Source organism: Leopardus geoffroyi, chromosome B3, assembly GCF_018350155.1.
Source record: "Leopardus geoffroyi isolate Oge1 chromosome B3, O.geoffroyi_Oge1_pat1.0, whole genome shotgun sequence".
In the NCBI taxonomy this organism is placed as follows: domain Eukaryota; kingdom Metazoa; phylum Chordata; class Mammalia; order Carnivora; family Felidae; genus Leopardus; species Leopardus geoffroyi.
The window spans coordinates 71,968,249-72,525,257 of record NC_059337.1 but is presented as its reverse complement, the minus strand read 5'-3'; the positions used below and the strand labels follow the sequence as shown (position 1 = coordinate 72,525,257).

The 557,009-nt window shown below is 42.2% G+C and overlaps 19 protein-coding genes, 4 long non-coding RNA genes, 2 other non-coding genes and 2 pseudogenes across 121 annotated transcripts; 16 read left to right on the top strand and 11 right to left on the bottom strand.

The window, feature by feature from the left end:
* The first annotated feature begins 17,949 nt into the window (after positions 1–17,949).
* LOC123582245 (olfactory receptor 10G3) lies at positions 17,950–18,891 on the top strand. Its single transcript, XM_045448492.1, has one exon. It carries the CDS (start codon positions 17,950–17,952, stop codon positions 18,889–18,891), a length of 942 nt encoding a protein of 313 aa, XP_045304448.1.
* Positions 18,892–53,712: 34,821 nt separating this feature from the next.
* Positions 53,713–69,362, top strand: SALL2 (spalt like transcription factor 2). Of its 3 annotated transcripts, XM_045450327.1 has the most exons (4): positions 53,714–54,484; positions 64,730–65,047; positions 65,171–67,566; positions 68,027–69,362. In XM_045450327.1, the coding sequence occupies exons 1-4, from the start codon at positions 54,412–54,414 to the stop codon at positions 68,432–68,434; spliced, it is 3,195 nt and encodes a 1,064-aa protein (XP_045306283.1). In that variant the 5' UTR covers positions 53,714–54,411; the 3' UTR covers positions 68,435–69,362. The 3 variants fall into 3 exon arrangements, with proteins under 3 accessions (XP_045306281.1, XP_045306283.1, XP_045306282.1); XM_045450325.1 differs by having other exon boundaries at positions 53,713–54,484; positions 64,730–67,566; XM_045450326.1 differs by lacking the exon at positions 53,714–54,484 and adding an exon at positions 64,097–64,341 and having other exon boundaries at positions 64,730–67,566.
* Positions 69,363–77,772: 8,410 nt separating this feature from the next.
* Positions 77,773–92,221, top strand: METTL3 (methyltransferase 3, N6-adenosine-methyltransferase complex catalytic subunit). Its single transcript, XM_045450321.1, has 11 exons — positions 77,773–78,073; positions 86,501–86,718; positions 86,813–87,217; positions 88,349–88,524; positions 89,513–89,729; positions 89,955–90,142; positions 90,515–90,553; positions 90,740–90,848; positions 90,972–91,037; positions 91,179–91,291; positions 91,991–92,221. The coding sequence occupies exons 1-11, from the start codon at positions 77,974–77,976 to the stop codon at positions 92,100–92,102; spliced, it is 1,743 nt and encodes a 580-aa protein (XP_045306277.1). The 5' UTR covers positions 77,773–77,973; the 3' UTR covers positions 92,103–92,221.
* Positions 92,222–92,743: 522 nt separating this feature from the next.
* On the bottom strand, positions 92,744–106,555 carry TOX4 (TOX high mobility group box family member 4). 2 transcript variants are annotated; one of them, XM_045450318.1, is made up of 9 exons: positions 106,286–106,555; positions 106,006–106,074; positions 99,784–100,026; positions 98,682–98,942; positions 98,098–98,328; positions 96,488–96,568; positions 95,358–96,101; positions 94,221–94,384; positions 92,744–93,459 (listed from the first exon to the last, which is right to left on the bottom strand). In XM_045450318.1, exons 1-9 carry the CDS (start codon positions 106,289–106,291, stop codon positions 93,399–93,401), a joined length of 1,860 nt encoding a protein of 619 aa, XP_045306274.1. In that variant the 5' UTR covers positions 106,292–106,555; the 3' UTR covers positions 92,744–93,398. The 2 variants fall into 2 exon arrangements, with proteins under 2 accessions (XP_045306274.1, XP_045306276.1); XM_045450320.1 differs by lacking the exon at positions 98,682–98,942 and having other exon boundaries at positions 106,286–106,418.
* A 27-nt stretch (positions 106,556–106,582) lies between these two features.
* Positions 106,583–123,003, top strand: RAB2B (RAB2B, member RAS oncogene family). Of its 3 annotated transcripts, XM_045450324.1 has the most exons (10): positions 106,708–106,741; positions 106,968–107,039; positions 107,394–107,473; positions 107,756–107,847; positions 109,829–109,896; positions 115,487–115,569; positions 115,782–115,874; positions 119,765–119,876; positions 120,438–120,506; positions 121,351–123,003. In XM_045450324.1, exons 5-10 carry the CDS (start codon positions 109,849–109,851, stop codon positions 121,456–121,458), a joined length of 513 nt encoding a protein of 170 aa, XP_045306280.1. In that variant the 5' UTR covers positions 106,708–106,741; positions 106,968–107,039; positions 107,394–107,473; positions 107,756–107,847; positions 109,829–109,848; the 3' UTR covers positions 121,459–123,003. The 3 variants fall into 3 exon arrangements, with proteins under 3 accessions (XP_045306278.1, XP_045306280.1, XP_045306279.1); XM_045450323.1 differs by lacking the exon at positions 107,756–107,847; XM_045450322.1 differs by lacking the exons at positions 107,394–107,473; positions 107,756–107,847 and having other exon boundaries at positions 106,583–106,741.
* A 3,435-nt stretch (positions 123,004–126,438) lies between these two features.
* On the top strand, positions 126,439–188,075 carry CHD8 (chromodomain helicase DNA binding protein 8). 11 transcript variants are annotated; one of them, XM_045450300.1, is made up of 38 exons: positions 126,439–126,559; positions 145,673–146,732; positions 147,591–147,962; positions 148,705–149,090; positions 150,486–150,600; positions 158,387–158,569; positions 158,650–158,718; positions 159,079–159,134; positions 159,647–159,764; positions 163,350–163,433; positions 166,834–166,971; positions 168,785–168,906; positions 169,062–169,305; positions 170,142–170,318; positions 171,332–171,475; positions 171,707–171,962; positions 172,545–172,755; positions 173,005–173,200; positions 173,675–173,842; positions 174,035–174,214; positions 174,347–174,457; positions 174,793–174,989; positions 175,190–175,389; positions 175,494–175,650; positions 175,741–175,830; positions 176,100–176,203; positions 177,814–177,943; positions 179,040–179,115; positions 179,582–179,636; positions 179,805–180,012; positions 180,925–181,133; positions 181,225–181,944; positions 182,180–182,331; positions 182,614–182,916; positions 183,723–183,836; positions 184,026–184,205; positions 184,604–184,720; positions 187,095–188,075. In XM_045450300.1, the coding sequence occupies exons 2-38, from the start codon at positions 145,890–145,892 to the stop codon at positions 187,659–187,661; spliced, it is 7,752 nt and encodes a 2,583-aa protein (XP_045306256.1). In that variant the 5' UTR covers positions 126,439–126,559; positions 145,673–145,889; the 3' UTR covers positions 187,662–188,075. The 11 variants fall into 11 exon arrangements, with proteins under 11 accessions (XP_045306256.1, XP_045306254.1, XP_045306259.1 ...); XM_045450298.1 differs by having other exon boundaries at positions 175,470–175,650; XM_045450305.1 differs by having other exon boundaries at positions 126,452–126,559; positions 145,673–145,720; positions 175,470–175,650.
* LOC123584697 lies at positions 178,394–178,503 on the top strand. Its single transcript, XR_006705643.1, has one exon. It is a non-coding gene; the product is annotated as a small nucleolar RNA U6-53/MBII-28 (small nucleolar RNA).
* On the top strand, positions 183,441–183,522 carry LOC123584698. Its single transcript, XR_006705644.1, has one exon. It is a non-coding gene; the product is annotated as a small nucleolar RNA U6-53/MBII-28 (small nucleolar RNA).
* LOC123583307 lies at positions 184,112–188,491 on the bottom strand. Of its 2 annotated transcripts, XR_006704825.1 has the most exons (3): positions 188,376–188,491; positions 188,192–188,257; positions 184,112–184,258 (listed from the first exon to the last, which is right to left on the bottom strand). It is a non-coding gene; the product is annotated as an uncharacterized LOC123583307 (long non-coding RNA). The 2 variants fall into 2 exon arrangements; XR_006704826.1 differs by having other exon boundaries at positions 188,192–188,491.
* A 412-nt stretch (positions 188,492–188,903) lies between these two features.
* SUPT16H (SPT16 homolog, facilitates chromatin remodeling subunit) lies at positions 188,904–228,876 on the top strand. The gene is made up of 26 exons (XM_045450317.1): positions 188,904–189,397; positions 202,722–202,814; positions 203,922–204,092; positions 204,880–205,032; positions 205,843–205,989; positions 206,417–206,568; positions 207,760–207,932; positions 209,759–209,849; positions 211,025–211,098; positions 211,236–211,348; positions 213,417–213,482; positions 213,595–213,690; positions 213,798–213,913; positions 214,003–214,156; positions 214,858–214,985; positions 215,448–215,583; positions 215,689–215,815; positions 216,074–216,192; positions 216,888–217,013; positions 217,343–217,455; positions 217,767–217,842; positions 218,184–218,353; positions 225,896–226,025; positions 226,689–226,818; positions 226,946–227,023; positions 227,684–228,876. Exons 1-26 carry the CDS (start codon positions 189,332–189,334, stop codon positions 227,827–227,829), a joined length of 3,144 nt encoding a protein of 1,047 aa, XP_045306273.1. The 5' UTR covers positions 188,904–189,331; the 3' UTR covers positions 227,830–228,876.
* A 350-nt stretch (positions 228,877–229,226) lies between these two features.
* On the bottom strand, positions 229,227–320,124 carry RPGRIP1 (RPGR interacting protein 1). 8 transcript variants are annotated; one of them, XM_045450309.1, is made up of 25 exons: positions 320,006–320,124; positions 313,768–313,887; positions 294,220–294,352; positions 291,045–291,310; positions 289,704–289,803; positions 289,072–289,203; positions 286,575–286,680; positions 283,572–283,595; positions 281,264–281,410; positions 280,716–280,789; positions 278,716–278,861; positions 276,687–276,847; positions 276,091–276,234; positions 275,513–275,630; positions 273,006–273,458; positions 272,693–272,844; positions 271,873–272,215; positions 270,168–270,352; positions 269,658–269,861; positions 268,467–268,605; positions 255,114–255,211; positions 245,427–245,619; positions 236,070–236,154; positions 232,804–232,934; positions 229,227–229,406 (listed from the first exon to the last, which is right to left on the bottom strand). In XM_045450309.1, the coding sequence occupies exons 2-25, from the start codon at positions 313,784–313,786 to the stop codon at positions 229,294–229,296; spliced, it is 3,666 nt and encodes a 1,221-aa protein (XP_045306265.1). In that variant the 5' UTR covers positions 313,787–313,887; positions 320,006–320,124; the 3' UTR covers positions 229,227–229,293. The 8 variants fall into 8 exon arrangements, with proteins under 8 accessions (XP_045306265.1, XP_045306266.1, XP_045306269.1 ...); XM_045450310.1 differs by having other exon boundaries at positions 268,467–268,602; XM_045450313.1 differs by having other exon boundaries at positions 273,006–273,125.
* On the top strand, positions 247,826–255,033 carry LOC123583308. 2 transcript variants are annotated; one of them, XR_006704827.1, is made up of 2 exons: positions 247,826–248,464; positions 254,760–255,033. It is a non-coding gene; the product is annotated as an uncharacterized LOC123583308 (long non-coding RNA). The 2 variants fall into 2 exon arrangements; XR_006704828.1 differs by lacking the exon at positions 247,826–248,464 and adding an exon at positions 248,947–248,992.
* Positions 320,125–339,258: 19,134 nt separating the features above from the next.
* Positions 339,259–395,437, top strand: HNRNPC (heterogeneous nuclear ribonucleoprotein C). Of its 50 annotated transcripts, none has more exons than XM_045450258.1 (12): positions 339,525–339,666; positions 340,293–340,338; positions 343,700–343,863; positions 344,194–344,219; positions 344,753–344,927; positions 367,129–367,406; positions 372,910–373,024; positions 373,621–373,668; positions 393,751–393,911; positions 394,452–394,565; positions 394,808–394,968; positions 395,068–395,437. In XM_045450258.1, the coding sequence occupies exons 6-12, from the start codon at positions 367,166–367,168 to the stop codon at positions 395,149–395,151; spliced, it is 924 nt and encodes a 307-aa protein (XP_045306214.1). In that variant the 5' UTR covers positions 339,525–339,666; positions 340,293–340,338; positions 343,700–343,863; positions 344,194–344,219; positions 344,753–344,927; positions 367,129–367,165; the 3' UTR covers positions 395,152–395,437. The 50 variants fall into 50 exon arrangements, with proteins under 50 accessions (XP_045306223.1, XP_045306235.1, XP_045306225.1 ...); XM_045450261.1 differs by having other exon boundaries at positions 344,753–344,934; XM_045450290.1 differs by lacking the exon at positions 343,700–343,863 and having other exon boundaries at positions 344,753–344,934; positions 372,910–372,985.
* Positions 395,438–409,503: 14,066 nt separating this feature from the next.
* Positions 409,504–409,809, bottom strand: LOC123583690 (annotated as a pseudogene).
* A 7,244-nt stretch (positions 409,810–417,053) lies between these two features.
* LOC123583296 (olfactory receptor 5AU1) lies at positions 417,054–423,153 on the top strand. Its single transcript, XM_045450246.1, has one exon. It carries the CDS (start codon positions 421,877–421,879, stop codon positions 422,810–422,812), a length of 936 nt encoding a protein of 311 aa, XP_045306202.1. The 5' UTR covers positions 417,054–421,876; the 3' UTR covers positions 422,813–423,153.
* Positions 423,154–442,970: 19,817 nt separating this feature from the next.
* LOC123583688 lies at positions 442,971–443,348 on the bottom strand (annotated as a pseudogene).
* A 7,140-nt stretch (positions 443,349–450,488) lies between these two features.
* On the top strand, positions 450,489–465,068 carry ZNF219 (zinc finger protein 219). 7 transcript variants are annotated; one of them, XM_045450237.1, is made up of 5 exons: positions 450,489–450,647; positions 461,527–461,618; positions 461,913–463,320; positions 463,631–463,762; positions 463,989–465,068. In XM_045450237.1, the coding sequence occupies exons 2-5, from the start codon at positions 461,613–461,615 to the stop codon at positions 464,588–464,590; spliced, it is 2,148 nt and encodes a 715-aa protein (XP_045306193.1). In that variant the 5' UTR covers positions 450,489–450,647; positions 461,527–461,612; the 3' UTR covers positions 464,591–465,068. The 7 variants fall into 7 exon arrangements, with proteins under 7 accessions (XP_045306193.1, XP_045306197.1, XP_045306192.1 ...); XM_045450241.1 differs by lacking the exon at positions 450,489–450,647 and adding an exon at positions 456,231–456,339; XM_045450236.1 differs by lacking the exon at positions 450,489–450,647 and adding an exon at positions 456,448–456,837.
* TMEM253 (transmembrane protein 253) lies at positions 451,394–454,071 on the bottom strand. 3 transcript variants are annotated; one of them, XM_045450243.1, is made up of 8 exons: positions 453,962–454,071; positions 453,699–453,842; positions 453,243–453,353; positions 453,094–453,150; positions 452,671–452,781; positions 452,406–452,552; positions 451,967–452,043; positions 451,394–451,882 (listed from the first exon to the last, which is right to left on the bottom strand). In XM_045450243.1, the coding sequence occupies exons 2-8, from the start codon at positions 453,804–453,806 to the stop codon at positions 451,840–451,842; spliced, it is 654 nt and encodes a 217-aa protein (XP_045306199.1). In that variant the 5' UTR covers positions 453,807–453,842; positions 453,962–454,071; the 3' UTR covers positions 451,394–451,839. The 3 variants fall into 3 exon arrangements, with proteins under 3 accessions (XP_045306199.1, XP_045306200.1, XP_045306201.1); XM_045450244.1 differs by having other exon boundaries at positions 452,671–452,775; XM_045450245.1 differs by lacking the exon at positions 452,671–452,781.
* Positions 465,069–465,557: 489 nt separating the features above from the next.
* ARHGEF40 (Rho guanine nucleotide exchange factor 40) lies at positions 465,558–484,445 on the bottom strand. 8 transcript variants are annotated; one of them, XM_045450231.1, is made up of 24 exons: positions 484,131–484,445; positions 481,388–481,585; positions 479,555–480,800; positions 479,250–479,417; positions 479,001–479,121; positions 478,317–478,413; positions 478,125–478,205; positions 477,891–478,007; positions 476,463–476,558; positions 476,266–476,381; positions 475,760–475,886; positions 474,005–474,127; positions 473,759–473,902; positions 472,651–473,261; positions 472,284–472,515; positions 471,857–471,943; positions 471,050–471,265; positions 470,164–470,334; positions 468,780–468,957; positions 467,910–468,014; positions 467,539–467,682; positions 466,904–467,046; positions 466,211–466,257; positions 465,558–465,962 (listed from the first exon to the last, which is right to left on the bottom strand). In XM_045450231.1, the coding sequence occupies exons 1-23, from the start codon at positions 484,131–484,133 to the stop codon at positions 466,216–466,218; spliced, it is 4,566 nt and encodes a 1,521-aa protein (XP_045306187.1). In that variant the 5' UTR covers positions 484,134–484,445; the 3' UTR covers positions 465,558–465,962; positions 466,211–466,215. The 8 variants fall into 8 exon arrangements, 7 of the variants coding, with proteins under 7 accessions (XP_045306187.1, XP_045306189.1, XP_045306188.1 ...); XM_045450233.1 differs by having other exon boundaries at positions 465,558–466,082; positions 466,904–467,034; positions 484,131–484,439; XM_045450232.1 differs by having other exon boundaries at positions 466,904–467,034; positions 484,131–484,437.
* A 14,577-nt stretch (positions 484,446–499,022) lies between these two features.
* On the top strand, positions 499,023–502,472 carry LOC123582244. Its single transcript, XR_006704279.1, has 3 exons — positions 499,023–499,086; positions 499,506–499,551; positions 502,240–502,472. It is a non-coding gene; the product is annotated as an uncharacterized LOC123582244 (long non-coding RNA).
* Positions 502,473–512,628: 10,156 nt separating this feature from the next.
* On the bottom strand, positions 512,629–513,830 carry LOC123583289 (ribonuclease 7-like). The gene is made up of 2 exons (XM_045450228.1): positions 513,731–513,830; positions 512,629–513,274 (listed from the first exon to the last, which is right to left on the bottom strand). The coding sequence occupies exon 2, from the start codon at positions 513,233–513,235 to the stop codon at positions 512,774–512,776; it is 462 nt and encodes a 153-aa protein (XP_045306184.1). The 5' UTR covers positions 513,236–513,274; positions 513,731–513,830; the 3' UTR covers positions 512,629–512,773.
* Positions 513,831–517,853: 4,023 nt separating this feature from the next.
* Positions 517,854–520,321, top strand: LOC123582243. Its single transcript, XR_006704278.1, has 2 exons — positions 517,854–518,066; positions 520,046–520,321. It is a non-coding gene; the product is annotated as an uncharacterized LOC123582243 (long non-coding RNA).
* Positions 520,322–522,829: 2,508 nt separating this feature from the next.
* On the top strand, positions 522,830–524,595 carry RNASE13 (ribonuclease A family member 13 (inactive)). Its single transcript, XM_045450227.1, has one exon. The coding sequence runs from the start codon at positions 523,293–523,295 to the stop codon at positions 523,755–523,757; it is 465 nt and encodes a 154-aa protein (XP_045306183.1). The 5' UTR covers positions 522,830–523,292; the 3' UTR covers positions 523,758–524,595.
* Positions 524,596–525,295: 700 nt separating this feature from the next.
* Positions 525,296–528,523, bottom strand: TPPP2 (tubulin polymerization promoting protein family member 2). Of its 4 annotated transcripts, none has more exons than XM_045450226.1 (4): positions 527,385–527,516; positions 526,943–527,184; positions 526,556–526,709; positions 525,296–525,581 (listed from the first exon to the last, which is right to left on the bottom strand). In XM_045450226.1, the coding sequence occupies exons 2-4, from the start codon at positions 527,113–527,115 to the stop codon at positions 525,393–525,395; spliced, it is 516 nt and encodes a 171-aa protein (XP_045306182.1). In that variant the 5' UTR covers positions 527,116–527,184; positions 527,385–527,516; the 3' UTR covers positions 525,296–525,392. The 4 variants fall into 4 exon arrangements, with proteins under 4 accessions (XP_045306182.1, XP_045306181.1, XP_045306180.1 ...); XM_045450225.1 differs by lacking the exons at positions 525,296–525,581; positions 527,385–527,516 and adding exons at positions 525,626–525,918; positions 528,417–528,523; XM_045450224.1 differs by lacking the exon at positions 525,296–525,581 and adding an exon at positions 525,626–525,918 and having other exon boundaries at positions 527,340–527,565.
* Positions 528,524–529,623: 1,100 nt separating this feature from the next.
* Positions 529,624–539,987, top strand: NDRG2 (NDRG family member 2). Of its 5 annotated transcripts, none has more exons than XM_045450220.1 (17): positions 529,624–529,654; positions 532,490–532,556; positions 533,253–533,333; positions 533,668–533,709; positions 534,114–534,219; positions 534,434–534,554; positions 534,731–534,793; positions 535,745–535,805; positions 536,020–536,106; positions 536,305–536,361; positions 536,536–536,639; positions 537,317–537,361; positions 537,645–537,696; positions 537,952–537,999; positions 538,239–538,274; positions 538,673–538,724; positions 539,001–539,987. In XM_045450220.1, exons 3-17 carry the CDS (start codon positions 533,259–533,261, stop codon positions 539,165–539,167), a joined length of 1,116 nt encoding a protein of 371 aa, XP_045306176.1. In that variant the 5' UTR covers positions 529,624–529,654; positions 532,490–532,556; positions 533,253–533,258; the 3' UTR covers positions 539,168–539,987. The 5 variants fall into 5 exon arrangements, with proteins under 5 accessions (XP_045306176.1, XP_045306175.1, XP_045306174.1 ...); XM_045450219.1 differs by lacking the exon at positions 529,624–529,654 and adding an exon at positions 530,775–530,875; XM_045450218.1 differs by lacking the exon at positions 529,624–529,654 and adding an exon at positions 531,435–531,532.
* Positions 539,988–546,091: 6,104 nt separating this feature from the next.
* On the bottom strand, positions 546,092–549,850 carry SLC39A2 (solute carrier family 39 member 2). Of its 2 annotated transcripts, XM_045450216.1 has the most exons (4): positions 548,127–549,850; positions 547,815–547,945; positions 547,529–547,579; positions 546,092–546,969 (listed from the first exon to the last, which is right to left on the bottom strand). In XM_045450216.1, the coding sequence occupies exons 1-4, from the start codon at positions 548,239–548,241 to the stop codon at positions 546,340–546,342; spliced, it is 927 nt and encodes a 308-aa protein (XP_045306172.1). In that variant the 5' UTR covers positions 548,242–549,850; the 3' UTR covers positions 546,092–546,339. The 2 variants fall into 2 exon arrangements, with proteins under 2 accessions (XP_045306172.1, XP_045306173.1); XM_045450217.1 differs by lacking the exon at positions 546,092–546,969 and having other exon boundaries at positions 547,528–547,574.
* A 115-nt stretch (positions 549,851–549,965) lies between these two features.
* METTL17 (methyltransferase like 17) lies at positions 549,966–556,270 on the bottom strand. Its single transcript, XM_045450215.1, has 14 exons — positions 556,162–556,270; positions 555,858–556,011; positions 555,635–555,769; positions 554,531–554,612; positions 554,183–554,264; positions 553,781–553,854; positions 553,221–553,315; positions 552,809–552,879; positions 552,501–552,608; positions 551,910–551,978; positions 551,056–551,106; positions 550,698–550,790; positions 550,282–550,469; positions 549,966–550,207 (listed from the first exon to the last, which is right to left on the bottom strand). The coding sequence occupies exons 1-14, from the start codon at positions 556,240–556,242 to the stop codon at positions 550,096–550,098; spliced, it is 1,395 nt and encodes a 464-aa protein (XP_045306171.1). The 5' UTR covers positions 556,243–556,270; the 3' UTR covers positions 549,966–550,095.
* Between the last annotated feature and the right edge of the window lie 739 nt (positions 556,271–557,009).

Genomic DNA, 557,009 nt, shown 5'->3' with positions numbered 1-557,009 from the left:
GCCAAAGATCTGGAAGTCACCTGGTTAGTGATTCAGTGGACCAATCAGTTAATCACACAATATCCCTCTGACCAGGCCAGGTGATAGAAATGACCTTGACTTACCCACTGTGACCTGTCATGGTCTTATCTAGAAGAACAAGAAAATATGGAGACAGAGGACTCAGTTGCAACATAAGAGCAAGTGTCAATAGCTCTTTTAGAAAATGAGGGACCAGGTAAATGTGTTCTTTCATTTACTGACAGTTTTTTCACTCATTTAGATGTGCGAGGTCATGCTAGTCCAATTTTCTTTTGCAGATATTTTTTATTGTGGTAAAATACACATAACAGTTACCATCTTAATCATTTTAAGTGTATCCTTGTGTGGTATTAAATACATTCATATTGTTAGCAACCATCACCACGATCCATCTCCAGAACTCCTTTCATCTTTTAAAACTTAAAAGATATGCCCATTAAACAATAACCATCCATTGTCCCCTTCCCCCAGCCCTGACAGCAACCATTCTACTTTCTGTCTCTATGATTTTGACTCTTCTAAGTATTTTATATAAGTGGAATAATACAGTAGCCATCTTATGTTATTAGCTTGTTTCACTTAGCTTAATGTCCCCAAGATTCATTCATGTCATAGCATACTGCAGAATCTCCTTCCTTCTTAAGGCTGACTAACAGTCCACTGTATATATATGCATGTATACACACACACGCGCGCACACACACACACACACACATATACATATATATACATATATATGTGTATATATCCCGTTTTGTTTATCCATTTATCCATCAATGGACTCTGGGATTGCTTCCATATTTCGCTATTATGAATAATGCTACTGTGACTATGGGTGTTTAAACATCTCTTCAGGGGCGCCTGGGTGGCGCAGTCGGTTAAGCGTCCGACTTCAGCCAGGTCACGATCTCGCGGTCCGTGAGTTCGAGCCCCGCGTTGGTCTCTGGGCTGATGGCTCAGAGCCTGGAGCCTGTTTCCGATTCTGTGTCTCCCTCTCTCTCTGCCCCTCCCCCGTTCATGCTCTGTCTCTCTCTGTCCCAAAAATAAATAAACGTTGAAAAAAAAATTTTTTAAACATCTCTTCAGCATTCTGCTTTCAGTTCTTTGGGTATATACCCAGAAGGGAAATTACTGGACCATGTGGTAATTCCATTTTTAATTTTTTGAGGAACTGTCATATTGTTTTCCACAGTGGCTATACCATTTTACATTCCCACCAAGAGTGGATGGGAGTTCCCTTTTTTTCACAGCATCAACAACACTGGTTGTTTTCTGGGTTTTTGATAGTAGCCATCCTAATGGGTGTGAGGTGGTACCTCATTGTAGTTTAGGTTTGCATTTCCTGAAAAATGAGTGATGTGGAGCATTCTTTCATGTGATTGCTAGCCATTTGTATGTCTTCTTTAGAGAAATGTCCATTCAAGTCCTTTGCCCATTTTTAAATAAGGTTGTCCATTTTTGTTGTTGTTGAGTTTTAGGAGTTCTGGATATTAACTGTTTATCAGATATATAATTTGCAGATATATTCTCTCATTCTATGGATTGCCTTTTTATTCTGTTAATAGCATTTTTAATGCACATTTTTAATTTTCATTAAGTCAAATTTGTCTTTTTTTTTTTTTTTTTGTTACCTGTGACTTTGGTGTCATATCCAAGAAATCATTGCCAAATCCAATGTTGTGAATATTTTGTCCTAAGTTTCCTCCTGAGAGTTTTATTGGCTTAGGTCTTATGTTTAAGTCTTTGATCCATTTTGAGTTAATTTATGTATATGGTGTTAGGTTAGGGTCCAACTTCATTTTTTGTATGTGAATATCCATTTGTTCCAGCACCACTTGCTGAAAAGACTGTCCTTTTCCCCAGGGAATGGTCTTGACACCCTTGTCAAAAATGACATGACTATATCTGCAAGGATTTATTTCTGGAATCTTTAAAAAAAATGTTAGTGTTTTATTTATTTTTGAGAGAGAGAGAAAGAGAGAGAGAGACAGACAGCAAGCTGGGAGGGGAAGAGAGAGAGACACACACAGAATCTGAAGCAGGCTCTAGGCTCTGAGCTGTCAGCACAGAACCTGACACAGGGCTTGAACTTGCAAACCGTGAGATCATGACCTGAGCCCAAGTCAGAGGCTTAACCCACTGAACCACCCAGGTGCGCCTGGAATCCTCATTCTGTTTCATTGGTCCACATGTCTGTCTTAACGCCAGTACCACACTTTTGAATACTGTAGCTTTGTAGTAAGTTTTAAAATCAGAAAGTGTGAGTCTTCCAGTTTTATTCCTTTTTGTAGGAGTGCTGATAACAGTAATTCCATCTTTTTCATGCTCAATGACCTCTTGGGGCTACATGTTCCAGGCCCCATAGAAGTTAATGTATGCCCTGACCAAAACTCAGGAAGGTTTGTTCTGATCTTTCCTAAAGTGGAAGACAGAAGACTCCACTTCAGGTAACTAGTAGAGATCCTCTTGCACACAGATGATGCCACTTTAGATAACTACGCTGTGATCTCACCACCATGCCGTTCTCCATAAAAGCTGGGAATTAAGGTCTGGACTGGGCAGGGAATCACAGCAGAATGAGGATGGAGAATGGCCATGTACCATTGTTGAACTTACAGATCCCTCCCTGTCGGTAAGTTACCCTGAATAAAACTGTAACGGTATGAAGTGACTTACTTCATTTTTCAGGTGTTTTTTTTTTTAACATTTATTTATTTTTGAGAGAGAGGGAAAGAGAGAGAGAGCACGGGGGAGAGGCAAAAAGAGAAGGAGACAGAGACTCTGAAGCAGGCTCCACCCTGTCAGCACAGAGCCAAACGTGGGGCTCCAACTCACGATCCGTGACCTGACCCAAAATCAAGAGTTAGGCACTTAACTGGCTGAGCCCCAGTTTTTCTATTTGTGCCAAAAACAAAAACAAAAAAAAAAGTCATTGGGATTTTGATAGGGACTGCACTGAGTCAGTAGATCAGTTTGAATAGGACTGACTTTTTTTTGAGTATTGACATTTTAACAATATTATATCTTCCAATCCATGAACGTCAGATGTGTTTCCATTTATTTGTGAAATTAAATTAAGTTTCTGTAAAATTCACCAATTTCTTTAGACAATGTTTTGTAGTTTTCATTGTAAAAAACCTCTCACCTCCTTGGTTAAGTTCTAATTCCTAAACATTTATTCTTTTTGATGCTGTTATAAATGAAATTGTTTTTGTCATTTCCTTTTCATATTGTTCATTGTTCGTGTATAGAAATGTAACTGACTTTTATGTGCTGAGTATATTCTGCTAATTTGCTGAATTCATTTTGAGTATTTCTAACCATTTGTTTATGTGGAATCTTCAGGGTTTTCTATATATAAAATCATATCTGCAAACAGATAATTTTACTTCTTCCTTTCCAGTTTTGATGCCATTTATTTCTTTTTCTAGACTAATTATCCTGGTTAGAACTTCAAGTACTTTGTTGAATAAAAGTAGTGAAAACAGAGCCACCTAGGAGGCTCAGTCAGTTAAGTGCCTGACTTCAGCTCAGGTCAGGTTAAGCGCCTGAATTTGGTCTCACAATTTGGGAGTTCTAGCCCTGCATCAGGTTCTGTGCTGACAGCTCAGAACCTGGACCCTGCTTTGGATTCTGTGTGTGTGTGTCTCTCTCTCTCAAAAGTAAATAAACATTAAAAAAAATTTTTTTTTTAGTAGTGAAAACAGGAACCCTGGCCTTGTTTCTGACCTTAGAGGAAATGTTTTCAGCTTTTTACCATTGAGTATGTTTGCTGTGGATTTTTGATATATGGCTTTTATTGGTTTTTTTCTATTCCCAGTTTGCTAAGTGTTTTTCATCAAGAAAAAGTGTTGAATTTTGTCAAGTGCTTTTTCTGCATCTATTGAGATGATCGTGTCCTTTTTTTTTCTTTCATTTTCTTGATGTGGCATAATACATTGATCAATTTTCATATGTTGAATCATTCTTGCATTCCAGGAATAAATTCTATTTGGTCATGGTGTATAATTGGTTTTTTTTTTTTTTTTAATTTACATTAAATTTACATGTGGGTCCATTTCTGGGTTCTCTATTCTGTTCCATTGATCTGAGTGTCTGTTTTTGTGCCAGTACCATACTGTCTTAATGATTATAGCTTTGTAAGACAGCTTGAAGTCCGGGATTGTGATGCCTCCTGCTTTAGTTTTCCTTTTCAAGATTGCTTTGGCTACTCGGGGTCTTTTCTGTTTCCATAGAAGTTTTAGGATTGTTTGCTCTAGCTCTGAAGAATTCTGGTGTTATTTTGATAGGGATTGCATTGAATATATAAATTGCTTTGGGTAGTATTGACATTTTAACACTATTTGTTCTTCCTATCCAGAAGCATGGAGTATTTTTCCATTTTTTTGTGTCTTCAATTTCTTTCATAAGCTTTCTATAGTTTTGAGTGTATAGATTTTTCCCCTCTTTGGTTACATTTATTCCTAGGTAGTTTATGGGTTTTGGTGCAATTGTAAATGGGATAGATTCCTTGATTTCTCTTTCTGTTGCTTCATTGTTGGTGTATAGGAATGCAACTGATTTCTGTGCATTGATTTTATATCCTGCAACTTTGCTGAATCCATGGATCAGTTCTAGTAGTTTTTTGGTGGAATCTTTAGGGTTTCCCATATAGGGTATCATGTCATCTGCGAAGAGTGAAAGTTTGACCTCCTCCTGGCCGATTTAGATGCCTTTTATTTCTTTGTGTTGTCTGATTGCTGAGGCTAAGACTTCCAATACTATGTTGAATAACAGTGGCAAGAGTGGACATTCCTGTCTTGTTCCTGACCTTAGGGGGAAAGCTCTCAGTTTTTCCCCATTGAGGATGATATTAGCATTGGGTCTTTCATATATGGCTTCTATGATCTCAAGCTATGATCCTTCTACCCCTACTTTCTTGAGGGTTTTTATCAAGAAAGGATGCTGTATTTTGTCAAATGCTTTCTCTGTATCTATTGAGAGGATCATGTGGTTCTTGTCCTTTCTTTTATTGATATGATGAATCACATTGATTGTTTTGTGGATATGGAACTGGCCCTGCATCCCAGGTATAAATCCCACTTGGTCATGGTGAATTACTTTTTTAATGTGTTCTTGGAGCCGGTTGGCTAATATCTTATTCAGGATTTTTGCATCCATGTTCTTCAGGGAAATTGGTCTATAGTTCTCCTTTTTAGTGGGGTCTTTGTCTGGTTTTGGAATCAAGGTAATGCTGGCTTCATAGAAAGAGTTTGGAAGTTTTCCTTCCATTTCTATTTTTTGGAATAGCTTCAACAGAATAGGTGTTAACTCTTCCTTAAATGTTTGGTAGAATTCCCCTGGAAAGCCATCTGGCCCTGGACTCTTGTTTTTTTGGCAGATTTTTGATTACTAAGTCGATTTCTTTACTGGTTATGGATCTGTTCAAATTTTCTATTTCTTCCTGTTTCTGTTTTGGTAGTTTATATGTTTCTAGGAATTTTTCCATTTCTTTCAGGTTGCCCATTTTATTGGCATATAATTGCTCATAATATACTCTTGCTATTGTTTTTATTTATGTTGTGTTGGTCATGATCTCTCCTCTTTCATTCTTGATTTTATTACTTTGGGTCCTTTCCTTTTTCTTCTTGATCAAACTGGCTAGTGGTTTATCAATTTTGTTCATTCTTTCAAAGAACCAGTTTCTGGTTAATTGATCTGTTCTGCTTATTTGGTTTAGATAGCATTGATTTCTGCTCAAATCTTTATTTCCTGTCTTCTGGTAGTTTTGGGTTTTATTTACTGTTCTTTTTCCAGCTCTTTAAGGTGTAGGGTTATGTTGTGTATCTGAGACCTTTCTTCCTTCTTTAGGAAGGTCTGGATTGACCTTATGACTGCTTTGGTGTGTCCCAAAGGTTTTGGGCTGTGGTGTTATCATTTTCATTGGCTTCCATGTACTTTTTAATTTCCTCTTTAACTTCTTGGTTAGCCCATTCTTTCTTTAGTAGGATGTTCCTTAGTCTCCAAGTATTTGTTACCTTTCCAAATTTTTTCTTGTGGTTGATTTTGAGTTTGATAGCATTGTGGTCTGAAAATATGCACAGTATGATCTCGATCTTTTTGTACTTTTTGAGGGCTGATTTTTGTCCTAGAGTGTGGTCTATTCTGGAGAACATTCCATGTGCAGTGGAGAAGAATGTATATTCCACTGCTTTAGGATGAAATGTTCTGAATATATCTGTTAAGTCCATCTGGTCCAGTGCGACATTCAAAGTCATTGTTTCCTTGTTGATTTTCTGTTTAGATGATCTGCCCATTGCTGTAAGTGGGATGTTGAAGTTCCCTACTATTATGGTATTATCAATGAGTTTCTTTATGTTGGTGATTAATTGATTTATATATTTGGGTGTTTCACATTTGGAGCATAAATGTTAACAATTGTTAGGTCTTCTTGGTGGATAGACCCCTTGATTATGATAAAATGTCCTTCTTCATCTCTTGTTACAACCTTTATTTTAAAGTCTAGATTCACTGATATATGTATGGCTACTCTGGCTTTCTTTTGTCAACCATTAGCATGATAGATGCTTCTCCACCCCCTTACTTTCAATCTGAAGGTGTCTTTAGGTCTAAAGTTGGTCTGTTGCAAACAGCATATAGATGGGTCTTGTTTTCTTCTCCATTCTGTTACCCTATGTCTTTTGATTGGAGCATTTAGTCCATTGACATTTAGAGTGAGTATTGAAAGATATGAATTTATTTCCATTATGTTGCTTGTAGAGTTGGAGTTTCTGGTGGTGTTCTCTGGTCCTTTCTAATCTTTGTTGCTTTTGGTATGTATGTATGTATGTGTATTTTCATCTTTTCTCCCCTGAGAGAGTCCCCCTTAAAATTTCTCACTGGGCTGGTTTAGTGGTCACAAACTCCTTTAATTTTTGTTTGTCTGGGAAACTTTATCTCTCCTTCTATTTTGAATGACAGCCTTGCTGGATAAAGAATTTGTGGCTGCATATTTTTCCGATTCAGCACATTGACTATATCCTGCCACTCTTGTCTGGCCTGCCAACTTTCTGTGGATAGGTCTGCTGCAAACCTGATCTGTCTTCCCTTGCTGGCTAAGGACTTTTTTTTCGCTTGCTGCTTTCATTATTCTTTTCTTGCCTGAGTATTTTTGAACTTGACTATGATATGCCTTGTTGATGGTCGGTTTTTGTTGAATCTAATGGGAGTCCTCTGTGCTTCCTGGATTTTGATGTCTGTGTTTCCCCAGGTTAGGAAAGTTTTCTGCTATGATTTGCTCACATTACCCTTCTACCCCTTTTTCTCTCTCTTCATCTTCTGGGACACCTGTTGTTCCTTTTTAATGAGTCACTGATTTCTCTGATTCTTAAATCATGTTCTTTTGCCTTAGTCTCTTTTTCTGCTTCATTATTCTCCATAAGTTTGTCCCCTATATCATTGATTTTCTTCTCTGCCTCATCCATCCTTGCTGCTGTGGCATCCACTCAAGATTGCAGCTCAGTTACAGCATTTTATATTTCATCCTGACTAGCTTTTACTACTTTTATCTCCACAGAAAGGGATTCTGATCTATTTTTGACCCCAGCTAGTATTCTTATTATCATGATTCTAAAATCTGGTTCAGACATCTTGCTTGTATCTGTGTTGATTAAGTCCCTGGCTGTCATTTCTATCTGCTCTTTCTTTTGGGGTGAATCCCTTCATTTCATCATTTTGACAGAAGAAAAGGAATTAATAAAGTAAAAAATTAAAATTAAAAAATTAAAAACAACACACACAAAAAATCAAATACATGATGGTAGATCCTAGGTAGTTTTGGTCTGGTTGTTGAAAGAAGCTTGATAGATTAGAGAAAAAAGGGGGTGGGGGAGAAAAAGGAAAAAAAAGGAAAACGTTTTGAAAAATTGAAAAAATGAATACAATGAAATAGAATAAAATGAAATGATGGAAGCAAAATAGAATTTGAAAATTTTACAAAAAAGTAAAAAATATAGTAGAAAAAACATTAAAGAAAAATATATATATTTTTTTTAATTTTTTTTTTTCAACGTTTATTTATTTTTGGGACAGAGAGAGACAGAGCATGAACGGGGGAGGGGCAGAGAGAGAGGGAGACACAGAATCGGAAACAGGCTCCAGGCTCTGAGCCATCAGCCCAGAGCCCGACGCGGGGCTCGAACTCACGGACCGCGAGATCGTGACCTGGCTGAAGTCGGACGCTTAACCGACTGCGCCACCCAGGCGCCCCTAAAGAAAAATATTTTTAATAAAAATTGAAAATAAAAACTTTTTTCTTTATTCAACAAAAAAAAGAAATGAAAAAAAAAGAAAATTGAATAGATGGACTACTGAACAGACTGAAATATGATTGAAATTACATCGTTTTCCCCTAGAAGTCAAACTATGAAACACTTTATAGTCTGTAAACTAAGCAGGTGGAAAGACTTGTGGTGTTCCTGAAGCGTGAGGTTGGCCCAGATGGGCGGGGCTTAGTGTAACAGCTCCATTCTCCACTAGATGGCGCTGCTTAGCTTACTGGGATGGATTGTTGTGGCACCTGTAGGTGTGTATGGCATGCGCAGGAGAGGTGAAAATGGCATCACCCAACTACCCAGTCTCTAGTATCAGAACTCTGTTCTCCCTGACCAGCAATCACGCACCTGTCCTTTGTATCCAGCTTCCATCCACTGCCCACTTTTACACTGTCCATAACCAAGCCGTCAGGTTGCCAGGCAGCACCTCCCTCCTGAGTTTTTTCTCAGATGCAGCTGTGTTTCCCAACCCCTCATTTCTGAGGAACTGCAGCTTTGACCCTCTCAGACCTTCTGGGGGAGGGTCTCACTGAGCAATGGCCAGGGACCGGCCCACCCCCAGGAACGTTTGCAGGACTGTGTTGCTGCTGATGCCCAGAGACTGCAGCTGGGTGCTAGCCTGCCCCAGAAAAAGTTCACACGATTGTGTAGCAGCAAGATTTCAGGGGTTATGGAAAATCACAACACACACCTGGCATCATGGTGTATAATCTTTTAAAATGCTGCTGAATTCTGCTGCTAGTATTTCATTGAGGATTTTGAATCAATGTATATATAAAGGACATTGGTTTGTAATTATCTTGTAGTCTTTTTCTGGCTTTGATATCAGGGTAGTGCTAGCCTCATACAGTGAGTTAGTGTTTCCTCCTCTTCAATTTTTTGGAAAAGTTTGAGAAGGATTGGTATTAGTTCTTTAAAATGTTTGGTGAAGCCAGTGAAGCCATCTGGTCCAGAGCTTTTCTTTGTTGGGAGATTTTTTTCATTACTTATTTAATTTTTTTATTAGTTATGGGTCTTTTCAGATTCTCTATTTCTTCACAAGTTAGTCTTAGCAAGTTTTGTATTTCTAGGAATTCGTTCATTTCATCTAGGTTATCCAATTTTTTGGTATACAATTATTCATAGTACTCCCTTATAATCTGTTTTATTTCTGTAGAAGTAATAGTAATGTCCCCACTTTCTTTACTGACTTTATAATTTGAGTCTTTTCTCTTTGTTTTAGTCCATCTAGACAAAGTTTGTCCATTTCTTTTATCTTTTCTTTGGTTTCATTGACATTCTCTATTGTTTTTCTATTCTCCTTTTCATTCATCTGTGTTCTAATCTTTTATTATTCCTTTCCTTCTGCTAGCTCTGGGTTTAGTATGTTCTTCTTTTTCTAGATCCTTTAGTTTTAAAAGTATGTTGTTGATTGAGATCTTTCTGGTTTTGTTTTGGTTCTGCTTGTTTGTTTAAGTAAACTCTATACCCAATGTGGGGCTCCAGCTTGCAACCCTGGGATCAAGAGTTGCATGCTTCTGGTGCCTGGTGACTCAATCAGTAAGCCCCCAACTCTTGATTTCAGCTCAGGTCATGATCTCATGGTTCATGAGATTGAGCCCTGCATCAAGCTCTGTGCTAGCCTAAGATTCTCTCTCTCTCTGTCTCTGTCTCTCTCTCTCTCTCTCTCTCTCTCTCTGCCCCTTCCCTGCTCACTTGGTCTCTCTCTCTCTCTCTCTCTCTCAAAATAAATAAATAAACATTAAAAAAAAAAAAAAAAGAGTTCCATGCTCTACCAACTGAGCTAGCTATCAGTGCCCAGGGATTCTTTTTGTTTTTTAAAGTAAGCACTTATAGCTCTAAGTTTCCCTTTAGCACTACTTTCACTGTGTCCAAAAAGCTTTGTTATGTCATATTGTTTTCATCTTTAAATATATTCTAAGTTCCTTTGCAATTTCTTCTTTTGTCCATTCGTTGTTTAAAAGTATATTATTTGGGAATGCCTGGCTGGCTCAGTCAGTAGAGCATGTGACTCCTGGTCAGGGTCATTAATTCAAGCCACATATGGGGTGTAAAGCTTACTTTAAAAAAAAATTGTGTTGGGGCTCAGCCAGTTAGGTGTCTGACTTTGCCTCAGGTCATGATCTCACAGTTTGTGATTTTGAGCTCTGCATCGGGCTCCCTGCTGTCAATGCAGATCCCACTTCAGATCCTCTGTCCCCCCTCTCACTCTGTGCCTCCCCTGCTCATGTTCACTCTCTCTCTCAAAAATAAACATTTTTTTAAAAGTGTGTTTAATTTCAACAATATTGTGGATTTTCCAGTTTTCCTTTTATTAACTTCTAACAATCTCATAGTCAGAGAACATATTTTGTAGCATGTCTATTTTTTTAAATACATTGAGACTTAATCTGTGGCCTAATATGTGGTCTATCCTGAAAAATGTCCCATGTGCACTTAAGAATGTGTATTCTGTTTTTGGGTAGAATATTCTGTATATCTCTGTTAGGTCTAGTTGGCTTATTGTTGTTTAAGTCCTTTATTTCCTTATCTTTTGTTGTTCTATCCATTGTGGGTGGTATATTGAAGTCTCCAACTATTATTGTAGATCTATCTATCTCTCCTTTCAATACATCAGGTTTTGCTTCATATATTTCGATCTGTCATTAGCTGTGTAAACACTAATCATTGTTATATCTTCTTGTATTGAATCTTTTACCATGTAATGCCCTTCTTTGTCTCTTGTAACTTTTTTGTATTTAATCTGTTTGGTCTGGTGTTAGTATAGTTACTCCTATTCTCTTTTGGCTACTATTTGCATGGAATATCTTTTTCTGTCCTTTCACTTTCAGCCTGTTTGTGTCTTTCCATCTCGAGTGAGTCTCTTACAGGCACATATAATTGGATCATGTGTTTTTTATCTGTTCTGCCAGTCTGTCTTTGATTGGGAAGTTTAACCATTTGCGTTTAAAGTAATTACTGATAAGGAAGGACTTCTGTCATTGAAATTTATGTGAAATTCAAATGTCAGTGTCCACAAATGAAGTTTTATGTAATACAGCCATGCCCATTTTATGTGTATCGTTTATGGCCACTTCTATGTACAATGGCAGACTTGAATAGTTATAACAGAGACTGTATGGTCCTCATGGCCAAAAATATGATCTGGCTTTTCCAGAAAAAGTTCACCAACTTCTACTCTAGACATTTCAATTCCAAGGCAACTTAGGAGCTATAGAGATCACCACAAAAGCCTGCGGGCAGTGAAACAGATCATATTTAAGGTATTCTCTGAAGACCTAGACCATCTCTAGACATTTGAGGGGAAAAAAAATGGAAAGGGGGGTTCAGAGAATTCCAAAGATCAGACTAGCAGAAAATAAGTAAAGACCAATCTCAAAGTATTCAAAAACACAGAACCAAGAAATATTAATAAAAATCATTGCTCAGTGAACATCACTTATGGTATTATATATGAAAGCTAGATGACAGATTGGATGACTTTCCATGTTCCTCTACCCTGAGAGTCTGTTTCTCCTACACTATCAGATCTATGTTAGCACCTTAGTAATTCTAACATATGACTTTCATAAAGTGTGAATGTGCCAATAAGAAGATATCATTGACCAGTAACAACCACACTAGCTTTTTTTTTTTTCTCTCCAAATTTTTTTTTTTTTTTTTGGAAGAGTAAAGAAATCACAGACATAAAATCAACAACAAGCCTTATTAAGCCCCACAGATTTTGTCCCTGCTGATGTTACAAAATTGGGAAAAGCTGGAAACTAAGGGGGTATCCCAGGAAACAAACCAAGATACTGGTCTTGGCTTATCACAGGGATCCCATTACAATAGTCCCCAAGCTGCAAGTCTCACACACTGTAATTGACTCTAGAGAAAATAAAAGAAGTAACAGAACACAAGAGAGACCAACCTTAGCAATTACTTTCAGTGGGGGCCAAAACTCTTCCCCCAGTTAATAAGGCAACTGGAAGAGGACGTCTACAAATAAACAAGCAAATAAATCAGGTTTCAGTAATTTGGTCCTTCACTTTGTTCCAACCAGAACTGACTATTCAGGTCTTCTGTCATGAGCCCTTCACAACAAAATCTGCTGACCCTGTGGGATCCAAAGCCACTGAAATCTCTCTAGGAACAAATTTATATACCTTATCTCAGATTGAAAAAGGAGTTTCTGTGGATACTGGCACCACCAGGTGAAGCACCTGCCCCCAAGTAGCACCTGCCATTGTTCTATCCCATTTTCCAGAATTAAACATCACTTACAAGATCACTGGTGCAAAGAAGTTCTTAAAAGACAGGAAGATATTCACAAATATAGATGAACACAGAGTAAGTTTCAGATATATATAAATGTTCAGTCCAAACACCGTGCAAAGGATTTCTCCACACTCAGTCACTTCATCTCTCAATGTCTTCCCTTGTCTAATCATTCAATATATGTTTCTTTATGCTCTCACAGAAAGACTATGCAGCTACCATTTAGCTACTTTATATCAAGATAACACTATTTCCACAAGACTTGTATTGGCTACAATTCATCCAAAGCTACCTTTCTTAAGAGGTTCATTCACTGCCTGGATTGCATACCAACCAGAGAAGGTAAGAGTATCTTAGAGTTCTGTGGTGGTTCCATCTCTGCACCTTGCTGTTTGTTCCTTATCAGATCCCTCCCCCCACCCTTAAGGCAGTTTCTTTGCCCAAAATGTGAACGATGGATATGAAGAAAATCGTAATCTGATTTCTATGTTAGTGAGTATGTTACATGCTTCAAACTCATTACTCTAATAAGGGTTTTATGTTAATGGAAATGTTTTTGGGTTTTGGGTTTTTTAATATTTATTTTGAGAGAGAGAGAGAGAGAAAGAGATGAGCAGGGGAGGGGAAGAGAGAAGGAGAGAGAGAATCCTAGGCAGGCTCCACATCTCAATGCAGAGCCAGACATGGGGCTTGATCTCATGAACCATGAGATCATGACCTTAGCTGAAATCAAAAGTTGGATGCTTAACCGACTGAGCCAGGTACTCAGCATTAATAGAAATGCTTTATCTCCTTTCTCAGACTTAGTAATTCAAAATTTTCTCATGTCATTATATGTGTTCATTCCAATGTTATTCCTCTAAATAATTTTACAATTTATATGTCTTATTGTAAAATTCAGAAAATGGCAGCAGATCATTTAAATTTTCTAAATATTTGAGATGCTTTTTACAAATTAAAAGAAAGTCTAATCTGATTTAGTTGTATTAAAAAACTGTTTTTTAAATATGTATTTATTTCATGGCCATTTGAGAGAGATAGGTGACTAGAGTTAGGTATGTATTTGGGAACAGACTTAAGCAAAAGTCATCTGCTGAAATGGGGTCAAGACTGTGCCCTTTATCTCCTTAGAAAAGATACCTGATCCCCTGGGCAAATCAGTAACTAGCAAATTTTTAATGATCAAATTTATAGATGTATAATCATTTTGTGATCCACTAATGATTCCCATATCTTTCTTATAACATGCATGTACTAAATAACTTTTCATATTTGATATCATATCACAATTCAAAAACATACTGCATCGGGGCTCCTGGGTAGCTCAGTCAGTTAAGCATCCCACTCAGACTCAGGTCATGATCTCACAGTTCATGAGTTTGAGGTCTGCATCAGGCTATGTGCTGACAGATTGTCTGTCTCCCTCTCTGTCTGCCCCTCCCCTGCTTCCTCTCTCTCTTTCTCTCTCTCTCAAAAATAAATAAATAAACATAAAAGAAAAGCATCCTGCATCAATACCTTCACAGTTGAAATCTCTGTAAAATGAAAATACTGCTAAGCCCCCAGGCAATGATCTACTTCCCAAAGACATACTCAGTACACTAGAATCCCAGACAGAAAGGAGATGGTCCACTTCACAGATTCATAGTAAGAAATATTAACTCTTGTTTAACTTTAAAACTTGCACTTAATTCTACATCTAGGTTTAGAAATGGAGCAGCCCCTCCCATTTAGAGTCTTTGACAGAATAAACCATCAAACTCTTAAAATTGTTACTCAGATCACAGACAAAGCTATGGCCTCAGGACACCAGGATTAACATGGCCAGTGAATTTTGAAAACTTCTAATGATTTAAAATCCTGAAATCAGCCAAAATAATTTAGTAAATCATATTATTTGTAGGAAAAAAATGTTAAGTAAAATGTAGAAAGAATACTGAACTGGAGGGGCGCCTGGGTGGCTCAGTCACTTGAGCATTCAACTTCAGCTCAGGTCATGATCTGGCAGTTTATGAGTTTGAGCCCCACGTCGGGCTCTGTGCTGATAGCTCAGAGCCTGGAGCCTGCTTCAGATTCTGTGTCTCCCTCTCTCTCTGCCCCTCCCTGCTCATGCTTGCTCTCTCTCTCTCTCTCTCTCTCTCTCTCTCTCTCAAAAATAAACATTAAATTTTTTAAAGGAATACTGAACTTAAAACCATAAAATCTAGTTGGGGTCCTTACTCTTGCACCATACAGCTATAGGACTCCTCTGTCATTTATCTCCTCTGAGGATCATGACAGCACTACACAGATGTAAAATACCATTGTTCTGTGAGTTCATATCACCCTAGTCCATGGAGGTTTCATCCGTGTCATGTTCCTTTCTCCTTGTGCCATGTTCTTCTCTCTCTCCTTCCCTACAGTTTTATTATTGAAATGATTAAATGTGTCTCAGAGCCACATCTGGGATATTAATGAATCAGAGCAAACAGAAGTGTGTTCATCCAGTAAACACCAAGCTTCATTCTTGGAGACCTATGATAATGGCAGTACCACAAGGAAGACGGTCGTAACAGATCTGAGGCAAAAAGGAAGTTGTCCCATTTATTATCTTTATAGCTAAATGAGGGAAAACTTGTTAAAGAAATGGAGGAAATTTTCATTGCAACTGGAATGAGAGCACACCTAATAAGGACAGTATTACAAATAAGACTACATCCCATCCCCTCATCGTTCCCATTAAGATGGGTCTAGGCACCTGGCTGGCTCAGTCAGTAGAGCATGCAACTCTTCATCTTGGCATCATGAGTTCAAGTCCCACATTGGGCATAGATCTTGCTTTAAAAAAAATTAGGGAAAGAAAAAAAGATGGACCTAAAATCTAAGGGCAAGATAATGAAATACTATTCTCTCTGAATGAAAACAAGAATCAGCATACCCTGTGTGGACTGGAATTCCCTATTTACAGCAAATTTCCCCAAAGAAATAACAGTTCCTAGAGAGTAACTCAAAGAACAGAGAACATTCCCTAATGCAAACAGGAAAACAGTATGGAAAACAAAAGAGAAAAAATGACTAGGGAAATTAAATTTAGGAAGAAAATTAATAAAGTAAAACTTTATCAATGTACCCCCACTACTTCCTAAAAAAAAATATTGTATCTGAAGGCAAGATTAAAGAATACTTCTAGATAAATGTACTGTGTAATTCGCCAGGTATAACTCATTGAGTTATACCTATCACAGCCTCAATTAAGTGTGTCCCATCATAGTCTCTTTGCTCTGATTCAAAACTTAGAAATATGCATCCGATTCCTAATTTGATTTCCCGAGATCTTAATATTAGTCAGTGGTTGCCCTGGGTAGTAAACACACTATTTCAGTCATGGGAATGAGATCTCCCACTGTAAATTAACAAATTGGCTGTTTGGTTTACAAGTCATTCTCTCAGGTATTGAATAGCGTGAATTGGTTTCCCAGTGTTGATTCCTCTAAGGAGACCTGACCAAATCAGGCTTCTAAATCTGCAGAGTTTAACATCAGATTTCTGTGACCCCGGGGAACTATAGCATCCTACAACAAGCACCAAAGAAACTACCTGAACTCATTCAGGCCAGGGCTGCTGGGGGGCTGTTATGAATTTCTCAAGGAAACTTGTAACCCTCTGCAGTTCCTGAAACTGGGAAATGGAAGGAATGGGCCTGTTTTTGTAACTCTGACTTCCAGAAGAGCTCTGTAGTCAACTTTTGAAGTTCAGCCATCACTGTTTTAAAATATTTTTTTTTGAAAAATCACAACTGCTGTTCCATTCACTTGCAAAAAAAAAAACAAAAAACAATATAACGGGTAGAATGATTTACTGGTGCCTTTTTAAAATTCTATAAGAGATGGTAAAATAATGAGGGCTAAGCTTTGACAGGGCATGGATATAGCAGTTTTAAAATTAAGTGTTTTTTTTTTTTTTTTTTAAGTTAAGTGTTTAATGTAAGGGTTGAGTATAACTACCCACTCTTGGTCACTATGTGTCAGAATTGGGTCCAGAGTTTCGTTTCCCATCCTCATAACCTCAATAAGGAAATGAAAACCCAACAGAGCTGTGAAACTTTTCTCGGAGTCAAGAAGCAAGCTGATGACCCAGATTCATTACAATATTAACATTTAGGGTTTCCAGCCAGCAGCAGGACCATCTGTCCATAATGTCTTTCTCAAAGGTTGTCACTTCCTTGCTCTTCACATTCATTTGAGCCAAAGCACAAGAGTGAAGCTGGAGGGAATTATTAATCAGAGAGTTCCTGACTTCTCTTTTAATCTCACTCTCTTCCTTCTGAGTGGATGTGAATCATTCCAGAGCAAAATCAATGAATCAATCCATTTCAATTTCTTGGGCATCCCACCTCAACCCATAAGCTTAGATATTAGCGAATTGTACAACTGGTGAGTTTTAAAAGTTCATTAATCAACCTTTTTCTTTAGGTGGGAAATGCCAATCAAGAGGTTGGACCAAAAACTTAAAATAACTCTTCCACACTGAAAGCCATTTGCCCTGCTCTTCTCTCATCCTCTCCAGTCATCCTTGCTTTTTCTCTCATCTCTGATGTCTCACTACAGACATCCCTCTTTGCTTCCTTTTCTCCTCTCTTTCTGTACTGTGTCCCAAGGCCACACTATTATATACAAAGAAACAAAATACATAGCAGCAAGTACCAACTGTAACTTTATTTACATGCTTACAGCCTCATGGACTTCCTTTCATTGTAAAGAACTCGGAGAGTAGACTCACACAGCATCAAGATATGTCACATACAACTAGCCATTTAATCACAATTGTGTTCCGTTCTCTCTACTACAAATGGGTACAAAGAATTTTCTCATTCCCTTTCTGCATACTCCCCACTCTCCATATAAGTTTATGTACTGGCACGATAAGAATGAGTCAGTGGAATCTGGAGGTTAAAGTGGCAGAGCATCTAACAAAACAAGTGTCTTTTCCCACACATGTTGCTTCCAGTAAATCCTTAATCTTTGGCAAAAGTGTTCCAGGTACAAACTCCTAGGAGCAAGCTTTTTCTGTAAAAGCCCAGAGAATAAATATTTTAGCCTTTTCAGGACAAATGCAACTACTTAACTCTGCCATCATAGCACCAAAGCAGCTACAGACAACACATAAGTAAATGAGCATGGCTGTGTTCCAATAAAACTGTATTTACTAAATAGGCCATCTCCTGCCATAAAGCATACTTCTCCCTATCTGTCATCTCCCCCACATAAAGAAACTTCTCCATCATTGTCCTTCATTTTTTACAAGCTCTTTCTCTAGTTTTTCCTCACTTCCATGCTAACTCTTCTCTTGTCCATTCTCTAGGTAAGATCTCCAGAGGATGGAAAGAGTCAACAGCACATCGTTGACTGAGTTCATTCTCACAGGAATTCCCTACCCACTCAGACTAAGGACGTTTCTGTTTGTGTTCTTTTTGCTAATCTACATCCTGACTCAGCTGGGAAACCTGCTCATTCTAGTCACTGTCTGGGTAGACCCGCAGCTCCATGCCCGTCCCATGTACATCTTTCTTGGTGTTCTCTCCGTCATTGACATGGGCATCTCTACCATCATTGTCCCCCGCCTCATGATGAACTTCACTCTAGGCATCAAACCCATCCCCTTTGGCGGCTGTGTTGCTCAACTCTATTTCTATCACTTTTTGGGTAGCACCCAGTGCTTCCTCTATACCTTGATGGCCTACGATAGGTACCTGGCAATATGCCAACCCCTGCGCTACCATATTCTCATGAATGCTAAGTTGAGTACCTTGCTTGTGACTGGAGCTTGGGTGGCAGGATCCATCCACGGGGCCCTCCAGGCTATCCTAACCTTCCGTCTGCCCTACTGTGGGCCAAACCAGGTAGATTACTTCTTCTGTGACATCCCTGCAATTTTGAGGCTAGCCTGTACTGATACAACAGTCAACAAGCAGGTGACCTTTGTGGACATTGGGGTGGTGGTTGCCATTTGTTTCTCCCTGATCCTCCTCTCCTATGTACAGATCACTCAGGCCATCCTGAGAATCTGCACAACTGATGGGCGGCGCCGAGCCTTTTCAACCTGTGGGGCCCACGTAACCGTGGTAACCGTGTACTATGTGCCCTGTGCCTTCATCTACCTGAGGCCTGAAACCAACAGCCCCCTGGATGGGGCAGCTGCCTTATTTCCCACAGCTATCACTCCTTTCCTCAACCCCCTCATCTACACTCTGCGGAACCAAGAGGTAAAGCTGGCCCTGAAGAGAATGATAGGAGGCCCTGGGACTAAGAGTGAGGTTTGAAAGTGTCTGTCCCCCACTGGTGAAACCTTCACAGCTTATCCTAATGCTTACATTTCAGTGAAGTTTTCTTTATTATTATTTTTCTCTTTTATGTAGCCATATAATATCAATACAATAAGATCAAACACAGTTTTAAGTAAAATACCACTTTCTAGCAGTTCCTTGGTATCCCCTTCAGACAAACAACCTCAGCTACTCCAACAGTAGAAAGTGAGACTAAAGTCACTCAAAAGCTGGCACGCTTCCACATCCAGAGAACTGACAGAACAAAAGCACCTAATGGGCTTTTCAGCCTCTAGGCTTACATTGGCCAAGCTTAAGGACTATAGTTCTTTTGATGGAAGAATGTTCCTCTGTTCTGTTCCAATTGGATATTAACTTCAACAGCTAATGCTAGAAGAGAAACTATAGATGCCATGCTACATGCATGTTAACAGGCCTGGCTCTGGGGACTTCCTGAGGTCATGATAGGATGTGGGGAGGAACTAAAGTGTTTCCTCTCCCTTGCCTGCTGAAGAAATAACACTCCTCTTAAACTGGTGTTTTCACAAACCAAACCAAATTAAACAATATCTCCCCAGCAAAAAGGCAATGAAGTCTTTTCAAATGTCTCAATAATAAATTCCCCCACGCCAAAAAGTAAAGCTCAGTATGAAATTTCCCATTGAAAGAAAATAGGGCAGGCACCTGGCTGGCTCAGTTGGTAGAGCTCATGGCTCTTGATCTCAGGGGTTGTGAGTTTGAGCCCCCATTGGGTGTAGCTATGGCTTAAATAAATAAAATAATAGGACAAGTAACCAGGGAACCAAAGTACTTTTCCCAAATGAGTATTTCATATCCATTTAGATTTGTGAGCTTGACAAGCTTTCATTAAGTTGGCTGGGGCCTCATCAATGTGGGCAAACTTGGTGTGGTATCTGTTGTTTCAATCCCTTCACACCTCCAATCTTATTCTGTTGTGATTCTGCCTCATTCTCCAGCTTGTCATAGTGGATGGTTGCTTATCCATGTGATGAATGATATCATGTTATCTATAAAACAAAGTCTCTTGGGCATAGCCGAGAGTCAGCAGTTTGGGCATGTAAATGTTCATTCCCAAAGGAAATTAGGTTCACCTAATTGATATAGGAGACAAAAAAACTAACCATTCTCCTTTGGATGAAGCTGACTGACACAATTTTTCAGCATTTTGTTCACAAAACAAACAATATACTGGATATCAACTCCCTTACACTAAAACATTACTTCTGAAATCTTAGTCTTTCAAAATATTTAATAAATAAAATGACTAAACTGTGAATACAAAAATAAACTTAGAGCTACAGCTGATAAGCCAAAAATATTTCCAAAGGCTATTATACATCTTGCTCCTATTTTCCCAGGTGCCTAGCACAATGGTTATCATACCTGTTGTTTTAACAATTAATCAAATAACATTAATAAATGAGAATAATAAAAAATTATTTTTTAAAAATCAAATAACATTAAAATGATCTGTAAGCATATAATAAAAATACAGATCAAAATGTAGTAATTCTGAGGCAAATATTTGTGGGGTTTTTTAATTTCTTTTAATATTTATTTATTTTTGAGAGAGAGACAGAGCACAAGTGGAGGAGGAGCAGAGAGAGAGAGGGAGACACAGAATTGGAAGCAGGCTCCAGGCTCTGAGCTCTCCGCACAGAGCCCACCACGGGGCTCAAACTCATGAACTGTGAGATCATGACCTGAGCCAAAGTCGGACGCTCAACCAAATGAGCCACCCAGGTGTCCCACATTTGTTTAAAAAGTAGACTGGACTCTACTATGAATTTGTTAAATTAACGTGTATTAAGTGGAGCGTAGGATGGTGGATGGTAATTTGTAGTACAACAGACTACAAGACGATTGAAATAGAGAACTTTATCACTCACAGGTCCTGGAAGAATTACCCAGCATGCCTCAAGGAGTCACATGGGAGGTCAAGGCAGAAAACAAACAGAGGCAGGACCTGGGGCACATGTCTTTTTTCAGGTCAGTAGGTGGAATGTTTTGGGGTTCCTAGACTAAAGCCAGATTATTCAAACCAAAAGAGCAGGATTTTAGTAAGCCACAGAGGAGTCTTATTTAAAGGATACACAAGGGGGAATTCCTGGGTGACTTAAGTAGTTGACCATTGGACTTTGGCTCAGGTCATGATCTCATGGTTCATGGATTCGAGCCCCATATCAGGCTCTTCACTGGTAGCATAGAGCCTCTGTCTCTCTGCCCCTCCCCAGCTCAAGTGCTCTCTCTCTCTCATTCTCTCTCTCTCTCTCTCTCTTAAAAATAAACATTTTTTAAAACTTTAAAAATAAATGACACATAAGAGGAAGGTGCTAGGAGGTAGGGGAGACTGTCGATCACAAGGGCTGTTGGGAAAGTCATATCAGGAACTTACATTTCCTTGTGGCTCTGAGGCTGCTATCCAAGGCATGAGCTTGCAGGAAGGACTAATGTCAGTTTAAGATTCCTGTGGGCCTCTTGGCTGTTGTACAGTAGGATGAACAATGGTGCAGGCACTATGGAAAACAGTATGGGGGTTCCTAAAAAAATTAAAAGTAGAATTACCAAATGACTCAGCAATTCCATTTCTGGGTACATACCCAAAAGAATTGAAAGCTGGGTCTCCAAGAGATATTTGTACACCCATGTTCATCGCTGCATTGTTCTCAATAGCCAAAAGTGTCCGTTGATGGATGACTGGATAAACAAAATGTGATATACACATACATTGGAATATTATACAGCCTTTTAAAAGGAGGAAATTCTGACACATGCTACAACATGGATAAATCTTTAAGATATTATGCTAGGTGAAATAAGCCAGTCACAAAAAGACAAATACTGTATGATTTCATTTAAATGAATTCCTAGAATAGTCAAATTCATAGAGACAGAAAGTAGAATGGTGGTTGCCAGGGGCTGAGGAGAGGGGAGAGTGGGGAGTTGTTGTTTAGTAGGTATAGAGGTTCAGTTCTACAGGATGAAAGGAGTTCCAGAGATGGTTGCACAAGAGTGTGAATATACTTAACACTACTGAACTGTATGTTTAAAAAATGGTTAAGCTGGTAGGGGCACCTGGGTAGCTCAGTCAGTTAAGCATCTGACCTCAGTTTATGTCATGATTTCATGGCTAGTGGTTTTAAGCCCTGCACTGGGCTTTGGGCTCTGTGCTGACCACTCAGAGACTGGATCCTGCTTTGGGTTCTGTGTCTCCATCTCTCTCTGCCCCTCTCCAGCTCGTTCTCTCTCATGCTCTCTCTCTCTCAAAAATAAATAAATATTTTTTAAAAAATGGTTAGGCCGGTAAATGTTATATGTATTTAACCACAGTTAAAAAATAAAAATACAATAAGGAACGGGGCTGGGGAAAGATTAAGGAGAAATATAGATGAAAAATTAGGCCATATGTTCATTGAAGCTGACTTAACATGAGGTGTCATTTCGCTGCTCTCATTACTCAAGTATGTTTGTAAATGTCCATAATAAAAGACTTTTTGAAAGCCATAGCTATGAAAATCTCAGGAAAAAGTTTTCTGAATAGAGGGAAAGGCTAGTACAAGGCCCTGGGGTGGATAAGAGTTTGGCATGTTTGAAAGGAAAGGGATGTCATTGAAGTGTAGTGCATGGGGGAGAGAGTATACAGTTATAACACAGGTGCAGGCAAGGGCTGGAGCACAGAAAACCTTGGAAACTACGTAAGAAGTTTGGATTTAATCTACTATGATGGCCATTGTTAGTTTTCAATCGCCGTATAACAAGTGATCACAAACTTAGCAGCTGAAAACAAAGCCCATTTATTAGCTCACAGTTTTGTAGGTCAACAATCCAAACACCACATGACTTGGTTCTCTGCTCAGTATCTCACTAGGCTAAAATCAAGGTGTCCCTGAGCTGCATTCTCATCTGGAGGTCAAGGTTCTCTTCCAGGCTCACAAGGTTGTGGCAGAATTCAGTTCCTTGCAATTATTGGACTTAGGTCCCTGTTCCCTTGTGGGCTGTCAGGTAGAGGGCACTCTCAGCTTCAAGAAGCTACCCAAATTCCTTGCCACATGGCCTCTTCCATATTTTTTTCTAAGTTGTTTAAGTTTATTTGTTTTAAGTTTATTTTGACAGAGAGGGAGAGAGAGAATCCCAAGCAGGCTCCACACTGTCAGTACAGAACTCCATGTGGGGCTTAAACCCATGAACCATGAGATCATGACCTGAGTAGAAATCAGGAGTCAGATGCTTAATTGACTGAGCCACTGGAAGAGGCATGCCTGGCCTCTTCCATCTTTAAAGCCAAAAACAGAACTCTATCTCACCTAGAATCCTTCTCGTGTCTCAAATCTCTCTCCCAATGAAGAATTCAGTCCTTTTTAAGGACTCCCCCGATTAATCTAGGCCCACAAAGGATAATCTTCCTATTTTAAGATCAATTTATTTGGGACCTTTAATTACATTTGCAAAATTCCTTCACATTAGTACCTAGAAGAAATTTTGATTGTGTTTGAATAACTGGAAGTAGGTATATACACCAGAGGGCAAAAATCTAACCCTGGAAGTCATCTTAAGCAGATGCTTAAAAGCTTCTCAACTTTCAGGGCACCTGAGTGGTGCAGTCGGTTGAGTGTCTGACTTCAACTCAGGTCATGATCTCACTGTTCCTGGGTTTGAGCCCCACATCTGGCTCGCTGCTGTCAGCCTGTCAGCGCAGAGCCCACTTCCAATCCTCTGTCTCCCTCTCTCTGCCCCTCACCTGCTTGCACTCTCCCAAAAATAAATACTAAAAAAAAAAAAAAAAAAAAAAAAGCTTCTCAACTTTGATACGTGACCAAATGGATACATTTCTAGAAATCAGGGCAAGAGATGCCATTACCAGTCTTTGGGACACTTCAGCTTTGAAACCAGGCTGTCCCCCGCCAGTGACTGAGGCAGCGGGGACAGTAAGATCAGGCTATAGCTGCCGGACTCCAAATTAGGCAGTCTCTGCCCCAGGGCTCCCACTGGGCTACCTGAGACCTCAGAACTGCACACTACAGTCTAAACCTCTTCCTACCCACTCTTCTCCTTCATCTCTCTGAGCCTGCTGTTCTGATTCTTAGAGTCTACTTCCTGAAGAATCTGAATTAAAATAGCCGTATAGAAACCTCAATGTCATCTTCCCTTTCCTGAGAGGTGAAAGTTTACTTTCTCACTGGCAGGTCTATACTAGCCTGTTTCCTTCTTTCTTTTTTATAAAGTTCATTGATTTTGAGAGAGAGAAAGAGAACACAAGCAAGGGAAGGACAGAGAGGAAGAGAGAAGGATTCCAAGCAGGCTCTTCACTGTCAGCGCAGAGCCCAACACAGGGTTTGAACTCGAACTGTGAGATCATGACCTGAGCTGAAACCAAGAGTCAGGTGCTTAATTGACTGAGCCACCCAGGCACCCCTAGCCTATTTCTTTCCTTTTTTTTTTTAATTTTTTTTTTTTAATTTTTGAAAGAGCGCACAAGTGAGAGGTAGAGAGAGAGAGGAAGAGAGAATACAGAGCCTAAAGCAGGGCTTGAGCTCACACAGTGAAATCATGACCTGAGCCTAAGTTGGATGCTTAACAAACTGAGCCACCCAGGCACCTTTGGCCTACTTCTTGAAGAGAGATCCCAGTGGTACCCCTAGGACTGTCATACCAGGCATGTACTCCATTTTGCAATCTTGGGATGCCCTGCTTACCAATTTACCATCCATTATCCACATAAGACTAGAATTGTCAGTGTAACTCTCCTGTCATTGCCTCTGTAAGTAGGCAGAGATTTGTCTGGTTTGTTCACCACTGAATCTCCAGCACTAAGAAGAGTACCTACCTGGAGGGGCGCCTGGCTGGCTCAGTCAGTATACCATATGACTCTTGATCTCAGAGTCTTGAGTTCAAGCCCCATGTTGGGCATTGGGCTTATTTAAGTAAGTACTTGTTGAATTAGTGAATGAATATAAGTAATTCTCTTGCCCCTTCACTTTATAAAAGGAGACAGTTAGCACCCCTGCCCTTCTTACACCTCCCAACTTCTGTCATCTGTACTTTCTAAGTGTCAAAATCAATAATATTTCTATTTTATTCCATAACCATTAGTAGACTTGCCTTACTCTGTTTATGGTGATTCCAAATATAGAAAACCATTACAAATCATTTACCTAAGGGATGTTACATTATGACTGTGTAAATATTGTTCATACAGCCAGTTAAGAATACTATGACTCTACACATTTTAATTGGCTACCTTTCATGTTTTCTTGCTCTCCATTTCTTTATCCTCAAGTTTTGACAAACTCCTAATCATCATTTCTATTCTAAGGAATTCTGTTTTTCCTCTAGAGAACTCCCTTTGAGACCTCTGCCCTCCATCTCAGGCTGTACTGGTTGTTCTCATTGGCTGCCACAACTGTCATCCTGGGTATTTCTTATAGATTGGATCCTTTGTTATCTGACATCTGTGTCTTAATCTTTTTTGTTTGTTTGTTTTTCATGTTCATTTTTATAGACTGGATTTTTTTGAGGGGGAGAAAGAGCACAAGCGGGGGGAGGGGGTGGCAGAGAGAGAGGGAGAGAGGATCCCAAACAGGCTCCACACTGACGTCAGTGAGCCCAATGTGGGCCTTGAACTCATGAACCATGAGATTATGACCTGAGCCAAAGTCAGTTGCTTAACCAACTAAGCCACCCAGGAGCCCCTATAGAATGAATCTTAAAATAACTTTCTAAGACACAGTACATGGGCTGTAAACCTTCTGGATCCTAACATCTAAAAGTGTCCTTGAGGCACCTGGCTAGCTCAGTTGGTGAAGCCAGTGACTCTTGATCTCAGGGTGGTGAGTTCAAAACCCACGTTGGGTGAGACCTTACTTCAAAAAAAAAAAACAAAAAATATCCTTCTTCTGCCCTTTTACTTAATTAATTATTTGGATAAGTATGGAATTCTTAGCTGAAAATCACTGCTGTCTTTGATGACCTTGTTTTAGCTGTCATCCAGCATCCACTCTTGCTAACCAAAACTCCGATGCTAGTCTAATTCTCGTTTCTTTGTTGGCAAACTCTCTGGAGGCTTTTACAATCTCTTTTATATCTTCAGTATTCTGAAATTTCACAGTGTGTCTAAACCTTATTTCATTCCTCCTGCTCTGACTTTCGTGAACACTGATTTTGAAATTTTGTCTCCCTTCAGCTCTGAGAAACTGTACATTATTGTATCCTTGATAATTTCCTCCCCTCTAATTTTCTTATTCTCTCTAGAATGCCTATTAATCAAATGTTGGACTTCCAGGATTCATTCTCTCTTTCTTTTACACTCTTATTTCTCATCTGTGACTTTTTATTCTTTCTCCTGGGTGATTCGCTTGAGTTTATCTTCCCCTTCCAATAAAATTTTCATTTCACCAAGCATATTTTCATTTTCAAGAACTACCTCTTTTTAAAAAATATTTTATTTTATTTTATTTTATTAAGTTTATTTATTTATTTTTGAGAGAGAGTGCCTGCATACTCGTGACTGGTGGAGAGGCAGAGAGAAGGAGAGAGAGAATTCCAAGCAGGTGCCTCACCATCAGCGCAGAGCCCAACTCAGTGCTTGAACTCACAAACCATGAGACCGTGACCTGAGCCAAAACCAAGAGTCCAATGGTTAACAGACTGAGCCACTCAGGTGCCACTAAATTGCCAATTATTTTTTAATACTTTTCTGTTTTATAGAATCTCTATTTCCTTCAGGGTCATGTTTTTCTATTTCATTAATCTTTTTCTGCATAACTTACTCTTTTTTTTTTTTTTTAATGTTTGATTTGTTTTTGGCAGAGCGCAAGCAGGGGAGGGACAGAGAGAGAGAGAGAAACAGAAGATCTGAGAGCAGCAGGCCTAATGTGGGGCTCTAACTCATGAACTGCAAGATCATAACTTGAGCCGAAGTTGGAGGCTTATCCAACTGAGCCCCCCAGGCGCCCCATAACTTGCCCTTCTTTACCCCTGCCAACCTTACTTTGTCCCACAATCATGAACATATCCATCCTTTAGTTCTTCCCTCTTTTATTTTGCTTTTAGCAATGTCTCTCACATTTGTGCATATTAAATTACAAGAGTAGTACATGTTCATTGTAACATGTTTAAAAGCACAAAAGAGGGGTTTTTTTTTTTAAATAAATTTAGCCCCTTTGGGGTGCCTGGATGGCTCAGTAGGTTAAGTGTCCGAATCTAGATCTCAGGCTTAGGTCATGATCTCACAGTTTGTGAGTTCAAGCCCTGCAACAGGCTCTGTGCCGGTAGCTCAGGGTCTGCTTGGGGTTCTGTCTCCTTCTCTCTGTCCGCCCCCCCCCCCGCCTCCCCCACACAACTTGTGCATGCATTCTCTGTGTCTCTCTCTTTCTCTTTCTCAAAATAAAAAATAAACTTTAAAAAAATAAAAATAAGGAGTGCCTGGGTGGCTCAGTCAGTTAGGCATTCGACTCTTGATTTCCACTCAGGCCATGATCTCATGGTTTGTGAGACAGAGTCCCGAGTCTGGCGCTGCACTGACAGCAGGGTGCTTGCTTGGGATTCTCTTTCTCCCTTTCTCTGTACCCTTCAGCAGCTCGCTCTCTCTCTCTCTCTCTCTCTCTCTCAAATAAACAAGGATAAATAAATAAACATTTAAAAACAGTATTTACATTTTTTTCATAAATTAATTTAAAAATTAAAAATAGGGGCTCCTGGGTGGCTTATCCATTAAGTGTCCATCTTTAGCTCAGGTCACGATTTCACGGTTTGTGAATTTGAACCCCGCGTCGAGTTCTGCACTGACAATGCAGACCCTGCTTCAGATTCTCTGTCTCCCTCTCTCTCTCTGCCCCTCCCCCCTCAAAAATAAACATCTTTTAAATAAGTAAGTAAGTAAATAAATAAATAAATAAATAAATAAATAAATAAAACTTAACCAATTAATCCTCCTCTCATCTTATTCCCTGAGATAACTATGTTAAAGGCTTGTGGGGGCGCCTGGGTGGCGCAGTCGGTTAAGCGTCCGACTTCAGCCAGGTCACGATCTCGCGGTCCGTGAGTTCGAGCCCCGCGTCAGGCTCTGGGCTGATGGCTCAGAGCCTGGAGCCTGTTTCCGATTCTGTGTCTCCCTCTCTCTCTGCCCCTCCCCCGTTCATGCTCTGTCTCTCTCTGTCCCCCAAAAAATAAATAAAAAACTTTGGAAAAAATTTAAAAAAAAAAAGGCTTGTGGTAGCCTTCCTTAACTTTATGTTTCTAGAAATGTATAGAAATACCAATAAGCATGTATAGATTTTTGTTTTCCTTTTCAAATTTGCTATCAGACTATATACATTCTTCTACAGTTTGTTTTCCCCCTCTCCACATTACAATGTGTAATGCACCTTCCTTCAGGTCAATACATATGGATCCAACTCACTTTTTCTGAATAGCTGCACAAAATCCCTCTGAATGGGTTTCCATAATTTATGTAATCATTCATCTTTGGTGGGTATTTAGATTGCTTTGAGTTTTTGTCACTAAGAACAAAGCTAAAATCAATATCCAAATGCATTTATCTTTAGATATTAGTACTTTTTAAAAGAAAATAGATTTTAGGGGTCCCTGGCAGGCTCAGTTGGTAGAACATGCAACTCTTGATCTTGGGGATGTGAGTCTGAGCCCCACGTTGGGTGTAGAGATTACTTAAAAATAAAACCATAGGGGCGCCTGGGTGGCTCAAGCAGCTGAGCATCTGACTCTTGATTTCGCTCAGCTCAGGTTCATGGGATGGAGCTGTACGTCAGGCTCTGCACTGACAGCTCAGAGCCTGCTTGGCATTCTCTCACTCCCTTTCTCTCAGCCCCTCCCCTGCATTCTCATTCTCATTCTCTCTCTCTCTCTCTCTCTCTCTCTCAAAATAAATAAATAAACTTAAAAAAATGATAAATAAAATCTTTAAGAAATAGATTTTAGAAGTTTGAATTTTTAACATCAAAGAGGACACAAAGTTTTGATTTTCTTTTAAACGCCTTTATTACATTTGTTTTTAGCTAGTCTTCTAATTACATCAGAGGAGAGATGTTACAATCATTCTCTAAAGTAACACTCTTGTCAAAGTAGCTTGCATAAAACACTCATATAAGCATCGTTATATTGGTTTGGGTGAGGTTGGGGGAGGGTAATTGAAAGACATTTGGCATATATAACATTGTGTCAATTTTAGGTGTACAACAAATTGATTTGAGGGGCACCTGGGTGGCTCAGTAGGAAGAGCGCGTGACTCTTGATCGCGGGGCTGTGAGTTCTAGCCCCACATTGGGTAGAGAGATTACTAAAAAATAACTTTTTAAAATATATTGATTTGACACATTTATATACTATATGACTGCCATTGCAGTGATAATTAGCACCTCTATCCTGTCACATAATTACCATTTCTTTTTAGTGGTTAGAATAATTAAGATCTAGTCTCTTAGCAACTTTGATTATTATAATACAATATTGTTTGCATACTGTTAATATTAGAAGATAGTAATGTGTTATTTCTCCAAAAGCTATACCAATTAATGCTCCTGATTCATTGTGTTGAATAAAGTTAATATAATATATATTCCACATTATATATCAACTATATATATAATATAATGTGTGTTTGTATATGTATGTATGAATGCCCATTCTCACCTATACTAGATCATATCAACTAAGTTTTGCCAATCTGTTAGCTCATCTTTGTTTTAATTTCTCTGATTAGTAAAGAAATTGGGTATCCTTTATTAGGTTTATTTACCGTTCAGAATTGTTCTTCTATCATTTGTCTGTTTATATCACTTACCTATTTTCTATTGAATTGTTGACTTTTTCCTCTCAATTCATAAGAGATCTTTATATGTTAAAAAGTCATCTGCTGATATGAGTAACATATTTTCTTCCAACTGTACCATTTTTTTGTGTTTATTCTGTCTTTTCATTCCAAAATTTTTATTTAAGTGCAGTAATGTTTCTCCTTATGGATTCTGGGCTTCTGTTTTGCTTGAGAAGTTCACCGCAACCCCAAGATTTTCTAATATCCTAAATTTTCTTCTAACATTTTATAGTTTTGTTTTGTTTGTTTATATTTTTATTCCATCTGAAATTTATTTTCATATATAGTACAAGAATCTAGATTTATCTTTCCTCTAACAGAAAATCATTTGCTACTCAAAGGACAATAGAAAGTGAGCCAAACCAACAGCAAAGACTCTGCCCTACTTAGCCTGAAATTTTCAAATGAACTCATGGGTCCTAAATTTTTCCTTACCAATTTCCTTGTGGGAACTCTAGTAACCAAAAGACCATACAATGTAGGGATGATAGAATGAACATTTTAAATATTACACTGAGGTACAAAGGAATTGATTCTAAAAGCCGAAAGCTCTTTGGAGGAGATAAAATACAGGGTGGCCATCTTCCTACCTCTCTTACCTTTTCCTGCCCCTTCCAGAGTATGGTCACCACCAGATGTTTCTGGAATGCTGGGGATGCTCGGTAGATGTATTGGGTATCTTTCCTCATCCTTCTGGGCCAGAGTTTTAGTACCTTGCGGTGACAGGTAGAATGGAACAAGTTAGGGAATCTGCACTTTGTAAGATTTATGCTAATTACGTCCTTTCTGGGTTAATTTTCCTGTTCTCTCAGTACTCCGTGTGGTCTTTTCAACATGTCTTCACATCTTCTGCGAAGCCACAAAGACAGGTGTTCAAAGCAGCACAGCTAAAGGGGATGAGGCAGCTGGAGGGATATCAGAGAAGGGACTGTGCCGCTTGGGGTAGGTCCACCCCAGGCCCCATCATTCCTGTCTCCTGACAGGGAGACTCCTACTCGCTGCTGGTATTGACGCCTCTGGGATTTGTTTCTGTAAAGGAAAGTTTCCCCTGCAAACCCCTCTCTGTTAGCTGCCCTCCCTCAGATGAGAAGATGCTGGAAACCCAGACACTCAGAGTCATTCACGGCCATGCCCTTGAGAATTTTATTAAAGCAGCAGGTGGGAAAATGGGCTCAGCACATCCCTGGGGGTGTAACTGCACGCACCAGGCTCACAAGCCTCCCTCTGACCTTCTCTTCCAACTTAGTAGCCTGAGCCAAAAAAGGGCCAAATCCCAAGAAAGTATTTAGCATTAGCTTGCTCTCCCAACAGGACAGGGCAATCAGGACAAGCACTAATGGTCCCAAAGGGAGCTCATGATAAGGCCATCTCCCCTCTCCCTCTAACAAATATCCAGGACAAATGGATCAGGGGCTAGGACCAAGGAACAATGAGGCACTCCAGGTTCTGAGAGAGAGGGGAGAGTCCAAACCAGCTAGATTGAGCAAGACCTCACAGTGGGAATCAGGGGAGGGGCGTGGGGCAGAACAAGCAGACACCCTCGAGGAGAGGGTGCAGAGACTATTCTTCCAACCAAATTGGATGTTTCCCCACACAGACCATGAGCACATCCCTCCAGAAGGTAATACCAAGAATAGTATCGGTGCGGGGGCAAACCTCTGGGTCGAAATGGTATTAAGAGAATTAGAAGAAAGGGGGCTCCTGGGTGGCTCAATCGGTTGAGTGCCAGACTCCTGGTTTCGGCTCAGATCATGAGATCATTGTTCGTGGGTTCGAGCCCCACGTCAGGCTCTATGCTGGCAGTGTGGGAGCCTGCTTGGGATTCTCCCTCTTTCCCTCTCCAACTGCCCCTCCCCCGCTTGCTCTCTGTCTCTCTCAAAATAAATAAACTTTAAAAAAAAAAGAGAAAGAGAGAGACTTACAAGATGCTGAAGTGGCACTTGTAAAACTCACGCTTCCTTACCCATCTCACAGTTGGGCCCTCACAGAGGCCCCCTGTGCTGGGGCACATGCTGTGGGTAGAGGTCTTGTTCTTCTTACAGCTCTTCTCAGTGGGCAGCCCTGGAACCTTCTCCATCACATCACAGCAATATTTGTATTCACCAGAGACCTTTGCTTTGAGCCTGTCAGCATGATGACAGAGGAGGCTGTGGGCCCCAGAGAAGCCAGGATGGCCCAGCAAGAGGAATGTCCATGTCAGAAGCACGTTTTCTGTTAAAAAAGGGGAAAGGTAGCGAAAGAGAAACCCGTCTCCTAAACCAGAAATCGAAATCTTCATGTGCTCAAAGCCCACCCCCCTCCCTGCAGGATTACAGACACTCTCTACTTGTCTCCAAGAACACTCGGTCCCCTGCACTTATCCCAGAAAATCATTTTAAGTAATCTTTCTCCCAACATGCAACTTTCTCCTCTTCTCTCCAGTTCCTCCCATCCCACTGCTAGGGCCCAGTACATGCTTTTTTTTTTTTTTTTAAGTTTGTTTATTTTGAGAGAGAAAGAGAGCAGGGGAGGGGCAGAAAGAGAGAGAGAGAGAGAGAGAGAGAGAGAGAGAGAATCCCAAGCAGGCTCCATGCTGTCAGCACAGAGCTCAATTCCACAAACCTTGAGATCATGACCTGAGCTGAAATCAAGAGTCAGATGCGTAACCAACTGAGCTAACCACACACCCCTCTTAATTACCCTTCTTAAAACTACACTTATTAAAGAAATTGGGGTAGAGGGTTCGGTCACTCAAAGAGGTGGGCACCCCCCTGTTTCTTTACGGTCTTTTATAGGAGAGCAAAACTGAACCCCAAGTGATATTTGGTTCTCCCTCAAGCAGTAAACTAATTTATAGAGTGTTCTATAGTGATGCCTTTAAAAGTTTAATATGCATATAAATCTCTGGAGATCTTGTTAAAATGCAGGTTGCGGTTCAGTAACTTGGAATGGGACCTGAAATTTTCATTTCTAACAAGCTACTGGGTAACTTTGATGCTGTTGGTCCAAAGGCCACACTTCAAATAACAGGGCTTTGGAGTTTACAAAGACCTCTTACTTATACAAGATCATTATCCTATCTGTGAGGTAAGACAGTTATTCTGGTAACCCAGTTTTTATTGACTGTTCAAAAAAGTTAAATTAATTGCCCAAATCATACAACATCATGGAGCCAAACTCAAACCTTAGAACTTTTTGGGCCAAGGAAAAGTGTCTGCTCTGCTCCAATTTAGTTTAAACTGCTGGCCCACTGTATTATCTACAAATATAAAGCCCTTCCATTGGAAACCTGCTTCATATCTGTACAAAAAGAAGAAGGAGGAGGAGGAGGAGGAGGAGGAGGAGGAGGAGGAGGAGAAGGAGAAGGAGAAGGAGAAAGAAAGAAGAAAGAAGAAACAGCAGCAGCTTCACCAGCCTCTCCTTTCTCTTGTGTTTATTCTGCCTTACTCATAAGAACCTCACTGGGGCTCCTGGGGGTCTCAGTTGGCTAAGCATCAACTTCAGTTCAGCTCAGCTCATGATCTCCCACTCTGTGAGTTTGAGCCCCGCATCAGGCTCCATGCTGACAGCTCAGAGCCTGGAGCCTGCTTCGGATTCTGTGTCTCCCTCTGTCTCTGCCCCTCCCCTGCTCGTGCTCACGTGCTCTCTCTCTCTCTCTCTCTCCCTCAAAAATGAATAAAAGTTTTTTAAAAATTAAAAAACAAACAACAAAAAAAAGGACCTCACTTGGTTACTCATGCACTCCTATTTTCCCACTCTTCTCTCTGGAGCCAACAAAGGGTCACCACAGCTACCTCCACCCCTCCAGTGAAATATGTCACATACCAGGTCTCCATCCTACACATGCTCCTTTACCCAGCCCCAGGCTGATGCTCCTGAAGAGTTAGGTCCTGAAGACTCTGTGGCTGGAGAGGTTCTGGAGCCTCTCTCTTCTTAGCCTGTGTTGTTACAGCACCTAACTCTAGGGGGTTGGGGTTGGATGGGATGGGATGAGTAACTTGGGTACTGACCAATCCCTTCTGGATGCTACAAGATGCTGAGACTTTCTGGCCTGACACCCAAAGCAGACCTTTTTCTATGTTCCATTTAATGAATCCAAACATCAAGAGCAGAATTTTCCTGCTGAATCGCTATCCTGTACACCTGAAACTAGCTATACTGGAAAATAAATAAATAAATAAATAAATAAATAAATAAATAAATAAATAAAGATAAAGGACAGATTTTTTCTGTGGAAAGAAGACTTCACACAGTATGAAGTGTGAAGAGAAGCAAAGGGAAAGAGCCTGGATGGCTGGGCCCCCAAAGCCACTTTGTCTCCACTCTCTGGACCTCTCTTTGCCAAAAGGTATATCGAGAAGGGGTCCCTGTTCCCTCTATGGAAAAGCGAGGCAGCTCTGAAGGACACAATACAGCTACGGCAGCAAAAAATCCCTCCTTCAACTTTGACCCAGCACAAGCAAAAAGACAGCCTCTGCCACCTTGACTCTCCCCCAGCCTCCAAGCCCCCTAGTAGCCTTGAGGTCCTCTGACTGGAGGATCTGGAAATCAGAGGGTCTGGGGAAAATATTGTTTATAGTTTTCCAGAAAAGGGAGGACAGCAAGAAAGAAGTGAGTGGAGGCTGAGAGACTCTTGGAGCAAAAGGGCAGGGCCTGAGGTCTGAGGGAAGAAAGAGGAGGCTGGTGATGTTAGCAGCCTATCTTTACTAGCCTCCCAGCTACTATGACTTAAGATGCTGACCCTCAAAGACCTCTCTTCCCTCCATCCACAGCCATGGCTTTGTTTTCCGCATGTTTGCCCTGGAACCACACTCTAGAACTCTTTGCCTGACCTCTGCAGCCTTTGTCAACCTCCTGGGGTGGCCCACTGTCTTTGTTTCTCTGCTTGTTGGCTATTACAGCCTGACCTCTCAGCCCTTGTGGGCCTCCTTCTTCCATGTTCCAGAACTTCTCATGTGATACAGAGCCCACCTGATCTACCACAAGCCAATGGGCAGGGACCATTATTCCCAGACTAACTAAAGAGCTATTTACCTAGAAATGAAAAGGTATATGGAGTGGTGGAGGAAAACCAAGGCTTGAAATATGTACAATTGTGTCATATAATTAAATAATTTGCCCATTCTAGGTACCTCATGTAAGTAGAGTCCTAAAATATTTGTCCTAAGTATTTTTCACTTAGCATGATGTCTTTAGGATTCATCCAAGTTGTAGCATGTATCAGAATTTCATTCCTTTTTAAGGTTGTATAATATTCCGTTGTATGGCTATGCCACATTTTGTTTACCCCTTCATCAGTTGATGACGATTTGTGTTGTCCCCACTCTCTGGCTGTTGTTAATAACACTGCTATCTCCTTAAAGGCCCTATGTCCCGGGGCGCCTGGGTGGCTCAGTCGGTTGAGCGACCGACTTCGGCTCAGGTCATGATCTCGCGGTCTGTGAGTTCAAGCCCCGCGTCGGGCTCTGTGCTGACAGCTCAGAGCCTGGAGCCTGTTTCAGATTCTGTGTCTCCCTCTCTCTGACCCTCCCCTGTTCATGCTCTGTCTCTCCCTGTCTCAAAAATAAATAAAACATTAAAAAAAAATTAAAAAAAAAAAAGAAAAAAAAAGGCCCTATGTCCAAATACAGTCATATTGGGGGTTAGAGCTTCCACATACGAATTTGGGTGGGATCCAGCTTAGCCCACAACAGGCCTGTTTACCCAGACCCAAGTGGAGCTTGGTGAGTAGTCACAGCTCCTCTCCGCAGAGAGTACTGGTTCAGCCTAGGAGTCTTCATCTCTGACCCCAGTTCCCTAGGCTCTAAGACCACGCCCCCCTTATGTTTATAAGTCTTTCTTAAGGCAGATAAGTGTGCAATCACATAATGTACATGTCTGTTTCCTTAGTCACAAGCACATTCCAGCCTGCCTCCCCTTGCTATGCCTGGTTCTGTGATGCATTTATCTTTCCCAAGTCTCTTCAGACACATACTTCCAGTCTATATGGATCTACAGCTTATCCTACATCTAACTGTGTCCATAATGTGAACATTTTACTAGGTTAAAATTAACCTAGAACTTCATTTTTTTTTAAGTTTATTTATTTGTTTTGAGAGAGGGAAAGCATAAGCAAGGGAGGAACAGAGAGAGAGTGAGAGAATCCCAAGCAGGCTCCACTGTTGGTGCAGAGCCCAACTCAGGACACAAACTCACGAACCCTGAGATCATGACCTGAGCTGAAATCAAGAGTGATGCTTAACTGACTGAGCCACCCAGGTGCCCCAACCTAGTACAGTGTAGGGGGGCGCCTGGGTGGCTCAGTTGGCTCAACCTCCGACTTTGGTCTAGGTCATGACCTCACTGTTCCCTAGTTTCAGCTCAGAGCCTGGAGCCTGTTTCAGCATCTGTGACTCCCTCTTTCTCTCTCTCTGCCCCTCCCCTACTTATGCTCTGTCTCTATCTCTCAAAAATAAAGAAACATTAAGAAAAAAATGTTTTTAATTGTTTAAACAAATAATAAAATAAGATTAAATAAATAAATAAATAAATAAATAAATAAATAAATAAAAGATAGTGTAGGGGACTAGTTAAGAGCAGATTCAGAGGATTCTAGGACAGCTGGGATTTGAATCCCAGTTCTGCCACTGACTACCTATGTGACCTTAGGCAAGTTAATCTCTCAGTGCCTCAGTTTACTCACTGGGAAAATGGATGTAAGTAATAACTTCATGAGCAGGGCCAGGAGTAAGGTGGAGCAAGAAAGGCACCCAGGGCGCAGAAGTATACCTGTGTGGCCCTGAGTCAGTGCCTCTTGAATGCTGCACCCCAGATGCCTCTCTCGCCTCATTCCTAGTCCCAGCCCTTTGTAAATGTTAAATGAGCATAACACTTAGTGCTTGGCATGGAGTAAGAGATACATAAATGTAATATAGACATTAGCTGCCGGTAGTGGTGGTGGCTGTAGTAAGTAAAAGTATCGTTATTTTTAGGAGAGTATTCTAGAGGAAGAGCAACATCGGATCATGAAAAAATTGATTTCATTAAAAATTGTTGACCTTTTGCTTCATCGCACCTCTAAACGCAAGATGCATCACCAGCAGCTCTACTGGAACCACCCTTGGAAATTTAGCCCGGGTTCTCACTCTTGCTACATCTGCTCGAACCAGATGGTCTGCTCCTGAAATACAGCCTCAGTATGTGCAGCCAGGGTTTACGATGGTAGCCAGGGTTTAGGACAGTAGCAGAAGTCCTAAAGGATTTGCCAAGGTGGACTGAGTGAATTTCCCTGAATGGATTATCCCCAACATCTACCCGATGGAAGAAACAATGCTACCTTTTTACACAAAATTTTTGAAAAGAAAAGACTTCAGGGGCATCTGGCTTGCTTAGTCAGTAGAGCATGTGCCCTTGATCTCGGGACTGTGAGTTCAAGCCCCACCTTGGGCGTGGAGACTACTTAAAAAATATGTGGTTTGTTTTCCTTCAGTTATATAAAAGTATTCATGCTGGGGCCGGGGAGGGTGGGGGGAGTTGGGGGGAGGCATTGGGCGTCTTGCTATAGCACTCTGCTAAATGCTGTGAACAGGGCGAAACAAGTACAACGAGTTCTCTATGCCTGAGGAGCTCCCAGTGCAGCCCAAGAAACAGGTATGGGCTCTACTCTTGATAAAAGGAAAACTATAGTGGGGGTGCCTGGGTGGTTCTGTCAGGTGAGCACCTGTCTCTTGATTTCAACTTGGGTCATGATCTCACAGTTTGTAAAATTGAGCCCCGAGTCAAGCTCTGCAATGACAGCACGGAGCCTTCTTGGGATTCTCTCTCTGCCTTTCCCCAGCTTGCTTGCGTGTGTTCTCTCTCTCTCTCTCTCTCTCTCTCTCTCTCTCTCTCTCTCTCTCAAAATAAATAAACAAACTTAAAAAAAAAAAAGTCCAGGGAAGCCCTGACCTCCCCTCTGACTGGAATGACTATTTAGAGTGACAAAGCTAATACACATTGTAAAGAGCAGCAAAAAATGTTACATGTTAGATTATGGCCAGAACGCTAAAGGTACCGCAGCCTTCCACAGAGGCTGGAGTAGTCAGGAAGGGACATTAGGAGGTACAGAGGTGGCAGGGAATGTGGGACCAGGAGAAGCCTGGCCAAAGAGGGAGGCAAGAGGCAGTGGGTGGTAAGGCGGAGGCCTCAGGGATGAGAGTGAATACTACTGATTGTAATAGCAATTTGAGACCACTAAGAGATGTGGGACAGATGAGGGATGTGATGCAAGTGACATTTAAGAAACAGTTTGCAGGATGGACTAGGGAGTGAAGGTGGTGGTGAAGGGTAGTCTGAAAGTGAGTAAATGGGGGTCGGAGGGTTAGAGGCGATTCTCCAGAGTGCAGTGCTAACGAGCTAGACTAGGGAGTACCTGTGGTAAGCAGAATATTTCCACAGGATTTGATGAAATATAAATAAGAGAAGTATTTTAATAGAAGGATTGATCTTTTTTGTTGTTTTGGTGTTTTTCGTGGGTTTTCTGCTTTTAAGAAGAAGGACAGTGGAAGTAAAGCCTAATTAATAGAACAGTAGGGGTGCCCGGGTGCCTCAGTTGGTTAAGTGTTTGACTTCACCTCAGGTCATGATCTCACGGTTCAAGCCCCATATGGGGGTGGGGGCCTCTGCTGTCAGCACAGAGCCCCCTTCAGATCCTCTGTCTCCCTCTCTCTGCCCCTCCCACCCCCCTCTCTCAAAAATTAAATAAACATATAATAGAACAGGCGTATCTTCTACTGAACAGGAGTATCTTCTACTTCTACCCTCTACTGGGAGGTAAAGTTGAGGGACAGAGCTACTTTAAGAAAGAAGATAATTAAGTGTGGCTTAGATATGCTGATATGTGGGCGGGAATCATTGTTTGAGATCAGTCCCCATCAGAGAGACTCTGAATCAAGACTTTTGTCCAGCTTGGCACCCATTATGACTAACACTGTTTCTATAATGCCACCAGGCTCTTCCAGAAGAGTAAGAAAGCATCATATATTCCTTGACTCAAGATAATGCCCAGAGGGGCGCCTGGGTGGCTCAGTTAAGTATCCGACTTCTGCTCAGGTCAAGATCTCATGGTTCCTGGGTTTGAGCCCCACTTCAGGCTCTGTACTGACAGGTCACAGCCTGGAGCCTGCTTCCAATTCTGTGTCTCCCTCTCTGTCCCTCCTCTGCTCACACTCTCTCTCTCTGTCTCTGTCTCTGTCTCTCTCTCTCTCAAAAATAAATAAACATTAAAAAATTAAAAAAAAAAAAAAAACAGAAAACATAGTACCCAGAACTTTGCTAAAAGGGAAGTAGGTCACCAACTAGACCCCAAGATCTGACCTTTGTTGCCCACCCGTTTTTACTCACCCACCGTTGTCCCACATTTTTCCTTAAGCTCTTCTTTTCAGCTTCTCTTAACTCAGGCAAATGGAAACAGAAGCCACCTCTCAAATGATAGCAACTGCCCTGGCAAGACCTCCAGCCAGCCCAAACCACCTAGACCAGTTTGACTGTAACCCCCAAAATTCCTGCTTATGCAGATGGACAGTGGAGTGACTGGACCCCTAGAATGACCAACATTCTACTACCGTTACTTTATGATAATACTAAAATCTCCACCCATGGAGAAGCACAAATCTCATTTACATACCATACAATGTATATATAGACATGTTTCTGTAAGGCATATGCACAGTCTTATACCTTCCTCTACATAGGATGACAGGTTGATAAGTTTCCTTATCCGAATATTCATAAGGGCACCTGGGTGGCCTAGTTGGTTGATTTACCAACTCTTGGTTTTGACTCAGGTCATGTTCTCACAGTTCATGGGATCAAGGTCCACTCTGGGCTCTGGGCTGAGCCTGGAGCCTACTTAAGATTCTCTTTTCCTCCCTCTCTCTCTGCCATCCCTCCACACATGTGTGTGCTTGTGTGTGCACATGTGCTCTCTCTAAATAAACATTTTAAAAACTCTCTCTCCCTCCCTCTGCCCCTCTCCCCTGCTCACCCCCTCCCTCTCTCTCAAAAATAAAAATAAATATTAAATAAATAAATATTCATCCTAACCCTAAATAAAAGGAACCCCTTCACCCTTGCTCATGGAGTCATGGCTTTCGAATTTATTCCCCATGATCTCCTTATTTGCTGCAAATAAGGTTTTCTTTGTACAACAACTCCACCCGGTGTATCTGTGACTCACCAGGGAGTGAACTCATGTTGATTCAGTTATAATCCTGTGTCTTCAGTATTGATTCAGATTACATTGACTTAACTAATTAATAATGATAATAATAAATTACCCTGAGGGGCGCCTGGGTGGCGCAGTCGGTTAAGCGTCCGACTTCAGCCAGGTCACGATCTCGCAGTCTGTGAGTTCGAGCCCCACGTCGGGCTCTGGGCTGATGGCTCAGAGCCTGGAGCCTGTTTCTGATTCTGTGTCTCCCTCTCTCTCTGCCCCTCCCCGTTCATGGTCTGTCTCTCTCTGTCCCAAAAATAAATAAACGTTGAAAAAAAAATTTTAAAAATAATAAATTACCCTGAGAGATGTGCTTACTTAATGGGTCAATGTGCATAGGAACCAGTAAGCCCACAGCTCTTACTGGTGAAAAATTGGACTTAAAGGGCTCAGAAGATGTTAACTAACTGGGATTTAAGTAAAATTAAAAGGAATAAGTAAATAAATGAATAAATAACAAACACAGAAAAAATAAATTAAGAGGAGCTGTGGAATTACACCAAGTGAAATTTGAATCCAAGAAACCCACTCACTAATCACTATGTGACCTTGGGAAAATTACATGAATTCTCACAGTCTCTGCTATAAAGTGTAAATAAAATTTCTCAGGAAGGAAGGAAGGAAGGAAGGAAGGAAAAAGAAAGAAAGAAAAGAAAGAAAGAAAGAAAGAAAGAAAGAAAGAAAGAAAGAAAGAAAGAAAAAAGAAAAGAAAAGAAAAAAGAAAAGAAAGAGAACGAAAGAAAAAGAAAAAAAGAAAAGAACTCAGAAGGTTGGGCCACTCGGCCAGTAGAGCATGCCACTCTATCTCAGAGTTGTAAGTTCGAGCCCCACGTTGGGTGTACAAATTACTTAAAAATAAAATCTTAAAAAAAAAACTCAAGATGGAATTTTATTTTTTTTAATTTTTTAATGATTATTTTTTGAGAGAGAGAGAGACGGAGCACGAGCAGGGGAGTGGCAGAGAGAGGGAAACATGGAATCCAAAGCAGGCTAACAGCACAGAGCCCAACGTGGGGCTTGAATTTATGAACCATAAGATCATCACCTGAGCCAAAGTCAGATGCTTAATTGACTGAGCCACCCAGGTGCCATTTAAGATTGAATTTTAAAAATTCCAGGGGCACCAGGCTAGCTCAGTCAGTAGAGCAGGCGACTCTTGGTCTCAGGGTTGTGAATTCAGGCTCCACGTTTGAGTATAGAGATTACTTAAAAATAAAATATGTAAAAATAAAAAAATAATTTAACAAAATAAAAAATAAAAATAATCCAGAAACTGGAGCCTCGTTCAGTCCCCTGGCAGGTCAGGAACGGAGGGGAGGATCCATGAAGACCCAAGTCTTGAGGTACTTTCCCTTGCACAGTGAAAGGAAATATACAGACTAACTAGAACTTCAATTTTTCTCTCTCTTACATCATAATTTCCTTCTGAAATTGCCCTGATTTTCCAGTTAAGAACATCACAGTTCCTCTGGTGTATTCGTCTTGGGAAGGCTGAGGGAAGCAAGAAGCAGGAGGAAAGAGGGATCTGCCCTTCTCTATTTCCTTCCAGCTCCTGAAGAGAAAGGGTAACAGCCTATTGGGGAAACAGGGTGGAGGATATCACTAGAGGCAGCAGAAAGAATCACTGCCTTGGAAGAAGGAGAGAAAATATATCAAAAAGACAGTAGAACAAACATTCTGGTTTCCCTGTGTAAGCTGGAAAAAGTCTACCCTCTAGAAGGCTAAGGAAAAGAAAGAGAAGAGCACCGTCCAAATCCAGGATTATGCTGAATTTGTGTGTACAAGACACTTCCGGAAAGAAGTATCTGCTATGGAGTTGGGAGACATGAGACTAGACCTGAGACTAGACCTGCAAAAAAAAAAACAAAAAAAAAAACCTGAGTCATCACTGTAAAGATGAAATTTAATTATTTTTAAAATATACGTGAGAAGGAGCAAGAACTAAATGCATCACAGCTAAAACCTTCTTAGGAGTGGCGCCTGCATGTTAGATCTTTGCATCGTCTTCCTTTTGCAGCTACTTAATAACCTGCATTGCGGGCTCTCACTCATTGCGCTCTTCTTGGCGGTAATTTGGCGCTTCTACCACCAGGTGGAGATGTCCCACCGCTTTTCACTTATCCACGAGAAGAGAGGCTCTCAAGAAACTGGGGGTTGGGGGGAGGGGTCAGGTTCTTTCGTTCCACTAGTTACACAAATAAGCACTTGCCTTCATGCCCAAGAGCGAAAAGAATTTGGAGGGTGAGCATAAAAGGTCAGGCAGTGGCTGCCTCTTCCTCTCTTTTTGTTTTCTTAGTTCTTTGGTTTCCATGGGGATCTGTGTTTGAGCAGCAACTCAGAAGCCATTGACTGCCCCTCAAGGCTTGGGGCTGAGCCCAGAGACAGGCTGGGACGAACAGCGGGAGCTGGAACGGGTGCAAAGGAAGAGAAAATTTATTTGGTAAATTTGGACAGCGACGGCAAAAGATGAGGACAGGTACAGGAGGAGCGATGAGGTGGAATGAGACGCTCAGAGGAATGTAAAAGGCAGTGTTTTCGTTGAAGTAAAATTTGCAAACATTACTATCTTTTCAAAACCTCGTCTAAGTGTGCATTGTCTTCTCACCATAGATTGTTTCAGGACACACTCTCCGAGCCCTGGATATTACCAGGTCCTCTCCCGTCTCTATCCAAAAACATGACTGCAGACAAGTGCCAGAACCTGCCTCATGCCCTTCTCTTGTGTCCTATTCCCAAAACCCTCCGGAGCAAGAGACGAGACCTCCGGGGAAAGACCACTGCACAGTATTCCCCAGGCAGGGTATAGCATCAGGCACATAGTAGGTTCTCAAGAATATATTTGTTGAATGGATGATTAAATAAATGAGCAATGAAAACAGGATGACTAATCTTTCTTAGTTCTAGCTGGAGAGAAGACAAAGTAAGGACAAAGAAAAAAAATATTGTCTTTTTTTCTCATCAAATTCGTGAGGATGTAAATGTCCTCACTCACAGATCAGTTCATTCAAAGATTGATGCGGGTGTTTTGTTGTTGTTCTGCTTAAATCAGAGGTTTTCCACATTTGCATTACTAACAGTCATTTCTAAGAGTATTTGCATTTCCGTCAGCTTGGGCTAATATCCAGTATCCATTCACAGATAGCAGTCAATCTACATATGAACAGCCTCTACGGAGAGATTGGATCTACTCTCCCCTTACCCCCCAGCCCCACCCTTCCTCCTCACTTTCTCTCCCATTACCCAGTCTAATTACCACTTTTTGTAATTTTATTTATTTGCTTGCCTTTCTGTTGCTTGTCACCTCCCACCGGTAACACGAAGCTCCTTGCTGCGTGCCTCACAGAGACTTCTACTTTAAATTTTAGACTCTAAATGTTCCAGTCTTACCTTTTTTTTGAAAACTCCAATTTAAATGAATTCTTCCTGCTCCTGCTTTTAATCTTCCACTCTCCCTTCCCTTCCGCTCTCCAAATGGAAGTGACCTTTCCTTCTTCTGACTGTGGACAGGTGTGATCTGCAGCTCTCATAGAACTCGTCACTCACTCCTATCCAGGCCAGCATAATAATATTAGCCATCAAATGTAGTGAGCTTGCAAGATTGGCCAGGCACCAGCACAAATGCTTTAACTGAGTTTTGTTAAATCACTTTTATATGAGGAGACTGAGGCTCAGAGAAGTTAAGTAAAATGCCCAAAGTCATGCATTGGATAAGGTGGTGAAGACACTTTAAACCCAAAGAGTCACACAGAATACACAGATTCTTTGGAGCACAGACTTTGTTATAAGACAAATGTGTTAGAGCCTCAGTTCCATAATTCACAACCGCATGCCTCTCACCAAATTACTAATCTATCCAAACCTCAATTTCCTAACTGGTAAAAGGAGGATAATAATATCCACCTCACAAGATTACTGTAAGAAAGCATCCAAGGAAAGAACCTCATGTAGCCTCTTCACAAAGAAGTGGCCCATAAAGAGTCTGTTAACGTTACGTGATTACCTGTTTCATCCCTTATGCCATATTAACACTCCCTCAAGAAGGGCCTGCTTTTATTTTCTTTGCATTTATAACCTCTAGCACAGTGCTTTATATGTAGTAACTAACCACAGACATTTGTTTAACTGATGGATGGATGGATGGATGGATGGATGGATTGCAGGATTTTTTACCTCAATACCAAGGGTTCATTGTCTTGGCCATTTTGAAGAATGAAGAGGTGGACACGAAATGAGCAGTAGGCAAAAGTTTATTAGAGTATAAGTTTAGAAAGTAAGAACAGTAGGAAAGCTCTCTTTGCAAAGAGGGGATATTCGAAAATGAATGCCCAAGACTATAGGCAAGTGTCTTTGTTTTATAAGGTTCTGGCCAGCCCCGCCTTCCCTTCCCCCTCCTTCCTTCTCAGGCTCTACCTTACTGGCTGGATAACTCTAGGTGCTGGGTTGTCTATTCTGATTGGCTCAACTCTGTCGTGTGAGGAGTCAGACTGGTCATACTGTCCCTCATATAACATAAGGTTTATGGTCTACTTTTGTTTAGTTAGGTATTTTGACTGTCAAATCAGGGGAACCTGAGGGGGAGTAGGTGGTATCTATTACATTCTTAAGAGGAACCTTACACCAGAGGGGGTTTGCTGTAGTCAAAAGCTCCCAGCATTGTTCCAAAATATGTGTTCTTCCCCACCCAGGGACCTCAGGTCCTAACCTTTCTCTCTCTGCCTATTTTATCCTATCTTTCCCTATCATCAGTGGATGGATGGATGGTGGATGGATGGAAAGACAGAGGAGGAAAGAATGGAGGAATGGATAATTTATTGCCTGTGGACAATCAGTCCAAATCTCCCTTCTTCTTCCCATGGAACTTCACGCAGGCTTCTACAAAATTTTCTCACATTGTATTCTATTTCTCTGTTTATCATTGTCCCTCTTCTCAAGGAGAGACAGGGTCCATGTCTTATTTACCTTTGTAACCCCAGCATCTCAATTCTCTTGTGCCTCTCTTGATGTGGTCATGAGTGTGATTTCGTGTTGAGAGAAGTATATATTTTTTATTCTACTTGCACAATTCAGGCCCAGTGTCTGAAATATGAAATGCAGTTGATAAATGTTTGTTGAGAGTATAATTAATTGAAAGACTTAGCTTGGTCCTATGTCCCAAAAGGATTTCTCTGGTCTGGGCTTAAATTTAAATCCTGAGGTGATTCTGCCATCTGGAGATAACAGAATCATAAACCTATAAGCTGCTTTGGTTTTTTACTGGACTTACTCCTGGAGGTCACAGAGATCAGCAGGTCTGAGGGTTGTTGATGGATTTTAATATTTTAAATTAATTTAATCCAATTAAATTTCAACACATAAATTCAATTATAATTACATTAAGGTCTACAAAAGAAAGAGACAAACAACAATGTAAAGAATGCAGTCATTCAAACTCTGGCATTCCACTCAATGAACCCAGAGTGAGTCTCAGGTGTCTTGTCCCTTTCTAATATGAGTGTGATTTTATATTAAAAGTGCATATTAGGGGCGCCTGGATGGCTCAATCAGTTGAGTGTTAGGCTTCAGCTCAAGTCATGATCTCAGAGTTCGTAAGTTAGCCCCGCATCGGGCTCTGTGCTAACAGCTCAGAACCTGGAGGCTGCTTCAGATTCTGTGTCTCCCTCTCTCTCTGCCCCTCCCCTGCTTGTTCTCTCTCTCTCCCTCAAAAATAAATAAACACTAAAAATTTTTAAATAATTAAATAAAAGTGCATATTAGGGACCCCTGGGTGGCTCAGTCGGTTGAGCGTCCAACTCTTGATTTCAGCTCAGGTCATGATCCCAGGGTCTTAGTATTGAGCCCCAAGTCAGGCTCCATGCTGAGTGTGAAGTCTGCTTAAGATTCCCTCTCTCTCTCACTCTCTCTCTCTCTCAAAAAAAAAATCTAAAAAAAAAAAAAATAGAAGTGTAGGGACACCTGGCTGGCTTAGTCAGTAGAACATGCAACTCTTAATTTTGAGGTGATGAGTTCAAGCTCCACATTGGGCACAGAGATAGATAGATAGATAGATAGATAGATAGATAAAAAAAAATTTTAGGTGCATGTTTTTTATTCTACCTACCCCCTAAATGCAGGCCACCTACATCATTCTATAGTCAGCCACAGAAACCATCTTCTGTCAAACTAGTCTCTGGTATATTCTTCCTCAGGGTTTTTTCAGCTTTGACTCTAAGTGATTTTTGTCCTAAGCAATGGCTTTAGGGGTGCTTGGTGGCTAAGTCGGGGTTAAGTGTCCGACTTTTGGTTTCGGCTCAGGCCATGATCTCACGGTTCGTGGGTTCGAGCCCCGTGTCAGGTTCTTCACTGACAGCACGGAGCCTGCTCGTGATTCTCTCTCCCTCTCTCTATGTGCCCCACCCCATCTCTCTCTCTCAAAATAAATAAATAAATAAACTTTTTTTTAAATGATGCTCTAGCAACTGATTCCCATTGATTATTTTATTGTAAAACTGTATGTAGAAATTGTTGCAATAGACACATTTTGTTGATTGATGTGGATCCATATAAAACAAAGAGGTTAAAGCTAGGTGAGAAAATCATCAGATTCCTCCAATAAAAATGGAAATGTCTGTCATATAAGCTCTAGAAGTGAAGTAGGCTTTCAAAAGGAGTTTCTGTAGGGCAGAAAGGACATGAGGGTATGTTCACATACATCATGCTCACCTAGCATAGAGTGGATAACCAGTGGGCATCAGAGAACAGCCAAACTATAATTTCATATAGGGGCACCTGGCTGACTCAGTCAGTAGAGCATGTGCCTCTTGATCTTAGGGTTGTGGGTTTGAGCCCCACACTGGCTGTAGAGATTACTTAAAAATAAAGTATTTGAAAAAAAATAAAAATAAATAATAAAAATAAATAAAAAATATTTTTAAAAATACATATAAATGTTTTTTATAAAAATTGTATTATCTTTATGTGTATATATATATACACACATATTTATATATAAATATTTAAAATATGTATTATAAATATATAAATATGTTTAGGCTCCACACCCAGCACAGAGCCCAACACAGAGCTTGAACTCATGACCCTGAGATTAAGACCTGAGCTGGGATCAAGAATTGGACACTTTAACCAACTAAGCCACCTAGGCACCCCTGTATTCTATATATTTTTAATGCTTTTATTTTAAATAGATATTAAATTTAAAAGGGGTTTCATAGTACCATAATGGTAATGACACATTTTTGTTTGTTTTCCAAGATATTTAATTATGTCATGTGACTTTATTGAGTTTATTCCTAAGGCCATTTTCAGATATCTTGGTGAGGAGGGAGGGATGTGTTCCTTCTTTCATTTCAAGAAAAAAGTCAATACTAGGATTTCAAGCTGACTGAATAAAGATGGACAACTTGGAAATGGTTTGTGCATGAGAAGGATGGCAAGGTTTGTAGTATAAAGATAGGGATAGGTGATGGAAAAAATAACCCCTTGAGTAACAGGCCTATTGCTCCCAATCTCCCTCTTTACCCTCTCTTTCCTTTCAGACTTCTATCCAATTTTTTGGAAACACACACACACACACACACACACACACACACACACACACACAGGTAACATTTACCTCTTGACCAAAAGATGGGAACAGAGGTCATTGAACCACATGGGGTAAAGCAATCTCATGGTGAAGAATTTGGTAATGAAATTCCTCCTCCATCATCCTCAATTTCTCCTCCAAATCCACTGACCCCTCTCCTCCTGGTCTTTGTGTATACATTTAAATATATATATATATATATATATATATATATATATATATATATATTATATCCATATATTTTTACATCTCTCTCTCTCTATACACACACACACACACACACACACACACACACACACACACATACATATATATACAAATAGATTCCATTGAATTAAGTGGAATGTAGAATGAAGAAATGTACCAACTGGGTGGCTGAGTTGGTAAGGTGTCCATCCAACTCTTGATTTTGGCTCCGGTCATGACCTCAGGGTTTGTGGATTCGAGCCCCACATTGGACTCTGTGCTGATAGTGCAGAGCCTGCTTGGGATTCTCTCTCTCTCTCTCTCTCTCTCTCTCTCTTTCTCTCCCCACCACGAGCCCCATGGTGCAGTGGAAAGGGAACTTCTCTGAGCTATGATCTGGTCTGGAGAAACTCTTGAAAAGTCACTTAACCTCCCTTGGTCTTAGTTTCCCTATCTGAAAAGTTAGACATTTAGAGATGATCCCTCTGGCCCCTTCCATTCCCAAAGTCCTTGAGAGTCTACTAGCTCCTTTTCTTCAAGGTTCTTCCTGAAGGCTCTGAGCATGTTTCTATCATAGGTTGTCAATTCTCTCTATTTTCTGAGGTACTTCACTCCCTATGTGCTATTCTTCCAAAGACTGGCCTCTACAACTTAACTATTTCTTTCCCATCCATCTGATTTGTTTTCCTTTTTCATGGCCTGGGATTATCTATTTTTTTTCTTTCTTTCTCATTATGTTCCCCCTTCATCCTACTGTTTTTACCTGATCTCCATCCTTTGTTGCTTTTCTTTCAAATATTCAACCTCAACTTTAAAAAATTGTTCCTATAATTTCTCCCCTGCAAACACACATGCTCACACAATCTTCCCCACCCCCACCCTAGCCTTCTCCCACTGCCGGTCAGGCTCATGGCCCTTCCCCCACAACCTCCCTTTCCTGTTCCACTACCTCCTTCTCTTCACAAACTCCCATTTCCCCTTTATTTAACATGAGTAACATGGAGAAATGAAGGAAAGAATAAATCCTGTCCTTCCTCTTATGAATGTTTAAATTCCTGCCGTCCACTGCAGAATGAACTCTGAAAAGAAACACCAGACAAGCCTCAGTCTGAATGACCCTCCTTGATCTTCACTCCCTCCCTTTGCCCCTAAAACACCATGGCAACTGCCACCTGAAAGAGGCCAGGCGGAAATCATCTAATAAGACCAGGGATTGTTTGCCCATGCTTTCTTATTTAGTCAATTTTTGCAAAGGGCACTTTCCCCGTACTCTTTATTGCCTGACTCCCTGAATGCTAGCAAGACCAAAAAAAAAAAAAAAAAAAAAAAAAAAAAAAAAAATCTGGTAGTGTAGGTAGTTATGGGAACTGAAATTTGTTGTAGATATTTCCTTGTCGGTCTGGAAATCTTGTTTAGGAGTTAGACATTTGAGTCATGCCCCAGGTCTGCAGCCGGAAAGTGAGGTCTATAACAGAGGCAGAAATCAGTGGGATGGCAATAAAGTGTCACTGGGACCAAAAAACAGGCAATGCCAATCAGGCATTGCTGGGGGCAGTTTCAACCTGCCATTTATCAGCTCTTTATGAACTAAGCCTCAGTTTCCTCATGTGTAAATTGAGGTGTTCTGCATGTCTAAGATGATAATTACATAATGCTTTCTTTACAAAGTTATTTTAAGGGTTAAATGAGGTTATATAGTCAAAGGGTATGGCACACAGAATGCGCCCAAACTGTGATTACCCTTATCAATAGAAACATCCATGCCTTTGTAGATTCCGAACTTAGTTCTGCAATTAACATCAGATTCCTTCCTCCTCGTAGGACCCTAAGTCTTCTGGAGGGAGAGGAACTGCCTCCACGATGCCTCCTCTTCTACAAATTAGGAAAAAGGAGGGGTGCTCAGAGCAGCGTGTTGTCCTGACAGAAGAGGCCTTGAATAAAATGCCAAAAAAAAAAAATGTGCTGGGCCCTGATATGACTATAGTTGTATTTTTAGGACAAAAGCCACTCTGAGTTTAGAAACACTTTTAAATGACTTAAAAGCACATTAATCCCGGGGTGCCTGGGTGGCTCAGTTGGTTAAATGGCAGACTTTGGCTCAGGTCATAATCTCAAGGCTCGTGAGTTCCAGCCCCACATGGGGCTCTCTGCTGTCAGCACAGAGCCCACTTCAGATCTTCTGTCTCCCTCTTTCTCTGCCCCTCCCCTTTTTATTAAAAATTAAAAAAAAATCAGCAAACATTTGGCCACCAGGAGTTACTACATGTGAAAGGTATGTTATCTATTCTGGCCACAGGCTGGACTCCCTTCCCATGTACATGGATTTCCTGCAACACTGCAGTTGCCTAGGAATCTAGAGCTCAAGGTTTAGAAACCACCAAACACAAATGCCTCTGCAAAAGAATCATTTAAGAGTTTCTTGAAAACTCTTAGGCCCCACCCCTAGAGATTCAGTAGATCTAGGAGAGAGAGGAGGAATGTGAATTCGGTAACTCCCCGTGTGACGGGTAAGCAAAAGGGACGGTGAATCCCGCGGGGTGTATAAAGCTCTGGAAATTAGCATTCCTCACTAGCTCCTCGTCTTTCTCTTCCAAGGATCTCATTCCGATCACCTTTCCTTTGTTCCTCACAGTTCAGGGCTTCTTTAACGGGGGTGTCGTGCGGACATCACAAACCAAAACGTGTTGGAAAATCTCTGAGAGTCCAACATAATGACTGGTTTTCTTTAAAAAGCAACAACTCATCTTTGCTTTTTGAGGACTGAATTTTGATGCTAACAATACCTTCACATCTGTTTGTACTAAGTCAGAGGCAACCTGTGCTCACAAATGAAAGATGCAGGGATTAGGCTCAAGTGGTCTGGCTTGATAATTGGCTCTGGGATGTAAACACCACAACAGTACTTTAAGCTATTCCTGAGGAGAGAAAAAAAATATTAGGCTAACAGCCAATAGAAAAGCCAATACAGAAAATGTTGATAAAATTAGAAAATAGCATAAGAAGGAGCCACAGAGCCAAAAGAAAGAGCCCGTCTTCACCACCAGCTCGCCCCATCCAGAATACTCCCCCAGAGCCTCCCAGGCTCCTACACATGGGAAGGAACTGGGGGTAGAGTGCCAGAAGAAGTCCCTTTTTCCTATCCTTCCTTATCTTCAATGCCCTTGAGTGCCTCTTCAATTTCTTGGGAATGCAAGCGCTCAGTTTACAAGGTCAAAAGACCATGAAATGTTTTCCAAAAATCAAATCGTCATTTGAACAATGAAAAGTGTTTTAATATTCTCTTCTGCTATTAAGTCAGTCTCTCTGTCTCTGTGTGTGTCTCTCTCTCACTCTTTTTCTCTCTCTCATTTCTCTCTCCTCCTTTCATTTTCTCGCTCTTTCTCTCCCTCCCTGTCCCCCCTTCCCCTCCCCTCTCCACTTCACCACACACAGAAACCCCTTTTCAAAGGGGCTTTTTTCCAACTCAGTGAAGTAAAGTCTTTGCCCCTTTGTGGGGAAGGCTCATTAACATTCCCACAGCAGCATCTCTTCAAGGATTTTACTTTTGTAACTCTGTGGGGAGGTCAAGAGGCCACAGAGGAGAGGTAAAAGGAAAAAAATGGTAAATGGGGGAGGGCGGAAGAAAGGAGAGGAGGGGAAAGAGTCCTTCCTTTCACAATAAGGCCAGCAAAAAGGAGGGAGGGAAAAAACTAGGAAAAGACAAGACAGGCAAGACCCAGGAAGGACACAAATGTTGGACCCCCAATTCTGCCCTCAGACATCATAGACTCTTGCAAAGACCAGGAAGCTATATTATTTCTCTTGTTTCTTCCCCACCCCACCCCACCCCCCAAAATGGAAGTAAACGATGGAAACAGTAGGCTGAGAGAGACAGGATCCAATCTATTCCACTGAGGAATTAGAAGCTTCCCTGGTCTCAGGGTCCCCATTTCCCCTACAATAGCCTGGTGATAACTGCACCTGCCACACAGAGAAGTTAACAGGATGAATTAGACAATGTCAGCAAGACTTCCAAGAGCGGAACATGAGGGAGCCACCCAGGGTCCTGACCCCGAAGAACCGGGAATATAATGGAGGTTCGGTGAACGCCAAAGCAGAGATCAGAGGGCTTCCCAAACCCCTTCAGATGTGGGTACCTGCCTCCTCATTTCTCACCAGCAACCTTCCAGCCATCTGTTGTCTCTCTCTCCCTTTCTTAGCATTGTCACCCAGCCTGGACCTGGGTAAGGGAGGCAATCGGGGGAATTTTGCACCAGACACTGTGAGTGAGCTTGGTTTTATTTTTCTCTGAAGACGCAGCCATCAGAGATTTATATCACTAAACTCCAAAAGGGAAAAGAATTCTCACTTTCCTAATGGATGCTGTTTCAGACGCTCTCTCATCTCAGCCAGGAGAGTAAAAGGTAAATGAGATTAGGAGAGGACTTACTGCATCATAGGGAAGAGCTGGGACACAGCTGGATAGTCTATGCCCAGTAGCACAGTTTTACTCAGACACCATGGGACACCATGGCCAGAAATTAAAGAATAACTGAATCACCCTTAATGTGCAGGCTGAGAGCAGATACCTCGCTGGTTCCCAAATGATGTATTTTAGAGATGGAGAATTTTTCTTGATGTTTATTTTTGAGAGAGAGAGAGAGAGAGAGAGACAGCACAAGTGGGGGGGTCAGAGAGAGGGAGACACAGAATCTGAATCAGGCTTCAGGCTCTGAGCTGTCAGCACAGAGCCCGACGTGGGGCTGGAACCCACAAACCGTGAGATCATGACTTGAGCCAAAGTTGAACACTTAACCAACTGAGCCACCAGGCGCTCCTGTAGAATTTTTTTTTTTAATTTAAATTCTAGTTAGTTAACATACAGTGCAATATTTGTTTCAGCAGAAGAATTCAGGGATTCATCACCTCCACACAACAGCCAGTGTTCATCACAAGTACCCAACATCCATCTAACCCATCACCCTTCCTCCATCAACCCTCAGTTTGTTCTCTGTCTTTAAGAGTGTCTTGTGGTAAGTTTCCCTCTCAAGACAGAGACATTTTTCAAGGTCAAATATGATATCCACAAGGAAATTCTTTCCGCAGAATCCTTGTCAGTTTTCAGCCTCTGTGAGAGATTACTACAGAGAGCTTACCCATTTACTGGAAAATCCATTACACTATTAGAAAGTTCCTTCATACTGAGCTGGAAGTGCCTCCTTGTAGATTCTACTCTGGAGTAGATAGAACTCATCTGTGTCATCCTTTCAGATGTAGTATCCCTTCAGCACCAAGAGCTGTGATGTGGGAGAAACAAAAAAAGTCACTAGCTCTGTTATTTTATTTTTTAATGTTTTTATTTTATTTTTGAGAGAGACAGAGAGAGAGAGAGAGAGAGAGAGGCAGGCATAGAGAGGGAGACACAGAATCTGAAGCAGGTTCCAGGCTCTGAATTGTCAGCACAGAGCCCGCCACAGGGCTCAAACTCACGGACTGTGAGATCATGACCCGAGCCGAAGTAGGACACTCAACTGACTGAGCCACCCGGGAGCCCCATTATTTTAAATGAGATTCCTTAAGACCAATCACTTTTTTTTTTTCATGCTAGGAGCCTGGTACCTTTATTGTACCTTTAACAATATAGAGAAAAAAAATGCTAGCCTGCCATCAGATGTACCTGGCTTCCAGGCCTGCCTCTGTTACATGATGGCTGTGCAACCTTGGATAGATTACTTAACCTCGCTGAGCCTCTTGCTTATCTGCGAAGAAAGTCATCTCTGGAATGCCTGGTTGGCTCAGTTGATTGAGTGGCTGACTCTTGATTTTGGCTCAGGTCATGATCTCACAGTTTTGTGGGATCGAGCTCCACATAGGGCTCTGCACTGGCAGCTTGGGAGTGTCTCTCTCTCTCTCAAAATAAATAAATAAACATTAAAAAATGAAAATAAAGAGAATCATCTATAAATAGGAGTGGTCAGAGCTGTAATATTCAAAATATGTCACGTATATGAAAATATCCTTTAAATTATAAAGAGCCCTCTTTATATTTAGTTTTATTATAACGACTGTCCATCGACACTCAGTCTTTTCGCCTTTCATCTCCCCAGTTTCAACTGGTGGTAGCTGACTTCTTGGCCTCATAATCAGGATATACCAGAAAGTTCTTATTTCAGCTTTACACCCCAGAAGCAGCCGCATCATCAAACAAGGTGGCATCGAATCATGAGAGAACCAAAAAGCACTGTGGAGACCTGGGATGAAGAGTTAGAAAAACAAGCAGGGACATTTTCTGAACAGACAGCACGGGCAGAGGCCTGAGCCCTGGCAGTGAGGAGAGGGTTAAATCCTTCCCTCTGCAGTACAAAAGAAAAGAGTGTGCGGAAAGATTAGGATTTTTGCTTTTACAATGGGAGCTGCAGAAGCGTAGGGAAGAAGCTGAAGAAAAAAAAGGGGGCGTCTCCCCTTTAAAGACTTGCAGAGATTGAGAGAGAAAGAGAGAGAGAGAGAGAGAGAGAGAGTCAGGGACAGAGAATCAGAGGGAGCGCGGGCCAGTCTGTCTGTCTGTCTCTGGGAAGGGAGACCATCTCTGCTTCCCAGTGATTAGCACTGGGGGAGAGGCATCAGTTGGCTTCAGACCCAAGGGGAGACCAGACCAGGTCACCCCGGTTAGGACTAAGTGAGCTTTGCCCCTCCCTACCCCACCTCCACCCGGGAATGTCTCGGCGAAAGCAGCGGAAACCCCAACAGTTAATCTCGGACTGCGAAGGTCCCAGCGCGTCTGAGAACGGTGGGTGCCTGGGGAGGGGTGCGGGAGCCCTGAGTCCCAGCCCGTGTGGGTCAGGCCAGGGCAAGGGAGGGCACCCGGGCCACGGGTGAAGCCAGGGGAGGACTTGGTCATTGGGGGTTTGAAGAAGTTGGATGCAGAGAGTAGCCAGGCATTGACCTGTGCTGGGGGAGAAGCCCCGCTGCTTGGCTTTTCTCAGATTGGATTCTGTTTGTGTTTTCCTTGTTTTTCTCCGGATGAAATGGAGTTTTCAAACTGGCTCTGTCTCCCCACCCAAGAGTTTTCTCCTCAGGTCCCCCTTTGCTCACTGGTCTTTGTGTCGTTGCTAAGTAACCTCCTCAGACCTGGAGGCCAGTCTCTTAGGGGTGGGATTTTCCCCCCTTTTCTTTCTGGAGAGTTGGGTTGCAAGAGAATGAATTGGATAAACGTGAAGGTTCCCCTGAGGGAGAAGAGAAAAAAGTTTCTCATTGTTGGGCTGAGCTGAGAACAGATCAGAGCTCCCAGAGGGAGACAGCTAATGTCGGTCAGATGCAGCCTGGCTTGGGGTGCGGATCCGTGTCACCTGGGGTAGAGGCTGGAGGAGAGGTCTGGATGAGGGACTCAGGTTTGTGCTTCAAGGGAGGTCACGCTGAAACAAAACAAAACAAAAGTATGAATTAACGTACTTGCATCTGTTTTTAAAGTAACAGATTTTCTGGGGCGTCTGGCTGGCTCAGTAGGCAGAGCATGCAACTCTTGATCTTGGGGTCGTCAGTTCCAGTCCCACATGGAGTGTAAAGATTACTAAAGGAATTAAATAAATTTAAAATAATAAAGTAATAGATTTTCTTTGTTGGGGGGGGGGAGAATTTTATGTATTCTTATAATAATCCAGTCAGAGGCAGATAGTAGAGTAACTTGGGGTATTGAGAAGTGACATTGCCCAAAGTCTCAGAAACACTTAGAGCCCTTTGTCAGGACCAAAACAGGTTTCCTGATGCTCTGGGCTAGTGGGCTCACTCTACTAAATTAGAATTTTTCAAATTTGCTTGAACGTGGATCCAGGGTAGAGTCTGAGAATCCATATCTTTGCAAGTGTCCAGGTAATTCTTAGGCTCAGGCAAGTTTTGGATATACTGTATCAGTATATGGCTATGTATGTTCACACTGTGAAAGTCTGGAAGTTCTGCCCCTCAGGGATAAACTACTTAGCAAACAGTTGACTCATTGGGCAGTGAAGTGTGGTACTAAGAACAAGGGTTCTAGCAAAAAAAAAAAAACAAAAAACAAAAAACAAGGGTTCTGAAGCCACACTTTCAGGATTCAAATCCTGGTTAGCTGTGCAACTTGGGTTCGTTTACTTTGCCTCTCTGTGCCTGTTTCCTCATCTGTAAAATACTAGCTACCTCATTAGGCTATCATGAGGATTGGAATGAGTTAATAGGTGTAAAGCACTTGGAAAGATAAATAGCATAAATAAGTGCTCAATTTATGTGGTATCGTAGTCCCTAGCATAACTAAGTACTTAATGCATGTAAGTATTGTTATCATATGTGAGGACAGTGGCACTTCCTGAAAGGGCTGAAACCTGACCAAACCTCAGGCATCTCTTGGTGAACTTCAGTCCTTCTCTATGAGATGTGTGAGCTCTAGGATAATGTATTTGTAGTGACTAAAACTGAGTCATGGGTTAAATTTACCTTTCCACCTGTTGTTGTAAAAAAATGACCTGAGATGAAATCAGTGCTCCCCTGTGCTATGGAACAACTTTAACAGACATACTGTGTTTTGGGTAGAACACATTCTCCTCAAGTCACTGCTTTGCTGGGATCCCACTGTGCCCATATTTAGAGGTTCATGATGGTGGCATCCTTCCCTCCTGGGACACATTAGCCTTCCTTAATGCTGCTGCAGGCCGGATGTTTCCTCCTCCGGCTCTACAGGAGACTTCCCGTAGAGCCTCAGAGTTGCCTCTCAGTCCTGCCCCCCTGCTGGCTGGATTGTGGAACAATGCCGAACCCCTGCCCCCTCCAAGAGACAACTTCTCCTCTCCCCACACTTCCCAAGTCTGCTCACCCACTCCCCGTAGTACCACTGTTGACGAAGAGCTTGTGCAGGCGTCAAAAGAAATCTTTCACCACTGCCCTGAGTGGATTCTTAAGCCCCTTGTGCTATGGCTCCCACTTGGGGCTGTGAACACTCTGGGGCATGGGGTTGCTGCTACAGAGTCATCCCCGCAGAAACAGTGCAGGCTCACATCCGATGGCAGCAGCAAATTCCGGCTGAATTTTGCCTTTGAGCCAGAAACGTCAGAAACACAAAGGTAAGGAGTAAGAAAGCAGTAGTAACCTCTGAAGGTCTGCCTAAAGAAAGCAAAGGGCTTTCTGATCAGAATTCTCCGGGGCTACTTCCACGCCCTGGAGTGTCACCGAGTCACATCTGGAAGATGAGGTGGCTGTACCAGAGCAAACCTAAAATTCCTTCCTGCTCGTGTAAGACAGATAACTTTCCCATTCCCTCCTTTTCCATCGATACGGTTTCTATTTGCTTGTGTGATCTTCAGGCGGCTGACTTTTCCTTCTACCCCAGAAACATTTTTTTGTTCTGCATGCCCCCAAATTAGGATAGGGAGGACTCTCTGTCCTCTGGTGTACCTGTGAAACTACGGGCTTCCTCATGAGCATCAGCAGACATTTATTTAGCAGGCTAGGGTGCAACCGAAGTTTTCAGGAGGCTTTGCCTTCTTTTGGCCAACGTTTACCATACGTGACAAGCAAATGCTCAGCCTTTGTCGCACATGTCCAAAGCCTCATCTCTGCAGTGACCTGAGACGTCACCAAGAAATGGTCTGAAAAACCTGTTTTCTAGCCCTGTTTTTGTTCAGCTTCCCAGACCAGAACACCAAAACCTAACAGAATAGTTACTGCACATAAGTGATGAGAAGGAAATAGTCTTTTTACTTAAAAACTCTGGAGAGAGAAAAAAAAATCTCTCTCCCCTACAGAGTCTAGAAATCTGGATTAGGAACATATGAGATGTGAATAGGGAAAACGTAAACTAGTACATCTGGGAAATGAAGGAAACGATCAGAAACCCAGATATTTAGTGAGAAGGAGAAACCAGGACAACAGCCAAACAGATCTAGAGGGAGAAATGGAAGCTGGCAGACAACAACAGCAGCAAAAGGAGAAGGAAGGCAAAAAGAGAGTTCTGAGGGCTCTGATCTCTTTATATATGGATGTAGAGAGCATAATCCCCCAGGGTATTGAGCCTAAGCCTTTCAGCCCTAGGTACCCCTGGGTCAAAAAGAAAATATTTCTGAGTAGATAGAAAGTAACTCAGGCCAGGTGCAATATGGAGCACTGGATCAGGAAGCAGGAAACCTGGGTTGTTGTTTTTTTAATTAAAACAAATTTTAAGTTTATTTATTTTTGACAGAGACAGAGTGCGAGCATCAGCTGGGGAGGGGCAGAGGGAGAGGGAGACACAGAATCCGAAGCAGGCTCCAGGCTCTTAGCTGTCAGCACGGAGCCTGACACGGGGCTCAAACTCATGAACTGTGAGATCATGACCTGGCCCGAAGTCAGACACCCAACCGACGGAGCCACCCAGGCACCCCGGAAACCTGGGTTTTAATCCAGCTTTGACCTTGAAGCTACATGACCTTGGATGAATCCATTCTTCCCCCGGGGCTTCAGTTATTGGTCTTTAAATAATAGCACTTCTAGGGGTGCACCTGGTGACTCAGTCAGTTGAGCGTCTGACTTTGGCTCAGATCATGATCTCACAGTTCATGGGTTTGAGCCTGTGTCAGGTTCAGTACTGACAGTTCAGAGCCAGGAACCTGCTTCAGATTCTGTGTCTCCCTCTTTCTCTGCCCCTCCCCTGCTTGTGCACTGTCTCTCTTGCTCTCAAAAATAAATAAACGTTAAAAAAATTTAAATAATAGAACTTCTTGCCAATATTTCAGGAACATTTACTATTTGGCAGGTACTATGCTAGCCCTGCACATATTTCCCCTTGATTCCTCCCAACTCTATTATTATCTCCATTCAATTTGTTTTAAGTTCATTTATCTATTTATTTGAAAGACATCGAGTGCAGGGGAGGGGCAGAGAGAGAATGAGAGAGAATCCCAAGCGGGTTCCATACCGCCAACACAGAGCCCAACCCAGGGCTCAAACCCATGAACCATAAGATCATGACCTGAGGTAAAACCAAGAGTTGGACCCCCAACTGACAGAGCCAACCAGGTGCATCTCCATTCATTTTTTTTTTGAATGTGTGGTAAAATATACATAACAAAATTTACCATTTTAACCACTTTTAAGCATATGACTCAGTGATTAAGTATATTCACAATGTTGTGCAACCATTACCACCATCCATCTCCAAAACTCTTTCATCTTTTAAAATTGAAATCCTTGGGGCGCCTGGGTGGCTCAGTCAGTTGAGTGTCCGACTTCGGCTCAGATCATGATTTCACAGTCTGTGAGTTCGAGCCCCGTATCGGGCTCTGTGCTGACGGCTCAGAGCCTGGAGCCTGCTTCGGTTCTGTGTCTCCCTCTCTCTCTGCCCCTTCCCTGCTCATGCTCTGTCTCTCTCTGTCTCAAAAATAAATAAAAACATTACAAAAAAAATAAAAAATAAATAAAATAAAATAAAATAAATAAAACTGAAATCCTATACCCATTAAACAATAATTCCCCATTCCCTTCGCTCTGCAGCCCCTAGCAATCACCATCCTATTTTCTGTCTCTATAAGTTTACCAATTCTAAGTACCTCATATAAAGGAATTACACAATATTTGTCCTTTTGTGTCTTGCTTGTCTCACCATGTTTTCAAGGCTCATCCTTGTTGTAGCATCTATAAGAATTTCAGTCCCTTTTGAAGTTATACCCCCATTTTATTTTATTATTTTTTAATGTTTATTTATTTTTAGAGAGTGAGTGAGTGAGTAGGGGAGGAGGTGCAGAGAGAGCAGGCTCCTCAGTGTCGGTGCAGAGCCAAACGTGGGGCTCGAACCCACAAACTGTGAGATCATGACCTGAGCCAAAATCAAGAGTCAGATGCTTAACCGACTGAGCCACCCAAGCACACTATCCCCATTTTATTTTTATCTTTTATTTTATTTATTTTTTAAGTAGGCTTCCTGCCCAGCACAGAGCCCAACATGGGGCCTGAACTCACGATCATCTTGAGATCAAGACCTGAGCTGAGATCCAGAGTCTGACACTTAACAGACTGAGCCACCCAGGTGCCCCCATGTCCCTCATTTTAAAGAGAAATCCAAACCTTAGAGAAATAGAGAAACTTTCCCAAGATCACAAAGATCTTGAAAGTGCTGGGACGATAACTCAGTCCTGTTTGATTCAGAGCTGGCACTGTTGTTGTTTTTTTTTTTTAAGTTCATTTATTTCTTTTGAGAGAGAGATTGAGAGAGTCCCAAGCGGGGTCCGTGCTGTCAGCACAGAGCCCAATGCAGGGCTCACAAACTGTGAGATTGAGACCTGGCGCTGAGATCCAGAGTCGGACGCTTAACCAACTAAACCACCCAGGCACCCCAAAGCTGGCACTCTCAATCACTGTGCTCAGGGGTGGGGGGGGGGGGGAGATCAGACCTCTGAAGTCCTTACCAGGAGCAAAAGAGTATGAATTCTTTGCTAAATGCTGAGTCCTTTGATGTCAGAAAAATGTCTCTTAAAAAACCTTTCCGGTGTTTGATCTAAGATATTCCTGTTTAGGAAACAAACATATTTTTCTCACTTAACATCCCATGTACAAATTATCATGCCTGTTTGCCTACGACATTGCACAGGTCACAGATGCATTACTAGGTGTGGGTGGCCTGGCAGAAGAGTGTGTGTGTGTATTTAGGAGAGAGAAGTGACAAAGAGAAGATAGGACATTCTCCCTTAGAAGTAGTCTATAGCAACAGTGCAGCAGTTACAGAATCCATTCATGTTAGCATTGGCCCAATGCTAACAGTAAGTTTAGGCAGGTGCTTACATAGTATACTTTGTTTCTTCAGTGGCTGGACGATGCTTGAACTGTGTGTAGAACAAAGCCTTTATCTTAAAATTAGAAATATAGCTCAAGGGGCGCCTGGGTGGCTCAGTCGGTTGAGCGTCCGACTTCAGCTCAGGTCACGATCTCACGGTTTGTGAGTTCAAGCCCAAGTCAGGCTCTGGGCTGATGGCTCAGAGCCTGGAGCCTGCTTCCGATTCTGTGTCTCCCTCTCTCTCTACCCCTCCCCCATTCATGCTCTGTCTCTCTCTGTCTCAAAAATAAATAAACATTAAAAAAATTAAAAAAAAAAAAAAGAAATATAGCTCAAGATGCACATACCCTGGGAAAGGCAATGCAGTCACTTAAATTCACAGTCAGGTGTAAATCGTTATCAAAATCTGTTCATGGAAGCTGGATACGAGAGAGCTGACCTCTCTCTGCCGGCAGAGCAGAGAGGGAGCCAGACAGGAAGATTTGGCCCTGGGCAGCTGGTTTTGCCTCTGTCCTAATTTGGGCCAGGTAAGATTTGTGAGCCGCAGGGTAGAAGGTTCCCTGGGAAGAGCAGTCCTCTGAACGGTACCGTGGCTCTCATCCTTCCTGTACACTGGAATCACCTGAGGAATTTTATAAACACACTGATACCTGGATGCCACCCTCAGGGGTTCTGAACTAATTGATCTGGGGTGTGGCCTGGATATTGGATGTTTCCAAGCTCTCCCAGTATTTTTAATGGGCAGCAAAGTTTGAGAACCGCTTTTTCAACTCTACCATCCTGCTGTATACTCCGCGCCTAATTTTCTTTGTTCTCCCTAGCCATTCTCTCCCAAGCCTAGAGCCGCAGTTTAGAGAGCTACCTGGTTTCCCTTTTCATTGTTGTTCTGGCTCTTTACAAATTTAAACAAGCGTGTCCAGGTCTTAGTCCCTACATCCATCCCAGACTTTGCCTGTGACCCAGGATAGCTTACCTACCCTTATCTGCTATCTAGGGACACCATTACCAGCTTAGTTTATTCCTGTGTTTATGACTTCATTCGTGTCTGCCTAAGAATCCTGCCCCCCTTTTCAGGATAGGCAGTGAGTGCAAAGTGCTGAGAAATAGAGGGTTCCTCTTACAGGTGGCTGTTGATCCGTCACCTTTCAGCAGGGACTAAATTTACCTTAAAGAAGAGTGCAGGTCAAATTACCCATCAGAAAGCAAGTTTCATTAAAGAGCAAGAAAGGGGACAGTGTTTCCCAGGAGAAGATGAAAAGAAAAGGATTTCTTTTCTTGTCGGAAGACTTGACAAAACAGCAACTTGATATCAAATGTTCAATGCTAATTAACAAATGCTGGGTAGAAAGCTTCCACCTGATTCCCTCTCCCTTACTGAGGCCAGAGAGCAAATGGCAGGTAGGAGCTACACAGGGCCCTTTCTCTGGCGTTAGAGAAGCCACACAATGTTGGTGTGCTTGAGAAAGCACTGGACAGGAGTCAAAATTCTGAATGCTTGCTTCACTGAATTACTGTGTGAACTTGGGAAAGTCACTTATCCTCTCCAAGCTTCAATTTCCTGCTCTGTAAAAATAAACAACACTGCATGAACCTGTGACTTTCCATAACTGAAATCGATCCCTCCTCTCCCTCGTTGTAAGGGTCAGTCCTGAAAGCACAGAGCCCATCTTTCTCAGAGCTGTCGTCCGTAATATTTAGATACTCATGATTATGTAAAGTTTCAAAACATAATTCGGTAAAGTGTTTTTGATTTAAAAAGACAGCAAAATTCGTGTTGAACAGTGAAGTGGATGGTGCCAACATGAGGTCCAAAAAAGACTCCTCCAGAAAAGATTCCTTGCCATTGGCATATGCCAATATTAACCAACGTCTTACCTCAGAAATTAATAAGATGATGGGACATCTGGGTGGCTCACTCGGTTAAGCGTCAGACTTCGGCCCAGGTCACGATCTCATGGTTCTTGAGTTCAAGCCCCGCGTCGGGCTCAGAGCCTGGAGCCTGCTTTGGATCCTGTGTCTCCCTCTCTCTCTGCCCCTCACCCCACTCACACACACTCTCTCTCTCTCTCTCAAAAACAAATATTTTTAAAAATTAAAAAAAAATTAATAAGATAGTAAGTAACATGAAAAACTGATCTAATTTTAGCAAATGTGCATTTTAGGTTACTTTCATTGTTTTGCCACTGACAATGTAAATTCTCTAACCCATAATATTTGGGACTCCCCCCCCCCAAATTTAAAGTCCCATGTGTTCATATTAACATGATTTGTTAAGAGTTTTCCAAGTTTTTGTCACCACAATATTTCTCTGAGAAAGACAGCACAGCTACAATCTTACCACTTTACAAAATGAAAATGGTGGCATGATTAACCACTGTGCCTCAATTTACCAGCCAGGCAACGATAGAGCTGGGATTAGAACGTCGTGGGTTTACTGATGCCCAGGCAAACCACAAAACTAAGGACTTGGGGGGTCACTTCCTGTAAGTAAGATTAAACTCTTTCCCGAGGTGGAAACCCTATTAAGACGCATTTCAAGGTAGAAAGAGAACGCAGAGTATCTGGTCTAAGAGACATCATACTCCTACTTATCCCGTCTGACTACGAGGTGGCCTCTGTGGCGGTGAGCTAGTGTTATGTCCTTTCTAGGCATTCAAACCAGCTTGGGGCTGAAAGGGCTTTCCGCCCAGAGAGGCTGCCTCGTAGCTCCCACTGCATTTTCTCCATTGTTTCAGGAATTCCCCTCCCCCCAGGTTAGAGCTAGGTGGGCCTCTGTAGGCCCCTGCAGGCCAGCGTCTCCCCGGACGCAACTGTCCTTAACAGTGGCAGTGTGCCCTGTGCTGCACGAGAAGGGCAATGGAGGAAGAAGACGGGCAGGGAAGAGCTATTAAAGAGGAGGTGCTCCGGGAATAAGCACGAAGTCTATAAATCAGGTGTGAGCCCGGTGATCTGTGGAGTAACTTGCATTGGGCTATTCTGGGGGGGGGGGGGGGGAGTGAAGGGGCTCAATGTTCCGCAGAGAGGAGGGTCCTGAAATGACTTCCTTGGAAATTATGCCTTGCAGCCTCCCACCCTGAGAAACTTCTTTTGTGGAGGGGGATGGGAGTAGGGTGGGAATAAAGATGAGGAAGACTGGACAAAACTTGGGGTATTTAGGGGTGCGGGTTTTGATAAGGCGTGGATGTCCTGGGCTCCCCCTCCCACTCTGGCCCTCAGAACCTCTGAGATCAGACCACCCTCTCTGGAGTCCACGTTTTCCAGGCTCAGCGGATCCTTTATCCAAAGAAAAATAAGAGAAGCCTATCGCTTTGCTCTATTGAGCAGAGCTGTGTTTCCCACTGTGCCCCCTTGAGCCCGAGGGGAGTGGGGGCAGGTCTAGGCAAAGCCATCTGGAGAAGGGGGGGAGCTGGCAGAGGGCTAGGGAAGGTGGACCCCATCACGCCCCACAAGCACCTGTCACTGAGCCTCCGGAAACCTGCTAGGCTCTGGGCTCCCGCCCCACACACCCACCTCCCACTCCCCGCTCCTGCCCGGCTCCCCAGCAGCTCCTCCCCCATCTCCCCTCTCCTAGCTTTCTCGCTCCAGCTCCTCCCCTCCTCCGCGCCTCCTCGCTCCCCTCCCCCTCCTCCGCGGCTCTCTGCCCCCGCCGCCGCCGCCGCCGCCGCCGCCGCGGATCTCCATCTCCGCAGTCTGGGCCGCTGGGTGCAGAGGCTGCCGCACCCCGGCGGCCACCGCCGCCTCCCCCCATCCCGATACCCATTGTCTCCCATTCTACCCTGCCCTCCACCCCCCCCCCCCCGTCCCTACAACCATGGCGCACGAAACCGGGAGGAGCTCTCGTCTCGGGGGGCCCTGCGGGGAGCCGGCGGAGCTTGGAGGTGCGGTAGGGCCCTGCCTGGGCAGGGGTGGGGGCGGAGGGCACGCGCGCGGGGTGAGGGACTTCTCAACGGACGGGATAAAATGCACGATTCTCTGCGTAGGGCCCCCTGCTCACACCCATTCCTTGCGCCCGCGGGTGGCCCGGGGTTGGGGGGTGGGGGACCGGCAGGCGGAGGCAGGAGCTTGAGCGTGCCTGCTCCCCTGCCCCCATGCTGGGGTGTTTCGTGTCCGGACGGGTCACCACTGAGCTCTAGCCTTCGGCTTGGCCTGATGGTGAGCTCATCTCCCCACCCCCCACCAAGCGGTTACTGGGCTCGTTGTTAATTAGAGCCTTCGCCTGCCCATCCCAGCCGCACCACCCACGCTCTCTCCTTGTCTTCTCCCTAGGTGATGCTAGCGAGGAGGACCACCCCCAAGTCTGTGCCAAGTGCTGCGCACAATTCACTGACCCAACTGAATTCCTCGCCCACCAGAATGCGTGTTCTACTGACCCCCCTGTAATGGTGATAATTGGGGGCCAGGAGAACCCCAACAACTCTTCGACCTCTTCTGAACCCCGGGCCGAGGGCCAAACTAGCCCCCAAGTCATGGAGGCAGAGCACAACAACCCTCCGGATTCTGGGTCCTCTGTGCCCACAGATCCCACCTGGGGCCCTGAGCGGAGAGTAGAGGAGCCTGCCGGGCACTTCCTGGTCGCTGCCACAGGTACGGCAGCGGGGGGAGGCGGGGGCCTGATCTTGGCTAGTCCCAAGCTGGGAGCGACCCCATTACCTCCAGAGTCCACCCCCGCACCCCCCCCTCCTCCTCCTCCTCCACCTCCGCCCCCAGGTGCAGGCAGCGGCCACTTGAACATCCCTCTGATCTTGGAAGAGCTGCGGGTGCTGCAGCAGCGGCAGATCCATCAGATGCAGATGACTGAGCAAATCTGCCGCCAGGTGCTGCTGCTTGGCTCCTTAGGCCAGACAGTGGGCACCCCTGCCAGTCCCTCCGAGCTACCTGGGGCAGGGACTGCCTCCTCCACCAAGCCCCTGCTTCCCCTCTTCAGCCCCATCAAGCCTGTCCAGACCACCAAGACCCTGGCACCTTCCTCCTCCTCTTCCTCCTCCTCCTCCTCCTCCTCCTCCGGGGCAGAAACGCCCAAGCAGGCTTTCTTCCATCTTTACCATCCACTGGGGTCACAGCACCCTTTTTCTGCCGGAGGGGTTGGGCGCAGCCACAAACCCGCCCCTGCCCCCTCCCCAGCCCTGCCAGGCAGCACAGAGCAGCTGATTGCCTCGCCTCACCTGGCGTTCCCAGGCACCACGGGACTCTTGGCAGCACAGTGTCTTGGGGCAGCTCGAGGCCTCGAGGCTGCTGCCTCCCCAGGGCTCCTGAAGCCAAAGAATGGAAGTGGTGAGCTGGGCTACGGGGAAGTGATGGGTCCCTTGGAGAAGCCTGGCGGACGGCACAAGTGCCGCTTCTGTGCCAAAGTATTTGGCAGTGACAGCGCCCTGCAGATCCACCTGCGCTCCCACACGGGTGAGAGGCCCTATAAGTGTAATGTCTGTGGCAACCGCTTCACCACCCGCGGCAACCTCAAAGTGCATTTTCACCGGCATCGCGAGAAGTACCCGCACGTGCAGATGAACCCTCACCCGGTGCCCGAGCACCTAGACTATGTCATCACCAGCAGCGGCCTGCCCTATGGTATGTCCGTGCCGCCGGAGAAGGCCGAGGAAGAGGTGGCCGTGCCAGGCGGGGGCGTGGAACGCAAGCCGCTGGTGGCCTCCACTACAGCACTTAGCGCCACCGAGAGCCTGACGCTGCTCTCCACCGGTGCGGGCACAGCCACGGCTCCCGCGCTCCCTGCTTTCAATAAGTTTGTGCTCATGAAGGCAGTAGAGCCAAAGAGTAAAGCCGATGAAAATACCCCTCCGGGGAGCGAGGGCTCAGCCATCGCCGGCGTGGCAGAAAGCGGCACGGCGACCCGAATGCAGCTGAGTAAGCTGGTGACTTCGCTACCCAGCTGGGCGCTGCTCACCAACCACTTTAAGTCCACAGGTAGCTTCCCCTTCCCCTATGTGCTAGAGCCCTTGGGGGCCTCCCCCTCTGAGACCTCAAAGCTGCAGCAACTGGTAGAAAAGATTGATCGGCAGGGAGCCGTGGCAGGGGCGTCTACTGCCTCGGGTGCCGCCACCACCTCCGCGCCCGCGACCTCAACCGCTGCGTCATCTGGGCCTAACCAGTGTGTCATCTGTCTCCGGGTGCTGAGCTGTCCTCGGGCCCTGCGCCTGCATTACGGCCAACACGGAGGTGAGCGGCCCTTCAAATGCAAAGTGTGTGGCAGAGCTTTCTCCACGCGGGGCAATCTGCGTGCACATTTCGTGGGCCACAAGGCCAGTCCGGCAGCCCGGGCCCAGAACTCCTGCCCCATCTGCCAGAAGAAGTTCACTAACGCCGTGACTCTGCAGCAGCATGTTCGGATGCACCTGGGGGGCCAGATCCCCAATGGTGGCACCACGCTCTCGGAAGGCGGGGGAGCTGCCCAGGAGAATGGCTCCGAGCAGTCCACAGTCTCCGGGGTGGGGACCTTCCCCCAGCAGCCGTCCCAGCAGCCATCCCCAGAAGAGGAGCTGTCTGAAGAGGAGGAAGAGGACGAGGAAGAGGAAGAAGACGTGACTGATGAAGATTCCCTGGCAGGGAGGGGCTCAGAGAGCGGAGGTGAGAAGGCGATATCAGTGCGAGGCGATTCGGAAGAGGCGTCTGGGGCAGAGGAGGAAGTGGGGACAGCGGCGGCGGCGGCCACGTCTGGGAAGGAGATGGATAGCAGTGAGAAGGTGATTCAGCAGCCTTCCCTGCCGCCCCCGCCACCACCACCCGACAGCCTGGATCAAACACGGCCCATGGAGCAGGGAGGCAGCGATGCCGCAGGAGGCATGGAAGAGGGGGGCAAACCAGAGAGGAGCTCGAGCCCACCGTCAGCACACACCCGGGAAGGGGAAGGCGGCGGCGGCACCTCGGCGGAGGAGCTGAGCACGCCGGAGGCGATGAGAAAGGAGCCGGGAGAGAGCAGCAGCAGAAAGGCCTGTGAGGTGTGTGGGCAGACCTTTCCCACCCAGGCAGCCCTGGAGGAGCATCAGAAGACCCACCCCAAGGAGGGGCCGCTCTTCACTTGTGTGTTCTGCAGGCAGAGCTTTCTCGAGCGGGCTGTCCTCAAGAAGCATATGCTGCTGGCTCACCACCAGGTACAACCCTTTGCTCCCCACGGCCCTCAGAATATTGCTGCTCTTTCCTTGGTCCCAGGCTGTTCACCGTCCATCACATCCCCGGGGCTCTCCCCCTTTCCCCGAAAAGATGACCCCACCATCCCATGAGCCTGTTTTCCTGCTCATGACCCAGGGAGCAGAAACCGAGAGCTCTGTAGAAGCACCTCCACAGGATTTACGAGCCCTTATTTGTCTTTTTTCTCTGAGTCCTTCTGTGGTACACCCCCCCGTGGCTTCTCTCTAGTCCCTGAGCTTGGAAATGGCTGTGCTTGCCAGGGGGATGGCCCCCTGATGAATTTTTTCTTCCCTCTTCACTCACTGTACCTGAGGAAAATAGTTTCTCTGCAGCTTTCACATTCCCAAGGGGATCCCCCTCCAGCTTCCCTGGGGTGACCCCTCTCCCCCCTCTCCTTTCTTCCTCTCCCTTTCCCTTTGGCAGGTGCACCTGAGCACCCACATTTGGAGCTGCAGCCCAGCCCGAAGGGGCCGGCAGCTGTCCCTGGAGGGCCCAGTGCCACTCCTCTCTGGTGACCAGGTCAACCTGCAGGACTTCCTGTCCCAGGATGTTCCTGCCCAACTGGTGAGGGTAGGTCCCCTGTCTTTCTGGAACCAGTACACAGCTTTCCTGTCAAGGGACCTGCCCACCAAGCCCCGGAGTTCCGGCTCCACCTCCACTACCAGTTTAGGTCTGGCACCACCAGTGCTGTTTGGCCCAGGAACTATGGCTGGGAACGTGCCTCCAGCAATGGGATCCAGAGAGGCCAAGGAGAAGAGAGCCCCCCTCTTCCTATTTCGGTCTCCTGCGTCCAAGGCAGTGCCTGAGAAGCCCATCAGAGAAGAAAAGTAGCAAACTGTACATTTCTTCTTTTCCCTGCTCTGGAAGGTGCCAGCAATGAAGATACAACAATATCTGTATCTGGCGGCTCAGCCCTAAGGGGTAGGGAGAAACGAAGAGCATATAGGACATTCTTCCCAGTAAACTCCCATTCAGGCAAAGGTGTTGGCTGGTCAGTTTGCCAAGACACCTCCAGCTTCTCCTGTTCCTTCATCATGGCCTGTCAAAGTTAGGAAACGAGCAGATGTCTTAGCAGCAGGTCTCTCGTGGGATCTTTTGGGAAATGTGAAGTTCATGTCTTTAACAAGCATTATTGGTGAGGGTCATTGAAGGAGGAATGATGGAGAGTTGAAGAGCGTTGCTAAAGCATAGGGCTTGCTGGGAACATGTGAGGTTAAGAAAGGGGCATGATGTGAGGGAGGGGACCTCGAATTCTTGATTGGATGGGTCTCACGAATGTTCTTTTGGACTGTTAGTGACTTAGTGTGCAGCAATGCACCTCAGGTCATAGGGGATTTCCTAGCACTAGTGTGCTTCTAGTTTTAGATGACTCCCTACTTTGTACCCTGGCCCCTTGTATTTTCCTTGTCTTCCTTTCTCAAGGCCTGTTTCCTCTCCATTTTGCCTGTCTATGGACCAGGGCTTATGTCTTTGCCACTGTCTGGTTCTTAGAGTCCCAGACCTTGGGAGATGAGCTCTAGGTGGTTTTCTCCCTGCCTTTCCGTCTTGTAATGAGATGTAGTATTTACTCTTAACATAGGATCATTTGGAACAGGAGTCCTGAGGGGGAGAGAGTGAGGGTTCTGCTATTGATTGACTTGAATGATGGTTTCTCCTCCAAAGGTTAAGGCTCCAGAGCTTCCTAACATAGTAAAATGTGAAGAGCAGACAAGGGAGATATTAGTGTCTTTCCCTTTTCATTAAAAGTGTTTTAACCAAATATTTGTGTGTTTTTCCTTATTTCATGACTAAATAGCCAGCTGGGGTGTGATACGGGCATTCCCTAACATTGAGATTCCCTTCCCACCTACATCTCCTGCCAAAGCTGAACATATGGTGTTGAAATATTTAATTTATTCAGTCTTGTCCTAAAACAACCTCCAGTGAATGTAATTTCCCTGTGGAAATGGAGTTTATGTTCTCAAAAAGTAAAGGATTTGTCCATTGTGTGCAGTGATTGTCTAGATTCTTTTCTTTGCCTAGAACTTTCCACCATCAGGCTTTGTGGGGTTTTTGTTTTGTTTTGTTTTGTTTTGTTTGGAGGTTGGAAGCTGTTTCTTTATTGGTCCTTCCTGAGCCCCAGGGTAGCCTAGCTGACATCATTTAATCTGCAGAACCAAGATGAATTAATCTTTATGATCCTTGAGATCTGATGTTATAAACAGAAAGAAAAAATGATTCAACACTAATAATTTTTACCGACGGGATAATTTAAAGCAGGATTCTCAGCAGAGGAAGTGCATGGGGGGTGGGAGTGTGAAATGAAACATATATACATTCTTTACCTTATCTCTCCACAATGTGGTAGGGTTTATATTTGACCCTAAGACCTTGGGTTTTGAAAAAGAACAGTCTCCAGACTTTTTTTTTGCGTTTGTAAGATTATAATATCACTGTATCTTAGTGCTAAGGGGATGGGGCTGGTAAAATGATTTGTCCAAAGTCACTCAGCCAATTAATGGCAGTGTTAGTGCTACCACCAGTGATCAGGGATGGTGCTTGTTTCTTGCTACATCATTTTAGACTCCCGATGTGAGGCTGGCTGGAAGACAGAAAGGAGGAGGTGAGTAAACCTTTTCTTGGCTCGATTCAAGGTAAAGAACCAACATTTGATTCCTCTTGCCCCCACCAGGGCAGTAATGGTCCTCTTTAAAAGGTCCTGGAATCTTGTGAAGTCAACTGGGGAAGAAACAGCTTCTGCCTCTTTAATTCCTAGCAAAGCTTTGTTAAGTCTTTTTCTCCTTTCAGCCTATGGAAGGAGGTAGGTCACCAATCGTATTCTATGTACCTCCCCTACCCCCATCAGACATAGATAATGCCATTTAACTAATTAAACTAGACTTGCCCTCTCTTCACATGCCAGTTCCCATTATGGTAGCACCTGTTAGTAAGGCTTCTACTCATGGATACTTCCTCAGGCAGGTCAGCCCTGCACCTGACTGCCCACACCCCTCCTTCATCACTCTCCTTTATTTTCCCTTCTGTCTCCTTTTTATTCTTCTTTTTACTCTCCTCTCCTGCTTTTTCTTCATTGACCTCTCTTACCTGCCAGCTTTTCTTTTTCCTTTTCTTTTTTCACCTTTAATTTATTCTGTCTCTTCTTAGAGCCTTCCTTTAATTTATTCTGTCTCTTCTTAGAGCTTTTAGTTTCTTCATTCTTGTAGCCGCCTCCAACCCCCACCCTCAGAGGCCTCACCATTTCTCTCAATTGCTTTTCATTTGATCATCTTTTTGGAAGGTGAATTAACTCTAACCTGCTGGATTGAGAATGTAAATAAATGCAGCTTGAGAAAACACTTTATATGAAATAAACAATAGTAAGTCCAGTTCCAACTGGATGGATGAAAGCATTGCTATGAGAAGACCTAAGAGGCAGCTTTGCTCCTCCATTCAGTTAATTTCTGAGGATTTATTTTGTTTCAGAGATCAAGTGTCCAAAAGTAAATAAGACACTTCTGCCCCTGTGGGAGCTCAGTCTAGGATAAAGAAAAATATGAACATATTTTTATATGGCGGTGGTAAATAGATGCAAACAATGGCCTACAGGTTCCCAGACAGGGAAATAACTCATGATGCAAAGATGGAGAAGGGGGAGGGGGTGTATAATTCTTTTGAATTCAGCTTTCATAATAGCCACTCTCAAATATATAAACAACCCACACAACAACCTAAGGACAAATGCAGTTACGTTTAAGAACCTATATAAAATACCCCAAGTCCCCTTTGGCTGATCCAGAGATGTGCTGCTTCAGAGGGTCCCCTCCAGGAAAGAACTGGCTAGCTACCTAGCTGCAGGAAGCCTGACTCATTGACACTCTTCAACCTCCCGCCAAAGACTGAGCAAGATGGTGAATGATACAGGAGCTTAGCCATTTCCATGGAACATGGGACTCTAATGAACATTTTCAGTCTGATATTCCCCATTGGGCTGGCAGAGACTGTCAGATCTGCCCCATAGTCTGACAGTTCTTCCTCCCCAATCCTGCTCTCCTCCCAACCCTCCCCGGCTTTTCCTTTTACAGGTATTACTCATTAAAGCTTTTGGAATCCTAATTCTGCCTCCGCATCTGCTTCTCAGAGATTCAACCTGTATTATCCATGAAAAAGGCCTAGATGCTATTGGCATATTTTCATCTTCCACAAACTGCTACTCCTGAGACTATGGTTACCATTCCTGGAACTTAGTAAACCATGGAACATCTGTCTCCTGACCCTCAAGACAGACTTCACTAATATTACTCTCAAGTTGGCCCAACTCTGACTTTCCTTTTACTTGTTTTTTTATAACTGTTTAATTATTTTTTAATATCTTATTTAAAAAAAATTTAATGCTTATTTTTTAGAGAGAGAGAGAGAGAGAGAGAGAGAGAGCAGGGGAGGGGCAGAGAGAGAGGGAGACACAGAATACTAAGTGGGGCTCCAGGCTCTGAGGTGTCAGCACAGAGCCTGATGCAGGGCTCAAACCTACCAACCATGAGATCATGACCTGAGCCGAAGTCGGATGCTCAACCAACTGAGCCACCCAAGAGCCCCTCAAAACTTAGTGTCTTAAACAATAATTATATATTTGCCTGTAATTCCATGGATTGTCTGGGAAGACCTCAGATAGGTTGACTTGTCTATGTTCCATGTAGTGAGCGCTGAGCTCACTCAGGCAGCTTTGATTTGGGCTGGAGGGTCCAAGATGGCTTTATTCACTTCTGGCCCTTCAGCTGAGTGGCATGAGTGTTGGAACCTCTTTCCTTATTGTATTTTCATCCTCCAGGGTCCCTTTCCCTTTAGTCTTCCAATCTCTAGGATCTCTCTCTCTCTCTCTCTCTCTCAATAAATGGACTTTCATGATATGCCCAGGTCTCCAAGAGGGTAAAAGCAGAAACTGTGAGCTTCAAGGCCTTTTTAGGCTTAGACTCCTAAACTCAAAGCATATCACTTCTGCCACATTCTGTGGCCAAAACTAGTCAGAAGTCTTTCTCGGATTCAAGAGCAGGGGCAATAGGCTTTACCTCTTAAAAGGAAAAGTGGCCAAGTCACTCTGCATAAGGGCAAGGGATGCGAGGCATTATGACTACCTCTGGAAGCAGGCTACCACAGTGGATATGAAGAAAAGTTAAGAAAGGTAGTGCATGCGGCACTCACCTGCTCACAACGAGGCTTACACTCTGTCTTGACAAGAAGAGTTCTGGATGAGGTTCCTTCCACTGTGCACTGCTCAGGATGGTAGGCAGACTGGCTACGAGTGGACAGAAAATTGGTCATGAGGAGTCTAGAAAGAATCCCTCTATAAGCACATCATGCTGAGAGGCCCTCATATGTTCCTAAAATTTGCCTGATTTACTACTGTAATAATTTATCCAAAATGAATGTGAAAGCAAAGACTTCTGGAAGCTTCCCCTGATTTGGTTGAATGTCAGGAATACCTGTGCTACTTCTTTGGCTTCCTCTGTAAGAAGAGACAATCCAGGCCTTAGATATTGCAAATTCTACCAGGGATGGAATCTCTTCCACTAGAAAATCCTCCCTTCCTTAGACAAAAATGCTCATACTGTTTAGGGGTGAACCTGTGAAATCCCATCTTTGAGATGAATCAACTCTTTTTATCTTCTACAAGGCCATGTCCAGTACTCTCCCCCCACCAAGACTATTTAACTTCACAGCTATATAATTTCTGTATATTTTATTTCTGTGTGGTAAGGACCTTGAAAGAAAGTGATCTCATACCAAGTGAGGAATTCAGATTTGTGAACATGAACTCTTTTTTTTTTTTAGTTTAATTTTTTTTTTATTTACATCCAAATTAGTTAGCATATTGCAACAACGATTTCAGGAGTAGATTCCTTAATGCCCCTTGCCCATTTAGCCCATCCCCCCTCCCACTCCCCCTCCAGTAACCCTCTGTTTGTTCTCAATATTCATGAGTCTCTTATGTTTTGTCCCCCTCCCTGTTTTTTTTTTTAATTATTTTTTTAATGTTTATTTATTTTCGAGATAGAGAGAGACAGAGCATGAATGGGGGAGGGTCAGAGAGAGAGGGAGACACAAAATCCAAAGCAGTCTCCAGGCTCTGAGCTGTCAGCACAGAGCCTCCCTGTTTTTACATTATTATTGCTTCCCTTCCCTCATGTTCATCCATTTTGTCTCTTAAAGTCCTCATATGAGTGAAGTCATATGATATTTGTCTTTCTCTGACTGACAAATTTCACTTAGCATAATACCCTCCAGTTCCATTCACGTAGTTGCAAATGGCAAGATTTCATTCTTTTTGATTGCCTAGTAATACTTCATTACGTATGTATACCACATCTTTATCCATTCATCCATCGATGGACATTTGGGCTCTTTCCATACTTTGGCTATTGTTGATAGTGCTGCTATAAACATGGGGATGCACGTGTCCCTTCGAAACAGCACACCTGTATCCCATGGATAAATGCCTAGTAGTGCAATTGCTGGGTCGTAGGGTAGTTCTATTTTTAGCTTTTTGAGGAATCTCCATACTGTTTTCCAGAGTGGCTGCACCAGCTTGCAATCCCAGTGAGCAATGAACTCTTAACCAATTCTGTAATGTAGCAATAATGGTATTATCTTACTTTAGTAATGATACATGCGTCTAAACATAGGGCCACACAGGATACATCCCAAATGAAAGTACAGAAGCATCCCTTGTCAAATTTTAAAAAATATTTTTAATGTTTATTTATTTATTATTATTTTAAAAAATATTTATTTTTGAGAGAGAGACAGATCATGAATGAGGGAGGAGCAGACAGAGAGAGAGGGAGACACAATCTGAAGCAGGCTCCAGGCTCTGAGCTGTCAGCACAGACCCAGACGTGAGACTCGAACCCACCAGCCATGAGATCATGACCTGAGCTGAAAGTCGACGCTTAACCCACTAAGTCACCCAGGCACCCCTAATGTTTATTTATTTATTTATTTATTTATTTATGAGAGAGAGAGAGAGATCGTGGGGAGGGGCAGAGAGAGAGGGTCACAAAGGATCCAAAGTGGGCTCTGTGCTGACAGCAGACAGCCTGATGTGGGGCTGGAACTCATGAACTGTGAGATCATGACCTGAACCAACGTCAGACACTCAACCCTCTGAGCTACTTAGGCGCCCCCCCCCCCCCCCCGCCCCTGTCAACATTCTGGAGGGCAGTTGCTAGACCCAGGTCACTAAAGGAAGCAAAAACCTTTAGGTAGAGCAGTCAGTCCCCTTGAACAGTCTTTCATGATCTCACATTAGACAACTTTCTAAGAGTATTTCACCTAAGGAAGATTGCATTTTTGCTTTTAATTAACTGTAATCATGTGAATTAAATGTCCAGGCATGCTCATGTGAGCCCATATTCATTTCTGTGTCCTCTACTTCAAGGTTCACATACAAAGTTACTCAGCTCAAAAGATGGTGTACATTGCCTACCAAGTAAGTTAAATTGAGAAAATGAGATGGAAATGAATACTTTGATCACTACTAAATCACCACAGTACCTAGCACATAGTACTCAGTCAATAAATATTTGTTGAGTAAATGGATGAAAATGCCACATACCAATACACATACATCTTTCTTCTCAATAGCCCCCCTTCATATCCACCCCTTCCTTTCCATTACTATCCATAACCACCTTCTGAGTTAATTAAAGTCCCTACCATCAAACACTAGTTAAAACAGGCTACTAACTGTGGTGCCTGGCTGGCTCCATTGATTGAGCATGTGACTTTTTATCTAGGGTTTGTGAGTTCAAGCCCCATGTTGGGCACAGAGCCTACTTTAAAAAAAAAAAAAAAAAGACTACTATTTTCCCTGTCTCTAAACTTTTCCTCCTTCCCATCTCAATCCACCTAGAACACTAGATGAATCTTTAAAGAGCTGCCTATTCACAAACCGTAAAACGTTCCCTGCTGTATTCTGAATAAATTGCATCTTCTTTACTAAGGTAACGTGTACATTTAACCATCTGGCCTCAAATTTGGAAACATAAATATCCTCCCAAGTTCTCTAACGTAATTATGTTCTAGCAAATTAATCTGGAATATCAAGACATACATCATGCTTTCCTAAGTCTAGACCTTTGCTTTTTATCATGCTCTCAGGCTGGAATTCTCTCCTATAACTTCACCTGTTGAAGCACTAGCTAGCAGTTATTCAAGCCTGAGCCTTTTTTATTTTTAAAATTTTTTAAAATTTTAAGTTGGCTCCACACCCAACATGGGACTTCAACTCATGACTCCAAGATCAAGAGTCACATGCTTTACTGACTGAGCCAGCCAGGTGCCCCTCAAGCCTAAGCCCTGACACCACCTTCTTTCCAATGTCATACTGCCTTGTGCTGTAAAGATGGTTCAATATTAATAAGCTGGATCTTAGCTCCTTCACCAGACTAGGAACTTTTTGAAAACAGGAGCCATGCCTTTTCAAGCTATTCTTTCTGACACAGTGTTTGGCATCATGTATAGTTGATCCTTGAACAATGCAGGTGTTAGGGGAGACAACCTCTTCCCTGCCCTGTGCAATTGATTGAAAATTTGTGTATAACTTTTGACTCCTCCAAAACCGAACTACTAATAGCATGCTGTTGACCAGAAGCCTTACTGATGACAAATAGTTGGTTAACACGTATTTTGTATGTTACATGTATTATATACCATATTCTTACAATAAAGTAAGCTAGAGAAAAGAAAATGTTATTAAAATCATGAGGAAGAGAAAACACAATTACAGTACTGTGGTATATTTATATATATAAAAAAAATTCCACATATAAGTGGGCCCATGCAGTTCACGGGTCAACTGTAGACACTTGACAAATCAGTGGTTCCCAAATGCTTCCATTCACAAGACCCCCATTAAAAACAAACAAACAACAGGGTGCCTGGGTGGCTCAGTAGGTTAAGGGTCAGACTTAGGCTTAGGTCATGATCTCACTTGATCCTGAGTTAGATCCCCACTTTGAGCTTTGTACTGACAGTGTGGAGCCTGCTTCGGATCCTCTGTCCCTCTCTCTCTCTGCCCCTCCCCTGCTCCTGCTCTTTCTCTCTCTCAAAAATAAACAAACAAACAAACAACAAGGGCACCGGGATGGCTCAGTAGGTGGAGGGTGAGACTCTTGATCTTGGGGTTGTAAGTTCAAGCTCCATTTTTGGTGTAGAGATTGCTTAAAAGTAAAACCTTAAAAAAAAAAAAATTGTATTTAAGTTTATTACGCTTACAGTAAAGTGCACATACCAAAATGTTTGGCTCATTCAATTTTCATAGACATACTCATGCAACTAGCCCCCAAAAGCCCCTCTAGTGCACTCTTTTTGAGAACTATATTTTAACGTATTGCACACAATATTGTAGACTAGGTATAACAATAGTGAGAACACGTATTTGTGGACCCCTTATAATATCTCTGCACCATCAGTCCTCCATTTCTTTCAAAGACACCTCCAGACACACACTCGTGGACTGGAAATCAATGTAATTAATAGCTGTATCTTTGTAAATGAATGCATGAAAACAGAAATCTGCAACACCTCCAGTATGTTAGCATCTAACCATCAAGAGGCTTTAGTTATTTTTCATTAAAAAAAATTTTTTAATGTTTATTTATGAGAGAGAGAGAGAGAGAGAGAGAGAGAGAGAGAGAGAGAGAGAGGCAGAGACAGGGAGACACAGAATCCAGAGCAGGCTCCAGGCTCTGGGGTGTCAGCAGAAATTCACTAACTGGGAGATCATGATCTGAGCTTAAGTCTTAGCTTAACCGTCTGAGCCACCCAGGTGCCCCTAATTATTTCTCATTAACCTGGGGGCACCAGGCTGGCACAGTCAGTAGAGCATGTGACCCTTGATCTCCAGTCAGGAGTTCAAGCCCCACACTGGGTGCAGAAATTACTTAAAAGTAAAATCTTCAAAAAGATAAAAATAAAAATCTGTACTACGCTTGCTGTTCTATTTGCGCTTTTTTACACTATCGCCGTCTTAACTGGAAGGGTCAACGCACAGGATTCATCCCTTTATATTCAACATGGCCGCATGCGCATCTATAAGCAACATGGCCGTTCTGCCAGACACTAACATGGCAGCCACAGCCTCACGGCACCCGGAAGAACGAGAGAGCTCCGATAGAAGATATTTCCGCCATCCTGCCAACACCTAAGGTGGCTCTTATTTCAGCTTCAAAACGAGCGGGAAACGGGCAATAACTTCCCGTCCAGCGTATTCCCCAGATCTCTTTCCGGTTAGCCTGGGGGTGTCCGCGTGAGAACAGGAGATTTCCTGCTGCCGGGGCTGGGAGGTGCTAGTCCGCCGCGCCTGATTCGAGACGTGTCTGGGCTGAGAAACTAGAATGTCGGACACGTGGAGCTCTATCCAAGCCCACAAAAAGCAGCTGGACTCGCTGCGAGAGAGGCTGCAGCGGAGGCGGAAGCAGGACTCGGGGCATTTGGGTGAGGCGCGGGGCTGTCCGGGCGGATACTTAGCCAGGGAGGGTGGGAGGGAACCCTGGCGAAAAAGAGCTCCCGAGTCGGTGCCCTTCCCCAGGAGGCCATTTATTTAATGCCTGGTACATCAGTACTCTCCTCGTCCTGAGCAGCACAGACGCTTCGTCCTCCTGGACATGGTCGCGGTTCCGTTCGCGGGCCTTGTTTCTTCCAGTTCACTTTCTTGGGACGGAAGCCTGGTCCCCACCCCCGTCCGCTTGGCCGACTCCTCTGAAGTCTGCGAGAACATTGGCTTTGCTAGGCCTCTCAGCCCCCTATCCCATGAAGCAGTAAGTCCCCCTTTTTTGTTGCTCCTATGGCGCTTTGTTCTTCCCTGCGTTACAGCGACTGCTTTGTCGTGGTCATTTCTTTGCCACTGTGGGCTCCGTGAGAGCAGGGTCCGAACCTTTGTACCCAGAGTGCTTACCTCAGTGACCCTCAGAGCGTTGCTAAATGAGTAGAGGAACTGGTATGGTCTTAGCCATTTACATCCCAAGCAGATATCTGGAAACATTTATTTTCGGGTTTTACACTTTTTCTCTCTTCCTGTTGCCCGCTGTGTCACAGTCCTAAAACTTGAAGGAACCTTCGGTGATTGTCCGGTTTTATCTACCCCCGCCCCAGCACAAGCCCTGGCTTATTTAAGGCAAATCAGTTATCGAGATCTACAAGGATAGTCCATGTCACCCTTGTGGTACTTTGTTCCAGTGTTTATTTGTATACTGGAGTCGATCTCTAAGTCTTGTCTTGGTACATATTAGGTCCCTGTACTCATGTTCTGGCCCTTGGAACTAGAAGATGTCCTGTCAGGACACTCACACCATAATAAACAAACATCTATGGAGTATTTACAGTGTGCATAAGTCTAGTTAGACAAATATAAGTAACACATTGTTCCTGCCCTCAAGGGGTTTAAAATGTAGCTGGGGTTAAAGGATCGATACGTCTAAAAAGTCAGAACTTAAATGTGATATATGTAAAATGCTGAATGAATGAGTCCACAATAAGTACAGGGAAGGGAAGAGTAAGGAGTGGGGTTTAGTCAGTAAAGACATGAAAGGAATTAGCACTTGAGATTTGATCTTGATGGTTATATAAGACTTAGATAATTAAAGAGAAATTAAGAGGGCCGGGCAAGTAGAGGAAGAATTACAAGTCATATGATCAGGGATTAATTAGTAGTCAATTTTATTATTTATTTATTTATAAATGTTTATTTCTTTTTATTTATTTATTTATTTTTTTTAACGTTTATTTATTTATTTATTTATTTATTTATTTTTTTTTTTTTTTAACGTTTATTTATTTTTGAGACAGAGAGAGACAGAGCATGAACGGGGGAGGGGCAGAGAGAGAGGGAGACACAGAATCGGAAACAGGCTCCAGGCTCTGAGCCATCAGCCCAGAGCCCGACGCGGGGCTCGAACTCACGGGCCGCGAGATCGTGACCTGGCTGAAGTCGGACGCTTAACCGACTGCGCCACCCAGGCGCCCCTAACGTTTATTTATTTTTGAGACAGAGAGAGACACAGCATGAACGGGGGAGGGGCAGAGAGAGAGGGAGACACAGAATCTGAAACAGGCTCCAGGCTCTGAGCTGTCAGCACAGAGCCTGACGCGGGGCTCGAACTCGTGGACCGCGAGATCGTGACCTGAGCTGAAGTCAGACGCTTAACTGACTGAGCCACCCAGGCGCCCCTAAATGTTTATTTCTTTATTTATGAGAGAGACAGTGGGAATGAGCAGGGGAGGGGCAGAGGCAGAAAGGGAGAGAGAGATTCTGCACTGACATCATGGAGCCCCATGCAAGGCTCAAACTCACTAACTGAGATCATGACCTGAACTGAAACCCAAGAGTCAGTAGCTTAACTGACTGAGCCACCCAGGCGCCCCTAATCGTCAATTTTAAATTCAACTTCACTTTTCCATGGTAATAACCATACTTTGGTATTAACCAAACTTTGTGCCATATGCAAACCTAACTACTAGAATGTCGATATTTCATACAGGTTCTTGCTAAACATGTTTAATAATTTTGACAAGAGTGTATTCTCTCTTGAATGTAAGTATTCTTTTTTTGGATGTAAATATCTCATACACCCACTTAATAATATATGATTAAGATTCCTAGTACATCTGCCTGATAATATGGTTAAGATAAAATATTTTAAAGTTTGTGCTTTCACTGTTCCTTCTTTGAATTATTTTGGTTATTCCAAAGAATTGATTTGAGCATTAAGATTCTTAGGAAAACATCATGAGACACACTCTATTTGTTTACTAATCAATTTTTCATGTAAGATATAACCAAAGTCTTGCTAAAAATTCAGATCATTCTGTTCTTTTCTCACAGGAAATAAAAATTTTCTTAACTACCTCTTGATTTTTATAGCATTACTGAAATCTGGTACCTAATTGTTGACTACTAAGCTCAATGAGAAAAGGCAAGGATAACCATGACCTGAAATGTATCCATATCATTAACAAATACAAAATACCATGGACAAAGAATTACTGGGAGACCTTCCTGAGTTTGGCAGTTTTTTATGTTTATTTATTTTTTTGAGAGAGAGCAGGAGATAGAGATGGGCAGAGAAAGAGGGAGAGAGAATCCACAGCAGACTCTGTGCTTTCCCCACCGAGCCTGATTCTGGGCTCAGTCCCATGACTATGAGATCATGACTTCAGCTGAAATCAAGTCAGATGCTTAACCGACTGAGCTACTCAGGTGTCCTAGTTTGGCATTTTTATTTTTATTTTAAATTTTTAAAAATGCTTATTTATTTTTGAGAGAGAGAGAGAGAGAGAGACAGGGTGCAAGCGGGGCGGGGGTAGAATGAAAGGGAGACACAGGATCTGAAGCAGGCTCCAGGCTCTGAGCTGTCAGCACAGAGCCCAATGTGGGGCTCCAACTCAGGAACCATGAGATCATGACATCATTGGAAGTCGATGCTTAACTAACTGAGCCACCCAGATGCCTCTAGTTTGGCATTTTTTAAGTACTTTTTTTTTTTTCCAATTGTGGCATAAAACTTAAAATTTACCGTCTTAACTGTGAACAGCTCAGTGGCTTGACATATATTCACATTATGGTGCAACCAATCTCCAGAACTTTTTCATCTTGCAAAACTGAAATTCTGTACCCATTAAACAATAACTTTCTATTTCTCCTTCTGCCCAGTCCCTGGCAACCATCATTCTACTTTTGTTTCTGTGAGTTTGACTGCTCTAGACACCTCATGTAAACAGAATCATGAAATATGTGTCTTTCTGTGACTGGCTTATTTCACTTAGCATAATATCCATAAGGTTCATCCTATTGTAGCATGTGTCATAATTTCTTTTTAAAGCCAAAGAAAAGTCCATTGTATGTCTGTACAGTGTTTATTCATTTAACTGGTGGTGGATACTTGGGTTGCTTCTAACTTTTGGCTATTGTGAATAATGCTGTTGTGAGTATTGGTGTACAAATATCCCTTCAAGATCCAGCTTCAGATTTTTTGGGTATGTATCCAGAAGTGGAGTTGCTGGATCATATGGTAATTCTATTTTCAGTTTTTTGAGGAACCACCACATTGTTTTCCGTAGAAATAATGTACAGCTTTTGGAAATGAAGATTATTACCGTGAATACGTTTTTGTGATATTTTAATTGAAACAAAATGGACTTGGCCAGGCTTAGAACATGGTAAATATATGAACTGCTCAATATATTTCATCAGTGGGATTGAAGATGTGCATATAGATGTTAACATAGTTTAGCAAATTAGTAGACTGGCTATGTATGATTAATGACAGTATAATTTACATACAATGTTATATTACTAGACTGGCCATATTTTTAGGTCTTTGAGCTAATAGTATCTTGTTTATCGTCAGTGGAGCTTTTAACCCAAGAGTAAGCTCAAGTATTATGTATTACTTTGTTGAACACAGCATGTAGAAATTTTCATTGGATTGGAGGCAGAGTGTTAACATACTTGTCAGCATAGTGGAAGCACTCAGTAAATGTACTGAAATAATAACTGAACAAATACTTTCTGAAGGAGTTGTAATCCAGGGGTTCTTAGTCATTTTCTGCCAGTAAACCATTTTAAGAATGACAAAACATTGGAGTCTTTTCCCCAAATGAGTATATACATGCAAGAATTTGCATGTGACTTCAGGAAATTCAATATTAAACCTGAGCCTCTCCTCCCAATAACCTTAAAAGGTATTTTCAGCTCTAATGTCTTGAATGCCATGAAAAGAATACTGCCAGGAGGTGTTACTAACACAAGGATTCATAATCAGAATCATGTCACCAGCTTACTTTTTAGAGGAGCAAGTATTAGGGGCGCCTGGGTGGCTCAGTTGGTTAAGGGTCTGACTTCGGCTCAGGTCATGATCTTACAGTTGGTGGGTTTGAGCCCTACTCACATGCTGTGAGTGCGCAGAGCGTGATTCAGGGCTCCATCTCACAAGCTGTGAGATCGTCACCTGAGCTGAAATCAAGAGTTGGATGCTTAACCAACTGAGCCACCCAGGCTCCTCTTTAAACATTTTTTTTTAAATGTTTATTTATTTTGAGAGAGAGAGAGAGAGAGAGAAAGAGAGACCATGAGCAGGGGAGGGGCCGAGTGAGGGAAAGAGAGAATCTCAAGCAGGCTCCACGCCCAGCACAGACCCTGACTAGGGGCTTGATGTGAGATCAAGACCTGAGTTGAAATCAACAAGAGTTGGACCCTTAACAACGGAGCCACCCAGGAGCCCCTATTTTTTAATATCTTTCTTAAGGTGGTTTAAAAAAAAGGTGTAATAGGGATTATCTATAAGGAGCTTAGGCTTTTTAAATATTTCATTTATTTATTATTATTTTGTTACATCTTTTTTATTTTTTATGTTTATTTATTTGTTTTAATATTTATTTTTGAGGGGCACCTGGTGGCTCAGTTGGTTGAGCATCCGACTTTGGCTCAGGTCATGATCTTGCAATCTGTGAGTTCGAGCCCCGCGTCTGGCTCTGTGCTGACAGCTCGGAGCCTGGAGCCTGCTTCAGATTCTGTGTCTCCCTCTCTCCCCCTTCCCCCACTCATGCTCTGTCTCTGAATCTGTCTGTCTCTCTCTGTTAAAAATAAATAAACATTAAAAAAAAATTTAATATTTATTTTTGAGAGAGAGAGAGACAAAGTGTGAGCAGGGGAGGGGCAGAGAGAGACGGAGACACAGAATCTGAAGCAGGCTTCAGGCTCTGAGCTGTCAGCACATAGCCCGATGCAGGGCTTGAACCCATGGACCACGAGATTATGACCTGAGCTGAAGTTGGACACTTAACCAACTGAGCCACCCAGATGCCCTGTTAGGGCTTTTTTTTTTTTAAAACAAATCTCTTACTAATGAAGCAGCATATGTAAGGTACCTGGCACAAAGTTTGAATATGAATTAAGGGGGAGAGGTAAGGGATAATTTATGGCTTACCTAAAATATTCAACATTTCAGAGTTACATAACAAAGGACCTATATACTGAGTATTGTTTGAAAACTTAACTACATCTGGAGACTCACTGTCCTCTCCTTTCCTTTCTGAATCTCCTGGACACTCTATCTGCTCTCTCTGTGTGTCTTCAATAAACTCTGTTCTCACTTTCAGAAAAACCAAAAAAAAAAAAAAAAACCCAAAAAACTTACCTATATCTTCCTTTAGCCCCATGTTCTATAATCAGAGTTTTTGGTTTAGTAACTTGTATGATTTGCTCCCTTTGGCATACTCTGTGAGTTAATGTATAATGGGTTATATTTGTATACAGTGTATAAAACAAAAATATGAGTTATATCAGTATATAATATATAAAACAATTTGTGGATGTAATGCCTGAAATCCTAATATTAAAATACCTTGTGTGTCCTCTGCCTTAATATTTATCATTGATTGTGCTTAGTTAGGTTGCTTAATGAAAGAAATTTTTGGTTACTTCAAAAACTTTTAAAGCTTAACTAATTTTTTTGAAAAAAGTCTCAGTCTGTTAAGCATCTGACTTCAGTTCAGGCCATGATCTCACAGTTTGGGTCCTGTGTTTTGTTCATGAATTAGAGCCCCATGTCGGGATCTCTGCTGTCCGTTGAGGAGCCTGCTTCAGGTTCTCTGCCCCCCTCTCTCTGCCCCTTCCCTGCTCATGCTCTTTCTTTGTCAAAAATAAACATTAAAAAAGAAAAAGCTCAGCGTATTATCTTAGTGTAAATTGTAATTGGGGTATTTTATTTCAAATTTACTGGATTCCTTGAATCGCTGAATCCCAAGGACTTCACTAGTTTAATCCTGTTCAGTGCAGAAATTTTGCCCTTAGGCTTCCAAGTAAGCTAATAATAATTGTCGCTTTTATTTCTTCTTTCTTTCATTTGTTTTTTTTGAATGTTTGTTTTTGTTTTTGAGAGAGGGGCTCGAATTCACAAACTATGAGATCATGACCTGAGCTGAAGTCAGACACTCAATTGACAGCCACCGAGGCGCCCCTTTCTTTCTGAAGTATTTTTAGCTTAAGTTCCTTGCTCTTGAATTCTTTCTCATCTAGACCTTCAAAGTGCTTCAATGGTCCTTCCATGTATACATATCTCTTTGCCAAACAAAACAAAGGACTTGTATCAGTTTATCTGGCAAAAGTTATACTCTCCAAGATTCAGCAGAACATAAAGGAATCATAAGCAAAGTAAGGAAAGTTCTGTGAGTTATTTAATATTTCCGGGTAGTATGGAATTGTGAAGTCTGTTTTCTAAATAGAGTATAACTTATTTTTACATAAAATGTATCCTAGCAAGGTGTTTGGTATAGTTCAGCTCCATTTACCTTGGAATTAAAAAAAAAAAATTTTTTTTTTTTAATGTTTATTTATTTTTGAGAGAGAGAGACAGAGCACATGTGGGGGAGGGGCAGAGAGAGACGGAAACAAAATCTGAAGCAGGCTCCAGGCTCTGTGCTATCAACACAGAGCCTAAAGTGGGGTTTGAACCCACAAACTGTGAGATCATGACCTGAGCCAAAGTCACTTAACCGACTGTGCCACCCAGGCATCCCCCACCCTTGGAATTTCTGAGTCAGATTTTACTAAAAATTCCATTAGAGTAAAAATGTTTAAGTAACTTAAATATTTCTAAATGTAAAATAATGACCCACTTATATCTTATATTTAATTTAACAGTTCTGATACAGGTCCTGAGTTTGGTATTTCATCTGTATTTTTTTTTTTTCCTAAAGATTTTATTTTTAAATAATCTCTTCAGGGCGCCTGGGTGATCCAGTGGGTTGAGGTTCTGACCTGGGCTTGATTTCAGCCCAGATCATGATCTCATGGTTCATGGGTTGAAACCCTGCGTTGCGCTTTGTGCTGACAGTGTGGAGCCTGCTTGGGATCCTCCCTCTTCCTCTGGCTGTGCCCCTCTCCCACTTGCATGTGCACGTGCGTGCACTCTCTCTCAAAAATAAATTAATAAACTTAAAAAGAAAGTAATTTCTGCACCCAGCGTGGGGCTTGAACTCACAACTCCCAGATCAAGAATTGCATGCTCTACTGGCTGAGCCAACCAGATGCTCCCATCTGTATTTTAACTAAATAATCATAGATTTTAAGCTTTCCTAAAGGTAATATTTTGTCCTGATTTGAGTTCTTAAGTCCTACTAAGGTTATGATGGCTACCCCGCTTGTGAAGTAGTAAGGTAAGTGATAGAAATACAGTCAGGAAGTATCATTTGGTGACCAGGGTGTCATAAAATTTTATAAGATTTTTGTATTTGAGTGTTATAGGTCGCATTGTAGGGGCGCCCGGCTGCCTTAATCAGTAGAGCATGCAATTCTTGATCTCAAGGCTGTAGGTTTGAGCCCCATATTGCGTGTAGAAGTTAATTAATAAAATCTTTAAAAAAAAAGTCACTTTCTTATCCTCAACACTGTCATTTTATATACCCTCTGATGTCCAGTGGCCTTGATTCATTAAAATTCAAACTCCATTCCTCAAAAGATTGGATCACAGTTTTTAGGTTGTTGAAAATATTTCTGGCTTTTAAATTTGGGTTGATTATATCAGTTGTCATTTAGAGTGACTAAAGGGAGGTGGTATGGACATAGAAATCTACCATGCTGCTAATTTTTTTTGAAACACAGCAGGGACAGGAATTAGGAAAACACCTCTCACTCAGTAGAGGAAAGGTAAGAGGTTCCCAGAAAATTCAGGATTATCTTGACAAAGCAGTGAACACTTGAGTATGATTGAGGAAAGGTTATCTAGTGCTAAATTTGGTCAGAGGATTTTCTACATGAAATGAAAGAACTGTGTGCTGTGACTATTGGAGCATTGGACTCCTGAGGAATGTATAGGCCTACCGTGGTTGCCCTTTTTCATGTTCTTCACTTTTCTTCATTCCCAGATCTACGAAATCCAGAGGCAGCACTGTCTCCCACCTTCCGCAGTGACAGTCCAGTGCCTGCTGCACCCACTTCTGGTGGCCCTAAGCCCAGCACAGCTTCAGCAGTTCCTGAACTAGCTACAGACCCTGAATTAGAGAAGAAATTGCTGCACCACCTCTCTGATCTGGCCTTAACATTGCCCACTGATGCTGTGTCCATCCGTCTTGCCATCTCCACGGTAATGACCTGATAAGACAGGGTTGGGATGTACCACTTCTTTTCTTCAGTTCATGGTCAGTGTTTTATTGCCTTCCTTTCCTCTCCTTCCCTAGCCAGATGCCCCTGCCACTCAAGATGGGGTGGAAAGCCTGCTACAGAAGTTTGCAGCTCAGGAGTTGATTGAGGTAAAACGAGGTCTCTTACAAGATGATGCACATCCCACTCTTGTGACCTATGCTGATCATTCCAAGCTCTCTGCCATGATGGGCGCTGTGGCAGAAAAGAAGGGCCCTGGGGAAATAGCAGGAACTATCACAGGGCAGAAGCGGCGTGCAGAGCAGGACTCAACCACGGTAGCTGCTTTTGCCAGCTCTTTGGCCTCTGGTCTGGCCTCTTCAGCATCAGAAGCAACCAAGGAGCCAGCCAAGAAATCAAGGAAACATGCTGCCTCAGATGTTGATCTGGAGATAGAGAGCCTTCTGAACCAACAGTCTACTAAGGAACAACAGAGCAAGAAGGTAGGGGTAGATGGAAATGCTTTCACACATACATGTTTTTGTTTTTTAAGATTTTATTTTTAAGTAATCTTTACACCCATTATGGGGCTTGAACTTAAAACTGCAAGATCAAGAGTTGTATGCTCTACCGACTGAGCCAGCCAGACATCCCTCACACATACACTTTGAATTATAGTTTTCATTGGGAGGGTTTTACCCCTAGGGCAAGCAAGCTGCAGTTCTTAGAGTTGAGGGTTTAGAATAGTGGTTCTCAACTGGGGATAATTTTGCCCCCCACCTTGCTCCCCCCAGAGAACATTTGACAATGTCTGGAGACATTTTGGTTGTCACAACACAGAGGAGTGCTACAGGCATTCTAGTGGGTAGAGACAAACAATGTTGCTAAGCATCCTACAATCATAGTAGGATAATCCCCACACAACAAAGAATTACTTAGCCCCGAATGTCAGTAATGCCAGTGTTGAGAAACTGATTTAGAGGATGTTTGTCATTGGATCTGTTTGGAAGAATCATCAGATCAGGAGAAGAGGAATCCAAATTTAGAAATAGAGGGAGATGAATGGAGATGAATACTGGAAGGTAGTTACATGGACTATTAATAAATATGGAAACAGATGATTAAAGAGTGTGACCACAGTTACTGTGGTTCTGATATAAATATCAGACCCAAATGAGTTCTTATCCATTTACTACTTCTAGCTGTGTGAATCTGAACAAGTTAACTTCTCTTGAGCCTTAGTCTTCATCTATAACGTAAGGATAACCAGAGTACCTCCCTTCTAGAATTGTTGCAAAGACTGAGCTAAACAGTAAAGTGCTTAGCATTGTGTGTTGATTATATAAATATAAGTGGTTTTGGTGGGAAGGATTGCTTTCCTGGAGAAGGGAAGTTAGCTTAATGCTTAGCAGTAGGAACCAGGCTTCTTATATTTTAATTTCATCCCAAATGTGGATTTGTGAGAAAGAACTGAACCCATGACAAATCTCTTCTCCTAGGATTCTAGTTTTCCCATTTTAGGGTAGCTCATTCACCCCTTCCAACAGGACATTTGTCAGGTAGAATTTGGAGAGGTGGTTTAGGGATCATTTTATCTGCAAACCCTTTTAAGTCCAAGGCTTCTTCTGTCACAGGTCAGTCAGGAGATCCTCGAGTTATTAAATACAACAACAGCGAAGGAACAATCCATTGTTGAAAAGTTTCGCTCACGAGGTCGGGCCCAAGTACAAGAGTTTTGTGACTATGGAACAAAGGAGGAGTGCATGAAAGCCAGTGATGCTGATCGGCCCTGTCGCAAGCTGCACTTCAGGTCTCTTGGGAGGGGGAGAGGTGGGGTGGGTCTCCTGGAAGCAGTCATCCATTTTCAGGACGTTCCTTCCTGTTACTGGGATTCTGTCTTTAATCCTATTATTCAATGTTTTTTTTTTTTTTTTTAATGTTTGTTTATATTGAGAGACAGTGGGGGAGGGGGACAGAGAGAGAGGGGGGTGGGGAGAGAATCCCAAGCAGGCTCCACACTGTCAGCACAGAGCCACAATATCACCACCTGAGCTGAAATCAAGAGTCCGACACTTCACCAACTGAGCCATCCAGGTGCTCCTGTTATTAAATGGTTTTAATGATTTGTCTTAGACCCCCCAGATTCTGAAGGTATGCTTTCAGAAGTAGTGTTCTGTGGAGGGAACACAGACTGCACTCCCAAATAGATGTGAGATTTTTTAAAAATGCCCCTTTCTTGCAATAGGAAGGCAACTATTGAGCCCCATTGAAAGTTCTCTGGGAGGAGGATGATCTTAGGAGAAATAGGAACCTGGGCTCTTAGGTTGGCATTTTATTCAGCTCTAATCAGCAAGCCCTTCCTTCCTATTGTAAGATAAGAAAGTTGTCTTTGCCCAGAGAGGAATTAAAACTCTTTAGTGTGAATTATGGATTTCCATATCACCTGCCTTTTTTCTCTGAAAACTTAGAGGAAGCTCTAAAAATAAAATTAGGAGAGGGTAATAAAAGACAAGAGTTTGAAACAATTTGGAACTTGACCTATGGGATCTAATTCTGGAACACCATCTTTTTTTTAATGTTTATTTTTGAGAGAGAGAGTATGAGCAGGAGAGGGGCAGAGAGAGGGAGACAGAGGATCTGAAGCGGGCTCTACGCTGACAGCACAGAGCGTGATGCGGGGGCTTGAGCTCATGAACTGTGACAGCGTGACCTGAGCTGAAGTCGGACATTTAATCAACACCGTCCAAGTGCCCCTGGAACACGGTCTTGATTCTCATTCTCCCTTTCTGTTTTCCCAGACGAATCATCAATAAACACACTGATGAATCATTAGGTGACTGCTCTTTCCTTAACACGTGTTTCCACATGGATACCTGCAAATACGTTCACTATGAAATTGATGCTTGCATGGATTCTGAGGCTCCTGGGAGCAAAGACCATACACCTAGCCAGGAGCTTGCTCTTACACAGAGTGTCGGAGGTGACTCGAATGCAGATCGACTCTTCCCTCCTCAGGTACCTGTCTGCTCAGAAAACTATTTTCAACTTAGGAACTTGTATGAGTAGGGCAGCCATCCATGTAGGAAAAGCAGGTATAATCAGCAGTCTATCTTGCTGATTGGGAATGGTGTGGGATATGCATATTTATAAGGGAATAGGAAAATCAAATGGAAAAGAGGGACTGGGGCCATGAATCTCAGAGTGAAGGAAGGAAAGATGACCAAATACCACCTCATGCAGTGGATCTGTTGTGATATCCGCTACCTGGACGTCAGTATCTTGGGCAAGTTTGCAGTTGTGATGGCTGACCCACCCTGGGATATTCACATGGAGCTGCCCTATGGGACCCTGACAGATGATGAGATGCGCAGGCTCAACATACCAGTACTTCAGGATGATGGCTTTCTCTTCCTCTGGGTCACAGGCAGGTAATGCAGTTCAAAGATATGTAGGTATGGGCAGATGTAGTACAGAGTGAGTTCTGGGTGGGGATAAAATCCTGGGTTTTCCTAGCCTGGCTATTAAATGTATGACTAAGTTGGCCTTTTTTTCCTGAGACCCTAATTCCTGTTTAACACAAATGATACCTCGAATTCTGTTTAATTTTACATTTGTTCCTTGTGAAAGGTAAGGCCTTTGAGAGTAGATACTGTTTCATCTTTTCACTCTTCGATCCATCCTGTTGCCCTAATGGTGTCTTGCATGTAAATGTTCACTGAATATCTACTGAAAACACTTAGATACCTTGAAGGGATAAATATATATGGGCATGGAAGTAGCTGTTTAACCTTTCTTTTTAGGGCCATGGAGTTGGGCAGAGAATGTCTGAACCTCTGGGGGTAAGTAGTGATCATTGTTGTGTTGCTTTTTCTTTTGAAGGAAATAAAAATGTAATTGCTGTAGTTGAGATGTGTTCCGTTCTCCAAGTATTCCCTGGGAGTCTTTGCCTTTGTAGAGTAGATGGTACTACCCCTAAACTGTGAAAGCCTGATTAAAGCCCTGGTTCTCTTTCGTATATTCCACAGTTATGAACGGGTAGATGAAATTATCTGGGTGAAGACAAATCAACTGCAACGCATCATCCGGACAGGCCGTACGGGTCACTGGTTGAACCATGGGAAAGAACACTGCTTGGTGAGCGACAAGGGGGCCCAAGTACAAGAGGTGGAACAAAAAGGGAAATTGGTTGGACTTCTTATTGAGGAAAAGTTCAAATGCTGTGGTATCATAAGGTAATATGTTTTTTGTGGTGAGCAGGTTGGTGTCAAAGGAAATCCCCAAGGCTTCAACCAGGGTCTGGATTGTGATGTGATCGTAGCTGAGGTATGTGCTTCTCCAGGCATCCAGACCTTCCATGTTATTAATAAGTCAGGGGTGTTCCAGGTTTTCTCATTTGATCATAAACGAAAAGGGCTAGAATTGGAATCTCTGGTAACCTAAAAGTAACTTGGGCCTTGTTCCTAGGTTCGTTCTACCAGTCATAAACCAGATGAAATCTATGGCATGATTGAGAGACTATCCCCTGGCACTCGCAAGATTGAGTTGTTTGGACGACCACACAACGTGCAGCCCAATTGGTAAGGCGACCAGAGACCTGCTAGCCTTCAAGGGCCAAAGTGTTTATGGTCAAGGACACATATTAGTAGAACATCACCTCATATGCCACTTGTCTAAATATAGACTTCAGAGGATTCATAAGCCACCTGAGCTTGTGTTTAAACTGTTTGGTGTTTTTATTAAAAAAAATTTTTTTTAATGTTTATTTTTGAGAGAGAGAGAGAGACAGAGCATGAGTGGGTGAGGGGCAGAGAAAGAGATACAGAATCTGAAGTAGGCTCCAGGTTCTGAGCTGTCAGCACAGAACCCAACGTGGGGCTCAAACTCATGAAACAGGAGATCATGACCTGAGCGCAGTTGGGCGCTTAACTAAGCGAGCCACCCAGGTGCTCCTGTATTTAAACTGTTTTATGGGGCTTCTGCAACATTCACTGGAAACCCATCAGGAAGAATACTCACTGGCAGCAACTCTGTGAATTAGCTGTTCTTACTATTAACTCTTAAGTAATACAGATCCAGCCTGTTTTGACACCAGAATCTGTGCCCAATTCCTAACCAGTCATACTACCATATACTATTCTAGTATTAAAGTCTTAAAAGAATTGGCATGAATATTTGATGAAATTATAGGCAGCCTTAATAAAAGGTATGCATCTTTTAACAATATTAAGCCTTTTAATTCCAGGATGTTTTGGTTTTCCCCTTTATCCTTGCTTCAGGATCACCCTTGGAAACCAACTGGATGGGATCCACCTACTAGATCCAGATGTGGTTGCCAGGTTCAAGCAAAGGTATCCAGATGGTATCATCTCTAAACCTAAAAATCTATAGACGCACTTCTTACAGAGCTGAGCATCTACAGCCATGGCTCTGCAGGCTGTACCTGAAGAGTAATATTTGTACAATAGCTTTTTTCCTTATTTAAATAAAAGTTTGTATTGTAGTTGGGATTTCAAGGTCAAAATCTGGCTCTTCAACTTAACAGTGTGTGATCTTGTGTAACTTACCTCAGTATTTCTTATAAGTAAGCTGGGAATACTACGTACCTCACTGGGTTGTTGTAAGGGTTCAAACTAAATCAATGTATAGATAGAAAGCATTAAAATGTTGATTATACTGCATAGGATCAAAGTGATTAGCAGTTAGTACTACGTGAACATCGTAATCAAGAAGGGGGTTCCCTGGGACAGCATTTCTCAAGGTAAGATTTGATTTTACTTAAGGTTATCATTACCAGGGCCTTCATGCTCTAAACATTTGTTTATTCTGTTATGACTATGGCTTTGCTCGTCCTTTTTTTTTTTTTTTTTTAGCTTATTTCCAAGGAAAATGAGACAAGCACATCTTAGATTAGATTTAACTGAAAACCTAGGGTGTACAGATAATTAGCTTATGTATTATGTAAGTGAAAACATCTCTAACTTATCTTTTAAAAGATATTTTATCAAACACAAGTGAACACAACTTTAGACTTTAGTAAAACCTCTTATATTAAGGATATAGAGTTCTGCCTTTTACACTCAAACTGTGAGGAGGATCATGGACTACAGAAATAATATTTGTAAAGAGAAATAAATAAGAAACTCCTACACGATGGTATTTCCCCACAGCCCAATGTGCCTGTTCTGTTGAGAACTTTTCTCAAAGTAATATATATAATAGGTGTGACAGCAATATTCCTGTTTAAGAGGTAAATTCTAATGCAATTTTTTATCCCTTTTAAAATGGATTCTCCTAGGCTCAAAGCTGAGTGTGCTCCCATCATTTTAATAAGTGTTTAGGCAAGTCCTATGACAATTACACCAACAAGTTTCCTCAAACAATCCTCCCCCCACCCCCCCACCAGCCCTCCCTATGTTCTGCTTGTTCATATACCCTTCACCCTTTGCTGTTATCACTGCTATGTGTGCTTGTACTTGAAAGTAAAAAGCAATTCCAGATTACAGCAAACTCAATGGCCTTGCTCCATAGTATGGCCCCGGCTGAAGAGACAGGAAAGGGGAGAAGCACGAATGACATCATGGGTTGAGATCAGGCACTACCAGAAGCCCAGCTTGTGTTTTAAAAAGAGGCTCTTAGACATGTTCCCAGCAGGTAAGTCTTCACTGGCTTGGAGAACAGGGAGGACTATTTGACAAATACCACTGTGTTTGAATTTCTAGAGGCTACCCAGGCCAAGAAGACATCCCTAAGAGAGAAAAAGAGACACATAAACTCAGAATTACAGCCTATATATATATATATATATATATATATATATATATATATATGTATATTTAAAGATACAGTCATTTTGAACTCTGTCATAAATAACTTCCTGGATAATTTCCTATAGCATTAAGAAGAGATGGGTATCACCCAATAGGAATATAAGGGCAGTGGGCCTAAAAGATAGGTTCAGGCAATCCTAATTTACTGAACAAGATTTGACTCAGGAAATACCAATGCTTTGTTTCATGGGTATAGGTAAATCCCAGGAAAACTAGGGAGACGGGCAAAATCTCCAGAACCTCTCCCCTGCTCCCACTCCTGCCACACTTAGCGCTTTATTGTGGTACTTACCACTTACCATTCCTCCTCAAATTCTAATTCCCTGAGAGGTCAGATTTGATCTAAGGAGATACTAAGCTAATATTCACAGTCACTAACAGCTTATTGTGGTGTCATTTTCAAAAGGGCGTATGTAACTAAATGTTAAAGAACATCTGTAACAATGTGATATAAGCAAAAAGCGAAAACTGTTAATTATATCATCTTTGTCTACATGGCAAATGTAAGTAAGCTCCTTAAGGCAGGGGAACTTTTTCAGTAGCCTCTACAATCAGACATCTGTATAGCAGTCTAGTCTACTTAAGATCAGGTGATCCTGATCCCATGCTCGGGGTTACCATGTCTAACACAGTTAACTTAGTCATATCCGAATTCTACAAAGGGGAACTATAAGCTCACCTGCAATGCTTCACCACACATTCATTGCTGCAGTACTCATTGTCCCAGTCCTTACTCACAACAGGAGGATTCTCACAACCGGACCTCACACAGCGAGGCTGGGGTGAGAGTGTCACAGGAGACCCACTCACCAATTCAACATCCATTTGAGAAGGAGACTCCACCTGTGAGAGGAAGAGAGCACCAAAAATGAATTAGATTACTACTTACCTAACCAGCTAGTCAAATGCATTCTGGAACCCAGTGGAGCAGCAGGTATTAACAGTCCTTCACATATGGAGGCAGAATTCTAAGAGAGGAGTTCCTGGTCTCCCTTTCTTTATGCAGCTTTAGAACTTTGTCAAGCAGACTGACATGAAGATTCTTGATGGAATGCTGGCCACATGCTAGTACTCTTTAATTTCATCTGTCACTGACTTTGTTCCACACTTGAATAATATTCCTTTGAAAATGTCAAAAGTACAATATGCATAGTGTCTGGGTTACCTCAACTAAGATTGGGAGGACTAAGAGAAGACAAAATGTGGTGCCATTAGAAAAAGGGAGATTCACAGTTTCTGCTGATGGGGGGGGGCGGATTTTTCTTTAAAATGATTGCTTCATTAATTGTGGAGCTAGAGTCTCAAAACAGACACATTTTATTTAAAATGACTACTGGTGATGTACAAGTTAAAACTAGGGTAAGTGGCACTTGTCTGTGTCTCTTTGGAAAGACTCCATGATATGAACCAATTTTTTTCTAGCTATATCCCCTGTCCATCCTCCCACTTAAAACATCAAGCTAAGCAGCGAGAGGCAAGAGATATGGAAGAACTTTTATCTCCAAAGTTTAGGATCCTTGGATAGACACCCGCTAACTCTATGCTTAGGCTGTGTTCTCTCTAGTAGAATGGCAGTATGACTTCAACTTAGTTAAGGAGTGGTCTGGGACAGCAGACCCTCCTAAATATTTCTCACAAGAACACTACAGATTGTCGTGGGTAGGACAAGTCACAGTCGCAGGGAACTGCTACAGGATGTCTGTACTCCTGGTTGCCAGGCATTAAATGCTAGTAGCAACCTCCACCTTTATTGGATCAACCGAAATAATTAAACTTTTACACTGGTCTAGAGAAAGACTTAAAAACAGAGGCTCACCTCGGGAACTACATCCGTGATCATCTCACAGATTGTCTCAGGGGAGGTTTCCTCCACTGTATGGGCCTCAGGGCTGTTGTTCATAGGCCGCTCAGGACTACTTTCCACAGCTGGTGGGACTAAGGTAGTCTGCATTTTCAAAGTGGGTGGAGGCACAATCTTGATCTGCAGAGGAGGTGGCTGCTGCTGTAAATTGATTCGAACTTTCTGAGGTGGAGGCTGTTGCATGGCCTGAAGTGGGGGAGGCTGTTGCAGAATGGTCACTTGCTGCTGAGTGGGGGGCTGAGGCATCTGTTGCAACGGAGGGGGTTGTAGTCGGGGTGGAGGCAGTTGCATAGAAGCTGCAGCTGCTGCCGCTGCCTGCAACACTGACCGAGTGACAATCTGGGCTTGTTGACTGGGCTGGATAGTGGCTGTACTGGTCTGGCCTAGTTGGATCCCCCGGGAGGTCACCACTGTGGCTGGGATAACAGTAACCATCCCTCCTTGAGACATAGTAATAGAAGAGGGCAACATCTGTTTGGTAATAATCAACTTGGTGATATTGGGCTGACCCCCAGCCCCAGAAGATGCCTGATTTGCTACATAGGAGGAAAGAGTGGAGTTAACAACAATGGAAGGGGATAGGGCAGGGGGCTCTGTTGAGGCTGGTGCTGGAGATGCTGGGTCAACAGTAGCCATAGGAGGTGGAGAAGGAGTCTGTGATGGTGGTACTGGATCCAATTCTACTGTTTCCACAGTGGCCTAAAAAACCCCCCCCAGAAAAAAAAAAAAAAGTCATTTGGAGATTTACTTTGTTCCCTAGAACATATTCACTCTAATCATCTCCCACGAAAAGACACATCACAGATTGGTAAGAAAGAAAGAAAGAGAAAGAGAAAAACAAAGAAGAGAAAAAAAAAGAAAGAAAAAAGAGCAACTGTGGGGAGTAATAATAAATAAGGGGGAGAAACTCAGAAAGATTTTGGCAAGGTTTATAATGGAAACAACAGGAAACCTGTTATATACTTTTGAGCTTTTAATACTGCATAGTAGTAACAAGTCACACAGGTTTTTGGTGGTATTTACTTCTTATAACTGCTAATAAATAGCTCCAAAAATCGTTTTATTGGTTTAAATAACCCTCTTACCTGACACTCTTGATTGTCTTTATATGCAGCCAGAGCCTTCAGATACTCTTTCTTGGCAGCTTCAGTTTTCCTTTTATATACCTACAGGAAAGAGAGGCTGTTTAAAAACTCCCCATACTCCTAGAAAAGACCTATAATTCTATATTATTTATCAATGAGTGACAACTCATTTAAATATTTACAACTCTTTTTAGTGAATACACTTCTGGAAGCTAGTAATCAAAACAACCTCCATGGCAAACTTTCTAGTGACCATGCACCTGAAGGTCAGCCAATCAGCAAATCTTTCCAGAGCAACTATACTTCTAAAGCAACACCAAACCATGCCCAGTTTTATAATAAAAAAAATCCTGATCCAAAAATTATGTAAGATCAGGAGTATACTTAGCCTAACAAGTACATTCTCCCTTAAGGAAAGTGGCAAATTTTTTGCAATCATGGCCACAAGAATTCCTCCCATCTTGCATACTTCTTCCATCAAGGGCTGAAACCTACTTTCCCCTCCTTTGAATCTGGGATACCCCTATGAATTGCTTTGACCATGAGAATGTGGCCTAAGTGAGAGAGACAGACTTTGCTCCTAAGTCAGCCATACTATAAACAAGCCAGCCTAGCCTTTTGAAGGATGAGAGGCTATGTGAATCAGGTTGTCTAAGCTAACAGGTAGCACCAAATTGTCAGATACAGGAGCAAGGTCACCTTGGCCAGCCACACTAGCTGTCATTTGGCTACAATCACAAGAATGAGCCCAGGCAAGAACATCAGGAAAACCATCTAACCAATTTACAGAATCACAACAAATAATAAACTGCCACTATTTAAAGCTATTACATTTGTGGTTTGTTGAGCAGCAATAGATAACTGTTATAATACATTTTAGCTTTTTGTTTCAATTAGGTAGCAGACTCACTTTGACATAAGACCTGGGGAATGTAGGGTAATGATAATTATAGCCATCTTCAATTTTAATTGTATCTTATGTAGTGTAATTTTCATTTATTTTTAAAATCCGTATCAAATTTAGAGAGATTAACTATAGTTTTCAAGTTTATACTAAACCAATGTGAAAAATGTAAACTAAACCCTAAATTCAAACTTAGGGTAGTGGATTTTAGAGCTGCAGGTTACTGAGGAATGGCCTAATTTGACAGATAGAAAAAAAAAAAAATGGGCTTTAGTAAAATTAGATTTGGTGTTTTTACAAAAATTATTAATTTTTAGATGGGTATTTTGGATTCAGTGGATGGCTGCAACTTCTAAGACAAAGTATGATCTATGAATGCTATAAACAAAGAGCTGATATGAAATAAGAGCATTTAAAAAAGTTTAGAAAGGGGAGCCTGGGCGGCTCAGTTGGTTAAGTGTCTGACTTCAGCTCTCAGCTCGAGTCATGATCTCACAGTTTGTGAGTTCGAGCCCCATGTCGGGCTTTGTGCTGACAGCTCAGAGCCTGGACCCTGCTTCAGATTCTGTATCTTCCTCTCTCCTCCTCCTCTGCTCATGCTGTCCCTCTCTCAAAAATAAACACACATTAAAAAATTTTAAAGAAAAAAAGTTTAGAAAAAACTTCTAAAGCATTCACTATCCACTATCCTCCATGTTTTGCTCACCTGTTTTTGTTCCTCTCCAAGACTGTCCCACATGGAGGCCACAATTTTTGAAACCTCCCCAAAAGTGGCATTGGGATTCTGTCCCTTGATGGCAGCCTGTGTGTCACGAAAGAATAAAGCATATGCTGAAACTGGTTTCTGGGGTTCATTAGGATCTTTCTTTTTTCTCTTCTTTGGGGCCTTCTGCTTTTTCCCTGCTTCTACCACAACTGTCTTCTGGCTGGGAATTTGCTGTAGGGAAAAAAAAAAGAGAATTACAAGGGGGAAGAAGGAAGGATCATGTCTGGAGAACTGTAAGAAAAGGACTTTTATACGGGGGAAACTAACTAGGCACATGGATGTAATTTTCAGAAATGCTAAAAAGAGGCAATAGGTTTAAGACATTAGTAAAGTATGTGAGGACCAATTAGAATGGGGATTGGGAAAAGCATTATGAACTGTAGATTGAGAGGCAGGACCCCATACCCAGAAAAGAGCAGAGGAAATGGCAGGGCAGGAGCAAATAATACTGAGTAGGCTCTGTATGCCAAGAGTTTTATCCCAGAATATCATGGCAGATTTGATTTTGGCAGGGAATGCCTCACCCTCCGGAAATCCTCAACACCATCCTCATGAAGTGAACTAGTAGGTGAAGGGGTGGTTGAAAGACGATCCTCAGGTGACTGGGCAGGTGGCAGGATGGTGCCACCCCCTAAGCTCAAACCAAGTTGAGAACTCAGTTCTGACTGATCAATGGTGGTCAACTGGCTATGCCCCATCAAGCCAGATGTCATGTCTGTCATTGGTACATCAATTGTAACAGGTGGGTTGGCACTATACTGAGTTCCTATAGAATGGTCCAAGTCCTGAGAGAAGCAGAAGGACTAATTAAACACTAAATATAAAAAAACACCACTCTTTCCCCCCACTGAATTCAGGACAGTTTATACTCTTGCTTACCCAAACTGTATCATCGTTTAAACACTAAACAAATAATTTGTCTACATATAATAAAGTACAGAAATTATTAAAGTCACTTCTTTGTATTCAAAAGCCTGTTTCAAAATAAAAACTAACCAGAGAAGTCTTAATTTTGGATAATTTAAAGAACAAATAAGTTATTCAGTAATCTGGAGGTGGTGATGACACATAGGGTAAAGAAAAACTTCCTCCCTGTACTCTCCTACAATAGTGGCTTTTAAAGTTGCAATACACAGGCAATCAAGAGTAAATAAGGCCAATGTTAGAGATGTATGGCATCAAATATAGTGTGAAGATGTGCTACTGATGAAATGTGCTGGAAGCCCAATACACTGATTTTTAACACATACTAATCCACAATTAATACATTTGGTTCAGACTGTTTTGGAATAAATCTCTCAACATGCTAGCTACCACACTCACATTTTAATCCTGGGCTATGAAGGCAACAATAGAAGGAAAAAAACCTTTCCCCCCCCAAAGCCACAATCCTTTTCATATTAGGGTGAACACAGGACGTTTTATAATTTAAAACTAGTTTTCAAGTAAAATTGATTCAAATGATAAATTCCGTTCAAGGGAAATTAAGTCTTTGTTGGTGAGCCTTTAACCACAGAATGAGAACCAAGTAATACCCAAGTGTAGTAGGGAAGAGAGAGTCACTTTTAACTCCCTTAACATCATGCCCATGAGCCTGGGTAAGCTTGATAATGTCTTGCCCCTTACCATGGTCAAGCCCCCACTCAGGAGCCCCCCGCCCTGCTCCATCAAGCCATGGGTCATGCCCACAGGCATGTCCAATGTCTGGACCCCATATTGGGCTGAAAAGCTGCCATCCTGAGAGGAGGAAGGGTCTGCCAGGTCATCAAAGTGGCCAACCACATCTGAGACAGCCAGTGAGGGATCAGAATCCAAGGAGATAGGTGGGATTTCAAATTCCTCATCTCCCAAGCTTGGTGTATGGAATGTCTGTAGGGGGAAAAAGGGAAAAAAAATTAGTGGGAAGAGGAGGAACTGCATACTGCTAAGTGAAGAACATGGCTGGGTACTGAAGTTTCTCAGTGTACCTCTTTTCAGCCTGGATCCTATTTTTTATCAGTTTCTTTGGACCTATTTAATTTTGCAAATAAACCTCTCTTCCTCATACCTTTGGTCATATGACATACAAGGCTGCCAGTATAAATCACAGTTTTCAGTTTTTTAATCTGTTTTTATCAATTGTCCTATCATGCTTACGGTTCTAATGAGTGACTCTCTTGGCACCACTAGTCCAAGGACCCAGTCTTTATAAATTGTTTTGCCTATGACGCCTAAAAACTCTCAAAAGATTCTAATAGACAGCAGTTGTTTTGCAATTATACACCTGAACTATTAGACCACAGAAATTCATTGTCAACCAGTTATACTTTTGACTGTTGTTTTAGGTTCCTTTGAAGCAAAGAATGATACCCTCTTCTAAAATATCTACATTTAAGAGTTCCATCTTAGAGATCATGATGTTAACAACCAGTTAAGATTCCCATTTGTACAGCATTTTTAGAAAACCCAACAATGCCAAGATAAAGCTAATACTCAGGAGAAAACCCTTCACAAGAGCTACAGGCAAAAGGCAAATTGGTTCTCTAATAGATTCTTAATCTGGCTCTGACAGCCTTTCTGTAAGAGAGGAAGAAAAAGAGTACTCCAGCTGGCTATAAAACCCAATCCCTTCCTCTGAATTCAACTATAGTAATATACTCTTTTTATACTGAATGGATCCACCATTCAGGGAGCCGAAAGGCTAATGTCTGAATGAAAATATATTAAATGCCATGGTTCCTTTTAGACGTTAAAAAACTAAATTAGAGCACATTTGCAGCAAGAGCATTATAATTGCAAGAGACTTTGGTGTCAGAGAAGGTCTAGGTTCAAGTTCCAGCTTTGCCACTTACTATATGATTTTGAAGGGGTTTTCCTCATCTATAAAATCAGAGTTGTAATGGCAATCTCCTTATATTGTTTTTTTTTTATTTTTTATTTTTTTATTTAAAAAAAAAATTTTTTTTTCAGCGTTTATTTATTTTTGGGACAGAGAGAGACAGAGCATGAACGGGGGAGGGGCAGAGAGAGAGGGAGACACAGAATCGGAAACAGGCTCCAGGCTCTGAGCCATCAGCCCAGAGCCTGACGCGGGGCTCGAACTCACGGACCGCGAGATCGTGACCTGGCTGAAGTCGGACGCTTAACCGACTGCGCCACCCAGGCGCCCCTCTCCTTATATTGTTATTATGAGAATTAATGGGATTTAGTAACAAAACTTTTATCACATTGCCTTATAATTGCTTAATAACTATTAACCATTGCTATTAACAATATTAATATCCTAATTATTAACTTGAGACCTACTAATCAGTTATCATAGATACATGGAATTTTTGAAACTTTAAATTCTATCAGCCCACACATGGCATAGTAAATATCAACTGATTCTGATCAAATTCAATAGGTACCCACATTTTTTTCATGATTAAACAATGCATTCTTTAAGAGTTCCTCAAGGTTTTTATAGACCCACAAAGGGTCTCAGTAATATCACTATTTATTTTTTTAAGGTTTATTTAAGTAATCTCTACACCCATGTGGGGCTTGAACTCCCAACCCTGAGATCAAGAGTTGCTTGCTCCTCTGACTGAGCCAGCCAGGTGCTACACCATTTTGATTTCAATGAAGACATTGTTAGAAAAAGTATTTCCAGCTAGTAGAAACTAGGGGGAAAAAAAGTATGTCTGTGAAATGCCTAATCTTTCTGAATCTTACTGGTAAACTGAAAACAGTTTCCTAAAAGACAAAAATATGTATATTTCTACATTTTCATTCTCTAAGATCCTTACTATTTTACTTAACATGGTAAAAATTTGGTAGTTGTCTAGGATATAACATGAGAGTGGCACAAGGAACATAGGAGCCGGCAGTTCTTAAGGAAAAACTTAAAATCTACCCCCAAAAACTAAACATTTTTCAGTATACAGCTTACAATTCTTCTTACTGCGTGAAAGTTCTTAACTTACTCTTTCTGAGATTTTAGTTTACGTAGGTTCATGTGACATTTTTCAGGAAGAGAGTACAAAGATTTCTACCAAATTTTCATGTGAACAAAGTTATGGGGATCGGAAAAAGGATCCACAGAAACATATACTAGATTAATAGTTGTATAATGGTAGTTTTCAGTTTTTTATAAGATACAGATTGCTTTAGCAAAGCAAAAGATGCCTATCTTTTTCTGCTTACCAGAACAAATAAAAAGGCAACTCTGCCAAGATGTGAAAATGATACTATTTGTTAAAAAGAACTAAAAAGAATAAAAATTCATATCCCAAACAAGAGACCAGTGTTCTGCAAAGGACTACCCTTCATAAACCATCTGGACTGCTCTCATGGATAACACTAAAAAACCAGACATGCAGAGATTCCACTGTATTAAATTAACAAGGCATTCTTTCTATGCACCACCCCCTGGAATGTGGAAACAGCTTTTCTATTCAGTATCCATAGCTTTAATGGTTTTTTTTTTGGGGGGGGGGGAGGGGGCTTTGTTTTGCTTATGTGTTGGTTTCTTCCCTAAATAAGAAAAGTAAAATAATAGCAATGATCAAGAATACAGAGGGGTAAACCACATGCTAGAATAAACACAAGAGATTCACTTTAAATCTCTTTTACTACCACAAATGACCTTTAACATTATGGGGAAAAAACCCCAATAATGGATATCTAGTTATTTTATTTTAGTGGGTCTACTACATAACTCACATATAAAACAAAGATACAACTGTAGCAAATATTAAAATAAAAACAAATAATTTCGACACAAAAGGAGAAAACAGGAGCATGATGTAGCTACCCTCTCATTCAGCTTTCTCCCTCTGTGTTAAATTTGTGGGTCTTTTTGAGGTAAGAATCAGTTTGGGAATTATAGTTTATAAACAAGGATCCTCAGCTATTTAGAGGACCAAAAAAAAAAAAACATGATCTCTCTCTCTTTTCATATTTCCCCATGCCAAGACACACAACCCACTATTTCTTTAAGTAGTTTGTGTAGATTATTCATTTTAAAGAAACTTATTTTAATCCAACACCTATTTAATGATACATTGGCACTATGTATCATTAAAATAATTAATTGTTCTAAAAAGTGCTATAGTAGCGAAAATCTTAACTATTCAGCCTGAAATAATTAAGTGATTCTAATATTATAAGTACTTTTCCTAATTAAAAATAGGTATCTTTATATTATTTTTCTCTAAGTGCTCAAAGCCTAGTATCATTATGTAAGAGCCAACCTGAATGAGGGAAACAGACAGATTAAACTCTCTTCAGATAGTGTAACTTTCCTGTCTCAAGCAATACTGTAAGAAATGCTAAGCCTTCCTCTCTGGATACTTACTCTTTAGAAATTTTTACTATTATTTCTTATTTTATTGAGGTATAATTTGCATTAAATACACAAATTTAAAGTATATAGCTCAAAGAATTTTTACACATGTAGACATCCAATTAACTACCACCCAGATAAAAATACAGAACATTTCTACCTATAAGATTTTTTTATGCTCCTTCTGAGTCAATATTCTCTCCTTTCCACAACAGGTACTGTTATTCTGATTTCTATAAACATAGCGTGACACTGTCTATTCTTTATTCATTAAAAAACAAACTTATATAGTGTCTACTCTTTTATGTCAGGCTTTTTACTCAACAATATATTTTTCATATCACCCAAGGTTCATTTATTCGTAGTTGATGACCTTTTCTATTGCTGTGTAGTATTCCTTTTTACAAATGTATCCATTTATAGACATTTGGGTTGTTTCCGGTGCTTAGCTATTATGACTAAAGTTGCTGTAAACATACATGTTTTTGGTTAATATATGCACTCATTTCTCTCATGTATACCTCAAGGAGTAGAACTAAACTGGGTCACAGGGTAGGTATATGTTTATCTTTAGTAGATACTGCTAGTTTTCCAAAGTGATTGAACCAATTTATACTTACATCAGTAATGATTAAGAGTTATCTACATACTTGCAAAGTCTTGTAATTGTCAGTCTTCTTAATTTTAACCATTCTAGTGGGTGTACAGTCATACTCATAATTTTAACTGGCATTTCCCTGGTGAGTAATGATGATGACACTCCTTCATATGCCTAATGGCAATTTGGATACCCTCTTTTGTGAAGTGTGTGTTCAGTCTTTTACCCATTTTTAGGTTGGATTCTTCCTTTTACTCTACATAAGCACTTGATATATTCTGAAAATGATGTGTATTAAAATATGTGTATTAAAATATCTTCTCCCATTCTGTGGTGTGTCTAGTTCATGTCTGAATGATGTCTTGATGAAAAGAAGTTCCTAGTTTCAATGAGGTCCAATTTTCCAGGTTTTTTTATGGTTAGTATTTTTGTGGGCATCTATCTTTTTCTGGCAAGCAAACCATAAATATCACTTTTTCCAAAAAACAATTTAAGTATCACCTAAGTTATATTTGGGGTAGTTCAAAAAAAAATTTAAAAGGGGAAGGGAAGGTGAATAAGTAATGAGAACAACTGTTAGCAATGACAGAGACCTAAGCTAAAGGAAGATACTGAAATTTAATTATGAGCTTCTTGGCAAAATAGTTTTGTTTTCTTAGTTCTTAAAGTCATAGAAACAAAGGATACACTCAAACCTGGGAAGTTTCTGGAGGCCAGTGTGAAATTTACCACACTCTAAATTTAAATCTGATTCAGAAGAAATTGGCAATGATGCACTTTCATGAGGATGAGGCCAATGTGAGGTTTACAACACTCCAAGTAATGAAATTAAACCACGGAGGTATCATTCAGAAGAAACTTGCAATGAGACTGGAAAGCACCAAGGAGATTTCAGTTTTTTAATTTTTTCTAAATTTGTCGCTCATTTGATTCACTTTACCCTCCTTAAGAGAATAATAAGCAATAATAGCAATAAAGAAATTAAACTAGCAACTATGCCTTGTCAATCTAGTTCTCATCCATGAAAATATTAAAGTTTACTACAGGATAAGCATATTCAACAGCAACTGAAAAAACTGATGGAAGTGATTCACTTCACTTTTGGGAAAAAAATAACTAAAATCCTCAAAAAACATTCTGGAAAGCTCAAGACTGCAGTTTTTCAAAGACTGGAAAATTTATTTTTGTCTGTTCCAAATCTTTCTCTTTCACCCTGCCTAAACAAGTGATAGGAACTTATGACAGTACTTTAAGCAAAACTTTTTCACAAATACTAAAAAGCACTTCACCATAACCATTATTTCTACATCACAACATCATAAACTATTATTACAGCCATTCGGCAGCTAGGAAATTTGTGACAAAGGAGTAGTAACCTGCCCGAACTCTGAGTCACTGGCAAACAAACACATGTTGTACTCAACCCCTTTCATGTTTTCTGGCAATTATTTCCTTTCATCTTGTCACTAGCAAAACAAACTTGTAGGTAAACATAACTACTTAAAAAAAAAAAAATCCCTGAGCAGGAAATTTAAGCGAAATAAACACCCTACAACAGATAGTTTCAAGAATGAACACATGTGCACCAGTTAAGTAAACTCCCTCACCCCGATTTATCTTACATATTTTCCTCCCGCTGCGATCGCCCAAGATTCTTATTTCTCTCCAATGAAAGGAAACAATTCTACCCTGTCTTCCAATCCAAAATCACTCTGAGATGGGTTAACTCTTTCCAAAGTCCTGCTTTTCTGATGACAGCAGCTTCCCGGGCCTTCCCCTTAGTCTTCATAGGCTCTAGAAGCAGCTGCAACTGTTCTCTGAACACCAATCGCAGTCCCTGGTTCCCAGCCCCCGGGCACCCGCGTCCACGCACTCCTCCCCGCCGCCCTACCCCACCGCTGCCTCAGGCCCTCCCCCCACAGCGTCGGCAGCTCGTGCTCACCTCGGCCCCTGACAGGAAGGGGTGCGAGGGCCCTGTGATCGTCAGGTAATTGTCATTTCCTCCGGGAAACTGGAAACCAAAAGAAAGCCGCGGGGATAAGTTAGGGGGAGTAAGGAGTTAGCTTGGAGCGACGGATTCTGTCCCCGACATTCTGACAACGCTCCCGAAACCCCGCTCTCTTCTCCCCTCCCGCCAGCCGCCTCTCCACCCGGTTTCCCGCCTCTGCTTCAACCCCGTCGGCCGCGCTCTCTCGCCAGCCTTCTTAATGCTAGGTTCCTACCTCCATCTTCACACAACGGCTACCACCGTCTCAGTCCCCTCATCGCTCCCACCGCCCCCACCGGACTCGGACTTCCGTCACTTCCGCAAGGACGTGCGTCGCTCTGCGTTGATTGGAAGGAGCGCCGTGGGGCTATTGCGAGTCGCGCCGGGAAGGCGGAGCGGACGGAAAGGATAGCTACCGCCCCCTGGAGCTTGGTGGGATAATGGCAAGTAGAAGTTTTAGAGGCGTCCCTGGAGGTGCTGTATGGTTATTACAGTCGCACAGACCGAGAGAGGATTTCAGGGGAGGGCAATAGAGACGTGATCTGGGCTAGAGGGGCCAGAAATCGATAGATTGAGCGGCTAGAGAGGCCGGAGGTAAGTGGCTGTAGAAGTCGGGCGGACCCGGAATCCAGAGGAAACGGGACCATGACTTATGCTTATCTTTTCAAGTACATCATCATCGGGGACACAGGTGAGCTGCGGGCGACTGCCCTCACGGCTGGGGCGGGGATCCGAAGTTCACAAACCGGGGCGTGGGGCGGGGCTCATTTAGTGGGCTGGGCGATAAAGTGAAGTGCGGGCGGGGGCGGGGCGGCCGGGGGCGGGGCTCGGAGCTCCCCTTCCCCAGCCCCGGACGGCCTGACTCGAGATTGTTCTTGGGACGCGTGAGTCTTAGAACGTGCGTCTTCCTCTTTTAGGTGTGGGGAAGTCATGTCTCCTCCTGCAGTTTACGGACAAGCGGTTCCAGCCTGTCCACGACCTCACAATAGGTAAGTCCACCTACTTGTCCCAGAAGAGAGAACTGAAACCTGACTAGCTGAAGTGGAAAGTTAGCAGCCTTCAGTGTTCGAAGTAAAAAGTTACGTCTTCCTATTTTTAAGCTAGTCCAGAGTTACGTTAAATTAAGAATGACTTAACCAAATGCTGATAAATGGGGAGTAGTGTAATGGGGAGTAAATAATTGAAAGGTAACTTAAGAGATGGGCATGAGGTATGGATTCATTGCTGTAGGATTCCCCCCACAAATATGTGTATGAAGAATTCCACGGAAACTTAACTACTTATTAAAAAACCGACCTTGTTTTGTGATAAACTAGTGCTAACCTCACGTATGTTTTTCAAAGTAATCACCAACATACAGATTTTTGTGTGTTGGAGAGGAAGAAGTAAATTTGAAGAACCATCCCAGACTTAGAGTTAAAAGGTAGGTGAAACTAAAAACTTTTAAACAAAGAGTGTGGTAGAGTTCCAGAATCACAGTGGTGATCATGGGAAGCATAAATGTCCGCTGCACATTTGTGTTAAGATAGGGCCCACTGGAGCCTTCACAGCCCCTTTGGCATCATCTACATTAACCCTACCTCAGATGAGGAATATATATGAAACTAACCTTCTTGCCATGCAAATACAGTTTCTGAGTAAAATCCCTAACTCCCGTTTTTATCATATTGCTACTTTTCAAATCCCACCTTATTGACATCTGAAGCTACTTCTGCTCCCAAACGCCCTGTTCAGAGCCAAATAACTCATGGAGTCAGAAAAGGATTTAGAGGATAACATCAACAGGAAAATATCTTTGTAAGTTAATATGAAGTGAACAGCCACACTGTAATAGGTCTAATGATATAGTGCTTAACCAGGCAAACATTGTACCTGCCCGTAAGTAGTTTATAGTCTTCTGGTGTAGGAGGTGGGGCTGGGGACAGATACTGATAAGTAAATTCCTATGGCAAATGGGGAGAAGAATCTGCACTTTGATCTGGAAAGGCTGAAAATGGAATGAACAGAGTTAGCCAGGCAAAGGGCTTGTCAAGATGGAAAAGTGGTCAGAGCAAGAGGGAATAAATATCATTTGCAAATGCTCAGGAATGACAGAGATCAGGCTATCTTTGGAAAACTGAAAGGAATTTAATATGGCTGCAGCATGAAGTTTAAAGTGGACACTGGCAAAAAATAAAGCTAGAGAATATATTAAAGACCATGTTTTGAAACAGCTGAAGGTAATGACATTTTAAAATGGAGGAATGACGTGATCAAGTTTTTGCTAGAGTCATACATAGGCTCCGTTTCTTTCCGAATTCAGTCTTGTATACCAAGGTAAGGCAGTTGGATAGAAAATATGTGCAAAATACAAGGATCTCTGAGTGCATAACTGGGGGAAGTTGCATAAAAGTCAAGTTTTATTTTTTAATTCTTCGCCATTGAAATTCCGTTCTATTGTACAGAAAGAAAAAAAATCTAGTGACTTTTTTCAGTAACTATCACTGTGCGTGATGAGACAGTCTAGAGTAGTAGGAAACATTTTTTACATCTTTTTTTTTTTTTATGTTTATTTTTGGGAGATAGAGTGGGGGAGGGGCAGAGAGAGAGGGAAACACAGAATCTGAAGCAGGCTCCAGGCTCTGAGCTGACAGCACAGAGCCGGACACATGGCTTGAACCCATGAAACGTGGGATCATGACCTGGGCTGAAGTTGGACGCTCAACCGACTGAGTCATGCAGGCGACCCTATATTTTTCTTTTGATTGCAGCATCTTAGAGTTGAGAGAGATACTCCAGATAGTACTGTGCATGGGGCCAGTGAATAGACACCTATCAGCCTTTTAGCATCCTAAATTAGTGCTCTTTCTTACTTGGAAATCAGAATTCTCTAGTAAAGTACTATATAAAAATAGAAAATAGGACAAATTGTCTGACTTACAATCAAGTATTTTCAGTGTGAACAACCTTCAATTTTAAGTTTTGTTCTGACATTACTTGAAAGAAGATGAATGCTGGGACAACTGGCTCAGTCAGTTAAGTGTCTGACTTCAGCTCAAGTCATGGTTTCACGGTTCGTGAGTTTGAGCCCTGTGTTGGGCTCTGTGCTGACAGCTCAGAGCCTAGAGCCTGCTTCGGATTCTGTGTGTTCCTCTCTCTGCCCCTCCCCCACTTACACTCTCTCAAAAATAAACATGGGGGGAGAAAAAAAAGGTGAATACCAGGTAAGCCAAAACCTTTATCCAGACTGTCAGTTTCCGTACTATGAGCAAAGCTATTTTCTGGTGAACTTTGGGAATTATTGGAGATCTGAAATGTATCACTCTTGAGAACCTATTTCTTAGGTGGGCTCTTTTCTCAAACAAAAAATTACAGAATTGCAAAAATACTGGAAATACTGGACTAGAGAGTGAGAAAATGTTAGGAAATATGTATTTTTTTAATTTTAACATATTTGTTTTAAAAAGTCGGAAAATTAAACACTACTAATCAAATTTAAGTGTTCATATTACTAAAAATCTATTCACTGTTTCTACTTGACTTCTTAATTAGTGGTATCTCCACATCTGCTTTTTGGTTACATTCCTGAGGTCATTATCATCTGGAACACGGTTTTTAATTCTGAAAGGAAAATGGAAACTCAAGGAACACAAAATTAACTGTAGCAAATAGCGGTAATGGGTTTAGTGGTACTGAGGGCAGACAGAGGATGAGTCACCACACTGGGGAAGAACACGAACCTCTCAATGTGGGTGATGTTCATGAAAATCACATTCTTTCTTTTGCTCTTCACTGACAGGTGTGGAGTTTGGGGCCCGTATGGTCAACATTGATGGAAAACAAATCAAGCTGCAAATCTGGGATACGGTGAGAGAGAACAGGATAACTCAGTCCCTGACTAAGATCCAAACAACAGTACAGGCTGATGCCCCGGGGCAGAGGACTAGAGAGGGGCTGATGGTGGAGTTGAGAGTAGGGAAAGAGTTTTCACTTTCATTTGTTACAGTTATGAATTCTGAATGCCTGTCTTTGTGTTTTTGTTTTAAATTGCCCAAGTAATGTATTTGTCCTAGTAAAATTAAAAGCTGTAGAGTAAAATGTGAATGTCCCCTTTACACACACAAACCTCTTCTTCCTTCCAATCCTGGTTTCTGCCTAACCAGAATAAACCAGTATGAATGCTTCAGTGCTTGTACTTTCAGACTTGTTCTGTGTGTTCAGATACATAAACATACACAAATCTGTGGTGGTGGTTTTGTTTTTGCTGTACATGCATAGAATCATGGCAAAGTAGACCTAGCTGTGGGAATTAGGTTTTTTGTTTTTTTATTTTTTGGAGAGTGGGGGGAGGGGCAGAGGGAGGGTGGCTCAGAGGGGCAGAGGCGCCTGGGTGGCTTAGTTGGTTAAGTGTCCGACTTCAGCTCAGGTCATGATCTCACAGTTGGTGGATTCGAGCCCCGCATTGGGCTCTGACAGCTCAGAGCCTGGAGCCTGCTTCAGATTCTGTGTCTCCCTCTCTCTCTGCCCCTCACCTACTCTATACTCTGTCTCCATCTCAAAAATAAGTAAACATTGGAGCGCCTGGGTAGCTTAGTCGGTTGAGCATCTGACTTCTGCTCAGGTCGTGATCTCACAGCTCGTGAGTTTGAGCTCCATGTTGCGCTCTGTACTGACAGCTTGGAGCCTGGAGTCTGCTTCAGATTCTGTGTCTCCCTCTCTCTCTGCCTCTAACCCACTCATATTCTGTCTCTGTCTCTCAAAAATAAATAAACATCAAAAAAAATTTTTAAAAACCCAAACATTAAGAAAAAAATTAATATAACATACAAAGTATATGTTGATCAACAAGTTGTATATCGGGTGAGACTTCTGATCAACAGTAGGTTATTAGCAGTTAAGGTTTGGAGGAGTCAAAGTTGGAGGAATTTTAATTGCATGGGGGTTAGGCTTCCTAACTCCTGCATTGTTCCAGGGTCAACTGTCAGTTAACTTGCTGCTCTAGGCTCTTTATGCAGAGTCCTTTTCTGGTAGTCTCCAAGGTTGTTACCACTTTTGGATGCACTGATTTATTAGGTGCCTTCAGCTAGGATGATGTTCTCTCATACATTATTTGGTTGTATTTGCAAGTATTTTAATAACCTTTTGCCTTTCTGAACAGACTTACATCTCCCCTTAGTGGCTTGCCCTAATTATAGGAACATGAATAACTTTACATCTCTGTTAGTGGAAGAACTATCCACATAACTCTAAATCTTCCAAACTTGTTTTTTGGCTAGTTTGTCTCTAGTCTTTTCCTCCCAATTAAGCCTAAGAGATATTATTCTATGTTTTTTATTAAGGTTAAGTTCATATATTTCTTAAGCAGCTGTCACTTGTTCTCTGCTTTCTTTCATTGTTGTGACCCAGGGGTTTGTTGTCACTATTAACTGAAATGGGTATGTTGCAACTCTCCTTTTATTATCTCCTGGTTTTTATATTTCCCACAAAGATTTGACCTCCTAAAGAGGCCACAGGACAAATTCTGAGGAGGTCACAAAGAATGAAACCTATAGATGTCAAGACTGGTAGTCCTTTTAACTTAAACCTTTACCATTTCAAGAAATGGATGTTTTCATGCCAGGAGACCCAATAGCTGACAGCGGTATGGTCACGGTTAAGAGAATGTCAAAGTGTTGGCTTGCTGGCTTTTGTTTTTTTTTGCTTTTTTTCCCCCCTTACCTGGTATAACGTGAGACGTATTGGATCATAAAATAAGAAAGTTGGGAGCCACTGCTCTGTTGACAGGCTCCTCAAGGACCATATGGCCTGATGATGCAACTGGCCTTATTTCTGTTCCCTTTTAATAATTGTTTTGAGATTGAACTAATCTTTGTTGAATCATAAAAAGATACCAGGTTTCAGCATACTGGGGTTTACTGTTTGAAATTTCTAAGAGATTCTTGCCTATGATGTGATGTGTTTCTTGTCTGCTACTCTGGGTAAGTCTGGTCATTTCTCCCTTGTCAGCCCTGATCTTCTCATTGCTTACCCACCTTGGTTTCCCACTTTGTTGACCTCATTCTCTCACTCCCAAAGCCATCCTACATGAAAATATTCAGGGATTACCATGAAGGGTATTTTTTAAAGAGATCAGGTTATCCAGAGTTTTTTTGTTGTCACTGTTCTGGTAATTGGTAAGGATTTAGAGAGCCATAGGACTTTTTTTTTTTTTTTTGGTAGGCTCTATGCTCAACTTGGAGCTTGAACTCGTGACCCTGAGATCAAGAGTTATATGTTACACCAAATAAACCAGCCAGATGCACCTAGAAAACCATATTACTTTTTTTTTTTTTAACATTTATTTATTTTTGAGACAGAGAGAGACAGAGCATGAATGGGGGGGGGGGGGGAGGTCAGAGAGAGGGAGACACAGAATCTGAAACAGGCTCCAGGCTCTGAGCTGTCAGCACAGAGCCCGACGCGGGGCTCGAACTCACGGACCGCGAGATCATGACCTGAGCCGAAGTCGGCCGGCCGCTTAACCGACTGAGCCATCCAGGCGCCCCCCATATTACTTTTTATCTTCTTTCATTCTGTACATAGAGTTGCCCAAATAACTCATGCTAACTGAAGAGAGACATTGTACTGTAGTTAGTATAAAATACTCGTCAATCCTGAATTCACTTGTATTTTACTTTAGAATGTATTTTGATATTTAGGAAATGGGCCTATCTGACTTTGTAGGAATTGATACTTCAAACTACAGTTGACCCTTAAACAACATGGGGGTTAGGGGTATTAACCCCCATATAGTCGAAAATCTGTGTATAACTTTTGACCCCCCCCCCCAAAAAAAAGCACTATGTACTAAAAACATTTGACCAGAGGCTTACCCATAACGTAGTCAATTAAAACATGCTTTGTGTGTTAGATGTATTATATACTGTTCCTTTTAATAAAGTAGAGAAAAGAAAATGTTATTAAGAAAATTATAAGGGAGAAAAATGCATTTGCAGTGCTGTGCTGGTAAAAAAAACTTAATTCTTTGCTGTTCTTTGCCCCATCTTAATTCTTTGCTCCTTTAGATGTTTTTAATGGGGTTGGACAAAGAGAACCTCAAACCAATGCAGACCAGCCCAAATTGAGCCACTCACTCTTTCTAGCTTATTGTCTCAACAAAGGTTCATAAACTGGACTGAGATGAAAAAGTAAAGGGATATGGTTTTAAACAGCATTTTCTGATGAGCCCCTGGAAGTATTTTTAGCTGCTAAAGTTAAATGCTGCCACGTGCTTCAATTATCACATAGGCCTGCCTCAAGCTTTCCCATTTAGTTCCTAGAAGGCCACAGGGACGAAGGGGCCTTTCAACAATAGCGGAAGAGGAGAAAAAGTAAGGTAAAATCAAAATGGGAATCAGACAGTTTAAGACCTAAAACTATTAGGGACTAAATAAAACGTTAAGTGAGCTCTTGCAGAGAAAAAGTATGTTTTACGTCTTAAAAGTATTGTTAATATTACCAACAAAACTCTTTAGAATTATTTTTGATTTGGGTGTTCTAACAGGCATACAACTCACTAAAACATTTGTATGATTCTTGTGAAAAGAGAGTCTCTTATTGTGGGAAATGTAACCTTAGAATTAACATACTGGAACTCTCTTCTCATGTTCAAACCCATGTGTTTAGATTGTATGATATAATGGCTAGGAGAGCAAAGTTTTATGCTAGGATGCACTAACATCCTAAGTTTAAATATGGATTCAGGATTTATAGATTTTATAACTTTTGACCAGTTACTGTTCTGAGCCTGAATTTCCCTGTTTGTATTATTATTAGCATTCCTTGTTACTGTTAGTATACTATGAGAAAGCCATTTTTTCCTCATCTCACATTTTAGTTTTCCCATCTTTAAAATATGAATAGTAGTCTTTCTTCCTAACCTTTATGTAGGGATATGAGGATAAATGATTTCAAGAATGTGAAAATTTTCTTTTTTAAGGATTTATTTATTTCAGTAATCTTTACACCCAGCATGGGGATTGAACTCACCACCCCAAGATCAAGAGTTGGATGCTCTACTGACTGAGCCAGCCCAAGAATGTGAAGACTTTTCTAATAGGACAGGTTAAATACCAGGATATTATTAATAATAGTTATTTAAGAGATGCTTTTGCTTTCTCTGAGGGGAAAAAAATACAACTATTCCATCAAGAAAGCAAAAGTACCCAGTATATGGGGGCATTAATAAATAGGTCAGTTATAAATATCTTGGCCCCTATTGGAAATGAGATTAGAGTGTGAATGTTGGGTTTTTTAAGGAAAACTGTCCTGGGCCCTAGGTTTCTTTCCCTGTTTCTGGTTCTTATTTGCCCTGACAAGATCCCAGCAGGGGATGTCTTGGTAGTCCTGCCTTTAGTAGTGGAACACAAAATGTCAATTAGGATATGCCAAATTTAAGTGCTTTGTATCTGACCACTTTTCTACACTGACCCATTGGAATGAAACTTCCATTAGACAGGGTGTTGGCATTCTAAGATAAGTTTCTTTTTTATAGATAAAACTTTCTGCAAACAGAAAAGTTAATGTGGTGTTTTCAATGTCATGTTGCGATTGAAAATGCTCTTTGAGTTTCTAGTCCTGTTTCCAGTTGTTCTGTCCTATGGGACATTGGAAAATGTATGAGAATGTCTTTTGACGGTCATACTGATCATGGGGTGTTACTGGCATTGAGTGACTGGGAGCCAGGGAAGCTAAACATTCTTTTTTTTTAATTTTTTTTTTTTAATTTTTTTTTTTTTCAACGTTTATTTATTTTTGGGACAGAGAGAGACAGAGCATGAACGGGGGAGAGGCAGAGAGAGAGGGAGACACAGAATCAGAAACAGGCTCCAGGCTCTGAGCCATCAGCCCAGAGCCTGACGTGGGGCTCGAACTCACGGACTGCGAGATCGTGACCTGGCTGAAGTCGGACGCTTAACCGACTGCGCCACCCAGGCACCCCTAAACATTCTTTTTTGAGGGACAGTGTCACAGGAACAATTGACCCACCCCTAATGTCAACTGCGTTTTCATTGAAAAATGTTAATTTCCCACCTGGACATACCCCTGGGAAGTCAGGTTTCCTTTCTCTACCTCTCTTAAGGGAAGTTGTTTTAAAAAAAAATTTTTTTTAATGTTTATTTATTTTTGAGAGAGAGAGCACAAGTGGGGGAGGGGCAGAGAGAGAGGGAGACACAGAATCCAAAGCAGGCTCCAGGCTCTGAGCTGTCAGCACAGAGCCCGGTGCAGGGCTCGAACTCACAAACCATTAGATCATGACCTGCGATCATGACACTTAACTGATTGAGCCACCCAGGCACCCTAAGAGTTCTTTCTTAAAATTTAGTCCTTTGTGGTTGACTGGCATGGGATCAAGTAATTTCTCTGGAAATAACCTGATTTTGTTGGGATTTTTTTTGTTGCCGTGTTGGTGGGAAAGGCCGGGCAAGAATCCTTTCGTTCCATCACCCGTTCCTACTACAGGGGCGCAGCTGGAGCCCTGCTAGTGTATGATATCACACGGTGAGTCAGGTCAAGTGGGCGGGAGGGAGACTTTCCCTGATGGCCTCGAAATCTTTTTCTTTTCTATAGACTGATTCTGTTAAGAATGCTAAAGAGGAATGGCTTTTCTAGTATTTTTCTTTACACATGTATTTCCCTCTTTTGCCAAGCGTTTCGGAATTACTCTGGCATTTTGAAATGGGCCTGTGACTTTCTAAACTTTTCTGCTGTAGACGTGAAACCTTCAACCACCTGACCTCCTGGTTAGAGGATGCCCGACAACACTCCAGCTCCAACATGGTTATCATGCTGATTGGGAATAAAAGGTGAAATTTTATTTGTAGAAATAATGAGCAGAAGTCATATAAGTGCTCTGTGGATATTAAATCACTTGGTCCCTAAACTTTTTTGGTTTGTAGCACTCTTAGTAAAAAAAAAAAAAAAATTATTGTAAGATGTACATAATGTAGAATTTACTGTTTTAACCATTTTTAAGTATACAGTTTTGTGGCATTAAGCATATTCACATTGTTTTGTAGCCATCACCACCATTTGAGTCCAGAACCTTTCATCTTCCCATCTGAAACCCTGTACGCGTTAAATGCTAACTGCATTCTCCATCTCACCAGGCCCTGGCAATCACCATTCTGCTTTCTGTCTCCATGAATTTGACTACTCTAGGCATCTCATTTCTGTGGAATCATAATACTTGTCCTTTTGTGACTGGCATATTTCATTTACCATGATGACCTCAAGGTTCATTCATAATGTAGCATGTGTCAGAATTTCCTTCCTTTTTTTTTCTCTCTTTTAATTTTATTTATCTTGAGAGAGGGAGAGAGTGGGGGAGAGGCAGAGAGAGAGGGAGAGAGAGAGAATCCCAGGCAGCTGTCTGCAACTGTCAGTGCAGGGCCCAACGTGGGGGTAACTCGTGAACTGTGAGATCATGACCTGAGCCGAAATTGGACGCTTAACCAACTGAGCCACCCAGGTGCCCCCCTCCTTCTTAAGGATGAATGGTACTCTTTTGTGTGTTACTCGCCCCATTTTGTTATTTAGGTGTTGATAGACACTGGGGTTGCTTCTGTCTTGGCTCTTGTGAATAATGCTGCCATCACCATCAGTATACACATACCTGTTTGGGTCCCTGCTTTCATTTCTTTGAATTACAGAAGTGGAATTGCTGGATCTTATCAAAATTATAGGTTTACTTTTTTGAGGCACTGCCATACTGTTTTTCCTACTTGCTGTACAATTTTATATTCCTACCAGCCACACCCTAGGGTTCCAATTTCTCCACAGCCTCAGCAACACTTTTTATTCTGAGTAAGTTTTCTGTGGCACCCATAGGCCAAAAGAAATGCCCAACGGTTTTGTTATTAAACACATCTAAGCAACATAAGTCTTTTTGTCATTATGACGTGGTGAGTTTGAAGATGGAAAACATGAAAGAAAAAATTTTAATTTCATCCTTAAATGTCCATAATTACTTACCAATGACTTGGGTGTGCCTGTCAGGACTGTACAACTTCTCAAAGTTGGAATCAAGATTGGTCATTGCCATTCTCATTTTCTGTTTCAAATTGATTTTGTACTTTTTATCAAGCAGCTGCCAAAAACTGAGGTTATACAAACACAGGCAAATGTTCAACGGGATCTATTGTGATGTGACAGCGACATTGCAAACTGTCTTAGGCTTGTAATTCATGTGGTGTTCTGACGGCAAGTGTTAACTGTTTCCCAAGAAAATTTATTTGCTTCTTTAAGTTGTTTATTTTTGAGAAAGAGAGAGAGCATGAGCAGAGGAGGGGCGGCGGGGGGAGAAGATCCAAAGCAGGCTCTGCGCTGACAGCAGAGAGCCTGATGTGGGGCTCCAACTCACAAAACTTGAGATCAGGACCTGAGCCGAAGTCGGATGCTTACCAACCCAGGTGCCCCACCCTTGAAAATTCAAAGTATCCTGTGGCACCCTTATGAGTTCATAGTAATGCCTAGAGTGCAGCATTTGAGAACTGTGGCCACAGACTAATTGTGCTAATTTATTGGAACTATGTTTTAGATGTCTATTCGCCAGACCCTGAGTGTATAAGGTGAGAAAAAAGAGAGTCATGCCAGTGGTCTTTTGGAGCTTATAGTCTAGTGGAGACATAAATATTAAATATAGAAGGATATGTATCTAATTACAAATTGTGAGAAATGCAGTGAAGGAAGAAAAGGTGCTATAGAAGAGAATGACAGGGTACCTATTTTTAATTAAGGGTGACAGTTAAGCCAGAATCTGAAGAACAGATAAGAGTTCAGTGGGCAAAGTTTAAAAAAAGAAAAAGGTATCAGGGAGAACAAACTTAAAGCCTTGAACTGGGAAGAACCTTAGCAAGGTTATGGTATTGAAAGAAGTTAGGTATTGAAAGAAGTTAAGCGTCCAACTTCGGCTCAGGTCATGATCTCCTAGTTCGTGGTTTTGGGCCCCACATCGGGCTCTGTGCTGACCGCTCGGAGCCTGGAGCCTGTTTCAGACTCTATGTCTCCCTCTTTCTCTGCCCCTCCCCACTCCCTTCTGTCTGTCTCTCTCTCAAAAATAAACATTAAAAATAAAAGTATGGTTGGGGTGAATCAGGGGGAATGTTGCAAGGTGGGATTGGGAAGGTAGGCAGGAGCCAGGTCTCATAGCTCTTTCAGGCCTTAGGAAGAAGTGTGGATTTTATTCTAAACACAGTAGGAAGCTTTTAAGAGTTGTCAGCAGAGACGTGGCTTGATTAGATTTTAAAAGCTCCCTCGAGGGGTTGTAGTGGGAGGTCAGTTTCAGTAGTCCAAATGAGAATGGTGGCGGGAACTCAGGTGGTGACACCAGGATGGCATTAAGGTGCAGTTTGGAAGTTCCTCACTTTGGGAAGGATTGGGTATTTGGAGTGAAGAAGGAAAAGCTGTTAAAATAATGTCTTGTGGGGTGCCCAGGTAGCTCGGTCAGCTAAGTCTCTGACTCTTGATTTCGGCTCAGGTCATGATCTCACGGTTGGTGGGATCGAGCCCTTCATTCAGGCTCCTCGCTGACGGCAGGGAGCCTGCTTGGGATTCTCTCTCTCTCCCTCTCTGTCTCTCCATTTTTCTCTACCCCTCCCCTGCTCTTGTGGGCGCGTGCTCTATCTCAAAATAAATAAGCATTACAAAATAATAACATCTTGGTTTTAGCTTGTGCCCTGTATGGAGATGTGGAAGCCTGGGGCGGAAGCAGTTTGGGAAAAAAGAGGGAAAAGATGAAGTTCTATTTTGATTTATGTTTGAGGTGCCTTTTACACATCAGACTGGAAACGAAGAACTGACAAGTGGATAACAGGTCTGGAGCTTAGAGGGGTGTCTCGGCTAGAGGTGGACGTTTAGATGGATAGTTCTTCCCTGGTCTTCACACAGCTGGTGAATGATAAATATGCAGTTGGTAGATATGTTGTTCTTCACTGGACTTACTCCTTGATTTCTTTTCATGGTTGGAAAACTGGAAACCTCCGAAATGCAAATTTCCAGTTAGAAAAATGACAGTCACACAATCCATCCTTACCTTTGTCTGCAGCCTTTTGTCCTGTCTTGTCAGAAGGTCTTTCCATGCCACTTAATTGCTTTTCTCAGTCCATGGCTTCACCTTCTTCCCCCTCATATCACCTAATTTTATACATCTCATTTTTCTCTGAATTTTTTTATTTTTGTGGTGGTAAACTGCTATTACATATGTTAACAGTGAGACTAGTGAGAATTAAGGCAACTGTGTTCTTACTCCTGACACACTTTATTCTTGTGGGTTGATTCTAGTAAAAGAAAAAGACACTGCTATGGGATGGACATCTGTAACTTTACTTTCTAACAACTGCAAGTCCCTTTTCATCTTCTTCCCTTGGCTCTCACTGGATCTCATTCCAAAAAGAAGCATAGGGCACAAGAAGCCTTGAGGAACTATAGGGCTTGCCCTATCCATTTATAAACCTTTTTCTCTATAATAGAGTAAGGTATTAGTCTCAACCTTACAGTAGCTGTCATGAATTTGAAGAACCATTTTCCAGGAGGTTACAGAAATCATTAACCCTGTACAAGAGAATGTCCTATAGGATATGCGTTCGTGACGTATTAACTGGTGGTTGAAGGATTCTAACTAGGATTCTCTTAAAATAAGAGTTTCTTCTTTCACTTGGATCTTTTTTGAGTTTTCTCCTCAACTACTCTCTTGCAGTGACTTAGAGTCCCGTAGGGATGTGAAGAGAGAAGAAGGAGAGGCCTTTGCCCGGGAGCATGGACTTATCTTCATGGAAACTTCAGCCAAAACAGCCTGCAATGTTGAAGAGGTACTACTTGGGGAAAAGTAGGGAAAACTTTTCAGAGATACACCGTATCTTTATCCTTTTATTCAGAATTCTCTTTTAGAAGACATAAGTAAAGGAAGGGTGTCTTGTGGTCACAGTGATCATTTATCTCCCTTTAAGGGAATTGTTGCATTTTTTGGGCCTTGATTCCTACGGTTTAACTTTTGCCTTGGGTAACATTAATAAGTGGATTAGATTTCACATTACTTCTAAATATTTTAGTTGGAGGGTCTAATGGGTTCTATTGTAGTTATTCTGAAGCCTGCTACTGACTATCTTTAGTAACTAATTGAGAACAGAGCATGTTTTATTTGGAGAAGGTGCCAATCTAGGAACATCTTGGGTTAGTATCAAAATACCATATATTCAGTCCCTTTTTTCATTTTGAAATAGAGACTTTGGGGGACCTTCTGTATTTTTACTCTGGTCTCTTAATGGTTCCTAATTCACCTTAGAAATCCAAATAGGAATAATACTTGCATTTGTTTTTCTTAATTTTCTACCTAAACTTGACCCTAATAATACGATTTATGTTTCCTTTAGGCCTTCATTAACACAGCCAAAGAAATATATAGGAAGATCCAGCAGGGTTTATTTGATGTTCACAATGAGGTGAGAATGGGTGGGGAACCGACAGTTAACTTTGCTTTCTGTTGAAGAGGACAAGAAACCCCCCTAGAATGTAAGCATTTCCTTTCTAACATGATGCTATTTGAAGCTATGCCAGTTCATACTTTATCTTTTTTATATATGGACACAAAAACCTGTCATCATTTTCTCTTTTTTAAAGAGGTTATTAGTTGGCAATCTAAAAGGTTATACTATAGTACAGGAGGTTTTCTTTGCAACCTCAGTTTGTAGCATCCTAGAGTTTAGGGGTGGTGTAATTCCTAACTGCTCAACAGAGCCATTTCTATAAAGCAAATTCTGGGGCAAAACAAAAAGAATTCTATGCTAACATCACTCTTTGCCTCCTCCTACTCTTACCTGATCTCATCCTGATTCTGCACATGGCTGTGAAACCCAAGTAGAACAGTCTCCTTAATAATGGGCACAAGGGTCACTTGTTATCTGAGCTGGTCATCACATCTTTATTGTTGACAGTTATTGTTCCGTAACAGTCTGCCTAGGGCATATGGTAAACAGCTAAAGCCATATCTGCTTCTAGAAAATGTCATTAATGATTTTTCTTTTTGTGCCTCTTCTTTCTCCCATTTACTTTATTACTATTTTTTTTGTTTCAAGTTTTTATTTAAAGTCAAATTAACATACAGTGTAATATTGGTTTCAAGAGTAGAATTTAGTGATTCATCACTTACATACAACACCCAGTGCTCATCAAAACAAGGTGCCCTCCTTAATGCCCATCACCCATTTAGCTCAGCCCCCCCACCCACCTTTCTCTCCAATGTACTTTAGCACTGAGGTGGGAACTCTTGCCTCTTTTCTTTTCCAGGCAAATGGCATCAAGATTGGTCCTCAGCAGTGTATTTCAACGTCAGTGGGACCCAGCGCCTCCCAGCGGAGCTCTAGTGAAATAGGGTCCAACTCTGGCTGCTGCTGAATATCTGGCCCGGACTCTTTTTTTTCCTTCCTGGAACAGCTTCAGATCAATAGGCTTAAAGAAAGAGGTCTTAACTTGCTTTGGCTGAGAAAAGCCTCTTTTCAAGGTGTGATGTTTTGCCTTTCCACTTTAAGACCAGGGAAGAATTTGGGCCCTTACTGACCTGTCCTTCTTCAGGGACGTGAGCATTCCCTATAGATTAGGGCTCTTCTCATCCTCCTATTTTAATTTCTAAAATCTTAGGATCAGAGTCAATTGTCATGGTAGCTGAAAAATAAATTCTTTTGTAAGCATATACAATTTGCTCCCCACCAAGAATTAGTAACAAGGGTTGAAGACATTCTGCTTGAGCACTTGATTTTCCTGGGATCTGACTGGCTGACCTTTGGATGGTGGATCCTCTATCCACCTCAATAGGAATTTTATTGATTGTTTGTACTTGCCACTTTGTCTAAGAGTTCTTGTAGAGGGCACTTCCTTCTGCTTGAACTGCTCAAGGATGCTGAATACTTCACCATCCCATTGCTAGTTTCTCTGTCTCGGAGTTAACTACAAAACTGGGGAGAGCAGTGGAGTTGCTCCTGGACCTGTGGTTACTTATTATTATTACCTAAAGAAAACCTCTTTCCCCATTTGTTTTGTTTTAGGGACCGGACCTAACACTACAGTGTCTTTCACCAAATTAAACCCTTACTGTTTCATCACACTTCTTAATGAGACCTATTTAGACTTTCTACTCTAATCAAGCTAATCTGCTTACTGGACATGACATATATACTTCCACTTATATGCCTTTGCACATGCCCTACTCTCTGCTAACATACTCAGTCCAAAAATTTTTCCTTCAGAAAGCCTTCTTTGACCTAGGGACTTCTAAATAATTATTGACGCAGTACCCTATGAGCTTTCGTATGTTGTTTACTCATTTGTATATTTATTTATATTTATGTTACTTTGTAAATTTGTTTTGTAGTTGTTTTTTGTGTGGAATCTGTCTCCTATGTAGGTTGTAAGCTCCCTGAGAGCAGGAACCATGTTATCCCTTTACTTTTGTAAACCCACACCCTCCACTATTCCTTCACAGTGCCTAGTGCTATTCATTATGTGATCATTGGATTTGACTGACATACTTAAAGAGTTGGAACAGGTTTATTGTAGACTGCAGAGGAAACAAAAGGTCTTACAGTATCTTTTTGTAACGATCTCAGTCTCTTCTGGTCTGCCCACCCTGGATTCCATATTGCTCTTCCCGCTTGTCTCTTTCTCCCTTTGCCTCCATTCTATGCAGCATATAGTAAGGCTGTCTGCTTCCACGCAAATAAGTGGGTACTTCTCTAGCCATTTTTCTTTTCAAGGGCATATAATACTAAGCTAATCTGCCTTTGCTTCACTCATCAAGCAGCCTTCTGGGTCAGTTTTTGTATCTTTTGCCTTGATGTCCCATTCTCTTCCACAGCACTAGGGTCTCATGAATTTTTCTAATTTTTTTTTGTTGTTGACGAATTGTTTCATTATTAAATATATGCATGTATCCAACTGCTCATATTTCATGTGTTCTTTCTGATTTTATCCCAGACATACATAGATACTCTCCTTCTAGGAAATTGTGTCAAAAGTATTGGAAGAAGCCTCCGTGAGATATACTTTTTATTTCTTTTTTTTTTTAGTTTAAGTTCCAGTTAATCAGTGTAAATTAGTTTCAGTGTGCAGTATAATGATTGAGCACTTCCATATATGACCTGGTGCTCCTTACAACTTGCAGATACATTCATTTTATACTGTATTTTGCCCCCAGTGGTAGTAATAATAGTTAACACTACACCTCAGGAAGTTTGAAGACTTTTGACATTTGGGGTAATCTTTTTTTTTTTTTTTTTAAGTTTACTTATTTATTTTGAGAGAAAGTGCCAGTGTGGGAGGGGTGGAGAGGGAGAGGGAGAATCCCAAGCAAGCTCCCGTGCTGTCAGCGTGAAGCCTGAAAGAGGGGCTCAATCCCACCAACCGTGGGATCATGACCTGACCTGACACCAAGAGTCTGAGGCTTACCAACTGAGACACCCAAGTGCCCCTAGGGTAGTGCTTTGCTTATGCTTTTGTTTTTAATCCTACCTTTTTCCAAAGGGATTTGAGGCTGTTGAGTTTGAGGCTAGCCAGTCCCCTCACAGTTCAGACAAAACTAAAACTGTGTAGTTTCTGTACAGGAGTTTTTCTTTAGCAGCCAAAAAAAAATCTTCAGTGACTGGGAGGCATCAGAGCATTGGTCAAAGAGCATTCTGTCTAGATCTGTTGCTTTCAGAGTCATCAAAGCATACCATTTTGATACTTTGGAGGTTTTTTTTTTTTTTTTTTTGAGAGCATGAGCTGGGGAGAGGGACAGAAGAAGAGAGAATTTTTTTTTAATGTATGTTTATTGTATGTTTATATTTTAATGTTTATTCATTTTTGAGAGACAGTGTGAATGGGGCAGGGGCAGAGAGAGAGGGAGACACAGAATCCAAAGCAGGCTCCAGGATCTGAGGTGTCAGCACAGAGTCTGACGCGGGGCTCGAACCCACGAACCGTGAGATCAGGACCTGAGCCAAAGTCGGATGCTCAATAGACTGAGCCACCCAGGTGTCCCAGAGAGAGAGAGAGAGAGAGAGAGAGAGAGAGAGAGAGAGAATCTTAAGCAGGCTCAATACTCCGCACAGAGCCTGACACAGGGCTTGATCCCATGACTCTGGGATCTTGACCTGAGTCTCCCATGACTCTGGGATCCTGACCCGAGTCTATATCAAGAGTCACGTGCTCAACTGACTGAGCTGCCCAGGCTCCCTTGGAGCATATCTTTTTAGTTTGAAATCCCACATCCTATTCTGTTATTAAAACCACATGGTTGGGCGGGGTGGAGGGGCGGTGTGCCTGGCTGGTTCAGTGGGAAGAGCATGGGACTCTTGATCTTGGGGTTGTGAGTTCAAGTCCCATGTTGGGTAAAGACATTACTAAAAAAAAAATGAACTTAAGGGGCACCTGGGTGGCTCAGTCGGTTAAGCGTCCGACTTCAGCTCAGGTCATGATCTCATGGTTCGTGGGTTTGAGCCCCGCATCGGGCTCTGTGCTGACAACTCAGAGCCTGGAGCCTGCCTCTGATTCTGTGTCTCCCTCTCTCTCTGCCCTTCCCCTGCTCACGCTGTCTCTCTCTATCTCTCAAAAATAAATAAATGTAAAAAAAAAAAATTTTTTTTTAAATGAATTTAACCCACTCATAATCTTCTATACTTAGATATTTCACCAATGTAAGGAAAGCATGAGAAAACTACTTGGGCAATGTATTGATCATTGCTGATGTTCAGAGTGAAATGGTCTTGAAGAATTAAAGGAAGTAGATTCCCCAGCCCACACCACCCCCAATGCAAAGAATAGTAGTTAAGAGATAATAAGGGTGTTTGGTTCCTAAAGGCCAGCACCAGAGACACCTTTCTGACTCAGACAGTAGAGGAAGGGACTCGATCTAGGGGTTCTGATTTCAAGCCCCCACCTTGAGGATAGAGCCTACTTAAAAAGTAAAAAGGGCAGGACCATGGTTAATGTTATTGCAAGCAGTATATCAAACTACTAGATCATTGCAGATAGTAGAAATTAGTAAAGCAGGCACACCCGTTCCTTTCCATGCCTGTAACTAGTTTAATAGGTTTATTTTGTACCAAATAAGCAGAAGGAACCTATTGGTTTTCATTCCAGAAACATAAAAATTAAGATCATTGCTGTATATGCATTTACAGACGCACACCAATGGCACGGCTGGTATATTGTTTTGGTAAATTCTAATACCTCAAATTGATAATGATAATGGCAGTAAGTAGCCAAGGGGAAATTTGGCCAACGGATTTTGTTCAATATACAGGGAAATGTTTTTGGCCAAGTCTTACCACTCCTGTGGCAAAAAGTATTGCTTTGATTCCTTACTGACCCTGAGTGCCTACTGTGTTTGACTATGCAAATATATTATTCCCTGAGAAATTCCTTTTTATGATCTGGAAGGATTCACTTCACTCAATTTCAAAAAGCAAAACCTTCCTGTAGCAAGTTGTAATAGAGATTTAGACTAGGAAACACGGAAGTGTAAGGCCGTCCTCACTAATGGCCTTCCTCACACATAATCTCTTCTGGAAGACCTCTATCATGTGTTCTACTCATATTCACACATTGTTTGAGTCTAGTGATGAATTTGGGTCCCTTAAAAAAAAAATTCCTAAATCCTGTTCATTTATAAGAAACTCCCAGTCCCGGATACTGTCAAACTCAAACTGGAAAACTTGTAAGTGAAGCATTAGGATTGGAAGCACCTAGAATAGATACATAGCTTATGTTGGTCTTACGCTGATATTAGGAGGAATGAGGTGTCTATAAAGGATTTTCCTAGGACTGGGAAAATCCACTCTCATTCCAAAAAATTGACTTTTGTTGCTGCTGTGATTTTGGTAAGGTCTCTTCACTCCTATGAGAGGGGGGTGGTGGTTGCCTCCAACTACACTAAGTCCTCTTCCAGCCCATGGTGACTGGGGACATTCTGGTTATATGAAGTATGTGAGGGCTGGACCTAAGTAGTTCGACGGAACTCCGGAAAGGGCTTCAAATTCCTTAAGCACTCCTTCCTCTTCCCCGTCCCCAAGGCACCGGCCCGATTCAAGATGGCTTCCCTGAGACAGGTAACTAAATGTTTTAGTTTAGAGCGCCCCCACCGGCGGGGGGTCAAAAAAAAAAAAAAAAAGATACCGAGAGGCCTGAACGCCTGTGAACTGAGCAGTCACAGGCAAGCTGCCGCCAGATTTTATTTTCAATCAGGCATATCTGTGGTTGCCCACGTACCCTTCTCAGCCTTTTAGGACCTCCCACCCTCCAGAGACTTCCTGGATGGCGCTCACACTACCTTGCTGGAAGAGGCCGGGCGTCAGCCCTACCATTGGTGGGTGGGAGCGGAGGTGGGAGGAGCCGAGGGAGAATGGACTACCAGCAAGCTAGATTGAGGCGAGGGCTGGCCATGCTCCGCCGGAAGGCGCCTTGTTCTCCGAAAGGGTGAGTTGAAACGCTGGCTGGAAAGGAAGCACCAGGACTTGTTCAGGTAGGCTTCCCGCTCATGCCTGCTCACCAGTGCTGGTCCAAGAGTTTTTGCAAAACTAAAGCTCTTAGAATTGGTTTCCATAACTCATCCTCCTCCTCGCTCCCCCGCTCCTTGCCCGTCCCCCAGTTGTGAGGGATCAGGTGCTGGGTGATGCTCTGGACTGAACCATTCTCCTTTGTGAAAGGCCGGGGGAGAGGGCGGCTGCTGGGCCGCGGGGCCCCAGCCGGGCCAAGCCGCGAAGGGGGCTGCCCCGCCGCTGTGGGGTTTTTAGGGCTTGTCATTGCATTACAGGGCGTGGTGTCGATTTGGGGCAGCTCCTTGTTCTGCTTGCCCCTTTAGCGGAGAGAAAACTCCCCGGCTCCGTTTGGTTATTCCATACTTTGGACTCAGAAGTGGGAGGTTAGGGGTTTTTTTGTGTGTGTGTTTTTTTCTTTTTTGTCTGCTTTTTTGTATTTTAGTAACAAAAGTGGGTAGGAAAGCTTAGGGCGAGAGTGTGCATATTGTTATACATTATTAGGTGTAATTTCGTGGGTCTCTGGGAGGGCAGATCGGGTTTTTGGAGAGTATTTAGAGATGGTGGGAAGAGAGGAGCTCAAGCCTTGGCGTCTCCATTGACAGGTCTGCAGAGCTTACTGGTCTTCTGTTGCATTATGTAAACTCTTCACTAGCAGAAGACCCCTCCCCCTGCCTCGGAGCGAATGCAATTTCTTTATTTACCTGTCTCTAGTGTCGCAGGAAATTTTCCAGCCATTGCAGCAACTGTGCAAGTGCAGCGGCTCTTGCCCTTAAGGGACAGTCGTGAAGTGATTAAGGTCTTCAGAGAGGTGTATAGTGGGGGTGTCTAGATGGACCAATCTCTTTTCAGTGACTGAGCATAGTGAGCTAGGGGTCGAAGACTTAGAACTCGATGTCTTGTCCTAGTGGAACGCCCCACGTTGAAGCCACAGGAGCTGCATTATTGGTAACTACTGCATCCTACTCTCACACTAGCATCCACAGATTACTTACTCTTCACGTTGTTCCGAGCCTTTGAGTTCAGTCAGGGATTCTCTAACAGGGTTATCCTTAGAATCGGCTGAGGCCCTATCTGGTGTGGGACACGGTGGATGGTAGAGGGGGAGTTTCGGATTTGAGTAAGTTCCTGTTAGTTAATTAGATCATGCCTCTGCTTAGGAATTTCTTTTGTAGTGGTCACCAAATAGCTTTCAGAACAAATTGTGGTGTTTTGGACTTATCCCACCTCTTAAAAGAGAGTTATGATAAAACATTTTCTACTTAAGAAGACCTGGGTTACAAGAGTGGCACACAAGTGGGTCTGCAAGGCATGATGAAGGACATTGGCCCAAAGAGAGGGTGGGCGAGTGTGACGGGACAGGCCTGGGGGAAGGGTTAAAACTGAAGTGGTGAAGGAGTAATGGATGGAATCAGGGATTTGATGGAGCAGTGTAGGGGTACTTGCACAGTTCACACACCTTCCCCATGTTTGATCTATCCTGTGCGTCTGGCCTTTTGATTTTGTCAGTTTGGAAACTGACATGGATAGAAAATGATGGAAAGGGAGAGAAATCTACCGAGCTGATTGTGAATCACCAGGAAACAGACCTTGTATTTTCTGGGACAGTCTTCTCTACAGCACCACCAGGTGATGAGGTGGAAGAATCTTGGCATTGTGGTCACCACCACTGCAGAGTTTAGTTATAACAGGAAAAAACTTGACATTTTATTTGAAGAATCTGATAGTGATAGGTAAGATAGAGTTCTGATAGGTTAGGTAGGATGGTGAGGGGGAATCAGTCTTTCAGAGAAACTAATGTACCCATCTCCTTTGAAAAGGGTGAGATGTTTTTAACCTAAACTACCACTTAAGATTAATTTGTGGTGCCAAGAACTAACTGTATTTGCTTACTGAAAGAATGAGATTTGATATTCTCATCTGTGGAAGGACTGTAACATTTTAACATAGCATGGAGATAAATGTTTATGCTTTGAAGATACTGTTTGTCCACTGCCTTGCAAGAGTTCAATTGTCTTCTAAGCCTACATTGAGCCTGATACCTGGGGAATAAACAAGACAAATATTTTCTGGCTCCTCCGCCCTTACCCCTAGGAGTCACTCTACTTCTGGACTTGTATTTGGGCAAGTCCCTGATCTGTGGTCTAATGTGACCTACCTTGCCCTACTGTGACTCACCTGTATTTACTGTTTTACCTTAGCAGTCGATTCATTGGTATAGTATCAATTCATATTTTACTTGGTTGAACTTTTCATTATCTCTTCAGTTGATTTTTTTAGTCTTTTCCTCACAAAGTTGGTGATCTTCCTTTCATCCTTCTATTATGATTTTGTTCACTTTGCTTTTTGTTTTAATTCACTGATATTGTGCCTTCTTTGCTTATGTCTTGTTGAGAACTTTATTAAAAAAATATTTATTTTTGAGAGGGAGCGAGCGAACAGGGGGGCGTGGGGAGGTACAGAAATAGAGGGGGACAGAAGATCCGAAGCAGGCTCTGCTCTGACAGCAGCGAGCCTGATGCAGGGCTCAAACTCATTGAACCATGAGGTCGTGATCTGAGCTGAAGTCAGACATTCAACTGACTGAGTCACCCAGGTGCCCCATTGTTGAAGCCTTTTAAGATATGTAAAGAGACCCTAGTTTTTAAGATGTGTTCTTTTGGTACCTTGTACTCAGTTGTGTATTTATAAAACAAAGCTGTTGTTATCAACCGTTTATTTTGGCCTAAAGGTTTATTTAATCCTTTATTACATTCTGAATTTTATCCTGGATAACCTTTCCTCACCTTGACCTCTTGTTTTGTTTTGTTTGTGCAAGTGTATCAAGTTGTAATGTAGCTTTTTTTGTGTGTTCTTTCACTCTATTTCATATTGCCTTTAAGATTTTCATTGTATTTATGTTGCAAAGTAAGTCTATGTCTTTGTAGTTACTGGATGTTTTAAATTTAAACTACAAAGTGTGTTAGTCTCCAGATTTCTCATTAAGCTCTTCTGTAGGTAACGTTTCTTTTGCCCTTTTATGATCCATTACTTTCTATCCTTCACATAGGCTCTTGGTTGTTTAATGTCACATGTAGCATAAGTGGTCAACTTTAAAGTATCTTTTTTTTTAGACTGATATTCTATGCCTTTTATTCAGTTGTTTTTTTAGACTAACTTTAAAATATCTTAATTGTTGCCTTAAGAGTGCAGCAGGAGACTTAAAAAAAAAAAGCAAGTCATTTTTACCCACCCATGTATGATATAATATAATAAAAAAAAAAAAAATCCAGCAGCACAAACAGAAAGTAGACTGGCATAGATAATTGTTTTACATTTGTGTTCAGCAGCAATGGATATATTGGAATATATTCCAAGCAGTAGAGCAGCACAGGGAATCTAGACAATGTTCTAGCGCCTTCAAATTCTGACTATCCAAGTATATTCTCACTTGTTTGTTTGATAAGAATTTCCAGAGCATCACACTCACTCATAATCAAGTAAATGTACAAAAAGATTTCAAAGACAATTTTAAAAATTAGGGAGCCTGGGTGGCTCAGTCGGTTGAGTATTTGACTTCGGCCGAGGTCATGATCCCGTACTTCATGGGTTTGAGCCCTGTGTTGGGCTCTGTGCTGACAGCTCGGAGCTTGGAGCCTGCTTCAGATTCTGTGTCTCCCTCTCTTTCTCTGCTCCTCCCCTGCTTGCACTCTCTCTGTCTCCCCAAAATAAATCAACATTAAAAAAAAAAGTTTTAAAAATTACTTATTCTTATGCATAGTTTTTAGGAAAAGATTGGCTTTATCATTGAAAGAATGGAAACATCCCTGAATTATCTCCTCTGTACATTTCCATAGAAATTTATTGTGTATGGCTTCATTTCATTTGGTCTTTTCAAAGTTTATTTCATTTTAAAAAGGTAATTAAATGACATACTACTGAAATTACTACAAAATAATAAGACTGCTTTTTTTTCTCCTCTGTATGTCAACTACTTAATCCTTTTGTCAGTAGTTCTAATCCTTTTGATAATGTCCCAATATTCTAGTAATTTGTAATTCCATAAAAACACCTTTTTGTTTTGAGAGTCTACATTTCTTCTAAAACTCTGTATCTTTCTGAGAAAGGATATATTAACTGAATTCTTAATTTCATCATTCAGGAGCTGTAAAGTCTTTCAAGTTTCTCAAGTTGTCTCTCATGGTCGTTATAGAAACCTTTGGAATATCCTGCTTTTCATTTTTTTTTTTTTTCTTCCCACGACATACTTTAGGGATACACTACATCTTGGGGATTTATTCCTTTGGGACATGGGTATTCAGAGGTACATTGTCTGTTAGTGACACGGGAATTTCATTTTGGTTGTTCTAGAAGAAATCAGTGGTTTCAGTGGTTTAGCTGTCTATTTAGAGCCCAAATCATAACAGAATTTCCTAATAGAACGTAATTTTCACTTTCTGATACAGATATCAGATACACATCAGTAAAACATCTACCTGCGTAAACTGATAGGAAGATTTTTCTGGATTTTTATTTTTATTTATTTTTAAATGTCTTTATTTAAAAAAAATTTTTTTTAAATGTTTTTATTTATTTTTGAGACAGAGAGAGAGCCTGAGCAGGGGAGGGGCAGAGAGAGAGGGAGACACAGAATCTGAAGCAGGCTCCAGGCTCTGAGCTGTCATCACAGAGCCCGACACGGGGCTCGAACTCACGGACTGTGAGATCATGACCTGAGCCGAAGTCAGACACTTAACCGACTGAGCCCCCCAGGCGCCCCTATTTATTTATTTTTGAAAGAGACAGAGTGTGAGCGGGGAAGGGGCAGACAGAGAGAAAAAGAGAATTCCAAGCAGGCTCCGGGCTCCTAGCTGTCAGCACAGAGCCTGACGTGGGGCTTGAACTCTCAAACTGTGAGATCATGACCTGAGCTAAAGTTGGAATCTTAACTGACTGAGCCACCCGGATGCCCTGATTTTTCTGGATTTTTAAATAGGGGCTACCAAGTTGCATGAGCATGGACCTTTCATCCGTGTTACATTCTTCATTGCTTCTACTCAGTAAAGTTCTTTTTTCCTCTTGTCTGGGGAGTGGAGCATATGAGTCAGCTCTTTATTTATACATCAGTTCTCCTATAAAATGTAGTGCCTGTTTTTCAGGTGTGCCTCCTACTGGGGGGCACCTTCTTCATGAGGCCTTAAGAGTGTGTGTGTGTGTGTGTGTGTGTGTGTGTGTGCGCGTGCGCACATATATATAATGGTTGTTTCCATTCACTGCTCTTCTGAAAGTCATGGGAGTCAAAAGTTGAGGCAGTTAGATGGAAGCATGTGAACTACCAAGGGGCAGCCTAGTCAATTGGAGGCTTCTATGTTCCCACCACAGGCATTGTGAAGTAAATGGAGTACTGTGAGAAAGACACTGGCATCATTCCTACAAACACAAAAAATGATTAATTGAATTACCTGAATGTTGCCCTAGACACCAGTGCTGGTTGAAGTCTGTTCCGTGGTTTTAAGGTTAAAGGGCTATACTGCTTTCTCAGAGTCTTTTCATCTCGCCCAGCAGTCCTGCTATTCTAATTGTGAAACTTTTACATCTATTTCAGTATCCTACCATTCTGCTTAGTAGACCAGCACAGCCAAGTCTCTAAGGAGTGATTTTGCTTTGAGAGAAACCTTTAATGATACTCTTTCAAATTATTGCATAGGGAATAATAAACTCCTTTTCATTTGCCTACTGTGTGCCAAACAGTGGACCTTATCTTTTAGTCTTCAGAGGAACCCTGAAATGTATGTGACGTTAGTAGCTTCATTTTACAGAAGAGGAAAAATAAGACTTAGCGAGGTTAGGTAACTTAGCCAGGAGTGGGACTCTGGTCTGTCCGACTTCAAAACCCCATTCATTAGCCAGCCTCCCCCCCCATTGAAAAGTTCAGTGCTGACCCCTGTGAGAGAACTGTCTTTGACCACGACATTAGACAGGTAAGCATTCTGTAGCCTGTTAAAGCTGTACCTTAAGCAGTTGAAGAACCTTTCTTCAAAAATTAATTTTTGTCTTTGTATCTCTGTTAAAAGGGGAAAAAAAAAGAATAATAGTTTGTTTCTTTTATTTAACCTAAGTTATTTTAAAGATAAGATATATGAAATACTAAGCTCTACAGAGGAAATTCATTTGATCAGTCTTCCAAATAACTCCATTTTTTAGCCAATGCAAGTCAAACTAGCTCACTAAATTTTCATCAGTCCCATGTCCCATGAGGTCATTTTTGTGCCTGGAAGCCCAAGTGTGATAATAACAGTGGTTTATAATGTTTCTCCTCCCTTCGCCACATACACTTTTTTTAAACATAAATGTTGCAGTGAAAATAATATCTCATAAATAATTAAGTAAAAGTTTATATTTTTCTGTTAGGCTGAGCAAATGTATGTACACTTGGCTCAGTTAAAAAAGCGCCTGAAAGAGTGCTATGTGTGTGGGGATGGGGGAGCATACGGAGGCCCAGGACTTTATTACCTAAATTGTATATATCGTTACTTATACCGGATGCCCAAAAGTGGCATCATAGAAGGTGGATATGTTGATCCAGTTAGATATTCTTCAGCTGGAACCCAGAATGTTATTTTCACCTTGGTGACCATGTGCCAGCAAAGAAGTACTTTTCCAGATCAGTCTAACTCGACCTATGGGCCATGATCCTTAAAGATTAGGCTCTTATTTTCTGTCTTCAGACATAGGGAAAACTCTAGAGTTTTACTGGAAAAAAAAAAAAATCTACATTGAGGCTGACTTGAAAATGAATCCATGCCCTAGTTGGGTCATATGGGTATAGTGTCATCTATTTGCTTCTTGCCGCAGTTTTAAATTGGCTGCCACTGAGGCTTTATGGTCCCAAGCCTAAAGGAGGTAACTAAAATTTCATTATTTTCAATACTGATTATCACACTATAGAAAATAGTCTTTTATGTATATTGTATGTAACCCCTTTGACTATATGTAAAAGCTGTGTCAACTCCACGTTCTCAAAAGTGAAGATTCTATAATGCGTCTTCTGAATGAATGTTTCTGGTAGGAAACATGCCTCTGCCCATTTATTATCTGCAGTCTGAGGGAAGCCCTTGCTCTTGCTCAGAAACCTCCCCATTACCTCTCCACAGCCCCACTCCCACACACCTTTGGCTAGAAGTTGAAAATGCACTCCCGGGGCGCTCCCTGGCTCAGTTGGTGGAGCATGTGACTCTTGATATCTTGATGTCTGGGTTGTAAGTTCAGGCCCCACATTGGGTGTAGAGATTACTTGAAAATAAAATCTTACAAAAAAAAAAAAAAAAAGGAAAGAAAATGTAGTCCCTCAAGAAAAGTGCATTAAATGCCTATTACCACCTGAGAAGCAAAGGGAATAGTGTAATAAGTCATACACAGTTTTTGCCTTTGTGGAACTTACATTCTAATGCAGAGGCAGTAACAATAAACAACTGATTCTATAATCAGTTATTTAATCTCACTACAAAAATAAAGTTATGGATATTACAGGAGAATTTATCATGGGGGCATCTAACCTAAAGCATACTACAGTAAGGTGATTAAGAATGTGACTTCTGAAGCCACACGGCCTAAATTTGAATGTGGTACTATTTTTCACTAGCTGTGGGATGTTGGCAAATCTCTTGGTGCCTGTTTCCTTGTCTGTTAAAATAAAGAGAGAGATTCCAGACTTAATAAAATTGAATATGTTAATGAATTTTAATTGTTTAGAAGAATGCTTGGCACATAATATACACTCAGTAAATTTGGCTGTTTTTGTTTGTGACATCAGGAAAAGCTTTTCTTTGAAATGATGATGTCGAAATGAGCTTTGAAGGGTAAGTTAGAGTTAAATAGGCAGAATGGAGGAAAAGCGGTTAGAAGGCACTTGCAATAATAGTTCAGGGAAGTAGGGATGGTAAGTTGATCTAGAATGGCAGTGGAGACAAGTGGATGCATTTGAGGGATATTTAGGAGGTAAAGGTAGGATTTTAAAATAATGTATATGATGGTAAGGAAGAGATTTTCTGGTCTCTGCAGCCGTGACTGTTGGAAGATGATTACCCTCTTTGTGTGTGTGCATGTGTGGTGGTAGGGATGAAGGAGACTAGGCAGACTACCAAGGAATCAGCCTCCTTGAGGTAATAAGCCTTTATAGGGAGAATTGAACAAGTGAGTAAGTAAGCCAAGGAGATTGGAGACACTACCAAGAAAAGCCATTGAGTAAGCAAGTAGATGTATGGGGTCCAGAGTCCAGGGTTGACCTCTTGCCCAGAGATATAAATGAGACATATAAGCATATAGATCATTTGTTGAAGGAAATAATAATAGTTGAGGCCATGTGTGTAAATTAGACATTCTTGAAAAGAAAGTACAGAAAGAATTAAAGAGGGCTTAGGACCAAACCTTGGTGAGCTTCAACAATGAAAGGCTGATAGAGAAGAGTAGCAAAGCAGAAGTGGCCAGAGAGGTAGAAAGAAAACCAGAAAAGTCATCCTGATGTCCTGGAAGCTGTCTGAAAAAAGTGTGTGAGAGTGGGAATGGTTTTTCTAAAATTTATGTGATCCTTCTTGGATCCCTGAGATTCTTAATTTAGGTCTCTCACCACTTAAAGTTGGATACTAGTGACTTAGAACATCTATCTAGAGCAGGTTTAGGCTGACTAAAGCCAGTTAGTTGAACATAATCTTCAGACTCTAGAATCTAAACTGTAGTTGTTCCTTTTTGCCTTAAATTAGATATAATATAGAGGAAGAGAGCCTGAGTGTACATTCAAGTAATATAGATATTACCTGGCTGAAATTAACAAATTATTTTGGAGGCCATTAATCTGGGAGGTGATCCCCTCTAAGACTGACTAGCATCTCCTAGGTAGGTAAATTTTTTTCCTGACGATATATCCAGCAACATTAATTGAGTACCTCCTAGGACATAGTGTTTATGTGCCAAATACTGTGTTAGGTGTTTCATTAATCCTCATTAATGGCACTGTAACTTGATTCCCTTTTGTACAGAAGAATGAACTAGATTCAGAAAGGTTAATGTACTTGGTGGGACAGAAATTTGGATCCATGTCCCTCTGAATTCAATGTTCATTATACCTCCATGTACAAATATAACTAAAATAATAAAGTAGAAGATACTTATCCTAAAAGAATACTTAACAAAAAAGCCGTGAAAGCTCAAAAGGGACTGATTACTTGGGTTTGACAGTGAAAAGTAGGAATTAAGAAGGCTTTCAATTATTATATCCAGTGGACATTTAAAAATTATTATATTGTCAGACATTTTTGCTTTATTTGATATAATTGGTCACCCTTTCCCCCTGCAGTTCTCTACTCTGTTTGCTTCTGTGACTTGCACTGTTTGCTTCTCTAGCTTTTCCTTCTCTACCTACTTAGGTGTAGCTTATTTGACTCTTCAAAAAAATTTTTTTTGAATTTTTGTTTAAATTCTAGTTAAAATAGTATAATATTAGTTTCTCGTGTATAATATAGTGATTCAACACTTCCATACAACACCTGGTACTTATCACACTAAATATACTCCTTAATCCCCATCACCTATTTTACCCATCCCTCCACCCACTGGTTGAGTAGGCTCTGTGCCCAACATGGGGCTTGAACTCACAACCTTAAGATCAAGAGTTGTATGCTGCCTGCTTATTCCAATTCTTAAATCCTGATGTTCTCCTGGGTTCCTCCTAACTTTTCTCACTCTGAATCAAAAATCTCAACACTTGGGTTTCCAACTACGTGTTTTGGTTAGCCTGCAGTGTTTAAAGTGTGTTTTTTAAAAATTAGTTGTCTACATTTAAAACCTAGATTTACATAAAACTCTATTTCTGGCATTTGAAAAATCTGAAGTTCTCTCTCAACCTTGGGTGTGCATTTCCATATGCCAACAATTAACTAGAGCTGACTAGCAGCTACGCTGTCTTGGATTCTTCAGTCCTTCACAGACTCCAGCATTCTCTGTTGTCTCTCAATGGTATTGATGCAGTTTTTTGTATACTTGCTCTGCTTTACATACCCCCTGGGCAATCTCCACTCAGCACTTTTAGTTAGATACTGAGTACTTTAAGTCTATCACCAAGCCAACTTTCCGATTTATACATCCAATCTCCTATCAAATTTTACTAACTTGAACTGCTCTAGGCAACTCAGATTCAACATGGCTGGACTAAACATAGCTAAACTCCTCTTTCTCTAAACTTTAGGATCTATGGATTTTTATTCCCTAAATATTACTCAGCTCTGTCCCTTCTTTCTTATCATTACCTTTTGACCCACATTGCCATGATTCAGGCACTAATCTCCTTGTTAGGGTTCTTGGTTACAAACAACAGAAATCATCTTTTGGCTAATTTAAGCAGAAAGGGGATTTATTGGAATGATACTGTGCAGCTCACAAAATCAATGGGAATGCTAGACAGTCTGGTTTAGAAAATGATCTGAAAACTAAGGGAGGTTAGAGACATAGAGAACATGTCCAGGGTTAACACCGCTGAATAGTCTGTTCAGGATGCTATAGTAGAACTCAAGTGTCTTCCATTGCTGAGTATTGTTGAGTTGGTTCTGGGTCTTTGCATTACCTGTGCAAAGTCAAAATTCCCTATAGGACTGTCCACTTAAAGTAGTTTGGGTCACATGTGTACTTTGTCTTTGCCAGGAAAAGGAGGTGACCCCCCCCCCCACCATCCAATTTCCCATCTTCTCCAACAGGCCACCCCCCTATAGTGGGAGGTAAGATCCAGCCTCCCATTGAGACTCCTGCCTTGAGCTAGTCTGCCAATATAGAAAAGGGGCTTTTGGTTGCTGAGCAGAAAAAAAAAAATCAAATTTATACTATACAGCTTTTTTTCCCCCATATATATATATATACATATATATATGGAGAGGGTAGAAGAAAAAGGTTATCAAGGAAGTAATTTCTTAAAAGATGAGGAGGAGTTAACTAAGGAAGTAAAGTGGGTCACAAAAAAGGAGTATTCAGGCAGTAGGGATAAGAGGAAAGTCAAAACAAAGCACAGAAATGGCAAACAGCATGAGACATTAGAGGAAACTAAGGAACTTTGTAGTTCAGTATTGCCAAAGTGTAAATCACAACAAAATTAGAGGAGATTGAAAAAATAGATTAAGGCCAAACCCTTTAAGGAAGGCCTTGAATGCCATGTTAAAGCATTTTCTGATGGGCGGATGAGGAGCCACTGAAACAGAATGACATGAGCAGAACTGCGTTTCAGTTAGCTAACTGACTACTGAATAGAGAATACATCTGGGAAATGAGGGTTTAGGGACACAGAAACACTTTAGAAGGCTGCTGTGGTAGTCCAGAAAAAAGCTGTATAGTGGAAATTTGATTTTTTTTCTGCTCAGCAACCAAAAGCCCCTTTCTTATATTGGCAGAATAGCCCAAGGTAGGAGCCTTAATGGGAGTCTGTTTGTATATATTTGTGTATATATATTGTGTATATATACACATATACACAAATATACTCCTACCTGTTGTGAGTTCTCTGAGGGTAGAAATTATGTCTTATTCACCTTTGATTCTCTAATATTTCCACATTAGTGTATTATACACTCAATAAATGTAGACATAATGAAGAGGTATTTATTTGATGTCCATCTTAAGGGATAAATAAGATTTTGATAAGGCAAATAAATGAAAGAAGGATGGAATATAATTTGAAGGCAGTAGGATTAGCTAGGATATGAGAAAAATATATGACAACAATAAATTGGGGTTTTTATTTTGTTTTTTGGCTAGTATATGTGTAGAATAATGGGAAATAAATTGGAAAAGCAAGATGTAGTCTTAAGATTTATATCTTAAGTAACGGGGAACCTTCAAACACTTATAAGCAGGAGACTGATTTGACTTTACTGTGTTTTAGGAAATTAATCTGGTAGCAGAATGGATTCATAGGAAAAGGGATCAGTTATGAAGTTTCTTTTTTTTACACAAGCAACTGCATAAATAAAGAGGTGACAGCAGAGATAAGAGAGTCAGATAATGAATCCTAACTTTCTTCTTAGTTTAATAGTTGAATCACTCATCTCTGTAAGCCTCAGTTTTCTCATCTGTACAAGAGGGTTGACGTGATATGATTGCCAAAGGCCCTGCCAGCTCCAGAATCCGTGTGTGATATATTGCAAGAGTCAGTGGGACCTGGCAAATGATTGGATGGTGGATACAGGAGGTTTCAGAGATATCTTTGAGGTTTTAAGTCTGAGCGAATGGGAAAACAGAATTGCTATTTACAGGAGTGTTATTGGGTGTTCCTAACAATACCAGTAATGCTAGGATCTTTAAAAGTAGGAAATCTAAGGCCAAGTTGATCTCTTTCCTCAGTTGTGTCTTAGAGTACTGAAAATAGGATTTCATTGTTGAGGCTGGTTACATTTCAGGGGAAACTAGTGGTCAGGAGGTAAGCAGCTGTTTTTAGCAATCGTTTACTTTTGAGGGATTTAAGCTTGGGCACCATCATTCTGGGGTTGACTAGGTTCATTGGGAATTAGAGTGGCCTCGAAGTGACATTGCAAAGTGGATACTGGCCAATATGTCAAACAGGCTGAATTTCAAAAGAAGTGATGTGGGGGTCAGAGATCAGGTTTAGGGGTGAGGAGTGGATGTGTGTTTTGGAAGGGGGTTTGGGAATTGTTAGAGGGCACCTGGGATTACTTTCCAGAAAGTGATACTGCTGCCCAGAGGTTGGGGTATCAAGAATACAAACCAGCATTATGTTTTTGGCAGAAAGAGTACTTATCTTTTAAAGGTAAAAGGCCCCATATTCCAGCAACTAGGCTGACTCATTCCCATTATGGTGTTAAGATTTGGCCCCTTTTAATGGGGAGTGGGATCTGGTATAGTCACTATAAGAGAGGGATAGACAGGGCTGCTAGAAGGTAGGGGATTCATTGGGAGGCGGAGTTGGCATAGTGTGGAACCCTCCCTCCCAAGTTTACGCTCTTTGGTGTGCAGAATACAGTGTAGTTGGTAGGGAATTTAATCCCCAGGACTAGTTTCCCGCAGCAGGAGATTGTGCTTCTGGCCAGGCCCCTTTTTTTTCAAGCAAGCTGCAGGCTTCGCCTCGGCCCTAGAAACCGGATAGGCCTCTCCGTGCGTTCTCAACCTAACCCGCGGTGGCGGGGGAGGGGGAAGCTCTCTCTAGTCCCGCCCTTTGCGCTGTTTTGCGTCCTTGCGCCTTTGGTAAATGGCAGTAGGGTTTGGCCAATGAGGACGTGGGGCGGGCGGGAGCATCAAGTTAGGTTGCGCAGGAGAAGGGGGGGAACTGGTGCTGGAGAGACAGCGAGAGGGGCGAACCGGCCCCCCATGGCCACTGCAGGTAAAGGCACCTCTCTTACCCCGCTGGGGTGAGGCACAGCTTCTTTTCTCCTTCAGGTTTTGCCGGGCCTCCCAGCCTGTAGCTTCCGCCCTAACATTGCTCCCACCCGGGCATCCACACCCCCCCTTCCCCCCCCCCCCCCCCCGCATCTTCCCGTCTTGGCCATCCCCACCCTGGAGGGCACCCCGCTAGCTCCCTCCGTCAAGTGCATGTACCTCATTTCCATTTTGGAGGCGCCAGTTGCCTGAAATCTCCCCTCTTTGCTGTATGGGCCTTCCTGGCACCAACCCCGGCAGTATGAGCAGGTAATGTACCCGGGTCCCCGCCACCCCCACCTCCAGTAGCGTTTCCCTCTCAATCAACCCCTCACTTCCTTACCTTTTTTCTTCTCTTCTTTCATATGAGTACATAATTTTTATAGTTTCTCTTTTAACCCCTGAATATACGTACATGCTTTTAGCTTACATAGTTGCCTATTTTACTTTCTTTCCCTGTTTATTCAGAAAGGCTCACTTTACCAGCCATGTTTGCCCCCAAATGTCTATACCTCTGATTGAGGTGCGAGTGCTTTTTCCTTCAGTAATTGGGAAAACAGAAACAGAGTAGCCACACATTTGGCATTGGGAATGGTGAAGATATAGAAGATGGCCTAGGATCCTGATCTTCTTGAGGAAATCTTTTGAGTGGCTCCAAGTTGAGAGCTCCATTTCTTAGGGTCTGTGTCCTTCCATTCTGATCCCTTGCTGACCCTGAATTGTGATTACATTCACCTTGGATGCTTATTTCCCATTTCTTTATAAGATTTGAGACTCCTTGAGTCTTATAAATGTCTCCATGGTACAATTTTTAAATTCTTCTTTTCAAAAATTACGTTGGTGATTTTCATTTTAGGCCTTCCGGTTATTTCAAGGGATTTCTCATTTAGATTGAGCTGCTTCTACCTATCTTGTGTTTCAATAACATGTGTATATGTCTGTCTTCAGCTGATCCTCTTGAAAGGATACAGTTTCCAATAACAACATTTGTACTTTGAAGTAAAATAGTTCTTTTCCAAATCTTTGAGCAGTCAAAAGGTTAACTGGGCATGGGTGGTACTTTCTGGAAGTGCATATTACCCAAAAAAGGTCAGTATTTGTCACTGTGGCATTAGTTCATTATGTTCTAAGAGGGTGGGCAGTACAGATAAGTCTGGAGAATGGATGCTTGTAGTTCATTTTATGTAATTTTATCTATTACACAGCTAGACTAATCTGTTTTGCAGTGTTTCTCATCCATCGTAAACAATAAATTATGATAAACTCCCTTTTGAGAGACCATAAGAAATCTTATCCTACCAGAGAGATGTTTGGTAACCCTTCTAAACCAGGCGTGCTTCTCCCATCACCCTCCCCCATCTCCCCATCCCCCGGTTGCCTTTTACAGATCTTCAGTGGCCAAGATTTTGTTTGGTTTTACTTAGTATACCTAAACAATGAGATGTGTTTTCCTCTTCCATTTGATAAATATAAAATTATGACATTGAGTACACATTTCCAAACTGCACATACTTTTCAGCCCCTAGTTGAGAATCACTGCTTTGTTGAAAGGTATGGGGAGATTGCAATGAAAAGTAGATAATAGTATGAAACAAAGTCCTTTATGATCAGACAAGGTGTTTTTGAAATGGGGCAGGAGAAGGAGACCTGTAAAATAAAAACAGGAGAGTTGAGACTCTGTAGATTCCTTAAAAAACAAAAACAAACCAAGAAGAGCTATAGTAAAGGTGATAAATCTTTTATCGGTTTATCCTTACTTCATGGAGGAGGAATAGTTGGAGGTGAAATGAAAGGCTATTGTATAAAGTATTTGTCTAGCATTAACTGACTTGTTATATGGAGATTATAGATAGGTAGCCTTGGATTCTAACTTACTAGCATGTTCCATTTCTCCCCAACTCCTACCCACCCCACCAAGGTTTCTGTCATTAGTTTAAAATTATAGTAAGTGATTGGACGCCTGGGTGGCTCAGTCGGTTAAGCGGCCGACTTTGGCTCAGGTCACGATCTCGCGGCCTGTGAGTTCAAGCCCCGCGTCAGGCTCTGTGCTGACCGCTCAGAGCCTGGAGCCTGTTTCAGATTCTGTGTCTCCCTCTCTCTCTGACCCTCCCCCATTCATGCTCTCTCTCTGTCTCAAAAATAAATAAACGTTAAAAAAAAAATTAAAATTATAGTAAGTGATTAAGTGCAATCATCAAACTCTTGTCTTTCCTTTTGAGCATATACATATGTTTCTGTTTGGGGCAGTGATAGGCCAGGACCAGCTTTTCATTCTCGCTATGAAAAAAGGCTGATATGATTTCTTTATCTAGGCGGTTGTTTTACTGAGGGATATCTAAGTGCTTCGTGTATTTGAATGCTTAACATCTACTTATTGTTACTACCAGGATTTCAACCATAGAAAGAGAATTCATGTGATACATGAGCTTGGTAGAATAGACCAGATGTGGATATAGCCAGGATGACCCATGAAGTAGGAATAGATGGAGGGGTGAAGAAAATTAGAGGTATGTTGGGAGAAGGTTTCATCTTTTGAGAGTCAAGGACAACTTAAACATGGGAGTTAGAAAAGAAGCAGGAGACTAGGATTAAAAACATACATACAAGATGAATTAGGTCAGTAGAGGTGAGTTGATGTGACAGGACTGAGAAGTGGTGAAACTTGGTGGTGTGGCATTAAGTCACTGGTGATGTTTTTATTTTTGATTTTTTTAATGTTTATTTTTATTTTATTTACTTATTTTTAGTGTTCTATTTATTTTTGAGAGAGAGAGCTCACAAGCTAAGGGAGGGGCAGAGGGAGAGGGGGACAGAGAATCCAAAGTGGGCTTTGCACTGATAGCAGTGAGCCCAGTGTAGAGCTGGAACTCACAAACCATGAGTTCACTTTGGCTCATGACCTGAGCCAAAGTTGGTCGCTTAACTGACTAAGCCACCCAGGTGCCCCCTTTTTAAATTTTTTTAAAGTTTATTTATTTTGAGAGAGAGAGCATGAGCAGGGGGAGGGGCAGAGAGAGAGGAAGAGAGAGAGACCCAGGCAGGCTCCATGCTGTCAGTGCAGAGCCCGACACAGGATTCGATGTCACAAACTATGAGATGTTGACCCGAGCTAAAATCAAGAGTCAGACGCTTAACCATATGAGCCATCCAGGCGCCCCACTGGTGATGTTTTTAAACTATTGGGCCCAGACTGAACGAGGGGAAGAAGAAATTTGGCTCAAAAATTGGGGATGGGGATAAATGACAAATGCACTGATTGACCTTTGAAAACTTATACTTGAGTTGTATGAGGGTAAGGAAATATTTCAGAAACTGTTAGCCTGCGTTTTTCCCATGAAAAAGGTGAGATTTCTGTCTGTGATTGAACTGCTGTGGAGGAAAGGAAGAGCATTTGGAGGAATAAATAGTAAGGAGTACTCCCTCTGCCCCAGTAAGGAGTACTGGAAAGGACAAAATTGCCCATGGAAGAACAGGCAGTTTATAAACTTCTAAGTAGTGGAAACTTGTGTTATAGTTTTTATATGACACCTAACTGTTAGATTTTTTTTTTAGTGCAACATCTGTGACAGTGAATAGGAGATGAAAGCTAGCAGCAAAGTAGGGCATAACTAGAAAAAAGCTGATGTAATTAAAACTATTGAGTAGATTTTTATTAAATCAAGAAATATGTGTAACTTTTCTGATTGTAATTTTGAGCAACTTTGGGACAGGCATTAAATAGGAGAGGCTGGAGTGAGTTGGTGGAATAGTTTAGCCAAAAGTAGGAAGTGATATGTATCCTGGGGGAGATGTGAAGGGTATACAATTACTGAAGCAAGGGAGATCTTGTTTAACATTGGTGGAGATGCCCTGTGTACACTATGATCAGTCTATTCTCTTTGTATCTGGGTTTTGGGGATATTTACCCACATTATATTGTTTTATAACAATAACTGGAATAAGTTGAGGGGAAAAATAGTTTGTGGGTTGTGTGGAAGATTCTTTAGTAAAGTCTACGTACTCTGCCACTGACAAGTTTCTTCTCTGGTGTCTTTTAAAAGTTAAGACCGAAGGTCTTATCAAGCAAGGCTTTCCTGAATTGTCAAGTGTTGACATCATATACAAAGAACACAGGCCAGTTTTTCATGCATTTTAGCTATATGGTTGATGTACTTACAATACCTTGCTTTAGTTGTAACCTATTCTAACATTTTTATGAACTTAAATTCTCAGACTTGGATTTAGTAAACATGCTTTCAGTTATTTGTAGGACAGTTTTTCAAGACGGGAAACTACTGTCTCCTCTTAGAATAGGGAGTACTCTCTTAGAATAGGGAGTACTATAGAATTTTTGTAAGGACTGAATGGTTCATTCCATATACTGCAAGCAAATATATTAATTCGTTAACTATTTTTTTGAGTAGCTACCATGTATGTGATATCCTCCTGGTTCTTTCGGGATCTGCAGATAAATAAGATGTGGTTCCTACCATCCGGGAACTTTTTGTCTCTTGGGGAAAGAGCAGCTGGGCTCCCATGCAGGATTGTGCAGGGTGTGCATTGCACATATTCATTATCATCATTGATAACATGTTTAGTATGACAATTTCCAGCAGATGGCAGACAAGCATCTTAAGGAGCAGGCAGCTTTTTATAATTTGCACAAAGGAACATTTGGGCCTTCGGAGGATATGGGCAAGAGACTGGTCATTTTAGTTAACTATTAAATATAAGTGCTTTAAATCAGGTGCGAATAACACTGGTGGGTATTTAAGGAAGGTGGGAGGACCAAGTCATCACAGATTGCTTTGTGGTTAAAGGGGCGGAGGTTCAGGGTTCTTTTAGGGTAGAAGGAAGATCTTTGAAGGTGGGAAAGATTTCAGATGGGAGAGATGCTTGGGAGTGGGGGTGGGGTGTTCTAGGCAGAAGCTACAGCATAATAGGCAAAGTCATGCAGATAGGAATCACATTAGGGGAACTGTGTAGTCTAGTTGGCCTGGAATGTAGGGTGTATATAGGAAACGATGAGAGAGAAAGTTGGGAATATAAGTGGAACTAAAATGTACAATTCTTTGAGTTTTTTGCCAAAGAAGTTTTTGATCTTAAATATGAGAAAGGGGGGAAGGGACTTGAGAACAGAAATAGTATGCATAGATTGATATGTTAATTAGCACAAAGTTTGGGAAACTTCCTGGGTAAAATTACACTATAAGTGTAGCAAGATTATACTGTGAGCTTTAGTTAAAAGCGGTTATTTTTGCCAGTAGTAAGTAAAAGCATATAAAATACAAGGGAAATTTATGAAATACAATATATTCAGAAACCTTTATCTACATTCAGAAGCCTTTATCTACATTCATTGAAATGTTGCTGGTATCTTGTAAAGCTCTGTCAACTTAACCTCAAATAGAAGGTGAATGAATGTTAAATTTCCTGATCTCTACCCAAGAATGATAATTATAAAGAAATGGACACAGACAGCAAAGCTCTTGACAGACAGAAACTTCAGAGTGTGTAGGTGTAAGCCCAAAAAGGGGGTTTTATTTCTTTTATAGATTTAGTTTGAAGCAAAAATGTGGGTGTTCTCTCTACCGTGTCTTTGTCCTCAGATTACCTCACGTTTCCCTCTTTTCTTGTTCTGATGCCAGTTGATATAAAGGGTAGTACCTAAGAAGGAGAGATTTTCTTTGAGGGCACCAACTTTGCTTATTTTTCATTTGTCTTCCTCACAACAGGAGTTTCACCATCTTCCTCTGAAGACCTAGCCACCTTGCTCCATGAAGGTCAGGACAATCTGACATGCACTTGTTTCTTGCCTCTTTTTACCTGAAGAGTAGTCCTCTTCCATTGTGTACATTTTTTTCTTAATAGGGGAGGGGAGGGGAGAGCCAGTACCCCCCCTCCCCTTCCCTCCCTAGACCTTGGGGAAGTACCCTCCATTGCTTTCCCAAGATGGCAGACCCCATCATGGATCTGTTTGATGACCCAAATTTATTTGGCCTGGACTCTCTGACTGATGACAGCTTCAACCAGGTCACACAAGACCCCATTGAGGAAGCCCTTGGACTGCCAAGCTCTCTGGACTCCTTGGATCAGATGAACCAGGAAGGTGGAGGTGGTGATGTGGGGAATTCATCAGCAAGTGACCTGGTCCCCCCACCAGATGAGACAGCCCCCACAGAACTTCCCAAAGAATCAACAGCTCCAGCTCCAGAATCTTTAACTTTGCATGATTATACCACTCAGCCCGTCAGCCAGGAGCAGCCAGCCCAACCTGTATTACAGACACCGACGCCAACATCAGGACTTTTGCAGGTCTCCAAGAGCCAGGAGATCCTGAGCCAAGGGAATCCTTTCATGGGTGTCTCTGCCACAGCTGTCTCTTCCAGTAGTGCTGGAGGGCAACCACCTCAGTCAGCCCCTAAGATTGTTATCCTTAAGGCCCCACCAAGCTCCTCAGTCACTGGTGCCCATGTGGCACAAATTCAGGCCCAAGGTATCACCAGCACAGCTCAGCCCCTGGTGGCTGGCACAGCCAATGGTGGAAAAGTTACTTTTACCAAAGTGCTAACCGGCACTCCCCTTCGACCAGGTGTTTCCATTGTCTCTGGTAATACAGTGTTGGCCGCCAAGGTCCCTGGGAACCAGGCTACTGTTCAGCGCATTGTCCAGCCCAGCCGACCAGTAAAGCAGCTGGTCCTACAGCCAGTTAAGGGTTCAGCTCCTGCTGGAAACCCTGGGGCCACAGGGCCCCCACTGAAGCCTGCAGTTACACTGACCTCTACACCTACCCAGGTGACTTGAGTGAAAGGGGGAGGTGAATTTTGGTTTAGTAGAGGGCCCAGCAACTGTGTGAGAAGAGAGCACATGAGACCAATCTCTAGAAAATCCTGTTTAAATTCTACCTTTGCTTTCTTTTTTTTTAAAGTAAATGTTGACAACCCCGTATTTACTACTTACTAGATGAAAGCAGTTAACGTTAACATTTTTTGAGCTCTTATTACACGTTTACACTGTGCCTAGCTGGTGCTGAACAAGACAGACACAGTCCCTGTCCTTACAGAGCTCACGGTCTGCCAGGAAGGCAGACATTAAACAAGAATTCATAGTACTGTATAATATAAAGTTTTATGAGAAATATTGGATGCTGTGGGAACAGTCATTATTTATTTATATTTACAAGACTTACAGAAGCTATGTATATGTTTTCCCTGTTCTTACTGAGATTGTCCTTTATCCAGTGAAAAGGCTTGTTTCTATTGTGAGAAAGTAGAGGTTCTAGCTTCTGAATAAAGGGCCAGATGAGTTTGTGGGGGAGGGGGTAGTATTAAGATAAGTAGGATCAGAGGAAAGAAGGTATGAGGAGGCTGGTTATAAAGACTTCGGTTCTAACAGACTGCCAAAAAATGGAATGACTACCTTAGAAGATAGCCTTCTGTGAGGAGTTTGTCAAAAATAGGGCCTGACACCCACTGGGCAGAGGTGATAGAAGACTCAGTCAGGACAGCTAGGAGGATGGACAAAATAAAATGTACTCTGTCTTCTGACTCTCAGTTTTTATGGTTCTAGGATGAGGAAAATTGGTGTAAATATTTAAGAGTATACCATTCTTTAATGTCGTGCCTCTCTTGCAATTTCCTTTCTTCACTCTAGGGTGAATCGAAACGCATCACCCTGGTCCTCCAGCAGCCACAGTCTGGAGGTCCCCAAGGACACCGGCATGTCGTTCTAGGGAGTCTACCAGGCAAGATAGTGTTACAGGGCAACCAGCTGGCAGCCCTGACTCAAGCCAAGAATGCTCAGGGGCAGCCCGCCAAAGTAGTAACTATCCAGCTGCAGGTGCAACAGCCACAGCAGAAAATCCAGATCGTACCACAGCCTCCATCATCGCAGCCTCAGCCACCGCCACCACCCTCCACCCAGCCAGTGACACTCTCCTCTGTGCAGCAGGCTCAGATAATGGGGCCGGGACAGAGCCCAGGGCAAAGACTTTCAGTACCGCTCAAGGTGGTGCTGCAGCCACAGGTGAGACTTCCACAGGGAGCAGGGAGGACCAACCTCCTGGCCCCTTGCTGTCCCCCTCCACAACCACTCATTGTTGAATGTGGGGTCACTCTAGAGTCACGCCTCTGAACTGAAATGCAGTCTTTTATTCCTTTTACCAGTGGAAATTTTCTTTTAATTATGTCATGAAAAGATTTGAGGGTTATTGTTGGTTTCGGGTTAAGAGATTATTTGTCTAATATAAGTCTTTGAACTGTTTTATTTACAGTTTTATTTACAATCTTTTCCTACTATTGTGGAGTAAAAATGAATGGCAATATTCTTTCATTTAAAAGTTGTTTTAAAGAGGCCAGGTGATTGTCACTCCTCCCTCCCTCACCTCTCCCACCTCCCCCACCTCCAGAAAGGTAAAGGTAGGCCAAGAGTAGAATTTGAATTTTTTTACTTTTGGTCTAGCGATGAGTATTGGTTATATTGTTGGAAAATTTTCTAGAATAATGGAGATGGGTATTGACATTAGAAGCATGTCTAAAGGATATTGAAGTTTGGCATAATTCTTGCCTTTTCTCATCTCTTTCCCACTAAAAAACACCTTTGTTTGTTTGTTTGTTTAAATGTGTCTAGGTTCAGTCAGACTTGGTCTGAATCTGGTTCTTGAGGAATTAGAGATCAAAAGTTTCTAGCCTATCTGCTTTAGAGCTGGATTTTATTTAGGCCATGTAGCTACAAGCATGTTGAAATTTTAGTGTCTTTATTTCTGTAGGCTGGTTCTTCCCAAGGGGCCTCTTCTGGGCTGTCCGTAGTTAAAGTTCTAAGTGCCAGTGAAGTGGCAGCTCTGTCTTCACCAGCAAGCTCTGCTCCTCATACGGGGGGCAAGATAGGAATGGAGGAAAACCGCAGGCTGGAGCACCAGAAGAAGCAAGAGAAGGCAAATCGGATTGTAGCAGAGGCTATTGCTAGGGCCCGTGCCCGGGGTGAGCAGAACATACCTCGAGTCCTAAATGAGGATGAGTTGCCCAGTGTTCGGCCTGAGGAAGAAGGTGAAAAGAAACGCAGGAAGAAGAGCAGTGGGGAGAGGCTCAAGGAAGAAAAGCCAAAGAAGAGCAAAACATCGGGTACCTCCAAAACTAAGGGCAAGAGTAAGCTGAAGTGAGTACAACCCTCTGCTTTTTTTTTGGGGCCTTTGAGGGCAGTGTACTTGTTTTTAAATGAAAATTAAGGTTTATGTTTGTTATTGTTTATTTATTTTTGAAAGAGAGAGTGCAAGCTGGAGAGGGACAGAGAGAGAGGGAGACACAGAATCCGAAGTAGGCTCCAGGCTCTGAGCTGTCAGCACAGAGCCTGATGTGGGGCTTGAACCCATGAACCGCGAGATCTTGACCTGAGCCGAAGTGGGACGCTTAACCTACTGAGCCACCCAGGCACCCCCAGCTCACTTGTTTTTAAATTAGTTGCTAGAGCATGTGACTCTTGATCTCGGGGTTATAAGTTTGAACCCCCGCATTGGGTGTAGAGATTACATGAAAGAAATCTTTAAAATAAACAAATAAGTAACTAAGTAAGTAAGTAAGTTACTGTTGAGAGGAACTACTTGTATTTAGCAGCTACATAGTTCAAGGTAATCTGTTTGTCATAGAGGATAATAAGGCCTTTCTTTTCTCTGTCCCAATGCTTTTATGATTTGTTAAACAGAAATTTGCAAATTAGCGTATTTTGAAAGAGAAACACCAAGGCACAGGAAAGATAGCCAACTATTGTGTTGGGAGTTATGTTAAAAGTTGACTATGTTTGTATATGTCTTCTGATTTTATATCGCTGTGGTGTGAGATTTCTCACTATCCCCCCTACCACCCACATCAGTAAAAGAGCTGCTGGAGATGTAGCTGCCCTGTTCTTGCATCTCATCTGTGAACTAGAGAAGATTTCAGCAACGAGTGTCAGCCTGAAGCAGTGTTGTCAGAACCAGGGCTTGTCACGTTTGAGCGTCCCCTCTTTCTCATCCATGTCTTGTAGCCTCATTCCTTTCTCCCTAACTTCTACCCCAGGGAGTCTTCAGGCTTTGTGGTGGAATTATAATAATGCTTTATATTTGCAGAAGATTTTTCAGCTTTTAAGAAAAAATTCATGTGTCCTATCTTAGTTCATCCTCAACAACTGTCAACCAGGTATTCTCATCAGTGTTTATTGTATAAATAAGGAAGCTAATGCCCAGCTAGTGACAGAACTGAAACTAAAAGTGAGGCCTTGCAGTTCTTCGCCCAGTATTTATTCCACTGTCTTAGCCACCTTTCTTCAGGTATTTGTGAGTACAGTAGTAGCAAGAATTTGTCACATCTGATGTAAAGGTCAGCCCGTGGCTTAGACACCCCAATATCTTCTTTTTTCAGACACCTTGCTCAATAGCTGTGTGTCCCCTCAACTGAAGAGCTAGACACTTCTATCAGGAAGTTTCATTCGTATACGATGGGTTAGGTTAATTACATTTTTTATCTCCTAAATGAATTTGGCCCTTACTGAAAATGAATTTGGTTTTTCCTTTTTTAGCACCATCACCCCTGTGGTGGGTAAAAAGAGAAAGCGTAATACTTCATCTGATAATTCAGATGTAGAAGTCATGCCTGCCCAGTCACCCCGGGAGGATGAAGAAAGCAGCATTCAGGTAAAAGGATCCCAAATGAACTTAGTAGATAAATCATGTTTAATTCTGGCAGACAAACCAGGAATAGATACGAGAGACTATGAGCCTATGTACATTTTAAGAATTTTTCTATAAGAGAGGTAGGCCTAAAAGGTAAAAGAGGTGGGGCCTGATCATGGTCATCTCTTTTAAATGTTGAGTTTTTTTTAGCTAAAAAGCAATTACTATACAAATAACAATACTCATTTCCAAAATTCTAGTGTTGCAAAAACTAAGCAAGTATGAAATAATGTGCATGGTTGTTGTTATGGCTCTGTCAGTACTTTGGTTTCTCTTAGAACTGTCCATCTATCTATTTGCCTTACCTTTTCTACACTTCAGGGTTCTGACTCTCTGAACTGGGTGCTTAGGCACAGTGTTTTTTCCTACCTTTTGAAGATGAGAAACATTGAAAGAAAATAAAAGAAGCTGGACCAGAAGCTGGACTAAATTTAGTCCTCTGTCTCTCATTGTTGCTTTACGGTACCACCTTTGGCTCTAGTTTCCAACCATACAAAGAACCTGGTATTAAGATTTGGGAGACCCATGGTTCTTCTAAGTAGCACTGTGGGCCTGGCAGATTTACTTAGCTTCTATGTCTGTGTCTGAATTTTTCCTTAGTAAATGAAGGTTTGGACTAAACGAACCTTAAGTGCTTCTCTAGCTGTTAATATTTATAAATGCGTACCTTCTTTCCTGATACACGTTCAGTACATTGGCTAACTGATACCTGGGTTTTTCTGGGGAAATTAACATGTGAGAATAGCCAAGAAATTATTGAAAAGAAAATTGAGGCAAAAATTAGCTTTAACAGACATTAGAGCATATTATGATATAATAATTACTAAGAGTTTGGAATCAGAGAAGAAATAACATTAATAAAGATAATAGAGGGGCACCTGGGTGGCTCAGTTGGTTAAGCTTTCCTGCTTCGGCTCAGGTGATGATCTCAGTGGTTGTTGAATTCGAGCCCTGCATCAGGCTCTGCACTCTCAGCACTGAGCGTGCTTCTGATTCTCTCTCTGCTCCTTGCTCGTGCACTCTCTCTGTCTCTCTCTCTCTCTCTCTCTCTCTCTCTCCAAAATAAATAAATAAACATTTAAAATAAAGAGAATAGAGTCTAGAAATAGATTCAAATGGTTATGAGAATTTAGTATATGAATTTAAATGCCATTTTAAATCAGTGGAAAGAAAAAAATATTAAATTATGTTAGAACAACTGGAAAAAATTTAGGGAAAAAAAAAACTGGATTTCTTGTGTCATTCCTCAAACAAATACTAGTTTAATCAAAGGTCCAAAAGCAAAACTTGAAATCATGAACTTTCTATAAAACATGGATGGATTTTTAAAATAATTATCAAGTAAAGTAGATCTTTGTAAGGGGGCATTAAAATTCATAATTCATAAATGGAACGTTTCTTTGACTATATAAAAATTATACGTGTATAACAAATAATTCTACAAATAATGTAGTGGCTAAGAGCATAAACTCTGGAGCAAGAATTCCTCGATTCTCATCTTAACTCTACTAATATTGTCACTTCAGGCAAGTTTATTTAACCTCTTGGTGCCCCAATTTCCTTATTTCTAAAATGCAAGTAATAATGCCTACCAAGTAGAGTTATTAGGAGTATTAAATGTAAGCATTTATGAAGGACAGACAACAGTGCTTAGCTCATGGTAAGAGAGCATAGAAAGAGTTATGTATGTGTATGTTAAATAAAGGGCTAAATTAAAAAAGTAAAGGCAAATCGTTGTGATACAAGAAATACAAAACTTTAAAGGTGGTGGATTAGTTTGCTAGGGTTGCCATGATAACATACCACAGACTGTGTGGCTTAAACAGTAGAAATTTATCCTCTCACGATTCTGAAGGCTTAGAAGTCCAAGATCAAGGGGTCGGCAAGTTTGGTTACCTTTTAAGACCTCTTTCCTTGGCTTGTAGATGGCTACTTTCTCACTGTGTTCTTACCTTGTCTTTTCTTAGTGCATAAATCCCTGGTGTCTTTCCATGTGTCCAAATTTCCTCTTCTACGGATGTCAGTTGAGTTGAATTAGGGCCCACCCTGTCAGTCTCATTTTAACTTACTTCTCTAAAACTCTTGTCTCCAAATACAGTCACATTCTGAGGTGTACTAGGGATTAGGTTTTCAACATAAGAATTTTGGGGGATATAATTCAGCCCATTATAAATGGTAATGCCAGTGTTGGCAGTGGACTTAAGGAACAGCAAGCAGCTGATGGGAGTGTTGAAACAATCTTTTTGGTGAGTCAGTGTTTCAGTATGTAACAATTTGAAATGTCAATGCCTTTTGACTCCGTGATTCTGCATCTAGGAAACTCAAAAGTATGTAATGATGTATGTGTATCATAGCAATATTTGCAATAGCAGAAATGTCCAAAAATTCACTGTTTGTGGTGGAGAAATAGTTAATAAAATTCTGAAAATCCATGCACTAGAACACTACATGGCAGGGAGCCTGGGTGGCTCAGTCAGTTGAGCATCCGACTCTTGGTTTTGGCTCAGGTCATCATCTCGCAATTTCATGATATTGAGCCCCCTGTTGAGCCCACGCTGTGCACTGCCCACATGGAACCTGCTTGGGATTCTCTGCCCCTCCCTCACTCAGGCTGTCCTGTCTCTCTCTCTCAAAAAAAAAAAAAAAAAAAAAGGAATACTACCTGGCAATTAAAAACAATGAAATAGAGGGGCGACTGGCTGGCTCAGTCACTAGAGCATGTGACTCTTTATCTTGGGGTCTTGAGTTCAAGACCCACTTTGGATGTAGAGATTGCTAAAAAGAAAGAAAGATAAAATAAAGCATTAAAAAAATAAAGGGGCACATGGGTGGTTCAGTCAGTTAAGCATCTGACTCTTCATTTCAGCTCAGGTCATGATCCCAGGATTGTTAGATTGAGCCCTGTGTCGGGCTCCGTGCTGAGCATAGAGCCTGTTTGGGATTCTCTCTCTCCTTCTCTTTCTGCCCCTCCACTGCTTGTGCGTGCACTTGGCTTCTCTCTCTTAAGATGAAATAAATATTTAAAAATAAAATAAAAACAATGAAGTAGAGTAGGTGTGCTTATTGTGGAAAACTCTCCATATTAAATGAAAAAAAAATCTAGGTGTAGAATAATATATATACTCTCTCTTTAATAACATTTAAAGAGTATGTGTGTGTGTGTATGTGTGTGTATACAAATAATACATGTTTATACATCCATTTTTTTTTCCTGGAAGGTTGCACAAATATTTTTAGGAGAATGTTGAAGAGTAGGTGGGTCATGATTACCGTGCTCTCATTTTTGTACTTTGGAACTTATAAACCTCATGACCATTTGCCATTTTGTTTTTTAGGTTAAAAAAATATATATGTGAGAAAAATTACAGTAGGGCACAGAAGTAGACACTATGAATATCTCCCAGTCTAGTCCCCAGCCTCACAGTCCCCCACTTCTCTTCCCCAGAGGTAACCTCTGTTACCAATATTTTGTGTATCCTTCCAGAAATATTCTTTACTTTCATGAACATTACTTCCACTAATAGGGAATATTGTATTTATATGTACTTTTCTATACAGTCCTTATTTTCTCCAACAATATATCTTGGAGATTATTCTTCATCAGGAAAGATCAATCTAGCCCACCTTCTTTGTATTATGAAAATTTGAAATGTACACCAGAGTAGAGAGGTAATTTAATGAAGTCCTGTGTTCCACCACCCCAAAAATTCTCTTGTACTCACTTCAGTTAGGCTACCCTCTTCCCATAGGCAACCGTTGTTCTGATTTCTCTTTACCATAGATTAAACTTAACCTATTCTTGAACTTCATGTAAACAGAATGACATAGTATGATTCCATTCTTTCAGCATAATGTTTATCCATTCTTCTATTGATGGGCATTTGGGTTGTTTCCTGTTTGGACCTGTTGTGAATAAGGCTGCAGTGAACAGTCTTAGTCGTACTTTGTGGACACAGGTTTTCATTTTTCATAGCTAAATCTAAGGAATAGCATTGATAGACCAGAGGGTAGTTATACATATAAACGTATAACTTTGTAAGAATCTGTCAACTTTTTTTAGTATTATTTTATTTTACATTTATTTTTGAGAGGCAGAGAGAGTGTGAGTGGGGGAGGGGCAGAGAGAGAAGGAGACAGAATCCAAAGCAGGCTCCAGGCTCAGAGCAAGCTGTCAGCACAGAGCCCGACACAGGAGAGAGAAAATCCCAAGCAGGCTCAGCACTATAGAGCTCGAACCTATGAACCATGAGATCATGACCTGAGCTGAAGTCAGACCCTTAACTGACAGAGCCACCCAGGCGCCCCAGACGTCTACCAACTTCTAAAGTGATTGTGTCATTTTACATTTTCACCACTAATGGGAGTTCCAGTTCCACATCTTCAGTATTTGGTATTGTCAACTACCCCATTTTTTTTTCTTTTTTTCTCTAAAACAGAGAGTGGGTGCAGTGTGAGAGTGGGGAGGGGCAGAGGGAGAGAGAGAATCTTAAGCAGGCTCCATGCTCAGTGCAAAGCCCAACATGGGACTTGATCCCACAACCCTGGGATCATGACCTGACCTGAAATCAAGAGTAGGACACTCAACTGACTGAGCCACCCAGGCGCCCCTACCCCATTCTTTTCCTTTTTCTTTTCCTTTTTCTTTTTCTTTTTCTTTTCTTTTTTTCTTTTTTTTTATTTTAAAACGTATTTATTTATTTTGAGAGAGAGAGAAAATGTGCACATATGCATGCACGATTGTGTGAGCAGGGGAGATTTTTAAACATTTTATCTGGAGAGAAAGAGAGTGTGTGTGTGCTTGTGCATGGGGGAGGGGCAGAGAGAGAGAGAGAGGAAGAGAGAATCCCAAGCAGGCTGTACGCTGTTGGCGCAGAGCCCAGTGCGGGGCTTGATCCCAGGAACTTCAAGATCATGACCTAAGCTGAAATCAAGAGTCAGACACTTAACCAACTGAGCCCACTCTTTTTAAATAGTTCTATAACAGTGGCGTCTAGGTGGCTCCGTCGATTTTGGATTTTGGCTCAGATCATGATCTCACGGTTTGTGAGTTCGAGCCCTATAGTGAGTGCTGAGCCTGCTTGGGATTTTCTCTCTCCTCCTCTCTCTGCCCCTCCCCTCCCACCCTCAAAAAAAAAAAAAAAAAAAAGAAGAAAGAAAAAACCTTAAAAACAGTAAATAGTTGTGTAGCATTCCAGTTTGACTGTACTGTAATTTGTTTAACCAGTCCCCTATTGATGAGCATTTAGGTTTTCTCTGCTCTTCTACTACCACAAATAATGCTACAAAGATTTGTATACATGTTCAGATTTATTTGTAGGCTAATACCTTTGGAGTGGAATTGCTGGACCAAAAGGTAGTTTCAGATTTTCTTTTATAGAGGTTATGTCCATGTGCATTCTCACCGAGTTCCTCTTTCAATATTTGATCAGACTTTCTGATTTTTGCCAGTCTGTTAGGTGAAAAAAAAAAAAAAGTATCTCCGTTTATTTTTCAGTTGTAATTGTTTTATTATTATGAGTGTGAGCATCTTTTTACATTTAAGACCTTTTTTTTCCACTGTATCCATGTTATTTGCCTATCTTTCTGTTGTGTTATGGATCTTTTCTTAGTTATTCAAAAGAACTCTGCTTAGGATATGTATCATGTGATGTTTTCCTCCTCAATTCATTATTTGTCTCAGCTTTGTTACGATATTATATAAATATCTTAAATTTTGCAAGGTCAAATTGATCAATTTATTAGAAATACCTTCCCTACTACAGGATTATTAAAAAATTCTTCTTCATTTTCTTTCAGAAATGTTACGTCTTTTCTGGGGTGCCTGGGTGGTTCTGTCATTTCATCATCCAACTCTTGATCTCAGCTCAGGTCTTGATCTCAGGGTCATGAGTTCAAGTCCCATGTGGCGGGGGTGGGGGAGGAAGCTTGAACTTAAAGAGAAAAAGAAATGTTATATTTTTTCTTTATAAGATTTTTAAGATCTTTTAAATCTTTTATTTTTTTTTTTATTAAAAAAAAAATTTTTTTTTAACGTTTATTTATTTTTGAGACAGAGAGAGACAGAGCATGAGCAGGGGAGGGGCAGAGAGAGAGGAAGACACAGAATCTGAAACAGGCTCCAGGCTCTGAGCTGTCAGCACAGAGCCTGACGCGGGGCTTGAACTCACGAACCGTGAGATCATGACCTGAGCTGAAGTCAGACGCTTAACCGACCAAGCCACCCAGGCGCCCCTAAATCTTTTATTTTTATGTAATTTAGTTTCACCCTCTAGATGGATGGCCATTTGTTTCCATTCCCATTTATAGAATAATCTACTTTTTCCTCACCCATTAGAGGTGCTATTTTTATTATGTTCTAAATCCACAAAAGTATTTTAGTCTATATTTGGACATTATTTCATTGACCTGTTTGTCTTGGAGAGGTACCAACCTTTGTTAATTAGTATAGCTCTATATTGTCCTTAAAATCTGGTAAGGCCAAGCACACTTTTTTAATTTTTTCTGGTTATTCTTAGATGTCTTTTTCTTTCTTTGAATTTTGGGATCAGCTTATCTAATTAAGAAGTTTTATTTTGTCCAATTTATGTAATTAGAATTGATTCTTCTTATTCCAGAACAATGTATTTTACTATTTATTCAAGTCTTTTTTTAAGTCCTCTGGGAGTGTTTTAAAGTTTTTTTACATATAGATTTTATATATTTCTTACTAAATTTAATTGTTTAGATAAATAATCTTTTTGTTTTCATATATAGCATCTTTTCTTTTATATATTTTATGGCTCAGTCTATATAAGAATGATACTGATTTTTTAAAATTGGTGTTATCCCAGGGAAGTTTGCTCAATATCAGTAGTTCGACATCTGATAATTCATTTAATTCTTCTGGGTTTTTCAGGGATATAGTCATGATTGAAAAATAATAATTTTATCTCTCCATCCTTCCCAGTTTTTTATCATGAGCTATAAAGTATTACTTAAAAAATGTTTTGCTCAGCCACTTGAAAGAGTAAGGTAAATCTAAATGTATCGATACAGAAAACATCTTTAAGAAATATTATTAACAGAAAAGTGGCAGAACAATACTATAATCATCACATGGTATGATTCTATTTATTAAAACAAAAAAACCTAGAATGAAAAGAAACAAAAACTAGAAACAAAACATTCTTGCACCTTTGCACTTCAGGTTTGCTCCTTGTGGAAAGTACATTGAACCTTGCAGGTTGAGTCCTGTTGCAGTTTATTAGAGCTTCTTGCCAGTAGTACCCAGGTTACTTTCAGGTGGATTCTTGTTCTTTGATTTAAAAAAAAAAATTCAGGGGCGCCTGGTGGCTTGGTCAGTTAAGCGCCTGACTTCGGCCTAGGTCATGATCTCGTGATTCGTGAGTTTGAGCCCCACAACTCGCTCGGTGGTGACAGCTCGGAGCCTGAAGCCTGCTTCCAGATTCTGTGTCTCCCTCTGTCTCTGCCCTTCCCCTGCTCATGCTCTGTCTCTCTCTGTCTCTCAAAAATAAATAAATGTTAAAAAAAAAAAAAAAATTCAGCAAATGAATAGGAATTTGGTACATAAAATAAATTACGTGATTTGACATCACATAAGTTGGTAAATAAGCTCTTTATCTTTTGGTTTGATTTTTCATAGGGATTTTAGAGTAAAGTCTAAGTATATGACTAAAGGCAAATAGTTTTTCAAGGTTTTCTCTTTGAGAGATCTATACAGTTATTTTAACCATTCTTGCCTCTACAGAAGAGACGCTCAAACCGCCAAGTTAAGCGAAAAAAATACACAGAGGATCTGGATATAAAGATCACAGATGATGAAGAAGAAGAAGAAGTGGATGTAACTGGTCCAATAAAAACTGAGCCTATCCTCCCTGAACCAGTGCAGGAACCAGATGGCGAGACTTTGCCTTCCATGCAGTTCTTTGTGGTAAGCTGAGAACTTAAGCAATATGAGAGGTTGTCCTGCTCCTCAGAGTCTCTCTTGACTGACTGCATCTTTTGCTACAGGAGAATCCCAGTGAAGAAGATGCAGCCATAGTAGACAAAGTGCTTTCCATGCGGGTTGTGAAGAAGGAGGTGAGGCCTTAACCTTTAATGTCAGCTCATAATGCTACATTCACAGACTTTATTTAATGAGCACCTTTGGATGTCAGGATAAATTACTGCAGTGTAATTATGAAATATGGTGGAGGTAAATTAGCTAGAAAATAAGAACTGTTTTCTTGCCTCCTCTTTTGCTTACCTGTTTAAAATGGATGAAGGCTTATTTTTTCCAACTATGGGACCTCTTATATTGAAGTACCAGATTAGTTCTTTAATCCCTCAGTCAGTAATATACTTAGGGCATTGGTATGAAGCTCTACTAGAAGTAGTGGAATTTAAGGGTTATTTCTTTGACAAATAAAGTATTAATAACTATAATGTTTTTCTTCTCAGCTTCCTTCTGGACAATATACTGAAGCAGAAGAATTCTTTGTCAAGTACAAGAACTAGTATGTGATCCGTGCAAAAAGCTTTTCACCCTAATCTCCACAGGGTTGTAAAAAGTTCTCCTGTATAGTCTTTCCTGGGTGGGAATATGTCCCCTTTTTGTAGTCTCCTAGCCTAAATTGTTTTCATTGAGGAAAATGTCTATTCAGAGAGAAATTCAGGAATTGTCATGAATCTTACTATTCCTGGCAGGAAGGTAGGATAAAGGTGATTCCTGATAAAATCTTTTGTGATCCTCTATACCTTAGTCTGACACTAAGACCCTGCTGCTCAGACTATGGTCCATGGACCAAAAGAATTAGCCTCATTTGGGTGCTTGTTAGAAATGTGTACTTTCAAGCCTGCCCCAGACCAGGTATTTGTGTGCAAAATCAAGTTTAAGAAGCACTAACCTAAGAGACTATCTCCCACTTAAACATGTTGTACTCATTGTGCCTGCTTCTGGCTAATCCCCAAACCTAGCCAACCACCTCTCCTTTCTCACACCATGACTGGCTGTTTCCATCCCCTTCAGCTCCTATCTGCACTGTGAATGGGCTACCATCTCCCAACTAGAGAAGGATAAGAGAATCCATCAAAAACTAAAGCGCTTCAAAACCAAAATGGCTCAGATGAGACACTTCTTCCATGAGGTAATTAGGAATAGGTATTACCTATCATTTATTTCATAGAAGCATAAATTACTGGAGTCAGCAGTCTTGACTGATTCTTCAAGGTTTATAGTTGCTTTGTGTACGTGGGTATGAAGTCTTAATTTTGATCATTGAACCTTCCTTACTTTATAGCCCCATGCTTTGTTTACCAGGTCTAAATACAGTCTTTGTAAGTTACTAGAATATTTTAATTTTGACTTGTTCAGTATCCATGGAGTATTTTCAAGATGGGTGATAAACTGACCTACAGTCTATTTGAGGCACTCCTAATGTCAGTCTGTGGCAGCCGATGGTATCTGTAGGCATAAGCAAACATGTCGTTAAGAGAGAACACTTATTTTCTATAATTTCTAATCCAGTATATCAAGAAATCGTGATAAAGGAGCTCTAATTTCCCATAGCCATTCTTACTACTGGTTAAACACTGGAGCATTCATAAGGGTCTCTTGAGCCATATTTTAACTCTCCACTTTCCTTTGAAAGCTTTGTGTACACATCCCATTGCCAAACTGCAATTTTTCATCTTTATTATACATACGGTACTAAGTGCCTTGAGAAGACCAATTCCTTTTCACAGCTTCTTAGAGCTAAAGGGGAAAGGGTCCAGTAGGAAAGGTTGAGGGAAGGAATAATGCAGAGTTTCAGCAGAAAAAGTTCTGCCTGAATACATCTGATAAAGCTAATTTTATACTACCAGGTTTGCCAGTAAAAGAGTTATTTCTCACATCACCTAGAGACGGCAAGTAGGACCATTTAGGTTTTATAATTTCTTTTTATATGAAAATAATTGGGTTGTGTTTTTTGTCTTTTTCTTTTTTTATGTTTATTTTTTTATTTTGAGAGTGAGAGGGAGCAGGGGAGGGGCAGAGAGAGTGACAGAGAATCCTATGCAAGCTCCGCACTGTCAGTGCAAAGCCCGAGGCAGGGCTCAAACTCACAAACCTTGAGATCATGACCTGACCCAAAATCAAGAGTCAGACACTTAACTAACTGAGCCACCCAGGTGTTCTTCATCTTTGTTCTTTTAATGCCTAATTTGTGAAATGTACAATGAAATTGTAATCCCATTCCAGCTGGTATTAATGTACAATTTGTGATTGTTGAACCAACTCTATGAACTCATATGCCAATTAAATCTCCATATGTAGGTAGGCTATTTAACCAAATCAGTCATTCATTTATTCGTCATTTATTATGTGCCAGTCTCTATGGAGAACAAACCAGACATGGTTTGTGTTCTCATCCACCTCACTGTCTAATTGGGAGAGGGAGAGAGTAAAAAATAATTCAAATCATGATAAGTGCCAAAAAAGAGCACAAGTAGACGTAACGGGTGGGAAAACGCCTACTTTGGATAATTAGGGAAGACTTCTCTGAGAATTCAGTTGTGAATAGGAGCAAGGACATGAACCCATGTAAATAGTATTGCTGGCATGGGAAACAGCATATGTGAAAGCCCTGAGACAAGCTGAGGAACTAAAAGGACAGTGGAGTTGATGAACAAAAGAGAATGGCCCAAAATGAAATCAGAAATTTAGGCAAGCAGGTGCTTACAGATCTTCTAAGCAGTTTGGTTTTAGTTTTGTTTACAAATGAAAATGATTAAATCATTTAAAGCAGGTCAAAGACATAATGCAATGTTCACTTTTATTTGTTTTTGAGAGAGAACACAAGCAGGGAAGGGACAGAGAGAGAGAGGGAAACACAGAATCCAAAGCAGGCTCCAAGCTCTGAGTTGTCAGCATAGAGCCTGATGTGGGGCTTGAACTCACGAACCAGGAGATCGTGACCTGAGCCAAAGTCGGACGCTTAACCGACTGAGCCACCCAGCTGCCCCCCAGTGTTCACTTTTACACAATCACTTACAACTTTGGAGAATGGATTGAAGAGAGTACAGTAAACAGTATGGAAACAGTTGAAGTTTTCTAGATAGGAAGTATCACAGCTTGGAATAGTGTGGTTTCACGTGGAGAAAATGGATAGATTAGAATTGACAGGGCCTGGTGTGATGGCAGGTTTGTGGTCTGAGCAAATGGGTTGAGGTGGGATCATTTATTGAATTATGGAAGATTTTAGAAGCAGCCAATTTGGGAGAAATCAATTAGTTTAGATTATGTTAACCTTAAAATTCCTTAACACATCTGTAGTTAAGCAGAAAGATATTCAGATCTGAATTTTTTTAGGCTGCAATTAAAATTTTGAGTTTATCAGCATATAAATAGTTATTAAAACCTTAATGATGATTAAAGTTCCCTCAGGGGCAGGGAGGATTTCTGTACATAGTTCTGTATTTTCTTATAGAAAGTTCCTTCTCTAATAGAATGGGTGTGAGCTCAGAACCAATGCTTAAAGAATTCCCCAAAATTTACTTATTTGTTTTAAAAAAATTTTTTTTAATGTTTATTATTTTTGAGAGAGAGAGACAGAGAGCAAGCAGGGAAGGGGCAGAGAGAGAGGGAGACACAGAATTGGAAGCAGACTCCAAGCTGTGAGCTGTCAACACAGAGGCTGATGTGGGGTTCGAACTCAGACCACGAGATCATGACCTGAGCTGTAGTCAGTCACCCAACTGACTGAGCCACCCAGGCGCCCCTTATTTGTTTGTTTTTAGAGAATTCTCCCAAATTTCAAGGTCTAGGTGAAGGAGAAGGAATTGTATGCCAGAGTTACAGGAGAAAGATTAGGAAAAGATATGTCACAAGAAGCACTGGCAACAAGTGTCTGAAGAAAGAAGAGTTTTTTTCCTTAAAGTTTCTTTGAGATCTTTGGAGCCGTGGGTTATATATTTTCATATACCATCCAGAGTCGGATGCCAGTGACTTAGAAGAAAAAGAACCAAAGTGATTGAAAATTGGCCAAAACAAAAACCAGAACCAAAATAAAGGGCAGATGGGGGGTGCTACTGATGATGATGAGACTATGGTGTCTCAGCAAATCCCAGGGAAGGGAGTGCTTAATGGAGAGAATTAGGAATTGTGGAATGCTTTTCAGAGGTAAAGCGAACTGGGGACAAAACTATTTCATTATATTTGGCAATTTGGAGATCATTAATGACCTTGACAAAAGTAAGTAGTTTAGTTGTGTGAGGAAAGTGGATGGAAGAGTGGAATGGATGGGCAGGGAAGGTGATGACATGGAGATACCTTGTGTTTAAACCAGTTGGGAAAATTTGGCTATGAAGCAGAACAGAAAAATCATTATAGGCAGATGAAGAGTAAGGAGGTCTTTTTAAGATGTGGCTTAATAGAGAATATCCATGTGTTTGTGGGAATGATCCAGTAGAGAGGGATTAAGAAGGTGAGAAGGGATGGAATCCAGACCACATATGGAGAGAATGGCTGCTCTTAGGAGACTTGCTCTGGTAATAGGTGAGAGGATAGGTGCAGGCTCAGGTAAGTTTTTAGAATTTGATACTGTGAAATTTGGGATCTCCCTTCTGAAGACTTCTTTAAAAAAAAAAAAGATTTTTTTGAAATAGGATCATCAAAGTAAAGGTGGGGTGGAAGGTTGGGTCTATTGGACAATGATATTTTGGTCTTACTGTTTGTTTGATAACTCCTTTAGGATGAAGAGCCCTTCAATCCTGACTATGTAGAGGTGGATAGGATATTGGATGAGTCTCACAGCATTGACAAAGACAACGGGGAGGTAAGTTGGGGCATGGAAGAACATGAAAGGTCTTAGATTTCTGCTGGTCTGCTTGCCCATCTTTTATTTTTCAGATATGGCTAAAAAAATCCCTGGGACAAAGAGGTATTTTTGAGTTTTTCTGAGGGCTCTTTAGAATGAAATTGGGAAAATTAAGGGAGTAGGAGAGAGGCTAAAAGGAAAGCTTTCCATAAAATCAAACATTTGAGAGCTATATTTATAAGTACCAAGAGCTGTATGAACAAGTACTCATTCACCTTGATCTCATTTTCTCTCAGATTTTATATGGGAGACCCCTGACATTCAGTTGAGGGTGAGAGAAGGGGAGAGCAGTAGAGATACTTCACAAATCTTCGTAGTTATAAATGTAAAAATACCTGTACAGACTCTTAGCTTTCTTCATGTTGTTGAGAATTACTAAGTTTTTAAAAATTTTTAATGTTTTTATTTATTTTTGAAGGAGAGAGAGAGCATGAGCGGGGGAAGAGCAGAGAGAGAGAGAGGGAGACACAGAATTCGAAGCAGGCTCCAGGCTCTGAGCTGTCAGCACAGAGCCCAATGCAGGACTCAAACTCACAAAATGTGAGATCATGACCTGAGCAGAAGTCAGACGCTTAACCAGCTGAGCCACCCAGTTGCCCCAGAGAATTACTGATTTTTTAAAATGTTTATTTATTTATTTTGAGAGAGTGGGTGTGTGTGAGCAGGGGAAGAGCAGAAAGAAAGGGAGAGGGAGAGAATCCCAAGCAGGCTCCATTCTGGGAGCACAGAGCCCCACACAGGGATCTTTGTCCCATGAGCCAGCTGCGAGGGCTTAACATGGGGCTCAATATTACAAAACCGCGAGATCATGACCTGAGCCCAAATCAAGAGTCAGACACTTAACGGAGTCACCCAGACGCCCCAGAGAATTACTTATTTGGTGAACTTACCATCAATTAATGTGTTTTGATTTATCATTAAAACTGATTTGAATCTGTACTTTTTTTTTAATGTTTACTTTTGAGAGAGAGAGAGCCGCAGGAGAGGGGCAGAGAGAGAGGGGAACAGAGGATCTGAAGCAGGCTCCACACTGACAGAGAACCCAGTGTGGGGCTCCAGCCTATGAACCATGAGATCATGACCTGAGCCAAAGTTGGACACTCAACCAGGTGCCCCTGAATCTATACTTTTAAACAGAATGTGGGATTCCCTTCCCACAGATTCAGATTCAGTAGGTCTAGGGTGGGACCCAGAGATCTGTATTTTTAAGTTGGTTCTCCAAGGGATTCTCAAGCATAGCTTCATTGGGAATCAGAGCACTAAAGCTCTGTTAGCAGATTTTACACATGCTAAAACACTTGCTAATACAGATTCATAAATTGCTTTTTTCATTTTCCAAGGAAGAATTGTAAAGATCTAAGCCACCAGTGAATTGAACATCCTCTCTTAATTTTTTTGAAACTTACTTAGACTGTGAACAACCATTCCCTTAGAACTTAGTGCTTTCTTTTCACTTTAAGTAGCAGTTGTTGGTTTGCTTTGTACGGCCATATTTCATAAAGTTTTTATCACGTCTGACAGTTACTGCTTACCTAGTGACAAGTACAGAACCACAGAACCTTGTTAAAATGCCAGTGCCAGGTGGTGAGCTGGGCCCACTCACAAGTTAAGTGACATGTTTCCATACACCACCTTTACAGGACCTAAAAATTAAAGTCTTCCCTCTGTAAAATTCCAAGTTTATTGTATAAGCCTTTAGAGTCACTCAGAACCTTAGACGTCCAAGACCTATTACAGTTCACTATGTCTTCATATCCTAATAGGCATCCTCAGATAACATAGTCTGCTTTTGGGGGTAGGGGTGGGAGTTACTGTTTGTTGTTCATTTGTGGGAGGTGAGTGGGAAACCAACCCAACTATTAGGACAGGTTAGCTGCTATTAAATTCTTCTCATCATTTTCAGGATCTCAGTCTTCTTAGCCTTGAAAATCTTGTGCTCTCTATCAACATACTTAACTCTTCCAGAAGTAATTGGTCTTTGGTCCCTTTGGACTGTGTTGGAAATGGCAAGACAGAAGAAAATGTTTTAGTTCCCTGGTAAAACTTTTGCTGCCAGTATTGGATATCATCCTATATACCCATTTCCCTCCATCCCCAAAATAAGTTTACTTTGTCATCCTGTGTATATTACCTAATAGTGGAAATAAGTATTATAAATAATAAAGTATTTGGAACAGTAAATTATGATTCTGGAAATGTGTGACCTGGACAAATGGCTTTATGTAGAAGGTGACCTGAGTCACTATAATAAAGAAAAGGAGCAACTAAATTAATTCTGGGGATCCCATGATCTGTGACTCTGTTGAGGTACTTAGATATAATCTTCAAACTTCTTGCTGTTTTGAGGGGTATTCTGTGAATTGATCATAGAGATTACTGTTGATTATACTAGGCCCAATATAAAACTTTTTGTTTGTTTTGGTTTTTGTTGAGAGAGAGGGAGGGAGGGAATCCCATGCAAGCTCTCCGCCAACAGTGCAGAACCCGATGTAGGGCTCAAACTCATGTACCAGATCATGACCTGAGCTGAACTTGGATGCTTAACCGACTGAGCCACCCAGGCGTCCCAGCACTAGGCCCAATCTAATTCTTGTTTCATATAAGCCAGAAATGGAAATGCAGTCAGTGCAAAGATTATCTTGAGTAGTGAGAAGAGGAGCCATTTTACCATAGGTCACTGCCCATCCCTTGCAGTAGAACACCTACATAGAGCACAGTACTGTAGGTGGAACTTCAGCATTTGCCCTTCCTCTTCTCTCTTCTTATCTGTCCTCAGTGATAGCTCTTCTAGTTCTCTCCTAGCTCACAAGGGAATCTCTTTACCACCATATGACTACTCTTTGACGTAGCGTCTGCACTCAGAGCTACAGAAGCTCCGAAGCCCAGTGATTTCAGCCCTGCTTTTCTCTTACAGGTTTAATATGTTCCTCGCTTAGAAAAGTAGCTTGGCTTCCACTCTTCCACTGTATTAAATTTGGTCCCAGGACACTAGTATGGAGCCAGAGGTCTATCTTTTAATTTCAACCTAAGTCAACATAATACAGGGGAGGAAAAAATATATATATATGTATACATATATATATATATGTATATATTTGACATTTGCTTGGTTGATGAGCATAATATTTCAGTGCTTAGTGTTCTAGAAACTACTGGTAGAACTTTGCCTTTTAGAATAGATTCTGATAAATTGCTGCAAAAATCATCAAAGCCATGAATAGTACATGCATCTTTTTTTTTTCTAGTACTTTTTAGTATTAACACCTTGTGATCTGACTCGATAGTCAAATTCTTATCCTTTGATCACAGCACGGAACACAGAATCAGTTCATTAAGCCTTTAGCTTCTTCTCTCCTAGCCTGTAATTTACTACCTGGTGAAATGGTGCTCTCTGCCCTACGAGGATAGTACGTGGGAGCTGAAAGAGGATGTTGATGAGGGAAAGATTCGAGAATTTAAACGGATCCAATCAAGGCACCCAGAACTCAAAAGAGTGGTAAGTATATTTGCATTTAGAGTGTAAAGCCCACATAGGTAATGATGTAATTTTTTATTTATAGAAGTTTATGTTGTTGTTTAGCTTTTTATCATGGACACTTTCAAACATACAAAAGTTAAAGAAATGTTACAATGTACATTGTGAAGAAATGTTACAATGTACCCATCACCCAACTTTTAACAATTAATGATAACTGATTTTTCATGTATTTCTCTATCTACTCATTTTCCTGTTTCCCAATTTATTTTATTTAAAAAAAAATTTTTTTTTTCAACGTTTATTTATTTTTGGGACAGAGAGAGACAGAGCATGAACGGGGGAGGGGCAGAGAGAGAGGGAGACACAGAATTGGAAACAGGCTCCAGGCTCTGAGCCATCAGCCCAGAGCCCGACGCGGGGCTCGAACTCACGGACCGCGAGATCGTGACCTGGCTGAAGTCGGACGCTTAACCGACTGCACCACCCAGGCGCCCCCCCCCCCCCCAATTTATTTTAAAGAAAATCCCAGATTCTTTTATTTCATCCATAAATATTTTGGTGTTTATGTCTAAAGGATAAATAATACCATTTTTACACCTAAGAAAATTTAACCATTTCTCAATATCATCAAATAACCAATCATTATATGAATTTCCCTGATTGTCTTCTAATGTTAAATTGTTTGAATTGGACTCAGAATAAAGGTCTATATATTACTGTCAGTTAATGTGTCTCAGATCTCTCTTAATTATAGTTCCTCCTGTCTCTCCTTTCCCATCTTTGCAGTTTCTCTTGAAGAAATCAGGTGGTTTGTTCTCTAGGGTTTCCATGGTCTGAAGTTTGCCAGTTGCATTTCCCTCGGTACCTTCTAATATGTTCTCTGGCCCTTATATTTTACATAAATGGTTAGATACAGACCAGTGCTGTCCACTGGAACTTTTTAGCGCTGTGCTAACATAGTAACCACTAGCTACATTGCAAACTTTCAGTAGTCACAGGTGGCTAGTGGCAGATATAAAATATTATCATTGTAGACAGTTTCATTACAAACTACTATTCTAGAGGCTTGATCAGGTGGGGAAGGGAGATGACCAGATCTACTTAATAGATGGTTCTATCAGGTTGTCTTTTGTGATATTATTAGCCATTTATGATCATTGCCTTGGTCTGTTTTTTTTTTTTTTTGTTTTTTTGTTTTTTTGTTTTTTTTAATGTTTATTTTTTTTGAGAGATGGAGTGTGAGTGGGGGAGGGGCAGAGAGAGGGAGACACAAAATCTGAAGCAGGCTCCAGAGTCTGAGCTGTCAGCACAGAGCCTGAAGTGGGGCTCAAACTCACAAGCCACGTGATCATGACCTGAGCTGAATTCGGACACTTAAACTGACTGAGCCACCCAAGCGCCCCTGCCTCAGACTGTTCTTTAAGGATTTCAGAATGATGATACTTTAATTGTATCACATCTTCATTTATTAGCCAGAATTTTCTATAAAATACGACTCACCTACTATTTGGTCACTCTGAGGTACAGATTGTATAAGAAAGGAGGATAAATGCTTTATTTTTTTTATTTTCCAGTTTTCAGAATAACAGGGTAGTTCTCTAGCATCCTTCAGAAGTGATCAATGGATTTTTTTCTCTTTTCGTTTTCCTTTTTTTTTTTTTTTTTTTTTTTTAGTTTTTTAAACTTACGTTATGAACTCATGAACTTGAATATATTTAAGATGCTTTTAATTCACGTTTTTGAATTGATTTTAGGTACTAGAACTGCCTGGGACATTTGCCTAGTTTTGTTAATATCTTCACCCCACTAATTGAAATTTTCTCTTTTGTAGAATCGTCCACAGGCAAGTGCCTGGAAGAAGTTAGAGCTGTCACATGAGTATAAAAACAGAAACCAGTTACGGGAATATCAATTGGAAGGGGTCAACTGGCTGCTCTTTAATTGGTATAACAGGTATAGAAAAGAGTGGGCCCATGAAATGTAGGCTTGGTCTGGGATGATTTTTACTTATTTTCTGTTGAAACAGTTTCTTTTTACTCTTTTGTTATATACTTTTAAAAAGATGGTATCTTTTAACATGCTTTTCTTTTTCCATGGTGAATCTTCAGGCAAAACTGCATCCTGGCTGATGAGATGGGATTGGGCAAAACTATCCAGTCCATTGCCTTTTTGCAGGAGGTATATAATGTGGGCATTCACGGACCCTTCCTGGTCATTGCCCCACTGTCCACAATTACTAACTGGGAGCGAGAATTCAATACATGGACAGAAATGAACACTATTGTATACCATGGCAGTCTGGCTAGCCGTCAGATGATTCAGCAATATGAAATGTACTGCAAAGATTCACGGGTGAGTTGCATATCATGGGAATGTAATGGTTTGGAGAGAGTAGGCCAAGGTAGCTGGTATTTTAGAGGCTTTTCTATGAATAAGAGACTTTTAATGAGGTTTTCTTACGTGATTTATGGCATTTTGTCTAGATTACATGAGGAATTTTTTTCACTTTTGCTCTTTTTAACCAGTGAACATTTTGATCCAGTGGGAGTTCTGGCTTCATTTATGAATACTTAGATTTTAAATAGAATTTTACCAGTATTGATAACTTTTATTTAGGAGAGAATGGAGGTGGTGAACTTAGGCCATTTCCTTTCTTTTTCTTAAGTCTACTAAAATTTTCATCAAGATCAATTCCTGTTTCTATATAAATTTTAAAATAAAAATTTGAGCTATTCATCCTTTCTTAGTCGTATTTTGCTGCTATTTTCTTAAACTGATTCTCCTGTCCATTTTTAGATAGTAACAGATATTACCTATTTCACTTTCAGTTTTGTCTTGTATGTTTCAACGGTGCCTGACCTTTGTGGATTTCACTGTTAACTATCAAAAGATCTAGGTTTTGAGATACATGAGCTAGGCATACAGCAGAGTCAAAAATGTCCAGCTTCATTCAATGAGGTCTGTCATTTTCTCAAGAAACTGAATGTGTTGAAGAGACATTGTATCTTACATTCAGTGATTTGGCATTATTTATCATGAAGATAAACAGCAGCAGAGGTGGGTGGTGGTGCAGTTTGTATTTCCTGTTGAGCCTGCCTGAATATAGAAAAGAGAATGTGTAATTCAAAAGAGGTCCCTGTTTAGGTTCATGGTAGGCCTTTTCTTAACTTTATTGCCTTCGTGCTTAGGGGCGCCTCATCCCAGGTGCATACAAGTTTGATGCCCTGATCACCACTTTCGAGATGATTTTGTCAGACTGTCCTGAGCTTCGTGAGATTGAATGGCGTTGTGTCATCATTGATGAGGCCCATCGGCTAAAGAACCGTAACTGCAAGCTGCTTGATAGCCTCAAGCACATGGACTTGGTGAGTTCTTCACATTGACTCATGGGCAAAAACACCTGAAATTAAAATAACCCTAATTCTCTGTGGAATTAATATAACTTTAATTACCAGAGAAGAAAAAAGAATCCCAATCCTGGTATTGGGTGGTGGGTATGACCTATGGGAGTGGACACCTGAAAGTCTTGTAAGAGTCCTGTATATTTTAGAATTGGAAGGTAATTGTATGTTAGTGGTTTTTAACCAGGTGGAGAGGTGGGATACTGTATTAGTTACCTCGTACTGCGTAACAAATACCCTAAACGTTAGTGGCTAACAACTATTATTTTTTATGATTTTCTAGCCCAGCAACTTGGGCTGTGTTCGGCTAGACCATTACTTTGGTGATCTTGCCTGTAGTCAGTAATGTGGCTGCAGCTGGCAATTGGTGGGCTCTTGGGTCATCTTCCATATGACCTGTTATCCTTCAGTAGGCCAGACGTTGCTTCTTTACATGGTAGAGTCAGGGCAGTGTCCAGAGAGGGCAAAGGCAGAAGTTGCAAGGCCTTTGAGTTATAGGCTCTGAAACTCACACAATATCACTTCTGCTACATTCTCTTTGTCAGAGCAAGCCACAAGGCAAGCCCAGATTCAAGGGGTGAACCTTGATAGGAGGAACTACAAAGAATTAATGGCCATATTTAATCCAGCACAGGTACATTCCCTAGAGGGGGACATATTAGGTTATCTGTGGGGATTTGAGCGTGGAAAGGCATATGTAATTGAAAAAATAAATATTTTGAATATATCTTTGTTTGCTCATAATCATGTTTAAGTTAATTCTTGTTAAATATCAAGGTGTTTTTTTTTTTTTTTTAATGTTTTATGTTTATCAAAAGAGGGAGCAAGAGTGAAAGAAAAGTTAAGATAGTAATCTGGTCCATTCCCATAATTATACAGATAAAGAAATTAACGCTTAAGTTATATACTTGATAGAAAACCCCAGATGTCCTTTATGTTTTTGAGTTTTATCATTTTTTTGTTTCCTCCATTTCTAGGAACACAAAGTGTTACTCACAGGAACACCATTGCAAAATACCGTGGAGGAACTGTTTAGCTTGCTTCATTTCTTGGAACCTTCACAGTTTCCTTCAGAATCAGAGTTCCTCAAGGACTTTGGGGATCTCAAGACAGAGGAACAGGTAGGAAATGTATCTGGACAAAAAAGGTAAAGTGTGTAGTAGGCACGCATGTACTGTCATAGGCTGTGAGGGCCTTTTTGAACTTACAACCTCGTGCCTGCATCATTTGTGGCATTGTGCAAAATCTGCATTTCTCATAGTGGAAAACTCATGTTTTTTTCATGTTTCCAAGTAACGTAAGCATATTTGTCCTCATAGTTTTTATTTCTTTTCTCTCTGTATTGGGCACAGGTTCAAAAGCTACAGGCCATTCTCAAGCCAATGATGCTGAGAAGACTCAAAGAGGATGTTGAAAAAAACCTGGCACCCAAACAGGAAACTATTATTGAAGTAGAGCTGACCAACATCCAGAAGAAATACTACCGGGCTATTTTGGAGAAGAATTTCTCCTTCCTTTCCAAAGGGGCAGGTCACACTAACATGCCTAATCTGCTCAATACAATGATGGAGTTGCGCAAATGCTGCAACCACCCATATCTCATCAATGGTGAGAGAGCTCCTGGAGAATACTGCATTCCTCTGTCGCCTGTGTTTCCTTTCTAACGATACTCCTCAGGAACTGTGGATACGTTGACTGACTCAGCCTAAGTTGGGGAGGGAGAGGGGTTCTTTTAAAGCAACTCTTATGTGAAATGTCTTTCGCTAGTTCTTCCCCCTTCATCCTGCATAATCTTAAATTATATGCAATTTGCTGTTTAGAATTTCATGAACAAGAACTCAAGTCTTTCTGTCCTTTGGAGAAATGTCCTCACTGGTACTCCATTTTGCAGTTTCTGATTTGGGTGCCAGTGGGATGGTAATAGTTGTTATCATGTACTGTCCTAGTTCTAGTCCACATATTTATGTATATTTTACCCAATTACAATCTTAAGTCCTGATTGATTTGTAGTATTTTGTATGACACAGTCGAAGATTATTTAGGATGTTTTGGGTGCTGAAATTCTCTGTGAGAAAAATGTTTATCTCAAGTCAGATGACTTTTCTTGGCTTCCTTATCTCAATTAAGTAAACTACAGCCTTAGCATGTTTCTCTGGATCTCACCATCAAGTTTGATTTTTCTTTTGGCAGGTGCAGAAGAAAAAATCCTGACAGAATTTCGAGAAGCTTGCCATATTATACCTCATGACTTCCACTTGCAGGCCATGGTTCGTTCAGCTGGCAAATTGGTTCTTATTGACAAGTTGCTTCCAAAACTTAAAGCTGGTGGCCATAAGGTTCTGATCTTCTCCCAGATGGTACGCTGTCTAGATATCCTAGAGGATTATCTAATTCAGAGGAGGTGAGAAAAGAGTCATACCTTGCCTTGTGTTTAGTGTAGCTTCGTAAAGCTGCAAAGAGTAGGAGGGTCTGGGTTTAATAAAGTCGGCTAGGACTGGGATAAAAGAAGTATTTAAGATTCCTACTCTCAACTCTCTGATAAGGTTTGGATCAACTAGAGATACAGAGATACTGATATTGATCCTAATCTGCTTTTTTGGTCTCTTTTTTCTGCTTACCAATTAAATTTTTTTCTGTGATTGTCGCACAGGTACCTATATGAGCGTATTGATGGGAGAGTCAGAGGTAACCTTCGACAGGCAGCTATTGACCGCTTCAGCAAGCCTGACTCAGACCGTTTTGTCTTTTTGCTATGCACCCGGGCTGGTGGACTTGGTATTAATCTCACAGCTGCTGATACCTGCATCATCTTTGATTCAGACTGGAATCCACAAAATGACCTGCAGGTAGAGGAAATCATTGTCTTAGGGACGAACCACCTAATATAAGAGGTTTTTCAACAGGATCAAGATCTCGTAGAAAGACTTTCTTTCAAAGAGTATGGCATTGTTTATTTGGTTTAAAGGTGGCAGTCTCCATCAGCAAACTGTCAGTAAATGTTTTGGGCTTTGCAGACCATATGGTCTCTGTTGTAACTAGTTAGCTCTGCTCTTGTAGCACAAAAGCAGCCATAGACAACATGGAAATGAATGGGTGGGTTTGCGTTTCAGTAAAACTTTATTAACAGAAACAGGTGGCTGGGTAAACTATAGCTTGCTGACTCCTGTTGTGTTTGGTGGGGCAGTCATTTCATCTTGAAATTGACTTTTGGTTTTGAGTTGACCTCATGGCTGCATTATAGATGTGAATTGGTATTTTGAATTCTTCCCACCCCAATTTTATGTTATCTTTGCCCTTTCTTTCCATTTCTTTTTAACCAGGCGCAGGCACGATGTCATCGAATTGGGCAGAGCAAAGCTGTGAAGGTGTACCGTCTCATCACTCGTAATTCTTATGAGAGAGAGATGTTTGATAAGGCCAGCCTTAAGTTGGGATTGGATAAAGCTGTGCTTCAGTCCATGAGTGGTCGGGATGGCAACATTACTGGAGTGAGTCCTCTTAGTCTGTGGATACATTTGTAGCAGGTCATAGCAATAGAGGGAGGCAAAGCTATTTTTGCACAGGAATCTGACCACCATGTTTGATTTCTCAATTCTTATTTCTTAAAATGTAATAAATTATTATGATATGGTTAGGTAATGCTCTTAGTAGTTTTTTCATCTTACTGTTGGGTTTTGCAGATCCAGCAGTTCTCCAAGAAAGAGATTGAAGATCTCTTAAGAAAAGGAGCATATGCAGCCATAATGGAAGAAGATGATGAGGGCTCCAAGTTTTGTGAAGAAGACATTGACCAGATCTTGTTAAGACGAACCACAACCATCACCATTGAGTCTGAAGGAAAGGGTTCTACCTTTGCCAAGGTATGTTCTGTCTGTGCCAAATGCTAGAGAAGCAGAGGTAGAGACAGGAATTTCAATATATTTTTTAAATATAGTTACTGGTTTCACTTGCTCAAAAAAGTGTTGTGGTCAACTTTGTTCCTTCCTCACTAGGCAAGCTTTGTTGCTTCTGAAAATAGAACTGATATTTCTTTGGATGACCCCAACTTTTGGCAAAAGTGGGCCAAAAAGGCTGACCTGGACATGGATCTACTGAACAGCAAGGTAAGCTTCCTTTTCTTTACGGAAGCAGTGTTTCAGGAGCCTTTGTAGCTGCTCCGATTCTTTGATGCTGGCCTTCGTTTATGATGGTGTATTGTATATAAGAGCCATTGTAAAAACTTTCTGCATATGACACCCCAGAAAACTACTTAGATATCTACCACTTACTTTTGCTTCCTGAGTCCCTATAGATTATTTTGCATGTCCTAAAAAAAAATCTCTTTTTGAGTATCTACAGATGTTATATCCTAGGCTATTTCAATCCATAATTGTCTTAATTCCTTTCCCACAATCCTATCTTGAACAGAGTTACTCTTCTGCTTCTGTTCTCTGTATAGAATAACTTGGTGATTGACACACCTAGAGTACGAAAACAGACCCGGCACTTCAGCACCCTGAAAGATGATGACCTAGTGGAATTCTCTGATTTGGAAAGTGAAGATGATGAGCGGCCACGCTCTCGCCGACACGACCGTCATCATACCTATGGGCGCACTGACTGTTTTCGGGTGGAAAAGCACCTCTTGGTATATGGGTAAGAACCCGTCTTGCCATTAGAGGTAGTGGATTTTAATCCTGCTAGACACTCGGTTTGCCTTTCAGATTGGAAGCTCTGACCAAAGAGGGGATAATGGGAAAAACTTTATTCTGTTAAGATGTTTTCCCCAGATCTTTTTCTCTCCCATCTTTTGGAAGTCCCCAGGAAAATATTGACACAATTTTCTGTTTTTCTAGTTGGGGACGGTGGCGAGATATCTTGTCTCATGGACGCTTCAAGCGACGTATGACTGAACGAGATGTGGAGACAATTTGCCGGGCCATCCTTGTTTACTGTCTTCTACATTATCGTGGGGATGAAAATATCAAAGGCTTCATTTGGGACTTGATTAGCCCTGCTGAAAATGGCAAGACAAAAGAATTGCAGAATCATTCAGGTAATTATCAACTCTTTACTGTTTATCTTTCTATAGATCACCTAATCCTTTTCAGGTCCAAGGGTTTTTCTCAATCCAAGTCTTTAATGTCTCCCCTTTCCCAGGTCTGTCTATCCCTGTGCCACGTGGACGCAAGGGGAAAAAAGTAAAATCACAAAGCACTTTTGATATCCATAAGGCAGATTGGATCCGGAAATATAATCCTGATACCCTGTTCCAGGATGAGAGTTATAAGAAGCATTTGAAACATCAGTGTAACAAGTAAGGATGGAAATTAACAAAGACTAAAGCATTTTCCACCCCAAAGTTTCTGTGTTATTACTGACCCGGCTCTTCTTCCCTCACTTGTAGGGTGCTATTGCGGGTACGGATGCTCTATTATCTAAGGCAGGAGGTTATTGGAGACCAGGCAGAGAAGGTGTTAGGGGGTGCCATTGCCAGGTAAAGTTATGGTACATTTTTCTTTATGCCTTGCCTTATACCAGAAAAGATTGGTTTATTTATTTCATTCTGTGCTGTCTTTGGGATAACTGATAATTAAGAAAGTATGTCACTTCTTTAATCTTATGCTTGATACCAGTGGAAGGAAATAGGCAGATCCGTGAGCATTTAAGTTAATGGATAAAAGAAGATACCTATAATAATCTCCCCAAGGATTGTTATTTAATTCTCTGCATTGCTGTGTTGACTCTGCTGTCTTCTACCTTTAGTGAGATTGACATATGGTTCCCAGTAGTGGATCAGCTGGAGGTTCCAACAACATGGTGGGACAGTGAGGCTGACAAGTCCTTGCTCATTGGAGTCTTTAAGCATGGTAGGTACCTTTTTCTAGTCTGTTTATTTCCTTTTGTAGACTTACGTCCACAGATGGAACATGTAGCGTAAAATGCTTATGGCCAGTACCTGAGTTATCTGATTGGTTTTCAATAAAATTACGTTTGAATAAGAAACTAGTTCTTAAATATCCAGAGCAAAGCATTTCGTTCCTATAAATAGATGTTCAGAAAGACCAGATGGATAGTTAAATCCCAAGGTAGGGAGTCTCCCATCTGTTCCCTAATCAGCGTTATCAATTTGTATGTTGTGGTATCTTAGTTAAGCTTCCACAGTTCAGGGGAGGTAATATATGCCCACTCCTACTAATAATAAACACGTTTAATTTGTATGAAAGTGTTCTACTTATGTAACATCCTATTTGTCTAAATGTTCAACAGTCACTCTGATGAAGGTATGCGCTACAGTGAAACAAAATGGAGTACAAAAAGGAAGAGTACTCCCTTTTCAGTCTTGCCTAATAACAAATCCTAGGTATTAAAAGCAGTGAGTGCTAACTTCCAGCCCAGTGACTTAGTGAATTAGAATATCACTTTTTTGGGGCGCCTGGGTGGCGCAGTCGGTTAAGCGTCCGATTTCAGCCAGGTCACGATCTCGCGGCCCGTGAGTTCGAGCCCCGCGTCAGGCTCTGGGCTGATGGCTCAGAGCCTGGAGCCTGTTTCCAATTCTGTGTCTCCCTCTCTCTCTGCCCCTTCCCCGTTCATGCTCTGTCTCTCTCTGTCCCAGAAATAAATAAACGTTGAAAAAAAAAAAAAAGAATATCACTTTTTTTTTTTTTTTTTAACTATTCTGGGGTCACCTGGGTGGCTCCAGAGGTTAAGCATCAGACCCTTGGTTTCGGCTCAGATCATGATCTCATGGTTCATGAGTTCAAGTCCTGCGTCGGGTTCTGTGATGACAGTGCAAAGCCTGCTTGGGATTCTCTCCTCTCTCCCTCCCTCCCTCCCTCCGCCCCTTACCCGCTCCTGTGCTCTTACTCTCTCTCTCAAAATAAGTAAACCTAAAAGAAATTGAAAATGTTTTTCTGTTTATTTCTTTAACATAAAAGTAATGGCACTTAATCAACATGTTTTTAAGATGTTTTAAGGGATCAGAAAAACTGAACACTTTCTAATCGTAGATTTACTTGTGAGACAAAGAGGTTTAGGTGAGTCCAAACATCCTGAAATATATTCATGGACTCATTCATTCATTCTCTGTTCATCAGACATTCAGTGCCTGTTGGTTTACAGGTGTTTCTTGTCCTTCATTCAAAAATGTGTGACCTAGCCCTAAATTATTTTACTTTTTCAGTTTCCCCATGTATGTAGTAAGAATAATAATAGAAAAACTACCAGTTAAATGGCTATGTAAACTTTTCACCATTCTTTATAAATTCTGATTAAGTTCTTATCTTTTATAACTAGTGATAAAATTCTTTGTGACTCTAAGTTGCTATAGAAATATTAAATATAGTAATATAACCCAGTAGCTGTCCAAGTTAGTATTTTCTATTATGAGCAAAGTAGCTCAGATAGTTCAATTATTTCAGCACCCTTTAGGCAAAATTAATCTCTTATTTTCTTCAGCTTAAGACCCTTTTTCTTCTAGGCTATGAGAAATACAATACTATGAGGGCAGATCCAGCCTTATGCTTCCTGGAAAAGGCTGGTCGACCAGATGACAAAGCCATTGCAGCAGAACATCGAGTATTGGATAATTTCTCTGACATAGTAGAAGGGTAAGCACTGGTGTTTAATTGTCTTGAAGTTCTGAATCTACCCCATGAAGCCTATTAGTTGCTTATGCTAAGTGACAACATAACTGTAGCCTTGACTGAACCCATTAGTATTCTTAATGATGGTTATACTCATTAATGATAAATTCTTAACAAAGAGTGGGATTAGCAGAAAGGACTCCATAAACTAGGCTAAAACCACACATTGCCATAAGATGCCACTAAGGGTGAAAATTAACATTACTCCTAAATGGCTTATTTGACGTTCTGTTCAGTTTTCTTGCAACACTTTTCTGTGTAGCCACAGCTGACAGGACAACTGATTCTCTTGAAAGGTATAGCCATGCAACTCTCCTACGCCACTTATGTGGTTAGCGCCTCAGGAGATTTTACCTCTGGTTTGTCATGTCTCAGTGGTAGCTGACACATATAGGCATAGATTCTGGATACGTGCCTCGATGATGAATTGCCATGCTAATACTGAGTCACCAGGTGGGGCAGTGTTGCCCTGGTTTGGGTGCCAGTGAGTTTAACAAAACTTCTCACATGGAGACCTGAGGGGCATGTTCAGTAGTTGGCTTAGTTCATGAATACCCATTCCATGTACTCTTCTGCAATTGAGAGATTTCTCTGATGATCACAACCTTAGTTTGTTTAGTGCAGAACACTCAAAGGAAATTGGGTCAGTTATTCATTGCAAATCATGTATTATGTCACCCTTCCGCTCAGTAGAGCAAAATAAAACAAGCAAACATGGACTATTCAAATGTAATAATTAAAGTAAATAGGAAGGATGGGAAGAATGGGTAAAGAATGAAAAAGGCTATCAAGAGAAAGGAAATACACTGGTTAAAGTGTTTTGTTTCAGATGTGAGCAATTTAGAATGACACTTTGTCAGTTTCTGTCCTTTGTCTTGTTCGGTGTTGTACCTAACTTTCTCAGATCTTAGCACCTGGCTGCCATTCCTTTAAGCATGAAAGAAAAGACTGCTTCATGCTAGATTATACATTTGGCTAGGTCTTCATCCTAAATTGCTCGTAGTGAAGGAAGATGCATTCTTGTGTTGTTGTTTTTTTTCATGCTTTTGAATAATTTTAGGGTTGACTTTGATAAGGATTGTGAAGATCCTGAATACAAACCACTCCAGGGCCCCCCAAAGGACCAAGATGATGAGGTGAGGAATTCTCCTTTGAGTCTAGCTTTTCTCTATTACTAAATAGTTAAGTATTCTCCCATTCCCTGGATCCTGAAGTGTATTGATTAATTTATAATACAAAATGGAAAGTAACTACCATTTGAGAATATAAAGTAGTAATGGAAAGGATTGTGATACCAACTGGGGGAGACCAGGGATGGCTTGTGTAGGAGGTGGGACCAAACTGGATATTGAAGTATATTATGTGACTGCAAAATTCCTGAGTCCCTAATTTTTAAGCCATTAACAACAACTGTTTTTTCAGGTTTTACTTTCTTATCCCTTTAGTTGGTTGCTTCCATTTCTTTGTGAGGGGTCATTAGAAATTTTTCTTGATCCCTTTGGTGCCATAGAAGGACTCACATAAGAAAGTGATTTCAGAGTGCCAACTTCCCCCCCTTTCCCTCCCCCCCCTCCATCCTGTGGGGTGGATCTCCTTCTCTAGGGTGATCCCTTGATGATGATGGATGAGGAGATCTCAGTGATTGATGGAGACGAAGGTAAACTTCTAGGTCAACTAGTACAATTTTGTGTGGGGTGGTGGGTTGGGGAATTATTAACTGAATTCTGTCCTGTCCTGGGATTTCTAAGAGCTTTGCTTTTGGGTGGCTTGATTATCTCTACTGTCCTTCCTGTACTTCCTGTTCATTCTTCTTTGCTTCCCACAGCCCAGGTGACCCAGCAGCCAGGCCATCTATTCTGGCCTCCAGGCTCTGCTCTGACAGCTAGGCTTCGGCGCCTAGTAACAGCTTATCAGCGCAGCTACAAGAGAGAACAGATGAAGATAGAGGCTGCAGAACGAGGGGACCGGAGACGACGGCGTTGTGAGGCAGCCTTCAAGCTAAAAGAAATCGCGCGGCGGGAAAAACAGCAACGGTAGTGTGGCTGGGAATTTGGGCTGAGTTGTAGGCTTGCCTTCAGCTATGGGTCTTATTGAATTTTTTTTTTTTAATGTTTATTTATTTTTGAGACAGGGAGAGACAGAGCATGAATGGGGGAGGGGAAGAGAGAGAGGGAGACACAGAATCCAAGGCAGGCTCCAGGCTCCGAGCTGTCAGCACAGAGCCTGACGCGGGGCTCAAACTCACAAACTGTGAGATCGTGACCTGAACTGAAGTCAGACGCTCAACTGACTGAGCCACCCAGGCGCCCCAGCTATGGGTCTTATTGAAAAGCATCTTAGGAAGGATTTATTTGGAATTCCCTAGAGGGACCACTTATTTTTGCCTTTAACTTTTATTCCTCTATGCCAGAAACTTTGGTTGTGTGCCTAACCACAACTCCTAAGGAGGTCTTTTATGTGACCGTTCTCATTTATTTGCCCACGTCATTTTTTTCCTTAGTTTGCTATTCTTAAATTCTTATATGTTATAGAGTACCTCTTAACTCCCTCTTCTGCTGTCTTCTGGCCCCCCTTTTTTTTTTTGTCCCTACTTTCAATTTTTGTTTATTCAGATATTCTAAGCCACATTAAGAAATAACCAGTTTCCCTGTGTTTTTTTTCTTTTTTTTTTAAGTTTTGTTTATTTTGAGAGAGAATGAGAGCGGTGTTGGTGGGCTGGGGGGGGGTGGGGTTGGGGGGGGAGAGAGAGAGAGAGAGAGAGAGAGAAAATCCCAAGCAGGCTCCCACACTGTCAGTGCAGAACGCATTGTGGGGCTCGAACTCACAAAGCGCGAGATCATGACCTGAGCCGAAATCAAGAGTTGGATGCTTAACCTACTGAGCCACCCAGGCACCCCTTCTCTGTGTTTTTCTGATCACTGTTGCCTGATTCCTCTTCCCTTTAGATGGACAAGGCGTGAACAAACTGATTTCTATCGGGTGGTGTCTACCTTTGGTGTGGAATATGACCCTGATACCATGCAGTTCCATTGGGATCGCTTCCGTACTTTTGCCCGTCTGGACAAAAAAACAGACGAAAGCCTTACCAAGTATTTCCATGGCTTTGTGGCCATGTGTCGCCAAGTGTGTCGCCTTCCCCCAGCAGCTGGAGATGGTAAGCAAGACTGGAGAGTCTTGGGTGAGTGGGGATGGAGGGCAACAGAGCCAAGTCACTTCATTTCTCCATCTGCCCCTATCTCTTGCAGAGCCCCCGGACCCTAATCTGTTCATTGAGCCCATCACGGAGGAGAGGGCCTCACGGACTCTTTACCGTATCGAGTTGCTTCGGCGCTTACGGGAACAAGTTTTATGCCATCCCCTTCTGGAAGATAGGCTGGCATTATGTCAGCCCCCAGGTCCTGAATTGCCCAAATGGTGGGAGCCTGTTCGGCATGATGGGGAGCTTCTGCGAGGGGCAGCCCGCCATGGGGTGAGCCAAACAGACTGCAACATCATGCAGGACCCAGACTTTTCTTTTCTGGCTGCCCGTATGAATTATATGCAGAACCATCAGGCAGGAGCACCAGCTCCACCCCTGTCACGCTGCTCTACTCCACTGCTCCACCAGCAGTATACCTCGCGCACTGCCTCACCACTGCCCCTGCGCCCAGATGCTCCTGTTGAAAAACCACCCGAGGAGACAGCCGCCCAGGTCCCCAGTCTGGAGAGTCTGACTTTAAAGCTAGAGCATGAGGTGGTGGCCAGGAGCCGACCAACCCCACAAGACTATGAGATGCGAGTAGCCCCCTCTGATACTACCCCTCTGGTTTCCCGGAATGTTCCACCAGTCAAACTGGAGGATGAGGATGATTCAGACTCTGAGCTGGACTTGAGCAAGCTGTCACCATCATCCTCTTCTTCCTCATCCTCATCCAGCTCCAGCTCCAGCACTGATGAGAGTGAGGACGAGAAGGAAGAAAAGCTAAGTGAGTGCATGTGACAGGCTGTTGGCCCTTTTCCCCATTTCCCACCTCTCCACCCCACTCACCTCACTCTTCCCCTTCTTTTCTACATGCATCCTCTGGGAGAGATTTGGATTTTGATTTGATAGAATACCAAAAGAGATCTGTTACTCTCTGGGCTTTTATTTAAAGCCCATATAATTCCATTTCTACATAACTTCATTCTTCCATCTCTGCTCACATTCTGTATGGTCTCTAGCTGCTGACCAGTCCCGCTCAAAGCTCTATGATGAAGAGAGTCTCCTGTCCCTCACTATGTCCCAAGATGGATTCCCAAATGAAGATGGAGAACAAATGACCCCTGAGCTTCTGCTGCTACAAGAAAGACAAAGAGCCTCTGAGTGGCCCAAGGTAATAGCGTCATTCCTGAACACATAGTGTGGAAATATAATGTAACAGAAGCAGGGAATAAGGAACAGATGGTTCTGGTTTTCTTTAATTGTATTTTGCGCTACCCATTTTTTTTCATGAAACTCTTCCCAGTTGACTTAGGGATCTGATACTGTTACCTCCCTCCTCCTACCTTGTGATTTTTACCCATTCTGACAATGGTGGCAGTATTGTTTGTCACAGAATCACATAGCTGGTTCTCCGGCCCTAAAACCAGTATTGATTTCTTTTCCCCCCATTCAGGATCGTGTCCTTATAAACCGTATTGACCTCGTCTGCCAGGCTGTACTCTCAGGGAAGTGGCCTTCTAGCCGCCGGAGCCAGGAAATGGTAACAGGAGGAATTTTGGGGCCAGGCAACCACTTGCTAGATAGTCCCTCCTTGACTCCAGGAGAATATGGTGACTCTCCAGTCCCCACACCACGAAGCAGCAGCGCGGCTTCCATGGCAGAGGAGGAAGTGTCTGCAGTCACCACAGCAGCAGCTCAGTTCACAAAACTTCGCAGAGGCATGGATGAAAAGGAGTTTACGGTTCAGATCAAAGATGTAAGCTTAGCATTTAGGCACTGGGAAGTGGGGAACGAGGCTGTAGTTTTACTAACTACTTCACTAACATGATATTAAACTCATTTGGTTAGCTAACTTTAAAAATGAGAGGGTATAAAAATTAGAGCTCACACAGCTCCATTGAGGAGAAGTCATTGCAGTAAAGGAAGGGATCTTGACTTCTATCTCCTGGGGACTAGATTAAAAGAAACAATATTTTTGAAAGAAATTTAATTGATACAAGGTTCTCTTGGGAGGCTTGTTTCTAGATCCAAGAAACCTAGTTTTTAAAAATTGAATTCAAGTTGTAGGAAAGCTGTTAAAATGACACCAAAGTATTTATGGGCCTTATTAAGTCAAAAATAAGAAGTCATTCCTACTGAAATTAAATCAGTGTTACTTATTTTACAAATGGGAAGTTTAATTTCCTGATCCTCTTCCCTATTGAAACCCTATTAGTTGCTCATTAAGTACTCAACAAGAAAAATTTCTTAAAGTATGTGTTAGGAATTACCAGGATTTTGCTCCTGTGATGATGTGCCATGCTAATATTGAGACACCAGGTAGGGGGTGTTGTTGAAATTCTTCTCTTCTTTTCTGAGGGGCACTAGGTCAAGAAACAAAATCTGTCTAAGGGAAAAGTATATAGGTTTTATCGTATTTCTGATTTCTACCTTTTAGTCAGATGGCCTTCTTTCTCATCCTTGAGCCAGAGGATGACCCTTACCCCAAGATCCCCAAAGCTTAATGTTTACTTTAAAAACATGTGCCATATGACATTTTGGGTGGGTGGGTTGTCTTCTTAGGAGGAAGGATTGAAGTTAACATTCCAGAAGCACAAGTTGATGGCTAATGGAGTAATGGGAGATGGACATCCTCTGTTTCATAAGAAGAAGGGAAACAGAAAGAAGCTAGTCGAGGTGAGTGATAGAAAAAGTCTTTAATGTGATGATTAGATTTTTTTTATTCCTACTAATTGATGAAGGCAGTTGGGATTAAGGGACTAGAAGATACTAGAATTATTTTATGGCTACCATTGGCTCTACTCCCCCTCCCTCCCTGCCCCAAAGAAGAGTATGTGCTCATGGGGGTGGATTCTGGGTTTGCAGCTGGAGGTGGAGTGCATGGAAGAGCCTAATCACCTTGATGTGGACCTGGAGACCCGGATCCCTGTCATCAATAAGGTGGATGGTACTTTGCTGGTGGGTGAGGATGCCCCTCGCCGGGCTGAACTGGAGATGTGGTTACAGGGTCATCCAGAGTTCGCTGTTGATCCCCGATTTCTAGCGGTGAGTGGCAGTTCCATCCAGCAAGATTTAAAGTCATTCCCTTGGTATTTAAGCTGTGTGAGAGGGAGGAAGCATGCCGTATTATGTCATCATTTCTGTATTTGCCAAATCAGAATAATAATACCCAGTCTTCCCAACTCACAGAGTTGTAAGGATCCAAATAAAATAAGTTAAAGCACTTACTAAACTAAATACTAGGCAGTTATTTACTGTTGAACTATTATCTGATCACCTGATTTTGGGGGGAGAGATCAGCTTAATGGCAGTTTCCCACCAGGACTAATCCTTTACTTAGCCATGCAATAAGCATGTATTGTCAAACTAGACACTAGGACCTTAATAATTACTCCAGAGAAGATTTTTATTCCTCTAGGATGACTGATCCTTTTCTATTTCAGTATATGGAGGATCGCAGAAAACAGAAGTGGCAGAGATGTAAAAAAAATAATAAGGCGGAATTGAACTGTTTGGGAGTAGAACCTGTCCAGACAGCTAACTCCAGGAATGGGAAAAAGGTGAGTGAGACTGAGGCGTTACCACTCTGTTCCCACACTAGATGTGACTGGAGAAATTATTTGATGTTATGTTACTTACCTTTTTAACAGTGTATGAAAAAAATTTATCTTCAGTCCACCAATCAGAAAACCAGAGTAATTTTATTGGTATTAATACGGTCCTTTAGCATTGTCATCTCTACAAGAGCATTAAGTTCTAAAAAGTAACTAGCACGTCAAGCATATTAAAACACAAGAATTAGTAAGATGTGTTGGAACATTCAAGGCCTTCTGCTCTTCTACTGATTGACTAGGGAGTTTTGGCAAATCTTTAACCTTTAAGTTTGCACATCCTGAAAAGTTGAGGGTATTGGAGCAGATAATCTCTTAAAAGTTTTAGGATCCTGTTTATTTATTTAAAAAAAAAAAAATTTTTTTTTTTTTTAACGTTTATTTATTTTTGAGACAGAGCATGAACGGGGGAGGGTCAGAGAGAGGGAGACACAGAATCTGAAACAGGCTCCAGGCTCTGAGCTGTCAGCACAGAGCCTGACGTGGGGCTCGAACTCACAGATTGTGAGATCATGACCTGAGCCGAAGTTGGCCGCTTAACCGACTGAGCCACCCAGGCGCCCCAGGATCCTGTTTATTTTAGAAGGGACTTGGGGGCTACTAAGGAAAATAGTCGTAGCGTTTCCCAACATGGAGGAGTTTGAGAATCACTGATAATAACGCCAGTAATGGAAAAAGGAAAGGAAAACATGTTTTATAGTTTAAAACAACATTGGTTATTCCATTATTTTCAAATGTACTTATGCTTTTACCCCAGTTATAGGCCTTTTGGTAGATTAAGTGCTGATAATCCTTTCTACCAAAATATAACTGTAAAAGTTTCTCTTTGCTATGTTAGCCTTACTTTGGGCAGTAATTATATTTTTTAAACATATTAAATCATGGTTTGTTTGGGAAGCACTTAAAGTGATAAGTACTTGTATATACTCCCTTTATCTAATCATCCCCTCTTTCATGTACCTCTTTACATATATATGTAATATGTATATAAAAATACAATGTATCTTTTAGCAAAGTCAATTTCCAAATAAACATTATCTTTTGCATTTAACAAATTGAGATCATTATTTTGCACATAATAGTAATTTGTGAGGGGCATTTATGAAGCTTATTTTTTTTATTGGTAAAAGTGGTTTCATATAAGGATTGTTGGCCATAGAAGAATAGTTTAATTTTTCCTCTTATCCTCCATGGGACCAGAAGTGTGATATTAAGCACAGTGGTTGATATGTGAGACCAATGGCTGAAGGCTGGATCCTTCTCTGTCTTGAATTTCACATTACAGAGCAGCTTCATAAAAAAGGCTTTTCCCCAGTATTACCTATTTTTACCTCAAGTATTTTGTTATTTCTTTATAGTCAGTTGAAACAAAAGATCCTAGGGAGTCACAGAAAATCATAATATGACTAGTACAGAATTTTTGATGTAGACAGAATTGATTGTATATCTAGCACTGCATTATTACTTGTAACTGTGGGAGTTTAGGTGCTATTATAGTTATATTTTAAAAGTCTATACAAATACGGAGCATTGAGAGGTTTATCTCTCCAAATCAGAAAGGTATATTCCCGTGTCACGTGTTAGATTGGTAAATAGAGTGCAGAGATACAGGCACCAACTGTCTGAGTTTAATTCTAGGTTACCCAGTATTGTACTTAGGTCTAGCAAAGCAGAGGCACTAGTTCCAGCTTCGGTATACTTAATTAAAATTTACAGTCAGAACATCTAGAAGAAGTGACTTAAAATTCAGCACATAGGTTCTTTTTATCAGTGTGAACAAAACTTAAATTTCACGAGGAGCTACCCACAGTCTTTTTGTTGTTCTAAACATCCAGGAGTCTTAACCTGACCTGTCTTTAGTTTACCACACTCTGATATTCTAATGAGTGATAATTTTGTGAATACCAATATAGTCGTTCTGCACTTCACATGATAAATTTCATGTGAACAACCTGCCATTAGTAAAGTATACTGTGCAAATACTGATTCACTCATTGGCTTACTCAGGCCCCTTTAATTTCTTAAAGGTAAGAAATGGGCGGATGGACTAAAGATACAATGTAGTCACGGAAAAAAGAAAATCTGGTTCACATGAGTATCAGTATCAATTCCTTGATCTTAGCTTGGGCGTTGCATTGCTTCCAGCAGCTACATCCAGCATTTCCTCCTCCTTATTACCATCAAGCCTTATCTGAATGTGCTTGTTTTGCTGCTCCTAAAGATAGAGTCAGTGAAAAAGAATTTGCAAGCTAGGGCTCTGTTGGCTTCTATTTTGCTTTTTGACTTTCTTACTTGTTTACCATCTTCTTTTCCTTTCTCCTAGGGTCACCATGCTGAAACTGTGTTCAACCGGGTTTTGCCAGGGCCTATTGCACCAGACAGCAGCAAGAAGCGGGCCCGTAGGATGCGACCAGACCTTTCTAAGATGATGGCCCTGATGCAGGGTGGAGGCACTGGGTCCCTGTCTCTGCATAATACCTTCCAACACAGCAGTAGTGGCCTGCAGTCTGTGTCATCTCTGGGTCACAGCAGTGCCGCTTCTGCATCTTTGCCTTTTATGCCGTTTGTGATGGGTGGTGCAGCATCATCCCCTCATGTAGACTCCAGCACCATGCTTCATCACCACCACCACCACCCCCACCCCCACCATCACCACCATCACCATCCAGGCCTGAGAGCCACTGGCTTCCCTTCTTCACCAGCCACTACCACCTCTGGTACTGCCTTGAGGTTGCCACCACTGCAGCCTGAGGAAGACGAGGACGATGAGGATGAAGATGATGATGATGATTTATCTCAGGGCTATGATAGCTCAGAAAGGGACTTCTCACTCATTGATGATCCTATGATGCCAGCCAACTCAGACTCGAGTGAAGATGCTGATGACTGAAGCCCCAGCATGGTCCCCATTGCTTGGGTGGCTGCTGTTATTTTCAATTACTCTGGCCCTTGGACTATGGAAAAGTGGGAGGGGCAGGGGAGATGTGGGGAAACCCAGGACTCCAGGAGGTGAAAAGGAAAAAGAAAACTTGTACCTGATTGCTTCCAAAATTGAGAGGATTGGGTGGGCAGGGGGAACTCCTAAAAAAAATACATGACCACTTCCTCATTTCTGGGGAAGGAAAGGAGACTAGAGCAGCTGATGTGCTCACCCCTCCCTAAACCCCTCCATTAACCACAGACTATGTAGCGCTGGCCCTAGCCTCTGGCAGAGCCTGTTCCTGGCCGAACTGTGGATACAGCTGGAGGGTCAGGAACTGTTACCTTCCTTCCCCTTGGCATTAATAAATTTAAGTTAATCCTTTTCCACTCTTCCTTTGTTCTATATTTGCTCAAACCCAATATAAAGATTAATTTTGAATTCATGATGGGTAATTTCAGTACCATTTCCAAAGTTCATTATCTCTCATACAAAGTTACCTTGGACAGGACAGACAAGTCGTCTCCACTCCACCAAAGGGCATATGTTAAGTGTAGTCCAGCTTGCTAAAGGCAAGGCAATTATTTAATGTAAATAGTAGGCAAATGTTCAGATTCAAACTCGCAAGTTCTTAAAAAAAAAATGAGGAGGAAGAATGTTGCCAAGGAACCATGTACATTTTACCTGGAATTAACTGAAATAACGGTGCTTTTGAGAAGCCATAAGAATGGTGTCACTTCATGGACTGTGGCAAGGGGACAGGCTGACCGGAAGGAACGTTGTCAAGACTTGAGCCGCGTTGGGGGGGGCGGAGACTGGATTGTGTTAAGCCCCTCAAGCCATTTGTTTCCTACAACTCTTGCCCCACCATCCCAGGGCTCAGATGAAGCCTGGGCATTTCATTTCCTTTTCTAAGGCAAGGTCCTTTCACCATAATTTATTGGTAGGGTGCGTTTTTTTCTCCTCGGTTCTCTGTGTGTGCCCGGAGCCTCAGACCCAGCGTCCCACCACGAAGGATCCTTCTAGACCAGGAGCTGCAAAGGGTTTTGCTTCCCCACCCTTTCTAGGAGGGGAACGCACCCAGCCTTCCCTCTCCCGTCCCACGCCAGCTCCCGCTCTTTCCGCTTCCCCGGCATTTGTCGGTGGGTGGGGCCATTGCAGCGGCGCGCGGCAGCTCGTGTGGGGCGGGGCACGTGTGGGGCGGGGCAGGGTCGGCAGGCCTCCCGCTTCCTTCGCGGTGCCCCGCCGCTGCCGCCTCCGCCAGAAGTTGGAGCTCCTGCAAACCGCAGCCGGGCTGAGAGTGAGGGCGGGGCGGAGCGTCACGTGATGACGTCGCTTCGCGTGCGGCTGTTGCTAAGTTGACAAGAAAACCCCGCGAAAATCTAGACTCTTTTTGTGTTGCACATTTTGTTGATTTTCCACTGTCTTTCTTCCTCTCCTTCCGCTAACCTCCGGAGAGAGGATTAAAAGAAAAAAAAAAAAATTCCAAGCGCTATCGGGACCCGGAAGCGGAAAGGGCATCTTTGAGGTCGATACTTCCGGGTCACTGGAAGAGTGCGGGATTCCGGGGCCGAGAGCGGGTGGCGGATCCGGGACCTCGCGTGATTCTCGGAACCCGAGCAGGAGCGGCGTCTGTGGCTATGGCTGTGACTCTGGACAAAGACGCTTATTACCGACGAGTGAAGAGACTGTACAGCAATTGGCGGGTGAGATAGATCCCGTAATTTTCCCTGGGGAGCCCCCCTCTGCCATCCCATAATAACCCCATTTCTCGGCGCCCTTTTTTCCCTTTCCGTCGGGAATTCCCGGGTTCAGTGTCGCGCCCCTTTAGTTGCTGCAGGACCATTCACCGCAGGCCGCCCCCAGCGCCGCCCCGGAACAGGGAATCCCCCGCAATCACCCTGCCCTGCATCCACCACCATCTTCCCCGCGTGCTGGCCCCCGTCATGCATAACAGCCTCCTCTCACAATTCCTTCCCGCCCTGGAAGAGGCATCATCCTTCCCTCCCACTCTGTGATCACGTCTTGCCGCCCCCCTCCTGCAGTGTTCATACACACCCACGCACTCGCTCTGTCCTTCCAGAATCCGAGTATTCCCTCCCAGGTCCCGCCAGAATTGGCAACCTTATTCGTAAAGGGTGGATGGAGGGGCTAGCAAGATGTGAATCCGGCTTTTCGTGTTTATCGTTTGCGGGCCTTTTGCTGGAGTTCAAAAAAAAAAAAAAAACAAAAACGCTCACGCGCCGCCGTCTCATGTTCTAGGCCCTGCTGTGGGTAACACAGAAACCCTAATGCCGAAAACCTGCAGGCATTAGTAATGCAAAAACGATGTGATGCTTAAAACCTCACTAGTTTTCCTCTTTGGTACAGTATCCGGGGCACGTGTTGAGAAAAAGCGCTGTTGCAGTCTCCAGTGTTTTAAAGGTTGGGTAATTTTGCCGCTTGAGAAACGTCCACGATTGAAATTTATTTTTATGAAAGTAATTTATCAATTCATACATTTGATTGCGTCCTGTGGTGCAGGCTGAGCTGTCGAACTTAAGTCTGGCCTCTGAACTCTGTCATCCAGGGAAGCTAAAACTAATAAAGACTTTTTAAAACCTGAAAAATGGTCTGACGAAAGTGATCAGTTCTGATTTTCAGCATGTAAATTGCCGTTCAAAGAGACCCTCCACTAAAAACCAAGCTATTAAACTTGGTCAGTTTCCTGCCACTCATATTAAAGGTTCATGTGTCTTTAATTCTTTGAAGATAAATGCGTTAGATAATTGAAAGTAAAACGGATTCTTTGTTGCATTTTTATGAAAATAAGGACTTAATCTTAGAAAAATGCTGAACACAGCTTAATTTTTAAGATTTTGTATTGGTTAATTTCTATCAAATGTTTTCACAGTTTCTTTCACTGTTACATTTTTAAATAATCCATGTTACAAAAACTTTCTGGGGCACCTGGGTGGCTCAGTCCGTTGAGCATTGAACTCTTGATTTCACCTCAAGTCAAGATCCCAGGGTTGTGACAGGCTCCTCCTCCCTGAGCTTGGAGCCTGCTTAAGAGTCTCTCACTCCCTTTGTCTGTCTCCCCTCCTGCTTGCTCACACACATGCGCTTAAGCTCACTCCCTCTCTGGTGCTCGTGGGCTCTCTCTCTCTCCCTCTCCCTCCCCCTCCCTCCCCCTCTCCCTCTCCAATAAAAAAAAGTTGAGCATTCAACTTTGGCTCAGGTGGTAATCTCATAGTTCTTGAGTTGGAGCCCCACACCAGGCTCTCTGCTGTCAGCACAGATCCTGCTTTGGATCTCTGCGCCCCTACCCCGCTGCTGTCAAAAATAAACATTAAAAAAGCATGCTGTGAAAAAAAATAAAAATGTGTTTTTAAAAAGGAAAAAAAAACCTTCTGAAAGTTGCAGTATTTTCCAAAGATTGATGTACAAGGGTGCAGTATATAATAAATATAAATAAATCAGAAACTCTCTCTTCCACTCATATACCCTGAAATTATACAGCTTAGATGTGTAGGTTGTTCCTAGTCCCAGTAATTAAGAGTTTATCAGGTTATTCTTCATCTTCTCTAGACCATTCACAAAAGCTAAGGTTCATTTAGTCAGTGTTCCATTACGTGATTGATAAATGCAAAGCATGAGACTGGGAAAAACTGGAGGCCTAAAGACAGATTGGCAAACTTAATAATATTAAGTAGCAGTGTTTAAATCAAGGAAAGTTAAATTATAGGCCCTTGTTTTTTGTTCCTCAAAAATCAATATTTTTGAGAGAGAGACAGAGGGAGAGGGCACAAGTGAGCAAGGGGCAGAGAGAGAAAAGTGGGGCACAAGTCCACCCAAAGCAGGGCTCGAGCTCATGATGTGGGACTTGAACTCACGAACCATGAGATCATGACCTGAGCCGAAGTCAGATGCTTAAGGACTGAGCCACCCAGGTGCCCAGAAACCATTAAGGTTTATCCTGGCCCTTCTACTTACATCATTTGAAGAGGTATGTTAAATGTTAATAAGAACTGGTATTGTATAAAGTTATGTGTCAAGTCCATATGAAAATGTACTCATTAGCAAAATTTGTGGCTAATTATTTTGAAAATCTTATTTGAATAAACTTTCTATTTTCTTATAACTGTGAATTTTAATAATTATGTCCAGAACCCACCTGTAGAATTCCTGCACCATAGTCTTTCCAGGTTACAGTACTTCATTCTGACCTGCTTAAACAAAGATCATGGTTGTCGGGTAAATTCTGGTTGCTTATTCTCTTAGCTGTAGCAGAAAGATAGTGAAGTATATAGGTGCATGCTATATGTATTTTTTACACTTTTTCCTTTTTTAATAAGAAAACTAGCTTTGAGATGCAGGAATAGCTTGAACTATACAGATCCCAAGTCTTATATTGCCCATACCCATCTTCAAAGAAATATCCATTATGAAAAAAATTCACAAACTAGAAAATTTGTTAGTTGCCACATCCACTTTTTTGTTTTAAATACCTGCAAGCATAAGCTTTTCAGAACTGTTGTGATTGTGTGTGGTAGCTCCAGCTCTCTTCAGCCATAGAGATTAGTGGAGAACCAAAAAGCTACTAACCTTGTTTTGTTTTTTAGAGAGAGAGCATGAGCGGGGGAGAGGGTCAGAGGGAGAGAGAATCCCAGGCAGGCTCTGCACTGAGCTAACGTGGGGCTCAGTCTCACGACCTGGGATCATGACTTAAGCTGAAACCAAGAGTCCAACACTCCACTGACTGAACCACCCAGGCTCCCCATGTTTTGTTTTGTTATTTTTAATAAGAACAGGAGCTAATGTGACTCCTAATCTCATCTGCAAATTGAGTTTGGGTTAAATACATATTGTGAGGCTACTGCAAATAACATATTATTTCTTATTACAGTTTTCGTTAATTTATGTCTAAAAACAGCAACATCACACACTTCTGTTTGAGTAGAAATTTCCAAAACATTAGTAAGTATATAGTGTCATTTTAAAGATGAGAAAATCGGCTCAGTCAAAAATCAAACAGGAGATCTTCGTGACAACTAGAACTTATTACTGTTTGGTGACTGTAGATGTTGGAGTCTAGTCCAGTCCTGCCTCTTCTGTTTTAGATCAGAACTTCCGTGAGCAGCAAGCGTTTGCAGCCCTTGTCTATTTCTGTGTTAGAAAACTCCGGGTAGTGGCAGTGGATCGTGAGAGTGGGCTCTGGGCTTCTCCTCTCCTCTTATACTTAACTGGGTCCTTATTTAGGGCTCCCAGCCTTTTCAGGATTGTGATCATTTTTAACCAGGTACTATGATTAGTACTGCATGGGGTAAGAGGTGAAGGAGGTTAGTCTCCATTGTGCAGTTCAGCTGCTTTGAGAACCGAGGGAAACAATATCCAGGCACACCTAGAACCCTACCTCTTAGGGCATCCTGCTATGAGTGAACCTTGACTTTAGTCATCTGCCTTTTATCCCAAAAGAATTATGTAAAATGTCAGAATTTGCCACCATTTTCAAAAGGAAAGCCAGTCCAGTGCGTTCAGTCACGTGTCTGTATGCCACGGGTCAGGATGGAAATGGTGGGTGGCTCTAACCCTAAAAAAGAAAGTTTGTGTCCATGGAGAAAACTATATGCTATAGTGTCCGTGCCTCGCTCAATTGGTGCTTTCTGACTGCTGATTTTTGTGTTGCGGACGAGTGTCTTGTTCTGGATTGCTCTCCAAAAGTAGACAGTTACCTTTAATGGCTTAGGAAGGTTCTTTAAAATATAGGCAATTCCCATGCTTCTTTCATCAAGATATTGGGTTATTTCTACCCATTCCCATTCTTAATGGCTCTTTTATCTTGAGTGAGGTAGATAAAGGTTTAAGTAATGTATGGGTCCCTTGACTTCAAGAAGAGGAGGCTAGATGGAAGTAAATGCCTGAGCAGGTTGGGGTACATTTATTCTTGCATGCTCAACTTTTATAGTCTACTTCCATTACTAACTTTCTTACATTTTTATCCCTGGTTACCAATTCTCGTGCCTGGCATGTAGTAGCCACTCAGTGAACGATGGTGACAGTTTCTGAGCTTTCATGCATCCTTGCTTGGTTCGAAGAGACTTCTGTCCAGGCTACATATAGGTGACCATAAGTTCTTCCTTTCCTGGTACTATTCACCTGTTGTCTCTATGTAATTATTAATGGCACACCTTTTTATTCTCCAGATTGTCTTGGTATGAATGACAAACTATATCCTGGCTATAACCCAGTACTTCAAAAATGTTTCCTCTTTTTAGTACAATACCCTTTTGGTTCAAAGGGAGATAGTTGTTCCTCTGTCATGGTATTTCCCCAACTTTTATTATTCTGATACCACCTTCACAGTTTCTGCTTATTCATTGTTATCTGTATGTACTTTGTACTTTAAGTGTTATTTTTAATTAAGTAATAACATAGGTTTTTAAAAAACAGGTAGTTCTGAAAACCTTAAAAACCAGTCAACTGCCTCAGAAGCAGTTACTTTTAGTTCTTCTGCTTCATATTTTGAAATGTTGTCTATACATTGTTACTTCTTGAATTGTCAGTCTTAGATATTAACTGTTGTTTTGGTAGTTTCGGATTTAAATTTAACTTTTGTATTCTGTCACACTTCATTCCAGCTTCCTTACCTCCTGATACTTTTTAAATCTTTCCCTGACAGGGTTGCCTGGGTAGCTCAGTCGGTTAATGGGCTCAGGTCACGATCTCGTGACCTCTCATGAGCTCCAGCCATGCGCGTCGGGCTCTGTGGCGATAGCTCAGAACCTGGAGCCTGCTTTGGATTGATTCTGTGTCTCCTTCTCTCTCTGCCCCTCCCCCAGTCACACTTTGTTTCTCTCCCTCTCTCTCTCTCTCAACAATAAATAAACATTAAAAAATTAAAAAAAAAAAATAAATTTCTCTGGGGCGCCTGGGTGGCTCAGTTGGTTAAGCGGCCAATTTCGGCTCAGGTCGTGATCTCGTGGTCCGTGAGTTCGAGCCCCGCGTTGGGCTCTGTGCTGACAGCTCAGAGCCTGGAACCTGTTTCAGATTCTGTGTCTCCCTCTCTCTGACCCTCCCCCGTTCATGCTCTGTCTCTCTCTGTCTCAAAAATAAATAAACATTAAAATAAATAAATAAATAAATAAATTTCTCCCTGACACATTGTTATGGAAAACTTCAAACAGAGAGAAAAGTGAAAGATTTTTACAGTGAACACCTGTGTACCCACCACCTACATTAATAATTGACATTTTATTATACTTGATTTATCACATATCCACCCCTCTTGATAAGTTTTTTTTTTTTCCACAATTTTTATTAAAATCAGTAGCAAGTTTACATTTTTATGCTCATGTAGATACTTTCACTGCTGGGTGAAGTAATAAAGTACAATTACCTCTCCTATTCTCTACAATTCATTTTTCCTGACACTAGTGATTGCCTAAATTTCTCTTTTTTTAAATGCTCCTAGCCCTAATTATTTCCTTCAGGTCTGTCATAATCTTCTCAATCTTTTATTTTAAAATTGTCACACTTGGGGCATCTGGGTGTCTCATTTGGTTGAGCATCTGACTCTTAATTTCAGCTCAGATCATGATCTCACTGTTTGTGGGATCGAGCCCTGCATCAGGCTCTGCACTGACAGCATGGAGTCTGCTTAGAATTCTCTGTCTCCTTCTCTGTCTCTGCCCCTCCCCCACTCGTGTTCTCTCTCCAAATAAATACACTTAAATTTTTCACTCTTGTCAGATATTTTATTAATTCTGTGTTGGTTTTTTTTTTTTTTTTTTTTAAGTTTATTTATTTTGAGAGAGATAGACAGAGAATCCCAAGCAGGCACCACGCTGTCAGTGCCCAGTGTGGGGCTCCATCCCATGAACCGTGGGATCATGACCTGAGCTAAAATCAAGAGTCCAGATGCTTGACAGAGCCACCCAGGTGCCCCAATTCTGTGTTGTTTTTTTAGCTTCACCACCATTCCCCTCCCCCAACCTTACATTATATTGTTCTATCTGTACAGGTTGTTCTCCAGGCCTGCTGAACTTGGGACTTTCCAATATTGGGTCCCCTATATCCTACAACCTTTGTGTTGATTTTTTTTTCTTGTAAGAGCATTTTCTCTAAGATCTTTTTAAAGGATATAGAGAATATATGTTTCTTAAGCGGTTATGTGTCTTAAGTTTTATTCTGTCTTCACTTTTGGTTAATAATATAGTTAAGTGTGATTAAAATTCAAGGTTGAAAATCTGTCAGAATTCAGCTCAGAATCTAAGCAGTCATTCGGTAGTATTCAAACTTGCAGTATTTTCAGAAGGCAAATGTGTCTCTTTCCTGATTCAGTATATATGGCCTGTTCTCTCTGAAACATTTCAAATCCTCTCTTTATCCCTTGTGTTTTGAAATCTCACTGCCTTCATATGAGCATTTTTTTTTTTCTTCCCTGCATTGAATTGGGAAGTCGGGCGGGGGGGTGGGGGGGGTCTGTTCAGTCTCCAGGCTCAGTGCCCTTCAATGTTAGAATCATTCACTGATTACTTTTTTCCCTCCATTTCCTCAGTGATCTTTTTTGTTGCCCCTGATATTCCCCTTCCAGAGCTTTAGACCGCTTGACTTAAGTTTGTTGGTTATCTTTTAGTTTTGTTTCCTGTCTTTGTCCTCTATTTCCAATACTGCTTCTTAACTTTATTTTCCCACTTACAGATTTTTAAAATTTTCAGCTATTTTTAATTTCTTCTTAACCTCTACACTCTTGTTGTTTCATGGATATACTATATTTTATAGGAGGTGTTTTTATTTAATTTTTATCTTCTGTTCTCTGTGTTGTCTGTTTCCTCTGAGTTTCCTTAATTCCTCTTACATATTGGAGACCTCACAGACACCAAAGTAAGACTTGGCTACCCATCCGTATTAAGAATAAAATAATAAGACACTGGTTGGCAGCTCTGCATGGATGGGGCCTCTCAAAGAATAGGGGTAACTGTAGAGTGAATAGGCTCACTTATTCCATGGAGGACCCCCAAATGTCAGTATGTGAAGAGTTTTCTCTGAATTCAGTAAGGACATGCAAAGAAAAATCCTCTTCATTCGTTCCTGATGGTCACTCAAAATACAGACTTTAACTTTCTAAAAATTAGTACTTCTGCTGTGCCTAACATCTGAAGCTAGAGCCTTTTTGAGCTCATTTTTCCAGAGATTAAATAAAAAGTCTTTTTGCTAAAGGATTAGGTGTTGTCTCAGGACTTTCAAGAACTGGGGGGGGGCAAGAGGCAGGGGAGTCCCTCTCTTAAGCTTACTGACCAGTGACCAGACCTTCCGTTTTTAGCCCTGAACTCACCCAAGTGCAATATACTCCGTTTCCTTTCCCTGATACTTGGTGCCTCCAGAGTTTAGCCCCCTGGGGCTCTTTGAGATCTGCATACCTTACCATTGAGAAAGCTTGTCAGGCACTTGGGGTGCAGCTACCATAGCTCTGCTTAGTTGTTTCCCACTCATGTCCTCTTTTATCTTCCAGAATCCTGTCGAATCCTTTAAATCTAACTATATTCAGAAAGGATCCTTTACATCACTATAAATGGAAAATTGTGTCACTTTCCAAAATTAAAAAGTAAAGATCATATAAGCACAACAGCATTATTAAATTCTACCAGGTGTTAAGGATTAGCATTGAACAGATATGTTCTTTTTTAAAAATTTTTTTAGTAAGCTTTTAATTTCAATATAGTTAACATACAGTGTTATATTAGTTTCGGGTGTACAATATAGTGCTTTTATACGTTACTCAGTGCTCATCATGATAAGTGGACTCTTCATCCCCATCACTTATTTAACACACTTCCCCACCCACCTCCCCTCTGGTAACCATTATTCTCTATAGTTACGAGTCTGTTTCTTGGTTTGTTTCTCTTTTTTTTTCTTTGTTCATTTATTTTGTTTCTTACAATTCACATACTAGTGAAATTATGTGGTGTTCGTCTTTCTCTGACTTACAATGCTTAGCATCATATTCTAGTTCCATCCATGTCATTGCAAATGGCAAGATTTTATTCTTTTTTATGGTTTAATAATATTCCATTATATGTGTGTGTGTGTGTGTGTGTGTATATGTGTGTGTATGTATATATATGTATATATGTGTGTATATGTGTGTGTGTGTGTGTGTGTGTGTATGCCATTTCTTTATCCATTCACGTATCAGTGGACACTTGGGCTGCTTCCATGATTGGGTTATTGTAAACAATGCTGCAATAAAACATAAGGGTACATATATCCTTTCAGATTAGTGTTTTTGTATTTTGGGTGTGTAAATACCCAGTAGCATGATTACTGGATCAGAGGGTAGTTCTATTTTTAACTTTTCTTAAAACTAAAAAAAAAATTTTTTTAATCTTTATTTATTTTTGAGAGAGAGAGAGACACAGCATGAGCAGGGGAGGAACAGAGAGAGAAGGAGACACAGAATCTGAAGCAGGCTCTAGGCTTTGAGCTGTCAGCACAGAGCCGATGCAGGACTCGAACCCACGAACTGCGAGATCATGACCTGAGCTGAAGTCAGACGCTTAACCGACTGAGGCACCCAGGTGCCCCTATTTTTAACTTTTTGAGGAACCTTCTTACTCTTTTCCACAGTAGCTGTACCAGCTTGCATTCCCATCAACAGTGCACAAGGGTTCCTTTTCTCCACATCCTTGCCAACGCTTGCTGTTTCTTGTGTTTTGGTTTGTTTTGTTTTGGTTTGGTTTGGTTTTAGAGACAGAGGGAGAGAGAGAATCCCAAGCAGCCTTGACACTCAGGGCAGAGCCCGACACAGGGCTTGATTCATGACCCTGGGATGATGACTTGAGCGAAAACCTAGAGTCAGATGCTCAACTAACTGAGCCACCCAGGCGCCCCTTGTGTTTTGGGAGTTTTGTTTGTTTTTAATGCTTATTTATTTTGAGAGAGGGAGAGAGAGAATCCCAAGCAGGCTCCACAGTGACAGCACAGAGCCCATCTTTGGGCTTGAACCCATGAATTGTGAGGTCATGACCTGAGCCAAAATCAAGAATCAGACACTTAACTACTGAGCCACCCAGGCACCCTTGTGTTTAAAAAAAATTTTTTTTTTTTAATCTTTATTTCTTTTTGAGAGAGAGAGAGAGCAGGGGAGGAACGGAGAGAGAGGGAGACACAGAATCCAAAGCAGGCTCCAGGCTCTGAGCTGTCAGCACAGAGCCCAACAGGCTCTGATCTTTGCTTGAAAACTCAAATATTAAAAATAGATCTAACCTGTGACCCAGCAATAGCACTGTTAGGAATTTACCCAAAGGATACAGGAGTGCTCGGGCATAGGGGCACATGTACCTCAATGTTTATAGCAGCACTTTTCAACAATAGCCAAATTATGGAAAGAGCCTAAATGTCCATCAACTGACGAATGGATAAAGAAGATGTGGTTTATATATACAATGGAATACTACTTGCCAATGAGAAAGAATGAAATCTGGCCATTTGCAGCAATGTGGATGGAACTGGAGAGTGTTATGCTAAGTGAAATAAGTCAGGCAGAGAATGACAGATACCGTATGTTTTCACTCATATGTGGGTCCTGAGAAACTTAACACAAGACCATGGGGGAGGGGAAGGGGAACTGGAACCTTGATACAACCAATGCCAAGAAAGGCTCTTTAGGGTCTTGAATGATTTAAGAATGTAAAAGGGCCTGCTATCAGTCTGAGAACAACTGAGCTATATGATTCCGATGACATCACACATTAACACTAATTTTGGTATTAAACATTCTCTCCTCTCCCAATTTTTGCTACATATGCTCTAGTTCTTCATTAAACATGGATTTTGTGGCAATAATATTACCGCTACCTTGATAACCTCCCAAAATTAGGAACAGGAAACTGCCTATGTTTAATGCTTATGTGTTCTAGCTACAGATAAGTGTAATTTCCATGCCCATACATCTGTCTGTAAAAACCACTGAAATTAATCAAAAAGCCTCTTTTAGTATTTTTTGATATTTGAAATCTTGCTCCAGTCAAAACCTTTCAACAAAGAAAAAGATATCAACATGTATAAAAATTCAGAATACATAGTAATACATTTTTAAAAAGTATACACAGTGTAATCATGTAACTTAGTCATTAATGATATGGGAAATTTATCCAAAGGGATCTCAATAAAACTGAAAATAGGGAGACAGAAAAAAAAGGCCCACATATTCAGCTTTTTTATGCAGATGGGGAAGCAAACTCAACTATTCCAAGGATTTTAATTCCTATAAAATGCCTAGTTTTCCACTGCCCATCACAAAGGTGATAAACTCAAATTTTATCATTGACTACATAATACATTTTCATTTTCCTTGAAGTGACAGGCTCACTTCACTCATTTTCAAGAAAATGTATGCCTGTTACCCAAGTCTGCTTAAATGGCTACTTCAGCTTGTTATTCAAATAATCGTAAAGTTTTCCTTAAGATAACCATCATATTTCAGTTTGCACACAGAAGTGGTTTGTGTGTACTTCGCGTTTCTTTATACAAAATATTAAAAAGACATGCTAGAGTGTTGGGATTACTTACTGTTGATCATTTTTATTGCATCAAGGACATTCTTAGAGAAATAGCCCCCCCTTCCATGAGTATGTGGTAATGAATTACTTTGGTGCCAATTACCTTGATTTGTGCTAAGGCACTAGCTGTTTTTGTTGTTGTTTAATTTCTTTTTAATATTTTTAATGTTTTTATTTATTTTTGAGAGATAGTGCAGACAGAGAGGGAGACACAGAATCGGAAGGGGCGCCTGGGTGGCTCAGTTGGTTCAGCGCTGGACTTCAGCTTAGGTCATGATCTCACAGTTTGTGGGTTCAAGCCCTGTGTCGGGCTCTGTGCTGGAAGCTCATAGCCTGGGGCCTCCTTTAAATTCTGTCTCCCTCTCTCTTTGCCCCTCCCCCTGCTTGTCCTTTCTCTCTCTCTCTCTCTCTCTCTCTCTCTCTCTCTGTCTTTCTCTCTCTCTCAAAAACAAATATTAAAAAAATATATATTAGAATCCTTAGCAGGCTCCAGGCTCTGAGCTGTCAGGACAGAGCCCAGCGCAGGGCTCAAACCCATGAACCATGAGATCATGATCTGAGCCAAAGTCAGACACTTAACTGACTGAGCCACCCAGGGACCTGAAGGCACTAGCTGTTTTAACTACCATTGCTTTTGCATTATCAGTGAGAACTAATGATAAACCTTCCCAACCTGAAGGAAAACATTTTCTTCCTGAAAGTCAGTGGGGAAATGCATACAGTTTCTATGTGGTAATTTCTTTGGGTTATGTATTTTTTTGTGGTAGAGAAATTCAACAGAACCCTTAATTGTTGTACTATATTTGGATTCTTACTGGCAACCAGAAGCTTTGTTGTGTGGAAGAGTCTGATGTAGATGTTTTTCTTGACTTTATAGGGGAAGTTAGAGATTTGACCTTCTAGCCCACAATTTCCAGTCTTTTGGTCTTACGGAACCGTTGAAGAGTAGCTGATGGAGTGGTTGCAGGACTCACACTTCTCAATTTCAAAACTTAAGACAAAGCTGGAGTAATCAAAATGACATGATATTGGTATAAGGATGGATGCTTAGATAATGGAACAGAATTGAGAATCCAAAAATAAACCCTCACATTTGTGTCATTTGATTTTTTTTCTAATACATAATTTGATTTTTTTCCCCTAATACATAATTTGATTTTTTGACTGGGACAGTTCAGTGGGGGAAAGAATAGTCTTTTCAACAATGAGGTAACCATATGCAAAAAAATGAAGTTAGGCCTCTTTCCCACACCATACACAAAAATTAACTCAAAATGAATCCTAAATCTAAATATCAGAGCTAAAACTATAAAACTGCTATAGAAATACAGGTAAATCTTTTATGCCCTTGAATTAGACAAAGCCTTCTTAGATATGACCTCAAAAGCACAAGAAAATAATTTGGACTCCTTCAGAATTAAGAACTATCATGTGTGAAAGGACAACATCATTAGGAAAGTGAAAAGAAGCCACTGAATGGAGAAAATTTGTAAGTCATATCTGATAAGAGACATATCTGGAATGTAAAAGGAGCTCTTATAACTGAATAATAAAACAGTAATTCAGTTACACAATGGGCAAAGGATGTGAATAGGTGCTTCTCCAAAGAAGGTAGACAAATGGTCTGTAATCACATGAAAAGGTGCTCAGCATCATTAGCTGTCAGAGAAATGCAGATCAAAATTACAGTGAGATACTACTTCACATGCAGTGGACAATGGCTCTAATAAAAAAAAAGCTAATCAATATGTGTTAGTCAAGATATGGAGAATTTGGCATCCTGATAAATTGCTGTTTGAGAATATGAAATGGTGTGGTCACTCTGGAAAAGTCTGGCTCCTCAAAAAGTTAAACACAGGGTTACCATATATATGACCTAGTAATTCTTCACCTAGGTATGTACTCAAGAGAAGTATGTCCACACAGAAACTGACATGAATCTTCATAGCACCATTATTCACAATAGCCAAAATATGGCAATAACCCAGATGTCCAGCAGTTGATGAATAGATGTAGTAGTAGATCCATACAGTGGGTTGTTAGTCACAGAAAGGACAAAGTACTGACACATGCTACAACATAGGTGAACCTTGAAAGCGTGTTAAGTGAGAGAAGCCAGATGCAGAGGCCACATATGTTATTCCATTTATATGAAATGTCCAGAATAGACAAATCCATAGAGACCAGTTAGGTTAACAGTTGCCTAGACCTAGGTGGAGATGTAGGCCATCTTTTGGGAAAGAGGAAAATGTTCTAAAGTTAGATTGTGATGGTTGCAGAACTCTGAACACACTAAAAGCCATTGAATTGTATGTAAGTTCTCTCTCAATAAAGCTGTTTAACAAAGAGAGTAATGACTGTGAGGCTGCCAAGCAAACTTGGCATTACTATTAGGAAAAAATTGTATACCCTGAGTAAATACTGAACTTTGTATTCCAGTTTTACTAGGATAAAAAGATGACCAAATTACCTACTGTTTACTTTTCAGAAAGGAGAAGATGAATATGCCAACGTTGATGCCATTGTTGTATCAGTGGGTGTTGATGAAGAAATTGTTTATGCCAAATCAACTGCCTTACAGGTGAGAGGTTTATGGCAGTTTTAGGCCTGAGAATCCTTGAATCATCGATTGCACTGTTCAGTGTGGTATTCACTAGCCACATTAAAAATTAAATTCTTCAGTCCCAAGTCTCAAGTACTGAGTACCATATTGGAGCTGGTAGAGAATATTTCCATCATCATTAAAAGCTCAGTGGACCCCCCCACACACACACACAAAACAAGAAAGAAAAAATTTTAAAACCTAAACACATCCTTATTTAAAAAGAAAGAAAGAAACAACCATACTTCAACTAAAGAAACATAAAAAAAGGTTTGGTGGACAGCCCCAAAAAAGAAGTATATAAATTGGGATAGATTTAATCGTATATAACAATAAAATCTAACAGTGGATTAAGTAGAATGGTTTTTTCTCTTTTAGTTAGTCTTCAGGGACACAGGGTTTTTCTGGTCTGTCTTCTGCCATACGTAGGGGCCAGCCCTTGGGCTCATGGTGCAAAAATTGCTAGAGCTCCAGCCATTACATCTGCATTCCAAGTAGAAAGAATGGAGAAAGGGAAGAAAATGAAGACATCTTTCCCTTTATGAAGATACTTGAAGTCCCACAGAATACTTCTATTTATAACTTATTGGCCAGAATTTAATGGCCATAAGCTGCAAGAAAGGATAGGAAGTAGTCTTCATGCTGAGTGTGCCCAGCTAACAATCCCAAGTCTTTCTGAGAGGGAAGAAATGAATAATTGGTAGGCAGCTAGCAGTCTTTGGGGGAGGTAGAATGTGCATTTCCCTGATGTGCTACTTTGTCCCTTGTTTTATGCGTTTCTGTTCTAAATAACCATATAGTTCATAGAAACACAAATTATCTGTATGATTTGGTGGTCTTTATTATAGAATATTTCAAACATCAAAGTAGATAAATAATAATGGGATACTCTAATGTACCCATTATCCAATATGTACCCATTATCCAATAAATTGTAAGCTCTTGGCCAGTTTCATTTCATTTGTATCCACATCTAGCTTATTTTGAAGTTAATTCCAGATACCTTATTTTATAAATATTTCTGAGTAAGTACATTAATTTTTTTTAATTTGGAAATACTGTTGTTACTTTTGTCTTTTCCTATAGACATGGCTCTTTGGTTATGAACTGACTGATACTATCATGGTCTTCTGTGATGACAAAATTATCTTTATGGCCAGCAAGAAGAAAGTGGAGTTTTTAAAACAGATTGCTAACACTAAGGGCAATGAGAATGCAAATGGAGCCCCTGCCATCACACTGCTGATACGGGAAAAGGTCAGAACTAGTAAAGAATGTGTCATAAATGTGAAAGAATGTTTAAAAGTAATAAATGGAAATTCCTCTAGGAATTTAAAAATATACAGGAGAAGATTTTTGCTAGCTAACATTGTAATTACAAAGTTTTAGCACATCGTTGTTGTGTTTGTTAGGAAGAAAAAAGTTCAGTAACCCTGTCAGTTCCATAGCAAAACACACAGGCTGTGAGATTCTATCAAACATGGACTTTATCTGTCCATTCTCGAGGGTAATGTCAACTTGTTTGTTTTCATCTTAGTACTTCAATTGGCATAAATAACTGGGGGTTTTTTGGTTTAAGTCCTCTCCTAACATGGGGCTGGAGCTCACAAGCCTGAGATCAAGAGTTTCAGTCTCTCCCAGCTGGGCGCCCCTAGAACAAAAATAATTTTAAACATCCTTAAGAAAACAGATATACCTCATACTCAGTGTTTATCATATGTGGTCTTTTTTGTCGTACTTTTCACCTGACACTTTTTCTCACAATGTTGTTCCCCTATGTGCATGAGTGTTTTAGCTGTTCCTGAAGAAAAAGAATAGTCTTGTCAACTCATGTGGCACTTTAGTTTGTAAAAATATCCAAAGAAATTTTGTGTTAACTTTTAGAGTGTCACATTCTGCCATAAGGGAGTAAGTAGGTGAGGCATGGGGAGAAAATTTATTCTTTCTATGGTTCCAAATATTTGTCTGTGCCTGTTACTAGTAGAACATAGATGTCTAATTCTAAAACTAATTAACAAGAGTCTTTTCTTTGTGGCACTGATAGAATGAAAGCAATAAGAGCAGCTTTGACAAAATGATTGAAGCCATTAAAGAAAGCAAGAACGGCAAGAAGATTGGAGTGTTCAGCAAAGACAAGTTCCCTGGAGAGTTCATGAAGAACTGGAACGACTGCCTCAACAAAGAGGGCTTTGACAAAGTGAGAACACTCCCAGAAACATGCAGATTAGGAGTTGCGAAGATAGAAGTGTGACAGCTTTCCATAACAGATAGTGCAAAGAATATGTTTTGGGAAAAGTATATATTCCTTCAGATTTCCATTTTCCATTCTGTTTGGCTGAGCAATAAGCCATTTTGACTTTCCAGTCAGGAATGGCCCATTTGGAAGATAGTTTAGCTCTTGCAGGGGGAAACAGAAACATCTCTCTCTCTCTCTCTCTCTCTCTCTCTCTCTCTCTTTTTTTTTTTTTTTTTTTTTGTTAAATATTTATTTTGGGAGAGCATTGAGGCACAAGCAGGGGAGAGGGAGAGAGAATCCCAGGCAGGCTCCTCACTTTCCTTACAGAGCCTCATGCAGGGCTTAAACTCACAAACCACAAGATCATGACCTGTGCCGCAATCAAGAGTCAGACTCTTAACTGACTGAGCCACGCAGGTGCCCCCAGAAAAATCTGTTATCCAGAAAAAAATACATTTTTTTCCCCTCCCTGCTCTCCTGCCTGTCTTCCTCTTCTGCCTTTATAAGATCCTCTAGAGAGGAGTGTTTACATTTACATTTAAATGGTATATTAGTTCAATGCCTTTTAGAATACACACAGTGACCTGGTAATGAGCTATTTTAAATGTTTATTCAATCCAAGAAAAGAGTATTTTTATATTCCGTAAACTACTGATCAATGGTGTGCTAAATAACCAGGTAACTTCACTGATGATACTCACATTGGGAGAGATGCATTTATTTAGCAGTTCTGTATTTACCTGTTAGAAATTCTTATCACTTTGACTGCAGATAGATATCAGTGCGGTTGTGGCTTATACCATTGCTGTAAAGGAGGATGGGGAGCTCAACCTAATGAAGAAAGCAGCTAGCATCACCTCTGAGGTCTTCAACAAATTCTTCAAGGAAAGAGTCATGGAAATAGTTGATGCAGATGAGGTAAATGGAGAGGGGAAAGTCTGTACTGTTTTAATGAAGCAGAAGTAAGTCCCTACCGTGCAGTGTTTTTTGCTGCATGTTTGGCTTCCTTTGCAGTTAGGCCTTTGATACAGAAGTTGCTGGTGTGTAATTTTGCCAGTTCTCTTTGAAAATAACTATAAACCTGCGCTAGTTTCCTGATGTTACCTAGTATTTTACTTGAGAATTCCTTGCATAGCTGTGAATTTCACAATATTCTCAAAATCTGCTTTGCAGGTATACCAGTATATTACCTGACACATAAGCCATTTCACAAGGCTTATATAACATCCTCAGTGATGTCAGGATATGTGTTGTCCTCAAATAATGTCCAAAAATTCAACACTTTTAGACTCTTTGCCACCCTCTGGTGAATATTGTTAACTATTTTATTTCTTTATGCTTACAGAAAGTTCGACACAGCAAACTGGCTGAGTCTGTGGAAAAGGCCATTGAAGAGAAAAAATACCTTGCTGGGGCAGACCCTTCTACTGTGGAAATGTGTTACCCTCCTATCATTCAGAGTGGTGGCAACTATAATCTCAAGTTCAGTGTGGTGAGGTAAGTATGAGAACTCCAGATTATAACAATCAGAGCATTTCAGCTTTCGGCCTGTTTTTTTCTTGGACTCATTTTGGAATTCAGAAAAGTTTAGTCTCCATACCCTACGTGGAGCTCAAACTCACAGCTGAGAGATCAAGACTCAGACACTCCACCAACTGAGCCAGCCAGGCATCCCTGCATATTTTTATCTTATTTCATGTTGGTACTCCCTTTTACTTGAGCATTTATTTCATTTTGCTTTTCCAGATGATTAAAAATACCAAGAGGGCCACCTGGGTGGCTCAGTCGGTTAAGCGTCCGACTTCAGCTCAGGTCATGAACTCACAGTTCATGTGTTCGAGCCCCACGTTGGGCTCCGTCCTGACAGCTCAGAGCCTGGAGCCTGCTTCAGATTCTGTATCTCCCTCTCACTCTGCTCCCCCACCCCCATTCATGCTCTTTCAAAAATAAATAAATGTTTAAAAAAATTGTTTTAAATATCAAGAAAAATGTAAAACATGTTGAGAAAAACCAGTAAGGTATTATGAGATATGCCATAATGTAATTCCCCTTCTGAGTTTTTTCTTTGAATGAAAGGAAAACGTGTTAGTTAGTTAGTTAGTTAGTTAGTTATGAGAGAGCAAGCGAGCACATGCATGTGTGAGAGCAGGGAAGGGTCAGAGAGAGAGACGGAGTCAGAGAATCCCAAGCAGGCTCCAGGCTCTTAGCTGTCAGCACAGAGCTCAGCGCGAGGCTTGATTCCATGAACTATGAGATCATGACCTGAGCCAAAGTCGACCCTGATCCAGCTGAGCCACCCAGGTGCCTGTAATTTTTAAAAATATATAAAGAATGCTGTTTTTCCTGCTCAGGCTGAAGGAACTAATTCATAATGCATAGTACAGTTCATAGTGGCTGGTGGAAAAGTGATGGCTTACCCTTGAGCTTTAAAACTATAATGAATAGAATTTGGTATATTTTTTTGTCTATTTAGGAAACCACAAGTAAGCTTCTCACTGAATTTTTATCCTGTGAGCTTCAGTCAGTAATTTTACCTCTTTATAAGCTAATCAGTTTTTTAAAAAGAGTGTAGGTCCTTCTTCAGCTATGGGATATAACAGGGAAAGGTGATTATAGATGTTTTATGCCAGTGCTACTAAGGACTTTGCTAGTTTGCATAATGAAATGCTTTCTTCTTTTGGTCTCTAGTGACAAGAATCACATGCATTTTGGGGCCATCACTTGTGCCATGGGTATTCGCTTCAAATCTTACTGCTCCAACCTTGTTCGCACTTTGATGGTTGACCCTTCTCAGGAAGTTCAAGAAAATTACAACTTTTTGCTCCAGCTTCAAGAGGAACTGCTAAAGGAATTAAGACATGGTGAGGTGCCTTAGAAAAGATTCGGAAATGAAGTAAACTAAAGTGTCTCTAGTGTTTATGTGCATTTATATCCCTGAGGCATTTATACTAAAAATAGAATTCGATTTTACTAGCTTTGAATCACCCTAGCATTTCACTCTTCAGTCTTTTAGCATGAGTGGTTGCTGTGGTTTTACATTGGTGTTTGCAGAAAACTTCTGTGGCCAGTTAGGCCTCTGCATCCAAATCTTCATAAAATATCTGGCCTTGTTACTTTTCTTTGGTTCTGAGAACTAGTATCTCTAGCAACAGAATGTGTATTGTTAATTCTACATTGAATGGATACAAGGAATCTTAGTCTAAGGGCAAAACTAATAGCAACTCTGCTAAGCAAGCAATTGCATACCTTGGAAGGAAACAAAGTGCTTGACACCACACCTCTTTTGTCTTGAGACTCTACACTCCTAGTTGGCGAAATGGGACTTCAAGTTTTCTACTCTATAAGCCCACCATGTTACCTCAAGTTACCTCATGTTAAGAAAACTTCAAGTTTTCTACTCTATAAGCCCACCATGTTACCTCAAGTTACCTCCATGTTACCTCGTCGATCTTGAGAAATCCTATTGGAAGTAATAGTCCCAGGTAGTTTGATGAGGATAAGGACCCCTTTGAGTCCACCATATCTAGACTCTTCTGGCTTGAAGACTGTGTTCATACTATAGATCATGAAACATTAAGGCCAGAGTCCTCCTTTTTTTTTTTTTTTTTTTTAATTTTTTTTCAAAAAATTTTTTTAATGTTTATTTTTGAGAGAGAGACAGAGCGTGGGTAGGGGAGGGGCAGAGAGAGATGGAAACACAGAATCAGAAGCAGGCTCCAGGCTCTGAGCTGTCAGCACAGAGCCTGACATGGGGCTCGAACTCACGAACCATGAGATCATGACGTGAGCTGCAGTCAGACATTTAATCAACTCAGCCACCCAGGTGCCCCTTTTTTTTTAATTTTTAAAAAGTTTATTTTTTTAATTTAAATTCAAGTTAACGTACAGCGTAATAACAATTTCAGGAATAGAATTTAGAGATTTATCACTTACGTGTAACACCCAGTGCTCATCCCAACAGGTGCCCTCCTTAATGCCTATTTAGCCCATTCCCCACCCAGCTCTCCTTCAGCAAACCTCAGTTTATTCTCTGTATTTAAGAGTCTCTTATGGTTTGTCTCCCTCAAGGCCAGAGTCTTTGTAATAGTAATTCACCCATTCAGTAGTCCTATTTTTCAAAATGCATGATAACTTGAATTATTACGCCATTTATCAACTCAAATTACTTCACTGAGACCTGGCATCCCATAGTCCTCCTGCGTCATTGATTCTCAAACAGTGTAACTAAGAGTGACTAGGTGAGTTGTTTATTTTAAAATGCAGAATTCTAAGCCCTACCACTCCTGCAGCTTCATTTCTTAGCTCACACTTTGAGAAACTCTGCTTTAGGGAACTTAACAGGTGAAAAAAATGTTGATGGAAGCGTAGTGGTCATAGGGGCGCCTGGGTGACTCAGTCGGTTAAGCGTCTGACTTTGGCTCGGGTCACGATCTCACAGATTGCGAGTTCAAGCCCTGCGTCGGGCTCTGTGCTGACAGCTCAGAGCCTGGAGTCTGCTTCGGATTCCGTGTCTCCCTCTCTCACTGCCCCTCCCCTGGTTGCTCTTGTGCACTCTCTTTCTCTCTCTCTCTCTCAAAGATAAAGACATTAAAGAAAATTTTTTTTTTAACTTGTGGTCATTTTTGTTTTTTGGGGTTTTTCTCCACCTAAAAGATACTATAATGTTTCCTTTCTGTCTTGTCATTAGGTGTGAAGATATGTGACGTGTATAATGCTGTCATGGATGTGGTTAAAAAGCAGAAGCCAGAGTTGCTGAACAAAATTACCAAAAATCTAGGGTGAGATGTGATGAAGTTCATTGTCACTCTGAGATAGTTTTCATGACTGGCCGTGGTCAGGCAAAATATTCTTAGATCAATTCACCCAACATTTATGGACGCTTAAACTTACGGTCCAAACACATAGTGTTATCAGAGAATGTGGGAAAGATTTCATTTCTACTTCCTGGGAAGAGGTGGAGATTTTTGCAGACCAATGTAGTAGATGCCAATAGACCTTCTAAGCTTAAATTACTAGTGTTAGGAGTCGTTACTTACTGTATGTCCTCTTTTAGAACACTTCAGCTCACATTTGCAAATGAAATACTCTTGAGATATCCTACAATTAATTTTTTTTTTCAATTTTTATTTAATCCAGTATTTCTCCAATGTATTTGACCATTCATCACCTAGAAATACTCAACATCTTATAGAACCAAAGACATTTTGGAAGACAAAGGCTCTGGGCAGTTTCCTTAGATGGAAACTAGTCTGGGATATATAGTTTCTTACTGGAATTTTCTGATGGACAAGAGGAAATACATTGGCCTGTACCAAGTCTTGGCCCAGGTGACTTAATCCTAGTTACCAACAGTCCACAAAAAATCACCTTGCTTGGGGCACCTGAGTGGCTTAGTCAAGCCGATTCTCGATTTCGGCTTAGGTCGTGATCCCAGGGTCGTGGGATCAAGTTCCACATCTGGCTCTGTGCTGAGTGTAGAACCATGTTTTAAGATTCTCTTCTCTTTCTCTTTCTCCCACCTTCCCCCCTCTTTGCCCCTCCACTTGTGCTCGCTTTCTAACTCCTAAATATAAAGAAAAGTTTTTAATTTTTATTAATTGCTGTGCTTAATCCACTTACTATGGTCTTGGTAATATTCCCCTTAACAGTCTACTAAGTCGTTTATAGGAAAACTGGTAGAATATTGAAATTTAAATATGGTGTATAAGCTAAAATAAAGAAGGCTTGATATAATAAATGTTACATGAGGTACTTAATTGGGAAATCTGTTTCAACATATTATTAGCCCAAAGACTGTCCTCGAATCCTCTTCCTTAACTGACTGATCAGCAGGGCCAATCACTCAACATACTTACCTGCCTTATCCTGAAAATTGAAATAGAATATATTGTACTTGACCCATGTTAGAGATCTTTTAGCCTATTGCTGAAATTTCTCTTCATTTCCTTTTTAGGTTTGGAATGGGAATTGAATTCCGTGAAGGCTCTTTAGTAATTAATAGTAAAAATCAGTACAAACTAAAGAAAGGTGAGTTTTACAGTCGTGCAGTAGGAAAATACTTTTTTGAATAATTTCCTTTAGCTTCATCTTCCCCATTTTCTGTGTAAAATCTACACTTCTCCATTCTCTCACGGTTATAGACTGATTCCTGTTTGCTGTTTTAGGGATGGTTTTCAGCATCAATTTGGGATTCTCAGACCTTACTAACAAGGAAGGGAAGAAACCAGAAGAGAAAACCTATGCTCTGTTCATTGGTGACACAGTGCTTGTGGATGAGGTGTGTATTCTTCTTTGACCTTTGATTGTTCATGAACTAACATTGAAAATACATTTTATATTCTTTATATTTTTTATATTTATATTTATATTTTATATTTATATTTATATTTTATATTTTTTTCTTAAAGGTGTTTGTTAGGGGCACCTGGGTCAGTTAAGCGTCCGATGCTTGATTTCGGCTCAGGTCCTGATCTCACAGTTCGTGGGATTGTGCCCCTCAGTGGTCTCTGTGCTGATAGCACAGAGTCTGGTTGGGGTTGTCTCTGTCTCTGCCCCTCCCCCACATGCTTGGGCGTGCACTCTCTCAAACTTTTTTTTTTTTATTTTAAGTGTTAAATGCTAGCTGAAGGGAGAGGTCCATGTGACAGTGACCCAATACAGCTAGGAATAGAGATTGTCATCCAAATGCAGAGAATAATTTATTAAAATTTTTTTTTAATGTTTATTTTTGACAGAGACAGAGCATGAGTGGGGGAGGGGCAGAGAGAGAGGAAGACACAGAATGCAAAGCAGGCTCCAGGCTCTGAGCTGTCAGCACAGAGCCTGACGCAGGGCACAAACTCATAGACCGCAAGATCATGACCTGAGCCCAAAGTCAGACACTTAATCAACCGAGCCACCCAGGCACCCTCCTTTTTTGTTGTTGTTGTTTTTTACATTTATTTACTTTTGAGAGACAGAGTGTGAGCAGGGGAGGGGCAGAGAGAGAGGGAGACACAGAATCTGAAACAGGCTCCAGGCTCCGAGCTGTCAGCAGAGAGCCTGACGTGGGGCTCAAACCCACAAACTGTGAGATCATGACCTGAGCTGAAGTCGGACGCTTAACCGACTGAGCCACCCAGGTGCCCCACAAATACAGAGAATAATTTAAACCACACAGTTCAACTTGTAACTTGAACCTGGATAATGATAATATTGGGAACTGATTCTTTTTTTAAATTTTTTTAACAGCTTTATTGAGTTACAGTTTACATACCATGCAGTTCACCTGCTGAAAGTGTTTAATTTAGTGATTTTTAGTATATTCTCAGCAATCAGCACCACAGTCTAATTTTAGAACATTTTTATCACCTCAGAAAGAAACCGTGTACCCTAGCAGTCACTCCTCATTTTCCCCCCAAGCTCCCCAAACCTAGTCAACGACTAAACCACTGGTTCTGGGCAGTTGTGGTCTTTTATAATTCTTTTTTTCATTTAGCAGAACTGATCCTTAATGTTCATAATAGCAAATACTTCTGAGTTCTTATTATGTTAGCACTTTTATGCATTAATTCGCTGAATTATGATACCCTGTGAAGTAGATACTTTATCCTCAGATAAACTGGGGCACAGAAGTAGAAGTTGCCACATATCACCACTAGAAAGTGATTGAGGCAAAGGGTGCCTGGGTGGCTCAGTGAGCATCTCTTATTTCGGCTCAAGTCATGATCTCCCAGTTTGTGGAATCGAGCCCCATGTCGGGCTCTGCACTGACAGTACGGAGTCTGCTTGGGATTCTCTCTCCCCCTTTCTCTCTGCCCTTTCCCTACTCGGGTGCACTTGCACTTTCTTTCTCAAGTAAAACTTTTTTTTTTAAAAAACAAAACAAGGGAAGGAAAAATAAAAAAGAGGTTAGAGTGGGAGAGAGCCAAAGCATAAGAGACTCTTAAAAACTGAGAACAAACGGAGGGTTGATGGGGATGGGAGGGAGGGGAGGGTGGGTGATGGGTATTGAGGAGGGTACCTTTTGGGATGAGCACCGGGTGTTGTATGGAAACCAATTTGACAATAAACTTCATATATTGAACATAAAAAAAAAGAAAATAAACATTAAAAAAAAACAAAACAAAACAAGAAAGTGATTGAGGGAGGTTTCACATCAAGCCTGTATTCGTAATCATTATCCCAGTGTTGCCTCCTAAATTATAGTTCCTTTGAGGTTGGGAGGATAAAATCTGTATGCGTTGTCAGAGATTTTAGTATCCACAAGTTTCGAAGCATTGGCCAACTGTATACGAGGTTAGAAAGTGAAAGTGCTTTATTTAAATGCTCTTGTAAATGTCTCTGACTTCTTCCTTTTATTCCAGGATGGCCCAGCTACTGTCCTCACTTCCGTGAAGAAAAAAGTGAAGAATGTGGGGATTTTTCTAAAGGTAGGAAGAAGAAAAGCAAGTGGTGTAGGAAGTTTGGTACCGTGAAAAGGCTAAAGTAATCTGGCTAAAAAGGTTAAAACTGGAATTGCTGATTCTTATTTCTCCCCCATAGAATGAGGATGAAGAGGAGGAGGAGGAGGAGAAAGATGAGGCCGAGGACCTGTTGGGAAGAGGTTCTCGGGCAGCACTGCTTACTGAAAGAACACGAGTGAGTTTGTTGTTTTAATCCACATTGACTCTCTCTCTGTCCTCTGGCTCCTGTCTGGGGCACGTCTGTAAGACTGGCAGTTCTGCTGACTTGGGTGTGTCCTCTAGAACGAGATGACCGCAGAAGAGAAGCGGAGAGCGCATCAAAAGGAACTGGCAGCTCAACTCAACGAGGAAGCGAAGAGGCGACTGACTGAACAGAAAGGAGAGCAACAGATTCAAAAGTAAGGGTTTGTGTTGGGCAACGAGGTTGTCTTAGGTTTGTATTTGATTTGTAGAAATTCCTCAAAAAATGTTTTTATCCCCACTCCAGAGCTCGCAAATCTAACGTGTCCTATAAAAACCCATCTTTGATGCCTAAGGAACCACATATTCGGGAAATGAAGATCTATATCGACAAGAAGTACGAGACCGTGATAATGCCTGTGTTCGGTATCGCGACACCTTTTCACATTGCCACAATCAAGGTATGCGCATTGAGTCAGGATCCATCCAGACTGGTTCTGAAACTATGAGTTGTGCTTTCCATAGATTGTTTTTCCGATTCCTCTACCCTCTGCTCATTCTCCACCCTTCTCACTTTGCTGACTCCCCCTCTCCTTGCCTCCTGCTATTGTTCTCCTTCTTTTCCATTTTGCACTTGGTTAGAATGTTCAGTGATCTCCTAGTCTAGAAATATAATTTGCATTAAGCATTTGCCTTATTTTGTTTTACTTTTTCTTATAGCGAGAGAGCATGAGTTGGGGGAGGGTTGGAGAGAAAATGAATCCATAGCAGGCTCCATGCTGAGCATGGAGCCTGACTTGGGGCTCAATCCCACCACCCTGGAATCATGACCTGAGGCAAAATCAAGAGTCGGACCTCAACTGACTGAGCCACCCAAGCACCCCCACCCCGCCCCCCGTATTAAACATTTTTTAGCATGTTTTTGGACATGTGGTTCAGGGTACTCTGAGAAGCCAGTGATTCATTTGGAAGCACACATCTTGTCATACAAAAAAAATAAGCTAGGTGAAGGTAAAAAAAATTAGACCTAGGTGAAGGTTTATAGGCTAGGTTTAGCAGTCAGCTCGTAACTCCTAACTTAATTTTAATGTCTCTAAGTACTAACCTTTACTTTGGAAAGAAACTTGTTTATTTTGTTAATGCTTTCCTTTTCTTTGAGCAGAATATAAGCATGTCCGTGGAAGGAGATTATACTTACTTGCGAATCAACTTCTATTGCCCAGGCAGTGCTCTTGGCAGGAATGAGGGCAACATCTTTCCCAACCCAGAAGCCACTTTTGTCAAGGAAATGTGAGTCCCCGGGAAAACAACCATCCCCCATCCCTGCTGGTTGGAGTGGTACTCTCAGGAACATCTCATTGTGCTTTGTACGGTTTTGACGTTGGAACCCAGTTTAGAATCCTCATGAATATATGTTAAACTGATTACACATGTTTTGCAGTAGAATCATAAATAAGGAAATGTGTGCCTCATTGGAGTCTGTTCCTTCATGGTGTGGACTGGGATAATTGGCTATGCCAGATTTGAAAAATAAGTGTGATTTCCCACCCAGTGGATTAGCCATTTATAACATGCTCTATTTAAGAGAGAAGAAAGAGGGATGTTTTTCAGCTTTCCAGACACTGTCTTACCATTTACTGGTATCTTCATCTTCTGAAAGACATTTAAGTCTGTTAAAAATACAGTGAAGAGTGCAGGTTACCTGACCTGATAAAGATACTTCTCTAAGTTCTGGCTTCTCCTTTTTCACAGCACATACCGAGCTTCAAATATGAAGGCACCTGGAGAACAGACTGTACCAGCCTTGAACCTCCAGAATGCTTTCCGAATTATAAAAGAAGTACAGAAGCGTTATAAGACCCGGGAAGCAGAAGAGAAGGAGAAGGAGGTGAGCCTGGACACCAACAGAGCACCATTGTGCAAAAGGATACGTGTGGGTTTGGAGGGGACACACAGTTACATGAGGATTCACAGTAATTCTCGTTCTACTTAGGGCATTGTGAAACAAGACTCCCTAGTGATCAATCTAAACCGGAGCAATCCCAAACTGAAAGATCTATACATTCGCCCAAATATTGCCCAGAAGAGGATGCAGGGTTCCCTGGAGGCCCACGTCAATGGTATGAATGATCTCTCGTGTGTCTGGGCTTTGTCTCTGGGGCACATTTGTAGGAATGACAGATGGATAATCCGTATGTGAGGGAGCTGCTGGAAAGAATCTATATATATTGCTGTACGGGCACAAGGAACGGAAAGAAGCTCTGTGTGGTTTGCGGCATTTTCTGTGACTCTGTTCCAATCAGCCAGAAAAGATGCAATGTCTTCTGGCCTCACCTCATGCTGCTTGATGCTTAGCTGCTTCCTTTGTTTTCCCCCAGGTTTCCGCTTCACATCTGTTCGAGGAGACAAAGTGGATATTCTGTATAATAACATCAAGCATGCTTTGTTTCAGCCATGTGATGGAGAAATGATTATTGTCTTGCACTTTCACCTCAAGGTACGCTTTTTGATTTACAAGCTGTCAGATCTCGGGCAAGATCTTTCTGTTACTCTTTTTCTTTTAAAATAGTGATGAATAGGGACACCTGGGTGGCTCAGTTGATTAAGCGTCCAACTCTTGATTTCGGATCAGATCATGATCTCACGGTTAGCCTGCTTGGGATGCGCTCTCTCCCTGTCTGTCCCTCTCCCTGTCGTGCACGCGCGCACACTCTCTCTTAAAATATATAAACTTTAAATTAATAAATAAATGATGAATGATATCACCTATCACAAAAGGTAAAGGGGGTTGAATAAGATAATGTTTATAAAGTCCACAGTGTCTAAAATCTAGAAGGTGCTAATAAGCATGTATGTTCCTTTGGTGTGCTGTATAATAACCACCAAAACCTAAGGTTTTCTCTAGATTCCTGTCTCTGAAATAGAAAAATGTTTCTTTAGACAGTTTATTTTCGGCAAAATCTCCCAAGTTCGTTCTAATAAATAGGAATATACTTTAAAAAATGTGTACGCTCTCACATTCCCAAATGTCATGACGACACCAGGGACAGTTTGACTATTTTTACATAGATGCTGTGGTTTCCAGGGTAGATACTATTTATACTTCACGTTGTTTTGTTGTGATCTTGCCTCTTTGTTGTGTAGCCTGAGTTTTCTGACTGCTTTCTCGTTTTTTCCACTCCGTGCCCTCAGAATGCCATCATGTTCGGGAAGAAGCGGCACACGGATGTGCAATTCTACACAGAAGTGGGAGAGATCACCACGGACTTGGGGAAACATCAGCATATGCACGACCGAGATGACCTCTATGCTGAGCAGGTCTGTGAGATTGAGGATTTTATTTGCAGGGTATTGAGGTAGCTTGTGGTTCAGATCTGAGTTCAGTAGTTATATTTTGTAAATAACCCCCGCATCTTTCTGCAGAACAACTCAAGTATGCGCGGGGATGGTATAGTGCAGTGGCTTATGGGGCAGCCTTGAGTTGCAGACTCAGCTCTGCAGTTAATGGTGTAGTGGGCTGGGTTAAACTCTTCGTACTGGCGTCACAGGAATGAGAATTAAGGACCACAAAAGTACTTCAGGCTTTTTGAATGGATGTACGAGTGAAGTGATAACTGTAGCTAATTAGGTTTTTTTTCCTTCTACAGATGGAACGAGAGATGAGGCATAAACTGAAAACAGCGTTTAAAAATTTCATTGAGAAAGTAGAGGCTCTGACTAAGGAGGAACTGGAATTCGAAGTGCCTTTTAGGGACTTGGGGTAACATATCTCTTCTTTTTGACCTGAAGTGTCATCTGCCTATTAGAAAAATTGGTCATTCTTCCTTTGTGATAATTTAACATCACAGATCGCGTCCTTTTTCCTTTGATTGAAAAACCTTTGAGACATCCATTCCCTCTTGAACATTTTTAGGCTGGGGTGAGTGGCTCAGACTGAGAGGCTTCCCCTGTAAATGACTCCAGTGAGTATGCTGGAGCTGGGTTTGGAATGGGGAAAGGCAAGAAGTGTATTGTGGCAGCACGTTTCTCTTGAGTGGGCCCAGTCCCTGTGAGCCTCTTACTCTCTTTCAGATTTAATGGAGCTCCTTACAGGAGTACCTGCCTCCTTCAGCCCACTAGTAGTGCGCTTGTAAACGCTACAGAGTGGGTGAGTATTTCTTCCCTTTTAGTAAGAAAATTGTTAGAGAAAAGAAAGGGTAGGTGTTTTGAAAACTAGGTCTTTACTATTTCTGAAGATTTTCTTAGACACGACTTACTGAACAAATGATTCTTTGAGTAGTTTTTTAAATAGTTTCTTCAGTTTCTTTAAATTTATTCTCCTTGAGGAAAGATTTTGATCTTGCAAATCCTTATACTGAGACTTGTCAGTACATTGCATTGCTTTTAGTCTTCCCGAAAAGCAGTAGTGATTTTTAGGCCCTGAAAGTATTTGAAAATGCTCGTGCTTTAGGGGACTTATGTGATAGTGATCTCATTTCTCCCTGACAGCCACCTTTTGTGGTGACCTTGGATGAAGTGGAGCTGATTCACTTCGAGCGGGTTCAGTTTCACCTGAAGAACTTTGATATGGTGATAGTCTACAAGGACTACAGCAAGAAAGTGACGATGATCAACGCCATTCCGGTAGCCTCCCTAGACCCCATCAAGGAATGGCTGAAGTAAGTCAGTCTGCCAGCACTCTCCCATTTACCCCTTGATCCCTCGATTACAGAATACAAGCATGGTATGTGGTATATAAAATCTGCTGGTGGACTTAAGGGAGAAACTGCCGTTGGGGAGTTATAGCCCAGGACTTAGAAATTTGGCATCTGTTAGATAGAGTTATTAACTTCTTCCTGAAATTCCAACAGTAGTTGATGAATATTTACACATACAAAATCAAAAAAAAGTCATCTTTGACTCTCCTTGATAGGTGTATAAAAATCTGAATACATGTATAATCAGTTAGTTATAAAAAGGGGATATCTCTTACTAGTTCTTTTACTTTTACTGAAAGATAATTTTTTCAATTTATTTTTTAAGTTTGTTTGTTTGTTTGTTTATTTATTTATTTATTTATTTATTTATTTATTTGAGAGAGACAGAGACAGTGCGAATAGGGGAAGGGTAGAGAGAGAGAATCCCCAGCAAGCTCCACACTGCCAGCATAGAGCCTGACACAGGGCTCGAACTCATGAAACTGAGACCTGAGCCGGATGCTTAACCAGCTGAGCCACTCAGATGCCCCATAAGATAAAACTTCTTGAATTTTAGCCTTTTACGTCAGCTATAAAAGAATTTCTCACAGGAGTACCAAAACTCCAGTAAACAGGGAGATGTTATACTCTAGGTAAAGGGTGAAGCTTGGGTAGTGGTGAGTATAATTTGCTCTGCGCTCCACACACCCCTGCCTATTACCAGTGAAGGAGAAGTGCTGAGATGTGACTCTCCTCTTAAGAGGTGGGTTGAGAGAACTTAGAAATAAATTGTGAGAAAGATACAAATTTATGGTTTTCCTGAGCATTTTCTTAAGACATAGGCAGGTAGGCGATAACAATATCCCAAATATGTGTTGTGAAGGTGACTTTTTTTTATTCTTTTCAAATTTTTATTTAATTTCTAGTTAATTAACATACAGTGCAGTATTGGTGTCAGAATTCCGTGATTCATCACTTATATTCAACACCCAGTGCTCATCCCATCAAGTGCCCTCCTTAGAGCCCATCACCCATCTAGCCCATCCCTTACTCACCTCCCTCCATCAACCCTCCATTTGTTCTCTAAGAGTCTTTTATGGATTGTTTCCCTCCTCCATTCGTTCATCTGTTTGGTTTCTTAAACTCTACATGAGTGAAATTACATGGTATTTGTCTTTGTCTGACTTACTTTGCTTAACATAGTACACTCTAGCTCTATCCATGTCGTTGCAAAATGGCAAGATTTCATCCTTTTTGATGGCTGAGTGATACTCCAGTGTGTGTGTGTGTGTGTGTGTGTGTACACATATGCATCTTGATTCATTCATCAGTCAGTGGACATTTGGGCTCTCTCCATAGTTTGGCTGTTGTTGATAATGCTGTTGTAAACGTCTGGGTGCATGTACGCATTTGAATCTTATTCTTGTAGCCTTTGAGTAAATACCTAATAGTGTAATTGTTGGATTGTAGGGTACTTCTATTTTTAACTTTCTGAGGAACCTCCATTGTGTTCTCCAGACTGGCTGCACCAGTTTGCATTCCCACCAACAGTGTAAGAGGGTTCTCCTTTCTCTGCATCCTCACTAACATCTGTTTCCTGTGTTAAGTTTCGCCATTCAGACAGATGTGAGGTGGTATCTCATCATGATTTTGATTTGTATTTCCTTGATGAGTGATGTTGAGCATCATTTCATGTGTCTTTCGGCCATCTGGATGTCATCTTTGGAAAAGTGTCTATTTATGTCTTCTGCCCATCTCTTAATGTATTTTTTTAAAAGTCAGTTTTATTAAGGCAAAACTTACGTGTAATAAAATTCACCAATTTAAGTATATGGTCTGATGAGTTCTAATAAATGTGTACAGTCGCGAATCTACCATCATAATCAGGATGTAGAACACTTCTTCACTCCTAAAAGTTCTTCACACACTTTTATGTAAGTCGGTCCCCTCCCTGTAATCCTGTCCCTGGTTTCTATCACTATGTGGTTTGTGTCTTCTAGAATTTCATGTAAATGGAATCATAAGTATCTTGGTACCTTGCATCTTTCACTTAGCATAATGCTTTTGAAATTTATCCAAGTTGTTGAGTGCATCAGTAGTGTATTCTTTTCTGTTACTGAGGAGTGTTCCAATGCATGGATTTTCCGTACTTCATTCACTTTAATAGAAATGTTAATTGTTTCCACTTGGGGGTTCTTAGGAATAGCTGCTATAAACCTTACATACAGGTCTTTGTGTAAACGTTAAGTTTTCATTTCTTCAGTAGACGACCTAAGTGTGGCACTGCTGGGTCGCATGGTTTGTGGTAAAGTCTCTACGTTTAACCTTGTAAGAAACTATCAAATCATTTTCTGGAAAACCTGCAGTACCTGAGAATTGTAATTGCTGTGCATCTTAACACTTGGCTTTGTCGGTCTTTTTATTTTTTTTACTTTTTTCAGAGTGCATACATGAGGAAGGGGCAGAGGGCTTAAGAGAGAGAGAATCGTAAGCAGGCTCCACACCCAGCTCAGTGCCCGATGCGGGGCTTAATCTCACAATTGTGGGATCTTGACCTGAGCCGAAATCAAGAGTTGGTTTCTCAACTGACTGAACCATCCAGGCTCCCCTTGTCTCTTTTTAATGTTGGCCATTATAGTAGCTGTGGAGTGCTGTCTCATTGTGACTTCAGTTTGCATTTCCATGATGACTGATGATGTTGAGCTTATGTGTCATTCTGTATCCTAGAGGAAGTCTCTTCATATTTTTGTCCATGTTAAAAAGCAGATTGTTTGTCTGAGTTGTCAGAATTCTTTAGACTGGTTATAAATCCTTCATCAAATATTGGTTTTGCATATGTTTTCTTGCAGTAGATTCTATGCCTTTTCATTTCTCAAGTATCTTAAAGACTAGAAGTGTAAAATTCTCATGAAGTCTGTTTGATCTATTTTTTTCTTTTGTAATTTGCGCTTTTTAGATCTTGTTTAATAAATTGACTAACCCGAAATCATAAAAATTTTCTGATTTCTTCCAGAGTTTTATAGATTTAGTTCTTACATTTAGGTCTGTGATCCATTTTGAGTTAATTTTTTACTGTAGCATAAGGGTCAAGATTCGTATTTTGCCCAAATATAGCCAATTACTCTAGTATCATTTGTGAAGAGATTACCCCATAGTTACTGAATTATCCTGGCATCTTGTTTAAAAAAAAAAAAAAGCCATCAGCCATTTGGAGAGGGTGTAGTTTTGGATGCTATTCTGTTGCATTGGCCTATGTGTGTCCTTATATCGCTGAAACAATTATTGTAGCTTTATAGAAAGTAAGTCTTAAAATCATGTAGCGTAAGTCTTCTGATTTTGTTCCTTTTCAGAATTGGCTATTCTACATAAAGGTTAGAATCTTCTTGTGTCTGTCAGCAAACTGGTCTTTTTAATCTAAGTTATCAACTTTCATATTTATACAATTTATAATGGTGTCCCCTTTTATTCCTGATAGTGATAATTTGTTTCCTCTTTTTGTTGGTCATTCTGCCTAGTGGTTTAATTCTATTGATTTTTTTTTTCATCATTATGAAATGTCCTTCCTTATACCTGATAATAGTCCTTGTTTCAAAAATCAGCTTGGTACGATATTCTTACGGACTTCGAGCTTGATTTTGGTTAGTGCTTACATAACATGTCTTTTTTTCTGTTCTTAACTTACTTTATGTTTAAAGGGCCTTACCTGAAGACAATATATATTTGGGTCTCACTTTTTTAAATCTGTTTTGAGAGGGGCGCCTGGGTGGCGCAGTCGGTTTAGCGTCCGACTTCAGCCAGGTCACGATCTCGCACTCTGTGAGTTCGAGCCCCGCGTCAGGCTCTGGGCTGATGGCTCAGAGCCTGGAGCCTGTTTCCCATTCTGTGTCTCCCTCTCTCTCTGCCCCTCCCCCGTTCATGCTCTGTCTCTCTCTGTCCCAAAAATAAATAAACGTTGAAAAAAAAAAAATTATAAAAAAAAATAAATAAATCTGTTTTGAGAATTTTTACTTTTAATTGGATTGGTGAAAACAGACCATTTGCATTTAATGCTAACTATCAATATGGTTGGGTTTAAATCTACCATCTTGCTATTTGTTTTCCTCTATGTTCTCTGTTGCTTTTCTCCTTTTTATGCCTTATTTTGGATTTATTTTTATTTTTGAGAGAGAGAGCTCAAGGAGGGGGGAAGGGGCAGAGAAAGAGGGAGACACAGAATCCGAAACAGGCTTCAGGCTCCACGCTTGTCAGCACAGAGCCCCACATGGGGCTCAAACTCAGGAACCGTGAAATCATGACCTGAGCCAAAGTCAGATGCTAAACCGACTGAGCCACCCAGGCACCCTTGGATTAATTGTATGACTGTGTATTAAGTTTATGATGGGTTGGTTGGTTTGTTTGGTAATCTCTACACCCAGTATGGGGCTCCACCTCAGGACCCTGAGATCATCAAGAGTCACATGCCCTTCCAACTCAGCCAGACGCCCCCAGGCAGTTACCTCTTAATTTACAAAGTGAGAACAGAAGTCTTGGATATTTGCTCACATATGTACATTCCTGGTGCTCTTCATTCCATGGTGTGGTTCCAACCTTCTAACTCCTTTAATTTTCCTTTGCCTCATAAACCTCCTCCTTTAGCATTTGAGATGCAGGCTTTCTGGTGACAAATTCTCCCAGCTTTTTTCTTAAGTCTTTATTTCCCTTTCACTTCAGAAAGATGTTTTTCCTGACTGTAGATAGAATTGTCTTTTTTTAATACTTACATGATGTTGCTCCATTGTTTTCTGACTTACTGGGTGTCTGCTGTCTTCTTTGTACCTCTGAACAGACTGACGTTTTTGTTTTGTATTTCTGTCATCGGTTTCTAGCATTTTATTATCTGCTTTATTGTGGGTTGTTTTGTTTTTTTAATGATTATTCTGTTTGGTGTGCATATTGGGCTTCTTAGATCATCACATCCCCAAATGTTCTGGCCGTTATTCTTCAAATATTTTTGCTCTTTCCTCAATCCCCATCCCCCCCACCCACCCCGTTTTCTGAGACTAATTACACAAATTTCATATCTTCACTTTTCAAAAGCATCTTCAAGTTTCTGTCTTCCTTCTTAAACATTTGGAGCATGTTTATAATAGCTTTTTTTTAACATCATTATCTGATACTTCCATCTACCATCTTTGTATTTTCTGGGTCTATTTCTATTGTTTGATTTTTTTCTTCTGCCCTTTTGCATGTCTGGTAATTTGTGATCGGCTGCCAAACATTGTGACTACACATTTTGGGGTGCTAGGTTTTATTTTTACTTTCAAATGTATTTATTTATTTATTTATTTTGAGAGAGCGTGCACGAGCAGGGGAGGGGCAGAAGAGAGTCCCAAGCAGGTTTTGTGCTGTCAGTGCAAAGTCTGGTGCAGGGCTCAAACCCACAAACCATGAGATCGTGACCTGAGCCAAAACCAAGAGTCAGATACTCAGCCGACTGAGCCATCCAGGTACCCTGATTTTTTTTTCTTATTTTAATTATTCATTTTGAGAGAGAGTGAGTGAATCCCAAACAGGCTCCACACACAGTGCAGAGCCCAGCATGAGACTCCACCTCACGACCAGGAGATCATGACCTGAGCAAAATCAAGAGTCAGACACTTAACCAACTGAGCCACCCAGGCACGCTGGGTGCTAGGCTTTACGATTTTTTTCTAGACTTCATTCGATGATATAGTTAAGTGAGTTGGATACCACTTCATCTTTCAGGACTTGTTCTCAAATGTCATTAGTGCTGGGTCAGAACAGCTTTTAGTCTAGGACTAATCTGCCCACCGCTGAGGCAGTACTCTTCTAAGCACTCTGATTCCCTGTGTGTTTTAAGGTCTTTCTGTTAAAGCTGGTAGGACCAGGAACTATTTCCAGTTTGGTATGAGATCTGGGAATTGTATGGCCAACTGCTTTCCAGTGCTTCTTTGCGGAGCTCCGGTTAATTTCCTCTCATGTATGTGCAGATCAGTTCTTGGCCACAGACTGAAAGGGATCCCTCTGCAAATCTCCAGAGCTTTTTCTGTCATTCTCTTCTCCAGTACTCTCAGCTTCAAAAATTCTAGCTGTATCAGCATCCCCAAATACTTCTCTTTCTCTCAGGTTCTGATTGGGTTCCCCTCCCTACATAGCAGCCTGGGAACTGCCTCCAGGCAGAAAACTAGGGCAGTTATAAAACAAAACCCTGTGTGTTTCCTCCTTTTGGGGACTATAGTCCTATGCTTTTTTTTTTTTTTTTTTGAAAGGTTTATTTATTTTTAAGAGACAGAAACAGATCACAAATGGGGGAGGTACAGAGAGAGGAGGAGACACAGAATCTCAAGCAGGCCCCAGGCTCTGAGCCATCAGCACAGAGCCCAATTCGGGGCTTGAACTCACAAAGCGCAAGATCATGATCTGAGCCAAAGTCGGATGCTTAACCAACTGAGCCACCCACGTGCCCCAGTCCTATGTTTCTTTTTATCCAGTGTTTGAAAGCTGTTTTATATTTTGTTTGGTTTTCTAGTAATTTAAATTGGAAAGGTAAATCTAGTTCTTGTTACTCCCTCCATCATGGCCAGATGTGCAAGTTACAGTGTATATGATGAGGCCTATAATGGATTTGTGGCAGTGTGGTTCTCAGGTTTTGTGAAGCTTTCTTCTAGTGATGCTCACTATTGTCATTTCTTTTTGGGGTTTTTGGTTTTGGTTTTTTGTTTTTTTCATTTCTCTCTTCCTTCCCACCCACTTGAATTGATTGAGCTTTCCTCAACAGAAGTGGACAAAAAGAAAGTCATTTGAGGGGTGCCTCGGTGGCTCAGTCAGTTAAGCATCTAACTTTGGCTCAGGTCACGATCTCACCCTTCATTAGTTCAGTGTCTGTGTTGGGCTCTGCACTGACAGCTCAAAGCCTGGAGCCTGCTTCAGATTCTGTGTCTCTCTCACTGCCTCTACCCTGCTCTTTGTCAAACATTTAAGAAAAGAAAGAAAGTTCCTTGCACATTTTCGTAGCACTTTAGGTACTAAACAAGAAACTTACTCCTACCTTCGAATATACCTTGCATCAAATGAACAATACATAAGAAAGCAGTGGAAGATTGAGGAGGGAAAGCTAGGGCCAGCTGCCTTTTCTTAACTGCAGTCATATGTGCGATCAGAGCTGAAAAGTAAGAAGCGCAGAAGTGGTTATAAGTTGAGACTACTTGCAAATAAGGGTGGAATCAGGGGAAAGCATAGGTGAGGAGGAAAGGCCAAAAGGAGGAACAGGGAAATTGGTGCTTAAGAAAGAAAATGGAAAACTGGGAGAGGCTGACCTTTGTGGAGGGACAAAGCTTGCTTCGGTCGGAATGCTGCTCTGTCGTGAGGGCTGGTCTCTGGGAGTCCACATATCAGCCATTTGGGTCTATTCTGGTGGCCCAATACAGAGAATGTCTGCTCTTCAGAGATACTAATGAGCAAGAGGACACAGTGCATTCTCGGAAAATATGGAGGATTGACTTTGACTCATGTCCTGTCTCTTAGTTCCTGTGACCTAAAGTACACAGAAGGAGTACAGTCCCTCAACTGGACTAAAATCATGAAGACCATTGTTGATGACCCTGAGGGCTTCTTCGAACAAGGTGGCTGGTCTTTCCTAGAACCTGAGGGTGAGGTGCGTGAGTGTGGGGTTTCTTTTCCGGTACATAGTGTTGCCCATTACCATCAGTCTGCTAGGAAATGCTACAGAAGTAGTACGTACGGGACCAGATCAAATGGGAGCTTAGTATTACTGTGCTGTTCTCCTAGTTAGTTTTACAGGTAGCTGATAAATTACTTGGAGACTGGTAGCCACTGAGATTTCTTTGAAATTGCAAAATTGTTCTTTTAAGGAGACTCTTAGTATTGGGAAAAAATTCTTTAGGGCATTTTGAGTTCTTGGTTTTTTTGACTGAAGTATAATTAACATACAGTGTAATAATAGTTTCAGGTGTAAGTTTAGGGCATTTTGCAAAAATTGTTTGCTAAAAAATGATTCTCCCACCTCTGCATAATGCATTATTTCCGTGAGTATCTCTGGTTAATTTTCCTGGGTGAGGAAGGATGAAGTGAATTTTCAAGAAATACAAACTAGATATTTAGTAATCGCACCTTACTAGTAATTATAAATTAGTCCTATTTATCTTTTGGTCACTCAGGTTTTTTGGTTTTTTTTTTTTCATGTAATACGGAAATAATGCTGGGGTGCTAGGTGGGTTGAATTAATTAGGTTAATAAAGTGAAGGTCAAAAAAAGAACCGAGTAAATAGTATTATGCTCTCCAACTGTAACTCACCAGGGGAGTGATGCTGAGGAAGGGGATTCAGAGTCTGAAATCGAAGATGAGACTTTCAATCCTTCAGAAGACGACTATGAAGAGGAGGAGGAGGATAGTGATGAAGATTATTCATCAGAAGCTGAAGAATCAGGTTAGTCTCTATAGGGAAAATGTTTCATGGCTTTCTAATCTATCCTTTCTGGACCCCATAAAGGAGGGAAGAATTCTGTCGTTCCATTCCTGTCTAATGACTAATTAATGACTTAATTTTATTCCAGACTATTCCAAGGAATCATTGGGCAGTGAAGAAGAGAGTGGGAAGGATTGGGATGAACTGGAGGAAGAAGCCCGAAAAGGTAAACTTTGTTATTTTTGAAGCACAAATTTCTAATGGATTTTAGTATTTTGAGATATTTTTGGCCTAAGAAGAGTACCAAAAGAACACTGTGAAACTGATGGGGGAACTATAGCTCCAAGTTCATCAGCCAGACAAGCAAATGAGTTCTGGAATGTGTCCATACCCTCCAAGTGACGTGACTCTGTCATTCTTCATCTGCTCACAGCCGCAGTGGGTCTGTAGCTATGATAGCCACATAGTCTTGGAAGAATTAGGCTATTCAGTTTCCAAGTCTAAGTCCTATAATAGTCAAACTTTCTGGGCCTCTTCCAGGTTAGGAAGGTTTTTGTAATAGTGGTTTAGTTACTCTGAAACCAAATGCTAGATAGCAGTTAAAGGTGAAAGGGGAACACTATCTACTGGACCCCAAGCATTGGGATCCATACTTTGCATAGGCTACCTTATTTAATCCTAGAACAATTTTCTGTTGTGTAAATAACATAAACCAAGGCTCAGGAAAGTTAAGTACTTGCCTGAGATCACACAACTAATACGTGACTGGGATTAAAACATACTTGACTCCAGAGGACATTCCCTGTGTTACTTCATGCTATTAAGTACTGTTAGGTACCAAAGTTACCCTGTAGCTAACTAGTAATGCCTCTTTTCTCCTGTTCAGCGGACCGTGAAAGTCGTTACGAGGAAGAAGAAGAACAGAGTCGAAGTATGAGCCGGAAGAGGAAGGCATCTGTGCACAGCTCAGGCCGTGGCTCTAACCGTGGTTCCAGACACAGCTCTGCACCCCCCAAGAAAAAGAGGAAGTAACTTCTGAACTCTGGTCCTCAGCTCCATTCTTTATCCAGCCAACCCCTACAAATTTTACATGAGATAGAAACTGTATTTTTCCTTTTTTTTTTTTTTTTTCCTTTTGAAGTTTTGCCATTTGTGTTTATGGGTTTAGGGGGCCATTTGTGTGGACCAATCTACTCGGGGAATTCCAGGCCCACCAGGACACGTGCCAGTGGCCCCATCCAGATGGCAAGGGAGGAGGTGTTCTTGAAGAAGGGCAGAGGCTTCCGCTGTTGATAAATACCGTTTCATTCCTCTCTCTTCCTGTCACCTTCCGCCAGGACATCGATGGCTTCTGACATCTTACTCTTTGATGTCTCAAAGCTATGTTTCCAAGACATTGGTACGAGGTGACCCCTAACTACCTGTACCATGGTTCTTGACCAGCAGACTCAGTCCTCCATCCTGCCCCACTGCCATGACCTTCCTCACATCTCTTTTAAGTTCCATCTTTGCAGTGCTCAAGAAAAGGTTCTTGGAATTTGCTGATAGTTGTGATAAACCATACAACTTGAGCTAGTGAGGGCAGATCGGGCCGGTACCTCTGCCTGAGTTTTCCTGCCTGTTTGCCTCGTGCCGATAGAGGTGTTTCTGCTGCCTTTGAAGACAAGAAGCAGGGACACCCCCTGGCTCGGTTTCATCCTCCTTACAAATTCACACAGGGTACAATGGTAGAAGCAAAGTCACCACTGGTCCTTTTCTGATGTGTCTGAGGAAGAATGGTCGTGCCTCACAACACTGCTTCTAGTGAAATCTAGGAGGAGGCTCAGAGGAATCAACATTTAGATCTGGAAGGGGCAGGTCATGCCTTGGGCCTAGAATACCCTGATGAGAAAAGAGAAGAGGAAGGGAGGCCACGTCTACAACACAGCCTCTCGTCACTGCTGCTCCTTATTTTTACTTGTCTTGCATTGTCCTGTATTTATCACAGTTTCTGTCGAACAGCTTTTTAAGTATTTGGGGAGTTTATCTTGCCACCCTCCCCCTCCCGGTTCTCTGTACCCACCTGTCCCGCTGCAGTTCCTCCTGTGTTCTGTGACCTTAAGAGAAGAGGGGGGGAGGGGTCTCGGATTTTGTTTGTTTGTTTTTTTTCTCCTTAGCAGTAGGACTTGATATTTTCAATTTTGGAAGAACTAAAAGATAAATAAACTGTGGTTTTTTTTGTTGTTGTTTTGTTTTTGTAAAGTCACCTTTTGTGACCGTCCTTTCGCAGTTCCTGAGGGCAGGTCCTCTTCTCACCCGTGAGAGCGCTAAGACCTTGGAGAATAATGCCTTTATCCAGTGAGGGTCACAAAAAGTAACTTGGTTCTAAGCTTTCGTCATTAGGTAGAAAGACCAGACATCACAGTAAACCAAATTCACGGCATGGCAAGTTACTTTATAAGAGACTTTTTACTGCGGTTCCCTCAGAGAGTTTAGAACGGAATAGTACTTGCTCCATCACGAAAGTGTAACTTCTGTCATCTCCTTGTAAATGGCGTCGAGGGCGGCGGCAGCTTGAAGGGACACCTTCAGCCTTCCTATCCGGGTGGCCTGATCTTCAGGGCTGACAACTGTCGGGAAAAGAAAAGGAAGCCTGTCAGGCAGCAGCATCATTCAGTTAAAAAGCACTTACATACCTGCAGTGTGCCGTGGCAGGCGGCGGCACTAAAGTTCCTCCTTGGGGCTCGACCTAGTGGAAGGAAAGGAGGGTGAGGCCCTCCCAGCACGGCACAGGGTGGGGGTGAGAGGGGCTGCGATGAAAACTCAAGGTGCTTTGGGGACGCACGGAAGCGGCACCCACCCTGGCCGGCGTGGAGGAAGTGGAAGAGGTGGTCCGGAGACGATCCCTGAACTGAATCTAGAAAGTAATCTCTTACGAGCGCGGGCCAAGACACGAGAACACAAGGAGTTCGGAAAGGTGCGAGAAGTGGCAGGAGCGAAGCCGTGTAGATAAGCAGGGTCCCAACCATAAAGGCCTGTCTTGTGAGGAACGTGATTTTAACTGAAGTGTCCTAGACGTAGTGATTTTTGAGTTCTAGTTCTCGCCGTTATTTGGAGACTATAACTGGGAGCATGAGTGTATCAGGGAGGCTAGTTATGAGGCTGTTGTAGCAATACAGGAGAGAAATGAAGGGGTCTGAAGTATAACAGGGTGGAGAGAGAAGGGCAGATTCAGAACGTGTAAGAGCTAAAAATAGGGGCTCCTGGGTGGCTCAGTGAAGTGTCCAACTCTTGATTTCAGCTCAGGTCATGATCTCATGGTTTGTGGATTCAAGCCCTGTGTCGGGCTCTGTGCTGATGGTGTGGAGCCTGCTTGGGATTCTCTCTCTCTGCCTCTCCCCCACTCATGCTCTCTTGTGTGTGCTCACTCTCAAAACAATTTAATTGTTTTTAATGTTTGTTTATTCTTCGAGAGAGCACAAGCCAGGGAGGGCCAGAGAGACGGAGACAACAGAATCCCAAGCAGGCTCCAGGCTCTGAGCTGTCAGTGCAGAACCCAGGGTGGGGCTCGAACTCACGAGCCACGAGATCATGACCTGAGCTGAAGTCGGACACTTAACTGACTGAGCCACCTGGGCACCCCTATCTCAAACTAAATTTAAAAATAATAATAAAATTTTGTGATGAAATCCTGGGAGAGAGGAGTAGGTCCAAATCCAGGATGACCATTCTAACTTGGATAACTGGGTGGTAGGTAAGAAAGAACGCAAGGTACAAAGTTGTAGTCGAGGCAAATTTTGGGTACTATGAGAACAGAGAAGTAGTGACTTGGTCTACTAGATTTTAAATAAAATCTAGACTGGTAACCTAGATTTGAGATCATTTTTAGATTATTGAAACCCCAGGAGTGAATGCAAACCCCCAGGGGGAGGGTGTGTGGGGAAACGGCCACAAATTGAACCAGGAGAATCCCAACATTCAAACCCAGGAAGAAGCTGTGAAGAAACAGAAGGATCCCCCACAGAATGATACAGAAAGTTGAAACGGCCTAAAACAAGGGAGAATGGAGTTTAAAAAGGAGAATGAGCAATAATAATAGAAATTTACAAAGGTCAAGCAGGATGAATAAGGAAACCAACTGGATTTGACAATTGGAAAATTGGTAAGAACAGAGTCAATTAAGTGGATGAAAACTTGACCTTAATTGAACAGTGCAGGAGGTGCCAAAACAGCACTGCACTGACTTACCACTCAGGAAAATCTGCACGGAGCCGAGTTTTAACGTGCTCAGAGGGAAGGGAGCTGCAGGGCTGGAGAGCAATGTTTTGTTTTTAAAATCAGACCAACAGGATTAAAGCCTGAGTGGAAGGGAAGCCATAACAAGGAAATTAATGTAAATTTTTCTGTCAAAATAATCGAGACACATTCATTGGCTTTAGAAATTCTGAGGTCACGACCAGGGGGATTTTCCTTACATGCAAAGGGCAGAGAAGACAGGAAGAGCGGGAATAGAACTCAGAGGTCCAAGTTGGAAAACAGCTGGAAGACCCCACTCGCCATGTGCCCAGCGAGCTTCTGCTGTCCCGAACATTCTTCTCCCTCGACCCTTCCTTCTCCCTCGACCCTCAGAGAATTCCCTCCATCCTCGTGACATCCCTATAAGGACGCGACTGCTATTCTCATCTTATAGTTGAGGACACAGGCATAGACAGGTCACACCACTTGCCCGGTACCTCAGTTGGAAAGGTACTAGAGGAATATAATGAAGAATCTTGTCTACCAGCTAGTTTGAACTTCGTAACCCCTGGTCTGAAGAGTATTCCTCAGTTTTTTTATTATAATTAATAAAAATTTTAGATCATGATTCAATACATAATGTATGTAAGAAAGTGTCACAAAATACTTAATCTATATGCCATGCACTCTGATATTTTCTACAGTCTCCCCGCTCCCAATTCTGGTCATGACTTACTCATTTAATATCACCACCCATTAGTTGATTATGACTGGAAATTTGAAAGCCACTGGTCTAGTGCGTGATCTTAATTGCCCACTACAGCCTAGCAGATATGGTAAATGCGTGAAATCCCCAGGTATGTACAGTAAGAGAGCAGTGGGGACTGGATGGAGTAGGGCCCACGTAAAGGCATTCAAATGAAAATATTTTTAAAACCGTGCCAGTCTTAACAGCAAACAATGTTGAAAATGGATTTAAGAAGAATGTGGTGTACAGAGAAGTTCTGTACAAACTTTTTGTACAGAAACGCTGTAGCAGATGGAGATGGGGTGGAAGAAACCAGTGGCAGAGAGACCAGTTTAGTAAACTATTACGGGGACGCCTGGATGGTTCAGTTAGTTAAGTGTCCGGCTTTGGCTCAGGTCATGATCTCACGGTTTGAGTTCGAGCCCTACATCAGACATTCTGCTATCAGCAAGGAGCCCACTTCTCCTCTGTCTGGGCTCCCCGCCCCCCCCCCCCCCCACCGGCTTGTGTTCATGCTCTCTCTCTCAAAACTACATAAACTTTAAAAAAAGAAAACTATCACAGTAGTGGGGATGCAGTCAAGACATTTCCAAAGCCGTATGGTCAAGACTTGGTAAGAAATACCATGAGGCATGAGGTAGCAGGAGAGTTGGTGTCTGCTTAAGAGACAGTGTGCAAGGTCACACATTAAAAGCGGAGGGTATCAGCTGTCTTTACAAACCTCACATGCTTAAGAGAAATCAGAAATTCTGATCTTTAAATTTGATGGAAATTGTACTTGTCTTTTCAAAATTCCCTCATTTCAAACACTGGGGATTCCTAATAGATTGTATTCTAATTGTCATGAGGTACATGGGCTAAAATACACAAGTGACTACTTTCATTTCTAGAAAAAGTAGAGCCATAGGGATTTGGATCCAGTTTGTATCATCCACTTCATAACGGTAATTACATACCAAAGGTAAATCAGGAAAAGTATTCATGATTAGTCTGATTTCCTTAGCAATAATTGAAGCTGAGAAGCATGACAAGGTATTACTCACTGTCTAGCTCTTGCTCTACAAGGTCTCTTCCTGACTCCATAATCTGCCACAGTTCCAGAAACGCATATCCCACTTCTTGACATTCTTTCTTCTCCTCGTCCATAGGATCGCTTACCACTGTAAACTTTAAACTAAAGGAGAAAAAAATTCCATTTAACTCAGTACTACCGATACCCTAAGGCTTAAAATACATATATAAGGATAACCGTAATCATAAATTATACAATGTTTTCCCTCAATCATTTTTCCCTTGCCTCCATTTTACAAGACTGTAATGGCAGAGAGTAAGGAGTTGGTGTATTTTAAAGCAACAACAGGCCTGGAGAAGACAGAACTAAGACTCAAGATAATCTGTATCAAGTTGACTCAAAACTGTTGAGATAGAATGCCTTTCAAGATAGTTTACAACTCTGATGAAAGATCTGATACGGGCAGTGGAGGTGTTTGCGCAAAAACCAACATTTTAGGAGAAGAAGAGTTTTTAGATTTTTAAATAAAAGTTGGGTATCAAGCCCAAACAAAGGAAAACAGAAAGAATACAGAATTACAAAACAATACATTTTGTGAAAGTGAAAGCATATTCCTTAAGAATTGCAAATCTGGGAACGGGACTCCGGAGGGCACACAGCACTGCCTCGCAAGCAGTGAGTGGTCAACAGCAATCATTATTACCTTGACTTGGCCTAGTGAGGAAGGATACTGAATTCTAGAAACTAGTACCTATTCAATTATTTGAGATAAAATTCATGCATAAATTCGCTGTTTTAACCACCTTGAAGTGTACAATTCAGTATGTTCTCGTAAATTCATGTTGTTGCCCAACTGTCACCACTGTCTAATTCCAAGCCGTGCTCATCCCCACAAGAAGAAATCCAAGAGGCACCAAGCAGCCGCATCCCGTTCTCCCCTCAGCTCCAGGAAACCACAAATCCACTTTCCATCTCTCTGGGTTTGCCTATTCTGGACATTCTGTATCCCTATTAATTTTTTAAAAGCAAATACTGATGGCTAATAGTGCTAAGGGGCAAGACTAAGGCTAAAAATTCAAGCTCTTAAAATCACAGCTAAACATGATTCAGTTAACAAAAAGAAATTCCAAAAATGACACATTCTTTTTATTTTTTCTTAAGCTCTACTCCCAATGTGGGGCATGAACTCATGATGCCGAGATCAAGAGTTGTGAGATGCATGCCAGGCACCACCAAAATGATACATTCTTAGCCCTTTAAGCAATATTCATATGTGAGGATGTTTCTGGATCCTTACTGATATTCTGTACCCTTACTGATATACAGAAGAGATAATGCTGACTCCGGACCCCAATTTTCCCAGGAAAGGGATGTTAACCAGCATTACTACATACAGGGCACAATACTAAGTGCTTTAGATAAACTATGTTATTTCAATTGTATCCTCAAAGGAGCCTTCAAGTTAAATAAAATTCGACCATCAGAGAGCTAGTAAGCGGAAGAGTCAGGATTCAAAACCAGGTCTGTCTGGTTACAAAGCCAATGTTCTGTCCACTGCACGACACTGGCAAAAAAGAAAGGTAAAATCAACTGACATCTAAAATTGAGTAGAAAAGTTGAGTACAAAGAGAAAAGAAAGAGACTACCACTGTAAGGCAATGAAGGGAGGGAGTATTCTAAGAATGCTGAGAGAGAACAAAGAAATGAAATAGCTAAATTTAACACTGATGCTGAAGGGGAACAACCACAATGCTTCCCATTCCCAAAAGTTACTAATAAGCTGCTGTTTAAGTCCACAATGACATTGAAGTCAGACTCACTGTTTATTTCAGTGGCTCCTTTGTCAATCCTTTCTATGACTAACTGGAGACAAAGTAAATGCAAATTAAACAAATTTATTGGGCTAAAACACCAGCCCTGTATTATTTCTTACCCACATACTTGAAAAGGAGGCAGCATTGCTGGGTCTTGCCAAAAAACAAACAAACAAACAAACAAACAAACAAACAAACGAAAACAGATGCCCACTTAAATTTGAATTTCAAATTTCAGCTAAACAATGCATAATTTTCTTAGAAGTATGTCCTGTGCATTTCATCTGGAACCTCTAAATGGAGGCCTCTTCATCTCATATGAATAAAAAGGACACCTTCCTAAAATTGGTAGTAGGCCTAAGATTTACTCCAGTTACATCAAAGTAATCCTGTAATGATTTTTAAAATATAAATATGAAATTAATATTATAAAAACATAATATTTGGTAAGCTAGCAATGGTACCGTGTTTGTGAGAAATGCATCAAATTTTCTGAGAATGTCAAAGTGTTTTTTGTCCAGGGGCGCCTGGGTGGTTCAGCCGGTTGAGCGTCTGACTCTTGATCTCAGCTCAGGTCGTGATACCAGGGTAGTGGGATCAAGCCCCTCATCAGGTTCTGTGCTGAGCATGGAGCCTGCTTGAGATTCTGTCTTTCTCTCCCTCTGCCCTTCTCCCTGCTCATGCTCGCTCGCTCTCTTTAAAAGAAAAAACAGGAGCACCTGGGTGGCTCAGTTGGTTAAGCATCCGACTTCGGCTCAGGTCATGATCTCACGGTTCCTGAGTTAAAGCCCCCCGTCGGCCTCTGTGCTGACAGCTCAGAGCCTAGAGCCTGCTTCGGATTCTGTGTCTCCCCCTCTCTCTCTACCTTTCCTCTGCCTGTTCTCTCTCTCTCTCTTAAAAATAAATAAGCATTTTGGGGCGCCTGGGTGGCGCAGTCGGTTAAGCGTCCGACTTCAGCCAGATCACGATCTCGCCGTCCGTGAGTTCGAGCCCCGCGTCAGGCTCTGGGCTGATGGCTCAGAGTCTGGAGCCTGTTTCCGATTCTGTGTCTCCCTCTCTCTCTGCCCCTCCCCGTTCATGCTCTGTCTCTCTCTGTCCCAAAAATAAAAATAAACGTTGAAAAAAAAAAATAAATAAATAAATAAATAAGCATTTAAAAAAAGAAAAAACATAAAACCAAAAAGGACAGTTCAAAAAAAAAGTGTTTTGGCCACTCCACATAGGGCACTGCTAGTATTCAAGTAGTTGCTGCCACAGAAATAGTGCTTCTCAGGGGCTGACATGGGTGAGAAATGAATTAAACCTATGAGATTATACAATTTATCAGGTAGTCACAAACCTAAATTAGACCCAAGTAGATAAAAAATACACTGAGAAAATTAATATGAAGGAAGTTATTAAAATATGCAATATCAGCACAAAACTCCTGACTTCCTGAATGGATAATATCTCCCTTCTTTCAAAGTGGAAAGCAGATACTTACTGTCTTTGTTCAGGATCTTGTCCATTCAGCATGGCGAACAGAAATTGCCTTCGGCCTTTTTGCTCCAGTGGGTCCAGGTCTATCACTGTATTAAGGATAAGAGGGGAAAAAAGTCAAGAATCATGTACTGTTGCTATTTGGGCACTAAGACTTTCATTAAGTGGTATATGGAAAACTAAGATATAAAACAGAGGTTGGCTGGGGTTCCTGGGTGGCTCAGTTGGTTAAGCGTTCAACTTTGGCTCAGGTCATGATCTTGTGATTCGTGAGTTCAAGCCCTGTGTTGGGCTCTGTGCTGACAGCTCAGCGCCTGGAGCCTGCTTCAGATTCTGTGTCTCCCTCTCTTTCTGCCCCTCCCCTGCTCTCTTTCTCTCTCTCAAAACAAACAAACAAACAAAAAAAAAAAAAACATTAAAAAAAAATTTTTTTTTTTTTTTTAGTTAAAAAATAAGAGAGTTGGCAAGGTGAGGCTCTTGGGCCAGCTACCCGTTTTGGTAAATAAAGTTTTACTGAATACAGCCAATGCCTATTTGTTTACATATTATCTGTGGAGGCTTTCCCACCACAATGATAGAGTTGAAAAGGCGTGACAGAGACCATTTGGCTCACAAAGCCTAAAATATTTACTATCTGGGCCTTCAAGAAAAAGTTTGTCAACCCTGGTATAAAGGACGCCTTATGATTTGCACTGAAAGCTGTTCTGCCATATGCCAAGGTAAATGTGCTCCCACCACTCTACAGCTGGGAGAATCCTAGAGATTGATTTTTTTTTTTAATGTTTGTTCATTTATTTTGAGAGAGACAGTGTGTATGTGTGTGGGTGTGTGGGTGTGTGCACGCGCGCGCGTACACACACACACACACACACACACACACACACGTGAGCGGAGGAGGGGCAGAGGGAGGAAGAGAGAATTCCAAGCAGATTCCATGCTGCCAGGACAGAGCCTGACACTGGGCTCAATCCCATGAAGTGTGAGATCATGACCTGAGCTGAAATCAAGATTCAGACATTTAACTGACTGAGGCATGCAGGTGCCCCAAGGAGATTGATTTTTTAGGGCCACCTAGAGATTTGAGTTTTGTAGCAGGTTCAACTCAAGATGCCTGTCTCAACACCCATTCTCCCCTTCCTCCTCATTTTTATATGGGAATGCTACGGCATCAAATAAATTAGCTTATGTTTTCCAGCCTCTATTTTAGTGAGGTTTGGCTACACGATTCAGTGCTGGCTATTGTGTTGTGGGAAACATGCTTAACAGGCTCAAGTGTGAGGCATTCCTCCTTGCCCTGGTGGCCATTAAGAGGGTCAGGGTCACCAAAAGGATGGAAGACAGGCACAAGGATGATCAAAAGCAGGGTAGGAGTTTGGACCCTAAGAGTATCACATATCCTCAGCCCTGGACTGTGCCCTCAGAATCCACTTTATACAAAAAATAAACTTCTACCTCATATAATATAAGGGCAGCATATACTTAGAGGAAGAATAAGAAGAAGAAGAAGAAGAAGAAGAAGCAGCAGCAGCAGGAGGAGGAGAAGGAATAGAGAACAACAGACAGCTGGCAGAAATTTAAAATAAATATTCAATGACTGGAAGATAAAATTAAGGAAATTTGAGGGGGCACCTAGCTGGCTCAGTTGGTAGAGACTCTTGATCTTAGGGTTGTGAGCTCGAGCCCCACGTTGGGTGTAGAAATTACTAAAAATAAAATTTTTTAAAAAAATTAAAGAAATTTCCCAAGAATAGAAAGAAAAAGCAGAGGTAGAATTATAGGAAGAAAATGAGAAATTTAGAGGATCAAGTTGGAAGATCCAAAACTCTACTAGAAAAATGAGAAAATGCTGGGGTCAAAATTATCACAGAAATGCATTAAAATTTCCCAGAATTGGGGCGCCTGGGTGGCGCAGTCGGTTGGGCGTCCGACTTCAGCCAGGTCACGATCTCGCGGTCCGTGAGTTCGAGCCCCGCGTCAGGCTCTGGGCTGATGGCTCGGAGCCTGGAGCCTGTTTCCGATTCTGTGTCTCCCTCCCTCTCTCTCTGCCCCTCCCCCGTTCATGCTCTGTCTCCCTCTGTCCCAAAAATAAATAAACCTTGAAAAAAAAAAAAAATTTCCCAGAACTAAAAGCCACAAGCTTCCAGATTGAAAGAGCCCCTTGAATGGCCGGAATAATTACAAGAAAAATATACACATTATTCTGAAGTTTAAGAACACTAATGATAAAGATAAAATGTTAAAGTCTTATAGGCAGGTAGTGGTAGTTTTCATACAAAGGTTAGGCTCTTGGCCTGGATCTAGAAGACTATGGACCAATTGCTTTGAAATTCTGAATAAAAATGTTTTCGAAATAGATTTCTATACTTGGTCTAATTATCAATTGAATATACATGCAGAATAAAGAGATTTCACACATGATGTTCTCAAAATATTTCCTTCCAATGTACTCTTTCTTTAAAAGATACTGGAAAATATGATCCATTAAAATATAAAAGTGTGGGGTCCCTGGGTGACTCAGTCGGTTAAGCGTCTAACTGCGGCTCAGGTTATGATCTTGCAGTTCTTGAGTTTGAGCCCTGCATCAGGCTCTGTGCTGACAGCTTAGAGCCTGGAACCTGCTTCAATTCTGTGTCTCCATCTCTCTCTGCCCCTCTCCCACTCGCACTCGGTCTCTCTCTCTCTCAAAAATAAACAAACATTTACAGAAATTATAAAAGTGAATCAGAGGACAAAACAGGACCCAGGAGATTGCTCCAAATGGCAGCAGTAGCATAATAGCTGAATGAACAGTGGGCTGAAGAGAGGTCTTCAAGGAAAAGAAAACTGATACATTGTTTGACAGGTTTGATTATTTGAAAACTTGGAAAGGCTGTTGGAGGATGTGAAAAGAATAATAGGCACAATGAAAATAAAGCAAATGAAAAATTGGGACAAACAAAATAACAAACAAGAAAGGAAATATAACCATGGCAAACTACTTGGCTCTTCAAGAATTAATATCCATAATATTAAGACTGGATTAAATGAAAGTTATGATCCAAGTATATGGGAGGAAGGGGACATGGGTATAAGAGAGAAATTTGATGTGCCAAGATAGGAAGTCAGGAGATAATACCTAAAATTGGTGAGTCAGGAAATTGCAATAGAAACATTCCTAAGAAACATGGAATTAAGTAACAAGAAATAGCAGAAGAAGTGAAAAGAGGTGTGGTGGACCAAAGAGGATGGGGGATGATAGGGAGTGGTTTGTGGAGAAGGGATAGAAAAAGGAACTGTTCCCTGTCTTCTCCTCTGAAAAAAAAAAAGAAAAGAAAAGAAAAAGGAACTGTTTAATTTTAATTAAAAATCTCTCTAGTCCTATTTGTGGGGTGCCTGGATGGCTCAGTCAATTAAGCGTCTGACTCTTGATTTCAGCTCAAGCCATGATCTCACATCTGTGAGAGGGAGCCTGGCTTGGTGCTGGGCATGGAGCCTGCCTAAGAGTCTTGCTCCCTTTGCCCCTCCCCAACTCATGTTGTCTCTCTTTCTCTCTTAGATAGATAGATAGATAGATAGATTTTTAAGAAGGCTCCATGCCCTACACAGAGCCCAAAGTGGGCCTTGAACTCACAATCCTGAGATCAAGACCTGAGCTGAGATCAAGAGGTGGCCACTTAACCTACTGGGTCACGCAGGCACCCCATTTGATATTTTAAAATCATATGCATAACCCCACTTATTTCAATGGATGGATCATCCAACAGAAAGTCAACAAAGAAACAGTGGCTTTGAATGACACATTGGACCAGATGGATTTAACAGATACATTCAGAACATTCTATCCTAAAACAACAGAATACACATTCTTTCCTAGTGCACATGGATCAGTCTCCACTGTAGGCCACAAAACAAGTCTAAACAAATTCAGACAGACTAAGTCATACCGTGCATCTTTTCTAATTTTTTTTAACGTTTATTCACCTTTGAGAGATGGAGAGAGACAGAGCACAAGTGGGGGAGGGGCAGAGAGAGAGGGAGACACAAAATCCAAAGCAGACTCCAGGCTCTGAGCTGTCAGCACAGAGCCCAATGCGGGGCTTGAATTCATGAACAGTGAGATCATGACCTGAGCCAAAGTTGGACACTTAACCAACTGAGCCACCCAGGTTCCCCCCCCATGCATCTTTTCTGACCACAATACTATGAAACTAGAAATCAACCACGTGAAAAAAAATCTGCAAAGAGCACAGATACATGGAAGTTAAATAACATGCTAGTAAACAATGAATGGGTTAACCAAGAAATCAGAGAGGAAATAAAAAAATACATGTAGACAAATGAAAATACAATGGTCCAAAATCTTTGGGATACAGCAAAAGCTGTTCTAAGAGCAAAGTTTATAACACTACAGGCCTAACTGAAGAAACAAGAAAAATCTCAAAAAAAAAAAAAAAAACAAAACAAAAACAAAAACAAAAAACAAAAAACAAACCATCCTGGGGCACCTGGGTGGCTCAGTCGGTTGAGCGTCTGACTTTAGCGTAGGTCATGATCTCATGGTTCATGAGTTCGAGCCCCACATCAGGCTCAGTGCTGACAGCTCGGAACCTGAAGCCTGCTTCAGATTCTGTCTCTCTCTCTCTCTCTCTCTCTCTCTCTCTCTCTCTCTCTCTCTGTGGTTACCCTGCTCACACTCTCTCTTTCTCTCTCAAAAATGAATAAACATTAAAAAAATCCCTAACATTATACCTAAAGGAGCTAGAAAGAGAAGAACAAACAAAATTCAAAACCAGTAGAAGCAAGAAAATAATAAAGATTAAAGCAGAAATTAAAGAAATAGAAACTAAAAAAGCCAATAGAATGGATCAATAAACCAAGAGCTGGTTCTTTGAAAAGATGAACAAAATTGATAAATGTTAGCCAGACTCATAAAAAAAAGACTCAAATAAACAAAATCAGAAATGAAAGAGGAGAAAAAATAACCAACACCACAGAAATACAAAGGATTGTAAGAGAATATTATGAAAGATTATATGCCAACCAATTGGACAACCTAGAAGAAATGGACAAATTCCTAGAAATGTAAGTTCCCAAAACTGATTCAAGAAGAACTTGAAAATTTGAAACAACTGATTACCAGCAATGAAATTGAATCAATAATAATAATAAAAAAACTCCCAACAAATAAAATTTCAGGACAAGATGGCTTCACAGGTGAATTCTACCAAACTTTTTTTTTTTTATATGAAATTTATTGTCAAATTGGTTTCCATACAACACCCAGTGCTCATCCCAAAAGGTGCCCTCCTCAATACCCATCACCCACCCTCTCCTCCCTCCCACCCCCATCAACCCTCAGTCCGTGCTCAGGTTTTAACAGTCTCTTATGCTTTGGCTCTCTCCCACTCTAACCTCTTTTTTTTTTTTTTTCTTTTTTCTTTTTTCCTCCCCCTCCCCCATGGGTTCCTGTTAAGTTTCTCAGGATCCACATAAGAGTGAAACCATATGGTATCTGTCTTTCTCTGTACGGCTTATTTCACTTAGCATCACACTCTCCAGTTCCATCCACGTTGCTACAAAAGGCCATATTTCATTTTTTCTCATTGCCACATAGTATTCCATTGTGTATATAAACCACAATTTCTTTATCCATTCATCAGTTGATGGACATTTAGGCTCTTTCCATAATTTGGCTATTGTTGAGAGTGCTGCTATGAACATTGGGGTACAAGTGCCCCTATGCATCAGTACTCCTGTATCCCTTGGATAAATTCCTAGCAGTGCTATTGCTGGGTCATAGGGTAGGTCTATTTTTAATTTTCTGAGGAACCTCCACACTGCTTTCCAGAGCGGCTGCACCAATTTGCATTCCCACCAACAGTGCAAGAGGGTTCCCGTTTCTCCACATCCTCTCCAGCATCTATAGTCTCCTGATTTGTTCATTTTGGCCACTCTGACTGGCGTGAACTACCAAACATTTAAAGAAGAGTTAATACCTATTCTTCTCAAACTATTCCAAAAAATAGAAGAGGAAGGAAAACTTCAAAACTTATTCCACAAGGCCAGCATTACCCCGATACCAAAACCAGATAAAAACATTACAAAAAAGAGAACTATAGGCCAATATCTCTGATAAGCATAATTGCAAAAATCCCCAACAAAATATTGACAAACCAAATCCAACAATACATATAAAAAATCACTCACCACCATCAGGTGGGATTTACTTCCAGGATACCAGCATGGTTCAATATTTGCAAATCAATCAATGTGATACATCACATCAATAAAAAAAGGATAAAGATCATATGATCATTTTAATAGATGCAGAAAAAGCATCTGACAAAGTACAATATCCATTCATGATAAAACCCCTCAACAAAATAGGTTTAGAGGGAACATTCCTCAACATAATAAAGGCTGTATGTGGAAAGCCCACAGCTAACATCATATTCAATGGTGAAAAACTGAGAGCTTTCCCTTTAAGGCCAGAAACAAGACAAGGATGTCCACTCCCACCACATTTATTCAACACAGTACTGGAAGTCCTAGCCACAGCAATCAGACAAGAAAAAGGAGTAAAAAGCATCCAAATTGATAAGGAAGAAGTAAACCTTTCACTATTTGCAGATGAGATGATATATAACTAGAAAACACTAAAGACTCCACCAAAAAACTTACTAGAATTGATAAATGAATTTAGTAAGGTCACAGGAAACAAAATAAATGTGCAGAAATCTGTTGCATGTCTATCCATTAATAATGAAGCAAGAGAAAGAGAAATTAAGAAAGCAATCCCATTTACAATTGCACCAAAAATAATAAAATACTTAGGAATAAGTTTAACCAAGGAGATGAAAGACCTATACTCTGAAAACTATAAAACATTGATGAAAATAATTGAAGACCACACAAACAAATGGAAAGAATTGGAAAATATTCCATGGTCATGGACTGGAAGAACAAATATTGTTAAAATGTCCGCACTACCCAAAGCAATCCACAGATTTAATGCAATACATATCAAAATACCAACAGCATTATTCACAGAAGTAGAACAAACAACCCTAAAATTTGTATGGAACCACAAAGACCCCAAATAGGCATAACGATCTTGAAAAAGAAAAACAAAGCTGGAGGCATCACAATCTCCTAGATTTCAAGATATACTACAAAGCTATAGTAATCAGATGAGTATGGTACTGGCATAAAAACAGACATATAGATCAATGGAACATAATAGAAAACCCAGAAACAAACATAAGATTATACAGTTGATTAATATTTGACAAAGGAGGCAAGAATATGCAATTGGAAAAAAGACGGTCTCTTCAACAAATGGTGTTGGGAAAACTGGACGGCTACATGCAAAAGAATGAAACTGGACTTTCTTACATAATACTCAAAAACAAATTCAAAATGGATTAAGGACCTAAATGTGAGACCTGAAACTAAATATCCTAGAAGAGAGCACAGGCAGTAATTTCTCTGACATCGGCCATAGTGACATTTTTCTAGATCGAGTCTCTTAAGGTGAGTGAAATAAAATTAAAAATTAGCTATTGGAAATACATCAAAATAAAAAGTCTCTGCACAGCAAAGGAAATAATCCACAAAACTAAAAGGCAACCTACCGAATGGGAGAAAACATTTGCAAATGACATATCCGGTAGAGGGTTAGTATCTGAAATTTATAAAGAACTGATACAACTCAACACCCAAAAAACAAATAATTAAAAAATGCGAAGACACGGACAAACATTTCTCCAGAGCAGAGATACAGATTGTCAACAGACGCATGAAAAGATGCTCAAAATCACTCATTATCAATGCGAATGAAAGCCACAGCGAGAGGGCACCTGGGTGGCTCAGTGAGTAGTGTCTGGCTTTGGCTCAGGTCATGATCTCACAGTTTGTGAGTTTGAGCCCCACGTCGGGCTGTCTGCTTTCACCGTGGAGCCTGCTTCAGATCCTCTGTCTTTCTCTCTCTGCCCCTCTTCCACTCGAGCACACATGCTCTCTCTCCCTCTCTCTCAAAGATAAACAAACATTAAAAAAAGAACCACAGTGAGCTATCACCTCATACCTTTCGGAGTGGCTAAAATCAAAAACACAAGAAACAACAAGTGGTGGCAAGGATGTGGAGAAAAAGGAATCCTTGTGCACTGTTGGTGGGAATGCAAACTGGTGCAGCCACTGTGAATGGATCTAGAGAGTACTATGCTAAGCCAAATATGTCAGTCAGAGAAATACAAATACCATGTGATTTCACTTATGTGTGGAATTTAAGAATCAAAACAAAGGAAAAAACAGAGACAAACCAAAAAATCAGACTCTTAAGTATAAAGAACAAACTAATGGTTACCTGAGGGGAGGTGCAGGGAGGGGGGCATGAGTGAAACAAGTGAAGGGGATTAAGAGTACACCCATCCTGATGAGCGCTGAGAGTAATGTATAGAATTGTTGAATCACTGTGCTGTACACCTAAAACTAATATAACACTGTATGTTAACTATACTGGAATTAAAATAGAAAACTTAAGGGGCACCTGGGTGGCTCAGTCAGTTAAGCGTCCGACTTCAGCTTGGGTCATGATCTCAAGGTTCATGGGTTCGAGCCCTGCGTCGGGCTCTGTGCTGACAGCTCAGAGCTTGGAGCCTGCTTCAGATTCTGTGTCTCCCTCTCCCTCTCTCTGCCCCTCCCGCTCTTGTGCTCTGTCTCTCTCAAAAATAAACATTAAAAAATTTTTAATAGAAAACTTGATTAAAAATAGTAATAAAAGGGGTGCTTGGGTGGCTCAGTTGATTAAGCATCTGACTTTGGCTCATGATCTCATGAGGTCATGATCTCATGGTTCATGAGCTTGAGCCCTGCTTCAGATGAGCACAAGCCCCCGCTTCTGGTGAGCCTGAACCCTGCTTCTCTCTCTCTCTCTCTGTGCCTCATGGGATTCTCTCTGTCCTCTCTCTGCCCCTCACTCACTTGTGCCCTCTCTCTCTCAAAATAAATATTTAAAAACATAATAAAAAGGGGTACCTGGGTGGCTCAGTTAGTTGAGCATCCAACTCTTGATTTTGGCTCAAGTTATGGTCTCATGGTTCATGAGTTCAACCCCCGTGTCAGGCTCTGCACTGACAGCATGGAGCCTGCTTGGGATTCTCTCTCTCCTCTATCTGCCCCCCACCCCACCCAACTTCAAAATAAATAAATATTTTTAAAAATTTTTTAAATAATAAAACCCAAAAAAATTAGTAAGCCTATATGCATGTATCCCTTTGATAAATGAGAGAAAAGAGAACGGTTGCATACACCCCATTGGAAGGGCAGAGTAGTTCTGGCCCCTTAGACTCCCCTTCCTGGCCAACCACGGGGGCTGCCTCACCTTTGCTGAAGTGGAAGTGGATCTCTTCTCCTGCCCTTGGTTTCCTCAGGGATACTGGAGTCTCCGTCTCCGACAAGGGGAGGTCGTAGAACTTGTACTCTACATACACCTGTTTTACATTCTCATCACTCATCACTTCGGCCTCTGGGTAGAAGGCCAGGGAGACAATTTCAATGCGCATCTTCTCTGACCTCTGACAAGGAAGATATGTATTTCCTGTAGGTTAGTGATGCTCCAAGTGTTCACACTCCAATTAACACGTTACTCTCTCAGACTCCATCCTAGACATATTCCATCTAACATAGCCTTGAGAATTGCGGTAAAGCTGCCGCCCAGAACTGCCTGCGCCCACCAAATACATGCCCCGGAACAGGCAGTCAGACCAGCCTGACCTCTCACGGTAACGCCAGTACTTTCAGCCCTACTTCAAAGTTGCTGCCACAGCCACCGTCCTCTCCTTTGATTGTCCGTGTGTCCATTTTTGCATTAGGGACACCAGGTACAGGGCTGACATCTCTCTAGTTTCAAGAAATAAGCCGAGGGCAATGTTAAGTCCTCCTTTCCACGGTGTGGCCGCAAGTCATGTCATGACACTAGTGAGACGTTGACCCGGGATGGCCCGGACCAGCCAGTTCTCCCTTGTCATCTGTGAGAACTCTCCTGTCTCTAGGTTGCCAGGCCAGTGCCCTCGTGTCCAAAGATCTACCCCCGCTCTCATCTTTTCTCTTAGGAAGGAAGTGCAGCTTCTGGGCCTTCCCCAAGGAAGCTCAGAAGGCAATATTTCTTTCCTTGTTTTTTTTTTTTTTAACGTTTATTCATATTTGAGAGACAGAGAGAGACAGAGTGTAAGCAGGAGAGGGGCAGAGAGAGAGAGGGAAAGAGGGGTACTCTCAAGCAGGCTCTGCACTGTCAGCATGGAGCCCCATTCAGGGCTTGAACTCACAAACCATGAGATCATGACCATGAGATCATGATCATGAGCTGAAATCAAGAGTCAGACGTGACTGAGCCATCCAAGCGCCCCTAGCATTTTTTTTTAAAGGAAAGAATAAGATAAGATAGAATGGAATGGAATAGAACAGAAAATATGAGAGTGGTATAGGTAAGCCTTGTTTCTTAAAACTTTTGTGTATATGTGATTGGACTGGGCACAAAGTAGAAATGTGTTTCTTACAGTGTCTGTGATTAAAACAGCATAAAAGCCTTTAAGATACAGAACAGATGAACACAAGGGAAGGGAAGCAACAATAATATAAAAACAGGGAGGGGGACAAAACAGAAGAGACTCATAAATATGGAGAACAAACTGAGGGTTATGGGAGGGGTTGTCGGGGGGGGATGGGCTAAATGGGTAAGGGGCATTAAGGAATCTACTCCTGAAATCATTGTTGCACTATATGCTAACTAACTTGGATGTAAATTTAAAAAATAAATCAAATATGAAAAAAAAGCATAAAAGCCACTCTTATATGCCACCGTCTAGGGTGGCTCCTGGCAATGTTTCACTTTTATACATTTACATATAATTTTAATTTACAAATTAAATACAAAACCTAAGTGTAGATACAAATACAAAACCTAAAGTGTACTGTTTAAAAAAAATTTTTTTAAGTTTATTTATTTTGAGAGAGAGAGAAAGAGAGAGAGGGAGAGAGAGAGAGAACACAAGTAGGGAAGGGTTAGAGAGAAAGAGACAGAATCCCAAGCAGGCTCTACAACATCAGTGCAGAGCCCAATGTAGGGCCTGAACTCACAAACTTTGAGATCATGACCTAAGCCGAGATCTAGAATCAGATGCTTAACTGACTGTGTCACCCAGATGCCCCAAGTGTACAGTTTTGATACGTATATACAAGTGTGTAATCAACATATTCAAGATACGGAACCATTACCCTAGAAAGTTCTCCCATGCCACTGTTGACATTATTGTTAAGCTGAGAACCCTATGTCCTACAGTTTCAATAAAAATGAAGCAGAACTTGGGTCATCTGGTTGGCTCAGCTAGTTAAATGCCCAACTCTTGATTTCGGCTCAGGTAGTGATCTCACAGTTCATGGGATCGAACCCAAAATCAAGCTCCATGCTGACAGCATAGAGACTGCTTGGGATTCTCTCTCTCCTTCTCTCTCTGCCCCTCCCCTCTGCCCCTCCCCTCCTCGTGCTCACACTAATGGGCACCCACACTCTCTCCCTCTCTTTCAAAATAAACACTTGAAAAATAAAATTGTATCAATGTTAAACTTCTTTAAAAATAATGAAGCAGAACTTCTCAAAGTTGTGTCTTAGGAATAGGTATTTTATAAATGAATGGTTCTGTGAGAAAATAAATTTTGGAAAATCAAGATTAACAAACTTATCAGCATTCTTTAACTTGACCTATGGCCTTTAATATGCTAAGATGTTTCTGGACACTTTTAGAGGATGATACAAAGATAGTTTTTTCCAAACGTATTTGACTACACAATTGATTTTTGTTTTTCCCTGGATACGGTTGGGTTTAATTTTCCAAAGAACACACTTTAGGAAACACTGAGATCTGGGGGAAAAAAAAAAAAAAAGAAATAGGTGTTCATAGTCATAAGTACCCGAATCCCCAGCAACATCTTACCAAAAAAAAAGCCTCCCACGCCTAACAGGATGAACATTTTTCCTCATAGTTAAACATGAACAACCACCAGACCAGTGGCTTTCAAACTGTAAAACTCAGCCTATCCATATTCATATGTGTGTGTGTAAAAAAAAAAAATCATTGAAATAAAAGTCTCCTGAAACAATTTTTAACCTTAATAGGTGCAATGCAAACTATTATTTTGTATTTTATTCTTTCTCAGTTTTTTGTTTGTTTTTGCTGGGACCATCTATTTTTATTTCATTGCCTGGGGACGTCAACTTACATTTGGAAAATATTGTGTCACAATTCTACTCTATGACACAATGGCCATTAGCCACAGGTGGCTACTGAGCATTCGAAACATAGCTACTCTGAATTGGGATGCGTGGTCAGTGTAAAATTCACAGGATTTCGAAGACTTTGTAAGGTGTCTCAATAATGTTTTGCATTAATTTCATATTGAAATGATAGTGCTTTAATTTTTTTTAAGGTATGTTTATTTTTGAGAGAGAGCGAGACAGAGCAGGGGAGGGGCAGAGAGAGCAGGGAGACACAGAATTCGAAGCAGGCTCCAGGCTCTGAGCTTTCAGCACAGAGCCCAACATGGGGCTCGAACTCACAACCTGAGATTGTGACCTGAGCCAAAGTCGGACGCTGAACTGACTGAGCCACCTAGGTGCCCTGAAATGATAATGCATTAGATATATTAGGTTAAAGAAAATGTATTCTTTTTTTATTAAATTATTTTAAGTGTTTTATTTATTTATTTATTTATTTATTTATTTATTTATTTATTTATTTATTTTTGAGAGAGAGTGCACAAGCAGGGAAAGGGCAGAGAGCAAGAAGGACAGAGGATAAAGAGGCTCTGCCCTGAGAGCAGTGAACCCGATGTGGGGCTTGACCTCATGAACCGTGAGAGCATGACCGGAGCCAAAGTCGGACGATCAACCAAGTGAGCCACCCAGGCGTCCCTAAAATATATTATTAATTTTACTTGTTTCTTTTCACACTTTTCATATGGACACTGGAAATTTTTAAGTTACATTTGTATCACATTATAATTCTGGGGATAGCACCTCACAGACTTTAAGCTACCTAAGTTCTAGGACCACACACGTCTGCCTCACCAACCCCTGTAGTCCCAGCATCTAGCATACTCTTAATTTGTTTTGTTACTTCATCACACTACCTGGATCTTAATTTTTCAAAATTATTTTTGGGGCGCCTGTGTGGCGCAGTCGGTTGAGCGTCCGACTTCAGCCAGGTCACGATCTCGCGGTCAGTGAGTTCGAGCCCCGCATCGGGCTCTGGGCTGACGGCTCAGAGCCTGGAGCCTGTTTCCGATTCTGTGTCTCCCTCTCTCTCTCTGCCCCTCCCCCGTTCATGCTCTGTCTCTCTCTGTCCCAAAAATAAATAAACGTTAAAAAAATTTAAAAAAAAAACCTTTAAAATTACTTTTGATTCCTTCCCTTACAAACACTCTCATTCCATTAAAGTCAGGAACTGAGAAAGCTGAGGAGAAGTGTTGGTAACACTGTGAGAAAAGGTGACCATAGGGTGACAGTGGTATAATTTGGGAGCTGATAATTTAGTGATATCCATCAAAAGTTCAAGTGCACATTCCTTTTAAAACCAGCAGTTTCGCTTCCAGGAATCTATCCCACAAAAACATCTGCCAAATACACAAAGATACATGTGAACAGAGACGTTCGCTGTGACATTAGTTTTTTTCCTCTCTTTTCCCTCTTTTAATTACCTGGTTGTACAAAAATTCAAGTGACAAGGTATGGTCATCAAACATTTGTTCCTTTCAAGGCTCATTTAAAAGTTTGGCTAGAGGGGGGTACCTGGGTGGCTCAGTCAGTTAAACGTCTGACTTTGGCTTGGGTCACGATCTCACAGCTTGTGGGTTCGAGCCCCGCATTGGGCTCTGTGCTGACAGCTTGGAGCCTGGAGCCTGCTTCGGATTCTGTGTCTCCCTCTCTCTCTCTGCCCCTCCCCCACTCACACACACACACACTCTCTCTCTCTCTCAAAAAATAAATAAACATTAAAAAAAATTTCAAGTATGGCTAGAGGAATTTTCTTTCATACCTTCCTTTTCTTTCTCCTCCTCCTCCTCTTCCTTTTCTTTTTTGCCCCCAGTTTTACTGACATATAACCTCTTGATTTCCAGCACTTCAGATAAACCAAACTGTTCTACATCAGGGTCTTTACATTTGCCAGTTCCTCTGCCTGAGATGATTTCCCTCCATCTCTTCCCTTCTCTATCTTCAAATTTCAGTTTAAATGTCCCCTCTTCAGAGGCACATGGCTGGCTCCATTGGTTAAGAGTCCAACTCTTGATTTCGGATCCCGTCATGATCTCACAGATGGTGAGATTGAGCCGGGCATCAAGCTCTGCACTAACAGCAAGTAGGCTACTTAGGATTCTCTCTTTCTCTCTGTCTGCCCCTACCCCTCCCTCCCTCCCTGTCTCAAAATAAATAAATAAACATAAAAAAATTTAAATGTCCCCTTCTCAGAGAAGTCTTTCCTTACACATGCCTAACTCAACCTCTCCCATTACTATTACTCAACTTATTTTCTTCATAGTATTTAGAATCAACAAGTATCTTACTTAGTTGCTCACTGATTTATATATGTTTTCCCTCAATAGAATGTAAGATTCAAGAGGGAAGAGACCAAGTCTGTCTTATTCACCTTTTTGTGTCCATACAGCCTGCCAAGTACTACGACAGGTACTCCATAATGATTTGTTGAAGGAGGAAACAACCCAAAGGGCTGTTGTGTGGCTTTAGTGAATTAATGAATATCAAGTTTATCAGTATTGCCCACTGAGGTCTGTCTAAATAAAAGGTCATGTATCATCTTAACTAAAATTGATCAGCAGTTAAAAGAAAAGAACTAGAAAAAGCTGAACATATCAACATAGATGGACTCCCAAAATGTTACTGATGGCACATTTCTGAATACTGTGTAACAAAAAAGAAAAAAATGCAAAAACCTGTGTGAATGATTCATGGCACCTCCCTGTACCTTTTTTGGCAACTGTTTACAAATCTTTAGTTATCTCAAAATAAGTTTAAAGAAAGAAAAATACATAATGTTTAATGTCATTCATAAGAAAGCAAAAAAAGGGGTGCCTCAGTGACTCACTCAGTTAAGCATCCAACTCTTGGTTTCAGCTCAGGTCATGATCTCACAGTTTGTGGGTTTGAGTCCCATGTCGGGCTCTGCGCTGACAGCACAGAGCTTGCTTGGGACTCTCTGCCTCCCTCTCTCTCTGTCCCTCCCCTGCTCATGTGAGTGTGCTCTCTCTCTCTCAAAAGTAAATAAATAAACATTTTTTAAAAAAAGAGTATAACAAAAGAGAATAAACTTTGAGATTCTTGATACGCACTATGGCAAATAAAAGACCATAACCTAAGGCCATAGAGCAAATGGAAATAATTGTTCTCCTCTAGTTAGTAGCTACTAAGAAGGAGATGGAAACGTTTTCTATGGTCTACTCATAGTGGAAGATTGATTCCTGGGACCAGGAATGTGGTTTGGGCTGTGATAATTTCCTGGGAATTCTTAGAGAGAAGGTAAGTATAGAGGGCCTTTAGGAACCCTGTGTTGATTAACAGACAGGGCCTCGTGGGAAACAGCCCTACATACCTCCTATGAACACAGGAACTGTCCTAATCCTGGACTCAAGGAGAGGCAAAGATCCTTTAGTATTGTAATCATTTCACTTTTTAGCAGTATAAGGGAAAGACATCTTGGAAGGGTCTTCTTTGAGTTGTACTGTTCAACCTACTCAATTGACCTGGGAGCCAGAAAGGAAATGACACCCCTCTGCTTCAATCCCCTCCCTTTACGGTCTAGTTCTTTTTGGGGGGGGGCACTACCAGATCACAGAAGCATGACCTTGAGAACTAGAATATTTCAAAGAGGATAGACTATTATCATCATCATATCACCATCATTGTCATTTAGTACTTAATTTGTCTTGGGCACTGTATTAAGCCCTTATCACACATTACCTTATTTAAATCTTGCCACATCACTAGAAGGTAAGCATACTTAATATTACCAGATAAGGAAAGCCCAATAGAAGCTAAATAACCCCTCCAAAGTTAGCAGAGCCAGGATCTAGACCACTTTTGCCTGAATCAAATCTTCATGCTCTTAACACTCTCTTGCTTCTTCCATTATCCTGGCTGAGTCCAAACAGAAGTGACAGAGCTCAAATATTATTTCTGGTCATTCAACCTCTTTGATCTTTTATGCCCAGCTATTCTGAAATACAATAATGATTTTGTACAGTCAACCCTTAAACAATAGAGGTTTGAATGACGTGGGTCCTCTTATATGTGGATGTTTTTCAATAAATACAGTGCAGTACTATAACCTTACTTTCTCATGATTTTTTCTTTTTTTTTTTTTAAATGTTGATTTGTTTTTGAGAGAAAGAGAGCACACAAGAGCACTTGCACAGGCAGGGGGAGGGGCAGAGAGAGAGGGGCACAGAGGATCTGAAGCAGGCTCTGCACTGACAGCACAGTGCCCCATGCATGGCTTGAACTCATGAGCCATGAGATCATGACATGAGCTGAATGCTTAACAGACTGAGCCACCCAAGTACCCCTTCCTTATGATTTTTTTTAAGTTTATTTATTTATTTAGAGAGAGAGAGTGCAAGTGGGCGAGAGGCAAAGAGAAGTGGCGGGGGGGGGGAGCGGTGGTAGAGAGAATCCCAAGCAGGCTACATACTGTAGCCTCGGGGGTTTATCCCACCAACAGTAAGATCATGGCCTGAGCCAAAACCTAGAGTCAGATGCTTAACCAACTGAGCCACACAGGTGCCCCCCTTAATGACATTTTCTTTTCTCTAGCTTACTTTATTATAAGAATACATATGACATACAAAATATGTGTTGATCAACTATTTGTTATGGGTAAGCCTTCTGGCCAACAGTAGGCTGTTAGTAGTTAAGTTTTGGGGAAGTCAAAAGTTGTACGTGGATTCTCAACTGCACAGAGGGTTGAGTCCTTAACCCCCACATCATTCAAAGGTCAACTATATGTGCCTGTATTATAAATTTAACTTGATGATAACACTAAGTTTTTGCTAAGTAAGCTCAGTTTTCATATTTAGCTTGTCAAATCATTTTTGGATGCACAAAGATTTTCTAATAAGATCTTATTTAGGAGCCTTTAATTTTGAATAATATTTCATTTTTTATTTTTTAAGTCTATTTATTTATTTTGAGAGAGAGAGAGAGAAGTGGGGAGGGGAAGAGAGAGGGGGTGGAGAGAATCCTGAGCAGGCTCTGCACTGTCAACACAGAGCCTGACACGGGGCTAGAAATCACGACCCATGAGACAATGATCTGAGTTGAAACCAAGAGTCAGATGCTTAACTGACTGAGCCACCCATGCGCCCCTTGAATAATACTTTAAATGTAGTATGTCTGACATGTAGTTCAAAAAACTTGCTGACCAGTTTTTAAGGTTGATCTGAGAGGTGGCTTAATTTAGAAACTTTGACTGGAGATCACCTCTTCTGCTAACCAGCTCTCTGTACTGGACACATTGATCTTCTTCACCTTTATGATCTCTAAGGAGTCACTGTCCAGTTGCAACATTCCCTGGTCTGATCTGTCTTACAAGTATTTCTCAAGATATGATTGTGTGATGGTTCAAGATATGGCAGATATAGCTCCAGAAGAAAATACTTAAAATTTTCTTTCTCAGCTGTTTAAGTCTACTGATTTTGAGTTGTTTCTCTCCACACCAATATCTTTTAGTTGCCTGCAAACCATCGGTACAAGTTCTGACTCTCAAGGAAGAGTTTTCCGACCTCTACAAAAGAGCAGTGATTTCCCTTTTCTGAATTCTTACAAACCTTAGAGGTTTTTTTTAAGTTTATTTATTTAGAGAGAGAGCATGTGCACACAAGTCAGGGTGGGGCAGAGAGAGAGGGAGAGAGAGAATCCCAAGCAAACCATGAGATCATGACCTGAGCCGAAACCAAGATTCAGACACTTAGCCCAATGGGCCACCCAAGTGTCCCACAAACCTTGGAGTTTCTATCACATAATCTAACCACTTGATTTTAGGTCACACTATACTTATATTGTTCCTAATGAAGTTCATAATCCTCAATCAGATTTCAATCTTTCATTTAGTCACTCATTCAACACATATTTATTAAGTGACCACACGTGTCAGGGAGCATTCCAATGGCTCAAGAGAGTGATTGTTTCCTACCTCATTTATAACCACACAAGATTCTAATACAATAATGGTTGAATATACCCATGAATATTTACTCATATATTTGTGTGTGTATATCCCCAATTAGTCCCACAAGTGATCTGAGGCTGAAATATTCAATAAAGAATTGGAGTTACAGGGGTGCCTGGGTGGCTCATTTGGTTAAGCGTCCAACTTCAGCTCAGGTCATGACCTCATGGTTTGTGAGTTCAAGCCCCATGCCGGGCTCTGTGCTGACAGCTCAGAGCCTGGAGACTGCTTCAGATTCTGTGTCTCCTTCTCGCTCTGCCCTTCCCCCGTTCATGCTCTGTTTCTCTCTCAAAAATAAATAAACGTTGAAAAAATAAAAAAAAAAAAAGAATTGCATCTACAAGTTTTAAAACTTGGGTCAAAAACTTCAGAAACGGAATCTCTCTGGGCTTTCCCACAAAGAACACTTTCTTATTTTCTAGCTTCCACCTCCCAAAGTACATCTGCTCTCCTTACGTGGACTTCGGAAATGGGCATTACTCAGGCTGGAGATGAATCAGCACACAATGAAGGAGTCAGGCAGGGGATCCAGACAAAGGAGAGAAGTATTGAAAAAAAATCCCCATTTATACCAAATCAAGAAAGTGATCCTTTCAGCAGAGGCTGTCTCAAGAAACTTCCACTCCTTCGCAATGCAAATTTAACTAAACAACTTGATTTTCCCATCAAGTTCATTAAAAATGGGATAATTTCACATATGTGGCCATTAAGCACAATGTCGTTGTTTATAAGCTTAGCTCACACTCACACGAGGATGATTACCCCAGAGTACTTACCGCCTTAGGACATTTCTGAGATACTGGTGTCACTATGTCATCACTATCTGTAGTCTGTGCTTCACTGACTTCAGAAGCTTGTTCACAGGATTCTTTATCTGTTACAGAAAAGGCTAGAATTACAGAACTATTTCCAAGCACCCTATCTAAACCCAGTGCCTTCATCCTCAATCCATTATCTGGCCACTAGTTCTGAGTACCTAGATTTTGGCTTCATTTACTGAGAATCAAACCCTCCTTTTCTTTTTTTATTATATGAAATTTATTGTCAAATTGGTTTCCATACAACACCCAGTGCTCATCCCAAAAGATGCCCTTTTCAATGCCCATCACCTCCCCTCCCCTCCCTCCCACCCCCCCATCAACCCTCAGTTTGTTCTCAGTTTTTAAGAGTCTCTTACGTTTTGCCTCCCTCCCTAACTTTTTTTTTCCCTTCCCCTCCCCCATGGGTTTCTGTTAAGTTTCTCAGGATCCACAAAAGAGTGAAACCATATGGTATCTGTCTTTCTCTGTATGGCTTATTTCACTTAGTATCACACTCTCCAGTTCCATCCACGTTGCTACAGAAGGCCATATTTCATTCTTTCTCATTGCCACGTAGTACTCCATTGTGTCTATAAACCACAATTTCTTTATCTATTCATCAGTTGATGGACATTTAGGCTTTTTCCACAATTTGGCTATTGTTGAGAGTGCTGCTATAAACATTGGGGTACAAGTGCCCCTATGCATCAGTACTCCTGTATCCCTTGGGTAAATTCCTAGCAGTGCTACTGCTGGGTCATAGGGTAGGTCTATTTTTAATTTTCTGAGGAACTTCCACACTGTTTTCCAGAGTGGCTACACCAGTTTGCATTCCCACCAACAGTGCAAAAGCAAACCTTCCTTTTCAAAGATTCACTTATTCAGAAGTTTGCCAAATAAGGAGTTCACTTCTAGAAAAAAAGAAAAGAAAAAAGAAAAAAAGGGAAAGAAGGGAGAATGGAAGGAAGGAAACTAGAAAGAAAGCTGGTCCTTTTGTAGGGGCTGGAGAAAATGACCAAGCCAAGAAAAAGCAAATGCAATTGGGGTGGCAGATTGTATTTCCCAAAAATAGCCTCAGACAATATCTCTCATCCCACATGCTCTCTTGTAATGTGACCTTGTCATACATAATATTTTTTACTGAACATTTGAAATTCCCTTTTGTAAGATGCCTTTCATATCTTTGCTAATTTTTCTATTGGGCTGTCTTTTTTTTTAATGTTTATTTATTTTTGAGAAGAAGAGAGAGAGTGCAAGGGGGAGGGGGAGGGGCAGAGGGAGAGGAGGACTGAAGTAGGCTCTGTACTGATAGCAGAGAGCCTGATGTGGGGCTCAAACCCACAAACTGTGAGATCATGACATCAGCTGAAGTCGGATGTTTAATTGACTGAGCCACCCAGGTTCCCCTGTTTATTTGAAAGAGAGAGAGAGAGAGAGAGAGCACAAGTTGGGGGGAGGGCCAGAGGGAGAGGGTCAGAGGAGGGGGAGGGGAAGGGGGGAGAGAGAGAGAAAGAGAGAGAGAGAGAGAGAGAGAGAGAGAGAGAGAGAGAAATATATCTTAAGCAGGCTCCACACTCAGAGCAGAGCTCAATGCAGGATTGGATCTCAAGAACTGTGAGATCACAACCTGAGCCAAAATCAAAGAGTCTGACACTTAACTTATTGAGCCACTCAGGCACCCCAAGAAAATTCTAATGTTGATGAGGTTTTGAAATGACGGGGTTCAGAGCTGACGGCCAAGAAAGAATTCTTGAAGACGTCTTTGGTGCAGAAAGGTGATTTTTATTAAAGCACAGGGACAGGACCAGTGGGCAGAAAAAGCTGCGAGCTGTCTTTTTCTAATTGATTTGTAGGGGTTCTGCATATTTTTTGAATTTGAGCCTTTTGATGGTCACATGTTTTACAAATATCATTTCCACTCTTGCCCATTTAATCTTTTGCTACACAGAAATTCTTACTTTTAAAGTAGTCAACTTTATCAATATTTTCTTCATGACTACTACATTTTTTTTATTTAAGACATCTTTCCTTATTCCGAATGATGAATAATGCTGCTCTGAGTATCTGTGTACAAGTCTTTGGATGGTCAAATGTTTCCAATTCTCTTGGACAGACCCTTAAGAAGAGAATTGCTGGATTGTAAACTGTATGTTTTATTTTTTAGGAAATAACCAAATATTTTTCATAGTAGTTGTACTGTTTTCTATTCCCAACAGTAATGCATAAAGTTCCAATTTTTCCACATCTTCACTAACACTTGGTACAGTCAACCTCTAGAATGTACCAATTCTAGCTGGAGTGTACTGGTATCTCATTGTGATATTATTTTGCTTTTTCCTAATGACTAATGCTGTTGAGCATCTTTTGTATGCTTAACTGCCATTCATATATGTTCTTTAGTGAATGTCTAGTCAAATTTATTGACCATTTTAAATTGAGTTGTCTTACTGAGTTGTAAGGATTCCTTGCAGATTATGGATGCAAGTCCTTTATCAGAAATGTGATTTGCAACTAAAATTTAAATTTAAAAAAGGAAAAAAAAATGTGATTTGCAAATATTTTCTCCTAATCTATAGCTGACCTTTTCATTTTCTTAATGGTGTCCTTTGAAGACCATGCATTTTTTATTTTGCCTAAGTCCAATTTACCATTTTTTTAATTTTATGGACCATGCTTCTGATGTCATAGCTAAAGAATCTTTGTCTAATAAGGTCAAATAGTTTATCCTATGTTTTCTTTTAGAAATTCTATAGTTTTGGTTCTAATATTTAGATTTATAACGTATTTTGGTTAATTTTTATGGGTGGTGTGAGGTAGTTGTCTAAGGTTTTTTCCCCCTTCTCTATGTGGATATCTAATTGTCCTAGCACCATTTGATGGAAAGATTAGATATCCCCATTGAATTGTCTTGGGACCTTTGTGGAAAAATCAATTCACCATAAAATGAAAGTTTATTTCTGGATTCACAATTCTGTCCCACTGATCTGTAAGTCTATCTTTATGCTAATACCACACTGTCTGAAATACTCTACCTTTATCTTAAGGAAGTTTTGAAATCAGGTAGTACAAAAATTTCAACTTTGTTCTTTCAAAATTGTTTTGGTTTTTCTAAATTCTTTGCATTCATGTATAAATTTTGGGGAGAACTGCCATCTTAACAATTATGAGTGGTCCAATCCATAAACATGATACATTTCTTCATTTATTTTAAACTTCTTTAATTCCTCTCAGGAACTTTTGTAGTTTTCAGTATACAGGTCTTGCATTTCTTTTTTAAAATCTATTCCTAAATATTTTATTCTTTTGGACGATACTGTGAATGGAATTGTTTGCTTTATTTTATTTTAGAGTGTTCATGGATACTATATGGCAATACAATTGATTTTGGTATACTGATTTATAACCTATAATGTTGTTCACTTGCTTTTAGTTTTTAAAAATTTTTTTGTAGATTTCTTATGATTTTCTAAAAAGGAGGTCAAAGATGTCAATTGCCAATAAAGGTAGCACAACTTCTCTATTTCCAATTGTTATGACTTCAATTTCTTTTTCTTGCCTTATTGCAATGATTAAAATCTCCACTATAATGTTCAAACAGAGTGATAAAAGCAGAAATCCTTTCTTTTTTCTCAATCTTCAGGGAAAAGCATTCAGTCTTTTACCACAAAGTAAGATGTTAGTTACAGGTTTTATTATCCCTTGTTACTTTGAAATAATTTCCTTCTACCTAGTTTGGTGAGAGTTCTTATTGAGAATAGGAGTTGGATTTTGTAAAATGCTTTTTTTCCCCTATCTATTGAGATGATCATAAAGCTTTTATTCCACTAATACAGTGTATTAAATAAATCAATTTTCTGCTATTAAACTAAACTTGCATTCTAGGAATAAATCTCAGTTGAACATGGTGAGCACAACCCTTTTAATATTTTTATATTTTGCTGGATTGGTTTGCTAATATTGCATTTAGAATATTGCATCTGTGTTCATGTTGAATATTGGTCTATAGTTGCCTTTCTTTTAATGTCTTTGGCTTCCTTTGGTATCTGGATAATGCTACTTTATAATCAAATCAGTTAGAAAGTTTCTCTGGATCTACTATTTTCAGAAAGAGATTCTGAAGGATCAGCATTTTTTCTTCCTTAAATATTAATAGAATTCATCAGTGAGGCTATCTAGAACTGGACTTCTTCTTTTAAAAAGTACTTTTTAATGTTTATTTATTTACTTTGAGAGAAAGAGAGTACATGCAAGCAGGGGAAGGGCAGAGAGAGCGGGAGAGAGAGAATTCCAAGTAGGGTCTGTACTGACAGCAGGGCTTGATCCCACGAATTGTGAGGTCATGACCTGAGTCAAAATCAAGAGTCAGACACTTAACCGACTGAGCCACCGAGGTGCCCCAGAACTGGACTTTTTATTTGGTAAGATTTTGGATTACTAATTTCCGTCTGTACTTTTTATAGGTCAATTCTGATCTTCTATTTCTTCTTGAGTCAGTTCTGCTAATTTGTATCTTTCTAAGAATTTGTCTTTTCCATCTAAGTTGTATAAAGTTGTTCATAATATTCTTTTATGGTCCTTTTAATTATAGAGTTTGTAGTGATCTTACATTCATTCCTGATTTTGCTAACTCGTGTCTTTGCTTTTTTCCCCCCTTAATCAGCAGGCCAGTTATCAATTAATTGTCTTTCAACTCAATATAACTGCCTGCTCTGCAATGATGGAGTTGCACCCTGTAAATATTTCTTCTTTGTCAGATGGCACCATGTTAAGTTTAAGTGAGCACAGAGGATCACTGAAGGAGGAAAAGGTTTCTCTCCCTGGTTTTAGGCAGACTCCTGCAGAAGATAAGGACTCTGCAGACAAGGCTCATGCAACTTAATGCCTGGCTCCAGCAGCTCACATCGTTTCCTGTAGAACACATTTCTAGTAGCACATGGCTTCTGCAACACCCAATTCTAGTAGTTTCCAGTGACCTGTAGTATATGGCACCTCCCTGTGGGCAGTTTTCTTGGTACCCCACCCCACCCCCAAGTAGGTGAAATGCCACTGGCTTGGCATCGCTCTGTGAATGGTTTACCTGCAATGTTCCAGAAGTCAACTTCACAGATTCTCTGAGGTTTGATGTGCAGCCACAGCCAAATTCTGTTCTATTCAATAAAACATGACTTCACTCCCTCCAGTGAGGTCTGGATTTCAGCCTGAAAGTGTTGTCTACCAGACCTATTTCTTCTTTGGGGACTTAATTTCAGTTCTAGGGATTAGTGGATACTCTTTAAGAAATACCTGTATTTTTTAGAGTTCTGTTTACTTCTTACTAGTCAATCCTCACCACCATCCCTAGTTCAATCTCCTGTTATAGTTAATAACTCTTTATATTAAACTTCTGTTCAAATTACTAAGTAGTTTCTGTTGGATCTTTGCTATAGTCAGTCTAGATAAAGGCTTATCAAGTTTGCTGATCTATTCAAAGTTGGCTTCATTGATTTTCTCTATTCTTTTTCTGTTTCTATTTCACTGATTTCTACTCTGATCTTCATTATTATTTTCTTTGGGTTTAATATTATTTTCTTTTTCTAGCTTCCTTTTTCTTTTCTTTTCTAGCTTCTTAAAGTAAAAGCTTAGGGTATTGACTTCAGATCTTTTTTTCCCTAATCATAAGCATTTAAAGCTAAAATTTCCTTGTAAGAACTGCTCTAGCTGCATCCCATCAATTGTGATATGTTGTATTTTCATTTTCATTCAGTTCAATAAATTTCCTAATTTTCCTTAGCAGCTCTTCTTTGATGCAAGGGTTACTTAGAAGTATGTTGGTTAATTACCAAATATTTGCTATTGCTTGCATTAATTTTCTATGGCTGCTGTCACAAAACACCAAAAACTTAGTGGCTTAAAAGCAACTTTTGGCCTGGAGCTGGTGAAAACATCCATATTGTCACAGAGATATGAGACACTGATCCATTTTCTATAATCCTAAAATGCTTGCAGGACCATTTCTACACATGGCACAGTCCTGTGGACAATGGGAAATCCATACTGGCAAAGGAGTTGATGCTGGAATGGACACAGGTCAACCTCACAAAGATTCAATTCTGCCTTCTATCTCAACTACAAAGAACTCAATCACAATAGGTTGTACACTTTTTTATAACTGGTCTCCAAGGACTAGCCTGGATTGCAGGAGGTCATTCCAGGACTGTAGCCCAAGAGCAGAAAATCCTGTTAATCATCAATGACTTCAGTGACTGAGAGTCTCCTCAGGGGCACTTATACATGACATAGGGCAACTGGAAGAAGTGGAAGCCAGTGCCCATCTTCTTGGGTAGTTTGCTGAAGAGAACAATGTTACCCAAGGCCACTTTACTCATCACCACATGACCTGGCACCTTGAGAGAGTGCAGACTCTTGGCTGATCAATCCCTCTTCATAGAAATGGAGGGATTCTTATACCTGGACAAGAAGGCATATTTGCTGAAATACTTTGAGAATAAAAATCAAGTGCTGTGAGCTTGTGACTTGATGAGGAGCCATGCCACCTTGTTCCATATGAGCTTGTCTCCTGCCATGTGCTGGATCATCTGCACTTGTCTGAAACTGTAGATGGAGAAGGGGGAGGATCCTGTTCTGACTTGTCAAACCACCACATTTCTGTTTCTGTGTTTCCTTTGCAGCCAGTTCATACAGGTACCTGACAGTTGTCCCAGTCAGTACCTCCAAGCTCCAATAAAAGGTCTGTGTCTTCTAGCTGCTGAGGGCATGTGGACACAAACATCTTTGATGGGGAAGACCTTTGGAGACTTGCATCAAAAAAAATCTAACCTCGGGGCGCCTGGGTGGCTCAGTCGGTTGGGCGTCCGACTTCGGCTCAGGTCATGATCTCGCGGTCCGTGAGTTCGAGCCCCGCGTTGGGCTCTGTGCTGACAGCTCAGAGCCTGGAGCCTGCTTCAGATTCTGTGTCTCCCTCTCTCTCTGACCCTCCCCTGTTCATGCTCTGTCTCTCTCTGTCTCAAAAATAAATAAACATTAAAAAATAAAAAAAAAAAATCTAACCTCTATCCTTTCCTGGAAAAGTATCTTCCAGGAGGGCAAAGACTGTAAGGGCTGCTACTCCTTCATTCAACTCAGTGTCCAAAAGTTTCTTGTCACCATGTTCTATGTACAGGAGAGCAAGGAGGAAGAAGACAGGGAAAGCCTCAGGTGGGACATTAGGAATGTGCAGAAGTTGGGGTGTGTGGGTGGCTCGGTCAGTTCAGCGTCTGACTCTTGATTATGGCTCAGGTCATGACCTCACAGTTTGTGAGTTCAAGCCCCACATCAGGCTCCACGCTGACAGTGTGGAGCCTGCTTGGGATTCTCCCCCACCCCCTCTTTCTGCCCTCCCCCACTTACTCTCTCAAAATAAATAAACTTTAAAAATTAAAAAAAAATGTAATGTGCAGAAGCTGTTCTTCAATAAAGACTAAAGAATGCCAACCTGACCCAAGTTGGGTAACTTTTTAGTCAGCCATTCAAACAAAAGAGAGGCATGGGACTGAAGACAGCTTTTGACTCCCGAATGTCAATGAAAGTCAAATGGAACTTACTGAAATGCAAAGCACAGTCAGATGAGAATAAACCCTTCTGCTCAATGAAGGAGATGGTTTTGTACTGTCTTTTTGAATCTCAGGAAGAACAGCTTGTAAAGGATGCAATTGCCCACATCAAGGAAATGTCACTGCATTTGAAAAATAAAATGGACATCATGCTCACATTCCACCTTAAGCATTGCCAAAACTTGTAGAAAATTTTGCTATAGAAGGTATTCCTGGAGAATGACACTGCATCAGAATCAGATGCTCAGGTTCAGAGGTCCCAGAATCATCAACAATTGCCTCCTTTTTGGATGGACTTTTGTTTCATGTATGGCTCAAGTGAGAATCTGATATTTCTGGACATCAGTCAGATCTTCCTTAGTACCTCATCAACAAGGATTCTCTGTGAAAAACGTATGCTACCTGTAATCTCCAGAAAGTGATCCTCAAAAATATTTCTCTAGCTGCTGCTTATTGGAACTTCTGTCTTGCCTTAGCTGGCCATGAGATCCAATGCATCTGGTCACTCACAGAAATGACCAAAATGATATGCTTTCCTATTGTGTGTGGTCTTGAGACACCTAAAATGTAATCCATACTATATCAGGTTGGTTTCTTACTATTCCACCATTCATCAATGAGCTGGTTTCTCCTTCTTGAAATCAACCAGTCTACGGCATGCTTGAACCTCACAACAAATGAGCTCTTGGATAAGCGTGTCAATTTGCTGTACACAATTTAGAGATACCTAAAGTGTTTCCTGCAGAGGTTGTCACAGGAGAACGTCACCTCACAGTAACCTCTGGCAAGAAGCTCTTTTGTGCTCTGAGCACCAACCAGAGGCTGACACACCTATGCTGGGACACCTATGGGATGAAACTTCTATGTGAGGGCTTGAGTTACCCCAACATAAACTACATACTCTGGTGCTATGGTGCTCCAACATATCCAGTGATGGCTGCAATCACCTATCAAAGTTTCTCCAACAAAAATCAAGCTAACATACTTGCATCTGGGGCTGACTCACATAGTAACTACTACAGTTCTTTGTAAGGCTTTGAAGAAACCACCATGTAACCTGAGATTTCTGTTGTTGTGGGGATGTGCCATCACTTCTTTCAGTTGTGAGACCTCTTGTCTACCCTCAAAAGCAACAGAACCTGATCATGCTGGACCTGGGCCAGAGTTCCCTGGGAGTATAGTGGAGTATAGATGCTGTGCGAAGCCTTGAAACTTCAAAATTGCCCCCTCTGGACACTCAGGTTGAAGACTGATGAATCCGATGCTCAAATCCAGAAGCTCCTGAAGGTCATTAAAGAAAGCAATCCACAACTCACTATTGAAGGTAACAACTGAGAGGCCAGAAGAAATAGTCCTTCTTCTCATGATTTCATTTTCTGAATGCAGATGTGAATTTCACATATCACTTTAAACATTGCCTCTGTCTCCCTTCTTTATCTTCTCCTACATTTGATTAAACATAGCTTAGATCCTCTCATTTTATCCTTTAGATCTCTTTTCTCTTTTCTGTAGAGTCATTCATTCTGTAATAAAGTGATTGATCTTTAAGGTGATGGTGAACTTTCTATGAGCTTTTTCAAGTAATATTAGTTGTTGTGCCAAATGTTATTTTAGCTTTGATTTTGCCTCTGGCTTACATAAAACATGTACAAGTCATTTAAACTTGGTCTGGATGAAATGTCCATCTCTCCAGTATCATGAAAAAAAGTAAAAAGAAAAAAAAAGAAAGAAAGAAATAAAACTGGAAATCTATTCTCTCTTAGTGCTGGAGGTCAGAAGTTCAAAATCAAGGTATTGGGAAGTCTATGCTCACTCCAAAGGTTCTAGAGGACATTTTTCCTTTTCTTCCCTTGCCTTTTCTAGCTTCTGGTGGCTCCAGGCATTCTTTGGCTTGTGGCCACATCATTTCAATCTCTGCCTCTGTGGTCACACTGCCTTCTTTTCTGCATGTGTCTCTGTGTGTGCACTCACATAATCCAAGCTGATCTCTACATCTCAAGATCTTTAATTTAAGTACACCTGCAAAAAATCTTTTTTCAAATCAGGTAACAGTTACAAATTCTGGGGTTCAGGACATGGACATACCTTTTGTGGGGCTACCGTTGAACCTAGTACATTATATATTTAAATTTAAATGTATTTTAACCCCCACAAGCTGATATTTTTTGCTTTATATAGTAATGTAAACTAACTCATATTCTTTGCTTTTCCTGGTTTGTTACACCTTTGTGCTTCCTCCTGAGATAATTTTCCTTCAGCCTAAAGGACAACCTTAAAATGTATCTTGAAAGCAAGCCATCCATTTTGGTTTGTCTTTAAATGTCTATTCTGTTTTCATTCTGGAAGAGCATTCTTGTTTTGTGGAGAATTCTTTGTTGGCAGTTATTTCCCTTTGGCATATTAAAGCCACTGGTTTCTGGCTATAGTTGTAGCTATTGACAAGTCAGTTGTCCATATTATCAATGGACCATGGCAATCTTTTTCTTTTAAATGGATGCACTTTTTTTTTAAGTTTATTTATTTATTTTGAGAGAGAGAGTGAGTGAGTGAGAGTGTGGGGGTGGGGCAGAGAGAGAGAGAGAAGGCGAGAGAGAGAATCCTGAGTAGGCTCCACACTGTCAGCACAGAGCCCGACATGGGGTTCAAACTTATGAACCCATGAGATTATGACAAGAGCTGAAATCAAGAGTCAGATGTTAAACTGACTGAGCTACCCAGGTGCCCCAAATGGATACTTTTAACATTTTCTATTTGATTTTATTTTTGCATTTTTACTATGTAGGATATGTTTAGATGTATATTTTTTTAATTTTAATTTTTAAGTAATCTCTACACCCAATGTGGGGCTCCAACCCACAACCCCAAGATCAAGAGTCACATTTTCTACCAACTGAGCAGCCAGGTGCCCCAGATCTGGATTTTTAAAAAAACTTATCCTACTTGAGTTTCATTTCATTCAATGCTAATATCTTTTACTAGTTCTAGAAAACTCTAAATCATTATCACTTTAAATATTACTTCTGCCTCCTTCCTCTTCCATATCTAATTGAACATTGTTTAGACCTCCTCATTTTATCCTTTACGTCTGTCTTTTCTTTTGTATTTTCCATCTTGTTGTCTCTCCTTGTTTTATTCTAGTTATCTTTACCAATTCTCACTTGAGTTGTATCTAATCTGTTTTCTTTTTTAAAAATCTCATCTATTTTCAACCCATCTATTCCTCCATAAATTTCTATATTGAGCAGTTCTATAATTTCTATTGATTCATTTCCAAATATGCAATGTATTTTGTAAACATTTTGTGATTCAGACAACCCCCCCCCACAAATCAATACCAAAATTATTAAGTTAAATTTGATGAGGAATAACGTATTTATGTAGTCTCAAAATAATGTCTCACAGATTACTTAATAATTACAAAGGCAAAAATTATTAACTTTATGATTAAAAACTTGGCAGATGTTTTCTTAACCAAGTGATAAAAATTAACACAACATCACAATAATGGGACAGACATCATGTATCCCCTGATGTGATGGAGTGAGAAGGACATAATATCACTTTTGTGGTACTCTTGTAAAAAGTTCATAACCTGAATCTAATTACAAAGAAACATCAGACAAATCCAAATTGAGGAACACTCTACACAACTGCGCATTTATACTCTTCAAAAATGTCAGTATCAGGAAAGGTGAAGACGAGGAACCGTTCCAGATTAAAGGAAACCAAAGAGTAATGACTAAATGCAATGTATGATCCTGGGTTAGATAAAGGTTAAAAGAACTGTGATAATGAAAGGGCGGGCCTACGCCGGCAGCTCCATCTTGTTCTGTGTCCTTCACCTAGACCATGCCTCCTCCCTTTGAGTGACCTCCCGCTCACCCATTCAAGCTTCCTGATCAAAACACGCCCAGCGACCTGCGTGGCGGGACTCTGACCCTTCCCCAGCCAATCAGCCGAGGCCACGCCCCTTCCCCAGCCAATCGGCTGCCCCTAGACCCCTATAAAACCTTTCACCCTTCCCCAGCCAATCGGCTGAGGCCACGCCCCTTCCCCAGCCAATCGGCTGCCCCTAGACCCCTATAAAACATTTGTGCTCTTGAAACTCTCTCTCTCCCTGGTATCTCACCGCTGCGTCGGTGCAGGTAGGGTACTGAGCTCGAGCTAGCTCGAATAAAGGCTCTTTTGCTTTTGCATCGGACTCGGCTCCCTGGTGGTCTTTGGGGATCACGAATTCTGGGCATAACAATAATGGACCTTATTGGGACAACTGGAAAATTCTGAAAATGGACTGGACATGAGGTAATATGTGTCCATGTTAAGACTGCATGCTTGATAACTCTACTGTTCATATAATTTCCTTACTGAAATACACAGAAGTAAGGGGGCATGAGATGTACAACTTGTTCTCAAATGCTTCAGAAAAAAATGACAAAGCAGTAAGTGGGAAAATGCTAAAAGTTGATGAATTTGTCATGCAGCTCTTATGTAAGTTTGAAATTTTATTTTTTAAAAATTTAATGTTTATTTATTTTTGAGAGAGAGAGAGAGAGAGAGAGCACAAGCGAGGGAGGGGCAGAGAGAGGGAGACACAGAATCCGAAGCAGGCTCCAGGCTCTGAGCTGTCAGCACAGAGCCCAATACGGGGCTTGAACTCACAAGCTGAGAGATTATGACCTAAGCCAAAGTCGGTTGCCCAACCAACTGAGACACCCAGGAGCCCCGAAATTATTTTAAAACAAAATGTTTTTAAAAACTTACAACCTTAATGTTTTCATAGCTCCAGTTCTTTGTTGCAATTTTAAAGTTCAGCTTTTATCTCCACGAAGCCGATAACCACAGCTCTTGCCCAGGCCATGTCTGATAATTCCAGTATCTGGAGTCCTGGTGGTCAGTGATCAGCCCTGTGTCTCTAGGTCTGCAAGTGCCCAAACCACAGTTCTTCCTCTCAGCCTCACCATTCAGAGGCTCAGAACGGTGCTGCCTTCTGGGTCCTAGACCAAAGTAGGAATTTCTGCCCTGAGTAGACATCTGCCTATGCTGGCAGACAGCAGACTGAGACTGCATCCCATTTCCCTGTCCCAAAAGTCCACCAAAAGCATGGTTCTGTCTGTCCACTGCTTTCTCCAGACTGACAACATCCCAGGGCTACAGGAGTTTCAGCTCACTTTCCTGAGCTTCAATCATCTCCCTCGTCAAGGCTAGGTAATTCTTCCCTCTCTTCTTATTGACTATATAATGCTTTTAAGAAACATTAAGATCTTGAGAAAATACATTCACTTCAGCATTTTAGCTGTCATCAATGAGAGTTGGTCTGAATTATCTAGTTTGCCAATACTATAACCTGAAATCATGTCTACTTTGCATTGTAACACAAAAAAGCCTTGCCTTAATTTAAAACATTTTGGATCAACATCACAAATGAGCCAACCACACTCCTTCTATTTCTTTGTAACCATAATTCACAAGATATACTTGTTAGGTAACTAAACTGGCAAGCAAACTAGCTTTAAAAATTCCAGCCTTCATTGGCCTAACCAGCACACTTGTAACATAAAACTAAGATTAGAGTGTTCAATACTAATTTTCCATGAAAAGTTTAGCAATGCAAGATGGGGGGGGGGGGCGGTAGTAAATAACAGGCTTGATAAAATAACCCAATGATTAAATAGGAAATTAGATTTTAAAAAGACAATGCCATTAAAACAAACAAACAAACAAACAAACAAATGGACAATACCATTTACAGGATTCAGGGCTTCTTTCTGCATTGGTACTGAATGGGATGATGTAATTTTCTCTTCCTTTTGCTGATTTTTCAAACCATCATCTATGGAGCTCTTGAGCCCTGAGAACTTCCATTCAGTGTACTTCACCTGCTTCAGAATAAAGACAATTATAATTACAGTTGGCCCTTGAACAACATGAGGGTTTGGGGCACCAAAAATCTGTGTATAACTTTTGACTGCCCCCCCAAAATTAACTATTAATAATCCACTGTTGACCAGAAAACTTACCAATAACATAAATAGTCGACTAATACATCCTATATATATTATATACTATACTCTCACAATAAAGGAAGCTAGAGAAAAGAAAATGCTATTAAGAAAATCGTAAGACGGGGCGCCTGGGTGGCGCAGTCGGTTAAGCGTCCGACTTCAGCCAGGTCACGATCTCACGGTCCGTGAGTTCGAGCCCCGCGTCGGGCTCTGGGCTGATGGCTCAGCCTGGAGCCTGTTTCCGATTCTGTGTCTCCCTCTCTCTCTGCCCCTCCCCCGTTCATGCTCTGTCTCTCTCTGTCCCAAAAATAAATAAACGTTGAAAAAAAAATTTTTTAAGAAAATCGTAAGAAAGAGAAAATACATTTGCAATACTGTGTTTACTGAAAAAAACAGGGATGTGTTACAGCTCAAGTCCATGTTGTTCAACGGTCAGTTGTGTATATAATAATAATTTCACAAAATTAGTAATTATATGTTAATACAATTACACAACTCATACAACATGATTGTAATATAACAATATATAATATTTAACCATATAATTATATATATTTACAATCTCCTATATAGATTTTTAGGTGCTACATAGTAACTTTAATTCAGCTTCCTATGAAGAAAAGACAGTATCAAGCATATAGTAGTTGTTCAATAAATACTTGTTCTTTAGCTTACTTTCACTACAGTTGAGGTGGACTGCTAAAATTCTAAGCATAAATTGCAGAGTCCATAAGCTGCTGAACTAAATTACAATGAAATGAAGTGAACACTTCAGAGTTTTATTAAACTACTTGTGTTTGAGGAAACACATGTTAGCCACAAAAAGCCATGATAATTGCTTATCTTGGGTGTCTGCTTCTACTTGAGAATAGTATCTCTGGGGACACTACAACTCATATTTTAATTCTGCAGGGTTTCTAAGGCCTTACTTGTAGTGTATTTCCAGTTAAGATGTTACGACTAAGATACTCCATTCTGTTCTTTCCTTGGATGCTTGTTCTTTTGCCATGTTTTCTTCTTGAGTAGCTTGCAACCTGGTGTTCCCTTTCCTTTCTTTCTCCCACCTGTGGAGGTTTTCTCTTAACTTGATAGTGGCCAGCTTCAATGGGAATCTCACCAAATGCCATCAGGTCCTAAACAGAAGGATCAGAGACAGCCTTACTAGATGAGAGTTTAACAGCCTTGATACTCAAGAAAGGGATTTGTGAGCTAGCATTAGACTTCATGCTAGCCTGCCACAGAGCTGAGAGAGGCCATCTTTCTTTCCTCCCCGTAACAAAACCCAGGATCCTTCTCCATCAGTAGGCAGCTCACGACATTGCGAGGGATGCAGAATAAGTTTGCTGAACACCTGACATTCATGGAAGGCATTTCTTTTACTACAATTTTAATACCATCTTCTTCAAATATGTTTCACGGGATTGGTGGAGATCTGCTACCTGGGGGAGAAAGGAAGCCTTTTCCTCTTCAGATGAGATCTCTAAACTGTCCTTCGTGGTATTCTCCTCAGGCTGAGTTTCTGGTTTCAGGAAGCTCTCTGGGGGTAGGTAGAAAGATTTCCAGTCCAATTGCATCTCAACAAATCCACTGGGGTTCCCCGCAGGGTCTGTGAGGTTAAAATCACCTGGGACACACACAGACATTAATAAGATCTGATCGTATGAAGTAGACAAGTGAGTATTTATCAGCACCTTATCCATTCCCCATTTTGAATTTTACCATAATTTGCTTGTCATGAATTAACATCCATTACCTAAGCATGGTGCTAATACACTCAGAAGTAACATAAAATAGCAGTGAATATTAATATTCACTTAGAATGTTTACTTCTAATATTCACTTAGAATATTTGTAGGGGAAGATGGGAGTCTCCAGGTTTCAGGAAGGGATAGTCAAAAGACGCATGGAAAGGTATAGCTTGCTTGTCCTCAGTCACCTAGCCAATAAACATGACTACATTATTACTATTACCAAATGCTTGCCAGGCCTTAAGCATACCAAAGAAACCATTATCTACACTCAAGTGGTCCCTATTTCTAAAGTAACAAAAGCCAAGAAAACTTCAGCAAAATCGCTATTTCCAAATGCCAGGCTTCTGATTTGTAACACTGATTAATTTAACAGATGGCTCATATTGCCTCTTCCTCTGGCAAAAGATAAATTATAAGCAAAAGTATCAGCTTTTCGTTTCTTCCTTCCTTCCTTCCTTTCTTTCTTTCTTTCTTTCTTTCTTTCTTTCTTTCTTTCTTTCCTTTTTCAGCTCTTGTAGTACTGGAAGGAGGGAGGACTCACACATTTTTTAGAATATCCAGAAGCTTGTTAAACATCGCTGGTACTAGCTGTACCCATCCCTACTTCACAATGGGAGCACAGACATCCCTGCCTCATCCTCCCCCCAGTACTGCAACCAGAGAGGTGACCTTTCCTAAGTTCACCTCAGCTCTGTATTGGGGGAAAGAGATCCAAGAAATTTACCTTTTCTATGGCATGGCATGAAAGTCTAACTTGTGTTTAAAAGAAGCAAGGGAATTACGAGACAGTATTAAGGACACAGTTTATAATCTGATATCCACTCTCATGTGCTGAGAGACAACAGACCTTAAGTAAACATAAATCCTGAGAAGCACGATCGAGTCAGAAAAGATTTGTTAGAGACGGACGCATGGACTTCAGGTTGGTGGGTCTACCCACTTAAGAATCTTGTTTTTGTTGCTAAAAAGAAGCAGAAGAAGCAATGTTTCTATAGGATTAGTGGGGCTCTGAGTCTTCTGCTCTGTTGCTCTTGACAATACCCTAAAATCCTCTCAGCAGGTTTTTTTAAAAGTTTTTTAATGTTTATTTATTTCTGAGACAGAGAAGGACGGAGCATGAGTAGGGGAGGGTCAGAGAGAGAGGGAGACACAGAATCTGAAGCAGGCTCCAGGCTCTGAGCTGTCAGCACAGAGCTCGACGCGGGGCTCGAACTCACAAACCATGAGATCATGACCTGAGCCGAAGTGTAGTCTCTCAATGGACTGAGCCACCCAGGCGCACCTCAGCAGGTTTTTAAAGAGAGACTGTTCCAAGCAAGTAATCAAAGAAAAGTAGGACAGGAAGACAACACTGGGCAGAGAGCATAAAGATGCGATAGACTTGAACTCCCACCTTTAATGGATTTGTTTTGTGCGAGAGGAAGCAAGGGCACTTGGACTTGGCCAAGGTACAAGCCAGGCTCTGCATCTTCATCATCAAAAACGTAGACAGACAGGGCCTCCCGCCTCAGATATTTATCCAGGTCAGAGGTCACAAGCACTGGGAACCGAGCCTGGTCTCTAAAGTGCGGATTGTTACTGGCTGGAATGATGGCAGTGTCGTGGTCAGAGAAGGTGAAGAAGCGGTACATGACGTATGGACTGGGCTGGGTTCCCAGCCGCCGACTCCGGAGGCCATAGCATCTGATGATTTCCACCCGCAGCTCATTCTGATGCTTCCAGGTCTCCAATCTGGACTGGAAAGATGTTGGTCTTGGATGAAGGAAAAGGGTGGCCTGAGAGAGTTGTTGTGGGTGAAGCCCAGCACCCTTGATGAGGAAGAGCTATGACCTAAACTGCTGTAGAATCCTGACTGGGTCCCAGAGAAACCTAATGACATTCACCTGCCTGTAAAGTGGCTCTGGAAGATAGTTATTTGAAAGAGGTGCTGGCACTCAAGCCTTATCTTAGAGAAAGGAACAGAGAAGCTATTTTGTTCACAGCAGGGAGAGGCAGCTAGCTCTGAGGGTATGATTTTATTTCAAACCCAAGCTTGGCCAAGGGAAGAGTTGTGGCATCACAGCCACAAGAGTTGTGGATTAGTTGTGGCATCATAGTTTTTCTCCTTCATTCACATTCAACAAATACTTATTGAGAGCGGAAGACTGAGCTGTTCTCCTGAACTGCTTGGCTGAGGCTCCTCTGAGATACATGGGCACATCCTTTTTTCTCACCTTATCTTCCTGGGCCTCCAAGGCACCAAGCACATTGGCTGACAGGTAGGCCTGAGCTTTCTTTCGCTTATTGCATGCCTGTAGGCTGGATCCTATGGGGAAGCGCAGCCTCATCCAGTATTCTAGCACCCCGAAGTCTTCTCCACCAGCTCCTGGGTAGCAGAAAGTATGAAACGCATGGAAGACACAGATGGTGTGGTGAGGATTAAGAACAAGGCAGAGGAAGAAAATGGGAAATGACCAAAAGAGCAACTATAGGCTTTGGGAAACTCTGCATTAGTCCTGGGAGCTGTGGGAAGCCGACAGCACTTACCAGTAAGTATGGTACAGCCATGGACCCTCTCCACAGTCTCCAGCACCCTCTCAAAGTAAATCCATCCAGCTGCAAGCGTGTGGTGCTCACTGGCTACAGCCTGGTGTAGATCAAGCCGGACTGAAGCCCCATGAAGGTAGTTCAAAAAAAGGGAATCTGTTTCTACCACATACTGGGAGGTGAAGTCATAGAGGGGCTGTGGCCCCACAGCTAGTGGGGTACAGTGGGTTTCAAAATCATAGAAGGAATAAGTACAGAAAGTGGTAGGTTGAGTGTCTCCAGCCTGATCCAGGGCAGCAGACTTCAGAAAGGCTTGGTGGATGTGCAGTTCAAAAAGATTCTCACTCTGATGCAGCAGAGAAATGTCTGCTTCATCATCATCTCCATGGGCTGGCAGTGTTTGCAGACATAACGACAACTGTCGGGTGCCGTAAGCCACATCTTTGAGCTGTTCTAGAGGGAAAAGAAAACTGCCTATCCATTAAAGCATAGAGAGCTCCTCCTCAGGGTAAAATAAGTTGGATGGAAGGAGAATAAACACCATGATGAAATTCCAAGTTGTGATTATTTCAAGACACCATGTGATTCAAAAGGAAAAGAAATAGAATGATAAGTAGGAGCTTTGAATTCTGACGGCTAAATAACCCAAGGCCTGCTTTGGAGATAAGGTACAGAACGAATGACTGGAGAGTAAATGCTAAGCTCAGGAAAACACTGGAGGCACAATTTCATCTGCAGATATCATTGTTTTATCTTACAGAAAGGTCCTCTGAGTTAATTGGTAATTCCAACAGAGAAGTACTTGAAACACAAAATATGAGTATTTCCAAAAATTTGGGATACGGGCCATCAAGAGAATACCGAATTATAGTCATAGTGCCTATTACATTACATTGGGTTCCACCAAGAAAGTATTCCCATTCTCCAGCCAGATCAGTCACAGGAATTTTCATTCTGTTAAAAGTTTGTTTTCATAATAAGAAGGCAAAAAAAAATCCACTTAAAGTCAAAGAGTAATACAGTAAAAAGTTGCAGAGGAAACTTACTGGAAAGAGGTTGAACTACTGTCAACAGGATCAAAAGATATGTAAGACAGTCTACCAATTCTGTGCATTACCTCCTATGTCCAACCAATCAGAAAATTTGATACACAATCTGCTTCAAACTGGGGAGTATTTGAATCGTCACAGGGTATCAATGGTGAAAGTCCTATATTAAGAGTTAAAGTAGTAGAATAAAAATATTTTGAACACATCAGAATGTCTTCCTGCCCAAAATAAATGGAATACAAAAATTAGACTAATAGTTTCTTAATTGATAAGATTAACACAACTAAAATAAAATATATTTAAAGTTTTGTATTACATGACCCAGGGTTAATAACTTTAGCATATAAAGAAATTCTACAAATGAATAAAATACTATTAAGAAACAGGTAAAGGACAGAAACAGGCAATTCTCAGAAGAAACAATACGAATAACTGCTAAACATATGAAAAACTCTTTGATCTTATCAGTAATGAAAAAACTGTAAGTTAAAGCAAATGAATCTTTAGAAGTAGATAAGAGTATTTATCCTGAACTGTCCCAGGAGAAAGATCCTGAATCTGAAAGACATGAGGATTTCAACCCAAGGGGAGGATTTCCTTTGTTATATGGCAGTGACTTTTTAACAGACTCACCTGGCCTGGATAAATCATGCCCCAGCGTGACCTACCTCCCTTTACTCTAGTTCCATGCTCATTAAGTAACGTGCTTACTGATTTCCAGAGAGAGGGCTTCCCTGAACAGTAGTTCCAAATATTCTCATGGCAGCAATGAAATAGACTCTGTCATAAAATAATAAATGAACGATCTGGTTTAAATATCAATCGTTGGTGAATTTGGTTAGTGTGAATCAGGTCTCTCAAAATGGAGTATAATAACAAAGCCAATATTCTTGATATGTGAGGCTGAAGCCAGCTCCTGGTGAGCAGTGACTGTACTAAATATAGGAAGTATCACACTACGAAATTTGCCCAAGTGTCCAGCCAGCTGCCCTGTCATGTCGACATCCTCAAACTGCAACAAAGAATTTACAGACTTTTGGAGAGAAATCACAGAAAAGGATGATGCAAGATGAGTGATAAAGCTCTGGATAGGCCTGGGTTGTGGAAACACTCTTGAGAGAGGAAGTGTGTTATGCCACCGTGAGGGCCAACAGTGATGTGCTCTTAATTCTCAAAACAGATTCAGCAATTGCTGGGCCCCACTGAAACTCTTCAGAGAAATCAGAGGAAGGCACTGACATGATGGAGGAAAAGAAGCTGCTAACCATGTATTAAAACACCAAAGATGATGGGATAAAGAACAGGAGAGGTGGCATGCACTACATTCCAAGACACAAGAGGCAGCCTTCCAGGCAGGTGCACAGAGGGAGCACAGGCATTAGCTATGTGACAGGTCCAAGACAAGAACAAAGGACTAAGACTTGCCGGATATTGGAAGGCCATGGCTTCTCAAAATACCTTCCAGCTGATTGATACGATCGTTCTTGAGGTCTAGCAGTTGATTCAACCTCTCCAGCTTTTCCTCATGATCTTTATTTTCATTATCGGCTTTTGTCATCATTGCCTCCAGTTCCTCCTGAAACAAAGAAACAAAATGTCTGAACTTTTCTATCTCAGTGACCCAGCACCAAAGAGCCCAGATAAAAAGGTGGCACTTGCTGGGTAAAGGAGACTCCACTATCTCCTATACGGGGCAGACTGAACCACAAGAAAAAGTTGGGTTCATCACAGACCCCTTTAGGACCAGTTGTGCTAACAGTGCCATAGGATAATAGCTTCATGATGCTGGGAAAATTTCACCCCAGAAGCTTCATACCTACCATTTTCATTAGCTGGCCCCTTCACCGGTTTCTATTGCCAAGGTGCCATGGCGCTGGTGTGAGCCCTCAAGTACATCAAAGGACAGCACACTCTGTGTTGCACAGAGCAGCATATTCCCTTGCAACAGTTCTGGAAACTTGGGCCCCGCTTCATGCCCAGTGTGGTCCTCACGTGCCCATTTATCTAGCCCCTTCCTGTACCACCTTTTCTTGCACCTGATAACACACGTTGATTTTGCGCTGGAGAATAAGCATGTCTCTGGTCTTTTCTAGTTCCAGTGTGGTCTCTGCGTGCGACACTTGCAACTCACTCAACAGCTGGGACAGTTTCTTTTCTTCTTGGTTTTCTGGTTCACATGGCTATCATGAGAAAAGCATTGGTAAAAGGGAGTATAAATATGATGGGCACAGAAATGATTCTCATTAAAGCAGTTGTTGGTAATAGCAAAATACCAGCAGCGGAATCTACTCCCAAAAGTAAAAGAGGACTTATGTCACTTCAAATGGGCTTTCTCCTCTACTTCCGCATGCTTGGTAGCAGCAATAAGTTACACAACCTCTGATGGCTGTTTGCTCTTCAGCAGATCATTTCAAGTCCTCATCGGAAAAAGCATTCTAGATGTTATAAGCTGTAAAGGGTGGAGAAAATGTGCAGAGCTCATGAAGCTCTCTGTGCTCTCAGCCTTCTCACATCCTTCTCAATACTATCCTCAATCAGGACACAATTTTTCAGCTACTTTTCTGATCTCTTCTAGGGATATATGCCAGCCATCCATCTGTCCAGGGAACTTGCTTGATTGAACATCTCTTACCTCTACCTGAGTGGTCTCTTGCAATAGAGCTGGGTGAGTGGCTGGTTCAGACTGCCTGTCAGGAGACTGGGAAATTAGGTCTTGACTTTGGAGGATCTCTTCATCCTGCTTATGCTTCTGAAGCAGATGGGTGACTTTAAGACACAGATTCTTGTTTTGATCTGGGGGAGAAAAAAATCATCCAGAAAGGTGAAACCTGGTGGTTATCGGTAATCATGGTTAAAGTTGGACCAAGCTCTAATTAAATTTTCCCACTAATGTTTAATTCATTTTATAAATTTACCCTTAGAGGAGCAACTCTCTCTTATTTCTACAAAAGGGTTCTGGCTTATTGGCCCAGTAAACTGAGCTGACACCCGGGACTCTAAAAACAAAACTAAAAACACCTGCAGAACTGTAGCAACCACCAGCAGCAGCAACAGCAGCAGCAAACAGAGCCACTTGACTGTCTTAAAAGAGAGCAAACTTCCCTTTTTTTTTTTTTTTTTTTTTTAAGTAAGCTCCACACCCAATGTGGGTCTTGAACTCACAACTATAAGATTAAGAGTTGCATGCTGGGGCGCCTGGGTGGCTCAGTCAGTTAAGTGTCTGACTCTTGATTTTGGCTCAGCTCATGATCTCACACCTCCTGAGTTGGAGCCCTGCATTAGGCTCCATGCTGATGGTGCAGTGCCTGCTTGGGATTCTCTCTCTCCCTCTCTCTCTCTCTGCTCCTCTCTCTAAAAATAAATAAAGAAACTTAAAAGGAAGAAAAAAAAGAGTCACATGCTCTACCCACTGAGCCTGCCAGGCACCCCTCCAGTGCAAACTTTTTGATAGCACCAGCCAAACCAGTATCTCTCCAACTCCTCCTCAACTCCATTCTGACTTCTCTGCTATGGGCTCCCTGGGGCACCCACCTCCACTTCTACCCCCACCCTGATGTGGAGGGAGGGAGAATGGGCATTTGGGCATTTCTGTGTGTGTTTGTTTGGGTGGGTGGACGTGGGTGTTTTAGGGAAGGGAAGTGATCTGTGTTTACTGTGATCATTTCATTATCATGCATTAGAGGGGAAAGATTATTAGATTACCACAAAGTCTTTACAAGATTTTATTTGTACTTTGTACAAACTACAAGGTCCTTAGCATGACCTGAGCTTTATCTTTTTATGATTCCTGTCTCTATCTTTCTTGATGTCGTATTTTTTTTCCTTCACTCTCTTAAGGGAATGTACTAGAATCTGATGAAATACAATTTAATACAACTAAACGTCAAGGTCCAGCCTAGCAAAAAGAAGTGAGACAAAGGTCTCCTTGACAGTATTTAAAAATCTTCCCAGTAACTATCTACCATGACTTCAGAGTTAAGACAGGGGGAAATGGCAGTGGTAACCAAGAGCAGTAATTTGCTTCTCAATTTGAGCTATTAGGTACTAAACAAAATAAAAACAAAGCTCCAATCACCTCTAAAATGACTGATAAGAATAAAAGGCAGAGAAATTCATTTTCAATACTTTCAATAAAGTGAATGTTTAAAAACGTGATAAATTTAAGAGTTTTTGCGGCACCTGGGTGGCTCAGTCGGCTGAGCATCTGACTTCAGCTCAGGTCATACTCTTGCGGTTTGTGAGTTCGAGCCCTGTGTCAAGCTCTGTGCTGACAGCTCGGAGCCTGGAGCCTGCTTTGGATTCTGCATCTCCCTCTCTTTCTGTTCTTCCCCCACTTGCACTCTGTCTCTCTCTCTCTCTCTCTCTCTCTCTCTCTCTCTCTCTCTCTCTCAAAAATAAAGATTTAAAAAAAAAATTTAAGAGTTTTCATCCTCCCAAATAAAAACACATTACAACCAAAAATATATGCATGTGAGGCAGATGTCATGCTTTCTTGGTTGTGAATCTGATCTGAGTGCCCGTGTTCGTATTCTAGTTATTCCTGACCCACACAAAAATACGATCGGGTGACGGGATACTAGAAATGCTGGCCCAAGCTCCCTTCTCCCACACCAGACATAGAGGATGCCTCATTTGAGAAAGGTCTTCACAGCCTGACCTACCTTTCTCTCTGGACAGCTGAAGTAAGACTCTTCTCTTCTCCTCCAGCTCAGCATCCAGCTGATCCTGCAACTGAGAGACTTTCTGCTGTAGCTGTTCTCCCACAAGCTCGTTGCTCCAGTGAGGCTGATTACTGCTGTCCAGCATGCTGAAAATGGGAAGAAGCGAGGGGAGAGTTGTCAGATAAATACTCAAAGGTGTGTGATGTGACGTCTTTAATACACAGTTTCAGCATCTCCTGGACCTAGCACATCATTCATTCCCCTACATGTTTTTTTCTGTCCCTGGTTTCTCTGTAACTGTCATTTACCAACTGCCTTGGAACTTTTGGGCCCTACTGAGGAGTTCCTTAGTATCACTTCTGTTTAGGTCTTGGATACCCCACTGAGCAAAGAACCCAAGTCACATCTATTTCCCAAGGAACTTCTCCAGCATGATGGCTTTCTTTAGGTGCAAAACTGTGTACTAAGACATTCTCAGGCCTGCTCAATTAAAAATGAGGAACAGGAGCGCGTGGCTGGCTCAGCTGGAAGAGCATGGGACTCTTGGTTGCAGGGTTATGAGTCTGAACCCCACATTGAGTGCAGAGATTACTTAAACTTTTTTTAAAAATGAGGACCAGAGTCTCCTCTTTTCCTTACTCCATTCCTCTATCTTCACCAATGGCTGGTCTAGAAAATACTGGTCTTTGAACTAGATTATAAATTACTATACTGAAGGGCAGGAATTAAACTTCCCGATGACTGTACCCTGCACACCCCTGTATCTAGCTGCCAGGGCAGACCCATTCTGAGTGTAAAACACACATGGTCAGTCTTTGATTGAAGAGATATTGATAATCAAGTTATTACTTCTTTATTTTTTTAAGTTTATCTATTTTGAAAGAGAGTTGTGTACATGTGTGGAGGAGCGGCAGAGACAGAGAAGGAAAGAGAATCTTAAGCAGACTCTGCACTGTCAGCATGGAGCCCAATGTGGTGTTTCAACACACAGACTGAGAGATCATGACCTGAGCTGAAACCAAGAGTCAGTCAGATGCATAACTGAGGCTCCCCCAAGCTATTATTTTTGCATATGTGTTTTTTCTATTTATCATTGCAATAAATGTGGTCTAAAAACAACTTGCTTAGGCTAGTATTAAGAGTTCTTGGCCCTTCCTATCCATAGGTTACATGATGATCCAAGAAGATAATGTTCTGAGTGATGAAGGGAAGAGGTCAGTAGTAATGTTTGCCATTTGTTTCACTACTTTGGCTCACTGAGTTGAAGAGCATCAGATGTTCCCAGGATGCTCCCATACTACCTCCCCAATCTACCTTCGGCTACCTTACACTGAGTCAGAAGGCACATTTAACTTTTTTTTTTTAACTTCCAGGTATTTTAAATTTCAAAATTAATAAATGAATATATGCTTGTTGTGGAAAATCAAGATGATACTGAAGTATATAGATTAAAAGTGAAGGTTCCTCTTTGCCCTACTCTAATCCTTTCATCTCATTAGAGGACTACAGATTCACACACACACATACACACACACACACACACACACACACTCACACACTAAATTAAGTCAGAGTTAACATAGTCTTTTGCAACTTGACTTTTAACAATATGTTTTAGGCATATAGGTCTACTTCATTTTTAACAGCTTCGTAGTATTTTATTGTGGGGATACAACATGATTTATTTAACCAATCCCTATCAAAGGAAATTTGGATGTTTCCACTTTTTTTTTTTTACTATTACCAACAATGCAGTAATTAAAATTCTTATTATACATTATCTTTGTAAATACATATATATGCATGTTTAACAGTTTGATAGATAGCATCAAATTTCCTTCCAAAAAGACTGTGCTGATTTATATTCTCACTAAGAGTATTGAGTGTAAGCTTCCCCATATCCTTATCAATACTGGGTAGTGTTTTTAGAATGTGAGGACCCTTTTCTATAACTGTGTTTTATAGCAAACAGTGCTCTGGGATCCAAACTTGGTACTTACTTTTCTAAGAGTTTGTCATAATTGTCATTCAGCAATTTTCGTTCTTTTTCCAAATCTTCAACTCTCTCCTGAAACTAAGAATGACAGAAAAGTGCCTGAGATAAAATCCAAACATCGATTTCCTTACACAGGTCTTTCCTCTTCTGTGGCAGAGTGGGGCTTGGATAGGAGGCTTTCTATGATCATCTCACATGTCTATGAGGAGCCATTCAACTAGAAAGACTCAAACCAATTTAAAGTGTGATAAAAACTTTTATTGGAAATAATGAGGATTCTCTGAAGCAGATTTTCACAGTGTCTGGATTTCTACTGTTAAGGAAATAGCGGAACATTATAATACAGCAAAAACTTCAGAGGACACAAGTATAAATCCAAGTTTCCCCCCTAATGGTGTAATCTTGAGCAAATTATTTAATCACTTGGAGCCTCATCTTACTCATTTGAAAAAAATAAACAGCCATATTGTTGCTAAGAAGTACTTTTAACATCTCTGAAATTGAAATGTAACTTACAATTGATGCTATCTTTCAATTACTATTGTTATTTACCTCCTTCAGTGTTATCTGCAGGATGGACACATCTTCCAGTTGGCTCTTCAGACTCACAGCCTTCTTGCTCTCCTCCTTCAGTTCTGCCCTGAGCTCATTCACTTGCTTGAGAAGGGCATCATGGGCTGCACTCAGGATTCCCTGATTCTGGGGCAACAGGAAAGTTGCTTTGGGAATGGTCATATCACTCAGCAGAAATGGTCTCGAGATACCAGCAACCCTAGCATTCCCCAGTGGATGTCAAGAAGAATGATTTTGGTTAATAGCATGGTCCCTTTGCACTGTAAATTGACCTTTTTTTTCACCCTAGTATTTCTCAGGAAGTATCATTTCCCTGTTAGTGAAGATTTTCCACTCCAGGAACCTATAATTCTTAATTGGAGCATTAATTTTCCCAAGGTTCAAATTATACCCTGGTTCTAAGTGAAGTGCCACCTTTCACAGCTGCATTTACTTTCTAAGCTATTTGAATGCTTCTTTTTTTTTTTAATGTTTATTTATTTATTTTGAAAGAGAGAGTGTGTGAGCAGGGGAGGGGCACAGAGATGGGGAGAGAGAGAATCCCAAGTAGGCTCTGTGCTGTCAGCACAGAGTCTGATGTGGGGCTCAATCTCACCAACTGTGAAATCATGACCTGAGTCAAAATCAAGAGCCAGACGCCCAACCAACTAAACAACCCACATGCCCCCAAAATAAATGTTTTAAAGACTGAATTTATACAATGTACATTCTCCAATAATAATACATTTAAGCTAGATCTCAACAACAGAAGGAAAACTGGAAAATTCACCAAAATGTAGAAATTAAATAAAGTACTGACATTAGAAAATGCATTGAGATAAGCGGGGGAAAAGTACAACATGCCTAACTTATGAGATTCATGAAGCAGTGCTCAGAGGGAAATTTACAACTGTAAATAGCACAAATCAATAACCTAACTTTACACCTTAAGGGATAAGAAAATGAAGAGAATGTGTTCTTTTCCTCTGGGTACATGATTCCATTTTAGCTTAGGAGAGATGTTTCTTTAAAAGTTCCTATCAGGCTTTAAATATCAATTTCCAATTTATTTGAATGCTTCTTATGGTGATATACTCTTCCCTTTGCACCTAGCAAGCAATGTTAACTCTAGAAGTTAAGCGTGCATTTTTCTGGTGGACATTTCTGGTAACGAACAGCTGTGGGCGTTCATGCTGGGAACTCTGCCTTAGTAACTCTCTCTCTCTCTTTTTTTTTTAATACTAGAGAACCTGTATCTTTTTAAGTTTATTTTCATTTATTTTGAGGGAGAGATAGCAAGCGGGAAAGGAGCAGAGGAAGAGGGAGACAGAGTCCCAAGGAGGCTTTGGGATTTTGGATTTGGATCTGAGCCTAAATCAAGAGTTGGACACTTTTGGGGCGCCTAGGTGGCTCAGTCGGTTGAGCGCCCAACTTCAGCTCAGGTCATGATCTCACGGTCCGTGAGTTCAAGCCCTGCGTCGGGCTCTGTGCTGACAGCTCAGAGCCTAGAGCCTGCTTCAGATTCTGTGTCTCCCTCTCTCTGCCCCTCCCCCACTCATGTTCTGTCTCTCTCTCTCTCTCTCTCTCTCTCTCTCTCTCTCTCTGTGTCAAAAATTAATAAACGTTAAAAAAATTAAAAAAAAAAAGAGTTGGATGCTTAACTGACTGAGCCACCAGGCACCCCTGTCTTAGTTACGCTTAATCATGGACATTCACCCAGCTTGATCTCTACTCCTTTCACAGGAATGAATGGGGTTGAACATTTAAGAACTCAGAGAAGATATGCAACAAGTTTGCTATATTTCATCACCTTATACATGCTAGAGGAATACTCTTAGGAATTTCTGAACAGATGCTATATAATTCTCTTTAGCAATAGGCTGAAAAATACTATTCTAAATATTTCAGATCTTGTATTTCAGTTTTATGAAAATGGCACAATAAATATCTTCTGACAATAGTAATAGTACATTTGTCTTAATATAAATGATATGTCATAGGGGTGCTTGGGTGGCTCAGTCAATTAAGCGTCTGACTCTTGACTTCGGCTCAGGTCATGATCTCACAGTTTGTGAGTTCAAGTCCCACATAGGGCTCTGTGCTGACAGTTCAGAGTCTGGGTGAGATTCTCTCTCTGCCCCCCTACCCAAATAAATAAACATTAAAAAAAAAGAAATTATATGTCATAATAACTTTAATTTACTTGGCTAAATTCTGGTGTCATATTACTTGAAGATTAATACAAATTTCTTTGGGTTTTATTACTTTTACTACTAAGAAACAGAGATTCAAAGAATCTATTTAGTACCTTCTGGAGCAGAGCTTCATATGCCTGAAAGAAAGAAATACATATTATTCTACTCACATATCAGCTTGATGTTTGTTTTCATATTTATCTCTGTACTACAAACGTTTAAGTGGTTAGTTTAAGAGATATGAGAATATTTTTATTGTTTTATTTTTTTTGAGAGAGAGGAGACAGAGAGTGAGTGGGGGAGAGACAGAGAGAGAGAGGGAGACGCAGAATCTGAAGCAGGCTCCAGGCTTTGAGATGTCAGCACAGAGCCTGATGCAGGGCCTGAATCCACAAACCATGAGATCATGACCTGAGCCGAAGTCAGATGCTCAACTGACTGAGCCACCCAGGTGCCCCTAAGAGATATTTAAAAATTCTCACAAATCAAGTCAGTTTGTGTACTTTTTTTTAAAACTAATTGCTGCTACTTTTCCCCTGCCTTAGCTTGCCAGGAAGTCTGTGAATATAACAGATGATACAATTTCTTTAAGGAAGGGTCATTTATTCACAATTGTATTGCATTTGGTACATTATCTGAGAAAAACATTTATTTTCAAAGTAGGTGCTCTTACTCAGCATATTTCAGAAAACTCTCTTCCCAGTTTCAGAAACAGAAAAAACAATAACCAAACTAACTACAACAGCTATTGTTGGTTGAGCAGTTACTATGTGTTTCATGATCTATTATCTTATGATCATTACAATTGTTTCACATATATTGTATCTCATTTAATTCTCACAGCGTATCTGAGAAGTAGACATTATTACCTAAACCTTAAAAATGAGAAACCCAAAGCTCCGAAGCTAAGTCACTTGCTCAGCGTCATATAGCTATCAAGAGGCCGAAGCAGAACTTTACATCATCTCGTCTAACTCCAGAGTCTGAGCTACTGACCACCATATTTTGCTGCTAAGGGATTAAGAGAATGCAATTTTTTTTTTACTACATGTATAAGAAAGGATGACTAGAAAGGTAAACTGCTAGAGAAAAACAAATTGTAAAACCTACATTTTAAAAAAGTGTGGGAGATTACTCACCATTTTAGGCCATCTCCACCCCTCCCACTAACATGGGTAAGTATTTAGAATGGCTTTCTTCCTTTTTTCCTTCAATGTGATGGAGGAATAGATGGAGTTATAGAAAAAAAATGTAATCCTACAAATACTGCTATTTACCCATACGATTTTAAATTATCGTCCATCTCATATTTCCATATTCTGTAGGTGCTACCAAAATTAACCAAATCAAAAGACTACAAGCAGATGTATAGGTCTCTCCAAAATACAGGTTGGGGGGTTGACCTTGTAAAGATCCCTTTGTCCCCATCAGAACAGAAGTACCCAGGGCAGTGCTAACTGAACCCAACCTAGATGAATGATACCACCACCATCTTCTTGCCCACACTAGATACCCAGGGGTCATCTTTATTTCCCCTTTTCCCCCAACCACTCCCTTTTGGTGATGACGTCATTCTTCTATTTCCTGCAAGTTGCCAATTCTCCGTGGGCCTCTCTCCGTGGGCCTCTCTCACTGTCTTGGTGGGAACCCTCATCCTATCTCCTTTGTACCACTGAACTCATTTCATACCTGATCACTTTACTTATACCAGCCAACCTATATCATTCACTCCACTGCTAGATGATCCTTCCTTGTAGTTTTGAAATTTTTGATAAGTTGAAAATTTCAGAAAAATACTAGAACATATCAGTCACCTATAATTCTACTACCCAGAATTAAGAATTATTGCTTTATAATAGTTTTTAAGGTATTATTTCTTTATTAAAATGTATTTCAAAAAAAGTTCAAACATTAAAAACAAAAGCAAGGTGATCTCTTTGGGGAAAATTGATCATGTTATCAACTTATTTAAAGCCTTTCTGCAGCTCCACTGTCAATGGGATTAAGTCTAAAATCCTGATAAGGCCTCCATGATTTGGACCCTGATGTTTCTCACCTCCATGCCTTGGCCTACACCTCTCCTCCTCTAGAAAACCCTTCCCTCTCTTGCATACTCACTAGCACCTGCTAATCTTTCAGTATCCCATTATTTGGCTCAATAATATACTCTGTTATGAATCTTTTTTGGATCCCATACCCCATTCTCTGGTAGATCTGACTACTTTCTGTTGTGTCCCCAATACCCTGTATGCAGATAGCTGTACTTGTTTACATCTTGTTCTCTCTCTCTCTGGTAAGTTCCCTGAAGGCATGAACTGTCTTACATTGTAATCTTTGTGTCAAATGCTTTGCACAGTTCCTGACACTCAATAAATATTTATCCAGTAAAAGAATGGTGCTAATCTATCACTTGCACCCTTGATGCCCTATTTCCACCATTCAGATATGAGTTTCTATTGTGTGGTAATGAGAAAAGACCATGAGCCTTGGTGTCAGATAAACCCAGACTCAAAGTCTGCTCTGCCCCTTACTATTTTTATGACTTGAGCAAGTTACTTAACTTTTTTGAGGCTCAGTTCCCCCATCCATTAAATGTTCTTACATTGAGGGTTGTTCTCAGGCTTAAACTCCGGGACTGAGTCTAGCACATACAGAGTGCTTAGTAAAGACTAGTCTCCTTCCCTTCCCCTGTGACTGCTCTTGGCTTCCCAACTTAATTACATTATCATTGTGGCTGCTGGCTGGGAACTTAACCCTGAGCACAAGTTAACCCCACTTAATTCTACCTTAGAAGGCAGGGCTTGAGCTTTCTTCCTAATAGAGAGATAATGTGAATATTGGAAAGAGAATAGACTCCGAATTGCAAGGTGTGGATTTGAATATCCCCTATAAGTTTTGAGATGAGTAATTTACTTTCTCTCAGTTGTGGTCTTCCATGTGTATAATGGAGAAAATAATTCTAACTGGCTCTTTTCCCCCCAACCTGGCGACAGACAGTTTCAGTTGGACCTGGATGCCCGATTGGACACAGGGCTTCTCAAACAGCCAAGGATCCCAGGGTTCTATGATTTAAGGTACCACAGACCATCCCACGCTAACTTGCCCTGGAAGCTCACCTCTTGAACTTCTGTTAATTGTGCTTTTGTTGCTACCAACGAAGTATTCCTTTCATGTAGAAGCTTCTTAAGACGAATCAGCTCTATATTCTCCTTAATGGAAGCTCTGGACAAAGAAGACAGTGCTGAAACATTCTCTCTGTGAATGGACAGAGTTAAACACCTTTCCCCCAACACTGCACCAAGAACATCTTCCTCTTCCTCTTGCCTTTTTATCTTGTCCACAACATCGCAGAAGTAGGAAGCAAATGTATACCCCAATAAATAACCTCTTTTCTCCCATTTCCCTTTCACACCGGCTGAGATTTGAGAGAGAGACTACCAACCTTAAAACTCTGTGTTCTGAGAAAACATAATAGCTATTTTGAAAATTATGGTGCTTACAGCTTCCCATAAACTTTGCAAAGTCCAACTGAATCTGAGTCTTGTTTCCTTTGAGAAACTGGAAAGGTATGGATATGGAGAACACAAGGGAAGATTATTATTTCTGAACCTAGGAGATCATATTTTCTTTATTATTTGAAAGGTATTGAGGAGGATTGGGGCTCATTAGACTCTATCTCAGGGATTCCCAGTCCCAACTGCTTATTAGAATCATCTGGAGAAATCTTTATAATTATACTGCATGAACTCCACTCCCACATAATTGAAAGGGAATCTCTGGTATAGGGCCCAGACTTCTGTAGGGTTTTATCTATTTTTTAATTTTCAGAATCTGTTTACATGAAATAAATTATAAGATACACACTTTTTTTCTTTTATATAACTTATTTACCTATTTATTTTTATGTGGTATGTTCCATATTGTATTATCTCATATATTATTTTTTGTTTTCTTAATCAATATTGTCTTTTTTTGATTAGAACATTTCTTTTTTTTTTTCTCCAAATTTTTATTCAAATTCCAGTTAGTTAACATGCAGTGTAATATTGGTTTCTGGTGTAGAATTCAGTGATTCATCACTTACATACAACATCCAGTGCTCATCACAACAAGTACCATCCTTAACACCCATCGCCTATTTAGCCCATCCCTCACTCACCTCCTCTTCAGGCTTCCATGGTTTTATTTATTTGTTTTTTAGATTTTTATTTTTGAGAGAGTGAGTGGGGGAGAGAGAGAGGGAAACAAAGGATCCCAAGTGTGCTCTGCACTGACAGCACAGAGCCTGATGTAGGGCTCGAGCTTACAAGCCGTGAGATCATGACCTGAGCTAAAGTGGGATGCTTAACCAACTCAGACCCCCCCAGACACCACCCTCCGACTTCTGTGGTTTTAAAACATCTCCAATTGAAAACTATGTTTGAACATGGATGTTTATAGCAATTTCATTCATAATTGCCCAAATTTGGAAGCAACCAAGATGTCCTTCAGTAGGTGAATGGATAAATAAACTGTGGTACATCCAGACAATGGAACATTATTCAGTGCTAAAAGAAATGAGCTATCAAGCCATGAAAAGACATGCAGGAGACCTAAATGCATACTGCTAAGTGAAAGAAGCCAATCTGAAAAGACTACATAGTGTATGATTCCAACTATATGACATTCTGGCCAAAGACAAAGTCAGAAAAACAGTGGAAAGATCAACGGTGCCGGGGGGGAGGGGGGAGGGAGGGATGCACAGGCAGAGAGCACAGAGGATGTTTAGGGCAGTGAATCTATTCTATATAATACTGTACTGGTAGATACATGTCATTATACATTTGTCCAAACCCATAGAATGTGCAACACCCAGAGTGAACCCTAAGGTAAACTATGGACTCTGGGTGATAATGATATATCAGTGTGGGTTCATCCATGGTCACAAAAATACCACTCTGGTATGGGAGACCGATAGTGTGGAAGGCTGTGGGGGCGGGAAATGAGGGATATATGGGAAATCTCTGTACTTTCTGCTCAATTTTGCTATAAATCTAAAACTCATAAATCTAAAAAAATAAAGTCTACTTTAAAAAAAAAAGTTCTCCAGGGGCACCTGGGTTGTTCAGTCAGTTAGGCAACCGACTCTTGATTGCAGCTCAAGTCATGATCTCACAGTTCGTGAATTCGAGCCCCACATCAGGCTCTAGACTGACAGTGCCAAGCCTGCTTGGGATTCTCTCTCTCTCCTTCTCTCTCTGCCCCTCCCCGAATCATTCTCTCTCCCTGCCTCCCTCTCTCACTCTCTCTCCCCCTCTCACTCTCAAAAATAAATAAATCAAATCAAATAAAGTTCTCCAAAGACTGATGCACAGTGAGAGCTGAGAACTCCTATCTGTGACAAGGATGAAACAGTTTTCCTTCTGTGAAGTGAAGCAGCAAATCTTCTAATTTACATAAACATTCTCTTTAGGTTAATCCATTTCTTAACCCACACAGGAATCCAGGTCTATTTCTCAGACTGAATTTAACCCCAGGCATTCTCCTTTCCTCTGAGACAGAGGAAAGATACCAGTAAGAATCTCTTACTTTTCCAGTTCATATGGCTTGAGGCATGGAATGCTGCACTCTTACCGAAGCTCTGTGGCCTTCTGAGCACACCCCAAAGACCTTCTCTGTTCAAAATCTTCATCTTTGGACCACATTTTCTCAGGAGACTTGGGTGGTTCTTCCAACAGCATCGTATTGCTGGTCACAATATGAGCACTGTTAAGGCATGCACAGACCAATGAGTTTAGTCATAATTATGACTTTGCTGAAAGAAATTATACTGCTAGAATTAGGAACATTAAACACAAAAAGAAGACATAGAAATTTCTGTTCTAGGCATTTAGAACTGAGTTCTCACATGTATGAAAAGAAGTTAGAGGATATGTGTGATGGTTAATCTTACAAAATATAGCTTTCAAGTGTCAAACAGAAGTATAAATTAATTATGACCTAAGGGAGAAAAATATAAAGGGAAGGAGACAGAATACCTTCAATTAAGGAAAAGGCCTTTATTTGCCTTTTTTTTCAAAGACAGACAGATGCTGATTTCCCATCTTTTAAGCAATGAAGTTGGAATTTGACCTAGAGTTGACTTTCAGCTTCTCTGATTATGCTGCAAAGATTTCAAAATGCCAACATTCACTTGTTCCCTAAATAATGTATTTCCAATTAAAGCTGAAGGAGTAACAGTGCAGGATAAAGGAGTAAGAACTTACAGTTCACTGGATTCACTGGATATTTCACTTCTGATATTTTCATTTGTCACGTGTTCTTTGAATGTAGGAGGGGCTGTGTAGCTCAGCCTGTCACTGGGCTCTGGAAGTTTAGACAGAAGATGCAGACTCTGCAATAGATTTCTCCAGAACACTAAGGGCTAAAAGTAGGGAGCTGTGAGACCTGGGGGGAAATCCTTATAATAACTGCTGATCTCAGGGGAGGGGGTCTCAGTCTTTACTCTTTTTTCTTTTTCCTCAATTCTTTTTTTTTTAATTTATTCATTTTTGAGAGAGAAAGAGAGAGAGAGCTGGGAGGGAGGGAGACAGACAGACACACACACCCAGAGAGAGAGAGAGAGAGAGAGAATACTAAGCAGGTTCCACACTTGTCAGCACAGAGTCCAACTTGGGGGTTGAACTCATCAAACCAGGAGATTGTGACCTGAGCCGAAATCAAGAATTGCTTAACTGCCTGAGCTACCACAGGCATCCCTCTCAGTCTTTACTCTTGCATAGATATGCAAATACAGACTTAATAAATGAGCGGGACTACAGACTGTCAAGTAAGTGAGTATAAATGGGAAGAAGAAAGGGACTATGTGTCTAAAACTCTAATGCATCTTTACCTCTGATGCTGGGTATATAACTCATACTCAATAATGCTGAAGTCAAACTGAACTTAGACTTAACTAAAGACAACAAATTCCTATGGACCTAAATCAGGGCTGAGGAGGCTAGGTGAAGGAAATTTACACAAAAAAATTTTATTTAATTCAATGTTGGGTTTCCTAGCAGCCATAGACTCTTAGCCATTTGGAATACAGGAAGAAAAGAAATCGCAACTTCTCACTTACAGCCTGATTTCTAAGTTTGGACTTCAGAATTTCCAGGTGCCCCTGCAAAGTTTTGATTATGTATATGTGTATTTTTCTTGGGAGGAGGCCTCGGTTTGATCATGAGCTCAAAGGCGTCCACTTTCCAAAAAAAGCTAATAATCCCAGTTTTAGATGCACAGCATTAGTCCAGGGTCCCATAGTTCCCGTAGAGGGACCTGTCCTAAAATCACTCATCATCAAGGATAATTCGAATCTATTTTCTAGGCCCCCTGCATAACTTGGTCAGCAGAATTCCTGTTTCCCTTGTCTGCTTCTCTCCTCTCCGCTACTTCATGGTGAACTGAGAATTGTGAACCTGACATACCAGGAGAAAAAAGATTTTAGGAAGGTAGAAACTACTGGGGAAAAGGGCAGGTGGAATAAAGCAGTAAGGAGGAAAATGTGGCTGCCAAATCAGTCCTTCCCAGTATTTCAGCCCTGTTGGAAACTTGGTCCTGAACCTTACCCCTCTTGGGTTTCTCGGGAACCGGCGCACCGGCCGTGCGGAGCTGTCTGTGTCCCGCGTGGACCCGAGGCTGGCTGCGGCGGGGAGCTGGGGGGCCGACGCGCTGGAACTGCAGCTGCAGCCCATGCAGCAGGGGGCGCTGGTGCTTAGTGGGGGGCTGTCGCCACCCCGCCTTCCGCCGCAGAGGTGCAGGCTGTTGGGCTTCCACCACCTCTGCCCTCAGGTCCCGGCCAGAAGCCATCAGCCGACGCAACGCTGTCCTCATCCTAAGGGCAAAAGTAGAGCCGGTGGAAGGGGCCTTTCCAATTCTGTGAGTTATTATTTCTACAGTTCATTTGGTGGCAAATCATCATGAACTGATCTCTGATATAAATTTATCTACTGTGGTCCATTACCAATACTTTAAAAAATTAATTTTCTATCCCCAATACACTGTAAGTTTTTGAGGACAGGGAGGTTGTGGTATCCATCTTTGTCCATTCTATTGCAATAAAAAAGTGGGGGGGGGGGTTCGTCAATGTATTTATTTATATATTTACTTTTAAATAATATACATTGTCTTCTGTCCTAATAAATTGTGATTATGTTACAACATAAACAAAAATACTAATTTTTTTTTCAACGTTTATTCATTTTTGGGACAGAGAGAGACAGAGCATGAACGGGGGAGGGGCAGCGAGAGAGGGAGACAGAATCGGAAACAGGCTCCAGGCTCTGAGCCATGAGCCCAGAGCCTGACGCGGGGCTCGAACTCACGGACCGCGAGATCGTGACCTGGCTGAAGTCGGGCGCTTAACCGACTGCGCCACCCAGGCACCCCTACAAAAATACTAATTTTTAAAGAATTGGTAATTAAATATAAGCATAAATTTTAATATTTACTTCTCCCATCCCACTTGTCTGCACACCCCCGTATATGTACCCAACTTTAAGGATTACTCTCCTACAGCCTCTACTATACACCCCTATAGCCCCTAGTATATATTGAGACTTACCTATGGTGGACAGTCAATCACTGTTTGTCATCTTTTTTTTTAATTAATCTCTACACCCAACGTGGGGCTCGAACTCACAATCCCGAGATCAAGAGTCTCATGCTCCACAGACTGAGTCAGTCAGGTGCCCCCCACTATCTGTCATCTTGACCTAAAATCATGCTTTCAACCCTTATCATCCAATTCTGTGGTCCCCCTGCCTGCCAGTTCTGACATACTGTGTGGCTTTGGGTACGTCATTAACCTTTTGTGATCAGTTTCCTCATCTATGAATAAAGATAAAAATAGCACCTGCCTCATTAGATTGTTAGGAGAAGTGAATTAAATAAATACATGTAAAGTGTTTAGAACAGTGCTGTGCAGGGGTGCCTGGGTGGCTCAGTCAGTTAACTGTCTGACTCTTGGTTTCAATTCAGGTCATGATCTCACCCTTTGTGAGTTTGAGCCCAGCCTGTTTCAGATTCGGTCTCCCTCTCTCTCTGCCCCTACCCCACTCACACTGTCTCTATCTCAAAAATAAATAAAACATTAAAAAATTTTTTTTAAAGAAAATGAACAGTGCTGTGCATTGTGAGCACTGTAGAAGTTAGCTATTATTATTATTATTACATATCATATCCAGATAAAGAAATCAAGTCATGAAACAGCCGGGTAAATTGCCCAAAGCCAAGGGTGATGGAATCTAATTTTTAGCCACTTAATATCTATAATCTCAAGTACTTTTTGGTTATCAACCAAGAAGCAGTATTTTTTGGCCTATGCAACCTTCTGCTTTCACCAGATTCTCAAGTTCTCTGCAATATAAAAGAATCTCTCACTCTGAAGAGTGTTGGCATACAATGGAAGCCTGTATCCTGTAGATTCTACATGAAGCTATGAACCACTCCTGGGGATTACCAGTAAGAAAGCAAAAAGATGCTCTTGACATTGGGGAGTAGGTCTAACCTAACTAGTTCCCGGTGTTGTGTGAAGCTGGCCTGTTGTTCACAGCTAGGTCATGTTATTATCCTGTTGGACACAATCGCACACAACACCAACATCAGACAAGGCCACTGAGACCATGATAGAGTGATACTGAACAAGGCCACTGTATAATTTCATCTAAACACAAACACAAGGTCACTGTGCTGCACACAAAATACCAAACATTCTCCTTTCCTGGCTAATAAGTGAGTGCTATTCTAACCAATTACAGCTTTAGCTTCACTCTAGTCTACTTCCCTGCAGATAATATCCAAATGCGGAGTTGTCCCTGCTTTCTAACGGTATCACATCTGGAGCAAACTCCTGTTACCCTTGGACCCTCCCACAAATCACCCAACTGAAGCTCAAATCCTGTAATAGATTTTTTTTCTAACACATTCTTACTGAAATGACTGTATCATCTATGGTGTGCATTTCTCTAGCTGCAGTGAATAATAAACCCAACTTGCTCAACTATAGGTGTGTTCCTGCTAGTCTTTGGCTGGAAGGCATTGACACCAATATGTTTAAAATATGTCCTAGAGATAAACTCTGAACTTTCAGAACTACTATTCTTCCCATCTGTTAATCTATCCACACTCCATCTCAGATTCCTCTCCAGGTCTCATCCCAAGAGATGCCCTTTTGAAAGCCAATAACTTAAGGTTACTGTACATGGTATATTTCGGAGTTAAGGGCTTTTTAGCACAGTTACTCACTAGTTGTGACTTTAGGCAAGTTACTTAACCTTTTTTTTTTTTTTTTAATTTTTTTTTCAACATTTATTTATTTTTGGGACAGAGAGAGACAGAGCATGAACGGGGGAGGGGCAGAGAGAGAGGGAGACACAGAATCGGAAACAGGCTCCAGGCTCTGAGCCATCAGCCCAGAGCCCGACGCGGGGCTCGAACTCACGGACCGCAAGATCGTGACCTGGCTGAAGTCGGACGCTTAACCGACTGTGCCACCCAGGCGCCCCACAAGTTACTTAACCTTTTTATGTTTTCTTTTCCTCTTAATAATACCTCCTCCCTCATAGTATTAAATAAGTTAATTGCATTTATAATAAGTTAGTTAATATACATAAAGCACTTCTAACATGCCTGATACAGGAAATGATCAATATGATTTTTGGTTTTGTTTTGCAAATAAAAACCTCCTTCTCTGACTTGCCCCTGTTCCCCTTTGTTCCCCAGCTTAAGGAGAACACAAGGTACCTTTTGATCTCATCCTGTTGCTTCCAATAAAGCTCCTTCACCAACATGTGCTCTTCACGAAGACGAAACAAGCTGTCCTCCAGTTCTTCCCGGCTCATTCTGCTCAGGGGTGGTTGAGTTTTTATATTCTTACCTAAAGTCCCAGAAAAGGGTAAAGAGAGATTATTTTTACATGTAATTTTTTTTAATCCATCAGGTCTCTCATCACATTTTGTCTAGAGGGCTTCATTCTATCTGAGTCGTGTGTTTGAAAGGAAATTCAGGAAGTATATGAAATGTGTGCTAATGGACCTCTTTATTCCATATCCAGGAATGCTATGGAATGATATCATTCTGTATTGTTTCAGCACAAGGTATGACTTAATTTCCTGTCTAGAAAGTACATTCTCTTTATAAAAACATCAAATTGGGCTGTTAGTCTACTTAAAATTTTTTTAATTTGCTCTTCTATTTTTTCTACTTACTAGATAATTTGGACATAGACAAAGACTGTGCCCACAACCATCTTCAAACCCTTACTAAGGAAATGGATAGAAACCTTTCTTGATTACCAAAAAGTCATCTAATTTGTTTTTGTGGTCTGGAGAAACCATTCCCAAAGTTGCCTCCTTGAAATACAGCATCTGCTTGTTCTAAGCAGAGGAAACTAGAGCACACTTTTCAGTGTGTTAATGTTCACTGGCCCAGACTCAGCTCTTGATTGCATGGGAAAGAACCTAAAACTCCAGCACTCAAAATATAGCTCTTTCCCTAAAAGACAGCGCTCAGAACTTCAGTCTCAGAACCACCTCAGCCACCACTACCCCCTCTCTGGTCTATCCTTTGGAAAAGATAAGTTTTTTAAAAAACAGGTTTATTAAAGTATAGTTAGCATGTAATATGCTGAATATATTTAAAGTGTAAAATTTGGTCAATTTTGACATGTGTTAGAACTGTGAAGCCTTCACAGTTAAGATAACAAACATATCCATGATAGCCAAGTTTCCTTGGCCCCTTTGTGACCCATTCCTCTCTACTCCATCCTAACCCCAATTCTACTTTAGTTCCCAGGAAACCACTGATATGTTTTATGTCACTACAGATTCGATTCTTTAGAATTTGATATAGATCAAATCATCCATTATGTACCCATTTTATTTTTTAGTTTTTGGGGGGCTGTTTTGACCTTTTTCACTCAGTATAATTATTTTGAGATTCATCCATGGTGTTTCTTATATCAATAGTTCCTTTTGGTTGCTGGTAGTATTTCACTGTACAGATAGATACACCATAATTTATCCATTTGGTGGACATTTGAATTATTTCCAGGTTTTGGCTATTACAAATAGAGCAGCTATGAAAATATATCTGTAAGTCTTTATATAGACATTTCTTAATTTCTCTTGGGCAAATATGTAGGAATGAAATAGCTGGGTCATAAGATAGGTATATATTTAACTTTTCAAAAATCTGCCAAATTGTTCTCCAAATATGCATATCTCACAATATATGATATTACATATATCTTTATTATTTCTTGGAACCACTTGAAAGTAAGTTGTACACATCATGTCCATTACTTTTTTTTAAGTTTATTTATTTTTGACAGAGAGACAGTGTGAGCAGGGGAGGGGCAGAGAGAGGGGGAAGACAGAATCCCAAGCAGGCTCCATGCTGTTAGTACAGAGCCCAATGCAAGCCTTTAACTACTAAATTGTAAGATCATGACCTGAGCCAAAACCAAGAGTGGGACGCTTAATCAACTGAGCCACCCAGACACCTCTGTCCCTTTACTTTTAAACATGTTATTGTATATTTCCTAAAAACAAGGACATAGCCATAGAATAATTCTCATTCCATTACTCCTACATTTATTAGTTGGAATTGTACTATAAGAGAAAGATCTCCCTTCAATAAATTTATTACTTAACATATTTATATACATATTTATATAACCTCATGGATTATACATGTTATACAATCTCATGTTATACAATTATAACATATTTATACACTTTCATGGATTCCTATTTTAGTCAATGGGTTATAATCCATTGATACCATACATTTTTCCCCCAAAATTTATTATTTTTTTATTAAAAATTATTTTTAATGTTTATTTATTTTTGAGAGAGACAGAGCATGAGCAGGAGAGGGGCAGAGAAAGAGGGAGACACAGAATCTGAAGCAGGCTCCAGGGTCTGAGCTGTCAGCACAGAGCCCGACACGGGGTTTGAATTCACAAACCATGAGACCATGACCTGAACTGAAGTAGGATGGTCAACCAACTGAGCCACCCAGGTGCCTCTAATTTTTATTTCTTTTTAGAGAGAGAGCATACAAGCAGGGGAGGGACAGAGAAAGAGAGAGAGAGAATCCCAAGGAGGCTTTATGCCCAGCGTGTGGAGCTCAGTGCGGAGCTTGATCTCATGATTATGAGATCATGACCTGAGCCAAAATCAAGAGTTGGAGGCTTAACTGATTGAGCCACCCAGGCATCCCTATCATTATTCATCTTCACGCTCAAACTGTCCCAGATTCAGCCAGTGTGAGCCCTTCAAGCTGGTTCTGGTGTCCTTTTAAAATATCTTCATGGGGGGCACCTGGGTGGTTCAGTCGGTTAAGTGTCTGACTTCTGCTCAGGTCATGTTATCACAGTCTGTGAGTTTGAGCCCCGCATCAGGCTCTGTGCTGACAGCTCGGAGCCTGGAGCCTGCTTTGGATTCTGTGTCTCCCTCTCGCTCTGCTCCTCCCCTGCTCATGCTCTGTCTCTGTCTCAAAAATAAATAAAAACATTTTTTGGGGCACCTGGATGGCTCAGTCGGTTAAGCGTCCGACTTCAGCTCAGGTCATGATCTCGTGGTCCGTGAGTTCGAGCCCCGCATCGGGCTCTGGGCTGATGGCTCAGAGCCTGGAGCCTGCTCTCGATTCTGTGTCTCCCTCTCTCTCTGCCCCTCCCCCATTCATGCTCTGTCTCTCTCTGTCTCAAAAATAAATAAAACATAATTTATTAAATAAATAAATAAAAATAAAAAAATAAATAAACGTTAAAATTTTTTAAAATAAAAATAAATAAATAAATAAATAAATAAATAAATAAATACATTTTTTAAAAATTAAAAAAAATATCTTCATGGGAGCACTTCTTGATCTCAGGGTGTGAGTTCAAGCCCAATGTTCGGCATGGAGCCAACTTAAAAAAAAAAAAAAGACAAAAAAACCCACAAAAAAACCTATCAGGGGGACCTGGCTGTCTCAATTGGTAGAACATGTGACTCTTGATCCTGGGTCTTGAGTTCAAGCCCCACATTGGGTGTAGAGATTACTTAAAAACAAACAAACAAACAAACCAAAAACTAAGATCTGGGTGACATGAAAAGATATTCAACATCACTAATAATCAGGGAAATGCAAATTAAAGCCACAAAGAGATATATCACCTTATATCTGTCAGAATGGCTAGTATCAAAAAGACAAGAAATATCAAGTGTTGGTGTGGATGTGGGGAAAAAGGAACCCTCATGCAACATTGGTGGGAACACAAATTGATGTAGACACTGTGGAAAACAGTATGGAGTTATCTCAAAAAATTAAAAATAGAATTACCATATGATCCAGTAATTTAGCTACTGGGTATTTACCATAAAAAAACAAAAACACTAGTTTTAAAAGATATATGCACTTCTTATGTTTACTTCAGCATTATTTAGAATAGCCAAGATATGGGAACAATGTAGGGAGCCTGGGTAGCTCAGTTGGTTAAGTGTCCAACTCTTGATTTTGGCTCAGGTCATGATCCCAGGGTCATGGAATTGAGCCCCACATTGGGCTCTGTGCTGAGCATGGAGCACACCGAGGATTCTTTCTCTCTCTCCCTCTGCCCCTTTTCCTAGCTCTAAAATTAAAAATAATAATAATAAGGAAACAATCCAAGATAGATGAATGGATAAAGGAGATGTGGTATGTATATAGGGGTGCCTGGGTGGCTCAGTCGGTTGACTGTCCAACTTCAGCTCAGGTCATGATCTTGTGGTTCATGAGTTCAGGCCCCATGATGGGGCTCTGTGCTAATAGCTCAGAGCCTGGAGCCTGCTTTGGATTCTGTGTCTCTTTCTCTCTCTGCCCCTCCCTGTCTTGTGCTCTGTCTTTGTCTCTGTCTCTCTCTCAAAAAGAAATAAACATTTAAAAAAAAAAGATATGATATATACGTTGGAATATTACTCAGCCATAAAAATAAGATCTTGCCATTTGTAACAACTTGGATGGGCCTAGAAGGTATTATTAATGACATAAGTCAGGTAAAGACAAATACAATATGATTTTACTTATATGTGCAATCCAAAAAAAAAAAAAAGCAGTAACAAACCCATAAATACAGAGAACCAACTGGTGAGCAGAAGGGGTAGAAGGATGGGAAAAATGGAAGAAGGAGAGTGGGAGTTATGGAATGAATAAGTCACAGGGATGAAAGGTACAACATAGGGAATACAGTCAATGGTGTTGAATAGTGACAGATGGTAGCTACACTTGTAATGAGCATAGATAGTGTAAGTAAAGAGATCATGAATCACTATGCTGTACACCTAAAACTAATGTAACATTGTGTGTCAACTATACTTCAATTAAAAAAAAAGTTTCTCAGGGCACCTGGGTGGCTCAGTCAGTTGAGTGTCCGACTTTGGCTCAGGTTATGATCTCACGGTTTGTGAGTTCAAGACCCATGTTGGGCTCTGTTCTGACAGCTCAGAGCCTTGGGCCTGCTTTGGATTCTGTGTCTCCTTTCTCTCTCTATCCCTCTCCTGCTTGTGCATGCTCTCTCTCTCTCAGAAATAAACATTAAAAAAATTTTTAAAAAGTTTCTTTTCTCCCAAAGTATCTAAAATAAATTCAATATTGCTTAGAATGGGGGGAATAAAATAGATATAACTTCCAAACCAATGAACTTACAAAATAATGCAGCTGATTGCTAGGCCACTTAGCTTAATAGGAAAGAAAGTATGGTCACTAGGAAGAAAAAAAATTTATTAATGTTTATTTATTTTGAGAGAGAGAGTGTGTGAGCAAGAGAGGGGAAGAGAGGGAGAGAGAGAATCCCAAGCAGGCTCTACATAGTCAGCACAGAGCCCAATGTGGAGCTCAATCCCATGACACTGGGATCATGACCTGAGCCGAAAACAAGAGTAGGACACTTAATTCACTGAGCCACCCAGGAGCCCCCAAGGAAGACAATTTTTAACATGACCATAAGCCTTTATGAAAATCTGCATTTATAACAAGCACTTTACTTCATTTACTTTTAACTATTACATAAATAACAGGAATAAAATTGGACACAGTTTGTAATAAAACCTATAAAAGTTTCTTTTTCCACAAAATCAATATGTAAATCCTTCATTCTGGCACCTTCTTCTGAATAAACATTAAGTTATTTTGGCTCTTTGGTCATGTGGATGGCCTCAAAATTGACTAGACTCTCTAGGTGGTTAATTCCTGCACAGGGTTTTCAGTCACTAATACTATGACTTTTCTGACTGAAAATTATCTCAGTTCGCATTTCAGTTCATGGAAGAGTTAAAGGTTTGAGAAGCACAAAATCCCCAGTTGTGCACTGCTAAAGAGCATTATGAACAAAAAGATTTTTCCCTTATTAAAATATTATGATCCATTTAGCATCAGTAACTGAACAAGCTCTAGACATTATGTGGCTTTGTTACCTCCTGGCTTGACTAGGTCCTCCGTTTTTTTTTTTTTTTTAATTGAACATGTTTTATTGCTAATGTCTTACACAAATGAAAACACAACCCAAAATTTATTGGATGTAGTTAAACACAGAGCTAATGGTGAAATTTATAGCTGTAAATGTCTGCATTCAAAAAGAAGATCTCAAATCAAACCTTGAGAAATTAGAAAAAGAAGAGGAAGCTAAACCCAAAGCAAGCAGAAGGAAGGAAAAAACAAAGAGTAGAGCAAGAATAAATCAAACAAGAAGCAGAAAAATAGGGAAAATTAATAAAACAAATATTGGCTCTTGGAGAGATAAACAAAGTTAACAAAACTTTAGCTAGACTGACCAAGATTAAAGAGAGAAGACTCAAATTGCTAAAATCAGGAATGAACAAAGTGACATCATACCAACTTAAAGAATGAAAAGAACTATATGGGAATACTACAAACAATTGTATGTCAACAAACTAGATAACACAGGTGCAGAGGACAGTTTCCTAGAAAGACACAAATTACTAAAATTGACTCAAGAGGAAACAGAAAACCTGAACAGACATATGAGACTGAATTTTTAATAAAAAACATTCCACCAAGAAAATCTCAAGCCCAGATGACTTCACTGATGAATTCTACCAAATATTTAAAGAAGAGTTAACATCAATCCTTCACAAAGCCTTCCAAAAAATAGAACAAGCAACACTTCCCAACTTATTACATGAGTTTGAAACCAAAGACATCACAAGAAATAAAACATAGATCAGTATCTCTTATAACCACAGACATAAAATCCTCAACAAAAAAATATCAAACTGAATCAACCAACACATAAAAAGGCTTTTAACCAGGGGCACCTGGGTTGCTCAGTCAGTTGAACATGTGGCTCAGGTCATGATCTCATGGTATCTGAGTTTGAGTTCCACATCAGGCTCATTGCTGTCAGCATGGAGCCCAATTCAGATGCTCTGTTCACCCCTCTCCCAGCACCTCCCTGACTTGTGCTCTCTCTTTCAAAAATAAATAAAACATTAAAAAACAAAAAATGGCTGTTAATCATACCAAAAGGAATTTATCCCAGGAATACAGCTTGGTTTAAAATATGAAAAATCAATGTAATATGCCATATTAATATACTAAAAGACAAAACGACATCATATCAATGGTCACAGAAAAAAAAATTGACAAATCCAACATCCTTTCATGATAAAAACATTCAATCAACTACTAATAGAAAGAAACTTCCTCAACCTGATAAGGGCCATCTACAAAAGACTCAGGGCTAAAATCATGCTTAGCAGATCTAAAGCTCTCCCACTGAGATCAGGAAAATGACAAGGATGTCCATTCTTGTCACTTTTATTTAACATTTTACTGGAGGTTCTATCCATGGAAATTAGGCATGAAAAAGAAAATACACCCAAATTAGAAAAGACAAAGTAAAACTATCTGTATTAACAGATAACATGATGATGTATATAGAAAATCCTAAGGAATCCACTAAAAAAAAAAAAAAGTTATTAGATGGGCACCTGGGTGGCTCAGTTGAATAAGCCTCCAATTCCGGATTTTGGCTCAGGTCATGATCTCACAGTTTGTGAGATTGAGCCCTGCCTTGGGCTCTGAACTCACAGTGTGGAGCCTGCTTGGGATTCTCTCTCTCTCTCCCTTCCTCTCTCTCTGCCCCTCCTCTGCTCATATGTGCACTCTCTCTGTCTCTCTGTCTCTCAAAATAAATAAACTTAAAAAAAAACTACTAGAAGTAATATACGAGGTGAGTAAAGTTTTCGGGTGTCGGATCAATGCACAAGATTAATGATATTCCTATCTACTAAACAATCTGAAGACTAAATTAAGATAACAAATCAATTTACAATAGCATAAAAAATAAATGGGAATAAATGTAACAAAGAGGTATAAAATTTGTACAATGAAATATATAAAACATAATTTAAAGGAATTAAAAATGTTTAAATAATTAGGAAGACATCCCATGTTCATGGATTTAAAGACCTAATATTGATAAGATGGCAATATTTCCACAATTCATGTACAAATTAATGCAGTCCCTATCAAAATCCCAGTTGGCTTTTTTTTTCCCGCCAGACATTGACGAGCTGATCCTAAAGTTCATAGGGAAATTCAAGGAATACAGAATAGCTAAAATAACCTTGAAAAAGAACAAAGTTGTAGGATTCACACATCCTGATTTCAAAACTTACTACAAAGCTATAAGAATCAGGACAGCACAGGGGCACCTGGGTGGCTCAGTCGGTTAAGCATCTGACTTAGGCTCAGGTCATGATCTCATGGTTCGTGAATTCAAGCCCTGCATTGGACTCTGTGCTGACAGCTCAGAGCCTGGAGCCTGCTTTTAATTCTCTGTCTCCCTCTCTCTCTGCCCCTTCCCCATTCGCACTCTGTTACTCTCTCAAAATAAACAAACATTAAAAAAAAAAAAAAAAGAAGACAGCACAATACTGACATAGGATACATATGTAGATTAATGGAAAAAAACTGAGAGTCCAGAAGTAAACTCTTATATTTACAGTTAATTGCTTTCCAACAAGTGTGCCAAGAAAATTCAATGGGGAAAGAATTGTTTTTTTCCCCACAAATGGTGCTGGACGACTAGAGAGACACATGCAAAAGAATGAATTTGGATCCTTATCTCACACCATATAAGAAGTTAACTCAAAATGAAATACAGACCTAAAGGTAAGAGCTAAAACTATAAAATCCTTGCAAGAAAACATAGAAGTCAATCTTTGTGACCTTGGATTAGGCAGTGTTAAATATCACTATGAAGTTAGACCTGAAACCAAAAGCACAAGTGACAAGTGAAAAAGTAGATAAACTGGACTTCATCAAAATTAACTTTCATGATTCGGAGGACACTGTCAAGAAACCTACAGAATGGGAAAAAGAGTTGCAGATCACATATCTGGTAAGAGATTAGTATCCAAAATACATAAAGAACTCTTATGACCAACAATATAAAGACATATAACTCAACTTTAAAATGGACAAAGGATCGGGATTCCCGGGGGCTCAGTCAGTTGAACATCTAACTTCAGCTCATGTCATGATCTCAAGGTTCACAAATTCAAGCCCTGCATCAGGCACTGTGCTGATAGCTCAGAGCCTGGAGCCTGCTTTGGATTCTGTGTGTTCCTCTCTCTCTCTGCCCCCCACCACCCCTGCCAGCTTGTTTGTTCTTTCTCTTTCTCTCTCTCTCTCTCAAAAATAAACAAACATTAAAAAATTGGATAAAGGATCTAAGGAGACATTCTTCCAAAGAAGCTAAACAAGTGAATGATAAATACATGAAAGATGTTCAGTGTGATTATTCATTAGGGAAGTACAAATCAAAACCACAAAAGAATAAATTTTTAAAAACAACCTAAGAGGGGTGCCTGGATGGCTCAGTTGGCTAAGTGTCCGATTCTTGGTTTGGGCTCAGGTCATGATATTGCAGTCCCTGAGATCAAGCCCTGCATCAGGCTCTGTGCTGACAGTGTGGAGCCTGCTTGGGATTCTCTCCCTCCCCTACTTGCACTGTCTCTATCTCTCTCAAAATCAATAAATAAGGATTAAAACACACACACACACACACACACACACACACACACACACACACACACGAGATCACTTCAATAACAAGTGAGGATACGAAAAAATTGGAACTTTAATACATTGTTGGTAGGAACAAAAGGGTACAACTGCTTTAAAAATAGTTTGGCAATTCTTCAAAACGTTAAACATAGAGCTACCATATGACCTAGCAATTCCACTTCTGGGTATATAAGAAAAATGAAAACATGTCCACCCAAAAATTTGCACACAAATGTTCACAGCAGCATTATTCATAACAGCCCCCAAGTGAAAATAATCCAAATGTCCATCAACCTATGAATATATAAACAAATGTGGTATGCCCATAAAATGAAATATTATTATGCAATAAAAAGGAATGGAGGTATTGATAAATGCTATAACATGGATGAACTTTGGAAACATTATGCTAAGTGAAAGAAGTCAGACACAAAAAATATATGATTCCTTCTACACAAAATGTCCAGACCAGGCAAATGGATAGAGACTGAAAGCAGATGAGTGATTATGAGAGGCAGGCTGTGGGGACATGGGGACAGGGCTTCTTTTTTTTTAAGTTTATTTTGAGAAAGAGAGTACACAAGCACACAGGGGAGGAGCAGGGAGAGAGGGAGAGAGAGAATTCCAAGCAGGCTCTGTGCTGTTAGTGCAAAGCCTGAAGTGGGGCTTGAATTCATGAACTGTGAGACCATGATCTGAGCTGAAATCAAGAGTCTGACATAACCGCCTGAGCCACCCAGGTGCCCCAATAAAGGGTTTCTTTTTGGGGTAATTAAATGTTCTAAAATTAGTGGGTATGAATTCAAAACTATCAATATAGTAAAAATTACTGAATTGTACAATTTGAAAGAGTGAATTTTATGGCATGTAAATTATATCCCAATAAAACTGTTATGTGTAATATATACAACATACATTATATATGTATGATTATAAAAATGTTAATATATACATCTCACATATATAAATGAGGAAATAAATAGTTTGAAGAATAATGAAGTGTACACATACATACTAGCTGAAGAAACAGAATATTACTAATACACTAAGAACCCTCTGTAAGTTCCCACACATCCTATTCCCTTCTTCCCCCAGAGGTGACTATTATCATGAAGGCTATATCACTAGTAACTGCTGTATATTTCTTTTTTTTAATTAATTAATTTTTTAATGTTTATTTATGTTTATAATGTTTATTTATGTTTATAATAAATGTTTATTTATTTAATGTTTTTAAATATTTATTTTGAGAGAGAGAGACAGAAAGAGCAAGCACATGGGCAAGGGAGGGACAGAGACAAAGAATCCCAAGCAGGCTCTAAACTGGCAGTTGCAGGGCTCAATCTCATGACTGTAAGATCATGACCTGAGCTGAAATCAAGAGTTGGATGCTTAACTGACTAAGCCACCCAGGCACGCCTGCCTTGCATATCTTTATAATTTTATAAAGGAAATTAGAGCCACGGGGCCAGCCAGGTGGGCCATAGATACATGATTGTGAATTGGGAGAGATAAAATGGGCAACTTAGGCTTGGGTGGGAGGAATCCCCTTCTGTGAAGAGACAAAGGGAAGAGAAAGACAGGCTGGGGAAGTGTAGGACAGTATCTGGACAAGTGAAGAACCACAGACCAGGATGGACAAAGATCCAATCTCTAACTGCCGGGCTTTCTCCAGACTGGGGCCGGCTGCCCTGTTTGCACACCTGGGGAGGAAGGGAGCCAGCCCTGGGCTCAGTAACTAGTCCAGAGGCGTGGTCCGCAGTGGGGGAAAGCAATCCCCTCCTTGGAGTGCTGTAGGAAGAAGCTATATAACTGTTTAAAGTACAAAGACTGCCGGCGCCACCAGTCAGAGGCCATATATCCGCAGCGCAGAGCAGCACTTCCCCAGAACTAGGGCGCACAGAGCAGGACTCTTTAAGACATTGAGGTTTGAATCCCAGCCGAGCGCCAGGGAGGTGCGGGAGTGGGCGGAGCAAGACAAACTGCCTCATTCGCACCCCTGGCACTAGGAGGACGGCTTTAACACAGTGGCTTGGGACACCCGGTCCGGTCCGTGGAGGAGAGGCTGGGGTGTCGCTATTTTCCTCCCCATCACCAACAAGGTGGGGCCTCAAGGAATGGACAGTGGGCCCACAGTGGAGGCGGACCTGCTTACACCAAACCACGCCCCTCCACGCTTGGTAATTGCGAATCTGCTGGAGCAGGATTGATGATGACCAACCAGACAGCCCCTCCTCCAGGCCAGTGGTTTTACCAGTTCCAAGGCACCCAGCGGTTTTACATTTCCTGATTTAATTCTTGGACAATTCTTATTATATATACACATTTTTCTTTACCTTTCTTTCCTCCTTCTTATTTCTTCCCTCCTCTAGTCTGGTTATTCTGGTTGTTGGTTTGTTTAAGCAGACATATTTAATCTATTCTCTTTATACCTGTTCTATATCTTCTTTAATTCCCCGCTGCCCCCTCTCTCTGGATTAACCTGTATAGTTTCTCTGCTGGATCAATTTTCTTTTCTTTTCTTTTTCCCTGCCCCTATCATTTCTCTCTTTGTATGGGAAAAGGCCTCTTCCATTAACAATGCTCCCACCCAGTGTTTTGCTGTAACTGGTGTTTTGGGTTTTTTTTTTTTTTCTGTTTTTGTTTGTTTGTTTTCTTTTCCAGAGCTACTTCAACAGCAAGTCAAAGCGAACTGGTGGAGGGTCCAAAACAACACTACAAGTAAGGAGATAAAGGAACCAGAGTCACAACGACACAGAGCAAGTAACAGACTCCAATAAACACCTAGTGAAAGGCCAGGCCTTAGACAATGTATGACCCCTCTTTAATATAGTAGTGCTTGCAGGTACTGGACACATAACAAGCTTTTAAAACACATAAGGGACAGAAAACTAGCCAAAATGACAAAATGGAAGAATTCTCATCAAAAGGAATTCCAGGAAGAAATGATAGCTAAATAATTGTTCAAAACAGATATAAACAATATAACTGAACAAGAATTTAGAATAATAGTCATAAGATTAATTGCTGGGCTTGAAAAAATCATAGAAGACAGCAGAGAATCTATTGCTACAGAGATCAAGGAACTACAAATTAGTCATGATGAATTTTTTTTTTAATGTTTATTTATTTTTGACAGAGAGAGCATGAGCAGGGGAGGGGCAGAGAGAGAGGGAGACACAGAATCGAAAGCAGGCTCCAGGCTCTGAGCTGCCAGCACAGAGCCCGACGCGGGGCTCAAACTCACAGACCGCGAGATCACGACCTGAGCCGAAGTCGGACACTCAACCGACTGAGCCACCCAGGTGCCCCAGTCATGATGAATCTAAAAATGTTGTCAATGAGGTGCAAAGTAAACTAGAGGTGGTGACAGTGAGGATTAAAGAGGAAAAAGAGAAAATAAGTGAAACAGAAGATAAAAATATGGAAAAAGAGGAAGCTGAGAACAAGAGAGAGAAAAAAATTCTAGAACATGAGGGGAGAATCAGAGAACTAAGTGATTCAATGAAATGTAATAATATCCATATCTTAGGAGTTTCAGAAGAAGAAGAGAGAGAGAAAGGGGCAGAAGGTGTACTTGAACAAATCATAGCTGAGAACTTCCCCAATCTGGGGAAGGAAACAGACATCGATATCTGCGAGGCACAGAGAACTCCCTTCAGACATAATAGGAATCATGCTTCTGCATGACATATCATAGTGAAACTGGTAAAATACAAATATAAAGGGAGAATTCTGAAAGCAGCTAGGAACAAATGGGCCTTAATCTACAAGGACAGACACATAAGGGTGGTAAGCAGACCTATCTACTGAAACTTGGCAGGCCAGAAGGGAGTGGCAGGAAAAATTCAATGTGCTGAATAGGAAAAATATGTAGCCAAGAATCTTTTATCCAACAAGCCTGTCATTCAGAACAGAAGGAGAGATAAAGATTTTCCCAGACAAAAACTGAAGGAGTTCATCACCACTACCAGCCCTACAAGAGATCCTAATGGGGGCTCTGTGGGTGGAATGTTGCAAAGACCACAAATGACCAGAGACATCACTACAAGCATGAAGCCTACAGATAACACAATGACTCTAAATCCACATCTTTCAATAATAACATCAAATGTAAATGAACTAAATGCTCTAATAAAAAGACACAGGGTATCAGAATGGACAAAAAACAAGACCCATCTATTTGCTCTCTACAAGAGGCCTATTTTAGACCTGAGGACACCTTCAGATTGAAAGTGAGGGGATGAAGAACCATCTATCATGCTACTGGAAGTCAAAAGAAAGCTGGAGTAGCCATACTTATATCAGATAAACTAGATTTTAAACTAAAGTCTGTAACAAGAGATGAAGAAAGGCATTATAGCATAATTATGGAGTCTATCTTTCAAGAAGAGCTAATAATTATAAATGTTTATGCACCCAATTCGGTGGCACCCAAATATATAAAACAATTAATCACACACATAAGCAGTCTTATTAGTAAGAATGTGGTAATTGCCGGAGACTTTAATACTCCATTTACAACAATAGATAATCTACACAGAAAATCAATAAGGAAACAATGGCCCTGAATGATACACTGGACCAGATGGACTTGATAGATATATTAAGAGCTTTTCATCCTAAAGCAGAATACACATTCTTCTTGAGTGCACATGGAACATTCTCCAAGATATATCACATACTGGGTCACAAAACAGCCCTCAATAAATATAAAAGAATTGAGATTATGCCATGCACATTTTTAGATCACAGAACAATGAAACTTGAAATCAACCACAGGAAAAAATTTGGAAAACCTCCAAATGCATGGAGGTTAAAGAACATCCTACTAAAGAATGAATGGGTCAACCAGGCAATTAAAGAAGAAATTAAAAAATACATGGAAACAAATGAAAATGAAAACACAACAGTCCAAACCCTTTGGGATGCAGCAAAGGCAGTCCTAAGAGGAAAATACACTGCAACCCAGGCCTATTTCAAGAAACAAGAAAAATCCCAAATCCAAAGTCTAATAGCACACCTAAAGGAACTAGAAGCAGAACAACAAAGAAACCCCAAGACCAGCAGAAGAAGAGAAATAATAAAGATCAGAGCAGGAATAAACAATGTAGAAAAAAAAAAAACAACAACAACAGTGGATCAGATCAATGAAACTAAGAGCTGTTTTTTGAAAAAATAAACAAAATTGATAAACCTCTAGCCAGGCTTCTCACAAAGAAAAGAGAGAGGACCCAAATAGATAAAATCACGAAAATTGAATTATTACAACAAATCCCTCAGAAATACAAGCAATTATCAGGGAATACTATGAAAAATTATATGCCAACAAAACGGACAACCTGGAAGTAATGGAAAAATTCCTAAACACGCACACACTTCCAAAACTCAAATGGTAAAAAATAGAAAAGTTGAACAGACCCATAACTAGTGAAGAAGAAATTGAATCAGTTATCAAAAATCTCCCAACAAATAAGAGTCCTGGACCAGATGGCTTCCCTGGGGAATTCTACCTGACATTTAAAGAGATAAATGTCTGGTAGATAATACCTTTCCTTCTCAAGCTGTTCCAAAGAATAGAAAGGGAAGGAAAACGTCCAGACTCGTTCTATGAAGCCAGCATTACTTTGATTTCCAAACCAGACAGAGACCCAGCAAAAAAAAAGAGAACTACAGACCAATATCCCTGATGAGTATGGGTGCAAAAATTCTCAACAAGATACTAGCCAATCGAATTCAACAGCATATAAAAAGAATTATTCACCATGATCAAGTGGGATTCATTCCTGGGCTGCAGGGCTGGTTCAGTATTCACAAATCAATCAGTGTGATACATCACATTAATAAAAGAAAGGATAAGAACCATATGATCCTGTCAGTAGACAATGAAAAAGCATTTAGCAAAATACAGCATCCTTTCTTAATAAAAACCCTCAAGAAAGTTGGGATAGAAGGCTAAACATCATAAAAGTCATATATGAAAAGCCCACAGCTAATATCATCCTCAATGGGGAAAACTGAGAGCTTCCCCCGCAAGATCAGGAACATGACAGGGATGTCTGCTGTCACCACTGTTGTTTAACATAGTTTTGGAAGTCCTAGCATCAGCAATCAGACAACAAAATGAAATAAAAGGCATCAAAATTGGCAAAAAAGAAGTCAAACTTTCACTTTTCATGGACGACATGATATTCTAGATGGAAAACCCAAAAGACTCCACCAACAGGCTGCTAGAACTGATCCATGAATTCAGCAAAGTCGCAGGGTTCAAAATCAATGTACAGAAATTGGTTGCATATCTATACACCAATAATGAAGCAACAGAAAAAGAAATCAAGAAATTGATCCCATTTACAATTGCACCAAGAACCATAAAATACCTAGGAATAAACCTAACCAAAGATGTAAAAGACCTGTATGCTGAAAACTATAGAAAACTTATGAAAGAAACTGAAGAAGATACAAAGAAATGGAAAAACACTCCATGCTCATGGATTTGAAGAATAAGTATTGTTAAAATGTCAATACTACCCAAATTGATCTACACATTCAATGCAATCCCAATCAAAATTGGACCAGCATTCTTCTCAAAGCTAGAACAAGCAATCCTAAAATTTGTATGGAACCACAAAAGATCCCAAATAGCCAAAGTAATGTTGAAAAAGAAAACCAAAGTGGGAGGCATCACAATCCCAGACTTTTGTCGCTACTACAAAGCTGTAATCATCAAGACAGCATGGTATTGGCACAAAAACAGACACATAGACCAATGGAATAGAATAGAAAACATAGAATTAGACCCACAAATTTATGGCCAAGTAATCTTTGACAAAGCAGAAAAGAGTATCCAATGGAAAAAAGACAGTCTCTTTAGCAAATTGTGCTGGGAGAACTGGACAGCAACATGCAGAACAATGAAACTAGACCACTTTCTTACATCATACACAAAAATAAACCCAAAATGGATGAAAGACCTAAATGTGAGACAGGATACCATCAAAACCCTAGAGGAGAAAGCAGGTGACAACTTCTTTGACCTCAGCTGCAGCAATTTCTTGCCTGACACATCTCCAAAGGCAAAAGAATTAAAAGCAAAAATGAACGGGACCTCATCAAGATACAAAGCTTCTGAACTGCAAAGGAAACAATCAACAAAACTAAAAGGCAATTGACGGAATGGGAAAAGGTATTTGCAAATGACATATCAGACAAAGGGCTAGAATCCAAAATCTATAAAGAACTCACCAACCTCCACGCCTGAAAAACAAATAATCCAGTGAAGAAATGGGCAAAAGACATGAATAGACACTTTTCCAAAGAAGACATCCAGTTGGCCAACAGATACATGAAAAGATGCTCAACATCACTCATGATCAGGAAAATACAAATCAAAATCACACTGAGATACCACCTCACGCCAGTCAGAGTGGCTAAAATGAACACATCAGGAGACTATAGATGCTGGTGAGGATGTGGAGAAACGGGAACCCTCTTGCGTTGCTGATGGGAATGTAAACTGGTGCAGCTGCTCTGGAAAGCAGTGTGGAGGTTCCCCCAAAAATTAAAAATAGAGATATCCTATAACCCAGCAATAGCACTACTAGGAATTTATCCAAAGGATACAGGAGTGCTGATGCATAGGGGCACATGTACCCCAATGTTTACAGCAACACTTTCAACAATAGACAAATTATGGAAAGAGCCTAAATGTCCATCAACTGATGAATGTGGTTTATATATACAAGGGAAAACTACTTGGCAATGAGAAAGAATGAAATCATGCCATTTGTAGCAACATGGATAGAACAGGAAGGTATTATACTAAGTGAAATAAGTCAGTCAGATAAAGAGAGAGATCATATGTTTTCACTCATATGTGGATCTTGAGAAACAACAAAACCATGGGAGAAGGGAAAGGGGAAAAATAGTTACAAACAGAGAGGAAAGGAGGCAAACCATAAGAGACTCTTAAATACTGAGAACAAACTGAGGGTGGATGGGAGTGGGGGAGAGGGGAAGATGGGTGACGGGCATTGAGGAGGGCACTTGTTGGGATGAGCACTGTGTGTTTTATATAAGCGATGAACACGAGAATCTACCCCCAAAAACCAAGAGCACACTTTGCACAATGTATATTAGCCAATTTGACAATAAATTATATTAAAAAATAAATAAAATAAATATGGAGAACAAACTGAGGGTTACTGGAGGGGTTGTGGGAGGGGGGATGAGATAAATGGGTAAGGGGCACTAAGGAATGTACTCTTGAAATCGTTGCACTATATGCTAATTTGGATGTAAATTAAAAAAAAAAACAAAATGAGGGTTGATGGGGGGTAGGAGGGAGGGGAGGGTGGGTGATGGGTATTGAGGAGGGCACCTTTTGGGATGAGCACTGGGTGTTGTATGGAAACCAATTTGACAATAAATTTCATATATTGAAAAAAAATAAAATAAAACCATTTCCAAGGCAAAAAAAAAAAAAATTAAAAGAAAAGAAAAAAAAAGTTAAAATAAATAAATAAATAAAAATTTGGAAAAAAAATAAAAGTGGCACAAACAGGAAAAAAAAGAAAGTGAGACTTATTTTATTATACATATATGTATATTATACATATATATTATACATACATTATACATATGTATGTTATACGTATGTATACACATTATACATATATCCATATTTTATTATACATATACATATTATACATATTTTATTATACATATACATATATATACATACACAAGGCGCACGGGCATGTGTGCATGCATACATACATACGTACAATGTATACATATATATACACACACACGCACACGTGTGTGTGTGTGTGTGTGTATACATACATACATACGATGCACATATATATATCTTTATTTATTCTTTAGAGAGAGACAGGGCGTGAGCAGGGGAGGGGCAGAGAGAGAGGGAGACACAGAATCCGAAGCAGGCTCCAGGCTCTGAGCTATCAGCCCAGAGCCTGACGTGCGGCTCAAACCCACAAAGAGCAAGATCATGACCTGAGCTGAAGTTGGACGCTCAACCAACTGAGCCACCCAGGCACCCAAAGACTTATTTTATTATAAAAAATACATTTGTTATTTCATTTTATGAATGCATATCAATGTATATTCATTTTCTGAACTATGGACATTCATGTTGTTTCCATCTTTTTGTCTTATGAATAACACTGCTATGAACATTCTGGTATAGGTCTCCTGGTACACATATGCAAAATTTTCTGCAAATTTTTTATCCAGAAGTAAAGTCCTATGTTCAACTTTACTAGATAATGCCAAGCTTTCATCCAAAGTGACTGCATCATTCATACACCCATGGCAGTGGGTAAAGCGCCCTACCTTTGAAAAAAAAATTTTTTTTTTAAGCTGTCTTTCTTTCTTTTGAGAGAGACAGAGCACGAGTGGGGAAGGAGTAGAGAGAGATGGGGAGAGAGTGAATCCCAAGCAGGTGCCATGTTGTCAATGCAGAGACTGATGTGGGGCTTGAACTCACGAATTGTGAGATCATGACCTGAGCTGAAACCAAGAGTCAGACACTTAACCAACTGAGCCACCCAGGCACCCTTTTTTTTTTTAAATGTTTATTTATTTATCTTGAGAAAGACAGTGAGAGCATGAGTAGGGGAGGGGTAGAGAGAGGGAGAGACAAAAAAATCCCAAGCAGGCTCCACGCTGTCAGCATAGAGCCCAATGAGGGGCTTGATCCCACAAACCACACCAACCATAAGATCATGACCTAAGCTGAAATCAAGAGTCAGACACTTAACTGACTGAGGTGCCCCTGAAAATTTTTTATAGAAGTAAAATCAAGTGAAAATAAAATCAATAGTAGCTATGATTAAGATTGAGGGGTGGGAGAGTAGGAACAAAGTTAACAAAAATATCTTAAGGTGTGTGTGGAAGCTCTTGTGGGCTGTGCTATTTCATCTCAAGTCGCCCACCTCTGCTCAGTGAGACTGAAGGACTAATTACATGGATAGAGGAATGAAACCATTCATTTGTTCTCAGCTTTTGTTGTGGTGGCATTTAGCTTTACCTCCTAAATCCACACAGTAAAACTTTTATTTAAAGAATTAAGGAATAAAATTTTAAGAAGATTGAGGAAAAGAGTTAAGAGCAAAGCAGTCACTATGAAGGCTAGCAAGGTGCCCCACAATGACAGACTGAACATTGTTTTAACTCTAAAAGGTTTCCATCTTCAGGCACTGAATTTACCTTTTGATGCTGGTACCATCAGAGGTGTCCGTCTATGTCTGTACTAGGTCCTTTGATGTATTGTCCTCAGGAGATATGATGTCGTATCAGTTCCCAAGATACAGGAGATCCCACAGGACACTGAAATAAATGAAAAGTCCAGTCAATTATATGCAACTTTAGGATGTCTTCTGTAGGCTGTACTTAGGTTGTAGGAGGAATTTATCAACATTTTCATGATGGTACAAGACACACTAGCATTTTGCGGGGATGGTGTTGACCACTCTTTACTAAAGAGTAAGACTAAGTGGTGCCTGGCTGTCTCGGTCAGTAGAGCATGTGGCTCTTGATCTCAGGGTTGTGAGTTCAAGCCCCACATTGGGAATAGAGATTACTTAAAATAAAATAAAATGAAAAAAATACTTTGGGGTGCCTGGCTTGCTCAGTTGGTAGAGCATGCAACTATTGACCTCAGGGTTGTGAATTCAAGCCCCATGTTGGGTATGGAGTATATTTAAAAAAAAAAAAAAAGAGTAAGATTAAGCATTCAGTAATAATGATGTTACTTACTTAAAATGAAATCAATTTTTCTGATTATAGAATTGATGCATATCATTTAGCGTCATTTTTTTAAGTGTCTGCTCATCCTGCAAGCCAATGATCATTGCTTTCTCTAAGAAATAAGCCTCTGACCCCGGCCTCCTGACTCCATTTATAGGGATTGACCCTCCAGTAACCAGTTTATACTCTATGATCCAGTACCCATTGTCAGTGTTCATTGGACTAGGGGTAGACAACTGACCAAACTGGGCCAATCAGATTCTCTTTCTCAGGTGGTTGGAAATGGGACCAAGAGAGTTAAATTAGCCTCTTTGGATGGCTAGAACTATTATGTCAACTTGCAAGTTCTGATATGGCCATATTCTGCTCTGTAGCCTGAGACATAGCATGAGTGGGGGAGGGGCAGAGAGAGAGGGAGACCCAGAATTCCAAGCAGGCTCCAGGCTCTGAGCTGTCAGCACAGAGCCTGACGCAGGGCCAGAACTCACGGACTGCAAGATCATGACTTGAGCCAAAGTCGGATGCTCAACCAACTGAGCCACCCAGGCGCCCCCACAGTGACCTTTATAAAACAATCCAGGTCATAGAATTTCCTGATTAAAATTCCCTAATGGATTTACCTTACAATTAAAATAAAATCTAAACTCCTTACCATGGCTGACACAGCCCTCCACTATCTGACCTTCTTCCTATTTCTCAGATCCATACCTTGAACATGACCTCCTCTGGCAAACAACACTTCTGGACACTGGCCTCCCCTCTGCTCCCACAACTGTCCAGCTCCTTGCCTTAAGGCCTCTGTACTTTAGAGTAATGCTCTTTCCCTTGCTCTTTACATGGCTGTTTCCATCTCATCCTTTAGTTTCTCAGCATCTTTTCCTCTGCCAAGAGGACTTTCTATGACCTTCATAACTAAAGTGAGCACTTCCTCAGTTATAGTCTGTTGTGTGTCCCTGTTTATTTCCCTTGTAACACTTACCATACTCAAAACTACCTCCGTCTTTTATATTTATTGTCTGTCTCCTCTCACTAAAATAGGAGGACGTTGAAGGCAGAAAATTGGTTTATTTTGTTTACCTCTATTTTCCAGTGCTCAAATAGCTCCTGGAACATAGAAAGTTTCTAATAAATATATGTTGAATAAATGAATAGATGAATGAGTAAACAGTTCAAGAAAGAGAATGACACTGAGCGGCTGAGATAAGTCAAAAAGTCCTGGAAGCTTTCTGTTCTTGATTCTAGTCTTTTACAAGGCCAGTCTCTGTTCTTGCTCTTAGGTTCTGGAGGAGAGTCCAATGTCCTGTACAAAAAATACCCACTTTTTGCTGAAGCTAGCTTGACTTGTCAACTAAAGAGGCTTGTTACAAGCTTACTTTGAACAGAGAATTGTAATAGAGAAATTCTATCACTGGGAGGGAATATTGATATTTGTTGATCTACTTTCCAAACAATTTAACTTGAACTGGATCATTCATATTCCGTTCTGTAATGTTTTATTTTTTTAAAACCATAATAAGTGGAGAACATTTTTCTAATGACATAATTTTAAATGAATCTATACAGATTTTATAGCATGCCTATTTTATTTTATTTATTTATTTTTTAACGTTTATTTATTTTTGGGACAGAGAGAGACAGAGCATGAACGGGGGAGGGGCAGAGAGAGAGGGAGACACAGAATCGGAAACAGGCTCCAGGCTCTGAGCCATCAGCCCAGAGCCCGACGCGGGGCTCGAACTCACGGACCGCGAGATCGTGACTTGGCTGAAGTCGGACGCTTAACCGACTGCGCCACCCAGGCGCCCCATAGCATGCCTATTTTAAAGAAACTAAACAATCACCCAAAAGTTGATGTGTTTTCACAAGTTAGACAATAATCCTAAGATCAGGACAGAATGGAAGCAATCAAGGAAACCATTTTGTTTTAAAGTAAATCTCACATTTAAGTAGCTTTTCAAGTTTGCTAAGTTATCTCGTCTTCCCAGCCTCCTATTGTAGAGAAGTAACATGAAGGAAAAGGTGAGGTGACTGCATTAGAGGCCTTGTTCTCTAGACCTAAAGCCATTTGTAAAAATGTAACTATAGTGGAAGATGAAATGCTGTAGTTCTTTACTGAGTTCAGAGAAGACTGTCCTCATTTATGATCATTCCAAAATACACCACCAAAGACTTATAGCATGGTGGATCAACTGAAAAGTACCAAAATTAAAGTAAAAGAAGCTCCAATAAAGAAACACGGTTCTCAGAATGCAGTAAAGAAAACCCAGGAGAGATGGTCAGTAGAGGTGTGATTAAAGGAACATCCAAATCCAATGAAGTCACCAGAGTTAATCTCTCAGGAAAAACGGATTGGAGAGTAGATGTAAGTAAGGAGGGTTTATCAGTTGTTTGAACCCAATGGAATGAAAAACTAAAAGAATTACCTTGAAGTAATATTCAGAATTGCAGTGCACTGGGACAAAGGTAGGGTGAGGGAGAACAAAGAATACCCCTTTAGCAGTGATAGATGCATGAAGCCAGCTCGATGACGCCAGCAATTAAAATTAAACAGCCAGCTCCTCTACCTCTGATTTTATCCTCACCTCTGATTAAATTTGGAGGGAATGAACTGTAAATAGTGGCTATAATCAAAAGTGTAAGAATAAGAAAGACATGGATTCACATCTGTCCTTTATGTGTGACCAGGGACAAGTTAGTTAACCTCTTTCCTTAGCTTCTTTATCTGTAAAACAGGGATGAAATACTAAACTCATGTGGTTACGAGGATCCACGAAGATGATACCTATAAAAAGCGAAGCATAATGGTTGGCATTTAGTACAGGCTCTGAATTAGTGAAATGTTAGCTGTTTTGTTGTGTCCACTGAACTAATCTCTGGCCAATTGGTAAGTGTACATTGTATTTACCTGTATATATTAATGATTTATATGATGGTATATGTAATTTTCTTGCATGTTGACTAATAGGAGTCAGTTTTCTATAGTGCTTATATATCATGTCTCTCCTCACTAGTCCATAAGCTCTTTTGAGGACACCGCTGTATACAGAGTACTTAATACAGTGCCTGGTACATGCAAATGTATAATAATTTTTCAGCAGATATTATGACATTGGATTGTAGCAGAAATTGTTTCCCTTTCTGAAATTATTTTTAATAATTTCACGAAGTTTTGTATTAATTCCCTTCCATACTCAAGAACATAGTGAAGTGAAAGCCACAGTGGTGTCTCCCACTTGAGTAGGAGAGGGGAGGGATAAGAAAGATTCAAAAAATCAAGTGAAAAATCTGCTCCAAGGAAAAAAATAATCTGCTCAAAGGAATGCCAGTATCATTTCAGTAGCGATAGGAAAAGATGCTGCAAAAACATTCTCCTCTTTTAAAAATTAATGCATTAACTAGGCCTGCATAACAAAATATAGAAGTAGGATTTTAACTAGTTCAAATTGAATATGGATTGGGAATCCAAGTCTTCTCACATTATAAGGGACTAACTTTAGCAGGCCCCAAGTAGTCAAGTCCCTGAAATGGGGGCTGCAGTTGGGCTCCTTTGAGTTCAAAGTCTGGAGGAAGGAAGAGACAAATTATGAAAATACCTTTATTTATTTTAAGTTTATTTAAGTAATCCCTACACCAGGGGCACGTGGGTGGCTCAGTCGGTTAAGCATCCAACTTTGGCTCAGGTCATGATCTCATGGTTTGTGGGTTTGAGCCCCATGTCAGGTTCTGTGCTGACAGCTCAGAGCCTGGAGCCTGCTTCGGATTCTGTGTCTCCCTCTCTCTCTCTCTGCCCCTTCTCTACTTGCATTGTGTCCCCCCCCCTCTCAAAAATAAACATTAAAAACATTTTTTAAGTAATCCCTACACCCAATGTGGGGCTTGAACTCACAATCCTGAGACGAAGAGCCACATGCTCCTCTGACTGAGCCAGCCAGTGCCCCAATAGACTTTTATTTTTTTTTTTTTAATTTATTTATTTTGAGAGAGAGAGAGAGCATGCATGCAAGAGCGGGAGAGACAGAAAAAGAGAGAATCCCGAGCCCGATTTGGAGCTCGATCTCACACACTGTGAGATGATGACCTGAGCTGAAATCAAGAGTTGGATTTTGGGGCACCTGGGTGGCTCAGTCAGTTAAGCGTCCAACTTCGGCTCAGGTCATGATCTCATGGTTTGTGAGTTCCAGCCCCACGTCAGGCCCTGTGCTGACAGCTCCGAGCCTGGAGCCTGCTTCAGATTCTGTGTCTCCCTTTCTCTCTGCCCCTCCCCCACTCACACTCTGTCTCTCAAAAAGGAATAAATGTTAAAAAAAAAAATTAAAAAAAAGAGTTGGATGCATAACCGACTGAGCCACATAGTCTCCACCACCTCCATAGACTCTTAAATACAATATTTTTACAGTGAGTGAGAGAACTCAGGAGGAGCTGATCTTTTACGTAAGAGGATAGAAACAAATGAGATGTGTAAGTATTGAGAAAGAAACTTGGAACAGAGATAAAGGGAGAAATGTACAGGCTCTGTAACTGTAGCATTGGTTGTATGAGTGCTCAGAAAAGATAACCGGAATTCCTGGAATTTGGATTGAACTTAATTTGACAAGTATTATCGTGTGCCCATTTTGTGTAGTTGCTACAGGGAGAAGAAAAATTGAGCTCTTGCTCTTAGGAGATGAATAATTGAGACAAAAAATGAGAAAAGCACACACTTAACTAAGGCAAAATATAAAAAGTCAATCAGAGAAGAACAAAGCAAAATGAGAATGTAAAGAAGACTGAGATTCCCATTCACTTGAAGGATCAGATAAAGCTTTGTGAAATGGGGATTGTTGGTGTCTGGGAGAGATTTTGGCAGGTAGAGATAGAGTATCCGACACACAGAGGGCAGTCTGAATAGTGTCAGGGGCGAGCGAAGAGCAGGGTGGTCTTGGACAGTAGTGGATAGCTGTGCTGAGCTGGAGAAAGAGAGCTGTGGGAATTTAAGTGAAGGGAGGCATAGTTTCGAAGACCTTGCATAGAAGTCAGAGGAGTTTTATTCATTCTGCGGACATTTGGCAGCAATTATATATTTTGAGCACAAGAGCAGTAGGGTTAGAGCTGTGGCAGAGCTTTAGGAAGATTTCTCTGGTATTAGTGACTTAGTGAGACTGGCAGAGGGGAGGAAAGGGATACTGCTGTGGTTCAGACAAGTGGCCTTGAAATAGGAAGGAGGATGGCAGGGGGATGGAAGAGTGGGATGGATCACAAAGACACTGAGGGAGGAGAATGAAAAGTCTTGCCAACTAGTTAGATGTGGAACGGAGTCAAGAGGGTGATAGGATTAAAGATGACCTAGTGACATGATGCCTACATGCCTGGGAGACTGGCAGGATAATATCCAATGAATAAACTTATTTTACTGTTCTCAAAACTACCCTAGGCAAAGAAATGGGAGACTATATGTATTACATATAAACTTGCAGTTCTTGGGCGCCTGAGTGGCTCAGTTGGTTAAGCATTTGACTTCAGCTCAGGTCATAATCTCACAGTTTGTGGGTTTGAGCCCCACATTGGGCTCTGTGCTGACGGCTCAGAGCCTGGAGCCTGCTTTGGATTCTGTGTTTCCCTCTCTCTCTGCCCCTCCCTTGCTCACACTCTGTCTCTGTCTGTCTCTCTCTCTCTCTCTCTCAAAAATAAATAAACATTAAAAAAATTTTTTTTAACTTACAGTTCTTGCTTCCTCCAGAGAGTTCACTCTAAATTCTTTTCTGACTGTTCTGGTGTCCTCTGGTCCTCTAGAATCCTCTTGTCCTCCTGGCTCGTTAAGAGAGGAATTAATACAGTTCTGTTCAGCTATTAAGATATTAACCCTTTGTAGAACAGAGCTTGAAGGCTGTGCTTTTTCTCTATGCATGCTGTAGCTGAAGAAAGTATAGCTACCAGATTCCTTAACGTACCAGTTTCTCAGCTAAAACCAAAACTGAAAACATTTATCTGATTTGAGATTAAACAGAAATTTGTTGGTATTGGGAAAATGATCTTTAAATCTCTTCCTAAAGGGCAACCGCAGTGGGAGAATTTCTGAATCCCTGAGATCTCTTTGAAGAGAACAAACCCTGCTCCATTGGTGGAATCAGTATCTGCTCAATCCACATATGCCAGAAAGTAAAAGAATGTATATCTCCCATTTCAGTGTGATGATAGTTTCCAAACCAAACATTGGGCTGTGATTATGCAACAGAACTTGATATTTGAAAATAGATGTTCTTAAAAATTCTGCACGGGCGGTCATTGCATTCATACCATCTATTAAGTGGTATACGGTCCCAATTGTCATATGAAATCCTCTCCTTCATGTACACTGTGTGTAGGCATTGGGAAATTCCATTCTGGTTACTGTCATGAAGTACAGGGATTCCCGAAAGAGTGAACTCCTGATTAGTGGTCCTTGTGTGACTTCCCCTATATTCTATGAAGTAATTAATAATAAATTAAATTAAATTAAATTACATTACATTACATTAAATTAAAAACGAAAATGAGGGAGGAGCACCTGGGTGGCTCAGTCAGTTAAGCATCTGACTTTGGCTCAGGTCATGATCTCACAGTTGATGAGTTTGAGCCCATATCAGGCTCTGTGCTAGCAGCTCGGAGCCTGGAGCCTGCTTTGGATTCTGTGTCTCCCTCTCTCTGCCCCTCCCCTGCTCAAACTCTGTCTCTCTCAAAAATAAACAAACATTAAAAAAAATTTTTAATGAAAATGAGGGAGATAAATAGTAAGTATAGAAATAATCTAGAACAGGGGTGCCTGGGTGGCTCAGTAGGTTCAGCATCCAGCTCTTGGTTTCGGCTCAGGTCATGATCTCACTGTTCCTGAGTTCAAACCCCAAACTGGACTCCATGCTGACAGTGCTGGAGCCTGCTTGGGACTCTTTCTCTCCCTCCCTCTTTCTCTGCCCCTGCTCTGCTCTGTCTCTGTCTCAAAATAAATAAATAAACTTAAAAAAAAAAAAAGAAATGATCTGGAACACACAAATTTCCCAGTGAAAATAAGAAAATCAACAATGTTTTCCCAGGTTTTAAGCGACAGAGTTAAAAACTGGCCTTTTCTGTACCTAAGATTCCTTCCCGCCCAAGCTATTTCACAATAAATCTTAGGTTTTCTCTCCTTTTTTGGATGATCTAACCAGAGATAATGCTGGGCAAAATTCTGAAGTAGGCCAAGTTTGTGTTTGGTGATTTTGCTCTCTCTTTTCTGTATCTCTGATTTTTGTTGTTTTTTAAAACATTTCCTCCTGCCCCTTTCAGGCAACCAGTTACCTCCTGCTTTTTTCCTTGATATCCTCATTATATCTTAGAGTGAATTTAGACCATTTGATATTTTTTTCACCAGGCTTAATGTACTTTTAAATGTGGAATGTGGGGCACATGGTGGCTCAGTCAATTAAGCTTCTAACTTCAGCTCAGGTCATGATCTCGTGGATCCTGAGTTTGAGCCCCGAATTGAGCTCTATGCTATGAGCTCACAGAGCTAAGCCCTCCTCAGATCCTCTGTCTCCCTCTCTCTTTGCCCCTCCCACACATGTTCTCTCTCTCTCTCTCTCTCTCTCTCTCTCTCTCTCTCTCTCTCTCAAAAATAAATAAACATTAAAAAAAGTGGAACGTAAAGCCTTGTTGTTAAAGGAATCTCAGTCATCACAAAGGAGTTGGACAGACATTTTTCTCATTACAAAAGTACTATGTGTCCACGGTAGACATGAACAGAAAAAGGAGAAACTGAAACATACTAATAATCCTATCACCCAAAGATAATCATTGTTATCACTTTAGTTTGTATATGTATAAAAGTATACATTATATTTAAAATAAAAATAGGATCTTTTTTAATATTTAAAAAATTCTAACTAATAAAATACACATAAAATTTACAGTCTTAACTGTTTTTAAAGGTACAGTTCAATAGTGTTAAATAATGTTAAAAAACAAAATTTGAGTAAATTTTGAAGATCTTACTTATGGGGCGCCTGGGTGGCTCAAGTCCATTGAGCATCCAACTTCAGCTCAGGTCAGGTCATGATCTCGCAGTTCATGGGTTTCAGCGCTGCGTCCAGCATGCTGCTGTCAGTGCAAAGCCTGCTTCATATCCTCTGTCTCCCTCTCTGCCCCTCTCCTGTGCTCTCTCTCAAAAATAAATTTTTAAAAAAATGTATCTATTTCATAGATGAAAATATGAACTCACTGTCCTGTTAATTTGCATTTCTTTGCTCTTTAATGTGAACTTTAAAAGTATTATTACTGTTTATTTCTTTTTTAAAATATTTTTTTTGAGTATACCGACACACAATGTTACATGTTTCAACGATACAACATAGTGATTCAACATCTCTATACCTTATGTTTACAAGTATAGCTACCATCTGTCATCATGCAAGGCTATTACAATACCATTGACTACATTCCCTATGTTGCACCTTCTTTTCATGTGACTTACTCATTCCATAACTGGAAACCTTTTTCTCAGAATTCCCTTCCCCCATTTAACCCATCCCTCCTATTTTATGTTTAAGAGTCCCTGATGTATTAAGGATACTAATTTTTTGCACGTTTCTGCTTGGGTTATTTATTTCTGTTTTAAGTGTAAGTATTTTGAAACATATTTAAGAATGTATTCTTTAAAAGCACGGAGGGGAACCTGGGTGGTTCATTTAGTCAAGCGTTGGACTTTGGCTGAGGTCATGATTTCACAGTTCATGAGTTCCAGCCCCATTGGGGCTGTCTGCTGTCAGCATGGAACCTGCTTTGGATCCTCGGTCCCCTTCTCTCTCTGCCCCTCCCTTCTTTATTCTTTCTCTCTCACTCTCTCTCAAAAATGAACATTAATAAAAATAAAATCATGGAAAAGTTTTATGTACTAGATCTATGCTGTTCAAAACGGTACTCACTAAGCCACACGTGCTTATTAGGTACTTGGAAGTGTAGCTAATATGACTAAGGGAATAAATCTTTAATGCTGTTTCCCTTTTTCCTTCCAGTTTCAAAAAATAACTTTATTGAGGTATAGTTTACACATGGCTACTTCAGATGTAAAATACGATGTTTTTAAAACAATTTTTTAAATGTTTGTTTATTTTTGACAGAGAAAGAGTGCGAGTTGAGGAGGGAAAGAGAGAGAGAGGGAGACACAGAATCCAGAGCAGGCTCCAGAAGCTCTGAGCTGTCAGCACAGAGCCCGACGAGGGGCTCAAACACATGGACTACGAGATTATGAGAAGTAAGATGCTCAAACCGACTGAGCCACCCAGGTGCCCCTACTTTAAATTTAAATTCAAAGGGCACCACACTGGCTCAGTCAGAAGAGCATGCAATTCTTGATCTCAGGATCTACTCCCCTGTTGGGAGTAGAGACTATTTACTTACATACATATATAAATAAGCTTTAATTTTAATTTTGAAAAGTGATACAAGACAGTTATCGGAAACCTTACTCACACAGGCTTTATTTTACTTTAAAAAAAAAAATCTTTTAAATTTTTTTGTCTTTTGAGAGAGAGTGAGCGTGAGCACACAAGCAGGGGAAGAGCAGAGAGAGGACGAGAGGGAATCCTCCAGGCTGTCAGCACAGAGCCTGATGCATGCCTTGATCTCATGAACTGTGAAAGCATGACCTGAGCTGAAATCAAGAGTTGGATGCTTAACCAACTGAACCACCCAGATGCCCCACTTACTCATTGTTTAAGTAGGCTTCACACTCAACATGGGGCTCCAACTCACAACCCTGAGAATAAAAGTGGGATGCTCTACTGGCTAAGCCAGCCAGGCACCCCATGCACACACTTTGTAAGTTTTTTCTTTGGAGGACTCAAATAAAAGGGAAGGGAGTTTTGCCAATTTAAAAACTGAATTACTTCATTTTTTGGTGTTGGGTTGTATAAATTGTTTATATATTTTAGACACTAACCCAAACCGGATATGTCATTTGCAAACATCTTCTCCCATTCAGTAGACTGTATTTTAATTTTATTGATTGTTTCCTTCACTGTGAAGAAGGCTTTTATTTTGATATAGTCCTAATAGTTTATTTTTGCTTTTGTTTCCCTTGCCTCAGGAGACAGATCTAGAAAGAAGTTGGTATAGTCAATGTCAAAGAGGCAGTTGCCTATGTTCTCCTCTAGGATATTTATGGTTCGAGGTCTCACATTTAGGCCTTTAACACATTTTGAGTTTATTTTTCTGTATGGTGTAAGGAAGTGATCCAGTTGCATTCTTTTGCATTTAACTGTCCAGTTTTCTCAACACCGTTTAAGAAACAGTCTTCTTCCCATTGCATATTCTTGTCTGCTTTGTTGAAGATTAATTGACCATATAATTGTGGGTTTATTTCTAGGCTTTCTACTCTGTTCTATTGATCTAAGTGTCTATTTTCGTGCCAGTACCATACTATTTTGATTACTACAGTTTTGTAATGTAACTTAAAGAATAAGATTGTGATACCTCCATTTTGTTTTTCTAGATTGCTTTTGCTACCACAAAAACAGACACTCAGATCAATAGAACAGAATAGAGAACCCAGAAATGGACCCACAAACATATGGACAACTAATTGTTGACAAAGCAAGAAAGAATATCCAATGGAATAAAGACAGTCTCTTCAGCAAGTGGTTCTCAGAAAACTGGACAGTGACATGCAGAAAAATGAACCTGGACCACTTTCTTACACCATACACAAAAATAATCTCAAAATGGATGAAAGACCTAAATGTAAGACAGGAAGCCATAAAAATCCTCAAGGAGAAAGCAGGCAAAAACCTCTCTGACCTTGGCTGCAGCAACTTCTTACTCAACATGTCTCCAGAGGCAAGGGAAACAAAAGAAAAATGAACTACTGGGACCACATCAAAATTAAAAGCTTCTGCACAGTGAGGGAAACAATCAGCAAAACTAAAAGGCAACCGACAGAATGGGAGAAGATATTTGCAAACGACATATCAGATAAAAGATTAGTAACCAAAAATCTATAAAGAACCTATCAAACTCAACACCCAAAAAACAAATAATCCATTGAAGAAATGGGCAAAAGACATGAATAGACACTTCTCCAAAGAAGACATCCAGATGGCCAACTGACACATGAAAAAATGCTCAACATCACTCATCATCAGGGAAATACAAATCAAGATCACAATGAGATACCACCTCACACCTGCCAGAATGGCTAACATTAACAACTCAGGCAACAACAGATTTTGGTGAGGATGCAGAGAAAGAGGATCTCTTTTGCATTGCTGGTGGGAATGCAAGCTGGTGCAGCCACTCTGGAAAACAGTATGGAGGTCCTTCAAAAAATTAAAAATAGAACTACTTACAACCCAGCAATTGCACTACTAGGCATTTATCCAACGGATACATGTATGCTGTTTCAAAGGGGCACATGCACCCCAATATTTACAGCAGCACTATCAACAATAGCCAAAGTATGGAAAGAGCCCAATTGTCCATCAATGGATGAACAGATAAAGAAGATGTGGTATATATATACAATGGAGTATTACTCAGCAATCAAAAAGGATGAAATCTTGCCATTTGCAACGTGGATGGAACTAGAGGGTATTATGCTAAGTGAAATTAGTCAGAGAAAAGACAAATATCATATGACTTCACTCATATGAAGACTGTAAGACACAGAACATATGAACACAAGGGAAGGGAAGCAAAAGTAATATAAAAACAGGGAGGAGGACAAAACATAAGAGACTCTTAAATATGGAGAACAAACAGGATTACTGAAGGAGTCGTGGGTTGGGGGATGGGCTAAATGGGTAAGGGGCATTAAGGAATCTACTCCTGAAATCAGTGTTGCACTATAGACTAACTTGGATGTAAATTTAAAAAATTAAATTTAAAAAAAGGTTGCTTTTGTTACTCGGGGGCTTTTGTGGTTCTATACAAATTTAAGGATTGTTTGTCCTTGTTCTGTGAAAAAAGCTGTTGGTATTTTTATAGGGATTGCATTAAATGTGCAGATTGCTTTGGGTATTATGGACATTTTAACAATATTTGGTCTTCCAATTCATAAGCATGGAATGTCTTTCCATTTCTTTGTGTCATCTTCAATTTATTTCATCTTTTTTTTTAAGTTTATTTATTTATTTTTGAGAGAGTGTGTTTTGGGGAGGGGCAGAGAGAGTCCCAAGCAGGCTCTGTGATCTCAGTGCAGAGCCCAGTGTGGGGCTCTATCTCACGGACATTGAGATCAGGACCAGAGCCTAAATCAAGACTTGGATGTTTAACCAACTGAGCCACCCAGGTGCCCCCATCATTGTTTTATAGCTTTCAGAGTATAGGTCTTTCATCTCTTTGGTTAAGTTTATTCCTAGGTATTTTAGAAAGACAAATACCATATGATTTCACTTTGTGAAATCTGTGAGATTTAACAAAGAGCAAACAAAGGGGGGAAAAAAAAAGAGACAAATCAAAAAACAGACTCTCAATTACAGAGAACAAACAGATGATTTCCGGAGGGGAGGTGGATGTGAGGGATGGGTGAAATAGTGAAGGGAATTAAGAGTACACTTATCTTAATTGGCACTAATACATGGAACTATTGAATCACTATTTGTGCATCTGAAACTAATATAACACTGTATGTTGACTACACTAGGATTAAATAAAAAATATTTTTAAAGGGAAAGAACTTTTTTTTTTAATTTTTTTTTAACGTTTATTTATTTTTGAGACAGAGAGAGACAGAGCATGAACGGGGAGGGGCAGAGAGAGAGGGAGACACAGAACCGGAAGCAGGCTCCAGGCTCTGAGCCATCAGCCCAGAGCCCGACGCGGGGCTCGAACTCACGGACCGCAAGATCGTGACCTGAGCTGAAGTCGGACACTTAACCGACTGAGCCACCCAGGCGCCCCGAAGGAACTTTTTTTTTTTTAATGTTTATGTAGTTTTGAGAGAAAGAGAGACAGAACGTGAGCAGGGGAGGGGCAGAGAGAGAGGGAGACACAGAATTTGAAGCAGGCTTCAGGCTCTGAGCTGTCAGCACAGAGCCCAACATGGGGCTTGAACTCACAAACTCGTGAGACAAACCAAGAGTCAGACACCTAGGGCCAAAACCAAGAGTCAGATGCCTAACTAAGTGAGCCACCCAGGCACCACAAAACGGGAAGGGACTTTAATGATCTCTCCTCCATTGCTCAGATCTGCCAATTCAAATTCATGCTACCTTTATGATATATATATATATATAGATAGATAGATAGATAGATAGATAGATATAGATATAATCCCAAATTCAGCATTTTTTAATTTCTAAAATTTACCATTTTTTAACTCCTACTATTCTATTTTCACCACTCTTTAGAAAAGAGCAGCAGTCAGGGTTCTTTGGACAATGAAGAAGTGAGCAGGGGAGTGTGTTCTGAGATTTTAGGCATCTGAGCATAAATGGAAATGATGAAAATGGCAGGATTCTGGGGGTGGAGTTGTGGAATAGGTAGTACTCAAAGATAAGAGTACACATTCTATTGGAAACTTTCCTTGGGCATTAAGAGACATCTCTCAAACTGTGTTTTAAAAAATCCCTGGGTAAACTTTAAAGTGGTCAGTAGTGTGAAGGATAATTACTATGTAAAATATAATTTCATAACTGAAAGGATGTGGGCCAGTTCACATGGTATTTTTATAACATTTTGATGGGTGCTCACAAGGTTAATTTCTACTTTAATAGTAAAAGAAGTACTAATGATGAAATGTAAGGCTTGTCAACTGAAATGTACTCTGTACGCTGTATAAAGATTAGCCTAATGAAACATTACCAGAGGATAAAATCTTGTGCTTCAGAGCCAGAAGGAGAACAGATGGTGAGTGTGTTTAAAGAAGGCTTAACCTACAAGAAACCAGATTCAGGTCATTGCTGGATGAAAATTACAAGAGGAGCAAAGACGACAAAGGAAAAGATGGAGAAAAACATTTGGTAGGAGGGGAAAAAAACAAATTGAGGAAAAAAAGAAATATAAATTTTTTTTTTAAGGAAGTTTTTTAAGTGAAAATATTTTCACAATATCTCCTTGAAGAGGCGAAGGGCCTATATTACACAGGTTCCAAAGCACTCCATACTTATCTTTAGTAGCACTTAATACAATTTACTATAAGTAATTAATTATTCACGTAACACTTGACTCTGTTCCGTAGGTCAGGAACCACAGCTATTTATTTATTTCTGTGTTCTTATGACCTGGCATAGTACTTGGCACAATGCTTATTACATAGCATGTACTTCATAAACATTTGTTGAATAAATGGATAGGATTTTTCCACCTTGGCAAACTATGAATAACTGTATAATGGTTGTATGCACACACTCAAGAATCAGACTTGCTAGCATCAGAATCTTAGTTCCAACAAAAACTGGCAGTGCCACCTTAGGCAAATTACATAACCTCTCTTTAGTTTCCTCATCTTTAAAACAGGGATGAGATGGTGCACCTGGGTTCAGGTCATGATCTCACAGCTCATGAGTTCGAGCCCCAAGTTGGGCTCTGTAGTGACAGCTCAGAGCCTGGGGCCTGCTTTGGATTCTGTGTCTCCTTGTCTCTCTGCCCCTCCCTCACACACTGTCTCTCTCTCTCTCTCAAAAATAAATAAACATTATTATTTTTTTTTTAAAGAAGGGGTACCTGAGCGGCTCAGTCAGTTAAGCGTCTGACTTTGGCTCAGGTCAGTAGCTCATGGTTCATGAGTTCTCGTGGTTCATGAGTTCAAGCCCTGCGGCGGGCTCTGCTCTGTGCAGAGCCTGGAGCCTGCTTCAGATCTGTCTCCCTCTCTTTGCCCCTCCCCCACGCCTTCTCTCTCTCTCTCTCTCTCTCTCTCTCTCTCTCTCTCTCCTCCTCCTCCTCCTCTCCCTCTCTCAAAAATAAACAAACATTAAAAAATAAAAAAACTGGGGATAAGAAAATCACCAAATGAATTAATTTGTGTAAAACACTTAGAAAAGTACTTGACACATGGTATCTGTTCAATAAAAGTTATCTTTTATTATTTTAAGTTGGCCAATGACACTCAAAACCAAATGCTACTCAACCTCAAAAACACTAAAGTGGATGTAATGATTCAAAATTTCTTTAATCTAACTTTTTCAAGCTTTATGAGTAAACATTTTTCCTTGTTTATTTTATTTTTAAGCTCAGGGTTTTGCCTGTTAAGAAAAAAGGTGAGGGTGCCTGGGTGGCTCAGTCAGTTAACCGTCTGACTTGGTTTCAGCTCAGGTCATGATAGTTTTGTGAGTTCAAGCTCCACATTGGGCTCTGTGCTGAAAGCGTGGAGCCTGCTTGGGATTTCTTTCTTTCTCTCTCTCTCAAAATAAATAAATAAATAAATAAATAAATAAATAAATAAATAAATAAATAAAGCATTAATACATTTTAAAAAAGGATAAAAACAAGTCCTTGATTACAGATTATGATAATATTTAGGTAAAAATAAATTCATACATACATTTTCTTTAATCTGTACAGAGACATACCAAATAATTAGGAATGGATGCTTTTAGAGGATGGATCAAATAGAAACTTTAACTTTTTCTGTATTTTAAAGTTTTACAAAAATTACATATTCTTAGAAAAAAGAAAAAAGCTTATTTCCATATGAAAAGCTTTAAAATAATAAGATAGGGGAGAAAACACTGGAAGCCTTAAGAAGGCATATATCCAACTAAAGTGACCAATAATTTTATCAGCATGCATGAAGTCTTTTTTGTAGAATTCAGAAGCCAGATCATCAATAATCTATTCACTGGAGTCTATATTCCAAATTCCCTTAGTATGATTTTACCCACGGCCAAAGGCATTTGCAATGAAAACAGAAATATATATGACAAGATGCTATGACAGATAGTCAAGCCATCAATCTATAAAATTTTGTGATTCACACATACATACCAAGTACAAAATGAGGTCCATTAATAAAAGAATTACACAACAAAAGAGTGCTATCTTGTTATGGGGTAAATAATAACTGAAATGAGTTTGAGTAGGGGTACAAGGCTTGAGGACTAAAACTATGTTATATCTGGTTTTGTGATGTCAATACATTGAACACAGAAAACACTTTAAAAATACATGAAGTACTGGTTGATTGAATAAGCAATTGAATCAATCATCATATATTCTTTAAAAGCATTAATTGGGACTTGAGTTCTGTTTTAAAAAATAGTTGGGCAACTATGTGGATGCAACTGGAGGGTATTATGCTAAGTGAAATTAGTCAGAGAAAGACAAAAATCATAGGACTTCACTCATATGAGGATTCTAAGAGACAAAACAGATGAACATAAGGGAAGGGAAACAAAAATAATATAAAAACAGGGAAGGGGGACAAAACAAAACAGACTCATAAATATGGGGAACAAACTGAGGGTTGCAGGAGGGGTTGTGGGAGGGGGGATGGGCTAAATGGGTAAGGAGCATTAAAGAATCTACTGAAATCATTGCTGCACTATATACTAATTCGGATGTAAATTTTAAAAAATAAAAAATAAAGTTAAATTACAAAGTTAAAAAAAAATAGTTGGGACTATGGGGAAAGAGAATGGCCATGTGGCCTGTTGGAGAAAAATGACTGCAGGGGCTGCCTAGGCATAGGGTCTTGTGGAGGGGATAACATTGACAGGTAAGGCGGGCTCAGTCAGGGAAGAGCTGTGAATGAAACAATGAAAATGTAGGACTGAAATAGAGAGCTATTATAGGATTTTAGTGTGGGAGTCACACAAAAAAAGCAAATGCTTTTAGATGATTACCATGACAGTAATTTGCAGAATGAGCTTGGGGGACAGATTCAATGTGGGAGAAACAGAATGCAGCCAAAGAGGAAGGGTCTTGAAAGTGATGTGTAATATCTTTATCATATTTATTTTTCATATAGACTAAAGTTGCCTGTATAAGATACACTGTGAACAGTCAGAAAGGTTTCCAAATTAGTGTAAAGAATTATAAAGTAGTGTTAGGTAAATCAGGGAGCTCTGGAAGTTTAAACTTTTTTTTTAAATGGTTATTTTTGAGAGACAGAAAGAGCATGAATGGGGGAGGAGCAGAAAGAGAGGGAGACACAGAATCCAAAGCAGGCTCCAGGCTTTGAGCTGTCAGCACAGAGCCTGACACAGGGCTCTAAACCATGAACCTGAGGTGAAGTCTCAACCAACTGAGCCACCAAGGCACCCCTCTGTGAAGTTTAAATTAAATGCTTTGTCTGGATTCTTCAGAGACCATGTCCTCAGTCTCCAGTGGGAAATGCTTATGACAACCTTGGATGATGGAGGATGCAGAGGAAGAGAAGCAATGATGATTGACTAGTAAATTCCTGTTTGACTTGTTGAATATAATAAGGTAGAGAAGTACAACGAGGGTATGTAATATGATAGACATAGAGTACAACATTCAGCTAATTACTTAGGTAAAAAGTAAATTAGGCATTTCACAGATGTTGCTGCTTTTCCTTTCTCCTCCTTCTTCTTGGCAGGTGGCTTGGAACTGGGAGGTGGGACGGTTGCAGGGGATATATTACTCTGATAATAACTCCAAGCCACATGAAGCCTTCCTCAAAGAGAATTACTTCTTGAATGGAAAACGAAAGTTCAGGGGCACCTGGGTGGCTCACTCAGTTAACTGTCCAACTTCAGTTCAGGTCATGATCTCATGGCTCCTGGGTTTGACCCCCGTGTCAGGCTCTGTTCAGAGCCTGGGGCCTGCTTCAGGTTCTGTGTCTCCCTCTCTTTCTCTGCCCCTCCCCTGCTTGTACTCTGTCTCTCTCAAAAGTAAATAAACCAAAAAAAAAAAAAAAAAAAAAAAAAAAGTTCAGTTTTGTTTTCTCTTTAGCCCAAGGTAAGGAGTTACTACTTTGTTTCCTTACCTCTTCCCCAACTCTTCCTCCACTACTGGAGTCTGGCTCCTGGCTTGCTTTCTACTATACACCACTACCAACAGAAGCATTCAACTTTAGAACTATAAGGTGTTTAGAGTAAGCAGAAGAGATCAAGGGCGCTTCCTACTTTTCATCTCGCCTACCTAGCTTTACAAAGCTTTAAAACCAGAGTCATAAATATGTGTCTTCAGCATAGTGCTTAGTAGTTTGTCTTGTATTATGCTATTTTTGCATTGTTTTCTCACCGTTAGTAAATTCTAAGTTACTTGATGGAGGGACTGGTTGTCAATTCTTCCTGTATTTTCTAACTCTACCCCACCTAGCAAAGGGATGAACTCCTTGAAAACATAAATGGTCTCTTAAGTACTTCTCTTGCATCAAATACAGTGGTTAATAAGTAGGTCATAATAAAGATAATGCACTAAAGCAGATTTCTGGTAAAATGAAAATAAGTAGGTTTTGTTAACATTTTATGGATGTATTTATTCTATGAGAACAATGAGTAATAAAACATGTTAGTGTTGTGAAAAAACAAAATTCAATTGAGTAAATTTGAAGATCTAATTGACTTCATTCAATGACTCATGAATCAGGCAGCACCATATCTAGCAAATAGAAAGGAGCTCCAAAGAATTATAGGAAGGAAAGGTTTTCAAAGGCAGAGAGAGGGTGAGATAAGGAAGACGTAAATGGGGGGGGGGGAGGAGGATTATTTCAGACAAGGTCACCTTCCTATGGAGGACAAAAGGGTCTATCAGGCAGATTACCTCACTGGTGCTGATCAGGAAATTTCAGAGGGACTGGTTAAGATTACACTCCTGGAAGAGAATCAAACTGCAGTTAGGTAAAGTATTAAGTTTCACTTTGGTAGTGTGGGCATAGCACAGGTGATTCCATCAGGGACTGTTGTTGCGTTTTAAACAGTGATTATTTTTATTTACTTAAATCAATAGTTACATGCATTGCAGACCAAGGAAGCCTCACAGCCTCTGGATCCCTCTGAGTAAATGCTATATAAAATATATAATGAAGAAAAGACAGTCTACCTGTATGTCCTGGGAAAATAACAATTTCTCCTGATAAAGTTACTGATTAACACAAATTTCAAATACACTTTGTGTAAGATCCTGGAATATGCAGTAAGCCAGGGGAATCCAGAGAGTAATATGAAACTCTGCTATCAAAAAAAAACACTTACCATCCAAAAACAAAGCCCAAAGTTAATAAAAGGAAGGAAATAGTAAAGATCAAGGTGGAAATGAAATAGAGACTGAAAAAAAAAAAAAAAAGCAATGAAACCAAAAGCTGGTTCTTTATCAATTTTGTTTATCTTTTCAAACAGCCAGGAAAAAAAGAAAACTTTTTTTTCAAGAAAAAAAAAAAGAACTCAAATAAAATCAGAAATGAAAGAGAAGAAGCAACAACCAACATCAAAGAACAACAAAGGATTACAGCGAATACTACAAAAACTTATATGCAAAAAATTGTACAACCTAGAAGAAACAGATAAATTCCTTAAAATATATAATTTTGCAAAACTGAATCAGGAAAAAATAGGAAATCTGGGCAGACTGATTACTAGTAATGAAATTGAGTCAGTATTCAAAAACCTCCCCAGAGGCCCCTGGGTGGCTCAGTTAAGTATCTGACTCAATTTCAGCTCAGGCATGATCTCATGGCTTGTGAGTTTGAGTCCCACATTGGGCTCTGTGCTGACAGCGTGGAGCCTGCTTGGGATTCTCTCTCATATTCTCTCTCATATTCTCTCTCTCTCTCTCTCTCTCTCTCCCTCTCTCTCTCCCTCTCTTTCTTTCCCCCCTTCCTCCCGTGCTCTCTCTCACAAAAAATAAACAAAACAAAACCCTCCTCAAAACCAAATGTCCCTGACCCGGGGGCTTCACAGGTGAATTCTACAAAATGTTTAAAGAAGAGTTAATACCTATTTTTCTCAAGCTATTCCAAAAAAAAAAAAAAAAAAAAATAGAAGAGGAAGGAAAACTTGCAAACTCAAGCCAGCATTACCCTGAGACCAAAACCAGAGAAAGACACCACAAAAGAAAAAAAAAAAAAAAATACAGGCCAATATCCCTGATGAACATAGATGCAAAAATCATCCACAAAATATTAGCAATCCAAATTCAACCATACATTAAAAAAAAATCATTCACCACAATCAAGTAGGACTGTGGGCACAAGGATGGTGCAACATCCACAAATCAATCAACGTGATACATCACTATAACAACATGAAGGATTAAAACCATATGATCATCTCAGTAGATGCAGAAAAAGCATTTGACAAAATTCAACATCCATTCACGACAAAAAATTCTCAACAAAATGGATTTAGAGGGAGCATACCTAAATATAATAAAGGACATATATGACGAAACCATAGCTAACATCATAAAGGACATCTATGACAAAACCAGAGCTAACATCATATTTGATGCTGAAAAATTGAAAGCTTTTCCTCTAAGATTAGGAACAAGACAAGAATATCAATTCTTGGGGCACCTGGGTGGCTCAGCCGGTTAAGTGTCCGACTTTGGCTCAGGTCATGATCTCGCGGTCTGTGGGTTTGAGCCCCGCATCGGGCTCTGTGCTGACAGCTCAGAGCCTGGAGCCTGTTTCTGATTCTGTGTCTCCCTCTCTCTCCTACCCTCCCCTGTTCATGCTCTCTGTCTCAAAAATAAATAAATGTTAAAAAAAATTAAAGAATATCAATTCTCACCACTTTTATTCAACATTATACTGGAGTCCTAGCTGTGACAATCAGACAAGAGCTAAAAGGCATCCAAATTTGTAAGGAAGAAATAAAACTGTCCCTATTTGCAGATGACATGATACTACATAGAGAAAACCCTAAAGACTCCACCAAAAAAGCTGTTAGAACAAATAAATTCAGCGATGCTGCAGGATACTAAGTTAAAAATACAGAAATCTGTCGCATTTCTATACACTAACAATGAACTAGCAGAAAGGAAATTAAGAAAACAATCCCATTTACAATTGCACCAAAAAGAATAAAAGACCTAGGAATGAACTTACACAAGGAGGTGGAAGACCTATACTCTGAAAACTGTAAGACATTGATGAAAGAAATTGAAGACATAAACAAGTGGAAAGATATGCCATGATCATGGATTGGAAGAATTACCATTATTAAAATGTCCAAACTAGCCAAAGCAAACTATAGATGTAATGCAATCCTTATCAAAATACTAATAGTATTTTTCATAGACCTAGAACAAATAATACTAAAATTTGTATGGAACCACAAAAAACCCCAACTAGTCAAAGCAATCTTAAGAACAAAACTAGAGATATCACTATCCCAGATTTCAAGATATAGTACAAAGCTATAGCAATTGCAACAGTACAGTACTGGCATAAAAACAGACACACAGATCAACGGAACAGAATAGAAAATTCCACAATGATCCCACACGTATATGGTTGATTAGTCTATGACAAAGGAGGCAAGAATATACAATGGGAAAAAGACCATCTTTTTTTTTTTTTTATGAAATTTATTGTCCAATTGGTTTCCATACAACACCCAGTGCTCATCCCAAAAGGTGCCCTCCTCAATACCCATCACCCACCCTCCCCTCCCTCCCACCCCCCATCAACCCTCAGTTTGTTCTCAGTTTTTAACAAGGACCATCTCTTTAAAAAGCGGTACTGGGAAAACTGGACAGCAGTGTGCCAAAGAATGAAACTGGGCCATTTCCTTATACCATACACAAAAATAAAATAAAAATGGATTAAAGACCTAAACATGAGACCTGAAACCATAAAACTCCTAAAGGAAAATACAAGCAGTAATCTCTTGGACACTGGCCTTAGCAACATATTTATGGATAATGTCTCCTCAGACAAGGGAAACAAAAGCAAAAGTAAACTATTTATACACCAAAATAAAAAACTTTTGCACAGCAAAGGAAACCATCAGCAAAAGAGGTAACCTATTGAATGGGAGGAGATATTTGTGCAATATATATCCAATAAGGAGTTAACATCTGAAATATAGAAAGAACTTATAGGGGTACCTGGCTGGCTCAGTCAATAGAACATGTGACTCTTTTTTTTTTTTTTTTTCAACGTTTATTTATTTTTGGGACAGAGAGAGACAGAGCATGAACGGGGGAGGGGCAGAGAGAGAGGGAGACACAGAATCGGAAACAGGCTCCAGGCTCTGAGCCATCAGCCCAGAGCCCGACGCGGGGCTCGAACTCACGGACCGCGAGATCGTGACCTGGCTGAAGTCGGACGCTTAACCGACTGCGCCACCCAGGCGCCCAAACATGTGACTCTTGATCTCATGGTCTTGAGTTCAAGCCCCATGGTGGCCATGGAGTCTATTTAATTAAGAAAAAACAAAAAAAAAAAGAACTTAGCTCAACACTAAAAAAAAAAAATCCAATTAAAATTGGGCAGAGGACCTAAATATACATTTTTCCAAAGAAGACATACAGATGGCCAATGGACATGAAAAGATGTCCAACACACTAATCAGAGAAATGCAAATCAAAACCACAATGAGATATCATTTCATACTTGTCAGAATGGCTAATTTCAAAAGGACAAGAAGTAAGTGTTGGTGAGGATATGAAGAAAAGAAAACCCCCTGGGGTGCCTGGTCAAGGCAGGTCAAGATCTCAAGGATTCTGGGATTGAGCCTTGCCTTGTGTAGCACTCTGCTTTGTGCTGACAGTAAAGAACCTGCTTGGGATTTTCTCTCTCTGCCCCTCCCCCACTTGTGTGCATGTTCTCTCTCTCTCTCTTTCTCTCTCTCTCAAAAATTAAACTTTTGTGATTTCACTACTGGTTATTTATCCAGAGAAAACAAAAACACTAATTGGAAAAGATCTATGCACCCCTATGTGTATTGCAGCATTATTTACAATGGCCAAGATATGGAAGTAACCTAAGTGTTCTTCAATAGATGAATGGATAAAGGTATATGTATGCATATACACACACAATGGAATATTTATAAGACATTAAAAAGAATGAGATCTTGTCATTTGCGACAACATGGCTGGGCCTAGAGAGTATTATGCTAAGGGAAATACATCAGACAGAGAAGGCAAATATCATAGGATTGCACTTATGTGTGGAATCTAAAAAATAAAAAATAGAAAGAGACTGATAAATACAGAGAACTGGTGATTGCCAGAGGGGAGGGAGTAGGTAGGATAGGTGAAACAGGTGAATGGGATTAAGAGATACAAACTTCCAGTTATAAAACAAATAAGCCAGAGATTTGAAAAGTACAGCATAGTGAATACAGGCTACCATAATGGAAAAACATTGTTTGGTAACTATACTTATTGTGGGTGGTGAGCACAGCATAATGTATGGCACTGTTAAATCTCTAGGTTGTGCACCTGAAATGAATACATTGTCAATTATACTTCAATAATAAAAATTAAGAAAAACAAAACAAAACAAAACAACTTACCATCCAGGACAAGACTGTAAAATTAACCACAGCACTATGAGAGAGTTTCAAATGCAACCTCAGCTTGAGCTGAGGCTTCAAGCACTTGTAGGATGTTTTCCTCTGGTTACTTGTTTAAAGTTGACAATTTGGAAAATACAGAAAAGAACAAGTAAAACAAACAAACAAACAACCCAACAAATAAAACAAAAAGTGCCTGTAATTCTCCCACCAGGAAGAGAACTATGTTAATAATTGAGTATGTTTTTTTACATGCTTAGATTGTTTCCAAATTTGCTTAAAAGCATATAGCCAAAAAACTCAAGCAGTATAACAAGGCATACCACTGAAAAAGATAAAGTCTGCTCCCCAAGGGCATGTTGAAATGAATTTCTAGATCCAAGATGGAGTCCCTCCTTCCAGGTGTACCCTATAAATTCTGCTTGACCGGAAACGCTATATACCCTGTTAGCCAATCCCCAAACGTCAAGCCAGCTCTGGCCTCTAAACTTGTTTCTTTTTCCTTGACCTTTCTAAATAAGGTCAGATATGCAACCCCAATCCTGTTTCTGAGTTGCCTCTTCTAATGCTACGTAAAAGTCGCTGTTGCCCAAACGTCCCGGGTAGACATTGCTTGCGAGGTACCGTATTCTCCCAATCCGTAGATTGTTTTCTCTTGAAGGAAAGACATCAAGCTAGTTAATAAATTGTTTTGTCATTTGACAGGTTAACAGCTAGCTTCATTGTGAATCTCTCTGCAATTCAGAATTAATTCAAAACTAATGCATAAAACTGCATTCACTTATACATTTACCCCTTAAGATGGATACAGATGAAATCACATTATCAGGTGTTCTGCATCCTCCTTTCCTTAACTGCGTAAATAAATCTCCCCCATTCTTAGTAGAGCTGGAGCTATTTTGATTGCGTTCATGGCTGCTATAATATAACCAGAGGGACTGGCAGGCGGTAACCCCAGAGAGTAGGTGGTAGGCCATTTCAGGATGAGGGGACTTGAGGGACCAGATTTGGATGGTGAGGGGAGATGGAGGGATAAGCCAATTTGGTTGGCACTAGGGTATCAGCAGGATGACTTGAGGCCAGAGGGTGGGCCTAGTATTCCAGGCCAGCACTTTGGACTTCTTTACTTTTTGTAGTGGAAAGGAATAAGGAAGTTAGTTGGTTTGGCTGAGATATGGGTTGTCTGAAGCAAGGCTTGACAAGGCTGACAAGTGGAGCTGTCCAGGAAAGGGCTGACATTCGGGTCTAGAACTGAGAAGGGACTTGGGTTGGAAAAACTGCAGGGCTGGTTTGTTTTCGGCAGGCTGGTCCTCATTGCTCCCTTTCCTCTCTAAGAAAAGTCCTCTCTTTACCCACATTCGGTGGAGGATTCAGTAGGTGCGTCACCTTTTTCCTTGACCCGAGGCTAGGGCAGTTCCTTCCAGCCTGCTATCTAAAAAAATCCCTCAATCCTTCCCCGCCCCCAAGCCGCGGGAATTCCGAGATCTGGGCGGGCCTTCCACTTGGAGATCTAAGGAGCAGAGATAGGAGAATGCGGCCGCCAATCAGACCTCCCGGATACCCGGATGTGAAGCGGTGCGCGATACAAAGACGAGTTTCCACCCAGAGCTTCGTCAGGTACAGTGACCAATAAGCACTTCTCAGGTGATAAATGACAGGAAAAGTAGCCATTTACAAACTAGTTTCTCCCACGCATGTGGAAATTCTCCCGAATAGTCTAACCCACTACTGGTTGTGATTGGGCAGCGTTGTGAAGAGCAGTAGAACTGTCTAATTAGAAGCGGGAGCGAGAAAAGTCGCAGCCAATAGCAGGATTCTCGGGAGCGGGGCGGGGGCTAGGCCTTCGTCTCGGCGGCAGAGGAGACTCGGGGGCCATTTTGTGAAGAGACGAAGACTGAGCGGTTGCGGCCGCGTTGTCGACCTCGAGCAGCAGTTGGCTTTTCCACGTAGAACTCGGGAGTAGGAGATTCAGAATCGAATCCCTTCTCCCTCCCCCCTCCTGGTAAGTGGAGGGGGCGGAAGCAGGGCAGGCGCTGGGTTCCTCCCGGAGCGTGAAGGGGTGTGGGAGAGAAGACGAGGGAACCCTACCCTCGGTAGAGTAACTAGGCCCCCATTTATTCAATTTGCGTTGGGCCATTAGGTTTTATGCAGGACAGAGTTTTATAGGCCTCAGCCCTTGCGTAGATTTAACCCGGTGTCCTCTGGGCCACGATCGGCAGGGGAAATGTCCTTTTTCTTTTTCGCTCTTTCTGTGTTAACGGCTGCTTCCTTTCATTTTCTACGACCATGAGGACTCCAGGAGAGATATGAAAGGGAAGATCGAGATGCTTCTTATTGCAGTGGAAGTTCCTGTAGTGTCGATGCCTCCTGTTAAATTTAAAAATTGGGCGGGGGATGGGTAAGGGTTACCGAGTAAATCTTGTACCGCAAGCCTTTAAATTCTGGAGCGTGCCGCAGGGTATGAGTAGTAAATATAACAATAGATTTAACGTTTTGCCGATTACTTTTTTACACCTCTCTGAGCAATGGCGGACCTCGAAGTAGTTATTTTCAATTGTATTTTTTAAAAATTGTGATCGTTTGCATATTAACAGTAATAATTAAAGCTGGCTTACTTTTTATCTGCAGGTTACAAATCACTTGAAATATATAAGTTAGTGGAACTTTGCTTGAGGTAGGTACTACTATCTTTCTCAGACAGAAACTGAGGCTCTAGAGTGTCGGTTACTAGGGTCATACTAAATCAGTAGCGGAACTAAGGAATTTGACCACTAGGTTGGTTAGTCAAGTGGCTTTACCTAGCTATTGGAATAGTAGGTATTAAAAGTACTATATTTGAATCTTTACAAGAAACTAATTACAGCAACCACTAGCGGTAACTGGAAATTTCCAAACTGCACTTGGGGAAAATATTAGTTACAAGAATTGCAGCTGTTATTAATTTAACATTCTAAAATAAACTTAAAATTTGATTTTTAGAATATTCTGGCAATAATTTTTCCCAAATATCTAAATCTTTTTTATTAAGAAACTATTATAGTGCCTACTTTTTAGATTCTGAAATTTACTAAAAATGTTCACGAAATTTATAAAAATTACATAGGTTTCTAGGTATCACATTCACTTATCCAAGAAACCACTTTGTCTTAATACTGTGGGAAGGGGAAGATTTAGTTGATTTTATTTTTTATGATGTGTTACAAAAACTTACTAAACAAAATTTAAACCAATACTGCAGGGTAAATTCATCCTTCAGGAAACAGAAGGTAAAAGTACTTTTACCAGGAATAACGATGCATTTGTTAATTCCCTCACTCTGTAGATACTGTAATAGGGATTAAAAGCATTGCCCATTAAAAATGTAAACGTATATTAAATGGGCTTAAAACTAAAGTTTATCACTGCAGAACTGTTAGAAATGAGATAAGGGTAGTGATTGGTTAAGTCGTTGACAAATAGAGAAATGTGAAGAATTAATATTTAATAGCAGTTATTGGTAAGAAGTGAAATTAATTGAAGGGCTCTTTTCTTGCCTTGAGGTGTTAGAAATATGGGGTTTCTTAGGATCAGCATGTACCAAGGAAGCAATTACTTTAGTATCCAGCTGGAAAGATTTGACCCCAGAATTCATGTCTGAAACAATTTTAGAGGTGTTTTTAGATTCGTAGGATTTAGTAGCATTTTCATATGGCTAAAGAGGAAGGGTTTAAGAAGGGTGACTAAGTTGCAGGTCTCCTGACCTTCTGGTGTTTCCCATGCCCGTAGCAGGGGAATGCTTGGTGGTGGTTGCTGTTTTCTTCTGTAGAGAATTTAAACATTCCTTGTTATTTGTGATGAGGTCTTCACTGGGTTTCATATAGCATGCGACTTTGTTTTGAATGGACTGCTGTAAGAACAAAAGTATAAATCCAAAATAGTTCATTATTGTAATATTAAAGATTACATTAAGTGGTTATTGTCTAAGGTGTTAACTGGGGAGTGACATAGTTAAGAGAACTAGACTTTATTCCCTATCTCCCCCACCCTCTTTATTGCGTTAGCAAATCATTTAAACTTTATGGCTTTCAGTTTTATACTTAACAAGGGGGCTTAGACATCTTACCTATTTTCATGTCTGATTTCTACTCGTAATTTGTTGTACGGAGGCTGAAAAGTGTACAAAAGGTTTTATTAAAAGCAGTTTTTGTATATTAGTAATTGTTTTCTACCTTACTAACATTTTTTTTTTGTCTTGAAAGAGTTTTGTTAATTATCTGGAGTGCATTACTCATGCTTAATAAGTATACTCATAGGGATCAGGGAAGATGATGATTTTGTACATATTAGATATGTTAGAGAATTGGTGAGAACTGCTAGTACTATTAGTTATCAGATGTAGTATAACTGCATGTATTTGCTTAGATAATAGAAAGTTGGGATGTGTTAAGGGGAAAAGGATTACTATACAGTTTTTTAATTCTCTTGGTGCAATTACTATGATAGGTTATGATCTTAGATTTATTTTATAGTGCTCATACCTAAAGGGGTACCCGTTAAGCTCTCATAGTGGTTCTTAAATGTGAATTGACATTAGAATTAGCGAGGGGAAGAACAGTTTAAATAGTTTTCAAGGCTCTCCACCACCAGAGTTTCTAATTAAGTCTGGTGTGGGCCCTGAGAATTTACATTTCTAATAAGTGCCACTTGGTGCTGGTTCGCAGCCCTCACTTTGAGAATAGTCCTTTAGAAGAAGGGATCCAAACCTCCCAGAGGTTGGACAAAGTATTCTCTAGGTATAATTAGGCACTAAAGTTATTTATTTATTTTTTTATGTGTTGATAGCTCATCTATTTAACATAACATTTTGGAAGACTTTCAGAATTGTGAATGCTTTTCATATTAACTTCTGTTTTCATAGTTTGTGTAATTTTTTTTAAAAGATTTTATTTTTAATCTCTACACCCAATGTGGTGTTTTCAACCCACAGGCCCGAGATCGAGAGTCACATGCTCCTCTGACTGCGCCAGCCACACACCCCTGTAGTTTGTACAATTTAACACATCAGTCCAAGTATAAAAGTAACTTCCTTGTCATGCCTCAACTAGTCTGCTTTGAAAAAGTTAAAATTTTAGAGGTTTAGTCTCTGTTCTGTTGCTGTAGTCATTGACACATAATTGATGTAAGGAACACTTTAAAAGCTCAGCATAAGATGTTTTGTTTACTGACATTTGGCTGAATACTGAAATGTGAGGGCAACCAGTTCCTCATTTGCTCAGAAGATCTACAATCTAATTTCAAATCTTACCTGATGAAACAGCCAATCTGGTCATGTATGTTTCAGTGGGTGTTATGTATCAGATTCTTGGATTTCATATCTTGGAATTAGCTATGTATACTGGCTTATAAACAGTGGGACCACAAACAAATTCCTCAAGGACCACAATTTATTTTTCACCTATTTTATGACATTAAATATTCAGTAGCTCTAATAATCTTGTCCTTCATTTGTGGTTTTTCTATTGTCAGTGAGTGGAATGATGAGCTCCTTATTTATTTTTTTATGATGTGCTTCTTATTTAAAACATCTTTCCCCTTTTTGTAGAATCTACCAGGTCTTGTAGTTCGATCATTTACTAGTTTTGAGAATAGATGTCATCTCTAGTATGTATCTTCATGGTAGACCATTCCCCCTTCATAATCTTGATATTTGACTTATGCTCACTTCTTCATCTCTTTTGGCCTGGTTTTTCTATAATTTCTTTGCCCAAACTGCTGATGTTCAAGATGAACATTCAGTTGTAGATTTTTGTTTTTTTAGACCCTTTTGGGAATATAGGCATATATTTAGTAAATTTTAGTCACCTACTGATAATTGAAGAATTGTGAAGACAGTCACTGGAGGAGGGGATGGTTCTGTAGAGGCTTTCCCATCCCAGTGTAATGTTATGCTTTACCAAAATGTTTTAGATGCAGTGGACAGATGTTTCTGTCTTGGGGGTTTAGGGCACAACATTTCTGAGGAACTCTGACTCAATCTGTCCCTTCTCCTTTCACAGGGCAGCAAGGCGAACCCCATCCCTACTCACTGGAGCTCAGCTTTGATTTTTAACCTCCCTTCCCCACCCTTCCAGAACACACACATTCCCATTCCAAAACTGATTTTATAAAGACATTTTAAACATAATGATGCAACTTGGTGTGCACTACGGCAAATTTACAGGTGTTTTTTTTTTAATTGTTTCCAAAAACGGGCCTTGGATTTAAGATGTAATTTTTAAAATTTCTATTTCTATTTTTTCTGCAGCAGTTGGGTTAGAGGAGGAGGAGCCTTTTAGCCTCTCATAAACTGACCTCTCTACTTCCTCGTGTATTTTTAAGATTGATTGATGATGTGGAAAGGGCTTTGCTTGTCTGCTACTGAGAACTTTACCCTTGCGGTTTTTGTGGAAACTGCTTTTGGAGAAAGAAAAGAAATGAACTTTACTGACTTGACATTTTTGCACCTCCCGTTTTTCTAATCTGGGCTATTTTTATTTTTGTTTTTTTACAGTGAGATTTTTTTGATCTTCAGCTACAGTAAGTTATTCCAATTTTTTTTTTACATTTTTCCTGACTTTCCGCTGATTTCCTTTTTATTGTTGTTACTAGTTACTATTATTATTTATTATTATTATACTTATGATGGTGATGATGATGATGATGATGACACTGATGATTTTTAACCGGATTAAAATCGAGTTTTTCTGAATGTTCATAAGAATTTCTCCGGCCTCCTGATTGACTTTGGAGTTTTACATCTTGGGAGAGAAAGTGAAGGCATTAGCATTTTTAAGTGGATTGATCACATAAACCTTTTCTCTCCCAACCCCACCCTTGCCCTCATCCCCTTCCCCACGCTCGAAAGAATTTTACTGGCTGTTAAGTCTGTGACCTTATTTTTCCTGATCTTTAACTTAACTGTTTTAGAGCATCTCTGGACGTCTGTATTTTTAATTTTTTATTTTTGTTTTTTTATTTTTAATCTTTCATTTGTTAAATTTTTAAACTGTGCTGCAATAAAATGTGTGTGGTACTACTTAACACCTATAATGGTGATGGCATTTTCCCAGAAAGCCATCTTCCTCCTGTTTCCCTTGAAATCCCATCCTGCTTTTCCTGTACACTACTACCCCTCACAAACCACAAGCTGCAGCAACATGGATGCCCAGCCTGGAACAGCAGCAGCCAGGATGACCTGGAGCCAGGGGGGCCTTCGGAACAGATGCACACCCTTCCTGGGTGATGGTAAGAGGTGTGAGGTCCACTTGGTTTCATTGCAAAGACTAGGAAATACACCCCTTTTAAGTCTAGTTGATACGATGTAGGTGGTAGCTTCTGGAAATGCTTAGGTTGAGATTTTTGTGTATCTCAGATGTTTGCCAAGGGATGCCATCTCAGTTTTTTGTAAACTATGATGGAATTATGAGTTTGTAATTGGGCTGACTGAGAAATTTTGGTAATTGGAAAGAGCAGCTGGAGGTTACATATACTTTAGAATGAAAATGGCTTGTTTTCATTAGCAACAAGACGTGGACATACTACGTGTTTTTTTTTCCTTAGATTATTGCAAATTAGTGTCATTCGGAGTAATCTTCCTTGGGTTGTGGATTGTATTCTGTTTATTCTTAATAAAATTTAACGTGAATCAAGCTGTAAGAAACATCCTGTAATAATAAATGCTGTCGCACTGGGAGTTTTTTTTTTTTAAAAAGGATAGCTAGGCTTTTTAATCTCAGAAAGTGAAATCTAACCTGTATCCAAATTAGGAAAGATCTGGGGCTGACCTCTTTCAGTGATAACTTGGGACCCAGCTAAATGTTGGGGAATCTGGTGTGTTCCCAAGAGTACTAGGAAGGAACGAGAACCTAAAGACTTAAGAAATTTAGCATCGTCTAGTATTTTACTGACAACAGTGGAATATTTTGATAACTCACTTTAGAGTTGCTCTAGTAGATTTTGAACTGAGGTTAAAAAGTAAAATGGTTTTTAAAGGCATTATTGAATGCTGTGTGGTACTAGGGTCATTAACATACATCCCTTGCTTGTACTAAAAGAATAAAGTCCAATTAAAGTGAACACTGAAGACATCCTCAAAGTAAACCAGAATGGGAGAAAGTTCTATGAACTGTCCTGAGGTTATACGGAACAGGAATGGAAAATTTTAATAGGTCCAAGTACTATTGATGGCCTTTATTGTAGGAAAGCTATTTTTACCTGTTAACTCTCTGTCATTGTCATTGTGTGGTTTCTTTCGCTATATGCTTTTTCCTGTTCATGCTACAAATTTATCTTGTGTTACAGTTTGGGAGATACAAAAAGGTGTAGTTCTTCAGGGACTCATAACCTTGTGAGGGAAATGGGTGAATGAGATGTCACCATGTGATTAAGAGGGAAACAGATTCTATAAAAAGTATGCAAAAATGAGTACCTCATTGGCTCTTAAAAGGTCAGGAAATGCTGCTTTAAAAAAATTTTTTTTTTTTAATGGTAGAGTGTGCAGGCAGGAGAGGGGCAGAGAGAGATAGAGAATCTGAAGCAGCCTCTTCCCTGATCTGGGCAGGGAGCCCGATGTAGGGCTCGAAATCACAAACCATGAGATCATGACCTGAGCCAAAGTCAGGTGCTCAACCAATCTGAGCTACCCATGTGCCCCAGTCAGGAAATGCTTCTAAGAGAAGGAACTGAAGTGAACCTTAGAATTAATAATGCCAGATTATAAAAATTTTAATGCCATGCCAGGGAGTTTTTATTTTATCCAAAACCATTGGTGAGCTATTGAGGTTTTAAACTGGGGAGTGAGATCAGATTTTCATTTTAGAAATGTAATAGTGTGGAAATGGCTTAGAGGAGAGTGAGATTAGAAGTAGGCGATAAGATATTCAAATATACAAAAATAATGAGCTGGTCTCCTCAAAAGCAGTGTAATTGGGATTAGAGAGGAGCTGATAGATGTTGGGTAAACAAAAGGAGCAGATTAGAGTTAAGAGTAGGAGAAAGCAATTTACTGCTTTGTGAGGTAGACATTTGAGTGCTTATTCTGAAAATTACTGTTAGGCTGGGGCATATAGGGATGAACAAAACATTGTTCCCTAGCCCTCTTTGTTATTATAGATCATTGAACATTTTATAACCTAGAAGGAAAAGAACAGAGTGAGATGATAGGAAGAGAACCAAATTTAGAATATGGAGGTGGGAGGGTGCTGCCAGTGAGAGACCGTAAAGGAATTAGTGTTGAAATTAAGATCTGGAAGTGGATTATCCTACCTAAAAGCACAGATTATTGGGAGAAAACACTTGGCTTCAGAGCAAGAAATAATTGGAAAGATACGCAAGTACCAAGCATAGTATATAGGTCCTTGTAGGGCCACATTTAATATCTAGATTATTTTGGGAAGAAAAGGAGTCTTTTGAAGGAACTTGAGAATGCTGAGATCCTATTTCTTTGGAATTTCCTTCTGGCCATTGTATGGGGAATGTTAGTAATGAGGACAAAGTTCAAAGAGGACAATAAATTAGAAGAGTTACCAGAGTAGCCAATCAGAATGGTCACTATCTGGTTAATCTCTTTTAAAAAAGCACATAATCCTACTTGCCCAGGTTTTTCAAATGAGTTTTTTTGGGGCATGTATTACTAAGCAGATGTAAGTTGTTTGAAGAGGGCTGGTTGATCAGATTGTAGGAATTAACTGGTTACTTCTCTGACAACCCCTTTGGTTCAGACATGATAGGATTGCTTCCCTATTTGAAAAGAAAAAAGAAGTAGACACACAGTTTTTTCCTTTTGGAAGCGATAATATGGACACTTTACCATGTTTGTGTTCATCAGTGTTAAAGTTCTTGTAACCTTTCTTAATTTATTTTAGAGGGGGAGGGGGCAGAGAGAAACTTAAGCAGGCTCCATGCTCAGCACAGAGCAGGGCTAGATCCCACGACCTTGGGGTCACGACCTGAGCCAAAGTCAAGAGTGAGATGCCTAACCAACTGAGCCATCCAGGCACCCTTGTGTGAACTTTTTTAATCATCATCGTAATCTTTGTATAAGTATTCACATTTTGGAGATGAGAATATTGAAGCACAGAATTTTAAAAATTTGCCCAGTTAGACATACTTAGTAAATGGTGACACATGGGTTTAACTCAGGCAGTTAGGCCTACAGATTTCAACTCTTAAGCATACTAGGTTGACCTTTACTTGACATATTGAAGTATTTATGGAAAACAAATCTTTATTGGGTTAAAATTACCCTCACCCAATTGTGTTGGACCTCCATTTTTAGAGAGTGTCCAACTAAATATCGTTATATATTTTAACTTATGTTAAATGGCATAATGAAGTGTCCAAGGTAATGAATTACTTAGATGTAGCTTTGTGGTATAATCTTACAAAATATTTGGATGTGACAGTATTCTTTTGAGGAAGTAAATACACTTTAAAAGTGAGTTTTAGTCAAATAATTGTATTTGTGGTTTAAAAAAATACACATCCTAGAGGGTTGTGTTGCCAAACCCAGCAGTCTTTTTCAGTCCTCATCACACTTGACCAGTTGGTATGATTTAACCAATGGAGCCACTTTCCTCCTTGAAACGTTTTTTTACTTAGCTTCCCGGTTTTTGTTCTGTTTCTGGGTCATTTCATTCAGTCGGATGATTTTCTATACCATTTATAAGCCAATTATTCCCATGGTTCCATCACCAGCCTTGGCCTCTTTTTTTTTTTTTTTTTTTTAAATTTTTTTTTTCAACGTTTATTTATTTTGGGGACAGAGAGAGACAGCATGAACGGGGGAGGGACAGAGAGAGAGGGAGACACAGAATCGGAAACAGGCTCCAGGCTCTGAGCCATCAGCCCAGAGCCCGACGCGGGGCTCGAACTCACGGACCGCGAGATCGTGACCTGGCTGAAGTCGGACGCTTAACCGACTGCGCCACCCAGGCGCCCCCAGCCTTGGCCTCTTTTGAATGACTTGCCAATCAATCTGTTTAACTGCCTGGCTGACTACTCCCTTTAAGTGTATCAACTTAAAAGTCCAAACCTGGGCTCTTGGAATTCTCTCAAACCAGTGTTGCCTGTTAATGAAACTCCAGTTTTTATGTCAATTTAGGTCAGATGTTGGTTAGCCATCCTTATCTGTTTTCTCTCATACCTTATTTTTGGCCTTGTGAAATATACTGTCAGTGCTCCCTTTAAAATACAAGAATTGACCGATACTGCCGTTCCTTGGTCCAGTTTCAAGCTGTCATTGTCTGGTGCACAACTGGAATAGGTTTAGGTTTTTTTGCCCCTCCCACCAGTTGTGGTAGCTGCATTGGTCCTACTGAAATGTAATGCTTGAAAAATGTATTGCCTGAAGGAGTTTCTTCTTGAAACTCAACTAATAGCTCCCTATTTTCAGTGTTAAAAATCACTGTGATTTAACAAATTACATGATCTGTTGTGCTCCTCTTTACCAATAATATACACACAGTATGCTCTAGCCACGTTGCCTCCTTACTGAGTCTTGAACACACTAGATGGTCCTCAGAGCCTTTCCTTGGAATGTTCTTCCCTGAGACATTCCTAAGATTAGGTTCCTTACTTCACTCAAAGGTCATCTTCTCACTGGTGTTTTCCCTCTCTTGGCCCTTCAGGCTTTCCCCCACTAAATACTCGAGCACTTTTTGACAGCACACGTATTAAGAACTTTGTCTTCTACGTAAAGGTATGAGAGAAATATCTGGAAAGCTACATGTGAAAAAACATTCATTACCTCTGGGCAAGGAGGGATTTAGGGTTGGAAGGAAACTTGCTGTGTGCCTAGACTGAGGAGTACAATGAGCAACACTATTTCGTTTCTAATTTAAAAACTTAAAACTCCTTTTGTAGAAATGCTTCAATTCTTCAGATTCTGTGACTGAAGTTAAATAGCTAAGGCCTATGGTAGGGGTTTAGTAAACAGTTTTGTAGTTAAGTTGAAATGCAGTTTTAAGATAGGTTTGGCTTGGAGGCAACTGGGTGGGTCATCCAGTTAAGTGACTTGGGCTCAGGTCACTATCTCCTGTGGTTCAAGAATTTGAGCCCTGCACTGGTCTCTGCGCTGACAGCTCAGAGCCTGGAGCCTGCTTCATTCAGAATCTGTCTCCCTCTCTCTGCCCCTCCCCCACTTGCATTCTGTCTCTCTCAAAAATAAATAACATTAGAAAAAAACTAAAGAAACAGGTTTGGCTGTGGTGGAATGAGTTGAGTTGTAATTTGAGGACATGGGTTGTGTGTTTCCTGGAATGGGGCTGTAGACAAAATTTGGAAGAACTTTGTCATTTTCTTAAAAAGTTATTCTCCAGGAGTATGCATACATAGGCTTTTCAGAAAGTCATGTCATACATACAGCACATAACATTCAAGTAGAAAAAATTTCTTAATGTGAATATAATAACATAAAATTAGATAATCTAAGAATTTTAATAGCTGCATACATTGCATACTTAAACAATATTTTACTTAAAACTATTATTTGGGGCACTCAGGTTCTTGCCGTTTTTCCCTTTTATACACAATTGAACAGTCCTAAAACTAAAATTTTATAAGTGCTTTATATTTTTAACATATATGTATGTGGATATTTGATGCTGTTTCAATTTTGTGAAAAATTCTTGAACTTACACAGAGGGATATAATCAGTTTCCATGAACTTGATCCAGTTTTAACAGTCCTTGTGTAATCTTGTTTCACCTATACCTGCATCTACTCCCTCTGCTTCACATTATTTTGAAGTAAATCAAGGATTTACTTTTTTGCTTGGTCTTTCTGGACTTAGAGAAGTTCTTTTATTAGAGAAAAGTTTTTTGTTAATTTGAGTGAATCTTGGCATGGTTTTTCTCATAGGTGATAAAATTGAGTTCAGAGTAACAGAAGATGGTCATCTTATTGTCAGTTCTCAAATTTAGGTGTAATCCCATGTTCTAGCTGCTTAGGTCTGAGTGATGGAGAATGTTGTAACTTTAATTCATTTCCTTATTAAAAATTATTTCTTTATAAAAAAATTAAAATTTTATGACGAATATTATCATTAGTTTGACAAACTCATTTGGTGACAGCCTGACTTCGATTGACTTGATTATTTATAGTCTGTTACATTAAGTGACTGATTATGTATATCTATTACTGTATAAAAACTAATACATTTGATTTGACAGCTGAGTGGTTCCCCAGATCCAGCTGGGGTGTAACATAAAAAAAAAAGGCACAGTATTGGTAAATACTGAAAAATACTGATTTTCCAAACACCTGTCTCCATGGTAGACTTTAAAAAGTATATTTTGGGCACACCTGGGTGGCTCAGTCAGTTGAACATCCAATTCTTGATTTTGGCTCAGGTCATGATCCCAGAGTTGTGGGATTGAGTCCCGTGCGGGCTCCGCATTGAGCATGAAGCCTTCCTTTCTCTCTCTGCCTCCCCCCTGCCCCGACATGCTCTTTCTGTTTCTCTCTAAAAAAAATAAGTAAAATAAAATAGTATAAATTTTATAACTGAAAAGTATAATTTGTTGGAACTCAATTGCAAGATAAAAAAGAAATGAAATCTTGTGAATAAGTATCACTGACACTTTGTTTGCTATTCAGAATATGGTCTGTGCTCCAGCAGCAACATCATCATCATCATCATTGTCATCATCATCATCATAACCTGGAAGTTTCATAGAAATACAGAATTTTATGCTCTATCCTAGAACTGATGGGCACATCAAAGAAAAGTACTGGTCTAGACCACTTGCATTCCCTTATTATTGCTTATTTGTGATGTAGACATTTTGATGGGCTTTGTGGCAAGAGGGTTTTTTGGTGTTTGAGGGGAAAGTTGGGGATCACAGTATGTGAATTTGCAGTAATACAATATAAAAAAAATGTAAAAATTGAAATAATGACTCATAAATAGGATTAAGAATCAAGTAATTCAGACTGGTAATTTGATAAATGGTAGATAAGTAGTGGATACCACTGAAGCTAGTAATCAAATATTTGTTGGTGATAAATGATAGCTGAAAAGAGAAATGTTTGAAAAACATAATTTTGCCTATCAATGTGGATCTGTGACTATAATACTTATGAACATTTTTACCTTTTCCCCATGTTTAAAGAGAATATTCAGACATACAAAACAGTGTTGTATATTATATATTATATATATACCTAGATTGCCATGTTACCGTTTTCTTTGAGTGTTATTTACTGAACCACTTAAGGGAAATTGCTGATTTAAGACAGATCCCTAATATTTAAAGCATTAATCTCAAGTATAAAGATACTGTTCTCTTGATCAAGAGTTCATGTGCACCTTAACCATTTTGTCACTCTTATGCACATAGGTTTTCAGTGATACTAGAAATAAGTACTTCCTGTATTTTTTTTTTTTAATTATTTTATATATTGCATGTGTCCTTGATGTTTTAGTGTTTGGTCAAGGTTTATTGACTTTACTGAAGTAATTATGAAATGTCGCTCTTCTTTTCCTGTGAAAAGCATTCTTTTACATACTCCTAATACTTGTTTGATACTTGTAGATTTGGGAACCTCTTTTTTTGAAATGGCTTAACACATCCCCAGAATGGCACCAGGGTGGCTCAGTCGGTTAAGCGTCTGACTTCAGCTCAGGTCATGAACTGAACTGTGACTTCAAGCTCCCATTGGGCTCTGTGCTGACAGCTCTGATTCTGTGTCTCCCTCTCTCTGTTGCTCTCCCACTTGCACTCTGTCTCTCTCTCAAGAATAAGAAGATTTAAAAAAAAATTCCCAGAATGAGTAGATGTTTGTTGAAGGGGAGTTTTGCTATGTAGAAGCTAGTCTAGTTAAGAATATGATAGGTTTATAACAGAGAAAGACAGATACCATATGTTTTCACTCTTTTGTGGATCATGAGAAACTTAACAGAAACCCATGGGGGAGGGGAAGGAAAAAAAAAAAGAGGTTAGAGTGGGAGAGAGCCAAAGCATAAGAGACTCTTAAAAACTGAGAACAAACTGAGGGTTGATGGGGGGTGGGAGGGAGAGGAGGATAGGTGATGAGCATTGAAGAGGGCATCTTTTGGGATGAGCACTGGGTGTTGTATGGAAACCAGTTTGACAATAAATTTCATACATTAAAAAAAAAGAATATGATAGGCTTTGGGGCGCCTGGGTGGTTCAGTAGGTTAAGGGTCGGACTCTTGATTTTGGTTCATGTCATGATCTCGTGGTTCATGGGATGGAGCCTTACATCAGGCTCTGTACAGCATAGAACCTGCTTGAGATTCTCTCCCCCTCCTCTGTCTCTCTTTCTCTCTCTCTGCCCCTCCCCCACTCTTGTGCGCGCGCTCTTTCTCTCACTGTCTCTCTCCCTCAGATCATTTTTTGTTTATTTTTGTGAGAGACAGAACAAGTGGGGATAGGGCAGAGAGAATCCCAAGCAGGCTCCACAGTGTCAGCACAGAGCTTGAAACCATGAACCAGATCATGACCTGAGCTGAAACCAAGAGCTAGACACTTAACCCACTGAGCCACCCAGGCACCCTTCTCTCAAAAATAAATGAAAGTAGCAGCCTTCCCTTTTTTAGGAAAAACAAACGGGATTGCCTGGGTGGCTCAGTCGGTTAAGCATCTGACTTCGGCTCAGATCATGATTTCACATCTTGTGGGTTCAAGCCCTGTGTCAGGCTCTGCTGACAAGCTCAGCCTGGAACCTGCTTTTGATTCTGTGTCTCCCTCTCTGCCCTTCCCCCACTCATGCTCTGGCTCTCCCAAAAATAAATGAAAAAACACTTAAGAACAATACAGTACACTTCTAAAATGCTGAGGTTTGCTTTTTATTTTCTTTTATTTTTAAGTAATCTCTGCACCCAGCATGGGGCTTGAATCCACAACTCACATGCTCTACCCACTGAGCCAGCCAGGCATTACCTTACCCCCTTATTTCCTTAAGTCTGATGTAACTCTGACTGAAACTGACAGGTAACTATTTAATAATGCCAGCAGTTGATTATGAAGGTTGAAATGTGGAGAGAAGTACCTGTCTCTATTGGGACTACTACTGAGATACCTTGAATTTGTGAAACACAATATCCAGTGAAAAATTTGGTTGAGAGATGCCCGTTTTCTAAAATTTTATATAGTTTTGAATTGCTCTTTGTGGAAGGGAAGCACTCATCCGTTACAACTTGTTTGTCGGGGGAGGGTGGGTTATAGAAATCTTTGCTTATTCTAGGCCAGGCTGCATTATAATCCTTGAATTGCAATGTTGCATTAAGCTATCTTTGCAGAATGACGAATTATGAAAGCAATGTGGTTGTTGAAGAAAAATCAAGGAAAAAGTACTTAAAAATTAAGAATATTACTACATCCTGAGATGTCTAATACTTAGTAATTTAGATAACTTCTACAGTTGACCTTTGAACAACACAGATTTGAAATGTATGGTTCGACTTACATGTGGGTTTTTTAAAAACCCACATTTAAATGCAATACTGTAAGCATTTTTATTAGGATTTAAAAAAAATTTTTTTTTTTAGTATTTATTTTTGAGAGAGACAGAGACAGAATGCAAGTGGATTAGGGGCAGAGAGAGGGAGACACAGAATGGGAAGCAGGCTCCAGGCTCTGAGCTGTTAGCACAGAGCCCGACACAGGGCTCGAACTCACGAGCCGTGAAATCATGACCTGAGCCAAAGTCGGATGCTCAACCGACTGAGCCACACAGGCGCCCCTTTTCTTAGGATTTTAGTAACTTTTTTCCTTATTATTTTTAAGGAGCATGTGAACGGGGGAATGGGGGGAGGTAGGGAGAGAATCTTAATCTAAGGCAGGAGTGGATCTCAAAACCATGAGATCATAACCTGAGCCAAAATCAAGCTTAACAAACAGTCACCTAGGTGCCCCTCTTGCTTACTGTAAGAATGCAGTATATAACATACACAGAATACGTGTTAATAAACTTATTGGTAAGGCTTCCAGTCAGCAGTTTTTGGGGAGTCCAGTTCCGTTTGGCTTTTTTATTGCACAGTGGGGACGCTGGTGCCCCTTGCCTCCTGTGTTGTTCATGGGACAGCTGTATATCATGTGTGCTCCTTAGCATCTTGAACATCTCTCAGTGTCAGTACGTTGTCATTTTTAAATAATTGTTGCTGCTTGTATTAATCAGATTGATGTACTGAAATTCATTAAGCCAGTCCTATATTGTCAGGCACTTATTTTCTAATTTTTCACTGTTAATATGTCCAAATCCTTGTTTGCTTCAGATGAGTTCTCAAAAAGTGAGATTGAGCCAAAGAATGTGTACAGGTTTAAGGCTTTTGATAAAAAAAAGTCCCATTGTCCGCTGAAAATAATGGAACCAATTCATAGAAAAAATGTATAAATATGACCATTCCAAGTTTAAAGTATTTTTGCTTATTTGGTAAATGAAGTATGGTAATTGATTTCATTTATGTTTTCATTATAGTGATATTGAATTAAAAAAATCTCCTTAAACCTTTAGTAGTACTTGCTAATAACCTGTTTGTGTCCTTGGCCCATTTTTTTGTTGTTGTTGGTATTTACCAATAATAGTAAATGATGTAGTAGTAGCAGCAGCTGCAGCAGCAACACTTCCTGTGTGCCAAGCACCATGTCAATGTTTTCTGTACTTTGTTTATGCCTCCTACCTCACCAATGAGACAAATACTATCAATGATACTGATTTTACTGTTGAAATGTCTGGTTTTTGGAGGAATTGGCTTCCCAAAGGGTGGTGTACACTATTCAAAGGGGTTGACCTTGAAAGTGAAACAAGTCTGACCCTAGTCTCAGAGCTCTTGATCATTAGGATGTATTCTTTTCATGCATTTTTGTGTATGTTATTAAGAACTTGAATTGTGGACAAATAGACATTACGGTTTTTTGTAACTTATTTTTCGTTATTTTTGTATTTTAGTGTGGGAATGTGTTGTATTTTTATGTTCTCTTTAGGAAGTTTTCGTTAGTCACTATTGCAAGTGAAATTTGGTCATGGTGGCCATGGCTTGAACTTGTGGGGATAGGTATCTTCCATTTTGGTTTAAAAAAATTTTTTTTTGAAAACAGTGTTTACCTACACTTTTAATTTGCAATTTTTAAAGTTATTGACTCAGGTCCTGTTCAAACTTAAACCAGGATAGGGCTGATCAGAATACAGAAAATACTCAGAAGCACTTGTCAGTTGAGATTGACTTTTGGTTGTCATTGTTTTAAAACTAATGTGACATAGAAAAAATCTTGTGCTATCGAAGGAAAATTGTGTTAATCTTATTAAACTTCTCTAAGTGATTTGGGCAAGATTCCTCAGGGTATGTTGAACAAATCAGTGAAGGATATGTAATTGTAAGTGACTGTTAATATTTTAATACTTAAAATCCGAATCTGACACTTCAGGCTGGAACAAGGGTCGTTGAAATAGGTCTAAAGAGGATGAGGGACGCCTGGGTGGCTCAGTCGGTTAAGCGGCCGACTTCGGCTCAGGTCATGATCTCGTGGTCCGTGAGTTCGAGCCCCGTGTCGGGCTCTCTGCTGACAGCTCAGAGCCTGGAGCCTGCTTTGAATTCTGTGGCTCCCTCTCTCTGCCCCTCCCCCGTTCATGCTCTGTCTCTCTCTGTCTCAAAAATAAATAAACGTTAAAAAATAATTTTTTTGGGGGGGGCGCCTGGGTGGCGCAGTCGGTTAAGCGTCCGACTTCAGCCAGGTCACCATCTCGCGGTCCGTGAGTTCGAGCCCCGCGTCGGGCTCTGGGCTGCTGGCTCAGAGCCTGGAGCCTGTTTCCGATTCTGTGTCTCCCTCTCTCTCTGCCCCTCCCCCGTTCATGCTCTGTCTCTCTCTGTCCCAAAAATAAATAAACGTTGAAAAAAAAAAAATTTAAAAAAAAAATTTTTTTTTTTAAATAGGGTGAAATGGTATTCGAAGTGTAAAACCGTGTACTAGATGTAAAGAGACCCAACTCTATAGTCATACAAATAGGAAGTTAGCATTATATTAATGAGTAAGAATTAGGTTTTACTTTATGAATTCTGCATATGTTGACAATACAAAAGTTATTAGCAGAAGCACTAGCATCTGGATAGCATCCAGAGTGTATTCCATTCTTGAAAGAGCAACCAAATTTGGGCTGCTACTGTGTTCAAAGGGACATTGACAGATTAAATTGTTGCATGGGACTTGTTATTTTCACAGATGGTGAGGATAGACAACACTTTGAATAAGGTGATTTATGTTAAAAAGAAAATTTTAATGCTAATGAAGAGACAAGGGAAGAAGGAACTAAAGAAATTAGTTAAAAGCCAGTTAGGTTTTAGAGTTGAGTATCTTTAAATTGTGGATTCCTTGACTTTGGTGGCAGTTCAAGAAGCTAGATAATTAGTGAGTGAGCAAGGATGTTAGGGGATTTTAACATGTTATGAAGAATTGTGAGGCTGTTGAACTACATGATTTAGTTTTTTCATCTTAGAGATTCTGGGAATATTTTTAAAACCTACAGTTTAAAATTTGTTGTTGTATTACATTACCTATTTATACTTTGACAGGAACAATCTTATTATAAAAATGTTTATTAAAATTTGAAGGAAACATGTAAAGAAAATACTTAAAGCATCAGCAAAGATAATCACTATTAATATTTGCTATCTTCGTCCATTTTTCTGTCTCTTAGCTATGGGTGTACCTGTACATCTCTATAATTTTTTCATAGTATGTATTTTATATATTTATAGGTTTTTAGCAATGTAGAATTGTTACCATATGTAGTTTTTTTTTTTCTTTTAATTTTTTTTTTTCAACGTTTATTTATTTTTGGGACAGAGAGAGACAGAGCATGAACGGGGGAGGGGCAGAGAGAGGGAGACACAGAATCGGAAACAGGCTCCAGGCTCTGAGCCATCAGCCCAGAGCCCGATGCGGGGCTCAAACTCACGGACCGCGAGATCATGACCTGAGCTGAAGTCAGACGCTTAACCGACTGCGCCACCCAGGCGCCCCACCATAGGTAGTTTTAGAGCATTTATTTTCTAAGTGTTTTTTGCTTAGTTTTCTACAACATGTTTTTATTAGGGGGTTATCTAATGTTTTTTGTTATAGGGATCTATAAAAATTACAGGCGTCAAAGTTTCTCATTTTCTTTAAAATTTTTTTTTTTTCAACGTTTATTTATTTTTGGGACAGAGAGACAGAGTATGAACGGGGGAGGGGCAGAGAGAGAGGGAGACACAGAATCGGAAACAGGCTCCAGGCTCTGAGCCATCAGCCCAGAGCCTGACGTGGGGCTCGAACTCACGGACCGCGAGATCGTGACCTGGCTGAAGTTGGACGCTTAACCGACTGCGCCACCCAGGCGCCCCAAAGTTTCTCATTTTCAGTTCCAAATAGGATGACCTGAAATTAATTTAACATTGTCGGTTGCTTAATTAATGGAAGTATATAGACCTACCCGTTGCTTGGCACTTAACTTTAATTAAGAATTTTCAGGGGCGCCTGGGCGGCTCAGTCGGTTGAGCTTTCGACTTCGATCGGTCATGATCTGGCGGCTCGTGAGTTCTAGCCCCGCGTCGGGCTCTTTGCTGACAGTTCAGGGCCTGGAGCCTGCTTCATATTCTGGGTCTCCCTCTCTCTCTGCCCCTCTCCGGCTCATGCTGTCTCTTTCTGTCTTTCAAAAATAAACATTAAAAAAATTTTTTTAAAATAATAAAGTATTTTCAAAGGAACCTATAGAAACATGTACTGGTTTACTTAGCTATAGCAGAGGAAATGCCATTTCTCTTCATCCAATTGGATGATCATTGATCATTGTTATATTAGTAAATCTAAGAAAAATGTAATTTTGCTATTTTCTGGGAACTTGTTAAAGTGTGTGACCTTGTATATATCATTTTCCCATTTGCCTAAACTAGCTTTAAGAAACTTTGGAACAGGTAATATTACACATGTAAAATACACCATCTGTGTTCCAGCTTTGTGCTTGGTTCTGGTAGCTGCTGCCTAGATTGCCATGTTCTCTATTTGCATTTTTTTCCCCCTCCTGAATAATTTTAAAATTCTAGGCATGATACTTCACTTAGGAACTTGAACGTGGCTTCACCTTGTAAGAAGAAAGATAGTATGTATCATCACATAATTATCAAAATAATATATAATATTCAATATTCTCTTGTGTACAGTCCATAATAAAATTCTCTAGTTGTCACCAAAAAATGTTCCCTATCCAGTCAAGGTTCATACATTGCTTTCTTAATCTAGGAAAGTCCCTCCTTTTCCCTATTTTGTATGTATGTATTTATTTTCGAGGAGTTTCAATCATTTGTATTGTTGTATAATGTCTCTACAAACTTGAAATTGATTATTTCCGTATGTATAGGTTCAAGTATTTTACCAAGAATATTGCATAGGTGATGTGTTTGTTACATCAGCAGGCATATGTCAGATCAGTTGGTTTAAGTGGTGGCATTTATGTCTCCCATTGTAAAAGTACATTTTTCCTGTTAAAATCGTATTCTTTTTGGTGATACTTTGAGATCATGTAAATCCTGTTTCTACTCAACAAGCTTTTGCCCAGTGATTTTAGCATACATCAATAGTCGTCTGAATCAATTCTTAAATTGATGTAATCTTTACCAATCTAACAGTTTTAAGAAGTATCTTTAAAATTTTTCATTTCAGTATGTTTTTCTTTAAAACATTTGATTTTAAATGATTTGTTTTGAGTTTCCTGCCTTTTATTTTCTCTTCATACTTTTTGGGACTGTTGCATGTTTTGTGTTGAGGTTTTGACAATTGCATATATAATTTTTTACATTTAAATTTTGACCCATTTATAATTTATTTTGGTGTACTGAGTTTGTTTTTAGATGGCTGTGTGCTACCATTTATTGAATTATCTATTTCTCCCTATAATTTATAATATCTTGAGTATTCTTAGTTTAATTCTTAGACATAGCAGTTAGAATAGCTTATCTAAAAATGGCTAGCGTCCTTTTTTGTGACCTGAAAATGCCTTAAAAATAAAGTATATTGTTCTTTTTGCAGACAGATGGACAGTTCATTGCTGGCCAGAGGGAAATAATTGAATGCAATAAAGATAACAGGTAGAGAACAAAGAAAGGGGGCCAGATTGAATAAGAGGGAACCAAGAGGGACAAGTGATTTATAAAGGGGCAAAATAAGAGCTTAGGATTGTTAAAGGAGGACAACTTAGTGCAGATGATGACACTCTAATTGGGCAGAGAAATTTATAGTATCGGAAAAAGAAACTTTGTCAAGAAATTGTGAAAGGCGGTGTGAAGTAGAAAATCTTTACACTCCAGATTTAGTCATGTATTTTTAAAAATGCCAACTCATTGCTGCCATCTAGTGATACTTTGCTTTTTATATTGAAAGATGGGAAATAACATTAGTCATGTATCTAATTTGAATTGGATGTATAGGGTAAAGGGTAATAAAATTTTAAGGCAGAGTTCTGAATTTTCTAGTTTGAGACAAGTTATTTTTCTTAGTATGATTTGACATCTGATAAGCCATACAGATGTTATCTTTGATTTATTTTTTTCTGGAGTAAAAGGTAATGTGCTATGAGCAAGTTTAAACGTGATTAGTCTAGGTGTATAGGGTAAGCAGGTAGAGGTTTAGCTGAAATTTTTTTTTTTTTTTTGAGCAGCTGGCAAAAGTTTATTAGAATATAAGATGGGAAAAGAAGAAAATAGTATGAAAGCTCTCTTTACAGAGAGGGGACATTCAAAAGTGAGGATTGGCTGAAATCTTGAGTAGAAACCTTATGGCTTGTGTACTTAACTTTCTGCTGCTGGGATTTTTGTTTGTAGTAAATATGCCTAAATATTACTACTGTGATACTAAACACAGTCTGAATGAGTGGCACAGTTTTGTCAAGCATTTATCTTTCCAGCCCTTTTCCACTAAAGGTACAGTTCTGGTGTCCCAGACGTAAAAGCAAGGGAGCTAAAGTCTTGGTTCCAGTTATAAATTTGTTTTGGGCCAGCTCCCAGCAAAGTCAAGGACCTTCATAACCTATGTTTTTGGGCCATTTGAAACTCTTCATAATCAGAGAGTGTAATCTGCATCTCCCCTTGCTGCCCCTCTTCCCAGCAGAATTTACTTGACATTTAATGTGAACTTGAGAGATGAAGTAGTCATTATAAACATCTCCCAAATTTTTAGTTAGATTGGCAGTCCCAAGTTAGGTTGGTCTCAAGAGGGCAAAGAATCGGGATAGTGCAAACCTGAGAATGAACAGTTGAAATAAAATTTGACAGGTTTGTTTGCATTCCAAACAGATGGAGATTTTATTTACCTTTTTTTTTGGTTTTAGGATATAATTGGAATGGCAGGAGTGTGAATAGAAACATTTCTATATCCACAAGTCTTAAATATTTGTCCATCACTGCCTCTAAAATCTCTTGGTTTTATTGCTTCAGCATAAAGCCTATGATCAGACACATAGATCCTTTGGTGTAATGCAATAAAAGTAACTGAGTAGTCCTAGTTTAGATTTACTTACCGGATAAAACACGCCTTAGATTCTTTGGGATAAAAATATATATGTAAAGTATGTAGTATGCAAACACTTGCGTGCTTGTGCATCTGTGCTAGTTTTGAGTGATACAACCCAGATAACCTTTAGGAAAATGTTCATTCTTTCCTTCCATTGTATTTACTGTGTTCGAATTCTGCTCTTGTGGAAACCAGATCTATTTAAATCTTCAGCAGTGAATTACACAGGATGCAGAGTATCCAGGGAACATAATCATTTCAGAAGTCTACCCTGTTTATTTTACTTTTTTTTGATATAAATTGTTTTAAATGTTTTTATTCATTTTTGACAGAGACAGAGCATGAGTGGGGGAGGGGCAGAGAGAGAGGGAGACACAGAATGGGAAGCAGGCTCCAGGCTCTGAGCTGTCAGCACAGAGCCCGATGTGGGGCTTAAGCTCACGGACTGTGAGATTGTGACCTGAGCCAAAGTCAGACACTCAACCGACTGAACCACCCAGGCGCCCCTCATTTTTTACTCTTTGAAACTAATTTTAGGAAAGAACCTTTTTTATTCTGTGTAACTTTTATTTATTTAGATGTTTAAGAAAGAATGAATTTGACTTAGAAATGAGGTCTGTGGGGCGCCTGGCTGGCTCAGTTGGAAGAACATGCGACTCTTGATTTTTGGATTGTCAGTTCAAGCCCCACATGGTGTGTAGAGATTACTTACTTCCCTACCTACATACATAAACTTTAAAAAAAATATTTTTTTCTGATAACGCCTGAAACTAATACCACACTATATGCTAACTAACTAGAAATAAAATGAAACTTTAAAAAAATGATTTCTCTGAGAACACTTTAAAAAAATTTTTTTTAAGTTTATTTTTGAGAGAAAGACAGGACATGAGTGGGGCAGAGAGACAGAATTCAAAGCAGGCTCCTGGCTCTGAGCTGTCAGCACAGAACCCCATGTGGGGCTCGAACCCACAGGCCATGAGATCATGACCTGAGCTGAAGTTGGGATGCCTAACTGACTGAGCCACCTAGGAGCCCCTCTCTGAGAAAACTTTAAGGATGTTACTAGACTAATTTCATCTATGAGGAATTACAGAACATTTAGAATGTGCTAGCAACTTCTGGTTGTCAGAAAAATGGGAGAAGTTGTGGAATTTATAAACTAGCTTGAGGAACTAGACTATGAAGGTCATAATAAGCATTAACCGAAAGCAGAGTACCCACAGGACAACATTTTAAAATATTATTGCTTTATCTTTTGTAAGCATGTGACTTTTATGTGAATAGTTTATATGTGCTTCCTTTTACCATACAGTTATATATGTTGCTTTTCGACCTAAACATTTAATGATAATTCCCCACATTATTTAAAGTAATTGCCAGATTTTTCTCTTTAAGTTTTTTGTTTGTTTTTGTTGAATCTCTACACCCAATGAGGGGCTCAGGCTCCACCCTGGGATCAAGAGTTGCATGCTTTCCCCCACTGAGCCAGCCAGGCACACCTAAAGTGATGTGCAGATTAGTCTAAAGACTGTAATTGCTGGTAATTAGAATGCTGAGTTAAAAATTAAAAATCTGCTGTACAAAAATGCATGTAGAATATAACATGCTATAGATATTTGTAAGGTAAAACAAAAGTTGTTCTGCAACTGCTTTTATACTGAAATCTGATGTATGTCTTGAAGACTGTAGCATTTGGATCTGATTATTTAAGCTAGGCAGCACTTCCACCCATATCTTCTTGCCTAGCACTTATTTTTAAAAAGCTAGGAGAAATCTGCCCAATGAGGAAAAATTACTCAAGTGTAAACCTTTATGACCCATAATGTAGCCTCAAATAAATTCATTTACATCTGTTCCATTTCTGTTAGGTCGAGAAAAATAATTAGGAAGCAAAACCTCTAATGACTAAAGTCCATAAAAATACAACTCTGCCAACAAGGTTTGCACCTTGGAATGACCTGTGACAGTTGAGAAGTAAATGAAACAACATATTTAAGGAAAGAAAATGCAGTGATAAAATTTCATACCCAGCAAAACTGACTGACAAGTATAGACCACATAGGCCAACTGTTAGTAACATGTAAGAACTGAGAAACTATTCTCATGAATTCTGAGTAATATGTTAGAGATAAACCTGAGATACTATAATTTTAAGTCATGGTAGAATTTAAGCAGTAATATCACAAAAAAGACGTGTGTGTGTGTGTGTGTAATTGCACTAAGAGTATGAAATTATGGGAAATCCAGACTGGGAAACTTGAGGTTGAATACCCTGTACTCTTCAAAGAAGTTGTTTTGAGTTAAAGGGATGGAAGGGGAACATATCTAAAAGAAGCCATAAAAGACACCTCAAATTCGCTTTAATGGGTAAGACTACTAACTAGGGATATACATCAACGTGATAGAATTATTTTGAAAAGAAAGTGATTATGGCACACCTGGGTAGCTCAGTCCTTTGAGCATCTGACTTTTGATCTCAGTTCAGGTCTTGATTTGAGGATTTTGAGTTCGGGCCCTGCTTAGGGCTCTGTGCTGGGCTTGAAGCCTTCTTCACAAAAAAAAAAAAAAAAGCGATAGTTAACTTTTGGAGGTTGGAAAGGGATTGAGAATGGAATGGTGCACATAGAGGGCTTCCTAGTTTTGAGATTTTGTAGAGGCTCTGGTACCTAGAGATTGTTACAATAGTGCCTTGTACTCACCCATACTTGGAACAGGAAACATTGTTTCAACTGCTTTTCTTAAAATTGGTTCCTTTGGCTATCCAGTAAATGGATATTTGAGGATTCTTCAATTCCTGAGTCTATTTCCCCCACGTGGGCTGTTGCATGGGCCGGTGGCTTCCTTACCAGCCTGGCATTTTGGCATTTTCATTGGGGTACCTTGACACTAAAGCTCACTATCTAGTTGCTTTTATCTGGGGATTCAGAAAGATCAAAAACTATGCTCTGCTGTTGGTGCTTTCTTTTGAGAATCTGTTTTTTCCCAGTAGTTTCTTTGCATTTGGGATATTGGTCACTATCCATCCCTACCTCCCCAACAGAGATTTCAGGGGTAAGGTACCTTAAGGATTAGAGGTAGGGTGAAATGTGAACTGAGATAATTTGTATTTGTGAAATTTGTAAAATTTTGGGGAATCTGTTCCTCTCTTCAATAATTTTTTTTTTTTTTTTTTTTAATGTTTGTTTATACCCGAGAGACAGACACAGAATCTGAAACAGGCTCCAGGCTCTGAGCTGTCAGCCTAGAGCCCTTACATGGGGCTCAAACCCACGAGCTGTGAGATCCTGACCCAAGCCAAAGTTGGATGCTTAACTGACTGAGCTACCCGGGGCCCTTTCAATAAAATATTAAACAGTAGTATTATTAGAGTGTAAACTCTGAGGAATTGTAGCTGTTGCTGTTTTTCCTCTGAAGTAGCCTTGGTAGCTCGTACTTCTCAGATACATGTTCAGTGAAAAATGTATTTATTTGTACTAACCCTTTTTTTTTAGGAAGATGTGTTTCTCCTTGAACCAGGATTAATGAATCTTTGTGGGTTCATTTGTCTTTACTGTTGCTCATATTTTGATTAAATCCTTACAGTGAGTATGGGCATTGAAAGCTATACCATTGACTTTAGCCAAGCCTTTGAAGTTGAGGTCAATATATTATTTTTCTGTTTACAATTCATGATTCTTGTAGCAAATTTAGAAACCATATATAATCACCTAAAAGATAAAATCATATTCTTAAATTCAGAGATGGCACCCAAAGTTACCACCTTCTTATTTGTGTCTGGATGTTTCTTTACTGGCCTTTCCAAATGGAGTTGCTTAAGAATTAATCCGTAATGCCCAGTGGCATTCTTTATATATAATGAATTCTATATTTCTAGATTGGTACAAGCTATATACCTACCATCTTTGTGAAAATTGGAAAAACAGTCATAGAAGTCCATTTGTTTTGTGGTTCCAAGGAGTATATTTGAAGCAGGCATTAATGTCCATTGTTTGGTGGTTTACCCTCTTGTTCAGTATACTGATAGCATGTAGAACCATCCTCTTTCCCCTTACAGGTAATTTCTAATTAAACCCAGGAAGATTTTTTCCTGTGTTTATTATTTACCATAACATGTAGAATATATGTTTGTTTCTCATGAAAAACATTTGTAGAAACCTGGCTTAAGTTGTCCCCCTATACAATAATAGGAAACTTTAATAGCCAGCAGTAACATTTGAAACCAGTTACGCCTTTCATTTCATTTTTGTTTTTGGTGTTCTAAGGCTTTCTGGCACTCACACTTAGAGTTTAAAATGTGTTCACGACTCTCACGACTGCTGTTTGATAAATTTTTATTTCTTAGTCTTAAAATTTAGGAACTGTTTATAAAGCTATAATTTAGAAACCAAAATCAAATAAAGACAATTTCTTGAATTTTAGAATGGCTAGGAGGGAAAAATGGTTTTGGCAGCTTTAAAATCAGTACTGTTTGTGGGGCGCCTGGGTGGCTCAGTCGGTTAAGCGTCCGACTTTGGCTCAGGTCATGATCTCATGGTTTGTGAGTTCAAGCCCAGTATCAGGCTCTGTGCTGACAGCTCGAGGCCTGGAGCCTGCTTCCGATTCTGTGTCTCCTCTTCTCTCTGCCCCTCCCCCACCGGTGTTCTGTCTCTATCAAAAATAAATAAATGTAAAAAAAATTAAAACAGAAATCAGTACTGTTTGAAAGGACTAGGTGTTTTAAGGGTCAGAATATTAGTGGTCCAAAAAAAAAAAATACGAGTGGTCTGTATAAATGATGTTGTACTATTTTGTTAACATACATATATAGAGTATATTTTTACATAATCCATGAGAACTAGTTTGTCATGATTTCTCCTGAGGATTGGAAAGACACTGATACCTGATTTGAGTTTCAAAAGGATGAATGGGGAAAAATTAATCTTAAGAATGTTACTCTAAATCTAAAGTGGGTTCATCTTCAGTTTGGTAGTTGGAGTGGGAAGGGGCAGCAGATAAAAAAGCTTAAAGAATGTCAAAACTTTTCTCACATAAAAAAAGACCTAAGATGGTAGTATCATGAATCTCCATGTAATTGTGATTGAACCTTTATAACATACATAAAGATAATTTTTGTTTTGAAAAAGTCTGAGGAAAGTAGTTTTCTTGGTCCCCTTTTGATTCATGCAGTGTTCTACTTACTAGTTTTATCATCATCATCATCTAGTAGTAAATGTCCCAACTGTATTTTGTAGATTATCACATAAAAAATAAAGTAGGTCAAGAGTCAGTACATTGTGTAAAGTGTTAGTACTGATACTGGAGATACCTCTGGCATATTATAAGTCAATTGAAGTACCTGGAAATAGTTCCAGAGTGAATGAGTTGGGTCTATATATTGCTTTAGTATAATAAGGTTAATTATACTTGAGGGTGTCAGCTGCCCACATTTATCTAGCTAAAGAATGGTGTTTGTGGGCAGAATTCAGAGTTTTATATATCTTTGGAATAGTTGAGACTCGTTTTAGTAATAGCACTGTGCAAGAAGGTGGAGTTCTTTATACGTGGCAAGGAATGGTTAGGTTAGTATGAGGGCTAAGGTTAGAAATCTGAGAAGTTTGTAGTAGAAAGCTTAAGGATTTCGAATTTGCTTCAGGACTTTAGAACAGAGATGGTCACTTATAATTAATAATGTCCGTGATTGTGTTACTAATAGTCTCTGAAGAGGACCCCCCCCCCCCCAGCCCCTCATGGGATAGACTTGGGGAAGAGGGAGCTAAATTTTTATAAGAATACATATATTCAGGAGCTCTCCTCTCTAAAACAGATAACTTGCTGCTATGACAGCCCTTTTGGTTGACTGATACTCTAGTCACAGTGGTTCAAAATAAGGAGTAGAAAGTTTCATCGAGGAGTATTTTGTTTTTATCTCCTTTTCACCTGAACGCATTTTTTTTTCCTTCCAGCTTTTCGGCTTTGTGAACAACCGTATCATCAAAGACCATGGCAAGCAATGTTACCAACAAGACAGATCCTCGCTCCATGAACTCCCGTGTATTCATCGGGAATCTCAACACTCTTGTGGTCAAGAAATCTGATGTGGAGGCAATCTTCTCAAAATATGGCAAAATTGTGGGTTGCTCTGTTCATAAGGGCTTTGCCTTCGTTCAGTATGTTAATGAGAGAAATGCCCGGGCTGCTGTGGCAGGAGAGGATGGAAGAATGATTGCTGGCCAGGTTTTAGGTAAGATCTGGGTTGAATTGATTTTTTCATTGATTGTATAATTCACATACCGGTCATTTTTCTATTTTTTAATGTTTATTAGTTTTGAGAGAGAAACAGAGACCCATGTGCATGTAGGGTACTGGTAGAGCGAATCCCAAGCAGGCTACATGCTGATAGTGTGGAGCCTGACACAAGGCTCAGTCTCACAAACTGATGTCATGACCTCATGAGCTGTAGTCAAGAGTTGGACTCAACCATCTGAGGCACCCAGGTGCCCCCAGATCTAGATTTTTCTATTCAAGCTTCTGTTTTTCTGTCCCTTTTCCATTAAGCTAACAGTCAAAAAATGTTAGGGTTGTAGGTATAATTGGCTAAGGATTTTATTCCATTTTGTGTAGCAGAGTTTGGATAAGCTTCAGTTGGCAGTCTTGAGTAAGGTCAGGAGAGTAGGAATGACGTGTTACATAAGGAACAGTTGCTGCCTAATAACTGTGTCCTACCATTCACAGGGATGAGGTGAAGACAATATAGCTTAGTCATTCTTGATCTGTGGAGCCGGGTGCTTGGCTCTGCATTGGCGATTCATAACTGTGTATTGGGCAGTCTGCATAGCTTGGCTGAGCCTTAAATTTTCTTAGTTTTTAAAAACTGTGCCTCAGAGTTATTATCTATTCTTACCTGAGGTAATAGTACTTTGGTGTTATCAGGAATTTGTCTTAGTTGAGATGATTCATGAGAAGCTTCAAGTATAGTCTAGCATGTTACACTTAATAAAAGGTACTTATTATTAAATATATTTCAGCATTAGCAGCACAGAGTGGTTTTGTCGTAGGTGTTAGTTTTCCCAATAAGTGTCTGCTCTGATCTAGTATGTTCAGATATTTTAGAATGAGATTTAAGCCCTATTTAATAATAGTTTATATTCTAAACTTCAGAAGATTTCATTACATATTAAGACTTAGCACATAAGTCTTACAGAATTTCATCTCCTTGAATAGTTTTGTAACAACTTACCAGTTGCTAAGATTTGCTGTCAGAATCATAGTAATTTTATATAGCTTATATTTTCTTGGGTGTGAATAATATTAGGGAAGTTGAAGGGTTCAGTAAGAGAAGTCAATTTCTCTTTGTTTTTTTAATGAATAAAAAGGAATAAGCACATATATTTTGAATGCCACATAATGGCTGGTGGCATTGTTGATGATACTGTGGTTATCAATTTAACAATTATTTAGGTTTATAAAGTTTATAGCAATTCATAATTGAGAACTTAGTTTTCTGATGATTCCTGTAGAGGCTTATTTAAGTTTTCATTTTGTTTTCAGCATTTTCAGGACTTTGTATTCAGTTGTATAATGTGCAAATTTGAATTCCAATTTAAACATTTTAATTTCTAACTGCCTTCCTCTCCAGGTTGGAGTGGGTTCTTTCCTCCTTAAGTGTAATCATGTTGGTGATTTTCCCTCTAATACTAGATAAAACTTGAGCATTTCATAATGATTGTAGCATTTAATAAATACTTTATATCGTGATTTATTGTAAAGCTTCAACAGCTTTTTAGACTATTTTGGATGTTTATGGTTTTTCAGTGGCTATTTCATGAAAGCTCTTTGATTTTAGAATAAAAGTTTAGTGTAATTTGTATTTCACTTGTAAACCCTTTTCAAATGCTGTTTTAGAAATCTTCACAATGGATTGGGAAGGAAAAATATTGGAAGTTAGAGAACCTTGTAATCCTTGATATTGAAGATAAAAGTAACAGTTTTAATTGAGAATACATAAGAAATTTCCATACCCACTTGTCCTATATTCAAACTATAGGAAAACTCAAAGTATAGGAAAACTTTGATACCTGTAAAATGGGTGTGGTGGCAAAAGTGAACTAAAACAGTTTTCCATCATAAAATGAAGTCAGGTTTTTTTATGATACTTGTTTATTTTTTAACGGTCATGGAAATTTACTAATACAAAAATAGAAGAATTTAATGAGCATGTGTGTATGTACATCTCACCTGTCTTACCAACCAGTTTGACTAATCTTGTTTTCCTCTGTTGTTTCTTTTTTTTCCCTTTTTTCTCTTAAATTTTGTTAGAGTCAAGTCTCTTTTTAAGACTCCAGCATATATTCAGCAGACTGGGACTTTTAACAAAATGCAGACCACACTGCCCTTATCACATACCAAAATAAAGCCTCCCAGAAATTCCTTAATGCCATCAAATATTCATTCCATGTTTAGATTTCTTCCTTTCGAGTCTGAAACTTTTATTGTTATTATTTTTAATGTTTATTTTGAGAGAGAGAAACAGTGTGAGTGGGGTAAAAGGGCAGAGAGAGAGGGAGACACACAATTCAAAGCAGGCCCCAGGCTCTGAGCTGTCATGTCAGCAACAGAACCCCACTCAAACCCATGAACCTCGTGAGATCAGTGACCTGAGCCAAAGTTGGATGCTTAACTGACTGAGCTTTCCAAGCATCCCTGGTCCCCTGGTTGCAAACTTTTTTTTTTAAGTTTTTGTTTTGTGGTTTGTGGGTTTTTTTTTTTTTGTTGTTGTTGTTGTTGTTTTACTTTTTATTCTTTTGAGAGAGAGCTAGGGGTAAGGGCAGAGAGAGGTGGGGACAGGATCTGAAGCAGGCTCCGCGCTGAAAGCAGAAAGCCTGATGTGGGACCAAACCCACGAACTATGAGTTCATTAACTGAGCAGGGATAAAAGTCAGACATTTAACTGACTGAGCCATTCAGGTGCCCCTCAAACTTTTTTTTAAATAACTTGATTAATTCAAATCAAGATCCAGTTCATGTCTGTATGTGTGTTTGATTAATTCCCTCTTAGATGTTTTTAAATCTGAGTTTTCCTGTCCTTCTAATTTAAAAAATGTATGACATTTAATTTGTTGAAGAAAATGTGTTCCACACTGTGTACTGATTGATTCTTTGTGGTGTCATTTAATTTGTTGTTTTCTACCTCTGTTTTGTGTAATACTGCTACATCTAGAGCAGTGCTGTCCAATAGATGTATAAGAGAATATATACTTAAAACACATCTGAATTCAGACTAGCAGCTTACTTCCTTAGACTGCAGATCTAGAGGCTTGATAAAATTCAGATACTATTTATTTTGGTGAAAATATTACATGGACCGTGTTCTGTGTTTTATATTATACCACATCAGGTGACCTAATATGGTCCCATTTTTAGTGATGTTAAGGATAATTTGTGGGTTCTGAGTTTACATCCTGACACATCAATGATAAAGTTTCTCATCAGTTTTTAACTTTAATGGTGATTATCCATTGATGATTATTGCCTACGTATTTCATTAGGGCTTGCAAAATAATTTTTCTAAACTGATACCTAGGAATCATTAAATATAATCATTGCTTAATAATATAAACTCTTATATTTTAGCTTTTTTTATTTTAGGTTTTTTAACTTTTTTTAACGTTTACTTTTTGAGAGAGTGAGAACACGGGAGCAGGGAGAGGCAGAGAAAGAGGGCAACACAGAATCCGAACCAGGCTCTGAACTCAAGAGCCGTGAGATCATGACCTGAACCAACGTCGGACACTTAACCCACTGACCCACACAGGCACCCCTAGCCTTTTTTTTAAAAAAAGAAAGCTCTAGGGGGTGCCTGGATGACTTTGTGAAACCTCCAACTCCTTAATTTCTGCTCAGGTCATGATCACATGGTCATGAGTTTGAGCCCTGTATTGGGCTCTGGGTTGACAGTGTGGAGTCTGCTTAGGATTCTTTCTCTGTTTTCTCAAAGTGGATAAATAAAAAAGTAAGCTCTGTTCTACACCCAGCATGGGTTGAAGAACTCGCAACCCCAAGTACAAAAGTTGCATGTTCTACTAACTGAGCTAGCCAGGCATCCCCATAAACTTATATTTTAAATTGATACATTTTCGTGCATTGCAAATCATTCCTTAGAGCTTAAAATATTTCTTCTGTGGCCAGTGGATCACCTTCAAATTGGTTTCTGTGTCCTTGAGACCTTACTCTTGTAATATTTTATTGCATCTTTAACTTTCTGGCATCACAAGATATTTCAGGTCATCTGATAGATTTCTTGACCTAAATCTCGATTTGCCCCTTTTTTCTAGGAGCCTTGGCTCCTTTAAATGGCACTTACATAGAAACCATGATCTGTACACTGAGAGTGTTTATTATTGTTGAATTTTTAATAGCTTCTGTCTAGTTTCAGCGGGAAGAATAGGAGCACCTTGGTTTTTAGAAAACAAAACATAATTTTATGCATTGTGCCACAGTTTTAAAATAACTACGCCTATTAGGTTTTTTCTGTTTTTGTTTTTTTTTTTTTTTTTTTTTTTTTTTTTACCAAAATTAAGATTATTAAAAGCAATTTTAGCTTTTAGTTTCTTTTTATTAGTATATATCCTATTCTGAATATCAACACAGTACTATAGTTTAAATCATCACTTGAAATAATTCTTCTATAAGGTTGTGTAATTAGTATGATACATAGTTTATTGGTTTTGTTTTAGAAAATTTTTAAAAACTACATTCTCAACAATAAATGTTAAAAATTAAAAATGAGTTTAGTGAACTAAGAACTGAAGATAATTCATAAATGTAGTGGTGCTCAGCAGATAGTGTACTGAAATTCTGTTTTTCAGTTGGTCATTTGATGAACTGAGTTTTGGAGAGCTGGTTTTTGGCAAATGTATTATTAGAATAAGAAAGCAATCATTAATTCTTTTGTTAGACAGTGGGTAACGGTAAACAGCTGGCCATGTTGGAATATCTGTTTTAAAAATGACGAGGCATATGGAAACTAGGGCTTTTCCTTTGTTCCCTTATTTCCCTTTTCTTTTTGTTCATGTAACAGTTGCTCAGCAGTTTAGTCTGCATAATATATATTTTTTTAATGTTTATTTAGAGAGAGAGAGAGAGAGAGAGAGTGCAAGCTGGGAAGGGGTAGAGAGAATCCCAGGAGAGAGAGAGAGAGAGAGTGCAAGCTGGGAAGGGGTAGAGAGAATCCCAGGCAGACTCTACGCCCAGCACAGAGCCAAAGTAAAGAGTTCAACACTTACCCAGTTGAGCAACTCCACGTGCCCCTGCGTAGTATTTCTTAACCAATTTTTATTCATCTTTACAGCTGATTCTGTTTGTAAGGGGAATGAGAATCTGAGGGCACCATACTCCATATTCATGAATTGCTGTATATTTTATGTCTCTGAGGTCACTCACTCATTCCTAATATATGCTCTGAACAGTGAGTTTTAGTGGCAGTTGAGGGTAGAAGGTACCAAAGACAAACCTAATGTTTTATGTATAATGAATACTTTGTTACAGAACAGAGGACAAAGGAATGAAAGACTAAGTCTTAGCTTTATAAAAATTCATGAGCCCCTTTTATCTAAGGAAAGATGAGATACGGTGTTAGTCCTTTGTTGACTTATATACTGTGTACGCATTTTAAAACTAGTTTAAGATATACCCTACCCCACCCAGAGTTGTCATTAAAGTTTTTGTCTTTGTTTTTGCTTTTTCAGATATTAATCTGGCTGCAGAGCCAAAAGTGAACCGAGGAAAAGCAGGTGTGAAACGATCTGCAGCGGAGATGTACGGGTCAGTACCAGAACACCCTTCTCCGTCCCCTCTACTCAGGTCCGGAACTTTATTATTTATAACTGCATTGTGTCCATCAGTGGGCATCTTCTCTATCTGTTTTCTGGATGTGGGGAGGGTTAACTGTAGTATGTTTTATCTGTGTAAAAGTGATGCTTTATTAATCTTGTATTAGTATACCTCCTTTTCGCCCATTTCCCAGAGAATTATTAGAATTCCCTGAGGTTTTTACTTACTAAAGAGCAGTTTGATATTTTTAACATAAAATGAAATCCTTCAAGAGGAATTGTTTAGTTTAAGAAGCTGGGAAATAAGAAAGGGAAGGAGGGTAGCATAAGAATGTTTGGTTTATTGTTGTATTTTTCAGTGTTCCTGTATTAGCTGTTAATGTTGTATGTTGAAATTGTAGCATACTTGTGCCTAAATTTGCAAATTGGCTGCTGCATGTCCAGTGGCCTCTAAAATGATTGAAATTTTAGTGATTTGTTTGAATGATTGGATATTATTCCATGCTAATCTCTTGATCTGTTTGTTATGATTGGTTTTGCATGGTTTTTGTTTTTGTTTTTCCCATCTACTGTTGTAAATATACATCAGCAACTCCAAATTAATCCTTTTTGGTATTTGTTTTTCAGCTCCTCTTTTGACTTGGACTATGACTTTCAACGAGATTATTATGACAGGTATGTTAAAGGTGTTTTGTTTCGTCTATTCTGGTTAAAAGCCATTTAAGTAAGAATCATTTTATTTTTCAATTTTGTAACAAACATTCCCTTTTGTAGTAATGAGCAATAAGCGGGTTGTCAGAGTCCCCCCTTTATAATCAAAATGAAAAATACTTTCTTACAAATTGTCAGAGGTAGATGAGGGTGGTGTTTTTTGTTAGTTTCAAAGAATCAGTTTATGTATGGTCTGGGCATATGGGGACATGTCCATTGTTTTGTTTGAATATGTATGCCAGATAGAGAAGTAAGGATTCATTGACTGCTAAATGAGGAAATAGAACTTAATTAGCATTTCCATGCTCTCTTTATTTTGTCCCTGTCACATACTTGCCATTTGGCTTTGCTTTGTAGGGGATTACAACAAATTTTTTTTTTTTTTTTTTTAAAGATCCCTAAGTCTCCCTTGAGTAAACCAACTAATACAAAACAGGATACAGTGAGCATACGTAAACGAATTAACAATATGCACTCCAGACACCTGTGTTGTTAGCTCAATCGGTTGAGCATTTGACTTGATCTCCACTCAGGTCATGACCTCATGGTTCATGGGATTGAGCCCTGTGTGATGCTCTTTGCTGACTGCTTAAACTTAAAAAAAAAAAAAAAAAAAAATCCTCTCCTTGAAGGACATTTTAAGAATTTGTGTTAGGAGGTAAAAGGTGTTGAAGACTTGCAGACTGGGGATGGTGGTAACACCTTTCTAAAAGACAAGGAGGTTGGAATAATGGTTGGAGAGTGTGTGCGTGCACGTGCATGGGCACATACCTTTAGAAAAGCGATATTATTTGTTGGAGCATGCTGAGAAATAAAATAGGAATATATGTGGATAGGCATAGGTTATGGAAGGTTATGAATGATTTAGACCTGCTGATACAGGAATTAGTTCTTGGGGAATGATATAATACACAAAAGATATCAGTATCATACTAGCATTCTGATAACAGTTTTCATTAACATTAAAAAAATATTAGTTTTATTTGGTTTCCTGCTTTTAAAATTATGCATCATATGGAAGTGTATGGTGTATGCTGATACATTGGACTTGATCTAGTATAAATTTTTCTTTGGTGTTTTTCATCTTAGGATTTCAGTATTCCAATGATTAGTATAATGTTAATATATAAGAAAATTAATTAAATTTCTGCTTTGGGAGTAAAAGTAATAGCTTTCTTGATTTGGGAATAGCTTTTTTTTCCACACATGAAAAACTTTTGAACTGAGTTGATGAGTCATGCTAAGGCAGTTGGGTAAAGGATTATCAAGTCAGCCAGTAAACACCTGTGTAAAGATCTGAGCGTGTATGTTTTTTCTGTTTGAGAAATATATGGGCTGCGGTAAGCTAGTCATTAATAGGCCAAAAAGAATTAAGAATGGAAACATAGTTTGAGCCTACATTGTTAAAAGTGTTTGAATGCCATATTAAAATTGTGTGAGTATTCTTTGTGCATCATCAGTATGGCTATTTCATTTGTCCTTAGTGATTTCTTCATATTTTTATGTCTATTTATGTTTGAACACATGTTTTGAAAACCATGATGATTTTCATATTTTGGAAATACTAAAATACAAAAGATGGCAGTTGAGAGATCTGGGCATCTCTTTACTCCTAAAAATGTGATCAATGGTTGGGTGACTTCAAGGGACAGAGAGAGACCTAATGAGTTTATCTGAAGCAGCTGCCCTTTACTCTCTTAAAAAAATACTCATGCCCAACTATACCTGTAGGGATTCTTATACATATGGTCTAGATAGATGCTTGAGTGTTGGTGTATTTTTCGTAATGCTTCTCAAGAGATTTTGATGTCAAAGGGTTGAGAATCCTTGATTAAAGGATGAGGAAGTAGCTTTGTTTCTTTGATTCTTACCCTATTTCTTTGTCTATGAATCTCTTTAGAAAAATTCTAATACATTTATATATGTATGTATAATTTCTGGGGTATCCTGGACTCTGGCACAAAAAACTCCCGTTTTAAATTTAGTACATAGAGAATTAATGTGTACAATCCTAACTTCATGACAGTAGTCCTCTAAAGTTTTACTTTTAGTTGTCTTGGTGAGGCAGCAAAACATTGACCGTTTCTATCATGCCACTATAAGTATGTTTGGAAAAGATTTTTTTGAGTGAGGAATTTTGGATGAGTTAAGGTATCGACAGCAAGGAATAGTAAGGAAATTTAGATGTTTGCAGAAATACCTTCAAATTTCTTGCCACTGCTCTTTGATCCTAAAAATTAGTGGCGGTGCCACTGTTGACCTCATTCTTCAGTTTTTCAAGAGGCAAGAGAATACCTTTAATTACTCTGGTGTATTTGCTTGGTATTAATAGAGTTTCAGTGAAAAGTAGAATTTTCTTCAATTCTAATCTCAGCCAATGGAAAAAGCCTTATGATGACTGATGGAGCAGCCAGGTAGTAGCTGGTAAAGAGCAGATTCAAGTATAGTACTGAGGTCTATAATGAGAAAATACATTTAGTCAGGCATAGAGAAACTAGTCAGGAAAATTGCATTAGAAAATCTCACAGAGGGGCACCTGGGTGGCTCAGTTGATTAAGCGTCCGACTTCTGCTCAGGTTATGATCTTGCAGACCATGAGTTTGGGCCCCATGTCAAGCTGCGTTTTGACAGCTCAGAACCTAGAGCCTGCTTCAGATTCTCCCTCTCTCTCAAAACTTAAAATAGATTAAAAAAAAATTTTTTTTTAAATCACACTGAGAAGTCATTCTGAAGATACTTATTTGGAAAGTTAAGATTTGTATTAATTGTCATAACAACATAGTGGTCCTAAATCAACTATGTTGGATTGTTTATTGAAATAGGTTATTGATAATGGCTCTGAGATGAGCTGAAAGCTCTGAATCTTCCTATGTAAATGGGTTAAGTCAGTGTTTATTTAAACCTTTTAGTCATACCTTTAAGAACATAAGATTCACACAAATATTTCAAGACCTAAAATCGGCATTTCTTAATTAGCTTTCTGGGATCTTGAGTTCTACTTATTTTTATGGTAGAGAGGTAGCTGATCTGGAGCCTATAAAAAAAGAACAATTGAAGAATCCAAAGACCTAATATTTAGCAAAGAAATTTTTGACTGAAGTCCTATGTAATCTCAAGTTTCTTATCCCTAATATGGAAATAATCTTACTAATAGAGTTGCTATGAAGACTAATGGAAACATGAAAGACTAGAAATTGCATTATAAATGTGATGACTCGCAAATATCATAACTGTTTACAACCAATCAATAGAATTCCCAGTCTTTAGAGCATGAGGATTCATTCCTGTTAATTATCAAGATCTTCACATTTCTTATATGCAAAGTTGCTGCAAGTTACACTTCTGGATTATCAGAACGAAGGGAATTGTGGATACCCCTCCAATCCTCTTCCCCAGAAAACTAACATCTCTAGCATACTCCAGTTCTTTTTAGGTGTGACAACCGTCTTCTCAACTTTAATGCATATTGAAATGCTTAGTATTTTCTAGTGTTTTCTGGACCTCTTTTTAATGGTTAAAAGATTGCTTTTATAAACATAATCACACCGCCATACTTAATATTAATCTCATCAGTTTTTCATAGATCTCATTTTGTGGGTTATACTTTGTGTTGTTAAGCATGTTTCAGTGCCACCTGTATTTGTGAACTGGTGGATAGATCTGCAGGCTTGATCAGATTTCAGGTTCTATCTTCTTTTTCTTTCTCACCCCCCCTCCCCCCCCCCCCCCCACATGAGGGAGTATGTTGGGAGTAGTGGGGAAGGAGCCCAGAATACTTCATAGAGGTATTGTGCACTTTAATCATTAACCTGATTTGGCAGGAATTTTAAGAATACAGGAGGCATTGGGTGTTTTATAAGAAGAAACACTTTAGATATCAGGAAATAGGTAATTAACACTTTTGTTAGAATTAGAGTCACTTGGTTTTTTTTGTTTTGTTTTGAGAGCCCTCTCCTACCTGTGTTGTATTTTGTTTGGGGATGTGTGATCAAGACCCAAGGATTGTAGAATACTCTTTATCTTTAAAACTGGAGGGCAATCAAACTTTAAAACTTAAACCAAGTTACTTATATTTTAGAATTTTGTCTCCTGAGGGAGATAACAGGATCAAATTCTATAGCCTTAATGCTGCCACCTGCACTGCAGTAATATTACTGATTTTAATTCAGGGTGTGGGTGGAAAAATGCAAAACTGTTACCTGTGATCATTTTTTTTTTTTTAACATTTATTTTTGAGAGACAAAGCACCAATGGGGGAGGGGCAGAGAGAGAGGGAGACACAGGTTTCAGGCACCGAGCTGTCAGCACAGAGCCCGATGTGGGGCTTGAACTCACGGACTGCGAGATCATGCCCTGAGCTGAAGTCGGACGCTGAACCGACTGAGCCACCCAGGCACCCCTACCTGTGATTATTAAAGCTTACTGTAGTGTGAATTAATTCTTAGTACATTTTTTGCTGTTGGCATAATAGGAATGCTGCTGTTCTTCCAACGTTAACCATATGTATTTTGCTAATATTTTAGCATTTTTACAGTTAATCAGATTTTGCATCTTTTTTTTTTTTTTTTTTTTTTTGAGAGCGTGAGAGCACAAGTCGGGGAAATCAAGAGTTGGATGGTTTACTGAAGTGAGCCACTCATGCACCCCCCGATTTTTCATCATTAAGATGAAATTATTATTATTATTATTATTATTATTATTATTAGTTTTTTTTCCCAAAAGTTACCTCTTTCATTAGGTAGGTCTGAATATTTGGTCTTTTGTTCTTAAGACCATTCCTAATTTTATAGGCTTTGGAAGTTTGGGGATGAATTTTTAACATAAAATTACTGATATATGTGGAACTACCATTTTAGATAGATGTGTTAATGTTTGACACTGTCAACTATTTCATGTATGCTGTAAACTCTATTATACATAGTTTAGAATTACCTAGAAATTCATTAACCAACACATTTTTCTGGTAGGATAGAAGCCCAAAAGTAGCTTTTTGTTTTAGGATGACTATTCGTGGGCTTCTATGTATAAAACAAAGGGAATTACATAAGTCTTGCCTGTGTGCAGAACATACTATTTGTTGAACATACTATTTGTTGATTTTGAAAGCCTGAAAACCTGGGGGTGCCTGGGTGACTCAGTTGGGTAAGCTTCTGACTTCAGGTCATGATCACACAGTCTATGAGTTCAAGCCCCACTCGGAGCCTGGACCCTGCTTCAGATTCTGTGTCTCCCTCCCTCCCTCTCCGCCCCTCCCCCTGTTGTATTTTGTCTCTCAAAAAAAAAAAAATCAACATATAAAAAAAAGTTTTTTTAATCCTGAGAACCTGTAAGATTCTAGCAGAGATCCAATTTTTGTTGTGTCCTGTTGAGAATCATGTTGCTTCTAGGAAAATTGTTGCTAAAGGACTCCTTATGTGAGCAGTTGCTTTGAAATACTTAGAAGTGATTTTTCAAATTCTTTGTTTTATTTATTTACATAATCTCTACACCCAACGTGGGGCTCGAACTCACAACTCTAGGATCAAGAGTTGCATGCTCTTCCGACTGAGCCAGCCAGATGCCCTGTTTTTTAGTTTCTTAAAATTTATTTTTAATTTTAAGGTTTACATTTGTGTCACAAAGATTTAGTGTTTTCTTAAGTATAAAACCGTATCCATTTTTTGAAAAATTCTGGAATTCTTTAGATTTTTGTCAGTTGTAGTCCCACTTTTCTTTCCCTTACAAGATCCCTGATGAAATTATTCTGGAATTACATAGTGCATAGTGGTAATGATTGCAGAAGTTTGTGTGTGGAGGGTGTTTTTTCTATGGTATGTGAATCATATGTTAATATAAATTGGAAAAAAAAATAATCCATAATGGACAGCCAACTAATTCTTTCTCAGTCATTTCTTCTATAGAAACTGGGGAGCACAGAAAGCAATAAGGGTTTATTAGGTTTGACAGTAGGCTACAGTATAAAAGTGAAGACACAGTAAACCTAGTAGCAAAAGATATGGTAATAAGTAACTTATCACACATAACGTATGGGCCATGAATAATAATGTAAACAGTGTATAAGTGACTGGACTGTAAAAGTTCTTACATGAGAGCTTTTTCAGAGTGCTAATACTGCTTCATATCTAAATATATTAAGTAAATATGCCATCGCACCATGAATAGAAAGAGGAATGGAGTACATCAACTCACATCAAATACAACACATGGATGACAAGCAGTATGTTATCCAATGAAGAAGCTATTGTAGGAAGCACAATATTATACAGTGAAGACAGTGATGTGGAATTAATATTGGCTGCTATGTGTCCTGCATTTGTACAGGATTGTGTCATAGAAAGACGAGTTGTGTTTCCCGTTGTGGAGCTCTGAGCTCTCTTCACCTTTAAAGATCCCCAGGTAGTTTCACAAAGTGCTATTTTTGAACTTATCTTTGATACTAAGTATCAAAGATTTTGAGGCAGAGTAAAGGTACAGTGGTAAATATCCCTGGTTGTATTTGGAGAAACAGCCTGGTATAATTGGAAAGAGTGGTTGTTGTAAAAGCCTTTTATGGTCTATTAGGGAGTTGTGTCCTGCAGGTAGAGAGGTCTTAGAAACTGCTTCGTGGATAGAAAAGAGAAAGTGGAGGGAAAAAAAAGATGTATTAAGTAGTTAACATTGTAAATGTTGGAATGGAGAAGGAGGTACAGGAATTTCTGGGGTAGACTGGTCTTGGTATAATTTATTGAGTTTAAAGTTAAATGTTTTGTAGGGAGAAAAAATGATGTATAGCAGAGATCTTTTATGACTACAGTTATACCATTAAAGGTTACATGAAAGAGATGTTGGAGGGTTTGAGTTGTTTGAATTTTGGGGAACAATTTTACTGTTAATATTTATGTTAGAGCTCTTTTTTAGGAACGTATCCTGCTAGACTGTAGAACAGCAGTTGAGGTGAAGTACAGTTGTTAGGGGAGTTTCCTTTGAAATGCAAGACAGGTGAAAGCGGCTAACAATCATATTAAACTAATATTTACCCCTTATTTGTTCTAAGCACCCAGTTTTAGGTTTTGGTTAGTAAGTTAAAGAAATACTGACTACAGGAGCACCCAAATGGCTCAGTAGGTTAAGCGGCAACTCGGCTCAAGTCATTATCTCCTGGTCTATGGGTACAAGCCCAGATTGGGCCCTGTGCTGACAGCTCAGCCTGGAGCCTGCTTCAGATTCTGTGCCTTTGTCCCTCTCTGCACCTCCTCTGCTGCTGCTCTGGGGTCTATGTCTCTCTCAAAAATAAATCAACATTTAAAAAAAAGAAATACCACAGATTAAAGGATACTTCCACCCCCCCCCCCCACAATGTTCTTGGGATTAGTGGGGCTATCATCCTGCCTCCCTCCCTTTTTCCATTTTTCTGATATTCCTGAGTAACACTAGACCTGAAGGAAGAACACCTGAAATATTTTAGGTTTTGAAGAACTGATTTAGACCATCTGCTTGGAAAGGCGTGTGATTCAGAGATAAGAGGGTTCTTAGCTACTTGGAAAAGCTAAGGGACACCTCTGTAGATGTGATTTGACAGTATATTCTTTATTTCACTTCGCTTTCATTTCAGGTTGTTTATGTTTATTGTGTCTTGGACTCTTAATAACTAGGTGGGAGGTATTTCTTTTGCAGGGGAAGCATTTGACTTGGTCAGAGAATCTGCTATATGGCTCTGAATTAAGTGGTGTTCTGGTTATGACCTCTAATGCAAAATTAGCCACTGCTGTTTTAGGATTCTACTTCATGATATTCTTAATCCAGGTAGACTTTGTCAAGCTCCTTGACATCGGTTTTTTTTTTTTTTTTCTTTTTTAAAAATGTAGCTTTATTGAGACAGATGTATAATATATAACATAAAATTCATTTTAACGTGTACAATTCAATTTAGTATATTTAGAGTTGTGCAGTCACGATCATGATTTTAGAACATTGCATCACCCCAAAAATAAACACCTTACTTATTATCAGTCATATCTATTCTTCTGTCCGTAGGCCTGCCAACTACTAATCCATTTTCTATCTATAGGTTTGCCTATTCTGCACATTTTATATCAATAGATTCATATAATATTTGTCTTTTATGGCTGGTTTCTTATACTTTATAGTTCATAATTCATCTATATTGTACCATTTGTTAGTACATCATTCCTTTTTATATTCCATTTTTATGGGTGATAACCACATTTGGTTTACCCATTCATCAGTTGCTGAATAATTTGATATGTTTCTACATTTTGAATAATGCTTTTGTGGACATTTGTATGTACATTTTTGCATAGACATGTGTTTTCATCTGTCTTGGGTACATACTAAGAGTAGAATTGCTGGCTGTAATGGTATTTCATTTTTAACCTTTTGAGGAACCTGCCATACTATCTTTTCAAAGCAGCTGTACCATTTTGCATTCCTGTCAGCCATGTATAAAGGTTGCACTTTTCTTCACATCCTTGCCAACACTTACTTTATTACCTGTCCTTGTTATTTAACTATAGTAGTTCAAGTTTGAATAATGTTATCCCGTTGTGGTTTTGATTTGCATTTTCTTACAAACTAATGACGTTGAGGGGCACCTGGCTGGCTTGGTCAAAAGAAAGAGCACACGACTCTTGATCTCGGGTTGTGAGTCCATGCCTCACATTAGATGTAGTGTTTACTAAAAAAAAATAAAAATAAAAAATTATGGTGAGTAATCATGGGCTTATTGGATATCTATTTTTAGAAAAATGTATTCAGATCTTTTGCTTATTTTTATATTGAGTTTACTTACTGAGTTGTAAGACTTCATATATTAAAGATACAAGTCTTTTTTTTTTTTTTTTAATTTTTTTTTTTTTTTCAACGTTTATTTATTTTTGGGACAGAGAGAGACAGAGCATGAACGGGGGAGGGGCAGAGAGAGAGGGAGACACAGAATCGGAAACAGGCTCCAGGCTCTGAGCCATCAGCCCAGAGCCTGATGCGGGGCTCGAACTCACGGACCGCGAGATCGTGACCTGGCTGAAGTCGGACGCTCAACCGACTGCGCCACCCAGGCGCCCCTAAAGATACAAGTCTTAATACAACATCCAATACTGACATTTTTGATATTTATTATTACTGTTTTTAGTTTTTTATAGTTTCACGATTCTGCTTTGTGATCACAGGAGATGTGTTAACTACCGTTTTATACAAAGAACCTTTAGGTTTATTTAGTTTGAGAGAGCAGGAGAGGGACAGGAAGAGAGGGAGGTGTAGAGTATCCCAAACAGTCCCTGTGCTGTCAGCGCAGAGCCCAACACATGATCTCAAAAACGGTGAGATCATGACCTGAGCTGAAATCAAGAGTCACTCTGGTACCCCACAAATGAATTTTGAGCAGTGTTTCAATATGAGAATTGTAATGACTGAGGACTGCTCTTCAGGCAGGAAGTTAGAGAACCCAGACTGCAGTTTTGAAATAAAGCTACAAGGAATTTGAAGGAATATCCAGGAAATCAGTCTTTCAGGGAAAGAAAGAGAGGGTGCCCGTTAATACATAGGATAAGATGATAATTTAATCTCCTCTTAAAGACTGTAATCCCAGGAATAAGAGGAAAAGGTCCACCAAATATAGTTTGACTTATTCAGGCAGATCAACTTTTTTCCCAGGACTTTATTACTTTATAGTAATAAATGTGTTACTATTGTGAGATTGATGGGGCTTAAGAAGGGAAATAGGTTAATATTGTAAAAAACATATATAATTGCAAGAGAAAGTTACTACTGGAATTTTTTTGCGGGTGAATTCCTTAACAGCAGGTATGACCTGATAGTCTCATCACATCCCATTATAGGCACAGGATCTGATTTTTATTTTGGGGTAGATTATTTAGCTTTTCCAATAGTTTTAATACAGCTGGGGGAAAAGCAGATTAGTGCTTTTGGCTTTCCAGCTATAAAGATAGGTTTGATTTGTTGCATGCTGATAGTGTGATTTGTGACAAATCTTTCCTAGAGGCTAGTTTAGGAGAGGCATTGTTGTGTTCACCAGGGATACTATAGTGGAAAATAAATGGTCTCAGAGAAGGTAGGTTGAACACATAAAAGCATGTTAAGGCATCTTTAGCTTTTATGAAATGAGATGAGAAGGCAGTGGGGAGAGTTGAACTGAGGAGTGAGAGGATCTTATTTGTATTGTAACAGGATTAGTCTGATTGTAGATAATAAGTGGCTGATAGAATTATCTAGATAAACAATCATTTGGGAAAGGACCCTGGGAGGTAGACTTGGAAGTGGTAAGTAGTAGGTGAATTTTGAAGTTAATAAAGACCAGTTCACTTACACATCACTGTGAAGGCTAAGAGAGGAATCAGATGTCACCAAAGTTTGGCCTGCGCAACTAGTGACTTGGAATTTGCAGAAATAGTGATAGAAGAACATAGGGAAACTAGGTTGAGGAGTGACTATCACAGATTGGTCATTGACATGTTTATTAGACGTGTATTATTGAGAGGTGTTATATCGGCAGTTGTTTATGTGGAGAGATAGTTGTCTGCTTGTAGGTCACAAAACCACAATACTGGGTGAGTAGAGACAGAAAATAGAGATCATTAGAGCACTGCAACTATTAAAAACTAGGGAGATGAGGAGTGAGTTCAAGTGATTGAAAAATGCCATAAAAAAAAGCTGGGGCATCTGGGTGGCTCAGTTGGTTAAGTGTCCGACTGCAGCTCAGGTCATGATCTTGGGGTTTGTGGGTTCGAGCCCCACGTTGGGCTCTGTGCTGACAGCTCGGCGCCTGGAGCCTGCTTCGGATTCTGTGTCTCCGTCTCTCTCTGCCTCTCCCCCACTTGTGCTCTGTCTCTATCAAAAATAAAGAAAATGTAAAAAAAGAAAAAAATTTTAAAAAGCTGGACAAAAACCAGAAGCATGAAGTGTCCCAGCTGTGTGAATATGTATTAAAAGAGTAGAAGGATGAACTACAAATGTTAAGTAATAGAAGATCGAGAAATGCGGGGATCATTGGTGACTTGACAAGGGTAGGTTTGGGTAATGGTAGGGGCAGAAATTTTACAAAGAAGTTTGAGAATGGAAAGAAATTGAAGACCTCAATAGGATACCTTTTTATATATAGCAGAATTTACTCTTTCAGTGTATTATTTTAACAAACACAGTATATTCAAGTTACAGTATCTACCAGGATATCAAGATACAGATAGATCATGCTTCTCACAAATTCACCATGAAACTCTTTTTCTAGTCAGTTTCTCCACCCTATTCTTAGCAACCACAAGTCTGTTCTCAGACAACTCCTTAAAGGAAATTTCATTGTAAGCAAAAGAAGTGTACCCTTTGACCTGGATGTAAATTGAGAATATAGGAATGAGTGGTCTTACATGTTCTTAACATACAGTTTATAAACAATATTTGTCATAAATACTGTTTTGTAATTTGAGCTTTATTAAAAAAAAATTTGACAACACCTACAGTTTATTATCTTTGGGAAAGACCCAAAGTGATATGCGGGGAAGTGTATGTGTTAAAATTATGACAAATGAATAATGTTGTAATTTTGGTGGAAATTGTGTCAATTAAAGATGGTCACCTGGATATAAAGCTTCATAAGCAGAAGCAAAGACAGATTAAAATTTTTTTTTAATTTTTTTTTTTTTTTTTTAATGTTTGTTTATTTTTGAGACAGAGGCAGACAGAGCATGAACAGGGGAGGGTCAGAGAGAGAAGGAGGCACAGAATCTGAAACAGGCTCCAGGCTCTGAGCTGTCAGCACAGAGCCCGACGCGGGGCTCGAACTCACGGAGTGTGAGATCATGACCTGAGCTGAAGTTGGCCGCTTAACCGACTGAGCCACCCAGGCGCCCCTAAAATTTTTTTTCTTAACATAGTTTTGGATCCGGTACTGTTTCTGAAAGGATTGATCAAAGCAACCTTACATATTGCTCAGATTATTTTTCATTTAGAAAGTTTTGAGATGAATTTTCAAATTGTCTTTCCTGGAAACCTCTGGTTTTGTGTTAACAGCTTTCCAAATGAATTTGTCAAGACAAATCACTGTAATTTTAAGATGCAACTTTTTACTTTTTTTAATATATAAAACTGGATGCATCCTGAAATGAGTATGTGCAATTAATTTTTTCCTTCGCTTTGAGAGTTGCAAATAAATCAGTCAAGCAATTTTTAATCAAATGTATCTTTGAATTTGCAAAAATACTCGTAAGTGTTAAACCAACAATTCTTTGTGAAAGAAGATTGTAGAGCCAGTTGTTCATTGACAACTTTGGTTCTACGTATACAGGGGCTGTCTATGTATATGTCTATATCGTAAGCAGGAATGCATGTGGTGTTCTCAACCTTGATCGTTGTTCTTTGGGTAGTGTTCTTTAAAAAAAAAGGTAGTTAGGTAATTTTAATTACAAAATAGTTTTGTTTTGTTTTTTTTTTTAAGTTTTTAACGTTTATTTATTTTGAGAGAGAGTGCATACCTGCGTGAGCAGGGGAAGGAGAGAGAGGAGAGAGAATCCCAAGCAGGCTGATACTGTCAGTGGGGAACCTGTTTTGGGGATTGGTCCCTTGGGGCTTGATTCCAGGACTATGAGATCATGACCTGAGTCCAAATCAAGAGTTGGACGCTTAACCCACTGAGCCACCCAGCCATTATATGTGAAATGATCCTGTGCAGCATACTGGTTTGTCCTTCAGTCCCTTTACCATTAATATGAGTAGGGCTTGCTGTTTTTCCACTGTCCTACAAATCTGTATCCTTAATGGGCCATTGGATAAAGGCAACATGAAGAAAGTTAAGGAATACAAAGTACAACCATGCAAATTTATATTGGTAATTGGCACTCTAAACATAAATTGTATTAGGGAAACAAATTTAACAGTTGCATTCACTTCAGTCCTTCTCTGAAGAAGACTCACTAAGGCAGCATATTTGTGGAAAAACTACTTGCTACTAAGGTTTAGAAATTGTCTCTTACTGGGCCTCCTGGGTGGCTCAGTTGGGTAAGCATCTGACTCTTGATTTTGGCTCAGGTAATGTTCTCACAGTTAGTTCAAGCCCCACATTAAGCTCTACACTGACAGTGCAGAAGAGCCTGCTTGAGATTTCATTCTCTCTCTCTCAAAATAAATACACATAAAAATGATTTTAAAATGATCTTACTTTAGAAATAAAACAAGTTATAAAAATTTAGCTAGTTGATTTATTTTTAGGCACGAAAGCAAGCATTCTTACAACATGAAAGGTTTTTTGGGATCTGTTTTTGGTATGACATAGTTTCATATTTACATTTTAATGTAAATCTGAAATGCGTTACAGAGACATTTTTAAGCCCCCCCCCCCATTTCTTACATAAAGCAAAGTCAGTGGCATACTCATGTATATTTAAGTTTGTTTATTCTTGAGAGAGGGGGGAGAGAGAAAGAGAATCCCATGCAGGCTCCGCACTGTTAGCATGGGGCTCGAACTCACCAACTGTTGAGATCATGACATAAGCTGAAGTCCAATGCTTAACCAACTGAGCCACCCAGGCCCCCTATCAGTAGCCTACTCATAAGTCTTTGAGATTTAAATATATACCATTGAAATTACATTAGGATGAACTTAAAAAAGTTTTTTTTCCTAAATTCTTAAATTCTAGTTGGTTAAACACAGTGTAATACTGGTTTCAGGAGTAGAATTTAGTAATTCATTACTTACATATAACATCCAGTGCTCGTAACAAGTACCCTTGATACTCCTCACCCATTTAGCCTACCCCCCAAACTCTTCCTCCATTAGCCCTCGGTTTGTTCTCTATTGTTATAAAGTTTGCCTCCCTCTTTTTTTCCCCCTTTGCACGTGTTCATCTTTTTTCCCTAAATTCCACATGAGTGAAATCATATATTTCTCTTTCTCTGACGGTCTCTGTCCATGTCATTGCAAATGGCAAGATTTCATTTTTTAGTTTGTTTATTTTGAGAGAGAACGCACGTGGATGAGGGGTAGAGAGAGGAAGAGAAAGAATCCCAGGCAGGCTTCCCGCTGCCAGTGTGGAGCCCAGCACGGGGCTCAGTCTCATGGTTCGTGAGATCATGACCTGGGCCAAAATCAGAAGTCAGACACTTAACTGACTTGAGTGCTCACACGAAGACACCCCAGGATTTTTTGATGGCTGAGTAATATTCCAGTGTGTATGTGTACCACATTTTTATTGATTCATCAGTCAGTGGACACTTGGGCTCTTTCCATAGTTTGGCTATCGTTGATAATGCTACTATAAACATCAGGGTGCATGTACCCCTTCGAATTTGTATTTTTGCATTCTTTGGAAAAATACGTATTAGTGCAATTGCTGAATTTTAAGATAGTTCTATTTTTAACTTTTTGAGGAACGTCCTTACTGGTTTCTAGAGTGGCTGCACCAGCAGTTTGCATTTCCACCAGCAGTGTAAAAGGGTTCCCCATTTTCCACATCTTCACTAACATCTTTCGTTTCCTATGTAGTTAATTTTAGCCATTCTGACAGGTGTGAGTTTGTACCTCATTGTGGTTTTGATTTGTATTTCCCTGATGATGAGTGGTGTTGAATATCTTTTCACGTGTGTGTTAGGCATTAGGATGTTGAGTAAAAGTTTTGGTTTTTAGTTATTTGTGTACATGTTAAAATGAATTTTATGCTACAGTGTTTAATTGTGCATTTAAGGTAACTTGATTATGTTAATTCTAGCACATTAAAAATGAATAACATGATTTTAAAAGTCTGAGGGGTTGCACTGTCTGTAGTCTAGTGAAAAAGTTTTGGTAGTCTTAAAGATAATGGAAAATAGTTATGTAAATCATTCAAATATGTTTTCATAGAAGCTCTTTTTTTTTTTTTTTTGATTTTTTTTTTTTTTTATCGTTTATTTTTGAGACAGAGACAGAGCATGAACGGGGGAGGGGCAGAGAGAGAGGGAGACACAGAATCGGAAGCAGGCTCCAGTCTCTGAGCCATCACCCCAGAGCCCGACGCGGGGCTCAAACTCACGGACCGTGAGATCATGACCTGAGCTGAAGTCGGACGCTCAACCGACTGAGCCACCCAGGCACCCCCATAATAGAAGCTTTTATAAAAAGTGGGAAACAGAGGTGCCTGGATGGCTTAGTTGGTTAAGTGTCTAACTTACGCTCAGGTCATGATCTTATGGTTCATGAGTTTGAGCCCTGGGTAGGTCTCTGCTGACATCTTGGAACCTGCTACAGATTCTGTGTTTCCCTCTCTATCTGACCCTCCCCTGCTTGCTTGGGTGCTCTCAAAGTAAAACATTTAAAAATTTTTAAGAAAAAAAGTGAGAAAGAAATATTCTTTTCTAATTCTCAAAGATACCAATTGCTGAAGGCTTTGGTTCTTGAAGAGTTTTCAAGATTCTGGTATTCATTAGTATCAGTCGTCTTGTGTAGTGCAACGCTTAGCTTCAGTCTACACCATCCAAAGATAAAGTAAAATTTGTAAAGTCCTTTTCTACAAAACCATACAGAATGTAATGTAAGGTGTGTATTCTGAAGGTTTACCCTGGATAAATCGTTGGGAAACCTGTAGTTAAAGTTGTAGATTGTCATAGGAGAGTACACTGACAAGAATCAAATTCAGGACAGTTAACAGGTCTTCACTTAGGGCTTTAGTTTAAAAAAACTAAGTGAATTGTTAGTGTGCTAGTTTCTGTGTAGTCATTGTGGGTACAGAGTTTGAGGTATCTGTCATCAACTAGTAATTACTGGAACTAGGATGGAAAAAATCTCTTTTGGCTCTTAAACTCTATACATAATATTTGCTATTGTGTCACATTGATTTCCATGGTTTCATCTAGATCTATCCAATAGATTACTTCTATTTATTCATCAGGATTTTGTTCCTGTCACTTTCTTAAGATCATGCCTTTTGTATAACATGGATTGTACATAATTTCCCCTGTATTTCTCTAAATTAAAGCACGTTTTGAAGTGTCTAGCTAGCTCATTCAGTGGAGCGTTATGACTCTTGGGCTCATGATTTTGAGCTCCATGTGTGGTGTAGATTACCTAAAAAAATTTTTTTTTTAGTGAATTAGAGCACATTTCTTAGAAATGAGCAGTCATTTTAGATTTGGTCCTGATTTGCTTAAGTAGAATGGAAGATTCCTCTCGTTTCTGCCTCAGTGATTTTTAACCTTATTGGGAATAGGTACATTTGTAGAATTTTAGCAGTTTCAGAGATGCTTACACATTCCAAAGCCCAAACAACATGGTAGCCTATAAAATCAATCCTAGGAAAATCAAAGGTAAGCAGGAAGAAACACCATCTTGAAATCCCATTATAGATCATAATGAAGCAGAAGAAAATACCTAACACTTGAATGACTTTTTTAACATATTTTGTGGGCCTAAGATATCTGGCAGTTATTTCCAGAATTGATAATTTGATAATTAATATTAACCTAAACCATCATTTTTAATCTATCTAAATTTTTAAGACCTGAAGGCAGGTATGGTACATTAAACAAATAAATTCAGGAGAGTATAGATATTTACTAATATATTCTAGTTGTTTCTGCTTTGGTAGTGATTGAAATTTAATACTATTAATCAGGGTTTTTGAGACCCAAAGATCACTTTTACATCTAGGCATTTAATAAGCTTGACTCTAAACTTTATTTAAGATTTTTATTTTTGGGGCGCCTGGGTGGCGCAGTCAGTTAAGCGTCCCGACTTCAGCCAGGTCACGATCTCGCGGTCCGTGAGTTCGAGCCCCGCGTCGGGCTCTGGGCTGATGGCTCAGAGCCTGGAGCCTGTTTCCGATTCTGTGTCTCCCTCTCTCTCTGCCCCTCCCCCGTTCATGCTCTGTCTCTCTCTGTCCCAAAAATAAAAAAAAGTTGAAAGAAAAAATTAAAAAAAAAAAAAAATTTTTATTTTTAAGTAATCTCTACATCCAACATGGGCTTGAACTTAACCCCAAAATCAAGAGTCACACGCTAGACTAAGCCAGCCAGGCGCCTCTATAAACTTTTATTTTTATTTTATTTCTTTAAAGTTTATTTATTTTGAAAGAGCAAGAGCGAGCAGGAGAGGGGCAGAGAGAGAGAGAGAATCCCAAACAGACTCCATGCTGTCAGCACAGAGCTGGCTGGACCTGGGGCCATGACCTGAGCCAAAACCAAAAGTCTGACACTTAACCAACTGAGCCACCCAGGCGCCTCTGTAAACTTCTAAAGTTTATTTATTTTTGAGAGAGTAGGGAAGGGGGAAGAGAGAGAATCCCAGCCTAGAGCCCAATCCAGGGCTTGAACTCATGAACGGAGATTATGACCTGTGCCCAAATCAAGAGTCAAGACACTTAACTGAGCCACCCAGGCATCCCTAAACTTTTATTTTTAATAAATGACTTGTTAGGTGTATATTTTGCTTAGAGATTAGGACAGAGTTCCTTTGTCTTATCCGTTCAGATAATTAGCTGGCTCATGTGTGATCAGAAGTGATTCAGGGTTTTTTTTTTGTTTTTTGTTTTTTGTTTTTTGTTTTTACGGTATTTTAATTACCTTTTTATTCTGGCTAGATTTTATACCAACACTTAATGTCCAGATTGCTGGTTTATGGGGCAGTCATAACCCGTTTAGGGTTTCTAGTGCTTTTTCCTTTGGTAATAGTGAAACTTGTGTGAAGGCTTTTTAAGGACTTGGGCTTTATCAATTATCAGTAGGGGATCAGCACATGATGTTCATCTTAAGGTTTTCTTGTGGGGAAAATGGTTACTTAAGTTTGTAGCTGGTTTTTGAAGGTGTCATACTCAGCTTTGTATTTCCTATCCCTTTGACCTTGAGGGTTATCATAGTAGGTATGGTTTTCTTCTCATGTTTTCAGTCATACACTTTGAGATTTTACAAGGAAGGTCTACTTACTTCTTCCTTAGAGTTTTTCAAGAGTTCATTTTTGTTTGAGTAGCAGTTAAGTTCCATGGCACTAAAAGCCATTCAGCACTAACAGTTTATCTTCCAAAATACACTTTTCTGAAAATTGGAGCATTTGACTTGAAAACTGCATTTCTTGCCTTATTTTCATTATCGATTTACCTGTGTTGAGCGAAATTGTATATTTCCAGTGCGGTGAAGTATAAGGAATGTGAACTGGCAAGGTCATTGGTTTGGATGGTGACTTGTGCCAATGACAGTGAGTGGGTTGGTTAGGAGGGGTAGGTTAGATCTCTAAATCCAACAGGATTGGGCCATGAGTTGTTCTATGCCCAAAGATATGGATTAACTCACCATCATTGACTGAAACTGCTTTTAAAGTATCTTCTTCCTCATTAACAAAATTGTCTACTGAGCAACAACCTCTGTAGAAGCACCAATACCTCCCTGCCTTCTAAATCATACATTTTCTTATTTCCTGGAGCTCAAACATAAAAGTGACCCTTAAGGGGTGCCTGAGTGGCTCAGTCAGTTGAGCATCCCACTCTTGGTTTCAGCTCAGGTCATGATCCCAGGGTCTTGGGATTGAGCCCTGCACTGGGCTCTGCACTAAGTGTGGAGCCTGCTTAAGATTCTCGCTCCCACTCGTCTTCTTTCACACTCACGTTCTCTCTCGAATAAAAAATTGTTTTTAATGGAGCTTAAAAACAAGAATTATGAGCACTTCAGTAACTCTTAACATCATTTTTCACTTGGCAAATCAATAACTGCTGTGTTTCAAGGGTGGTCTTGACTGAAAACTGCTTAAGTGAAAATTTAGTTGTGCCCTCACTTGTTTGGCAATGTACATGTGCTCTTTCTTAATTTAGGAAAATGTTCCTGTGATAGCTACTCCTAGGAAAAACTAAAATACTACTATGTTAAAGTATAATGGAAACATTTTATATTAAATTGGGTTGAGGAGAAGAGAATTCTCTGAAAGACCATATAAAATCACTGTTTTCACTACCAGGAGGATTGAAACCTTAGAGATTCAGAGATTAGCCACTAATGAAGTATATTGGAGAGTCCACATATATGAATTACATAATTTTAATACATCACATTTGCTCCTTAAAACTTTGGAAGTTAGCAGAGCAGCACTTGGTGTGGGTAGTTTTCGTAGAAAACTGGGCCTTGAAATTAAGTTAGTTACTAAAAAGGTGCAGAACTAGAATTGTAAGATTTTTTTCCTACTGCTATGTCTTACCTTCTTATGCTGCCACAGTATTTTGTAAAAATGACATGGAATGTAGAGATTTTCTAAAACTGATACCCATGGAAGAAGCTTTTTGTTGTGCTTTGAATTTTCTCTTTACAAATTGTAGAGCCATACTTCCCCAATGGAAGAACCAACTGAGCAACCAGTGTCTGTATTTGAGAGCTGAATGCATGCTGGGCATTGGATTTAGGCACTAGTGAATAGCAAATAAGACAGACAATATTCTCCATCTTGTTGTAACTATGAGTACATCTTATGTTTAAATGTTGTTAGAATTGATCATGGCTTTTTATACACAACAAACACATTTAAATGGCTCTTTGTTTTTATAGTCCTAAGCTGGTTAATCTTGGCAGTTTTGTGTGGTTCAGTCTATTATCACAAACTAGTTAGCAGTAATGATTTATCTGTATAATTCTGTGGATAATAAAAATCAGGGATTTAGCTAACAGTAAATATAACACTGTTGGCAGACACCAGTAATTGCAATCCCTTCTTGTGAGAACTTTATTTGGGATTGTTTTTATGTTTGTTTTTTGAGTTATATATTATGTGTTGTGTTACTATGTATTGTAACACGTATAAAAAGAGATCAATATAGACTATTCATTATAAAAAGCAGTGCTTTATTGATACTGCCCTAGTACAAAGGAGGTTTTTATGTCCATCCCTTAAGATCAACCAACTATCCTTAGGTATGCATCTTCTTGAAGTAGCTGCAGTATTCAGAGCAGCAAAGAAGAAAGGTTTGAAGTGGACTTTTGAATGAAATTAGCCAAAAGAAACAAATAGACAATGAATATTATTCTTGTATAAGATCACTGTTGGGTCTTGCTGACTTAATTTTAGTTGTGAAGGAATTCTGTTTTCTTTTTATCCAATAGGATGTATAGTTACCCGGCACGCGTTCCTCCTCCTCCTCCTATTGCTCGGGCTGTAGTTCCCTCAAAACGCCAGCGTGTATCAGGAAACACCTCACGAAGAGGCAAAAGTGGCTTTAATTCTAAGAGTGGACAGCGGGGATCTTCGTCCAAGTCTGGAAAGTGTATGTATTACTGCAGTTTTGTGATTCTGCTATTTTCTTGTGTTGAAATAGGGAAATTAGTGCAGCCAGTAGTCAATTTTTATACAAATAGCTCCGCATTATCAAAACAGTGGAAGAGGAGAAGGTAGTGATTCAGGGGCCAATTTAGACTGCCTTCTATAAGTTACATAAATTACAAGGCCTTGGTAATTTGAAAAAAGTTGCTAGACTTTAGGGAGCTAACTAAGCATTTATAAATTTATGAAATGTGTAGGTCAGTAAAAACAGTACAAAAAAATGCTTTCAAATATAATTGAGGTCTTTAGCGGGCCTACAAAAGTAAGATTCTACTGCTAAGTGAGCAGGCACATTAGATTTAATTTTGTCTACCAGCTATAAAACTGAGGGTCCCCACATTACCGGGAGAATATGGTCCTGGCTCCATTTCTCCCCAGTGATCTTCTGTTGGCTACAGCCATATGGTTTAGCTGGGGATGAGTTTGGCAACAGGTAGCTTTCTGGTATAGTTGATTCTAATCTAGAGTTTTGTTTGTATTAAAGTGAAAGGCGATGACCTTCAGACCATTAAGAAGGAGTTGACCCAGATAAAGCAAAAAGTGGATTCTCTACTGGAAAGCCTGGAAAAAATTGAGAAAGAACAGAGCAAACAAGGAGGTAAATGGTTTTCCTGCTTGTTGGGTATAAAGTTGGGTTAGCCACCTAAGATAGTTGAAGGTATATGTTGGAGTAGTGGGATATAAAGCAATTGAATATGAAACTTGGGGAGTTTGAATTGGGAAGGGCATTTGTGTGGGAGGATTTAGGTTTGTGCTGCAGTTCTATGATCATTAGTGGGGATTGTCTACATCCTGTGGACATTACTTGCCCCTAGACAGACTTGTCCTTCTCATCCCCAGTAGAGATGAAGAATGATAAGTCAGAAGAGGAGCAGAGCAGCAGCTCCCTGAAGAAAGATGAGACTAATGTGAAGATGGAGTCTGAGGGGGGTGCAGATGACTCTGCTGAGGAGGGGGACCTACTGGATGATGATGATAATGAAGATCGGGGGGATGACCAGGTGAAAACCACGGGAAAGGAAAGAAAGAGGTGGTGGAGGGGGGATCAGGGACACATGGAGTGCCTCTAACTCCATCCTATTTGTGTCTGTTTCTCACAGCTGGAGTTGATCAAGGATGATGAAAAAGAGGCTGAGGAAGGAGAGGATGACAGAGACAGCGCCAATGGCGAGGATGACTCTTAAGCACATAGTGGGGTTTAGAAATCTTGTCCCATTATTTCTTTACCTAGGCGCTTGTCTAAGATCAAAATTTTCACCAGATCCTCTCCCCTAGTATCTTCAGCACATGCTCACTGTTCTCCCCATCCTTGTCCTTCCCATGTTCATTAATTCATATTGCCCTGCGCCTAGTCCCATTTTCACTTCCTTTGACGCTCCTAGTAGTTATGTTAAGTCTTACCCTGTAATTTTTGCTTTTAATTTTGATACCTCTTTATGACTTAACAATAAAAAGGATGTGTGGTTTTTATCAACTGTCTCCAAAATAATCTCTTGTTATGCAGGGAGTGCAGTTATTTCCATTCATACATGAGCTCAGTAGTTGCTTCCCTAACTGCAAAGGCAATCGCTTTAGTTGAGTAGCACCTGAGAGCAGCTTTGAGTTAGAGGTATGTGTGTTATACCCCACATAAGAGTGCTTATGTGGGGATGTTCAACACAAATGTAACAATGTATTTTTGTGAATGAGAGTTGGCATGTCAAATGCATCCTCTAGAAAAATTAGTGTAATAGTCTTAAGATTTGTTTTCTAAAGTTGATACTGTGGGTTATTTTTGTGAACAGCCTGATGTTTGGGACCCTTTTTTCTCAAAATAAACAAGTCCTTATTAAACCAGGAATTTGGAGAAAAAAAAGAACCTGGTTTTTTATTTTTGTAGTTAATTGTTTACTTCCAATTCTTTGTTTCACAGCGGCTTCCACAAAACCCTTAAAATGTACTAAATATATTTTTCTTTGAGTCATAGTCATTATGCATACCAACATACACTACTCAAACGATGTATCATTGGTGTGGGTATTGTGTTAAGGAGACAAGTTACTTAAATTCCTTTGCAGAATGGCTCTTCTTTCCAAATGAAAAGGTTTGGGAACTACATTAAGCCTTTTCATCAATGTTTTGTGGTCCAGTTGGCACCCTTTTTGAGATTTTTGTTGTGTGCTAAATTGTTTTCTCCTTAAATACATGAGGCTCAGACATGTCAAGATTTTTGGAAAATTGAAACAACTGGAGAACGAAGTTTCGTTTTTCTCCCATTTTATCCTTTTAATTGATATAGTCCCAGTTGCTTCCTGGATTGAGTCTGTGCCTCACTGTTATTAAAATAGGAAAGCTCTTTCTTTACTTCTCTTCTATAGTATATAATAACCTTGCAAGGTTACTGAGAACATGTATTTTACTTTAAATTGGTTTAATCCCTGTAAGTAATTTTTGCGCCTTTGCCAATATGATTAAATTGTTGTGATTTTTAGTCACGATACTAATTAGCACCCAAACTTCTAAGGACAGATTTATTAAACAGCTTCTAGATTTGTGATGTTTGCCTAATCCTGAAAGGTCCAGTTTATTTATGTTTTATACTTCAGTTTCCAGCCGAACAGGACAAAAACATGGTTAGTTTAGACTACTATCGTTCACACAAACCTTGGATTCCCCAGAAAAGTTGTTGCAACAAGGCATTTGTATCCAGCCTACTAGAAGTCCTGTCCTATTTATTAGAATTCCATAAATCGTTTTATGTAACAGGTGACAAAGCAGAAAAGAAGGAAGAGCTGAACTATGGACTCCCTTTGGACCTCATGTCCACAGTACGAAAGTAGCTTTTTACCCACCCTGTTTCTGATCTGACATGATTTCATGTTACACAAACTCCCTTTCGGCACATAACTCCCAACAAGAAAATAAATTGGATGCTTAGAAGAAAGGGACACGGTTCTAAGATGTTAATAAAACCTGTTTAAGGTTATGTTAGCCATCAGTACTTAAAAGATAATAGACTAGTCAGGCCAGGCCTAAAAATACCTACTTTTATAATTTCGTATGAAACCAAATATTGAAAGAAACTGCAGAAAGCTTAGAGAAATGATCATATGCTGTTAGAACACATATACACATAGGGTTATTGATACAATGCCAAGAGACCTCTAGTTTATCTTGATGGGGAAGAATCATTTCATACTTGAAGATCCTCTTAGAACAATACTGTAGAATTCTATAGTCATAGGTGTACTCTTTTAATACTTTGAAATTCAGGCTCCAAGGCCAAAACTGTACGAAAGTAAAGGAAACATGATTGAAATAGCATATAGTTCTATATCTTGCAATCTGATGAAATGGATAGATTACAAACTTGTTTTTAAAAAAAAAAGAGGCCATCGTCTTACCACCGATCTAATGAAGGTTTATAGTCACTGTTATGTTACTTAACTTTGGGCCCCAGGAAAGAGATTGGAGTAGTTTTAATAGAAATCTAGGCAGAGCAAGTGGTGGGCTTGGTTAGCAGTGCAGGTAAGGATGAAAAGCTTGAGTTTCAGACTCAGCTAATTGTTGTTTAGAGGGAATTCTGGGTAACGACAATCTCAAATTCCAGGACCTTAAGCTATTCAGTAGAAGTAAGATTTAAAACAGTAAAATATGGTGATGTATTTGTTGGGTATAAAATTCAGAATAATGTTTTCCTTTTTTCCCCCAATATGCCAAGAAATAAAAGAAAAAATAGCTTGGAAGCTTTTAAGAATGGTTTCCAGGAGCGCCTGGGTGGCTCAGTCGGTTAAGCGTCCGACTTCAGCTCAGGTCACGATCTCACGGTCCATGAGTTCGAGCCCCGCGTCAGGCTCTGGGCTGATGATGGCCCAGAGCCTGGAGCCTGCTTCCGATTCTGTGTCTCCCTCTCTGAACCTCCCCCGTTCATGCTCTGCCTCTGTCTCAAAAATAAACGTTAAAAAAAAAATTTTTTTTTTTTTTTTTTTAAAAGAATGGTTTCCAGCCAGGAATTAAGGAGGTAGATGACTTAAAATGAAATCTTTGAAACTTTTTTTTTTTTTAAGAGTTTTAATTTTTTTTAGAGAGAACAAGCAGGGGAAGGAAGAGGGTGAGAGAGGATCCCAAGCAGGCTCCACACCCAGTCTGGACCCCAATGTGGGGCTCTATCTCATGACTAAAATCAAGAGTTAGATGCTTAACTGAGCCCCCTAGACTTTGAAACATACCTGATACCCAATTTTTAATGGAGAAACTTCTTTGGAGTTGACTGGCTAAGGTAGTTTCAAGTTTCATCTGAAAACTGCAAGGATTATTAGTACGATTCAGTACTTGTTTTAAAGCCTCTGTTTTACAGAGGGAACTAGGCATAACAAAATAGGAAAATGTAAATAAGAACAACAGGATTATGGTAAATTGGAACCAGAGAATAAACAAGTCAAATGAATATTAAAAATGTAATGTAAGGAATAGAAAAATAGGCATCATTCCAGCCATACAGTAACCAGAAGATCGCAAAAAGGAGTCTACTGGATGACTTCTAGCAATAGATTTATTCAAAAGAATAAGTAGCTAGGAGAAGCAAAGCCCATGGATATGATATGCAAAGTAAAGAAACAGAACTGATGAGACATGGTTTTAGACAACCTAGATGAGGTATGTTATGGAAGTAGTTGGGAAATAGGAAATAGCTGTGTATTTAATGAGATCAATTGAAAGCTATACTTAGTTCTGAGCACATGTAGCTGACCTGTGACAGCATTGACTGACTAATGATGAACTAATGAATATTATTTTTAGGAAAACCAGAAAGCCTCATCATTGTGTGGCCTAGGAGAATGAAGGATTTAGCCATATCCATTGACCTTTTTATTGAATGTGAGGGAAATTCAGCTGCACCAGTGTCAAATGGGGTTTGAGTTTCTGGACCCTGGTTCAGATCACACCAAAAATTGCAATTCAGTGGAGTTCTAGATAGATTTAAGGAAAAAAGACACTGTGATGAGTTGAAGCCAGTTAACAATAGTAGACACACAAATAAGACATAAAATGAGAGCGACCAGTAAATGAGCTACATATAATGTGCAGAGTATGGGCTGGTAAGTAACTATAAAGAACTTCATTTGCCTTATCAATGCTGAATCTCATAGAGAACAGGTATCATTTACACTGTGTTTGACAAATGGGGCATTATGTTGGAGAATTTTTAGTGTTTGGAAAGACCTTAGGATAAAGTGAAAATCTGCCCAGCTTTTCTGTACAGAAAAGGCTAGATTTCAGATATATATGTGACTGGGATGACAATTCCAAATATTTAGAGGGGAGACTAAAGTAGGAGTGTTGGAAAATACCTATTTGAATTTTAATCAAATTAGTCCTAATAAAGAAGGCCTCAAAACAATATATGGTTCATAAGTAACTTTCAAGTTAATCCAAAAACTTAAAATCCCAATTTGGAAAAGCAAAACCTGTTTAAAGCCCTGTTGAGAGCTAGTCAGCCTCCCCCACTCCGCACTTAAGTCAGAACTACAATAGAAAGAAGGGGACAGTATAATGGAGTGCAAAAAGGCAAAGCAGTTACATAATAGAAGCCCAAGATTTGATTGTGCAAAATGACTCCTGCAGGCTGGCCTCTTCACAAACAGTTTTAAAATAATTATTAGTTGAGTGGATCTCAACCTTGGTTGTGCATTAAAATTACCAAGGGAGCTTTTAAAATCCTGACACCCAGGTGTGCATTCCAGACCAATTAAATCTCTTCAGTTGGGACTTAAGTGGATTAAGAGAAGTGCTTACAGTAAGAAAGTATGGTGGCAACGCATTATTTTAAAAAATGAAAGTGTTAGGTGCAAGGGTGAGAGTGTACCTGCATTGAAATCTATGGCCAAAGTATAGAAAGCACTGAAGAGGGGGAGGTGTCTGGGTACGGTTATAAGTTGAGAAAAGCTAGGGCCGGAAGAGAGACACATGTTAAAGTAAGCCCAATTTTATCCATCCACCATTCTTAAAACTATTGCACTGTCCAGTAGAACTTTCTGTAATGGAATTATTTCATAATGCATTGACCAATATGCTAGCCCTGTGGCTGCCACCCTTGAAATGTAGGTACTGTGACTAACTGGATTCTAATTTTTACTTTTTTATTAGCACAATGCAGGGTATGGGCAGAGGGAGAGAAAGCAAGAATCTTAATGGGCTTGATCCCACAACCCTGAGACCATGACCTGAGCTGAAGTCAGAGTCGATGCTCAACCGACTGAGCCACCCAGGCGCCCCACATTTTATTCATTTTTAATTTAAATAGCCACAGGTAGCATGTGGCCAGTTTATTGGATAGTGTAGTGCTAGAGAATACTGAGCAGTTTTCAAACAAGTACAGATGACTTAGTGAACAAATGTGACTTTCCAAGTTGTTTCATGCCCTGAGTTCATTGAAGATATTTCTAGGCCCTAAGCCCTACAGTATTCAAGAGTATGAGGACATCCACAGCTACAAGTTTAGTCTGCCAACTTCAGTTAGCAATGCTTCTCGCAAGATATAATCTTGTCAGGGGGGCCCAAGGCATCCATCCAAGCATGATGCTGGGCAAGCATTTAACACAGTCTTACTGATTTTCACACAATCCCATTAGGTTAGATTATATAATCCAATATATATATAGGATTATATTCCATATACATATATATGTATGGAAGTAATTCTGTGTTTCAGAGTTTCGGATGAAGTGCCTTGTTGAATGCCCATAATTATGTTAGTGCCAACATTTCAACCTGTGATCTGACTTGACCAAGGATTTTGGACCTTAGGAGAGGAAATGGTATCTTTGAGCTTACATCCTGAATCCCAAAAACTGACAACTGTTACCAAACCAGGATAACAGACTTTAGGATCCCAGTACTCTTTCTTAAATTTAACAAAAGAAAAATATCCTTACAATTTTTCTCTCGATTCTGTACACTGAATACTAGGAGGGATTCATAGACCTAACAATTACAACACATCTTATTGAAGAACACCTGGCTAAGAATATAGTCTCTCTCAGCCGTTTTCCTTAGCTCTTCCTGGGTAACCCAGAGGCACTATTTTAAACTATTCTATCTCAAGCAACAAACGTTACAAATATCTTGTAAAAATTATTTTCTTCAGGATAACACTCTGATTATACAACTTTGACCCTGTATCTTTATGCCTTCAAGGTCCGTTAGAAGCACCTGGCAGTGTCATTGCAAGAGTGTCCTTAAAAAAAGGCTTGATCTTTACCCCAAAAGATTTATTAATGTGAAATGATGTTCAGTGACACAGGTTGAGGTACCGCTGCAAACTTACAAGCCACAATGAGTTTCTGGTGTGAATTTGGGACATAAGGGACCCCCCCCCCCCCCCCCAGCAAAAGTTTGAGCCTGAGAATCTACCTGTCGACCTGTCGAGTTCAATGACTCAGAAACCACGTGCCCATTTCCAGCTTGGTTAACAGCTTTACTAGTTCCCATCCAGACTTAAAAAATCTTCCTATGGATCATAAAGTCTTGGAGTCTGATAACCTTTTGCCTATTTTGTCCCTGCCCTAAAGGATATTTGCTTTAGAGAGAGATGAGACACTTAAAGACCCTCTTGGCCCTCCTGGAGGGATTTACCAGAGGGCTTGTAGTGGAGCCAGGTGGTCTGCTAGATGAGCTAGAGCCAGCTGCCAGCCCACCGTCTCTCACAGTATTCCTCTCCCTACTCAGAACCCATGATACTACATTTTGTTAGCTTCCTCATCCAGTCAAACCTGCCCTTTCCCCAGAACTTTACGTGGACTCCACAGAAGCTGTTCTATAGTGGCAGCTAGGTCATTCACAGGGTCTTGGAAGCTGCCGGGGTGTAGTTGCCAGAAGGTTGTCTGCTTAACTGCTGGAAATACTGCAGTGGTCTGCTCTGTCCTTATTAGCAGGTCCTTCATCCTGGACTGACCCTCAGCATTTTTCCAGCTAGATTCTCAGTGTCTTGGGAAGGAGGAGCAGCTCTTAGAGTCTACTCCCTTGTGGGAAGTCTAGAAGCATCCTCACTTGCTCACTGTTATTTGACCACCTGTGGAGATAGCTTCAGTGTTTGCTGTCAGTGTTTTCATTCCCTCTCACCTGGGCAAACAATCCTGATTCATTCCCCTGGTGGGACCCAGTAACTACCTGGCTACATACCCAGGGCCTTGCCATCTCCCTACCTCTCTGAAGCTTAACCTGTCTTGTCCTCTTAAGCACTCACCTAAGTGTAAGGATACACATCTTCCCTTTTAAAATATTAACCCTCCAGCACAGTCCCTCACTTTGTGAAGGAGTCTGCAGTCTTCACACAAATGGCTCAAAGGTTTATTTTCCTTAGATCTCTACAGACCTTGGGAGGCTTTGTCTCAGCTTTGGTGTATCTGAGGAGTCCTGTTTTAACTTTTCCCACCCAAGACGGCAGCCTCCTGCCTGCCCTTTATACACTCATTTTTCTTGCCTTCCTTGCAATGCCCGTTGGATGTCAGTGGTTTCATTACCACATTTCCCCACTCCTGCCCTCTTGCAACTTTGGTAGTCTTCAGTCCTCCCCTTGAGGAATAGTTGTACTTGGCTTCAGAATAACAGCAGCTTCAGAATCTCCTAGGCACAATTCAGTTGCAACATGATCATATACCACTTTTCCTAAGAAGAAATATGCTAGTGAAACAAAAATAACCAAGTTTAACAAAATGCATATCCCTGTATCCAGCTGAGGTAAACACATGGTTCTATTTGCTGTTTAGAAATAAATGCCATATTTTATTGCTACTGGTAAAACTCATGTGCCTCATAAATGTCTGTTCAATCCGTTTTACTTTCTCTCCACCTTCACCTACCATCATTCCAGTCCAAGCTACCATCACCTTGCCTCTGGTTTACTGCAGTACCCTCCTGTATACCCACAGCCACTGTGATCCTTTTCCAGTCACTTCCGCACAACAGCCATAGCGATCTTTTCAAAACACACCTATAATCATGGCACTTCTTGGTTTAAAAGCCCTTCTGGCTTCACTTGCCTTATGATAACGGTAAAACTTCTTACAGTCTACACAGGCATAAATGGTCTTCCCTTGACCATCTGTCCAGCCTCTCGACCATGTGCTCCCTTACCTACCTTGTCCAAATTTTCTTTTGTGCCTCTTACTCCCCATGGTCACTCCCCACACCTTTGTCCATTTGGGTCCCTAGTTAACTTCTTTTCATCCTAAGAGTTCAACTCAAGTGTTGCTTCCTCCAGGAATCCTCCCCTGCCTTTCTTAAGTAGACCAGTAGGCTCTCAGAGAACCAGTAATCTCTTTGTAGCACAAATTACAGTCACACTCATCAATGTGTATGATTTCTTAATACGGCTTTCTTATTAGAGTGTTACTCAGTGAGAGCAGGAACCACATCTGTTACTGTTCACCAATATATCTCAAGTGTTTCACTGTGTCTGAAACTTAGAAATAGGCTCAATGAATGAAAACGGGAAGTGGACAGGTGAAATGGGGGAAGGTTAGCTCTGGGTAGGGCAGTATTGGAAACACAGCCTGAATGCCAAGCAAGGTTGAAGAACTGACTGTACAACACACCTGAAGGAATGTTGTAATGCCTTGGGCCTGTCCCAAGGAGATGCATTCTTGCAGGGAATTTCAGTGCCCCTGCTTTCATTGTAATATTTCACAATCCTTTCCCTGTGCCTCCAGTAAATCCCTAATAATCCATGTCTGGTTGCCAAGGATATGAGAGAGTGCATTATCCAAGAAAGATGCAGATGCTCATTGAAATTAACCTGTTTTAATACCTGTAAGTCCAGTTGCCCTTACAAAGACCACTGTACCCTTAATGAGTTGCTCTCTGACCCCTCAACACCTGTATTCTTTAATTTTTTTAAACTATACATATATAAAATGCATGCATTTTAAGCATGCAGCTTCATGAGGATTTACAAAATGAACATGCCTGTTTAATTAAACACCACCTTGATCAGGATATGGAACATTACCAGCACCCCAGAAGCAACCTTCATGCCCCCTCCAACCATTACCCCACTAGGTAACCACTATTTTGACTTCTATCACCATAGATAGGTGTTGTTTGTGAACTATACATAGATGGAATAGTACTGTTGAAGTTTGGGCTCCCCTGGGAGAAACACTTGGATGTATTTTATGTGGGGAATGACTCCAGGAGACATGACTCCTGAGGAAGTGGAAGAGTGAGACAGTTAAGAAGAAAAAGCCAATATAAAGGTGTGTTACTGAGATTAGGTACATAATGCTCAGAGTTTTCTGAAGGATGGGGGAACAGGAGGCTGGAATATTTATCCACTGGCTCCTGTTCCCCATTGACAGAGGGATGCCACAGCAGGGGTTCACTTCTCTGCAATTTTGGGCTGTAACTGATCTTAATCAGCTCCAACAGCATTGAAGGACATTTGGATTGTTTTGGTTTGAGTAATATTGCCATGAACATTCTTGTACCTGTCTTATGAGAACACATGTACACATTTGTACATATTTCTGTTGGGTATATATATAATCGGGTGGTATTGGGACATAGGTTATGTGTGTATGCAGCTTTAATAGATATTGCCAAACAGCTTTCCAATGTGATTGTACTAATTGATATTTTCACTAGCTGTAAATGAAATTTTTCGTTGCTCCACATCCTTATCAGCACTTGGTATTGTTAGTCCTTATAATTCTAGTTTTTTTTTAATGAGTGTGAGTGTGCCTCAGTTTGCTCTTTGGTAAACTTTTTATTGTATAATTTACATACAGAAAAGTGCACAAATCATGTGTACAGCTGTTACTTGTCACACACTGAACACACTCACAAAAAATAGCAAGAAATCAAGAATTGAAAAATCACCAGCACTACAGAAGTCCCATGCATGCATGCCCTCTTCTGGCAACTTATACCACCATCCCAAAGGACATCTATTATCCTGACACCATAGATTCTTTTTGGCTGTTTTTGAGCTTCAAATAAGTGAAATAATATATTATGTGGGGGTTTTTTTGTCTATCTTCTTTGAGTCAACATTATGTCTTTTCAATTCATCTATATTGTTGCATGTTGTAGGTGGTTCGTTCATACTGTTGTATAATATTACATTATACAAATATACTGCAATTTATTCATTCTGTGAGTAGGCATTTAGACTGTTTTCAGTTTGGGCTATTATGAATAAAGCTGCTATGAACATCCTAGAGCATGTCTTTTTTTTAACAAATGTGTCTATTTCTGCTGGGTATAAAACTAAGAATGAAATCACTAGAATAAAGAATATTATCCCATACCCTTGCCTATCTGCTATTTTCCAATTTTAGCTATTCTAGTAGGTATCCTAGCAGTGTCACATTAATTTTTTCCCCCTTTGGGGCTCCTGGGTGGCTCAGTCTGTTAAGCATCCAACTCTTGATTTCAGTCTTGATCTCATGGTTCATGGGTTCAACCCTCGCATCGGGCTCTGCACTGACAGTGTAGAGGCTGCTTGGGATTCTGTCTCTCCTCTCTCTCTGCCTCTCTCCCACTCACACTCTCTCTCTAAATAAACATTTAAAAATATTTAAATTTTTTTTTCTTAATTTTTTTTTCTTTCCTTTAAAAAAAATCAGCTTCTAGAGGCACCTGGCTGGCTCAGTCAGAAGAGCATGTGACTCTTGATCTCAGGGCCCAGAGTTCAAGACCCATGTTGGGTGTAGAGATTATTTAAATAAATAAAGGTTTAAGAAAAAATAACGTTCTAATGTTGGAGTAACATTTGGTTTACAGAAAAGTTGCAAAGAGTACAGAGAGCTTTTTGTCTACCCACCCTCCAGTTTTGCCTAATGTTAACATCTTAATGCTACCATGGTACATTTTTCAAAATTAAGAAACCAACACTGGCACATTACTATTAAACTCCAGACCTTATTCAGATTTCAGCAGTTACTACATTCACTCATGTTGGTGGCGGGGGGTGGTTCTGCACAATTTTATCACCTGTATAATTCATGTAATCACCACCACATTCAATATGCAGAACTGTCCCATCACCACAAAAGAACTCTTATACTATTTATCATTGTACTGTGTCCCCCATCCTCCTACAACTGTTCCTATCCCTTGTAAACCACTAATCTGTTCTTCATCACTATAATTTTGCCATTTCAAGAAGTTCTATAAATGACATCATACTATGTAACCTTTTGAGAAGGGCTGTCCCACAGACACCCACAGCACAGTGCCCTCGAATTTCATCCAAGTTGTTACTTGTAACAATAGTTTGTTCCTTTTTATTGCTGTGGATGTACGAATTTGTTTAACCCATTCATCTGTCGAAGGACATTTGCAATGCTTCCAGTTTGGGGCTATTACAAATAAAAGTTGCTATAAATATTTGTGTATCAGTTTTTGTGGACATAAGTTTTCACTTCTCTGGGATAAATGCCCAGGGGTGTGGTGATTGATGAGTGGCATGGTAAGTATATGTTTAATCTTATGAGAAATTGCTAAACTATTTCCCGGAGTTGCTGTGTTATTTTACATTCCCACCAACAAGTACAAGAGATTTAGTTTCTCTGCATTCTTGGCAAGATTTGAGATTGTCACTACTTGCTTTTTAAAAAAAGTAATCTCTATACCCAATGTGGGCTCGAACTCAACCCTGAGAGTAAGAGTCACATGCTCCACTGACTCAGTCAGACGACCCAGGATTGTTGCTAGTTTTTATTTTCACTTTTTTTTCCAGGCTTATTTACTTATTGTGAAAGAGACAAAGACAGCGTGAGCATGGGAGGGGTAGAGAGAGAGAGAGAGAGAGAGAGAGAGAGAGAATCCCAGGCAGGATCCGCACCTCAGTGCAGAGCCCAATGCGGGGCTCAAACTCACAAAACCTGAGCTGAAACCAAAATTTGGACGTTTCACCGACTGACCCACCCAGGTGCCCCTATTTTCACTTTTTCAGTAGGTATGTAGTGGGGATTTGTTTTCATTTTTTTTGTAGTTTTTGTTTACTTGTTTGCATTTCCCTAATGGCTATGATATTGACCATCTTTTCATGTGGTTGTCTGCCATCCACATATCCTCTTTGGTGAATTGTCTGTGAATGGCTTTTTTCTATGTTATAATTGTTTTTTTTTTTTGTTTGTTTGTTTGTTTTTTTTTTTACACTGCTGAATCTTGAGGGGTGCCTGGTTGGCTCAGTCAGTAAAGCATGTGCGTCTTGATCTCAGTCATGAGTTCAAGCCCCACACTGGGTACAGAGCTTACTTAAAAAAAGAAACTTCTGAGGGGTGCCTCTGTGTCTCCCACTCTATGCCCCTCCCCTACTTGTGTGTGTGCACTCTCTTGCTCTCTCTCTCTCTCTCTCTCTCAAAAATAAACTTAAAAAAAAGAAACTGCTAAGTTTGGGGAGTTATTTATATATTCTAGAGACAGATCCTTTGTCAAATGGTTTGCAAATATTTCCTCTCATTCTGTAATTTTTTTAATCTTTTTATTACTTTATTCTATATTATTTTATTTTAAGTTTACATCTAAGTTAGCATACAGTGCAATAATGATTTCAGGAGTAGATTCCAGTGATTCATCCCCTATGTATAACAACCAGTGCTCATCCCAACAAGTGTCTTCCTTAATGCCCCTTACCCATTTAGCCCATTCTCCCACCCACAATCCCTTCAGCAACCCTCAGTTTGTTCTCCGTACTTAAGAGTCTCTTATGTTTTGTCCCCCTCCTTGCTTTTATATTATTTTTGCTTCCCTTCCCTTATGTTCATCTGTTTTGTCTCTTAAAGCCCTCATATGAGTGAAGTCATATGATATTTGTCTTTGACTATTTTCGCTTAGCACAATACCCTCTAGTTCCATCCACATAGCTACAAACATCAAGATTTCATTCTTTTTGATTGCCGAGTAATACTGCATTGTATATATATACCACGTCTTGTTTGACAGTGCTGCTATCAACATTTGAGTGCATGTGTCCCTTTGTAACACCATACCTATATCCCTTGGATAAATACCTAGTAGTGCAATTGCTGGGTTATAGAGGAGTTCTATTTTTAATTTTTTGAGGAACCTCCATACTGTTTTCCAGAATGGCTGCACCAGTTTGCATTCCCACCAGCAGTGCAAAAGAGATCCTCCTTCTCCGCATCCTTGCCAACATCTGTTGTTGCCCGAGTTGTTAATGTTAGCCATTCTGGCAGGTGTAAGGTAGTATCTTATTGTGGTTTTGATTTGTATTTCCCTGATGATGAGTGATGTTGAGCATTTTTCATGTGTCTGCTAACCATCTGGATGTCTTGTTTGGAGAAGTGATTATACACGTCTTTTGTCCATTTCTTCACTGGATTATTTGTTTTTAGGGTGTTGAGTTTGATCTTTATAGATTTTGGATACTAACACTTTATCTGATATGTCGTTTGCAAATATCTTCTCCCATTCTGTCAGTTGCCTTTTAGTTTTGCTGATTGTTTCCTTTGCTGTGCAGAAGCTTTTTATTTTGATGAGGTCCCAATGATCCATTTTTGCTTTGGTTTCCCTTGCCTCTGGAGACGTGTTGAGTAAGAAGTTGCTGCAGCCGAGGTCAAAGAGGTCTTTGCCTGTTTTTCCCCTCTAGGACTTCTAGGATTTTGATGGCTTCCTATCTTACATTTAGGTCTTTCATCCATTTGGAGTTTATTTTGTCTCGTGTAAGAAAGTGGTCCAGGTTCATTTTTCTGCATGTCACTGTCCAGTTTTCCCAGCACCAGTTGCTGAAGAGACTGTCTTTATTCCATTGGATATTCTTTCTTGCTTTGTCAATAATTAGTTGGCCATATGTTTGTGGGTCCATTTCTGGGTTCTCTGTTCTGTTCCATTGATCTGAGTGTCTGTTTTTGTGCCAGTACTATACTGTCTCGATGATTACAGCTCTGTAATATATCTTGAGGTCTGGGATTGTGATGCCTCTTGCTTTGATTTTCTTCTTTAGGATTGCTTTAGCTATTGGGGTCTTTTCTGATTCCATACAAATTTTAGGATTGTTTGTTCTAGCTCTGTGAAGATTGATGGTGTTTTTGTTTTGTTTTGTTTTGATAGCGGTTGTGTTTGTTTTTTCATCTTAACAGAGCCTTTTGTAGAGCAAATGTTTTTAAATTTGATAAAGTCCAGTTTATCAATTTTTGTCTTTTATGGATCATGCTTTTTTAAAAAAAACTTTTGAGAGAGAGAGAGCACTAGTAGGGGAGGGGCAGAAAGAGGGAGACACATAATCCAAAGCAAGCTCCAGGCTCTGAGCTGCCAGTAGAGCCCAACGCGGGGCTCGAACTCACCAACACTGAAATCATGACCTGGGCTGAAGTTGGATACTTAATTGACTGAGCCCCCCAGGCACCCCAATCATGCTTTTAAGTGTCATTTCTAATAACTCTTTACCAAGAACTAGGTCCTGATGATTTTCTCCTATGTTTTCTCTGATAAACTTTACAGTTTTATCATTTACATTTTTTGACTATTATGAACATTTATTTAGCAAAAAAAAAAAAAAAAGTTCAATAAGAAAATGCATAGCCTGATTTTTATTTTGTAGTAAAACAGGTGCTAGGAGAGGGGACATGTGGAAGCAGTTGGTTTCTTCCGGTAAACACACCCATTGTTGATACTTGTCCCAAGACTTCTAACATGGTAATACTATTTCTTTGAATTACCACCATTCCAATATTGTTCTGTTGCCCACTAGTGCCATCTCCACACACTGATCTATCACAAGATTCGTAAAGGGATCGAACCCCAGCAATATTCCTTGGACATCTGCCACCATTTAATTTCAATGATAATTTCTTGTTTATAAATTTTTCCAACATGGGAGCGTGAGCTTTGCTCATGATGTCTACCTCAAAGATGCCTCCTCATTTACATTTTTTTAAGTTTATTTATATTGAGAGAGAGGGCACACGTGCGTGCACACATACATGAACGCGCAGCAGGAGAGGGACAAAGAGAGGGAGACAGGGAATCCTTAGCAGGCTCCATGCTGTCAGTGCAGACTCACAAACTGTGAGATCATTACCTGAGCCAAAACCCAGAGTCGGACACATAACCGACTGAACCATCCAGGCACCCCTCTTTTACATCTATGATCCACTTTGTTATTTTTTTGTATAAGATGTAGGGTTTAGATTGAAGTTTTTTTTTTTTAATTTATTTTTTACCTATGGTTATTCAATTGCTCCAGCACCATTTGTTGAAAAGACTATCATTTGTTGAAAAGACTACCAGTGACTTGCTTCTGCACCTTTGTCAAAAATCAATTGGGCATATTTGTGTAAGTTCTATTTCTGGGTTCTCTATTTTGTCCCATTGATCAATGTATTTATCCACCTGTCCATACCATGTTTTCGTTAAAATTGGGTAAAACTGTCTTAAAATTGGTTAGAATGATTCCTTCCACTTTATTCTTTTATTTTTATATCTTGATCTTGTATCTTGCAGCCTCACTGAACTCTTATTCTAGGAGTTTTGTTGGTTAATTTGTTGGTAGCTTCTTTGAGAAAGGAAATTTCTCAGTTCACTGAGAATTTTGTGGATTCATCTGCCTAGATAGTCATGTCAACTGGAAAAAGGGATAGTTATAATTCTTCCTTTCCAGTACGGATGCCTTTTGTTTCCTTTTCTTTCATTCTTACACTGGCTAGGATTTCTAGTACAATGATGTATAAGGATGGTAAGAGCAGATATCCTGCCTTGTTCCTACTTTTAAAGGGGAAAGTATTCAGTCTTTTACCATAAGTATGATGTTAGCTGTAGGTTTTATTAGGCTAATTTTCCTCTACTCCTAATTTTTTGAGAAGTTGTTTTTTTTCCTCCCATGAATGAGTGTTGAATTTTGTCAAGTGTTTTTTGTGCATTAGATGATATTGTGTGACTTTCCACTTTAGCCTATTAATATGGTGGATTCAATTGACTGATTTCCAAATGTTGAACCAATCTTGCATCCCCAGAATCAATCCCATTTAGTCATGGTGCATAATTCTTTTTATATACATGGTTAGATTTTGTTTGCTAATATTTTGTTGCAGACTTTTGTGTCTATATTCATGAGGGGCGTGTGTGTGTGTGTGTGTGTTGTTCTGGTTTTTGGTTTGGGTTTGGTGTGCTTTGGTATCATGGTAATAGTGGCTCCATTAAATGATTTGGAAAGGATTCTATTTTCTTGAAGAGATTATGTAGAACTGGTGTAATTCTTTTCTAAACATTTGGTGGAACTAGCCACTGAAACCATCTAGATCTAGAGATTTATTTGTAAGGATTTTTTTTTTCATTTTTTTTTTTTTCATTTTTTTTTTCAACGTTTATTTATTTTTGGGACAGAGAGAGACAGAGCGTGAACGGGGGAGGGGCAGAGAGAGAGGGAGACACAGAATCAGAAACAGGCTCCAGGCTCTGAGCCATCAGCCCAGAGCCCGACGCGGGGCTCGAACTCACGGACCGCGAGCTGGTGACCTGGCTGAAGTCGGACGCTTAACCGACTGCGCCACCCAGGCGCCCCTGTAAGGATTTTTAAAACTAGGAACCCAATTACCTATTATCTATTTTGTATTGAGCGATTTTTATAATTTTTTTTATTTTTTAGGAATTGATCCATCTTATCTAAGTTGTTGAATTTATATGGGTAGAGTTGTTTGACCTATGCTCTTATGATTCTTTTCATGTCTGTGGGCTCTGTAGTGATTATCTACTGTTTCAATCTTGATATAGGTAACTTGTGTCTTTTTAATTTGTCAGTCTTGATAGAGGTTTATTAAGATGGTTGATTTGTTCAAAGAGCCACATTTTGTTCAGATTTTTCTAGTTTTCTATTTTCAATTTCATTTTTTCTGCTCTTATCTTCATTATTCCCCTTCTTTATTTTTTTAATATTATTTTTTAAATTTACATCCAAATTAGCATATAGTGCAACAACGATTTCAAGAGTGGATTGCTTAATGCCCCTTACCCATTTAGCCCATCCCCCCTCCCACAACCCCTCCTGTAACCCTCAGTTTGTTCTCCATATTTATGAGTCTCTTTTGTTTTGTCCCCCTCCCTGTCTTTGTATTATTTTTGTTTCCCTTCCCTTATGTTCATCTGTTTTGTATCTTAAAGTCCTCATATGAGTGAAGTCATATGATATCTGCCTTTCTCTGACTAATTTCGCTTAGCATTTTGACCTGAGCTGAAGTCAGACCCACTAGTTTCATCCACGTAGTTGCAAGCAGCAAGATTTCATTCTTTTTAATTGCCAAGTAATACTCCATTGTGTGTGTGTGTGTATATATATATATATATATATATATATACACACACACACACACACACACACACACACACACACCACATCTTTATGCATTCATCCATCAATGGGCATTTGGGCTCTTGCCATACTTTGGCTATTGTTGATAGTGCTGCTATAAACTTGGGAGTGCATGTGTCCCTTTGAAACAGCATACTTGTATCCCTTGGATAAATACCTAGTAGTGTAATTGCTGATTCATAGGGTATTTCTATTTTTGGTTTTTTGAGGAACCTTCATACTGTTTTCCAGAGTGGCTGCACCAGCTTGCATTCCCACCATCAATGCAAAAGAGATCCTCTTTCTCCGCATCCTCACCAACATCTGTTGTTGCCCGAGTTGTTAATGTTAGTCATTCTGGCAGGTGTAAGGTGGTATCTCATGGTGGTTTTGATTTGTATTTCCCTGATGATGAGTGATGTTGAGCATTTTTTCATGTGTCAGTTGGCCATCTGGATGTCTTCTTTGGAGAAGTGTCTATTCATGTCTTTTGTCCATTTCTTCAATGGATTATTTGTTTTTTGGGTGTTGAGTTTGATAAGTTCTTTATAGATTTTGGATACTAACCCTTTATCTGATATGTCGTTTGCAAATATCTTCTCCCATTCCGTTGGTTGCCTTTTAGTTTTGCTGGTTGTTTCCTTTGCTGTGCAGAAGTTTTTATTTTGATGAGGTCCCAATGGTTCATTTTTGCTTTGGTTTCCCTTGCCTCTGGAGACGTGTTGAGTAAGAAGTTGCTGCAGCTGAGGTCAGAGAGGTTTTTGCCTGCTTTTTCTTCAAGGATTTTGATAGCTTCCTGTCTTACATTTAGGTCTTTCATCCGTTTTGAGTTTATTTTTTTAATCTTTATTTATTTTTGAGAAAGAGACAGCATGTGAGCAGGGGGAGAGCAGAAAGAGAGGGAGACACAGAATCCAAAGCAGGCTCCAGGCTTTGAGATGTCAGCACAGAGCCTAAGGTGACGCTCGAACTCATGATCTGTGAGATCATGACCTGAGCTGAAGTCAGACGCTTAACTGACTGAGCCACCCAGGTGCTCCAGTTTTGAGTTTATTTTTATGTATGGTGTTAGAAAGTGGTCCAAGTTCATTTTTCTGCATGTCGCTGTCGTTTTCCCAGCACCAGTTGCTGAAGAGACTGTCTTTATTCCATTGGATATTCTTTCCTGCTTTGTCAAAGCTTAGTTGGCCATATGTTTGTGGGTCCATTTCTGGGTTCTCTACTCTGTTCCATTGATCTGAGCGTCTGTTTTTATGCCAGTACCATACTGTCTTGATGATTACAGCTTTGTAATACATCTTGAAGTCCGGGATTGTGATGCCTCCTGCTTTGGTTTTCTTTTTCAAGATTACATTGGCTATTTGGGGTGTTTTCTGGTTTCATACAAATTTTAGTATTGTTTGTTCTAGCTCTGTGAAGAATGCTGGTGTTATTTTGATAGGGATTACACTGAATATGTAGATTGCTTTGGGTAGTATTGACATTTTAACAATATTTGTTCTTCCTATACAGGAGCATGGAATCTTTTTCCATTTTTTGTATCTTCTTCAATTTCTTTCATAAGCTTTCTATAGTTTTCAGTGTATAGGTTTTTCACCTCTATGGTTACATTTATTCCTAGGTATTTTATGGGTTTGGGTGCAATTGTAAACGGGATTGATTCCTTGATTTCTCTTTCTGTTGCTTCATTGTTGGTGTATAGGAATGCAACCGATTTCTGTGCATTTGGTTTTTTGGTGGAATGTTTGGGGTTTTCCATATAGAGTATCATGTCATCTGTGAAGAGTGAAAGTTTGACTTCCTCCTGGCCAATTTGGATGCCTTTTATTTCTTTGTGTTGTCTGTTGAGGCTAAGACTTCCAATACTATGTTGAATAACAGTGGTGAGAGTGGACATCCCTATCTTTTTCCTGACCTTAGGGGGAAAGCTCTGTTTTTCCCCATATAATTTCCCTTCTTCTGCTTGCTTTGGGTTTGTTTTGCTCTTTTTTAGTTTCTTAAGATATAAGCATTTATTACTATAAATGTATTTTTCTGCTCTGCTTTAGCTGTTTCCCACAAATTTTAATATGTTGTATTTTAATTTTTATTCAGTTCAATGTAATTTTGATTCTCCTTGAGACTTCTTTTTTATCCATAAATTATTCATATTTGTTTTGTTTAAAGTTCAGGTGTTTGCATATTTTCCTATTTCCTGTTCTCTTATTTATTTCTGGTTTGTTGCAATTATGATTAGAGGAGATATTCTGTACTATTTCGATTATTTTGTTTGATTTATTTGAGAGAGAGAGAGAGTGAGAACAGGAGTGGGGGAGAATGGCAGGGAGGATAGAGAGAAAGAGAGTGAGAGAGAGAGAGAGAGAGAGAGAGAAAGAGAGAGAATATACTAAGCAGGCTCCATGCTCAGCATGGAGCCCAACATGAGGCTTGATCCCATGCCCCTGGGATCATGACCTGAGCCAAAATCAAGAGTTGGACATTTAACTGACTGAGCCACCAGACACCTCTCAAGTATTTTAGAGTTGCTGAAGTTTGTTTTATGACCCAGGATATGATCCATCTTGGTGTATGTTCGGATGCTTAAAAAGTATGCCTATTCTGTTGTTTAGTGGAGTGCTGTATAAATTTCAATAAGATCCCATTGGCTGATGGTGTGATCCAGATTTTCCATATCTTTTTTTTTTAAGTAGGCACTAAGCCCAAGGTGGTGGTCAAACTCATGACCCTGAGATCAAGAGTTACATGCTCTACCAACTGAGCCAGCAAGGTGTCCCTCCATGTCCATGTTTATAATCTTTAGATATAGACAGTGTTTAGAGAGGGATACTGAAATTTCCAACTATGATTGTGGACTTATCTACTTATTTCATATCTATCAGATGTTGATTTGTGCATTTGGACCTCTATTGTTTGGTCCATACCTATTTATGATTTAAAGTTAACACTAACAAATGGCAAGTGGGAAACATAAAACTTAAGGCATTCTCAGGACAGCATTGTCTCAAGATGAAGTTGAAGAAGACAGTAAATTTTGTTAAGACCATATAAAGATACAGGATGCCTGGGTGGCTTAGTCAGTTAAGCATCCAACCCTTGATTTCAGCTCAGGTCATGATCTCATGGTTTGTGAGTTCAAGTCCCACATTGGGCTCTGCACTAACAGTGCAGAGCCTGCTTGGGATTCTCTCTCTCCCTCTCACTTTGCCCCTCCCCTGCTCGCTCTCCCTCTCAAAATAAATAAATAAGGTGAAAAAATAATAACACATTTTTTTTATCTTAAAAGAAAAAAAAGACCATATAAAGATCCAAGGTGGTGGTACCTCAGAGATTAGTTCAATCAAACAATAGGGTTTCTAAAAAGCTCACAGGTATTGTGCCTCAGCAGTCTCAGCAGAGGCTCAAGGAAGAGAGTTATCTCAAAGACATGTATTAATGCGATTTTTGTCTAGCAGACAAATCCTAGTAAGATTCAGAGAAGTTTTTAAGAGAATAATAGTGGCAGAACCACTACCAGCTTGAGCTGTAGAACAGTAGAAAATAAAACGAAGTGTTTTGATTCGCCAAACTTCTTCAGCCAGGAAGCAAACCACGAAAACTACTCAGCCACAAACACAGGCTAGTTTTCATATATAGGAGAGTTCAGTGAGCAGAACCGTGATCTCAGAGGTGGAGCCAGCAACCACAGAGAATTTCCCAGGACTTGAATCCTAATCAAGGAATTGCCAACAAGTGCCTACTGGCTTCCAGAATTTCTATGACTCAATGACTTTTGTGTGCCTACCTTCCCTTACCCCCCATCTTTATTCTATAGTAGTTATCCCATCTCTGTCCTGCCATTATATGTTGTGAGTGTAGAAGCCAGATGTAACTTGTGTGTTTAGCTCATCAGTCTTATGACTGAGAGGAATTGTACAGGAGAAATGCTGTGTAACTCTACCTAATGAATTTCTCCATACCTGTACCTGATTTGGATGATGTGATCATGGACTTGAGCTAACACTGTAATGAGATGTGACTGTGGAGGGCCTTGAGAGCAGATGAGTGTATTTTGCATGTAAGGTGGACATGAATCATTGAGGGCAGAGGGCAGATTGTGGTAGCCAGTCTTCAAGATGGCCCCAAAGATTTTCACGTCCTGGTATTGATACCCCTGTGTTGTCCACTCCCACAGTGAATAGGGCCAACCTGTGTAACCAATAGGATATTGTGGAAATTACAGTATATCACTCCCAAGTAGCATAAAATAATAAATTTATTGATTTAACTAAGTTGGGGGAGAATGTGTTGTATGGCAATAGGTAACTAACCCAGTGATCAACCAATTTACTTACGTATCATTATAAACTCATGGGTTTAAGCATATCTGATAGACTGCTAAATATTATTGTTAAAAACTTAAGAATAGCTACTAATAGAAAGAGAAGAATCAGTGGAAGGGGGAAAAAGTACACTGAAAAACAAAGAGGGGCACTTGGGGCTCATTCAGTTGAAAGTCTGACTTTGGCTCAGGTCATGATCTCAGTTTGTGAGTTAGTCTTGCATTGGGCTTCCTGCTGTCAGCATGGATCCTGCTTCAGATCCTCTGCCCCCCACTCTCTCTGCTCCTCCATCACTTGCACGCATGCTCTCTCTCTTTCTCAAACATAAAAATAAACCTTAAAAAACTAAATAAAATTTAACCCAAAAGGAAATAAAAATAAGGTCAGAGGATGGGAGAGGGAAGCAAATTGGAAAAAGTATGATAAATAGAAAAATCAAAGTGAGATGTAAAAATAAATTCAATGTATATCAAAAAGCCCCCAAAACTAAAAAAAAAAAAAAAAAAAAAAAAAGCCAAAACCAAAACCCCCCAATCCACCAACATAAAGACAGAGATACTCTGAATGGCTAAAAGAAAAAATTCCAGATATATGATGTTTACAAAGGCCACACCTAAAACTTTGAGTGTTGGTTCTCAAAATGATTTTAATGAGTGACAAGCCAACAGACTCAAATAAAGGACACAACTTCCTTAACCATAAATAAAGGATATGAGAAATGAATTGAATGATACCTGCATAGAGAAGACACAGAAGCACTCTATCAATGGGACAAGTATCCCTGGCTTTCAGGTCTCCATTAAGGTATTCAGCTGCCTATGATAGCATCTGATTGGGGTGAGGATCTTACCCCATTCTTCACAAAGTTGCCTTTGAGGGGGTTTGTTTGATTTTTGCCTAGTCCATACCAGCTTTTCTGGTAAAGCCTGAAAACATTACTGAATGTTTACTGTGTGACAAGGTACATCTGAAATCAGTTTTCCAGGCATATCATCATCCTAGAAAGACCCAGATTTCAGGTCTGCTTGGGGAAATTCTGCAAATATAATGGCACAGAAAAGTTGCAAATAAAAAGAGTAAAGGTAATGAAAAAGATATACCATTCTAGTAGTAATCAAAACTGTAGTGACAGTTTTTCTATCGGAAAAAGTGTATTTCACAGCAAAAAGTATCAGCAGGCACAAAGAAAGTAATTTTATAATAAGTGGGTAAATTTATCAATAGGACATAACAATCTTAAATGTTTATTTACCTAATAAAGAAACTTCAAAATACCTGAAGCAAAAAGTAAAGAATAAGGAAAAATAAACAAACTCACAATTATAGTTAGAGATTTCAATATACTCCCGTTTCAATCCTTGACTGAACAAGTAGGCAGAAAATCCGAAAGGATATAGTAGACTTGAACAACTCTATCAAGCAAGCTGACTTGATGATTATAGAACACTCTACCCAAGAACAGCAGAATATACATTCTTTTCAAGTGAACATGGAGTGTTCACCAAGATGGAACATATTCTGGGCCATAAAATGAGTCACAATAAATTCACAGGCATTCAAGTTATACAAAGTATGTTCTTTGACCACATGCTACTAAATTAGAAATCAATAATGGGAAGATCCCTGGAAAATCCCCAAATATTTGGAAACTAGTATACATCTTTAATTTTACTATGATCTTGGGCAGGAAGGTCCTCAGCCGTAGTCTAGGTTACAGTATACATTGGTAAAATGGCATACAAGAACACCAAGAATACTTCGTCTTCCACTGTACTGGAAGTACAGATAATAATTACATAAGAGTTAAGTTTAGGGTCAATAGAGAACAGTCTTTGGGGGCTAATGATGAACATATTGGTAGGGATCTAGTGTGGATCCATTCTCTCCATTCCCAGTTTCCCAATCGCCTTATTATTCCTCAGGATAGAGGCTCTTGGAGAGGTTACTAACTTTGCCAACACATTAACGGGTCTACCTGGGGCCAATTATTCTCACTTCCTCAGCTGCCTCCTAAACCCTCATCAGTGAACACATCATCCTCCCCAGCTGTGAGCTACTAGGCTGCCCAGGGGAAGGGATGTCTCTCCTCAGGACAGGATCAGTTGAGGGGATGCCTTGGGGAACAGGGCTGTCTTCCTCCCATCACCACGTGAGAGGTTAAAGTCAGTAGCATCTCTGATCTCCAGATTCAGTCTATGTACTCAGTAAATCTGGTTTTGTCTTTATGGTTTTTCTACTGAAGGCTTGTGTTCTGACCCCCAGAGCAATAATAGCTTTGCCATCAAGTCATATGCTTTACTTGAAATAAAGTATTTGCTTAAGAAAAGGTCAAGCAACTTTGAAGGAGGAAATTCTTCTGGTGTTTGATTATCATCAGGTAATACTTCGATTTCTGGAAATTGATGACTATTGATACACATTTAGGAAGAAAATGACCAAGACAACTATCCTACCCACGGGCTGATTTTCCAGGACACAGAGGATTCCAGTAGGTTAGAAAAGGATATTTATATGTGGCTCAGGAGGATCTGTCTGTTCCTGCAGGTACCCCATGGTTTAGTGTTTCTTGAAGTGTGGTTCAGAGATCACCTGTTTCAGAATCACCAGATTTGGGCCCACAGGATCAAATTTTCAGAGGTTGGGACCTGGATCTGCACATATAGCAAGCTCCTCCAGTGAACCTTGGGAAGGGCACCTTAATGTTTAAGAACCACTGTTTGGGGTCATCATTGCTCAAAGAGACGCACTAGCTGCTTCCTTTGGCAGCCTTTTCTCTATCTGTGCTCCTGCTCTGCTATCCCAGGGAGGAGGGCAAAGAGGCAAGAGTAAATAAAGCCTCTTGCCTACTCCTCCCTCACCTACAGGCCCAAGGTATTGGTTCTCACTCCTAGACACTCCCCTCCCCAGCCTACTTCCATATGATAAGACCACCCTTAAGTTTTCTTCCTAGTTTTCATTCACAGGTACAAACTGTAGCCAACAGAAATAGAGGCTATTCCAGCATCCTTTGAAAAACTGTCAGAGATGTCAATTTCTTCACAATCCCTCACTTGGTGTACTCTCTATGTTCAGAATAATTTTGAATTTAGTGCAGAGTGGAGAAGAGAGATAAGAGGGGAAAGCAGAGGGGAAGAGAGAGAGTGGACTTAAAGCGAGTAATAAACCTGGAGCCTCTGATCAGCTATCCCTTGTATTACCTACCACCCTACCCCATCCCATCCCACCTCTGAACCTCATCTATGCTCTCCTGATAATTGGTCACATTCCTACATGACTTAGCTTTTGTCCATCCTTTTAATCACAGAATCAGAGATACTTGACCAGTTACCCACACTGAAACAGTCTATTGAGGAAAGATGCAAAGCTGGATCTCAAGAAGTCCTATTCCACTCTTAACAACCACTTCTCAACTTCCTTGAAGTTCCTGAGATTTTTAGTCACTTCTCTGAAGTCCTTGTAATTTGCCTTGAAGCTGGGTTGGCTTTTGAAACCAATGGAGCCAGTGACATTTGCAACCCAAATCTAGGGCTGCGCACATTCCTGAAATAATGGGGTGTATTACAAACTAGCAGTTATTGGGTTAAGAATGGCTGAATGTTACACCTCAGTGACATCAAATCTATCACGGAGTTATGCTCCATGTGCTTTAAAAGAAGTTACCAATGCTCTGTGTTCAAATTTGCCCTCTTATATTTTGAGCATCTCAGCTTTAGTAGAGTGTGTGACCTCTTTGGGCATTACAATGCTTTCTTGTCACCATTCACAGTACTCTATCAATGGCCACAGTGCCTTCATTACCTACTTGACAGTCAAAGTTAGTTGTTCATATGTTTAGAATCTTCTCCTTCTCTGGTAGTTTGATGATTCTGGGAACTTTGCTAGTGGGATAAACTAGAATCTTTGCCTGCTGAATTCAGCTCTCCTCTCCCGAATCCTCCCAATATCTTCCGTGGTGTCATTCACATACAATCCTCAGGGCAGGAGGAGGGGGCTCACTTACGCACTTTTCTGTCTTACCCAATTACATCTGGCTTCAAAGTCTTCACAGCTGAGTGTCCTCACCTAAGACCATGGAGCTCTTAACTGACTTAACTGACTCCAGAACCCAAAGGTAATTCAGGAACATGGTGGCAGAGCAGCCAATGGAGGGGAAAATAGTATGGTGTTTATTTAGGTAGTGCATCCATGGCTTCGTTCATTCTCTGAGTAGGAAAGGCATTTTAATTTCAGAGCTTTACAGAGCTGTTCCTTCCCCTCTGGCTCCAATGGCTTCTGAGTCCAGGATGAACCTGTTTCCTGGCAATGACTGGTGACTTTGTAAAGGATGCTCCCAAGAGCAAAGTCTCAGTTTGCTCGTCAGAGCCCTACATCATCCCCATGTCTCCACATCCCCAACCCTCATCACTGTTAGAACTCACAGTAGGGTTTGGCTTGTGCCAAGAACACAGAGGCAGTTTTATAGCTGAGCCAAGAAATCATCCCTAACTCCCCTAGAATATTCGGGATCCTCTGAAGGCCTGTTCAGTCACTGCTGCTTAGTACAAGTGTCTCTGTCTTGTATTGTTTGGTGGTGGGTTGCTTGCCAAATTTTGTCATTGTTTCATTTTATTTATCATATTTAGTTATGTGCTAGGTCTGTCTCTCTTGTGAGAATAATCAAAGCTAACGTTCTTTGAACTTTCTTAGCCTGCCAGGCTTTTTGTTCAAGTGCCTTTGCATGGATTAGTTAATTGGATTCTTTCAACAGTCTTTTACGATTAGTGCCATTATCCCTATTTTACAGATGAGAAAACTGAAATCAGAGAGGTTAAGTAACATTCCCAAGGTTACACAGCTAGTTAGTGGTGAGGTCCCAGCATGGAAACTCGGCAGTCTGATGCCAGAGCCTGAGTGCTTTAACACAAAATATACTATCTCTAGAATATAAGCTCCCTAAAATCAGACACTTTTGTATTGCTGACAAGAAGAACACAGAGCTAAGCATATGGAAGACTGTCAACAAATATTTGGTAAGTAACTGCTTCATTATTGAGAACTTCTTAAGGTCGCTGAGAGACCAAATGGTATATGTTGTTTTTCTATTTTTCATTGCTGCTCTAGTAATGCTTACAGACTATCCAATCAACCAAGTAGAGAAGACCCTCTCTATGACCGAGTTCCAGCTACAAAGGACTTTTTCAGCGAGACCAGTCTTCAGAAGGCTGTCCTTAGCCAAAGCAGAACTAAATCCAGTGAGAGCCCCTGAGGGTTCCACATCATTTCTGGTGGTCCCCTCTTTACACACCAGGGCACTGGAGAAATATGGAAGGGGCAAACCTGAGCCAAGAGATTGAGTTTGAGCTCTTGGGCCTCACCAGGGACCCCCAACTCCAGAGGTTGCTCTTCACGGTATTCCTGGGCATGTACACCATCACTCTGCTGGGAAATCTGATCATGTTCCTTCTGATTCACGTGAGCACCCCTCTGCATACACCTATGTACTCTCTCCTGAAGAGCCTCTCCTTCTTGGATTTCTGCTACTCCTCCACGGTTGTCCCTCAGACCCTGGTGAACTTCTTGGCCAAGAGGAAGATGATTTCCTATTTTGGCTGCATGGCTCAGATGTTCTTCTATGCAGGTTTCGCCACCAGCGAGTGCTATCTCATTGCTGCCATGGCCTATGACCGCTATGCTGCTATTTGTAACCCCCTACTCTACCCACTCACTATGTCTCCTGAGATCTGCCTGTCTCTCATTGTGGGCTCCTACGGTGCAGGATTTCTCAATTCTCTTATCCACACAAGCTGTATCTTTAGTCTGAAATTCTGTGGTGCCCATGTGGTCACTCACTTCTTCTGTGATGGACCACCTATCTTGTCTTTGTCTTGTGTGGACACCTCGCTGTGTGAGATCTTGCTTTTCATTTTTGCTGGTTTCAACCTTTTGAGCTGCACCCTCACCATCTTGGTCTCCTACCTCCTAATCCTCATCACCATCCTGAGAATGAACTCAGCCCAGGACAGGTTCAAGGCCTTTTCCACCTGTGCTTCCCACCTCACTGCTGTGTTCCTCTTCTATGGTACAACACTTTTTATGTACCTGCGCCCCAGGTCCAGCTACTCCTTGACTCAAGACCGCATGGTGGCCGTGATCTACACAGTGGTAATCCCAATGTTGAACCCCCTTATTTATTCTTTGAGAAACAAAGATGTGAAGGAAGCTTTAAGAAAGGTTTGGGGCAGGAAAATAATGGAATGATCTTCTCAACTCATTACCACATCCTTCCTTCCTTCCTTCCTTCTTTCCTTCCTCTTTCTTTCCTTCCTTCCTTCCTTCCTTCCTTCCTTCCTTCCTTCCTTCCTTCCCCCCTTCCTTCCTTCCTCCCTCCCTGTCTCTTTCTCTCTCTCCCACATACCTTTAGAAAGCCAAGGGAGGGAGTCTAGGTGGCTCAGCCAATAAGCATCTGACTTTGGCTCAGGTCATGATTTCATGGTTTGTGAGTCCAGGTTCCACATCAAGCACCCTGCTTCTGGTGAGCCCCACTTCTCTTTCTCTTTCTCTCTCTGCCTCTTGTGGGATTCTCTCTCTCTGCCACTCACTCACCTGCTCTCTCTCTCTCAAAAAAAAAAAAAAAAAAAAAAAAGCAAGCAAGCAAGCAAGCCAAGGGAACTTTACCAGTTGGCAGTTGTGGTGCCAACCTGTGCACATTTGCTCACTCCCTGCTATGAATGACCGGCATACACTCTGGTCAGCCAGTGCTTCTGCATCTACCTTCCACACAAAGAATTGTTGATATCATAGAGACTAAACACAGCTGAGGGTGTCAGCTTGTTGCATAATTGGACCATTGGCAAGACTTAGTCATGACTTTGTTCAGATGCTTCACTCATATTTCCGTGTGTGAATACTTTATTATTAGAAACTGATGTTTATATTCCTCATAATAAAGTCTCTCCTTAACTAAGTTGAAGACTTTGACTCCTCCCCTCCTTTACCATCTCCTCTTTGTAAAAACTGACTTTTTTTTTAATGTTTTAGTTTTGAGAGACAGAGACAGAATGTGAGTGGGGGAGGGGCAGAGAGAGAGGGAGACACAGAATCTGAAACAGGCTCCAGGCTCTGAGCTGTCAGCACAGAGCCCCACGCGGGGCTCGAACCCACGAGCTGTGACATCATGACCTAAGTTGAAGTCAGACACTTAACCGACTGAGCCACCCAGGAGCCCCAAATGTATAGATTGTATCAATTCCAGTTGTACCGAATGTATAGATTTGTTTGGGAGAATTCACATCTTTAGGATACTGAATTTTTTTTATGAACATGCTTTATCCTTGTACTTATTAGGTTTCTTTAGTGTCTTTTATTAATGCTTTATGACTTTGTTCATAATTTCTCCCTATCCAGAGACCTCATATCTTTGCTTATCTATGTAACTTATATCTAGTATTTTTTAAAGTTGATTTACTTCAAGAAAAAGAGAGCATAAGCATGGGAGGGGCAGAGAGAGAATCCCAAGCAGGCTCCATGCTGTCAGCCTCAGAGCCTATTCTGGGGGCAGTGGGGAGAAGGAGGGGGCAGCTCCTCTTACCTGTTTCTTGCAAACCCATCCAGAAATATTCTATGCATCTCTGGGAAATCACACCCCCAACACACACTCAAAAATGATAATATTGTATACCCGGTGCTCAGCATCCAGATTTCTTCATTTAACAACATGTATGGATTGTTTTAAATGCTTATTTATTTTAGAGAGAGACAGACAGAGCACAAGTGGGGGAGGGGCAGAGAGAGCAGGAGACATAGAATCTGAAGCAGGCTCTAGAATCCAAGTTGTCAGCACAGAGCCTGATGTGAGGCTTGAACTCATGAACCATGAGATTATGACCTGAGCCTAACTCGAATGCTTAACCAACTCAGCCACCCAGGTTCCCCTAACAATGTATCTGTTTTAAAACCTAGTCCAGAGCCCAGATGGCAGAACAGCATGGAAGTTTTGTGTGTGTGTGTGTGTGTGTGTGTGTGTCTTGCGTCCATGAAATACACCCAGATCAACACTAAACCATCCTGAACACCTAGAAAACTGATTTGAGGATTAACACAACAATCTGCACAACCTGAACCACAGAAATCAGCAGGTATGCAGCGCAGAGAGGTGAACTGGAGAGAAGCTGCAGGGGCAGGGAGCTGTTTTTGCATGCAGATCGAGGATGGAGACGCCAGGGAGATTACAGGAAAATCACCTCCCTCAAAATCAGCTGGAGAGAAAGTGGAAACAGCCGCAGGGACCGAAAAGGGAGAAAGGAGAAAGGAGAGGGTTTAAGTTCCATTAAGACTCTATAAACGGGGAGTGCAGAGCCTGAAACTCCACAGCTCAATACCTGGTGGTGCTCTGGTGGGAAGGGCGAATCCCCAGGAGCAGAGTGAAGTCCAATGGTCTTCAGGCCACATGGGGAGAGGTGGTTCCCCTGCTGGGAGGACATCTGGTAGATGTGTGGCCCCCCACAGGAAAAGGCCCCAGTGGGCCTGGGAGAACAACCACATTCACCGGTGCTGGAACAAGGTCGTTGGTGGTGAAGCCTGGTGCCAGATGCGTGTTGTGATTTTCCATAATCCCTGAAATGCTGCTGCTACACGATTGCGTGAACTTTTTCTGGGGCGGGCTGGAGCCCAGCCTCAGTCTCTGGGCATCAGCAGTAGCACAGTCCCATAAGTGTTCCTGGGTGCAGCCGGCACTGGCCATTGCTCATTGACACCCTCCTACAGAGGGGCAGAAAGGGTCAAAACCGCAGTCCCTCAGAAGTGAGGGGTCGGGAAACACAGCCACATCTGAGATAAAACTCAGGAGGGAGGTGCTGCCTAGCAACCTGACGGCTTGGTCATGGACAGTGTAAAAGCGGGGAGTAGACGAAAGCCGGAGACAAAGGACAGGTGTGCGATTGCTGCTCGGGGAGAACGGAGTTGAAATACTAGAGACCGGGTAGTTGCGTGACGCCATTTTGACCACTCCCGCGCATGCGCATACGCACCTACAAGCACCGCAACAATCCGCCCCAGTAAGCTAAGCAGCGCCATCTAGTGGAGGATGGAGCCGTTACACTAAGCCCAACCCAACTGGGCCAACCTCTCTTCGGAACACGTCTCTCCGCCTGCTTCATTTACGGACTATAAAGTGCTTCATAGTTTGACTTCTAGGGGAAAACAATGTAATTTCAATCATATTTAGGGGCGCCTGGGTGGCTCAGTCAGTTAAGCGGCCGACTTCAGCTCAGGTCATTTTCTCGCGGTCCGTGAGTTCGAGCCCCTCGTCGGGCTCTGAGCTGACAGCTCAGAGCCTGGACCCTGTTTCAGATTCTGTGTCTCCCTCTCTCTGACCCTCCCCCGTTCATGCTCTGTCTCTCTCTGTCTCAAAATTAAATAAACGTTAAAAAAAAGTTTAAAAAAAAATCATATTTAAGTCTGTTCGCTGGTCTGTCTATTCAATTTTTGTTTTTTTTTTCTTTTTCATTTCTTTTCTTTTTCCTTAATGCAGAAAGAGAAAATATTTATTTCTGTTTTTGATTTTTATTAAAAATATTTTTCCTTAGGGGCCCCAGGGTGGCTCAGTCGGTTGAGCGTCTGACTTTGGCTCAGGTCACAATCTTACAGTTTGTAAGTTCAAGCCCCACGTCAGGCTCTGTGCTGACAGCTTTGAGCCTGGAGCCTGTTTTGGATTCTGTGTCTCCCTCTCTCCCTGCCCCTCCCTCGCTCATGCTCTGTCTCTCTCTCTGTCAAAAATAAATAAACATTTAAAAAAATTTTTTTTATATTTTTCTTTAAATTTTTTCTACTATAGTTTTTACTTTTTTTGTAAATTTTTCAAATTCTATTTTACTTCCATCATTTCATTTATTCTATTTCTTTGTATTCCTTTTTTCAAATTTTCAAAAGTTTTCCTTTTTTTAAATTCCTTTTTCTTTAATCTATCAAGCTCCTTTCAACACCCAGATCAAAACACACCTAGGATCTAGAATCATTTTATTTGATTTGTGTGTGTGTGTGTGTGTGTGTGTGTGTGTATGTGTGTGTGTGTGTTGTTTCTAATTTTTTAATGTTAATTTTTTTACCTTATTAATTCCTTTTCTTCTTCAAAATGATGAAATGAAGGAATTCACCCCAAAAGAAAGAGCAGGAAGAAACAACAGCCAGGGACTTAATCAACACAGATACAAGCAAGATGTCTGAACAAAATTTAGAATCATGATAATAAGAATACGAGCTGGGATCGAAAATAGATTAGAATCCCCTTCTGAGGAGATAAAAGAAGTAAAAGCTAGTCAGGATGAAATAAAAAATGCTATAACTAAGCTGCAATCACAGATGGATGCTGCGGCGGCAAGGATGGATGAGGCAGAGCAGAGAATCAGCAATATAGATGACAAAGTTATGGAGAATAATGAAGCAGATAAAAAAGAGGAGGACTAAGGCAAAAGAGCATGATTTAAGAATCAGAGAAATCAGTGACTCATTAAAAAGGAACAATATCAGAATCATAGGGGGTGATGAATGAGAAGGAAATGAAGAGATGAAGAGAAGGAAAAAGGGTAGAAGGGTTATGTGAGCAAATCATAGTGGAAAACTTTCCTAACCTGGGGAAAGACACAGACATCAAAATCCAGGAAGCACAGAGGACTCCCATCAGATTCAACAAAAACCAACCATCAACAAGGCATATCATAGTCAAATTCACAAAATACTCAGGCAAGGAGAGAATCATGAAAGCAGCAAGAGAAAGAAAGTCCTTAATCTACAAGGGAAGACAGATCAAGTTTGCAGCAGACCTATCCACAGAAACTTGGCAGGCCAGAAAGGAGTGGCAGGATATATTCAATGTGCTGACTCAGAAAAATATGCAGCCAAGAATTCTTTATCCAGTAAGGCTGCCATTCAAAATAGAAGGAGAGATTAAAAGTTTCCCAGACAGGGGCGCCTGGGTGGCGCAGTCGGTTAAGCGTCCGACTTCAGCCAGGTCACGATCTCACGGTCCGTGAGTTCAAGCCCCGCATCAGGCTCTGGGCTGATCGCTCAGAGCCTGGAGCCTGTTTCCGATTCTGTGTCTCCCTCTCTCTCTGCCCCTCCCCCGTTCATGCTCTGTCTCTCTCTGTCCCAAAAATAAATAAACGTTGAAAAAAAAAAAATTAAAAAAATAAAAAAATAAAAAAATAAAAGTTTCCCAGACAAACAAAAATTAAAGTAGTTTGTGACCACTAAACCAGCCCTGCAAGAAATTTTAAGGGGAAATCTTTGAGGGGAGAAAAGAAAAAAAAAAAAAAAGACCAAAAGAAACAAAGACTAGAAAGGACCAGAGAAAATCCTGAGGAAATCCAACTCTACAAGAAACATAATGGCAATAAATTCATATCTTTCAGTACTCACTCTAAATGTCAATGGACTAAATGCTCCAATCAAAAGACATAGGTTAACAGAATGGATAAGAAAACAAGACCCAACTATATGCTGTTTACAAGAGACCAACTTTAGACCTAAAGACACCTTCAGATTGAAAGTAAGGGGGTGGAGAAACATCTATGATGCTAATGGTCTACAAAAGAAAGCCAGAGTAGCCATACATATATCAGTCAATCTAGACTTTAAAATAAATACTGTAACAAGAGATGAAGAAGGGCATTATACCATAATCAAGGGGTCTATCCACCAAGAAGATCTAACAATTGTAAACATTTATGCTCCAAATGTGAAACACCCAAATATATAAATCAATTAACCACTAACATAAAGAAACTCATTGATAATACCATAACAGTAGGGAACTTCAACACCCCACTTACAACAATGGGCAGACCATCTAAACAGAAAATCAACAAGGAAACAATGACTTTGAATGACACACTGGACCAGATGGACTTAACAGATATATTCAGAACATTTCATCCTAAAGCAGTGGAACACACATTCTTCTCCAGTGCACATGGTACATTCTCCAGAATAGATCACATACTGGGACACAAATTAGCCTTCAACAAATACAAAAAGATTGAGATCATACTGTGCATATTTTCAGACCACAACACTATGAAACTCAAGATCAACCACAAGAAAAAATTTGGAAATGTAACAAATACTTGGAGACTAAAGAACATTCTACTAAAGAATGAATGGGCTAACCAAGAAGTTAAAGAGGAAATTAAAAAGTACATGGAAGCCAATGAAAATGATAACACCACAGCCCAAAACCTTTGAAATACACCAAAGGTAGTCATAAGAGGGAAGTATATAGCAATCCAGGCCTTCCTAAAGAAGGAAGAAAGGTCTCAGACACACAACCTAACCTTACACCTTAAAGAGTTGGAAAAAGAACAGCAAGTAAACCCCAAACCAGCAGAAAATGGGAAATAATAAAGATTAGAGCAGAAATCAAAACAAAACAAAACAAAACAAAAAACCCAGTAGAACAGATCAATGAAACCAAAAGCTGATTCTTTGAAAGAATCAACAAAATTGATAAACCACTAGCCAGTTTGATCAAAAAGAAAAAGGAAAGGACTCAAATAAATAAAATCAAGAATGAAAGAGGAAAGATCACAACCTACACAGCAGAAATAAAAACAATAATAAGAGAACATTATGAGCAATTATATGCCCAATAAAATGAGCAATCTGGAAGAAATGGACAAATTCCTAGACATATATAAACTACCAAACCTGAAACAGGAAGAAATAGAAAATTTGAACAAACCCATAACCAGTAAAGAAATCGAACTGGGAATCAAAAATCTCCCAAAAACATTCTCCAGGGCCAGATGGCTTTCCAGAGGAATTCTACCAAACATTCAAGGAAGAGTTAACATCTATTCTCTTGAAGCACTTCCAAAAAATAGAAATGGAAGGAAAACTTCCAAACTCTTTCTATGAAGCTAGCATTACCTTGATTCCATAACCAGACAAAGACCACACTAAAAAGGAGAACTATAGACCAATTTCCCTGATGAACATGGATGCAAAATCCTAAACAAGATACTAGCCAACCGGATCCAACAACACATTAAAATAATAATTCACCACGACCAAGTGGGATTTATACCTAGGATGCAGGGCTGGTTCAATATCTGCAAAACAATCAATGTGACTCATCACATCAATAAAAGAAAGGACAAGAACCACATGATCCTCTCAATAGATGCAGAGAAAGCGTTTGACAAACACTATCTTTTCTTGATAAAAACCCTCAAGAAACTAGGGATAGAAGGATCATACTTCAAGATCATAAAAGCCATATATGAAAGACCCAATGCTAATATCATCCTCAATGGGGAAAAACTGAGAGCTTTCCCCCCAAGGTCAGGAACAAGACAGGGATGTCCACTCTCGCCACTGTTATTCAACATAGTACTGGAAGTCTTAGCCTCAACAGACAACACAAAGAAATAAAAGGCATCCAAATAGGCCAGGAGGAGGTCAAATTTTCACTGTTCGCAGATGACATGTCACTCTATATGGAAATCCCAAATGATTCCACCAAAAAGCTACTATAATTGATCCATGGATTCAGCGAAGTTGCAGGATATAAAATCAATGCACAGAAATCAGTTGCATTCCTATACACCAACAATGAAACAACAGAAAGAGAAATCAAGGAATCAATCCCATTTACAGTTGCACCAAAAACCATAGAATACCTAGGAATAAATCTAACCATAGAGGTGAAAAATCTATACACTGAAAACTATAGAAAGCTTATGAAAGAAATTGAAGACACAAAAAAATGGAAAAATACTTCATGCTCCTAGATAGGAAGAACAAATATTCTTAAAATGTCAATACTACCCAAAGCAATCTACATATTCAATGCAATCCCTATCAAAATAACACCAGCATTTTTCACAGAGCTAGAACAAACAATACTAAAATTTGTATGGAACCAGAAAAGACCCCCAATAGCCAATGTAATCTTGAAAAAGAAAACCAAAGCAGGAGGCATCACAATTCCGGACTTCAAGATGTATTACAAAGCTGTAATCATCAAGACAGTATGGTACTGGCACAAAAACAGACACTCAGACCAATGGAACAGAATAGAGAACCCAGAAATGGACCCACAAACATATGGCCAACTAAGCTTTGACAAAGCAGGAAAGAATATCCAATGGAATAAAGACAGTCTCTTCAGCAACTGGTGCTCGGAAAACTGGACAGTGACATGCAGAAGAATGAACCTGGACCAGTTTCTTACACCATACACAAAAATAAACTGAAAATGGACGAAAGACCTAAATGTAAGACAGGAAGCCATCAAAATCCTTGGAGAAAGCAGGCAAGAACCTCCTTCACCTCGGCCACAGCAACTTCTTACTCAACAAAACTCCAGAGGCAAGGGAAACAAAAGCAAAAGTGAACTATTGAGACCTCCTCAAAATAAAAACTTCTGCACAGCAAAGGAAACAATCAGCAAAACTAAAAGGCAACCAACGGAATGGGAGAAGATATTTGCAAATGACATATTGCATAAAGGATTCATATCTAAAATCTATAAAGAACTTTTCAAACTCAACACCCAAAAAACAAATAATCCAGTGAAGAAATGGGCAAAAGACATGTATAGACACTTCTCCAAAGAAGACATCCAGATGGCCAACCAACACATGAAAAAATGCTCAACATCACTCATCATCAGGCAAATACAAATTAAAACCACAATGAGATATCACCTCACACCAGTCAGAATGGCTAACATTAACAACTCAGGCAACAACAGATGTTGGTAAAGATGTGGAGAAAGAGGATCTCTTCTGCACTGCTGATGGGAATCCAAACTGGTGCAGCCACTCTGGAAAACAATATGAAGGTTCCCCAAAATACTAAAAATAGAAATACCCTACGACTCAGCAATTGCACTATGTGGTATTTATCCAAGGGATACAGATATGCTGTTTCAAAGGGGCACATGCACCCCAGTGTTTATAGCAGCACTATCAACAGTAGCCAAAGTATAGAAAGAGCCCAAATGTCCATTGACTGAAGAATGGATAAGGAAGAAGTGGTATATATACACACACACACACACACACACACACACACACACACACACACAATGGAGTATTACTCGGCAATCAAAAAGAATGAAATCTTGCCATTTGCAACTATGTGGATGGAACTAGAGGGTATTATGTAAGCAAAATTAGTCAGTCAGAGAAAGACAAATATCATATGACTTCACTCATATGAGGACTTTAAGAAACAAAACAGATGAACATAAAGGAAGGGAAATATAAATAATATAAAAACAGAGATGGGGACAAAACAAAAGAGACTCCTAAATATGGAGAACAAACTGAGGGTTACTGGAGGGGTTGTGGGGGGGATGGGCTAAATGGGTAAGGGGCATTAAGGAATATACTCCTGAAATCACTGTTGCACTATATGCTAACTAACTTGGATGTAAATTTAAAAAATAAATTAAATTAAAAATAAATAAATAAGTAAATAAATAAATAATTAAAATAAAACCTAGTCCATATTAGTCATTATAGATCTCTTGTTCTTTTTTATAATTTCATTGTTTGGATATCCCATCATTTATTTTACCAGCTCCCTCTTTCATGGATATTTAGGTTGTTGCAAATCTTTTGCCATTACAAACAATGCTGGGAGATATGCAGTTCCTGACCAAAAAGTATACACACTTTAAGTTTTGGTAGTTATTGCCAAATGGCCTTCCTAAAAAGTTGAAGAACCAATTTATTTATTTTTTTTTAATTTTTTTAAGTTTATTTTTAGAGGTAGTGCATGTGCACATGAGTGAGAGAGGGGCAGAGAGAGAAGGAGAAAGAGAATCCCAAGCAGGCTGTACAGTTTCAGCACAGAGCCCGACACATGAACATGAACTGTGAGATCACGACCTGAGCTGAAACCAAGAGTCGAATGCTTAACCAGCTGAGCCATTCAGGTACCCCTTGAAGAACTAATGTATATACCCATCAGCAATGAATTAGAGTGCCTGTTTCCATTTTCAGTTTATGCTCTAGAAATATGACCTATTTGAATATCCCAGAGTACACCATGCTTCCTCAAACCTTTTTTCTTGGCCTCATACTTGTGCTCTTTGCCTATAATATTTTCCTTCCCTTTGCTTTCTTGGGAAAATCCTACACATTCAAGTTCTTTACTCAAATGTCACCTTTCTGTGAAGGCTCCTTTTGCCAAGGACCCTATACTCTCAATAACCTTGTACATATCTCTATTAAGGGATGTGATTATCATCATTTACGATATTATAATTATAATAAAATAATGTTTATTCTCTACTAGAATGTAGTGACAATTTCTTTTCACTTTTATTTCTAGTATATAACACCATGTCTGGCTTAACCACCCAAGTATTTGTTGAGTTAATTAAGATGAATCTTAATCAACAATGCATTCCAGATCCCTTCCCAGGGTGCTAATTATTGCATCGATGACAGTAAATCAGACTTTTATAAGTTGCGCAGTTTGGAGGTTAAAAATATCTCTATGCCAATCCCTCCTTTCAATAACAATGTAGTAACCTCCTCCAATAACTACGGGAGCCAGAGCACACTAGTAACTACTCAGATGGCAAATTAGCTCAGGTTGCTGGCTCTTTCCTCTAAAATCAATCCTGAAGAAAATATAAAGAGGAAAGCACGGGATCCAGGAACGAACCACCATAACTACACCCTCTATGAGACACTGCTGGGGAAGCCACAGTGTCTTGAACTGGAATGTGTGCAAAGAGATGGGAGAAGATGAGGGGGAAGAGAGTAATAGAGTCAGCAGGCTATGCTCTGGGAAGCAGTGAGAGATTAGGTGGAGAAAAGCCTCCTAAAGTCTGCTCTCTGGTACAAACTTTCCGTTAGAAAATAAAATAAGTCATGGGGCACCTGGGTGGCTCAGTCTGTTAAGTGTCCGACTCTTGATTTCAGCTCAGGTCAGGATCTCACGGTTTGTGAGTATGAGCTTTGCACCAATTCCTGCTTGGGATTCTCTCTCTCTCTCCTTCTCTCTCTGCCCCTCCCACACATTCTCTCTCTCAAAATAAATAAATAAACTTTAAAACATAAAATAAAATAAGTCACAGAGAGGAAAAAAAAAAGTACAGCAGAGGAAACATAGTCAATAATACGGTGATAAGGTTGTATGGTGACTGCACTTACTGTGGTGAGCACAGAGTAATGTATAGACTTGTTGAATCATTATGTTGCACACCTGGAACGAATATAACATTGTATGTCAGCTATAGTCCAATAATAAATTTTAAAATATTTGCTTGCTAAAAAAAAAAAAAAAAACAAAAAACAAAAAACCTCTCTCTTGTCTTTTTACAGGGTTGTTTTGAGATAGACCATCATTCCTGCCCCTTCACAGCAACATGCTAGACTGTTGAGGGTGGTACTCATGGGGCTGTCTCTAAGAACTGCACAATACTCCATGATTTTATCTGTTTTTCTGTTATCCATTCTACCAGGAGGACTGCACACCAGTTTGCCTCCAAATTCCCTGCTACTATTCTAGTCCTTCAAATTCTTTCTTTCTTTTAATGTTTTATTTACAGTAAAACCTTGGATTGCAAGTGACTTGTTCTCCGAGTGTTCCACAAGAGGAGCAAACATTTTTAATAAATTTTAACTTGATAAACGAGCAATGTCTTGCAATACAAGTAGTATGTGATGTCAAACGTCACATGGTCACAACTGAGCCAATGGTTCTTGAAATTGGCTTTGATATACAAGTGCTTTGGATTACAAACATGTTTCTTGAGTGAATGATGCTCATAAAACAAGGTTTTACTGTATTTTTGACAGAGAGAGAGAGAGAGCACAAGCAGGGTTGACCACGGAGAGAGGGGAACAGAGGATCCAAAGCAGGCTCTGAGCTGATAGCACTGAGCCTGATGCAGGGGTCCAACCCATGAACTGAAAGATCATGACCTGAGCTCAAATTGTGACTTATCTGACTGAGCCACTCAGGTGTTCTCAAGTTATTTCATTTTCTGTTTAATTCAGCCAGTTAGTTTCTGATATTTGTAACTATTAACCCTGACTGTTAGTGGAAACAAGTCTGGAAGGAAGGAAAGAGTTAGGAGGTCATTATTATAAACCAGGTGATGACGGTGTGGGGAAGAATGTTGGAGGAATAAGAGATTATTGGATTGGGAATATATTTTGGATATAAAGGAGACAGAATTTTCTAAAGGATTGGATAAGGAAGAGGAAGAAAATAAGGTAACCAAGGATGACTCCTGGGTTTTTGGCTAGCACAGCTCTGTGATTGGTAGTGCCATTTAATTGAAGTGGGAAAGACCGAGGGAGAACGTTTTTCTAAGGGTAGAAATTGGAAGTTCTGCTTCGGTCATGCTCCACTCCAGATTCCCGTTAGGCGTCCACGCGGAGATGATATACGAGCCTGGGGTTCTACACAAAATCACATCTGGAGCTACAAGCTTATGGGATCAGCAGCAAATAGAGTATTTAAAGTCATAGGACTGGATGGAATCATTAGGGAAATCGTATATATGAAGAAGATGGCCATGAAATGAAGCCTGAGGCAACTGATATTTTAGATATTGGGAAGAGGAGGAGGATCCAGAAAATTTAATATAAGATATGAAAAGATAGAAATAATTAGTGAACTTGACAAAGGCATTTTCATGCAGTTGTGTGGAGAAAAGCCCAGGCTTTACTTCCTTTTTCCCTCCCTCCAACTTTCTCTTTCTTCCTACCTGGAATGCAAATAAAATGCCTGACGCTACTGTAGCCCTGTTGGGTCATTATATGCACTTGAGAATGGAAGTTTTGTGCTAAAGATCTCGGAGCAGGAAGACAAAGGGCCCCTGGGTCCCTAGTGACAACATGGAACCATACTATCTACCTCTGAGCCTCTATCACATAAAGGAACACAAAACTTACCTTTTTAAAAAAAATGTTTATTTATTTTGAGAGAGAGAGAGAGAGAGTGCATGTGCGAACAGGGGAGGGGCAAAGAGAGAGGGAGAGAGAATCCCAAGCAGGATCTGTGCTGTAAGCACAGAGCCCGACATGGGACTCGATCCCACAAACTGTGAGATCATGACCGAAATCATGAGTCAGACACTTAACCAACTGAGTCACCCAGGCGCCCCAAACCTTATTTTATATATGACTCCAATTTAGGTTTCCTGTTATATGAGACTAATCCTAATTCACACTGACATAGGAGAGCAAAGAAAAGAGGCAATGTCCTTATAGAAACAAAGTTATTTAAAAAAAGGGGGGGAGATACTATAACATATTTCTAGGCTGATAGGAATAATTATACAGAGGAGGAAAAGATGATGTAGAAGAGAGAAGGTATAATTAGAGGAGCAAAGCAAGTGAGGAAGGAAAAGGGGTTGGAGTCCCATACACAGATGAGGGGATTGACCTGAGATTGTATAATGAGAGAAGACAGACAAGTACAGGCCCAGGCAGTTTGATAGCTTTGGTGAGGAAGAGGAAGTAGTGTTCAACTGGATTCTTCTATTTTCTCAATAAAATATGAAGTGAGTCATGAAGTTACTTTAATAATAGTTTATCTGTAAAATGGAGATAATAGTGCTTGCTTCCAAGGGTTAATGTTCATGTATTTAGGTCACATACAGTATATAGGTCATGGCTAGGTTTGCTGTACTGAAATCTCCAGGAGGCCTAATTGCACAGCAAGAAATGACGCTCGAGGGGTGACTGGGTGGCTCAGTCGGTTAAGTGTCCAACTTCGGCTCAGGTCATGATCTCATGGTTTGTGAGTTCGAGTGCTGCATTGGGCTCACTGCTGTCAGTACAGAGCCAGCTTTGGATTCTTTGTCCTCCTCTCTCTGTCCCTCCCCCCTCATGCTTGTGCTCTTTCTCTCTCTCTCTCTCTCTCTCTCAAAAATAAATAAACATTGGAAATAAAAAAAAAAAAAAGAAATGACACTTGGAAGTAGCTAATGCTTCCTATGGATTTTGTGACTAGGTTATATTTCTAGGGCATAGAATGGATTATATGAACCTGGAACTCAGGTGTTAGTTGGGGTGATGAGCCCTGACATTCTCTCCCAAGGTTCAAAATGGAAGAAAGTTCTGTTGTTCCTGGCCCTTACGGTTGAGGTCACTGAACTTTGGGCACAGCCCCATGAGAAACAAGGGAAGGTCTGGGAATCTGCTCCAACTTTTTCCTCATTCTCTCATCCTCAAGGTCCTTGAACTTTGGCAAACCCTCATTGTCTGTTCTAGTCTAAGTGGTCACTTTGTAATTTGTATTATCATCTGAGTTGATGTAATTTGTTGGGGAAAATAGGTGTCTGAAATAGTGCACCAAATCAGTTAGGTCTTTTATCAACCCTCCCTTCCAGTTCTCATAAAGTTCTCTCATGCTTAGAGGCCATATAGAAAAAGTCACACCGGATGTGAGAATCCTTAGTCAGCAGTGTGGCACTCTAGCCAACTCAACCCTGCAGTGGACTGGGAACTCTGTCTCCCCCGATTGACCATTCCTACCTAATATTAGATGAAAACCTGTCTCCAGATTAGCTTTGAACCACTGGTATTAGTCTACTTCCGGAGTCACACCGGTCTTCATATATGGTGATCACTTTCATCTCTGCAAGTTTTCTTTGCAGGCTAAACAACCACTAAGCCAGTGTTTTTCAATATGTGGTTAGTGGATATTTTACTTCAGAATCAACTTTACAGCTTAAAAAAAAAGAAAATTCTTGAGTCCTAACTTCTAAAGACTAAATTGGTATCTCTTGGGGTAAAGCCCCAGAATTTGCACTTAAAAAAATTTTTTTTTTAACATTTATTTTTGAGAGACAGAACATGAACAGGGGAGGGGCAGAGAAAGCCGGAGACACAGAATCCTAAATAAGTTCCAGGCTCTGAGCTGGCAACACAGAGCCGGATGCCTGGCTCAAACTCACAAACTCCGAGATCATGACCTGACCTGAGATCATGACCTGACCTGAAGTTGGATGCTTAACCGACTGAGCCACCCAGGCGCCCCCAGAATTTGCACTTTTAATTAATTTAGCAATGGATTCCATGCACTCTGATGTTTTAGGACCATTGCACTAAAATCCATGAGCCAAGGGACCATGCTACTCTTGTCCACCACTGTAATCTCCACACCCGGCACAATATGTGCAATGTAGTACTCAACAATTATCGAATGAATGAATGAATGAATGAATGAGTGAATGAACGAAGGAGTGATTGAATGAGTGAATGAATGAATTACAGCAAGAGGCTGTGATTATTCCTTCAGAAACCACGTTCCCTTTACCTTATGTCAGGCAATGGTTCTCAAACATTTTATAAAAAAAATTTTTTTTAACGTTTTATTTATTTTTGAGACAGAGAGAGACAGAGCATGAACGGGGCAGGGGCAGAGAGAGAGGGAGACACAGAATCGGAAGCAGGCTCCAGGCTCCGAGCCATCAGCCCAGAGCCCGACGCGGGGCTCGAACTCACGGACCGCGAGATCGTGACCTGAGCTGAAGTCGTCCGCTTAACCGACTGAGCCACCCAGGCGCCCCGGTTCTCAAACATTTTGATGTCAGGATCCCAAAGAACTTGTCTTAGAAAATCCCAGAAAAATGCAAGACTTTACAAACACATATTCTATTGGCCATTAAAGTGGATGACGTCATCGCACTTCCTGTAGCCTCTGGAAAACTCTAGGTACTCATAAAAGAATGAGAAAAAAAATATTAGGGTTATTATGAAAATAGTTTTGACCTCCAGGATTTCCTGAAAGGACTACTTTTAGTGAACGACTGCTAGAAGGGATGTTTTAACCATCAAGGCGGTATAACATGGTGGTTAAGTGCATGAACTCTAGAGTAAGGACTGCTGGATATGATTGGCTCTTTCACTTACCAGCTGGTGACATCAGTGTGTGACACTACTCGACCTTCCTGTGCTTCATTTTCCTTATCTGTAAAATAGGGATAATAGTGCCTGCTTCTTAGCGATGTTATGAGAATTAGGTGAGTTAAAACACTGTAAGTGCTTGAGACAGTGTCAAGCACGTAGTAAGCATGACAAAGGTACATGTAAATATTATTATTAGAAATGTAGGTCGGGCACCTGGGTGGCTCAGTCGGTTGAGTGACCAACTCTTGATTTCCGCTCAGGTCACGATCCCAGGATTGTGGGATTGAGACACACGTTGCCCTCTGCCTTAAGTGTGGAAACTGCTTAGACTTCTCTGCTTCTCTTTCTCTGTCTCTGTTTCTGCCCCTCTCCCCCATTCTTGCTTTCTCTCTCTGATAAAAAAAAAAAAAAAGAAATGAAGGAATTAGGTATCATTAGTAGTAGCAGTAGTATAAATGCTACATAATTGCTCATAACTGTTATTTTCTCAGGCCCCTTCCAAAGGCCTTTTCATGAACACAGACCACATTTGCAGCCCTTCTGTCCTGAAACCCAGTGGCCAGCTGTAGTCAGAGGTCACAGTTTGACCACAGGTTTCTAACTGCTTCTCTGACTTGTTTTGAAATTCCCGGGTGCTGTCTGTCACACATTGCTCCAAAAGCAATTTCTCCTCTGCAGCACTGAATATGATTTGGTTGCATCCTCGTTCTTTTTGCCTTTGCCTTTTTGAAAGGTACTTCTCCCTCACAATAATGACATTTTTGAGTCTGTGAGTTAGCTATGCAAGAGGTTTATTTTTTTTTTCTTTCTAAGCACGTGCTTACTTGTTTCTGAATATTCTCTTCCATTTTCAGTGTAATAGTTTCCAGATTCTTTGGTGTTATTTACCTTTAAAACTTTACCTTTTGGAGGTGCCTGGGTGGCTCAGTCAGTTAAGCATCTGACTCTTGGTTTCGGCTCAGGTCATGATCTCACAGTTCATGAGATGGAGCCCCATGTTGGCCTCTGTGCTGATGGTGAGGAGCCTGCTTGGGATTCTGTGTCTCCCTCTCTCTTTGCCCCTCCCCTGCTCATGCTCTCTCTCTCTCTCTCTCTCTCTCAAAAATAAGTAAATAACTTTTAAAAATTTTTAAAAGAAAGATCTCATCTGCCCAGATTATATAAATATATACCTATATTTCTTCTCATATTTTTATGGTTTTGATTTTTTTCATTTAAGTTGTTAATCATCTAGAGTTTATTTTGGCGTAAAGTCGATGATAGAAGTATAACTTAATTTATTTGCAAATGGGTATTCATTTGTTCCAACATCATTTATTGAAAAAAATCATTTCTTTTAAGATTTTATTTTTAAGTAATCTCTACACCCAGTGCGGGGCTTGCACTTACAACCCTGAGATCAAGAGTCCCATGCTCCACTGACTGAGCCAGCTGTGCCCTGAGAAAAATCAGTTTGTAATTTACTGACTGTTGAGAAATAGTGCCATTAAAATATATTAAATCTCTGTATATACTTGAGCTCTCTTTTTAAATATATATTTTTAAGTAAGTTCTATACCCAACATGGGACTTGAAATCAAGAGTTTCATACTCAACCAACTGAGCTAGCCAGGCGCACCCACTTGAGCTTTTTTTTTTTTTTTTTTTTTTTTTTTTTTTACTCTATTCTGTTCCATTCATCTATCTGTCTATTCTGGCGCCAATACCACACTGTTTTAATGTTTTTAATCTTTAAAATATATATTAATAGCTGATAGACCAGGTCTCACCTTATTACTTTTTGTTAGAAGCTTTCTCTTTCCTTTCCTCTCTTCCTTCCTTCTTTTCATGATCATTTGTTTATTCTTCTAGAAGCACTTTACAGCAACCATTGAGAACAAAGTGAAAAACTTGAAGTAGCAGCTGTGGAAACTGACAGCTGCCAATAGTAGTATTATGGTGTAGCCTTTAAGATCTAGTTGCAGTTTGAGATCACGAATTTGTTGTGGCACCAGCTGCCACATTTGAATGATTTTCTGCAATGGCATTATTATTGTTAATGTTTCAGCAGACTGAATAAGTCAGAATATTGCACGGGAGCTTGTATGTTGAGTAGAATGCCTTTTAAGGTTCCTTCTGGCTTAGTCTATTTATTCAGTAAATATTGAATGTCTCCTATACGTCATTCACTTGGCTAAGTTCTGAGGTCTTAAGGACAAACAAAATGTTTCTCACTTCAAAGGTGGACACATAAATGATACTTTCAATTGTAGGGGAAGAAAAAACTTCTCTATCCTCTTAGGTTTAGTAGCTGGAGTTTGCAAATTAGATTGACATAAGTCAAATTAACAGGATAAAAGGCATACAAATTTTTATGTTAATATTTTAATTTTTATGTGCACAGAGGGCTTTCATAGAGAAGAGATGGAGACCCAAAGAGGAGATTAGATACAAAGCATTACATACCATTTAATTTTTTTTAAGTTTTTTTTTTAATGTTTATTTTTGAGACAGAGAGAGGCAGAGCATGAATGGGGGAGGGTCACAGAGAGAGGGAGACACAGAATCCAAAGCAGGCTCCAGGCTCTGAGCTGTCAGCACAGAGCCTGACACGGGGCTTGAACTCATGGACCAAGAGATCATGACCTGAGCTGAAGTCGGACACTCAACCGACTGAGCCAACCAGGCGCCCCATTACATACCATTTTAATAAAGAGTCAGAAATTAGGGGATCCTGGCTGGCTCAGTCGGAAAAGCATGGGACTCTACCTCGGGGTTGTGAGTGCGAGCTGCACGTTGGATATAGAGATTACTTAAATAAATAGAACTTTAAAAAAAAAGTTTGAGATTATAATTGACAAGACAAAGGAAAGGGGTTTGGGCTTCGAGGGGAGGTAAATTGTAGAAAAGCAAATATATGGGGGAAATTGATGGAAGATAAGGGTTATTTTAGTAAGGTTTGTTTGTGCAGACCCATCACAGTGGTGGCACTCCGTCTGCAGTGATAATGCTAGTCTTTCCTCCTCCTGCTCGGGGAGAGGGGAGGGGAAGACCTTCACAAAGGGAACTTTATATCCCACTTTAAGGCAGATGGGGGAAGGCAGAGAGTTCTTTCTGAGTTTGCTGCTTCTTATTTGCCTTCAGCTCCAAACAATCCTTATGCCGATGTGGCATATTCTGATCCCCTTCACAATAAAATGTTGTAAGTATAGAACTACGCATAGAGCACTAAGGCAGTATTGAACAGTATAGTATAGTCTGGGTGCTAGTGGGAGACGTCAGGGAAGCTTCCCAAAGTAGGTGAGTACGGAACTGAGTCTTTAAGGATCAGTAGCTATTGTGAAGGGCTGTTGTAGGGCTAGGACTAGATACAACAGTTTGAATAACGCATGTAAGAAAGAAATATATGCACTGGGTGCGCCTGGATGGCTCAGTCGTTGAGCGTCCGACTTTGGTTCAGGTCATGATCTCACGGTTCATGGGTTCAGATCCCACATTGGGGTGTGCGCTGACAATGCAGAGCCTGCCTGGGAGTCTCTCTCTCTGCCCCTCACCCTGCTTGCTCTCTCTCTGTCTCAAAATAAATAAATAAACTTAAAAAAAAAAAAAGAAATATATGTGCCCAAATCAGATGTTCTGACTTATTTTTTCATGATATGGCTTTCACCTCCTACTAGTGTTTTCATTTATTTATTTAATTTTTTCCATGATCTGTGATTTTGTTTTTAATTATCTTAAGCCTTAACACATAATTTACAAATTTGTGTTGATGACATATCTCCTCTACTTTAACCCACGAGTTGGCAATAGCCATTACCAGTCATACATATATATGGTAATTCCACAGTTGTGTTTTAAATAGCTGTTTAGAACACAACCCCAAATTATAACTTCGTAAAGAATTCACAAGCCAAGTCTGCTGCTATACCTTATACCTGAATTTTAAAAGCATCTGACCTTACAGATCATCTATAAAATGTGAGAATTGTTAATATTCTTGATTTAATGTTATACATTAACCACACTAAAATGCCTTTCATTAAGCAAAAGGCAACATTTTAAATGGCATAGTTAAGACTAAAAAGATAAAGTGGACATTGCCAGCTTATCTTCAGCCCTTGCCTTTAACAGGCTAACAAACAACTTGAAACACAGCTGAGTCTTGCTGTTCTGATACAGTGAAGGGATTTCCTTAGTGTTTAAATATATTAATATAATATAAATCTATTTTATATAAATCTAAATATAAAAATATAAATCTAAATATATACATTTGTATAAATCTAAATATAAAACCAATCTCCTGTAAGTTTAAACATGGAATTTACCATCTCTGTGAGAAGCTGAACATTATTAATTAATTCCAATCTATTTTTCGAAGGGGAAAATGGGGACAGCACTTGCTGAACCAGAATTACTATCAAAGTTTAAAAAGCTGATCATATTCATTTAACCACAAACTAATCTTATTTAAATCAGGACTGTCCAAAAGAAATAGTCCATGATCTGAATTCTGGTGTATGAGATCAATTTAAATATGGTACACATAAAAAAAAAAGTCATGAGACATTTTTGTTTTGTAATAAATAAGGCAATCGCCAAATATTACTCCTTAGTAGCTTTTTTGAGATAAGCTATCAAGTCTGCTCTTTCCGCTGCCTTCGTAATGCCAGCGAAGATCATTTTTGTTCTAGAGTATACTTCCTGGGATTCTTCAAGTACTCTATCAGTGTCTCCTCTCCCCAGGTGACTCCTTTGTTCTTGTTGGCATCCGTGTAAGAAAATGCAGGGGCTTGACCTGTCTTTTGCCCAAATAAACCATGGAGATTTAGCCCAGTCTTGTGCTTGCCTCCCTTTTCCACAGTATAGCACTGAGCACACTTCTGAACAAAAATCTTGCCCTTCTCAAAGGGACCCAATTTTTTTTTTAACGTTTATTTATTTTTGAGAGAGGGGAGAGAAAGAGAGTGAGACTGGAAGAGGGGAAGAGAGAGAGGGAGACACAGAATCTGAAGCAGGCTCCAGCCTCTGAGCTGTCAGGCTCAGACTCTGGGCTTGAACTCACGAACTGTGAGCTCATGACCTTAGCCAAGGTCTGATGCTTAACCGACTGAGCCACCCAGGTGCCCCTCAACATCACCCATTTTTAAATCACTCTTTGGTCGTGCATGAAATGAAGGTGCCTGCTCATAAACCATGGGCCCTGCTCTCTATTTATTTTTTATTTAAGTAATCTCTATGCCCAATGTGGGGCTTGAACTCAGAACCCTGGGATCAAGAGTCGCCAGCTCTACTGACTGAGCTAGCCAGGAGCTCCCTCTACTAGTGTTCTAATTGTTTTGCCTTCTCAGTAATGTCTGCAACAAACAGCACTGACCCCCACCCTCCAGCCCATCACTGAGTCAATACTGTCATTGTCATCATCATCATATCATCATCATCCCTGGGCTAATCAAAAAGAAAATAGTGAGAGGCCTAGGGGCACCTGGGTGGCTCAGTCAGTTAGGTGTCTGACTCTTGATTTTGGCTCAGGTCGTGATCTCACAGTTTGTGAGATCGAGCCCCGAGTCAGGTCCCGGGCTGACAACATGGAGCCTGCTTGGGATTATCTCTCTCCCTATCTCTCTCTCTGTCCCCTCCCCATTTGTGTGTATGCTCTCTCTCTCTCTAAAAAAAAAAAAAAAAAAAAAAAAATTAAAAATAAATAAATAAAAGAGTGAGAGTAAGAGGGTGAAGTGCAAAGATAGGGTGGAAGTGTCTATCATAAACATTAATAATTTTTTTTTAAATGTTAAGGCTGCATGCCAATGCCACCTTCCTCAGATTGCTGTCACTTAAGAGTGAAGGGAGAGGATGTGGGAGATGGCACTGGAAAGGCAGGCAGGGGCCAGGTCATAGGGGTCATTGTATCATTTTTAAAAACTTGAATTTGGTGCATCTGGGTGGCTCAGTGGGTTGAGCATCTCACTCTTGATTTCAGCTCAGGTCACAATCTCACAGTTTGTGGAATCGAGCCCCAAGTGGGGCTTTGCGCTGACAGTGAGGAGACTGCTTGGGATTCACTGTTTCCCTCTCTTTCTGCCCCTCCCCCGTTTGCTCTCTCCCTCTCTCTCTCTCTCTCTCTCTCTCCAAATAAATAAATAAACATCTAAAAAAATAACAAAATAAAAAAACTTGGACTTGATTTTATAGGTGATGGGGACAACTGAAGGGCTTTTAAGCAGGGAAGCCATGTGGTCACATTTGTGTGGTTACATGGAAGATGTATAGGAGAAGGACAAGCCTGGAGGCATAGAAACTTTATGAAGATTTTCCTGTGGTCTAGGTGAAGAAGTGAGGGCTTAAGGTGGGGCAGTGGTGAAGGAGAGAACTGATTCAAGAGCAGGAGGAGAATCTATAGAACATGGGGAGCATTTGGCCATAGGAAATGAGGGAGAAGAGTTTAGCATGCAGCTTGTGTAAACAAATGAAAATATCAGTTAAGACAGAAAATTCAGAGGAGGAATAAGAGGCGGACAGTGGGGGTAGGATTTCAGGCTTGGGATGTGCAATATGGCTCTTGTAGGCCTTTGTACGTCTCTTCTTTTTCAGTATAAGAATCTGGGTGAAGTTAGACATTAAGATCTTGAAATCTTATATCTCTCTAAGGCATTGGTTTTCAAGGAGGAGGCTGTTTTGCTCCCCAGGAGACATTGGCAATGTCTGAGTCAGTTTCAATTGTCACAACTGGGGGAGGGGGGGAGGGGTGCTATTGGTATCTAGTGGTTAGAGGTCAGGGCTGCTGCTAAGCATTCTACATTCCCCAGGACAGCCTTTCACAACAAAGAGCTATCTGGTCCAAATGTCAGTAGTCAGGGTTGATAAACTCTGTTCTAGAGACTCGAGGAATCTTTTACACCTTACTTTACAATTTTGCCCAGGGCCAGGCATTCAAATTAGAGAGGATGGATGTGTCAATTAACAACATCACCATTGATGAAAAACCAAATCCTACTGTTGTAAAATAAATTAGAGGTCATCTGTTCTTTTTTTTTTCATGTTTATTTATTTTTGAGAGAGAGAGAGAGAGACAGAGCATGAGTGGGGGAGGGGCAGAGAGAGAGGGAGACACAGAATAGAAGCAGGATCCAGGCTCTGAGCTGTCAGCACAGAGTCTGACGCGGGGCTTGAACTCAAGAACTGTGAGATCATAACCTGAGCCGAAGTTGGACGCTTAATTGTCTGAGCCACCCATGCACCCCAAAGGTCATCTGTTCTAATCATTCAGTTGATATATATATATATATATATATATATATATATTAATGTTTATTTATTTATTTTGAGAGAGAGAGAGAGCATGAGCAGGGGAGAGGGGCAGAGAGTGAGAGAGAATCCCAAGCAGGCTCCACACTTAGTGTGGAGCCCAATGCAAGGCTCAATCCCACGACCCAAAGCAGGCTCTGTGCTGACAGCAGAGAGCCCGATGAGGGACTTGAACTCATGAGCCATGAGATCATGACCTAAGCCAAAGTCAAACGCTTAACCGACTGAGCCACCCAGGCATCCCCAAACAAGAAAACTTTATAAAGGCAAGGTAAAATAGTCAAGAATCAACAAGGAGAACTTATTAATTTTGGACAATATATAGGAAAAGTTTCTAATGAAAATAAACCGAAGATTCAGATGATAAGTAGAATAAAAAATAACATGGAGTATAAAATAATGAAATAAAGCAGAAAAAATATACACAAAGAAGGAAAAACAAAAGAAATGGAAGACAACTCCCATTAAGTAAATAGCATCTGAATTTTCAAGAGAAGCACTACACACAGATGGCTTAGTAGCAAGCCATCTAGTGTGAGGCCCTAAGAAATTATACAAGGAGGCCCTTCCCCCTGAATTTTTATACTGGGGGAAAGCTGGTTAAAATAAACACCAAGGGTGTCCTCTTCCTCCTCCCCTTCTAGGGTTAGGGGTAATGGGGTTGTGGTACAATCAGGGCTCTCCATAAAAAGGTGAACATACAGAAAGTATACGGGAGGGGCTAACATGAGGGGCAGTTCTACACATTTGCTTTAACAACTGGAATGTTTTTAATACAGTATTATAATGAAAAAAAAAAATAGCACCAACTAAAAGTGTTTTCTGCCTTTCCCCTCTTGCAGAGTCACTGCTCAGTCACAAGTAGCCCAGATTCCCTGTACCCTAGAGAGGGGCCTCTGATCAGTACAGGGCACAGATCCTGTCATGTTTATAGGAAACGTTGCCTCACACTGACCGCCCTGCCTCTGTCCTGCTCAAACCCGTCAATCAAATACCGAACTTGGAGGAGCATGGGCTGGGCAAGCCAAGATGAAGCGTGGACACAAAGCAACACCGAATGGGCCTAGCCAAGAAAAAGGAATCCAGAAACCCAACGGGGTAATCTCTCCTCGCTGAGATTAAGAACATCCCAGCCCTGGGATGGTAGAGGCAAGAGGCTGCGGATCATTCATCCGACCAGGCAGGCGAGGCGATCTCCCATTACTCCTGGGTAGTTGACGGTGGCTCAAGTCCAGCCCGGCAGAGCAGACACGGAGGCCTGCTGGGGTGAGGAGGACACGGAAGGGCCCTGCGCCTCCCGCCTGCTCGCCGCGTCCAGGTTCCCCGCCAGGCCGCGGTGCCTCGGCCCTGGTGGACCCGCTGCAGGGGAGGGATATGGGGAGCATCTCGCTGTTTGAAGAGGTTCTTTCTCCAACTGAGCCCCTGCCACACGCCATTACCTTGCGGGAAGGCTCTTTGTGAGACCTCGACCCGGGCAGCCAAGAGGCCACGAGATGGCAGCAGAGGACACAGCCCAGCACAGAAACCCTAAACCATTTGCAAAAGCAGATAATTGATTTGGGAGATACCGTCTGTTGTCTATAATCTTGTATTCAAGGCCAGAAAAAAATGACTGAATTTCAAAGAAATGAGGGCAAAATTCATCAACACGGAGAATTTCTCAATCACCACAGAATTCAGCTGCATATGAAGCCACATGTGAATCGGTCATTTCTACAGTGCTTAAAGCAAGGGATAGGGGTCAAGGCCTTGAAAAACTGACGTCACCAGGAACCTTGTCACAGTCACTTCTTTCTGTAAAGTTCCAATAGGCAGTAATTCAAGTAAAATATGAGTGACTTTCACAGAGGCTGCCAAAGTGATAAGGGTGATTGCTGGGAAGCATTGTAGCAAAACAGAATGCTTTCCCGCAGCAGCCAGGACTCTGGAGACAAGCAGTGTGGGGGAGAATAATGAAGATCACAGGATGTCTCAGACCATCTTCATTCGCAGCTGGGAGAAGACAATGCATATGGAAGGGGCATTAGTAACACTTAGACTAAATCTCTGATCTTCTGACTTCTCATCTAATCATCTAATGCTCCTTCCATTCTAACCCCTCACCTGCCCCCAACACCAGTTGTTAAAACTAAAAATATCTCTAGACATTGCCAAATAACTCCTAGTGGGCAAAATGCCCCCTCCCTGACAACTAATGCTGTAGAGAGATATTGATTTAAAAAAAAAGAAAAAAGAAAAAAAAAGGTTAAGAACACAATGTCTCTCCAAGAGTCTTGAATTTCAGAAAAGACCTCGAAGGCCTACAAGAAGTGTATTGCACACCCAAAACCTGAATTCCCATCATATGTTTGAATAACAAGGAGACTAAAATTGAAAGACTCTAGGCTGAATCTGATCCTCAATTTGAAAAGAAAAATATTGTTCTCAACATTGAAAAAATTAAAAAAAAATTTTTTAACGATTTATTTATTTATTTATTTATTTATTATATTATTTATGTCTCACACGAGAGACAGAGTGTGAGCGGGGAAGGGACAGAGAGAGGAAACACAGAATCTGAAGCATGTTTCAGGCTGTCAACACAGAGTCCAACAGGGGGCTCGAGCCCACAAACTGTGAGATCGTGACCTGAGCCAAAGTCAGACACTTAACTGACTGAGCCACCCGCGCACCCCTAAAATATTTTTTTTAATGTTTATTTATTTCTGAGAGAGGCAGAGAGACAGAGACAGAGAGAGAGCATGAACGGGGAGGGGCAGAGACAGAGGGAGACACAGAATTAGAAACAGGCTTCAGGCTCTGAGCTGTCAGCACAGAGTCCTATATAGGACTTGAACTCACGGACCGTGAGATCATGACCTGAGCTGAAGTCGGACGCTTAGCTGACTAAGCCACCCAGATGCCCCTCAACATTTTAAAATCAGAAGAGCTCACATTTAACAAGTTAGGATTTCTGACTTTTATAGGAAAACTGGAACTATGCCAGTACCAGGCCCACAGTCCCACATTTGCAATAATTGGGTAGAGTGGAGTAAGGGTAACTGAGGGTAACGTCTTTTTTTATTTTTGAGAGAGAGAGAGAGAGAGAGAGAGAGAGAGAGAGAGAGAGAGATGGGGCGGGGGGAGGGGGGGTGGTAGGGTGTGAGAGAATCTGCTGACAGTGTGGAGCCTGAAGCTGGGCTCCATCTCATGAGCTGTGAGATCCTGACCTGAGCTGAAACAGAGTCCTCTGCGTAACCCACTGAGCCACCCAGGCACCCCAGAGGGGAACATCTTGAAGTAGAATGTGTGCTCTCTGGTTTGCTACAGTTGCCACCAATCCCTGTTACTTCATACTCTATCTCTTTCACTCCTTTACGCTACTCCATAACCCTGTAGGCAATTTATTTTCAGCCTCTGGAGTGCCTTGTAGTTTCAAAGTATTTTTCCATGTGTGATTTTATTTTAGCCTTGATATTCCAATAAGGCAGAGACGATAAATACTATGATTATATCCTCCATGTAAGCAAAATGTAGTTCCAAAAGGTTGACTTTCCAAAATGTACACAACAAAACCAGAATCTAAAGTTCCGGGCTCCCAGTCCTATTATTTTTTTGAAAAGTTTCTATGAAGAACTGCATTTAGGGGTGCCAAGCTGGCTCAGTGGGTGGAGCATGCAACTCTTGATCTGGGGTCTCTGAGTTCGAGCCCCATGTTGGGTGTAGAGATTACTTAAAAAATAAAATAAAATCTTTAAAAAAAAAAAAGAACTGCATTTAGTGGTTCATGTAAAAAAAAAAAAAATTAGAGGTAGATATAGGCATAATTGCTGGAATGGATGAGTTCCAGCTGCTAAGCTGTTCAAGAATCACCACAAATGATTTAACATTTTTCCTTTTAATGAAATATTTCTGCTTCACTTCTTCCAGACATTTGAAAAGATTGCCCTTCTAGCCCTCTTCAAGTTGGGTGTGGCTATATGACTGGCTTTGGCCAATGAAGTGAGTGAAAGTGGTGTAAGTCCTGTTGAGGCAAAAGCATTTAAGAGCCCATGAACAACTCATGCTTACTTCACTCGGGTGGGGGTGGGGGACTCTAAGTCTCATGGTGATTTAGGTAGGATCTCAAAATGGTGGTGCTCTAACAGCTTGGGTACCTTGAGTAACTTCTAAAGAGTAGAGCTCACTGCCAGACTACTCTAGACATGTACTGTGAGACCAACATTTGTGGTTGAAAGCCATTAAGACTTGGACATTTTGGGAGCGCCTGGTTGGCTTAGTAGGGAAAGCATGTGACTCTTAATCTCAGGGTTGTGGGTTCAAGCCCCACTCTGGTCACAGAGCTTACTTAAGGGAAGAAAAAAACTGGCGCATTGTTACCAAAGCCTAGCCTAACCTGACTGATAAGGTTCATTTGTACAGTGGGTGAGCTTCCCCAAGAACCAGAATTCCTAGACTTCTGATCCTATCACTAAAAGCTGTCGATCCTATCTGGAAGACACAGTGAAGTGTGTGTGTGTGTGTGTGTTTACCCCCAATTTCCTCATCCACCACCATCTTCTGACTTTGAAGAAAATAATTTTCGGAGTCTTGCACACATAAGCTCTGCATTATTGTGGCGGTTAGACTGGGAGGAGAAGGGGGAGGCCCAGATCTTGTTTTCTCCATTCAAGAGCCTAATTCCAGAACTGTCTCCACCCACTAGTACTCACACAACCTTGTCATAGGGCGACTATCACCACTCCCAAGGTGTCACAAACAGGAGCTCTGCTGCTGGCACCACTGCAATGTCAGGGCAAGGCAGCCAGGCTGCGCTCTTTCCTCACTGATGCCTGGGCTTGACTAAGTTCGGAGAAGCAGCATTCTCTAGGGAAAGAAGCCTTCTCAAGTGGGAACAAAAATGAGTGTGAGGCGCACACCCATCCTGGGCACTATGTGAATTTGGGGTGAGTTCTCTTAGTACTCCAGCTGTGGTCAATTTCTAGTTTCTCTAGCGGCTGGTGCTACTGGGTCTCCCAGTTTTCCTGGGCTTTTCTCAAGCCCACTTGAGCTTGTCATCTTTGCACACGTGCAAAGGTCATAAACTGTGGGGGTTGAGCCCAACCAGAGCTTCAGCAACCGGACGCAGCCGGGATCAAAGGTCGGCGGGGCTGCGAGAGGCTGAGCCTGCGCAGTCCCGCTCCCGCCTTGGAGAGAAAGGGTGGCAGCAACGCGGGCTCGTTACACCGGCGTGCTCGCAAGAGGCGGGAAAATTTTAGCTCGGGTCGCCGCGTCCTTTCCTCTTCTTGCCGCGTCCACCCGTCTGCCCCACGCGCCTGTCCTCGTCCGGCACCGGGGCCCGAAGGGAGGGGGACGAGAAGGGCCTTGGGCTTCTGACTCATCATCTCCAACCCCTTTCTCGCGCGCGCTCCAAGTCTCAGGACTCTGGATTTGGGCTCTATGGGAGGGGGCGCGGCGCCAGCATTTGGGGCACGCAGCTTTGCCGAGGGCCAGCTCCCAGCCCCAGCTCGTCCCCGAAGCTGCCAGAGGGAGGGCTGTGGACCCACAGTCAGCTCTCAGTTGCCGTGATTGGGGCGGCGGCGCCCCCGCGCAGGATAACCCGCCCGGCTCCTCCCTGCACCCAGGGCCAGTGGTCGCGTCCGAGGAAACTCTCGGCTAGGCCCCGACTTACAGCGCCTCGCGTCACTCAGCAGATGCACAGCGCCCCCATCCCGGAGGGAAGGCTCTTTATTTCCCATCAGGCCAGGGGGCAGAGGGGCATCCTGGGACTCGTAGTCTTTGTTAGAGTCGAAGGGACCGGGATCGAAAGAGAAAACTAAAGCCCCCGTGGATTGACTTCCAAGAGTGGGCGCATACGGGAACCCGGGCTTGGAGTATGGGATTGTGAAATGTGGAAAGAAGAGAAATAAGTGAGATGAGACAGATGCGAAGCTGTATGGGGAGGCTATGGGTAAGGAGGGGAAGGATGGAAGGGAGAAGTGGGTACAGCTGAAAGTTGGCTTAAGGATGTCCTGCAGGCGGGCAGTTTTTCAGGCTAGTGAGGTGAGGGAATACTCTGGTTTAGGTATAGCTTCTCCTAGCGAGGAAGGGAAGAGAAAGGGGCCGAGTCCGAGTGAAATTGAAGGCCTCCACTGGACTTCATGTAGGTCTCAGAGGACTGATTCCATCTAGCTTCTGAGTTCTGTGGAGTGGGGACAGTAGGGTCTGGAAACTGCTCCTGACGGGTAGCAGAGCAGGACTTCTCTGCCTCCCCTCGCCAGCTCACTCATTTGTTCCATTTGCTGTGCTAGCCACCGTGGGGCCATTCTCCAAATCAGCAACTTCCTCCAACTCAGAGAGACCCTAAAAGCCAGATAGGTGTGAGGGGAGCAAACTGTAGGGGTGAGGAAGGGGGGAATCCCAGACAGAAACAACTTCCTCCTGTTCTTCCATTTTTTCTTGTTCCCATAGTCCTTCCTTTTAGGCAGCTTCCTAACGCTGTCCCACATTTCTAGTCCCAGGCATTTAGACGCCCAGCTCCCTCTTACCCACCACTATGAGAGAAACGTCTAAAACCAGAAAACCAGTTTCTGGCTACAACTCCTTCTCCCTCTCCACTTCCCACCAACCCCATGGTTTTCCCTTAAGTGCCACTGACCACAATAGCCAGTGAAAAAATCAGCTGCTAGCTAACTGCTCCATACTGTCCTCCAAGCCCTGAATACCTCCTGCAGCTCCTGGTAGTGCAGACTCTGGGTCCGGCAATATCCTGGCTTCCTCTGGCTCAGCAGAAATAGGGAGTGTGCTGAGAGGAGCACTCCCCCTAAGGTGAAGGTCTCAGCGCTGAGCTCCACCACCAGCAAGCCAGCCAGCTGCAGGTAGACAGGGCTGAGAATGCTACAGGGGACCCAGCACCTGTTTGCTCTTGCCCCTTTCCCTCTCCATCTCCTCTTGCCTCCTCATCCTCCCACCTTCTTTATTCACCCATACCTGGGAGGGGGCAGTTGGGGCAGGCCCCAAGGCTGTCTTCATCACCTCGACCACCACCACGATGAAGCCCAAGATCAGATTGAAGATGTTGAGTATCATCATGGCCTGCACCTGCCAGTGAGCCAGCTCAGCTCTGCCCAGCCTAGGGGACTCATTGCAATCCCAAGCCCCACCTACAGCCTAGCCCCAAAACAAAACTCAGCTCCTATTCCTCCACCTCCAAACAGGGCCATCAGCCCTCTAACTTTCTTGCTTTCTCTCCTTTTAGGCCAGTCAGGGGCAGAGAGCTGACAGGATTAGTTAACATCTATCCACTTCCTGGGCCAAGTCCTGCGTGTGTGTGTGTGTGTGTGTGTGTGTGTGTGTGTGTGTTTGGTGGGGGGCAGTGTTGGAGAACAGTGCTGTATTCTCTTCCCCTCTCACCTTCCAGAGGCGAGGTGATCTGCGCAGCTCAAGGGTAACCATCCCAGTGAGGAGACCCTGAATGTTGAGAAAGGCAAATGTTGAGCTCTGCCCCGTTAGGGAGGGGCTTCCAGGATCTTCCTTCCACCCTTCCTTGTGGTGGGTCTTACCAAAGCTCCAGGCACAAGTGGCAGCGCCGTGGCCATGTGACAAGCAGAATTCAGGCAGGCAACAGAGACAGCAAAGGGCATCACAGCCACAGCCAGCCATAGCTGGCTCACCTGGAGGCCAGACACAGGAGAGTTGAAGGGGATCCAGAGATCAGCAATTGGGAGGAATGCATGTTGGCAGAAAGTAGTCAACGAAGGACAAGTAAAGGAATGGGATATTATTTAATATTTTCTGCCTCCTGTCCAATTTTAGTTACTTACCTATGTGTTTTCCCCACATGATGGAAGCTAGAGATTAAGGGTCCTGCTTCATTGTTCTATGCCTTCTCCACCCTCCTCCCACTCAGAGCCTAGCACAGTTTCAGGCACATGGTGGGTGCTCCCTAAACATGGACGGAATTGAATTGGGATACAAGTGGGCATGCTGAAGCTTGGGGTGGGGCAGCCTGGCCTCACCGCCAGCACCAAGAGGTGCCCACTCTGCCTGTGCCTTGCCCAGTGCTGTAGCTTTTCCAGACGAACACTGGGTCTCTCCTGTTCCCGCTGAGCAGCTCTCTCCTCCATGGCTCCCTTGACCACTGGAGTTCAGTGCTTCCTAGGCTGGGAGAAATGCATTATGGCACCTAGCAGGAGATAGCACATGCAGCAATATCTCTTTGAGCTGTCCCTCTGCCCGCTTCCAATATCCAGGTTGTTGAGCCTCAGGGCCTCACACCTACCTAGTCTGAAGGAGCTACTCCAAGGAGATGGGGCCCAGCCTGGCCTGGAGCTCCTAGCAGGGTCTGGTAGCTTAGAGCAGACAATAAACTTGTGCTGGCAGAGACAGGCTGTCAGGGCTGGGTGTGGTGGGGCAAAGGTCCCCATGAAGGCCTAAGGATCCAGGGAGTGGCCATGGGCAAACCCAGCCTCAGTTCATTCCACAAGGCAGTTCATTCCTGCCTTGCTCTGTCCTTTCCTGTTGCCCCCCTCTCTGCCCATCCTGAGTCTTCTGATTGTTCACCTCATCCCCATGGACACTACCACCCTGGGCCTCAGTTTCCCCACATTTCCATCTAATCTTTCTCCTCCCCTTGTTTGGTTTTTGTTTGTTTGTTTGCTTCCTCTTCAAATTACTGGCTGTTTCTAGGGAAATCCCATATTACTGTCTAGTTTGGTCCCCTGTCATTACGACTTACAGATTTGTCTCAAGACCAGGCAAGGTTTAATTCCCCTGCCTTCCTGTCTCTCACTTTCTGGACAGTTTGTCCTCTCTCCTTCCTTTCTTGAAGGATTTACTTTGGATTGGATACTAAGTAGATGGGGATCCCTACTTATAGTGGGGATTGTTTCTCACTCAGTGTTAATTTGCAGCTAGATATGTATAAAAGATTGTCCCTAAATGGTCAGTTTTGGGAAGGACACCAATGAATATTTTTTAAGTTAATTTTAAAATTTATTTATTTATTTTGAGAGAGAAAGTGTGCACAAGTGTGAGTGCAAGCCGAGGAGGGCAGAGAGAAAGAGGGAGGGAGAGAATCCCAAGCAGGTTCCGTGCTGTCAGAGTGGAGCCCAATGTGGGGCTCGATACCATGACCCTGGGATCATGACCTGAGCCAGAACCAAGAGTTGGACACTCAACGGACTGAGCCACCCAGGCACCCTTACTGATGAATATTTTTGAGAGACAGAAGTTGCCTTGCAGTCAGGTGCCTGGACTAGAATCTCAGCTCTGTCACTCCCAGCTGTGTGAACTTGGATACACTATTCTACCTATTTGAACCTCACTTTGTTCAACCTGAGTGATAAAAAGGGGGCTAATTATATGGCTATGAGAGGTTGTTGACTCATGGAGGGTACTTAATAACCATTAGTGGTGTGACGAGGTCACACTGATGTGCCTGATGCCTGTATATTAAAAGCTTATTCAGAAGCTAAGTTGGGGGGGGCATTTATTTCTACAGTGAGAAGCAGAACCAGCTAGCCCCAAATATATACTCTATGGAGCAAAAATAGGAAAGACACATCTTGGTGCAGAGCCTGAGATCTGAAGAAAACCGAACCTATGTTCAAATCCCAGATCTACCAGGGTGACCTTGGGCAAATTACTTAATGTTTCCTTATCTATAAAGGGAAGTTAATAATACTGATCTCAATACAATACTCAAGGGGTTGCCTTGAGTATTAAAAGAAAATGCAACGAACTAGCTCAGCCCAGTACCTGGCACATAAGTGCTCAACAATTGTTAGTGGCTATTATCATTATTATTACTGATGGTAGAAGACTGGGCAGAAGACTCCTGGGAGTTAGTACCAAGAGGCAGGGTCCTGGATGGCAAGCGGCCCTTTGAAAGCCACTTCTGTCCTGCTTAGTGCTGGTCCAACACTCATTGGAGCATTGTGTCCACTTTTCTTTCCCGTGGAGTGGGAATCACACTTAAAGGGATTTGGAGAAGTTGTGTGTCTACTCCCTCTTCAGTCCCCATGTGCATTAATTCTATTTGGTGGCAATGGCCTTACAGAATTTGAAATGTTAGGCTTGCTCTGATGATCCCTGAGCTGGTGGGCCAGTGGAAAGAGACGCTTCAGCTTCATTCTCCTTACCTGTATATGCAGACTGATTATATTTCAGAGTGTTATTGTAAGGATTCTACACTATTAAATATGTAAACAGGCATTCGGTAAATACTGATAAAATCTGAGTGTACTATTTACAAATTTGTAGCCCCCGTCTACATTACAGTCTGCTCATGGGAGGGTATCACAACCCCCCTCATATGTTCATCCCCCACAGTGCTGAGCATAGTGCCTGGCACTTAGTAAGCAATCAGTAAATATTTGTTGTATTGAAGAGCCATTAAAGTGACTTAAGGAGTGGAAAAGAGAATTCGAGAGGAAGGAGCAGGAATTGTTTATCAAGAACAGAAAGGACCGAAGAGTAACTTTAATAATGTTTCTTATACGGCAGACATTAACTATCTCTATAATCGCCCCTCCTCCTCCTCCCCAAAAAGAGAGACAGAAATTGTAAGGGAGAGGCTTTGAGATAAAACCCCAGGAAGAACTTCCCGAGTCTGTGCATGTTGGGGCAGAAAGAGCGGCAGAGCCAACTCCTTCCCTGGTATGTCCGGGTTTAGGGTGGGAGGGGCAGTCCGGCTTGGAGGCTGGGGGAAGGACGAGATGACCTTTCAAAATCTCTTCCAGTCTCCCGTTGGAATCGTCTGTGCGTCCCACCCCCGCTCACTCCCTCCCTCCCTCCGACAGCGCCCCCAGTCTCCAAACTGCCCGCACCCCGCCCCTGGCGGCCGCCTCTCGCGGCTCCCGGGGTCCCCAGCTCCCTGTCCCCGGAGCCAGAGCCCCGCTCCCGCTCCCGCGCGGCTCCCAGCCCCGCCGCGCCGCCCCCCGCATGCTAATGGCCGGGCCGCCTCCCGCCGCACACAATGCGGGCCAGGGCCGGGGGCGGGGGACCGGGGAGGGGGCGGGGGCCGGGCCGGGGGCGGGGGGGCCGGGGCCCGGCGCATCTCCCCCGGCCCCACGTAACGCTGACGCCCGCGCCGCCGGCCCGCCGCCCGCCGCCGCCGCCGCCGCCGCCCGCTCCGCCGCCGCCCGCCCGGGGCTCGTGAGTAGCCGCTCCCCCCACTCCCGGCCCCCCCCTCCGCCACCCGGCCCCCGCCCCCGGCCCCCTCCCCCCCACCCGGAGGGGGGGCCCGCTCCGCGCGCCCGGCTCGGAGCAGGTGCAGGGGGCGGGGGCGGGGGAGGGGCGCCGGCTCGGCCCCAAGCAAACTTCGCCCAGAGCTCCTGGGGGGGCGGGGTGGGGGCGGCGGCTTCGGAAGCCCGGAGAGCTGGGGGGCCTCGAGGAAGGGGGGGGCCAGGTGGGGAAGACGGGAAAGCGGACACCAAAGGGGAAAGGCCAGCGTTGGGGGGGGGCGCGCGGGCGTCTTTGTAGGGGCCCGAAGGCAGGGCGCGAGGGGCCTGGGGGTGCAGGGCGGCTGAGCCGGGAACCAGAGTGGATGAGCGCCCCCCGGCCCAGGTAGGGCTGATGGAAGAGGGGGAAGGGACCCAAACTCTCCCGGAGCGGGGGGTGGGGGAGGGGAGAGGATGGGGGGTGCTTCCCTCTCTGCGTCCCAAACAAAGTGTCACAAAGAGCTCGGCCGGCGGCAGCGGCGGAGGCGGCTGCAACTCAGCTTTTGTTCTCCCGGCCCGGGTAGCTGAGCCCTGGCCTCCCAGTCTCCCAACCCTGCCCCCCCCCCCATCATTCTTCTAGCTTATCTTCCCCGGGAGGGGACTGGGGTGCTGCTGGAAGAATCTCTTGTGCAGGATCACAGGTCCTGCCCTACTTGCCAACCTACTTCTGGGAGGGAGATTTTCCCAGAGGCTCTTTTGCCCACCCCCCCACCCCCTAATCTGAGGACTGAGGCTCATATGGGTTCTAAGGCTCTGACCTTTCTAGGTTCAGCTCCAGGTAAAGGGACTTAGGGTTGGCTCTATGCCCCCTCCCCAAAATCAAGGTTCTCTAGAACTTTCAGAAGAGGGGTCAAGTTGGGACATGCCTCTGGAATAAGATTCACTGTGGTGGGGTGGCAGTAGGTCAGCAGGTGAACCTTCCTCTTGTCTCCTGCTGCACATTTGGAGTCAATGACTGAGGTGCCATGCCCCCAAATCAGGACAGTGAGGATGGAGGGAAGGAAGCTTTAGCAAGGACTCAGCGTAAAAGATGGGCATGCTGTGATGTGGGGTCAATTTAGAGGAATTCCCTGAGCAGTAAGGTTCAGAAGGCCATGGAGAGGAGACCATAAAAGTGAGCTACTGGCATGTGGTTGTGTGATAAAAGTGATCTTGACTCTAGACCCCCTAAGAAGCTCTCTTTCTTTCTAACGTCATCTAGTGTAGTGTTAATCATAATTGGTAGTGGACTTCGGAGGTGTAGGGTTCTCAACAGAGGGAAAAACATCAAGTATTAGAAATGAACAATGACAGAGGCTTAGTTACAACTATACCTCAGAAATCCTGAATCCTTGCCCCTTACACTCTGACTCTAAAAACTTTTGAACCACAGACTTGAAGGACAATCTTCTAGGTCCTTCAGTCAGCAGATGCTTCTTCGTACCCGACCTTGTTTCTAAGACTCCTCTCACCAACCCTTCCATTCTTCCCTAACTCGGTTAAGGTTTGATGGTCCACATCCCCCTTCCCCACCAGCTTTCCTAGCACATAAAAATAATTGGCCTGTTACTTTAGAAGGAATTATGATCCCTAGCCCTAGCCCTATATCCCTATAGAACCCAAATAAGGTCCAGATAACCCCTGATTCCCAGTGGGAGTGGAAAGTAGGTCAGTACTACTGTCTGGCCAAATCTCGTGGATGGTGTTTAGGGCTTGACTATAGAAAACTCTAATTATTGCTCACAGGCAAAACATGCATGATCTGGGTTCTAAGCCAGTTCATAGATCTTGGACCCTGTCAGTGCTGTCTCCTATTGAAAAACAAACAAACACAAACTCATGGGATCACGTGCCTGGGACCTGCTTTGGTGCGGAGATGATTCAGGAGGTCTTGACTGGGCCTAGGAAGGTGTCTAAGTGGGTTTTGTTGGTTTGAGGCTACCCTCTGGGGTACCCTGTTTGGGAATTCACCTTCAATTTGGGCCTTCTTATGTATCACTTTTTTTTCTGACCTGGAAAATGCTATGTGCAAAGCAAGTCTTTGTTTTTGTTTTGTTTTGGAGAAGGAAACTTTGCCCTGTTCCTGCTCTACTTGCCTTATATATGAGGTCAGCCTCCCATGAGGTATTTTGCTTGCTGTCCTACAGGCAGTTTTAGGGGCCCTAGAATCTTCTCAGAATCAGAATATGTGCCCATAGGTTAGTCAGCTATGACCATGCAGTATTCCCAGCCTCCCCCCCCCTCCTCCCCCACCATCTGCTTCCTCTGAATATACCAGATTGGCTGTACACCAGGATGTTCCGGGAATCCCCAGGAGAGCAACAGAATGTGATGGACCCAAATACGATGCCTCAGTAACTCATTCCAGGATGTACAAACTGTAACTGTTAGGACACTCCTTATAGCTAATTAAAATTCCTCTAGTTACATCTATTTTCTATTACATTTATCTATTTTCAGTGACATCCAAAAGGCCAAAATAATCCCTCTGGTATCACTGTTCCCCCGGCCCGCTTCCCCATGGTTCCCAGATAGGAATTTTTAAAAATCCTCTAGCTTTTCTCAGTGCTTTATCTGTGGTGCTAAAATGGCAAATGTGGCCCTTCTAGCACTTCCTAGCTCTTTCTATGGTACTGAGGTGGCCAAAGTGGCTCCTCTGGTAGCCCACTGCACTCTCCATGGTACTGAAGGGATGACCATTTATTTCAACATCCCTCTGGGGTCCAGAAGAGTCCTGTGACTCAGAACCACAAATTTTCAAGCTGGAAGGGACCATCAGTATAAATTAGTTCAACCTTCTTGTTTTACAGATGAGTAAACTGGGAGGTTAAGTGATTTACTGAAGGTTGCAGGGCTATTAATAGTCAGACTGGACCCACAATAGCCTGTACTCCTTGGTCCTACTCTTTAATTCACCTTTCCTGACACTACTCACTGAGTCTAGCTGGGCTCTTAGTCTCAGGAAAGGGGTTTATTTGGAGGATCCAGAAGATGACCATGGATGCTCTAATTTGGAACTACAGAAATGCAAATATTAAAGATGGTGGTGGAGGTTGTTTAGTGACCCTTGGATGAGGACACTTTGCCAGTCAACCTCCTGTTCATAAAATTCCCTTAACCCAGATTTCACATGTAACAGGTACCTGCCCCTTCATAGACTCTTATCACATTCATTAAATGTCAAAAATTAAAGAAGGCTTGGACCTCCAGAGGCTTTTCTCTTTGCTGATAAGCAGGGCTGACTCCTGGCCCAGTTCTCTTCTGTTAAAGATCCTTAAGCAAAGTAATGCTTGAGTCCTTTTCTTTCTCAGTAACCCATTTCAGTTTCACAATGGCTATTGTAAGGAAGTTCTTTATATCTCAAATATTCTTTCTATCTCAGGCAAGAAAAAAGGTTAGGTCTACATTCATCTGGCCTCGACCAGACACAATTCTATATGTAAGTAGGAAGTTAGGCTGGCTGACTTCTGGTTGTCCTCTCAGGCCTATTTCTATGAATGTTAATTCTGGGGTTGTTTCTAAGTCCTAATGCTAACCTCTGCAGCTTAGAATCAGGAGAGCCCTCCTCCCCCCCCACCCCCCATCTTCTCAGTGCTCTTCTCCTTCCTCAGAACTGGAGCTCTGCACATCCCAGGCCCAGGGAATTTCAGCCTGGAGAATTTTAACCCTTTCCTGCTCAGAGCATGTGCTGAGCCCCTATCTGTGCAGATGGCCCAGCCCCGCCCCCCGTCCCTCACTCCAGCCTCTTGAGCTCAGAGCCAGTGTAATCCTCCTCTTGTGTGAGGGAGCCTCTCCCCTGCAGAGAGGAGGAAAGCCTGCCTCGGAACAGCCCTGGACAAAGGGGCTGAGATGCCCCATCAAACTGCAGGCTCCAAGGTTTGAAACACGGGGATGAATCCTATCCGGTATTTGCAGTTTTTAACCCCTTCCCCAGGCCAGCAGAGCCCCTTAACTTCCACTCCTCCCCCAACTCTCTCTTCATTCCCTCTCCCTCTGGCTCTCTCCCCCTTCATGCCCCTCCCCCTCTGTCTGTCTCCAGACTCTCTGCTGCTGGGAGGTGTTTCTCTCCCATGCATGAATGAGTCTCTGTAATGAATGGAAATGAATGGATCAGGAATCCAGGCGGAGGGAGGGAGAATGAGGGGGAAAAGACAGAAAGACAGGATAAGGGCAGAAGGAAGGACTGTGGAGTATGGAAGGTTGTTTGGCTGGCTGGTCAGTTAGGGGTCTGAGAGCAACTAGTCCTACTTGGATAACTGGGGAGCATGGCAGGCCCACCCCATTTGCTCATCAAGCTGTATAGCCCGACTTAAATGAGAGAGGGGTGTATTGTGATGGTTTCCACCACCAGGGGGTGGTGATGGTGGTGGTAGTTGGTGGTGGTGGTGGTGGTGGTTTGGACTAAGCATGTAAAATGAATAATTTGGGGGAAGACAGCTGGGTTATCAGGGAGCCTGTGGGCTGGGCAAATCAAGGAGTACAAGTTTTGAAGACAGTAGTCCCCTCCTGTCTCAGGATACAAGGAAGGAGAATGAAGGGATAGGTTTCAGCTAAGAGTGCTAAGAGTATGGGGTTGGGGGTGCCTCTTTCCACTGCTGAAAACCAGGGCTCATCTTTTCCTCCAAATCTGTCTCCCTTGCTTTAGCTCTTCAGCACCTGTTGCCTTCACTAGCAGCTTTTCCTCCTCCTCTTCCCAGCACTCCCAAGAACCAAAGAATGTGAAGGGGGTCCATGGAGGTGAGTGAAGAAGCTCTGGCTTGAACCTGCAAGTACTTACAACTATACTCCTCCCCCTCCCTGTTTCTCTCTCTCTCTCTGACCTCCCATTATTAGAAGTTATGTCTGTGGCCCCAACAGCTCAATTCCCATTCACATCCCACCTCCCCCACGGTGAGTGGGAAGGGCACTTGGTGTTCTTGATTCAGGCCCCAACCCACCCTCCCTCGGGTGTTCTTCTGGCCTTCTGCGCCCTTGCTTTTCCCACAGCTCTCCCTTCTCCACCCCTTGCACTGTTACCATCTTTTTTCACAGGGCTCACGTCCCCGTGCCCCGGGCGGCCACTTAGCGCCCTCGCCGCCAGCATTCGACGGCGAACTGGATCTGCAGCGCTACTCCAACGGGCCAGGCGTGAGCGCCGGGTCTCCAGGGATGGGAGCAGTGGGCTGGTCCGAGAGTCGCGCAGGCGAAAGGCGCTTCCCCTGCCCTGTATGCGGGAAGCGCTTCCGCTTCAACTCTATCCTGGCTTTGCACCTGCGGGCGCACCCGGGCGCCCAGGCCTTCCAGTGCCCACACTGTGGCCACCGCGCAGCGCAGCGGGCCCTGCTGCGCTCGCACCTGCGCACGCACCAGCCCGAGCGCCCGCGTAGCCCGGCCGCACGCCTGTTGCTGGAGTTGGAGGAGCGCGCGCTACTGCGCGAGGCCCGGCTGGGGAGAGCCCGAAGTTCAGGGGGCATGCAGTCCACCCCTGCCACCGAAGGCCTGGCGCGGCCCCAGGCTCCTTCGTCGTCCACTTTCCGTTGCCCTTTCTGCAAAGGCAAGTTTCGCACCGCGGCGGAGCGCGAACGCCACCTGCACATCCTGCACAGGCCCTGGAAGTGCGGCCTGTGCAGTTTTGGCTCCAGCCAGGAGGAGGAGCTGCTGCATCACAGCCTGACGGCCCACGGAGCTCCTGAGCGCCCCCTGGCGGCCTCCTCGGCTGCGCCCCAGCCTCAGCCTCCACCCCAACCTGAACCCAGATCGGTCCCAGAGTCTGAGCCGGAGCCCGAACGTGAGGCAGCTCCCGCCCCCGCTCCTGCTGCTCCCGAGGACCCCCCAGCACCCCCGGAGTTCCGCTGTCAAGTGTGTGGCCAGAGCTTTACGCAGTCCTGGTTTCTCAAGGGCCACATGCGCAAGCACAAGGCCTCCTTCGATCACGCGTGTCCCGTGTGTGGCCGCTGCTTCAAGGAGCCCTGGTTCCTTAAGAACCACATGAAGGTGCACGCCAGCAAGCTGGGCCCGTTGCGTGCCCCGGGTCCTGGTTCCGGGGCGGCCCGGGCCCCTCAGCCTCCTGACCTGGGCCTGCTGGCCTATGAGCCACTGGGCCCCGCGCTCCTCTTGGCCCCAGCACCCACTCCGGCAGAGCGCCGTGAGCCTCCGAGTCTCCTGGGCTATCTGAGCCTGCGAGCTGGCGAGGCCCGGCCCAATGGTGAGGGCGCTGAGCCTGGGGCTGGCCGCAGCTTCGGAGGCTTCCGCCCACTGCCCTCCACTCTCCCGGCCCGGGCTCGCCGGCATCGCGCCGAGGAGCCAGAGGAGGAAGAGGAGGTGGTGGAGGCGGAGGAGGAGACCTGGGCCCGGAGCAGGGCGTTGGGCCCTCTGGCTTCACTGCATCCCCGCCCAGGCGAGGGGCCAGGGCACTCTGCGCCTGCCGCGGGGACCCAAGCAAGGTCCACCGCCACGCAGGGTATGTAAGGGGTCTTTTCTCTCCAAGGTTTCCACACCCTGGGCCCACTCTGATGCCACCACTGCCCTCCTGTCCCCTCCTTTTAAAAAGACCTGTCTCTTAATTCTCCATTTTTTTTTCGCTCCTGGAGGCCACTTTTCACAGGCACAGCACCACTCACAACAAATCCACTCCCTCAGGTTCCCTCAAATGTACTGTTTGCTTCTGGGCCTGGAGGGGAAGGAATCCTAAAGGGTGGGTGTGGGGACGCATGGCCCCGATAGGGTTAGGGCAAAGGGCCATTCTGACTTCCTTAATGTGTGTATTGCAGAAGAGAATGGGCTGTTAGTTGGAGGGTCCCGGCCTGAAGGGGGCCGGGGAGCCACAGGAAAGGATTGCCCCTTCTGTGGAAAATCTTTCCGCTCAGCGCATCACCTTAAAGTGCACCTGCGAGTGCACACAGGTGAGGGGACCAGTCTCTGGGGTGGGGAGGGAATTGGAGGGCAGGAAGAGAGATGAGAGGGGTACCATATCCGCTTGCTGCTTTGTTAAATCAGAGGGGGTGGGGTGGCAGTGTTTTTTTTTTTTTTTTTTTCTTCTGGTCCAGAGGGGTCTGTACCTAGAGCGAAATGTGGGTGGGGGTGAGCGGTGATTGTGCCTCTGTGACCCTGTCCCACCCGTTTCTCCAGGCGAGCGCCCCTACAAGTGTCCGCACTGCGACTACGCGGGCACCCAATCCGGCTCCCTCAAGTATCACCTGCAGCGCCACCACCGAGAGCAGAGAAGCGGAGCAGGCCCCGGACCGCCCCCGGAGCCACCGCCCCCTTCCCAGCGGGGTTCCGCACAGCCGTCGGGAGCCAAGACGGCTCCGCAGCCTGCGACCTGGGTGGAGGGCGCGGCGAACCCCCGGCCCCCTTCGAGCGCTGCGCCGGGGTCCCGTCGGAAGCCTGCCAGCCCCGGGAGGACCCTGCGCAACGGGCGAGGCGGTGAGGCCGAACCCCTGGACCTGTCCCTGCGGGCGGGGCCAGGAGGCGAGGCTGGGCCGGGGGGTGCCCTACACCGATGCCTCTTCTGCCCCTTCGCCACTGGAGCGCCTGAGCTCATGGCCTTGCACCTGCAAGTGCACCACAGCCGCAGGGCTCGGGGCCGCAGGCCGCCCCAGGCCGATGCGTCCCCGTCCTACACCCCTGTACAGTCGGGAGAGGCCCCTCCCAGTCCTCCGCAGGAAGGGGAGGAGGGCCCCGGGCTGTCGAGATCAGGAGAGGCGGGGCTGGGGGGACAGGAACGGTAGGGAGCCCTCTTAGGGGCGGTTAGCTTAGTGAGCTTACCCCGCGGGAGCGGGGGAGCGCTAGAGGTAGTTGGGTAGAGCAGCCAGCAGGGGGCAGCGTGGGACCCATATCCCAGCCCCAGGCGGACCAGAGGTGGAGGGGGTGGAGGGCGTAGGAGGGTGGGCGGGCGCTACCCACCCAGCCCAGGGGAGTCACAGTGCCTTAGAAGTGGCAGGGGTGAGGATCAAAGAACGGGGTCCCAGGGCTGGCAGAGGGCTGTGTCCCTGTTGAGGAGCCGCTCTGCCAGTCTTTGCTGGTCCATAGGCGTGAGAGTTTATTTTTGTACATTGGGTGGGGGTGGGGGGCACTGTACCCTTCTAGCCCCTTCAGGGGCCCTGTAGACGTCGCTATTTTTGGTACGATTACTGTCATCCCTGTCGCAGAGTTGTGTCCCCAATAAACAGGTGTCTTGAGGCACAGGGCACTGTGTCTGTCTGCCTATGTCCTGTCCTCCTTCAGCCATTTTGTTCAGAAATAATTCACTTCAGGCACTTAGTAATCACACCCAAAGAGCTTAATGAGAAATGAGGAATCTTGGGCTTTACCCTCAGACTTTTGGCTTCAGCAACTCTGGGGCAGGGCCAGGAATTAGCATTTAACAAGTAGCCTAGGAGATTCTCATGCACTGTGGTCTAAGGACCTCATTTTGAGAACTGCTGGACTGTGCTGGATCCCAGCTTGACTGTGACCAGCTCAGCCTCAAGAAGTAGGTGCAGTGAGAGAGGAGAAACTTCAAAGGGTGCACTGAGCCTCTAGGCGCCACTGTGAAGAAGCACATTCTCCTACACCCAGGGCCTGTACGGGTACTGGGTACCTCGAAGCCTTGGTTTTATTTTCTGTGTTCTAGTTAGTGGTTGGGGAAGGGGAAGTGCTCAAGTTAGCAGTATCACCTCAACGCAGAGGTCTGCTCTAGCTCTGCTGAGACAAAGCGTGAGTAAATACATTTAATATAACAATAGTATTATAATAACAGTAATTACATGTATAAAGTTTGCAGTTCCCCACCCCACCCTCCTATAATGGTTTGCATAGCTCTGTTTCCTGTGACACCCCAGAATGGAGTCACCAGGAACAACAGCTGACCTGGCAGAGATGAGTGTTCTCAGGGAGAGTCGGGGTGGGATGGGACGAAGGGGAGAACTCAGGCTGACATGGAGCCGTGTCCTGGGAGTATGCAGCAGCCCAGGATGGGGCAGGACTGGATGAGGGATCATACTCCACCTCCGGAGTATGAAGGCAAGCAAGTGTGGTCACTCTGGTTCCTGCAGGAAGGCACTCGGCTGGAGAGCGCTAGAGATAGCAGCAGGGAAACACGCCGGTCCTTGGACCTCCTCTCTGTCCAGGAAGCAGAGGAAAGGAAGCATTCAGTGCCCTTCCAGTCCTCCACTATGTCCCACTGCCATCCCAGCCCAAAATGTGCTGAGAGGGAGGCTGGAGCCAAGTTCTCCGTCTTCTCTAGAAGCCGGGAGAGAAGAGGGAGATAGGTTGGGAGAGGGGAGAAGCTGACTTCCGAGCAGCCGGGAGGAGGGCAGCACGCGCAAAAGGGAAGGCATGCTGGATGTAGTGAAGGGGTACGGACTCACCCAGATCACAGAGGTGTAGTGGGGTCGCTCAGGGCTCGGGCATGACTCTGCAAGGAGAGGAAGTGCAGTGAACTTAAAGGCTAAGGAAACGTCCTCTTTTCTATACTCCTCCCCATCTCCTAAGCCTGCCAATTCACCTCTCTGTCCTCCTCCTCAAAGTTCCTGAATTTTGCTGATTTAATCCAAGTCCAAATGCTGTTGGCATTACCCCCTTTCCATCCACTCCTGCACTATGCTCCTTTTTTTTTTTTAATTAAGTTTACTTTTTTATCAAGTTTACTTATTTATCCTGAGAGCATGAGTGGGGGAGTGGCAGAGGGAGACAGAGGGAGACAGAGAATCCGAAGCAGGCTCCATGCTGTCAGCACAGAGCCCAATGTGGGGTTCAGTCCCACAAACCACGAGATCATGACCTGAACCGAAGTCATGAGTCAGACTTTTAACTGACTGAGCCAGCCAGGTGCCCCCTATGCTCTTTACTTAAGATTCCTTTTTACTTCTGACCTTGATGCCTCTCAGCCAAGCCTGTGGGAGAGGAGGAAGGCAGACTGGACAATATATACAACCTGCGGTCTTGCTGGGTGCACAGGCTCATTGGTTCCCCCTGCCCCCGTGGGTTGAATGATCAGAATATCCCACCCAGAAAGTGGCTGAAGAGATCATCCCATTCCCAGCCCTAACGCAGGGACTTACCTGCCGGGACAGCCCTAAGATCCCTCCACTGGCCAGAGTGGGAGTGCTGCTCCCAGGGTGGGGGGGTTGCAGGCTGGGGCTGTTTCTTGGTCCTGGGGACACATCTCCAGAAGAGTCAAGTGTTTCTGGGGCTGGAGGGGAAGCTAGGGTGAGAGCAGGGTATAGAACCCCTCTAGATTACCTTAAGCAACCAAGCTGCTCCATCAGGGAAGAAAAAGCTCCATAGCAACAGGAAGCTGTGAGTCACCATAGCAATCCATTTGCAAGAGAACCCCCCTACCAAGAGGCAGGAAATTGTCAGCAGCATCATTAGAGCAACCAGGGAAGAAGCGACAGGAAACTATAAGGATTGCCGTGGTGAACCAGGAGGGTACAACAGGAAGCTGAGCAGTTTCCATAGAAACTCAAGGAGAGCTAGAGAGAGAGGTACAGAGGAAGTGCTTCTTAGCAACAGGCTGCTGTAAGCATTACCCTAGCAACCAGATGGAAAGCTCTTTTAGCAATGGGGAAGCTGTACATAGTTGTCATGGCAACTGGGCTACTTGGCTAGAAAAAGGAATTGCTTAGCAGCAAGCAGCCTGAATATCACCACGATGACCCAGCTGTTGAGAGCCACCCCTTGAGAGGTGCCTCACCCAGGGAAATTTGCTTGACGTCCAGATCCCAGGCCTCCTCCTCGACGCGGGCAGGCAGGGAGCAGGCTCCCGGTGAGAGGCCGGGAAGGGAAGGGCCGGCATGCTCAAAGGATGACACGGCCACGGAAGCCCGGGTGCGGGCGGCTGCAGAGAGGGGGGGTGGTGGTGGGGTGGTGGTGTGGGAAAGCCCTCCCGGCTCTCTGAAGTGACCCTCAGTCTCATAGAGGGCCTCCCAGTCAGTCCCACAATTTCTGGGAGGACATGTCCACTCATTACCCTTCCTTACTTTTCCACCATGCCTCCCCACTGTGCCCTCACTCTCAAGGTCTTGACTTCTGGGGCCACCCCCCCCCCAGCACTCTGGCCCTCACCTCTTCCAGTGAGCAAGGCACTCAGTGTCCGCTCCCCAAGGGCTTTGATGTCCAGGAAGGGTTTATTCCCAATGCCCATGGAGACCATCTGCTGCACTCGGAGCTCTAGGGAACAGAGACCCTGTTACCAACCTCCTTCAGCCCCTCTTCGCTCCAAGCCCTAGCACTGGAATGGGAGACACTTCTTTTGCTCCTTGCCAATTCTCATTCATCTGGTATCTCCTATTACTCTTGCTGTCGACTGTTACTACACGGATGGTGATGGTGGTCCTAGACTTCCTCCTCAGACATCCGTCTCTTGTATCTTATTTGTTGCATTCTGCCTATTTGGCATTCCAGCCACCCATCTTCTAATACTCACCTTCTGCCCTTTATTGTGGACATTAAGAGCAAACCCCTCATTTTTACATACATTTATAGTTTACCAAATGTATCCATATATATCACCTTATTTAATCGGGCCTATCACACTAAAATGTAGCTGTTACTTTCCATTTTTCAGATGAGTGGAATGAGGTTCAGAGAATTATAAACAAAAATCCAGCCAAAAAACCCCAAAAAGAAACACACGTACTGGTCTAGGTCACCCAGCAAGTACATTCTGGACCCCAGGTCCAGTGAGCTGTCCCTCATTCCCTTTTGCCCCGCCATTTGCTCTTGCTTTCCTGAAATTGGTAGCTTCCTCTTTCCTTTTGGTACACCCTACACTAATTTCTATGTCAGCAATCTCTCTCAAGTCAGATCTTGAATCATCTCCGAAGTCATTCTTTCTCCATCCCACACCCTGTTTCCCAAGTGGTCTCCACATGCTCTGGCTAACCTGCCATAACCTTGACCCCAAGCACACCCTCCCCTGGCCCTGCCCGGTACCCTTGTTGTGGGCTGCTTGTCTCCACAGCAGCTGGGCAATAGAACTGGTCCACTTGAGTTTGATCTCTGGTGAGGCTGCCTGCAGAGTGTATGCCTCTCGTGCACGCCGCCGCCGAAACCACAACTCAAAGCAGAGGCCACTGTCACCGATGTTTTCTGTTAGCCCCATGTCAGCAGTCTGAGAAAGAGCGGAGGAGAGTGGGTGAAGACAGAGTGAATCCTGGCTAGATGGTACCACATGGAAAAGCACTACACTTAGCTTGGCATCTGGTGGATGTTCAGTAAATGTTTGCTCAACACCTACCATATGCCAAGTGCTCTACATGTAGGCTTCCTAACAACCATAATTTACAGACGGGGAATGCCCAGAGACAGGAAGCAGCTTGCCCAAGGGTTTATCACAGCTTAGCAGAGAAAGAGGGTTCAAACCCATGTCTACATTATTCCTAACCTAGGCTTTTTTCCCTATACTGTACTCGCCCCTAAAGAGCTGGAACGAACGTAGGGGAGGAAAGTTTAGAAACCCTTAGAATCATGCCGCACTGCCTGACCTAGGCCTCTAGGTCTCTTTTATTTTATTTTATTTTATTTTATTTTATTTTATTTTAAATATTTATTTTGAGAGAGAGAGAGGGAGGGAGAGAGAGAGAGAGAGAGAACGTGCATGTGTGGGGGAGGGGAGTCTTAAGCAGGCTTCACATTGTCAGCACAGAGCCTAACGTGGGGCTCCATCCCTCAAACTGTGAGACTGTGACCTGAACTGAAAACAAGAGTCAGATGCTTAACTGACTCAGCCACCCAGACATCCCCTAGAGATTTTATTTTTAAGTAATCTCTACACCCAACGTGGTGCTTGAACTCACAACCCCAAGATCAAGAGGTGTATGCTCTATTGACTGAGCCAGCCAGGTGCCCCTAGGATTAGAGGTCTCTACTGATGTTTATCTGAATACCAAAGCTGTTTCCTGAAGCAAGGCCTCCCTCATCTTGGGTTCAGTTCTACTCGTTCCATCAACTCAAGATATAGATAGATAGATAGATAGATAGATAGATAGATAATAGAGTCCTCTCTCCTGACCCCCAGGGACCACCCCTAACTCAGAAAACATATATTCTTAATGGGAAAGGTCCTCCTCCATTCTGGGTTGGAATGCCTCGTGAGTGTCCCACATGAATGATAAGGAAAACCCCAATGACAGTAACAGGAGTTTCTATCACTCCCCCAACACCTTAACCTGATGGTTGATTAAGGTCAAAGCCTGTTTTAGATGATGCAGATTCTGAACCTCGGTTGGGGTTGAATGTCCAAAACATCTTGAGTTCTCAAGAAGAGCATGGCTTCTTGTCCCGTCCCTCTCCAAATCTCCCCTTTCCAGCATTGTACCTTAAAGGCCTGCTTGTAAACAAAGGTCTCTGACCCCCCCTCAGCGCCCTTGAGCTTGCTGAACAGGAGGAGATGCTCAAAGAGAAAGACATGGCGAAGGCACTTCTTTCGACCACAGATGACAGTGAAGGGGTCCCGGTGCAGGAGCTGTCCCTGCTCCTTCAGATCTGTCTGGGGAAAGGAAAAGGAAAGATAATTGGCCCTGGAGCCCTTTGAGTATATTTTGTGGGGAGTAAAAATGAGATTTATAGGGCAAGGGGCCTAATGTACTGGTTCTCAGGCTGAGTTAGGAAATCAGTGAGGGCCTTGACCTAGAATCCATCCATGGTCACCATGCACAGTGCACCTGACCTAGTAACATAGCCCTGCCTTTCAAGACAGAAGGTACGCTGTATAGTAGGGTTATAGCCTCCCCCTCCCATAGTGTGGTTACAGGGTTATAGTGGGGAAATCTTTGAACGTTGGGGATAAAGCACCATTCTGACCCAGGAAGAGAATCAGCAAAGAATTGAAGGGGAAAGAGGTCTATCCTAGAGGAGGCAGGTTCCCTACCTATTCTGGAACTTCTGGGCTAGAAAGAAACTAGGTAGGGGCGAATAAGGTATGTGTTGGGTGTTGAGGAAGAACAGAGTAGATAAGGAAAGAGAAGAATTGGGAATGGAACAGGAAAGCACATGGGATGTCAGGCAGGACATAGCTTCTTTATTTATAGATGAGGACACTGAGACCCAGTGAATTTCAGTGACTTGACCAAGGCCATCTAGCTGATTAGGAATTAGAGCCTGGGCCCTCTGACCTTGAGTCTAGTTCTCTTGTCACCAGCCACACTGCATCTAAGGCCACAAGGCTAGACCGTTTGAACTGGAGTGATGAGCCACGGCCTTACCTCGCAGCCACGCACTGCCTCCACGGCCAGCAAGTCTCTGCCACGGGTCTCCTGTTCCCGGAGCAGCTGCACGGCAGCCCCAAGAGCCTGGCGCTCAGAACTCAGTTCAGGCCCAGCTTCCCTTAGGAGCTCCTCCAGGAGCCTCCCATACCGAGCAAGCTGCTCCAGGGGCTGCTGCAGGGCGCGGGGCAGGTAAGGGCCAGTCTCTGTGGAGCCCTAGTTGGGGAGGAGACAGACAGGGATGAGGAGGGTGGGGGCTGGAGCTGGTGGGGGCTGAGTTCTGTAGGGAAGGTGGATGGTAGTCCAGGCTTTCAGGGGTAGATGAAGCCCAGATACAGCCAAAGGTAAGATGAAAACTTTCCCCAGGAAGAAAGCAGGTAGGGGGCCTGCAGGAGAGTCAATCATCCTCTATCTTGAAGGAGAATGAAAGAGGAACACAAATTATCCCTTACAGTCTCTGGCTTTTAACTTTAACATCACTTTCGTATCTTTTGATGTAAAGTCTTTTGATCCTCAGAGCACTCTGTGAGTTAGACAGAGTGTATATTGCACCCATTGACCAGATGCACAAACAGAGACCCAGAGGAAATCAAGAGTCTTGCCCAAAGTCCCTCAGGATAAAAATGCATGCTCACTTGGCTCCCAGGCCGGTGTTTGTCCCACCCTCAGCAATTCTGGGAGCTTATTAGTAGGTGATGTTCCTGGGCACATCCAGGAAAGCTTTCTTTCCCTGAGAGACTTTGAGGGTGGCATGTTTTGGGTACTCCTGACCCCTCTCCTTCTCATGAGGGTTGGAGCAAAGGTTACCTTGGTTGGGGGGCCAAGTGCAGCCAAACCATTCTCCAGTTTGTGTCGGTGCTTCACATACTGGGCATAAAGGCTGAACTGGTCCCCCTGTGCCAGAAAGGAAGAGACAAGCCATTATCTGGTGAGAGACAAGCCTCTCCTTTTCCTCCTCCCCATCCTCACTACAACGCAGAGGAGAGACAGGCCACTGGGTCTGCCTAGGAAACGACCGGCTTCCATGTAGTGAGTGAAGGCCAGGCTGCACTTGAGGACAGGGACACAGGCTAAGGAGATCCAGCGGGGCCCAGAGAACAGGACTGGGCCCCAGAGTCTCGGACCACATACTTTGGGACGTGGCGGGGAATGGATACTGAGAAGGAGGGACAAGTGGATGGGGCTGAAGCATGAGAAGGGAGAGGACCTGGAAAAAGTTTGAGGGGTCACTCACGTGGCGAAGAAAGCAGGCCCCAATGCGCAGGGGGTGGGTGGCGCAGCCCTGAAGCTCCCGTAGGAAATGTGTCCGGTGGAAGCTGCGAAGCCTCTCCCGCGTACTCAGGGCAGCAGCCCAGGCGCCCCTCAGTTCAGGAGTCAGCTCAGGCCCAGGTGGCACTGGCTCACTCAAGGTGGCCACGTACTCTTGCTCACAGGCAATCAGCTCAGACACCAGACGCTGCTGGGCGCTGCAGGAGCAACAGGAAGTAGTGTCAGAGGAGGTGGGGGCACGGGAGGGAGTCACCACCTCCAACAACTTCGTAGTCTTTTCCTGCTGGGCCGTTGGGCCTGCCTCTTGGGCACTGATTGGCCTGGGCTCTCACCTGATGCTTCGCTTGCGCTCCATCCGGGGGGTGCCTACTCCCCAGGGCCCGTCTGGACCTCCAGCTCGGCCCAGCAGCACATGTTCCCGGGGTGAGCATGTCCTGTCGACCACCTCAGTACTGGTGACTTCCAGGCCTCGGATCAGCACGGTCCTTGGAGGCCTGCCCTCTGCCTCTGGAGCCAAGTCAGGGCCCTCCTCTTCACAGTCCTCCCCACAGGGCGCCAGGGAGCAATGGGATGGGGCTGCACGTGGCCCAGGGCTGCTGGGGAGCAGCAGGGAGCTAAGGCTGGGCGAGGGGCTGTGGGGGCCCCGGGAGGCCCCTCCGCTGCTGGTGCTGTCTGCCCGTCGTCGCCGGTGGCCCTGTGGACTCGCCTCCTCTCCCAGGTGTTGCTGAATCCTCCTCTCCAGCTCTTGGCAGCGGGCCCGGCAGCGGCCCCATTCTCGCAGGGCTGCAGGGCTGCCCAGGTCCAAGGCTAGGGCCCGCATCTCCTGGAAGGTGCCGGCGCTCGGCTCCGGGGCCCGCCGCAGGGCCAGGGCTGCTAGCACTGCCTCCCGACCCGGTCCCGCTCCTGCCAGCCGAGCAGAACCTTCATTCACCCATTCATGTGCCTGCCAGGCCAAAGCAGGTGGTCGGGAATGGGGAGAGAAAGAATGAGGTTCTGTGCCACTCACACATGCTGCCCAATGACAGCTCCTGTCCTCTTTTGCCGCTGGCTTCCCAGTGCCCGTCACCCTCTTAGTCCTCTGAAAGCACTCCCTTCACTATCCCAGCACCACTGCCTAACCGTGTCACTCCAAGCTGGTACAGAGACAGAGGGGCCTGGATGTGAGAAGAGCCAATACTAACCCCGTGTTTATCAGTGGCAGGCTCTGTACTAAGTGCTTTTATATATTACCTATGTCATCCTCACAGCAGCCCTGTGAGGTGGGTGCCTATGGAGGCAGGCTCAAGTTTAGAAACTTGTCCCAGGTCACTCAGCAAGTAAGTGGCAGAGCCAAGAATCAAAGGAGATGGTCTCCTGAGTCCCTGCTTTTAGCTACTACCTGATCAGCTTCTCCATGCAGAAGGCAGGCAATGGTGGGCCCAGAAGAGGATCTGCACACACCTGCTGGAAGAAGCGCTGTAGCCGCAGGGCCCGATGGAGGCCACTCTCAACCTGCTCCAGCCGCTGTTCAAAGACATCCAGAACCTTCTGGGAGGTGGTGTCCTCCTCCAGGGCCAAGGCCTCCCGGGCCTGGGCCAGGCGCTCCTGAAGAAGGAAGGCTGAACTCAGACCCCATCCTCAGGCCTAGTCAGTCTGCCCCTCCTTCCCCGCGTGCTTCTCCTCACCTGCCCCTCTCCCCCTTCTCACCTGAACCTCAGTGCTGAAAGCCCGGAACTGTAGCTCTGTCTCTTGCAGGGCAGACAGGGAGTCCCCAGGCACAGCAAAGCTTGCTAGCCGCTCCTCCCCAGGGCCTGAGAGCCACTGTAGCACCTGAGACAGACAAGGGGGCACAGCAGGGCCGTGAGGGAGAAGGAGGCCATGTGGTGGGAAGGAGAGCTGAGATCCAGCTCCAAACCCACCACCCTAATCCATGGACCCTTGGGTAAACCATTTCATATCAGCTGTAGTGTGGGAACGGTAACACTGGTTGGTAGTAGTTCCCACAAAGGTCTAGTGAGAGATCATTTGTAAAGCACAAGAAGAAGGGGAAGCTGGGCTGGCAGGGAGCACTGAGGGAGGAGGATGAGGGCTCCAGGGCTCTGTCTGCAGGTGACATAGATAAAGCTGGTGTGGGCCTGAGGTGGATGAGGATCCTCTGGATAACGGAGGGGGCTGGGAGAAATTTCACATTCACTGAGTCCAACGACAAGTGGGCAGGGGTCCCAGGGGCCTGGCTTGGAGAGACAAGACAGTGCACGCACGTGTGTGTGTGTGTGAATGTGGGTGCTTGTGTCTACCTCTAGTTCCCTATTATGGCGATCTAAGGACTCTCATATTAGTTCTGGAATATTTAACCAAAAAGGGATGGTAATATTTTCTTCTGAAGAAAGGCTGGGAGCTGGCATAGGACAGCCTGAGGAGAAGTCTGAGAATGTTCCTAATAATTAGAGCCCAACCATAAACACTTCTCTGTCCTTTGCTGAATTCATTTGGTCATCCCAACATCCTTGAGAGGTCAGTGTCATTATCATCCCCATTCTAAAGATGCAGACTTGAGAACTCAGAGACACTTCAAGATCTGTGCAACATCTCATTCCTAACAGAGCTAGAACTCAAGCTGGGAACTTTAGACTCCAAATCCTGTGTGCTAACAGTTTTGAAATGGGGAAAACAGCTAACAAGCAAGCAAACAAACAAACAGTAAGAGATACAACCCTTTGGATACTGGGATGGAGGAAGGCACTATGTGGAAACCCCAGAAAACAGAAATCCCTGTCCCCCACTTTGACATTCACCCTGCGATGACTCTTCCCCTGATGCCCACATGCAGGTCCATGAGGTGTTCACTCACCATGCCTGGGGCTCTGAGGGAACAATCAGATTGCAAACAACCCCCATACCCTACATGTTAGAATGATCCCTGTGGGGCTCTTAACCCCAGGAGAATAATGAAGGTTCAGAAAAGCCAGCCTTATCCCTGAATCTTCCCCACATAAGAGGCCTTAGCATCTTCCATTGCCCTCTCCTTCCAAGGTGGAGGAAGCTGGGACCTTACCAGCCTCAGGTTTGGGGAAGACATTGTATAAAGAGTTGAGGGAGCTTGGGTAGAAGTGTAGTTAAAGAGCTGGTACCAAGAGACATTTATTACTTTAAGCTAATAGGCACGCTAGAGTCAATCAGCTCTTCCCAGAATCCCCTAGGGCACCCAAGCATCTCACAGTCTCTAAGGATTCTTGATCAAAGATCGACAGTGGGGCAGGGGAGATCTGGCTTCTCTTCTTTGCTGGTCCTTAGATGCTATCTCTCCCTTGTTGAATCTCACACTGACCAGACCATCCTCCAGGGTGGGGTGAGAAGAAAGAGGTTAGGAGAACACTATCAACCATAAATGTCAGCAGAAAAGGGAGTGCTGGAGGCCAGGCTCCCGGGCCAAGTAAGAGAGGTCTGGGGGTCCAGGCCCACCTGCTGGAGTCGGTGTAGACGCTGCCTCCGCTCCTGCTCTTGTACATGCAGGTTGGAGAGGCGCACGAGCTGGTGAATGGCTTCATCCACCTCCTGGTACAGTGTAGCGGGGCCAGGGCCCTCCAGCCTGGGGAAAGAGAGGGGCAGAATGAACTATTGCCCTTATCAACCCTTCCCTGCCCCCACCCCATTCCATCCTTGCATCTTAGTATGAGATGTAGCACAGCATCGTGGGTCAGAGTACAGGCCTGGATTTGAATCCTTACTGAATTACTGACTAATCTTGGCCAAGGCATTTAACATTTGTCATCCTCCAAATCCGTCTGTAATCATAACTAGCACCTAGGGATGTTATGTGAAAATTATAATAAGTGGAAATGCATACTCTCCTGTCCAGATACCTGCTCAGTAAGAATTATCTGGCAGCTAAGGTTTATTGACAGCTCTCTGCTGTGTCTCCACACCCCCATGTCCACCCGCCCACCCCCTCCCACCCCCCCTCATACTTGCTGCTATGGGTGGAGCGCAGCCTCATCAGGATGGCTCCCCCATCCCTCTGCAGCTCCGTCAGTCGGGGATCTGCCAGCACCTTCTGTAGGGGCTCAAGCATTCCTACAGCCTCCTGGGGGCAAGGAGCAGTTGAATGTTGGCGTTCCACTAGAGAGCCCCCATCCCAACCCTTTTGTCCCATCTCGTTTCCTACCTCTCCTTCTGGCTCTGCGGCTCCCTCCAGCTCCTCAATGGCTTGCCGCACAGAGCACAGCACACCTTGACACAGGAGGCACAGCCTTGCCACTTCCTGAAACACACACACAGGGATGGAGGTGGGGCAGTCCCAGAGACTCTTACGGAGACAATGCTCAGTTAGTTTCTGACTTTGTTGTTTACTAACTGTATGACATTAAGCAGGTCCAGAAACCTCCCTGAACCTCAGTTTCCTCAACTGTAAAGTGAGGACAAGACACACAGGATTTTGCGAGGTTTAAAGAGATGATGCCAAGTAAGCACTTAGCATGGGACTGGTACAGCATACAGCGTAGTAAATGTAAGTCTCCTTTTCCTCTGTGTGCTAGGTGTTCACCCTATAAAACGCTCCTCTCTGCCTGTTCAGACTGACATCCCCTTTGATGCATAGTTTAGAGACCATGTTACAAACCCTCTTTCATACTTAGCTCAGATCATGTTCACCTGTCTTTTCTTGAATATTCACAGCACTTAGATTCACAGAATCAGAGATTATATCACAATTGCTCTATTTTTTGGTTGAAGACCCTGAGGCCTGGATGTTGGTGCAGGGAAAAAGTGCAGAAAGGGTACCATCTCTGGAAGTGGGGTACAGTAATTTGTCCTAGGTCACATGGAGCTAGAACCAGACTTCATGACTGTCAGCTCATTCCAGAACCCCAGTAAAACTACCTTACACTCTTCTCCAATAGCTTCTTACTTATGTCCCACCAAAAATCATATGCTGCTTGATATCACATTAAGAACCTGTTTAACAGGGGTGTCTGACTGGCTCATTCGGTTAAACATCCGACTTCAGCTCAGGTCACGATCTCATGGTTCATGGGTTCGAGCCCCGCATCAGGCTCTATGCTGACAGCTCAGAGCCTACAGCCTGCTTCAGATTCTGTGTTTCCCTCTCTCTCTGCCCTTCTCCCTCTCAAAAATAAATAAACATTAAAAAAAAAAAAAGAACAATTAACATACTCCTCTCATGTCCCCGGTAGCCCATGGTACATGCTTAATACTTTGATCATGGGTTGTGAGCCATAAATACTTATTGAATTGAAGGGCCTCTGGGTAGCTCAGTTGGTAAGTGTCCGATTCTTGATTTCAGCTCAGGTCATGATCTCACAGTCTGTGAATCGGGCTCTGTGCAGACAGCACAGAGCCTGCTTGGGATCCTCTGTCTCCCCCTCTCTTTCTGCCCCTCTGCGCTCACATACTCTCTCTCTCTCTCAAAAATAAACAAACATTAAAAAAAACAACCTTACTGAATTGAATGGAAAGGAAATCACTTTTTCTCAACCCCATGGTCATGTCTCAGATCTGCCCTCTCTCTCCCAGAATTTTCTGAGCTGGGTCATTCCTGGCTCCCAGTGTCCTGGGTAGGGGTGGTGAAGCTTACCTGGTGTGTCTCTACCCAGTAGCTGGGCGAGGGTTCCCTGTGACCTCCCAAGTGCCACGGCAACTCCTCTGGCTTGGCCACTCTTTTCAGATCACTTTCTGACACCAACTCAGCGCCCTGTAGACATGTGAAGGCAGGGGATTCTGGCCTGGCCACCCAGGGGTTCAGGGACCAGCCTGGGGCTCTTCTCTCTCCACTATTAAGGGGTACTAGCTGGGAGTGAGGAGCTCAAACCTGAAGTCCATAGAATTCAGTCAGAGGGTCATCATGAGTGAGAAGCAGCAGACGCTGAATGAGAGGAGGGTCTCCTGAGTCCTAAGGGCAAAGAAGAATAGCCCTAAACTGTGGGCAACTGGGTGCCATTCCAGGCCACCGGGGAAGGGTTATGGTCAGGAGAAATACCTGTGTCAAGGGGTGGTTGGTTACCTGAAGTTGACTTAGAACAGGAATGAGTGCTGGAGGCAGTGGGGGTGCCTTTCGAAGGTCCAGCAGGATGGACAGCCCCAATATCTGGAGATCAGGCCTGTGGGGGCAGAAGAGCCAAGGAGGCAGTGTGTATGCACCTGTGTGTGTGCTGAGGGGATAGTGGCCCGGGGTCTGGCTTTACTGTTACTAGTTCTCAGGAGAAGTTAGTTCCTGGTACTTTTGGGAAGCAATGGGCAAAAGGCCAAAGTGTGAGTTTGTGTCCAAGAGGCAGTGATCTAGCATTCAGGAGTCTGTATTCACATGGCTACTAAATCATAGGATCATGGTCTGAAAAATTAGGACTTCAATGCTCTGGAAGGGTGTGAATTCAATTTCAGTCCATAGCATGATGCCTACTAGGTTCTTGGGGCTTAGTAAATAGTTGTTGAGTGAGTAAACCAATACCCCGATAATCTAGGTAGTGCCTTAGGGTATTGAAAGTCAGCAATGTTGACTTTGAGGATTGATGAAGACATCCTGGAGGTTAGAGGTCAGCAAGGTCAGCAGTCAATGACTTAAAAATGTGAGGGGTGAGGAACTAGGTATCCTAGACGTCAAGAAGTCAGTGTTCTGAGAACAAAGGGGGCCAGGGTCCTCATGACCAGGAGGTTAATGTCCAGGGTGCCGCTGCTGGGCCTCGGTTACCTGAGCAATGAGTGGAGGTAATGAAGAGCAGTGCTCAGCATGTCTCGAGAGGGTGGGGGTTCTTCAGGAGGGCATGGTGGGGTAATGGTCAGCAGAGCTCGCCCACTCTGGTCCATCCCTCCTGAGGACACAAAATGGACAGGCTGTCCTGGCTGGGGGCAGGCCTTGGCTGCCTCCCATCCACCCTGCCTCCCTCGACAGCCCACCCTGGTTGCTTCTCTTTCCCTCCTAACACTGATGCCCACTGACCAGTCAGGACAAGGAATCCAGATGCCATCAAGTCCCAAGCTACATCCGGGTCATCAGAGATGGAGACTGGAGAGGCCTCTTCTGGGACACTGTCCCCTTTCATTTCCTGCACAGCCTCCAAGGGTGGTGTTGGTGGGTCTGATGGAAGCCCTTCTGGACCTGTGGGTCCTGCACAGACACAAGCAGAGCTGTTGGGCCTGAGGTGGGGAGGGTTCTGGCTGTCAGGCTCCCAGCTCCTCCTCTAGCCCCCTCCCTTGGCCCAACCTATGCTGACCCTTGCCTTACTGGCTCTGGTGCCATCTCACCTGCCATGCATACTAGGCTGGGGCCCTCCTGCTCCTTCTTTCTGGCCGTCTCTTCTATAGGTCCACAGGCTTCTGGGGGCCGAGACTCTTTTTTGTCTGCTGGTCCGAGCTCCTCTTTCAGCTCAGACTCTGGCTTCTCTGAGCCTTTGTGCTCCTCCTCAACCGGGCTGCATCCTGGAAGCTCCTGCTCATTTGGCGGGGGCAGACTGACATGGACTTCCTGGTGGCTGGACTCTTCCTTGTCCCCAGGGCTCAGTGGAGCACTGTCCCCTCCTCGGCTAAGAGCCCCTCTGCCTGCAGCACGTTTCTTTCTCCTGTTTCCTTTGCCTGTTCTCCGAGGGGTGCCGGGTGGTCCTTCAGCCCCCTGGCCTGCCCCTCCCCCAACCTCCCCTGGCCTCAGGGGGCAAGATTCAGAGGATTCCCCCAATGTCTCTGCTGGAGACTCAGATACCTCTAGGGCTGTCGCTTCTGGGAGAGCCTCAGCTCCAGGGGGAGACCCGGGGGAGGCTCCAGTGCTGCTTCCCTCACCAGGTGGGCGTGCCCCATCCTGGTCCCGGGCCCCCAGACCCTTCTGGTGCATCCAGGCCCGGTGTCTCCTGTGCCGGCCCTTTCCTCCAGCACCCTTTCGGGTGGGTACCGTCCGGGTCCTGGAGAGGCCCGAGGAGCCCTCAGCATCTGTGGGGCTCCCCCTCGCAGGCAGTGTCACTTCCAGCAGCTCCACGTACTCGCCCTCGGGTCCTTCAGCGGGGGCATTGTGCCCATCCCCAGGACTCCGGGTGCCCAGGGCCTCCTCAGGGAGTGGAGGGCTGGGGAGCCCTGGGGGTCCAGAGGGCAGCTCGGGGGGCAGTGTGCTTGGCCGATGTCCAACCATGAGGCCTCCTTTGTGCACAAATCGTGGGCAGATGAGCTCTGCCCAGGGCAGCCGCTGAATGCCAGAGGGCGCAGATAGTAGGCAAGTACTGAGGCGACCTGTTGGCCGGTCCTTATTGATGCCTTGCAGCCACTCAGGTGTGAATAGGTAGGCACAGGCCTCATTGGGCACAGGCAACTCCTGTACCCGCCCGCCCCCTGGGGCCAGGCACTTGAGTGCCAGGCGGGGTGCTTGGGCTGCTGAGGGCACCACTTGCAGGTAGAAGTCTCCTGGACGTAGCAGCTGCCAGGGCAGGGCTGCAAGCTGCACCACCACCTGCTCGTGCAGGCAGAGGGGCCAGCCCTCATGGAAGAAGAGGAAACCGCTGTACTGGGCCTGGGGAGAGAGGTGGGACTGCGCTCAGGCCCCCGCTGATGAAGCCAGCAGGAGAAGGCAGTTAGAATGGGACCACCCTAGGCAGGGCTGGCCTTTGGCCTGATAGGTCACAATCCCAGGGGAGCTGGAGGGATGGTCATGTAGCAGAGGAAAGGATTGGGACTGTTCAGTTTTCTGCTAGTAGGAAGCTTCTCTAGCAAACGAGTTCCATGCGTGGGAGGGTAACAACTGAGTCATTACATATGGTATGGTCAGCAGATGCCATTGTCTTGGAGGGATCAGAGACTCTTAGGAGTCTTAAGAGTCTTTATATCAGCAGAAGTGAAGGATCTCTGTTGAGTCTGTTTGGGGGAGTTAGTATCTTGAGAAATCCATATGGGGGGGGAAATGTCTGGAATTGGGTCTGATGGGACTGTGGGAGTTGATATTTTTTTTAGGGGTCAATATTTGGGGAAGATGAGTGTCTGTGTGTGTTAGTATCTGAGTGGCCTGTGCCTCTGGGGGCCATCAGTGTTGGGAGCTGGCATAGATGGAAATTAGTCTGGCTAGTCTCTGAGGCGAGACAGTGGGTCTTAGGGGCCACTCACACAGGCTTCCTGCTGGACCTTGGCAAGCAGGTGCTTGGCGGGCACCAGGAAGTCCAGCGTGTACCTCAGCGCATCCTCCCGATAAGTCCTCTCCACCACCTGGAACACCTGGCCCAACAGTGTGGGGGCCGTTGCCTCGAAGGGCGGGTACAGGGCGGCCAGCGTGCTCTGCACACAGTCTTCCACTGGCTCGGGCTCCTGGGAGAGATAAGACGGGCTGCAGATCCCTGGAGAGCATGGCTCCTGGCATGGGGCTGGGAGTGACTCCCAGGGGCCACCTCATACACATTATGTGCTCAGAGAGGACACTCAGGAAATGGTGGCTGAATGAGCCTGGGATGGCCCCGGTGGGACTGGATCAGTCAGACTGCACAGGACTAGTGGTGTATTCGACACTGGAGCTCTGAGACGTTGGCTTTGGAGGGCCAGGGAGAATTTTTGGTGAATGTCTCTGATCTCAGGGCCATTCCTGGTTCTTGAGTTGGGACGATTGCATAGGGACTCCTCAGGGAGAGGCAGGCCTCTGGGCCACCAGAAGATTCAGTGATGGCCGAGAGAGTTCTGAAGGGTGGAGGGCTTTCACACAGCCATCCTATAAGCCCCTCCTCACAGGGTCTACCATCTGGGGAGCTCCATCTCAAGTGGAGGTGCCACCATCCATGAACAATCATCTCCTAGAGATGGTCATTGGATGGGAAGAAGGAGGACTAAAGGGCTGTCTCTGGCGTCTTTCCAGCAACCTCTTCCCTCTCAGAGTGGCTCTAAAGGCATCACCCACTTCCCCGCATGTGGGATTGGGTTACAAAGAACGGGGTGGGTACAGCTGAAAGAGGAAATAGTCACAAAAGGGACATGTGGGGAAGGGAGGAGGCTTCGATGTTATGTATTTTCTGATTCCAGTAGGACCTCTCCACCAACTCCACCTGTAGCCACTGTCTCAAAAGACTCAGCCCTGCTTTCTCTAAATTTGCCTCCCTAGGTGAATCAATGGGTATCTTTCTCCAATGTGTACCCTAAACAACCACTCCTCAGGCTATATTCCTTTGCAGACTAATTTCTCTTTCAAGATGGCTTTGAAGTTCTTTGTATCAGATTTGTTTGCTCTAAGTGGGCAAGGGGATGCTCACTGCCGTGTTCATCTAGTTCTTTATGACCACCCTCCCCCAGTCTTGTCTTTGCCCTGCAGACAAAACTGCGTATTTTACCAGTTGCCCATCTGTCCTGACCCTCTGAGAAGCCAGGGCAGCCACTCCGGAGTCGGACATTCAGTGCGTCAGCGCGGAGACCCAGCCCCAAGGTGTGTGGGCGAGCAGACAGACCCCCCAGTGTTCCGGGGACCGGCTAGCGCAAAGAGGGGCGGGGGGAGGTGGGAGGGTGGGAGAGTGGAGAGTGGCGGGGTGAGGCAAAGTGGGCTGTCCGATCGGAGGCCAGGAGGGGGTAGCTAGAGCTGGAGCAGCGAGGCAGCTGCAACCCATTAGGGGCGGTGAGCTCATGGCTGAGCGAGAGTCTCAGCCACAGGAAACTGCAGCGGCAGGAGGGGAGGAGGGGTCTGGGGTGGGAGGCGGCGGGCAGGAGCACAGAGACCGGGCCTCCAGTCGGCCAGGACCAAAAAGGACACCAGAGAGACTGAGTCAGCTCTCCCTGGCCCAGTTCCTCTTTTTTCTTGCTCCAGCCTCCCTGCCAGGGGGTGCCCTTCCTTCTGTAGAGAAGCAGCCCCGGTAGTGCTCCTCCCCCCACCTCCTTGCAGTGAGCGCCCCCTGGCAGGGCCTCCCCCCTCCTCCACTCTTGCAGTGAGCGCCCCTTTAGCCTTGTACCTCCCACCCCCCTGCAGTGGAGTGGGCGCTCTCTCTGGCAGTGCTCACTACTTGAAATGATTCTTCAGAGAGAACTTCTGGAGTGAAAGTTCCCAGAATAGTGTCCACTCCTGTTGGTAGGGGCTCCCCCTTAATAGTGCCACCCTGCTTCCTGTGTCCTAAGTTGCTGCTGCCAGAGTCTCCTACCTCCTGCGGGGAGCTCCCGCTAGTGCTCCCTCCCCTCTGCAGCTGAGGACTCTAAGACAGTGCTTCTGTTCCCTGCAGCGAGAGCCCTGGGGCACTCTCCCCAGACCCCCCCCATCTCTTGTCTGCTCTGGCAGCGTCACGCCCCCTCCCCACTCTGTCCACTATCTTGAAGCAACCCGTCTTTCTCCACGGGAATTTCCCTCTTTGGCCACGTCCCTGGCCCCAGCCCAGCCACAGCTGTGGCCGGTCCCCCAGGGCCGGATGGGTGGGCCCAGCTCACCGGGCTGGGGACTGGGATGGAAAATGGTGGTTCCAGGCAGGTCAGTTCTCATGACCCGAGGCCGGGCCCCTTTCAGGGCCACTGCAGCACCAACCCGCAGGGGTCTCCCGCGGGTAAGGAGCTGGGACCCGGAGGGGGAGGGAAGATCCTGCAAAGGAAGGCACAGGTCGGGACAGAGGAGGGCGGGGGGAAGCGTATGGACTGGGGGAGCGACCAAAGGGAGGATGGGGGAGGGGGCGGAGAAGAAGGGAAGAAAGAGAGTGAGAGCAATACCCGGTGGGGACAGAGCCAGACAGTGGGGCAGACAGACCAAAGAAAAGAAGGGGGGGATGGGCGGGAGGAGAGTCCCAGAAGCGCTCGACAGACCAAGGCAGGCGCTGGAGGCACTGGGCTGGGGGCTGGCGGCCCCGAGCGGGCTGCGCTAAGGCAGAGGGGGACACCGGGGCTGCGACGCCGGACTCACCATGGCTCGGCGCGGGGCCGCGTCCGACGCTCGGGCGGGCGGGGCCGGGCGCGCCGCCGCCTCCCTCCCGCCGCTCGCGTCTCGCCGGGTCTGGCTGGGGGACAGCTCCGGCCGCGGTGGCGGATCGGCCCGCCCGGGCTCCCAGGCCGCGGGGCCCCGCCAGGGAGGGCCGAGACGGCCGCCCCTCCCCGCCCCGCCTTTCAGTGCCCGCCTCCGCCTCCGCGCCGGACCCCCTGCCGGGACTCCTTCTCCCGCGCGGAGCTTCTCCGCTGATTCCCCGACGCCCCAGCAGATCTGCCTCCCTCTCCCGCAACGCGCTTCCTCCTCCGCCCCGCCCTCCAGTGGGCAGCCCCGACCCTGGCCCTCGGACGCCCGCCTTGCCGAGGATGCCCCTCTTTTGCCGCCGCCGCCTCGCTCCCTGCGGGATCAGTTTAGCTTCCGCAAGGGACACTCCAGAGGGTGGGGCGTGCGTGAATTTTGTGGGGTACCTAGCCTAGGACTGGGGTCCTTTGGCGGCCGGCGCCTCCCGTCTGTAACTCGCCCGGGAACCTGTACTCCCCGTGGTTGCCAGACTTCGGCAGCACCTGGAGCTCGGAAAAGACCCCCAGGCCCCTGCCGACTCTGGTGGAGCTGAGCGCAGGGAAATCAGGGGATTCCTTCCACTCTCCAGGGGCTTGCCCGCCCTCTTTCCCTCCCATCTCCTTCGGCCTCGAGCCTTCTGGCTCCGACAATGGGCTCCTCTGTGCGGCCAGGGGAGGGCGGAGGCGGGGGGGATAGGCGGAATTAGGGAGCTGGGAAGGCTTGGGGTGGGGGGTGGGGGTGAACATCGTGACGGAAGGGGAGCAGGGTCTTCGGATCAAATCCTCCTGCAGGGGTGTGCACTTTGGCAGACGTTTTCTGAATTCTTTCCTCCCTGCCCCTTCCCCTCTGCATCATGTCTCTCCATTTTCGGCTGGCGGAGGGAAGGCATCAGACACCCCGCCCCTCTCCCCGAGTCAGATCCCATGATTCGAAAGACCCTTCCTTCTTATGGGGGTGGCGATACAAGTCTCCCAAGGTCGCTAGGGCTCAAGGCGGTGAGGATGGTTATCTGGCGCAGCAGACAAAGAGGGGTAGTCTAGTTAAAGTTCTAGTCTCACCCATCCTCCACTGCGTCTGGATGTGAAATGAAGCCCCTGCGAGGGTTTCCCAGGAGAGCAGGGGAGGCTTAGGCATAGACGGGAGGTGCTTTTGTTCCTCCTGCGAGCGGCCGAAGGGAAGCCCTGTAGGGGGTGGGGGTGGGGGGCGGCACTCCCCAAGGGTGGACGTTTGAGAGGAGATCGGAAAGCTAAATAGTCCCCAGAGAGGGGCGTGAAGGCATGTGCCACTGCGGTTGGGCGCTGACGTTTGCAAAACGTCCTGCCAGTGGGTGCAGCACCTGTGAGGCCAGGAGGCTGGAGCCTCTGGGCAGTGGTTGGAACCGCTGGAGAGGAGGGCGTCGCCTAGGTGATGAGCTCTTCTTTCACTACCTCTGAAAGCTAAACTCCATCCTTTCTCCACTCCACTGGGTCTGGAAAAGAAGAGAAATTGTTGATTCTTCTTGGAGGCAAGAAGATCCCTCTGCTCCATGGTGTCAAAGAAAAAAAAAAAAAAATCGAGGGCAAGCAAACTTTAGTGATAATGTTCCCAGCAGAGTTAGAGGTAGGGAGCTGGAGTTCATTTCCACCACTGGGTTATGGGCCCTGAAGTCAAGGAGACTCTCTGGCTTCCTTGTAATTAGTGCTGGGGAACTGGGAGAGTGAGATTTTGCTACCCCCTGGTGTCCACTTTATAAATGCTGCCCAGTAGCTGGTTACAGAGGCCAACACTTAGGAAACTTTTGTAGAGAATATATTATAAACCTTATTCACTTGTTTCAAATCCAACGGACCCATTTCCAGTGTTGGGAAAGAGTCTGAACTTTCCCTTACCGGGTCTTACCTTCCTTATACTCAAGCAGTTGTCTGGGAAACATTTGGTAGAATCCAAGTTTCCCACAATTAGGAAGTGGACATAAATTGAGCTGGCTCTGGGAGTTCATGCACTCCTGGAAAAAATAAAAAAAGGGTGGATCATTTTTTTCTATGGAAAAAGGGGAGCCATTGAAATTTTTTGAGCCTGCAGGGTGATGGAGTTTAGTTGCAAGTTCTGGGATCCAGTTACTCCTTTCCAGAATTTTTTTTTTTTTTTTTTTTTAGTGTTTATTTCTGAGAGAAAGAGAGAGAGAGAGAGAGAGAGAGAGAGAGAGAGAGAGAGATCGTGAATAGGGGAGGGGCAGAGAGAGATGAAGACACAGAATCCAAAGCAGGCTCCAGGCTCTGAGCTGTCAGCACAGAGCCCAACACGGGGCTTGAACTCAGGAGCTGTGAGATCATAACCTGAGCTGAAGTTTGATGCTCACCCAACAGAGCCACCCAGGTGCCCCTAGGAGTTGTTTTAATCTGTACTAAATGAGAAAGATTTTATTTTAGTAAGTAAAGTGAATTTCCTTATAATGGTTAAATACACTTTCTGCAAGAATGCAGGCTGTCACCTACAGTGTGAATGCGTGTGGTATGCATGTGTGTGCAATAGAATGTATGTTGATGAGTATGTTTTGGGGAGATGTGAAGGGGACAGATGATATGGGAGGAATTGGAAGTCTGGAACAGCCCAGGCTTTGAAGCCTTCTCTTGTATTCACAAACAGTTCTCATCATATTTCACCAATTTCAAATTCCTTGGAGGTTACCAAACTCCCATTTTATAGATGAACTTCTGGCTTATTGAAGTTAAATAAATTTGCTGGAAGGTGCACAGTAAGTAGGAAAGCCAGGATTTGAGCCCACGCAGTCTGACTCCAGAGTCTTCACTCTCAAACACTAGGTTACAGGGTTTCGTCTAAACTGTCAGAGTCCAGAAAAGAAGCATATTGAACACTACATCACCTTTTCTATCATCTAACCAGCATATTAGAAGATGTTTATTTTTGTAATAGCCAGTGCTGAAAGAGCGTCTAAAAGTGACAGACACATCTCTGTGGGTCAGAGAATAAAAATCCTTTTTTCCTATCTGTTCTAGAATAAGCAATAGTTAAAATAATCCCCAAGAAATTTCCAAAATGTTTTTTGTAGGGAAGTAGTGTTATCGAAACATGAGAGAAAGTGGAAGAAACGTTTGTTTCTGTAATGCTTATTACCCACTTTCTGTGCCCCAAGAGATGTAATTGGCATTCTAGGTAGGCTTGGGACCATAGGCTCCACTCTTTGTCCACTGGGAGTGGACTCTTTGTCCACTGGGAGTGACCAGGGCCCTGCTTTGGTCCCGGGCTTCCAGACAAGGGGGAACTGATGAAGGACCACAAACGGGAATTGTAGAGACAGGAAGGGACAGGCTTGAGAGAACATGTTTTTGTTACCTGTGCCTTCCAAGAAAACTGGAGCCAAGCCTTAGTTATTTTAGGGTAAGAAATCTGTGTAGTATACAGTACATGTTAATACTGTTTTTTGTTTAATTCTCCCTTAGTTTTGGCTTTATTTTATTGGTAATATTCCTTTAAAAATGTACAACTTACTTTCTCTGAGCTAGGTGTCATCAAAGTCCACACCACCACCATCTTGTCTGTGCTGGTGAATTAGTTTCCATAATGGTTAACGTTCTGTACTCTTACTTCCTGAAAAGCCATTCTCTGCAACCCCTCACCCAGAGCATCTTCTAAAAACTCCAGTCAGATACCCTCAACCCCTTCTAATGGCTTCCAGTTTGCATATGGATCATTTCCTGCCTATCTCTCTGAGTGACCCTCCAGCCCTAGTGGCCTTCTTCCAGTTTTTTAAACATGCCTTGCTTATTCCTAATTTGGGGTCTTCTTATTCTCTTTTTCTTCCACCTGGAGACTTCTTTTCACAGTTCTAGGGGGCTGGCTCTCATCCTTTGGGATTTTACTAAAGTGTTGGATTTTCAAATCTCTTCCATGACCACCTGGTCTAAAGTGGTCTTTCACCCATCGTCCCTTCCAATGATGTTATTTTGTTTTGTTTTCTTCACGGTATTTATCTCTTTTTGATTATGTATGTATTTATATATGTCCTGTCTCTCATAATAGGTCCACCAGCTCCACCATGTATCATTTGAAAGTAAGTTCCTTAAAGATAAGGACCTTTGTCTATTTTGTCTCTGCTGTATCCTAGATAGTGTCTGACTAGATCCCAAGAGATATTACGAATCCAGGTGAAAATGGTAAGGGGAGGGGCGCCTGGGTGGCGCAGTCGGTTAAGCGTCCGACTTCAGCCAGGTCACGATCTCGCGGTCCATGAGTTCGAGCCCCGCGTCGGGCTCTGGGCTGATGGCTCAGAGCCTGGAGCCTGTTTCCGATTCTGTGTCTCCCTCTCTCTCTCTGCCCCTCCCCCGTTCATGCTCTGTCTCTCTCTGTCCCAAAAATAAATAAACGTTGAAAAAAAAAATTAAAAAAAAAAAGAAAATGGTAAGGGGAGCAGAAAGACCCACAGAACAGGAACAGCAGTGGGAAGAAGAGAGAGGTGAAAACCATGCCCAAGTGGTGCCTGAGGCCTGGAGTCTGTTGCTTAGCTCTCCTTTCTCCCTGGATTTGTCCCTTACAAGTTCTTTGTTTGGTGGTCAATGTTTACAAGTGGAAAATACACAGGAGACAGAATTAAAGCCAAATGTGGGATGCAGCCGCTATGGAAAACATCATGGAGGTTTCCCCCCAAATTAAAAATAGAATTACCATAGGGTCCAGCAATTCCATTTCTGGGTATTTATCTGAAGAAAACAAAAACATGAATTTGAAAAGATATCTGTGCCCCTATGTTTGTTGTAGTGTTATTCATAATAGCCAAGGTATGGAAACAACCTAAGAGTTCATTGATGGATGAATAAATAAAGGAAACGTGGTGTGTGTGTGTGTGTGTGTGTGTGTGTGTGTGTGTGTGTATTTGTATGAATATTATTCAGCCATAAAAAGTGAAATCTTGCCATTTGCTACATGAGTGGATCTTGGGGGAATTATGCTATGTGAAGCAAGTCTGAAAAAGACAAATACCATATGATCTCACTTATATGTGGAATCTAAAAAAACAGAAAACAAAACACCACACACACACATACACACACACGCACACACACAAACACAAGCACACAGAGAACACACTGGTGGTTGCCAGAGGAGGAGGGTGGGCAAAATGGGGGCAGGGGGTCAAAAAGTACAAACTTCCAAATATAAAATAAATAAGTCGTGGAGATATAATGTACATACAGCATGGTGACCATTGTTAATAATATTGTATATTTGAAAGTTGCTAAGAGCAAATCTTAAAAGTTCTCACCATAAGAAGGGCACCTGGGTGGCTCAGTTGGTTAAGCGTTCAGCTCTTGATTTTGCCTCAGGTCATGATCTTGTGATTTGAGAGTTGAAGCCTCATGTCACGCTCTGTGCTGACAGTGTAGACGGAGCCTGCTTGGGATTCTCTCTCTCTCTCTGTCCCTCCCCTGCTTACACTGTCACTCTCTCACTCAAAATAAATAATTACACGTAAAATTTTTTTTAATTAAAAAAATTTTGTACAAGTTCTCATCACAAGAAAAAAATTTTGTAAGTATGTGTGGTGGCTGTTGTTAACTAGGCTTGTGGTGATCATTTTGCAATAAATATGAATTATGTTGTATACCTGACACTACTATAATTATGATTTGGTTATAAAAACAAAAAACAGGGGTGCCTGGATGGCTCAGTTGGTTGAATGTCCGACTTCGGTTCAGGTCATGATCTTAGGGTTAATGAGTTTGAGCCCTGCTTCGGGCTCTGTGATGAGAACTCAAGAGCCTGGAGCCTGGTTCGGATTCTCTGTCTCCCTTTCTCTGTGCCTCCCCAACTCGTGTTCTGTAGCTCTCAAAAATAAATAAATGTTAAAAAAATAAATAAAATAAAAAAACAAAAAACAAATGTGGAATGTCTTCTGGGTCACATGTAGGCTCACTGAGCTAGGTGAATCTGGAGGAAGCATGGCTTGGAGAGGATGTTCTGGAAGGCTCCCAAATTCACTTATGGCCTTTTTTGATGAACAAAGCCAGAGACTGTTTTATATAGTTGTAGTTCATTTGAAAGTACAGTTTTAGGGGCACCTGGGTGGCTCAATCAGTTGAGCGTCAGACTTCGGCTTATGTCATAATCTTGTGGTTCATGAGTTTGAGCCCTGCATCGGGCTCGGTGCTGACAGCTTGGAGCCTGGAGCCTGTTTCAGGTTCTGTATCTCCCTGTCTCTATGCCCCTCCCCTGCTTGTGTTCTCTGTCTCTCTCTCTCTCTCAAAAATAAACATTAAAAAAAGTTTAAGTACAGTTTTAGGGGTACTCTTGATTTCAGCTCAGGTCCTGATCTCAGTTTGTCTGCTCAAGCCTCATATCAGTCTCTGAGCTGACGGCGTGCGGAGCCTGCTTGGGATTCTGTCTCCTTCTCTGTCCCTCCCCTGCTTGCTCTCTGTCTCACTCAAAGTAAATAAAAATAAACTTTAAAAATATTTCCAAATGAAAAAAAATAGTTGTATATTCTGATTTCTTCACACAGCATTGCCTGTACACATTTCCCTGCATCAGTATGATTTTTGTGTTTGTCTTCAGTCAGAGTGATGACTTTTGCTGCTTCAGTTAGAGCACTATGTAGTTGCCAGTCATTTATTTAAGTCACTCTCAATTTTAGGACTTTGTATTATTTCTAACTTTTCTCTGTTACACAAAGTGTAAACAGATGTGCACCCATTTACTCCTCCCCACTTGGGGTTATTTCTATTGAGCATATCTTATGGATATTATTGGAACTAGTGGATCACAAAGGGGAAGCCATTTTATAGCTCTTGTTATTGTCTAGTGAGCCAATATTTGGAGGGCAAGGGTCGTGAAACTCCCTTAAAATATTTCAGAGGTTGGGTGTGAAGAACAATTGGGTTTATTGTGTAGGGCTCACAGTGACTGGGCATTGGCGAATTGCTGCAGCGACAGAGATGTAGATTAGTTTCTATATAGGACAATTTAAGATATTTAGAGCTGCCAGAAAATGGCACAGGCTGTCTCCACAGGTAGTAGATTCCTCCTCTCTGGAAAATGTTAAACATAATGAGAGTTTAAAAAAAATTTTGTTTTATAAGCTTTCCAGATTTGCAATCTGTATATTTTCCTAGCCCCATTCCTTTGCTCTGAAAACAAGTTTTGTTAAACAAACACTTATTAAGATCTAACGTGTGCCAGGTATATCTAGGGGCAGCCCGAACCCTCACTGGATGCCTCCCAGCAAAGTCCTCCAGGGGCAGGCAATCTGGGAATTACAACAGCATGAAATCATCCGTCCACCCCACCCCCAACTTCAGAACTGCTAAGCCGGTGAGTGCAGATTTCTCTCCAGTTCCTTAACATCTCCTTTCCTGTGCTCACTGACTACTTGTAGGCCTCTGCCCATATTCCACCCATTCTTAAGAGCCCTTTCTACAAAACTTTCTCTCTATGCCATGCCTCCAAACCCAGTACCTAACTGATTGATTCCAAGTAATTGTTACATTGTCTTTTTTTTTATTTCTGCCAAAAATATATCTGTATTTAAAATTGATATATATATATTTTTTTTAAGAAATGGGGAGTTTTTGTCCCCACAGTATCTCTAATTGGTGGAATATAGCACTCTTGATTCCGCTCATATAACTTCACCTCATCACCCTGAACATGATGGGTATTTTTTACACATACAAACTCTCTCTCTCTTCCAGGCAAGCAGCCTGATATATTGATGGAGCCAGTTGCTTAACAATCTGTTGTTGTTTTTTTTAAGTCCCCTACCTAGTAAAATGTAGTCTTCAAACTCCAAATTTGGCCAAGGAGGAAGAGCCCCAGTTGAGGATGAAGACTCAACCATAGTCTCTTGGGTGTTACTTTTTCTTGGAGATACTTTGCTGATGGCCTCTGCCAGCACCACACTGGCCTCAGGGGAGTCCTGCTCCCCTTTCTCAGTTTCTCCGGAATGCAAGTCAGCGGAGTGAGCCACTGGGAGGCAGCATGGGCAGAGGAGGGAGGGCACTGTGGAGAGATACAGTTCCAGGTTTTGTTCTGGTGCTGAAGCCGCCCGCTGTGGGTCTTGGGCCTGAGCCTGGGCCACTGCATCGTCAGTGACCACCCTCCCTTCGAAGTGTTCAGTAAGCCCAACAAACATGGGAACACCAGAAAACACAATTACCAAAGCTCACGGTTCACCGTATAGATGAAAACAGTGTAGAAAATGGACTGGTCCTGTAGTGTCAGTGTGAATTTTTAAAATGTCCTTTTGGTTCCCGGAAAGAAAATATTCAGAGGGCTACTCTGGCTTTTAAAAATTTATGTTCCCTGATGCCTGGATGGCTCAGTCATTTAAGCATCTGACTCTTGATTTCGGCTCAGGTCATGATCTCACGTTTTGTGAGATCAAGCCCCATGGTGGGCTCTGTGCTGACAGTGAGGAGCCTGCTTGGGGTTCTCTGTCTCCCCTCTTTCTCTACCCCTCCCCTGCTCATGCTCTCTCTCTCAAAATAAGTAAACATTAAAAAAAATCATAAAAGGGGGTGCTGGGGTGGTTCAGTCAGTTGAGCGACCGACTCGGTTTTGGCTCAGGTTATGATCTCACGGTTTGTGAGTTTGAGCCCTGCCTGCATCGGGCTCTATGCTGACAGTGCAGAGCCTGCTTGGGATTCTCTCTCTCCCCTGCTGTGTGAGCCAACTGTCTCTCTCTTTAAGTAAATAAATAAACATTAAAAAATAATAATAAAAGAAAATTTATGTTCCTTATATTAAAAATGCAAATCAGAAGCCCAGTTCTTCCTTAAGCTTTTATGTTTAATTTATAAACAAATATAATTTTTAAAAGGATTCTTCAATTTTATTTATTTATTTATTTATTTATTTATTTATTTATTTGAGAAAGAGGGCTGGAGTGAGTGTGGGGGAGAGAGAATCCCACGAGCAGAAAGAGAGGGAGAGAGAGAATCCCACTCAGGCGCTGTGCTGACAGTGTGGAGCAGGGCTTAATCTCATGAACCATGAAATCATGACCTGAGCTAAAATCAAAAGTTGGATGCTTAACCAACTGAGCCAGCCAGGTGCCCCACAAACATACATTTTGATAATCACTTCATATGCTTGTATTTGATGACTATTTATACATGTACTATTTATACATGTACTATACATGTACTATTTATACATGTAGTTAATAAGACTACTTTAAACATTAAAAAATATATTTTACACATTTAAAATATTCCCTGTTCTTATAAAGTAATTCAGTCATCTGGCAAACCAACAAGGCATTCCTGAATCCCTAAAACACTAAAATCTAAACAATTTATAAATATGGTGATTCAATTTTGTTTCCTTCAATGTTCTAAAACTAATTTTATTATTAATTTTTTTAATGTTTATTTATTTGAGACAGAGACACAGAGACAGAGCATGAGCGGGGGAGGGGCAGAGAGAGAGGGAGACACAGAATCCGTAGCAGGTTCCAGGATCTAATTGGTCAGCACAAAGCCTGATGCAGAGCTTGAACTCATGAACCATGAGATCATGACCTGAGCTGACGTCGGATCCCTAACTGACTGAGCCACCTAGGCACCCCTCCAAAACTAAATTTAAAGCAAAGTTCCACCTCAAATCACCCATCTAAACCAATTACACATTTTAAATTAGAATTGTAAGGCCAGTTTATTACTGTAATAGACTAAATTTTCTTAAATACTGCAAATACTTAAAATACCAAATATGCACAAATTACTTCATATAAACATATTAATGCTACGTGTTTGATTCTTTTAAATATTTCTATCCTTAATTTAAAAAGTTCTGCATGTTAAAACAAACTTACCTACTAAGAAGTAATTGTGTGGTCTTACATGGCTGGGGAGCCCCTTCTCAAGTGGCTTTTCGGAAACATGTTTTCAGTGGCCCAGCAGAGATTTTGTCCCAAGACTTTTGGGCAGCTTCTCAGGCCCCAAACTGACCCTCTGAGCCCTCCTTCATGGATGCTGTGTCATTACACTCTGAATGGGCCAGTTTCACAGTCAAAGGCCCCCAAGGTTCAAGTTACACTTCATCTAATTCTTCAACCTACACACGGAAGTCAGAAACTCCCACCCAGGTTGCTGTACAACTTGTTTGGATATAATTAATCTATTGAAGGATTTATTCTTTTCTGAATTCTTTCCACACTCTCCAGCTTCTGAGGACTCCACTCTTATAGATACTGAATGGTCAAATTTCTCCTAGTGTTGCCTGACTCTGGTTATAGCCTCCATGGTATGCCAGAAACATGTAACAGGGGATTTGTATTTAACAGAGAATGGGTTTGCTTAGTTGGGATGAATGAGGGAAGTGGGAGAAAAATGTTATAGAATCTATTTGAGTCATTGTACTTTCTGTTATTGTTTGATGATATTTCAAAGGTGGTGTTTTTATTTGCTTCTGAAGCTAGATAATGAATCCTTGATTGCAACAATTTATGTGTGTTTGTCTAACTCCAAATTACAGCTCCCCTCCAAAGCCATCATGTGTTGGGCACATGTTAGGAACCCAGGATATTTGGAAACAAACAAACAAACAAACAAACAAACAAACAAAGAGCTTTTGTGCCCTCTTAAGGCAGCACCTGGGATAAATGGTGAATTACCAGAGAAGGAAACAAGAATGAGTTGATACAGGTGTCTCTTAGATAAGGACCTTGAATGATTGAGTATGATGTTTCTACCAACCAAGACTGAGAGATTGCAGGAGGAGGGGCAAGTTTGGAAGCCAGGCAGATCATGAGCTCAGTTCTGAGTGTTTTTCTTTTTCTTTTTATTAAAAAAAATTTTTTTTAATGTTTATTTAGTTTTGAGAGAGACAGAGACAGAATGCAAGTGGGTTAGGGGCAGAGAGAGGGAGACACAGAATCCAAAGCAGGCTCCATCCAGGCTCTGGGCTGTCAGCACAGAGCCTGACGCGGAGCTCAAACTCACGAGCTGTGAAATCATGACCTGAGCTGAAGTCAGACACTCAACCGACTGAGCCACCCAGGCACCCCATGAGTGTTTTTCTTAAGATGCATACAGGACATTGAGGAGGCTAGTAACTGCAGCTAGATGGCTTTACATGTCTGGAACTTGGGAGATCAGGGAGAGAGGTAAGATTTTGGGAACAGGTAAGTGGCAGTTGAAGCCCTGGACGTGCATCAAGTTACTCAAGAGAGTGCTGTTGTGAGAAAAGAGAGCTAAGAATAGGACCCTGAAAAACACCATCATTTAAGGTGCAGACAGAGGAAGGAGAGCCTGCCCACGACACTGGGGAGATGCCAGATGGGCAGGAGAATGTTTTTCTCTCACTTCCAGTATGTCTTCCTTGGTCAAGAGCACAGGAGTGGCCAGATAGCGATGGTGATGGGCAAGGTACAGTATGGCAAGGCCATATTTGGGGTGGGCTAGCGTGGTGTGGTAGGTCACAGGGAGCTCTGCCTTAAATCTCTTTCTAGAAAGCAGGGAGGGGGACTGGGAGTCAGAATTGTTGGATTCTCTGCTTTCTCTGCCACTTCATGTTTCTCCAAACATCTTTGCTTGTTCTGAGCCATAATCTGTGTAGGAAAGTCTCTTTCAAAATGTGAGAAGGAAGCAGAGTTGGTAGAGGGAAGGAGGGAAGGAGAGAGGTTGGTTCTCTGTTGAGTGTTCATGTGTGTCGATGTGTTTGTGTATGTTGTCCACACACGTGCACATGTGTGAATGTGTCCCTGTGTATGTATATGTGTATGGATGTGTATGTCTTATATTAGTATTTATGTGTACATGTGTGTATAATGTGTGTTTTTCTCTTAAAAACAGGAAAAGTATAGAAGAGGAAGCATCCAGAAACTCTTATGCCAATTCAATAGAGTGATTTTATGTTAACTGAATCTAATAATAAGAAATTTGGTCTTGTGTTTTCTTTTTTTTTAAGTTTAGTTATTTTGAGGGAGGGAGAGAGCGGGGGAGAGGCAGAGATAGAGGGAGAGAGAGAATCCCAGGCAGTCTTTTTGCTCTCAGTGAGGAGCCCGAGGCAGGGCTCAAACTCACTGTGAGATCATGATCTGAGCCGAAGTCAGGAGTCAGATGCTGTTTTCTATATGTATATGTTCTATTTCATTTTTCTAGTAATTCACCTTATTGTATTTTATGAAAGCATGGGTCTGGCAGATTGCATACAAAACTGCTCCTTCATCACGGTTAGAGAAACACTAATTAGGACCAGATCAAGATTCTCGGAAGGTCCTGATTCTGAAATTCCCAAGGGAGAGAGACTCACTTCAGAAATCTGAGGTTCCTGCTCTGGGTCTTATCGGTGATCCATGAGGACGAACAAGGGGTCAGACCTCAGACCTGACTGGCATCTGGGGGCATTACCTGCTCTTCCTCCCCTCTGTCTCCTTTACGAGAGATGGGACCCCCAGGCAGGTCTCAGGTGGGTGGGAGACAGTCCCTGCTGGACGTCCCAGCCCGAGCCTGCTCAGGATGCTGCCCTCCCTCCTGCCTGCAGAACAGGTACAGCTGATGCCTGAAAGATAAGAAAGGGTTTCCAAACCTCAGTACTTTCCTGGGATAGTAACACACACTCGTGAGGAAGACCCGAATCTCTAATTGCAACAAAACCAGGCACCTTTGTCCAATACAGGGAACCCAGTGAAAATTCTCCTGCCTTTTTTCCTTGGATAATCTCCCCTGCCTTGGTCCCGCTGAACTGTCCAAACACAGCCCTTCCAAGGTCGGAACTTGGTTAGCATTTGTAATTTTATATTCCTTTTCTTTAAAAGGGTCTTCAACATTATGTATGCCCTGGGCCCCACAAAACCTGGATCCATCTTTGCTGAGGTTCTCAGTGCTTGACCCCTGAAGGGCCACGCGGTATCACACACAGGAAGCAAGATAAACAGTGAAGGGCCAAAGACAATGACGCCTCTTTCTGCATCATTGGGAGCATCCATAAAATCCCCTGTGCAATTAAGTGTGCGTGAAGTTGGGTGTGTGGGAGGGAAGTGGAATTTACAAAGAGGGTAAGGATTAGTAAAGAACTGGAGGGTGGAAATGTAGCAGCAATGTCCAGGGTCTGCAGAGCTTAGGGTGGGGCCTTGGGGGGGGGTGGACACTGGCTTTAGACAATATTATTGAAGTGCACAGTGACCAGTCGACACCAGCTGGAACCAGGCCGTCCTCCTGTTATGGAGAGACACGGGCCATGACGCAAGGAGTGGCCAGTTGCTTCTCTCTGTACAGCAGTCTGGGTACTTCCCTGAGGTGAGCTCACATGTAGTTAAGGACACAGGCCCTTGGCTCAGGTGGCAGTTTTCACAGCCCTTCTTGCAGGCTACAGTGGGGGGTCTGACAGGTGGCGGCCGATGAGGGAGCAGGAGGCAGGCAGAGGGGCCAAAGCACAAGCTAACACCCAATCCCCTCCCCAGGTGGGATCTGTGTGATATTCCTTGGACAAGGAACAAGAACAAAGGAAAGGGGTTTAAGTGCTTGCCATGGTGATGTGGGAAACTAAGGCAAGTGGAAAATTAAATTCCCTTACTGCCTACAGCCCACTGACAAGTCCTTGAAACCGGCAGAATGACCTCCCTCTAGGAGCTCAGCTGCCTCAAGGATGACACTTTGCTGGGGCAAAAGAGAACCTTAGCTTAACATTATCCCAACCTTGAGGATCCTTTAAGTCTACTTCCTTTATCTCAACTGTCCCAAGATATATGCTGGCAATCATACTCCAAGCTTATGCCCCCCCCCATTATACATCGATATATCATACCGATGTACATAAAGGGTCTCATGACTGAGGTTTTACTAAACGGTAATAAATGGCATTTCCCTAGCAATAGCTAGCCCCTCGAGGTCCTGGAAACCTTGCTTCCAAATTCCTTAGGTCTATCCCTGACCCCCCTCCCAACCTGAGGATATATAATGAGTTACCATCAGGACCCCCCAGTGCAGCTCTTCCTGCCCATGGGTCCTTTCCCCGTGCTTTAATAAAATCACCTTTTGCACCAAAGAAGTCTTCAAGAATTCTTTCTTGGCTGTCGGTTCTGGACCCCATGAACCCCCGTCGCCCCAAAACTTCATCAGCGGCCACACTGGAGAGGCTTCATGCAGGAAGGTGTTGAGGCCTTTGCAGTGTTTTGTGTACTTGTCGATGTTGCCCATTGTGGTGTTGCACCCCTGCTGCATGTGCTGAGTTTCAAACCACCGAGCTGCAGTCATGTCGCTGGGCTTGGCACTGACTGGGACCTCAGCTGGCCACAGCCCCAGGAGCAGCCGCAGATGGCATGATCCCCCTCTGGCTGCTGCCCTCTCTTAGGGGAGTAGTGGCATGGAGGAGGAGGAGGAGGAGGACACCATGCGGACAGCCTTGCTAGCCTTTCCAAGAATTTCATACCCCAGGGCAAGTATTGCAGACCTTCTACGGCAGACATTTAAGAACACCACTGGACTTTTATTGTTCAGTCTCCGCAGATAATGTGCCTTTTTATGCCCTCAATAAATACTGACATTGTTCATCCCTCTTAAGAGTTTTATGAGGCGAGTATGATTACGTTTTTAAATGTCTGAGAAAAGTTGAGAAAATCGCCCATCATCACACAACTAAAGAGTGTCAGACAATATTTTAATCAATGCCTCTCAGTTTCCAATGCCCCTATTCCTTCCATGTGCCCATGTTTCTTCTTTGAAACTCTGAGACATCAGACCACAGGGGAAACCAATCTTGGAAGAAAAATGGGCTAAGTAAGGGCCCACACCCCACTCTCCCAGGTTAGCTCAGGAGTTCCTGAAAGAGTCAGCATTAAGGCTGGGGAGTGAAGCTAATGCCTTTCTGTTCTTACAGAAGCTAGAAAAACAGTCACTTCCATTAAGAGAATCACTGCTCCAGCTGGCCAAGCAACATGGTGAGTGGGGTTCTTTTGTGGCAGAAATTGGCCCTGTTGGAGAGTGTCTTGGGAGAATAGAGGGTTAGAGCTGGAAGAGTCCTTAGAAATACCTCGATCAACTCCCTCTTGTACCAATGAAGGAGCTGGAGTTTGCGAAACAGCAAGTGCCCTTCCCAAGGCCACCGAGTGAATGGCAGAGCCAGGGCCAGGAGCTTTCTTTCAACCCACCCCTTTGGTGTGATGCCAGGCTGAAAAGGGAAGGAGAAAATGGTTCCCATGGAGGCAGAGCACAGTGAGTGTGTCTCTGTTTGTAGTCTTAGGTGGTGCATGAACATTGCCTTCAATAGTCCTCTTATGATCCCTGTGATAAAAATTTAGGAGGAAGTCTCGTATTAGAGCAAGGAGGTAAATAAATTGTTTCTCTCCTTTTCCAACAGAGACCACAGACTTCAGGCTGAGTCTTCAACTGAAAACAGTATCTGGGTAGAATTTTTAAAAATTGGAAGACATTGGGGCACCTGGCTGGCTGGGTAGAACATAGGACTCTTGAACTCAGGGTAATGAGTTCAGGTCCCATGTTGGGTGTAGAGATTACTTAAAAAAAATTATAATTAAAAAAAAAATCAACGGTGCTTAAAAAAACCCTAAACATTAGATGACATTCATTAAGCTTATTTTTTGTTAAATAAAAAAATGTTTATGTTTATTTTTGGGAGAGAAAGAGAGAAAGAGAGACAGAGTGTGAGTAGGGGAAGGGCAGAGAGGGAGGAAGACACAGAATCCAAAGCAGGCTCCAGGCTCTGAGCTGTCAGCACAGAGCCCGGCGTGGGGTCCAACTCACAAACTGGGAGATCGTGACCTGAGCTGAAGTTGGACTCTCAACCGACAGAGCCACCCAGGCGCCTCTCATTAAACTTATTTTTACTTGTATTTATTAAGTGACACCAGTATTCGTTGAAATAATGTGTTGCACAATTTCATTGAAAAAGAATTATCTGAGGGGCACTCGAGTGGCTCAGTTTGTTATGTCCAGAATTCGTGATCCCCAAAGTCCACCAGGGAGCCAAGTCCCTGGTGCAAAAGCAAAGAGACTTTATTCGAGCTAGCTCGAGCTCAATCCCCTACCTGAACCGAGGCAGTGGTGAGATACCCTAGAGAGAGCGGGTCTCAAAAGCACAAAGGTTTTATAGGGATCATGGCCTTAGCCGATTGGCTGGGGAAGGGTCGTGGCGTCAGTCGATTGGCTGGGGAACGATAGAACAATGGCTGCCAAGGTGTGGTCCCAGATCAGCAATTATCAGCTTCACCTGGAACTTGTTAAAAATGCAAATGTTGGGCCTGGTGGTCACGGACCTACTGAATCAGAAACTCTGGGGGTGGGGCTCAACAATCTGTGTTTGAACAAGTCTTCCAGGAGATTCTGATGCACCTGAAGTTTAAGAACCACTGTGTCTGAGGATCTCTAACATATTTGGCCTCAGTGTATACAGAACATTTCTCACTGGTCACCTATTAACCATTGGCTGTCAGCCTTGCTGTGCTATATAAGTACCTAGCACCAAACACCATCCCCAGAGACTCTGATTAATTGGTTTGGGGAGAGGTAAAATGCTCCCAGGTCATTCTAAGCCTGGACAGGGTTGAGGGCTCCTGCCTCTGGCCCCTACCTGAGAGAAGCCCTCCCTCTCTACTCACACTTTCCACGCCTCTCATACTCCCTTCCTCCCACTTTAGACTTGGGAAGAATGCATCAATCAGTAGCCCGCTTTCTTAGAAAACATAAGTTACTCAAGGGGAGGAGGCGTGGTCTGAGGTTTGAGCGGGAACCTCTTTCTGCGGCCATGTCAGGGACATAGTCACTAGTCGGCCGGCCTAGGTCTGCTCTTTCAAGTTGAGCATCTGACTTTGGCTTGGGTCATGATCTCCTGGTTCTTGAGCTCCACCAAGTCAGGGTCTCTGCTGTCAGCGCAGAGCCAGCTTCAGATCCTACATCCCCCTCTCCCTGCCCCTCCCCGGCTCTCGCGCACGCGTGCTCTCTCTCAAAAATAAATAAACATTAAAAAAAAATAAAAAGAACTATTGGAGCTAAATGAGTACATATATATTCAGTAAATTATAATACTGACAGTAAGGGGATAGTGCAACAGTTGTCAAGGGACCGAGCAAATGACTGCAGTGGGGCGCTTGCTCTGGGCTTAAGTCCGTGTTGCTGTGTTGGCTCTCACCCAGCATCTCAAGCTCTGGGATTTGTGTGACTTCACTGCCTTTGAGATAAAATGTTCCTCAAAGTTGCAAAAATCTGTAAGGCTGCTAGGATCTGCATTGCCAGAGGCGAAACTTCTGAGACATCTGTCCCTCCACCTCCCAGGTGGAGCCTGGTTGCTTTTTCCACAGCTGGGATACCTTCAGGCGCTTCTCCCCACAAAGCTAACAAAACATTGATTTTTGTGCCCAGTTATATATATATATATAACTATATATAAACTATATAACTATATATAACTATATATATATAACTATATAACTATAACTATATATAACTAATAACTATATATAACTATATATATAACTATATAACTATATATAACTATATAACTATATATATAAACAAAACTATATATAACTATATATATATAACTATATAACTATATATAACTATATATATACATATATATGTATATATATTTATATATATATAAACTATATATAACTATATATATAAACATATATATATAACTATATATAACTATATAACTATATATAACTATATATATAAACAAAACATTGATTTTTGTGCCCAGTTATATATATATATAACTATATATAACTATATAACTATATATAACTATATATATAACTATATATAACTATATATATAACTATATATAACTATATATATATAACTATATATAACTATATAACTATATATATATATAACTATATAACTATATATAACTATATAACTATATATAACTATATATATATATTTTGTGCCCAGTTATATATATATATATATATAACTATATATAACTATATAACTATATATAACTATATAACTATATAGTTATAACTATATAACTATATATATATATAGTTATATATAGTTATATAGTTATATAGTTATATATAGTTATATAGTTATTTATCCAGGAAGTCATTTCTTTTTTGCAGGCCTTCAGCTGAGCCTCTCTCATTGGGATGGGAGGATCACCAAGTGGTTATTCATCAACAGTCTCAGACTCAAGCGTCCTGGATGGGGATGGCAGCAGGGGCCAAGCGCTGGCATTAACATTTTGTGCTGACAGGGGCGCCCCGGGGGCTCAGTCAGTTAAGCTTCCTCCTGATCTCATGGTTCGTGAGATAAGACGGGCTCTGTGCTGACAGCTCAGAGCCTGGAGCCTGCTTCACATTCTGTATCTCTCTCTGCCCCTCCCCCATTTGTGCTCTGATTCTGTCTCTCAAAAATAAATAAATGTAAAAAAAATTAAAAAAATAAAACATTTCGTGCTGACAGAGATGGCTGACCACAGACTTTTCAAGCCCTGAATCCAATTAAGTTGCAAACATGCTTTCCCTCAGGTAGGTGCTGACCCTGCAGCTGGCCAGCCCCACTCAAGGAAGCCTGGGGAAGGGCTTCCTTTGTGTATTTGATCCTAGTCATTCGTCACAAGTCTTTCCAACTGCCACAGTCTCAGGGCCCTTACGTCCATTAAGTGCTAGAGCTCAGTGCCCAGGGTCTGGGAGGTTTCCAAGGGCCTACGCGTTCCAGACTGGGAAGAAAACTATACGGAGTATGGAAAGCGTCCACTGCAAAATCTCAGATTTAAAATGTGTACTTACCTGCTACCACAGGAACAAAGTCGACTTCATCTATTTTGAAATTTGGCAGCTTTGGCAATTTTGGCAACTTTTTTGACAAAAAGTTGATCAGATTGCAAAACAGTCTTGGGTTAGATTTTCTAATCTTATAGGCATTCCCAGGTACAGCAATGGCAGAAGGAGTGGTGCCAGTTACAAATTATTTGCGGTCGATTTCAAAAATAAAGTTTTAAATATCATTTCAGATACATTTCTGCAAGAACGATGTTGAATGAGGGATATGTATATTAACTATATTCAATGTGATGCAGTGTTAAGGTGCCTAGGGTGGTATGGTGGCATGAAACACGGGCCTACTTAAGGGTCAGGTCAGCCCAGGGCTGACAACAGCAACAGAAAGAAAGGGATGACATTAACCACCGTTTCGTGAAGGTCTGCTGTGTGCTTGGCATAGTGCTGGGTACTTCATGAAGAATGATAGCTATCATTTAAAAAAGTGTTTACTGGGGCACCTGGGTGGCTCAGTCGGTTAAACATCTGACTCGTGTTTTCGGCTCAGGTCATGATGTCGAGGTTCGTAGGTTCGAGCCCCATGTCAAGGCCTGGGTCGGGCTTCTCCTCCCTGCTTGAGTGGGAGTCTCTCTCCCCCTCTCTCTGCCCCTCCCCTGCGTATGCCCTCTCTCTCTCAAAATAAATAAACTTAAAAAAAAAATTAAAAAGTGTTTACTGTGTGCCAAAGCATTGTGCTTTATATACAATTTTATCTACAAAGCAATATTATGTGTTCCATGTTAATAGTCCCATTTTCCAGAAAAGGAAACTGAGGCTTGGAGAGGTTAAGGTCACAGATTTAGTAAGTGGCAGATGTAGTAAGTGGGATTGAAAATGAGGTAAAGTCTGGCTCCAAAGTTACATTGTCTCTTTCTGTTGCACTGCCTTCCTGTTTATTGAATTTACCTAATGGGTTAAGGTTGGTGACCAATTTCTATTCTAACAGACTGGTCTTCCTTTTGTCTCCTGAACATGTTTTGTTCTTTTTTGTTTCTTCCCTGAGAGCCCTTTCTCAAATATTATCCATCTCGCAGAGCTCAGCTTGATCGCCTATGTGAGCTTTCCTGAGGCCAATTAATCCCTCCTGAACCTAACCTTCTTCAATGATACTTCTGGTATCACTCATTTGGGTACTTAGCTGTGTGCTACCTTGTTTTGTTATTTGATTCTTAGATTTGTATCCAGTCTTCCCAACTAAATGGAAGACGTCCTCTAGCGCTCCGCTGGCTCAGAGGGACACTCAGTGACTGTGCTGCCTCTCGGAATCCACATCATTTGTTTTTGTTTTTGTTTTTTAGTGTTTATTTATTTTTTATTAATTTTTTTAATCTTTATTTTTGAGAGAGAGAGACAGAGTTGAGAGGGGGAGGGGCAGAGAGAGAGGGAGACACAGAATCTGAAGCAGGCTCCAGGCTCCAGGCTCCAAGCTGTCAGCACAGAGCCCGACTCAGGGCTCCATCCCACGAACCGCGAGTTCATGACCTAAGTGGATGTTGGATGCTCAACTGACTGAGCCACCCCAGGTGCCTCCCTCCTTTTTTTTTTTTTTTTTACCGTTTATTTTATTTTTGAGACAGAGAGAGACAGAGCATGAACGGGGGAGGGTCAGAGAGAGAGGGAGACACAGAATCGGAAGCAGGCTCCAGGCTCTGAGCCATCAGCCCAGAGCCCCACGCGGGGCTCGAACTCACGGACCGTGAGATCGTGACCTAAGCTGAAGTCGGACGCTTAACCGACTGAGCCACCCAGGCGCCACCCCCCCCTTTTTTTTTTAAATGTAATGCATTTTTTTTTTAGTTTTTATTTTTGAGAGACAGAGAGAGACAGTGCATGAGCAGGGGAGGGCAGAGACAGAGGGAGACACAGCATCCGAAGCAGGCTCCAGGCTCTGAGCTGTCAGCACAAAGCCCGATGGGGGCCCGAACTCAGCCCCGAGATCATGGCTGCGAGATGATGACCTGAGCCAAAGTTGGACACTTAACCAGCTGAGCCACCCAGGCGCCCCACTTTTTGTGGCCTTTGACTTACTACCAGCCTGTGTGCAGCATTTGGACCTCCCAGGGATGACAAAAACAACAGTGATAAAAATGATCATAGCTAATATTTATTGAGGGGTTTCTATGTTCCAGTCACTGTTCCAAATGCTCTATGTCTGTTTTCTTTTTCTCTTTCTTTCTCTTTTCCTTCCTTCCTTTTCCTTCCTTCCTTCCTTCCTTCCTTCCTTCCTTCCTCTTTCTTTCTTTCTTTCTTTCTTTCTTTCTTTCTTTCTTTCTTTCTTTCTTCCTCTTTCTTTCTTTCTTTCTTTCTTTCTTTCTTTCTTTCTTTCTTTCTTCCTCTTTCTTTCACACGTGAAGGACCTTCCTACTGCCCTTGCCCCATAACTATCTTATCTTCCTCATCTAGTTCTTGAAAAGAAATACTGGTCAGAGACTAAGGCCCATTGAGAGCAAGTTAAGGAAAATCCCATTAAGGCCAGTGTACTCCTACCCTTGACTGAATGCAGATGTATACCAGGTATACAAAAACACAACATAAATGTATTCTTTTCCAATTTTCCTGAAATTATTTTGGGGGGAGAGGAAGTAATTTAAAGTACTATTTTTACATAAAATAAAACTGTATGATGGAGTATGTTGAAAAATTTAAATTACCGATTTTTTCAATTTAAAATGTTTTTGCTTTGAAATAATTTCAAATTTATATGTAAGTTTGAGAAAGAGTACACAGAACTTCCCTATATGCTCCAACCATATCCCCCAATTATTGACAATCCTGAACTATTGAGAATAGGTTACAGACATGATGCTCCATTACCCCTTCATATGAGAGTGAGTATTTCCCAGTTACAAATACCCTGGCCCACATAAGCACAGCACAGCCATCAAAACCAGGAAATTAGCATTGATCTATTACCCACAATGAAATTTTAAGATAACATATAAGACATTTATGCATATGTCTATTCTATGAATATTAGTTAAGTGAAAAAAGGAGGCTTCAGAGAAGGCTCTTGTTGCTAGGCACGACTTAAGGTGTTTTAATTAATTCTCCTCTGTCATTTCTAGCACATTTCTAGCAAAGTCTGAGAAACATTGCTCTGGGGGCTCTAGTTGACCATGAAAACCCAGCCCTGGGTAGACCAACTTTGAAGGTAAGGAATGGTGACCCTTACCAAAGATAAAATATTTGGGGATGTCTCAGACCCACCTGGAGGTCCAGCAAGTGGCATCTCTGCAATGTTTTCACCCTGGCCCCGAATAGCAGATAGGAAGTGAAGACCTTTGTTCCTGCTGCATGCCCTTACTTATATGTCCAATAGCCAGTGACATGACCCAAGGACATGCTTGACTAGTTTATAATCAAGTTCTTGGGTACTGTGTTTTTCCCCATCTCACTGACACAATATGAACATTCAGCTGAAGGGGATGTGGTCCGCGGGTGAGAGGCAGAAATGTAAACATGTCAGGATTATGGACACTGAACACTCTTTGGGATGAACGTGCTTTTGTCTCAAGTCCAGGAATCTGCCCATTTGCAGATTCATTTGCCAATCCACGGATAGTGAATTTGACCTTGGAAAATGTCTGAGACCCATTTGGGACAATTAATTAGAATGTCAGTTTGTAAATATCACTGGACTGGTTGAAGATACCTGAGTACTTACTTAAATTAGCCACGTGATCTTGGACAAGGTGTTTAAGTCCCCTGGGTTTTACTTTTCTCATTTGCAAAATGGAGAAGGCTGAACTAGATGATGTCTGAGGTCAGTGGATACAATCTCTTGTAACGTTATAATTTTATGAATATCTGCTGAAAGAGTCTAAAGCTATGAAGACATGTAGATCTGTCTTGTGCTAAATGCCATGGCCTGAGCAGGAATCTGTACTAATTTGCACCAGGTCAGTTTACGTTTTAAATGTGTAAGCTCAACTAAGTTTCTATGTGAAGACCATAGAAAGTGACAGCTATGATGCTTTCCCACTGGAAGTCCATTGGAAAGCAGTGGAGGACGATGACCCATGGGCACTGGTGGCAGTTTTGAGTAATGGAAGACAAAGTATGAAAGGGAGCTGAATCGGAGAGTGGGAAAAACGTAAGAGGTCTTCCATGATGGAGGTGAGGGCATACCAAACTCACCTGAGGACCGGTTTAAATGTCTCAGGAGGGAAAATTGGAAATGTCACTAGAGCACTTTCTCCATCAATTGCTGTGATACTTGAATCCTTTGGAGAGGAGCTGACATGGTGGACACCCTCAAAAGTTAGTGGCCCTAAATCCTATGCCTTCTTTTTATATCTTTTGATTCACGGAAGGTAGAGTTGGGGGAAAGAAAAAAAAAAAACCCTTGAGTAAAGTAGTCTTAACAGAAATACTTGATAGCCACCAACCCACCCCCCCCCCTTTTTTTGGTCCCATTTGAAAGTATTGCTCCCTACCCCACCCCACTCCAAATTACTTTTCCTAGAGGGATGAGTGCATATTGTCCTTTTTGTCTGACCTTGAGCCTTGCTTTATCCACTCTTGGCTAGGAACTACAGTTGGCAAAGGAAGGCTGAGGAGGAGTTTGGCCTCTGTTGAAATCCTTTGTTCTTCTGTCACGGAAGTCACGCCTGCTCCATCCATCACAGATTTGGCCACCCAACATTTGACACCACAGTAATAAATATGATAACACCTCTTGAACTTTTCCTACATGCCAGCCACTGTACTAAGTACTTTAAACATATTGTCACATTTAATCTACCTGATACTCCCATGAAGTAGGTTACCTTTATATAGATAGGAAATTCCCATCTCCCTAAGTCAGGAGGATTTTCCATCAGAGTGTGTATTTCCTTTAGGAGTAGACATCTTTCCTTACCTCCCCTCTTGTGAACTAAGGGCTTCCAACAAGGCCCCGTTAGTGATGTGTTCTCATGCTTCTGTGGCTTCATGGATGCTCCTAGGCTTACTGGCTTTGGAGTCTTGCACAGGTAAGCATCCTGGCAAGAGCTGTATCTGCTCTTCTTTCTAACTTCCATGGTGGAATGGGGGTAGGAGGAGACCTTTAAAAGACTGAGGATCTAAAGTCTTCAAAGTCCTTTTGGAAGCTGCAAGAGCATAAGAATGGGCCAAGGCTCTCTCAAAGGAACATCCCTGGATGTTATTGTCATTGGTGTATTTCTTGCCTTAGCACTAGAGTTATTCTCTTAGAGCCATAGATCCTATGAAGAAAGCCATTGACACTATGAATCAATGTGTGGAGAAGGGCCTCATCTCAAGGGCATTTCCTCTTCCTACATTCTGCCCTTGAGATCAGGACCCTTTTTTTCACATTGACTCAGCTGGCCCTCTTTGTAATGTCTATGGGTCATTTACTTCAGTGTATGGAGACTCTGGGAAACCAGGGTGATGTAGAAAAGTTTCCTACCTAATATACCTCAGTTTTTACTTGTAGGAAAGTGAGTGAGCTCTAGAACCAGTTCTGGGGTTACTTTCTTTTCTTTTTGAGAAAGAGAGAGAGCAAGTAGGGGAGAGGGGCAGAGGGAGAGAGAGAATCTTCAGTAGGCTCCATGTTCAGCATGGAGCCTGATGTAGGGCTTGATCCCATGACCCTGGGATCATGACCTGAGATGAAATCAAGAGTCATACACTCAACCAACTGAGCCACCCAGGTGCCCTTTGGGTTACTCTCTTTTCTGGATTCCATGTCTGCTCCATATTAGGTCCGGGTTGAAACAATTTTCCTTCTCTTTTTCTTTTTTATTTATTTTGAGAGAGAGAGAGAGAAAGAGAGAGAGCAAGCATGAGCAGGGGAGGGACAGAGAGAGAGAGGGAGAGAGAATCCTAAGCAGGCTCTGCTCTGACAGCACAGGGCTCAAACCCACAAACTGTGAGATCCTGACCTGAGCCAAAATCAAGAGACAGATGCTTAACTGACTGAGCCACGCAGGAACCCTGAAGCAATTTCCTTTAAAGCCACCTACACAAGGCTGGACAATGTTCCCCTACACACTCTCCTCCCCTCCCCAAGCTCCCACTCCCAGAAACAGCAATGTTTAATAACTAATCAGCCTCCTTTTCCCATCCTTCAGCCATCAGGTAGGACTGCATCAGGCTTCAGCCGGCCTTAGTAATCGGCCCAAACCTGTTATTCACTTTGGACCTCACCTTTGACCTTTGGAAAGTTGAATAGTCAAATGCTTATTTCAACATTATTCTTGGCATCTCTCAACTTGGCTGTGATCAAAGTCATGTGAAGGAATGGGTGACTGTCAAACCTAATCAGTTAAATCATCAGTGATGAGAACAAGCAAGTCATTTGGATTCATCGTTAATATCTGAATCACTTTCAAATATTAGTGGGCATTCTAGATGTAACTTAGAGTGAAATTTTCCTTATGAATTTTTAAGTGTTGAAATTCTGTCAGTCAGTAGAAGTATAAACGCACACTTATTATTTTAAGAAAAATGCTGAATAATTAATGATTGTAAAAGATTATATTATATATAAAACAATGAAGAATTTTCACATAAAATAGGAAAATCAGTTGACAGTTAATATATGAGAAGAGATAGTGTATTAGCTGGACAACTTTAAGAAGAACCTCATATGCTTTTTGAGCCAAAGTATTTATAACAATTTAATAAATAGTATAAGTACTATTCAATTCAAAAAATAGTATAAAGCAGAGCAACAGAAATTCAACTAGATCATAATTCCATCTATGATTCCATTATATCATAATCTTTATAGAATTGATTGGTGTATTAGCATTTATCATGTTAAGTAAAATAATTGTTAAGAGCTATACATTCAGAAGGATTTTTTATTGAGGTGTAATTTACATACAATTAACTATACAAATCTTAAGTGTACAACTCAATGGGTTTTCACAAAGTAAACATCCAGACCAAGAAAGAACATTTCCAGCTTACCTCTTACCCCTTGCCAGTTAGTACTCCCCAATATACCACTATTTTGAACTCCATCACCACAGATTACTTTTGAATTATGCTTGATTTTTAGTTACTTAGTACTATTTAGGTCATGAATCTTTTAAGAAAAGTTTTATCTGGAAATTCTTTTCATTTTGAGAGGATGCACTAAAAGCATCATTATAGCCACTTCAAAATTTTGTGAGGAGGAGGTCTTTAAAACCATAATATCCATAAGAAAAAACATCAATATATATAATTTGTATATGGTATATATCAACTTATACAATTTATATTTATATTAATATATAAAGAGTTGTGAAAAAAAAAGGGAAAAAGTCAATACCCCCAAGTATCTTGCTTTCTATGCACCTCATTGAAACCATCTATTTAAAGTGATAAATGGGGTGCCTGGGTGGCTCAGTTTGTTGAGCATCTGACTTCGGCTCAGGTCATGATCTCAGGGTTTGACTCATGGTGAGTTCCAGTCCCTCATCTGGTTCGCCTCTGTCAGCACAGAACCCGCTTTGGATCCTCTGTCCCTCTCTCTCTGCTCCTCCCCCGCTTGTGCGTGTGCTCTCTCTCAAAAACAAATAACATTAAAAAAATAAAGTGATAAACGTAGAGTATAATGACCATAGGATATATAGATTTACACTTTATAATTTGGAATCTGGCCACAATGTGTATTTAGTGCACCTCTACTTCCAAGACTCAGCAACGTAGTGCCCCACGTTCTGCTTGAATTGTTCAACGTTCCGCTCTTTCTTTTGACCATCCCCTCCCTACCTTCCCTCCGCCTCCTCTCCAAACACCAGCCCACCCAGCAGGACTCTGCAGACTTGTCCTCTAGCTACTCATGAACATCACTCGAGCAGAAGAAGGCCCTCAAGGAAAGTTGAGTGGGGCATTTGCCTTCGTCGGCATGTTTGCCACCATGGATTTGACTGGACAACAATTTGCTACTACTAGTGGTCATTATTAATTGCCTACCAGGGCTGAGGGCTGCTTAAGGCATCATGAATATCATTTCTAAATTTTCCTGCAATCCTATTGGGCAGGTGGTATCACTCCCATTTTGCTGTATGGAAGCACAGCTGCAGAGAGGTTCAGTAGTTTGCTCGAGGTCACTTGGCCAGGAACACTGAGCCAACCAAGATTTACACCCAATTTTATCTGTCTCCAAAACTGACTCTGACTCTGGTAAGGAGTACAGAAGCATCGGTGGTGTCGGGAGGGACAGGTAGGGAACAGACTCCCCAGCTGGGAAGGGAAAGTCTAACAAGGTAATTGGACAGTGAAGTAGGGTGGGCATGGGCATAGTCAGTTTAGGACTGAAATAGAGAATGTGCTGGTGATGGTTAGGGCTGCAGGCGATGTGGTGGCGGGGGATGGGGGCACTATCAGAACAGAGCCAGTGTAAAGCCACAGCTTCTCCAGTTCTGCTCACTAGAGAGGGAGAAGTGGTGTCTACACCTGGGGGGACAGGGAGATGGCATTCCACATCTCAAGCCCTCCGGCCTGAGCAGACCACCAGATTGGAGAGCCAGGGAAGCACCGAGGCAGGAGAGATCATTATCAGAGGAAGGAAGCTCTGGCAGCTCCCACCAGCCTGTTTGTGACCAGCAGGCTCTGGGCCACGGAAGTCCCTTGAGGTCAAGGGAAATGTGATCCTGCAGCAGGAATGAAGCTGGGACACTCCCCCTGACCCTATGCCTTCAGGCCAAAGGGATCTAGCCACAGCCAGGCCCGGGGGGGGGGGGGGGGGGTGGGGGGGTGGGGTGGGGGGGCTGGGTCGGAAGAACAGTGGGCTGGAGAAGGGGGAGCCCGGTTAGAGAGGCAGAGAGAGAATGGATTAAGATCCCTGGAGCACCTCATAAACAGCTCTTGGCTAGAGACGTAGTGACCTTTATTGCAGTCAGCACAGGACAACTGGTTCTTCGGAGAGCTCTCAGGGGATATGGGTGAACTCTTACCTAGTTCTCTAGTCCCTGTAGAGGTCTCTCCTTTTTTGCACAATGGTCAAGTACAAAGTACACCATATTTAGAATAAGGAGTCCTAAGTGCAAGTCCAGGTTCTGCCACTAACCAGTTTGACAAGCTTTTTAATGAATTACACTTTCTCAAATCTCAATTTCCTGCCCTAAAGAAGGCACATAATCCCTCTCAAGTCTATCTCACAAGGAACTCATGTGGCTCCACTATGAAAGCCTAAAATGCTACATAAATATGAAGTGGTACTTTGTTTTCTTTCTTCCCAGCTGCGTCTCCACACACAGGCCATGTCACTACCACGTTATCTGGGGAAGATTCCTAGTTTAGGAACCGGAGCAGCTCTGTCCATAAATCCCATACCCTCCTTGTCCATTTATTTCCCCCTCTTGTCATGCTGCCATGAAAAGAGGGGACAGGGGAGAGATGTACAAGGCACAGGCCAGGGAACCCATACTCTTAGCTTGCTCAACCCCTCTCTTGAGGGTAAGCTTCCGGGAAAACAGCAACAAAAAGATGAAAGACCATCTCTTCTGGAGCTTAGCCCTCCAACCTGTCTACCTCAGCTCACCCTCAGCCTCTCAGAAGAGCTAGGAAGGGCCCTAAGAGATGAGAGGAAAAGAACCTTCTGGACATATGAAGAGTGGCACAGAGGGGCGCCGGGGTGGCTCAGTCAGTTGAGCATCTGACTTTGGCTCAAGTCATGATTTCAAGGTTTGTGAGTTTGAGTTCTGCATTGGGCTCGCCTCTGTCAATGCAGAGCCCACTTTGGATCCTCTGTCCCCCCCTCTCTCTGCCCCTCCCCCTCAGTGTCTCTCTCTCTCAAAAATAAATAAACATAAAAAAAAAAAAAGACTTGCACAGAGGCCTGGAGAGGGAATTAAGGTACAGCCCAAGAGGGAGGAAGGCTGCAAACCTAAAGGACCTAGTCCAAGTGCACAGGGACCAGCTTGAATTTCCCAGAGCCTCCTGCCTGGGGAGCGTCACAGGCTACAATGTAAGAAGCGGCCAGTTGCTTCTTTTTGTACTTGCAGTTTGGATACTTCCCGGAGATGAGCTTACATGTGCTCAGAGACACAGGCCTTTGGCTCTGGTGGCAGTTTTTACGGCCATTCTTGCAGGCTATGGTGGGGGTCTGACAGGTGGTGGCCACACTGGAGAAGGATTCATGCAGGAAGGTGTTGAAGTCTTTGCAGCGTTTCGTGTATTTGTTGATGTTGTTCATTGCAGTGTCACATCCCTGGGGTTTGGGCTGCACGTGCTGCGTTGCAAACCACTGAGCTGCGGTCATGTTGCTGGGCTTGGCACTGACTGGGACCTCAGCTAGCCACAGCCCCAGCAGCAGGAGCAGGAGCAGAGGGCTGAATCCTGCTCTGGCTGCTGCCATCTCTCTCAGGGGAACAGTCAGGATGGAGGGCTGGGTTTGCTGGGGATAGAGAACAAGAGGTGAGAAATTAGTCTTCCTGTACGCGCTCCTTCTATCTCATCACCGTTACCCTCCCCTACTTCCTCCTTCTTCCCTCACCCAGGGGTCTCATCCCTTCTTCCCTGCTCTGGGTGCCCTTCTCACCCACTGTGACCCCATCCCCCTCACCTTGTATCCTGTCTTCCCTCATTCTGTCCTCCTACTCTTTGTTCTATCTCCTCTCCCTCAAGCCCCATCCTCTTTGTGCCCTTATCCATTGGCTCTGTGTCTCATCTACTCCATGACACCCCCTGGCCCCTGTGTCCCCACTCTGTGCCTCCATCCTGGCATCACTCTCCTCTGTCCTGTGTGTGTGTCCTTATCCCTTCTTCCTTCGTCTATCTCATCCCTCACTCTCATCAGAGCCTGTCCCTTCTCTGTCCTCTCTCCTCACCGAGGTCCCTCCACAGGTCTCACCTCCTCACTGAGTTCTGTGCTTCTGCAGCTCCAGCTTAGCCCCTGCTTAGGCTGCCCCTACCTGCCACTGGCCTCAGATCACTTGCCTTTTAACTCCTTAAGAGCTGGCCTGAGCTACGTTGCTTCTGTTTGAGGGCGGGCTGGGGAGCCATCCTGGATCAGGAAATGAATCAGGTTCATGCCTTTCCACCTACATGTCCCAAATAAGTGGATACCTATGGAGCTAGTGTACCTGCCTAAACAGGTTTGGCAATGAGGAAGCTTCAAACCTCATGCTCAAAGAATAGATTTGGCCCCCAGCCACACGGTTTTAATGACTCTAATAAAGCACCTGACCCAGGTGTCAACCCCAAACGAATTTCAAGAGAGTTGCCATTTATCCCCCATATACACCTTTGGTTCATGATTCTGGAAGAGCCAGTCCCTGCAGTGGTAAGGATGGCTTTTTCTCTGACCTGATGAGATGCAGAGAGAACAGCCTAGAATATTTGTATGATTTCTTGTCATCAGGACTTCCTGCTTATCTTTTGGAGGAGATGGAGGAGACAGGGAAGTGGATGATTCATCACAGTCACGATGCCCAGCACCACCCCAACTCAGCTATTCTGTGGTCGCTCACTCCTCTGGGCCCCTCAGTGCCAGGTGCTGAGCAGGGCCACCTGACTTTACCTGGAGAAGGCCCCCAACACCTTTCATCCCTCACTCTTTTCCTCCTTACTTTGTTAAAATTTTCAAAATTTAAACATCATCCAAATTTGAAAATGCCGTTGGGGGTGGCAGTTGCTTCATTCTGCCACAGGCCTTTATCTTGCAGGCCTTGTTCCTTGGGGTAGTTCTAGCTGTGTGGAAAGCCTGAGGTGGACTGGTCTGGGGGCTCTAGTGAGCTTGGCACAGGGCACTCAGGAGAACCGAGAGACTGAGGAATAGAGTCATCACCATCTGTGGGTGGGAAGGCCCGGGAAACTGAGATGAACAACAGTTTTGTTTTCAGGATTCACCTGTAAGTAGTAGTTGATCTCAGAACACTGAGTTCATGTTCATCCATGCAGTAAACACGTATGTATTGAGCGCTATGTGCTGAGGCGCATAGATCAGTGAATAAAAGACACAAACATCCCTACCTGTGGTGGAGCTTACATTCCACTGGGAGAAAGATAGTAAAAAATAAACACACACTTTTGCTTGAAGTGATAATTGCTAAGAAAAAAGGTAGAACAAGAGGGAAGTTGGTAGGCAGTGATTTTTTTTCTTATTCAGCAAAGTGTATGTATTTCTTTTTAAATATTTAAATAATCTAAATCCAAGTTAGTTAACATGTAGTTTAATAATGATTTCAAGAATAGAATTTAGTGATTCATCACCTAAATAAACACCCAGTGTTTATCCCAACAAGTGTCCTCCTTAATGCCCCTTACCCATTTAGCCCATCCCCACTCCCACAACCCTTCCAGCAACCCTCAGTTTGTTCTCTGTATTTAAGAGTCTCTTATAGTTTGTCTCCCTCTTTGTTTTTTTTTTTTAATTTTTTTTATTTTTGAGAGAGACAGAGATGGTGTGAGTGGGATAGGGGCAGAGAGAGATGGAGAGAGAGAGTCCCAAGCATGCTCCATGCCACCAGCACAGAGCCTGATGTGGGGCTTGAACTCACAAACCATAAGATGATGACCTGGGCCAAACCCAAGAGTCGGTCACCTAACCGCCTGAGCCACCCAGTCACCCTTCCCTCTCTGTTTTTATCTTATTTCTGCTTCCCTTCCCCTTTGTTCATCTGTTTTGTTTCTTAAATTCCACATATGAGTGAAATTAGATGTTTGTCATTCTCCGACTAAACTGACTTATTTCACTTAGCATAATACACTCTAGTTCCATCCACGTTATTGCAAATGGCAGGATTTCATTATTTTTGATCGCCAACTAATATTACATTGTATATATACCACATCTTCTTTATCCATTCATCTGTCGATGCACATTTGGGCTCTTTCCATACTTTGGCTATTGTTGATAGTGCTGCTATAAACATTGGGGTGCATGTGTCCCTTTGGCTCAGCATTTTTGTATCTTTGGATAAATATCTAGTAGTGAAATTTCTGGGTCGTAGAGTAGTTCTATTTTTAATTTTTTGAGGAACCTCCATACTGTTTCCCAGAATGTCTGCACCAGTTTGCATTCCCACCAGCAGTGCAAAAGAGATCCTCTTTCTCCACATCCTCGCCAACATCCGTTGTTGCCTGAGTTGTTAATGTTAGCCATTCTGACAGATGTAAGGTGGTATCTCATTGTGGTTTTGATTTGTATTTCCCTGATGATGAGTGATGTTGAGCATTTTTTCATGTGTCTGTTAGCCATCTGGACGTCTCCTTTGAAAAAATGTCTATTCATGTCTTTTGGTTAGGCAGTGATTTTTAAACAGGGACATTAAGGTAGGCGATGCTGGGACAAAGACCTGAAGATGAGAAAGTGAATTTGTGCTTATGTGGGGAACAGTGGTCCAAACAGAACAGCACTGCAAAGGCCCTAAAGCAGACAGATGCCTGGGTGTTGGAACAGCAAGGAGGCCAGTGTGGCTGGAGCAGGTGAAGGATGATCAGAGCAGGTGAAAGATGCGTCAGAGAGGGACCAGTGGCCAGATCATGGAAAGCCTCAGAGACCAGTAAAGGATTGTGACTTTTACTCTGCACACACTGGGGAGGCCCTGGGGGTGGGGGTGTTCTAAGCAGAGGAAGCGAAAGGCCCTTGTTGTAGATTATAACTGTAGCGAAGCCATGTGAACGTTCTTGATTGTAAAGTTTGTGTTCTGGTCTAGAAGTCAGAATTTCAAGTCGAGAAGAGGAGGTTTTTGTTTTGAGGGCGGTGGAACATGATTTTAGTAGATGGAGTGACCTGCTGAGGGTCAGGATGATTTTTGGAAGAAATGGTGGTGTTGGAGATGGGAAGCACCACTAGATGGCGACAGAGAACCAGGAGCAAGTTCACACAGGTCTCTGGCTCCTGTGCTCTGCCCTCAGCGAGACCTTGGCTGTGGAACAGCATTCACTGCTTTGTTAAGGTGCCTGAATCTTTGCAGTTTGAACTTCTGGATAGAGAATTATGCCTCTGCTGCTGTAGAAATGCAAATGTTTGGAAATAAAATTCATGGTTTAAAGCAGACTGTGGACAGAATGTGGATCAGCACAGGCCTGTCCAGCCCTGGACTGGAGGCAGGCTGGGGCGGGTTGGGGGCGGGGGGGGGGGGGGGGGGTAGGTAGGAGGGTGGGAAAGAGCTCATTTGAATTCCTAGCCAGGACTCCTCACTTCTCATTATTCTAGAGTGAGATGTTTCCAAACCACGACTTGCACTGCCCTGTGCTCTTGTGTTTTCCTGTCATTATAATTATCCTAGTTTGCTCTTCAAATCCATTATGCTGGGTTCTCCAGAAGGCCACCTTAGTGCTGCATGAAAGTAAAACACGGCCCTACTGTGTCTCAGGCCGAAAAGGAAAGACAGTAAAGGTTTAGGTTTGCACCCAAAAATTAAAGGGTTGAAACTACCATCTGTACAATTCAAGCTGAAACCCCTGCTTTGCCTCAATTATTTGGAGAAGGCAGGTGATTTTATTTGCCCAAAGTATCCAGCTTCCAAGATCTGCTTCACTTTGCAGTCAGTGGGATAATTTTGCCAGTTCTCCTACACCACATGTAAGGGTCAAGAGAAAAAGATGGAGGAAGGGGGGCAAGATTAGGGAGAACAAAAAGGTCAGGTATCAGGCCAAGGACTGATCAGAGAGTCTGGCAGAAGGGAAAAGAGAAAAATTAGAAAGGGGTGAGCAAGAAGACAAAATAGTGGGAGAAGATGGGAGTGAAGAAAGGCCCTCACACAAGCAACCTCACCCCAGGGATATGAGGTAGCTACCCTCTGCTTTCTCATTCTATCGCTGCAGCCACTGCTCTTTGCCCAGCCACTCCCAGGCTAATGCCATGCTGCTGCATGTGTGTGTGTGTGTGTGTGTGTGTGTGTGTGTGTGTTTGTGTGTGTGTGTGTGTGTGTGTGTGTGTTTAAAGTCACTGGGGCGGGTGCTGTGAAAATCCCAGCAGTGCCAGGTGGACCTCTGCCTGTCTTCCCCACAGGACAACAGCTGCCACTTCCTCTCGCCTGGCTGAGAGGGGGTGAGGGGAGCTGGCTGGGAGGAGGGCCGGGCCTGGATTGGTGCCCACCCTTCAGAGCCTGGCCTCTCCCCCTTCCGGAGTTCCACACAGCTTCTGGATACCGATGGAAAGCCCGTGAGAGTTTCCCTACAACAGGAGCAGATCCAAGTTCTGTTACCCTAATTTTATTGCTCCTATAGGATAAATAAAGGTAATGGGCTCATTTCTGTAGACAGGGAAAGTGAAACAAACAGCAAGTTAGGGTCAGATGTGGGACTTGCTTTGGGTCTTTGAATTCTCATGACCTTTCCTGGAACAGCTGTGGATCTGGAGGCGGCACGGTACTGACAGAGGTTGGAATCTTTATAGCTCCCAAACCAATGCTTTTAGACAAGCTGGGATGTAGGAGAGGGAGACCTGCTCCGGGGTTGAGAGGCCTCATTAGGTCACTCTATCTCGGGAGCCACTGGCAGTTTCCCCTTTATCTGCAGAATAAGATTCAAATTCTGCAGCCTGATATTCAAGGCCTGCCACAATTTGGCAAACCCATCTTTCGAACTTTGTCTCTGACTTCTCTGCCACCGAGAGCCTCAATTCTAGCCAAGCTGGTTTTGTCTATTTTCTTAAACATACCTTTCATAATCTTCTTTATCTTGGTTTAATTATTGACTGTTCCTTGAGATGCATCCCAAGGTCCCAGGATGACCCTCCTCTCACACAGAAAATTTGCTCTGATCTTCCCAATTCAGAGGGATCTTTCTCACCTCTAAATTCCTACAGTTAGGGGCACCTGGGTGGCTCAGTCAGTTGAGCTTCCTACTTGGGCTCAGGTCACGGGCTCACAGTTTCATGAGTTCGAGCCCCGTATCAGGCTCTGCGTTGACAGTATGGGGACTGCTTCGGGTCCTCTGTCTCCATCTCTCTCTGCCCCCCACCCCCCGCCCGCCCCACTCTCTCAAAAAATAAGTAAACATTTAAAAATAAATTCCTACGGTTACTGTCTTCGAGATGTGTACTTTTCTGCCGTAAATCATTGGTTATTTCTTCACATTTATCATTTTCCTCCAGTTTAGACTATCAATCTCCAGAAGACAAGGACCATCTGTTATACTTCTTTTGTACTTCTCACAGGGTGTAGCTTAGTGCCTTGCATATAAGTGATCTTAACTGATTTGATCTCTAGGTTAGAAGGCATTCATTTGGCCCCTGGATGACCCCAGTCATGCGTGGGACCCCCAGCAACCTGAAGCATTGGTTGGCAGACGGAGGAACTGACAAGGCAGCTCCTGGACTTCAACCCTGGGGCTGAGGTGAAGTAATGACAAGAAGGTGGAGATGCATGAAGTGATCCCTTTGGGTTCAAGGACAACCCAGGAAGCGCCCATGACCTGGTCTGCTTGTTGGAGGAATTTGGGTGGACAGGGCAAACAGTGACATTACTGATTGTGGTGAGCTCACTTTGGGCAGAATCTTGGGGTTCCTCTCATCCCAGGGAATCACCGTTGCACCTGCCACTCTAGCCAGCTGTTCTAGAAATGCTTACCACTAAGGAGAGGAGGTAGGAGAGAATGTGTAGAAGACTACAGGCAGAGAGTCACCTTGACAGGAAAAATGACTCAAAGTTATTTCAGCGGTGAACTCTCAGTGCCCCTTTTGCTGGCAGAAAAACCCAGCACCACTGAAAGCAAAATCTAACAAAAACATTTCCGAGGTCTGCCTATTTACTGACCCTTTTCAATATATGAGGTATAAGTAATTCTGCCATTGTTAGAAAATTGGATTCACTCATTGGACCAGGGTTTTCTTTTCTATTTTTTTAAGTTTATTTTTTGAAAGTAATCTTTACACCCAACGTGGGTCTTGAACTCACGACCCCAAGATCAAGAGTCACATGCTCTTCTGACTGAGCCAGCCAGGTGCCCCAGACAAGGGTTTCTCAACCTCAGCACTATTTACATTTTGATCTTGATAATTCTTTGTTGTGGGAGCTGTCTTGTGCAACCGTGGATGTTTAGAGGCATCCCCTGGCCTCTTACCCACTAGATGCCAGTAGCCCCTTCCAGTTGTGATGATGAAACATGTCCCCAGAAATGACCAAATTGCCTTCCCCTCGTTGAGAACTACTAAATTGGACATAAGACCTTGAGCAAACTACTCTTTCTCTCTCAAACTTAGTTTCTTCATCTCTAGGGGAATTCTCGTGGATGTAAAGCCCGGAGTACTGAGGCAATGAATTCCACAAATCTCAGGCTGAGGGAGCAGATGAAACCATGACAAGGATGTCAGCGTGGAAGCAGCAGGGCTATGGATCAGCACCTTGAGGACAGGATTTTAAAGACTGGGCCTCTAGAACTACAGTCTGGAACCTGAAGGCCCATCATACATTCACCCCCTTTCCGAGGCCTTTGTAACATATGCTTATATGTGTGTCTTTCCTGCTGCATTATAAATGTAATCTGGGCTGGAGCTGTTTTATTTACCTTTGTATTGCCCCAACGTTTGTCACACTGCTTTTCAGAGGGTATTTAACAACTAAAAACTAAGTTCAAAAAATCTTAAGGTAATCCACACAGGGCCTGACTAATAATAGGAAGCTTCATGAAGATGAAGCTTAAGTCAGGTGTCAGAGGGGGCTCTACACTGGCAGAGCGGGGATGGGGGGAGGTCACTTGGATCATTTGGGGAATATAAGGGGCTTTGCCAATATGGAGTTGGGGAAAAAGTGAGTCGGTGTAGAACCTAGGAGATAATATCGTTATAATTGTTTATACACTGTGTAATGGTTGAAAGTCATGTTCATGATGACCATCTCACTTTATTCTTGTAGTCTTATGAGGCAAGAAAGGTATTAGTCTCATTTTATAGATGAGGAGGCAGAAATTCCATAGGTTATCTATATCAGGTACCGAAGTCTCTCCTCTACAATGTGCTGTTCCATTTCTGTAACTGTGTGTGCAGAGGTGAGTGGTGATAGGTGGGTAATGAATGAAGGAAGAAGACCAAGGGCCATGACAAGCCCTTTCCTCTTCTCAGGGAAGCTGCAGCCTTGAGCAAATAGGGAAGAGGAGGCACGCTTTGAGGTGGGGACCACAGCAGCAGACTTCCTCACAACAAAGATATGAGTCAGCCAGTCTCAGGAGCCACCCTGCATGGCTCCCACTTGGTGCTGGCTTGTAGACCCAGACTGAAGGATACAGGCGAGGCACCTGCCCATGTAGGCTTTTCCTTCACTAGCTTGGCTGTGCACACTTCCCTGGGGAGGTCTTCCAAGCAGAGGCTTCTTAAACAGGATCTCTGGGTTGAGTCTTCACATGAGCTAGCTCAGTGGAGGTGATGGGGGCAAGAGTGGGAGGAGGAGAGGAACAGTATCAGGGGTAAAGGAGGCAGCATGAACAAGGACAAGAAGGTGGAGGGTGACACAAAGGGGGAAACAGATGGGGATGGGTATGCAGTTGGAGACATGGCAGGGGTCAGGTCATGGAGAGTCTTCTGTCTGTCCTATGAGACGCAGAGCCTTACTGGAGATGGAGAGCATGTGGTGTCCAGGAAAGGGGGGAGCCTGAGGAGGGGCAGAGATAGGGATGGAAGGGACAGGTTCTTAGTCTTAGATAAGACTGTCAGGACTGTGGGACTGATGGACTCATGCTCATATTAAGTACTCACCATGTGCCAGGCACTGAGCTACAAGCTCTTGATATACATCTTAATGAATTCTAATACTGCCGTGAGGTATATAAAGTATTACCCCTATTAGTAGATGAAAAATTGAAGCTGATAGTGTTTTAGCAAACTTAGATTGGAGATACACAGCCTGTAAGCAGCAAAGCAAGGATTCAGCCGGGATTTCTGGTCTGTTTTACTCAAAAGCCTTGCTCTTACCCACCTTGCAACCACAGGTGGGGTCAGGGAGAATGAGGGGTCTAGGATCACCTGTAACAGAGGAAACAGAGACAGACAATACAGGAGGAGAAGCAAGTTGTGGGGAGGATGGGTTCAGTTTTGGACTTCAGTTCATGCTTCCAGGAAGAGCAAGGCTAGGGGGAACATGAACAAACAATGCCAGTACCCCGATACCTCCAGTACTCTGCACCACCCCCAAATTACCCATTGGCCTTGGAACACTCAGGGGTCTGTGTTCTGACTCCTCCATCCCATTCTTCCTACTAGGAGGCCCACAACCCAGACAACATCCTACAGGGAGGCAAGGCTGAGAGGCATGTGGAAGTCAAGGACAGTGGCTGGCAGGCTCTAGAGGGCTAACTCTTTAGTTCTGATGAAGGGGCAGGTATTGACGAAAAGAGGAGTCCGGCCCTTTCCCAGCATGACAAACTACATTGAGAGTCTGATTCTCTGGACTCAGATGGCCCATACTTCCTCAAGTCCAACTCAACCTGTGTAACCCAACTTGACAAGCCTGAGGCTTCAGGGTCAGTGTGCTTCAGTTTCCAGGAGTGCTCTGACTCTGACAGGGCCTGAAGTTACAGGTGAGGGAATTGGTGTGACAGTGTGATTGTGACTGGTGGGAAGGTGATGATGGGGACTGTGGGGAGTCCACAACGAGGTCTCTGATTCTCAACCCAGCACTCTAGAGGGAGGCTCTTGAGTGCATGTGTGGCCTCCTGGGCCACGGTGAGTGGGATGAGTGGCAGACCCTCTGTTCTCTGAGGGTTAGGAACAAGCAGCACCTTGTTCCTCAGAAACACAACAGTGTTTTCCTCCTTACCTTTCCGCAAAGAGGGATCTATGGACCAGAGAAAACATCAAAGAAAGCCCAAGAACGTAGGGCCTTTTGGCAGGGAGCTGGAACTAAGTGTTCCGATGACAGCAGAAAGGAGGGGACCAGACAGCAATGTCCCTATCCTCCCACCCACCCAACCCCCTCAGTCCAGGGGCTCTTCAAACTCAGGGGACGTGCCCTCCTCCCAGACTGGTCTTTATCTAGAAATTTCTGGCCTCTTCTCACTTTTGGGCTGTCTTTGGCTCCAGGCAAGAATTCCTGCTCCTGTCCCACTGGTCTTCCAGCTCCTGCCCTTTCTCCAGAGCAGTCAGAGAATTGTGCTTCAGCCTGTTCCTTCTGTCCCCTTTGCATTTTTTTACCAGAAAGGTTGACCAGAGCCAGGGATGATTGGGAAGAGTCACTCACCCAAGGACCAGTTGGACCTCTTCTTCTGTAAGTGTTACAGCTCATGGACTGGCTGAGGCTGAGACCCCGAGGTGGACCAAGGGAGTGGGGGGAATGGCTAATATAAGGTGGACAACCAGCAAGTGTCTCCTCTCTCTGGGGCATGAGGACTTGGGCTAGGTGATATTTGAAATACAGTACAGCTCTTAGGGTATAGGGGAAGGCTGCGGGGACGCTGGAGACTGTGGGAAGGGGCAGACAGCCACTCTCGGCCCACCTCTGCCTCCAACCACCTTAACTCTACCAGCAGGAAGAATGGCAGTAGCTGTGGCCCGGCTTGTGTTTCTTCAGCTTGCTTTCAGGCCAGCTCTGGTTGTGGACATCGAGATGCAGATTGCCATCAAGGACTTCCACAAGCTACACGTCGATTATCCCAGGGTGCACTACCCAAAGGGTTTCCAGGGCTACTGTAATGGTCTCATGGCCTATGTACGGGGCAGAAAGCAGAAGAGCTGGTATTGCCCGCAAATCCATTATATGGTGCATGCCCCCTGGAGAGAAGTCCAGAAGTTCTGCAAGTACAGTGAGAGTTTCTGTGAGAATTACAACGAATACTGTACATTCACAGAGGACTCCTTCCCCATCACGATCTGTTCTCTGGCCCCTAATCAGCCGCCCACCAGCTGCCACTACAACAGCACCCTAACCAACCAAAGGCTCTACCTGCTCTGTTCCGGAAAGCGTGATGCGGAACCGATAGATATCATTGGTGTCTACTAGGAAAGGGAGGCTTTCGATTTGAACTACCCCCTACTGCCACCATACACCAGCCTGTTCCCATTCCCAAACCTCTGATTTCTGATACAAGGCTTCCTCCCTGACTTCAAAGGCAGGCAGGGCCCCCTCCCAAGAGACCAGGGAAGTAGGACAAATGTCCAGAGCTTCAGTCACCATGCAAATTCATACTGCCTTGTAGACCCTTTCCAACTTGTTTACCTCCTCTCTTCCCCCGTCATCTTCCTTCTCCCACAGACAGCCTTACCCACCCAAGAAGCTGACTGTGTCCAGTTGGCAGTGACTGTCCTTCCACTGGGCCAGATCCTGAATCCTGGATGGAGGCCCAGAGCCTTAGCTCACACCATGACAACAGGCACCCAGCTCCATGTCTCAACTCCCCATCCCCACTACCCTTCTCTCCTTAGCTGTCCCCATCTCCCTTATGATTTTCTCCACTCACTCACCTACATGGTAGGTACCTCTAGCTAGAGGTCCTCCCCAAGACCCTTAGAGTCTTTCTAGCCTCACTTCTCCAGAATGCCCCTCAGTCCCCAGTCTGTTCCTCTCTACGAAATCATTGCTCTTCTCTCCATGTAACCTGTTCTTTCTTCTCTCCTTCTACCACAGAGCCCAGGGTAGTTTCTCCCCTACACTCCCCTCCTTTAGTCTCCCTGTATTCCTCTCTCTGACTTCTTTTCCTTCCATTCTTCTCACTGTGGCTCACTGGAGTTTCAAATGATCTTCTCTGACCTGTTACCCCCAAGATGACTGCATCCCTTTCCTTCCCAAAGCTCTTCCTGACAACCCGCCCCCCCTCCGGTTACAGGATCTGCCACTGACAAGACAGGTGTGAGGTGAGCCTTGCTGTGGTCACAGAAGGTTTTAAAACCACACCTTGAGTTATAGAAGATATAACCACTGGATGAAACTGGGTGAAGGGTATGTGGGACCCCTCTGTACTATTTTTGCAATCTTCCTGTGAATCTATAATCATTCCAAGATAAAAATATAAAAATATATCTGAAGCCATTCTGATTTCGTTCCTTTTTCTTTGGCACACAAGCACTGCTGCTCTGGGAGTCCTGGAGGCACTCACCTCTGGCCATCTTCCTGAGCTACCCTTAGCAGTCAGTGGGATTTTCTGTTCTATGTCTCCAACACCACCTGGGCTACAACAGGGGAGGGAGGTGGAGGGACAGGGAGGGGTCTAACAAGTGGTGTCTGGGTCATACTAGGTCTAATCGGGAATTGCTACTTCCCTTTGGGAGATAAGAAGGGTGGATACCAGAAATGTACGAGTGCAAGGAGCAAATGCTTTTGCCTCCACATCTGGTTTATCTCTTATCCCCAAATATATTCCTCAGCTCTGTTCTTAGACGCAGTTGTAGAGGGGAATGCTAACCTAGGGCTGGGAGGCATGAGGTTAACTAGAGAAAGGGTGCAGAACTCAAAACCCTGACTCCTGGGGTCTTCTCTTCTCTCTCTCTGCACCAGTGGGTCTATCTATCCCTCTCTCTGAAGGAAAGACAGAGCTCATTGGCTGATGCACACACAGATGTTTATTGTTCCCTACGCTCCTCCGTGGTGTGTAAGATGCTGGGTCGAGGACTAACTGACCCTAGTTGTTGAGGCTACTTCTCATTTGCTGCTCTTCCTATCATAGGTGCCAGCACCCTTGTAGCCACTCACATAGCCTGACTTGTCGGTCATCTCTTCCCGTCCTGCGATGCCTTTGCCTTTGCCACTCTCGTCAAAGCGCTCCTTGTGGGTGCCGGTGTACTTGCTGGTGTCCGTCAGCCGGCTCACTCCACCCACTGTTGTTGCCTTCTGCAAACCAGAGGATGATGGGTCTGATCCTTCTCTCTTCCCCTTTGCTGTCACACCCCTTCTCTAAAGATGGACTTTGGTTCTGCTAGGACCCAGTGCTCTATTCTACTGTTGGCATGGGGCTGCTTTCTTTAGGGCCCAGATGCAGCCATGGGTAGGAACGTGGCAAGAGCCACCCACTCACGAGGGTGGAGGAGTCTGGTGTCTGGGAATGAATGGGGTGTGTGTGGAGTTTTCTGCTTCCAGAGGAGCTATTTTGACCAGGCGGCAGCCAGAGGACTTCAACCCCAGACCCAATATGCAAGGTCTCTCCAAGTGGGAGGGCCCTATTTGAAACCTAGAATAGAAGGGGCTTTAAATAGAGAGGGGACAGGGGGCACCTGGGTGGCTCAGTCCATTAAGCATCCTATTTTGGCTCAGGTCATGATCTCACGGTTTGTGAGTTAGAGCCCTGCATTGGACTCTGTGCTGAGAGCTCAGAGCCTGGAGCCTGCTTTGGATTCTGTATCTCCCTCTCTCTGTGCCCCTCCCCTATCATACTCTCTCTCTCTCTCTTTCAAAATTAAATAAACATAAATAGAGAGGGGACAAATAGAGAACAGACGGTGGGTGGGAGGCAGGAGGGCAGATATTACATCTTATACAAGAGTGGGAGGAGGAGTGGGGATCAGATACCAAGTCCTTTGCACTCAGTGTTCCCCCAGAGCCCTCTGGACACTTGGAAACAAGGCTTAACTTTATTATTAAAATAGATGTGGACCCTTCTCTCAGCCACAGTCTCTTCATCCCTGAAATTACTAGATGATCTCTAAAGTCTGTTCCAATCCCAACAGTGCCCCAGAGACTTTCTGCCTTGTCTCCCTACAGTATTACTAACGACAGAGGTTAGGGACATTGGAAGGGGGAAGGGAGATAGGAGCAGCAGGGATTTAGAGAAGTAGAGTCAAGGGTTAGGGATGAAGAATGTCACTCACAGTAACACCAGTGGTAGCTGGATCCTTGCCTTCCATGAGTTTATAAATGTTCTCCAGAGCTTCATCTGGCTTCTTGTCTTTGAATCGTTTCTGGCCCAGTTCCTTCATTGCTTCCTGGAACTGCTGAAATGTGATGGTTCGGGCATTCTTGGCTCTGGTCAGTCAGACAGAAATCCAGGAACTCTGGAACATGAATTCATAACCTTCCAAGGCCCAACCCTTCCCTGACTGAGATTTGGTCTCTTGACACTGAGGGTCCTGGGACAGGGAACAGCACAGGACCAGGTACCCAACAGGTGCTCAGGAGACCCATTATTGTGTCCTCCCACATGAACCTTTCTAGGTCCCACTGCCTTGTGTGCCTGGCCCCCATCTCTGGCCCCTTACTTGACTTTGCTGAATACGATGTCCACATCAGTGGAGGTGACTATCTTGCCATCCATGATGCCACAGTCTTTGCATAGCTTGGAGAAGTTCTTATTGTTCATTTCAGTGCCACTGCTTGATGATTCTCCAAAGACAGCAAACCGCTGGAACGTTTTCCCTGCTTCTGATGCCATGATCAACTGGAGGTGGGGGAGGGCCGCAGGGAGGAAGACTTGGGGGTGAGGGAGGAGGGGAAGGGATGACTGAGGAGTAATGAGGATGGGTGTTAGTCAACAAAATAAGAATCAGCAACAGGAACAAAGTCCCTCCTCCCTGTTCTTCTCTTTCCTTCCCCCCCATCGCTTCCATCCCCCCTACTGTTCCCAGCACCAGGGATACTAGTATGGATCCTACATACTGAATAATCACCACTACCACCTATGTCTTCACCACTTTTGTGCACCTGAGAGTAGCCGGATGGTGTCTGCCCCTTCTCAGCCTTTGTTTATAAGTGTGTGCAGATATGTGGGAGCCAGCTGGTTGGGGAGACTATGTAGCAATGGGGAAACAGGGGAGGAGAGGGAAGCTTCTATGACCTCAGCAGTGTTTATGTGACATCAGCTTGAAGCTACAGCCTGAGTCTTGGGAGAGGGGTCCTTCATTTCCCCACTTTGCATTGAGCAAGTTGCCACCCTTCTGATCTTTCCAGCTGATCAAACTTCCCTCATCATTCCCCCCAGCCTGACCCAGTCCTCTGGGTCCTGGTCAGATTGGTTTATGGTCTGTCCCACAGTGCTGAGAGGAGCCCAGGGAAGGGGTTAATGGAAACAGGTTGGCATCAGTCCAGCAGTGCCCTCCTTTCTAGTCTCAAGTCCAAGTTAGTGACCAACATGGAGAATCCCAGTGGCTTTGACACACCAACCTCAGTAGGAACTTTAATGTTATTTTAATGTTCATTTTTTTGAGAGGTGGGGAGGGGCAGAGAGAGAGACACACACAGAATCTGAAGCAGGCTCCAGAGTCTGAGCTGTCAGCAAAGAGCCCGACACGGGACTTGAACTCACAAACTGTGAGATCATGACCTGAGCTGAAGTCAGACTCTTAACTGACTGAGCCCCCCAGGCGCCCCCACAAAACTATTTTTTATCCATTAATCCTGCTCAAGAATGCTCTAAGGATCTTCAGTGACAAGACAAAAAAAAAAAAAAAAAAAAACTGTCAAGGACTTTCACACTTGGCCCATGCTTTTATCAAACATCACCTACCTCTCATCAATATTATTCTTCATCTGGGGGCCATAATGACTTTAGAGGCTAGCTACCTCACGGTTGAAAGAGAATAGCCTTGGAGTGGGATGAATCTGGGTGGGGATTTGAGTCTTAGATTTGTCATTTACAGCACTGGTTGGTTGGCCTTGGGCAAATCACTAAAGCTTCTGTTTCAGAAATGTCTGAGCTGCGGTTCCTCACCTGTACTGTGTAACAATAAAACTTACCTTATAGTATTGTGGGATGATATATGGGAAGTACCTTGCACCTACTAGCTACTATTCAATTCTTCCGAGTAACTTGTGTATTTCTTCTCCCAAGCTTTCCCTCTTGCTCTTTTCTTCCTGGATAGAACGTTCCTTTCTCCCACTCAAATACCCTGTGGTTGTACTCCTCATGGGTGGTACACTCTAGGAAACAACAACAACAACAACAAAAACCCTTTTCCTCTGAATTATAGCAAAATAATGGTTCTTAGTCTGTGGGCTGCAGTCTCCTGGGGAGAGGATTTCTGATTTATTGCAAGGGACCCTGGGATTTATATGTACAGAAAATATTGTCAACTGAATAAATAGCACGCTTTGCACATGTAGATATTACTACATACATAGGTATTAGAAATATCAGAATTCCGTACAAACGGCAGAGCCTGACTGGCTTGGTCTGTGCAGCACGCATGTGACTCTTGATGTTGGGGTTGTAAGTTCTTTGTAGTTTGAGCCCCACATTCGGTGTAGAGGGTACTTAAAAATAAAATCTTAAAAAAACAACCTTATTTAAAAGTATTGTTGAATTCATGGTTTGTCTCCGTCAAGGGATACTAAAACCATCAAGCGGGAATGGAAATCTCTCATCTCCCACTTGAGAAGAATGGGAAACACTTGGCACAGGATTTTTTGTCTAAACAATTAATCTTCTATAGACATCATTTTTCTTAACTTTCTGTCTTTATTCCTTCTCCCACCTACTTCATCATATGCTTCTAGAACGGATATGACCACTCTTCACACTTCTTTGAATTGCATCTATACAGTGGCTGGCACACAGCAGGCTCGCAAAACTTGCTTAACTGAAGGTACAGTTTGAAGCTGCTTCTGGCCCAAGAGAAGGGAGTTAGAGATTACCCTGGTTGGGCGACTTATGGCTGGGCTGGGACCTACCCTGACAAAGGGAACCCTACCTTAGGGCAGAACCAGCCTCATTTCTGCCTGCAGGAGCTGAGACCCCTAGGCCTCGGAAGTAAACAGATCCCAGTGGAAATTTCCCACCTCCTGCCCGCCCCACGCCCCTGCGTAGGCCCCTTATCAGGTTCCCCCTGAGTCATCCTGACCCAGAGACGAATTTAGATGCTGGAACCTCCAGGTCCTTCCCTCCCCCACTCCAAGTAAGACTACTTTATACACATCAGAGAACACCGCAGGCGGAAGCTCTAGGCATTCTTTCTTCCTCAGCTCCTGGGGGGCTGGTAAGACCTCTCTCCTGCCCTACACAGCTCTGTCTATGATCCTAAGGCCAGCAAGCTTTTCCTTGTCCAGGAGAGTGTTAAACTGGCGTCCAGAGGGGAGAGGGGACTAGGCAAGCTGCCAGGGTGCCCAGCCTCTGGGCCAGTTTCTGAGGGAAACAGTTATGAAGAGGGTGGGGGGAGGGAAATGAGGAAAACTTCGATGTTCCAAATTGGGAGAAGGTTCAGGGGTCCTTTAGATATGAGGTTGTTGAGACCCGGGGTTTGATCCTGACCAGTTCTCCTACTCTGGGTCACCTCCTCCCTCTTGGCCCCTCCTTCTTTCCAATAGACCCTGCCAAGTGGGGATGAAAGGGGCATTGATGTTCCTTGTATGGGAGGGGGTTGTGGGTGGTGAGGGGGGTGGGGGGGTGGTTCCCAGGCAGGAGTGGGGAGGGCAATTTGGGGGTCTTGGGGGGGGGGCAGCTTGTGCTGGTGTTGCGGTTGGCAGCTCCAGTTCCATTGGCCATTGTTCCCAACTGGCCTGCCGCCCAGCCCCCGAAATGGTAACTCAGGAACCAGGCTGAAGGAAGATGGGGTGGGAACCCTGGTGGGGTGGGGGTGGGGGCGCTGGAAGGGTGCAGGTGGAGAGGAATTCAATCTGGTTTCCTTTTGTCTAAGACAACTTAGGAACCCCTCGGCCACCCAACTATCCCATTCCAGGTGGCCTTCCTCTAGGGGCACAGGGAGGGTGCATCTAGGGTGGGGGTCAGATAGGGCTAGTGAGCAGTCTAAGACCGCAAACCCACCCCAGGCCCCGAAAGCCGACACGCAGCAGTCTCTGAGAAAACACCGCCTGGGCACTGAGATACAGCCGGGCCGAGCCTGTCTCACCCTCCTCCTCTGGGCCGGACTAGGAGGGGTTACCGCCGAAGCCACAGGGTCTCTTGGGTTCCAGCCCGGGACACAGCGTCCTCCCCAAGCCCCTACTCCACCCCCGCAGAGTTAACTCCGCCCCCACGCCTGTTTACCCTAGAGTCAGAGCCCCTGGGGGTCCCTGGCCCCTCCTCCGTCCCCCCTTGGGGCCTTGACCCGGGAGTCCCCGTTGGCCATCCTCGCCCCCCCTCCTGCGATCTCCCTCTATTTATAGCGGCCCCCCGCATTCCCCGCCCCCCCCCCCCCCCGCCTTGTTTTCCAACTTCTCAGCAGCCGAGAGCTGGCGTCGGGACGCAGCACAGAGAGGAGGTACCAGGACCCTGGGCACCCCGAAGTTGAAACTCCTGCGCCCTCGACGACCCCCACCCCCACCCGTCGGTGCTAGCACACCTGCCTCTCCCAGCGGGCGAGACCCTCGCCTCCTCCGCGGCGATCCCCGCCCACCTCCTCCTTCCTTAACCTAGCTCTGTGTTTACGGGCAAGCGGAGTCGAAATCTTGGGGTGTCAGCACCCTGGGTTCGTCTCCCCCCTACCCGTTCTCATACTGGGTCTGGGGGCGAAGGAAGGAACCACAGTGCGATAGGCAGATCCAGGTCACGGGTGGGGGCGGTGTGGAGGGCAGGCGTGAGGATCCCCTGCAGGACTAAGGGATCCCCGCACACCCCACAACCGCTCGGTTGCGGGGGGATGTCGTGGGGAGCGCGAGCAGAACGCCGAAGCACCCAGCAGTTTGCTTCCCTTAGGGTACCCCTCGGGTCCCCAGCCCAGCCCCTCCCTGAGCGGCAGACAGCCTGGGGCGGGATAAAGGGGGGGGCGTGTTTACTGGGGGTCTGGGGCGGATCTGCAGGGAGCTGTCGGCCCGTGGGCGGGCTGGGGCGGGCCGGGGGCGGGTCTGTGGGGAGCCCGAGCCGGGCGGGCCGGAGAGTCAAAGGCAAGTGAAGGTGGAAGCGGCCACGGCGGCAGCAGGTAGGGGGAGGGGCGGGCGAGGGGCCGCAGGGCCTGGATGGCGCCAGTCGGGCCGGTGGGCGGTTTGATCCCTATCCCTCGGAGCCGACCGCTCGGGGAAGGGGCCCGCAAGGAGGGGGCGCTGCGCTGCGGCGCACAAAGGCGGAGGCTCCGCGAGCGGCAGGGCGTGTTTGGGGCGTGCGCGAGGTTGTGTCCAGGGTCCCGGGCGCTCCGCGCCGGCCGCGCTAGGGTGTCGGTCCCCACGCGAGCGAGCAGCGTAGGTGCGGACGGGTGCAGGTCCGGGTCAGTCCCATCCTTCCTACCCATCCCTTCCCAGCTGGCGCTTGGCCCTTGCGGGTCGTCGGGGCGGGAGGGGCGGGGGGGGGGTGCTGGGAGGAGACTGTGGGGCCGCCCTCCCTTCCCTTCTCCGCTCGAGGCACCCACACCGAGACTGGGTGGAGGAGAGACTCGAAGGCACGAGGCTTTTTAAATTTCGTTTTTAAACGTTTAAATGCGAAACAGTCATGCTCAGCTACCCTCATCTGACTTGAGAGCTGTCAAAAATCTTGAGGATCCCCTAGTCCCCACTTGTAGTTTGCAAATAGGAAATTGAAGCCAAGAGAAGTAACTGAGTGGGCCAAGGTCACACCCTCAGCGACAGAGCCGGGACTAGAATCCAGAGGTTCCGACACAAGCCACGCTCTTTCCTCCACATCAGCACTTCCTTCTCTCCTCCCCCAGCCTGGGCTGATACCTGCTCTCCGTGTTGCCCCGCAGGCCCCTCCAGCCTGTATTGATTCTAGCTGAAGCCTAGAGAAGACATGTTCATTGGACTCAGGGGTACAGATTAGGGAGGGTTAGTGACCTGGGGGGGGGGTGGGTGACCCAGGTAGTCCAGATGTTGGCTGAGGCTTTCTGTCCCTAAAAGACCCAGCGTCTGTCTCCCGTGTCATTCACCTCATTGCCTTGTTTTCTCAGACCCCTGAGCCAGGAGGGGAGAGAACCCTGACCCCTGACCCCACTGCATCCAGCCAATAGGAGCCCAGTAAGTGACCCCACCCCCAGGCTGCACAGGTGTTCTGCTCCTCACCAGCCCCACTAATGTTGAATGTATGCTAATTTATTCACAATGGGGAAGGAGGGAGAGTCTTGGAAGGAAGGGAAGCACTGGGTCAGTTGGACACAGGTGTCCCTTGTTCTTCTTTTCTTTTTTTCTCTCTCACCCTCTTGGTCTTGGTACTTGGGTCATTTTTAACCCCTTTCCCTTTGAGCTGCTGACCTTGAGGTTTAGTTGAAGGTCACAGTTAATTAAGAACTCTCACTACTCTGTTCCTCAGTATCATTGGTGTATCCAGTCACTGAGCCATGAGTTTCATCCCTACCTAACTCTGGGAGTGTGGGGTGGCCCCTAAATATAGCATGGGAAACCCGAGCAACACTCCTGCCCCACCCTGGTATTTCTATGCATGACAGGAGAGGGGGGTCTGGAGGTGTGGGTGTTGAGGGGTAGCCAGAGGGATGGCCAGTCTGAAGAGAAGTGGTATCCTGAGTCCTCTGCCACTAGCCTGCCTTTCCAGCAGCCTGGACATGGAGCTGGGGGCGAGAAAGGCTTGATGTGTGCTCCCTCTCCTAGGGCCCTCTGCACCCTACACTGTCCTGGGCTAAGAGAGGGAGCCAGGTGTATGAGATGTGCAGGGGTGGAGGCAACCTCCCCAGTTTTGGTGTTTCTTCATCCTACCAGGCCACCATGGCGGAGCTGCAGGAGGTGCAGATCACAGAGGAGAAGCCGCTGTTGCCAGGGCAGACGCCCGAGGTGGCCAAGGTCAATAGAGACCCTCCGACTCCCAGACCCGAAGTCCAGGCCTGCGGGCATCCCCCTCGCCTCCTGCCTTCCCAAATCCATGATCTCTTTCTAACCCACACCCCTGTTTTCTCCACCTGTACCCATGTCTCTCCCCCATACACCACAATGGGAGTCAGGCCTTTGTCCTGTCACTGCACTAACCTTCATCCTCTCCATGTCTCTTTTTGTCATCTCTTTCTGTCTTTCGTCTCGGTTGGTCTCTTTGCCTTTCTTTATCTGTGCCTGTCTCTCCATCTATGACTCTACATGGCTGTGTGTGTCTGCGTGTGTCTGTCCGTGTGTGTCTCTCCAGGAGGCTGAGTTAGCTGCCGGAATCCTCCTGGACCAGGGACAGGTAACAGCTTGGGAGTAGTCCCAGGGTGGGAGGAGGGGTTCTCCTGTTTCCCAGTAGGGAGAGGACTGCTACCTGGCTCTTTCTCCCCTCTCTGCTCCCTTTCATTCCAGTCCTTTCCCTTTCCCATCTCTCCCTTTCCATCCTTTTTCCTCCTCCTCAGAGTTCCTTGGTGCTCTCCCAACTTTTAGGATTCTTTTCCACCCTCTGAATCATCTTCCACTGTTTTATTTACCTGAACCAAAGTCTTGCTGATCCTATTTCTAAATCTTTGTTCCTGTCTCCTCGCTTTGCCCCTCCCATACCTCAACTCCCCGACTTTTGACTTTGACTTTTGTGGGCGTCCTTCTCTTGCCTCTTTTTCCTCTCAGCCTGACTCCTCCTGATGGTGACCTGTTTTTCTGCAGACTCACTCTGTGGAGACACCTTATGGCTCTGTCACTTTTACTGTCTATGGCACCCCCAAACCCAAACGCCCAGCGATACTCACCTACCATGATGTGGGACTCAATTGTAAGGACCTCACCTTCCCCTCCCACCCCTTTCTGGGAAGAGGCTGGTGGGAAGGGTAAAACCCTAAGGGATGGGGAAGGGTCAGCACCCATGTGGCATGTCAAGGGGAGGTTCTGTCCTCTGACTATGGCATAAAAGAAAGAGGGTGGGTTCTGACTTCGGGTTGCTTTTCCCTGGCTGATTCTACCATCGGGGTGATGGGGATTCTCTTTAGATAAATCTTGCTTCCAGCCGCTGTTTCAATTCGGAGATATGCAGGAAATCATTCAGAACTTCGTGCGAGTTCATGTGGATGCCCCTGGAATGGAAGAGGGGGCTCCTGTGTTCCCTTTGGGGTGAGAATTAGCTCCCTCCTTCCTCACTGGGCTGTGAGGCACAGGGGGTGTGGGGAAGAGTGGACTCAGGGGAGGAGGAAACAGTGGAGATTCCGGGAAAGGATGGATAGGACACCCTGAGGTGCAGGGCAGCGGGGACAGGTTGGTATTTTCCTTAACATTCTTCTTTTCCCCAGATATCAGTACCCATCTCTGGACCAGCTGGCGGATATGATCCCTTGCATCCTGCAGTACTTAAAGTGAGAAGCCTGGGTACCCCTCCAAACCGTAGTTCTCTGTCTGGCATAATGGGGCCCTTAGAACTCCTGTGTCCACCAGGGTTCCTAGACGGGTTGTGGGCTCTGTCCTAGATATATCCTTCCTCCTCCATGCTTCCACCTGACTGTTGAGAGGAAGGGGTAGGTTTGGAAATGGACTTGAATCAGCTGAGTAGCCCTAATGGATAGAGGCAGGAAAGGGAGGGGTTATGTGTGGCCCTGCCTTAGGCTGAGGAGGGGCTTCTCTGATTCAGAAGGTCGGAGGAAGTGGAGGGGTGACATAATCTCAAGGAGCCAGATGGACTTGTCTTTCCCTCCTACTTCCCCTCCTCCACACACACACACCTGGTGATCTGGAGCCCTCACACCCTGGGTGTGAGGGAGAGAGGGAGAAGGAAGGGAAAGCCAGGCGAGCCTCTGTGGTATGTATGCTGAGTGCGGAGGACTCCCGGATTGGCTTTTCCTGGGCACCCGGGCCATGGGCAGCTCCGGTTTGCCTTGTTGGCTCTGTTTCCCCCATTGTCCCTGTTGTTCACTGAAGTTTTTTTTTTTTTTTTTAACATCTTGCTTCAAGTTCCCTTCTTCTCGGTTTCTCACGAGGAACCAGGAACTAAAACAGAACAAGTTGAACTAGCTCTTGAGAATTGAGAATGGACACAGAGCTATGTAGGAAAACAAGCATCTGGTTGTTTGGGGGATGGGTGTTTCTTTTCAAGACCCTGGCTTCCCAAGAGAGCTGAAGATAGACTTCAGGGACCTACACTGACTACCAGTGTCAATTGTTAGCTCCCTGGCACCTTCCCTTTTAGCACCCCTCAAGGGAAGATGGTGTTCTGTCCTTTGTGCATGTGGCCTTGGGAGAGAGGGTGAGGAGTTTGAAAAGCCAAAGTTTTGGACACCAGGGCCCATTAGACATGCATTTCTCTTTCACAGTTTTTCCACAATAATTGGAGTTGGTGTTGGAGCTGGGGCCTACATCCTGTCACGATATGCTGTAAGAAATAAAAACAAAAACAAAAACACAAAAGCAACCCAGACAAGGTTTAAGGCCCATGGCAGACTGATTAGGAGAATGTGGTTTAATAGTATGTGTTTGTGTGGAGGGGTGGGGGGCAGGCCCCATGGGCCCCTAAGACTGGCTGGAGCTCAGTGGGAAGGGATAAGGCCCTGCCCAGCCTCTGATTCCCCATCCTCCTGCTACTCCTCAGCTTACTCACCCGGATACAGTCGAAGGTCTTGTCCTCATCAACATTGATCCCAATGCCAAGGGCTGGATGGATTGGGCAGCCCACAAGGTTTGGAGGAGCCTGTGTGTTGATGTCTGGGGGGGCGGGGCTTGCGTGGGTCCAGTTAGGCTCTACTAGCATAACTGCTTGGCCTGTGAATGTCAAGAAAGGGGAGTGGAGCAGGGAAGATGTGTGTGTCACTTTGTAGCCTGGGTTTCTTCTCCTCATGGTATCCTGAGCTTGCTCACCTGCCCTTTTTCCTCATAGCTAACAGGCCTCACCTCTTCCATTCCGGAGATGATCCTTGGACATCTCTTCAGCCAAGTAAGTGGTTGTGGAAGCTGGAGGAAGTAGAGGGGACCTTGGGGTCTTGAATGCTTGGGGTGACTCCCTTAGCTGGGACGGGATCTGGGGAGGGAGGAAAGCTTGGCTCTTCTCATCCAGTAACTGTTGACTTCTCTTCTCAATCCTGATTTTTTTTCCTCTTCATTCCTTCAGGAGGAGTTGTCTGGAAATTCTGAGTTGATACAAAAGTACAGAAATATCATTACACATGCACCCAATCTGGAGAACATTGAACTGTACTGGAATAGCTACAACAAGTGAGTAGGTGGTGTGTGTGCGCACACGTGAAGCAAATGTAGAAGCAGCAGCTGGGGGTCGTGGGGAGGTGCAGAGAAGGAGAGCGAAGTCTGGACGTACACAATGTTAGGAGGGCAGGGTTTGGTGTGCAGCTGGGGCAGCTGTGGGCCAGACCACGTGGAATGAATTATATGGAGCCATCCCCCTTTCTCCTGTTTACTTCCCTTGGATTTTTGGATTCCCAGAAGTGAGATAGATGGTCTCTTGTCCATGTGCCCTTCCTCCCCCTTCACTGACCTCTGGCCAGAGACCTGGGGCACAAATGACCATAGGGATTGTGTTTGAGGCCTGCCTGCCACCTTGCCCTTTGGTTCCCACTTTTTTTTTTTTAACTTTATTTATTTTGAGAGAGAGAGAAAGACAGCGAGAGCAAGAGAGAATCCCAAGCAGGCTCTGTGCTGTCAGTGCAGAGCCTGACGTGGGGCTTGAACTCATAAACTGTGACCTGGGCCAAAGTCAAGAGTCAGATGCTTAACCAACTGAGCAACCCAGATGCCCTTGTTTCTCACTTTTAATTATTAATATTTGACTGTAATTTCTGGGATGAAGAGAGCTTCCTCAGGGAGGAGATGGCTTCCATTCGGATAGACAGCATTGCCTGCCTAACATTCCTGCTCCTCTTTGAACCCCTCTCTAGCCGCCGAGACCTGAACCTTGAGCGTGGAGGTGCTGTCACCCTCAAGTAAGACGTTAAGAGATAAAGCTTTGCCTCTCTCTCTGGATCTTCCCTAGGTGCTTATATTCTTTAGAAGGAGAGTCTTTTAACAGGGAGTTTTCTCATTACCTCCCACACTGTCCTATGAAGCAAATCTCACTGTCTAGGTCCATCCCCCTTTGAATTGTCTTGGTAGGGTCAGAAGACCGTCTCCTCTTTGGAGTCAAACATTGTCTAACTGCTCTTCTGGGAAAAGGCAGGTGACAGAGCACCAGGGCCTTACCCTCTTCTCCCGACACTATGCCTCTAGGTGCCCTGTGATGCTGGTGGTAGGAGACCAAGCACCCCATGAAGATGCAGTGGTCAGTAGGGAATTTTGGGGTGGGTGAGGGAGGGTTGGAGATCCAGGGTGGTGGTCAGAGGGGTATCTTGCCAAGAGGCCAGCTCTGTTTGGAACAGGGAGAGTGACTGTGGGGCATAAGAGGTTGATTCCTGGTAAGAAGGAAATGGGTATGAGGCTGATGGGGAAGAAACTGGGATCTGGGTCCTTGGGTCCCTTCGAAGGGAGGGGCCACAGGGAGTATGACCTCATTCATTCAGCCTCCTGCTTACTCCAGGTGGAATGTAACTCAAAGCTGGACCCCACCCAGACCTCTTTTCTCAAGGTCAGTAACCCTACTCCATACCCCGCCTGACTCCTGGCCCCCTGTCCAGAGCCATAGATCCTCTCTAGATTCAGCTTCTAGGCCTTCCAGGTCCTGCATGGGAGCAAGTGGGGCGGATAAAGAAAGCAAACCCTGAGGGCCTGGAGTGGGGAGGCTAAGGAAAAGAGAACCTTTTCTATCTCTTGGCATGGCTCCGTTTATTTATGTCTTCTGGATGGTTGTCTCTATCTCCTGCACAGATGGCTGACTCTGGAGGCCAGCCCCAGCTGACTCAGGTGAGTACCCCTGCCGTCCATGGGATGGGATATTAGTGACTCTGAACCATAGACTTTGTCGCTCATCCATTTGCCACTCATTCCACACCTAACCTGCCATGGCTTGGGGTTCCAGCTTGGCTTCTTTTTCTTTTTTAATGTTTATTTATTTATTTTGAGAGAGAGAGAGAGCGAGAGAGTGAGATCGTGAGCAGCAGAGGGGCAGAGAGAGAGAGGGAGAGAGACAGAATCCCAAGCACTAACAGTGTGGAGCCTGGCGTGGGGCTCGATCTCACGACCCTGGGATTATGACCTGAGCTGAAATCAAGTCAGATGCTCAATTGAGTCACCCAGGCAACCCTCCAACTCAGCTTCTAACCTCACCTCACTGTCCCCCTCTCCTCTTCTTACTTCCACAGCCAGGCAAGCTGACCGAGGCCTTCAAGTACTTCCTGCAAGGCATGGGCTACAGTGAGTATGGGAGTCAGAAGCTATCATGAGAACAGTGATTGCTGCACAGGAGTGGGGAAGGGATGGGCACTGGGGGGGGGTGGGGGGGTGGGAGGGGGTGGGGAGAGGGAACCATTTCAGGCTAGTTCTGGAAGTTACCACCATCTGTCAAATCATTGACCTCCCACTTCAGCCCCATTTGTGACTCTCGGCTCACCCAAGTACCCCACCCTTGAGTTGCCAGCCTCTCTGTCTCACCTCCTTTATGCCTACCTGCTCATCCTTCTGTCTCCACAGTGGCCTCATCCTGCATGACTCGCCTGTCACGATCGCGCACAGCCTCCCTGACCAGCGCAGCATCCATTGACGGCAACCGGTCCCGCTCTCGCACCCTGTCCCAGAGCAGCGAGTCTGGAACTCTCCCTTCAGGGCCTCCAGGGCATACCATGGAGGTCTCCTGTTGAGTGACCTTTGTTGCCCTGGTGTAGGACCCAGCCCTCACCTCCCCCAGCACTAACCTGGGAGGTGCATAGGGCACTGGGCCAGAGTAAGGGAAGATAGGCAGATCATGTGGGGAGATGACCTTGATCTTTGATTGCTACCCTAACCTTGACCTCTAACCTGTGATTCCCCTCAGCTCCTGGGAGAGATGTCCCAATATCTCTTAGGGACCCAGACCCCTAAAGTATCCCTCTCCCTCATTGTGGTGTTAAGGTGGTGAGGGCACGTACCCCTCTCCCTAATCTAGGTGTCTGTTGATAAGGGACAAGAGGTTGTTGTAGTTGCCCATGTGCCTCCACCAGACTCTCCCTACTTATCCCATTGCAAGGGTGGGGGACTTGGGGCCAGGACTCCATTCACCAAATCTGATAGGGCTTCTCATGAACTCTTCAGATCTCTGACGGATATGGACCTAACTGAATGTGTGTCAGGGGAGGCTTGCTGGTGGGTTAATGGTCCTCAGGATGGTATAGAAACACCCAGTGTGTGAAATGGAAGTTGGAATGGGAGGTGGTGGGCAATGAGCAAGTATGAGGGAAGGATCGGAGCTGGGGCAATAGGAAGGGGCCTGGGGCCATTGGCTGCACTAACTTTGGTAGCTGTCTAGACAGTGTGTGTCTAGAGTGGGAGGGGGAGGGAGCTAAGCTGGGGCAGGGCTGCTTGGGGCTTGTCATAGGGGTGGGAAGGGCTATCTTGGGGCTCTGACCACACTGTGTTATGTGTGGAGGGTGCCCTCCTGTGTCCCACAATTTCTGCTGTAACAATAAACTGTAGAGGAACTGAGTGCCATTCTTCCTTGTCTGAGTATGCCCGCATCATGCCCCTGTTCATGACTTCCCCCTGCCCAACCACATTCTCTTCTTAGATATGGCATGGACACTTCACAGAACGTGACTACATGGTCACTGGCCCCTATTCCAATAGGATGGTATTGTCCTTGATACTGATAGTATTTTCAAGTTTTGGGAGAGAGGAGCTATGTAGGTTTTATGGGACTTATTATTAGTTAGTTGATGTCACCAACATCATGATCTGAAGCAGGAAGTACAGAATACTGGCTGAAGTGTCCAAGGACATCTTGTGACCACCTTCCTGCAGGATCCTCCCTAGGGGTCACCTAAATTCTATTTTATTTTATTTTATTTTACTTTTAATTTTTAAAACTTTATTTTGAGAGAGAGAGAGAGAGAGAGAGAGAGAACTTGTGCAGGGAAGGGGCAGAGAGACAGGGAGAGAGAGAATCCCAAGCAGGCTCCACACTGTCAGTGTAGAGCCTGATACAGGGCTCAAACTCACAAACCATGAGGCCATGACCTGAGCCAAAATCAAGAATTGGACGCTTGGCCAACTGAGTCACCCAGGTGCCCCTAGATTCCACTTTAGATGGTTCAATAGAATCAGTAGGCCAGGCCTCACGCAGTTACTACAGGGGTTGGGTTGGTCATAGTTGACCCCAATCTGAAGACCCCTTCAGGAGAGCAAGAACACAAAGGATTCCCTCTCAGGAATCCTACTCCCCCGTGAATCCAAGAATTCAGGGAGTTTTAGACTGTGGTTCTCTGAGAAGCTTTTCAACAAGTATGAACAATACTCAGCAAAAGGACTTCAGATATTGTGGCTGTTGCAGGCTGATTCTTGGGCTCTTGGGGCACAAAAAGTAAAAAATGGGAAGGTACTTTACAGTGTTAAGAGTGCTGTGGATGGAATATTACAAGGTCACTTGCCGGAGTACTTTCTAGAGTACTCCACACACAATTATGTGCTTTCCTCAATGAAACTGAGCTGAGGACTAGTGCAGCTTGCTGTCTGGTGCTGACACACTGACATGGAAGGGAGGCATGGAATATGTTACTGACTCTTGAGCATTTCGTCACTCTCTCAGGATGAGACTGCTATAAATGCGTGAGGCCAGGACTGGAGGGGGCTGGGGTCTCAGGTGACTCGCAGGGTTATAGAGCTAGCTGTTGATGGCAAGTGTGTTGGGTGACCTCATGCCGGGCAGGTAGCAAAGAGTGCTTTAATGCCACCCTAAAGAAATAGCACAATTGGAATCACTGGACTGACTAGCTCCTAGGTAAACAAAACGTGACAGAAAGGCAAAGAACTCCAACCAGCATCAGCCTTGCCTGGCAAAAGGTGCTACTGTGCATTATGGGAAGGAAGGCAGGTCTTCTCACACAGAGAACACCGCTAGCAAGGTAATCTTCAGAAGAGGGAGGATACCATGTGTACACGTGTGAGTGCGTGTGTATGTATCTGTCACGCAGGTGGTGTGTGACATGGTGGTGACTGTGTGTCCCTCTCCTATAGATGTGTCAGCATGAGAAACCCAAGAGCTAGGAAGAGGGAGAGATGTTTTCTGCTGGGAGCAAGGGAGAGGGGGTTCGCTGTCCTTGTCTGACCTCTTCACTTTGTTGGTCCTAGACATTCCAGGCTAGCCCATGGGGACGCAGTGCCCTCCTGTGGTTGGCATGGTTCTTCCTAACTGCCCACCCCCCCCCCACCCCGTCTCCCCCCAGTCTTGGTTTCCCTCCCAAATCTCCCAGTGTTCTTTGTGATTCTATGCAGTAGCTACATAGGGAAGCCACGGTCTGTGGCTCCTGCCTGTTCTGAAGGTCAGAGCTCAGGAGAGGTGAGGTGACTTCACAGAAGGCTGAATCACAAACTCCCTACTTTTTGTCTCTGCTTCAGGCTTAGGACTCCTGTTTCTCTCTTCCTCTCATTCTCAAGGGATGTGTTTCCCTGACTTCAGGGATGGAAGTCCAAGATAGCTAAGAGAGGGTTTACTGGGAAAGAGAATAAAACTAGAAGACTACGGTGATGAGAATCTTGTGGGTCAGCTTGGAAAGTCTGGAACTCATGAAGAGATTTGAAAGAGTGAGTCTCTGAAAGTACACACAAAACTGACCCTGCAGTAGGAGGGAGAGATGTGAAACTTCAGAGGGCACTCCTTTACAGAGTTAGGGCAATGCCAGAGTGGGAGACGCCACCTTTCCAGAGATTTTGGTACTAAATGGAAAGTGAGAATCAGTTCTCACTAGAGGCCAGAGGTGTGGTCAAGGTAAATGGTGCCCAGAGCAATTACGTTGTTTGTACCCTCTCTCCCCTTGCCAACATCAGAATTTCCCCCAAACTGGGTAAATAAATAGTAAAGGTAGAATGCATTCTATATTTGACATTCAATACATCTAAAGATAGTAATTCTGAACAAAATTGAAATAAAAAGGAAGTAGTCAGCAACTGGCCTCTTTAAGCATCCCTGCAGACTGGGGCCTGGGGGTGTACCACCTGTCTACACACCCCTTTTGCTTCACCTTTGCAAGTGGCCACGGGCTCCTCCCTCAGGTGCGGGGGCGGGGAACATGAGGGTGCCTGACCAGCTGGCGCACATACACTCACACATACCAACCCATTCTGATTCTGGCAACCATTCTTTGTACTCTAAAGCTGGGAGCAAGGGACCATTTCCTATGGGCACTGTCTCCTGTGAGGGAGGCAAGACACTGGCAAAGGGGTGAAGTGGAACGGACTGTCTCACAGGAGTTAGCCTGGAGCTCTCTGGTTTTGTTCCTGGGGCATCTTCACAGGTGCCCGTCTTTGGCTGACCTCCCATCCTGCCCCAGGATATTCACTAACCTCCATTCTCTTTGATGCTGTGCCCCATCTCCTCTCCTTTTCTTCACCGACTGTCAGCTTACAACTGTAAAAGCCTTGGCCAAGGCTTGGCCTGTATGCAAATGAAAGGTGGGGGAGCTCCCAAGGGTTACTTCAGGGAACCATTTATATTGTTGCAAAAGTGGAAAGTTGGTTCTAGGTGGGAGGGCAGTTGGAGGTCTCATTCTTCCGGCTTTTTTTTTTTTTTTTTCCTGTTTAAATATATAAAAAATACATGTGTGGGATGGAAAATAAGGGACGGGGAAAGGGCACAGGGGTTCAGGAGACTTGAAAACACTTCTACATAAATTCTTTGATGACTATTGCAACTAGCTTCTTCTCTATCCTTTTTCCCAACCTGCATCTTTCCTCTATTTTTTAAAAACTCTCATGATTCTAAGGTTTTTCGGTTACAACCTGTCTGTCAAGGCTGAATGAAGTGTGTCAAGGTTTACTCCTGAATCTGGCTTCCAGTTGCCAGGGCCCAGCTACCTCTGCTCTCCCTCCTTCCCCATGGCTCTCTTACCTGTTCTCACTCCACCCTTCCTCACTGCAAGCTCATTTAAAGTCACCTTCATCTGCTCCTTTACAGCCCTCTCTGACTCCTCGCTGGGGATTCATAGCTTTTGGAAATGATCTGATTGTTCCTTTTTCTGATCCTGATGTTCTCTCTAGGGAGCCATCCTTGAGCTTTATTCCAGCTCTTGATATGATATGGTTCCAGCTAAAGATGGTTCCTGTCCTGGTTAGTAGGTCTTGGGAAAGGAAAGGCGATGGTCGTGGAAGGAAAGAGAGTGCTGATGGCTGAAAGCACAGGTGGCTGAAAGGGAATGTAAGGGCTCCTGGGCTGGGAGGAGGCAAAACGTGCATGACTCACCCTTGCTTGAAATCTCCCAACCTCTGCTCATTTCCCTCAGATGCTGATAGCATCAGTGACCCAGAAACATATGAGGAGCCCAGGGTCCCACGTCCTCAAGTCTCCTTTCTGTAGTCCTGCAAATCCTTTCCACCTGAAGTAGCTACCGTCCATACAATTGTGTCCCTCCCAATTCAGCCTTGAAAAGGCCTGGCAAGACCACTCAGGTTGAAAGTAGCAGACAGTCGATGGCATGCTGGACTTGAGCCTCCAGATTTATGTGCCTCACAAGACTGATATGCCTGCAATGCACCAACAGGCAATTTTGTCCTTTGGCTTCACTTTGGGCATGAACAAAAAGAGACCCTGGCAGTAGATCACAGAGAAGTGGAGTGAGGGTGGGAGGGTGCTCCTCTAGTGTCCTCCTGGTCGGATCGCTGCAAGCTGGTTGTATCCCTCCTCTGAGGCCACAGCTCTTACTGGACGCCCCTTTCTCATTTCTGCTAACTGTTCCCTTCTCTTCAGCCGGGGTAGCAACATTGTTTTTGCTCATCCCCCAGTGGACACTTGCGCCACCAAGCACAGCAGTGTTCTTTCTCAGCCCCAGGGGATTGCACCATCCACTCCTTGCTCTGTCCAAACCCTGCCCACACCTTCCTATATACTCCCTTTATTAAACTTGCTTCAATTACCCATGTGCTCTCTGTTTTCTTCTGAGACCCTAACACATAGGATGGGGAGGTAAAGGGAAGGAAAGGGAAGGAAGAAGAGAATCTATATAGTTGAGTTTTTCTTAAAATCAGAGAAACATGGGTTGGAAGCCCACCTAGCTATGTGATCAGGTATTTAACTGTTCTGCATGTGTCTCCCTCAACTTACAGCGGGGATAATACCTACTTGGCAGGGTCAGGAAGGCGAGATCATACTTGTGAATGCAGTAGCACAGTGCCTGGCACATAGCAGGTGCTCTGTGTGGAGACTCTATTATTATTACTACATCTGAGGCTCTGTTCTGAGTACATATTACGTTACCTAATACTGATGGGAAAACAGAATAGGATGGTATTTCAGGGAAATGGTTTCCTGTATCAGACATTTTTATTTAGTTGTACCTGAACCTTGCCTTCTCACTCATCCCTGGGTGCGTAAGCTGGGCTTCTGAGGAGGTTTGTGTATCATAGTTTGTGGGGAGGGGAATGGGATGGACAGGAGACAACTCTGGCAAGAAGGAAACTCGGGAGACCTTGTCAATGTGAAGGTGACTTGGCTTCTGCAACTGTCAACATCAGAAGGGGCAAAGTGGGGAGAGTGAGTTCACAGGGTACACCTTCCCTCTTCCTTTTTTTAAATGTTTATTTATTAACTTTGAGAGAGAGAGATAGAGAGACAGAGACAGAGAGAGAATGAATGGGAGAGGGGCATAGTGAGAATCCCAAGCAGGCTCTGCGCTGTCAGCCCAGAATCTGACGTGGGGCTTGATTCCACAAACCATGAGATGAAATCAAGAGTCAGACACTCAACCGACTGAGCCACCCAGGCGCCCCTCTTCCTCCTTCTCCACTAAGTCTGCAATACTCCTCCAATTCATGGGCGAAGGGGCTGGGTAACAGGCAGATAATCAGCTCTGTATTTGTCCTTGGTAGTTTTTAAGAGATGTAACACAGTGTAGGGGCTACTTGAACTGAAAGACAGATGGCCTAGTTGGGAGGGGCCGGAGGCAGAGGGGCAGGTAGAGCAGGCAGAAGGAAAGCCACTAAGTTGTGGCAAAGCCAAGTAATCGCCCTAGGCATTTATCTGGCGCCTCTCTCCCTCTCTAAACACTGTTTCTTAATCCCGCAGCTCAAGGCAGGTAGCTGGATGGAGACAGGGGCTCAAAGGAGAGCAATAGCATCCTCGAGGCCACACAGGGCTCGGTGTGAAAAATAAAAGCCAGATGAAAGGAGGCTCTATTTAGCCTGATCTCATGAGTCTGTTGGACACACTGTAGTTGACTGATAATAGGTACTGGGAGTGACGTGGGTGTGGTTAGTGTAGGAAAAAAATCTAGATCCCGTGGTTTCTGTTTTTACACCTCTTCTCTCTAAATGCTGGGAACTCTGGCTCAGTTTCTCAACACCTGTGGGGAAGACAGGAGCAGGTTGTTGGAATTTCAGCAATGCTGCCATGTTTGGAGGGCATGGTCTGCAACTGACAGAATGGCTAGGGGCCCGGATTCCAGAAGAAAATACCCCATCCAGTGTTCATTCACCCTTTCCACTCCCCATTCCACCACTTCCTGTACTGGGCAGCTCCTAGGCAACCTACAGAAATGATGTATAGCATGGCTGAAGGGACATTTTATTGTTCACAGTAGCATAAATGGGACAGGAGTCAAATCTAGAGTGATTGTGTTTATATCAATTCTCCAATTTATAGGCGCTCAACTTAAACATCTTTCTCTCAGTCCTGGATGAGAAATGGGATCTCATGTAGGGAAAAGCTGGGGTCCAGTTCATGTGGATGATGCCTAGTGAATGTCACTTAGTCTCAGTAGAGAAATATCTGAGGGCCAAAGCTGTCTGGGAAGTGTCTCCCAGGGGCAGGAAGGCCATTGTAGATAGGTCCATCAGAAGAATCAGGAATCTCTCAGGCCCACAAAGCAATAATGGCCATGAAGGCAAAACCGGCGGCTACACAGCCCCACTTGGCCAGAGGGGCCTCGGGGCCAGCTAGCTCCCGGGGCAGAATTTCTAGGAAGGTGACATACAGAAAGGTGCCGGCTGCCACACCTTCTAACACAGCCTGGGTTAAGCCACGCCCCCCTTTAGAGTCCCCCTGAGTCACAGCCAGTCCCAGGACCAGGCCCAGGGGGGACATGAGAGCCAGTGACAGGATGGACAGCGTGGCCCATCGCGAGCCACTGCCTATCTGCACCAGCCGCAGTCCTACACCAAACACGATGAGCCCCTTGTGAGCCAGGACTGCGAGACAGAGTTGCACGGTAGCTGCTACTGTTGGCTGCAGCCCCACAGCCAGACCTTCAAACACTGAGTGGAAGGAGAGGGAGAGCAAGAGGACAAGGGCTCGGAGGGGACCCTTTGAGGGGGAGGGGAGAGGTCCATGGCTGTGGAGTCCAAGGACGTGAGCCCCGTCCCACTCCTCCTGCACTGTGACCCCTTCAGCAGCCCCAGGATAGCACTGCAATGCCAGCGACTCCAAAAGGAAGACAAAGAAGAAGCCCAGGGAGATGATGAGCTCTCCATAGGGATACTCCATCTAGGAACAGAAAGAGGGGCTGTGAGGTGGGAAGGGAAGACAAGAAAGTACACTGGGTGGCCATGGGAGTGGGAGACCAAGGAGAATGGGAAATGTGGGGCTGTGCCCAATTAGTAAAATCTGGCTGCCTGTTTGCCCGGCCGGCTCTCACTCTGGCCAGTGTCCTTATTACCATCTGCTTCAAATGCTTCCAGATTGATGTGGCCTATGGTGCAGAAAGAAGGGCAGGGGAATGAAGCCAAGAGCAGGTATGGACAGTGACAACCACCACCCTTGAGGGACTGGGGGACACAAAAGTGATAGGGTTAGAAAAATGGGAAAAGAATGTGAGGCATGTGAAAGGGTCCAGAGAAAGAATGAAAGAGTAAAGCAGAGTATTTTTTAGGGCGTCCACGAACCCAAAAGGATGGGGTGGGCTCCTCTTTGGTCTGTGATGTCTGAGCTGAGGAGCAGAGGGGATTTCTGGTTCTCCTCACATACTTCCCTCAAAAGGGTCTGGGTGGGAAAGGAGTTTCGGCTCCACTCCCGCTCCCGGGAGGGACTGGCGGGAGATACTTACCTGTGCTGAATCGGCATCATCAGAAACACTTCCCTCCCTTTTTGTCCTGTTCTAGGGAGAAAAAAGCAGCAATCAATGGAGGATGGAGCTCAGCTTCCTGTCCTGCCCCTTCAGCTCCAGTGCTTTCCTTAAAGTCCAACCTGTTTTCACCATGCCACAGGAGAGCTTTCTCCTTCCCTGTCCCTCCCTGCTGGTCCTCAACTCTGTCACCTTTCTCCCTTCCTCCCTTGGTTCTGCTCATCATTCTGGCCTCCCGGCTCTGCATCTCAGCATTTCTGCTGCTCACCTGCATCATAAACTTCTGGATCTCTGATTCAATTCCCTCCAGGGCATCAGCAGTCATGTGCATGAACCCCGCTCCCAGGAAAACACCTGCAGAAGTGCAGCCCAGGAGGCTGAGGACCCGGCGGTGACGACCTAAAAATGGGGAAAGTTACAATCTAGTTGGCAGTGAGATAGAAAAGGTGACAAGAGAGAGACAGTGGCACGCAATACCCCAAGCTTGGGGATGATGAGAGAATCAGAGCAAGGCATCAGGACGGGGTGACAGGGTTGTTGTCAGGATTAGGTTATGGGGACATGTGCTGCAGGGTCATACCTGTGGCTGCATCCAGCTGGAACCATTTGAAGCAGATGGGAATAAGGCCGCAGATCAGAGTGAGAACCAGCAGGGCAAACAGGCAGCCAATTTTTACTCCCAGTAGTGGTTCCATCCTTGGGGTACAGGGTGAGCAGAGGCCTCGGGATGGCAAATGGAGTTACAATCTTCAGAGGAGTGCTGTCTTAGGTGGTCAAAGCTGGAGTAGCTCCTCTCCTGAGTTTCAGGAGGCTGTTGGGATCCTCCTCCTGTTCGGTGTTGCCTCTGCTTGCACAGCCTTGCATAGCTGACTGGGGCCTTGCCCCAGATTCCCGCCCTCCCCCTACAAGGAGGCCCCTCCCCTGGCTCATGCCTTCCAGAACTTGGAAACCAGAAACTCCAGACTCCCTGCCAGGCACAGCCTGTGCTGTAGGTCCTCTTCTCTTCGCTGCCATGACTAATCCAAATGCTGTGGACAGTCTTAGTTCATGCCTGGGGCTGGTCTAATCCAAAATGGGAGTTTGGGGAGGGCCTTCCCATCTGTTTTGTACTGGGGACACCTGGTCCTGCCTTATTCAAGACACTTCATCTAAGACTTCCATACCCTCTCCACCCCACCCCACTCCCTGTCTCATGGGTTATGCTGATATCTGAACCCTCCCCTTTCAGAGGGGATTTAGGGCCACTTTCAGGTAAGGAGGTGGGGCTGAGAGGTGGTGCTGCCGCCCACCATTCTGTGGAAACTAGATGAGTGGACTCCCCTTTCCTGTAACCCCAGAAAAATAGCTCTAGGCATGATAATGTCTGGTGGGGAAGTTGAGATTTCTAGTATTACAACACTGATGCTGTTCCAGCTTTTGACTGTGCCTATTTTCGGATGTATGCAGATCTTCCTCAATGTACGATGGGGCTACATACTTAAGCCTCCTAAGCTGACAATGCATTTAGTACACCTCAGCTACCAGTCATAGCCTAGCCTACCTAACTGTGCTCAGAACATTTCTATTAGCCCACAGATGGGCAAAATCATCTAACCAAAGTCTATTTTATAACAAAGTGTTGAAATTCCTTATAATTTACCAAATACTGTACTGAGAGCAAAAACCAGAATGGTTCTAAGGGTGCGGTTTACCATCGCTATCGCGTGACTGCCTGGGAGCAGGCAGTTGCCTGCCAGCAACACGAGATGATCATACCACATATCGCTAACCTGAGAGAAGATCCAAATTCAAAATCCAAAGTACAGCTTCTACTGGATGTGCATCGCTTTCATATCATCTTAAAGTTGAAAACTTGAAAATCAAGCCATTGTAAGTAAGTCAGGGACTGTGTGTATCGGGGGAGAGGGGTGAGAATTTTAAGACGAGGAAAGTTGCTCTAGCTCTGAAACAGGAAAGTCTCGAGGGACGCTGAGAAATGAACCAAGCAAACTGAAGGGTCCTGCCTGGATCTGCGGTGGGGGGAGATGGAAAATTCAGTCTTGATGAGGACTGACACTTGAGGAAAATATATCCAGCAAACTGGGGAGCTGATGGACCCTGAGAGAGACAGAAGGAAAGGAGGGAGAAAAACACAGAGGTGAGGCAGCTGCTGGCCCCCTGTTCAGGTGGCCACCTAACAACCGTGACATCTGCTGATCCAGTGCTCAGAGAGCTGGGGGCAGCTCTCCCCACTTCTCTGCCTCGGGTGACTTCCCTGGGCAGCCCTGGTCTCTGGCAGAGGGAACAGTACTCTTATAGGAGAAGGTGAGCTTGAGATCTGTATGGGAAACAGGCACTGAACATCTGAGGATTCTCTTCGTCACAGGATAGGCCAAGGCAACTGACCTCTGTACCTTTTAAGAATCACAAGATCCATTTCTACTCTTTGCAAACTTTTTATTATTAAAACCTCAAACAGATACATAGGGCTGTGAGCACTCCCATCCTGGATACCAGGTACCTTCACCCTTGGCAGGCCTGTGTAAGCAAATACTTGTTATGCATCCTCGTCAACTTCCAGGGGGATCTTTAGCAGGGGACGGAGGAAGCTCCGACTCTGAAGGTGTGATCACAGGTAAAAGATCTCCCCAAGAGCTGACACGAGCACAGCGATACAAATCCCTATGGAAAAGGAAAGTCAGTGTGGGCTGCAGGGTCTTGCCTCCTCCCCCTAATTTTGGTCACACCCTTTATACCTGCCATGCCGGTGGGCTGTGATCACAGCATGCTGCATATGCCCATCTGGACAGCACAGGTGACAATGCACATGGCGTGGCCGTTTGAGGACAGGCTGAGTGATACGGGGCCAACGATTAGCCTCTTCTGGAGACCCCCGGGCAAGAATTACCATGGAGAACTTTTCCTCTTTTAGATTCTTCTTATTCTAAGATAAGGACATAAAGACTATTTGGAGGAAAAAGAGATGGGAAAAAAACTGTTCCCCCTCCCCCCCACCCCCCATCCCTGCAGACTTTTCATAAGCCATGCACATTCAGGCTTGAAAATCTCCAGGCTCTTCTCTGACTTCTCCAACTCTTTCCACCTCTGACTCTTTTTCATGCTGTTCCCCCAGGCTATTTTCACCCTGTTGCAACATTCTCAGGATACATACCCAACTGAAGGGGATGGAGTGGTAAGCCTGAGAAAAGCTACAGGCCAGGGGCTTAGAGGCTGTCAACTGGGGACAAGGAAGTTCATGTGGACACTGTGAACACACACAAAAGACATGAGGTAAGACAAACGAACCACAGAGATCATACAACTGAAAAACTCAGAATGACAGAGTCAAGAAGGGCTAGGGATATGGGAGCACAGGAGCAGGAGGCAGGGAGGGCCAGGGGAACAACTAAGAAAGAAACTGGATAGGGACACAAAATAGTACAGGGTGGCTTAGCTTTACCCTCTCACTTTTCCTGGCCATAGCTGAGTTCAGATCTTTGCATGGTGGGAAAGGCAGAAATAATACTCACTGGAGCAAAGACAAAGCCAGGTCGAGGGTCTGAAGGTGACTTCTCTTTGCCCTAAAACCAAAAAAATTAAGCTGGTGGGGGCGTGCCTGGTGGCTCAGTGGGTTAAGTGTCTGACTCTTGATCTCAGCTTAGGTCTTGATCTCAGGGTTGTGAGTTCAAGCCCCGCATTGGGCTCCGTGCTGGGAGTGGAGCCTACCTAAAAAAAATATTAAGTCTGAGGGGTCTATTCTCATAATTCAATCTCTGCACTCAGTAAATTGAGGACTCCTTTAACGTTCAATTCTGGTAATTATTAACTATGTTCCTTGAGTTAAGCTGGCTGCTTCTCTAATACTCCAAACAAAGAACTTTCTCTTTGTAGCAGGAGAAAGGCAGGAACTTGGCACATAGTGTGGTGCTCTCCCTTGTCAGCAACCTCCACTCTCAAAAAGAACCCACTCCAGGACGATTAAATTTATGATTATACACTGGATCATACTGTCCCCAAAAGATAAGGTTCTTGGCTTAGTGATGCCCTAGATCAGGGGTTGGCACACTTTTTCTTTTTTAAAAGCCCAGAGAACAGGTAAAATCTGTTTTTGTCCCAACTATTTCAATTCTGCTATTTATAGTGTGAAAGCAGCCACAGACAACACACACACCAATAAGTATGGTTCCTATAAAAACAGGTGGCAGGCTGGATTTGATCCACAGGTCCTAGTTTGCTAATCCCTATAACATGTCGTAATGACTTCATATGCCTAATATCCTGAGAGTCACCCCTACCATTGTACAACAGAGTCTCTTCAGTTTTTAAGGGAGTAGCAATAACTGGTGACAGACTGGGGGTGGTTATGAAAGAAGGAGAATCTTACCTTAAGGACCAGGTCCCTGGCATCCATGAGAAGGGAGTGCCCAGCTTTTGTTCCATTCTCTACCAATATCTGTTCACAAAAAAGGAAAATAAGCACAAGCGCTGAATTACATGAAAACATAAATGTTAGCAGCTCTGTGAGAACATTCGCAGATGGGAGGAGGGGGCCCTAAAAGAAAGGGCCTGCCCCATATAAAATGGGGATGAGACCCTAAAAGAGGGATGAAGGGATCTATGCATGAGAAAATGGTTAAGAATGAACACAAGTTCCAGTGGAGAGAAGGAAATATGTGAAACCAAAGAAGCTGCTTTAAACTTAAAGGGAGGGGTGCCTGAGTGGCTCAGTCAGTTACCATCTGACTCTTGATTTCAGTTCAGGTCATGATCTCACAGTTTGGGAGTTCGAGTCCCCTGTTGGGCTCTGCACTGACAATGTACAGCCTGCTTGGGATTCTCTCTCTCCCTCTCTGTCTGCCCCACCCCTGCACTCTCTCTCCTTCTCTCAAAATAAATAAACTTAAAACAAAACAAAACAAAACAACAACAACAACAAAAAAAAACAACTTGAAGGGAAAAAGCAATTTCAACTCACCAGAAAATGACTTGTCTTGCGCCATAAGGTGTGGATTACCTCAGTGCGGTCAGCCTTGCTGGGCAGTTCACTTAGGGAAAAGGCTGATACCACCACATCGAATTGTACCTGAGAACCAAGATAAGAAACATGAATAGACCTGACATTCCCCCTGGCTCCCCTTCCAAGACTGTAACAAAGTTCTATCCTCTGATATTTCTTCTGTTCTCTTTTATCTTCTATCACTCAGTGCTGGGTAGCAGAGCTGAAGCTACAGTTTTCTGTCTGCCAAGTTCCACATTTAACATACTCTAAACGTTGTCACTTGCCTTGGGTGATACAGGTAGAAACTGTCTGAAAAAGACACCTGGAACATAAGGCTCCCCAGATTCTGAGCCACCTATGGAGTAAAACAGAGACGTGGCAACTAGGAGTGTATAGGTATACACTGAAAGGATCTCTCGATAAGAAACATGGTCCTAAGAATAAAGAAAAGCACTAGGTGAGGGTGAGATGCAATAGGGTAAGAAAATATTGGGTCACCTGCCCTGTTAATCTTACCCAAACCATCCACAGTCCAGCAAAGGCCTCCACCAGCCTCTGCTTGACCATAACACTGGAAAGAAATCAGACTCATTTTTCACTTTGAGCCCTCCTCTACTCCCCAGTAAAACACTCTTTCTAGTTCTCTGCCTAACTCCTTCAACTTTGAAAAAGTCCTTCCTTATACTTTCTTCTCACCTTTCAGTAGCTTCTCCGCCAAATGCAACATAGCAGCTGAGCTGTCCACACACACATATTCTCGTAGGCTCTGGCCCCAAGTACTGTGAGCAGCCCTAAGATGGCAAAATATAAATGGCCAATTTTCATGATAAAGAGTCATCCCTACAGGACACCCCCTGCCACCAACCCCACCCCTGGGAAACAGAGTATTATTTTACAACAGTTGGAAAAACTACCAGTGTTATTTTCTTATTTCATTTATAACTCTTTAAAAAGGGGGCAGACACATAAAAACTATTTGTAGGCAAAAAAAAAAAAAAAAAAAAAAAAAATCTTGGTGATATGCCCTAGACTAAATTCCTTTCCTTTTTTATCTTTCTAAACATGGGTCTTTTTTCACTTGAAGTTTCTTTAAGTTCTGGCCCTAATCCATATACCTTCTTATGCCATACTGAATCTCAGGGAAGAAACATTCTAGTTCCCAACTTTCCTATTCTCCCTCTGGTTTCCCAGTCTCTTGGAATGTTGTACACATGGCTCTCTAGAGCCAGAATTGACAGAGACAGAAAGATACTTACCAAGTGACAGAACCAGTACCTGAACCAAAGTCCAGTAAGGTTTGGGGCTGGAACTCTGGAACTCGAGCCTGGATCTGAAGAAATATATAACACCCCACAGTAGCGTAAGTGGACACTTATTTAGGGCCTTGGTAAATATGAATTAGGGGATCTTGGCAGAGATGAGATGTGAATGTTTTTTGAGATTCAATGTAAATACTTTATAGAATGGAACCTCCTAAAACAATGATTTTAAACCTTTCTTGGGTCACAAAATCCTTTCAGAGGATAAAGAGAGCCTCTTTAAAAAAAAAAAAAAAAAAATCACACGCCAAGTCCCAAGAACCCTACCCCAGAAGACTATTTTATGAATAAAGGAACTGATGGTAAAAGGATTCAGGTTGGAAGCTGAGGGGCTTTCACCTCATGGAATGCCCTGGAGACTGCTGCGAAGCCACCATCCAGTCTTGCTGCCATATACACCAGGCTCAGTTTCTCATTGTAGCTGTCAAAAAAACAAAAACAAAAACAAAAACAAACCAGAGAGTCATACCGACTGCAAAATAACCTCCATGGCCTCTCTAACCTTTAGATTTTTAGGAAATGAGATCTTTGAAAAGAGCTCTTCCAGTTCAGCACTTTCAGTCCTCAAAAGGGAAGAGTCTTGAGCTATGAACCAGGTAGCCTTTTCTAACATGAATTGTACAATTGTACTTCCCCAGTCTCCTTCTAACGATTTTTTTCTTCTGTAGCTCTTCTAATCCTCCTTACCTCAGTTCTTGCCAATGGTATGTAGTTTTGCGTAGGGCACGCAGCACCGTTTCACGAAGTTTCTCCTCTGACTGAGATAAATCTGGGGTGAGAACGAGAACTGGGAGTGAGGACCTAGGAAGAACATGACTCAGATCCAATAGCTGACTATATTGCCTGTCCATTCCTCTGCAACTCCCATCGGAGGCAAAACCTCAGCGCTTAAGAGAGAAGCCAAACCTAGAGAAAACTTTCAGGTAAGAATAACAGTAACCGCCATCATCACCACCAGAATGTACCCGATAGTATTTTGCCTCTAGCAGCAGTTTATGCAATTCAACCAGCCCTATCCCACAAGTTTTGTTCTCTTTTAAAGAGAAGTGTTTGGCGCCTGGCTCAGACGGAGGAACATGTGAATCTAGATCTCAGGGTTGTGAGTTCGAGCCCATGTTGGGTGTAGAGGTCACTAAAAAAAATTAATACACTTAAAAATAAACAAAATAAAGGTAAGCATCAGGAAGAGTGATAAGGACAATATTTTGTAGATTTTCTTCACTTCTCCAAAACTTAAGATTGTAACATCTCCAATGTTTCTATAGGTTACAAAGGGGCCTGAAAATCTTAAGTCTCATGATTGTGTTTAGCTCAGTACTGTTTTACCTACTGAGCACCTACTGAACCAGGTACTGTGGGGAAGTGCAGGGATACCTAATGAATACATGGCAGGTCGGTAATATTAAGGAACTCACAATCATGAAAATAACCTGAGGAATAATATTCATTCTCTTATCCCCGAAGAAGGCTTTTTGTACTGGACAGGGAGCCATACGGGGATTTTATTTCACTTGAATAAAAACTTAGTCCGAATCCAGTGGATTTAGAGGAAAAAACCCAAAGATCTAGATTTTGACAAAATACCGAAGCACCTCACTGACTTTTACCAAAGCCCCAAGACCAACCTCTGAAACAGTCTATCTTCTAGTGAGGCATCATTGTAACAACTGCTCTGGCCAGAAAGTGAAACAAGAAACCACAGTATCAATTTGAGAGACAGTAAAATTATTTCCTGCTCTTCATTTCCCACCAATATTTCAATTTGGTCTACTCTTTATTCTCAAGCCCTACCTGGGTTTTCCAAGAATTTTTCCTCAAGATACACAGCCCGTCTTTGCAACTCCTCCGGCCCTACAGGTAAATGCCGGCTCCAGAGATAATTCGTCAGTGCCCGCACCTGCTTCTCCACATTGGGCATCGCGCTCTCTATGGGCCAAAGATGAAACGCGACATCACTTGCATGCACACCCGCTTTCCGCTACTTCTCGGGCCTCCCCTTCCCACCGACACTCACGGAGCAGGAGGAGCTGCGCGGCGGCAGCCAGTGCTTTCGGCAGCTCTACGCATGGCAGCTGCAGGATGCCGGGGTGCCGGCGATGGGGCCTCTTCCCCAGAAAATCGGAGCTGTTATCCACCTGAGATACGCCGGGCACAAGGGCGGCGAGCGCCTGCAGGCCGGGAAAAACGTGCTGATTGCGGGGCAGAAAGGAAGCTTATGGCGTTTGCTAAGGGAGGAGCTCCCAAGAGCGTTATTCCTCCTAGCGGAGCTATTTTCGAGATCCAGGGTCTCTCCGAGGGCAGGGAAAGTAGGCACTCACGCGGGACGGGGGAACTTCTCTACGGCCGAGACGCCATCTGCTTGAAGTCAGCAGAAGTCTCACTGCCCTCGCGGTCGCCATGGCACCGGAGGCGAGCCGGAAACGGAAATGCTGTTGCCTGTGACCCGCACATCCTCCGCGCAGCTTCGGCACGGCGCAGTGTCAGCCAATGAGAGAGCGAGTGCTTCCAGTAGCCAATAAAAATCGATATGTAAATCACCTCGGAGAGTTGGTGTACGCTGATGGGACCAGGACCTTGGTGCCTGGGTAACGAGCTGGAGGCGAGGTGACCTGGAGGTAGTGTTGGGACTGGTCTCCCCGTCCCGAAGTCGAGGGGCAGGGGTGGGCCATTTCCTAGGGCCCCTAGAAAAGCGCGCTAGACAGGGAACGGTATTTCTGGATGTATTAACTACCTGCGTTCCTTGTTTTTCTCTCTGGAGAACTCTGAAGTTTTGGGATTTTTTTCCCCCCTGTGTGAGAACGGGAGAATGCAGTAAGGGAAAGATAAGAAAAACCAACTTTAGGCAACCGAAGATAACAAATTAATGGTTAATAGATTCAATGTTTTTTTACATATTAGTTTCTCTCCATATTAAGCAGTCTTGTTAGATAAATACTAAATTCTAACACTTAGAACATTGGGTACCCGACACTGTGGCAAGCACATTGACTCTATTACCGCATTTCGTCCCTGCTAAGAGATAGATTCTGTTAACCCCATTTTGCAGTTGAAGAAAGTGAGTATTTAGATGGTTAACTATCACGCGCAAGATCACAAAGCTTGTTAGATGACAGCTAGATTTAAAACTGGGCAGCCTAAGTCCCAGCCTCACCTTTAAACATACGCT

Excerpts from the sequence above, each read along its gene's own strand:
- LOC123582245 (XM_045448492.1), top strand. The coding sequence starts at position 17,950 with ATGGAAAGAGTCAACAGCACATCGTTGACTGAGTTCATTCTCACAGGA.
- SALL2 (XM_045450325.1), top strand. The coding sequence starts at position 54,412 with ATGTCTCGGCGAAAGCAGCGGAAACCCCAACAGTTAATCTCGGACTGC. Across the intron at positions 54,485-64,729 it reads TCCCAGCGCGTCTGAGAACG|GTGATGCTAGCGAGGAGGAC; the intron begins GTGGGTGCCTGG and ends TCTTCTCCCTAG. Across the intron at positions 67,567-68,026 it reads TGCTGCTGGCTCACCACCAG|GTGCACCTGAGCACCCACAT; the intron begins GTACAACCCTTT and ends TCCCTTTGGCAG.
- METTL3 (XM_045450321.1), top strand. The coding sequence starts at position 77,974 with ATGTCGGACACGTGGAGCTCTATCCAAGCCCACAAAAAGCAGCTGGAC. Across the intron at positions 78,074-86,500 it reads GCAGGACTCGGGGCATTTGG|ATCTACGAAATCCAGAGGCA; the intron begins GTGAGGCGCGGG and ends CTTCATTCCCAG. Across the intron at positions 87,218-88,348 it reads AGGAACAACAGAGCAAGAAG|GTCAGTCAGGAGATCCTCGA; the intron begins GTAGGGGTAGAT and ends CTTCTGTCACAG.
- TOX4 (XM_045450318.1), bottom strand. Across the intron at positions 98,943-99,783 it reads TGAGTGGGGGCTTGACCATG|GACTTGGACCATTCTATAGG; the intron begins GTAAGGGGCAAG and ends TGCTTCTCTCAG. Across the intron at positions 98,329-98,681 it reads GTGTTGAGGATTTCCGGAGG|CAAATTCCCAGCCAGAAGAC; the intron begins GTGAGGCATTCC and ends TTTTCCCTACAG.
- RAB2B (XM_045450322.1), top strand. The coding sequence starts at position 106,696 with ATGACTTATGCTTATCTTTTCAAGTACATCATCATCGGGGACACAG. Across the intron at positions 106,742-106,967 it reads CATCATCATCGGGGACACAG|GTGTGGGGAAGTCATGTCTC; the intron begins GTGAGCTGCGGG and ends TTCCTCTTTTAG. Across the intron at positions 120,507-121,350 it reads TATTTGATGTTCACAATGAG|GCAAATGGCATCAAGATTGG; the intron begins GTGAGAATGGGT and ends TTTCTTTTCCAG.
- CHD8 (XM_045450298.1), top strand. The coding sequence starts at position 145,890 with ATGGCAGACCCCATCATGGATCTGTTTGATGACCCAAATTTATTTGGC. Across the intron at positions 179,637-179,804 it reads AGTGATTGATGGAGACGAAG|CCCAGGTGACCCAGCAGCCA; the intron begins GTAAACTTCTAG and ends TGCTTCCCACAG. Across the intron at positions 183,837-184,025 it reads ACAGAAAGAAGCTAGTCGAG|CTGGAGGTGGAGTGCATGGA; the intron begins GTGAGTGATAGA and ends CTGGGTTTGCAG.
- SUPT16H (XM_045450317.1), top strand. The coding sequence starts at position 189,332 with ATGGCTGTGACTCTGGACAAAGACGCTTATTACCGACGAGTGAAGAGA. Across the intron at positions 216,193-216,887 it reads TCTTGCACTTTCACCTCAAG|AATGCCATCATGTTCGGGAA; the intron begins GTACGCTTTTTG and ends CCGTGCCCTCAG. Across the intron at positions 218,354-225,895 it reads CCCATCAAGGAATGGCTGAA|TTCCTGTGACCTAAAGTACA; the intron begins GTAAGTCAGTCT and ends CCTGTCTCTTAG.
- RPGRIP1 (XM_045450309.1), bottom strand. Across the intron at positions 268,606-269,657 it reads TAACTGGAAATACACTACAA|CAGGTGAAGTACACTGAATG; the intron begins GTAAGGCCTTAG and ends TTTATTCTGAAG. Across the intron at positions 232,935-236,069 it reads CAAGATCCTGAACAAAGACA|TTTAAAGTTTACAGTGGTAA; the intron begins GTAAGTATCTGC and ends TTTCTCCTTTAG.
- HNRNPC (XM_045450248.1), top strand. The coding sequence starts at position 367,166 with ATGGCAAGCAATGTTACCAACAAGACAGATCCTCGCTCCATGAACTCC. Across the intron at positions 367,407-372,909 it reads GATTGCTGGCCAGGTTTTAG|ATATTAATCTGGCTGCAGAG; the intron begins GTAAGATCTGGG and ends TTGCTTTTTCAG. Across the intron at positions 373,025-373,620 it reads TCTCCGTCCCCTCTACTCAG|CTCCTCTTTTGACTTGGACT; the intron begins GTCCGGAACTTT and ends TTTGTTTTTCAG.
- LOC123583296 (XM_045450246.1), top strand. The coding sequence starts at position 421,877 with ATGGAAGGGGCAAACCTGAGCCAAGAGATTGAGTTTGAGCTCTTGGGC.
- TMEM253 (XM_045450243.1), bottom strand. The coding sequence starts at position 453,806 with ATGGAGGAGAGAGCTGCTCAGCGGGAACAGGAGAGACCCAGTGTTCGT. Across the intron at positions 453,354-453,698 it reads GGCACCTCTTGGTGCTGGCG|GTGAGCCAGCTATGGCTGGC; the intron begins GTGAGGCCAGGC and ends TCTGGCCTCCAG. Across the intron at positions 452,553-452,670 it reads CCCCAACTGCCCCCTCCCAG|CTGGCTGGCTTGCTGGTGGT; the intron begins GTATGGGTGAAT and ends GTCTACCTGCAG.
- ZNF219 (XM_045450237.1), top strand. Across the intron at positions 463,321-463,630 it reads AAGGTCCACCGCCACGCAGG|AAGAGAATGGGCTGTTAGTT; the intron begins GTATGTAAGGGG and ends TGTGTATTGCAG. Across the intron at positions 463,763-463,988 it reads GCACCTGCGAGTGCACACAG|GCGAGCGCCCCTACAAGTGT; the intron begins GTGAGGGGACCA and ends CCGTTTCTCCAG.
- ARHGEF40 (XM_045450230.1), bottom strand. The coding sequence starts at position 482,652 with ATGTCCGACTCCGGAGTGGCTGCCCTGGCTTCTCAGAGG. Across the intron at positions 475,887-476,265 it reads CGCTCCACCCATAGCAGCAA|GCTGGAGGGCCCTGGCCCCG; the intron begins GTATGAGGGGGG and ends CTCTTTCCCCAG. Across the intron at positions 474,128-475,759 it reads GTCTACACCGACTCCAGCAG|GTGCTACAGTGGCTCTCAGG; the intron begins GTGGGCCTGGAC and ends TGTCTGTCTCAG.
- LOC123583289 (XM_045450228.1), bottom strand. The coding sequence starts at position 513,235 with ATGGCAGCAGCCAGAGCAGGATTCAGCCCTCTGCTCCTGCTCCTGCTG.
- RNASE13 (XM_045450227.1), top strand. The coding sequence starts at position 523,293 with ATGGCAGTAGCTGTGGCCCGGCTTGTGTTTCTTCAGCTTGCTTTCAGG.
- TPPP2 (XM_045450225.1), bottom strand. The coding sequence starts at position 527,115 with ATGGCATCAGAAGCAGGGAAAACGTTCCAGCGGTTTGCTGTCTTTGGA. Across the intron at positions 526,710-526,942 it reads ATCGTATTCAGCAAAGTCAA|AGCCAAGAATGCCCGAACCA; the intron begins GTAAGGGGCCAG and ends CTGACTGACCAG. Across the intron at positions 525,919-526,555 it reads CAGCTACCACTGGTGTTACT|GTTTCAAATAGGGCCCTCCC; the intron begins GTGAGTGACATT and ends CTTCTATTCTAG.
- NDRG2 (XM_045450220.1), top strand. The coding sequence starts at position 533,259 with ATGGCGGAGCTGCAGGAGGTGCAGATCACAGAGGAGAAGCCGCTGTTG. Across the intron at positions 536,362-536,535 it reads TTGGACATCTCTTCAGCCAA|GAGGAGTTGTCTGGAAATTC; the intron begins GTAAGTGGTTGT and ends TCATTCCTTCAG. Across the intron at positions 538,725-539,000 it reads CCTGCAAGGCATGGGCTACA|TGGCCTCATCCTGCATGACT; the intron begins GTGAGTATGGGA and ends CTGTCTCCACAG.
- SLC39A2 (XM_045450216.1), bottom strand. The coding sequence starts at position 548,241 with ATGGAACCACTACTGGGAGTAAAAATTGGCTGCCTGTTTGCCCTGCTG. Across the intron at positions 547,580-547,814 it reads TCCAGAAGTTTATGATGCAG|AACAGGACAAAAAGGGAGGG; the intron begins GTGAGCAGCAGA and ends TTTTCTCCCTAG. Across the intron at positions 546,970-547,528 it reads ATGATGCCGATTCAGCACAG|ATGGAGTATCCCTATGGAGA; the intron begins GTAAGTATCTCC and ends TTCTGTTCCTAG.
- METTL17 (XM_045450215.1), bottom strand. The coding sequence starts at position 556,242 with ATGGCGACCGCGAGGGCAGTGAGACTTCTGCTGACTTCAAGCAGATGG. Across the intron at positions 554,613-555,634 it reads AAAATTCTTGGAAAACCCAG|ATTTATCTCAGTCAGAGGAG; the intron begins GTAGGGCTTGAG and ends TTCTCACCCCAG. Across the intron at positions 551,107-551,909 it reads CCAGGGACCTGGTCCTTAAG|GGCAAAGAGAAGTCACCTTC; the intron begins GTAAGATTCTCC and ends TTTTGGTTTTAG.